At 40.9% G+C, this 486,983-nt stretch overlaps 17 protein-coding genes across 31 annotated transcripts; 9 read left to right on the plus strand and 8 right to left on the minus strand.

The window, feature by feature from the left end:
- Positions 1-7,379: 7,379 nt before the first annotated feature.
- Positions 7,380-11,858, minus strand: ptger4a (prostaglandin E receptor 4 (subtype EP4) a). The gene is made up of 2 exons (XM_088294621.1): positions 10,866-11,858; positions 7,380-8,620 (listed from the first exon to the last, which is right to left on the minus strand). The coding sequence occupies exons 1-2, from the start codon at positions 11,670-11,672 to the stop codon at positions 8,075-8,077; spliced, it is 1,353 nt and encodes a 450-aa protein (XP_088150747.1). The 5' UTR covers positions 11,673-11,858; the 3' UTR covers positions 7,380-8,074.
- mrps27 (mitochondrial ribosomal protein S27) lies at positions 8,473-28,001 on the minus strand. Of its 2 annotated transcripts, XM_088294646.1 has the most exons (12): positions 27,858-28,001; positions 27,547-27,624; positions 26,796-26,866; positions 26,659-26,717; positions 25,540-25,654; positions 25,284-25,362; positions 24,285-24,400; positions 24,098-24,200; positions 23,454-23,596; positions 21,692-21,865; positions 20,470-20,723; positions 8,473-8,620 (listed from the first exon to the last, which is right to left on the minus strand). In XM_088294646.1, the coding sequence occupies exons 1-11, from the start codon at positions 27,928-27,930 to the stop codon at positions 20,472-20,474; spliced, it is 1,263 nt and encodes a 420-aa protein (XP_088150772.1). In that variant the 5' UTR covers positions 27,931-28,001; the 3' UTR covers positions 8,473-8,620; positions 20,470-20,471. The 2 variants fall into 2 exon arrangements, with proteins under 2 accessions (XP_088150772.1, XP_088150763.1); XM_088294637.1 differs by lacking the exon at positions 8,473-8,620 and having other exon boundaries at positions 19,978-20,723.
- A 3,939-nt stretch (positions 28,002-31,940) lies between these two features.
- Positions 31,941-40,457, minus strand: znf366 (zinc finger protein 366). Its single transcript, XM_088305669.1, has 7 exons — positions 40,369-40,457; positions 36,998-37,963; positions 36,738-36,905; positions 36,356-36,506; positions 35,405-35,596; positions 33,618-33,792; positions 31,941-33,154 (listed from the first exon to the last, which is right to left on the minus strand). Exons 2-7 carry the CDS (start codon positions 37,954-37,956, stop codon positions 32,667-32,669), a joined length of 2,133 nt encoding a protein of 710 aa, XP_088161795.1. The 5' UTR covers positions 37,957-37,963; positions 40,369-40,457; the 3' UTR covers positions 31,941-32,666.
- A 2,738-nt stretch (positions 40,458-43,195) lies between these two features.
- On the plus strand, positions 43,196-44,721 carry LOC148344198 (isotocin-neurophysin IT 1-like). The gene is made up of 3 exons (XM_088305392.1): positions 43,196-43,442; positions 43,719-43,923; positions 44,422-44,721. The coding sequence occupies exons 1-3, from the start codon at positions 43,323-43,325 to the stop codon at positions 44,565-44,567; spliced, it is 471 nt and encodes a 156-aa protein (XP_088161518.1). The 5' UTR covers positions 43,196-43,322; the 3' UTR covers positions 44,568-44,721.
- Positions 44,722-46,378: 1,657 nt separating this feature from the next.
- On the plus strand, positions 46,379-47,906 carry LOC148344199 (fatty acid-binding protein, liver-type-like). The gene is made up of 4 exons (XM_088305405.1): positions 46,379-46,521; positions 46,606-46,778; positions 47,632-47,721; positions 47,822-47,906. Exons 1-4 carry the CDS (start codon positions 46,455-46,457, stop codon positions 47,870-47,872), a joined length of 381 nt encoding a protein of 126 aa, XP_088161531.1. The 5' UTR covers positions 46,379-46,454; the 3' UTR covers positions 47,873-47,906.
- Positions 47,907-48,957: 1,051 nt separating this feature from the next.
- smyd1b (SET and MYND domain containing 1b) lies at positions 48,958-57,666 on the minus strand. 2 transcript variants are annotated; one of them, XM_088305417.1, is made up of 10 exons: positions 57,449-57,666; positions 56,149-56,325; positions 55,672-55,885; positions 54,002-54,132; positions 53,828-53,866; positions 52,520-52,715; positions 51,433-51,525; positions 51,189-51,352; positions 50,274-50,442; positions 48,958-49,177 (listed from the first exon to the last, which is right to left on the minus strand). In XM_088305417.1, the coding sequence occupies exons 1-10, from the start codon at positions 57,568-57,570 to the stop codon at positions 49,013-49,015; spliced, it is 1,470 nt and encodes a 489-aa protein (XP_088161543.1). In that variant the 5' UTR covers positions 57,571-57,666; the 3' UTR covers positions 48,958-49,012. The 2 variants fall into 2 exon arrangements, with proteins under 2 accessions (XP_088161543.1, XP_088161551.1); XM_088305425.1 differs by lacking the exon at positions 53,828-53,866.
- Positions 57,667-59,364: 1,698 nt separating this feature from the next.
- On the minus strand, positions 59,365-61,897 carry sprb (sepiapterin reductase b). Its single transcript, XM_088294691.1, has 4 exons — positions 61,799-61,897; positions 61,500-61,731; positions 60,095-60,382; positions 59,365-59,519 (listed from the first exon to the last, which is right to left on the minus strand). Exons 1-4 carry the CDS (start codon positions 61,895-61,897, stop codon positions 59,365-59,367), a joined length of 774 nt encoding a protein of 257 aa, XP_088150817.1.
- Positions 61,898-63,698: 1,801 nt separating this feature from the next.
- On the plus strand, positions 63,699-74,307 carry lzts3b (leucine zipper, putative tumor suppressor family member 3b). Of its 2 annotated transcripts, none has more exons than XM_088294673.1 (8): positions 63,699-63,880; positions 65,739-66,664; positions 67,915-68,385; positions 68,457-68,624; positions 69,334-69,462; positions 69,754-69,945; positions 70,535-70,765; positions 71,620-74,307. In XM_088294673.1, exons 2-8 carry the CDS (start codon positions 65,858-65,860, stop codon positions 72,553-72,555), a joined length of 2,934 nt encoding a protein of 977 aa, XP_088150799.1. In that variant the 5' UTR covers positions 63,699-63,880; positions 65,739-65,857; the 3' UTR covers positions 72,556-74,307. The 2 variants fall into 2 exon arrangements, with proteins under 2 accessions (XP_088150799.1, XP_088150805.1); XM_088294679.1 differs by having other exon boundaries at positions 65,866-66,664.
- A 1,088-nt stretch (positions 74,308-75,395) lies between these two features.
- On the plus strand, positions 75,396-82,284 carry ubox5 (U-box domain containing 5). Its single transcript, XM_088294703.1, has 7 exons — positions 75,396-75,746; positions 75,829-75,892; positions 77,320-77,421; positions 78,279-78,985; positions 79,752-80,302; positions 80,597-80,791; positions 81,182-82,284. The coding sequence occupies exons 2-7, from the start codon at positions 75,839-75,841 to the stop codon at positions 81,409-81,411; spliced, it is 1,839 nt and encodes a 612-aa protein (XP_088150829.1). The 5' UTR covers positions 75,396-75,746; positions 75,829-75,838; the 3' UTR covers positions 81,412-82,284.
- A 1,365-nt stretch (positions 82,285-83,649) lies between these two features.
- On the plus strand, positions 83,650-86,277 carry avp (arginine vasopressin). The gene is made up of 3 exons (XM_088305437.1): positions 83,650-83,814; positions 85,224-85,428; positions 85,505-86,277. Exons 1-3 carry the CDS (start codon positions 83,680-83,682, stop codon positions 85,639-85,641), a joined length of 477 nt encoding a protein of 158 aa, XP_088161563.1. The 5' UTR covers positions 83,650-83,679; the 3' UTR covers positions 85,642-86,277.
- Positions 86,278-87,458: 1,181 nt separating this feature from the next.
- On the plus strand, positions 87,459-89,490 carry ccl27a (chemokine (C-C motif) ligand 27a). Its single transcript, XM_088307549.1, has 3 exons — positions 87,459-87,537; positions 88,697-88,814; positions 89,087-89,490. The coding sequence occupies exons 1-3, from the start codon at positions 87,459-87,461 to the stop codon at positions 89,205-89,207; spliced, it is 318 nt and encodes a 105-aa protein (XP_088163675.1). The 3' UTR covers positions 89,208-89,490.
- A 2,239-nt stretch (positions 89,491-91,729) lies between these two features.
- On the minus strand, positions 91,730-96,416 carry znf367 (zinc finger protein 367). The gene is made up of 5 exons (XM_088294717.1): positions 95,869-96,416; positions 95,033-95,183; positions 94,793-94,912; positions 93,883-94,021; positions 91,730-93,790 (listed from the first exon to the last, which is right to left on the minus strand). Exons 1-5 carry the CDS (start codon positions 96,136-96,138, stop codon positions 93,520-93,522), a joined length of 951 nt encoding a protein of 316 aa, XP_088150843.1. The 5' UTR covers positions 96,139-96,416; the 3' UTR covers positions 91,730-93,519.
- Positions 96,417-98,273: 1,857 nt separating this feature from the next.
- Positions 98,274-103,053, plus strand: LOC148344207 (intracellular hyaluronan-binding protein 4-like). The gene is made up of 9 exons (XM_088306079.1): positions 98,274-98,393; positions 98,470-98,710; positions 100,901-101,027; positions 101,406-101,543; positions 101,624-101,695; positions 101,775-101,852; positions 101,980-102,151; positions 102,535-102,723; positions 102,815-103,053. Exons 2-9 carry the CDS (start codon positions 98,476-98,478, stop codon positions 102,878-102,880), a joined length of 1,077 nt encoding a protein of 358 aa, XP_088162205.1. The 5' UTR covers positions 98,274-98,393; positions 98,470-98,475; the 3' UTR covers positions 102,881-103,053.
- Positions 103,054-103,941: 888 nt separating this feature from the next.
- Positions 103,942-118,205, minus strand: cdc14b (cell division cycle 14B). Of its 7 annotated transcripts, none has more exons than XM_088294735.1 (16): positions 118,037-118,205; positions 115,824-115,914; positions 114,322-114,397; positions 113,215-113,307; positions 113,046-113,122; positions 112,566-112,632; positions 112,350-112,500; positions 112,035-112,265; positions 111,819-111,957; positions 111,049-111,214; positions 110,848-110,942; positions 106,852-106,899; positions 106,635-106,757; positions 105,832-105,982; positions 104,492-104,557; positions 103,942-104,366 (listed from the first exon to the last, which is right to left on the minus strand). In XM_088294735.1, exons 1-15 carry the CDS (start codon positions 118,146-118,148, stop codon positions 104,534-104,536), a joined length of 1,644 nt encoding a protein of 547 aa, XP_088150861.1. In that variant the 5' UTR covers positions 118,149-118,205; the 3' UTR covers positions 103,942-104,366; positions 104,492-104,533. The 7 variants fall into 7 exon arrangements, with proteins under 7 accessions (XP_088150861.1, XP_088150854.1, XP_088150900.1 ...); XM_088294728.1 differs by having other exon boundaries at positions 103,943-104,366; positions 106,635-106,760; XM_088294774.1 differs by lacking the exon at positions 118,037-118,205 and adding an exon at positions 116,025-116,354 and having other exon boundaries at positions 103,944-104,366; positions 106,635-106,760.
- prxl2c (peroxiredoxin like 2C) lies at positions 118,115-122,259 on the minus strand. Of its 3 annotated transcripts, XM_088294804.1 has the most exons (7): positions 122,061-122,259; positions 121,796-121,864; positions 121,150-121,203; positions 120,966-121,071; positions 120,758-120,892; positions 120,310-120,457; positions 118,801-119,649 (listed from the first exon to the last, which is right to left on the minus strand). In XM_088294804.1, exons 1-6 carry the CDS (start codon positions 122,244-122,246, stop codon positions 120,327-120,329), a joined length of 681 nt encoding a protein of 226 aa, XP_088150930.1. In that variant the 5' UTR covers positions 122,247-122,259; the 3' UTR covers positions 118,801-119,649; positions 120,310-120,326. The 3 variants fall into 3 exon arrangements, with proteins under 3 accessions (XP_088150913.1, XP_088150930.1, XP_088150921.1); XM_088294787.1 differs by lacking the exons at positions 118,801-119,649; positions 120,310-120,457 and adding an exon at positions 118,115-118,512; XM_088294795.1 differs by having other exon boundaries at positions 118,801-120,457.
- A 942-nt stretch (positions 122,260-123,201) lies between these two features.
- Positions 123,202-318,986, plus strand: fbxl17 (F-box and leucine-rich repeat protein 17). Of its 3 annotated transcripts, XM_088294816.1 has the most exons (11): positions 123,203-123,473; positions 124,277-124,803; positions 125,626-126,006; positions 126,094-126,216; positions 127,253-127,510; positions 127,591-127,722; positions 191,333-191,440; positions 204,779-204,909; positions 261,504-261,580; positions 300,669-300,811; positions 316,765-318,986. In XM_088294816.1, exons 2-11 carry the CDS (start codon positions 124,297-124,299, stop codon positions 316,900-316,902), a joined length of 1,998 nt encoding a protein of 665 aa, XP_088150942.1. In that variant the 5' UTR covers positions 123,203-123,473; positions 124,277-124,296; the 3' UTR covers positions 316,903-318,986. The 3 variants fall into 3 exon arrangements, with proteins under 3 accessions (XP_088150952.1, XP_088150959.1, XP_088150942.1); XM_088294826.1 differs by lacking the exons at positions 300,669-300,811; positions 316,765-318,986 and adding an exon at positions 278,192-278,340 and having other exon boundaries at positions 123,202-123,473; XM_088294833.1 differs by lacking the exons at positions 300,669-300,811; positions 316,765-318,986 and adding an exon at positions 262,984-264,769 and having other exon boundaries at positions 123,202-123,473.
- Positions 318,987-383,378: 64,392 nt separating this feature from the next.
- efna5b (ephrin-A5b) lies at positions 383,379-480,854 on the plus strand. 2 transcript variants are annotated; one of them, XM_088305480.1, is made up of 5 exons: positions 383,379-384,158; positions 457,614-457,906; positions 476,008-476,073; positions 476,436-476,516; positions 479,077-480,854. In XM_088305480.1, the coding sequence occupies exons 1-5, from the start codon at positions 384,034-384,036 to the stop codon at positions 479,202-479,204; spliced, it is 693 nt and encodes a 230-aa protein (XP_088161606.1). In that variant the 5' UTR covers positions 383,379-384,033; the 3' UTR covers positions 479,205-480,854. The 2 variants fall into 2 exon arrangements, with proteins under 2 accessions (XP_088161606.1, XP_088161611.1); XM_088305485.1 differs by lacking the exon at positions 476,436-476,516.
- Positions 480,855-486,983: the final 6,129 nt, after the last annotated feature.

The raw sequence follows: 486,983 nt of genomic DNA on the forward strand, positions 1-486,983 counted from the left end.
GCAAAATGTTTATTAGCACAGAAAGAACTTTGAGGGGGAACAACGCTGCAGCTTCTCAACAATGAAGACACGTTGGAAAAAGCGTCTGAAAACAAACATGGTGGACGGTTTTGTAGGTCACAATGGATACACGGGAGGAAATGAAGAGGAAGTTAACGGTCGCAGCAGGATACGCGAACAAACACAGCGACGATCATCTTGGGCTCAGAGCTACACACTTTTGGACCGATCATGTTTTGTTTGACAAGATGGCCCAAGGTGGACTGCATCTTCTCATGATAACATGTTTGTGTGCCGCTTATTGAGGAATCATTTTTCTTGCTCTTTGGATGCAAATGTGGATGCAAATGTTATCTTAAATAGCGCTTCATATCATTTCAATTTTATTCAATTCAGGTGGGACCCAAGAAAGAGCGCATTCCAATGCAATGTATTCTTCCCGGGTTCATCGCACAATCGGTTGAGATAAATGAGTTCAAAATGGGAAAAACGCCAAACAGTATGTTATCATGTTTTCCCCCAAGCTGAAATTTAGCAGAGGTTTCCGTAGCAGTATCTATCTATTTAACAATTTCTTTTGGCTCCGTCTTGAAGCCTTGAGTGCGAACTTCCTGTTGCATCCTGCTTATGTAATTAAACTCGGAGATACGAACTTCAAGGGTTGCAATAAGTCTTCTGTCAGCCTGGGTGATCCAATATTTATTAAACTAAAGCGGGCTTTTGTGATTTATTCAAAGGATTTTATGAGAACTGTGACATCCTTATGATACTTGATGGAATATTTATTGGTTTGGTATGTAGCCTTGAGCAGTCAGTGTCAGGAAAGAAAGGAAGGAATAATAATAAACTCTGCATTCAAGCAAAAGTTAATATCTGGGTTTAATTCAACCAAAAATGGTATGGCAGCTTTTATAGTGTTACCCACAAAACCTGACCATTTATAAGAAAAATAGGGAATCAAATACCATTCTTTTTCCAGCAGGCATGTTACAAATCATTAAGACAACACAATTAGTTTTGATTTTTCGCTATACAGTGTCAATAGTTTCAGTAGCAATGTTTCTTTTTTTAATTTGTTTTCCTCGACACTGTTGCACAGCCACTTGTCGCTCAGCAGCGGTCACTTGACTTAATAATGCATTATCAAAGAGAGAAACCCATTTTAAACACTTCCAAGATTAGTCAAAGATTTGTAAAAATAAATCAATAATGCGAATACTGAAGTGCTCCTGACGGCGGCAAAAGGCTAAAATGTTTAACCTGATATTTGAGAACGAAAAAAAAAAAAAATCAACTGGTTGCATATATGTGGCCAACAAAGTTACGTTTTAGTTCAATTCATGCCATTAAAGTTAAACCTAACCCCACTTGGAAACCAACAGCCTGGGTAGCACACCAGGATTTAGGAATAGGGTTTGTATTTAAAGTCAGTGTTAGGTTACGTTTTTAGGGTTAGGGTTGGTTCGGAGGTCTATAAAATGGGTAGGGGTAGGGCTATGGTTAGGGTTTGGGCTAGGTTCGAACCTGGGTCAACTGTACACCAAGCAGTGTCATTAACCATTCGACCATCACAGCTGGGTTACATAATAGGGTTTAAGAATAGGGTTTATATTTAAGGTGAGTGTTAGGTTACATTTTAGGGTTTCGGGTGAGGGTCGTGGCTTTGGTTGGGAGGACTATAAAAACACCATTGGGGAGGATAATTAATAACACTGGTTTGGGTGCAGGCGACCCTGTTTCCAATCTTACTCGGCTTGTGTTTTTATAGCCTCCTAAAAAAAAAACAACCCAAACCCTACCCATACCCCTAAACCTACTCTAAAACCGAGCACTAACTTTAACATTAACGCCAACCCTAACCCTAACCCAACCCTCAGCAAACCCCTGACCATCATCTGAACCCTTAAAACCTAACCTAACACTCACCTTAAATATAAAACACAACTTTGAAAACAAACCCCACTTTTAACCCTAACCCTACTTTGAAATTAATATCCTACTTTGAAACCAACCTTCACATCCTACTTTCAAACTCTACTTTCAATCTCTACTCTGAAACCCTCACCCTTATTTTAAACTCTACTTGTAAACCCTAACCCTACTTTGAAACCCAAACCCTACAGAGGTGTGTAACTTTTACATCCACTGTAGCTAAACATCACACAGAGGATGGCGCGGCCCCCCTGCAGCAGAACGTTCGGTTTGACCTGAACTCTTTGTCTAGTGTTATCCCAAGGCGATCATGATCACCTTTTGGCCAAGCCCTCGCATACGTGAGTCACTCTGGCTTCGCTGACAAATCTTGTTGGAGCTTGTGTAAGAACACTGGAGTGGTCCCAATTTCTGATGCGCTTTTTGCCTTTGCAGGCAGCCCGCCACACTGTGCACAACAACGACGCAGCAGCAGCGGATGCTTAGTAACTCCAATCTGCACGTCCTCACACGCGTGTCTCCGGCAGCGACATCTGATAGGGTGTGTGCGGGCGAGCATGCTTGTTGTCTGCAAAATCACTTCACAATCCACGCCAAGAGCAATTAGTGGTGAGGAGTTGCAAGCGGAAGAAACCTGAGCTTTGAAACACACAAGTGGAAATTCTGATTAATTGAATGCATCTTTCCAGTGTTCTGACAATTGGGATCCACCGGAAATGCACCAGCACGAAGGAAGTGGTTTGGGGAACAATTGGGATGACTTAAAGTTGAGATTGTAAAGGCCATTGTTTACTTTGGTTACCAAAGTGAGCTTTCAGTCAACCTTGCTGATGGCTCACCACTAAATTCATGCAAACCTAAAACTTTTTTGTTCTCATCTGGTCATTTTAAATGCAATTCACATAAATATTTGCATTTATTACACGTTTCCAGCTATGCTATGCCTCCCTCGCCAAATATTGCAATTTTGATCGTCTACCTAATGAAAATTTTAAAATGAGGAAGCGGCTCCAAGTTTCATCACTTTCTGTTTTATTTTTTTTGCGATCGGCTGCAATGTGACTCAAGTCAAAGTCAATTCATCAATGATGTAATTTTTCTTTTTTCAGCACAGTACAAGGGAGACCACACAGACCTACGAAGATTATGACTTTTTTTTCCCCCAATTCCGGTCAAACTCCAAATTATCCAATTTGTTTAGGTGTTCAACTTTCAATTCATACTAAATGCGAATGCTCCAAAATCCAAGTTAAATCTTAGGAGGCCACCGCAGCAATGTGTGCTAATGCTGGTCAGGACTATGAAACCTGTACCCCGCCCTGAACCACTTGATGACAGCTGACAAATGCATGACGACAAGTTACGGCACATCAAGCGTACGAATCACGTGTAAAAGTCCTTACAGCTCGTTTCATTTATAGTTAACAAGTACTTTGCCTTCCCCACTCATCGACAATAAAATGATTTGTGGTTTCAGCAAGTGGGAACTAAGAGAGGTGGTCTTAAAAAAACACAGAATGTGCACAGCAGTAAAACTCTCACTATTTGTCAGGGAACCTGACAGCGGGACGCGGTAATACGATAGCTCGTCACGATGGAGATCCTCCAAACCAGTATGGGACAAAATGATTAACGAGTATCCCAGAGACATAACGGGGGCGAAGTCAGCGTCTAATAGGTGATCACAGGGGATCCTGATTGTTTGGAACATGATCGAGGGACATATGATATTCACGGAAGGCTTATTAAAATCATCAGCGGAAAAGGCCAAGAATCACAAAGTTACATTGGCAGAGAAAGCATAGCAAGCTGGGAAACACTACTTGGCTTCCAGTACATGTGAGCATGTGACTTTCGGTAGGGACGATTATAAATGCAAAAACAGATATCAAAGTCGATGTTTTCGAAAACAGTCAGTGCAAACAGTCAAAGCGCACTTTATTTTTGTGTTGTGTATACGCATGCGCCAATATGTCACAGCCAAAACTGGAGGTGGCTCACTTTGTGTCGCGTACTTTTGTGTTTTTTCATCATTTTTCCATTTTACCAGCTAAAAACATCTAGCGCGATGGTTTGCATGCTCCAAGCAGACCAGCTGAAGCTCACCCAGTCAGCTTTAAACTTCACTTTAAAGTTCTGATACTGGTTTAATAATCACTAAATGGTTTTGGTTATGAATACATTAAATAAATGCAAATTGAATATAAACCCAGAAAGGGTTCTGAAGTCTGCAGACTCGGGCCGATTACTGGAGGCGAGAGTTCAAAGCCAACACGGTGGATGAGCAATTAGCTGTATCAAGAGAAAAACATGACAAAAACTGACATGGTCTTGAATAATGACTGGGGAAGGGATCGGGAAAATCAAAATCAGTGTCAAAATCGGAATCAGAATCAGAAAGGAGGTGAACTAATTTGTGGCCATCTTCAGAATCAGAAAAATCAGAGTGTAAACATCCAAAAGTCCAAACCTTAGGGATGGTTATATAAGCAATCAGCTCCTGATTTCATGCATGCGAACATGACACCGTGAATTTTCCTCATTATTTTTTTTTTAAATCAAATATAGAGATCAGTCATTTTATACCAGCCTTCATTCTTTCTTTCCTATATTGATTATTCGACTGAGAGTAGTAAAAAAGAATGTTAAAAAAATAATAAAGGCCAGAGAAAGCCTCCTAGAGCATCTGAAATTCAATTGGGGTTAATCAGGGGCACTTTGAAAGGTTGCATATGTGTGCTGATTCCTGTTAACTGGCACATTTTTCATTCTGAACTCAGCCACGTCCCCAGAGTCTGTGCACTTGAATCTTTTTCGTCCACTCTTGAAAAGAAGAAAAATATTCAAAGGAGTTATAAAGGTTATAGGTCACCTTAAATAGTGGAAAAAGTTTTTAGATCATTTATCTTGGTCTCGTTATTTACATCAGAAAAGTGTTCAGATAATTTTATCTCCACTGTACATGGATGGATGTGTAGATGCCTTTACTGATATACCAAATATTAGTCACAGTTTTTTTTTTTTTTTTTTTTACTTTTCTTTTTACGACACATTTGACTTATTCTCATTTGATGAGTTTAGATACACCACACCCTGAAAAAGAAACTTATCACTTCTTGCATCTGATCTGTCTTGTTTACCAGTCTGTGTTTATATCACATCTGCTCGCAGGCGCATTCAGCTACTGATATGTCGAAGCTGCAGGTGCGCACTGCAGTTTGTCAATGTGCAGAAAAAGTGGCAGAAACGGCCATCGCTGATGTTTTCCCGCGTCGTTTCCCGTCTTGTCGCACGTCACTTGAGCTCGTTTTCTGGGGCATCAGCACCACATGCTAATCACTGAAAAATTGTAAATTTCAGGCTAATGGGTTCAAATTGTGCAGTCGGTGTTGACGACGTCCGCCAAGTCACACCTGCTCGCACAGACGGTAAGCACACGCCCATTTGGTCAGTGAATTAGCTGAAAACAGATCCAATTACTCACGAGTGGATGGGACATAATGTCCTCCTGCTTTTTGCTCATGTGGTGTCTTCCCAGGGTCTGCGGGATTTTTTAGATTTTTTTCTTAAAGCCAAACCATTGCTTGTTTAAGCTTAATTGCAAGGACGCTGAGCTTTCGACTCTCTTTATTATTCCAGCGTAGAAACTTCCCCTCAGATGTTTCCATTCGTTGCTAATAGTCGCTGTCGTCCGTCTTATCTGTGTTACGCATCAGCCACGAGCTGTAATGAGCAATGATAGGCCTGTTTGTCTTTTTGTGGATTTAATCTTCAATATGTTTGCTTGCTCTTGTCAGGGTCATCCGTCAGATTCATAATGAAGGTCTGGAGATGAACTCAGAAGCCGGAAAGGTAATGTGAGAAACTTTAGCGCTTCCTCCTTATGTTGACACAATATGATGACAGACGTGCCATTTGTCTCACACAACTGATCTGACCCATAATTATTTTAAAACAGGATAAGTGAGCAAATTAACAATGAGCAAACAAAATATTCATAATCTTTACAAACATGACAAATACGACTATGAACATCTTTGCACATACATTACACTGTCCACAATTAAAAAGTATGAGTGACATTAAGTTGAAAAGGGAAGTTGGTTACATGGTGACAGGTTAAGCAGAATATCACTAAATCACATTGCACAACATTATAAATGACCTGGATTTATAAAATATACAACTAAAAAAAACACAAGTGTGACTCTGAAGTCCTTGTTTGACCGGGTACTTCATTTTATGCATGTACCCGAAATGCAATGAAGCCAAACAACAACAAAAAATGTTCAAGAATGAATGAAATGTACTTGTATCAGCAGTACTTACAATTATTTTTGGTTTACTATAAATCACATAATTTGGAGATGGACTTCATACTTTCATAAATATTTAGCGGGTTATTGCCTTTGGTTTGGTATTGGCAAGAGAACTTCATTCAAAACATCATCTTTCACCACATCGACCATCTTGACTCACATCCATCACAAATGTGATAAAAACGCTTGAAAACTCAACGCTAAGCATAAACGTGCCACATGTGGAAAAATATTCCCGACTGTCACGTGAAAATAATTAGGTGTCACAAACTGGAATCTTTTGTACCTTCTTCAGATTTGTGAGATGAAATGTTCGGGTGGATTCCAGGACCGACCCAAAAAAAAAAAAGAACAGTTGCTGTACACCACAAAAATAAAACTGCACACCACACATTAGTCATGGGGCTGAAATAACACGTCTTTTCAAAAAAGCGGCTGTACAATAGAATCCAAAACAAAGACAGCTCCCAGCAGGATCGCATTCGCTGCTGCTGCTCCTGCTGCTGACCACAAATTGATGAATCAGCTGGTCCCAACTGTTATTTTGATGTCTGATCTCATCTCGTTTAACTTTAAAAGCTGTCCAGAAAAGACTGTCACAAGGTGACTCAAAAATAGGGAGAGTTTCTTTTCTTGTCACAAAGAAGTGGGTCAAATCTGTTGGAATAATATTGCATTTGTACCCAATAATAAAAGCAGAGATTTATGAGGTCACTGAGAGGCAAATAACAGTTAGTTAATGAAGGTCAGTGAAAATGTATTGTTTTGATCATTGCTTGTTAATTAATAAACAAGATTATGCAAGCGCTGCACTCCCAAATTCCTTGGAACATGTGTGGATTATTATTCACACCGCCCTGGTGACCAATCAGTAGATGTAACTAACAGACACATTGATGGACAAACACACGCAAATATGGCACCCCACAAGTAGCATAGAGCGCTAGTGGTTAGCATGTCTGCCTCACAGCACTTGGGTTTGAGGTTTGATCATGTCACTGGTGTCCTTGTTCTATGCCTCGGGATTTCAAAGTACAGCAGCTTCCTCCCACATTACAATAAAGAAACATGTTAGAATCGGAATAATTCATAGGTGTGAAACACACACTTCACAAATACGCAAACAAATTCCGTTTTCTTCGAGGAAGGTTTATTTCTGTTTTTGCCATTTGACTCACAATGGAACTGTTTTCGTCAACAATGTAGTAGCAGTGAGCTAATATACAGCGAGACAAAAAAAAAAAAAACTATAATACATCACAATTTTTACTTGGAGGAATTTACTTGTCAAAAAGAAGCTGTTCCTCTTACCCCGGAATTCAAATGGCAGCGTTCTCGCCTTCTCTTGCTAACATCTCAACCAGTAGCTAGCTGATCACTGACAAACAAGCACATATGATTTTCCCTTTTGTGCCACTGAGTCCCGACAGAACCATTAAACCCCCACTTCAGAATAATAAATTGTTCTATCCCATAATTCAAATGGTAGAGTCATGAAATGCCGATGCTAACATCTGAACGAGGAAGTAGCTGCTAGCTAACAAATGGACGGAAGAAGAAAAATGATTTTCCCTTTTTTGTGAGAATCGATGATGCTACGTTTCATTGTAATAAAATGCAGTTTGTAGCTCAGTTTTGGAGTTGCTTTAATCCTTTGGCGGAAGCTCTTTGAAATACGTGGAAGTAAGCATTCTCAAGCTTCTTGCTGTGAGGCACCAGTGCTAAAGTCTTCATTGTTTGCATTATTTTTCTTGACTGATTGCCTGTGAGATATGACTCATTTCTTCCTTCCACATGGGCTCCATTTTGTAGTCAGTGCAAGTTCAAATGCATTTTTCCTCCATGGTTACTGAGTTGAGTGACACCTGGAGCCCGGGGTCTTTTGTGGGTGAAGCCTGGGGGCCCCTGATCATATGGTCGCCCTCTGTCCTTGTGGCCAATTTACCCTGTTTACACGATAAAGTCCACGAGTGACTTTCCGCTTTGTGATTGTCACGGCAGCTCCCGGCGTCCACCTCCCTTCCCTGGGGCAGGTACGAGAAAGTCTGGGAGTTGATATCCGGAACATCGCCGGATATCAGTGAGTGCGAGTCCTGCTGGGAGATGGCTGAGTTAAGTGGACGGGGCGCGGCGTCCATGCAACGGAAGCTCCTGTTGTTGCTCGTCTTCTGGCTCCTGACACCCATCTTACAGAAGAGGCACTTGATGTTTTCCACTAGCTGGCGGAAGACGGCTTTGCGCAGCAGGATGTAAATCCACGGGTCAAGGATAGGGTTGAAGGAAGCAAAGCGAATGGCCGTCAGGTCGGGGTTTTTGTCCAAGCGCAGTTCTACCGCAGGCTTGTAGAGCTGGTTCAGAAACACCTGAGCCTGTAAATGGAGAACGGAGAAGCGACGTTTCAAAATTCTGGCCAGCAGCCCAAAAAGAACTATGTGGGACAGGGTATGGCAGTGCCCTACCAGTAGATGGCAGTCTGATTAAAAAAGCAACATACACATTTAGTGACAAATTGTCCATTTTTTCTTTTCATTTTAGAAATTGGTAAATTCATTAATGCAAAAGGACACTGCAGTTAAAACAAATATCTTAGAGTGGTGATTCATTTGTAGAATGAATGTGCACAAACAAACAGATCATATTTTTTACAAAGCTGTTTTTGAAATCATTTTCAAATTGTGTCTGTGTGACTGCCTGTGCACTGTAAAAAGCACAACTTTATTTTTTCGGGTGCTAATACAATCAATTAAGTTGGGATGTTTAAAATGCACCAATGGCACCAATTTTAGTCAGCACAACAAAGCAAGCAAATGGCTTCAAAACAATTTGCGCAGTTGTTTTTCCTTATATATTTAAGTTGGAGGGACAATACAAGTGACAACAATTCTAGAAACACTTATTTATTGCGAAATGTAGGAAAGCCAATTTTAACAACAGCAAATCTTAAAATATTTAGTTAAATTGCCCAACTTGAAATTTGATCAAACTTTGTTGCCTTGAAATTTTGAGCTCACCCAACTTTCCCGCTTCTGTTCAAAATTCTGCCAGGCACGTGTCTCTATGAAGTGATCAGGGAAAAAAAAAAAAACAATCTAAGAAATAATTCCTATACCTTGCGGCAAATTAACTCAACTCGTTTTTTTCAGTCGTGAATTTTTATTCTGAACCTCAGACTATTTGTTATCTACTTTTTGTCACAGAGTGTATGGAAAGACCAGTGGCAAGCATGGCCTAGAATCGAATTGCGGGCCGACCACAATAAAGTCAAATTGTGCTTAACTCGGGAAGTTCAAAGTAAGAACAGGAAATGTATCTGCATTTGTCTTCAACCGCAGTGGCGTTGTTACAAGAAGAACACAATGTTTTTTACCATCATTGAAAACCAACTTGTTGTTCAGTTTCCAATACTTTTACAAAAATGTATTTGGACCATTAAGAAGTCAATGTTTGATTTCCACTAATCAGAAACTTTATAGGTGAGGTGCCTTTTTATCAATTATTTAGTGTATTTGAAAGGTTTAAACCAAATTTCATGCAGCAGTGCATCAAATGTATTCAAGAAAAGCTAGAGGTATAGCTTTTGTATTTCAATGAACTGCGGCATACTTGACGTTTGGAATGCCCAGGTTTCATTTCAATATTTCTTTTGTTTTTTGTTTGTTTTTGGTGGGGGACGAGTCAACCTTGACTGATATGGCAGGTTTAGCAGCGTTTTTCTGGGTTTAAAAAAAAAAAAAAAATTTTTTTTTTTCTAATGCAATTTTAATGGCCATGAATTATATGCAAATTTTTGGGGTCCCTATCCGCCGCCACTGTATTCTGAATATTTTATATCCATTGTGTATAGTCCTTTTTTTTTTTACAAGTTGTTTTTTTTTTTAGTAGACTATACAAATACTCTACTATTGACATGCAGATTGTTGTGTAATGTTTGGTAACAGTTCTACAATAATAACAATGTTTTGTTCTGTTGACTCTGAACAGTTGTTTCCAACCTTTGTTGCGTCAAGGCAAAAATCTCACAGCACAGGACCAAGCATAACGATGACAAAAAAAAGTTTTAGCCAAAAAATTATGAAATAATGATCAATTTATTGACAGTTTGACTTAAGCATCTGGTCCTGTTTGGATGTGGGAATCATATAAATAGATGGGCAAATATATATTATTTGTAGTTAATAAGTAATAATGGTCTAACAAATTTGGTGAAACCGTAGAATTTTCTACGGCACCTGATGGCACACCTAAAGTTCCGTGCTGAATGGTTGGGAAACGCTGCTTTGATGCAAGCAGCATGGCGATGTCGACCTCCAGTTATACAACTACCAAAAGTGTCCAGATAATTATTCGATCATGTAGGATTATCTGCGGTTGACGTCTTGCATTGGAAAACCAGTGAAAATAGATCATCAAGGAGTGGTGTGCATGCAAAATTGTCCAATTTCCCTTTAATTGTCTAAAAATTATATAAGTGATGAGAATAAACGCGTGTATTCACCTGTAGCCATTCATGCAATAGATTTTCCTGTGAGTCTATCAGCGTCGTGGGTCAATTAAAAGAGACGTATATTCGCTTGAAGATGGTGCGTAATGTGTGCTTAAATGGCGCCAACTCACAACTAGCGGAATGGAGCAGATGAGCACCACTGCCGAGGTGCCAATGAGCAGGATGACCATCTGGATCTCGGCACCTGCCAGGCGCCCGAAACTTCGGCCCCTCTTGCGCGAGTCCACGTTGCCGCGACTCAGGTCGGTGCCCAGCGATGTCCTGCGCACGTAGCTCCGGTGCATGCGGATGAGAGCCCCGCACACCAGCACGTTGCACAGCACCGTGGCCAGGATGAGCACCGAGCTGAAGCCAGCGTACATGAAGTTGAACGCCGCGTCGCTCGTCTCGTTGCTCCGCCACTCCAGGAAGCACCAAGTCTGCGGGTACTGCTTCTGGACGCGGCCGAAGCCGAGCACGGGCAGCGCGCAAAACAGCGCGTTGGACACGTAGATGGTCACCAGGGTCAAGCCGGCCAGCTTCTGGTCCACGTAGTCGTTGTAGAAGTACGCGTGGTTGATGGCCATGTACCTCTCCACGGACATGGCGCAGATGATGCTGAGGCCGGCCAGGGAGAAGAAGATGAGAGTGAAGCCGAAGTACTGACACAAGGGCTCCCCGCCGGGCCAGGCGCCCTTCACGTAGGTGGCGATGGTGACGGGACTGGCCAGCAGCGTGCCCAGGAGGTCGGTGACGGCCAGGCCGCACACCAGCGTGTAGAAGGTAGTCTCCTTCTGCTCCTTGCGAGACTTGCACAGCACCGCGATGGCGATGACGTTGCCCACCACCCCGAAGATGAACATGATGGACGGGATGGTGGGGATCATGGGGCGGCCGGTCATTGACTGGCCGCTCGTCGCGCTCTCTGTGCTATCCATTCCCCCGGGAAGCTCCGGTCTTTCTTACGAACGAACTTTCTCCGCGCGCTGGAACCTCCGCTCAGGGGCAGAACACCTCGGTGGCATTGTTAAAAGTCCCAAGAAACGCGAGTCCAAAGTTACAACAGAAGAGACGAGCATCTGTGGTGAGACCCTCAACAGGAGTGAGAGATGAAGTCAGGCTCCACACCGCGGTGACTTCATTCAAACACTCGAGTCCCTCCCACTTGGGTTTCTCTCATGGTTATCATGTCAAAAAAATTGGAACACCAACCAGTGGAGGGAAGCCATCACGAAAGAAGGTATAGATACTAAGGTACTAAAACAATATGTACAGTACAATTAATATTTAGTGTATTAATCAGTTTACAGACAAACATAATGCAGCATTTACAAACTCAAGTGGCATGTCATATTAGTTGCATTCGTTTACCTCTCTGCCCGTATTTGGTTCATTAGATAAAAAATGTATTCTCATCTCTGCTTCTTTTCATTCAGATTTTGTGCTTTCATGGAAACGTCTGCTTTTTTTTTCTTCCAAGAACACAAATGTATTTTTATTAAATGACCTCATCAAATATTTGGTTCATTTACTTATTGTGAATAAAATGAATTAAAAACATATTTTACAATTTGGTGTTTTATTAGTTTGGTAAAAACAATACCGGGAAATATGTGAATGGATCATTTCAGTATTAAAATAAACGTATATCGTATTTTACATATATTTATTCATTTTCATATGATTGTATTGACTCATTGCAAATACAGATTTAAAACATTGTAAAACGAAAATATTGATTTTGTACATTTTATAGTTTGTCTATTTCATTAACTAATTGGTAATTCCATTACAAAGCCAATAAATATAATGACATTTAAAACATTTGAATGAATATTTTATCACAACAAATCCATGAACATTTATTTGACTAAATAGTATCAAAGTCAGAATAATGTTATGCAAATATGTATATTCTTTCAATTTATTTAAATTTGAACTTTTTTCGTTTTATTCTTCATTTAGAAATAAAAATCTGTCTGTTTCAAAAGTCAAATGTAGCCCTTGAGCACGTTTGCACACTTTTGTTCCAAAAACATGCTGAATTACCTCAATTTTAATTCAGTAATTTCAATAGTCTTTTTTTTCAGTGCATTAGTTTAAAATTTGTAACCATCAAAAATGATAAAACAGAGTTATTGGGTGTTTATTACAACCTAACTTTGTGCAGTTCAATTTGCGATTGCATAAATTTGGTTCTTTTTCTTTTATGACTATTGTTGACTTGGTCGTTCTGCACCGAGTAGCCAGGACAGAGACATGTACTACTTTCCTATGTCACAATGGGTTCTGTTTCTGGTTATCATCACAAATATCAAGTTCACTAGCCATAACAATTCCTCAAAAAAGCAAAACAGACTTAATCCTGAGATTTGCAGGACATCACACGGCATAGCCGCTTGTTTCTCGGGTTTTGTGCCACTTGTTTTGTTGTTTTCTGTTTGACTGACTTTGGACTGTGCCGCTGAGAAACACTCTTGTTACTTTGAAGTTATATTTGACGTGTTGGAACACAGAGCATGACAGTTGATTGAATGAATGACCTAAACGAGCCTCAAGTAATGAGATGCATTTGATGTGATGGTTGCTTAGCTGTCATGATGCCAAAGCCCGCTATGCTACTTTCCCTTTTAACATTCCAACAAGCAGCCATTCCAAAAAAAATCCGAATGACAGAGTTGCAACTAGCACCTTATCGTCGGCTGACGAACAAAGTAGCTTGTTAAACATACTGAAGCTTGTTCAGTTTTTGTTTTGTTGGGACGCAAATGGAAAAACAGATTTGAGGAGCACCAAACATATACTTTAGCTTGCTGAACACTAGTTTAAACAAGATTTATACATGTGTGTATATCAATGGGCACAGATGCACAAAGTAACCAAAATTTTATATATAGACATTTGAAAACAGATGTGCAATGTCACAAGAAAGTATGCTAAGCATGATTTTGTATTTACATTCTATTTGTAGGTGAGTGGACAAAACTGCTAAACTCACCAATTTACAATGTATATCAAAAGTCTACACACCCCTGTTCACCGCCAGGTTTTGTGATATGATAAACGAGACAAATCATTTCAAAATGTGTTCCTCCATTGTGTAACCTATAACTTGTACGACAAAAATATTTTTGATAAAATCAAATAACTGAGATCATGCAACTGTGGGTATGGCCGTTTTCAGAATGAACCAATCCCGTTGAAAGTCAAAATTAGTTAATTGGGAGTCAGCACACACCTGCCACTACCTACCGTGCCTCAGATTAATTGTGTTCTAGTAGGCTTTTCCTGACATTTTTGTAGTCTTACAACACAAGCCACAAATTACACACCACCAGAGGGATCTTACTATCAAAAAAAGATTAATCAGAAGAAGGGTACAAAAGAATGTCCAATGCATTAATTATATCATGGAACATAGTGAAAGTGCTCACTATCAAGTGGATAAAATATGGCCAAGAACAGGATGTCCCACCAAAATTGAAAGACTGATAAGACAAGAAGAAAAATTGTCAAATTAGCCAATAGGCTGAATGCAAAACTGAAGGAACTGCAGGAATATCTGGCAAGTACTGGTTGCTCAGTAGCCTATATGAGACAGCAATCTCCTGTCAGGTTCATATGTGTGCACTATGGGGTAGGATGGCAAGAATAAATGGCACTTGATTGCTCCGTAAAATGCGCGCCACATATCCACGAATTAGGGGGAGGAAAAACCTTATTTGTACTGACGACCAAGTTACCGTAAATCACTTCTTGGACTCTATAGACCACGGTTGCCACTAATGGGTTTAGTGGTCCTGATGCTAAATTGCCACTTTATGTGCTACTAAAGCAGACTATTTGTGTCTTCTGCTGGAGGCCTTCCACATCCTCCCTCAGCTTGCAGAAGAACACGTTGGCCTCGGTGTGGCACTGCCTAACGTCATCACACTGCGCGCACTTGGAAAATACATTTGTTGTGTTCTTTGTTGCCAGGTTCAAACCAGGGGGGAAAAAAGAAGTCTTTGTTTGAATTATTGTGAAAAGAAAAATATTTTTGGGCATGTCATTTGGTGTATGCAGTTCTGGGAAGGAACTACATACAAAAACTTTTTTTTAAATGTATTTGTACTTTGAATATTTATTTTTCTTGTCTTTTCACTTTTACTCTCTTATACGTTTTAAAACTTTTGCTTAAGTAAATGAGTCCAATCATCACTACTACGTTTACCAGAATCTTTTTATCCACAAGAATCTGTACTTCTAGTTTCATACAGGACAACGCCCCCCCCTAAAAAAAAGTTCTTTCTTTTCCAAACATAATTGTTACATAACGTTGTATGAGTGAAATAGCGTATGATGTCAGAATCCTGTGCATGCACCGTACGTCTGTCTCGTTTTGAGCCTCTACAGAATGCACTGAAAGCAGATTTGTCTGATTAGGCCATTTAAGAATGCACTTTTTCCCGGAATATTTGTGTGTCGCGGTCAGATAACCTGCAGTGTGCTCGGACTACTTACAGTGGAGTAGAAAAATAAGTCGCAATCAGTGTTCCTGTTCGTAGCGCTCAACAATCACACGCTTTTATCCTGCTATGTTTTGTATTGTGGTACACTTTGTGAAGGAGATGAAAACATCCCGTTGTGTTTAAATTCTGTGCTGCACAATTGCTTCATTGTAACGTGGAGGTTTTGTTGCCTTGACTGAAATATTACATTTTGTTTAAAAAAAAAAAAAAAGTACTAGCTTGAAAAGGAGGCAAACTTCAGTTAGCGCTTCTTGTTGGCGCTGTGAGTCATTTCCCTGCGAGTGTACATGTTCGTTTGAGTTTTGAAGCTCGGTGTAAACCGCCACTTTATCACCTGATATCATGTTTTGGCCAGAGGGGTTTTTGACGGAGGGGAAAAATAAACATCGGCTTTGTCGTCAAGTAGTCGAAAAGTAAAAACATTATCTATCAGGGCAGGCGCAGACAAGCCTGATTTCCAGCCAGGTTTTAAGAGGGCAACGTGCGCACGTAGGAACCTGCATTTTGGCAACTTCAGTGTCTGACAGCATTCGAATAGAGACACAGACATCTTGTCCTCAAATTGAAATGTTTCCTTTTCGGGAGAAACACCGCTGAGATGTGTACAAAATGTTTTTTAATTCTCAACAGGCATAAATGAAGACAAGGGAACAGAGCACCTTTGATTAAACTCAATCTTAAAGAGGACAAATTTTGAAAATTGACCTTTTTAATGGCTTGTATCCAAATACAGGAGAGCCTTGAGGTACAAGTTTATTTTTTTTCAATTACCACACTTGCATCTCAAGTCTTTCCCTTTTGAAATGATTGGAAATGGTGTTCATTCATTCCAGCCCCCTCCGCAAAAAAATTAGACTTCCCACAATCATACAAAAATATGACTCTAATTTCAGTTTAGGATACAATATTTATATTCTAATCATTGTTATATTTAGTACTGAGCAGTGAAATTGTTTCCATCGCTGATTTCTGTTCAGTGTTCAACTGAAACAGCCCATTGGCGTGACTTACTGTACATGTGCCAATTTATCTCATTGGCTGTTGAGGTAGTTGTGATTAAGTCCTGTGAAAACTGCCTAGCAACAGATGGCAAGGAAATGTATGATCACGTCAGAGGAATTCTCTTTTTTTGTTTGTGAAATATTCTAATGACTAATTAAAAAAAAAGAAAAAAAGTATCATTTACAATAACTACCCATCCATCCATTCTAAGCATGCTGGAGCCTATCCCAGCAGTCTTGGCACAGTCGGCGGTGTACACCCAGAACTGGTTGCCAGACAATCGCAGGGCACACAAAGACAAACATTTACGCACACAATGACACCGACGGATAATTTAGAGTTTTCTATGTGAATTAAAAAAAAAATTTACATACTGTTTATGTTTTTTCTACTTAAACATTTGATATTAAGAGGATCGTCGCTGCACTGCGAAAAACACTAATGTCCATTTTTTTTTTCATTAATGTGGTTTCCTCGTTAGATATCCCATGAACGTGAAGATATATTTTTTTTAAAGACAGCATTGGACATACGTATTTTTCACAGGACAGTGATAATATGATAAATGCCAGAAACATGGTTTCAACTCCCTTGAGAATATCTAAAAAGTATCAATTATTTAAATTAAAATGAAGACTCTTAAAGCTTTTGTATGAGAACTTTTAGCTTATTTACAAGAGATAATATATGATCAGCAAAGTATATGAAATGTCAAAAAAATGTAAGAAACTCAGTAAATACTGCTAATGCTGGAAAGAATTAAAAAAAAAAAAAAAAGAAAAACACAACTCGGTGTTCAGTCCATTATTATCATGCTAGATATGTTTATATCAGCTTGAGTAGATTTGCTGATAACATCCTTGGATGTGATCATAGTCAACATAACAAAATGCAAAGTCAGCATTTTCTATGTCAAGTGTTTAGACTGACAATAACATTCACATGATGTCAACATGAAAACAGAATCGGCACAAGTGTTTTTCTCACATTATTGACATGGGGCAAACGTCAAACTGTATTTGCTGCAAATGCTTTTATGTTTATCGTCAATAACTGATGTGCTGGACAGTAAGTCAACACCTACCGAGATAACTGATGCTGTCAGCCTGTTAGGAGAGAATACGTCCAGTGAAACCTTTGAAGTTCCTGTGCATGTGTGTAAGTGCATCATCTCAGTAATGTGTGCTAATTATTAACTCAACATTTTTCCCTCTCTTTTTTTAGCGACACTTACATGGCCGCAGGCTCTAGTTGTGTGTGTGTGTGTTTGGGGGGGGTCATGATGATGCATAAACTATGTGTTCTGCGACGCTGCTTGCTTTGATGTAATTTGTAGTCTATCAAGGATTTTTTGCCTTTTGTGGGGCTTTAACATACTCCAAGTCTCATGACATATTTGCAAACATGATTGTATCCTGGCAAAAAAAAGACTTACTATGTTAGGGTCGGAAAGCAACGCTCCAACATGTAAAAGAATGGTCACATTGTATGTGTATGAATGTTAATTTGACAAGAAATAATATTTGAAAATTTTAAATGCATTTTAATCAAATATAGGTAATAATTGGCATTTGATTGGCTTGAAAAAGGCCATCGTGTGACTTGAGAATTTCAAATTGCCATGAAATAAAATAAAATGGTTGGAAAATTAACCCGAACTTACCACAAAATATTAGCAAAATTTACTTCTGCTTCTTGCTAAAAAAAATGCCTTAAATTCAACATGAACAACTACCATGTGAAACTGTTATCTCGAAACGATGAATTTATTCGTACCTTCAGTTTGCTCATCAATGTTCCTTAAGATCTGCAAATGTTCTAACTGGCAGTTCTTGGAAAAGGGATGTACGCGTGGACTCTTTTGAAATAAATATGATTAAATTATTAAATTCCAATCAAGTGCAGTCACCTGGTGAGTCATTGGATTTAGTGGGAGTGCTGCACCTTCGGGTCAGTCCGACGTGCACGGTTTGTGTGGACAAATATCACTCCCAAAACTGTCTCCTCATAACCAATTGACAGATGGTAAATTTTTCTTCATGTAGAAAGAATAAACAAGTTAACAAGCAACACTATTAGAAAATGTCCACATGGGGAGGGGGGACAATAAAAAATTTCATAAATTCATACAAATCAGATTGAGTGTTTTCAAACGAGAGCACAACTGAAGGAGGCAGCATCCAAATCGAATTTGGAAATTAATGAATGATATGTTTGACTTAATGAGCAATGCGGGGCTGTCAGAACAAATGCTGCGCTTAACTCCTTGCAAGCTAACAGGCAAGACAAATGAAATGCAATTCGTAATCTGCTTACAAGGATAAATATGAAGTCATTTTAACCTTGATGAAGAATGAAATATCAAGAAGCCATTCGGCACATTTTGCAATCCAAAAAGTCCTGACGAGGAAATTTAGTTTATGTTTGCAAGGCAAACAAAAGTGCATGGAAGTCATGTTTGTGGTCATAAAGTCCCGCGAAAAGAACAAGACGTTCGTTCTCAAAAGTAAAATCAAGAAAAGAAAATGCCGTGATAAGGACAAGGCGGTTCTCTGGTTAATATCTCTAACCAGCTGGAATAGCAACTGGCACTCCAATTTCCTGAAGCGCTGAATGTCGCACAGTAACACAGGGCCACTTTCCAAGTTGCACTGATAAAAACATCCGCTTTCTTATATTTATTTTGTCGAAATAAAGTTTGCGCAGAAGGCCTCCTCGATTAGCCATTAGAAGTTGATCCAATAGTGTTTTTGTCCAGCTTCAAATGGTACCACTATGTACATCAGCAATCAGATTTTTTTTTTTGACACGATGTTCCAGCTGAATTAGCTCTCCAAGCACCGACATAACCATTTTATCCCCAAAAAGTATACGCAATATTATTTCAAGCCAATATAACATCATGCTGAGTTAGAACATTAATACTGCACTAAAACATTGAGGTGGGAACTGTACTTAAACAAGGACTCAAATAAAATTAAGTGCACATTAAACAACAATTGGACCAAAATACTGTAAACATTTGAAAAAAACGATTGAATACAAATGTATGTACTTACAAGTTAAATACAACTGAACTTAACAAATGTAATGTGCTGGCTTAAAAGGCAAAGTTATGCGGTTGTTATAAATACACGCAATTAGTTTTGACTTGCGTTCACTGCCACCGTACAGTGTTTGTATCTGACTTTTCTGTTGCCAGTCATTCTCTCTGGAAATACCTTCAATTGAATTTTAGGCAAACTCCCTCTCTGTCCACTTTTAAAACTCGTTTGAGGACACAATTTTATTCTTTAGCTTTCGACTCAACATGAGACTGCCCCTGCTCTGCTCTTCTTCTGGTGTCCACTGTATACGTCTTTGTGTTTTCATTTGTGTTCTAATTTCCTGCTAATTTATAGTTGACCATATGGAAAGTGCTTTGTTACAGCTCCAGCTGTTGTGAAATGGTCTGTATAAATAAAGTTGTATTGAAAAAAAACACTGTTTATGAACCTACGTGACATTTGGTTGAGGACAAAAAATGTAAACAAGCTGTTAGCATGAGACTCACATCATGTATCAGATCTAAGCGATAAGATGGTGAAAGTGTGCTCTCTGGGACATAATTTTGATTCATCGGGGTTCAAGCAAAAAAAATAAATTAAATTAAATAAAAATCAGTGGCATTAAAACGGTTTCATCTGGATACACATTGGTGTGGACTCCAAAGTAACACAACATGATTGGATAATGTTTTGTATTGCCCCCGCAGATTTATTATCTGCACAGATCTAAACAGCATTACACATGATGTCAAGCGATTCATGTTTTGATACGGGTAGCGGCGGCCTTTCAAGAAAACAGTACACACGTCAGCACGATATAATGCATTCATTGTGTTTAACGCTCATAACTGAATTCCTTTGCCAGCAAAGAATCCCCTTTCTCCAGATTAGTTATCAGCAAATTCTTCAGCGCAATAACCCTTTCTTCGCCCCTGTGAGAAAACTCCCCAAGATTCCCAAACGCACCAAAAGGAAAGGGAATGGGAGGATGTGATCCCAACATTCCCTTCTTTTTTGCTTCACATGAGAGTTCACATGCATGATGACAAGACTTGCGCAACTGAAGCCAGTCATTTGAATTACTTTTAATTTTGGACTTAGCCCAAAAGATACAAAACAAAAACACAAGCATGTACAATATTAAAACAGACTAAGCGATAGTTGCAGTGTAGAACCTTTAAGCCTGCTGCTGAAGTGCCGCCTTGGCAGCGAGTCGCTCCTGCTTCTCTTCTTGGGCCTGTCTCCTGGTCTCGTGCTCCCTCTGAATCAGCTGCTTCCTCTCGACCTCCCAGGCCCCCAGCAGAGTCTCGTACTGATCCAGGTCTGGTCTCTCCACTGAGGGCAACAGCTGTCGGGCCAGATCGGTCGCCAACGTCCGAAAGTCGGACACGTCAACTTTTCCCTGAGTCTCCAGCTGGCTGACCATCGCCTGGAAAGAAACAAATACATTCGGCTGGATTTACACTGACTTGATGCCTCTTTCCAATAATTTTGTCTCCATGTGCAGTTATTGCTAACCACAAAGTTCCTACGCCCAATATTTGGCAGCAAGTCTCCACTATCTGGAGTCGGCACTTGACTACATGGAAACCATTATGCCAAAGCCAAAAGGTTAGTGGAGCTACACCGTTAGGGTGGAGAGCGTTATCACAATTAGCTTCTGATAAGCAGTTCCAGGAGCACAATGTATGGTTAAATGAACCAGTGGTGGATTCATACAGGTGCCATTCATTTGCAGTCTGGACATGAACGAGTGAGCATCTCGTTTTCTGGAGTCTCCAATAACACCACAAGTTGCTAGTGTTGTTGCTGAATGTTTTGGAGTTTTTTTTGAGGCGGAAACACTTTATTTTTTTATTCATTCATTCGTATATTTATTTATTTTTTTTAGTTGGAGCACAGTGGCTTCTAACCTGAAACTTTAAGGGCACACACTGTAAAATTGAAATTCAACGTGAACATTCATCCCACTCATTTTCATTATATTAATGAAAAATGGGCTGACGTGCAGAGCTGAAGCCGAAGCTTTGTCAGCAAAAGAAGAATATCCAAGAATAGTAATAAAAATAAATAAAATCAGCAAATTTACTGGTACCATTAGGAGCCCTGTGATGTGTTGAAAATAGTTGCTAAGTTAAAAAACTGAATACACTTGCTTTCATCACATTCCAGACTCACATTGCTATGATAACTAAAGGCTGTACAGGTCATTTGCACGGGACAGAACCGCCCCACAAAACAGTGTGATTTAAACCAAGCGGATTTTAAATAGTGTATTTGCATTTGAAAGAAGAATGTCATAGACCTTTTTTGAGACCTCTGAAATGAGTTAAATTGTGGGGAAAAATGAATAATGCAACTCCTTTAAAAAAAAAAAAAAAAAAAAGTCCATCCCACCTTGAATTTGCTGTCATATTCGGAAAGCTTTTCTCTCTCCGCCTGGTCATCTTCATCAACTTCTTCCTTTTGTTCTTCCTCCCCTGCCGACTCCTCTTCTGACGAATCAGATGAGTCAGACGAGTCGGATGAGGTGGAGGACAGTCCGAGCAGCACGTCCTCTACAAAAGCCAACTGAAATGAACAAAATAATTAATTTATCCTCCAGGACATGCTAAGACACAAACTTAATAAGATACTGTTGGCCGGCGTGTGATATTTGACAGGTGACCTCCGCATCTTAATGCAATCTTATTGCTGACCCGAGGCACTGGGACCTAATGTCGATATAATATGTCCGGTGGTGCTCCATGCGCACTTGCCATTATTGTCTGTCACAGTGTATTTGGCCTATTGTGTCAGGGATGCTTAAAGACCCACCGGGCCGTTCTGGGCCTGCTCAAGATCTTGTCAGAATACAGCTGAATTATCAAACTGGACCTGACTGCGCAATAATGAAAAAATGACAACGGGTGTGTGTCCCATCTCAGTTGATTAATAGCATCAGCAGAGGAGGATCTTGTTTGGAAAGATGAACAAGAGAATTACAGGGCATTCTGGGTAATATTTGACAAAAGATTTACGAGCAAATCGGTTGGAGCACAGTGACTCCTATTATTATGCATGGTACCGCTGTTGTTGCTGTCCCAGGTCTTTAATGCTGGGTTGAGATTTCATTTAAAATATCACATTCTGTAAGTCCTCATTTGGCTTTCATTCTAACACAAGTGACGTAAATGGTATCGTTATTTGAAATTTGATGTTCCCAAATGATGACAGTGTCTTATGAGATCAATATTTTCTCAATGATAATAAAAATGTTACTTTACAATAAATGTTAATCAAACCTAAAACATATTTCAAAAGGAAAAGCATTTCTGTTCTTATCAAATCATACAAAAGTAACCATTCAGTCCGGTTTTAAATATGGTTGCGTTCTGTCCATTGATTTGTCAAAAGTATTTGTGAAAATGGTCATTGTATTGTCCAACTGATCCATACAATGTTATCTTTTATTACATTATCTTATTCATAATAAGGTATTAGAATAAACCGAAAATGCTGGAAAAAGTATGGAAAACTAGAGTTGCATTCAACAGAGCAAAAAAAAAAAAGAATTACATTTGTGTTTGCTCATTTATTTATTAGTTAGAAGCCATTTCCTGGTTTGGAAAGAAGATGACAAGGCTGTAACATTTTTTTTATTCTGTGGTGAGGAGAATGAAGAAAGATGTTAGGAATAGGTCCCCACCATGTAAAAATTCTGGTTAGCATTGCTACCACGGTTAAAGGTTCTGGGTTGGAATCCCAGCTCGGACCTTTCTGTGGAGTTTCTATGTTGTGCCTATGCTTGTGTGGATTGACAGTACACACATACTACTCACAGGAGACAATGACTGAACCCTGCCGGAAATAGTACAAAAATCTGGGAGTAATAAGTAAGTAAAAGGTTTAGAATTGGCCACCGATTCCCCAAGATGCTGACAAAGCACTACTTTTATTTAGATGAAGCGCCCAAACTCACTTCAACATAGTTTGAAATCAGATCCAGAGTGTGACAAATGGACGTTAAGTGTCCTGTAATTCTTCATCCTTGTATTTTTACAGAAAACAACGTCATGAGAGTTTTTATTAAGACACCTTGGGAACAGTTTTATAATGGTTAAAGAGGCATTTTTATTATACATGTAAGCCATTCGGATGAAACATGTTCAGTACTTACCGAGTCTTTGGAGAGTTTGAAGTCAGCGGGCGAGGCAGCAGCACTTTCCATGACGGCCAATCCTCGACTCATATATCCTCGCTCCCAGAAAAGGGGCATGCCTTTGAACACAGCATGGATGCCCTCCTGCATCTCCACCTTGCCTGAGGAATGCAACATACTTAAACACCCAAAGAGCCATTTGGACTGTCTGAAAAAGCACAGGGAGACACAAAATCTTTTTGATATCTAGCTGAAGATAACACAGCATAATATCGCTGGTGTCAGGCAGAATCCTTGTACCTCCAAAATCGGTTTTCAGCAGTTTGTTTGTTCAAGCATTGATATTGCAGGGCACAGTATTTCCAACACTTTTAGATCAATAATTTGTAAAAATAAATAAATAAAATAAAAAAAATACAACTTACACATGTGGATTGACTAATAGAATAGATTTGTGAGAAAATATAAGTCACCGAATTGTAACAATTATGTCTAAGACGGTGGTCTTAAATGGGCTGTCACTTGTATGGCACTTTTCTACCTAGATAACAATGAACTGCAACAGAGAAGATGAAGATGGATTTTGCCATGAATTAAAAACATTTTAAAGCGTACTCCCAGTAAGGAAAAGCCCCAAAACAAGCTCCCTCTCATACGCTCACCTAGCAGAAAGTTTCCCAGGAAGCGAGCTGTGAGGCCTACGCTGTTGTCTTGCTTGAGGCCGCAGATAAGGAGCGACGCTCCCAGCGCTCGCTCCTGCGACACCTGAGTACACATGCATGTCTGACGTCATTCAAGAAGAGACCCCTTTTTTTTGCAACTACAGCTTCACTGCTTTGTTGCACTCACAGTGAGCTGAGGTCTGGTTGCTAGGTAACTGGCCAGACTGTACAGAGACAGTATCTGCGTGGACGGAAGGTCAAAGGCCTCCTGGAGCATCAACTCCTCCACTACGGAGGACGCGCCTGGAAATGGATTCAGCACAACAATAGGAACTTTAAGCAATGATATGGAAACATGGTAGCCCTTAACACAAGGGGTGAGCAAAGTTTGGAGCTCAAGCGCCACATTGGATTTTTAAAACGATTATTTTTTTGTTTGTTTGTTTGTTTTCCAATAAAACCTATGTAAAATTGCTTATTTTAATAAGATAATTTATTTAAATTTCACAACAATATGAATAATTAATTCAATTAAAATTAATTATACAATTGTTCAATCAGATACATGTTAATTCACGACGCCGGAGTGCGCCAAAATAGTGACATTTTGACCCTCAAATTTGACAGTAGAAGTACAGTTTTCATCCACTTGTGCATGAGTGACCAATAAATTTGTTGATTTTGTACCTTAGATTTTTTTTGTTGCTGTCCAAGTTCTGGTTCACACTTCAGCCCATTTATGAGCAATTTTGTCAAAACGAGTGGACGTAAATATTTACTTCGCATTCAATTAAGTTCAATTTTCTGTGCAACCTTAACTTTTCTTCTCCCAGTTAAAAAAAAAAAAAAGAAAAAAAAAGCTTGTCTGGAGCCCTGATTAATTATGTTAATTTTTATATTTTGATTTTTTTGTATTTTATTTATAATTGATCAAATAAACAGCTTTTAATGTGAGAAATTAAAAACAACAAAACCAATAAATGCATTTTTTTTTTTACAAGTAATAAGCTAAATTAATGAAACATTGTATACAACAAATACATTGGCCATTCATACTTAACCAAGACATTTTGGATAACTGTATGCTTTGTCAGAACACTTTTGGGGGGGCTATTTGCACTTTCCGTAGGCATCCCAAAACCTTTGTGCATTTCTCCAACTGTACAATGCAATCTCAATGGCTTACTCTTGAAGTCCTCGTCCTTTAGGTAAGAATCAATGAGGAGGTTGAAAGTGAAGTTGTCTGGGAAGATTCCATACTGGACCTACAAGAAATACACTTTGATATCCATTTCTTCCTTTGCACACAAAATTACATTCAATGTACAAACGCGCTGTATCATAAATAGTGACAAATTCAAATATTATATTATTCCATGATATGTGTGTGGCTAACGTCTGTTGTTTTTGAGCCATTTGAAATGACACAATAACGTATGCACCTTGTTTTGAAGCGTGTACAGGGCCTTGTCTCTGGCACCATATTTCAGACATTGCCTGATCCAACTGTGAATAGTCCAGTCTCGAAGGTACCAACAATTTGGACTGTGACGGAACCTAGGTGGGTAACAAAAAAAAAAAAAAATGAAAAAGAACAGACAAAAAGTTGTTTTTTTTTTTTTTTAAATCATGAAGACCCATATAAATATCAGCATGTGTATCTAGTACCAACAAGAATTGCACTCAGTTGACCTCTAATAAGACACTTAAGTGATTCTTACAGATTTATACATGGTGAATGCTTGAATTTATTTCCAACATTTCACACAGCATCATGTAATAATTATTTTGTATGGTCATCTTTAGCTTAAAAATAAATATACTGAGACAAAAACAAGCACGAAGTGACAAAAAATGCTTCATATTCCTTATTTCCCCAAAAAATGTAGTTGGAATTTTCACACAATTCGTCCATTCTCTGTAACGCTTGTCCTCATTAGATTTGCTTGTGAGCTGAAGTCTATACTAGTTGCCTTTGGTTGGGAGGGGAGGTTATACCCTGTCGAATAACTGGGCACATATAGAAAATCAATAATTCACACTCACTTTAACACTAATGGAAAATATTGAGTTTTCAGTGAAACCACACTGAGTTGTGATTAAAACCCCCAATTTCCTGACTAAGTGGGATGCTAACTGCTCGTTGACCATGCTGCTGATGAGGCAATTTTCAACACTAATAAATGCTAAATCAAAATACAGCAACTAAAAACTATTCATTTTCATCCTTTGCAACCCTCCAAAATATTTTATGGAATTCATATGAGTATATTCAGTGTAATCCTGTTAAGTAACAAATGTGGTATTGACGCAAGCATTTTAGCATTATTATTTAGTTATTTCAGCCTGTTGTCCATCAGAACGCATGCGAACAGAGCATGCGAACGATCGTATAACATCTTAATGTCATAACCAGATTTCCAGTGGAAGGAATAAACAGGAAAGGTGGAAACAAAGCAAAGCATGTGAGTGGGAGAAAATCAAAATGGACAAAGCAAACATACATTCCAGGAAAACACAGAAAAAAGCTTGCAAAAGCATAGCAGTGAGCTTTGACTGACTTGTATAGGTAGTACTCGGCTTGATCCACCTCTTCTTTGCATGATATATTGTCTACAAACTGGAAATCAAATACAAACAAATTAAGCTAATGAAAGCCGAGAAAATAAACATGAGGTATATAAAAGTTCAAACTTACCTGTGACACAGTCAAGGAGCTAACAGGAAGATTCCTCTCATATGTGCGATCCATGTTGGTGGCCAGCAAGGCTTTTTTATTTTTTTTTTTAAATAAAATAACAAATTAGTATTGGCTCTAACAATTTATAAATTTCAGAGAGTTCCTGAAATAGATTAACTGACAACCAAAAATCTGAAGTTTGCAAATGTAATTAGCCGTTTTAGTTCCATAATTGGAGCCCATGCTGACGCGCACAATGACAAAAGTGGAGTTACACTGCTACCTTGTGGTCTTTGCAAGTTCTGCAAAACCATAAAACAACAAAATAAGAGAAGCTCTTATTACATTCCAGTGCAGTGCAACTAAATGAGTGTAAATGACACTAACATCAATAATTTCCCCCAAAAATTTCACCATTACAGTAATGTGACCTATAACATGTATAATTTAATTGTAATGTTTTATTTACTTTTTTAAGGGCTGACTTTTGCCCAGCTGCCTTTTGGGTGAAAGGCAGATAATAGCTAATTTAACTTTGACACCAACACATACACATACACATTGAATATGAACCAAAAAACGGAATATTTTTAAACAATCTAAATAAAGCAATAACGTTTTATTGCTGTCACAGACCTATGAATAATGAAAAACAAGATGACATTATTTTAAATGGAATTGACTGCTTGACATAACAGTCCTCTCATGGACTTATATGCATAACAAGCATGCGCTTTAGTCAATGAATGAAAAATTGTGTTGTCTTTACCCAAATTCTGAGGATCCTTTTCTCTTGCTTCCCACAATGTGGTGTCTGAATAAGCCGCTGAAAGTAACCATCTTCTCGCTGTAGATACACATTGAATTACTGTTAACACAGAGTTAAAAAGGCCACTTGTTCCACCTGTGCAATAAAAGACAAATAGATGGACTGACGCTGCTGTTCGCAGCAGCTAGCTAACAAGAGCAGCGGACATATTTAACGCTTGTTGATTCAACGTCAAAACCAACCCACAATCCCACAGTCCACGTCACAATACAAACTAAACATGAAACATCAACACTTAGAAGAACACTCACCTGACACTGATGTAGATAAACGTTCAACTTTGACAGCAGCAGTCATGCAGCGTCTCAACAAGGAGGCGGCCATCTTTGGACGATACCACTACTAGTAACTTGGAACAAAGGGGTGTCAGGAAGAACGGGACTTCCGGTTTAAACCAAAATTGACCCCTTTGTGAAAAGAGAATCGTTCACTTTATTTTTAGACTATCAAGTTGACATTCACCCAAAATAATGTACAGTTCCAGCACCGTTGAATCGACTGACAACTCTCATAAACTCAATAAATCTGAACTGTGTTTATCCAAAAAATATATATTTTGGTTTGTAATACGTGCAGTTTAAACTCGAGCAAACGTGTTTCATCGAAAATGCTATGTCTCCTATGGTCACACAATGGTTAAAAATATCCTCGATTACATAAATAACAATACCAACCCGCACATTTAAAATAAAAAAATATTATTATTATTATTATTATTATTATTATTATTATTATTATTATTATTATTATTATTTGGGAAATAAGATAGCAGCTGTAGTACTGCAGTAGTACTGTCATTATCATTAATGTATGTATTGTGTTGCAAATTGTCTCTTCTTTCAAGTCTGTTGTATGAAAAGTGACATTAGTCTAGCTGTCTATTCGGATGAGTCACCTTCAGGAGAATTGGCTAAATATCAATAGAGGGAGCTGTGTGCATGGAGAAAAGACAAGACAAGAAACTGAAGCGCAAGGCTCACTGCTATGTTTGGATGGCTTCCTGAATAATATCAGGATATGAAAATTGACTAATCATGTGATTTTTCTACTCTTTTATCTTATTACACCTGCTTGTTTTCTGCAATTCATCATTTCATTTTAGTTTGCATAGTGGGGCCACCGACTCAGTGAGCCATGAAGCACTGTGCTGGCCCTTGGTTATAAATATACAATGCAGCAACTCCTTGGCTGTGTGTCAATGGAGGTGACAGGTTGAATCAGGGGTGGGGACACTGTAGTTGAACAAAACATGGAAGACTTTCAGCACCCTCTTGCTTGCATGCCGACCGCCAAAAACAGGAAGCGCTTACCTGCGTAGGACACAAGTCAAAGGAAATCAGTGTTTGGAAGCACAAAAAGAAAATGCAGCTCAAGGCAATTTTACAAAATAGCATTCAGTCAACTATATGCATACAGTGAGAAACTTAAGGGCTGTTTAGATTACAGGCATTGATGTTGCATTAAGGAGAAAATCTCAATTCTCATCATCACCACCTGAATAATCACTTCCACTCGGGTTTCTGCACACAGCAGAGCACCGAAACAACAACTCTCAAAAACACTGATGACCACCTCATGGCAGCTGATTCTGGACTCCTTACCACTGCCATTCTCCTTGACCTGACTGCAGCCTTCAATACCATCTGACACACCATTTTTGACATCACCCACATTCCATTGAACTGGATTGAATTGATCTTTAAGGCCACAATTGGTTCATCCATTCAAGTGCTTCAAATCCATCCCCTCCACTGTTACTTCACTTGTACCTCAGGGATCTGCCCTGGGGCCCATCCTCTTCATCATCCACCACTACCACACACACACGCCAGACTGACTTCGTCTCTGTTGGCAGTTTATTCCATTTGCATGAACTCTGTGCTCCACTAATTGACCCAAGTCTTGGCCCAGGAGTTCTTTAATTTATTCATCATTCGGAATGAAAAAAAAAAATCTTCAGTTTGGTTTCTCTCTGAGCCAGCGGTTGGGATTGAAACGTGTAGGTGAGGAAAGGAAAGGAGGATGTGAGAACTTCCTCAAACTGTTTGCAGTTTCACCTTGTGGAGCACAGTGGTCGACAGTGTGTGGAAAAGAGAAGCTGCTCTTCTGCATTTCATCTGATGAGAACGGGCAGTAACAAGGTGCTTACCTGGAATATGTGCTGTCTGTGGACAGGATGGAACATTGGCTACAACGGTGTACCTTCATACTGTTTATGACATGAAAAGGGAATCTACAGTGTTCCCAATGCATTTATTTGTAAATGGGACCTAGATTATTGTGAAGATTTGAGCTTTTAATATAAACTCAAAATGATACTGTTTCTAAATCGATATTTTGCCACATTGTCCACCTCAGTAGGCCACGGTTCACTTTGTACCCATCGCAAGGGTCCAAAATTGATGGAAGACCACTAACAATATTTGACAAGGACATCCGCAGCCAACTTTCAACAAATCAATTGGTTTATTTGTGTGAGTGTAAGGTCAAGCTCAAGTGATCATGGTTTTGTTAGGCGGAATGGTAAGGCCTATCAACATACTATTACATGCATTGAGTTACATTTTGACATTATTAACTGTCATGCAAGTGTGATGAGAAGTTCACTGTCCTTAAGTTATTCAAGTGTGAACTTAAAACTTTACTTTAAAATAAATATTGCTGTCAGTTGATGATTTAGAATTGTCCTGGGTTATCTCGTAGGTTACCATAGGTCTAGAACTTGCTTGATTTTCAATTCTTCCCACAGTAGAACTTATTACGCAGTAAATTTCATACAGCACATTTTATTCTAAAAAGTCTATATTTTGTCCCAGTAAACAGAGTAAAAAATTCAACATAAAATTGACTCTTCTGTTTAGTGTGAACAAATATAGACTTTCTGGAGTAAAATGTACTCTATGAAATTGTCCGTGTAGAATCCTTGTAATATGTGACTAACCTTAGAGCTGGTGCTCTCTGGTTCTGGAGGTGCGCCATTTATATTTTGTCTGCCCGTTATTGGCAGTGGTGAGGATGGGGATGGTGGTGTTGGGATAAGAGTAGTACCTTCGTCGTTGCTGTCATCATTGGATTATTACTGTTGTTGATACTGCTGTTGTTGTGCCCATTGTTCTCCCATTCTCTCGCTTGGTGTTCAACCCCTCTTTCCTGTTTTCTCTCTTATCTATCTTCATTCCTTCTACTCTCAGAGCCTGGGTTGTGCTTGAGGTTTCTTCCTTAAAGGGAGCTTTTCCTTGCCTTCATTGCAAACTGTGGATGGGTTTTAGTTATTTATTTATATACAAATACTTGATATTTATAATGTATGAGGACTCTTGTGCCGGAACTGTGTAAAATTCCTTTGAGATACCTTCTGCAGTGAATTAGAACAATAATCAATAAAACTAAATACAACGAAAGGAAAATTGTCTAATAGGATATTTCAGAAATGGACAAGTGTGTTCAGTATTTTATTGCGGCTCAACGTGTGTATGCGTGCATGAGTTCTCGTTAACGTCCTGCTTCATTTGCATATGCATAACACTTACCATTTTAGTTTGTTTGATTATTATTGTTTGATTTGTCTGGTTTTGCAAATACATCACCTATGTCTTCGAAAGACCCTTATTATTTCTACATTTAAGAATTCCTACACAGAATTGTATTCTGTTAGTCCCACACAAAAATATCAAGTTGACAGTTTAGTTAATTTGAGAAAAAAAATCATTCACATGAAAGAATTTGAGGGAGACATTAAAAAAAACAAGCTTAAAAAACATCCTTTTTGGGTGTGTCATACTATTTAATATTGGATTTCACCACGATTGTCTTGATTGAGTCGCTGAGCACAATGAATGCTTACGTTGTGACTCATGCACACATATGAAGTCTTTGTGTGGGACACCCGCTGCTTGTTTTATCACAAGCAAAAAGACAGAAAGGCAGAGAGGTGTTTTCTCTTCCTCTTCCTCTGCTTTCAAAGGGAAGCAGCGGGAGGAGACAGGCACAGAAAAGACGTTTTTAATACGTGGACATGCATTCAGCCTCTGGGCTTGTTCGTACGGTAAAAATGCTAAATGCATTTCTGCTTTTAATTTAAAAGAATCATGTTTGGCTCCACCTGCACGCTGCCGTATTGAAACAACATTAACCAGGCAGAAAAATAACAAAATGAGAAAAAATGCAAAATCACAGTTTATTTTACAATAATTCCAGTAGCTCGCATGTTTCCAAATCATCCCCACCATATATACAGTGATTTACAAGATTATTAATAGAAATACCATAAATACGCAATATAGCGGCAAACTCTATTTTGCAAACTTGTCTCCGTTCAAATCAATGTCATGTTCGATGATAAAATGTCTTGCACCGTTTGAAATATGAAATATGCCATGCGACATACAGTACAGTGCTTTCTTTTTGCAAGAATAAAAGATATGTGAATTTGAGGTGCGGCATTTATTTATTCATAATATCTATCAGTGCACAGGCCACTAATTAAGGAATTACGGTTATATGCTACTTTTTCCAAAAAGCCGCGTACTTTTTGCTGTAAAATGTTCAATGTTGAAAATACCTGAGAGCAATTCTAAAATATTATGTACAAGATGTATTATTCACAGCTTTCATTACAACTGTTCATTTTGCATTCAGCTCACATTAAGCACTCTTCCTTCGCTCCTCACACTAATCACAAAAAAAGTATTCGGTTTTAAGGGGAAATGTCAGGATCAACCAAAAATGTACTAAGCCTTAAGGGGAAATTAATTCAACATTCTCTAAACGTTTGCATGCACAAGCAGTTTTTGCACAACTAATTGTTGTCCAACATTGAGCTAAAGACAATAATTGAAAAACAGGTGTTTGAGGCATGAAGTTTTCAAAAGATGTCCATCCACTTCTATGCCTTTCTGTGACTCTTCCAGTCTCTCTCTATCTCATTTGCAAACATTGAACAGCTGCATGACATTAAGAAGTGGAGAGAAGGGCAAATTAAGTTCACCTGGAAAGAGTGCATTGAATTTTAGATTGATCTGGAAATCTAACCCGAAAGCTACAAAATAGGCATTCTCTCCTCACTCTTCGTCGTCCGCCTTCACTTTTTCTTCCGTGTCTGGCAGTCCTATCGATTCCCTGATGATATCTGTGCCTAATCTGCTCTTTGTCATATCGTCAAGCTCCTCTTCTAGCTCAGACTCATCAGCATGGTCACCTGGATCTCCATGACTTCTCTCTGACACCTCGTAACGAGTGCGCAACTCAGTCCGTCTCCACGTTGATTCCAAGCGTCTGTCCGGAGCTGGAGACCCCCGGCCTCTCACCTCCCCACCACCCGAGGGTTCATGTAGATCCTCGTCAGGGCTGGATTGACTGTGTCTGTACAAACTCTCCTCATCCTCCTCTTGGCAAGAGCTACCAGGCACGCTCTCGCCATCAGACTGGGGAAGATGAAGACCCGAAAGGCCTGGGGGCTTCTGGGAAAGGTCAAATGGCTCTTTTTGGTTGAAATGGCCCAGGAGGCTCATGGGAGAGCTAAGGCAGAAGCGTCCCCGTTGTCGGAACACTGAAATAACAGAATGAAGTCATTAAAACGAATGGGGACATATTATAACCTACCGCATGCTTTACAAGTTTTAAATATGTATTAAAACGCAATGTATTTAAAGAAAAAAATGGGTATGTTTAACAGAACAATCTGTGGTAGGTGTTTGCTGAAGTACTATTTTGGGTACATTTGGTATTTAAAAATAAAGCCCAAAAAATTGCACGTATAAATATGTATAGAACATACGTTATAAAAATGGAACGTAAAATACAAGTTTAAAAAAAATGGTGCGTAAATTACTGCTTAAAATTCAAACATTCTTAATGATTAAAAGCAAACGTGTTGACCTAAAAAGTTCAATACAACTGAACTGCAATTAGTTAATTATTTATTTATTTATTTATTTATTTGTGGTTACATTAATGCCGCTGACAGATAATCAGCATTAATTAACATGACGGATATGCGCTTTGGTGCTTACATCTTTCATCCAGTCCTCTGTCCATGACACCGTGCTTCACCTTCATGTGTCTGGTGAGATTTCCCTTCAGCGTGAACTTGCTGGGACAGTAGAGGCACTTGAAGGGTTTGCTGTCCGAGTGGAGGTGCATGTGGCCCATGAGGTTGTGCATCCTGTTGAATTCCTTGCCGCAGAGCTGAAAGGCAAACAGGCAAATGTCAATTATCTGCTCGTCCATTTTCTGTAGCGTTTTTCTCCTATTACGTTCACTGGTGAGATGGAATCTAACCAAGCTGACTGGGCGAGAGGCGGAGTATAACGCTCGATTGGTCGCCAGCCAACGCAGGGCACATCTCAATGACGATTCACACTTACATGACAACTAAGGACAATTTCTTTAGAGTTTTCAATTAAAGTAACAATTTTCGTAGCTGTCACCTAATGAAATGTCTTTATACAAAGCATGACATTTGGGATGTTTGCCTCTGCCAAATTTCTTTTGAATGACGACACGTAATCGTGAATGAATGTGCAGGCGATTCCCCTCTGATACACCCAATGCAATCCCCCTCGGAGCTTGATTTCCTCGTCCCCTCTCCCTCTGTCTTTTCTCCCTCTCATCAGCTCGCGCAAACACACGCACAGACACCCCCACACACGCACACTCACGCACTCTCACACACAAACAGGGGCAAAACAGAGGGACTGAGCAAGAGGAAGCAACAGAAGGGGGAAGGGCAACTCCTCCGTTGTCCTTCCTCTCCATTCTCTTTTATTAGGGTGGTCCTTTCCTTCAGGAGGAGAGAGGGACTCGGACTGTCCGAGAGGACCGTGAGAAAACAGGAAGCCCCCCCCCCACTTCAAGCAGCAGAGAAAGCGAGATGAAATCTATTTGCGGGCCTCGTTCTCTGGGGAGGCGGGAGGCCATTGTTAGAGAGGCGGTTTTGTGCGCTGATATCCTTCCTATGAGTGAGGAGGCTGCCGCTGCCAAAAGCCTCCCTGCTATCTGGTCATGCTCCCAAGACTTCTTCAAAACAGCAAGGTCAAGCGCCAGAAAGAATCAATCACCGTGGCTCCCTTTAACACTTTTCAGGTACTTTGTAGGTTGAGTTTACACCAGTAGTGGGCATACTTCAGTGTGCCACATTTTCAAATCGGACTGTTGGGCCAGGTCTTTCAGAAAAGGAAAAAGTTGAAATGTGCACGAAAGATGTGTGAAAAGGATTATTTCAATAATATAAAAGATCTATAATCTGTATTATCTCTAATTAATTTAATTATAACGCATTAACAATAAAAGAATTGTCGAAAAAGTTGAAAATATGAAGAATTATAAAACGACATAAAAACTATGTTGTAAACATGTGATATTAATTTGGATAAATTCATTACTTTTTAGTGTCACTGTAATATCACAGTGTTTGTCAAATTATTTCAATAATAAAACAATACTTTGTTCTCGTATTTAAATCTCCTGAAATGTATTAAATGTTCATTACATTTTTAAATGTAAAATTTAAAATGATATATTTTTATTAAAAATTTAAACTATCGTTGTTACTGCCACATTTACAAATATTTAATAAAATATAGTTAGTAGTTGAAAATGCTTGAACTGTTCACCTTATTGAATTTTCCATTGATTTGTTATTTGCAATAAATGAATTGAACAACAATTTAATAAGATAATTAAAGAAGCAAAAAAAAAATGAATACATTAATTTCAATTAAGCAATTTGGGTGCGGAGGGTCGGCTAAAGTGATGCAATAAATATTACAGGACGGAGCATGACCTTGTTTCCACTCACCTTGCACTTGTAAGGCTTGATGTCAGAGTGGACAATCATGTGGGCCTTGAGCGTCTGCTTCTGCACGAAGCTCTTGAAGCACTTATGACACTGGTAGGCCCTCACGTTGGTGTGGATGAGCACGTGGCGCTTCATGTTGGCCAGCAGCGTGAACTCGCGGCCACAAATGCGACACTTGTGCTCCTTTACGCCCTGGTGGCATAGTCAAAGAGTTCAAGAACTTTACTCAACGGGAATATGGCCCCAAAAAAATAAAAAGGTTGAACTGAGAGAGAAAATGAAGGCAGGAAGTTCCACGTACAGTTCTACAACAACATACAAGTGACTCAACTTTTTTGCAATATGAGGTATTGCTAATTTTTTTTGTCCTGAGTTGTAAAAAACTAGCTCAGTTGCAAGCACTAGATGGTGGTACCCAACTTTGCAACAAGCAGCAGTAGGTGAACAGTTTAATGTGGCACAAAATGCTAATTTTGCCTCGCAAACTGTAGTGCAAAACCATTTATTCCAAACCTTCATGTTATGTTTTGGATTTTTTTATTTGATTTTTTTGCAAAAAATATTTAACATTTAACATTTTCTTAGCGTTCTATCTTGTTCAAGCCCGTACTTATAAAAGGATTTAACTTGATGAAAAAATGTGTGCTAAAAACATCATTGATGATTGATCAATTTATGCAGATCAAACTGAAAAATATTAAAATTAAAAAAAAAAAATTGCTGATTTTATTGTATTCATTTATGAAATTTGTACTGGTACAGTTAGTGATCTTCAGGCCCATCCTGGCCCATCGACTCATTTTAAAACTCAAACGTGACCCCGAGCACCAAGATTTGCCCAAACCTGACATAGAGATAATGACCAAAAAAACAAACAAAAAAGCTCCAGGAAAATAGTTTGATGAATTGTTTGGATGAAAAGCAATGCGTGCACATCAACCTTTTACCTACTTTATGAGTGAGCGTATGCTGCTTGAGATGGTGCGACTGGATGAACTCCATCCCGCACTCGCTGCAGATGTACGGCCGGATGTCTTTGTGCTTCATCATGTGGTTCTGCAGCTGACTCGGGTACTGGAACGTCTTTTGGCACTCGGAGCACCTGCAGCAACAACGCTTGACTCATTATGCTGAATTTCACTGGCCACTTAATATTTGTCCAATAGAAAGCCAGAAAAAAAGGTGCCAATGGATGCCACATTCATTGACCCTGCTCCTGCATTTTGGTGACGTAGACTCTCTACGCTTTACTTTACTTTACTTTACTTTAGCCAATCTATAGATATATGTATATGGAATTCCCAAGTCGTTCTTCTAAGTCTCAATGTCTCACCTGTACAAGGTGGGGCCGCGGTGAGCAGTCAAATGTCTCTTGAGTTGGGCCAGCGTTGGGAAGTCGAGACCGCACTCGACGCATATGTTCTCCTGGCCTTTCTCATGCTTCAACTCGTGAGCACGAAGCTCACTCGGGTATGCGAAGCCTCGGCCGCAGACGCTGCAGCTGGTGGGTGGGCAACCGAAGATGTTACTTACTTGCTCTTTAAGTTGAGTTTTTTACGTACATGTCAGTATGTATTTCCACTGAATATGTACCTATAAGGCTTGACATCGCTGTGCTGCATCATGTGCCTCTTCAGGTGGCTGGTCTGTGTGAAGGCCTTGTGACACACCTGGCACTTGTGCGGCCTCATGCCCTGGTGGGTGAGCAGGTGTGTGTGCAGGTGGCTCAGCTGCTTGAATAGCTTCCCGCAAAGGTGACACCCGTGGGGCTTGATGCCCTTGTGGCCCAGGATGTGCGTGACCAGGTTGTACTTGGACGTGTACGACTTGTCGCACATGCGGCACTTCCACCGCTTCTGCTCGCCGCCCACATCCACGTAGTAGCTGTCGTCCACGTGGACGTCGAACGCGGGCTTTTCGCCGCCACGCGCTCCTCCTCGAGTGGGAGTGTCGCGAACTCGGTGTGTGGGCCTGGCGTCTTCCCTGGTCGGGAAGGGCATGACTGGGCCCGGCAAGAAGAAGGGATACGGGATGAGGCTGTGATGGAGAGGTGGGAAGTATGACGGGTGGATGAGGAAAGGAGGTGGGGGCCACATCGGCGGGGGACTGAGAGGCTCCCGTTTCACCGGAACTGGGGCGGCAACGGCGGCGGTCCTGCGATGAAGCTGCAGCCTGCTTAGCTCGATCATACCTGGGCCAGTGGGTGAGGCGGGGACGGGATGAGTCGGGAAGGAGAGGTGGGAGATGGTGACTGATTTGGGGATGCTGCTTTCCTCCTCTTCTCGACAGTCGTGGGCATCCATTTTAAATGGAATCCTTTTGCATTTTTGGGAGCCTTCTTTCTGGCCATGACTGGGGCTCTGCATGGGGAAGAAGTCAGGTGGACCCTGCAATGGGCTACCGCTGTCTCCAGTGGGATAGCTTGATGACGAACAATTAGGGGCCTTAATAATGATGGAAGGTGGGGTCACATAGAACCTGTGCTGATCGGGATGACGAGCACCCTCTCCGAATCGAGGACTTGTTGATGGTGAGAAGTGGACTGTTTTCATTTTGACCCTGTGGAAATTGAATGAACGATATTTTTTTTCTTTCCATTTTAAAAAATGATTGATGCAATAAATAAATAGATATGATGGTTTTTCAGACTTCCTTAGGTTGGGTTTTGGAAATGAGAGTCAGTCAAGATATGTTAGCTTGTTAGCTGCCCCAAAAGACCATTAAATAACCCATAATTCTTTAGACTCACAAAGACAGCTGACCTGCTCGCATGAATTGTTTCTTCACAATGGAATGTCGCCAATGTCTGGACTTAAATTCCATAGACTCATTGAATAAAATGAAATGGAAAGTAAGTCTGAGCTCTTGACTGGTACTGTATCTGGTTAAGTATAATTCTTGGATCTTTTACAAGTCCAAATGACGTGCTTTCAATTCACAACTACTAGTATCTTTCACTTCTTACTTTCTCAAAGATCCCCTAGCTTGAAATTAGGAACTTTGTCTAAAGATCACCTGTCACCTTTTCGCTTCTCCATTGCTTTTTTCTTGTCTCTGTTCATGTTTTTTTTGTATTCAGGGAAGAACTTTCTTTTATCTCTTCCACCCATACACTCACCTTGAACCAGGGATCCAAACTAACTTTTTTTTATACGGAGCACAGTGGCCTCTGACATGAAATTTTACAGGCACAAGTCGAAAATTTAAGGGCGCACACTATAAATTGACTTATATTTACTATATTAATAATCAAAGGGCTGTAGGCCAGGATGGCCGAGTGGTCTAAGGCGCCGCGTTCAGGACCCAGTCTCCCCAGGAGACCTGGGTTTGAATCTCGAATTTCCCCATTGTGGGACTAATAAAGGGAATAATATTATTATTATTATTATTATTAGTGCTGAGCATAAGTTTGTCAATAACAAAAAATTGTCAAGAATAATATCTATCCATTATCTAATCCGCATATCCTCACAATGGTTGCCGGCGTGCAGTAGCCTATTCCAGCTGTCTACGGGCAGAAGGCGGGGTACACCCTGAACAGGTCGCCGGACAATCGCAGGGTACATAAAGCCTAACAACCATCTGCAATTACAATCATGCCTAGGAACAATTTAGAGCGGGGGTCCTCATTCCTGTTCCTCGAGAGCCGGTGTCCTGCTTGTTTTCCATCTCTCCCAGTTGCAACAAACCTGATTCAGTTGACCAGATAATCAGCAAGGTCTTCAGAAGCTAGATAACAATCCTGATCATTTGAATCTGGTTTGTTGCAACAGGAAGAGATGGAAAACAGCTAAGATACAAGCCATCAAGGAACAGGATTGAAGACGCCTGATTTAGAGTGTTCAATCAGCCTACCATGCATGTCTTTGAAATGAGGGAGGAAACCAAATTACCTGGAAAAAACTCAAGCAGGCACAGGGAGAACATGCAAAGTCCACACAGGACGGACAGGGCTGGAATTGAACACACAACCCACTCACTGTGAGGCAGATGTGCGAACCAGTCAATCAGTGTGTCACATTCAAGAATTTTTAAAAAGATTACATGCACGAGACGTAGACTTCTCAGGGGCACCACCATTCTTAGACCAACCTTTAAAACAAACCTTCATGCACAGTTTCACCAATTAGTAATGAGATTTTGACAAGAGTAGATAATTTAATGTTGATAATAAAATCCTGGTTATGATATTTGCGATCATCATTGCTATTTGCTGTGACAGTTTATTTCAGTTTTGAATACCAGTGTGCAATCAAAATGTGTTTTTTAATTCAAATATGAGAAAATACATAATGTACCTTGAAGATCACATTCACACTATAGTCTCAATGGCCACGCCACTTCTATAATTACAAGAGCCAAAGCGATCCAATACAAGATGAGCATTAAAGTTCGTGACTTTACAAAGATAATAATTCTCAACTTTGATGGACACTTATGGAAAGGTATTCATTTAGTAATATCGTGTCAAGTTTGTATTGATTGCAGTCGCCCTCTCCCCTACTCAGTAACATACTAAAATAATGGAACAACCTCTCAGTAGCACGCATCATGATATTGTTTCCTGACTATCCGAGAGTGAGCATTGTTGTCTTCGTAAAGGCAAATTTAGTGCTACAGCTTTGGTCTTAAATCTCACCAGATCAGCAGGTGTACCGAATAATGTGAACAACTGCATCAGCTGTATGGACATTTCTCCACAAAGTGACGGAAAGCGAGGAGGAAAACATGACAAAAAAAACTGCATTGCTTGCATATGAGTATGCTGCACGTGATTCTTTCACCTGCAAAAAAAATGATCAGAAGACATTTTTGCAGTCAAATGTTCTCTAGTGTGTTACATGCGTCTTGTTTGAAGTCTCATTCCCAATGTAGTCTACATGCTCGCCAAACACTTCATTTAAAACCAAAGCCCCTCCTTGTGCCTGTGTGAGTCTCCTCCAATGTGTAAGTGTACGCCATACCTGGCCAAGAGTTGTTTTGCTGTGATGCCGTGGCTCCGTGCGGCCGTTCTCCCTCCCGCGCCCGCCTGACAATGCGCGGCCCCTCCACAGATGAGCTTTTTTGGAGGGACTTAAGAAAGAGAACAGGAACAATAACTTTGTTCTCATTTTTCAGATGAGTACCTTCGGAGAGAAGGAAGGAAGGGAGGGGAGAGGAAGTCAACAAGTCGAGTGCCTTCCTGCAGAAAAATAAGGAAACACTAGATAGACATCTCCGTTTCTCGATGAAATAGGGATTTGGAGAGCTTTTGGAGGAATGCAGGGAGGGCCCGGGTGGATGTTTCTAAAAGAAAACAATGCACTTTGAATGTGGAACAGCACGCAATCATGGAAGATGTACCGTAAATACTCATCGCTTTCATTGCATAAAAGGGGAAAACACAGCTTCAGTGTTTGAAGTCACCGCAAATTTGCCAAAGCAAAATGCGAGTGATGAAGATCTGGACCACAACATTATTACACCTGCACAGTTCAATTGAGTGAAATTAGTTTTATGTCTCTCCAATTAGGTAATAAAAAAACTGATTCTGCATCATGATTAATTAATTTGGGCTCTTTTTGTCGCGTGTGACTTGATCAATGGGGGATATTCTAATGTAGTCAAGCCGACTAACTAGAAAGAGTTTAACTATTACTGTAGGTGACTCAATAAACTGCAGTAATTGCAATCGTTTTTCTGCCGATTGTGAAGCATAATGTAGTGTAGGTCTCCAGGGTTTGCTGCAGCATTTATGTTTTAAATACCCATGACTCAAAGCACTTTTTTTTTTAATGAATTTTATATATATATTCATATATGAATTGTGTTTTAGCATTAAGTGAATGGACTTGAAGACAATTTTATGTGGTTGTTACAAACACACACGTAATTCTCTTTGTTTTATTATGTTAATTTGACAGTAAACTCCACCTAGGAGTCACATTAAACAGAACAAGGCCTGGATTTAATGGAATTATATAGAATTAGAATTAGAAATCCCTTTATTGTCATTGTACTCAAGTGTGCAACGAGATTAGAGTATATATCATTTTATCACAGTTAATCTAATATAAAATTACCTTGATTTCTAAATGCCTTGTGGACATTTTGCTTTATATAATATAATTTAATGTAAACTATTTTTTCTTATGAGATTTTTTTTTTTTTCATTTTTAAGATTAAAAAAAATCCCTAACTGTTAGAAACACTGAGCCAATGTACCAACATAGCCACCAGGAGGGGCAAATGCCCTTCTCATCACACTCCACCAAGGAAGTTCAGATCACAAAAGCTGCAGAAATGTCCGGCACTTGTGCGTTACATTGAGAAAATGAAATTTTCTGGAAAAATTACATTCAGTAAGAATGTGTTATGAAAGAAATAAGCCATGAAGAAACTGAACAGAAATATCTGACACGGTGCTAAAAGTTAGTAATAGAAGAGATGTCGTCAGCTAACCTGCGTGATTAATCAGAGTGATGTGCCAAGTGAGTGAGTCAAGCGTGAGTAATTGAACTCATATCATTGAAAGAGGCAAACTGTCCTCTTTGGTTTGTGGCTTGTCATTAGCTGTGTTAATTAGCTCATGAAGCCAATTAACCTAAGGACCTGGACAATGTGGGCTTCAATCCTTGCAAGAGATTAGCAAATGAATGCTCGTGGCTGTGCATGGGCGTGTGTAGTCATTTACGTGTAGCCAAATAAAAATGCATCACATATAAATAAAAATGATGACAAGTTTGTTGCATTGCCAAAGTATCGAATCAGTACTCCAGTACTCTGCATCAGCATGTACCGGCACTCAAAATAAAAGTGGCTCAGTCAAAAACAAATTGTGCAAAAAAATGTGGGACATACAAATAGACAAATAATGAAAAGAAAATGCAATTTTGGTACATCAAAATGAAAAGAACAAACCCATTTGGCAAGAAACATGAAATATAATAAACACGTGATTTGTTTTAGTAGGCTACATAAAGTGATGCGGTGGATGGGAGTGCGACAATAGTTTGGCATATGTGAAGAAATAAAATTTAGCCATTTAAAACAATCTCAAGGCACATCACCAAACAAAATACAATTTTATTATGTACCTTCTGTCATCTAGTGGAAACTGTTTTCATTACAACGTTGGACAAAGACAACATTATGTCCATCCATCAATTTTCTGTAGCGCTTGTAGCGTGTTGGAGCCAATCACACAACAATGACAAACATGACAAACAAGCATTCACACTGACATTCACAGCAAGAACAATTTCTTCAAGTCTTCAATTGACCTTACGTCCGTGTTTTTATAGAAAAAGCAAGGACCCTGCAACCCCTGAACGGTAGGATTGTCATGCAAACTTGTCATGCACTGTGCCACCTGACTGAATTATGTGGAGGAAATAAATAATTTGGAGATCAACTGAGTAAAATTGGGTGATTTCTCACAGCACAGTTGGCGATCTCTCACATTACACTGGCCCAGTGTGAGTAAACTCTAAAAAAGTGGTTGGATTTCATTAAAAAAAAAAAAAAAAACCATTCCACGACGACATCACCGCACTTTCCTGCCTTCTTCTAATTTTACCTTCCTGACCTGCTTGACTGGCGGTCATGTGGAGCATGCACAGTCACGCACTGGAATGATTCATGAGGCAAACGGTGCTCCAGACCCGTGCTGACCGTTGACCTGACCGCTGGTCACTTCTGCCAGCCAACTGCAAGCGACTCATTAAGGACTCCTAAGTGGCTTTTGGCTTTCGGTGGCACTCTTAAAAAGCGGTCCGAGGTGTGTATATAAGACATCGCAGAAGTCGACCAGCAAGTGGAAGCATCAGAAACAGACTTTGACAAGCCATTTCAAGACTGGTTAAGACTTTTGGCTTTGTGTTTCTAGTGTTTCATATTTGAAACAATTTAAACAATTGTTCCTGTTCTTTCAGCAAAGATGAGCGGAGCAGCCGTGTCCGTGTGCCTGTTTTTCCTCCTGTCTGTATGCTCAGCATGCTACATCTCCAACTGTCCCATTGGAGGGAAACGCTCCATCATGGATGCTCCGCTGCGCAAGGTGAGCATTTCAAAAATATTGCTGAAAACAATTATTTCACAGCGTTTATATTTGATGATGAAAGTTCAGTTTGAATTATTTACTATTAGGATTTTTGAATTACCCTAATTACATTAATGTGGTCGCGAATCAATGTTGCCACCACATTGGAATGTTTGCAAGCTGTGTCAGCCGCTGTGCAAGCAGGCCAAGAAGACACTTCGCTATGTTATCAACAAAGCTGGGCAGTCCAGCTTTCGGGGGCGGAACCGTGAACTAATATCTGTTTGCTTTCAGTGTATGTCATGCGGCCCCGGCGACAGGGGCCGCTGCTTCGGCCCCAATATCTGTTGCGGTGACGGCTTCGGTTGCCTGCTGGGCTCCCCGGAAACGACACACTGCCTGGAGGAGAGCTACCTGCTCACCCCGTGCCAGGCTGGGGGGAGGTCCTGCGGATCTGAGGGAGGACGCTGCGCCGCTTCAGGTCTCTGTTGTGATGCAGGTATGTCATTCATTTCAAGAAATACAAAAGAAAGCGAGCTCTGTGCAGTACGCTCACGCGGTCCACAACATTAAGTACAGTAAGACATTTGAATATGTAATAAGGAGCCATAGACAGATCAAGAAGTCGTTGCTAAATGATGAGGCAGTGTGTTTTTTTTCCTAGCCAATCAGAGTAGAATGGTAATGACAACAATGAAAATTAAAACTTTAACCTAACGTAAAAATTATTTTAATATTCTCATATTATTTTGGGATTTTGTGCTACCCTCGAACAGTTGCATTAGTTTTTCTAATCTTGATTAATTAAAGGTTCATATTTTTGTTGACATTGTAGTTTGCAGTGGATATTATTAGGAAAATAACCTCCGTAAATCTCATGAGCTACATTTGCCTTGTGAAAAGGTTCACAGCGTAAAAAGCTGCAAAAAAGCTGATAAGAAAACAGAGTGATTGCACTTCTCCCATAAAGTACTTTCCCCCTTGCCCTCGTTCAAAGAGAGCTGCAGCGCAGACCAGTCGTGTCTCTTGGATGAGGAGGCGGACGATCAAGTTGGCCAATACGACGGCGGCGACCCCGGTGACATCATCGTGAGGCTCCTCCATCTGGCCGCTCATGCAACCCCTCATCGACTCGGTCAGTGAGTTGATACTGAGGGGCGGGGGCGCCCGGTAGACCTTTAGTACATATTAGTAGTTGTCAATTTGAGCCTCTTGTCTATTTTTATGTATGAAAACAGGGGATGGATTCTGACAGTCATCCGGTTATCTTGCATTGAAATAAAGTTTTGAGGAAGACTAAAAAGTTGTGTTTGTGAATCAACTTCCAAAAATCCTCCATCCATTTGTTTTATATAGCGCACATTGAGTTTGTGTGCGAGCTGGAGCCTATCCCAAATCACTTTATTCATTATTTATTAAGTCCATCTCATTCTTTAATAAACCTAACAAGCATGTTTTGGGAATGTGCATGGAAGTATGAAGAGAGAGCCAACACAAGAAATCGGAACATGCAATCTCACAGAAGGGCCTGAGATGATATTTAAACCTCTTTGCTGATCATGCTGGCCATCAGAAATCATATTTCCTCTTCAGACTGACTCAGCAAAAAGCCTTATCACTGCACTACTCCACCAAACGCACATTCATCTTTATTTGCCAGCAATCTTGTGCGTTTCGGTGTTCGTGTGTGAGCAATATCAGTCATTATCTCCTCCAAGAGGTCAACTTTGATCCATCTGTCTGCACTTTAAGGGCAAATCTTGCACATTTTCAAAGAGACCACGCTCGACGATAAACACACCAGTGTACAGAGCAGAGTGAAACGCACTGATGGGGGATTACAGAATAGTATTGATCTGCACTGATTGAATCTTTCTTTGGCAAGAGAAACATTCGCACCTAGCTTATCTCCATTAATGACCTCATCGCCGGAGTAAAGTTCACACACTCTTCTCTTGCATACACCTGGTATGATGACTCTAATTGGAGCTTGTGGAAATTTACAGAAAGTCTATGCAAGGCACAGATTGGAGAGAGAGTAGTTTAATGGACATTTCGAGAAAGAAAAAAAAAAACGGATTGTTGTTTTTTTGTTTTTGTTTTTTTTTTTGGATTGACAACAGTAGTATTACTTGTATGAGTTAAAATTAAAAAAACACTTAATTTGACCCAAAAATAGAGCCTCGAGTAATTTTCTACAAGCATTAATGATGATTTCCCAAAATTGAAATACATTAAATAAAAATTTAATAAAAAAAATAGTCAGTATTTTGAATGACTGTCAGTATGAATGCACATTCTTTTTAAAAAAACCAGCTCATTTTTTTTTTAAATGAGCATTTAAAATGTTCATTTGCTTATTTAAAAACAATTGAGGATAAATCATGTTTTGTGGGTTCCAGTATAATTGGTTTGCAATTGTTTTTTTTTTTGTTGCTGCTTTTTATTTTCTATATAAATTTGATTACAGTATGAGTTTCAATATTAATAAATAGTTATATTAAAAATAAAAATACATTAATAAGGGTGTGTTTATTTTTTACTGTACTGCATTTGTACACGTATCACATAGTTTCACATAAACTACATGACTATGGCTTCACGTGCATCCATGATGTGTCATTTAAGCGCAGCTCTTTTGGAAGACAAAAATTCGGCTAAATGTAATACTTCGTGTCGGGCACTTCTTAGGGTACAGGCCACAACAGTCGGTAAGTCTGTTCAATGGAAAGAGTTTTTTTTTTTTTTCAGTTTACAGAATTGTCGAACTACACATTAAATTCACTTTATTTCGATTACCTCTTTGCCTTGACCCTTTTGCGCCATGAGAGGGACAGAATATTAGAAACATCCTACCTCCTTGTGTCTTATCATCTGCAAGTGGCCTGCAGCCTCTGTAATTGGAGACAGCTGAAGTTAATGATTGTGGTGTGATATGGTGTGTGTGTGTGTGTGTGTGTGTGTGTGTGTGTGTGTATATAAGTCAATGCAATAGCTTTTTGTTCTCTCTACCTTCAATTGTCTGACACCATGTCTTTCTCTGGAAAATACCAGCTGGAGTCTCAGGAGAACTTTGAGCCTTTCATGAAGGCCATTGGTAAGAGACCTGTTCTTTTGTCACTTATCAATTTAAATGTGCTGGTCTATGTCAGCTATTCATTAGTTTGTGTTTTTTGTTCAGGTCTTCCTGATGAACTCATCCAGAAAGGCAAAGACGTCAAGAGTGTCTCTGAGATCGAGGAGAATGGCAATGACTTTAAGGTGACGGTCACGACCGGCACCAATGTTCTTGTCAACTCTTTCACCATCGGACAGGAGGCTGAGCTCGAGACCGTCACTGGCGAGAAAGTTAAAGTAAGGCTAAAGGATTTATTCAAATAGATGTATCCTTTTAATTGCCTTTTTTTTCTGACCTGGATAGTTTAATAGTAGTCGAAGTGTGTTGTTTTTTTTCCCTCTAACTTCATTTGCATTAAATCAGTAGAATTTGATAGTTAAAATTTTAATTTGGCCCAATTTAATTACAACAATTATTTCCGGTGTCTCATGCTTCAGTTTGTCTTAACACTATTCTAATGTTGCTTTCTGGGAATGATTAAAGTACATTTTTAATCAGCATTTAACTTCTGCCGCTCTGGACAATGCCACCCTCTGCTGTCAACTGACATTGACGTCAAAGTGCGTTCAGGCTCATATTCGGCTCATGTGATCAAACCAAGAAAACAGGCGAGCAGTGATGTTGGCAATTTGAGCTTGAGGGCGTTTTATCAATTTCAGTCAACAGCAGAGGGTGGTATTGTCAAAAATGGCAGCCTTCCGTGAATAAAAAAAAATTATCATATTCCACAAATTGAATAGTAATCTGACTAGTGCAGACACGGCTTATTGCAAAGCTAATCTTTGTTTGAGCTCCTTTAAGGAAATCTTTACATTGACCAACAATACTCAAAATGGTGATTAGTTTCTTGTGGATTTAATGAGGTGAAAACAAATAATGCTATTTAGTTCTGCAGTAAGTATTTCAGCCCATTGCTAAATATCTTGAGTCACGGAACTTGCCCCCCCCCCCTTTTTTTTTTTCTTTTTTTTTTTTTTTTTTCTTTTCGTTAGCGCACCCAAAAATTCCCCAACCCTGCTTTGGTGTCATGTCATTTTAAAAGTACTGTTCATTGTCTGCCGTAATGTGTTGCATATTTCTTTTTATCAGGCGGTGGTTCAGCGTGAAGGCAACACGCTGAAGGTTTCCCTGAAGGGAATCGAGTCAGTCACACAGCTGGTTGGAGACACAATTGTCAATGTGAGTTTTGTTGCTTTGCAAGTTCACAAAAGGTTGCATATGTCCACATTCTTAACGTGGGTTTGATTTTTGTATTTTTTATTATTTTTTTTTTTTTCAGACGATGACACTCGGTGGCATTGTGTACAAGAGGACAAGCAAACGCATTTAACACTGCGATTGGCATAATAAAAGGATTAAAGGCACATGTCTGCATTTTTTTTGTGTGAAATCTTAAAGATTTAACCCTAAGACCCAAGTTTTTAATATAAGGACTTTCATATCCCCCCCCCCCCCCCCCCAGTGGCTGACCCACACAATTTGTAGCCCTCCTCAAAAAAAAAAAAGTTGAACCCACCTTGCACTTCCTGTATAGTGGCTGCAAGTCAGTGGTACTAAATTTTATGATGTACAACATTAAAAATGGTATCTTAGCAGGCTTGAGTGTTAATTACAATTTTTTTTTATTCCTAAATTTGTATTTAATGTAAGTCATTGTAACGTGACCATGCAAAAAACTGCTCAAATTACGTTGGGAACATTTTGTTTTTTGGGGTGGCGGGGTTCTCTTGTAAAATTGGCATATATATATATATATATATATATATCTTTGCTCCCTCCACGTCTTGGCAGCAAAGCATTCCAATGATTTGTATGGAGTAAGACTTTCCATCTTATGATTGGACTCGGCTATGTGGTAACTTGTCTGTGCCGTGAAAGGAACGTGCAACTCCCTGTACTTCAGTACTATCAATGGCTGCCAAACAAAGTTGGCATGCTGGCGGTTCTCTTCACCTTGCAATCATAGACATACTGTTTTTGTTTCTTGACTATCCTAGTTGTCTTTAGGCAGCTTAGGTAACCAGGGTACATCCTGAACTGGTTGCCAGCCGAACGCAGGCACACATAGCCAAACATTCACACAATCACACTTAGGGACATTTTAGTGTTCACTTTAGTTGCTTGTAATTAAATCTGAAGCATGGAAAGCTAGTGCGTAACACAACTACCTCACAGTGGTGAGGTTCTGCGTTTGAATTTTGGTTCGGGCCCTCTTGCTCACCAGTCACCCAGGTGAAGACAAACACTATAGAAAATCCATTTCTTTGCACATGTGTAATTTCTCTTGGGGCGAAGTCAAAGTGGCATGCGAATCACCTGCTATCATGCTGCGGAATTGTGGAATGTGCGAAGGACACACTTGAATTTGCTATTGAATTTATCAGGGCATTTTTAATGTGAAACATGAGGCAAGCATGTGGAACTGACAGAGGGGAACACGTAATAGTGATGACATTCTGAGATGGTTTCTTCATTTCCTCCTGTGGAAGAGATTCTTTATGCCTTCCTCCATGGATTTGGGTTCGTGCATCATAGTCATGGGTCGGTTCTTCAGCGCTGCCTCTCTCATGCTGTGGTAGACGTACTCATTCTGCTTGAACATCCTCAGCTCCATCTCCGTTTGCACGCGCATTGACTGAAGGTGGGGGGGAGGAGGAAGTAGCGTCAGAGCACTGTTTTGATCAGAATTTTGCTTCTAATGACGTTGAAATTGTCACTGAAGTTCATTAGACTGCTGTAGGCAAAATACAGACTCATTGCTGAATGTAACGTTTTTCCCTGTGTTCAGGTTACACAAACTCAAAGCAAGAGTCAACGGCAACAGCAAAATAAGTTTGACATTGGCAAAGAAAATTAGGCACATTTTTCATGGGTGAAAGCCATGTACTCAGGACAGTTCATCCTACAAATGCATGTTCCATCCAAATTGGGCGCCATTTTTTTTTCCAGAAAAATCGCCTTTTTTCTTACAGTTCATTTATCAATAGAAAACTTTTTTTTTAGCACTATGACTTATTTTTTGGGACATTTTTACTTTATTCGTGTAAAATTCTCTATTCCCTAGGAAACAACTCATAGTTATTAATATTTATGATTATTGTTGTTATTATTTGTCATATTTAAAATGCACATTGAAACTTGTCCCGCATTTCTTCCCCACACGTTAAACAATTTCTAGCTGCAATTTTTTTTGGTCTCATTTCAAACTTCCTTGTAAAATTATGACTAGCCGGTTTTGGGTGTGGGGGATTAAATTAATCTAGTAGAATTCTGACTTGAAATTCAAAAAAGCACCCTTTTAAAATGTAACATTATATTCTGCCTTTTTATTTATTGTCTAGAAATTTGTATTTTTTTCTTGTAAATTACAATTTAATTGTCATAAAATTGAAACTTCAGTAATAATATACCATATAAACTTTTTTTCTCACACCATTACACATTTTTCTTGTAATATTATTACTTTTTTTTCTTAAGAGAAAAAATATTGTAACAGTCTTAGAACATTACAACTCAACTCTAGGCAATACAACATCCTCATAGTAGGAGGTTTCTTTGGATAGTTGAAATAAATCTAATATTACTCCAACCTTGTCTGTTAACCTTGTCAAGGGACACTGATCAAACAAAAGAACATTTCCTTCCGAAAGATTTAATCGTCTGATACTAACAATAATGGAATTACAGCTCAAAAGCGCAAGGTGACCTTAATCCTGAAACTGTTTTCATACCTCTAAGTCTTTGGTGATGGGATGCGTGGGGCCGTGCGTAACCATGAGAATGGCGTAGGCCTTGCAGATCATCCCGTGGCCCACCTCGATCATGCCGGCTTGCCAGTGGGTGACTCCTGCTCGCATGGCCGCCATCCCCAGGGTCGGATTGTTCGGGTGGTACAGCTTCCTGTCCGTCATGCCAACATTGCAGTCATCCACATCATCATGCAAGATTAAAAACTAAGCCACCAGGCAGTGCTATTGGAATTGCAGGGATCCCCAAATAACTAAACTGAACCGTTCCTCTTTTTAGAGTGCATTCATTGGAGGACGCTTTGGACACTTAGAGAGGGTGGAGCTAGACACTGCTGTGCGTTGATTGGTCCATTGGAAATTATTTTGTTATAATGGAACAAATTGAATGGAAAAACAACAACTGACCTTTCCCGAAGCCACACCTGCAAAATGCAGACTGAGCAATCACAATAAGAAACTACAACTTTATTCCAATTAAATTGTATGTTTTTCTCTATAAACATTTCATACAAAAGTTAAAAAAAATAAAATAAAATTTGGAAATATTACGATTTTCTTTAAAAATGATCACTTTATTCTTGTAAAATTTAAAACCAAAAACCTAAGTTTTTCCTTGTGATGTTTTAATTTAATTCATAATTCCTCATTCAAAATATGCTTAGTTTTTCGTGTAGAATTAAAATACTTTGTAAAATTACAATCTTTTCTTATCTATTTTTTATTGATTGTTTTTCTGATAACTTTATTCTTGAAAATAAATATTTTGACTGTATTCTTCTTAAATCAAATTTGAAAAATTGTCATTCCTGTGACAAGCCTAAACGAAAACGAGCAATGTCATTTTAAACTACCCGGCACTGCTTCTTAGTGTCTTGGTGAAGACTCTTTTCTACTTACATGTAGCCATCCACCATTTTGCGGGCGTATTCAGCAGCATCTTCAAAGTACTGCAGGTAGGCCTGCACCTCGCTCATGGTGCTCCAAATCCTCAGCAAGTAGATGTGAGTGTCAGCAAGTATGGGCTCTGTCTTCTCGATGCACTCCTTGCAGATCTTCACCACCTAAGGAAATGCAAAACGCTGGGTGACAAGTGCAGGCACTCGTCTCAAAGAAAGGGAGAAGCCAAGAAGTGCGAGGTCACCTCGTGATAGTCGCCCTTTAATCGGGCCTGGTCCATCTTCTCCAGCATCTGAAAACTGTAATCTGTTGATTCTTTCACTTGCTCCTCTGATGGCTAAAAGAAGGCAGAAAGGAGAAATGGTTGATTACATTTGAATTCAATCGCCACATACCTGGCGCTGCTTTTTCTTTTCTTTTTTTTGGGGTTTAAGTTCTTCATCTGTTTTTTATTTAATATAGAGCAGGGATTTAGATACAAATTTAAATAAGCATGTCTCTTGAAGGGTAGTGGATGCAAAGAGCTGCAGGTAACCTGTGTGGGGATTGGAGGGTGTTTGGCTTGGTTGTTTGGCCCGGCATCTACCAGAGGCCTAGATAAAAAAAAGTTCGATTCTTATCTTTTCTTGCAATGTAATGGGTTTTTTCATAAAAAATTCAGTCTTTTCTTCTGAAAAATACACTTTTTCACATATTAAATGTTTTTAATTTTCTCAAACCACCACTCCAACCTTATCCTTATGATATTAGGTTTTCAAGACAATTCAGAATTAGTTCAATAACACTTGTATTCAGACTGATAACCGTACGAGTATTCACTCTTTTAAATATTCACCGATATCAAGTACAGATACCTCTATTACTTTTGATATATAACATTTAATTTAACACAATGACAAAAACAAGACTTTTCTTTCCGCCGCAGATGATGATTGACCCAAGTGTCAAACTACTGCAGCATAGTGCCAACTACTCCCCAGCAGGACTTACAATTTTTGTATATTTCTATTTGCATTAAGTATCTGTGGCTTGTATTAGCAGCCTCTGTAGGTACCCAATACCTTAAAATAAGGCCGGTATCGACCCGATATTGATACCTGATATGCAATAAGAACGACACTATTCTAGTGGTATTTTCTATACTGTTTTTAGCTGTTTGCATTCACAGATAAAAAGCCTAAGCCAGCTGGAATTAGCCTTGCTTTAAATAGCCTGTGTCTCTTCTCATGTATCCCTTATCAGCGGCGACTATGCTGCCACTAAACATAGTGTGAGTGTTTCCCCCAAGTTTAGCTGTTGGATTTTCAGAGGAGACAAAATGAAAGGCCAACCTTGACGCCATCCTGTTCCCTGCCTCCCATCTTCAGGTCGTCCTTGATGCGCTCCTTGCAGTGGTGGCACGTACAATCGAAGAAGTACTGCGTCTTTAGCAGCCTCTGCCTCTCCTCCGACACGTTGATGAAGTCCACGTAGGAGACGGTCAGCTCCTCGCCCTCTGCGATCTTACCCAAAGAACGCAGCTCGATTCTGAGGAGCGGCGGAGAAACTCTGTTAAATCACCGGTTGGCACACATTTAAGGATTTATTACTGTTTTAAAGGATGATTTGATTATTTGTGTGATGATAAAATCTTGATTCATGCCGTGGATTTTAGTACAATCAAGTGACTTGTGAAGGGAGGAGGGAAAAGGAAATATTAGATTGTGTTCGTGTTATAATTTTGCTCGTCATCATTTTATTCCTAAATACATATAGTTAATATTATTGTAAGTGACTGTAACATTATGCACAGTTTGAACATTGCCACAGCTCTCGATAAACAATTAAACAAACTGTACATAAGTAAAAATATATTGCACCGACACATTAAATACAAATGTTGAAAACGCTTCTTAACAATTAAACAATGTATTTATTAAGTTAAATTCAACTGAACTGCCTTGGCACGGTGGATGACTGGTTAGCACGATGGCCTCACATTGCAGAGCTCATCGTATCAATTCCGGCTCCGGCCTTCCAGTGTGGGGTTTGCCTGTTTTCCCCCGTGCCTGTGTTGGTTTCCTCCGGGTACTTTGGTTTCCTCCCACGTTCCAAAAACTTGCACGGCAGGTTGATTGGAGACTCTAAATTGAGTGTGACTGCGGATGGTCGTTTGTCTACGTGTGCCCTGCGATTGGCTAGCAACCCGTTCAGGGTGTTACCCCGCCTACTGCCCGAAGATAGCTGGGATGGGCCCCTGCGACCCTTGTGAGGAGAAGCGGTACAAATAAAGGACGAATGGACAACTGAACTGTACTCCACGTGTTTTTTTTTCGCATACCACTATTGCAACATATTGTTGCTTTATGCTTTATATGTCCAACACCAGAATTAATTCTACACTAATCTTTTCCATAGCACTCACACTGTGCACACAAAGTGACAAAGCAGCTTTTGTGTGGATGAGATAACAGCTTAGAAGGCAGATTAATGTGAACATAAATACAAGGAAAATATGCTCTACGGAGATGCTATACTTTATATAGGAAGAGGTTAGCATCTTCATACGTGTGTTAGCAGAAAATTGGGAGGTAACTTCAGAGCACAAAGTTTTTCATAGTCTAGACAAAGCACACGCACAAGGCTAAGAGGTAACGCACCTCCGTTGAGAATGATACAAAGTATTCACAGCTGACTGACTGAAAGACAAACAAGGAGCCGTTTTACACACACACACACATACATCCAATAACACGGACACATAACACTGATTCACATTGAAATGCTACACTCCCAGGAGGTGTTAATCAAAGGTCCAAGCCTGATTGACTTACTTGCCGTGGTTGAGGATGACAGTGCAGTTGGGCCAGCAGTCGTGATTGACCAGACACAGATTGGGAAACAGGCCCACCCCCACGGCCTGAAGCCCCCGCTGGTCGCTCACAGTGAAGCCATTACAGTTAATCTGGGAGGTACAACAGAGGGAAATTTCAGTTTAAAGGGGATTTATTTTTTGACAGAAGCATGGCAACCAGTGTGCGCCTACGGCCCCTCTGACAACCGCCAAGATTCGCACCCAGCTGTAAGTGGGTGTCTGACTGCCTATTTCAAAGTATTGATGGGGGAACGGAGCAACACTGTAAAATTTGATAACTATCTAGTGTTCCCATCTTTGACTATGTTTACAGGCAATACCTCTTTAAAACCTGAATATTGGTAGTATTCAGATTTTTCTGACCATGTGAACCCAAATATGATCTTATTTAGCGTTTTAAAACAAAACCTGAATAAGACCACTGGGCTTCCCCTTTTCTAACCCCAATACTGGGTCATGAAAACGTGGTTGGGTTACCTTCAAACGGGACATTGATTTGTGTTTTGTGCATGTTCTTCCGTTGTCCGCAAGGAATCTTGGGATTTGTACCCCATATAAATCTTAGCTTGAATAACATTAATTTCTCTGCTGCATTTTCACATTATTTTCTGTCTCTATGGTGAAAATGACACAATGAGTGTACATATAATACACAAGCAGAGGTAAACCTACATGGCAAATCTCAGAAACGTAGCACAGCGTCACATTTTTGGAGTGTGGAGGAAGAAAGTGACAAACGGAAAAGACATCTATTTGCATCGCAATGTCATTGCGTCGCCGTTTAAATCAGTTTAAACATCGGAGTAACTAATTAATCAGAATACTGTGTTTAGAATAGTGAAGCAAAGAATTTTTGGGTGTTGACTTCCCCCTTAACTGTTAATTTGCATGTTATGGATGAATATTCATTTTCTTTTATTCATTTAATTATTTTTTTACAATTATTATCCCCCCCCCCCAAAAAAAACAGGGATGCACAGTGGACGACTGGGTAGCACGTCGGCCGCACATTACAGAGGCCCAGGTTTAAATTCCGGCTCCAGCCTTCCTGTGAGGAGTTGCAGGAGCATGTTCTCCCCATGCCTGTGTGTTTTTTCTCCAGGAACTCCGGTTTCCTCTCTAACGATCCAAAAATATTCACGGTAGGTTGATTGGACACTAAAATTGTCTCTAGGTACGAGAGTGTGATTAGTTGTCTGTCTTTGTGTGCCATGCATTTTGACAGGCAACCAGTCTAGGGAGTACCCCGCCTACTGCCCGAAGACAGCTGGAATAGGCTCCAACACGTCGCCGACCCTCGTGAGGAGAAGCGGATAAGGTGATGGATGGATGGATAAAAAAAACAGTAAGATACTGTTGTAAATTCACTGTAAACTTTGTCACAGTGTACAAACTACTTTGTGGTATCATTTCTCAGAAGAACTGCTTTACGAAGTGACTTAAAGGGTAATATTGGTTCCACGTGTTGCTATGAAAGTTCTAGTTCAGTAATTATCATAAAGACATTATTGTTATAGTGCTTTTTGTGAGCACTCCATTGCAATTAGCAACCTCTGCTCAGTTATCACTCCACAGGGACAACCAAGATCATGGAATCATTTGCTTTAATTTTGTGAAGAAAACGCTCACCAGGCCAAAGACGTGCGAGATGACGTCGCTGGTGTGCTGTTTGCTGTTCCGAGGCCAGTAGTCCAGAAAGTTATGGACATCCACTTTGAATTCCTTCAACTCGTCCTCTGGTATGTCTTCAATGTGGTCCTCCAGTTGGTCCAGCGTGGTCAGCTGCGTGTCTGACACCACGCCTCCGTCCTTGTCCAAGCGCCACATGATGCGAGCCACCAAGCTGCACCGAGGAGACAACGGCACTTGATTCATTTGAGTGTTGCCTTGCGGGGCAAGAGTGAAGGCTCTCAGTAGAGAACCAATGTGTGCCGGATGGTTTGAACATGAATGTAATTATTTTCTATAGCAGTCGACCTCATCGGGGTCACGGATGAGCCTGAGCCTATCTTAGCTGACTTTTTGGCATCCACTCAGAGGGTACTTGTAGGCAACCATTCACACTCACCTTCACATACTTTAAGTTTAGAAGTGTTCTTAACTCACCGAATGTTCTCATTGGGCGCCTTGCCATAGTTTTTGATAGCAGCACATTCTTGCTTGTGTTCGGCCCAGCCGGCCCGCTGACAGGTGCGGTCGCAGTAGTGAGAGAACTTGCACTGTCCGCATCGCTGGAGTTTGTCTTGTCTGCGGAAACAGCTGTGGCAAATGCGCTCTACAAGACTGCAAAGTATGGACGGTGTTAACGTTATTATTTTTAAGGAAAACTAATCAAATAACTAAGTGTAAAATTGAAAAAAACATTTTCGTTAACAAAATAAATTTTAAAAATGTTTTTAAATGAAACAAAAATTACATTTTAAGTTTATGAAACTAACAATAATTATAGTAAAAATGGCCATCATTTTTGATTTTGTAACTTAATATCACACTAGCGTTGAGGTTTCATTTTAAATGTATATATTTTGGTATTGCTGTACGTCCGTACAAAAGACAAAATGTCAAACAATTATTCGACATGTAAAAAAATCTAAAACTAATAAAAACTAGCGTTTTTTAAAAAAATAAAATAAAAACTAATAAACCTGCTCGAAAAATGTATTGAAATTAACTGAACTAATAAATAAATAAAGAAATAACTATTATAACACCGGTTCAGGTACACACACATAGTGTATTCATTCATCTCCACCAGTATCAAGATTCAATTTGAATATTTATTTTATTTGATATATCCAAGGACACCATATTTGGCTGGACACAAAAAAAATAAAACCCTAACAGACTTCACAGGAAGTAAAAACCTGGCCAATTGCATTTATGTACAGAAGCAAGGAGTCACATTTCCCAAATATGGTGCCAAATTATTATTATATTATTATTTGGTAACCTATGTTGAATTAGAAATCCCCCACCTCACCATAAGGCAGTAGTAACGTTATTTATCACGATGGATCAAAGCAGAAATGAAAATAGTTGAGCAATTAACTAGTTTGGAGACATACACAGGTGGCTATTGGCTAAAATACGGTATTATCTCCACCAAAGTGTGATCTAGAAATCTGTCTATCCGACTCAGAACAAGATTTCTAAAAATCTTTTGTGCTCAGACATGTGTCTTGGGTCAAGAAAACCCAAATTTCATTTTGAAGTGAAGTTGCCGCTGCAGGCTCAGTATATGTCACCATATAGGGGGGATCCATTCCTGCACATTATAATGACATACAGTATAAAAAATAAAATAAAATAAAAACTTGTGGTTATACCATGCAATTGTAAAGTTATTCTACTACACAAATTTAAGGAATAAATGATACTTATGACCCCCCTCCCCTAAAATTCATACCTGTCAAAGACAACAGCTGCCAGGCTGGGTTCAGAAAAGATAACGTCCCCAGCCCAAAATTCCTTGCTAGCCTTCAGACCCCTCCCCTTTCCAGGTGAGTCAAATATTGCCACATTCTCCATAGCTGCGGCACTGCTTCCTGGAATGCTTGAGCACAGACGGTGGAGGAGGAAGAGAGGAGCGTCTCGCTGGTGGTGGCTGACTAAGTGGTCAGTTAGGGGCGGGGCTGCTGCTTAATCACAAACACCAATCCTCTTCTTTCAAAAAGACAACTGCACATTGCATGGCAAAGGTACAAAAATAGCCAGCAACTTGTTCAGCTGGACCATCAACTAACAGAAGTGGGTTGGAGGGCTTCTGTCTAACAAATTGGACAACTCTGTCCAAATCATTTCTCAAAATATCTTTCAATCGGAACAGAATTACTCTGTATAGCATTCCTTTTTTTATTCGTTTTGCGTTTTTTGGTGGATGTAAGTATGGGTGAACTTAACAGGCAGGAAGACCCCCATGGCTCCCATGAGTTGGTAGGTGCCATGTTACACTGTGTTATTTTTGTCCCTCACTTGTGTCTGTCTGTCAGGAATCTGAGGTGATGTTGGACAGCTGCGAGATTGACACACACATCCTATAGACAGGCCACCAAAAAAGTCTGCCTCCACTGTTAGCGCTTTCTATCATGCACGTGCACACACACGCGCACACACACAGGCCAAGTAGTAACTATAGTTGAGGGATCCTGTGACAACCAATAAACAACCCCCAGTCTGATGAGAAATGTTGTTAGCAAATTAGCACCAAAAAAGTCCATAATTCCATTTTTTGTTTACATTCTTTAATGTACATTTTACGTACATTTGGTTGCTAAGTGTATACGGTATGTAGCAGGAATGAAGGATACTAGTATAATATGGCCATCGAAAAGCTGAATTAAATACTGTATACATAATTGCTTATGAAAAGTTGGGGATATCCTGGTGAAATTTCAGGATGAACTATAGTGTTTAAATGTGAACTTAACTTGACCCTTTCTAAACACTTTAATGCAAGCCTAATTGTCCGCTGAATGAGTTCTTTCGGCTCACAGCTTGGTATTTGAGCTATGGAAACAGTTTAATTTGTAAATAAATCTGATTTCATTTTTTTCCCTCTAATTTAAGTTGAACGTGTGTAAGTGTTTTCTTTAAATATATGGAACTGCTTTGCATGGGGCAGCTCGGTAGCCGACTGGTTAACATGTCTGCCTCACAGTGCAGAGGTGCAGGGTTCGATTCTGGCTCCGGCCTTCCTGTGTGGAGTTTGCATGCTCTCCCCGTGCCAGTGTGGGTTTCCTCCGGGTAATACACTATCAGTGTAGTGGTACACTTGCCTGACTTTACTCTGTGATGGTGTCTGTGTGTGCCCTGTGACTGGCTGACTACCAGTTCAGGGTCTATGCTGCCTTTCGTCCGAAGTCAGATGGAATAGGCTACAGCATCTACCGATGACCCCGTACAGCAGGGGTCTTCAATCCTGTTCCTCGAGGGCCGGTGCTCTGCCCGTTTTCCATCTTTCTCTGCTGCAACACACCTGAATGATCGTCATCTAACTTTTGTAGACCTTGCTGATTATCTGATCATTTGAATCAGCTGTGTTGCAGCTGGGAGAATTGGAAAACCTGCAGGATACCGGCCCTCGAGGAACAGGATTGAGGACCCCTGCCGTACAGGATCAATGGTGTTGATGATGATGATGATGACACACACAAAGTACACGATTCCAGTTTTATGATGTGCACGTTTATTCTCTGAATAGTCATGCTAATTGAAGAGGTATGTCATAAAGAAACTGTGACAAGAGTAGCGAAGAACGAGCGCAGAAAAAAATGATGCCTCCTTGCCTACTCTTACCCAATCGTAACATGCATGCTGTTGAGATCACAACTCAAAGAAGTCAAGGTGCGAGCCTGTGGCAAAGTCATTATCTAAAAGAAGCCTCAATAGCTTGGTTGCAGATTCACGGCAAGGGTGTAAATGATACTGGATGCCGGTCAACCTCCGAATATTCTCCTGCATCTCTGTGTCCATTGGCCCTGGAAGATGACAATGAAATATCACATCATTCATTTAGATAGTTTAGATAAATTAGGAATAGGTGAGCATTTGTAACATTGAAAAAAAAAGAGAAAAAAACTGACGTGATGTTTTTTAGCACATTTAAACTTATCAAAACACATTTTTAAACATGTTGGAGACAATTGATAAATAAAGAGCAAGCAGGCATAACATTTATTAATTTAATAATTAATAATTAATTTAATAACATTAATATAATCATTATGTCTGTGTATGTGTGTATGCCATTACGAGGTGGGGCCTGGCAGGCTGACGTGATGTCAGCGAGACTGTGTGTGAGTGTCTGGGATGAGCAGAGGCAGACAGCAGCTTATTTTTTTTATGTTTTATGTTGTCACATTATTCAATAAACAACTGAAAGTCGCATTAGTGAGGGTGGCTCTCCTTTCCCAAATGCAAAGGCATTACAGTGAGTAACTATACTGGAAATCAATTGCTTAAAAACCACAATATACCAGGGGCGAAAATGGAGAAGCACAAAATAAAGAAGGAACACTGCATTCATTCATTCGAAATTTAAGTGCGCACATACCCGGTGAGTAGCTGAGCACTTTGACATTGGGATTCTCGGCTGCTAGCACCCTAAACATCATCTCCCTGGCCGCTTTGGCGGTGCAGTAGAGGACCCAGGAGGGCAGCGCCTGCACTGCAAATGTTGACGAGCAGTTGACTACGCTCCATCGCAGTCCAGCTCTCGGCGGAAAGGCCTGCAACACTCCTGCGGTCAGCGCCAGCACGGAGCTAACGTTGAGGGCCAGGTAGGAATTGACCAGGTCGAGCTCGGTGAAGTTCTCGAACGGGGAGATGTCGCCCAATGAGGCTGGAGGGGAGAAGAAACATGCTCATTTTGAAATATAAATATATTAGGTTTGTTTTTTTATGTTCGTGGATCAATATAATCCGTGCTCAAGTTCTTTCATATTTTTTTTTAAATCACATAAGGCAATGCAGTTTTTAAATAAAAAAGTAGCACTGTTTGTATTTACAACCATGAAAATATGAGTATTTCACATATAAGTCGCAGCCAGAACAAGACTAAAAACTACTTATCCCCACATGCCATCAGGCATAATGAACAATTTACATCACAATCAGCCAAGCACACTTTGAAATTGAAACTTTTGACGGCCTGCAAACTGAATTACTTGAATAGTCAAATGCAAATAAACTGTTCATTTTACTTTTTTAATTGACATTATTTTTAAATGGTTCTTATGTACATTGCCTACAAATGGCAACAATTTTCACGATCATCAAGTGCTCCTTTTTTCTTAGCTTTTTATATTATATTATTTATATATTTTACATTTGCTGTATATGTGGAAGGAGACTGACAAAGTAAGAATGTCATTGCTTGTAAAAAAAAAAATAGGCAATTTTGCATTAAAATTGTGTCAATGCCTAGTTGTCGCCCCCCCCCCCCCCCAAAAAAAAACAAATAAAGAAAGAAAGAAAAAAATATGTAATTCATTCAGGGATTTCTTTCAACATAACCTCAATCAACATTTAATTTGGGAATGTTGCTCTCTATAAAGTTTAACATTTACTTTGGAATTCAGTGCTTTCAAAATTTCACATGACTCCCACACATGATTTCCACTTTTTTTTTTTGCATAAAATTACTTTAAAATATCATATAAATTCAAAATGGCATTATTATTACTAGTCAATGCCCTCTGGAACAAATATGCTAACTCCATGCAGTCATTGTCTGCTTGGTAAATTGTCTAATCTACGATATTTTGTTGGATTCCCATATTTACATGGTAAATAATATGGCAGTACTTTCTTTCATTTACACAAATTCCTGACACTTTATGATTGAAGCAACTTTTCACTTAGTGGCTCAAGTATGCATGGAAAAGGAAGTTGTATAAAAAAAATTGCAATTGGTACAACGTGCTCATATACAGCCACATACTGTAAGTTAGCCTCACCAGCATTATTGATGAGAAGCACGTGGTCTATTTCTTTGAGGCTCTGCTGTCTTGCCATGTCCACAGTGTCCGCCACACCCTCTTTGGTACTCAAATCTGCTGTCAAACAGTAAATGGTCATGTCCTGGATGTCCTTGAGGTTTTGCAGCAGTTCCTCCTTGAGCTGCTGCAGCAAAGGCCTTGAGCGAGCCACCAGCAGCAGCACGGAGCCCGGCTTGAGAGAGTGCAGCACCTGGAAAAACACATGTCATTGACTCCTCTCTTATATTTACTTCCCAACCAATATGCTGACTACTTACAAGGTGTGCTAGTGCCCGTCCAAATCCCTTGGAGGCTCCTGTGATGATGCACATGCACCGTCCTAAACTGCTTCCACTTGCATGAAGAACTCCAGACATTTCTTCGAACTGCTACCTTGTTGAATGATGTTCAAGCGAAAATGAAAGGGAGGCTGCAGGACAGGAAAACTCTTACTCGTGAGTTGAATGTGAGCGCTGCTGTACTTTTATAGGCCTCAGGAACAGGCAGCACGAAGGGATTTCGTGCTCTATATTTGACGCTGAAAAGACCTCAAGTCTTGGCTATAGTTTTTATATTGGGAACTAATGTATTATTTTACCCTCCGGGTACTCCGGTTTCCTCCCACATTCCAAAAACATGCATGGCAGGCCGATTGAACACTCTAAATTGCCCCTAGGTATGAGTGTGAGCGCGGATGGTTGTTTGTCTCTGTGTGCCCTGCAATTGGCTGGCAACCAGTTCAGGGTGTCCCCCGCCTACTGCCCGAAGATAGCTGGGATAGGCTCCAGCACCCTCCCGCGACCCTAGTGAGGAGAAGCGGTACAGATGATGGATGGATGGATGTATTATTTCACGTTAAATACAATTCAAGGGGACAACATTTGCAGGGTTATGAGTTGAACTACTGTCAAATTAAACAAAACTAATGACTAACCCAGCACGTTCCACTATTTTAGAAATATTAACTCTGCTAACTTTGATTGAGAGAGGAATAAATGTTCAGAAAAAAATCTTGAGAAACATTCAAATGCATTGGCAGGCTGTCAAGTTCATGCAAACATAACCGGTGTGGTGATGCCATATTTTCATAATGTAGAGCCGCTTTATCCAGGTAGAGATGGAAATGATAGCAAGTTGACAAAATGGGGAAATTAAGGGTGAAGCGAAGATAAATCTGCACATCATAGTTAAATATAATTACCAGAATCTTTTTTTTAAAGAGTGAAAGGAGACAAGCCAATAAAAGTTGATTTTCCTGCCTCCATATGAACGCTAGAAATGAGCAAAAACAGAAAAATATAGTTTCTTTAAATGTATGTTTTGCATGAATAACTTCATCAGATCAGATCTCTTTCCAGTATGAGCCCCACTTTTGATATTTAAAGAGTTGCTTGTGTCTCCAGTTTGTGAGTGATTTTTTTGTACTTTAAATCTGTGATCACGTGGCCGCAGTAGCTATTTTTACAATGCTTCACTATCAGATGGTAATAATTTTCTGAAATGAACCTTGGTAAATCCAAAAAGTGAGGGAAATTACAAAGTCACACTCATTTCATTTAAAAAAAAAAAGAGAAATGTTTTCTTGGAACTGAGCACGAACACACGTAAAGCAGTCAGGGACCAAGAAGAGCTGGATTTTAAAGATCATGGCGTCCTCTTGTGGCTTACTGACAAAAAGCAACAGTGTGGAAAGTAGGCAGCATTTTTCTATGCAAATTTACTATGACGTCATTCGGATCGTGTTTCAGCTCGAGTACAGATGTAAATATGTTGGTGTTTCCAATAATCACTGATAACATACAGAGCATTCCGATATCTTCATAAGGTACACGGGCATTTTTTTAATGCAGAGTTGGGGAACATAAGACCTGTAACCATATGTCGTCCAGAGGGGCACTTCAGCAAATTAAGGTAATCAAAATATTACATGCAGCTCTTATGTCTCATAGTCACAAAGAGACAAAACATTGGAAACACGGCTCAGTAAGATGTACGTAGTCGCCATTGCAATTAGCACTCGGGTAGAGCTTCCTTAATCATTTGTCGAACCAATTTCTATATCCATCCCATCCATCCATCTGCACGTCCATCCAGGCCAATCTCCCGTGGGAGAGCGCCTACTGGCCGGATGCCAAAAGGGGGCGTTTGCATCATTCAGCCGGAGGGGCGGGTCCAAAGGTGGGTGTGTGTCTCTCAGCTGATGCGCGTATCAACCGATCGACTCCATCATCAGCATCCGACGCTGACAGCGGTCGAGGACGGCATCCCGAGGTGCACCGACGCGCGTCCGCATCGCACGATGATCGGGGCCCGCGGGACGCGACACTGACAGCGGAACAACAACACGCTGCACAATAAGAGTGAGTATCGCCTGTGACGACGAAACGCATCGCTACGGTTTCTATGCACGGTCGCTTGGAGGTTGGGAGGGGTACAAAAAATACACATATAGGCCCATATATATTTCATAGTCATCAATAGGTGGTGCGTTTGAGCGAGGCCCGTGAATTTGATTCGGGGTTTAGGGTGGCGGAGAGGATTCCACGCGTGGGGCTGCAGCCACGGGGCCTAGTGAGTGCGTGGAAGCGCGGTGCAATGAGGGCTCGATGCGGATGCTGCTATAAAGCCGCCCTTGCCGCCCAGGGATGCAGAGGGAAGCGTGAGAGAGAGATAGAGAGAGAGGAGAGTCGTGAGGGGAGGGGAGAGCGCCACCAAGGCACCTATAATACATACTATTCGACTACTACGACTACTACTACAACTCATTGGACTGCTACTACAGCTACTATGGTCACCCAGGAGGAAGTAATGATGGACTGCTTCTAGCATGTCTTGTTTTGGGACTGGACTTGTTTGTGTTTGATTTGACTCAGCTAGCATAACCCCTCATGCATAAAAATATTTTTTCATTGCTACATAGAAGCACATTTCAGGATGCTGCAGTGCTGCACAGGCTACTGTTTGAACAAAAAAAATCTCTCAGCAGAATTAATTAAAACTGGGCATTATTTTTGCATTTCACTGACTGTTTTATGAAAACTGATCATTTTTAGAAGCTACGCGTTGTGGTACATGGTTATGCCCATACATTTACATACCTTGGCAGAATTTGTGAAATCCTGGCAATTTTATGGAAAAATGACATCGTGCAAAAAATGTTGTTTTTTTTATTCATTGATAGTGGTGAGGTGAAGCCATTTGTTGTCACGTAACATTTGTTTTAATCATGAACTGGAATGGCCCTGCTCAAAGGTTTTACACGTAACTCTTGAATGTGTGGCCTGATAATATCCACATACGTATAATGGTTATAATGGCTATGAATGGTCAACTTCCACATGCGACTGTTTGGATTGTAATTAGTGCGTGTGTATAAATGGGCAACGGCCTTCAAAGCTCTTGACGGAGCCCTACTTTCTCTACATGGATGCAAAAAGATGTCTAAAGATTTGAAAATGCTACTTGGTTAGTATTTCAAATTCTAATAATGAATCAGAAAATTTGTGTTTATGTTGATACCAAGACACGAGGAGGCAGGGTAGAAAAAAATTCTATCACAATTGCACGAAGAGTTTTTCTGTTAAAAAAAAGTATCTTAAGCTGAAATTCAGAAAGATTTTACTTGTTTTCTTCAAAGAATGGTGCACGTCTTACAAATTATGCCAGTGTATGTCAAATTAATGGGCACACCTGTTCATTTACATTATTATTAGTGTCATAACATAGCGCATTATACATTGCAACTTAGGTCATGGAAAACAAGGGGTTCTGTAACCTCTTAGCATGCCTGTGGGCGCCCATTTAAAGTAAACGTTAGAATGCTCTCTCATGACTTGCTAATTTGAAGATGAATTGCATTTTCATTCTGGAGATACAAATGATAAATAATCCCCGCCAAAACAAGCTAATGTTCATCTTAATTTAGCATGTTAGCATCCTGCTATCGGTGAGAATGTGCCTCAGATTGTTCCTCTGGTGATCCCTTTCCAAAGATTTGAAGCTCAGTCTGCGTGAAAGCGGCAAAAACATGTTTTAAGCAAAATCACATCATAACACGGAGGCTGAATAATTAGAAATCATCCAAAGAGGATACACTTTCATGTCATTCAGCCAACACCAAGCGAGTCTTGTCTGCTCTCCATTCAGTCATCTGAATCTAATCCTTTTAATGCAATAACAATATTGTATAACACCTCTCATTTCTCTGTGTTCCTCTAGTGTGTGTGCCCCCACTACCTGCATTAGGTTGTGATGACCCACACTGCATCCAAATGTTTCTGTGACCCTCCTCAAACCTGACTCCTAACCACTAACCCCTGACCTTTGACCCCCTCACTATGGGCAGTGTTGGCAGTGGGGTGGCAGGCGAGCAGGAATTTGCCATGAAGTCCGTAGGCACGAGGACCACGCTGCCCCGCGCTCCGCCTCTCTCACGCCGTTGCCCTGGTGACCGCAGCTGCAGCGCAGAGCGTCTGCCCCGCCCCCCCGTGACTATATCCGACGGGACGGCTTCTAGCGACGAGCGAGGGAGCATTAGTATCGGCACCGGCACCTGTACCGACCGGCCCACTGAAACGGCCTCCACCACCAACACGGAATGTACCATGGCGGCGCCCAACAACAACAGCCAGCTGGAGTGCGGCAACGCGGCCCTCAGGAGGGAGTGGGAAAGGGAGAGGCAACGAGAACGGGGGAGAGACAGGGACCGGGACCGAGACTGGGACCGGGAGAGGTTGGATAGGGAGCGGGAGCGGGAGAGGAACCGGGAGAGAGAGCGGGAACGGGTGGAGAGAGAGAGACTGGAGCGAGAGCGAGAGAGGGAGCGGGAGAGGGCCCGGGAGAGGGAGAGGGAGAGGATCGAGAGGGAGAAAATCGAAAGGGAGCGAGAACGAGAACGGGACCGAGAGAGGGAGAGAGAACGAGAGAGGCTGGAGGGGGAACGACTGGAACGGGAAAGAGAGATGCAGGCCGCCGGTTTGGATGTCTGCGGGAATGTAGTGGGCCGAGGAGCAAACGAGAAGAGCAGTGTTGGGGTGAACCAGCATCAGCACAGAGAGATGGTAGCGACCAGAACCGACGGTGAAAACAACCAAGCGGCACACAACCCACCCAAAATCATGGCAGTGTCAGGAAAACTGGAACAGGTACTTTTGGATACCCTGTGCTCTCTTACGCTTTATTCAATGAAGCTTTGTCGATCCTTTCCTCTTTTACACTGCAAAAAAAAAAACAGCCTTAAAAATAAGAACAAAGCATTGACATGAGGAATATATTCATTTAAGCAAAATTGTCTTCCAATGCAACGGGTAATATTTGCTCTTAAGCACTATGATGTCATTTTCGGTTGAGAGCAAGTGGCAAAATGTCGTCCCTCTGACGTGGATGAAAACTGAGTTAATTTCAAAAACCTCTCTGAACCTCTCTATTTTTACTACTTACACTTATGGAAATATGGTTCAATATTCAATTTTGCTTATTTTAAGATACCAGTAAATCAAATCTCAAGGTACAATACATTGCTCATTAAGGGAAAAAATATTTCAGTAAAATCCTCAAAAACTGCCCGATAAGAATCTTGGCAGATCAAAACTAAGCATAATTTGCATTGAATTGCATTCATTAATCAATGGTTATATTTTAGTGTGTCGTTCAGGGCAACCGAGAAACAGTAGCCTGTACTCTGGCTAAGTGTAGGAGGGTAGATCCTGAATTGATCAGCTGTCACTCACAGGACAAACACTCAACTGTCTGGAGTCTTGGTTTTGAACTAGGAAAGGAAGTATCCTGATGAAACACACACAGAACATGAAAAGACTTTACAGATTCAAAGCCAGAAGCTTCTCAAAATAAAGCACCTATCATCCACTCCAATGAATGCATCAATTACTGAAACGTGTCGGTTTGAATGTGGGGAGATTCTTTTCCCAGTCCAAAGACAAAAAGTACTGACAAAAGTTAGAGTAGTGCCACTGCTCCTCCCCATCGAGAGGAGCCAGATGAAGTGGCGCGGGTTATTTGATTCGGATGCATTCTGGTGAAGTGCACCAGACTCATCCCACTGGGAAGAAGCCCTGGGGACGACCCAGGGTACATTGGAGAGATTAGGTCTCCCGGCTAGCCTGCGAACGAAAGAGCTAGATGAAGTGGCTGGGATTGGGACTGCTATCTTCTAGCTTCGCATTCCAATTTATGGGTCTGCCTCTGGTTGTCTGTCTCTGTGTTTAAGTCCAGTGATTGGCAGCTGATCAGGTCTGCAGGGATAGGCTCCAGCTTCTGTTGAGCCTGGACGGGATCAGTGTACCATAAAAGGAATGGCTGAATGCATCCGTTTCTGCTGTAGCTTTATAGTCACTGATGATATGTTAATTTCATCCTCCAACTATCTATTTCCCAGGCAATGCAGAGAGACTCCGGCCTCGTCCGTCCCTCTGCCTTCAAACCGGTGGTTCCGAAGAGTTTCCACTCCATGCAGAACCTTGTGGGCCAGACAGGTGGGGCTGGTAGCGAGGGCAAAAGCGAGGCAAGAGGCGAAGGCTTCTGTGAGGGGAGAGGTGGCAGGAGAGGCAGAGATGGTGGAGGGGGAGAGTCAGGAGAGGTGCCAGAGGCCCTGCTCCTGGACCAGGAAAGCCCAGTGAGGGTCAGCAGAGGTGAGGGAGCGGGAAATCCTAATGAGGTGGTTCAGGGGGGGATGTCCGACTCAGGCAGGAACTCTCTGACCAGCCTGCCAACCTACACTGCTTCGGGCTCAGGTTGTGGACCTCCAGCCGTACTTGGACCGCTAAGTGCTTCTACAAGCCACATCAACAGGTTGGGCATGGCTGGGGCGGCTGTGGGCTTGGACAAGATGGAGAAGCCCGGCTACCAGGTAGGCACTCCTATGGACCGCCATCCCAACATGACATCATGATTAGACACATTTTTGGATTTTGTCTCCAGAACGGGCTTTGTGCCTCAGACAGCGGTCGATCTTCATCGGGGAAGAGCTCCTCGTCCTATCAGAGGCTGAGTCACATGAGTGACGCACCCGGACAGTTACGCCCCTCTCCCTCCTCAGATGATATCATCCAGGACCTGGAGGACCGCTTGTGGGAGAAAGAGCAAGAGGTCAGTATATGCAGGGGTTGGTTATTATTTCATTATTTAACTGCATGCTATACAGGTATCACTATGTGTAACTAACCATATTCATATTTTTGGAACGGCAGAAGTGATTTTATTTATTGTATTTTATTTTCATTTGAAATTAGGATCGAAAGATACTACTTCCGGTTTAAGCTATGTGCTTTTATTTTGAATGCGAACTTCCTGTTCACTACAATTCACACGAAAGGTAACTTAAAGAGTACGGCCAAGAGTTTCATATTGACCGTCAGAAAAAAACGAACATTTCTTTTACTAGCACCCCCCCCGAAGAGGGAAATATTGGTAAATATTGAGTGTTGAATGTGAAATATGTCAGATAATTGTTTGCGTGTGTTTTGAAATGTGTTTCAGCTCTTATGGTGATTAGGTTTGAAGGTTACACGGTTATGGATAAATGTTGCTCGAAAAATAAACCGCAAAATCATCAGTAGAGTCTCATCCTTGGTTCGGAGGGCATGCTACACTTTGTGTGTTACAAAGATAACCACGTTACAGATTTGCCACTGGAGACTCGGCCTTTTTATTGTGTTTGACTGATTGTATTTTCACAAATAACTGTCCTAGAATTGCTAAACAAACGAACCTAAAGATGCCCAAAGCAAAGAAATCTCCTAGCTTCACCTATCTTGCTTTATGAATTATATTTCCGAATGCCTTACTCGACCACTAGGTGCAGCACATGCGCCGCAACCTGGACCAAAGTGAAGCCGCCATCATTCAGGTGTTTGAGGAGAAGCAGCGCGTGTGGGAGCGACAGATGGACGAGCTGAGACAGAACTATGCATCACGCTTGCAGCAGGTGATGTCCCCTTATACTCTGATTCTAACCACTATCCTTAAGATGTGACTGCACGTTGTCCCAGTCCCACTTCAAGGTGCAAATTATTGAACATGTTGTCTTATATTATGTAGAAGTACAGGATATAGTTTGGGATTTGTCATTATAGTTAGTTTTTATTTTGTTGTACACCTTAAATTGGTTGCCAGCGTTAGGTTTAATCATTTTAAAGCATCAGCAATTGATATGTGACACATGAAATGTCTGCTTATTGCAAAATGGCCACAAAATTTATTGCGTGTTCATCTGCAGGTTACGCGGCGCGCACAGCGCTCGCAGACTGCCCTGCAGGCCCAGATAACCCGTTTGTCCCAAGACAAGAGAAGACTACAGGAGGAGATGGCAGCCCTGCTTGCCCAACGAGAGGAGCTGGAGAGAAAATGTCTAGATTACAGAAAGGAGCAGGCTGACATATTGCCACGTCTGGAGGAGACCAAGTGGGAGGTGAGATACAGTTCGAGTACTTGACCCAAATAAAGTGTAACCTCCAAATTCGAACACAGTCCCATTCTGTGGTGCTGATAGTTCAATAACAATGTTTCCCATTTAAAGTATTTAACACCTACTTATCAAATATGAAGAGAAGTTAACCACTTTTTAATTGTACAATAATGTCTATAGTGGTGCCTTGAGATACAATAAATGTAAAAATACAAACGTACGACACAGAGAAGTGGAAGTGATTAAGTCACACGAGGCAAGGTTCAAGCCTCATGGTAAGGCGAGAGAGCCCACGTCAGTCAATTGTCATAAAATAGAGCGAGAAAATGTCATAACTGTCCATCAACACCAAAATAAAACAAGAGTGTCATGATGCCCTCCACCATCAGAATATTAGACTTGTAGACTTCTTGCAGGTGTAATGGCTAAACCAGTAAGTGTCAAAGTGGTGGTTTATCAAAATGGAGCAAGTGAGTGTAAATTTGTAAAAAAAAATGTTTACAGATTAATTCAGCCTTGCGTAGAGCTCAGAGAAATGAAAAAAGACACTAACGTAAAAACTCACCTCCCTTTGTCCCCACTAATGTGGCAGGTGTGTCAGAAGGCCGGCGAGATCTCCTTGCTGAAGCAGCAGCTGAGGGAAAGCCAAGCTGAGGTGACACAGCGGGCTGGAGAGATGGTGGCGCTGAGGGGCCAGCTCAAGGAGCTCAATGCCCAGCTGAGGGAGCAGGAGGAGGCCATGCTTGGACTGAAGGAGTCCTACAGCGCCAAGAGTCTGGAGCTGGAGAAGTGCGAGGCAGACCTGAGGAGGACTCTGTCAGAGGCCAGTTCTAATTTCACTTCCTGTATTGTCATGGAAAACGACCTTTTAGCAACTTGAGAATATAAAATATGCTCCGGAAAAGCAAAATATTAGAAACATCTCTTAAAAGGCAAAACATTCATCTTGAATGTAATGGTAAGATTCATGAACTATGAAAGGAAAAAGAATGAAGATAACAAAACACAGGAAATCATTTCCAATAAGTGCAACTGCTGGATGTAGAAGGTTTCCAGTAAATCCAAATAATTGAAATTCTAATCCGCAAAATCCATGCTGGGAAGGAGTTCCGGAAGCATGTCAAAGTGGGGATTGAACAACATTCATCCAAAGTCAAAACAATTTGATGTGTTGTGCTGGATGAGCTTATAAGAAGCTTACATAAAATATGCATATGTGCACTTTATTCAATAGCTGGGGGTTCATCAAAATTAAGGCGTGTCTTGAAATCTTTACTTCGCCCATTTGTCCGCTGTTTTTTTTTAACCACAGAGAAACTTCAAACATGTAAAAAAAGTTTCTCAAAGTTTCTTTATTTACAACAAAGAACATATTTTTGTTCATCTATCTGTGGCAGTGAGTGATGTACAAGTGACAGGCAGAACAACGAAATGCTGTTGGCAGCAAAGCACTTCAAATGGAGACAATCATGAACTCCCAGTAAAATTATTTAAAACCACCAAACCAACCACTGCCACACGAGGCTCATCAAATTTCACATGGCCAAACAAATTACACAAACTATTATTAAACTCACCGTTTGGCATTCACACAAAGCAATTCAAAACCCAAGTTTGCCCCCCCCTCCCCCGCTTTAAGATTACGGTACCACCGTGTTTGATCTTTTCTTCCTCCAGGTGTCCATCCTGCGAGAGAAGCTTGGTGTTTTCGAGGCAGAGGTGTTAAGTCTAAAACGCGCCCTGAATGAAGTCAGCAGAGGAGCCGAGGTTGTCATGAGCCCTAACTTAGCAGCTGCGGGCCTCTTGCCACCCTGGGGAATCGTCCACTGCCCGCGAACACCCAGTGATCAATCGACCAACTCCCTCACCCCTACGGCCGACACCCTCCTGAGTCTTCAGAGTGACGAAGCCAAAGCCCAGCGACAGGAGGCTCAGAGGCAGCAACGCGAGGAAGCACAGTGGCAACAGCAGCAGCGTCAGGACGCCCACGCGCAGCAGGACATGCAGATGCGGCAGGACGCTCACCTGCGCCACGAAGCTCAACTCCGCCAGGATGCGCACATCCGCCACGAGGCTCAGCTGCGCCACGAGGCTCAGCTGTGTCAGGAGGCCCAGCAGCGGCAGCAGGACGCTCACTGGGACGAGGCGGGCGAGCTGCGCAGACAGCTGGAGCAGCTGCAGGCTGCCCTGCGCCTCGAGCGGCAGCAACGCGAGCGCCAGGCCCTCAACTTCGACCAGGAGCGACACACCTGGCAGGATGAGAAGGAGCGGGTGCTGAAATACCAGGCCCAGTTGCAGCTGAGCTACGTGGAGACCCTGCAGAAGAACCAGGCTTTGGAGAAACGGATGAGCCAGCTGGGAAGCAAACCGAGCACCGCATGCACCGTCCCCACCACTACTGTCACCAACACCTCCCCTTCCTCCTCCTCCGGATCGCCTCCGCAGTCGCTCTCAGCTCTGTCTCCTCAACCACCACCATCCCTCCCCGGCCCCATCACCCTCACCCTGTCCCCGCCCTGTGAAGACCAAAAGGGCCCGCCTTCTCTCCACCAGCTTGCCCCTCCTTGGGCAGGACCTTCACGCCTGGAGAGGATAGAGTCCACTGAAATTTAAAAACACATGCAGGAAAACGCTCCCAAAAATGCCCTGACACAACACCACATCACATCGTACTGTAAGAGCATTTCTGCGGACAACATACGTAAAAAAAAAAAAACAAACAAAAAAAAAAAATATTTGAAGGTACAAGCCGGTGATTAAAACGGGAAGCGCATCTATTTTCTAGGCAGCCTTTCTCTGACAAGTTACACACCACTTTCCTGCATTATCAGAAAAAAAGTGTGCCACACTGCAGGACAACAAACTGACAATGTTTAGGTGACAGCACTAACACAGCGGTCGTTTATTTCATGCCTGTGCCAGGAAAAAAAGACCAAGACAATCAGGGATATTGTCAGAAATTGCAACAAGAGTATTATCATTCTTATTATCACGCGATATTTATTATTTACTGTAAGTCTGTGTCAGTCGTATAACGTACAAGTAGAACTAGTGGTCAGAGTGTGTGACGTTAACCTGCATTTTTGGCCAGAGAGCGCCTTACTCCATCTTTTCCAGCATGTGTAAGAGAATAAGTATTGCTGGGATTTAAAAAAAAAACAAAAACAAAAAAAATCTAGTGTGAATTGAATTTTCAGTGCTTTGATTATATATATATATCTATCTATCTATATAGGTCAATCACTTATTCCACATTATTCCACACTGGACTTTTTCCATTCAAGTTGGTTTTCATTTCATGCACAATGTCCAACATGCATGAGTCAAACATATCCTCAAATACAACAGAGCTTATATTTTCTAAAATAATACTATTCATAATAAATTGAATATATGTTTAGCTAATAATCAACCCAATCCAAATATGAGGAGTTTAAAGAGTTTACCTTCACTTGCGGTGACTAAAAATGAACCCTAGAGGTCGGTGTTGATCTATAATGGTGCTCCGAGATGACTTTCTTTCCTCCTTAAACTGTAAAACAGTGGAAACAAAAGAATGGAAGCTCACCATCTCAATTTACTTAAAGTCAGGAAATAAATCCCAAAGTGAAAAAATAGAGAATGTATGATATACAAGAAATAAATATTTATAGTTATAGATTGTACATTTGTGTGAATGTTGAAGTGTGCGTGTGCGCGCGCGTGTGTGTGTGTGCCAGTTTAGAAAGACTGATGATAGAGGGACTAGTGGCAATACTGCAAGTAAATCTATATTAAGAAATAATTAATTGATTTTTGTTAAATAGAGTAAAAGGGGCATGAAGGGAAGCAGGTGTTAGATTTTGCGCATCGATTTAACTGCATAGTTTATTTAGACTGAACAGTGGGAGCATTCAGCCTAACTGCACTACATCAACTTCAGTTAACATGTACATTAGAATCCAGTGTGAATACCATGGCTTTTATATGTGGTGTACATGCCAGCATACAAAGATGTTGCTCAAGAATATTAACGTATCGCTAGGGTATCACATATTATCATCTTTATTACTGTTATTATAAATATGGTAAAATGACAAAGACTATGTGCCATTGAGTTTTCCTTTGTGTTTTTTTAACTGTATATATAGCCTATTGGCTTGTCATATGGAGGTGTAACCATAGCAACCTTGTCCAAAAAAGAGAAAAGATGCTCCTTTTGATGTTGGTGATAAATGTAGTTACAGTATTGCATTGTTTAGAGAGCAAAATGCTATCAATTTTATACATGTTTCAGGTTTATTGTTTACAGTTATGTTATTTGTATTGTTCTGGCTTGATTAAAACCACATCTTTGTTAAGAACAGCTGACTGAATAAACGTGAATAATTCAGCTTTTCTTGTTGAACATTTTATTCAGTTTTACTGTGATATATATATATATATATACATATATATATATATATATATGTATTTATTTAGATTAAGAAAGAAATGATTGACACTGGATCAAAGTAGCTTGAAAATGGATGGAAATTATTTTGCTACTGAAAAATTGCAGGATTTGATTATTTTAACCTTTGTGACTCAAATTTATTACACTTAAAACACGTCAATAGTGTTTGTTGTTTTTGCTTAAATCCCTGAATAAACTTGAGACCTTATTAGAATGCTCAAATATTGATTTTGTTTTTATAATTTCACCCCTTTAAATGCCGCGTTAATCATATCCAATATTTGATTTTTTTTTTTCAACAAAAATGAATTGTTTTCCATATAAATCTTAGGGTGTGGGTCTTTGGCTTTTTGGGGTGATTTTGAATACGTCGAATATTAGCAATTACATTAATTACATTAAATTAATACATATTTTGATATAGTGCCAATCTCTTTTGGTCAAAACGTCCCATTCTCCACCATTAAAGCCATTGTTAGCGTTATAGCTGGCAAAAACAGAAGAATTTTATGCCTTGGGCTACGATGAATAATGGGATGGAAAACACTAGAACTGTCTCTCACTACCGTTCGAAAGGAAATCGCCAAACAAGCATGTTTGGCGACGAACTTGTGACAAAAGAATACAAAATGACGTGAACATAATAAGACACTGGCTTACAAAAACATTCACAAAGGAGTAGGAATACCTCCTACAATAGACATTAGCAAAAGCTACGAAAAGCTGACAGTCAATTTATGAGGAAAAATGTGCACACAAAAAAAGTTAAAAACAAAAATATTTGTGCCATTTGTTAAAACTCACTTCAATCACTGGCTCGGCAATTTGATTTGGAAAAATATAATTCGAATAATTTTGACGTTGCAAACTTTGTACTTTTTCGTTCAACAATAACTATAAATTAGAATGTGCAGTTAAAGTCTACATCTACGCAATTTCTTTTTTAAGTGAAACGTTTGTAAAAAGTATAAAACAATCAACTCACATCCCCAAAACATGGCAATACTATAAACGCCTTTCACGATTGCAGTTTGGCCCTCGTCGCATTCCGTAGTTGTTAGCATTCGAGCTAGCTGACTGTGTTTACGGAATCGTTCTGGCTACCAAAACATACATAATTATCAGTTTTGAGACCTCTCCTTTTTTGAGTAAGCATTATTTGCTATCTGTCACGTGTGGTCTGTTAAAACGCTGTCGTTGATATATCGCTCGTGCAACGAGGCAATGGGCAACACTTCTTCAATGACTATATTAAGCCTATTTAGTCAAATACACTTATGAACGCGATTTATGTTGACTATATCCCTTCTTAATTTGTTATCTAAACATCCTTGTGGAGGCGTGTTCCCTTGACCTGTGTTAATGAAAAGTGAGTCTGTGCTGAACTGCTTAATGGTGCTTCTTCCTTGACCTATATCTCTGAATTGGATTGTTGCATTTTTTCCTCTCAGATTGGAGGATATGGTCGTCAATCTTTGCCAGCCACACTTCAACACACACATAAGTTGCAACAAGGTATTCGATTATCCTTCTTTTTTACGTCTGTGGTTTGGTAGTTAAAAGGTGAACACGTGGATCAAGAGTTTTAATATCTTACAGAAGCAATGCTTACTATTTAACTAAATGCACCATGTATTTTCGATCTAGCATTAATAACGCGCATGTGTGAATTCAGTCGTGCCAAATCATAACAGAATGTGTCTCAATGCTTTTTAACACATTATGCAGGTGTAAAACTGCATCCCTCACTTTTTAAAAATGCATCCCTCATGTGCAAGCACAAGTTGACTACTGTGCTGTAGCTATGCGTGAAGCTGGCTTCTTACATGGCACCCAAACATGAACCCAACCTTGAGATAGTATATATGTAATATGTGCACTAAATGCCCATTTAATGTCACAAAATACTGACCTAAGTTTGTAGTAGGTATACCGTAAGCACAAAATGTGAATTTGTGCCTCAGCAAATCAAGAGAAACGCTAAGTTTGAGGCTGTGGACTGGGATATGTTAGCATGATATTTTCTTTTGGACTTTGAATAAGGTGCAAAAATATTCTGGGGGGGGGTCGTGGGGCATTGTTCTGCTGATGAATGGAAACACATTTAGACATTTAGAGTGCATCTCACTCTTTTGGGGAAATACAGTTCTGACTGGAACTGTATTTCCAGACCAAAGGTTTGATAGTCAATTTTTACCATTTATTGTAATTATGCCTCAAGTTTATAATGCGCTATCACAACTCTTGCATGATCGAATGCAGTTTGACTGCTTGAGTAGTGGCACATGACCACATTTGTTCTTTTCCCTCCTTTATCCAATTAACTCATTTACTGCCAATGACGGCTAAAGACGTCAAAGATCCTTTTTTTTTTTTTAACTCGGCTGGTAGCGAATGAGTTAAATGTACAGTGTGTCCTCTGTAAGGGTACAAGAATCTCGGTAGACTTGGGAAAAGGGAAAAAAAGCGCAGGGTGGAGGTGGAGTATAAAAGAAAATAAAGACATCGAGGGTCACAGTGGTGTGTGGGAGAATGAATCATTGCTGACCTTATGCTCTTTTATTGCACTTTTGTCATATAAGAAAAGCTGTTTTTTTACACACTCGTTCTCTCTTGCAGCTTCTGCTTGAATTTATTTCTTCAATGGTTCTGTCACCTCACCCTTGGACGCTTTTCTCAAATTTGAGGGTCTTTTAATCATTTCAAATGAATGCCCGGCATCCTTGTTTGACCAATTAGTTTGTCTTGGGGGAACAGACACATGGATTGCCATGTGGCACATGTCTTGATTGTTCACACCTTCATATAAAGTTGAAATTAGTCCAAATAAGCCTTTTTCACTGCGGAGAGGTATTGTTCCCTAAAATGTAGTCCGCATAAACATTGACTTGCTGTCACATTGTGTTCTAATTCCTGATTGTTTCCTTCCTGTCCGACTGCAGCTGTGTGCAGATGGGTATGATGTCACAAACCTTCTATCAGGGGATCCCGCTCTCCGGAGACGAGGCTTCAAGCTGGAGTACTTTTTACGTCCTCCTGTGCAGGTGAGGTGCTGCAAGATACTTCATGGCTAATGTGTCTCACTTGGCACCGTCTCACGCTTGTTTTTTTTTTTAATTAAGGGGCTTTGTGTTTGTCCAAGTCCAATAGGAAATATTGAAAATGTAAATAATCCCTTCCAGGATCAGACTGTCGCGATTATGATACTTTTCTTAACCAGACAGGTGGACAACATTTTTATATTAATAACTCAAAGGGTTTGCGCAGGTCCCACAGTAAAAAAAAAAAAATTAAATAAATCCTGCAATACCTCATCAATAAAAATGAAGCATACCATGTATTTTCAATACAGGTTCTTCTGCGCTGCTCAGCAAATGGTTTTCCAAAAAAAGAAACATATTCTTGCTTCAAGATGTTTATTGGTCCCTCCTGTAATATATGTACTGTACAGTATTTGAATGTTGAAAGAACAAAATCTGGAAAATCTTGCTGTTGTGTAGTTTCTTCAGCCTCTAGCCCCACACAACAGTATGAAAGATTCAACTGTTTTAGGTTTTTGCCATGCTATTGATGTCAAGGTATAGTTTCAAAAGCAGAATTTTGGTAGAAAAAACACCAAACACAGTTAAAATTTAGTAGAATTTTGCTTAAAAGTGGTAGACGGGCAGGTAAGACAATTATTTCTGTGCTGAAATGTTACATTGCTAAAGATGGTGCATTTTTAAAATGTCAAACTTTTTTTCATAGAAGTATTAAAAAAAAAATAGAGTGATTGATGCGGTGACAAATGTCTAGAGGGGTCTTAGTGCTTGTGACGTGAGCGTCTTCCTTAGATGCCACAGATATTCGCAATTTTGAATTTTCCATTCCTCGTTGTTAACCGAGCGTCCTCGTCCATCAGGTGACATTAAGGTTCGGCTTCCAGGTGGAGCTATGCAGAGTGGATGTGGAGCTGTGGCCTTGGGGCATGGACCGAGGACAGTGCAGCAAGCGACTGGAGATCAGCACCAGCTGTGGTCCGCTTCCTTCTCGTCATTTCGGCCAGGATCATTCTAAAAATGGCCTTCAGACGCAGGTGCATCAAGAGCAGAGCAGCGGGAAACAAGAGGAGTGCTGTCAAACTCGTCAGTCGAATGTCCACCAGTGGACACTCCGGGCTCAAAAGTGGAGTGAGAAGACTTCCGATGTGCCTCGGCAAAGGCCTCATACTCAATCAGGCAGTTCTGAGCATGAATTTAAACTTGTGGGCCGATGTGAACTCAAGGAGGAAACCAAAGTCAGTTTTTCCCGTCCTCCTTTTCATCTGCGGCCTCCTTTCGTCTCCCCACCTCCTCCTCAATCCGACGACGGTCGGCGAGAGGAGCTGTGGAGTCGAGGACACCTTTCTTTGACCTCCGTCACGCATCTCCGCGTGACGCTGCCTTTCGGCGGCTCTGCGTCCGCTCTGGGTCTCAAGGCTTTGGCGGTTTGGGGGCAACCGGCTCGTTGCTGCCCCCCGGAGGAAGTGGAAAGGATTCAACACGCCCACAAGGCCAGTCAAAGACCGCTCTGTAGACCTGTCCAGGCTGTCAATCAAATTAAGCAGCCCTGCCCGGACATAGCTCCAAGGTAAATACTTTGGCTTTATACTGATTGAAGTGCCATGAAAAAATATTTGCTCGCTTCTGAAATTCAAATTTTGTTGTATAGTTTCCCCACTTTAATTTTTAAGATCATCAAACAAGACAGTGGAAACCTAAGTAACATAAAATGCTGTTTTTAAATGGTGATTGTATTTATTAAGGAAAATAATAATACGAAAAGCTACCTGGATCTGTGTGTAATAAAGTGCTTGCCCCTCCTTGTTATTCATGTAATCATGAATGAGCTGTGGCTAGTCACCTTTTGAAAAGTTGATTTTTACTGACCACACCCAAGTCTGTTCAATCGAACAAAGTGAAGTCGCCCAAAAAAATCTCAAAAAGCTTTAACAAAATGTCACAATCAGATGAGAAGTAACGTGATTTACATTTATTAGTCTGGAAAAGGTTACAAAGCCTTTCTCAAAGCTTTAGGACCAAGGTGGGAGACATGATCCACTAATGTGGAACAGCTGGACCATTACCCCAATAGTGCAGCAACAACTCATCCAGGAAGTCACAAAGAAATGACAATATCTGAAGAACTGCAGTCCTCCCTCTCCTCAGTTGAGGTCAGTGGGCAAAAATGGCGGAGTTCCACTGCAAAAATCACTGCTGACCACAAAGAGCATAAAGGCTCATCTTACTTTTCCAAAAAAGAAAAAAAAACCTTGTCTGTTCAATTGACTTGATTTTAATACACTGAATTTTTACTTCACTTTGACACCTATGTCTGTATTTCCATCTGATTTTAGCGCACAATCTCTCAGTTCCATCCCAGAGGAGTTCCTTGATCCCATCACCCAGGAAGTAATGTCACTTCCCATGCTACTTCCGAGCGGCGTGTCGGTAGACAGCAGCACCCTGGAGGAGCACCAGAAGAGGGAAGCCTCGTGGGGGAGGCCAGGGAGCGACCCGTTCACCGGCGTCCCCTTCACTGCCACCTCCCAGCCACTCCCCAATCCCCAACTGAAAAGACGAATTGACCATTTTGTCCTGCAGAACGGTGGCACGAGGAGGGACGGGACGACAGGGAGACAAGATGAAGCTGAGAAGCCAAAACCCTCGAGGTTGATCGGCTCTTTGGCGGCAAACAAAAATCACTCCGTGATGGCTGCCGCAATAGAGGACAATGTATCGGGACAGTCGTCGGATCGTGGAAATGTTGCCCGTGACTCAAAGCGTTGCAACCAAAAGACAACACTAGACCTTCGCAGAGGGCAGAAACGACACCTGAGTGGGTCAGAAGCAGATGTACAACAACTCCTACCTCAAGCTAAACAATCAAGAAGTGATACAACCCTTGGTGAGACCATTTCAGATACATGTGTGTGTGTGTGTGTGTGTGTGCTCTTGCATTGATCGTCTGGACAATGAGTGCCCAACAATTAACTTGTTGGCCTTATCATAATTAAAACAAAAAAAAAAAACAAGTTCTGAAATTAGCAGATAACAGAAAACCTTTAGTTGGTTGTTTAATTTCACACTTGAAGGACGGGTAGGCACTCCAGTGACTATTTGTGTAAAAGCAGTTCAAAAGTACATTTTTCATAATATTCTCTGTATGTGTCCTTTATTCCTTGCAAATTGTCTTCATCAGGGCCCAGCAGCAGCAGCAGCAGCAGCAGCAGCAGCAGCAGCTCACATGAACAACATCTGTCAGCTAGCCTGGACGACGCCCTCTTCTCCGTCTTAAAGGGACGGCCTTCCTTTACGTCAAACTTGTCCATGTGGAGGCCTGCCCCTCGTCTTGCTGAGTCGGTAGAGGCCTCAACTCTGCGTCCTAATGCTGCAGGTGGGCAATGCGAAATAGTAAAACATAATTTTACAATAAGTTCAGTTTCACAACAAAATGCTATTACCGTTCACTCCTGCTGCCGATGGCGAGGGGAAAAAAACTTGGATTACTGACACCAAATCTCCCAAAAAATATGATTTCCTATATTCAGTCATCCACTTTGAACCGTACTTGTACTTATATCACAAACTATGAAAAAAAAGAAAATAATTTAAGATAATTTCAAATCTACTACATATTCTTTAATGTATTCAGGACCCAAAACATTTAGTGATTTGTTGACCAGTAGCAGAATTTTAAAATCTATTCTACAGCTGACTCTGAACGAGTACCACCCTTGTCTCCATCTATATTTTTCCTAACTTTGCCCTTTTCTGTCGTTCCCAGTCGAGAAGACTTGCTCATCGTGTTCCCGTGTATTCTCCCCATACTCAACGGCGCCCTCACCTGTATACCGGTTGCTCTGCGGCCACTTGCTGTGCCGAGCCTGCTTGCAAAGTAACTCAGCCCCTGCGCTCAACTCCGTCGTCCCGACAAAGTCATCCTCCGCTCATATCCTGTGCTCTACCTGCCGAAGCACCACGTCTCGTGGCGACATCGTACTCGTGCATCACTAGTCTGCCCGAAGACAGCGAAAGGAAACGATTTGTTCTCAAGGCCAAAGCACAGGAATGGTGTTTGTCCCTGCTCATCACTACGTTCTCAGGCTTATAGAGGACGGAAAACTGTTGCGTCAAACTGTTTTGAAAAAAAAATTGAAATACTAGTATTGTCATATTCCCCCCCTTTTTGTAGTCTTTTCATTGAGCGCTGCAGCCTTGGTTCAGGCAGTTTGTGCACACACAAAGAGGCGTGAGGAGAATGCAGCATAACCAGAGGCTAAATTCATAAAGATGGGAGTATGGAGGCCGAGGCTTCATGATCTGCTGACCTTCCAGTTCCATACATCCACCATTGAACATTTCAACCGCTATTTAGGATGTTTAAGCATGTTGCAAAAGTTAAACGGTACATCAATATATTACATTTAGTCTGTAATGAAGTAATATAACGAGTTAACCTTAAAATATTTGTTAGATTATTGCAGGTATTGAGTCTCGTAACGCACTACCTATCCGCGATCACAACACGCATTTAGTCACACAATTTAAACAGTGTCTTACAAGATAAGCGATTTACTCATGCACCTACCATAATCAGAATGTTTTGGTTCACTAGGAATGTAACGTAGCCTGTACAAAGCTGAAAAAAGATTTCAAGACTTGCACATTACAACCACATTGACAAGCCTGTTGGTCTCCATGACAACATCAAGCATAATCAAGGTCGTGAACCTGCATCCGCTCCTGAAGAGCCGCATACAAAATGGCGTCGATTGGGGAAAAAAATGTCGGCGCTTGAAAGACTATAAAATTGTCATTTACATTTCCTTGTACTTATGCTGAGATTTTAAATGTGTTCTAATTAAAATGTATGATTGTTGGACTGCATTTTGAAAAATCTACCAGTTTGACTCTTGTGGAGCTCTTGGATGATCAGTTTTTACTCTGGTATTTTTTTTAAAAGGGCCAGAAGGGTCAGGTCATTCAAAGATGAACAAAATATGAAAAGTCGTTTATTTAGAAAACAAAATAATTCATTCTGTAGGTTGTTATTTAGAGCTTTTGTGTTGTTTTACAAAATGGTGTTAAAAAACTATCTCTCTCTGATATTCAACTCCATATGGACGTACAGAACTGACGGACCGTGATCAAACTAAATGTAAGGAAATAAAAACAGTCACACTTTTTGCTTCAGTTCAATGGGCATTGCACTGCTTCTAAGACAGACATGCCGCAATAACATACAGCACATGCAGATGCTCTCAGCTCCAAGTAAGCTGCTGTCATAGTTGTTCTTTGCAGAGGATAAAGAATACATGCATCTTAAATGTTTTAAAATTATCTGTCTACGTGTGTTGCTCCATGGTGTTCAAATCTGCAACAAATATTACAGGACTCCAGTGGTGGCAAGTAACAAAGCATAAATACGTTGCTCTATTTTTCCCCAGATAAGTTACATTTTTATATATATATATATATTCCTTTTTTTTAACATAAGCATTGCTATGGGAACAACACACACACACACACATTTACCCACCACTCCTGCTGCCCCAAGAAAATTAATAAAAGAGGAAACTTAATGATCGAGGTTTTCATTCCATTGTGCCACGTTACCAAAACTTGTATTGTATACGGAGTGAATTTTATTAATCTAATTGCAATCCGTATTCTACTTTTTTTTCGTTTTGAGGAAGGTTGAATCAGTATCTCTATCTTTAGCAAAACATTTTTTAGTAACTGTACTTCTACTTAAGTACAGAACACTTCTGCCACTTCTACATGAGTCTTGGTTTAAATAAACGCACTTAACTGCTAATAAGCAAGACAACCCCAAATTGGTGTGCTACAATGCAGCACATGCAACACAGGTGGATTTAAAATGCAAATTTTGTTTGGATCATTAATAGTCCTGAAAAGAAGGCATCAGGGGGTAATAAGAGTGACCTATAGGTTGTGACAAAAGTATTTTTAGTTGTTGATTGGACTGCGTGATCACGAAGTGCTCAATAATACCTGACCAATTCTTGATCAACAGTGTGAAAGGTTTGCCTTTTTGTTTTGACAGTTTATCCTTTGCCAGCTGCATGATTATTGTCGGTTTTTGAATACAGACAAAAACATTTGTTGCCGTTGGTGCGGATAAGTGATGCGCAAACACATCCGCCGCGACCTCTCTGGCGCGCCCGTGACGTCACGGACAAGTGTCAATCAAGTGCTTAAAAGCGAGGAAGCGAGCGGTGAGGCATCCCGCAGCAAGTAAAAGCTCAGCAAAGCTCAGCAATGGCTCGCTCCTCCATGCTCCCCCGGTGCGTCCTGGGACTCATCGCCCTCTCCATCGCACTTTCCTCCGCCTGCTACATTCAGAACTGCCCCCGGGGAGGAAAGCGAGCCTTGGCCGAGACAGCACTCAGAAAGGTGGGAAATTAGATTTTTTTTTTTTTTTTTAATTTATTTATTTTTTTACCTTTTCTCATACTGTTCGTAAAAATTCTAAAATATTGGAGTGCTTAACAATTTTTCATATTTTGTCTTTCTATGACTTTTGTAAATGATTAAATTAATAAATTCCGAAAATACCCAAAAATCAAAAGCTTTTGAAAAAAAGCCTTTATAGATAACCAAACTTAATTATAAGAACACAAAAACTTGTTTTTTTTATTATATGCATATATGTGGTGTTTGTAATGTATTGAATTTATTGAATATATGAAATGAAATATTTAAGTAAATTTTTTTAAAAAATGACATGACTAATTAAACTAAACTAAATTTAAAAAGACATATATTCGGTGTGCATAGCTACATTATTACTATGGTCTCTTTTTTTGTTAATAGATGGTTCATATATATATATATATATATATATATATACACATGTACTGAAACTTGTAATAACAGTATAATAATAAAAAAAATATTAAACTGCTTGAATTAACTAATGACAATTTAATAAATATCAACAATTTCCAAATGTTTGGTCATACATTTTTCTTCACTCATTGACAGGGTTATGAACACTTACTGATAAGAGAATGTGAATTCAAATATGTTCCTAATAAAAGATAGAATAATTCAATTGAAGAAATAAAAGACCTGCACCACTGAGAACAAGCGTGGGCTAACTCCATTTTGGTTCATTTACAGGAGAGTGATTTCAAGTTCATGTCTGTTGCTCGATGACTACTGAAAGGATTTAGTGAAATATTGATCAAAACATTCATCACATCTCTGAATATTTCATGAAAGATGATAAATAACGTTTGCTTACACTAACATTCTCTTAATGCAATCATGGGCTGCACTTATTAATATTGATGGCTGAAACACAAGTTCTATCATAAAATTAATATGTTTTTATATTTTTTTTTTATTTAATATTTGTTTCCTTGCTGAATATTAGTTGTAAAATTCCAGTGTCTTATCAGGAAATCTTGAAAATGTACAGAATTGAAAAAAGGCTCACCCGTGAACATCACTTGACCAAACTCACAATACAGGAGAGCTGTGATTGGCTGTTACCTGAGAGCAACTGTGATGTCATTTTCAGTCAACAACAAAATGCAAAATGGTCACCTGCTGAGATGCCTAAAAACGGGTGGATTTTGCACTTTGATTCAAATTCATCAAAGGCAATATTAATCAGAAGGCCGTGTTTAGATTAGTGGCGCCTAAAACAAATTATTGGAAAGAACATTTTCGACTTGACTTTAACTTTGAAATGACATCAATGAAATTACCCCACTCTTGTTCTCAGCAGCTCTTTAAAGCTAACATTTGTAAAAGAATGTGAAAAACGTTTATTGTGCCCTTTTTGTGCCTTGCAGTGCATGTCATGTGGCCCCGGGGAAAGAGGCCGCTGCTACGGCCCCAACATCTGCTGCGTGGACGGCTTTGGCTGCCTTTTGGGCTCCCCGGAAACAACTCACTGCATGGAGGAGAATTACCTGCTGACCCCCTGCCAGGCCGGGGGGCGACCCTGTGGACTCGAGGGAGGCCTCTGCGCTGCTTCGGGACTCTGCTGTAATTCTGGTAAAAATAATGAGTGTTTGTATGCACGGTTGGTGTTTAGAAGAACTACTCCATTTGTTTTTTGTTTGTTTTGCAGAGAGCTGCGCAGTGGACTCTTCCTGCCTGGGGGAGGTGGAGGTGGAGAATCCAGCCGAAACCTCTGCAGGAAGCTCACCTGCAGAGCTGCTTCTGCGCCTTCTCCATGTAGCCACCAGGGGACAGACTGAGTACTAAAACATTTGTCCTCACAGCAACTCACTTAAATGCCTTTGAGACTCCAAACCTGCAACCTACACTCCATTAAGGCCATGTGTCCCCAACCTTTATTGAGCCAAGGCGCAGAATTTACAAATAGAACATCTCACAATGCACTGCCAAACAAAAAAGTAAAAAAGAAGTGAAATAATGACGTTGTGTCAGGGAATTGAATTGTTCGGCTTGTTACGATTTGCCACTGCCATAGATAGACATTATTTGAAGTAAATAAATCATTTTGAGCCCACTGGATGAAGTGTGATTGGGAATCAGTGACTTGAGTCGCATCCAAATCAAATAATGTTTTGTCAAACGAACGCCTTGTGGGTTGAAAAAAAACTTAACTCCCCTCTTGCAACACTTTGAAATGAATGATGGACATTTAATAAGCGCCACAGTCTTCATTAATGTACATACCGATACTCATATTGTAAACTAACTTTACCCCCAGTGCACCTCAGCTTTCAGGTTTAAATAATGAGTACAAAAAGTCATCGCTGTTTGATGCCCTATAAAGCCGGACTACAATGCTTGAGCGGTTTGTGTATGTGACATGTGACTGTTGAGTGAAAATGGAATAAAAGAACTATTGAATATATATATATATATATAAAAGGAGTGTGTGCTGTATTTGTCTCACCCAAAGTCAGTTGGGAAAAAAAGCTCCTGCTCACCTACAAAAACCACGACAAGAACGAGCAGCGCAATCAAAAAGGGGACAGATGAATGGAATTTTTTTTTTTATCACAATTCTAGTCCTTCTAAATGATTTGAATAATGAACGTCTCAGAGCGGATGTGTTTCAGCATGTTCCACAGATTAAAGTGTGTTTTGTGTCAGTTCCAGCTTGATTACAATGAGGCGCCTGTTGGATTTTGTCAGTTAAATTGTTGAGTCAGAGCCATTCGTAGCACACTGATTCACATTGCTGGCTTTATATGCGGCTGACTGGCAGCTGGTAAATGTTCCAAGACTTTATTGCCAGCGGGAAGTTTATTTGTGCCTAGTCCAACATCCTTGCACAATGATGTTTCAAAGGCAGTTGTGCTGTACCTGGGCCTCAACTGGTCTGGATCAGTCGGTTTTGCGCAACAAGAGGATTTGAGTCTTGGTACACACCAAACAGTAGTCAAAATATCCATAGTTTACTTGGATATTTATTTTCTGACTCTTTACATCCGAAAACATGTCTCTAATTTTCTACTCTTTATGCGGTCAAACTACCAATATAAAATTTGAATTTAAAGTCTGCACTCTGCCCTCAAACTTGTCTTGAGCGAGTGTCCAAATTTTACAGTTTTTTTTTTGGGGGGGGGTGGGCTCATTTTTCTCGTTCTCTTATCTCTTAATTGCCCCAGTTTTTTTAATCTTTCATTTAAGTACAGGACTTAAATCAGCACTTCTACCTGTTTATTTTTACACAAGTAACTGTACTTCTCCAAGTACAGAGTATGAGTATTGCCGCCTCAGCTCACGGGTGAGTTGGACATTGTTCAGTTTTACACCACAAGCACAATAATGAAGATATATTTGAAAGCCTACATGCTACGTAATACCTTCTGACCACTTCACCGTTATTTTTGGCAAGATTTTTGATAAAGCCTGCGTATCGTTTCATATGAGTGAAGCCTACCTCCCAATTTATAAGAATGCTGTTGATGTGGGGTTTATTCATCAATGAAGCTGCAACCTGTCAGAGCCTGTTTGAGTGTTGTGTTGTTCACCCGTCGCTCTACGTGGGCAGGTACTCAAGCAATCTGAATGTATAAAGAGTGGAAGATCACATTTTCTTCACCATGTTTTCTGCCATCATGCACCTGAAAGTTATTGTGGTGACTTTGTGCCTCGTTGCTTTGGCCATCGACTCTACTGAAGGTAATCGAAACTCTAAATAGAAAAAAAAAAATTAAATGCAACTTTTAAATGCATTATGATGAAGAAATGTGCAGTTTACTCATTGCGTCATCATAATTCAACAACCTAATTGTGAGGTTAATTAATGGCTAAGAGTGTATTATTTCTGAAAAGGTATTTGATACTGATTTTGATGATTCTACGCAAACTTGCATTCTTCTTTCCTTACTTTATAGAATTTGTTCTATTTTTTTTTTTCAATATATGGAGTATTTGTCAAGTGAAAGATTTTTATTGTTTATTACCCTATTTTTTTAAAAGCTCACCAAGCATTGTGTAATAAAGTAAACTGCAATACTCAACTGCTTCTTTTACAGCTTGACATCAATACCTAGAGTCTGTCCTTTTTTTTGTTGTTTTTACTTTCATATATGATGCTAATTGCCAGTAAAATAAATTTAAAAAAAAGAAAGGACAAATTCTCTATAATTATAGATTTTTTTTTCGTTTTTTTTTGTAAATGTAAAATGTAGTTTCTGTGAGTTTTCATTTTTTAAAAGGATATTAATTTTGACTTAATTTGTTAACGAGTTAGTTTTAGTTTTTTCATTAGTTTTCATGAACTTTAATAACCTTGGCCCCAGCCTCAGAACCGTGAGGCAATGTACTAACCACTCTGCCAACATGCTGACTTGAGAGTAAAACTTAATCAAATAAATAAATAGCTGACGAATGTTTTTGATCGTGCATTATAGAGGAAGAAAATGGCTGAATGGTATTTATTTGAGTCAAATTGTTAAATTATCATTTTATGTGATATTGCGACTTACTGGCATAAATGGAGAGACAATTCAATGCAGTGTTTTAACACGGCATAATTCCAATACTAATTATTATCATTACATAAAAAAAAGAATAGCTTTCTGACAGTGTCATTAAAAAGTTATCATTATTATCTCTGTAAGGTCAGACTTTTTGATACAGCTCTTCCATTGCTCTCATTAGTGCCCAAAATTAGTCCACTATTCTCTTTGACAAAGGTGATTGATGATAGTGGAGCAATGAAATGTCGACTCCATCTCGATTTGTAAATCTATCATACATTTTCAACAGAAATCCAGCGCATCTTAACGGATTTAGCCATTTCACTCAATGCAGCCTTTTTGTTCTCCAATTATAGGTGGCATCAGTAAATGCTGCGTGAAAACCAGAAAGACCATCCCCAAGGCAGTACTCATCAAAGTCCAAACATGGTACATGCAGGACAGCAGAGGAGCCTGTAACATTGACGCTCTCGTGTAAGCTCCACCACACGTTCAACATCACTTTAAAAAAAAAAATCCATTATAGTCCAGTAGTAGAGGAGAGTAGTGTATGTTGTAGATATCCACTGGGCTTAGGGACAAAACTTATTGAGCTCCACGAATGTCCCAGAGTAACAAGATGAGTAATTCTTCTTAGTAGAGCATAGCATGCGGCTAATCCTCTGCTTGTCCAATCACTGCCTGTCAAAGTGTGTTTACGATATATTCTAATACAAAGATTCATTTCTTTCTTCGTGACTCCACAGCATATTTGCAGGTGCCTGGAAAAAGCCCATTTGTGCGCATCCCAGCATGGAGAAAGAGCTGAACAGGTTTCGGAAGATGATGGAGATGAGGCTGGGAAAAGCACATCGAGCAGGAGTGTGAACATCTCAATGTGGCTTTATTTACGTACGCACATTTTGCTTCCATTCACCACGCATAATATCATTGCTGACTTCTCATAGTCAATGAATACAATTATGGTTTCGGTACATTCCTGTTCATGACTGCTCCTGCTAATATAGCCTGGGGCTTGCAGCACTTTTGGGTCGGGTAAAAAAATGACGAGCCATATTTTTCTTTTTATGATGCCAAAATCACGCCTGTAATACTTTTTGCTGGAATCACTTTACCTGCAAATAAAGTCACCCATACTGTAGTGAATATTACTACACGGAATATAATATGTGTCATTTAGTACTTTCCTATTAACAATTTATGTATATGGCTCACTTTTAATATGAAGTCACAGGGAGAACAGGCAAATTCTACACAGGCAGACCGGAGCCAGAATCGAAGCCAGCACCTCTGCGCTGTGAGGCCACAGTGCTTACCAATCGTGCCACCTGTACGAGAAGTCATGATTTATACAACAATAATTGGTTCCATTCTTATATAAAGGGTCGAATTGACCCTATAAGAAGACAGACAAGAAAATACTCAGGGTACTTGACATGAACTGCAGTAACGTGATCGACCTTGAAGGTACTAGACGACATATGGACCAAATCCTTTGTAATCTGACTGCATGGCAAAGAAATATAACTGTTGAATTATCCCTTATTTTTATCAATTATTTTTTCGAATGAGGTTTCCCAGAAGACTAACGTACACTGTCCTCTGTGCTGTGATCGTCACAAGGTAAATTGATAAACTGAGTCTGAAAGCATGTTTTTCAAGTGAAAAAATGTGGCATTAATGTTTGGACCTAGCATTCAGTGTGGAAGGTTACATATTCATTCATCTTGCTCAATGACTTGTTAAGCGCTGCCAGTTGGGTTTACACCAAGCAAAATATTGTCAGCCATTCATTTTTGACTAACAGCTTCTATTACAGTGTGTAATGTTTGATTGTTTATTATGTACAAGTAAATACCACCCAATAAGTAAACAAGATCATTCTATATTTCCTCAAATCGTATCCATCTCTTGAAACAATGTGTGTCCAAACTAGACACTTGGTGTGTCTTCCAGTTAAGACAATTAAATTTTTTCCTCATGGAAAATTGCTAACCAAAACAACAGTGCTTATTGAAGAAGATACATTCTGCAGTCTCCAATATGTTGACTTTACCACGTTGCAAGAGAAGATGACCTCGGAGTAGAAATGTCAAAGCTCCACAATGTTGTGTTGCGTCCATGATTGTGTTCAGGAGAGCGGCGTAACATATTTGCTCTGTCCAGTCGGCCTTGGTTGTAGCTGTTTTGTTGTTTCTCCTTAATGGACTTTTTTAAATTTTGGGTCAAACTCCACTTTATCCTGGCATAGATATGATTTTAATGTTTATTTTGAAGATGAAAAGAACAAGAAAACAAGAGACTTCATCACTTAACCCCTGTTTTTCATATTTAGAGAGAGGTTGGAAGAAGTCCTGACTTCTGAAATTCCATCTCTTTTACATGTTCATATAATTTATGTTTCTATTCTGCTTCCATGATAATTCATAGTATTCTGAGTGTATTCCTAAACTTTGTGTCAGTTTTTTTTCTGATGTATTACATCGTCTAGTGCAGGCGTTCCAATTCTGCACTCACCACCACAGTCGTGGCAAATTCAAAGGCAAGAATCCATTGATGACGTACGTTACTATTTAACGAGCACAATATAAGCTTATCATGCATCTGTTGTTTCGTAATGAGCAGGTGAACGATAATTCGCTTTTTAAAAATATCATTATTTTCCACATGTTCAACATTCACACCATTGAAAATAATTTCTCCTCATCACAGAGTGTGGCAGAAGCTTTTATCGGCGTCTACGTGGGTAAAGATCACGTGTTCTCTTGGGCAAATTCTGAAGCCAGCAACATTTGCTGAGATTTACCATTTCTATTGGAATTAAATATAAAGCCATGTATGAGAACACATGATGCCGTTATTAAACATATTTTGCATGGCGTTAAACTAGACCGACTCATGTATGGGCTTGGCATCTATTAAATTGTATTTAATCTACTGAATTTTCATGAGCGTTCATCAAAGGCAAGGCGGGTTTATTAATACAGCGCATTTCAATTACTTAACACTTACTTAACCCTGAAGCATTCATTGAGATCCCATTTCATACCTAAAGTCATGTTGGTCTTTTCCATACAGTAAATTAAAGACTCAACCAACAGAATAAATAAATATCTAACTAAATGGCCAAAAATGCCTGCTGTGGTTTCTCATTTGCAGTCTGTCTGGTGGACGTGTGTACTAGTATTAGCATTTATCGGAAAAAAACAAAACAGCGGGAAAGACCATAGAGGCATCACCAAATTACACATTGCAGCACAGCCAGCAGATCAGAACTGAGAACGGTTATTACATTATCCACCACTCGGTGGCGCCGTTTCGCTCCATACTGGAGTTAAGTGTATTTATGAAAATACAGCACAAAAACAAAAACTAACACACACACACAATGGCCGTGTCAGGATGCGTGAATATTTATTGAAAACCAACAATGCTATAAGAGTGTACAGCTTGTTAGGAGAAGCCCATGCTTTCTGTAATTGTTATCATATAAACTTCTAACAAGCAAGAATCACTCTATACAGAACTGTCAGGAGTATGTTTACATAAGGAGAGAACTGCTGCTAGAATTCCACGTCCAATGTAAGTTGTGCATAATCAATATTATTCTAACAATCTGTATAGTATATATTAAATGCCATCATTTTGTCAAACCACACACACAAAACAACTACAGGTTAGAAATGCTCCAGAACAGACTATGATCGGGTAAAATAAAGATTTGGTGACTTGAATATCAACAACAATCTTCCAGTTTCGCATTGCAGGACGTTTCCGAATCCAATAAGAATTGTTTTAAAAAGTTTGGTTGCAGGTTTCCTTCTGAATATACACAATTAAAAAAACCTCAAGTAGGGTTATTAGGCAGCTTGATACAGTGTTTTTTATGTAGTGTAGCTTAAAAGACAAACATAAAACCCAGCAAGCACTATTAAAAAAAATCTATTTGAGACACATAGAAGCCAATTTCCCCAACGTTATCCTAGGCATTGCAAGCATAATCCACATTTATTTTAAAACACAAGTGCTTTATTTTTCTTTTAAATACTGACCAAAACATCCCCAAAAGGCAAAATCTGGATTTCTGAGTTGAATCATTTGAGCGGAAACTCAATGAGGCTCTTAGAAACGAATTTGCTACCTTTTAATATAAAAGATGACAAAAGTAAAATATAAAATCCTGACCTTAGTTTCCACCAAGCAGTTCAGTATGGAAAAGTAAACCTTGGTCAATACAACATGTTCAAGCACTACCCATTCTGTACCGCACCACTGCCTGTGGTACCTCAGAGTGAAATTTGATTTCTAACAAGCAGGGGCGGAATGGCAGACTACTCACAACTGTCCATTGATTGATCAACAGTTTCTTCTTTCATTTTATGACTTGACAGAATGTGAAGGAACCAAAAAAATACCACAGAAAAAAATGAAATATGGTAGATGACAGCTGGGTTGCATGCTTCCACCGGCAGTGGATAAACTAGCCAGATTTGGGTTTTAAGTGACTCAACACAACTAAACAAGTCTTAAACCTGCCAAATAGACGAAAAGAATAATCCACAGTACAACACTGCTTGGTGGAAAACAGTTTTAAGTGCATGGGTTGTGACACAGATCTGATGCGGTGAGAGGTAACGACGCTGTGAAAAGTGGATTAGGCTTGCAATGATCACCTATCGTTTTCACGGCCCGCCCTACTCCCCAAAAAAAAAACCCTGCCCATCATCTGACACCACGAGAGGCCGCGGCCGTCTGATTTGTGAGGCGTACACCCTGTTTGCAAAACTCTAAACCATATTTACAGTCACTCGCTTGAAAAACTTACCTTAAAAACTTATTAATATCAAAGTGCAAAAGAAAACAATTTAAAAACACAAGTACTCTTTGATTGCCTTTAAAAGGCAGACAAGAAGAGCGACATTCTTCATATAATTACATCTACAATAGCAGCCTAAAGGGATAAATGGAAGCTGAATAAGGTGCTTTAGCTTGTGCCTTCCTGGGGACGAGGGGGACAGATAGTGTGCGTGAAGTTGTGAACACTAATCTCAGGTCAATTCTTGAAAGTCAAGAAGAAACTAGTAGATCTGGACTTGATGGTGGTCTAGCTACAGCACACTACAAAGGAAGGAAGGCCGACTGGGGCTGGACAGAAGTAATCCGGAGAGCGGGGAGGTGCTCAGGCAGACAGATTGTTGGCCAGCTCAATGAGCGCCAAAGCACCATGGAGACGCTCCCGCTGCTCCTGGAGGCGGCGCTTGGCTGCTCCTCCCTGGCTGCCTTTTTCCTCCTCTCCCATCTCCTCTTCTTCGTCATTCTCCTCATCAGACAGGAGGAACTCCATGGGGTCTCGCTGCTCCTGATCCTGCGCTCTGGCTTTGCCCTGCGCCTTTGCCTTAGTGGTGGAGGTGGTGGTGGTAGGGGCACGCTGCTCTCGGGTCTGCCAGTACCTGCGAGGGACCACCAGCAATTGAATCCCTTAATGTGTAGTGCGCGAAAACCAACTCACAGGCATCATTTGTCAAGTGAAAGTTGTCCTTACTTCGCCAGCCACTCTGCCACTGCCTTGTTGTCCACAGACTGCGCCTTGCCGGTGCCCTCCTTTGGCTCCTCCCTCCTCAGGCGGGAGAATGGATGCTTTGGGCAGTGACGGTTGGCGTGCGTGAATCGGTTGCCACACTCTGTTGACGAAACAAAGTTGATGTGAGGTAGCAATGGTCCAGTTAAATTTGATTGTTTAGTGCAGCGAATCTCAATGTATTACGTACACTCCTCTAGTGGGACATTAAGAACCACTGATGTAAATGTTCAAACTGTGCATACTGCTTAATTTATCTATTTTTTTTAACCGCTACATCTGTTAAGTACAATTCAGTTGTATTCATACCAAACGTACAACAATTGCATTTAAACTTTTCCAGCTGTTTGAGTTGTAGTCACTTACAAATTTACATGCAAAACAGACAGTATTAAAATAGAAACATTTTTTGTGGTGTCGATTGGATAAGGAAACAGCTTTACGCCAATACCTATTTACTCATGCGGTAAATTGTTAATCATTTCAGGAACTTCAAAATATGTAACACTGCAATTCAAGCATATTCACCCTGCCGGAAACAACCGATGAAGCCACATCAAGAGGCATTGCAGGTACAAGCCTACAAGTCTTTAAAGTCTATCTTGTTTTTAATTTAATGTATGACGATAGTCTGTTTTAATCATTGCACTTTGAGGGTGTTGTTTGGCATGTTCTGCGTAATGAAATTCACTGTCGTGTTTTTCCATTATGTTAACTGTAGTTAGTATCTCATCAAAACACTGGTTGGAATGACTGAGCACGCTGTCAGCCACTGGGAAAGCACCCAGAAAGTTCCATGTCATCACAGTGTGCTACACTCATGCTTTGTAAACTCAAGATGGACTTATAACTATGGTTTCAACAAAAATGGTACCTTTCTCCGAGCATACAAAGGGTTTTTCCCCAGTGTGCAGACGCTGATGGGTCTTCAGCTGACCACTTTGGACGAACGCCTTGGTGCAGTTAGGGTAGTCGCACAAATACGGTCGCTCACCTGGAGGGGAAAAGCATAGGGCTTTGAGTTGTTGTGGAATAGATACTTATGCTACGCACCCATGCATATAAATGCATTACAAATGTGCTTTACGCATGCATTATGGCTATCTCGACTCACCTGTGTGTGTTCTTTTATGGGCTTGGAGAGACTTTTCCCTAGGGAACACCCGATTGCAGATGTTGCAGCGGATACGGCTGGAGGACGTCTCCCCCTCGTTGATCAGCTCCCGGACGGTCTCGGCTCTAGGGCGCCCTCTGCGGATGCCATCCTGCCCATGACAACAAATACTCATCAACATCTTACAATTTCAAACACAACATACATAAACTAATGGAGAACCAATAAAAGAGCTCTATCAAAAAAAGATGGCAAAATATGTTAATGCCTATCTATGATTGGCAAGGTCAGGGCGGTATCAAATAAATAATGTTTGTTATTGCAGCTAATCGAATGCAAAAATAAATCAAAACCTTAACCATCAGAAGCTTAATCTAACCCGAATATAAATGTCTCTTTTTCCAAGGGTGATCTGGCAAAGATGCAAAGTGCAAAAAACGGCACATCCCATCATAACGACCTAATTGAAACATAAACGAGCACAACAAACAGGAAAGTAATCATAAAAGAGTTATACACCAAAGTCCCCAGCGTTTGGTCTTTTATGTTTTTGCTCACGTGCTAACGATCTCGCGAGAGGTCCAACAACACTCACTTCCGGTTAAATTTTTTGGCGCCAGGCGAAACGTCATAGATACGAGCAGCTGCTCCACAAACCAGGAAGGGGTTTAAATCTTCTGAGGCACACCCTAATGCAGGGGCGTTTCTTTCATTTATTTTTTTTTAACTCAAAATACAAACTAAGTTTTCTATCGTATTAAAATCATATTCCCGTTACTACTTTATGTTCACAGCATTTATGCCATTTACGACTGTTTGAAAATACTTTGTCATACCTTCTGGTCGGGTGAAGACGCCGCGTCCGCGTCTCCGATTGTCCCGCCTGGAGACGAAGCCCCGCTCAGCGAGCCCGGGCTGAGTGTCACATTGTGGGCGTTCTCCCCCCATTTCCACGGGTACACCATGAAGTCGCTGAATCCTGGGCTCGCGGGCGTCATGGCCTCGACCTTCTGGGGCTTTATTGGGGTGGTCTTGATGACGGACACTAGGACCCTCTTGGGCGAGTCGTTGCAGAAGATAACGTGAGGTTGCTTGTTGTCGGTCATTGTTTGAATGTCAAAACTATCGGAAATGGAAGAAAATACGGACGGCTTTTCTATCCCCCTCCTCAGTAGTTAAATTTATTCCCCCAAAAAACGGCGCACCGTGTTAATCCGGGCTAAATACGTCCTTCATTTCCAATAGGCAGAAAAAATAACTCCGTCCTCAGCTACTGTCCATCCACAAAAGTTTAAAAAAAACAGCTTGAGTCGGTTCTGGTACTGCAAGTCCAGTCTGAGCGGTAAGCGCCCACACAAGTGATTACACTGCGTTGCAAAATCGCGCCCGAGCAGTAAACACACCAATCAGCGACATCGAAACCCTCCCGTGTGACATATGCGACCAATAGGACGAGCCAACTTGACCACTAAGCGAATGGCAGGCCAGTATACAGGAAGTCATGGCGCTCAGTTGTTGTGATTGGTTGAGACCGTTTTATCCAATCAGGTTTGAACAGTGGGTGCGCGCGCTCGCGCTCGACCACCCTGATTGGCCAAGGAAGCGGATGCCACCACACGCGCGCCCAGAGTGTATCCAATGAGAATGAATGGCGGTTCATTTTACAGCGCAGATGAGCAGATGGTGCCATTTTCCCGCGTACGCGACTCCATTGCTGTTATTACGTTTTGGTGTCAATTTAAAGGCATACCCACAAAACGTTGGCCCCGCCAGTTACGTAATCATTTTAAACCGGAAACACCCAGAACAAAGGAGGCACTGTGACAAACAAAAAACAAAGCAAAATAAAAGCAGTTTAAGTTGATATCACTTTCTGTCCATAACGACTCTGATCTGATGCTTAGAAGGTCATGATCTAGTAAAACGCTGAAGGGGATACAGTTTTTCATCAGTGCCACCTGAGTGTATACAGGACCACGCACTTCCGAACCGGATTATATTGACAAAATACATGCTCTTAATATAATCAGTTTTGATGATACATGTATAAAAGAGCCAGTATTCTAACCCAATAATACTGGGTTTGAAGCAAACAAGAAAACACCCAGATACTAAGATTTTTTCCCCCAGTGCGAAATGCTCTCTTGCTTTAAAATGATCATTCAACGATAGCACAAAATCTGCAAAATAATATTAGGCCTACTCATGCTGTAGTTTTGGGCCGTCTAAGCGCAACTGCGACGTGGCCGCCATCTAGTGGTGACTCGTGATAATACAACTTAAAACTGCAGTCGATCCCTTTTTATTTGCAGTTCTGCACCTACGGGTTCGCATTTTCACAGATCCGCCCCCCCATCTTTTTTAAATATTCACCCCCCCACCCACACATTTCTCCAGTTTCTTGGGGGAAAACATATTGAATATTTATCAGTGTTTTTGAAGAATTAGTTGTTTTTTTTTGTAATTTTTTATTAAGGCTGCTAGTTGGCTATCGCTGTTCTAAGTGATTTTATGTCGGCAATACAAATGAGAATTTACTTGCTTGCTTTACCTGGATATATAAAGGTTTAATGAATAGAATTAATTATTATGAATGATTAAATGTTGGGACAGAAAGAATTAATAATTCAGTTTCCTTCTTTTGATTATTTTCTTTGACTTACAAACACAAAACATCCTTTTGAGTCACAACGACATTTGTGGGAGTTCAAATCCCTCAACATTCTCAGAATGAATGCATGGAAAGTGGGTAGTTGTATGTACGCTTGGAATGCCCATGTTCTGACCTCAAGATGATTCTTATATATTATCTTTGTTCTGCTTCTTTAAAACGCATTTTGACCTGCAGCAACCCTTCCTTCATAATCTCCTCATCGATATAAATCAATGTAGCGATATATCTTTATGCAGTCTAGGCAAATGAATGTAACAATATCCACTCATTAACCAAGCCGCTTCTCCCCACGAGGGTCGGGGTCGTGCTGGAGCCTATCCCAGCTGTCTTTGGCAGTAGGTGGGGTACACCCTGAACTGGTTGCCAGCCATCGCAATATAAATAAATAAATGTTAATAAACCTGGGAATTATGTTTGACATTCACGCCCATCGTCGAGTGACGTCAGATTGAAGACCGTGGATTAAATCGGGGTCCCGGAAAATTCCAATTTCCAAACTCCATGAATGCAGCATGAGAGCTGCATTTAACCAGTGACGTCATCCCCAAATCTATGCCACAGCTATTTGTCAGGGGGCGTGGCTGTTTCCGAACACACGTGCAAAACATTTATAAAAGTGGATGGAACTTGTCGCGCTGTTGGAGACTTGACCGTTTGCTGGTGTTTTGTTGAAAGAGGAAAACGGTGGTTCGTAAAAACTACGTTAATAATAAGGCTTTTACGACGTGAATCCCAAAGGTTTTTCTCCTCTCTTCCCCTCCAGATTAAAATGCTGCCGGACGCCTACGGTTGCGCTGTGGCCAACAGGTTCGGGAATCTTCCCGACGACGACAGAGACCCGCTGGACTTAATAAGCGAGGTGGAGAGGGAGCAGGAAAGAAAGAGGAAGAAGAAAAAGGAGGAGGATGAAAAAAAGGCCAAGCAGAAGAAACCTGGCCAGAAGGAATCTCAGCGGGACAGACGTATGCCCATCATGAAAACGACGCTTCCAGAACCTGTTGCAGGTACATGAAACAATGCCATGTGCATATTGTGCCACAGAACGAACTCATTTCTAGACTGAAAGTCTGCTTTGTCAGATGCTCCCGGTGAATACTGGCAGGCTTTTAAGGCCAATGTTGTTTTGATAGTCCAAACAAGCTCCTATATCAGAGGTGTCCAAACTTTGAGAAATGAAAGGATGTCAGGGTTACCTTTTAATTCTTCAACTCAAATCTATTAAACATGCTAAAATCGATCCATTAAACAATTAAGTAGTCCATGTACTATAGTTATGTTAAAAACTACATTGCAGCTTTCTGTTTAAAATGAGGCAAATATTTAAAATTTTCAGCATTTTGTGGTGGCCTGGTCTATATCCCATCAAAATTGGTCTACTCTGCTCTGAACACCACCCGAATCTGGTCTCATTCAACCCAAACGAGCAATCTGCTGTAAACGGACACTTAAAAGAAGTTGCTCGATGATCATTTATATATGGTTTCAAATTAGACTTTGGCATGTAACAGAAAGTAGTACAAATCAGTTTTGCCTCTGAAACCAAAGAGAAATGTAACTATTTTAGTTGTGAGTGGTTTCTTGCGAACAGGTCAAATGCGAGGATAAAATGGAGGACAAAGTCTGATGGTGAGGAAGTTTTTTAGTTGTAAAAAAATTCTTTTATTATTATTATTATTATGATTATTATGTGTAAGGAGAGAAGGGCGTCCAGGTCGCGGACGGAAGACGCAGGACGGACTGGGAAAAATACTATACGTCTTTATTTGTATAGCATATTTCACAACAGCTGCAGCAAAGTGCTCAACATAGAGTGTAATGTAAAATGTCAATAATTCAATAAAAAAACGTTGAAAGCAGTAATTTAAAATGCATAGGGTAAAATGTCCATCTTTGGTTTCTAGTGTATTTGCATCAATTATTTAAAGCTATTTATCTACGAGTAGTCGCTGGAGGTGGTTGCACATGGGGAAAGTGGAAGTTTTTTTTTTTTTTTTGAATTGGCATTGTTGGTTGTGACAACTGTTTTTAATATGCTTCTCCAAATGTCCTGCAGTGTATAGTTTGGATTTTCTGCACTCCATAGGAACATTGGAACTGCAAGAAATCCTGAACTGAATCAAAAATTGAACTGAATTGAATCGGGCCCTACCGAGCCCTCGTGTTTGGCTTATATAATAATGTACGTGTTGCCAGATCTGATGAGTAAAATAGGCATCAGCAAATGCGAGGATAGAGGTGGCTGGTGACTTTTAGTCCGTTGAGTGACTCTGTGTGTGTGAGGCCATCAGCAGCTGGTGTATGAATGTGGTAATAAGGCGTTTGTTTTGTGCCGGCTGTGCCTGTTCTTGACCACTTGCCGGAGTATTACAAAACATTCTAAATAGTTCAGTTAAAATCAGTACATTACCTTGTATTGGCTTTTGTATTATTACATTGTGTCATAATGGTCTTGCTAAAAGAAATGTAACCTGAAAGTGATATTCAGAAATTGTCAGTGGCAGGAAACAAAACAAATCTAATTTTCATCTATGCAAGATCCTATAATGCGTCATCATGAATAATCACATCTTATTGGTCACACGGATGCAAACCGGAAGGTTGTCATGTGGACGAGTGAGTGTGGAGTGAATAAAGCAGCACAAATAAAGACAAATTCTAAACTGCTGCTTAACTGTAATAATTAATTGGCTACTCTTGCAGGATACAAGAGTGCCTGCTTGGTGAAGATGCTAGTGAGCTAGGCCAAATACTCTTCCATCAAGCAATGGTGTGTTCTGTTTACGTAACACCTTTGTCGTCAGAATGAATTTTTGAGCAAGGTGGAACTATATCAATCAGCCCAACCTTATCCTGCTAGTTGCTATCGTTTATAACACGCATCCGTTAAAGACCACTAAAAGGAGCAAGCAACCCATCCAATGTGGGTGATACAACTTCAAAATTGTGTTCTGTTATTCTTGGTTTTCTAAGCAATGTTGTTTTTGGGGGGAGGAGCGATTTCTTTTAATTTTTCACCATGTTTAGTCCGCATCTCCCAGTGGAAAGTATTTACATTGTAGATTTTCTCATGTTAATTGGACTGAGTTTGTTGGTCAAGGCAATTTTATGATTTGTCATGTCAACAAGAGATGGAAGTTGTCTCGTGATTGGAAGCCATTATTTGGTTGGTGTAATGAATCACATTCTCTTTCTAGTTTGCAAGCAGCCAGCCGGTGCTGGAGAGGATGGCAGAGCAGCGACAAAAAGAGGCTCGAAGATGGCAGTTCACGGGGAACGTAGGGCCAACCCAGCTGTGTACCCACAAGAATTCTCTGTCCCCAAGTAAGTTTCCAAATCTTTAGATTTGTTAGGAGTCATTATGTAATTGTGTGCAACCTTTCACACCAAATACCACTTACAAAAATAAAATACTTGGCGCTCCATGTACTACCACAATCAACATTAAAATACACTAGGTATACACGTTCATCAAAAACAGGTTTTATTCCTAAATTGATTAATATATTTATATTTTAAACTGCTGTACAAAGTAATTCTTAGTAATCACTTAGCACGTCACTTTTCTGTGCTTCAGTGTTATGCGGGTTTTTCCAAAATATTAATTACAAAGAAATGTCATATATTTAACGTAAACCTTAAATACAACTGAACTGTAATCACTGCACTATTGTAAAGTAACGAGACCTAATTCTTTCAAAGGCCTTCCAACAATCAGGATATTGAGCCGAGGAGCCGAGGGGGAGGCAGGGGTGGGAGAGGAGGAAGAGGAGGATATACAAGGAACTCTGATAATTTTGTCCCCAGGGGCAAAAGAGGATATGACCGACACAATGGAACGTAAGTACTTGCATACCCCCTTCCCTCAACACACTTGGGGAGATTTTTAAGAGTTCTTTCATTGTTGCCCCCGACTATAGTGGCATCTCACCTGATGAGAAGAGGGGCGGCCGAGGTCCCTGGAATTGGGGTTGCGTGGAAGAACCTGCCAGGTGTGCGTCTATCTGTCCATCCACAACACTGTCATATTGTCAAATTTGATGAGTTAAAGGGTTATTTTTGTTTTTGAAGCGAGTTAATGGATGTGGCGCCTGACGCTCAGACACATTCTGCTGAGGCTCAAGCACCAGTGGAAGAGAACCAGAACATGTGAGTACCACATACAAATATGATGGGCCCGACATATCGACAATGTCAATATTTTAGTTATGTTTTGTTCATCGGTTTTTCTGCCTGTATAAAAGTTGCTGTAAAATGCCCCCCCCCCCTCCACTAGTGCAATGCCTGAGGATGGAGAAATGGTGGTTCATGTTGCTATGGAGATGACTCTTGATGAATGGAAGGCCTTGCAGGAGGTCAGTCGTCCAAAGATGGAGTTCAATATCCGCAAAGCAGACAACACGATTCCATCAAAGGCCAAAGTCATCCACGAGTCGAAACATGCAGATGTGAGTATGCAAACATTCAGACAGACACTAAATGGCCAAGTAATCCTAGTTTGCAACTGCCCCAGTAAACTTTGCTTAACTCGATAAAATGATATAAAACGTCCCATCTCTCAATGTTAAAATAGTTATGGCCCATGCACATCTGCAATTGATGGAACAGATCAACTAAAAGGTCCTCTTACACTTATAATAGAATTTTGGGTTATAGGCGTACTCTCATTTAAGATGGATGACATCTGCTGCTCAAAGGACGCCTAAATACTTTAGTCTACTACAACCATTGTAAATCCATTCATCTGGACTGTAATAACCAGCTTGATAAAAGCCAGGATTTAAACCCTGATCGGTGGGCGTTTTTTGGTCATTTACAATTTGATCTTCAGCATCTCAAGGAGCATGTAGGAGAAATGGACGACGAAAGTAATTTCCTGCGCCGGTCTGTGAATGACATCACCTCGCTGCTGGACATCAATTTTGGTAGTCTGGGACGCCCATCTCGCGGGGGTAGAGGCAGGGGTGCTCGCGGTGGTCTGTCCAGCCCGCCAGAGAGACCCAAACCCACATTGGAGAAGGTAAGCATTGATGCTGTCCTTCCTCGCTTTGTCAACAAACATCAGTTTGCCTTAGTCAACCGGTGGCTAATGCCATACTGCTTGATCGCAGGTGGGTGAAGCGGCGCCTGACCCTGACAACCCAGAAGACTTCCCAGCATTACCAACAGGCAGATGACCAAGTTCACGCTTCATGGAGCTGGTGTGGGGAAATGGGTTGCACTTTAAAACACTGGTCAGAAAAACAGTTTTCATGGTTCTGCTGTTCGCAAGGTTTGGTGTTTTATTACTCTGGGTTTTTGTTCCCATTCACCGATGGCACTGAGCTTATAAAGACTTTTGCAAATATAATTGGTCTTTAGTTGTTGTTTCTTTTTTTTTTTTTTTAATATATATATATATAGCTCCCCCCTCCCAAAAATTGTATCAGCAAAACAAATGTCAAACTGACTGAACAGCAAGAAGCAGCTTGTAGATCTTGGGCTGCGCAGAGCATTATTATAAATTTTTGGGCTACTAAACAGGAAAAAAAGCAGAGAAAGTTGTACTCTGAACCATTTCAACCGCCGCGGAATTATTATTATTTTTTAAATCTAAAGCATAGCCTGTGTTTCTTCATACTCGGTTCATTAAATGTTTTGATAGCACACGATAGTTTCATGTAATAAGTTGCATGACTTGGTTGCTGAGAAATGCAATGTTTTGGTTAATGGCGAGTTTTGTAATGCATTCCTGCCAGCAAAACACAAATAGCCCGACTAAATGTTGTTTTACCCACATAACTGTGAATTGAGTGATCTTAAGGCAGTGTTAACACATAGCAACTCACTCGTCAATTTTACGCGCCAAATGTTTTGACACCAGCATGATGTGGAACATTTTCTCGATTTAAAACGTGACCGTGACCAGAAAACGTTGTCAAGCTGATCCCATGTTCTGTTAATTAGTTTTGCTGTCTGGTAACCAGCTTACAGTACTTAGACTGTCTGTTACCTCGTTTTCAAGATATTGACAAAAAAATGTGTTCTAGAAATGTTTTTTTAAATTTTAGTCCAGTTTTACATCTTTCTGGATCTGTATTTTCTGTCGGGAGTTTTACTCTCTACCTCCACACATAGTTTTGGTAGCCAATTTTTAACTTGATTCTCACACATGCGTGATCAACAAGTTCCTATATAAAATAATTTTGTGCAGGCACATAAATGAAAAGGAAGACCAGGGTTATTTTTTCTTTTTTTACTTAAAAAGTGATTATACAGTATATGCTTCAAATCAGTATTCATATAGTGGATATATCCCATTCGGACGGTTTTGATTAAAACAGTACAAAATCTCTACACATTTTCCAAGTAGGTAAATATTTACAGTCATGAAATGTAAATGAACATCTCACAAGTGCATAATAGTATTGAGATAATAGAAGTGTGCATGATATTGATATCTCTATGAATAGACTGTCACTGAGGATTAACAATCAGAAAATGACTAGGACCATATGTTGAATATAAAAATTAACTTTAAAGGGTAATACGATGTATGTGTTTTAGACACTTGCTGTACACAGACGGTCGTAAAATGTTTCAATAGGAAAAAGTCACGCTTCAGGGTTTCCACATCCACCGGCTCACCGAAGCAAAGGTGCTCTTGCTTTAGGTATGGAGTGACTGTGGAGAACAACAGAAGAAAAATCAGTAAAGGAAAACACTTGAATTGATATTGAATTTTGTCTGTTTTATGTTGCAAAGACTTAAAAAGCATTAGAACAAAAGACTGAATAGGAGATGGATACCACAGTTTAGAAAATCGTTCAGATTGCAAAGCATGGCGGGCTTTACGTCCTCTCGAGGCGGCGGGTCTGTCGTGTGCGAAAGAGGAAGAAAAATAAGATGAATGCCACATAAAAGCAGGAACAGGACGGTGGAGAGGAGTGACAGTAGCGGGCGTAAGAAGGAACCAGGGAAGCTATAGCCAGTCATACTCCAAACAACTTTTGTCTTTGGAGGACATGCAAGCAGTGCTATTGAAAGGAAGTGCAGACAGACTTGGATACTTTGCAGGAAAGATCGGTTCTGTTCCGTTGGGTTTTATGTGGCAGCAGCTCAGTGTAAAGTATATTGAAATAACATTCATAATGAGGAGACTCAACACTGTGTGAAACCATCCAGCTGCTGCCAAAACCCAACTACAACTAGCAGGGCTCTAATCTAACGTTTTTTGCACTGGTGCACCCAATGTAGCTTTGGAGCACCAGCACTAAAGTTAAGTGCAGGCAAATTTTTGACTATCAAATTCCAATATGTGGTTTCATTGTTGGTTTGTTTTTTTTTTTTAAACAAAATTGCTGTGTCTTTTTTTAGCTCGTATTGATTGGTAAATAATTAACACTCTGGTCATCAAAGTTCTTTATTTGAAGCACAATTCCACAAGCCTGGTAACTTAAAAGTATTAGTGCTTAAACTCTTCTGTATCGGTGTTGGTTGGTTAGGACTTTAGAACCTGTCAAGCCTTAAAGGTGACGTCACTAGTTTACATTTTGGGTGGCCATTTTGCCACTTGCTGTTGACCGAAAATGGGCCATTAGGTACTGTGATGTTATTTTCAGTTGACAGTAAGTGGTAAATGGCCGCCCTCTGAGATGGATAAAAATGTGTAGATTTTGCTGTTTAATTAATATTCCACAATGGCAATATTAATCAGAAAACAGTGTTTGGAATTGTATCATCCGCAACCACTTCCTGTCGGATGGTTGTAGCCCACTGACCTTGGCCTTTCTGAATAACAATTTTTGCGATGATTTGTGTTCCCAGAAACTGATAAACGATGCAGATTCTTGTGCTAATGTTCAGCCCATTCAAGTGTCCTTTTAAGCAATTATTAAACATTTGCCAAAGGGTTTCGAGTTTTAACAATAGGTGTCCACAATTTGTTCAGAACCCAGATGTGCCGAATGTGTCCAAATGTTTAAACCAAATGGAGGCTTTTTTTGGGCATACCATTGGAAATTTAGTGTGCCTCGATACGTGAAATTGGTCGCCGTCTAGAGCCCTGACTAGTGTTAAAGAGAGCTTGTCCAAGAGAAATGTATTGTGTGTCACAGTATGTCTTTAAGTGGGTTTGAGGGGAGCTTGCCTGCAAGTGTGCCATGTTTAAGTTGGCGGGAGTGCACGTGTTGGCCGCATCTCTATGGCTGCCACATGGCTCACAACACACTGGTTCCCTGTCGCTGGCCACTACATGCAAGTTGCCAAGGGAGCCGACCAGTGGGTTGCGACATACGGAGCTGGCAGAGAGAGGGAACGTCTTTCAAGTTGGGCTCCATGAGTGGCTATAGCCTCTGGGTTCACGACATATTAGGCATTGATACAACACATTCCTGATGCTAGAGTTTGGTTCAGTTTGGTAGGAAGTGAAATTTGCTGCCCTCATCATTAATTGTTTGAAGTGTAAAAGGGAGTTTTTGGTCACAACTTCATTGTCACGCTGGTCTGGAATGTCCACAATAGACTAGTTGTCTATGAAAATGTGGTCATGTTGTACAAGAAAGCACACATTTTCTGCCCAACTTACCGTTTTTCATTTAATTGCGTCAAACTTTTGATCTGAAAAGTGTTTTTCCACTTCAGATGTTAACTGTTATGACTTCACTTCTGCATTAGGGTCGGGCAAAGAGACCACAGTGTGTTCCAACTTGGGTTATGTTGTCGCTGTAGTAATGGAACTCAGTCACAAATGGGAGGACTGCAACCTACCAACCCCCTCCTTATTTAGTTCCGAAATACTTAAACATATCCCAGCTGACTTAAGGCAAGAGACAAACTGAAGGCAATATCCTGGACAGATGGAAGTAAAATTGTATGCCATACTGAACCAAATCAAACTTTACTAATTGGCAGATGTGCGTCTCTAGTACTACCATCTAAGTGGGATCCTACCTGCGTGCTATTCCACTGGCAGGCAGCGAGGTTCTGGTTCTTTTCGTGGTGTCAGAGTGGTCTGACAGAGCCATCGAGTTGATGCCAGTTTTACAGCCCTGCACGCTAGCCTGAAGAACGGCCCTGCTGCAGAGGATATAGGTCATTGCTACCATGTTTTAAATCGATTGGTCGATCGGTGCGTGATCGGGATATATTACATGTAGCAAAAGCTTACTTGAGAGACTGTGACGCTGACCTTGTGTGAATCTTATTCTCTTCTTGCCTGTGAAAACAGGATTTATGTGACTGTAGAGGTGGCCAAGGCTATGCAGAGTGACTTGACAATTATTTTGCACTCATTACAGTCAGGTGAGATTAGCAAAGCAAAATACTAGTAGGGTAAATGCACAGTGTAATGCTAGACAACGCCTTTCTTCAGACTACAGTAATTAACAGAATTGTCATCAACCCTGCAAAACCAAGTTGTAATGCTTGACTCAATTGGCCACTTATGAATGTGGAAATCTAAAATTAACGTAAAGACAGACGGGATGTTTCTAAAGTCATGGTTGGAACTATTAAAAAAAAAAAATCCTGCATTGAAAACAAAGGAGGGTCTCTGAATTTTAAATTAAAGTATTTGAACAATAAGAATAATCACTTCTTACAGCAAAATTGGCATTGCACTGCCAAAAACGTTACTTTTAGGCATTTCAGGTTTTCTTTTCTGTCAGTCAGACGGTACACATTTAGTGGTACCAGGCATAGAAATGAACAAGAAACAAACAAAAACACAATGAGCGATCTAATCATTTTTCCTATGACTGTATGTCTGAGTTGGGTTGGGAGTTAAAGAGGGGGCTCACTTACAGCATTCTCAGTGATTGATCCAGAATGGGGGGACAGCACACATTTTTTGAGGGGGTTCACGGGCCGGTGGAACTCATAGAAATCCTAACCCGTCTATACAGAAATGCAGGATGGAAGAAGGGAAGCCATACACAATCCACCACAGGGCAAGGCTACACAGGGAGGAGAGCAGCATGGCTACCAGCCATCTAGAAGGAGGACAAATCCATCAAGAGCAAACAAAAGAAAAGGGGGAGGGAATAACAAAACAAAAAAAAAGGGGAGGAGGGACAAGAGACGACTGGGCGGGGCACAAGGTCTACGATGTTCTGCTTTTATAATGGGACTGGATCAATAAAATAATGATTCTCTTTAGATATGTCTTAAAAGCATGATCTTCAAAAAAAAAATACGCTTCTGCAAAATGATATGGTGATTTAATTAAATAACTGCAGTTAAATTAATAAGTGTACAGTATAATTGTAAAACAACAATACAGACCGAGTCAATCTCATTGGAAAATGAACTCATTTTCCACTATGTTGCATCTGTCTTAGTATGGCAAACATGGCATATTGCAAAATATACAACAAAGTAAACTCACTGACCACAACATTAGGTACACTTCCATACGCTATTGAGATGATTTATTACAAATATATCATTTTAATGGTGAAAGTATACCTAATGAAGATTCGGGTGAATGCATATATGAATAATAACCCAAGCTCCAGGTTTACACTTGTACTGATCCAGTCTCAGTTTAAAAAAAGAAAAACAGGCCGTTAGGCCATGTGAGCTCCGCCCAACATTTAGTGAACATTAGACACAGACAGATTGAAGACATCTACGAGGCGTGTATGAGCGTGCATGTCCGAGGGCGTCGTGCCTGTTGCCATGCATGGAGTTGGGGGGCGGGGGGGAGCAGAAAAGGTGCTTTTGCATTGTTTGAAGTGAAATATGACATGCTTTTCAGTGTTAAACAGTGAAGCCAGATAGTGAGAGCTCGATGGTTGTATAGCAACGCTGATAAATCACTGAACCGAAAGCGCAAGCAAATCTCCACCCTGCCACAGTGTTCTCTGGGGAGAAGGGCACGTGATCCCAGCACAACACTGATTGTCTGTGAGACTGAATTATTACTACCACCACAATTATTTTTTTTTTGTTTCAAGGCGGATTAAATTAAAGTCAGATATTTTGCAGAAGCAAAGACAACAGTGCGTGGTTTATTACTTGTCCCCATCCCCGCCCCCCTGCGCATATTTGGGTTTTGATGACATGTAGGCGACACCGGGTAGATCTTCCATTTATTTCCACATACAAAGAGGTGGCCAAGGTTGGATTTTGAAAAAAAAAAATGGAATTGTCCTATGCATAAAAAAAAAAACATATAATACATGTCACATACAGGGCAAAAAAAAAAAATCTTGAGCAACAGTGTGAACACAGCCATCATTTGAATGTGGCTTGAATACTCCTTCATAAGGGGATTTCGAATCCAATTGACTCTCACATTATCTCATCTATTATTGCATAGCATCATTGTATGTGTCAAATGTTGCCCAGTTGGCATCCATTGCAGCCTGGTCATCCTGGAAGGGGGATTCCCCCATCTGTGGTCCCTTCTCAAGGTTTCTCACTTTTCCCCTAATGGGGTTTTTGAATTTTTCCTTGCCCTCCTGGGGGTTAAGATCGGGGATGTCGATTGTGGTTATGTAAAGCCCTTTGAGACTGTCTCTGATTAAGGGCTATACAAATAAAATTGATTTGACTTGACACTATGCTAAAGTGAGGATCAGGTGAAATCTCATTTTAACATTTGAGATGATTGAAAAAGCCTTTTCGAAAATAGAGGTAATGGGTGACGCTCGTTTTAACTAATACGTCATCTTCACCGGGAGCATTAATGAATGGAATCGGAGCCCCAAACACTTAAGTCTATTATGCTGCAGACCAATGGATAGCTGTTAGCAAATACACCCGAACAGCAAGTCCATGAGAGGCAAGAGTAATTGTAGCGCATCTACTGTACTTATGCATATCCACGCCGCAGCAAAGCCAAAAGGGAAAAAAAAATATTAAAATAAGCCATCCATTTCAACAGGAACAGTATCTACTGCAGCTTTTAAAATGAGAAGTGACATGCTCTTACCTCCTTCAAACCTCACATCCATTTCATTCCTGTCCACATCACCACTCTCTCTCAGCTATCTTTTAAATGACAGGCAACACACTGGCCAGAGCGTGCCTGTGAGGCCGCAGCAGAGCAATATCACCTGCCTGGCACAGGGACAACAGAGCCACATGGGAAGATTGGCAGTAGCCAGTCAACCAAGCTGGATTTACAAGTAATGATGGCCAAAATCTGAATCCATTCTTTGCTTTTCGATAAATGCCGTGCTGGGTCAAGTAGATGCTGGAGTCAACTACAGGGCATTATGTTTTGTGAGGCTGAGCAAAGACTATTTTCACGCGTGCATCCATGTGCATGCTGAGGAACACAATCACACAGTGTGATTTCTCTTCACATTTTACTTTCACTTAGCAATGGAACTTTATATATACCCTGCCAGTCATACATATAATATGACATTTGACTTTGAAAAAAAAAAAAATAGTACCGTCAAGCGACAAATTTTTTTTAAAACTAATTAATCGCAGAAATTACATAATTGATCGCTATTAATCTCAGCAGAGTATTTGAATACAAATGTACTGCATGATCGGTGAAGCCAATCCCAACTGACTTTAGGTGAGAGGTGAGGTACAACCTGGACTGGTTGCCAGCCAACAAGGCTCTAATCTCCAATCAATGTAACATTGTAAAGACAATAACTATCTCAACTCCGTCCCAAACGTGCGTAGATGTGACAGCAGTGTGAAGCGCTTTTTAGGGCCTTAATAGGTGGAAAAGCGCTATACAAGTGAAAGACCCCCCCCCCAAAAAAAACATTATTATTTACATTGTCCAGCCTCCTATTGACCACACGAGCAAACACCCCACTTGCCTTCTTCCTTTCCACACATCTGACTGAAAAAGCCAAATGCCTTCCCTAGTTACATTCTCCTCATCCACTATTTGACTCTCCTTTTCCTGACATATAATCAATCACGACTAATAGAATATAGAAGGGCGTACATTCCTCCTAGACCTAAATGCTATTTAATCCAAAGAAACCAGATGAGGTCTATTGCAAGAATACTCCGGGGTCACCTAGGACATTATGTAGCAGCAGTAATATTGTCTTCGGGGTGCTCGACCATTTAAATGATCAAGCGTGACAACGTCACAGGGCAAGTCACATTTTTGAATGGAAAATAATCACATTTGGGTTGACTGGGGTGCTACTCAACAGTGGAGCTCCGTCTTAGTACTTACGATAATGAGCTTGAGGACCTGGCCTGCCTCTTGCTCTTCAGGGCTCGCAGTTTGTCACCCTGCGTCAGGCCATTCCGGTCCTCGTCATCATCATACTGTGGATTTGACACCACCACCCAAGAAAAAAAACTAAAGTTAAAAAAAATACATGATACAATGTGTTCATTAGAAATCTTTTACACAAAAAAAAAAAACATGTACAATTTCCATCTCTCCTTTCTTGGATGTCCTGTTCTTGTTGCTGCCGTTAATGGTTATGTCATCAACTCCAGAGAGGATTCTAGTCACGGCCAGTTTACTATTCTTCCTTTCGTTTAACATCTTATCCCGGAAGACATCTCCCTCTGCCCATAGACTGTGTTGCTTCCTGAAAGAAAACATTGCAAAACATCATATTCGGATTATAAGAGTGCAGAACTTGGCTGCAACCGGCAAAGGCGCTATAGATTTGGTGTCATCGACCTTGCTGTCAAAAGAAGGGCAACATGTCAGCTACGGGAAGTTGCACTACGTCCACGCAGACCTCTAAAATGGCACAACTATATAGGGCGGCATAATATTGATCCCTCCAACACTTTCACGGAAACAGGATTTTAGAACATTCACACAATTGAGGAAAGTTCGGTAGCACTCCCAAGATCAGAAAATTATTTATTATTTAAATGAGTTAATCCCTGTGATATTTTGTCTTTTTTTAATGTTAGATTTGTAAAGCATTAGCATCCGTTCCAAATATGTTTCATTACATATTTGTTACTGGTTGCTTCTGGTGAAAACCCCAAAGTCTTTTTCCAGTTTGAGTTTAAAGGGGACATTATAATATAATAATATGGCTAAAGACAAATTAGCCAACGTATACGTTTCTGGCATTCAAAAATTCATATAATCTGAAAAAAAAAAAAAACATTTGGAAAATAGGACTCCACTGTGTACAAAGATATTTTTTTTAATCATTTTATTTGTGCACCTACTCTTCAACAAAGTTCTGCTGAGGCCCGATGATGGACCCTGGACGGCAGATCCGAATCCAAGCAATGACTTCCGCCGCTGTCATGCGGTAATGCTTCATCATGTAACAGCCAATCAGAGTGCCGGTTCGACCCAGACCAGCTGAAATAAACCCACAGAGTTGTGGAGAGGACTTAGTTGATTCACCATTGTTTATTCAGTCTCGGTTGTGGTTCTACCTTTGCAGTGAACAGCAATGGCTCCCTCTGCATTCTCGCAGATATTGAGGAACTTTCTGACAATGGCGTCATTGGGCGTGCTCCCGTCCACAAAAAAGAGGTCATGATGTTCAAAGCCCGAGTCGGTGAAGCGCCTGGCGTCATACATCTTTTTGTTGAGCCGGATGACACTGGTGATGTTGTGCTTCCCGAAATACGGGATGTAAGACTCAGGAGCATGCAGAGGGTAGCCTGAAGTTAGAAAACAAGAGATGTGAGGGTGAGGTCCTGCCTTTAACACCGTTTCAGAAGCGGCGCGCGCTGGACGAAACTTGCCGTTCTCTATTTTGCTTTTGGGATGAGGCCCGCTAAACGCAAGGAACTTTCCCGGAATTATCCAGTTTAAATCTCCATTTTCGGCCCTCTCGTAGTGCTCGTATTCCTCCACGTCAAAGTTGGAGAAGTCCAGCCAGCCGTAATGGAGCGCCTGCCAGAGGATCATTTCATAAAGGGGAACATGACTCTGCAATTATGGGCGGCGTAGAGACTTACCTTGTGGACAGCACGCAGGCAGTCGAGGATGTTCAGATTGTACATGCAGGTTCCAAACGAGGCATCTCTAAGAAACACAATTTTCAAGCAGGATGTCAAATTCTACCACTTTATGACATGTTGAAACAAAACTGATTTCATTTCTCTCATGTTGTGCATAATGTTATGTGATGGGCAAACTTTGGTGTTCAAATGCCAGATGAGATTTTTAAAAAGGACAGGTGAACCAATAAAATATTAATCATTTTAAAATGCTATTTATAATGAATGTAATTATAATTATCAAGCCAATAATTTAATACAATACCTAAACATTAAATGTATGTGTACAATTTGTTGTTCTCTTAGTGGACATATGAATAAAAACATCAAAACCAAATGTGTCTTTACTATAAAATCTTAGATTTTTTTATTACTATTATTTTTTTCTAATCAAACCACCAGGTCAGATACAAAACAAATTTAATCGGACGGTTTTACCTGAATGGAATGTATGTGCGGTTCTTTGACACCAACACACCGTAGGCCTCCTCTGGCATCATGTTAAGATACATTACCTGCACACACACACATCGAACATTTATATACGCACCTTAAATATTATAATAGCTAGTATACAATTGCGATACTGTATGCTGTTTCTACTCACTGCATATGAGCCAATCAGGTAGGCAGCGTTGGCTTGTTTTTTCTGGTCACCACAGGTGTAAAATACAATCTTCTTCCTTGAAAGTGTAATGGACTGTGCAGAGACATGAAATGACAAATGAGGCAATCTGTTTACTTGACAGGGACATTTTAATTGTACAATTAACGTGACATAAGCCTTTTTGAGCGGCTGCGATTCTTTTAGCGTTGCAGCTTTGTTTGAACAGATGTGGAGAAAATGGAACTCAATGGAAGGATGTTGATGTGGTGGGTTTCATGTCTTGGAAGATACATGGGCGTAAAGCAAAAGATGCATACTAACTATGGTACATACTTAATAGCAAAGATTTCCCAGCTAAAAAAAAAACTAGATCAGGGGTGTCAAACTAATATTTTTGACATTTTGACAGTGAAACCATATAAATCATCATCATATTATTATTATTACATAGTACACAACAAACTGATGGATAACTAGTTTTTAAACTCAGAATTCAGGAAAATGTTTGTTTAAATACCATTCAATTTATTTTCAAAATGTGATAGATAGGAAAGAAAAAAATGCTTGCAACATTTTAAATTTTTTTTTGCAATTTTTACAAGTTTGGTATTTTAGCAAGAAACATGAAGCCGTGCATGATTTGCCTTCGCGGGCCGTATCTGGCCCCCGGGCCTTGAGTTTGACACCTGTGCTCTATATACTTCACAGATGCTAGATACTGTGATGCAATACAGTGGAATCTCAAGTTGGACACCCCTGAAATTGCACAGCCATCCATTTTCTATCACGCTGGTCGTCATTAGGGTCACAGGTGAGCTTTTGCAATCGCACGATATTTGTAGGCAAACACCAATTTACATTGGAACTTGGGTTATGCTAAAAAAAAATAATAAATATATATATATATATATCATGACTTAATCCTTTAAATACTAATAGATAAATGTTTTAAATTTGGCTTTATGGTTGTACTAAAGTTTGACCTAGTATTGGATTATTTCTCATTCCATTATTTGTTATGGGAAAAACTCTTGGGATCTGAAAGGTTCCACTGGACTTACTTTGAGACTACTTGTAGTGTTTGTCTCTCTCAAGTGTCCTAATTACCTTGAGCTTCTTTGTCAGCTTGCAAGAGAAGCGATAAAACATGGCCAGGTTGAGGGGGCCAAAGTCTGCGTAGAAGCTGCAAGGGAACAAGATTAAAAGCAACAGAATGAGTGCAATCATTTTGATAGAACTTTGCATGGCACATTTGTATGTTTTTCCTTCACTCATATCTCTTAGATGGGATGCACACATATGGATAATGGTGCTGAATTTCAGCATTTCTTCACCCCTTTTCATTAAAGATGTCAAAAGAGCAATTACACAATATCTCTGAAAGATGATCCAGGGTGATTGACATCTATCAGTCTGGATTGGGTTACAAAGTAATTCGTAAAGCTTTAGGACTCCTGCAAATCACAGTGAAAGCCACAAACTGAATATTCAATTCAAGATATTATATCGAACATTAAGATGAAATCAGTCATCTGGACTTTGCACGCTATTGCAATTCAGGCCAACCGACCACATACAGTACCTCTTTTCAAGTTTGGCATTGATCGACAAGTAGAGCCAGCATATTAAAAACATATGATGGCATATGGTAAGCGCTTTGTTACAGCTCCAGCTGTTGTGAAATGAGCTATATAAATAAAATCTTATTGTTTTGCATTGTATTGTATTGCATCTAATGGAGGGTGAGAGCCAGAGAACAAGACACACAGACGCAAACGCCCAGATGAGCAGGCGTGTGAGAAACCCACCTCCGGGTCAGCTAGGTACAGCCGTGCAACTGTCAACAGAGGTGTCAAATCCCGGTCGCGCAAATAAATACCCTGCCACAGTTTGGCTTTAGCCACAGGTGCTTCTACTCAACCAGCAGGTAAATGAGCTTGCCGGAAATGGATGGATGTTAGTGACAACTGTAAATGCATCAGAATTTAGGATCCTGTAATAGTGTAATATAATTTTAATCAAGTTTTAAATTATCCTTTAAAACAATTGGCTTAATTATATTTTATTTTGTCTGTAAATGTTCATGCGGTCAAGACGCTCCACAACTTCCACTAAAAACCCAGGCTAAACTTAGCTCCTCCTTAACATCAACAACAAATCTCTTCATCTTGCTCAGTGCTTCTCAATTGTTTTCTGTTACGCCCACCCCCTAGCAAGAAGAAAATCATTTGCGCCCCCCAGCACCACCCACCCTCCACCGCAATTATAAATAATAGCATTTTCGTTGTAAAACACACCTACACCATAGACTTAATGCTCGCTGCACACAATGAGAAAGGAGAGCACCACTGCCAACGACTGGAATGGATGTGCAATTACACTTCATTGTAGTGCGGTGGAAAAAAGCATGTTCCCCAGGGTCACACGCGTCCCCTCAGCTGGAGTTACATCGCCAAATCAACGTGAACATAAATGCCCTTTTGTTGAGATGCAAAAAAAAAAATGCAGTGGGGTCCGCCCTTTTTAAAATGACCTTTAGTATAGCTGTAGTACATTCAGCCGGAAAAGCACAGCGGTAAAAGTTCAATAGGGTGAAACTATATACTTACTTTTCATATGCCAGCTCTTCATCTATGCAGAAGCAGAGCCGTTCTGTCGTACTTTTGATCTTTTGTTGAAGGATGGCGAAATATAATTGATCTGCATAGTGCACACGAAGAGGTGAGTTACTTGATTTGCTGTGCACATTTACACAAGTCTGCAGTCTCCATTTTCTCAAGTTACATTTACTTTTTTTTTTGCGACCTTACCCTTGAGGAGCTCAATGCATCGTGACGACACATCATCCGCGGTCATGCTGACCTGACTTGTTTTGAACATGGCCAACCCAATTTCCCCTCACAAGAACGTGTACATGCTCACGTTAAAGTCACTTGTAAAATTAAAAAAAATACAGAACAATCATGCAACAAACTTTCAGCGCTGTTTTTAAAATAGTTAAAAGTCCATCGTTGACGTTCTGAAAAGTCCCCAGTGGATGAACACGATGGGGGAGTTTCGTGTGAAAAAAGTGCGCACTAAGCTAAAAGTGAGCTCACTCCTGGCTCCGCCCCTCGGTCACGGCGAAATGTCATTGGCCGACAGGGATTCAACTCTTCACGCTATTTGAGGAAACTCCCACCAATCCCTCCCATTTTAGTTTAAAGTTCTCCTGTTGTGACACGCGATAGGCTGTGGGAACGTTAATAAGGCAATGGCTGGGACGTGTTCGCGCCCAATCACAGCTACTCGGGCGACCCCAGCTTCCAGCCTTAGTAATCAAACCCATTGCTGCATGCTTCATCCTATCCGCCATCTTGGATGTGTCAACCTGCCTCACAACTAATAAAAACTAATATAACGACAAACTCTACAGTGCACTAAATGAACGCCTCTCATTCGGCCATTCATACACACATTAGTATATGTTTTATGCACCCATAAAAACAACATACATCACCATTATTCTGATGACTGTAAATGTTTAGTCATAAAATAATATAAAGTAGAAGAAAGCACACGACTGATGTGTTTTTTTATGTCACAACTGTTTACCCCGAACAATATAAAACCCCTACTGCAAAGATGATTGATTGTTAGTATGAAACATGTAATCTGTGTCTAGTGTCTACAATAAAGCACTGCAATGTGTGATGAGGCATTTCTTGATACGATTTCTGTAATTGATAATGATAAATCATTGTTTTTAGTAATTTATACTAATTTAACTAGAAATAATGGCAATCTCTGGAGACAACTGGCAACAATACGTTCAGTGACGCAGTGAGCTTTATGACTGGTGAGGCACGGAATCCTCTGGAATTGGCAATAAAATATGAACCCAAAATCAAAGATTAGCCTGCATTACAATTTCTTCCTGAATCAAAATGTTTGTTTTCAAAGTTTTTAATTATGTTATAATCAATTCCATAATGTGATATTGTGACATTTTTAATGCAAGGTCATTGTAGTCATTGTCGTTGTCATTATTGTGGGAAATGTGAACAGAAACTAAAAAGCTGGCGAGCCTTGCAGTCACAGCTGGGTATTTTATACTTAAAAAAGTGCTTACGTCCACTGCCATCGAGTCATCTGGGAAACCCAAACGAGCACAAGAGGAACATGACCCATCAAGAGCACGACAATTGACCCTACCTAATATGAAAATTCCGATTGAAATGTTTAATTTTTAGTGAGTATGGTATTAAAATAAATCAACCTTGGCAAACTTTAGTGTTAGTAGTAGATCTGCTCATCACTCTCAGACTTTCTACCCTGAAAAATAAATAAAAATGAAAAATGTCAACTGGACGAAAAAGACAGTCCTAGACCATATACAGGAGTTCATGTTGTTTCAATTTGTCGGCTTGGCCCATCGCGGTTTGCCAAAGCAAGTCCCAGATGCAATGATCCACATCCAATATGGCGACCACGGGAAGGACGTTTGCTGATGCGAGATCTCGGTATTCAAGAAGTCTATGGTCAAAACGGACGAAGGACGTCAGTGTACGAACATTTAGTGTTGTTGTTAAACGTCCCTCTTTCGATGACTGTGGCAAAACAACTTTGTAAGGACATATTTGTGGGTGTTTTCGACAGTGTTGTAAAATCCGCACTTAACAAATCGTAAAGTGCATTAACGGTATTGAAACGGACGGTGTCGCCACATTAGAAGAAAACAAAAATCACAGCACGTCCATTCAAACGGGCCATTTTTTGTCCACTGCTGCGATGCGCGAACTCGGTTTAAAGTTGACCTGGTTCATCGCGCGATCACCCTTACCTGAAATCTCAATGTAAATATCAGAGTTTAGCTCCGCCTCTGAGCCGTGCTGGACAGCACAGCACTTCTTCCTCCTCGACTCCGCTCGCCTCCTCTCGCTCTTGCGCTTCATTTTGCCTTCAGGGTTGCAGCAGCAAAGCAGGCATGATTAGGATTCCGCCTGCTGCACGGCTTCGTCGTTCACCCCCATCTCCGTGTTCGCGGTGCACCCAAAATGTCAACCTTGCTTGCAAGCCCCTTTCTTCTGTTGGTGGTGATGACGTGCAAACTCGGCAGGGGCAGGTTCTGTGCCCCCGAGTTCCTTGCGTGTGACGCAGTGAGTAGTGTTGTGCAGTAGGCGAACCCGCACGGGGTGTGAGTGTGAGAAGTGATCCGGCTGCTCGAATAAAGCCTGCCCCATCTCCGTGACCATGCAAGGGCGGTGACGTCATCCGCCGTGCCATATGCGCCGCAAGGAGACACGTTCAAATATTGTACTGCAGATAAAGAGCGAGAGAATTTTGTATTAAGAGAAACAAGCCATTTGTCCATCCGTGGTCGACCAGCAAGGCCTTTAATGCTGACCCGACCTAAAACAATGAGCTGTTTACTGTATCCATCCCCACAAAATGGATTTTTCTTTATTAATTGATACCAATAGGCCGTATCCACGTCGGCTGTAATTTTTTACGCAATTTTGGTGAATTTTAAGTGGTGAAAATAAATCCATTGCTGCTCTTGCAAATGCAACTTATGTTTGAGAAGTGTTGCAAATGTGTGGCAAAACGAGTCCAGTTTCTTCATTCTGCAGAAGCCGTGTGGCGTAATTATTATATATATTTAAAATTTGGATGCTTTTTGTTTTAGAGATGAACGAGTGAAAATAGTAATGATTGCTGGATCAAGTTAGTTTGTTTGATTTCCTGCCAAGTTGTCATTTTGACAGTTTGAGGATTCTGCCAAACAGTAACAAAACATCAGAACACTGTCTTGCATGCAGTCCCGGTGTAATATACCTGAGAGAATTAAAAAAAAAAAATCTAATAATTCAGATAAATCGTTTTACAGTACGAGTGAATTTCTATAGGTTGGCAGCTCTAACATGTTCATTGTATTGTATTACAGTGGCTCCTCAGTGTATGACCGCATTGATAAAACAATAAATCCAATGGTGTCCTAAGACTTTTGCACTGTACAGGGAAGCCCCCCTTCATTGTAGGTGATATCTTCCAGACCCACTCCCTATAGGTGGAAAAACCACAATATCGAGAGACCAAAACTTTTTTGGGATCGTTTTATCCCTCCCGCACACTTAAAACACATTTAGATGTAGTAAAGCATTTTTAAACATTTTGCAAATATAAATAAAAACATGTCAGCATAAAACATAAAATCCTTAAATATTGTAGTGCTGAATGAGCGGTAAGGCCTGGTAGGGCGGTAAGTCTGCGAGTGTGTCTGGATGTGAGCTGTGAATGACAGCAGCTCCTGTGTGAGTGTGCTGGAAAGTGCATCAGAAAGTAATTTTCTTTTCCTACATGTACGGGTATTACAGTAAGTACTTCCCGAAACATTTTTTCAGCACACACTACTGCTAAATTTTGTGTTGCAAAGCAGAAGCAAATGGGTCCACGTTACTACTGTACTTTCAGCCAAGGGTGTACTTAAATATTGACCAATGATGTATTTTGTTTACCATTACAGTATTCTTATTACAATACTTCTATCACTGTAGTATTTCTACCACTGCAGGATGTTCACTACTACAGTACTTTTATCATTGCAGTACTTTTATCATTGCAGTATTTTTCTATCATTGCGGTACTTTTACTATTACAGTACTTTTACCATTGCAGTACTTTTACCATTGCAGTACTTTCATCATTGCAGTATTTTTCTATCGTTGCAGTACTTTTGCTATTACAGTACTTTTACCATTGCAGTATTTTCTATCATGCAGTACTTTTCTATCATTTCAGTACTCTTACCATTACAGTACTTTTATCATTGCAATATTTTTATGATTGCAGTATTTTCAATCATTCAGTAGTTTTTATCATTACAGCGTTTCCCCCTCCGTATAATGGACAAACATTAGGAGTGTTTCCTTACACTTAGATACGTTTATACTGTGTATATTTGCATGCTTTTTCTGAATGTCTGCTGCTAATGTTATACATTAACGGCTACATTACGCCGCCGACTCTGTGTGATCTATATCTTTGCTGCTGTAACACCTCAAATTTCCCCATTGTGGGACTAATAAAGGACATCTTATCTTATCTTATCTTATCTTGAGCATGGCGGACAGTTACACATGGATGACCTTTGGTTTATTGCCGAAGTTCAGAGTGCGTTGAACTCCGGCGAGCTGCAGCAGCCAGTTAATGGGCATGTGGTCCAGATGGTTCATGTCAAAATGGCAGAAATGCACTTGAGACCCTGCAAAGAGTTGGACCTTTGAGCATGAATGAGCTATGTGATGCCTTCTCAAAGTGTGGTATGCAAATGAATGCAAAAGTTGTATTTCATATTTGAGTTCAATGTATTTGCATTTAATCTTTAAAAAAAGTTTGATTTTTAATTGGCTTCCTTGACTACTAATAATGGTAAAAAAAAAAAGAATATCGGCCTATCACTAGTAAACTATACTACTGTGTTCATACATGATGATGGTACTTTGAGAGCAAAGTCTTTTTTTTAATTTTGGGAAAAGTTTGATGAAGAACATAAAGATCTGACCTGGTCCTGCAATAATAGCACCACCTTGCTGATGAAGATCACCCTGGAAGTCGAATACAGGACTCGTCATGGCTCTCCAGATACTCTTAATTTGGCCCATAAAGATGCCGGACTTCACATGAGGACTCGGCTGGGCTTCACACACACACATGAAAGGATCCTCATTCATGGAATTAATGTGGCGTTAATCTGTGTTTCCTGAGTTTACCTGAGACTGTAAACTTCTCTTCTCGTTTCATACCGAGCTTATGGTAAATGATCCTCTCAGGGTCCACGTAAATCTCATGAGCATATCCCGTCAGTGAGCAGAAAGGCTGGACGAGATGTCAAAACCTGACTGGATGCTATATTAACACAGTGCTTTAAAAAAAAAACAGGAGAGAAGTACCTACCTCTATATGATGATGAGCAGACTGACCAATGACAACTAGACAAACCTGGGCATCCTGCAAAAATAAAAATCAGACTTTAAAAAATTTATAGCTCTTCTCTAATCTCGTTGCACACTTGAGTACAATGACAATAAAGGGATTTCTAATTCTAATTCTAGTCATCTGATACCCACTAATACCCAGTCACTGCCAGTACCAAGCCAGGATAAAAAAAATATGCAGGTTGTGTCAATCAAATCATGTGCCTAGCATCGCACCGTGCACACCCTCCATTTGGGAAAGACTGCTTTATGGGCACACCCCTTTTTCCACATTCTGGGCTCAATGTCTGCAAAGAGAAGCCGCTTGCATAGTCATACTCCCTAAACCCTGCCCTGGTTGTCATAGTAATGAAAGATGGACTCACAGTCCCTCTTACACACAAAACAGGTTAATTTCAGCCAGACAAGGAATGTGGTCTGTGAATTGCCTATCATCCCTAACCTTTGGTGTATAATAACGCCCATGTTACAGACGTGTTTTTTAAGACACCAGGGAATTAACATTATTATTGTATATTAAATATTAGTATGGTATTATTATTAGTTATAGTATTATTATTAGTAGTAATAGTAGTAGTATTTGTGAATCGGGAGTCAAGACTCACCTCCAGAACCTCTTTGGGTATTTTGCTCAGATCATCCACATATTCTTTACAGCTGTAACATAAAAAAATCTGTAGAGACATTTTTAAGAGGAGTTACAAAACCACGACCACAACAATATTTACAAAGAAGCTTTCTTGTGCATTTATAATTTTCAGCCCACTGTTTCTACCTATGCACAAGATAGGATATCTCAGCAAAAGGCCCACGTTGTACTACTTTCACGTATCTGCGATCAAATATCAGGCAAATGAAGTTTCTCCCTACCCGCACAAAAATAATAATCGACTTCCTGTCTTGATACAAACTCTTGAACGGGATGGACGTTCCGTGGCGGTCGAAAATGAAGCAATCGTCCACGTCCCGGAGGTTTACAATGACCTGAGGAGATCCACTCTCTCGAGTAGTTCCGCTCTCGATTTGTCGAGTTACGGGCAACTTTACTTCAGCCATTTTTGCCCCCCAAAGGGCTATTTTTAGACGTTCAGCTCAGTCAGGAAAGCCACGCCCAACTTCATTACGTCATCACTCCCTCGCTAAAGCTTTAAAATGTTTTTATTTCTTCATTCTTTGTTGTTTGTGTTTAAAACAATCGGTGGATAAGAGGTTTGGAAACTGGACGGACAACTTATTTTTAATGGTTTTATGTTATTATTGAAATTGCATTCTGACTGGGCATTGCAAGATATATTATCATTTGGTAATATTATAGTTTACGTGTTTTGGAATTAGCTACGGGTCTTAATCAAAACTGACCATTGTATAAGCTTAACATTGAATTCATATTTATACAAACATTGTCTGTCCCAAAGATTACACACACAAAAAAAACTTCTTTGACCTGGTGACAATAACTAGAATAAAGTGACTCTTAAAGTGACTTTTGTGTTGCTTATAGGCCTGAGCACCTAACATTATTTTCAGTATGACTTTGATAGGGCATCTATCAATCAAACAATCACACCATTATTTCATAATTTTACTGCCTATGTAACAAAAAACTCTAGATAATTATTTCACAACACACCACAATACAACTTTATTTATATTTTGCATTTCACAACAGCCGGAGCTGTAACAAACGATGAAATAGATATTTTAGTTATTTTTAAGAAATCCGAGCCTCTTGGATGGATCGGCCCTGTTTGGCCCTCTCGTCAGGAGGTACACCCTGGACACCAAGAGACAAATCAGTTAAAAGCATTCTCACACTCACACTTTTGGAATATCTCGAGACTTCAAAGAGCCAACATGCATGTTGTAATTTTGCTTTGAAGTTAAAACATACTCATTCCACATTGGAAGGCCTGAGCTGAGACGGAACCTCGAACTCAGAACTGCGAGGCAGATGTGCCAAACACTCACTCACTGTGAATTGCCCGACAGCCGGCAATTACAAGATCATACATAAAAACCAAAACAATCCTGCCAGCTTTGTTGGACGACTTTCTAGCAACGCGACTCAACAAATGATGCTCTTCGGCTTCCGTACGTTGCCCCCACGGTGCGGAAGTCTTCTGAGCACCACAGCCACAGCTTCCACTGTTTAGTGTTGGCCTAACGGGGCTTTTCCGCGTCCTTTTTTCTCTCGACGAAGCGGTGTCAGCGTTCATCTTGACCGTCCAGAAGAAGACTATTATGTGAGCTCTGCGCCCAAGTGTGCGAGCACCGTGCGAACTGGTGAGAGATGTCTTTTGTCGTTGCTATCGCTAGTTTAGCATCCGAAGATGGAGCGACGTAGCCTGACTGGATAGCTCTTAGTCACCTCTTTATTCCTCAGTATAAGCTTGCAAAGATATCAGACTTTTTTCAGGAAACATTGTTCAGGTTGCAAACACTTGATCATCGATGTAACGTTGCTTTGTTCGTAGGTTTGCCTCATTTGACCACCTGTTCTGTTGATTACACCTTTTTGTTTTCATTCGATAACTACCATGCGACCATTTCTTTGCCAAACTGTAGTATCGCAATGTGTTTGTGAATTGCGTTAAATAAGTACATTAGTTTGATAGTTTTACGTAAGGACATGGGCTCGGCGGGTTAAACGGTAGGTAAACCTTGCATCGTGCAACGAAATAGTAGATAAAACGTTCTGCCTTTGCAAAGATAATGCTTAGTTTGGAGTGTATTGGCAGAGTTTTTTTTAAACTGTGATGGTTATTGTAGTTTGCAGTGGTGTACAACTGCAAATTGTTTATTTTTATTGCAACTGCAGTATTAAGCTGCATGAGGCAGCACAGTGAAATAGTGGTTTGCACGTCTGCCTCGTTCTTCTGAGGTTTAGTGTTGGGTTTCTTCCTCCCCGTTGTGATCAAATCAAATTGATGTATAACTACTTTTGAAATCAGAGGCCAGTAAAAAATTGTATTTGAATTATTTTGAAAGAGGCATAAGTGTGGACAATTTGCAAATTTGGTGTTTTAGCAAGAAACATCAGATCAGATAAAAAAAAAATTAAGAATTTTGATTTGATTCCTTTCCAGAGTTTTCTCGAGTCATCTATATGGGCCATCTTCTTTCGAAAAATGGTTACCGTCTGAAGAAGAAGACACGCAAGCAGCATCACAGGAAGAAGAAGAAGAGGAACTGCTTCCTGCAGGGGCCTTGCATGCTGTGCTTCATCATCCACAGCAGCAGCAGTAGCAGCGGCGGCGGCGGTTTCAACGAGGACAGCGACCCTCTGGAGGCCGGCGTCAACGGCAGCGGGTGCCGTCACAACAGCGTCACCGGCATCACCGTCCCGGGCGTTGGCGCAGTCGGAATCAGCGCGGCGGCAGCTGCCTCCAAACTTGCCGAGTGCTACGCCACGCTCGCATCTCCCGAGGACTGCTCTAAGTTCCTGCTCTCTCCACCAGAGTTAACTATTTGGGAAGGGCAGGGGAGGAGCCTGTTGTCAGCTGTCCCGGCGAAACTCATTCCCCCGCCGGCTCTTTTTCGGACTGCTGGTGTGTCTGTGACTGTGCCCATTCCTGTGCCTGTACCCGGCTGCACCAGTGACTACGCCGAAATGGTAAGCTGCTGACGAAACACCAAGCTGGGGCGACAGGAATATAGCCTAAACATATTTTTTTCATAAAAAGACCATTTCAGCTTTTGATCATGTCAGGCAGTCCCAGAAAAGTTATGGGAAGCATTGACATCCGTTTAGCATTGCTGCAGAGATCCAGCTGAGAAGGAGTGTGTCGTATCTACTTGGGCTGCGCAATATATCGGATATTGATATCGAGAGAATGGCCTCTGCAATATGTATATTGCAAAGACATGCCACAATTTTCTTACGGAATTGTATGTTTTTATCTGGGCTTGACTAGTTGGGTGCAAATTTTAATGCATATCGACATTCGGTAGTTGGACATTATCTTGGGGAATTACAATTAATTTGCTAAGACCACATTAAGCCTGCTTCTTTTGCCTCATGAAAAAAAAAAAAACTTCATTAGATAATAGAAATGTCATTTCTTTAGGTACTTGTTAAATTATGCTAAAATATCAATATTGCTATAGTAAACATCCACATTGCATGTTTTTCAAATCTCGTGCAGCCCTTCGATCTACCTTCTTCCTATACTATTTATGGCTTTTTATTTTTTTTTTAGTGCAGTGAGTTCTTGTCATGTTGTTGCCTGTGCCTGTCTCTCGAACAAGCTATTTTTGGTACAGTATACAATAGTTGTTTTGTCAAGCCATTGCATCAGATCGTAACGTAGGTGACAAAAAGGACATTGTGTTTCATGAAGATGCCCTGCTGCACGCCATTACCTAAACAGGTATATGAGTGAACCACTGTATTAGATTTTACTCATGTAATCTGTGGGTCTCCCACTGTACGCAGGTGTGTAAGAGGAAGTGTTCCGATGTCCAGAGGTGCACACCTTGCAACAAGCAGCCCCGCTGTGCCTTTTCTGCCCCCGATGGTAGCATAGAAAATGGAGGAGTGGGCGCAAACGTGGGGGAGGCTTCCACAAACTCCCAAACTGGCCACTGCCATCTTCCCATCCGCCAGTTGCCCTCTTCTTCCTCCTCTTCTCCATCCTCCTCCTCTTCCTCAACAGCGGCCGACGGCTGCTATGGGTCGGCTCTTCAGGCGGACCTTCCCCAAAGCTCTGACTTGTCCCCCGCTAGCCTGCAGCACCATGACGACTGCCAGGCCAGAGGCTCTGACGCTGCTGATCCTTTAAGTATCAACCACCTGCCTTCTTCCATCCTTCTTAAGGTCAGCAGCCACGCAAGACTCTGCTATGTTTTTTTTTTTCTCCCAAGATGCATTTCCATCACTATCTACCTTCTGTCTCCATCACAGGTTCTCTCACATTTGACGGTGAAGGAGCGTTGCTTGTGCGCCTCTTTAGTCTGCAAGTACTGGAGGGACCTCTGCTTGGATTTTCAGTTCTGGAAGCAAATTGATCTTAGTGGCCTACAACAAGTAAGTCAACACACAGAGTATTTACAGTCATTTCCCCCCTCATAGGAAGTACTATAGAGTAAATTACAGCAAACCGCCTATATTCACAGGGAAAATGGCCCAAGCCCTGCCATGAATACTAAAAATCTGACACTAATTGAAGCGCTCTCTCGAATGAGATTTATAATTGTCGACAGATACTACAAGATCGGGGCAAAGCACTTAAACTTTGAAAGGATAATGAAACGGGTGTTGTATGGCCTCTTTAGAAGTTCAAAAGTTCTGAAAGGCAAAATGCAGATTGGTGTCCTCATGTAAAGGAGACCAGCATTCCATTAGGGCTGATTTATTTACTGTGGTCTGTAACAAAACAAAGATGATCAGAAAAGCATCTCCCGACACAATCATGAACTCATGACACCTCAACACCTTCACATGAGTCTCATCACTTATATTGCCTTGCATACTTTTTTCCTGACGCTGAGATATGATTGGTCGTTATCTGAGCCCTGAGCGACTGTGATGTCATTTTCAGTCGATAGAAGTCACAAAATGGCTGCCGCCCTCGGGATGGCTAAAAACGGGTGGATTTTGCTGCTTAACTTGTATTCTATGAATGCAATATTAATCAGAATGACATGTTTCGACCAATGGGCCCGCACTGAAAATATTCCTGTAATGAAAATGTTTGGGTTGGCTTCCTCTTTAGAAACGCAGGAAATGAAGAAAACCTGTCTTTTTGCCGTGAGTCACGATCAGCTGAAAATCACGTGACCGTCAGATCGAGACATCTCTAGTGTAAACAAACTGTAATTGCAATGTAGGCTTTGCGGAGCTGTGTCAGGAGAGAAGCAAAAACGTTCACTTGCACTTTTGACTTGTATCTCGCATGAGATGCATTCAAGGACCACCAACAAAACAGGGCATCTTAAGCACAGACTTGGAAAAATATCATCAGTGAGTTAAACATAACACCAAGATGTCATCATCAAGGTGATCGTTTCATTGCATAACAGAAGATATGTCAAGAAACTGTAATCTTTCCTTGCATTTCCAGGTAAATGATGAACTCCTGACGAAAATAGCCTCTCGAAGGCAGAATGTGACCGAGATCAACATCTCGGACTGCAGGGGGGTCCACGACCATGGCGTGTTCTCCCTGGCCTCTCAGTGTCCTGGCCTGCAAAAGTACACGGCATACAGGTGCAAGCAGCTGGGGGACATATCCCTGGTTGCCTTGGCTGCCCACTGTCCTCAGCTGGTCAAAGTGCATGTGGGAAACCAAGACAGACTGACTGACCGGGCGCTCATTAAGGTATTCATCTGCTGATATTCTTGGCTCTTATGCAGAAAAAGAAAATCTCTTCCAGTATTTCCGTCGTCTGTTTCCATCAGATTGGAGAGTGCTGCGGTGAGCTGAAGGACATTCACCTGGGTCAGTGTTACGGTCTCAGCGATGAAGGCATGGTGGCTTTGGCCAAAGGATGCCCCAAACTGCAGAAATTGTACTTGCAGGAGAACAAACTGGTCAGTCCTGTTTTTTTTTTTTGTTTGTTTAAATGCTGTTTGCTGCTGTTTGCAATTCTCATTGTACATGGAGAGCAGGCACAGTGTGTTTGGTCTGTTTTTCTCCCTGTCGTCATGGTTTCCTGTCATAACAGATGTCCTCCCTTGCACTGAACGCTATTTAAATGTTGGTGTATTTGTTTCTGCCGGGCTTTTGGTTCCATTTTTGTCACAGCATTATTTTTGTCTGAGGTCATCAGGCATATTTGCTTTGGAGCAGCGGGGAGATGATTTTTTTAACGACAATTCTTAACTGAGCTGCTATGTGGGCTCCAGAGCTTCAAATTATTGATCTTACTCATCTTATTATTTATTACACATATTAAAAATAGGGCTGTCAAAATGAATGATTAATTTGAATTATTAATTTTTTTTAACACAGTTTAATGTTTTAACTCAGTTAACTCAATTTTATCTTGCGGAGCCAAATTCAAACACTGTACTATATTTGCTGTGCATCCTGAGCACCTCATCTCACAACAAAACACTGTGCTCAAGTTGCCACTGGGCCTTGCAAACCAACACTGCTGGAGTGGGATGCTTGTGGGCACAACTAAATGTCTAAGTTTTGGAGCAAATTGCCTGTAAAGGTAACGGCATTTAGATCGTTTCAATGAAAGCTATTAGAACAGTCTTTGAATCAAAATATACTTAATATCTGGTGATTTTTACATTAATCACATGATATTATTCAAGTAAATACCCGTTACAAGCTTCACAAAAAATAGTTGTTAAGTACAATACAATACAACTTTATTTACATAGCACTTTTCACAACAGAAACACAACAATATAAATTAGCTGGAAATTAGCACACAAATTACAAGACAAACAATAATGTGATTAATCGCAATTAATTCTGGAATATATTGTGATTAATTAGTGAAAAAATGTAATCGATTGACAGCACAAATTAAAAACAGAGTTTTATTTAATTTTATCCTGCAACAAGTTGGATCTGCTACAATGTGTGATCCTATATATAAATCCATGCAGGAAAAAAAGACAACATTAAAGTCTTACAATGAGTATGTAACATACATACTTTTTTTCCCATTCATATAATGATAATGCTGTTAATATTACTCTAACTACTACTGCTACAACGGATAACTATTTTTAGGCACACATCCCGTATAAAACAACTCAGAAGAAATTGAAGTCTCTAAGTTAAATAAAAAAGAGGCCACAAATGCGTTTTGTATGCAGGCTTGCCACTAATATACTGCTAGAACTACTAACAGCATTAATGTTACAATCGATAACACGAACAGTGATAAATGACTTAGCTCTGCATTGATTGAACAGCCATCAATGCTCTGAATGACTTCTGCTCAATAGGTAGTGTGATTCTGCAATTTACCACTAGATAGAGCTATATGACTCGTTTATTGAAAAAAAAAAAAAGCCTGCCAGTTGCATTCTTCCCCTCTTCACAGATTGTATTCATAGCAGTGCAGTGCAGAGTTGAGCGTTTCCTTGCCAAACGGCTATCACGAAACCTCTTTTATTGGTCATTTGGCTTCTTGTCTCCGGTCTCTCGCATAGAAATAGAATATAATTGCTCATTTGTCATGTCGGCCCCTGAATCCCTTTCATTTGTCTCTTCTTTCCAAAGTATAACTATGAAGTTCTTGATGAATTAGCCCACTCACCATTGTTAACAATAGCTCAGTTTGTTAAAAGCCCATTCATCAACTTAATTTTACAACATATTAGGGATAGCCTCTTGCTGAGAGATGAATATTGCTTCTATTAACATTTCAGCACAGCAGTATGCGTCACAGACAATTTTCAGATGTGAGCTCTTTTTGAGTTTAGATAAGAAGTCCAAGTGGGAATTATCATGTCTAGGCTCTTTGGTGACTCAGACAGGTTGTAATGTCCCAGACAATTAAAACAATTCAAAGTAACAGAGGAACCTTAAATGAGATCATCTTCTTTACGTGATCTGCTTTTAATATGGATGATATGCCTTTCCAATGCTCTCCTCTTTCGCTTCCTCTCAACTTGATTAAGGAAAGCGCCACGGGATGTTTTCCGTGAGGTCTTTCAATCGCCGCGTTCCTTCTTCTTTGCTGTTCTCCTCTTTCCTCATGTCGTCGTCTGTGGGTTTTCTTTTCCATGCTGGAGGCTCTTCTTCTTGTGTTAGTAGCGTGTCCAGTTCTTTTGCTCATGTGTCCTTAAAGAAATACTCCAAACCACTAATAGCAGCGCTACCCCTAATCACTGGTCACATCATTAGGGACACCTGTACTGGATTTATTGTGGAATTTGATGAGGACTTTAGTCTATGTTTTCTGACTTCCTCCTCCAACCCATAAACGAATGAATGAATGGTAGATTAATTGAAGCCTGCGTTTTCTGAAGCTGTGAATGTGAGTGTGAATTGTTGGTTGTTTACGTGTGTGCCCTGCAATTGAACCAATTAGATCAGTGATCTCCCAACCACCCGTCGCGGTTTGCCGCACAGATGAAAGAAAAATGAAAAAGCTCACAGTACTTCTGGTTTATTCATTTTTCGAGGCTGGAAAATATTTTATTTTGAAAACGGACCTGCTTCTCTCCGTTATATGGGACTCTAGACTTATTGCTGTACAGCATTCGGCTGTACTACAAAAGAGTGGAAATATTTGATCACAAATAAGACTGGTAGGAGTATTGTCACTTGCAAAATATGCAATTCTGTTAAAAATAAACTGAAGGCACAAGTGGAATAGGAAATACGAATATGATCCAACACAAGATGACACCATCTGATAAGAAAAAAAAAACAGACAAGTCTTCCACTACTTACGTAGCACTACAGTTTACATATTACAGCGCTGAAACAATTCCGATTTCTTGTTGAATTTTAACGTTGAGGATGTCTCCCAGTTTGTTTGATGGTTAACAACGTGACACAAAAAGTTTAGCGTGACGCATTAGTGGTTCTATGGCGTCTCTGATTCTCCTTTTGGCAGCAATCCTGATTGGCGCTCATCCACAATTTATGTCACACTTGCTTTTATGCCACTGGTTGCCTTTCAACTATTGTTTTCATCCCTCTCAGGTGAGTTTCTCTCTCTCATGCCCATTCTTATTCTGTTGTTTCCCATCACCTGGAAGGGCGAAGGCTCAGCGAATAACAAATTCTTTGTTTCTTCACATTACATAGTCAAATCTACACAATTTAACCCTCTTTTTGTGTTGGCAACTGTGCTCTGCGGTTCCTTTTCAATTAAACGCTCTTTGAAATCGGTGGACATTTTTGCCCGGGAAGCACTTTTCCTTTTTTAACGCTCTCTTAAATGTGCTTTATCTGCCCTCCTGTCTTGTTAAAATCACAGAGCGTGTGCTTCGTTTTCTTGCAGTAGGATTGAAAGAATTTTTGCACGCACGCGCGCACACACACACACACACACGCACACCAACAAACGCACGCACACACACGCACACACACGCACACACACACGCGGATTATTTACAATTTTAATCAGTCCAGAATGTGGAAATGTGAGTGGGATTGCAGAAGCCCCTAACATAGATTAGCATGTGCCCCCAATTTGGGGCTAATTACTACTTTGCATTTTCAATCAAAGCCTGTGCTGCTTTTGCCACGTTTTTCCATCATTCGCCGACACGTCTCAGACTCGGACGGAGGGAATTTATTTCTCTTAGCGCAAACGGTGCGTGGATCAACATGAAACAGCAATCTGTCGGAATGGCAAGCGTGTTTCTTAGCCACCTCTGGTCTGACGGCATGTCAGCGGTCTGCTTTGTGCGGGCGTCGGAATGACAGCGAACCCCCTGATGGTCCAATCAGACAGATTAAATTGTATATTGACACTTTCAGATTTAATTAACCAGATTATAGGGCCGTCAGAGACAAAGGAAGTGCTAATGATAGCTGTCGCTTATTATGAGATCGCCCTTTTGACATACACTTACACACACAGGGGCCTTGTTTAAAAAAAAAAAAAAAAAAAAAGTCAGGCGCACACACTTTCAGGAGCTGATGAAGTGAACAGCTGCCAGCTGCACTGAAAAGTCCTGTGGAAACTTTATTCACATATTTCGCTGTAATTACACATAAATAGGACCACTCTGAGCTCACACTCTTGTACGCACAAACGGTGCATTGTGTCACGCCGCAACCCTCCACTCAGAGAGTCTTCAAAGGCATGACTTTGCCGGATGACATAGTGTCAGTTGACCGCTTCCAATTTAAAACTGGCCCTAAAAAGTACACATACTGAAATAAACGTGATAGGGTGAGAAGCCCGGGAGGGGCTCAGTCAAGAGCCGCTGCTCCTCCCCTCAACCGACCCCGGATAAACTGAAGAATTTTCGATGGATAATGTCCCGCGGCATGCCCGGTAATTCCTCTCGTCAAGCCAGTCACAAATAGGCCCTTTTCCATTTTAGCGGTTGGACCACGGAACAGCCTGGTACAACCCCGTGCGCTTGCTTTTCCATGGCACTTTTTCGGGTCCGTGCGGTTATAATGGAATCGTTCCTCAGAATCTCTTCCAAAACGTAGGCTGAGCAGGGCTGTGACACCACTGACATCTGATTGGCCGACAGATGTAGGTGTTTCTTAAGTGATGCGGCGAGAAAGTCCACTGCACACGCCCATTTCTTGGTTTGAAGTGAGCAAGCCATCGATCATTGAAATGCAGCCATGTTTTTTCATTATTTAAAATTTCCTGAATTGTAGATTAATACTTAAGTCATTGACATTATGTAGAAATAGTGATGGATTTATTTGGTGCGCAAAAAAGCAAATCAAAAGTGTTTTACAATTTAGATTTTTTAAAGTAGGCACTATTTGCCCGTTTAACAGCTTTGCACGTCTTGATATTTTTCGTAGTCAGCTTTCTGATGTTTAGATGCTTGGAATAACTTTCAGTTCACAGCTGTGTGCATTGTCTAGAGTTAGTAGCTTGAATTTCTTGACCACTGAATGCGTTTGAGAATTTGTTTCAAAACAGATAATGGAGCTTGTTAGAAAAATGTTCTCAAGCTCGCCGGGTCCATTCACTTGAATGAGACGTCTCTTGAATTAGTACGTGTGCTTATTTATTTTTTCATTGACCACTGATTGTGCATCTTGGACCCTGCGTCATGCTCTCTCTCTCTCTCTCTCTGTCTCTGTCTCTGTCTCTCTGTCTCTCTCTCTCTCGCTCGCTCGCTCGCTCGCCTGTTTCAAGGGGGCCGTCCTGTGAAATGCAAATGAGCCAGTGCTCTCCCTAAGCCGCCTCTGCTGTTGGGTCAACACAAAAATGTCAGAATTAACATTACCAGATCCGGCCTGAGATGATCACATTCCTAAAAACCCAGTACTGTAATGTGAACTTCATTGTGAATAAATCCATTTGAGAACCATTATTACCCTTCTAAAACTCATTCGTTCTACAGGCATAATTTTTTCCATCTTGAATATCAGAGATGTGTAAAATTGACATGTCCCCCCCAAAAACATCTGTTAAACTCATTAAAATGAAAACATGATGATGGATGTACGGTGTTTATGGAAGGCAAGCGAGGGAGAATTGCTCGAGGCAGTCGACTGAATGCATCATTGCTTTTTCACATTCTTAACTGTCGGCGGTTTGACCTTTTGAAGTTTTGTGCAACTTGAGTGGCCTACGTTTTACAGAAACTTTTGATGCAATTATTAATTATGCAACTTTACTGCATTTGCATTTTGAGGTACCTCCATCAGTGTCATTGTTCTCAATCTTCCACTAGCATCTTGTACTCCTCCCAGTTTTTACACCATTCGGTTTTTATTCACTTTAATTGTATTTTTCATTATTCTGACATGTGCATGAGTTGCGTCCCTTTTTCCTTGTATGTGATTTTATAGACAGATCATTGATTATACATTTGTTCAGTGTTCCAGAACATGTGCATTCAAATATTTCAAAGTTTTATTTGAACCTTGCCACACTTTTTAAATTCTGGGTGTCTATTCGAAGGGAACAGCACTTTCCTCTCTCCGATATCCTCCTTCAAGTGCTTTTGCATCGATCTGTTTCCTCCTAAACGCCGGTGTGTGCGTTTGTGTGTGTGCGCGCGTTTGTAGCTGTTGCCGCTTTTTTTTGCCTGAAGAGTAATAAGATGCAGATGCTGTGACTTCAACTTGGACACCCGGCTGCACTCAGACAAGGACCCCGTCGATAAGTTTCCTCCGCCGGTCTGCCCACGAAGAAAACGCACTTTAAAGTAGAGAGAGAGCAAGATAGAGAAAAACAAAAAAAAAAGAAGAAGATTGGAAGATGCTTTTTCTGGGGAATTAGAAGTCTGTGAAGCATGCCTCAATGTTTTACCTTGGTGGCTTGATTTCAACGTTCATTATTCTGGGAAAAGATTCATGATCGTGCTGAAAGATGCCGGTGTAAGGGTTAGGCTGAAAGTGTGGCGTGGATGGTCGCTTGGAATTCTTGAAGTTATGAAGTCATGGAAAGTCCGGAGTGGGAGTATCACTGTCTAGTGACTGCAATCTTAATGTCAGCTGTGCAAACCAAAATTGCATTTGGTGCAACAACCAGGAAATGGTCACCATTCTCCAAGTCGTCCAAATCTAGAGTCTGAACTGTGATATTTTACTCATTCAAAGCCTTTTATGCTTTTTTTTTGGAAATTGTTTTATTCATCCAGTTGTCGCTATCCATTGGAAGTTGTCTTTTTTCATTTGACTCTAGACTCTGGTTGCAGTTTTAGTCAGTCCCCTGCAGAGGGCGTCCTAAGACTGCATTGTGGCAAGAGCCTCGTACTGTATGTGTTGAGATCACTCAAAATCAGAGTTACTGTGGAAAAAGAAAATTTTATCTGTTGAATTTACGTTGAAAGTTGCTGTTCTATGATGGTTTGCATGCACATACCTGCACGATCCATTAGAAGAGCTGAATTAAAAAAAAAAAAATCTGCCTTCACAAATATTACTGCTCAGTTTTGGTTAACGTGTTTATAAAGGTGTTAACTGTGTAGTGTTGTGAAACTAATGAATCACACTTTGAGATGTTTCTAATTTTGTTTTTACTTATTAAACTACAGAAAAGGGACACAATATTAGGAGCATGTCTGAATATAATGTGCAGTCCTACACTGCGGCAAACAACCAAAATTTAAAGCGATTGAATATAATTATTTTGTAAGGGCGTTATTGTGAATACAGCTTTTGTATTGTAATCAATGACTTTTTTGTCCTATTCTGAACTGAAATTGGGACCACTGGACTAGTCGACTTAGTCCATAGTCTGTACAGCCAGAATACGTGCCCTGCAAACTGTCTAGTTTCCAGTTTCCACCTCTCACCCACTTTCAGCTGTTTTTTTTTAATTGTTTGCCATAGGTGTACCTAATTGTGTGGCTGTTGTGTGTTCACCTTGAAGAACCAAGCTTGCAAATGTCGTTCTTTCGCTTGTATGATGGCACTGTAAATGGCCTTTGTGGTGCCAGTAGAGAAAGTGCACAACTATTACTATATGACTTCCCCTGAGAGGTTGTTGCTTTGCCGCCTTCAACTGATTTGATAGCGCTTTAAAAGAATGAATGTTTCTGATCCAGCCTTCGTCGACCGCAACCTGCGCGACCTCTGTGTTTAAAGAGCATTGCGTTGTGTGTTTATCCAGCTCCAGATGGCGGCAGCTCCTGACACCTGCATGGCCAGAGATGTCAGTGTGATTCCTGGCCCTGTGTGCCACCTTTTAGTCCTCTTAATCCCTTTGCGTCTCTCTCTTCTTTGTCCACTCACTGTCCCTCTCGCACTGAAGATGAGCCTCGCTTTTTGTTTTGAGAAGGGCAGTGATGATGTCATCTTTTCAAACCGAGATGGAGTGGCGAGCCTTTTTAGTCCAGTGGACATGTACAATTGCGCTGCGATGAATAGTTGTCCTTGATTATCTGTTTGTCTCATGTGTGAGCTGTTGCGAGACAAAACCATGCTCAACAAAACAATGCAGAGAGGAGGAAAAAGGGACTAAACTCTTTCTACTACTCGTTTCTTTATTGATTGCTGCCACTCTCAAATGGATGTTGGCGTGAGTTTGTTGTTCTTTGTTCATTAGTTTAGCATAATGACATAATGGGCAAGAGTTTTTGGTCCAAATCTGTAAAAAAAAAAAATAATGAACATAGTATTTTTTCCTTTATGCTGTTTGCAACACATTATAACAATTCCCCTTTTATGGTAGAGTCCCATGTGTGTAGTTCCAGTATCGTAGGCCTGTGATTCGCAGTGTGGACGGTATGCAGGCTCTCCTCGAGTTGTAGTGCGTTTTTAGCTTATGATGCTTGAAGGACGCAAACACCATCTCACAACCAAACACACAAAGCAGTAGATTTTTTTTCTTCCAGAAAACATTCAATTGTATTTAAGATTTACTAATTAACCATTTATTTAGGCACACTTGTTATTTTGCTTATGTGGAATACATTTTACTTGGCTCATTAAGTGTATTTTTTTAGTTTACTATATTTAAGCACAGTGTTGTTAATGTTTAAACTGTGCATAGTGTTACTTTTTTTTTTTTAATCCAGTACAGTGCAGTTTACTTTACAATATATTTTTAGAAAACTACTGTTCGGTTAAATTGACCCATTTTGTATAATATTTCGTTTATATTTAATCTTTAAAACATTTAAAGCATTTATTTAGGTACAATTTTTATTTTATTGTGTGCAAATATACTTTAATTGAATCAAAATTAAACGTGTGCGCCTAATAGTAAAGTGGCTTACAAAACAAGTAAGATTTTCTGTATTTCAATAGGACTGGGAAGAAATTTGCTTTAATTTATGGTTGTACACAGAATTGAAAAAATGTCTGAAATGAACCTTATACTAGAGATGGATTTAAAGCAAAATAGTTATCAAAATGCACTGTATAAATCATTAATCAACAAAATGGTGCAAAGTGTTGAGTGGATTCGGGTGTTTATGACTTTACACATGCATACATTTAAAAATATTACTCTTGATGCCCGATGAAGTAGTAAATTGTAAAGGCAATACCATTGTGTGATGTTTTTAATGTGTGAGGATCATTTGTAAGATCTGCCTTGAAAAAAAGCGTGAGAGCTGACATTAACAGTGGCCCGATGGCCCAGGCCCCGAAGTTCACTGATACTGGCCCGACCGGGACACCAACACAAATTTCATGAAGAAATTAGATCAAACTAGCACATTCATGCTTTTTTTTTTAATATCTAACATTCAACAGTTTGAGTTTTATCAATTAATAATTTGTATTATTATTTCGGCCACCACCCCAAAAGGCTTAAAGGCAGACCCTGGAAAGTGCCTGTTCATCATTGCTTGCAGCTTTACTCTTCCATTTGTTATCCAGTTCATTATTGATAATCAGATTTCATGTTTTAATTTTGTTTCTTGTACGAAGAGTTAATGAACTGGCGTTTAGCCGGACAAGAATCACTGTCTTGTGTGTGGTTTCAAATGAATTCATTTTCTGCCTCATTGTCATCAGAGCTCATGTTTGTAATCGCAGAAACGGTGAAGAAACCAATTTTTTCCTCCATTTTCTCTGACTGTTCAACCTTGGCTGAGGTCTGAGCTTCACTATTGTAGTTTGCAGCTCTTTTCATGCTCATGTCCGACATCCCTCGTTCAATCACTTCTGCGTCTTCCACCTGCCACCTCTCTGTCTGTGTGATTGAGAGGCCAAACTTGGTCTAATCACTGACTTCATTAGCGATGATTGATTAAGCTCCAAGAAGGCATGCGTTTCTGTGATCATTTATTTACATGTGTGGAACATATTTTTCCCCCTGTCATCTTTCTTTCTTTCTTTGGGCTTTCATGCTGGGCTATGTCACCGCCCTCCACTGTGATGCATTTAGGGGCTGGCCAGCAACAGAGGTTCAATACTTGGGGTAATGAATGTGTTTAATAAGCGCAATGGGTCAATGGGCTTAATGAAGGTGTGACAGAAGATGGGGCTCGCAAAGTGCTGCTGTAACGAGACTTTAACGAGCCTCTCGGGTTAACAAGGTCAAAAACTGTACTGGTGAGGGGATCCCAATTATGGTCTGTTTTCAACCCCTGCGCATGCTCTCATGGGTCTCCCATCTGGATTTCTTACAATACCAACTGACTTTTGTCCTTGATGCTGCACTATCTCTTACAAATTGATTTTTGCGGGCTTTTCTCCTTTATTCTGCAAATTATCAAACCTTCGAAAACTCCCTGCCGTATGACTACTGGCTGAAATGTTATACAACAATTTAGTTGGAGAAAAGCATTATAATTTGCAAAGGAAGGACTTTTTTCCCCCTCCAAATGTTTCAGAGTAGACTCTATTCATTCACCAAAAATGACCAAAAATCTAAGAAAATGAGCCTTTAGTGAAAAGAATCATGGCAAGCAGAACACTGATTTTGACGGTAATTTTTTTTATTTTTATTGACACCTAAAACAACTCCACCCCCCCAAAAAAACAACAGAAACAGTGGTTTTAATGCTTCTAATAGCAAATAATTTATTTTCAGATATACAACTAATGCTCTGTTCAGAATGAAGATGAAATTTGCGTTTTTCGCATGAGTTTGATCGCGGCTAATGCTAAATGCTATTGGTTCACAGCCGAGTGTCTTCCAGTTCAAATTTAACTACTTCAGCAAATGAGCTCGACACCCCCCCCCTCTCGCGTGGCCTCAAAAGCGTCAATGTTCCACCTGCCTAGGATTCACACCTTTCTACACAAACTGCATTGACTTGGTATGTAATTGCGTCACGAGAATAACTCATCTCGCGTTTGTTCTAACTGCAGTGATCCAAATGATGTGTGCGATGCGGACCCATCGGATAGCTCGAGTTGAACGTTAGTGGTCTTTTAATGGCGTTTGTCAATCATGCTATGAACCTCCTCATAGATGACCTGATTAGATGCCCTCCATTCTTCATCTTCTACTTAAAAGCCGTGCTGATTGCAAATTCAAAGTGATGCAATGCTTCCATCTACATGGATCTGTTAGTCTTTACAGCGGTTTGCAAACCTGAATTTCACAGAAATGAGAAATTATTTTTCAGACTGTCTTTAAATTCTTTAAAAACTCTACTTTTTTTCCATAGTGGCAGGATGCCCTGTTTAGAGTAGTGAAGGCCCAAAGAACATTTCATTGCAAATATTTTTTGCGGGTTGGCGTCCTCTTTATGGTCATCCGCAGTAAATTTGTACCCAAGTAGTTAAAAATAAAACCTGAACGTTAACTTTTACAACAATTGGGCAAAGAGTAATATCCTTCAAGTTTGCCCTTTTGTATAATTTCAAATAAATAGTGGCAAGGCACATTTTGAAAGAGCTGCTATTATTATTAAAAGAGAGCCTTAACTAAATATATGGAATTATTTCATTAAATAACATTTTTCTTTTTGTTTTCTCCCCTGCGGCAACTTTAAAAAGCGGTTTAGCTGCAGCTCATTGCTTCATTTTATTTTCATCCATTGGCGTGGTTGGTGTCTCTAGTTGTTTTTATACTTGAACAGAAGAAAATAACGGCGCTTGTTTGTGGTACTCGGAGACCCATGATTTGTTTACCACACGTTTTAGTGACAGTAGGCGGGTTTGGCTGAATAATGTAGATTTTATGTTCTTTATTTGGGTGGGCAGCAACAAGGAAAAAAAAAAGTGGTTCAAACAATGAAACATTCCATGCGTTACAATGTCTTTATTGTATTTTCTAGTCTTGGCAGTGTGCGTTGGTGTGCAGCATCACATTATGTCTCTTGTTAAGTGAATGTTTAGTTAATTTGTCAACATCCCTGCTTTATAGTTAGATGAAATTCTCCAAATTGTTGTGCAGCTGGATGTAAAACACAAGAGTCATTCTTAGATCAGCAAAATGTTGTTCCGCTGTATTTTGAGGTGTTACGGCTTAGCAAATAAGGGTGTTGTGGTGCAGTTTCATCTTGTGTATTTCATAGTAAGGCCAAAAGATGATTTTTTTTCCCTTTATGCAACCATGAATGCTGTAAACATTTTTTATGCAACCACGGCAAAAAAAAAAAAAGTTGTCTCTCTGACTAATCACACTAACATTTTCATTTTGCTTGTCATTTGGTAACAAGTGACTTTTGCGTGTCATTCTTATGTTCACAGCCCAGTTAGAATCTTTTTTATGGTTGATGTGGCACTGGGCAGATGTTTTTAATACTATTGTGATGTGAACAAAAACAAGCCGCCCCGACCACCCCGCCCCCCAAAAAAAATTGAAAGTGAAAACGACCCAACTGAGTTTCTCACAGAACTCACAGGAGAGTTTTGTGATTTATTTGTGCTTTTTCTACTCCGCGCTTTATTCCGCCTGCAACAATTTGGCATGCTCACACACTCAAGAATGCGCGCAGTTCCTGGTCGGTCTGGATTGTGATTCTCTCGGGATGATTTGATTATTTTACTATTATTTTTTTCTAACTTAAAGTGTGACTTTGGTTAGGCGAGTTGTTATATTGTTTTAATGCAGAAAGTTTCCTTGCTTTCGAAGGACTTTGTTGTAGAGTTGAACTGGGCCTGAGTGAATAAAGGATTCTTCCCCTCTGAATCCAGACTGCTCGATTCCAAAGTCAATAGGAGCGATGAAAGTTGTGTTTTGTTACCTTGATGCTCAGGATGTATTTTGGAAACACTTTCATTGGCTTCACATGAAACAATTAGCACCCAAATACTCAATCTTGACTACAAATCCATGGACATACATAGACAAATCCTCTTAGTTGGGGAAAGCAATGTGAATTCATTCATTTCATGGTTAAACTATTGAATATGTTTAAACTGACGATATTCATTTTATCAAAACAATTTTTGAACATTTTAAATATTGTGACGATTTACTTTTCACGTCTAGTTTTTCTTTTTTGTGAGGGTCATATGTTGAAGTGTGTCAAAAAGGTCCCAGGATTGGTGTCACAAAAGCTACATTTCAAATCCAAACCACAAACTACGAGTTCCCCCTTGAATGTAATCACCCTGGTGTATAAAACTGACCTCAGCTCACTGCAGCCAACAAACTTCTTTTCCACATGCTTTTATGTACATATTCTGTGTCAGGTTGTCACGCAATGACGAGAGTGAGTGATGATGAGAGCAATGAGACGAGACTTGCGAGGGAAAGTCATTACCTATGATGAGTCATGGATCTTTGAGTTCGACCTCGAGACCTACCGCCAGAGCCTCCACTGGAAGAGTGCGACGGCACCAAGGCCCAAGAAGAGCAGGACAGTCAACATCCAAAGTCCAAGTCATGTTTTATCACATGCGTATGGCATCATCTATTTCAAGTTGCTGCCACAGGGCCAAATGATCCACTAGCGTACAAAGAGATCTCACAGCGAGATCTTGCGGCGTTTGCTTTGTTCAATGCGGCAGAATAACGCCTGCGCAATGTCACGAGTAGTCCACAATTTCTGGCTGAAGCATTGCCGTGTTGGACATGGGCTTGTGCCTTTCTGGTTGTAAGGGAATTTTCTTGTAAAAAATAAATTTGCGACCTTGAATGAAGCCTGACGAAAACGCTATATTCGCTACGTTCGCAAACACTCGCAAATGTTTGCCTGTCCGTGGAGTAGGGGCTATATTCTTTGCAAATATGAATGTCTCAAATTCTTTAGTGATGGTTATGGCGATTCTCAAATAAGTCAAAGTTTTCTGACACTCTTATGAGAAGTATAGTTATTGCATGAAGACTTGTCAGTGTTTTCAGTATAAAATGGTGAGAATAATGAAATGTTAATCCTCTCTGCGGCCTGTCACGTTTGACTTTCATAGGAGTTGCTGCCCACATTGTTTCTGCTCACTGTTGGGTTAAAAAAAATATTTGTTCTATTTACATTTCAATCAGTGTTGTGAGAACGGCGTGTACCTGCAATTGACTCAACAACTATAACACAGTATATTCATTTTAAAAGTCTTGTTACTCCGAGTCGCAAAGTCAACTTTCAACTTCATCTTATATCACATGCTTCCACCTGACCAAATTTGGTGTTTCTTTTCCCACCAATGCCTCTCGCCCACTCATGTCTTTTTATTCTTCTGTGCTTCCTCTCACTTCAGCGTCACCGTTCCGCCAGTGGGAGGAAAACGGTGTGACTTCCCGCAGTTCATTTCTTTACCTGGTGTTGCTGGAGTGCTAAGCCGTTATGAAATGTTGCATCCAGACAGCCGGTCGATTAATGGTGCACTTAGCCTGCGCTAATTACCCCAATATGGAGGAGTGCGGAAAGCGTCAGGTGACCCCTGACAACCTCTGAGGCGTAACTCACTTCGCGGCACGGCAGAGTAGACTCCACGTGTATTGCTGTGGTCAACACCGAAACACGGAGGTGGATAATAGGCCCTGATTACCAGACATTGCGGAGGCTTTCTCTTGGAATCACATTATTTTTCTTTGGTTGAATGAATCACCATTTAGGTAGCCTCTAGTTGTCTGAAAACTCACCGATGTGGATTGGTCGCCATATGTATTTTAGGGGTCAAGAACATATTCCCCCAAAAATTGCTCAGTAGCACCTCCTGGAACGTTGATAAACATAGCATCAGCTTTCATATTTGCAATTTAAAAAAAATGCCAATTTAGCAATTGGACTTTGTTGTTGCATTATTTGTTTAGAGGTGCAACAGAGCACTTTTGTGATTACTTCAAACCGCATCCATTGGGGGTGCAAATGATCGCGTTTCATCTTTTGTGTTAAGTTCCTGTTTCCAGCTTTCGTAACTATGGTAATTAAAAATTACATATCAGTTTTCCCTCTTGTCTTCCAAATTGCTTACCTCCTCTGTGAGCACGCACTATTCTAAACAGTGCGAATTTGGCCTTGCTAAATGCGCACTCTTAGAAGTGAATTTGGTGTAAGGAAGTGCTCCTTTGAGGGCCTCCCATAAAGCAGGAAGGCTGATTCAAAGGAGTGCAGGCTAGCTGTCCTACTGCATCACATTCTTTGGAAAGTAAACTGAACGTGTGAGTCAAAGCAATTGATTTGCATTTAGATAAATCGCTGGCGATGTGAGAGATGCGTATGGCAGCCCCCTACTCGGACCCTACTACCTGCGCCACAGAATGCGGGTGTGTGTGTGTGTGTGTGTGTGTTCGTGTTCGTGTTCTCTCCAAGATGAAAATGTGAGCCATTCCCGGAAAGTAAATCGAAGTGTTCGTCTGCTCAAAACAAAGTGTGTGGAAAAACTTTTTCTAATTACACGAGGCACAAGTAATGACAAATAAGAATTGCCTGCATTGGACTGCTGAATGCAGTTGGATCTGAAGTTGATCTGCTTAGGATGCTGTTTCAATTTCCACATCTGTCCTTCATCTCTCATGATAAAAAATGATGTCGAAATATGGTCCACTATATCTTGTCCAGAAGCTTCCATTTGTTTGATTTTTACAGCCTTCCCAAGCCTCCTCAAATTTGATTCTCCTCGAGTGAGTGCTTAAGTTTACTGCTTTTTCCTGCAAAATATGGCAAAGCACAATATCTTAATTCACACATCTTTTTAGCGCTCAGTAGGGTGCTTGCATCTGCCAAGCCACGGAAAATAGCGCCAGATCCGAGTAAATTCCTCCCTTCTGGCTGAGTGGCTACTGTTATCATTTATATGCAAAAAAAGCAGAGCAGGAAACAAGCATGAGTGGTTGTAGATTTTAATAGTTTTAAGTTGCGGTGGGCAATGTTCCACTGCACTGTAGAGCAGTGTTTCTCAATATTTATCGAGTCCATTGCACATACTGTTTTTGAAATTACAAAATTCTCATGGAACACTACCACACAAAAAACATGTATACTGATAAGAATTATAATATTATCTCAATGTACTTGTTTATTTTAATAAAATAAAATAAAATAAAACTTTAATTGAACACAAAGTTGCAGGAAGCTATTACTTATTCTGTTGGATTAAGCGCAACAGGTGGGATCCACATTTACTAAAAAGTATTTAATTGTTTTGCCTGTTAGTACACATTGCTGGCATTGTTAATGCGCAAAGATGCAACACAGTATTTGGACTATACAAATAATAATTTTCAAACCAAATAAGTGAAATTGGATTAATCCATAAACAAAAAAAAAGGTGAGTCAACAAATCACAAATATACACGGAACACTGCCGTAAAGATATAATTTGACAAAATATTTGTATGAAAAATCATATCCACAAATAAACAAATCAAATGGGTAAACTAGCCTGATTTCTCGTGCTGCGTAACCATCAAGTCTTATGCCACTGGGCGAACGAGTTAATTGCGTACCATTTGAAATGTCGTACGTTGGTATTGTTGTAAAAAAACATGTGGTCACATAAACGCCTTCTTATTGCTTTGTGCTTGGTGGAGGCGATGAGCTATAAATTAAGCCGACGTTATAGTTAGAGTAGCATCCGTTGTGGTTTTTGTGCTTGGCACTTGGAGATGGAGTGCAACTGTGGAGAGGCCACTGGTGATTGACAGCAAGTGCTGACTGTGGGCAGAAAGGCTGCAGAGGCTGTAAATATGAAAGCAGCGTGACAGGTGAAGGTCAGTTTGCGTGTGTGTAAGAGGAAAAAAGGCAGTCTTTTTAACAGCTGCTTGTTTTTGATATACAGCACTTTACACGGCCTTTATTGTGCCTCGTCTCATCTACAGGAGTTTCATTTCTGTCCTGTACTTTGTAAAGTCAAGGTTTTCAGATGCCGAAAATCATAGAGTCGGCCCTGTTATGAGTTTTTAATAACATCCTCTTGGCTAATGACACTGGAGACTGTGTGCCTTGTTTTGTCGTACCTGACTGCCTTCTTTGACGTTGTGCACCTGGGCCACAGCATTCTGTTGGCTTGTTTGCCGCACCATGTGGGCATTAGTGGTAGTGCTCTAGAGTGGTTAAGAAACCTTTTTGGCAGACAGAACGTTTTGTGTTGGCCTTGTTTGGTCTGGCACCTCTGCCTCATTGTTGTATGGTGTTCCACATGGTTCAATTTTGGGGCCACTGCTTTTGTCATTCTATTTGCTGCCTCTGGGTTCCATCTTGAGAATTCATGGCATTTCATTTCACTGCTTATGCATATGACTGTGCTGCTTAGCAAAAAGGACGCTTTCTTCTTATGGCCACATTTGTCTTGCCTGGAGGAATTCAAGCCCTGGATGGCATGAAAATTTCAAAGAAAATCTAACAGAATTTACAGTGTTTGGTTCCTCCCACCCTGTTGACTTGGGCCCCTGGTGCCTTATCTAAAGCCAATAGTTTCGAACTTGGGTTTAAAATTAGACCATGATTTTGAATTGGGCCTGCAAATTGGTGCTGTTGTTGAAGTTTATCTTGTTTCATTTTAGGCACCTGACTTAGGTAAAGACCCTCCTTTGTATTGTGCTTCCTTGAAAACAGCTAAGCAACTTAAAATATATGAGTGTTTATATATATGTCCTCCAAATTTATGCAGAAGAGAGAAAATATTTTATTTTTTTAAGACATTTATAGATATACATGGATTCTAATAAACTTTAAAAAAATTATTTTTATTTCAAAAGAAAAATAACAAACTATTTTGAGTTACAAGTAACACCTGTTTGTAGTTAATGGTACCCAATATATTTGTTAAATGTAGTGTAACACAGCATGACGTAGATAACTTTTCTGTTTTGTATATTTTTTTAAAAAGAATTTCGACCTGTACAAATAGATTGGCCATTTAAGTATATTAAATGTGATGAGATCAGATGATGTTTAAGGGCAAAGCAAATCTCTGCTGAGTCATGGAGAAGGGAGTTTTTAATTCGGCAGATGTACTGCGGAGCTCCCCGTTTCTCTTTATTGATCACCTTTATTGCTAATTGTAAACTGATGAGCTCTGAGTGTCTGAGTGCCGGCCATCCTGTCTGTGCTGGAGCCGTGCCAGTGTAACATGGGATTAGGATGGCAGGAGACAAACAGATTTATGTCCTGGCAACATGATGAATCCCCAGTGCAAACACAGCAATACACAGCCAATATACAGTGCAGATTTGCGCGGATGCTCCTGCTGTATCACGGGTCCTTCCCGCGGGACATTCTGTATTTCCGCAAATAGTGGCCTGGGGAGTTTATTTACTCAACTTCAGATAGGAAAGAGGCCATTATTTGTACAAACACATTTTCTGGAATAATATTAAACAATGTTACTGGTGGATTACAGTTCATGTCAATTGATACTGGAGGTTAAAACAAAACGGAACTATTAAAAAAGAAAGAAATTCCCATAAAGAAAAGAAAAACAAGAACCTGGGCAAAGTGGGTAGTATCAGTAAATTGCTGAGCACTCTGGAATATGAACATGGTCAAACACAAGGCAAGTTATGTTAAATGAACATGTCAGTCGCTGTTTCCATGTAAAAGAACTCATTTACAAATGTGGTTAGACTCCACACTTGAATTCATATGGGAGTCTTTTTTACCTACCTTGGTAGGTACAGTTTTTTTATTTTTTATTATTCGCAGCAGATCGTAGACATCCTCAGCAGTTCTTTAGGCATCTTTTTGGAATTACATGTAATAACCGTGAGGTGTTGATTTGTCGCAATCCATCCAAGAGACTTTGCAAATATTATACCATATTAGCTGTACACCTTTAGTCGCTTTAAGATACTTCTGTTCCTCTTCAATTCTTTAAATGGCCTCGCCCCAGCGTACCTCTCCGAGCTCCTCCACCCCTACGCACCTCAGGTCTGCGGACCAAATGCTGCTTGAGGTGCCGAGGACTAAGCGCAGCCTCAGGGGGGATCCTCAGGGGGGGATCTTGCTATTTCTGTTGCCGGACCTTCCCTATGGAATGACCTTCCATTAAATGTTAGGCAAGCCCTTCTCTGTCCACTTTTAAAACCTGTTTGAAGACACATGTTTGTGTTTTAATATGCATTATAATTTCCTGCTAATTTATATTACACCATATGGAAAGCGCTTTGTTACAGCTTCAGCTGTTGTGAATTGCGCTATATAAATAAAGTTGCATTGTAATGTATTGTGAGAAGCTAAACTGAACCAAATCGATCGAACAATTTTGCTTTTACAGATATTCTTTTTTTTTTTCGTATCAAATCGTAACCCGTGTTTCTAGAAACGGCTTCATACCATCGATTCTCATCCTTAGCAAATTGGCATCTGATCAAATATACTGATTGGCTGACTGGCCCACGTGAACAAAATGCTTCAAAATTGCCATCAAGCAACTGCTGTAACTGTAAAACATAATTTGGCTCCTCATTGAATGTTCTGAAAAAAATTTGACCTGGGGCCAAACTTAGTTGCCGACCCCTCCAATAGATGGACGATCACTACCTGAAGGAAAATGGCATGACACTCAATCAATGTTTAACGTTTACAGAAATACACCTTTACAATGACACTTGAATGATATCCACCAAGTCCAAACAAATGTGTCTGTGTCTATTGTATTCCATTAGGCTGTGTACAATCTTATTGTAAATTGGTGCATAGTACCACATGGAATTGCAATTTGCTCACTGTTGTACAAGCTGCACAGTATAAATCTGAGCGTACCCGTATATTTAATATTATTTAAGATATGCTGCAGTGCTTTTGTCTGTCTTTGGCTTTACGACTGCTTGCCAGAGGCGTAGTATATGTACAGTATATGGTGTGTATATTATCCTACACTCACTGGGCGGAGGTTCCCATTCTCCTTTGTCAGCTGACAGTATTATGTGAGGAGAGGGGTGAGAGAGCTTTGCTGACTGGGAGAATTAAAGAGTCCTCCTCTGCATGATGGATTCAGCAAGATCAGGTAGCGCACTTGTGTGTGCGTGCATTTGTGTGCGTGTGTTTGAGACTTTATTTTATTTCTTCCCGCAGCCCCTCCCCTGTCTTTCTGTTTCTCAGTAATAAAGCAGAGTATTTATTTTACCCTATCCGACTCTCAGGTCTCTCTTAAAGGGTGTCAGAGACCGTCGTGATATTAGACCGTATGCGTGCTTGTGTGAGTGCGCGTGTGATCGCGCACGCTCTCCGTCTGCTTGTCTCATCACCCATCCCAGACGTACAGTTGTGTCTGCTCGCGTGCTAACACAGAGATTGAAAGTTGCTGATTCTGAGCCGCGGGGACTCGTGGAGGAGAGGCCTCTGGCGGGGGCTGATTGAGCTGTGCTGAGCTGAGGTAGAAAAAGTTACGGTAGCGCGCTATTACCTGCCAGCGTCGACCGTGTTTATTAGCCTTGCAGATGCACCGTGGCAGCGCCTCAGTGCAGCCAAGCAAATAATTATATGACACCGGTCCACCGGGGCGTTAGGGGCTAAAAAGGTTTGTCCGATTCCTGTAAACAAGACATGCGGGTTTGGACATTTTTAAAGCATACAAGCAACACCTTTGATTGCACTCGAGTCAATCATTCTGACTTGCAGAAACAACTGCTATTAAAGCATTTGCCTTTTACTATAAACCGATTACAGTGGAAACTTGCATCTAGGGATAGGTGAGTTACAGATACGAGGTAAGAGGAAGGTATTAGGTACTCGTGGAGGCTGCCGATACTAGGCACTGATATTAAGGCAACAGAAATGTGACATCAAGTAAGTTTTGCTCGGCAGTAGTTGGTGCAATACTGCGGCAGTTTGGTACATCTGTGAATCATCTTCTTTGTCAGAAAGAAAAATCTTTGTTCACAAGGCAGGGCAGACCCTGGCCTGTTTGCCAGCGGATCACAGGTCACATATAGATAAGCAAGCACTCACATTCACATTCACATTCACCATTTACAGTTTTGAGTGTTTAATTAATGCACTATGCATGGTCTTGAAATGTCACATAGGCAATCTGTCAAACAGTATCAAAATGGCACTAGGTGCATTTTCTTTTGACATTTGTGGTTTTGCAAATCATTTCATGTGGTTTTGTGTTCCATGATGATAGTAATGTCTGCCAGTAGCGTAAATCAAACTATTTTGATCCTGATAAATGTCAACACGACATGTACATGAATACATTTTTTTCCCCAAACACAGATTTACAAGCTGTTTAAAAAAAATCTAACTATCAAAAAACTTCCCATTACCATCTCTCTATGTCGTCAGCGTGTGAGTACATTTTAGATGGAATTGTATTTTACAGTGGTTAACTTCTCAGGTATGTCAGTGAAGGACGTTATCCAATTAGACTTTACACAGATCTGATCGGCTGAATTGGATCAGCAGATATTTTGAATATTATGCAAAATCTTTTATGTCATAATTTGCCTATTGATCAATGACGCCATTGATCGGATTCCACAAAATCAGATATTTACAGCAAACGCAATCTCGTTTACTCCAGGGACAGTCTGTGCTGCCTTTGTTAACTCACTCACTGCCATTGACGGATAAATACGTCAAAGATCCATTTTTTTCACTCGGCTGATAGTGAATGAGTTAATAATACAAGATTTATTTGCATATACAGTCAGATTATTATTTATTATTTTGATTAGTATTTTTAAATGTGATCATTTTGTTTTTGTTTATTGTTGTTCCACCGTAGAAGCTGTTTGATACTTTCCCGCTAATTTATATGACACCATATGGAAAGCGCTTTGTTATAGCTCCAGCTGTGATGAAATGTGCTGCTATATAAATAAAGTTTTATTGTATTGTATAGTATAATGTTAATTGAGACAATTTTGTGTTGACTCCATGATTTATTTATTTATTTTCTTTCCCCAAAGCCAGCAGAGCAGAGATCTGTTTCAATTTTTATTTATTTTTTTGCCGGTGAGTTAGCGCTTCGCACTTATGGGATTGTGGCTGACAGTTGGCACAGTGGATGATTTATGACTGGCCAGGAGAGTCAGAGATGGATGAGGACAAATAACTTTCATCAAAGTTTTCCGCTGGCCACAAAGGAAAGCTCATCCTCTCTGGTGTTGTTCTTAGTGCGCAGCAGTTTTCTAGTTCCCTCCTTTTTTTTCCTAATTGTAAATCCAGTCATTCGATCACCTTGCACAAGTTGATTAATAAGGCCCTATTAAATTTTTCAACATCCACTTTCTTATTTCCATTTTTTCCATTTCCCTTTGTATTTCTGTAGCATTTTAGTCCTACTTTTTGCAAATCAAATGACATCTAATTAAATTCAGTGCCGGGCTAACAGATCCACTGAGGACGCCATCGACACTGCTCTGCATGTTGTGCTGGGCCACCTGGAACAACAGCAGAGCTATGCAAGGATGCTCTTTGTGGACTACAGCTCGGCATTCAACACGATCATCCCAGACATCCTCGTCGCCAAACTGGACACTCTCGGCCTCCCTGCCCTCACACGCATCTGGATTAAGGACTTTCTGAGCAACAGACCCCAGACTGTGTTGCTCGGCCCCTACACGTCCTCCACCCTCATGCTGAGCACCGGTTCCCCCCAAGGATGCGTGCTGAGCCCTCTCCTGTACGCCCTCTACACCTACGACTGCAGCCCGGCCCACGGCAACAACACCATCGGCAAGTTTGCTGACGACACGACAGTGGTCGGTCTGATCTCGGAAGGTGACGAGACAGCCTACAGAGAGGAGGTAAAGAGACTGACAACTTGGTGCAAGGACAACAGACTGCACCTTAACTCTGCTAAAACAAAGGAGATTGTCGTCGACTTCAGGAGGAACAAGACGCTGCCGCCCCCCCTGTGCATCGAAGGCGTGTGTGTGGAGAGGGTCCACACGTTCAAGTTCCTGGGAGTACAGATCTCCGATGACCTTTCTTGGAGTCACAACACCACAGCAGTGGTAAAGAAGGTCCGCCAACGTCTGCACTTCCTGAGAGTCCTCAGGAAATTCAACCTGGACAGGAAGCTGCTGCTGGCCTTCTACCACTCGTCCATTGAGAGCCTGCTGACGTACTGTGTCTCCACCTGGTACAGCGGCTGCACTGAGGCGGACAGAGTGAGGCTCCAGAGGACAGTCAAAACAGCGCAAAGGATTATTGGCTGCCCTCTCCCCTCGCTGTCGGACATCTACACCGCCCGGTGCCTCAGAAGGGCTCTCAACATCATCAAAGACAATACCCACCCAAACTCACACCTGTTCGACCTGATGCCCTCTGGCAGGCGCTACAGGTGCATCAAATTAAGGACCAATAGACTGAGAAACAGTTTCTTTCCGATAGCCATCTCCATTCTAAACTCTCACACACACACACACACACGACCACCCTTACCTTGCAGAACAGCAACGTGATGTGTTTTTATATATCCTATTCAGTATTATTTTCCATTGCACTAACTATTCTCTTATTTATCTAATTTATATATTTATCTGAATTATTGTTGTATCGCACTGGAGAGGGGAGCCCTCTAATCTCGTTGCACACTTGAGTACAATGACAATAAAGGGATTTCTGATTCTGATTTTGATCTGATGACAAGATTGTTGGGATTAGGATTTGTAATTAGCGTCCCTTATCAGTGCGATACAAATCCTAGTTTTACCCGTCTTCCTCCCTTTTTTTACGTGCTTTTGTTCAGTGTCAAAATAAGAAACCCTTTTTCACTTTTACCGGTAGATTAATTAATTTTACCAATTGTCTTGCTCAAAGATGGTCACTGACGTTCAAATCTTTTAGTCACAATTCCCAATGTCTATTGCTGCATGTTAGAGTTTTTAATCTGACACAAAATGTACAAATTAGCCGAGATCAACTGGAGGGGTGAACGGTTCACATGTTGTCGGCTTCTTTTAGAACGTGCATGTAATTATGTGAAAACAAGAACCCGAGTAATAGTGAATGATATTGATCCATGAAACTTGGCACCAGTGGGTAGCAGTTTTGGTCTCACACAAGTTGGTTTGGGCCGTGGCCTTTCTCAAGGTTTAGATGTTGTGGAGACGAGGCTCCTGTGGTTTCCCTGCTCAGTGTGTGTCCACCTTCTGGCTTCTGGCGGCTCCCACCACAATCGTGGGAAGGGGTTTGTTCCAGTTTGCCCCCAGGAAGGGTTTGCCGTCTTTGTCTCTCAGGGACCAATCAAATTGCTTTTAGGCACACGGGTTCCTGTGTCATGATTTGGTCACAGGTAAACTGCTGCTTGAGACACGTGCATGTTTGAAGAGAGGTTGCGGTTATTCTCCACTTTGTACTCGCCTGGGAACACATTTGCTGTCACAGGGCCTAATTTGAACTCGAAATGAATCAGTGCAACATTGTCTGTTTTCCAATTAGAATTTAGTGATTGTCTTTAAGATGAATGCTGAATTTTCTCTGTTATTCTCAATTAATCTTTGCTAAATCATGTTTGCTTAATGATCCTAAAATATTTATAAAGTGGGGATAATAATCGCTTAATGGATCGTTAAGAACTGTCTTTTGTGTGGAATTGATTGTTGATTAAGCGTGTCTTGAAGCAAATGAGGCTGATGGAGTGCTTTATTTGACTACTAGTGGCGTTCTTGATTTGGGCAAAACTATTTTGCAGTCTAAAAAACCCCGAAATCATTAGGTAGGGGTGTAAGATTCTTTTCTTTTTTTAATTTTTTTAATTATCGTGGGCCTTACAGCTTCCACTCAGATTAAATGTGCAATTACGTCATATGAGGACATATACGAAATGGCCGCTGCATTTGCTTGTTTTTTTATCCTGAATATTTTTTAAAACAAATTGGATTTGGGATCAGAATTCATGGGGTGGCTTGCCAAGAAAAATGTGTTGTATCGATTGTTAAAAATAAAGCAAAAATGCAATTTTAGTCAAATTTTTTTCTGTCAAAATGACAAGCTCAAATCTGTTTCTAAAGACAAAATCATGTCTCTGCAATTTATTTGCTTTAGTGGGCCACATAAAATAGTGGGGCGAGCAGGATCTGGCCTCCGGGGATTGATTTTGACACACGAGATTTTAAATTCTAAAAAAATCGCATTTTCTGCAAAAAAAAAAAAAAAAAAAAATTAAATGAATAAATAAATAATACAGAAAAAATAAAATCCCTGAATAGGTGAATTCACATGTGCCGAACCGGGAGCATGCGGGAGTCCACTGTAGTAGAGGAAATCTGGTTATAAACCAACAGACTTCGCTATGGCTTCCGGGTTCCGGATATCGGAATTTTCTTTGTGAGGAATCGATCGTTAATGTAATAGTGGAAAATTTAATGCATATGGGTTTTTTTCCGGGTGTGCGGAATTTCCGTTTGACAGATGTCTGTAGGTGGGAATAATTACTCTGCATCCCAACGTCTCCCACCACCTCTCCCCGAAGGCCCTAATTTCCCAGACCTACAACCACCCTTGGCTTTCCCTCCACAGAGAGAACTCAAATCTACCATCGAGCCACTTCTGCGGTCTGGACCTGAAGCACAAGCAGGTCCCTTTTGTTTGGACTGATAAAAGGAGGAAAGCGGGACGAGGGAGGAGGATTAATTTGAGCACCGACCAGATGACACATCTGCTTGTCGTGTTGCCGTCTCTTTCTTTCCTCCCGTGGCTTTCCTTGCAGTCGCTCTATTATCTTGGGTGAGAGCAGAGGATATTGGACTGAGATGCATGGAGAACTCTCAGAGATGAGACACTCCTCTAATCCGCTCGCCGGTCTGTCTTTTTGCCCCCCCCTCCTCTTTTTTCCCCTCTGTCTCCATTCAGCCTGACCCCACTTCTTCTTTACACCCCCTTCTTCATTTCATCCTGTATGTAAGGATGACCTAAGCAAGCAGAAATTAAATAAAGGCTTCAGTTATGTTCATGGCTTTGACTTTGAGACTGTGTTCACACTTATTTGATTAGGTGAGTTTGAAGGAACGCTGATGCGATTACTCTGTTAAAATGATTCAATGTTCGTTGGGTCTGAACTCTGTTGCTTACCAAACATATCACTTTGAAGTGATGGATTTTGATCCTCTTTTCGTAAACTCTGGTGTGGTCCACTTCACATAAGTTCAAGTGTGAACACTGCGTGGACCTGCATAAAATGACAGACGAGATACACCAAGGGGCTGTTTGCTGTAACAGACTGTTTGCGCTTTTGGCAAAATGTGTACGCCTGGTGCAAATCGCCTTATTAAAAGCAGGTTTTACACTTCAGGTAACTTTTGGTTTGAGTTTTTTGTTGAAGCTCAAAAATTGCATTGCTGGATAAAAGTTCCGTCTGTTGCTTCGGACATTTCTAAAATGTTTACAAGAGTGGAAAATACCGATTCTCATTGCCTCTCATTTAGCCTTGTCATCATGGTTATGTGTGAACAAAGCCAGCTTGACACTTCCCCTCCTTGTTAAAGCCAAATGCTTTATTTTGCTTCTCCTGCTTTTGGGCCCTCATGCGAATCGTCACCCGGTTGCCCCTTTCTGTATATCACCCCCACTTCCATGACACATTTCCCTTGAACCAGTTTTTTTTGTCCTCAACCAAGGGTCATGGTCGTTTTTTGATGTCGGACATTCCGAAAGGCCTGCTTGATACCCTTTCTCCTCTTGTGACACTTTTGTGGGTCAAAACTCATAAAAGATCTCATAGTGCTGCTTTTATTTTTCTTTTAATGTTGTTAATTGTTGTCTTTTCCACTTTGTGGTCATGTAAAGATTTAAGCCGACTGCACATGGGTGACTTTTAAATTCATGTATGGATGTGGGTCAATAGGGGCACGTAGAGGCAGCGACCTTTAACCCTGATCTTTGTCACTGTAGGTCAGTCACGGGCAGTGGAAACAGATCTAAAATGTCTCTGATCAGAGGAGACAGGAACTCAGGCCAGCGGGTGCACCTCCCTTGCTTCCTTGGCCTCCTGCCCTGTCTATTGTCATTCGGCGAGACCCCTGCTCCCGCCTTTTCATCCCGACTCATGCTCAGCATCCCACGCATGCTGGACCGATAGGGAATTACTGTAAGAATGAATGCGGGTTGAAGTTGGGGGTGAGGAGGGGGTGGTCTTGTCTGAGCTGTCACTTCATGCTGACACGGTGTGAGCTGGAGTGACATTGAGCTCCAGCGTAGTGTCTGGGAGCAGTCTGGCCCGGGAACTGTGACCCGCGTGACCCACTCCCCGGCCGCTGGGATCGACAGAGGGCGGCCTTTTGTTTATGTTGTTTAAGTGTGCTTGGGAGAAATGGTGAACGTGAAAAGACCTGCATATCTTAAAAAAAAAAAAAAAAAAAAAACGATAAAAAAAAAGTAGCTCAGCAGTTGCTTTGTTGCCCGGGTTAATGGCACGAATCGAACCATGTTAAATGCTCACAATAACAAAGACAGGATGTTGAAAAATATGCCATTCACATAGCTAATTTGTGTTCATTCCCATTTATTTCACAGTGGGAATGCGTTGAGAGAACTTCAGACTAAACCAAGCATGTTTCGGACATGAATAGACTGTTGAGGCAAATATGTGTTGACGAGAAATCAGTTGTTTGTTTTGCTACACTGGCGGGAAAAGAAATTGAATAGAATTTGTCCGCACGCTCCAAAAATTCATTTAGTCATGCTTTTTACTCTACTTTTGTAATGCATTTCACATGCCCTGGCACAGCAGATGTGGATTATGGATTAGTTCTACAGATGTGATTTAAGGTAAGGGGTCATTGTTTAAACTCCTCAATAGCATCGCAAAGAATAGAAACTTCTTTCTTGTCAACAAAAGCAGAATTAGCTAATTCATGCAGTTCTGATTTGAATAAGTTGAAGCATAGAAAATGAGCCTTTTTTGTCGACCTCTGCCATGGTGCAAACGTTTTTCACTTATGAAATTAATGAGTTAACAGCCTCCACTGTCTTGACATTTAGTTCCCTGGAATGAATCGCGTATGTGATTAAAACTTGACTTCCCTTTAGCTATCGAGATCCTACTTAATCGCAAATAAATTACGTTGATCCAGTGACATTTGACAGAGGTTTAACTTATGGCACTTGTTGGGATTTTGACAAATGATGAATTCAGCAAAGAATTGGCGTTACTGTCCAACAAAATCTATGGGATGGCATTTTTTCTTGGCCATTACTTTCATTTGGAGAACAAAAATGTTTTCTTTGATTTTGATTAAAAAAAAAAAACAATTTGTGAAAACACATGATGTTTATTTTTTCTTTAACTTCACATTAATTAAATGAAAGGAAACAAATCAGCAGCAACATCAATACGATTTATACCTATTGATGCTCTCGTATTACATGATTTGATACATGGGCGCCCTAAACTATTCAAGGAATGTACATTCTAAATTCTTAATCGGTTTTCCTTGCAACCTTAATAGATTCAAATTCTTAATTTTGAACATGGACAGTTTACATAAGCATTTTAATAAATATAACTGCACCTGCTTTAGTTGATAGGCATTTTTTTACTGGTAGTCCGTTCAACCTGATGTTGTTGGCCATCCGAGAAGAATACTTTATTCATGTTAATGAATTCATTGATGTTGAAGTCAGCCGCTCGGAATGCTCAGTGCCGCACATGGCAAACTACACCACAAAGTTGAATGAAAATTTAGGTTTATCAGGCCACTTTGCCGTTTCAGATCTGATAGTCGACGAGGGTTTTGGTCAGTCTAAGGCACCTCCGATTTATATAAGGTGCATCATTTGTCTGTGCAATAATGTGTTCTATGATTGAGTCAGAATGAGTTTGAGCGGATGCCGCAATTTGTGGAAATACAATATGTAGAACTGCTTTTTTTTTTTTTTGCCCCCATCGGAGAACATAAAAACATAAATCACAGGGGTGGTAAAAATGATTCCAAAATATGGAGCGACCTCCTTCAGTACAATGCCATCCAGACCTCTGCATGGCCCAGTTGCTTGCAGCCATACACTTCTAACCCCCCCTGCTGTGTCCCACTAAAAGGGGACGTTCACTGGAGTGTGACAACCCTTCGGTTACGCCGTGAAAATTCTCCCACTTGTGTGCCGACTGCCTCTAACAATGTGATTATCATGCAGCATGTACGTTCATAGTGGCGCCATTGTTGGCCCCTCACCTTTGTCTGTATTTCGCTGTCAACTTGTGCTTTTTGTGGGAGCTGAACTGCACTGACAGTCGCACTTTTCTGTATTCAAGTGGCCGTCCGGCCTTTTTTTCCCTCCTCTTTGGTGAATGATAAATGAGTGAAAATAATCGAAAGCCGGGTAACTTATGTGAGAAAATGTAAATGTTGTCCTCTCCTGTAAGTAACAAGTAAGACAGGCTACTCTTTAGTATCAAAAGATTTGAATCAAAGTGAAATACCGGAGAAAAGTACCTACCTTATGTCGTTTTCCTTAATTCTTGCGCTCGCTTCCGGGCCTTCAAATTTCACAAGTACTGAGATCCTCCGAGGAGAAAGCACGTCCCTGCTTCAGCTCCATCCATTTGACGAATATACAAGCCTTGTTTGATCAAGACACTTAACGCTTGTGTGTCTGTGTGTGCGCGCGTGCGTCTGTGTGTAATGATGCGTCCTGCTTAGGCTCAAGGTAAGACAAATGGGATATCCCCACCGTACTTGTTTGTGTAACTCCCGGAGACGAAGTGGCGACGTTGGAGGGCTCCAATTACCGGAGCAATATCAATGCCGGGCTTTAGCACAGAGACTTGACTCCACTTACAGCTGATAGCTCTGTCTCCGAGGCTCTTTACTCTTCTCCTAATATGTTGTCTCATATAGTAGATGAGTTGACATTCTCAGAGTCTCCAGTGCCATGCCGCTTATGTTGTCATTCTTTTGTCAATAAATGTGTGTATGGATTTAGTGAAAAGAGTCAGCATCTGTATATGTTTTTGCATAATGACGTTAAGGTAATATTTCTGCTGTTTTGTATGGCTAGATTCTGACTCACTATGTCCATATGTCTTGTTGCTTTTCGTGCTTGGCCTTCATTGAGATTGTTGACGTTTTATACGGCTTGCATTAGTTAAATTCGCCAGGGTCGCTGTTTTTCTTGTTTTTCCAATGGTAACGTGAACAGAAAATAAAAAGCATTGAGGCAGCCAGCGTAATTTGTAGCTTCTTGCTTTTTTTGTCTAATAGTGTGTGCATAAGATACTCTTAAAATTTTCCCTAAGTCTATGTGGCCATGGTGAAACTTCTGTCTTTTTTAGTTTTGGCTTAGAGTCGCGCTTTGAGGTTGAAAGTGGTGATTACAAGATGTACTGTAGCAGATTTCACAATTGTCCGATGTACTCAGACATTTGTTAGACCATCTTTGAGGAAAAAAAAAATGAGATCATTGCTATGGATGGGAAACACCCTTTTTTCAAATTTGGTCTGTTCCATAGTTTTCCACAAATCAATACTGTTGCTCCATCCTCATGTGGTTTTGTTATTTCTATAGAAATTATGAATGAAAACTGTTCAACACATTTAAAACAAAAATAAATAAAAAACATTTTTTTTGTTTGTTTTTTTGTAATTTCCTGGAAAAAAAATTAGACTGAGTGTCCCTTAACAGTTTGCATTTGACCTTTTGTTTCCATCGTAAACAGCAACTGCTGAGAACTATGATGGTCTGACTAGGTTTACTATACCCAACTACTAGTGCTGGGTACTTGTTTGTTTACTATCACTCCTAAATGTGACAGTGTGCGGTGGTGTAGTACATGCCGCAGTGTACCGGTGTTCAGGGGCTGCACTATTTAAGTGGACACCAAACCCTGTGCAGCGTCAGACCAATTAGGCAGCAAAGCAAGACTAATGGCGGCGGATCACTTGGCCTCAGAAGGATGGAGCTGTCCTATTTGGCCCGCCTCATTATGTGATTGAGTATGGTGTATTTGTGCTGGCTTGTGTGTGTTTGTTAATTTGGAACGGCGTTCTAAATGATGACAAGATGCCTGCAGCGTGCGCATCCACCCAGGCGCTGGCCTTGCTGCCTCGTGAGAGTACCACGAGGCAACTCTTTACAGGCCCACACCTGGTTGCACTGCGGGGGGTTCCGGAGTGAGGAGAAATGAGAAATGAATTTCTGCGCTTCCCTCACTTCTTAACAAGCTAATTAAGCACCGTGTATGTGCGCGCGCATCCCGGGGCGCTTTGAAATGACTCCGTCACAGTTCAGTTATGCTTCTAATGGACAGGAGCTTGAAAGTGAAGGGCAGTGACGGAGTGGGTGTTGGAGATGGGACTGAAACCTTTTTTTTTCCCTTCTTTTTTTCACCTCTAAGGTAGACCATCAGTTGTGTCAAGCACCACCAGAGGGCAATACCTCCAGGGATCGCAATGCTTAGGTTTAGCAGCACATGCCTGCCATCTTCCCTTCATCTGGATTTTCCATGCAGTCTGGCCCGTGTTACTTTCAGACTGTACAGAATGTTTTAGTTAAGATTTGTAACAGCTGTGTTGCTCTTTTTGCAAAACTGTTTGAGGGTTCAATGAAAATTTAACCCTTAGATTTGAACCGTGGATGTACTGACTGCACCTTGATACAATTATGGAGTCTTCTGCTCTCCAAATATTAATTCAATTGTAGTTTTTTTGCAGTTACTTAATAAATCAATTAAATTGCTCTGAGTCTTGATGCTGCGTCCAACCAAAAAATATTGTTTGCTTTTTGTTCCAGCATGAAAGATAAGCTTAGTGCGGAAGAAGTGATTTCTCATGCAATTGGCATGAGTCTATTTAAGACTAGTCAGTGTCCAATCATTGTAGTGTCTGTGACAGACTTTTTTATTGGTGCTGCTTCTGATAAGAACGGGTGTGTCGTCCATCGATCTTTTGCTGTCCTATGTGGGCAAAATATCCCGAATTAATTGTCCTCAAAATTCATTGTAAATACCGGCAATTTTCTGATATTTTTCCATTTATTTAGAAAAAATACACAATAGTTTTACAGAAAAGATACAATAAATAAACAATATGCAATAAAATGTCGATATTCAATGGAAAAAAATCAATCAAAACTTTTGATAGTTGGACCAGTAACAGTGTTGCATAGTGTACAATGTTGACTTCCATGCTCCTGTAGCAGCGCTGTAAACAAGTTTTTGTGGGTGATGGGGCTGGGCGATAAACCGAAAATTTACCGTGACCGAAATGTATTAGAATGACCGACATCATTTTGCCCATGTCGGTAAATTCGGTGTCTAAAAAAAAAGAAAAAAGTCTTTTCTGTCTGCGGCGATGTTCATGCCTCTTTAAGACTGCTACAGCGCATGTAGTCACGTGACTCATGTGCTGTAGAAGAATGTAAACAGAAGACGCAATCGTAGCTGGCGATTCAAATCCTGAAGCGGCTGACACGGCTGCAGACGAAGTAACATTAGTTGAAATTGTTCCTGTCGCGCTTGCCCCGAAAAGAAATTCGACATCTGTCGTTTGGAAATGTTTTGGGTTCCATAAAGACGATGTTTGAGAAAAGAACATGAACTACAAAGTGCGTCGTAAGCACCTGAAACAGCGCGTCCAACCTTTTCTTTTTCACCACCCACAACACAACCATGCAGTTGACTTGGAGCTTGTGATAAAAGTTCAAAGTGAGAAGCAAGGTTGGACAAGTGACAACAGCCCATAACGGAGGCGAAACCACACGAGAGAACGTCTCAGTGGTGGACGCGATAGCCTAGCACATAGCTAAAGATAGAGCTCCTCTAGTTACAGTGGAGCGCACAGGATCTAAACGCCTCATGAACGTAGCCGACAAGAGGTACGAAAATATTTGCCGCAAACAGCACTTCCCGATATGGACAACATCGGGACGGGTGCGGAGACATGTCAAGCATTTTGCATCCACATCCGACTTGTGGTCGAGTCGCAACATGCATCCCTGTTTGAGCCTGAATGTGCATTACATAGACGACAAGTGGCGACCGCGCACCAGAGTACTCGAGACGGCACATTTTCCTGATGAAGCACACTTGTTTATTTGGCATTGGCATTCCAATGACTTTTTTTCATTTTATTTAGCATCTAGCTCCTTTGCACATGGCATTATTCATATTGTTTACAAGATACCTTTACACAAATCTAGGCCTTTGCAAATGGCATTACAGCATCTCAGCACTATATATTTACATAAAAAGATTTTGTGAGAGGTACCCTTTTTCTCCTGTTCTTTGTGACATTGTTCAAGTCATGCAAAGCATGCTATTTTGAATGTTTATTCAAATTATTTTTGTACTTTTATTTTTCATTGAAAGTAATGTGTACCAGTTGGTCAATAAAAAAAAAAGCAGTTAATATGCATTTTCTGCATTTATTTTGAGTTTGGTCCTCAGGGGAAATTTATCGTCACCGAGGTAAAATTGCCCAATTTATCGCGATTTTGATTTTAGGTCGCAAAGTAGTAAGGTTGCTGTAGTTACTTCACGCTTCCTTCATTCTTCATCCAATGTCGGTGTGGTGTCCAAGGTGTTGGGTGTCTAAAGTCACTCGTCACACAAAAATCTCACAAGCGCAGGCTCTTGTGGAATATGTGTACCCGTTTATTTAAGTCAACTCACAAGCAAACAGCGTAACATAACAGTGGCCCCTTTGCATGTCCTTGCGCCCCACTCTCCAGGCATGACTAATCAATCCCTCCATCCATCCATCCGTCTCCCATACGGTTCAGTGTTACAGGCAGCTGGAGCCGATTCCAGCTGACCGGAGGCAGATGTTCCCCTGGACTGGTCACTAGTCAATCACAGGGCTCAGATAGAGACAGACGACTGTGTACGGAAGTCCGACGAGTAAAACACCACTACGGCATCAGTGACTCGGATGTCACATTTACAACCCTAATTCGCAAAGCGGCTGGGTTAAATCCTGTCTTCACCTTGAACTCACTGTATCTTTAAAACTCTTTAAATAGTGAACAGACACAAAATAATTGCCATTTGCCCTTTTAATTTATGGAAATGGTTCAGAGCAGTTGTTTGAACTGAAGCGCTAAATAGCTTAGCCAAGCATTGTCATGTAGGCTGTATGTAAATGCAGGTGCGCACTAATTGAAATTCAATTCCCTTCTCATCAGCAAAGGCCTTCTCAGCCGAGCAGTCCTCCTGCTGGTCCTCCTCCTCCTCTTTTCCTCTTTCTACCGCACTCATGTGCCCTCCAACCCTACCTAAGTGGCTCTTTAATTTCAAAGTAAGCACATTAACTTTCACCAACGCAGGGGTAGATAAAGCACCTCTCGCCAACAGATGAATAAACAGCCAAATAAATAATGCGCTATTCGGGTTCATTTCCTCGCACGCACCCGCTCATATGCCCGCACACAAAAACAAACGGGGGGAATCGATAAACAGTGGTATTGAGGCATCTCTTGAGGTCTGTGTCTGGCTCAGTGTGATGGTTGATTTATTTGTTCTTTGCAAGAGGCGGTAAATCAGTACTTCCCCTCAGGCCAGTGAGGTTCTGCATAGACAGGCAACCTACTTAGTGTCACTCTTCAGCCCTGCGGGGTCTGGCATCTGCACGAGCTCTTTATGTTGCTGTTTATTATTTATCATCATTATGTTTTCACGTCGCCTTTGCTGACAATGGCTAAAGGCCAGCCGGTGTATTGTGTGATGGTCGGATGCATTAAGGTATGGTTTGCGTTGGATGCAAAATATGCATTGTTCTTTATATTTCGGAGAAATGTAAGATTTGTGCAGGATGCTGCAAAGTAGCTGCATCAGAGCCAGAATAGAATTTCCTGCCCTTACTTTTACGCAGAACCCAGCCAAGGTGGGAGATTGCCACAATCGTGTCTGCCTTTACCAGGACTATAATAGTTTGGGAATTTTCATTGCTGTCAGTTTTTATTATGTTTTCAGATCGTTTTGTTTTGTTTGTATTAATCTTATTTTATTTTATTTTTTCCAAAATGCATTGTTTGAGTTTAATATTTATTAGTTTTAGTATTCATTTGAGATTTTTTTTATTTTGTATATTTTTGTGGGCAAGATTTAAATGTGTAGTAAAAGTTCTACCAAAATATTAATTTAAGAACAATTTAAAAACAACCATGCACAAATCGAATACAGATTTTGCTTGACAGTACACAGAGTTTGAAGCACAATAAGTGCAGTGTGTAATACCGCTTCTAAACATAGATGCATCACTACTCTAACCTTATAAATAAAGCTAGGATGGTCTCATTTTGCATGCCTTGTTTGCCAAGTTGCCAATTTGTAAAGGTTTCAATTTGTGGCTTGAATTCATGTACAGAAGTCCTGAACCTGCTCGTTGAGTGTACTATTTTTTTCCTCATATTTGAACCAATAAAGGATGACACTCACAAGCGTCCGTTTTGGTCTGAGTTATGCGACAAAAGCAGGGGAGCCATCCGAGCCATAATAAACAAGCAAGTACGTTGTCTATGAGTGACATCATCTGGTGGTAATCTTTTATTGGCTATGCGACAAACAGTAAAAGGAGCAGCACTCCTAGGCGATTGTTTGACCTTTCTTCTTCTGGCTAACGGCCATGTTGTAATACAGAAACATTTAAAATCAACCCCCCCCAAAGACTTATGTATTAAATTAATTGAAAAAGACGAAAATGAAGGACATCTTAGTATACTTAGTTTGCTTTGGTTAGTTTTGGAATTGAAAATGTAGTTATTTTAGTTTTTTTGTTTTTCAAAACAATTTTGTTTTCAATTTAAATTTTCATCGAGGTAGCCTCCCGGAATCATATACTCAAATGTGTGACAATTTTAGTGTCAGTGCCAGTGATCTCTTCAACATTGTCGTTTCCAAGTGAAACTTTTCAAAACCTAAGAAATCATTGTTCTCATCTAAACATACCGTTAGCAAGTTGAATTGGGGGGGAAAGAAGATGGAGAGAGACTGAGTGGCGGGCTAACCTTGCCCCAGGCCTCTCCCAAGGCCTGACGCTGTGTGTCGTGCTCCTCAGCTCCTCAGCGCCACTTTGCTCTCCGTTCCCCTTCTTTTCTCTCTTTTGCCCTGAGACACGGAGCCAAGCTGTCCTCAGCAAGCCGCAACCGACTCGGTTGAGACAGAAGGCACCAGTACAAAAACCTCTTTGAAATCTCTTTCATCCTACTTCTGACCTCTGCGCCTTCGAGGACAAACTAGTTTGTTTAGCCCTCCACTGTTTTTCAAATGCAACTTTTCTGTTCATGCAAACTTTTAATGAAGATTGTCTTTGTTCGTTCTACAGTGGATACTGTTCAAAGAAATGTGATTTGAGACAAAGTATTTTTTTGTAGCTTTTAATAACACAAGCTGCCAAAGCGCCAGCCAGGAGAGCTGATTGTTTTTGGCTCCAGTGCCGTTTGGCGTGAACTTGGAGCCTCCAGCGAGTACCTCCACATTAGCCGTGGGGAGTGTGACATAGCTAAGCATCAACAAACCTGAACTGTTCTTGGCGCCGACTTCTGATTTAAAACACATCACTCTCTCTTTAAGGCGGTAATCCTTTTCACAATATTTGTTATGACCAAGCCTTTAAACCATTGCCACCACTGGCCCCAACATCACATCACCTTAGAAGACGAAAGCAGCATCAGCAACTAGTCACCTCAGCCACCACCACCCTCAGAATGTTTTTTTTCAAATGACAAAGTTGGCTCTTGTGGCTTGTTGAAATTATGACTTTGGTCTGCAGGCAAGCAAGAAAGACTTTGTTTTCAGAGAGGCTTCACAACTGCTGAGAGAAAAAAAAACTTGAGCTCTATCAGAGTATCAGACCTGAGGGCTATACTGGAAATTGGCATTTTTTACTCGTTTTTCTTGATTAACCATGGATGAATTATCAAATGATTGTGATATTTAAGTATTATTGTCAAAACTGGGCACTTGACCCTTTTTTGACGGTCAGTCCCCCATCCTCCGGCCGTGATCTCTGGTACCGTTCCCACCTCAACGTTCTGGCCTCGACCCTCCGGTTGTATTCATAAAAAATTGGCCTCTCCGGCCTCCCTCTCTAAAAACAACAATGATAACAACAACAAAAAAAGCGTCCATGCATGACGCCGCCGCGGCAGAAATGCTAGCGGCAGAGGTTTATTTATACATCATTAGCTGGCTAATTTACTATTCAAATCAACCTTATTATGGGCTTATTATGGTTTTATTCGTCTCCTTCTTCTTTCTTCTTCTCCATAAACGTGCCCAATGCAAAAAAGTGGGCACTGTTCGTTTGTGTTGTAGGATTCTGGTATTGCAATATTTCTTTTATTTTCCATTTTGGAGACATGTAGAATGGTTTCTTTAGTAACACTGCAGTCTGATGTGCAGACATACAAATATGAGGCTGAGTCAAATCATTTCCCGTACATTTCTGTGATCTCAGTAGGAGACAGGAATATTCCCTTATGTCTGGAGGATATGATTTATTGGTTGGGGCATCACTGTAGCACCGCAATGTTTACCTTACGAAAAACGTTCATTTTTTATATATATTCATGTTTTTTTTTTGCCACTTCTGCATATTTGGATATTACACTTGGACCGTCTTTCTTTCTGTTGAGCTTATTGATGCTGTGTAGTTGTGCAGTTCTCGACTGAAAGCCGAAAATCCCCTGCTCATCCTAAACCTTTTTCAAAGAGCCCACTTGGTGATATAGCGTTTCTTTTACAGGCAAAGATTTGACTTTTTAAATGTCTTCCAAATTAGAGGCCCGGCTTAACGGGAATTTAATATTCTGTTTAGATGCTCAATTAGATTAGTAATTACTCCTCAGGCATGATTGCGTTTATATTGGCTAAGTTCATTAATACTGTGGGACCGCGGTCTGTGGTGAGCCACGCAGTAAAAATGAAATTAAACTCTGAACACGAGGATCCTACGGGGTCGCTAGGAGGCTGTGTGACTTCAATGATAGATTAGGCTCAGGCTGTGAATTGCTACATTCCGTAGTTAATGTTTTTATACTATGCTGATTTGTGCTCGTTCAGTTATATGTGACTGTGGGAGGAAGACAGAGTACCTGGAGAAAATCCATGGTTCACTTGTCCAAGAAAATGTAATGAATCAGAAATCAGAAATCCCTTTATTGTCATTGTACTCAAGTGTGCAACGAGATTAGAGCTAAAAAAAACAAACAAACAAAAAAAAAACACGTAATAAGCACAATCTCACGCAAGTATTTGATGTCCACAACCCACGCGTAGTCACTCTGCACACATACTGGCTAATTGGTTAGCGAATTACTTCAGACTATACAATCTCATTTACTGACACCCATGTCACTCACCAGTCCAGGCCCTGCTTTTTAAAGCCATATGTAAAGTCACAGAAGCAATTTTTTGCAGAATATACACCACTGGTCCTATCTGTCGGTCTCCTCTTTTCCGCTCCTTTTCTTTTCACTCTTTGCTTTCATTGTGTTTTTCCAAATATGGCTGCCGGTCCAGCGCTTCCAGCCTGGAAGTCCAAGAAGACGCCCAGATGCATTGACAACTCCCTGAATAATTTAGTCATGCATTCCTCCGGTGTGTTCGAGCAACACCTGCATCTGGCGTACTCACTTTCGTCTGTCAACCTCTCTCTGGATCATTCGTTTCTCCTGGCATCCGGTACGGAAGCCCAGGTGGTTCTGTCTTGCCGTCGTTGCTGCTAATCCACTGTAGCCACTTTCTGAGAACACAAAGGCATTTTCACCACTTGATGGGTTCAAAAATTCAATTAGATGAATGGGCGAGTCTGCCAGTTCAGTCACGCCACCTGGGTGGAATAATGGACACATTTGGTATAAGAATTATAACACAATACTGCACTAAAAGCTTGTGACTCATCTCAGATTTGTTTTAGCTTTCTTTCCTTCTCATTTGATTCATAAACCCACTAAAAATGGCAAAATTATTTAGCCAATTTTTCCTCTTATGCATCCTGTCTGTAATTTTCTTGAATTTACCTGCTGGCGTCTAAATCACAATATAGAACCTTGTCATGAATTCTTTGGCTTTTGTTCAAACACAAATCACTTTGCAGTCTGTTGCCGCTGTCAACTATTGCTTCTCTGGCATTTCACAAGGCAATCATTTTTTAATGTCTAATGGTTTCAAATGTAAACGTGTGTGTTTGTGTACTCTTTCTCAAGGTGGCCTTTAAAATTTTCTGTCATTACACAGCAAGCCATATAAACTAATTGTCACATTGAATAATTCTTTGTGATATTCTCTCCATTTGTTAGGCTGCCAACCGGCGAACAATACCAGGAAGCGTTGACTCATGCTGTCACAATGAAAGGGCGAATTTGAGCGAAGTTGCCAGAGTTAGTTGCCTTTTACGCTTAAAGCAATGTTCATATTTAAATTCTGCCAGATTTGGGGAAGTTTGTGAGGAAGTGTTTTGTTCAAGGCGTCAGGATCAGGCTGATGTTTGTGCTGATGATAATTATATCAAATTTTTAGAGTAAAGGGCAGATCAAGCATGAATACCGGCTCAGCACTACATTCATATTGTTATTTGTATTCCTGTGGCTTTGTGCATATTCTTTCCTGAGGAACCAGGACACACCAGAATATTTTTGTGTTGATTTCACCCCCCTGCGTCAGCCTTCTCAATGTTAATCCAAATAAACCTGTTGATACCCAAGTAGGTGACTGCGTAATTCACAAGACTAAAAATGTAAATGTGGGCTGTTGCATTTGTGTGTGAGCAGACTGCACCTGCTGCCGCTGTTGATGCATATTAATCAATATTGTTACAATAATTCAGCCTGTGGCCTCAAGTCAACGAGTTCTCGAGAGCAACACTAGAATGGGCACACAGCAACTCTTGGCAAAAACAGCCTGGTGTCACAAAATGCTATGAGATGCAATTAATGTTTTAAGGGAGAAAGCAATAAATACTTAAAGGAGGACAAGATCCCAGATGGCCCATTTTTCACTAACAAGCTCAGTTTATATTTTTTTTGACCAGGAAACTGAAATTAGCTCTGTTTTCTTTTTTATCTATTCATTTTGGAGTAATTAGAAAATAAATTATGACTCTTGGCCACGCCCTCCTCCACTCTCCCCATGGTACTACAAGAGTCACTAAAGGGACCGATTACAAACTCTCCATTGGAAATCATTGTACTTTCATTGCTTATAACATCCCAAAACGGAGATCAATTGGCACGTAAATTCATGCGGGGACCCCTACCTATGACCCCTTCAACATATCAAAAGGGTTAACCTCTCCGTGGCTGATTTGTATGAGAATAAGGAAATGTGGAAGTGAGCAGAGCTACATAGATGATGGTATTATGCCATTTTGTCACTTCTGGCGATTGAAAATGACATCACATTTGCTCATGGCACAGGTGATGACCGATCATTGCTTACTTGTTTTCTGAATCTGTGCCATGATTGGTCGTTAACACAATATTTAGAAAAGCTTGTATTCTACATTACTTGCTCGTGCTCTGCTTAGAGACAACTCAGTGTTTTTACAATCTTTATTACAGTAATATAGAAAACATTGTCGCCACAAATATTTGCTTTTCAATGAAAGATTGTTCGTAGTTGAATACTTGGACTGGTCTCCCCCGTCATTGCTGTGGCTGACGTGTCAAAGTGTCGCGACTTGCGCTGTTCGTAAGAGGCTGAGTTAAACAGACCTGAGAGGAAGGTCTGACTGCAATTCTTTTAGTACCATCTTGGTTTTATGAACTAGCTTTCAAAGTTTGTGTTTGGGGGATGATTGTATAATGGACCTGTTTATGTGTTGTGCAAAGTGTAAGTACTTAAAGAAGTGGATGTGCCTCTCTCTCTTTATGTTCGCCATGTCTGCATTGATCGCAACTAATGCTTAACGTCATTCTGTGGGTAGTCGTGTCGTCGATTTATTACAGGATGTTAATTGTCTTATATTTAAAATGTACATGTCTTAAATGAGGCTTGTTTGGCATCCCAGGTTTTTTTTCCGTGGAAGGCTGGTGAGAATAATGAGCCACGAAGTGCAAACCCAATGACATTAGGTATTTTTAAGCAGCTCTATTTTTTTGGAAGGAAATAGTGGGTTTGCTTCAAGAAGGGAGACCTTGACAGACTGCTAAATGGAGTTTCTTCATCTTTGCCCTAGCAGGTCTGTCTCATTAATTTTTTTTCCCTTCCCTATTTTCTGGATCTGACTGACCACATACTTAAAATGCACACCCATTTTCATACGCACACGTTTTTAATACACGCATTTCCAAGTAGTAAAATATTGACTTCCTCTATTGGCTTTTCGCTCATGTTTGCCGTTATAATTCGCATCAGAGTTCCGCCTCTATTCTCGCAGTATGTTTGAAGATGAAATATTGCTCGTTAGTTGTAGCTCATGTATTCCAAGTGTCTGCATTGGCATACAACCTGTCTGCATGGTGACTAGTACTTGTCGACACAAAAATTATACAAAGGGTGTCTGATGAAAAAAAAAACCATTAATTAATTAAGAACTAGTCCATAATACAGACACACAAATTGGATGTATTTTAATAGAGCTTTGCTAAGAATGTTTGAGGAAAAAGAACAATTTCCAAACACAATGCTGCAGCTTATACTTTCTATATATACTATACCAAATCTTGATTAGCTGCTTTCCACCCATCTTTTCCATGTTAATTGATGCCTTGGTGGTTCCCTGATATCATTTTAGACAGTGGGCACTGTGTATTATTTATGTTGATGTTTAAAAACCCAGTTAAGGGTTGTGAGTCAAAATGTTATTAAAATATTGGAAAAAATACAACTTTACTCCTGTGGCTTTTCTCACTTTGGAAAAATGCACGTTATTTTGCAACGTCATACTTTGCATCATCTGCAAAAAGAAAAAATGCAATACTGAGGCCACCAATCCGGACCCCCTCATTGCCTCGGCTGCGCCTAGGAATTCTGTCCATAAAAATTCTGAACAGAATTGTTGACAAAGGGCAGCCTTGGCGCAGTCGAACCCACACTGGAAACAAATCCGACTTACTGCCAACAATGCGGACCAAACTCTTGACATCGGTGGTACAGAGACTGAACAGCCCGTATTAGTGGGTACTCCCGAAGCGCACCCCACAGTGATCCCCGAGGGGCACAATCGAACGTCTTCTCCAAGTCCACAAAACTCATGTAGACTGGCTGGGCGAACTCCCGTGCACCCTCGAGGACCCTGCCGAAAGTGCTGAAAAGTTGAAAGTGAAATATGAAAGGTTTTTTTTTTCCAACCCAAGTACTCAATTTACTCGGGGATTTGTTTCTCCCCAATCATGATAAAAACACATTTGTACAATCCCTGTGCCCTCTCTAATAAAAGCATTGTACTCTTTGTATTTGTGCAGAAAGCACAAGTACAGCCATAATTTTAAAGCCTCAAAACAAGGGAGCAGTCATAGTACAAAGCTGACATGAAGTTTTAGCTCCCAGGTCAGTCCCACTTGACATGAAACATCCCAGTATTCCGTGATGGATGTTCACACGTCAATGAGAAATTGTGTCCCGCACCTTTGCCAACATAGCACACACTCATCCCATATGTCATGGACCCTTAAGGCTCAATTAGACGCTTTACAGTCTCGGTGGCACCGGCTGTATTTTCGGTGTCTGTGCTATGACTGCGAGGTTTCCGTATTTATAGTTTGACATCATTTCTCGCATCACCCATCTGACCTTTTTTGATCACTTAATCTTTGTTGGATTCATCTTTTTGTATCATTTGTTTTGTTCATATAATCAGACCCTTGATTTCATGCATATTTGTTTTAGTCATAAACAAAGGAATTGCGGAAAATCTCATTGACAACAAATGTTCATGAAATGGTTTAGGACCAGGGATTAACACCAAAATCAAGTTGCATCCTACTCGGTCTAGGTGACACCTCAAAGAAGTGGAAAAATGGCTGAAATTATCCAATGAGTAGCAATGAAAATATAACTGTAATGTTTTTAATAAACGAATCAATGAATTAGTTAATTATCGAACTGAACCAAGCATTATCAACATGGAACTTTTGAGAGCAGCTCCTCACAGAAAAAAAATGCTGATTTTTTTTTTTTTTTCTGTATTTGTCTTCGGTCAAAGCAAGCGCCATTTGGAAGCAGATTGGGCCAAAGATATTTTGAAGGCCAAAGTTCAGGTTACTTCTAAAACAGCCCAATTTTCAACTCACTATTGAAAGTTGGAGGTTTACCCGAGGTAGTAACTGTCAGCGCTTTTCACTACACAGCTCTTAGGTTTTTTTTTTGTTTTTTTTTTGCCTCTGTTGTCTGCCAAAGTGTTCTGGTTTTTGACATTTTTCGTCCTGAACCCTCGCATGAGTTATTTTTTCTGGATAATGCCTAATTGTTTCATGCTCCATCAAACAACGCCATCTTTTCACGTGTGCTTTAAAGTGGCGTTTTGGCTACCAGCATTCCAGCAGAAGTATTCACTCAACTGCATTTCAATCTTTATGCTAAAATTGTTCAGACACTAGACTGCGCCGGCACAGCAGCCCGCCTCTCACAACACACATACACATACGAAGACTTCCAGGTTCAGGTTCATGTTGTGCTTGCCCATTCCCCTCAAAATGGGTGGAAAAAATGAGGTGGTGGCGCCAAATAGCCCGTTCACCAAATCGTCCAAAAAAGAAAGGGGGGGGAAAAAATCCAAATGGTCTCCATTAAAGTTTCCGGCTTGTTGGCAGAGTGAGGTGGTGGTGTTTGGAGGTCATTGTTAAAAGCCCAGAGGAAATACCCCTTTCCAACCATTTTCAACCATCAAGTGTGCGACTGAGTTCAGGCTTTATTAAGCTTCAGTGGTGTTTGGACAGCCGGAAGTGAAGCACTAATAGGACAGGACGACGTAGAAATAGCCAGAAAGCCCCTGCTGGAGTTCTCTTGAAACTAATTTCCCCTCATCCCTTACTTCTAGTCTCTTCAATCACTCACTCATTTTTACCTCTGCCTTTTTTTTCTCCTGTTCATCAGCGTGGTTCTGCCTCCTCAGTCTTCAGCACAGACTCAATGTGGCCACACACATTTTTCACATCCTTTTATTCCTACAATTCTGCCCTTTCCCAAATAGCACTTAGAGTCAGCGGGGGGAAGCTTTTAGCCACTGATTACTCCTTCATGGTAATTTCTCCTTGTTTAGACTCTTCTCGCTCCTGTCTTTCCTTCATATTTCCCTCTTCTTCCTTTGTTTTGCTCTGCCGCGATATCTGCACTTTAGCCTACTCATGTATAGAAGAAAAGCTCTTAAAACGTATTGTGTTAGTTGCGTAACTTGAGACTTGATGTAGCAACATGGGATCAGGGATAATTTAAATTGAGTACATCTCCCAGTATGCCTCAATAGGCTATGGGTGCTTTCAAAAATGACCATTTTGTAATGTTATTTTTAGGTAACCTGTAGCTGCAGGGAACACAATGATGTCCTACATTCAGTTTTTGACAAGGTGAAATGTGTCTTTGAGCAGGACAAAGTTCTTCTTTATTGGTACGATGAAATGATATCCTTTTAAATTCTCCAAACCGACACGGTTTAAACCCAAAAGTCTATTTTTCTGTCACCCCGTTTTTGACGGTCCACACACTTTCTTGGCAGATCCTTGTACAGTGGTGCCTTGAGATGCATCTTACAAATGATTTTTTTTGTAAATCAGCTGATTTATTTTTTATTATATTATTATTACTTATTATATTTATGGAATATTACACAAGTTTTAACAAGTCAAATTTAGACAATCTAAATGCCTCACAAACCCGATGTGCTAAAAAAGGCAGACGTTTTTCAAATAATTGACAAAAATACATTTAGGGACACATAAAGCCATCTCTGATTTAAAGTTTTTATATATATATATATATATATATATATTCATTCATTCATTCATTCATTCATTCTCACCAGTATCTTATCTTCTCTAAAATATTTGAGTGGTGTTGCATACATATTTTTTTGACTGGCACTAGAGATGGATGAGAACAAAATAATGACCTTGTTAGTATTTATTAGTGTCGTCCTTCACAAGCTGCAACCCCCCGCAGACATTCCTATTACCTATTCATCTGAGATTCGATGGTCCTACTTGAGCACTTCCAGAGGATCTGTCTTGAAGGAGCAGTTGTTTCCTTCTTGTAAATGGAACCCCCCCCCCAAAAAAAAAACAAAAAAACAAGCTCATATGCAGGCGTTAGGCCTTAGCATTTGATGTCGTCACCAATAAGTTAGTTACAGAGTGCCATCTGTGCTTTTTTTAAAAAAAAAAAAAAAAAAGAAACAAAAACAACCCCCCCCCCAAAAAAAATGTATGCCTACTGGTCTACTTGTTTGTAATTTAGAAGAAACTTGAAAATCTCTTAAGTAGTGGTTAAAGGCAAAATAAAGCATCTTAATATTGCCCAAATTAAATATCTGATAATTGCTCTCTTTGTATTAATTCCGTCAGTTTAATTATCTGCACTTCAAGTGACTTTTGTCTTCTGACTGAACAGCGACCTTCCTCCACGTCCCTCAAATCACCCCAAACTCTTGTTCTTTTTTTATTGCGCATATCAAATATTCATTCTGTTGAAGGGATTAATAATTCAATATTACAATCCTGAATCAGACATCACACAATCACCATGAAAAAATAATTTTCCATTTGCTCACGGCACATTGATAATTCATATTTTCTCCACTTGTCACACTCCACTCATCACCTCAAGTAGGGACCAGGGCACTGTTGCTGTCTCTCCTGTTGCCATTGTGATTAGGAGCCCCCAAGAAGCCACATAATAGAAGAGGGTACTGGTGTCAATGTCAAGTCGTAGGATAGTAAAAAAACAAGATGGTAAATTTGTGTAGAGCAATTTTTTCTTTGCAATGATGTCAATAATGCTAAGAAATTTATTCCAAAACTGCTATTTCTAAAACCTAAGCAAGGCAATCCCAGATAATCCTCAATCATTGCTGCTCATTACTAATCAAATAAATTGCAAGTTGCTATAGTTTGATATGTGGGTCAAGGACTTTATTCCAGAGGGATTTTGGCAGGCTAAAATTCCTTGGCACACAGACATAATTTGGTGTTTCTGACAATGCTCGCTTCTACTCCACATTTCCCTTATAGGTGAAAAAACACAAGAAGAGACGTTTAACCCCACTTTTAGTTCTGGTTTCTTTGTTCTCTTTGAGAAGCGTTTCTATTTCTTGCACATCTAATGCTTGTAATCTTTATCAGTCCATTCCTCGAGCACATCCCAAAACTAGATATAATACAATAATTTTAGTCTCTCTAATTGTCTAATTTACTTCACCAATTTTATTTTAACTTTTGAAATGAAAGGAAAGAACAAAGACAAAGGAACAATCTGTTACTTTGTACATTCTGGTGTAATTCATGGTCAAAGTGACCAAAACGTCTCCAAACACAAAAGTAAACATTTTTTTCCGAATTGTTACAATGCTGGTAAATTTGAATGGTTAAAAAAAAGCAAAGAAAACCCACATAATTAGGTGTCAAAATCGTCAGAAATCAAACCTTTCTGTCTGGTCTTTAATGCTGTGGTCGTGTCTGAAATTTGTTGTCGCTGAATTTTTCCACAATGTGACAATGATGCACTCTAAGGCCGGCACAGCAGTGCTAAATCAGTCTCATTAGAACTTTTTTCAATTGGTATTGAATAAATTTTTTTCAACCTCACACCGTGTTAGCGCTACTGACTCTCTACTTCAATGTTGCTAATGCCCTCGGACACTTATGGGATTCTGAATCAACGACCATTGGAAGAAGCTGACCTCTTCCGTCTCTGACTCACCACCGAGTGTGCAAATTTGTCTGTTCAATTCCCTGGTGCCTCTTCTCACCGCAGGGCGATACCCAGCCTGCTCCGGCTCTGAAATTCACAAAGGGAGAGCCCTGTTTGATGTGTGAGAATTCCTTTTTAGTCGAATTGTCACATTTAGCTTCCCGTCACTTGTAAGACCAAAGCAAAGTTTTTATCCAATGCCGTTTATGTGCCAAGTGTGTTTAGTGTGGTTCTATGAATGAGAAGTATTCAAAGATGTTCACAGTCGTACAGTAGCGTGGCATCAAGTCTTACCCTCACTGCATTAATTATGAAATGCCAAGAATGCCTGCAACTTCTGCTTGTGTGAGCATGTTGATACCCTGATCAACCAGTATTGTGTGTTAATAATTTATGTCAGTCTTTTGGTTTATCGCATAACCTGACGTTGGATGCTGTACCCTCTGGGTCCAGAGCTCCCTCATCCTGCCACTCGCCCCACCTCCATCCTGTTGTCTACAAGTTGAGTGGGGCTCAGAGAGTCATCGTTACTGACTCATCAGATTTGTTTTCTTTTGACTGGTCTTTGTCTGACTATATATCCCAATTCCATTATTGAAGCAAAGGCATTATTTTTTTATGCAGTGGCCTTCTGATTTGTTTTTGGTTGTCTCTGCTGTTACTTTCCATTACCATTGTTGGTTTGAACTTTTGATGCAGTGTTATAATTAACACAATTTTTTTAAATTTACAAATATACTGTTCTATGTTTAATTCAAAATATGTTTTCTAAGATTAATATTAATCGGAATTGTGGCGGGTCTAAATAAGTTTATTCTTCCCACTCCTATTCAGGCCAGGTTTCAATTAAATAGTGATTGGAAAATTATGTTTTGATTGTCTTGTCTGAGTTGACCGCCGCTTGAAATAAATGAATAGAACGGGGCGGGGTGCTGAAAATGAAAACCATGCTTACAGTGAAAACTAGTTCATGGCAGGGATACGTTCCAGACCAGCACTAATTGAACTCCTCAGCTTGTCGCATTGAAACTATCAAAATCTAGCATTATTATATCGCCGTAATGACTGAATTTTATTTTTGCCACTGCTCACATTTTAACAAGTGAGTGTTCCGCAAATGTACGCTCCTACTGTCAAGTCCTCCTGTCTCCGGCTCATCGCAAAGATGACCTAAACTAGCATATCTCCGTGTCAACTCCTACCGTGCTGAATCTGCAGCAGCCAGCCTGTAATATGGTATTTTGTGCGCTGCTTGTAAACGCACCACTACATTATACTCCCCTCTGGTTTCCTTTATTATTTGCATGCCTTTACACACACAGCGTTACTTTGGGAGTGTGCCCTTTTGCTCTTTTGACACTCACTCGGTTCTGATGTCCATCCCTGGTGAATTGTTGTTATATCAACAGAGTTGCGTTAAAACTGCATGGTGGTCTTCTGGGTGAATGTGTGGTCTTCTTGTTGCTGTTGAAATTTAAAATGTGTGCTGTTGTGCTAACTTGGGTATGCACTGTGATTTATTTATTTAGTTTTTTTTATTGCTTCTGCCTCCATTCCGGGTGATTAAATCCTGTTTGACGTGATGTTAATGTTGCGAGGTACTCATACTATACATCATACAGGAAGTGGTTGAGGGTCAACAAAGTTGAGTAGAAACTGTTGTTGACTGTCAAAGACGAAGACATGCATTCTAGGGACTCAAAATGCTCATACGAGAAAGTGGAAAACAACAAGCTATTATTGTTACCAGACCAATTCAGCTTTTTGCTCAGTGACTTTGGGCAGGCGAAATAAGCTAAAAAAAATGCCCCTGAGTTTGAGAAATGAAGATGTTCTCTGTTTCAATTGTGAGAGATCATTGCCTTAAAGATTGCATCACCGTTAAATTCATTGTTTCACTGATATGATATGATCTCGATCAGCACATTCAAAATAACCAAATATAACTCCCAGTTGTGTTAGAGAAGCTGTGTTCGAGATAATACCGCATCTTTTATTAATGCCAGACCTCAAAGATCAATCGTCAGGAAACAAACAAAAAGCCTTTTGAAACTAAAAAATGTTCGTTTTTTCAGTTGCCGGAGAGATTCATTCAATGTGTCACTTGGACACCATTAATCAGTAAATCCTTCTGAAAAGATTAGAAAGCTGGTTAAACTTTGCTCTTTTTTTTCTTGTTTTAAGGAGGGGGAAATTCCGACAGCTCAAACGATCCAAATCGACATGATAAAAGTCTGACCACACATAACAAAACTGTCTAGGATACCAAACATGTTTAAAATTAGCCGAGCAACATCTGCTCTGATCCAACCCAGTCGGGAAGCACTTTCTCACAGAGAAGTCCGTTGCCAAGTACGAAGTTTGTTGTGCGGTTGCGTGGAGGAGGGATGTCGTCGCGTTTGATTGTTTGCGCTTAGCTTCTCGCTCCCAACATCTGCAGCCGCGGCCTCTTTTATCGTTGAGAGAATCTTGTGACATTTCATGATATGTGCTCGGGGAAGATGAGATTGATGATGTTTAGGAAAGATTGATAGGGGTTGGTTGAACCGATCGATGAGAAGCGCTGTGTGACTATGCACGGTCAAAGACACGACGTAAATTATTTTACAAATTAAAAACAAGCTTTTATGGCGCCGCTTCATTTATCCTTCCACATGTTGCTAAATTTCAGAATGTCCTCAATAAAGAATCGATGCTGATGTCAAACTGCACAATAGAAGTAGTTTGTTTCTTCCCACAACATTCTCGTTGTTGTTAGTCTTCATTACATCATTGCCCACCAACCGCATTGAAAGACGGAAAAACAAAGAGCTGTTCCCTACTTTGACATATAGCACTTGGAATAAAAAACCTAGGAAGAGGCGCTGATGTTTCCATGCTGGCTTCTGAACATTTTTCTTGAGCTTTTAACATTCACATGCCAGCCCAGCACATTCCGTGTTCTGCGTGTTTAGACGCCTACGAGCAAGGCCTGTCATTTTATACAATGAGAACAATTTGTCGCTCCTTGCTGCTACGTCTGTGCAGTTTTTGTCATTTCTTTTTACACGCTTGGTCTTTGCTTAGATTTGTTTGCTCCCTTCTGACTTCCCCGGATCATTCCCCTCTGTCTTTGCAAGTCCCATTGCACCCTGGGGAGCGATGATTCTGTAACAACCTTTTACTGAAGGCCCGTGGACCTAATGATTGAGCAGTATTGCTAACATAACACAGCACAAAAGGTCAATTTTCCACCGTCGAGCCTTTCAGGCTTCCTTGCATTTTATTACTATGCACGCCGTTCTAAATCTGACCTGGCCAGTGTACAATTAGCTTGCGTGTTGATAATGTGGCAGTGAATAAAGGTGTAATAGTGACACTTTGGACACCTGTGATAGGGGTTGAGTTAATTAGGGCCATTACGGCAACAGAACACCTCACCTTTTAACTCTTGATACTGCACCATCGTGACACACATAATAGCATATGGATACACGCACACGCACGTTCTTACACACGCACGAAACGCGAACCCTCACACACATTAGATTTCGCTATTAGCCTGTTAATGGGTTGGGTCCCCTGGTCATTAATTGTCAAGTTGAACCGTAATGGGAAAGATAATGGTCCTCTTGTTTACAGCTGCACAAAATAAAGGGAGCGTGCTTGCTGTAGTCCTCTCTCGAGAATCATCAGCATGTTTTTAATGCCGGAAATTGATTTTAGGGTTGTTTCTCAACTTTGAAGCCATTGCCTCTCTTCAAACCTTTGCTTTTGTTTTCTGGCTCATTGTCTTCGTGCTGTGTTTTTTTTTTTTTTTTTGTGGATGAGCTTGAGAATCGATTAATTGTTCAGAATTCTTTTCGGAGTGTGTGGTCCTGATTGTTACATCTTGAAGCCATTGTGGCAAAATGTGCACCACTTCTCGGCAGCAACAAAAAGAGGTGCTGGGAACGTTATTTTGCTCAATATGATACTGGCATGCAAATGGGAGTTCAGAACATTCATTCCATTGGTTAAATAACATTTGAGCAATTGTTCATTTTCCTTGGACTGTGGGATTTTGTCAAATACTCGTCCCTATCTTGTGAAATTTTATTCCATGGAGCTATTGAAGAGTTCTCCCATATAATATATGGCAGTTATTGTATTCGATGTCAAGAATGTTCCACATGTCCTTAACTGCACCATTTAAAAGCCAGTTTCAGAACTGTGACTAAATTGCTCCAGGACAATGTGATTTCCTTACATTGTGGATGACGACAGAAGGCGATGTATGGAATAAGCATTGCCGCTCATCCCTTACACTTTACTTGAAGCTTTGCTCCAGCCCTCTGACACCAAATATCTGTCCCTGTCACTACTCTTACCATCTGTATGAATAATGCCCCCCTCCCTGAATGAGCTCTGCACATACCCATAACATGTAACAGCCTTCTAATTTCCCTGCCTGGGGCACTGTCACCTGCCTGGCCATCATCTGCATTACAGATCTTCCTGAATACTGAGGTGTGTGCGCCTCACGAGTATTTAGGATGCCAGCTGTCTCCATAACGTTCCTCAAGCTCTAATCATGAATCCCTAGCAGGCAGAGGCTACATGCCTGGAGGCCATGAGGGCAGAGGAGGCCAGTACCCTCAGGCCAGCCTCGGGTTGTTCTGGCCTACCATGACACTGGAAAGGTGGAGAGAATGGAGGATGGGTTCCTGTTGTGTAAGAGACTGTACAGGAGTACCCTCGAAAACTGAAACTGTACTTTTACTACTGACTTCCAAAGGATTCGGAGAGGCCCACATGAGAATTCATAAAAGTCCATGCTGGCAGAGAAGAACAAGTCAAAAACTATTGGTACCCAAAACAACTAAGCGCATCCCCCCCCGCCCCCCATACTAATACATATGACGCTAGGATCCATAAGGGTTTTTAATAAACATTTGGGCTTCTGAGATTTTTCAAACCACAACAAATCATTTAGCACATCTGAAATAAAGAGAGCTATATAAACAACACAACCCAGATGTTGCTGCAACTGAACAAGGCAGCCATTTGCTTTTATAACTTTTTAACATCAGTCTGCGTCGAGTTGCTTTTTCAAAATGGAAAGCACAGTATTTTATCTTTAATGACTGCTCAGGGAAAAAGGTGAAATATTTTTGCACTCTGCTAGACTTGCATAAACCTATTCAAGGTTCACACAAAACATTTAATTTCAAAGCTAGATTGATATGTCTCTAAACTTTGTGTTACTATTCAATCTTTCTATTTTCTGGATGGAAAAGACATGACATCCCTTTTTCAATGCCACATCTTAATCGCAAGAAGGGTTAAACAACTTTGGACAAGGCCAGGTTGGCCAAGGTATTAGCCCTGCAACAAACGAGTTACCAATTGGTTACTCATTGCTTGCTGTTCTCCAGAAGCTTTTGTTCCCTATTTTTAGTTTTGCCTATAAGCTCTTGCTCTGATCTAGACACATGATCAAGTTGACTTCTTTAAGTCCCATTTGTCATCATTAGCTGGGGACATAAAACTGATCTCTAAGTAAAGCTTAAATGTTAAGTCAATTTCAGGCACACACTGATGGATTGGACTAGACCCGTTACCATGGGAGCAGTGAAGTGTGAAGAGGTTCAGCGCTGTGCAGACCAAAGTTTGTCAAAGTGGCTTTTCTATTCCAGTTCAGCAAGGTGGTCTCAGTCTATTGCAAAATAGATCGGCTTTGTGCCCGAGCACTGTATTTTTCTTTTGGGAACACAATGGAATACCTCCATTCAACTATGCATGTATGCATTTTCTGTACTGACTGTCCTGTTAATCTTTAAAGAAGTGGACTTTTTTTTGGACAATTACAGGTGGATTGTGAATGTCACAATAGTTGCTAGAAAATCAGCTTTGACACACTGCACCCTCAATGGTCCGGAATACTTACTGTATATAGTGCCATGAAATTAATCAACAACTGTATATGTTCACTCTTTTGGCACTAGTGAGATTTTTTTGTGGTAGATGGCGTATTGCTATTGTGGTTTTGTTGCTATTCTGGAATTGTTTTGCAGATGTAAACAGCATATTGTGCTAATAAATACGCCCATACCCTGGAGTGCTGGAAATGATGAGTTAAAACAAAATGGACTCCAGTGCCAGTTACAAGCCTGCTCTTTATTAGACTTCACTAGATGGGATTATATGTCCCATGTGACGGTAAAAAAAAAGAATGTGCATCGGAATGCAATATTTGCTATGTTGTCCTTTAGTACAGTCAAACACTTGCACACACAACCTGGTGGTCGGATGAATTTAGGAATGCTCACTTTTCTGTCTTTTCTAAAAGAATATTAGAAGTGCATAGGCATGTTATGAAAAACACTATTTTTGCACTTTCATATACTTAAAGTTCAAGCAAAATAAATAAAGTATATTAAAATACTCAATTGTTAAGTCAGACACTGGATTGTTTTTATGTAGTGTGTCTGTCCTTGTGTGTTTGCACCCTTGGTGGTGGATATTGTGCCACAATCTCATTGAGCCAACCGGCGGGACCGTTTTTTATGGATCACATTAACATTTTTTGTATTTTGAAGCATACTTAAATCGCTAGTGTCAAGTAAGTTCTATTAAATCTTTTGGTGTCACAAGTAAAGTAATTTCACATAATACAAATAATAGAGCACATTTCTTTTTCATTTTATTTGGTATACTTGACAAAATAAAAATTTTCCCAGAATTAGATCCCGCCAAGCAACAAACCCGGAAGTGTGACGTCATTCCAGGCAACTATGGCAGAGCTCAACATAGCAAGTGGCAGTCAGAAATTGACCCAGAAAGCGAAATCTCAAACGTATCTGAGGGGATCCAAGTATTTGAATAGTTGGAGGAAAAGGAGCTTGTTGATATTCTGTTCGTTGGACCATACTTGTACGAGCCAGATGCTCAGGAGAATGAAAATATTGTGCCTGAACGACCTGATATGGAGTGGAGGCTAGACTCACCAAGAATGGAAAGATATATAGGCTGGGGTTATTAGCTTTGCGTTATTGTTTTGAATTTGATGATCTGTCGTGCTGTAAATGAGTACTGAGACCACACGTTATAGTGATTTGGTTTCCTACGTTGTTCCCTGGTAAGCGCTTTAAGGTGTATAGATATATATATATATATATATATATATATATATACACACACTTGCTGTTCAACTCTCTACTTAACATGCGCACGCTCGTTCTCCTCACAGCTGTCAGTCACACACAAGCTGTCACAATACACGCAACACACCACACATTTTTCAAAATGGATTGTAATCACACCTACCCTTTTGCACACCCGCCATCATAAGCAAAACGGTTGAGAAAACAGACATCTTCAAAGTGTTTGTAGCAAAGAACACTCTGCGAGAAATTCCCTCACTCTGCCAGACTAAATTGGTCCATTTACGTGCCATATTATTTTTGTTTTGGCCATTCAAATAGATGCTTCCCAGAATATGAACAATGCATCGCCACACAGCGCTGAGACATTTCACCGAATAAAGATGAACGTAGGTGGAGGGTGGGGGATTGAGCAACTGAGGACATTGAGGAGAGTGAGTACTATTGGTGTATCGGTCATTGATTAATCTATTTCAACTATCATCACCTATGCATCGATTACAAAAAGGTCCTTCAGTCCCTACTTTTGAGGATTTTTTTTCTGTAGTAATTTCCCAAAGATCCTCTACTCTGTGGTGCATTACTTTTCATTGCAAACCTTCCCAACTTCTTTGGAGAAGAGCCTTCGTAGAAATGTGCACATTCAGTGAGAGTTTTGTCTTGTGTTATGTATTAAAATCAGCGAGCCATAGAAATAATATAGCAGGTTGACATTGAAGGGATGCCCCTCTGTGAATATATGTGCAGGAAATGAACACACTGTGGTGGGATTTGAAAATCCATCACTGGCGTTGGAGGGTTTCGCTGATGTGCCGCAATGACAGCGACCACTTTGCATTTAAAGGGAAAAGAAGTGTCACCGGGCGTCCTCCGCGGCGGCTTCACATTTATGTTTGATGGGCAACAAAGAACTGTTGAATTGCGAAAAGAACACATAGGGAATCGAAGCCTCAAGAGGACTATCGGAGACTTTTTACAAGATGATGTGCAGTAACGGCTTTACATTTAGAGGAGCAAAGCTGGGCTTTTGGCCTCCGCTCACAGTTGCTTCTGATTTTTAGCCTGATGCTCAAAAGTAAGATTGATCCTCTGGGGAAACTGGTTATGAACAACACCTCTTCATCTCCCCAAGATGATATTTCATAGGACCTCATGAAGCTACAGCACGTTTCTACAAGCGCGTGATGAACTGCGTGAAACTCTTGAGGGAAGCGAGAGCTTAAGCGATTGAATAAATGACAGGTAATTTTCAGGTGAGTGCGGCGCATACAGACGAGTGGGCCGATCAATCAGTCGGGCGATCACCCATGCAGATTCTAGTCCTCCTGGCGTCATCAAGGCGGACGACATCGATGAAACAAGACAAGATGCTTGACAAGTGCGTGGGGAATGTGGGATTGACGCGCATGTGGAAATGACGCATAGATTTCCCTTGAAGAAGGATCATTGTTCTGGGGATATCATTTGTACCAAGTAGAAAACCAGAAACGTTTTGTGAGATATGTGAAATGATATTGCAATTTTTTATGGATTTTCTTCCCCCATCGAGCCAGAATGTGTCTGGCATGTCCACAGCAGGAGAAAAGTGGATCTATTGATCCTTGGAGTTTCATTTTTCAAACACGGTCATCTTTCACAGCCATGACTTCGATTTTTGAAAAGCGTACATAGTGCTTTTCTCCTAGGTTTATGTTTTTTTTTCCTTTTTTTTTTTTGTCATGGTGTAGAGTGGATTGTAGTGGTGGGTTGACTGCTTGGTGGGAACAAGAGGACAGCAGTTCATTACTTGGGGGTACTTGCATGTTTGAATTGTGTCTGATATTTACACTTTTATTTATGTAGGTGTTTGTAGATGATTGGGTAACCACCCCCTAAAAGCAACTTAGCACCTGTTGGTTCTTTGGCTGATTCAGTTTTGGGTTTAAATATGTGCAACTTTTCATTGAGGTATATCAGCAGTAAAATGGACCAAGATTACAGCTAATTTCACACTGTCACTGTTTTTGTAGAAGAGCACAATCTAAAATAATTTAGTTTCCATTTTTAGGCAAACTTGATTTGTTTTCACCCAACAGTAAGGAAACTACTTTCTCCAAAACTCTGAGATTGGCCTGGCTGTAATTCAAAACTGTTGGACCTCACTTGAGTTTTATTTTTATATCTTGTCAAGCCTTTATCATAAACTCTAAATGGGAAGAACAAAATCAATAAAGAGTGTGACCCAGCTCACCTGCTCCAAGAGTAAAAGCATCCGCTGGATAAATTAACATAAATCTCTCCCAAAGCGTGTCAGTAAAAATTTAACGCTGTCAGCGTCATGAAAGGGGAGTTTATTGCTGGGCAGTAGTACAGTAAAGGATTAGGTTTATTGAGGCGGGTATCTAGTAAATTGGAAAGTAAGTTTTTAGGTCAAGTTCAGATGTAAAACAAAAACATCACAATATTGTCATGAGCACTGTGGGGTAGTGAAGGTCTTCGCTCACAGTTGCTCCATAGCTACGAAAACCTGATTCTAAAATCTTGATTAAACCGAGGTAAGAACTAAAAAGTTGAATTAAGCACAGTGTTACCTTGAATTACGAGTGTCCCAATTTACCGCTTAGTTGATTTATTTGCTTTTATTGTTGAGGCAAAATATAAGTTGCTTGTGAGCTCCGGATAGTCCTGTAATGTACTTTCAGTCGGGCAGACAGGTACCAAGGTACAATATAACGGAATACAACTATTTATATAACACTTTTCACAGCAGCTGGAGCTGGAACAAGGCACTTTCCATATGGCGTAATATAAATTAGCGGGAAATTAGAACACAAATTAAAACACATAAACATTAGATACCAGCAGAACAACGACATTCTCATGTTGAGCCGAAAGCTAAAGAATAAAAATGTGTCTTCAAACGAGTTTTAAAAGTGGACGGAGAGGTGGCTTGCCTAACATTTAATGGGAGCTCATTCCATAGGGAAGGACCGGCAACAGAAAAGGCACGATCCCCCGCTGAGGCTGCGCTTAGTCCTCAGCACCTACAGCAGCATTTCGTGAAGCAACTGGCAGGTGCGTAAGGGAGGAGGAGCTCAGAGAGGTGCAATGGGGCGAGGCCATTTAAAGATTTGAAGAACAGAAGTATCTTAAAGCAAACTCTAAAATGCACTGGGAACCAGTGAAGAGAGGCCAAGATTGGGGTGATGTGGTCCGTCTTCCGAGCTCCACTCAAAAGTCGAGTGGCAGCATTTTGGACCAGTTGGAGGCGCTTGGCGGAGGACTGGCTGACTCCAAAGTAAAATGCAGTACAGTAATCTAGCCTAGATGTAACGAAGGCATACCGCTGTGTACAATGCAGTAACAAGAGAGTGAGATCCCAAACGTAACACTTGGGGGAAAAAAAACTCAATTAATAAATCTGCAATATTAAAAAAATTTCCTTTGAAGACTTATTCAGTGAATGGCCTGCAAACAGCCATGATTTGAGTTCTTCTGCATGGCATCTAGACAGGCATTAAGATGGATGGTTAATAGAATGTGTTGCTGGGTATTCAGTAATCATTATTAATCTGTGTGTCGGCAGATCCTTTCTCGGCTTGCCGCCGCGTTCATAAAGCTTGCTTAATTAGATTGATTGATTAGAAAGTGGTGATTCAGAGCTCTCATCCCCCGCCTCCGCCTCCATCCCATCAGGACTTTTAATACGATCAGAGCGCTCTCATATTCACGCGCCTCTCTGCACACGACTCGTTTGGCCCGGTCTACCGCCGCTCACCGCCCTGCCTGTCACGTCAGTATCCAGACAGGATTTGCCCGCTAAAGCCGCGAAACAAATACACCCAAGACCACAAGCTTCATTATGCTAATATGAAAAGACTGCAAAGTCCTCATTGTTTTTCTCTCTTGCCTCTCACTGTAAACCATCTTGGGGTTCTGCCTCTTAATATCGCATAAACACCACTCCTCCCTAAAAGAAAACCACATGGCTACGTTCAACAGTTTATCTACGTGCGGAAAGTGTGTTTCTCGACGAATGTTGTCGCTAAGTAAGCAAAGTGCAAAAGTGCGCGTGTGAGTGCAGAGACGCTTGTCTGATCGATACGCAGGCAAACCTTGTACTTGGTGCACAGCAGCTCATCAGCACAGAGGAAGCACAGTAAAGAGACTCTCCCTCGCTGTAGTAAAACTTAACGACTTTCCGTGTTGCCTTTGTCTCCAGGCAGCGGATATTACAGAAGATAATAAGTATGCATTTAGATTTTTTGCAAGATCACCAGTCTTTCAAATCTATACAGCCCAACACAGGCTTGTAAAAGTCGGCAATGTTTCGTCTGTGTGTGTGTGCGGGTTTGTGTGTACGGGTGTGAGCGAGAGCGAGCGAGAGAAATCAAGCATGGGTCTTTAAGTGTGTGTCCTCTCCAAGGCCGTGCAAGGCTCACCGCAGGATCACCCCCATGAGAGTATTTATGGGGAAATGATTACCTTGGAAAAGTAGCGAACTTTGATGAAAATGATCCCACTTCAATTTGCACCTCTCAGGCATGCCGTCTGTGTCCATGTTTTTGCATAATATTGCAAATCTGTCAAATTGTACAGTACTAGAGCGCTTCCGTACCAAAGTTCTTTCATCAAAGACATCATTATATTCAGTGGCCTCTGATTGAGATGCAGCATTTTCATCTCAAGGCTCTTTGGATTTAGGCTGCAAAGCTTTTTTTGCGTGGAATTGTACTTCAGAGACTAGTAGCAACAATAGGATCAAACAGATCTGTACTTGTTGAAAAGGATCATCACTGCTTTAACTGTGCTTCTTTGTACAAATAAGAATTCTCTTTCTTGTGTTTGGAAGCATTTATTTATCTAACCGCAATCGTGTCACTGAAAGATTAAAATGCCTTCTGCCCAAGCATTACGCCATTTCATTGTTTTGCAATGCTCAAGTGTATTACTGGGTGACTTTTTTGGGAGTCTAGACCAGGGGTGGGCAAAGTTTTTGTCTTGCGGGCCACAATGGGATGTAAAATTTGAAAGAGGGATTGGGCCAGATATATTAAAGCGTTGTGTGTAGTGTGCAAATCTCAAAGCAGAGTAAGCACACGCAAATAAATGAACCACCCGGTTTACTGGCTGTGTGCACAGAAGGCTGCGCCTTTCAAATTTGGAATATAGCTCTCATCCAGGTATTTTTTTTTTTTGTGTCAATGAATATGCAAGATGCGGCGTTTACACACCTGTTCATACAAGTCCTCTGCTCGTATTTTCCCCCTTCAGAAACTTCATGCTCCAAAAGCTTTGGTGCTTTTTTGTTATTTGTGGTAATAAATGTTATTTTATTTAACAATCAAACCTAAAAAAAAATCAAATTTGTCTAAAACAACATCAATAATTTCATCCACATGAAATACGAGGTTTTGGCCCGATACCCTGGTATGCTGAAACACATACTGACCAGTATAAAACATTTTTTACGATGACACTGTGAATGTCAAGCATGTTTAAATGCTTTATTTCATCAGACCAAGAATGGAATCATCCCATATGGCTACTCTTATGTATTAATGAATTTCGTGTAAGTGACTTTGCGTGACAAAACGATGGGTGTCTTCCATAACATGTTGTCTTTTGTCCCACAAATCGTTTTGATGGAAAAAGCATTCAGTCACCCTTTTTTAAAGTGTCAAACGCATAGGAAACTGCACTTTAATCTTTCAATAGCCCAATGAAATAGCCCAACATTTCTTGGGGGAGGGGGGGGGGTGTTACACTATTTGACATTGTCCAGAAGCGCACATTCTTAAATGAGAGGTGTCGGAGGCAGGAAATGATGACATATTGGCCAAAAAAAAAAAAAAGATGACCACTACTCCGGTGTGATGGAGTCAAATGAGTCTCATGATGGACGATATCGATGTCCATATTGGAGTAGATGTTGCCTTCGGGTGCTTCCATGGGATTAGGCAAGAACACGCTGCAAGATGCAACATAGTCTCTCACACAACACTGCCTGTTTTTGCTAGCGCAGCACAATTACCTTGCAACAAGACACACACAAAAGCCATCTTTATGATTGCAGCTTTCTGCAATTGCAGTCTCCCTTTTCTTCCTCTTTTTTTGTTTTTTTTGTTTTTGTTTTACCTTGTTCAGGAGGAGACCATTAAATCAGATAGCGGCTGAAAGGTTTCAACTTGGCCGCTCTTGGCTGGCCACTTCGCTTCTAAACAAAAGGTAGCCATTTCTATTTTCATGTTTTTAAATCAAAATCCTTTCAAGTCTTTTTTTTTTTTCCAGGTTCTATATTTACTTGACATTGTCCTTCTTGCACACAGACAGACACACACAAGTACACACCTAATCTGATACGGTACATGCCCACTTGGTCCGTCGTGCATTCCTTTTTTTTTTTTTCACCAATCTCCCTTTCTCACCTGCTGAGAATAATTGCAGATGTGTAATATGCTTTCTTTGGGCAAACAAGACTCAACACACATACTGTAAGAAGCCTTAGAGGTGGCTGCGTCTGTGCGTCCACATTTTTGATTTAAGCACCTGGCTTTTTCATTGCTGCTAGTTTTTTTGGTTAAGGGCACGCTTCTGGAGCTCAGATATTGTAAACAATATTGCTCCCTTCTTCCTCCATCCCCTGTCTCCACCTAGCCTTGTAAGATCGTGTTCCATATGCATCAGGTTTTCCAGTTGGGAGCACTGACTCCCCTTCAGATAATCACTTGTGACTGCAACGAGAGGCCGGTCGGTGGTGTGTCGGGTCCAAACCTGAGGTGCAGAATTTTTAAGTGCCTCCAGTTTATCGATTTGATCAGTCCACGGCTGGGAAGTATAGTCAACTGTTTCAAGATGAAACATTCTCATCTGGGGGTTGATTTATTTTGGCATGTGATTTAAGCACAGGGGGAAAAAAATTGTGTTGCATCCTCAAACTTTTGTCAACACTGCGTAAACTTCCCGCCACTTTGTTCATGAATTTATTGAGTTCAGTCAAGCATAATTTGCTCTTATCTCGGTTGAAATGATTAAAGACTCTGAAACCCCTCCCTCCCATTTAAAAAAAGGAAAAACGTACATGTTTTAAACACACTCTGAAAAAGTATATATTTTTTTTGCAACAATGATTGCGAGTTAGTCTGTGAGAAGTCTGTCTAAAAAAAAAGGAAGAGCTGAGCTGCTTTGCACATTTTCTACAGTGGAAGTTGAATGTCCCTGAAGTCATACAATTTTAAAACAATCCACCTCTGAATTTGCACAAAACGTCAGATTTCAGTGCATTAGTCACGGAACGTCTTACTCAGCATACCGCACGAGACCTCAGCGTACCTTGCAAAATTCAGATTGCATAAAAAGATTACATTTCTTTGAATTTTTATGGCTTTGTTAAGACACCACATGTTGCCTGTAGTGTTTCTAAAGATTTTTTACGAGGGTTCACAACAGTTGGACCATGGAATGGATTGTTTGAAGTTGCAAAGTGAACGCTGGCCACCACACTGTACTAAAAAAGCAAAATACCTTTGACATAAAACCTGGATTCAAAGCATATTTCAACATCTCTTGAAGTTATATAGGCAAATATTAGCGAGTAAGGGTTTCTTTTGTGTGGTAGCAAATACGAGCTAAATTCTTTTCGACATCATGTAATTGGTAGTGTGGTGTCACATTGCTTCATGTAGTCCACTAGACCTTGCGGTCACATTCCATCATGAGCCGTTTCAACCATTTTGGCTCCTTACTGTTAAGCTTGAGAAACACACCTTTAAGCTTCAGTGGGGTTCCAGGCGGTGTTTTCTTTTTTTTTTTTACCCCCAGATAAGCCGTGCGGCATGTGACTTGGCCAAAGATAAATGTACTCTTGTCTTTTTTGTTGCGACGTCCTGGAGCCAAAGTGTTTGTGACATTAAAGATGATCAGGGACAACTTTGTCCGCTGCAGCAGAAAGTTTTCAAAAATTGGAATGGAAATCCTCCCTCCCCCAAAAATAAAGAAATAAAAACAGTCAACGTGTTAGGATTTGGTTCAGAGATTTTTTTAAGTTCTACCTGTATGCATTTAAACAAAACAAAAAGAAAGCGCCCAGTAGTACTTTGGCTGTCAAATTAGCCTCCGGTAGGAAGTTTCGCACGGGTAGGACATTTTGGCAAACCACCGAATTATAAGTTTTGTTTCGTGAGTCTAGACGCACAAATAATTTGTAAGTGCCTTATTTGTTATAGACATTACTTGCTGTACCAGATTGCATTTTTTATCCTGTCTTGTTGTTTCCTTGGTTTTATACAGGTATTTATACCTGCCAGTGACAGGCCGTGCATTTCACAAGTAGGCCTTCAGTGAAGTCCGACTTAGAAGTCCGACTTGAATAAATACCCCTCATAACGCCATCATTTATGACACCACGGCTGGTGAAATAACATTTAGACACACACTTACGCACTAGTGGGTGTGAGATGACCTAGCTTCTCTTGAAATGTTCGTCTTGAAAATGGCCTCGCAAGTGTATCTGGAATCAAATCTTCACTTTGCCCTCCTTTGGCCGTTGTGATTTAAAACAGCAAGAATGTATTTTACATTTTCGAACGGTCGCCAGTTACGACTTTCTGGTGTGTTGAGTCCGCATAGCACTGCCCCCTCGCAAGTGAGTATCCAATCACAAGACGCGTTCATCACCTTCAACGTGAGTCCTGTGAGAAAACTCACTGTAGCCAACTCGTGATCTGATTGGCTAACACAACTGTCTATCAACTGCAAAAGCCCCCTTGAGACACAAAACAGACGCCCGCACGATTGTACCCGAAAGCTTCAGACGAATAGTGCATGCTACTGGTGTTATGAAATCTGCCTGGCAACACAAGCGATCTGAATTCTTATTGGGTTAAAACTCACCTAAAAATACAACACTAGGATATAATATGACATCAATGTGAAGACTATGATCATGCTCTCTTGATTATGTTAGGCAAGCAGAGAAGGCCTTGACTGACCACTACTGATACTCCCTGATGTTTGTTTTAGCTCCAAGGTCATGTTTGTTTTCTTCAACCATTCATTTTAATTTCTCAAAATGGAAATGACTTTTTCAGTTGAAAAATGTATTTGCCTCCGTTTAAGATTCAAATTTGAGTACACCCACACTATGCTGTTGGCTTGGCAACTTATGTTGGTGTTCTGCAGCTCAACGCCACCGACAGAGGACAGAGAAATCTGGCATCTAAGTGCAATGTCAGACGATTAGCACCACGGTGATAAGTATTATAGTACACACCTATAAGCAAGGTTTAGTTTTGGTGACTTTCAGAAGTAAATGTTTCACATTTACATAGAAGTGGTTAAAAACGATTTTTTTGATACCCTAAGTCCTTTGGTGTTCCGACCTCAATTAATCAGGCTGAAAAGTCGATTCTCCCTCATTTCTTCTCATCTTATTTGCTTGTGGTGATTGATGAGAAGACTTTGAGAATCACGGCGAGGACAATCTCCCACATCTTTCTTGGATGTTTCTGAGAGTGAAAGTATCAATACCTGTTTTGATGAATCCAATATAAGGTGGTGGAAGTGGTCTACTTCCTCATTGATCCCTGCCGATCCATTCTGAGCCAACTCTTGGACGACTGGGTGAATGAAGGGGAGTGGTCCATCCATCATAAGTCGATGCCGCTTGGCAGACAAGAGCCGTTTTGCCTATTATCCTCTTCCTCCTCCTCACCCCCCCCTCCTTCTGTGGTCCTGCTCTGGTTTCTTTACTTCAGCTGCTCGTCAAGCACAAAACAATCCAGAATGCTGCGCAGATGGAGCTGACATTTAGTCAGGAATTTGACAACAGCTGTCTGCACCCACTTGCTTGTAGAAATTCTCGACAATACTTGTTTACAAGATTGTTTTAATCTGCCTACTGTCGTGCTTTTTTTGTGTTTCACCACTGCGGAAATCGGTGACAAAACGCAAATTATAGCTTGAGTGAACTCAATATCGTCTCCTCTCCTGTCTTCTCCAGGTCACTGACCAGTCGGTGCGAGCGGTTGCCGAGCATTGCCCAGAGCTGCAGTTTGTTGGTTTCATGGGATGCCCGGTGACATCCCAAGGAGTCATCCATCTCACCGCTGTAAGTATCAAACAGCTTTGTTCATACCTGGATCATGATGGCTATTGGCACTAAGAGCACTGAGTTTCTAAAGATCGATATTGGCTCAGAGGCAGTGTGGAAAATGTAAGATTGATGGTTCAATTCCCTGTTCCTTTTTTGCAGTGTCCAAATCATTTCCCGTTTGAGTGTTTTTATCGAATTTCCTTGAAAATTGAAAATACCCTGCTCGACTGTGTATTCAAGCATCCAGTACTCTTCTTTATTTATTGGCATCACTGGTTTAGCAGTGTTCGTCGGCCTCTAACAAATTCTTTTTTTTAAAAGCAATATAGGACCAAAAAAAACCCAACTAATTCTAGTGCATTTATTCACTGGGGAAAAAAGTCCAAATCATGCGTGCCACAATTATTAGCACCTCTCTGATCTTCATACTTTGTACAACCCCTTTTTGCCAGCAAAACAGCACCTCATCAGCTTCTATAATGTTTCACAAAATGTTGGAATACAGAGAAAGAAACATTCCTTTTGCGCACAATCTTTCGAAATCATCCGGTGACCTGTGTCCACTCTCCTCTCTGGCCCCCGCCACAGGTTTTCAATGGGGTTGAGGTCTGGGGATTGTGATGGACATAGGATGAGCTTGATTCTGTGTCTGGTGAACCATGCGTTTGCAATAAAAAACAAGAATATTTTTTTAGGCTTTTAATTGGTGCCGTCAAGTGATTACGTTTTGTCACTAATTAATCCTCCCAAAAAGGTATCCATGATTAACTGCGATTAATCACATTTTTCAACAATTTTTTTGTGACGCTTGGTACAGATATTTATGTTGGAATGAATGCAAAATCACCAAATATGAAGAATATTTAATTCAAAGACTGTTCTAATAAGCTTTCTTTGATCCTTGAATAAGATCTAAACAGCGACATCTTTACAGAAATTTTTCTTTGTGTCCCATTTAAAAAAATACCTGAGATCACGAGGCTGAAAGGAACTAAAGCAACAGTTCTTTTCAAATTTAAATCCATTTGCGTAGCCGTCACTCTTCCACCTACACAGACCACAGTGCAAATATCAGCCCTCTTCAACTTTTTTCAGCAAAACCTTAACATGGCAAACCAGTTGGTTGTCCTGGGAAAACAAAGTAGTTCTTTACAACATTCCAACCAATGAAGTTGACGTGCCCAAATCACAAGTAAACCACGCCAGCATGACACAGCGCAAACTGCAGCAACCCGGACACTGCATCCTTAACTACCCAAAACCCATCAATTACTGGACACTAAAGGATCTTCATCTAAACAGAGAGGTGAGATAGTAACTGATGCTAGTACTAAAACTGCATTATAGATGAAGGTCTTAATCTTATTGCACAGTAGAATTGACGCCAAGATAATGTTCTTGCTGCCCTAAAAAATACGAAAAGTCGATTCTCCGGCACTGAGTGACAAAATAGAATTTTTCAAACTTATCAGTAATGCGCCTTTTTAAATTATTTAGCACTTTGGTTTATTTTGTTACCCATTCCTCAGGAATTTATTTTTATTTATTATTTTTTTTATGTTGTTTATCTTAATGTAGTTAAAACAGTAAATTAGTTGACGTTAGTGATAGACCAATATGTTTTTTTTAGGGCCAATTCCAATTATTAGTAGGCCGATAACCGATATTTTAAGCCGATATTCATTGGTTGAAAAAAGGGGGAAATGGTGACAAAATTTTTAAAAATGAAAACTCCAAAACTTAACTTAGTTTAAATGCCTTCAAGCACATGTTTATTAAACACATCTTGTGATTTACAACTTGTTAAAGTTTTTTTTTTAGACCTTAGAAAATAGTAAACTTAATTGTAAAAGTCTAACAAAAAGTGTACGGAGTTCCCAGGGTCAGGTGCATGTATTATAGATCAATGAAAACAAAATAAAATCTCTTTTAAATTTACTTCAGCAAATAGTTTTCTATTAATTGTGAGTTGTAGTAGACTGACATTTATTCAAATTTTGGCCAAGTCTGTTGTAGTTCATGTGACTCGAGGTGAAAAAGCAAACAGGCGGCTTACTCCTGATTGGCTTCTACCCACTGCTTAAGGAAACAATCAGATAGGGCTGTGGGAGGGCCACAGAGAGAGACGTTTGCTGCAGTGAACTCAAATAAACCATCTTTTAATTTATCAGCCTTGAAAGTTATTAAAAAGATCTATGCCGATTATCGGCAAAATGCCAAATATCGGCCCCCATAATCGGCCTAGTCGACATCCAGTAAGTCATTCCCGCAGAATAGTTTACAAAGGTGACATTTTCTTGAAATAAATGCTTGTGTTGATCACAAAACAAACAAAACAAAACACAAATTTAAGCGTGGATGTTTTATTTGGGTATAATTCTTGCACTTTTGTCTCCAACTGGTAATTTTTACTTTTTGTACGGAATCCCAGATTCCGACTGTGTCTTTTATCTGCGACTTCATTTTGACGTTATTATGTGTTCACTTTTAAATCTCATGAAAGCCTAATGAGATGAATCCCAATAATATGCCACTTGTCTAACTGCACCCCGCTGTTTGTGTATTAGCATGCTAATGAGTCGGGGCTCTGTGGTTAAAGATGCTTGGCGCCATTTAAACACGGACACACAAAGATGAATCTCAAATGGCATACGCCATGCTTTTCTCTTTTGTCATATCATCCATCTCAAATGCTCTTTTGCTCCGGCGTGTGTTGTATATCTACATATGTGCTCTTGTAATGCAATTCGATTTATTTCTGATGAGCTTGTGCGCACATGCGAGTGCGTACCCACGGGGGTAGCATTCGCCGCCATTCCCTCTCAAATGCAATTACTGTTGTGTTAATAGGACTGAGACAGCCGATACCGCCCTACATTATTAGATTAAACAGCAGATTAATTTGCACTTATGATTTTGCCCCCCTTATCATTTCTGTGGCCTTTCCTGACCTTGGCCATCGTGTTGTAGACAGACTGTAATGAAGCCAGCCAATCATAACAACATCGGAATACAAAGGGGTGAACGTGTACATGCTCAGTCTGGCTTGCTTCATTATTATTTATTACCGTGTTAACCCGCTGAGAGTTTTAGCCACGTATAATCCTGATTCCTAGATTTTTTTTTTTAAGTTAGTTGCTGATTGGTTATTGATTGTTTATTTCAATTACGCCCTCAACTTTCGCGATGTTTTATTTTATCACACGATTCATTTTCATCAAACCATTCAGGTGGGAGTTTATTGCCTGAAACGGCAAGACATGTATACAAGGAGACAATTTAACAAAACACCAGTTACACGACCACCACTAAAAGAAACCGTCCCAAAAACATCAGCAGAGCCACCGAGTCTCGTTCCGACATGCTTAACCTTTCCAAGAATATCCAAAGCACTGAAATCCTGGAAGACTGCGGCAAGATCGCGGAAACTGCCAATATCACTGTAAAGATTCCAAACCGAAAGAGACATACCAGCGGAGTAAAAACCTCCACATTTTCTTGCCAACTGTAAAGGAACAACATCAAGACCTGTTCAACCAAAGCATAGACAGCATGGATTACAACTCTGTAAGAATTCTTGCTGGAAAGCTTGCACTCAAATGAACCTGGTCACTGGAGGGGAAAAAGCCACTACAGGACACAAAGTGAGGATGATGAAACGCTGTTGTGAAAGGTTTCCCTTCATGCCGGGTCCAGTGGGTAGACATTGACATTACTGAACCCTGTCATTAGAAAAGTCTGGCCTCAAACACTCACCAGAAACCAAAGTCAGGTTGTGATACAAGACGAGCTTGGCAAGAATTTCAACACAATTCTGCCTTCAGAATGCCAGTTATACCAGAATCCCAGTGAACCGTCTTCAACCGAGGCGAGTAGAGCCTAGCAATTATGAGAAGGACCAATCTGTATGTGGTGTGAAGAAAAGGACATTTGTACGAAAAGTACAAAACTCACCCAGGGAGTTTGTCGTTTCCGCCTTCTAGGAGCATAGAAGCTCCACCCAGGGTTCAAGTCAAATTTCTTTTCTTTCCACCACCATCTTTGTGCTTCTCAACTCTGATGTGTCCTGCTGATTCGCTCTTTTTTCTGCCTCCCTCAGTAATAATCTGGTTAGCATCTCCTTTAGCAGGTGATTCCTCCTCATTTATCCCCACTTGGTCCCACCCATTGTCTATTGAAAATAGTATTTCGAATCGTTGCATTTCTGATGACTCCATGGAATCTGCATGTGAGTCCGAGGCTGCGTCCCCCCCCCTCGCTCAATTATGACCCACAATCTCCCTTATTTGCCTCCGCAATTGCATGCCGTCTCTTTGATAAGCCACCCACCCCCCTTAGTTGCCACCCGTTTAGCAGAGAAGAGAAGTGAACAAAATCCATTATTTTTTTTATGAAGTTCTCTTTCATGGCACCCTCATTTCAGATTGATGTTCATTTTTTTTAACTGACTTCTCACAAATGAGGTTATGAGGAAATCAATTGGAAATGGTATTTTCCTAATCACGCGATCTGATTCTTGAAATGGACCTCCCATGGTGCCAGTGCTGATGGTGTGCCGAGTAACTATAAAGACTTGGCATTTATGGTCCTTTAATGGTTTTGTGGTGTTTAATTCCACGCGGGCTGCGCGGCTTCTCTGTGATGTGCAACACAACTCAATATTTGTAGCACGGATTTGCATGCATGTGGCTGTTGTTGTCTAGTTGGTGACAGGAAAAGCAAGTTTTACACCAATTATATGCACTGTTGTTGAAAAACGGATGTTTAAGACCAAAAACATCATAATAACTTTTCTTTTGGGTTGTTCTACCAAGCCTAATTTTTTTAGTCAGGGATTATAACAGCAATGTATAGATATTGATCAAGTTCCTACCACAATTATAAAGGTGAAGTTGTTTTTTTTTTTTTAGATAATTTAAATCAGAATTATTCAAATGATATTTTTTGGGCGGTACAAAACAAAAAAATAATTAAATCTTAAATTAAAACAATATTAAAGCAAATCAAATTCATCTCATTCTATAATTATGCAAGTTCCTTTTGGATTGGATTGTTTATAAAACTAGTTATTTTACAGTTAAAAAACGTTTTCTATTCAAGTATGGTTTCCTTGTATAAAGACAGTGCATTGGAGTTCACTTGCAATGCACTTCTAAATTGCCGTAGAACTGTTGTAACATTTAAATAAATAATTTCAGTAGAATAATCAAATTTGTATCTCAAGTATACACACTATAGTAGACATTGTAAAATGAGTAGTACCATATACAATACTGTGAAAAGTATTTGCGCCCTTCCTGATTTCTGTGTTTTTTGTACATTTATCACTCACAAAGGTTTAATTTCATCAAACGCATTTTAATATCATATCACACTGAAACACTTGCTAGGAATTTGTGTTTGCTTGCTTGATGATTCCGCTTGGATTGCAAATGAGTGATGATGTCCTGCGTAGAAGTGTATTTTGTTGGAACTTTTCCATATATACTGTCAATATTGTAGCGCAATATAAAAACGTACATCATTGCTGCCGCCCCGCCTTCCAGGCATGTATTTGATTTGTGCTCACTCGAACCGTTCCACTAATTTAACAGTTGGATCAAGCAAGGGTCGATATAATAATGATATCATTTAACATTTGTATTAATTAATTCCCTCGCCCAATGAAAACCATTAAGAAAATCGATAAGAAATGGGATTGATTAGCAGTATCTTATAATGGAACTGGAAATGCGAAATTATTATCAATTCCCATTTTTAATGACAATAAAGTCTAGCCTTTCTGATTTTTAAATCACAGCCATAAACTTTTTTTTTTTAAAGCCCCAAACAAAGTTGATCCTGTCTGGAGAATAAGGCATCACCGTGTTTTCCTGGACCAATGAAACTCGAAAAATCCTCAAATTAAGTGTCCCCTGTCTGAAAAGTGTTTAAATCACCTTGTTTACGTTCCCATCTTTCTATTTTTGAGTTTTTCTATCAATCAGTCTTCGGACTTTGCCTCTCTCATGCACATATGCTCTGTTTGTTGCGCACACAAACACAACTAGTCCCAATGTGTCGTTCCATCTTCCTGTCAAGCGCAGCTCTTCTGCTAGTGATTAAGTCCAAGGTCGACTCTATTGGGTAGTCGATGTTAAAGCCGCTCTTGGTGACGAGCGTTCCTCCCGTCGCACTTCCCCTCTGTCTGTCATGCCTTCCCACAATGCCCCTCCTCATACATCAAAAGCTATCACTGCCCTAAGACAATGTGGACCTCATATAAGAGAGAAAGTCCTAATGTCTAGGCGAATGAGAGCCGCCTTGAGACATAACAAATGACGAGCCCGTTGAAGAATGTGTCAGAGATGAAACAACATATATTTTGAGTCTGCAATCACTTTGTGTCGTCTCTCTGATGTGCACAACTGGGATTTTTCTGGTCTTAATTTGGGGCCTTGCAGCTCCATTCAGCCGTGTTGCCTCGGTGGTTTTGTTGTTCTGCGCCACAGAAAGTTGGGACCTTTGATAAATATTCCTTAAATTTGAGAGAACTGGACCACAAGTATGACTTTTTGGGCATATATCCGGTGTGGCACAGGGAGGCTATTTAATTGCAGAACCATAATTATATGTTTCATTCTTTGTCGTGGCTGTGCAGTGGCAATATCAATACAGGAGATATTGAATTTATTTTCACCATAAGTAATAATTGAAATAGATTTAACGCGCCCCAGGGGTCAAACTTCCACCATCATAAAACTGTTGAGTGCTTACTCTTCTGGGCTTCTTCCATCGGTTATTGCTACCGTTGTACCTTCTGCTTGTAAAAGCCAGGATTTTATTTTTCACCTTTGTCCTGGTTATTGTTCCATATAAATAGCACTGACGTGGAATGAGGGGAAAACATGGACACAGCATTTTTTTAAGTTCTGATGTAGTGTCAGAGTTGTAACAGATGGGACACAGATTCCGGCTGGGGACGGACGATCCTCAGACTACGATGGTCCCAGTACATCAATTTTTGAGGTTCCATTTGTCAGTCCCATACGAATATAGTTACTGCTCTCTGGACTTAAAAAATGTCCATGAATCAATTGTTCGAGAATAATTTGAATTTTTTTCAAACCAACCGCCCAATAATTTCCTCTAAAAAAAGTTTGATTTCACATTTGTATGTGTGGCTTGTGTTTGGGGGAAAATGAAATTGTGTCTGGAATCTGAAATTATGTGTAGCCCCTTCACTTTTTAGAGCAGATGCCCTTCTTTGCCACATGAGAGTGACACAAGCGACTTAACCTAAGAACTATAAAAACTGGAGTGAACGTTTTATATATATATATATATATATATATATATTTTTTTTTTTTTAAGTTCCTTTTTTTGTTCTATCAATGTCATATCTGTTTTGTCTTAGCATTTCAGATTCCCTTGAGAAAGGGTAGAAACAAAGAGAAAGCCAACCAAAACACAAACCATATGGAGGAAGCGAGAGATTGAGGGAAATCAACTGATGCCAAGCCACGTTGACACACTCTAACCCATATGTCTTCGATTTCTTGTTCTTTACTTTTTTTTTTGTACGATCCATCCATTCTATAAGGGGGTAGCCCTTATCCTGCTTAGGGTCACATTGAATTTTTGTTCCTTAAAATTTGCAGTCGTTTGACTTCCAAATGGTTAATTTTCCGTAGGTGTGGTTGGGTTGGAATCTTTCACTCTGGCATGCACCTCGCCTGCAGTCGCTTTCCTACAAGGGATGAAGGATGTCTGGCTTTGCCATAGTCTGCCGACACCTTATCTCAACCCCCCCCATTGGTACACTGGAAATACATTACCACAGTGACCTGTGTCACACTGATAACACGCCCCCCCCTGCCCCCCCGAAAAAAGCTAATGAACTAAATACATGTATCTTTAGCTGTATGAAATGATGTGTGTGTGCTGCCCGTGTGTGTCATGTGTTAGTTTGTGTGATTGCATACTTGTGCACTGCCATTGTGTCCCAGAGGTGGAAGTAGGGATAACTGAGCGGTGGTATTAGAGGAGCTTTTGGAGCAAGAAAGGTTATAGAGTTTGAGGGCGGGGGTCGCCGAAAATGGTAATAAAAATTTTCTCTGGTGCAATATGAAGGAGATTGGGGGATTTATAAAAATAATGAGCAAAGAAGAGCCCGAGGATGATGTGTTTTTGCGTTTGTGTGTTATGGGAGTAATTGAAGAATAATTCATTTAGCTGTCAGACGCTTTAATCCTCAGACAGAGGGGCGATGACGGGGTTGTTGACCTCCAGTAGGGTTGTGCGGGCGAGTTGCATCTTGTCTACTTATTGGCCAAGCGAGTACCACTGTACTGTCTGGCTGCCAACCAGCGCTCTTTGTTGTCTGTCGGCGTGTGTGTGAGCGCACGTGCAAGTGCACGCCGAGCACCACACGAACCAGCGCCCGCTATCTCCTCCTCGAGCCTTTCCTCACTACTGAGTTTGTTATCAACACCAGCACATGCGGGATTAGTGGCTGAAAGGGAGAAAAAAGAAGTGTGCCGGAAATAAGTGATAGACAGTAGATGAGCGTATGACAGATAAAACGCGCGCACGCACACACACACACATTCATCCACCCCTGATGAGACAATTGAATGTATTGTTGATAACAGATTTATGAATAGGGAGGGATAAAGAAGTCTGTACTTTTTTGGGTATGGTCCGATTTGGGTTGGTATTTCATAATTTACGAATGATTAATTATTACGTAATTGTACATAATTATGTTGTTTGTTTGTAGACATATATATATATATATCAGTGTGTGTAAATTTACAAATACCTCAGCAATGGCACAACTCCTTCAAGTAACTATTGTGACGAATATACACAGTAATGGACTGCACGGACAAGGGTGATTTTAATCTCGTCTCCAACTCCCCGGGACACTCCAACATGCATAAGAAAAAATGCAAGTGCCCACTTGTATTCACATAGTGACACGGCTACACTCATCTCACCTCTTTGGCCTCTGCTGTGTCCTGTCTGACACCGTCTGCAACACATGAGGACGTCTGAGCGGAATGTGTAATGGCGGCAGGGGCACCACCGCCTCCGCCACAACAACACAAATGCACTTGTTGTGACTTTGACTTCCTCTTCAGAACTTTGAATGTTAAAGTGACTGTCCTGTGTTTGCTGTTCAGAAAGTTTCCCGCAAAGTTAGTTTTTCCAGAAATATAATTTTTTTTCATTTACTCATTGTCGCAGGGTAGTGGTTAATTTTGGATTATAATTATTATATATATTTTACTCATCTTTAAATCCTAAACAATTATGTTTACTGTATTTGTGGATTTTCTTGATCCTATCTGCATCATCTATTGTATCTTTTACTTAACTCAACTAAATTGTGTTTACTCTTCAGGATTTTTTTTTTCTGGTGGATAGGATCCATGGCAACATATTAATTTTTCATGTTTTTATTAAGTCCCTTCCTCAGTAGGTAAAATGCATGCTCTATTGGGTTAAGTTCCAGTGATTGAGTCAGCCAGTCTAAGACCTTCCACTTTTTACCCCAATGGAGTCCTGTTGTCCAGGCAGCATGTGTTTTGGGTCATTGCATTGTTGCATGATGATTTTTGTAGACGCTTCAGAATTCATTTTGCTGCCACCATTGTGAGTTACGATAAATGAGTGCTTTCAGTTTGATCCGCACATGCTTAAATTACATTTAGTAATGTGCTATCATTAATAATATTGGTCATTAATAACAATGTGAAGACACTGATCATGTTCATGATTTGTCTCACTTAATTAACAGTGTTAAAAGTTAATTAACAGCTAAATACCATTCTGCAACTAATTGTCTGCATGTGTTTACATTTTCAAATGATCACTCAAGTTTTCCTGGGAAATCACCGTGTCTCATCAGTGTTAAGCTATTTTTCAAACACTCTTGTGGTCCTTTGCACTCTCCTTTTCAGGGCATCATGTTGGTGACCCTCCTGCTTATTTTCATCAAAACTGTCTTGAAAAATGTCACTCAACGTAGACATACTAGTAATATATAAAATTAATGTTTCTGTCTTATGAGCACAAATCCTGCAAGCAGACTTTAATGTGATTAGCGCATCCAAACTGCTGTGGTTATAAAAAAACAAACCAAAAAAAAAAAATGCTGTCGTCATGTGACCAAAATAGCCAATAGAACAATATATCAATGAATGTCTAAAAAAAAAAAGTCATCATTAAATAATTATAATTAACCAGTGCTCTGAATGAGCAGTTAATACAAAAACAATGCTCTCTACTGCGGTTTGATGGACGGCACCAGTCTTGAAGTCATGTCGTTTTGTGGTTATGACATCATATCCTCCGCATGAGGTCCCGCAGATCTTAGCTTCCTGCTTGACATTGCGTGACGCTTGAGGTTGTGTAAATAAATGTAGTAATAATGCTCGAGTTGTAAGTGAGCGTGGACTATTTGGCCCTATAACACGAGCTTAATGCAATAAAGTGTCAAATCACCCGCCTCAAATATTGAACTCCCCACGCTTATAGCCAAGGGAGGGTGTACTTTTAAAAGCGTGTGTTATTTTTCTTTAATTTCAAACAGCGTGTTGCGCTTGACCTCAGACTCTCACTCTTTCTGGCCGAGAGAGGCTCTAATTGAAGCCGAGCCAGGAGGCGCACCCCCTGCGGTCATGTGGGCCACATTAAATAATACTCATTTCATAAAGAAATGTGCCGCTACGCACATTGTCTCACGTATGTAACGTTTTCTCATCCATCTTCGTGTGTGAATTGATTGCACGTTTTGCGTTTGGAAACAATGGAGGATTTGTCCATAATTTATATCCAATTTACCAACCGACAAATGTATTACTGCCTTTTGCACACATCGGACTTCGCATAATAAGTTTTCCGCCCTGCTCTTTTCAATCTAAATTTAAATTAAAAAAATGCCTTTAAGACATATGAGTATTGGTTGTTAATTTACTGATTGGAGATGAAATTATTTTTGTAGAAAAGGTTTGATTCATTAGAGCAGCTTGAGTTCATAGTGCCCCATTGTGTTCTGAGAACCTCCATTGTATTTGTGCATTTGAGCGTGCGTTTACGCACACAAGTTGGAATATTCATAAAAATCAAATGCGTGCATTAATTTGAGCGCCAGCCTGCGTATATTCATGGGTGGGGACGGCGGGCTGGCCTCAGAGCAGCTGGATTTTGCAGGTTTCGCTGTTTTTACGAACGGCATGAATAATTATCCAGGTGTAGCTGCCAACTTGGGGGAGACTGCGTGGTCACAGGCGGCAAGAAAAAAAAAATCCTCTGAACCCGCAGCAAAACCCCCACTCGTGTCCATTTTTTTTTTAAAGTTGATTTTTCTTTTCTACCTAAATCACCGGCTTTGTTTTCCTTCACCGCCGTGCGCACCGTTTCTGTTTGTTTTTCATCCTCTACGCATACATTCCACTGACACACGTCGGCACAAAATGAACTGTTTTACGAGTGGAAGTGATTAAATAGGATTGGAGCCGTTAAAACGTTTCGAGTCAAATTAATGTAATCTGTCAACTATGGGAAAACAAACGCCGGCTTTGGGTCCTGTCACATTATGTGGGTCTGAGTAATTACTGAAAGGTTCTTCTTTTTTCATACATTGGCTTGCATAGATGGATTAACAAAGTTCCAGTCTTAGCTGCCTCCTCTCTTTCACCAACACATTTTCTATTTTCGCCCACCTAGCTACACTACGGGCCAATCGAATCTGACTGCGGTTGGCCCCGTTTCCCATTGGTTAGCCACATCAATGAAACCCACTCGATTGGCTGGAGTAAAAGCTTAGTTTTGCCCACACAAGCAGTTTTAAATTTGGTGAGCAAATACAACTTTTGTCCTCGGGGGGGATTTCCTGCAGGTTTAATCATGTTAATAAATCTGCGTGTGTGAGGATACGTAATGGTCACATGGTAAATCTAATTGGATTTAATTGACACACACACACGCACGCGCACACGCACACACACACACACGCACGCGCACACGCACACACACACAGTTTATTGTGGATGAATAATTTAGTTATTTGATTCAGCAGTGGCCACAGGGGGACGTGAAACTTTTTTTGTGAGAGCATTGGCGCATATTTGTGCTTGTCCACATTCAGCTATGCGTTTTAAAAGCTGGTCTTCCATGAAATACCAGCCACTCACTCACTTGACCTTCTTATTTGTCATCTAGCTCAGCGCACATGCACACACACCACACGCGCGCACACACACGCAAGCTGTTTGTTTACCTCACAGCTACTCATCATGTACATACATGCAGCTCCGTGTTATCACAACACTACACATTCCGTTTCATGTTTGTTTAATGGTGAAGAAGACCTTTAAAACAAGACACGCGATGCATTTTGATCTCCCGGACTGAGTGTAAACGCTTTGAAAACACTTTTAGGACAGTTAGGGGTCTCGGCGTGCGTGGAAAGCTGCTTTCCAAATGTGATTTTTTTTTTTTTTCACACGAGGCTCTGCCCCCGCGTGCATTCATGCCTGCTGCTTTATATGTCAAACCTATGGAGCCCACAGTAGTGCTCAGTGATCTTAACGCCCAATGTGAGCTTGTTTTCCTTTTAGCCTCGGCTGTGACATTTAGCACCCCGGAGGCCGCCTGGAATATCACATCACTCCTCTATTACCTTACCCCCTCCCCCTTACCGACATGCATTCAGTTAAACGTGCTTCATTCATTTTCTAAAGCTGGACTATTTATTTATTTATTTATTTTTTTTGGGGGGGGGGTTGCATGGGGAGTGTCAGGAAGCCAAGGTTTTGACAACAGGATTATTCCTGGGACCTCTTTGGGTGTATTCAGATAGGATGGAGGGATTATTTAAAATTGGGGAGATGAAAGGAAAGCGAGCGTATGCATATAATATTGGCGCATAAGTCCTCACAGCAGTTATCGGGTGCACATATTGGAAAAGTAACAGGCAAGTCATTTGAGACTATTCTTATGCTTTGATGGCTTTGGGTGGAAATGTTTGGAACACATTATTTTCAATTGGTGTACGTGTGAATCAGACACAAACAAATCTTTTTGGTTTTGTTTTTTTTCCGGTGGTCTCCATTCATACAATTCCATTCGTCACAATTTTCTTTTGTGTGTTTTTAATGAAAAAAAAAAAGCCCTGTATTATACAAAAGCATAATCTAACGAAATACAAGAGAATGCGACTAAATAATTAGTTTTTGCGAGGTGTAATTATTGTCAAAACATTTTGAATGTTATCTATGTACCTTCAAGGAGCCATTTGATTGTTTCCGGTTCCAGAAATAATTGACCTGATGGCCATTTTCACCAGCGATTGTGTGTTTACAGCTTCGCAATCTCACCGTCCTGGACTTGCGGCACATCTCGGAGCTCAACAATGAGACGGTGATGGAGGTGGTGAGGAAGTGTCGCAATCTCAGCTCCCTCAACCTCTGCCTCAACTGGAGCATCAATGACGGGTATGTCAGCCTGTTCCTTTCAGTGACTCGGTCGGTGTCACCGTGTCTATTTTGGATCACGTCAGTGCTGGCATTGATTACCACTGATTATTACACCCTCACACAGTAAGCAGTAAAAGTCTTTTTTTTTCTGAGAAAACTACTGTGACATCTGTAGATCAGGTTGAACCGAGGCCAAGTGAAACCAAAAATAATGCCTTGTCATCTTGCAATTACAGCAAGCAATGAGCACACTTTTAAGATAAGCCTACAGAGGGGGAAAAAACTAATGGCACGAATGTAATAAATCCAATTATGAAAGGTAAATAGATCCCGACGATTTTCCCTCATGTTTTTTTTCCCCATAATGACTCATTAGCGTCTTGATTGACAAATAATGTGTTGACGGTTTGACAATGACTCTTTTATTAATGGTATTTTTTATGAGTTGCAAACCATTAATAAAATGTTCTAATTGCATCTTTGGTCTCTCTACAATATTTAAAATTGCTCATTTGTTCGTTGTTGGTTATTTAAAAGCAAATTTCAGCTCCCGATTGATCGTTTTATATGGTCACACAATTGGCATTAAACCAAACATTTCCACTCCTAATATGGATGTTTCATTAAGCTGATCTAACTTTTTAAATATTACACGCTCAATGGAACATCATTGGACTAGCATATAAAGAAAACAAAAAATCCATCTCGAAACCCTGATAAGGAAAAAAAAAAAAAATGAAGTACATTTGCTGTGTTTCTTTGTCCCGCGGGTCATCTGGTTCAGCCGCTCCCACCATCTGCTTTGGGAGATGGGAGGCGGGGGGTTGCTGCGCAGAATTGTAGCAACAAGAGTAAACCATCTCCTTTTTTATTTATCACCCTGTGTTTTATTCATATGTTTCAATTTAATCTATCGATTTGCAGCTACGGTTGTTGCTCCTCCGCCGACTATGCTCTCACTCTGGCTCAGGACTGTGAACACAATATTGAATTTTAACGTGGTGCACATGGTGCAACAGTGTGCGTGTGCTTGTATGTGTGTGTGTTTGTGGGCGTGTTTATGTGTAGAAGAAATCGTTCTTGCATTAACTTTGCAGCAGACGTGATGGGAATGTGACGGTAATACCCTACCTACCTCGTTTCAATCAACAAAACATGAAGTTTGGCGAAATGCTCGAAAGGTCTACACACACACACACACACACACACACCCCCACGAGCACACACATAACATGGTGCATTGATGGTGTAATGATATTTACTGAACTGGCCCGTGGGCTCAAGGCTGGCGTGTGTCTGAAAGGAGCTGTCCGGATCACCTGTGGGAATATTGGAATTTATAATTGTTTTTTTGCGCGTTTGTGTGTGTGTGTCTTTGTGTGGCATCATGCAGTATTGCGTGTTTTTTAGCTTTGAGGGTGACTGAGTTGGTCAGCCTTTCCTGATGAATCTTCCACCCTTCACCCCAAAGGAGGAGTTTTGAAAATCCTCAAGTTGTAGGTGCAGTTTACTCTCTGTGCCTCCTGGCCCTTTTTGTGTGTTTATTGTTGTGCACACGCCGGTGTGTGGGTGTGGGTGTGTATATTGTGTAAATGCCCACTGCTGCTCAAGGACTGAAAGCAAATAAAAGCCTTCCAGTCGTAAGATACTTTATTGTTACTCTTCACAGTCACACGGCTCGAAGCTTGAAAGGGGTGGGGGTGGGGGGTGCTCATATTTAAAGGGGTGTGTGCATGCTCGCGCGCGTGTGTGTGTGTGTGTGAACGTGTTGGATTTAAAGGTTTAATAAGTATAAACTACCCCACTAGATCATGTTCTATATTTTGTGGTGAGGGCTTGCATCAGACTAAAAGTGTGTTCCAATGTTCAAACCCAGTCAGGTAATAATATTGGAGGGACATGGGTGTTTTTTCTTTTTTCTTCACCTTTCACTTGCCAGTGCTGTCAGGTCTGCATGGTTTCATCATGCATGGCTAGAGCTTGCAAGCCACAGTGTGATGACACTCCCAACAACAGCTACTTCTATGAAACACCTTTGGGATGCACCTCTGGAACTAAGTTGGACTGACACTTGCATATACGAGCGCCTTGTCCCAGTTTCACCCAGAAATGAATATTAAACACGTAGCAGTATTTTCTACAAAAGCGAGTACGAAAATAAATGAAACTTTTTTTGCAAAGCACAAACTTTGGATTTGGAGACTTTTTTGTGTGTTTCTCACAGCAATTTAGTTAGTTAATCTGGAGAAATGCAAGGAAAAATTTGCATGCAGCGCTTATTGATTTGATAATTATTAAAGAATTTAAAAAAACAAGCAAATTAATGACAGTTACATGCAAACGTAAATATGAATAAATATTGTTGCAAGTACTTTGTATTAATTTATCTTATAAGAGGCAGATTATATTTAGAGATACTTAATTTAGCTACTTATTCCTCCATTTTTGTGATCTATCCATCCATCTTTTTTCCATACTGCCTGTCCTCCTTCAGGTTGCAGGTGAGCTCAGGACAATACGTCATTTATGCATTAAACACTGAAAAAAATCATAAAAATGTTTAAATTTATTAAAACTAAAAAAAAAAAAAAAAAACTCCACCACAAAGTCGAAATTACATATATATATATATTTTTTGTGAAGATAACTTTGTGGTACAAGCAACTATCATGCAGCTTACTGTAGCAACTGACAGCTCATCATTTTGAATATCAAGCCCCAATTAAAATTTTAGCTCATACCTACGCATTACATGATCAGTATTTTGAAGATCAGATCAGCTAGTTTAAAAAAATAAAAAAATAAAAAAATAAACGATCACCAATCTGATCAGGTGATGGATCAATCTATTCAATTTTCTGACTTGTTTGTTGACTGTGCAGTCAGCTCCGGCCCGACCCACAAAACAACATAATAGCAATTACATAGAATAAACTCTCACCAAAATTCAATACAAGGAAAATTGGGGGGGGAAACCCGATGACAAGAAAAAAAAAAAAGTTGAGAAACGTTAGATCCTTAACAACGGCAGCACAGAATACCCCAGCAGTGAATGAGATTGTTTTCGCTCTGTCTTATTTTGTGGATCCGATCGATGATCGATCGGCAAATTAGGACATTACAACCATTTACCGATTTCGCATGAAATGCAAAATATCTGCTTGTCCGATGCGGCCGATCGGATCTATATAAAGTGTACTTGGAACGTAGCAAACAAAGCAAAAAGATCGCTCACGTGATGGTTTCTAACGCTAAAAACTGTAAGCTGTGGAACTCGTTCATCAAGATACCACTGCTGTGCAAACTAGTAATCGCCTGCCATTTTTAACCTCGAAAGGTTATAAGTCGGGGCCGTTGCGAACTGCGAACCCCTGTACTCTTATCCACGGAAGAAATGACAAACCGATGTGAAGTGGGTTATCCGTCTCAAGGTTTTTGAGGTCCTGGCCGCTATGACACATACACACGCACACAAAAAACACCCAAAGTTGTAGTGATGCATACCAACATGTTTTTCTTTGGCGTCGCAGTAAAGACCAAAATGACTCAAGCCCTCTTGACAATAGTCCTCCGAGGGCACAGCAGGGTCAGAAGCAGTGTGAATGCTTCAGTGGGGTGGCAGTTGGCCAGAGGCAGGTAAACAGGCACAGGAAATGACTCCTTATTTCCAGGATCAATTTGTCCCCTGATAAGAGGCCATTGGAGAGATACAGCCCCGTGGGTGGTAAAGTACTTGGTCATTTTTCTTTTGCCGCCTCTTGTTGTTTTCTTTCTTCTTCCTTTCCCTTCTCTACTTGTCGTTATTTCATGCCAAAAGAAACGCTGCGCTCTCTAGTTCCCCCCAACCCTCCTGGGTAATGGTCGCGGATAGCGTCCATGTAAGAAAGCGAGAAAAGATGAACAAATCAAGTCTTTGCGACCGTCGCGGGCCAATGGGCAGATTGCGACAGTGGGACGTCAATTTTTGGTCACTGTCATTTCTCGGCGTGAGAGGATACAATGGGATGGCTGCATGCGGGCCCGTCATTTCTCTGTATCGTTTCTAGCCTTGATAGTGGGCCGAAATGGGTCGGTGTTTTTCAAATTTCACAGTTTGAAAATTGGCAGGGAGCTACGATTAGAGGGGAATAGCTGAATAACTGGCTGACTTTTCTTTCTTTTTTTTGATGATGGGTGTTTTTATCCCATCGTTACGAGCCTTTTTGTTGCGCACATACTGGCTTTATTGTTTTCGCTGTCCACACACTGTCTCTTTCGTGTGTGTTTAACAACGATTTTGTCTAGAGGCCTGAATTATTTTCAGAGATATTAAAATTTGATTTGTACAAACAGTCCTTTTATCATTTTTGTGCTACATCAAAGAAGTGATTTAAAGCTAAGGACATTTTAAAAGATTTTTTTCTCTCGCGTCATTGTTATAATTCTCATCATTGCCTTTGTTAAATCAGCTTATGTACCTGAGTGTGCGAGTGTGTGAGTATAAGTCCTTCAAAGTAACCTAACGTCAACGTTAGCCCAAACTGTTAAGAACTGGCTCTTCTGTAGACATTTTGAAAAAGCAATCAAAACCACATTTATTTCCACTCGATTATTGATTTTTTTAAAAAAATATATATTTTGTGTGTTGGATTTTGTTGTACTTTTAAATATATAAGCACTTTGCAAGTCATTGTTAAGAAAATACAATTTACTCACTTTCTTAGTCCAGACAACTACTTTATTCGAGCTTCTTTTTGTTGTTTTTGTTTTTTGTTTTTTTCAACTTGTTTTCTAAATGCCAAGCAAAATGTCAGCCGAGCCCTTACCAGGGAGCGACAGACATTTGTCTTCGTCTTGTTACTCCGCCATCTGTCTCTTCAGATTTGAGGAGAGGTGCTGAGGGGGCGTTCCCATGTCCTTGTCACTTCTTTTTTGGGGCTCCTCTGAAACCTTCATGCTTGCATCGGTGCTTTCTGCAGCTCAATGTTTCGTGCGTCTCACAGCAAAGTCATGGCGTGTACTTTCATCATTTATGTTAGAAATCTCGGGAATGGTTTAATTACTTCTGGCTGGTGTGATGCTGCAAATTGAAGGTGGAGGGGGCGGAGTTCTCAGAGGCAATTGTGTTGCTGGTTTGTTAGACATGACGGCAATACAACACTTGTTCAATGAACCTTCACCATACGTTGTTTTCCCATCTTAGTTTCTGCCTCTCACACTTCGTCTCTCCTCCAGTTGTCTTTCTCTTTACACTCTCTTACTGTCAGACCCAAGTGATTATTTTTGGCAGGTTGTGTGTGAAGGTGCGTTACAACAAACACGCTGCGGTGAAGCTTAATTTTGAGGAATGGCGACGTCAAACTGATGCCTTGATAAGTATTCAGGGTAGAGACAATAAAGGGAAGCCATCCCTTTTTTTTTGCAGTACTCCGCATTGCTTTTTAGAAAAAAAAAAATACTGTCAAACTCAACATTTTTTTTTTTAATGATAATGCTCGTCGCATTAAATTCTCATCACTTTCATGCGCTCGTAGTCTTCATTTTGAATGTGCCATATTCTGGAAGTCCTATATTTGTTTTGTTTTACTCTGCTGTTGTACATGACATTTGCATTGAGAATGTTTGTAACAAAATAATTGATTTGAAATTAGCACAAATATACTGCGCATCTGTATTTCATATAAGGATCACAAATGGAGCTCATATTTTGGGGGGTGAGAATATATTTTATAATAATAATTTTATTAAATTTTTTTTTCCCATTTTAAGCACTCAAGCGCTACGAAAGGTGGATGAATGTTTGTTTTGCTATCTTTTAAAGCCATGTGTGAGCTGTCCCTCCGCCCTTTCATCGTTAAATCGCTCATTTGAGTCTCCATCGTCACCGCTTTAGTATTCCATGATGAATCTTTTAAAGTGCATTGCATAAAAAATCATGAATGACACAGCTGTGATATGCAAGCGCTCTCACCTGACCAAGTGAGTCACGAGCCTTACACCGAAAGCTGTGTTATTTGAATTGATGATCCATGACACTAAACATATTCTTGTCTCAATTTTGTCCAAATATGGTTTGGGCCTGAATGTAATTTTATGCGTTCCCTTGTGTTTGTTCCGGTTTTCTAAATTGTTATTGCTTTGGTCGATTACCAGTGCAAGCAAAAAGACAAGAATCCAACGAAGAACATGATTTAAAGACACGAAGATGCAAGATTTTTTTTTCCTAAAAAGAAGATTGCTGCTGAGAGTGATTTTCTCTTATTAGATTTTCTTGCTTTTATCCAGCTTCGTCCCTTTTTGAAGTTATTATGTTTTTCATTTACCTGCACTCTCAAGGTTACTTTACTGTTAAACACATTTTCTCCCAACGACTGGATTGGTAAAAGTCAATTCCAAATAGCTCCGCTACCTAATTATCTGACTGGTATTCCATCTGGGGAGGGTTCCATTTTTCAGGAAAGCAAAGGGCACGGTTTGTTCCTTTTAATTGTGCTCTCCTGATTTTTAGTATGTTTATTTCAGGCCAGTATAGTTTCAATTTACCACCCCAAATCAGCAGTGCATAACTCCCAGTACATGTATTTGAGCATATGTGTAGATCATCTGGGTTTCGGCCAGGCCGCAGTAGGCGTCTCTCAATGTATATTTCGAGACACTTAATGTGTGTGTGTGTGTGTGTTTAAGTACGCATGGTCACAAGGCTCCGTGTGGCTACCGCCAAGAAGCTTGGCTTGTTTCCTCATCTCTGTGAAAGGCGAGACTGCATCCATTCACCCTGCAGATGGTTCTGCGTGTGAAAACTGATCGGCATCGCTTAGAATCAGTGTGTCGGTTGCTAGCATCATCGTGTTCTCATGACGTGCTCCAATGACCAGGAACCACAGCAATGGACTTTGTTTGGACATGCATGGTCACAAGGCACCAATGAAAAGGCAAAGACCAAGCCTTAAAATTGGTTTCCCCGCCATTTCTGAGATGTGCTTTCTCTAGTTCATGTCCATTCTGCAACGGCAGCACATTGTGCTGCAATCTGCCAGGCTGCCCAGATGACCACTAGAAGTGACGCAGAATGACTGAAGAAGTTGCTTTAAATTGCAAGCACTTTGCAGGGTGGTATCAGCAGAAGGTCACGGGGCATGATTTTGGATTGAAAATTCTTTGCCAACTGTTTACAGTAGGGGGGGGGGGGGCACTTTAGTCAGACAATCTGACGCATACATTCGAACAGGGAACAATAATCTTTAACTACTGTTATATATCGCTCAACATGTTTTATGATAGTTAGCAGAAGCAACAACAATCTTGGAAATATGATGATGGCGACGACAAGGTGACGCAAACAACCAATATCGGCTGATCTGGTGAATTGGGTTCCCTCCAGTGCTTATATTCACTAAATGGATTATTTAATAATAATTATTTATTAAATTATCTTAACCCCTGTTTACATGTGAAGTGATGTCGATCTCTGTATCGTTCCGGCCTGGACCCTCCGGCCTTATTTTTAAAAATTGTCGGGGTTGGATTTTAAACAAGATTTTTCAACACGTCTAATTCAGTTCACCAACTATTACTGCAAACAGTCACAGCATCCACTCGGATCTTTCGGATGTGCTTTCTCTCTCAGTGTATAATCAGTGTCTCACTTTTGTTGTTGGTCTAAATTATGGCTCCCAAGATTGCATTATTTTTGTGCTCATGGACGCAACTGTGCTTGCTCTTGTTGTGTACAGGTTGTTTGACTTACAGGTGGCAGGCACCAGATTCTGTCTTATTGTGGTTGTCCATACTGTGAGGTCAGAGCGCCGCCTGTGTAATCTAAATGGTAACGAGACCGCAGGGCTCAGCTGCCCTTGTTCCACCATGTTGGAGCCCTGGCATTTGGCCCTGGTTTGAGGACCAAAGCTGTAATTTTCCTTCTTCTTCAGTTCTCTGGGGGGCCTTTGGAAAAAGCCATGTTGAAAAGTATTCCTTTATATGCTTATCCTTTCATGTGCTCTTTCTTTATCATCAATTGCGCACATGTCCATGTGCCCTTGTTCTGTCCTGCCAGCATGTGGTATGAATTTGCCTTGTTCTCATTCTTTATTATAGCGCTGCTTTTATTGATACCATGCCTCTCCTTTGTCTTCCTTCCTCCACTCACTTCCCTTGTTCCTTCGCATCCTCTCACTGCTGTTCCCTCTTCATCTATTAACCCCCCGTACCTGCCTGCAGCGCTCTCTCCTGCTTGCCGTGCGTCGCTCTCATCGGCATGATCTCGGCTTTCTTACCCACGGCGCATCCGCCGCCCCGCAAATGAGAGCGCGAGAGCCAAAGGGAGAGCATGATGCAGGGCCCAAGGAGCAGGGTTTAATGAAGCCAGCCTAAATGAATTTTACTGCTTCCCATTGAGCCGCTCGCTCCCAAGCGGCCGACCGTGCCGTTGCGTTTCAGTCCGCCCGCTCCGTTCTGCTACCTGTTTGTCACACCTCTATAATTAGCTGCCACTATTTAGGGGAGTAATTGGGTTTTAGAGCCGCGCTCTGTTATGGGAGCCTCAAAAGCGAACATTTTCATGCAAATGTTTCCAAATCAAGGCCAAAATGGAGAAAATTACCCATGGTGTTGAGTGCTGAAAAAATACACGGAGGTCATTTTCTGCCTAAGAAGAAGAAAGGAAATTGCGACTGTCGTTAAACGGATGGAGGACGTCTGCTTAGATTTGTTCTCTGGGATATTTGTATACAAATCTCGGGGGATAAACAGAGAGAATGTCTTTGCTCCAAGACTGATTCACCGTTTCAAATTGCTGTTTTAAACGGCGCTCTGTGATGGCAGTTTGAAAGTAAATTGGACTTATTATTAACTGCTGTTGTTGCTCACCTGCTTTGTATTAGGCGGTCCTGGGGACAAAGAGCTGATTGCAATTCCGAGCGTATGCGTGTGTCTGTGTCGGTGTGCGTGTGTGTGTGTGTGGCCTCATGAAACCTGCGAGTCAGCTGATAGCTTGTAACCCCTCCGGTTTAAAAGGAACTTTCCAACGGGGGTAAGTAATTAGTGAACTCTGAAGAAGTTTGCAAAATAGTTGAATGTTACCTAATCTAGTTTCAAGGATGTTAATAAAATCTTCATTCATGCTAATGATGGAAAAAGAACCTCACTGCCTGTTTCTTTGTATTGATCAGACCACCGTTTTGTTACCGTCAAATTCTCATGTGCAATAGCAGTGAGGAAATTTGAAACAATTTTTTTCTCCTGCCTTGGTTGTTGAGTTTAACTTCCTCTTTGTTTTCTATTGTCATGTTTGGTTGTTGTACCTGCACAGTCGCATTGTTTTGTTTTTGATAAAATTGACATCCCTGGAAAGTAATTTAAAATAGAAAAGAAAATATCACATGCATGCAACTCTAAACAGTTACTTTTGCTAACATCAACACCGATGTGTTTGTGTGTAAATATTTTTTGCTTTAAAACACAAGTGTCAAACTCAAGGCCTGGGGGCCAGATCTGGCCCGCAAACTCATTTTACGTGGCCTGCAAAGGGCAAATCATGTGCGTCAAATTCCTGTTTGGAACACATTTTCTTCACTTTTAACAACATTGAGATATGAGATATTGCCATTTATTTGTTAGCAATGCTCCCCGTTTAAAATAAATTGAAGAATTGTTGAACAAACAGTTATTTAGTGGCTTTTGATTTCGCCCGTATCTCAAGGCGCCTCTATATTATCCATCCTTCCATCCATTATCTGAGCCGCTTGTCCTGACAAGGGTCACGGGCTTACTGGAGCCTATCCCAGCTGTCTTTGGGCAGTAGACGGGGTACACCCTGAACTGGTTGCCAGCCAATAGCAGGGCGCACAAAGACGAACAACCATACGCTCTCACAGTCACACCTAGAGCCAATTTAGAGTCTTCAATCAACCTACCATGCATGTTTTTGGAATCTGGGAGAAAACCGGAGTACCCGGAGGGAGGAAACTCACACAGGCACGGGGAGAACATGCCAACAACACATAGGAAGGCCGGAGCCGGAATCAATCCCACGACCTGTGCACTGTGAGGCCATCGTGCTAACCAGTCGCCCACCGTGCCGCCCCACTGTATTAGCGCTTGATGAAATCAAAGAAATGATTTTGTTGGGCCGTAATGGTGACATTCTCCTTACACTCCCTGGAAACATGGGCAAACTTCCCTCTGCCTTCGAACTTCTAACCACCTCATTTTATTTGAAGTTGTAATTTTTTTTGGACAGGCAGACCTCCTCATGTTTTACGGTGAGGAAGCGGTTGGTGTGAAGTAAAGCATTGTAGCAACAGTTATCTTGCCAACATGTCGGTGCGTTTTTATTTAAAACGTACCAGGCCTTTTGGCAGAGCGATCACAGCTCTAAATCCTCTGGAGGAAGTATGTTATTCTCCCCTTTTGAATTAATATTAGTTCACATTTGACAAATGGAGTGCTAAATGTGTCAGACCTTCAGTGTTTACCGTGTAGGACCTGAAGTGGGCTTGGACTTATCTAACACCCGGCTTCTTCAAGCGTGCCAAAGCTTCTATATTTTCTGTCCACTTCCATTACCTATTAAGCCTTTGTCAGATTGTGGCACTGTGAAGCGGGCACCAGTCGCCGTTGCTAGCAGCGCTCTCCAACTTTCAGTCTATTCAGCTCATGCCGCCACCCTTCAGAGACTTGTAATAACTATTTGCTCAGACTTATACATTCTCACCCTCCTGACTTAATTCCCCCCCCGCTCCTCCCTCACCCCATTGCTCTCTCTGAATCCATATTTTCTTTCGTTTAGTTTTTCCTCTCACTCCGTCCTTCTCGTCCTCGCTGGCGTCATCTTTCCCTTCGTTAAGCCAATGACTGTTGAACTCCTCCTTTGCTCCAAGGTCCCGTCAGATCCCCTCGAAGCCAACCGCTATTAAAGAAGGTCTCTAGAGCTCAGCTGGAGAGCCCGTCTGTGTCTGGACAGTAAGTGTGGCTCTTTGCTGGTGCGTTTAAGTGTGAAGCCGCAGCTATGTGGGGAAAATGTTTATGCATTCACATTGGTGTCGAGGTTATCGCCTTTTTTGGTCTTCAGTAGGAGCCTTGGACTCTGATGGGCAAATCCACTGGCGGCACACGCAATAGAAGCTTATTCAACTTAGGCACAAGGCGGCACATATGTTGCTTTCGGTGTGAGTAAAAGGCTTTCCAAAAATGTCTCCATTGACTTCGTGTTATGGACTTTGGCAAGCCAAATGCTGCAAATTGAGCTAATGAACAGCTGACTGAGAAATGTATTCATTGTGATGCAAAAGCTGAAGTCAAAGTTGTAAGACCAGTTTTTTTCATTTTTTTTTTAGGCTGCTCTCATCTGGTAACCCTTTCGAAAAATAACTTATTCTTGACCGATTTTTATCATTCTTTCTCTCTTTTTTCCTTTATTCTTTCACTTTTTGCATTTTTTTTCTTTCTTTCTTTCTTTCATGCTTTCTTTTTTGCTTATTTGCTCTCTATCTTTCTTTTTCTTTCTTTCTGCCTTTCTTTCTTTCTTTCCCCCTTTCCTTCTTTCTTTCATTTTCTTTCTTTCTGCCTTTCTTTCCTTTGTTTTTATTTCTTTATTTATTGAACTCTTGTTTCTTTTTCTTTTGTGTTTGTCTTCATTGTTTTCTTTCTCTCTCCTCTCTTTTTCTCATTTGTTTTTTCTTTTTTATTTCTCTCTTTCTGTCATTCTCTTTTTCTTCCTTCTTTTTAAGCTTTTTTTTCTACAGTTCCCTCATTGTTTCTTTTCTTTTTTCCTTTTTCTTTTTGTTTCTTTTTCTTTTCTTCTATCTACCTTTCTTTCCTTCTCTCCTTTTTCCCCCTTCACTCCTCAGATAAAATCCAGAAACACATGTTTAGAAGATGTATTCATTTTCCAGAAATATCACTCGAGTGGGCCCTGATTGTAAAATAATAATCTTGTTTTGATGTCAGTAAACGCTCCAAAAACATTACCCAAAGAGGCGCAGAGGAAGTTAATATTGCAAATGTATTTTGTTTTTGTTTTTTGTTTTTTTCATGGCAGGCAAGGCCTGTGAGTGTTGCGTCGTTAAGCAAGTGAGAGTTAAACAGAGAGAGAGAGAGAGGAAGACCTGTCTCATTAGCAGATTAAATTAGCTTTAATGTGACTGCTGCTTGGCGTGGCTACTTAAATATGATGGGCCATTAGCTATTTAGCCATGCTGTACTCTTGATGCACGGCATGGAAAATGCAATTGTGCAAAACCCCGCTTCGATCCGAGCCGATCACACAAGGAGTAGATGCTGCTATTGTGTGGATTGGGAGTGACGTATTTGATTAGATATGCATGCCTGTTTCTTTCTTTTTTTTTTTTTTTTTTCCGTCCTGTCCTTCGGCGGACGCAAATCACTTCTTGGCCTTACTCATTTCTCAGCACCTTGCCTGCTTAATTTAAAGATGTCATGGTTCATGGCCGTCATGTCGCGGTACGAGTGGCAAGACTCTGTGGAGCTTGTTAGGTGCTTTCTTTCCGGGCTTTGCATTTGATCTGAAGTCTTCATCTTTATCGACATAGATGGGTTAAGTATTCAGCAAAGAAAATGGGCCGAATAAATTAGAATGAATAAGGGATACTACAGATGACTTCGGGATTTGTAGAGCGCTTGGATATACTAAAACTTCATTTCAGGTTCACACTTGCATTCAAATTGATAAGGTGATGGGGCTGAAGCTTTCATCATTTAAATTTCTCTTTAATCACTTCCATTTTCTCTTTTTAAAAGTGTTTGCTGGAAGGCTTGGTATTCTCGACTTCCAGGGAGGAATTTCCGTTTGATTAAAAAAGCGCCTTGATTCTGCCGTTGATCCTATCCTATTTTTCCATCACTTCACCTTCTTGTTAATATACTGGGTGGGAATAGGTTTTTCTTGGACAGTCATATTTAACAATTGAACCCAACAGTGATTCCCCCGGCAAATATATTTTACAGTACCTCATAAAATTATCTTCAGAGATCCAAAAAGCTGAATAGCATTTTCAACTATGATATACTGAAGCAGTACAGTTGATAAGCCTTTGGCTATATTGCTCGCGTCTTTCTTTTTTTTTTTTTTTTGGCCAGCTTGTGAAAAGATGTAATGCATCTTCTTTTTAAGGGGCTTGTAAATGTTCTTATTGAAATTGCCACTTTATTGTCATATAGCTTTGCGTACAAACTCTGACTCATCAGCTGAATTTGCGGTCTGTCTCGTCGTTACCATGAATTAAATTTTTTGCGCATATAACAGAGTAGTTACATGAACAGTTTGCGTCTCTTTATACTTTAATGGCAGCTAGGAATGTTAAAATGTCGCTTAAAATATTTTCTTTTTATGCTGATTTGAATTCACATTATTTTCCTGTAGGAGTAAGTAAATTCACAGAATAGATTGTTTGACTTTGTAGGTTCCACTGTACTTTCATATTCACAAGTTTCGCATGGAGGTCATTTTTGTTTCCCAGAAATGTCAGCAATTGATTGATGTCAATGCATATTTGCCAACACACCTTGAAGACTTAATTCTGAAGTGCTGTTTGCGAAATGGTGTTGCAGCAAGCCCGGAGCGAAGACGCGTTGGCAGCTTCAAAGCTACACGCAGCATGCGATTACAGAAAGGTTAGCATAGTTGGAGCAACTTAATGGCTATCAATTTGTTTTCCAACCTGCCAGCAAAACTTTTTTCACCGCTCATCTTCCCACGTTTTTTATGCAAACTTACAACAATGTCACCAACATCAATTTGCCCCTAAAAGCTGTGCTGTGCTGGGTTATTACCGAGTTGACACTATCAGACAGTGACTGTCCTCGCATAGGGGAGCGAGAACATGCATGCAAAACAAGCACATAACTGTTTTTTTCCCCCCTTTTTTTCCCTTCTTTCCCCCGAATAGTGAAAATAGGTTTTGCGTTATATGCAGCATAACCAATGTAGAATATTAACATGATTCTCTACACTAAGATGTAGCTTTATTTGTCACATAATAAAACTTTGCAGCACGTTTGTCCTTCAAACAAGAGCTTGGGAAGCAAGTAAGATGTGAATCACAGATGAGGACTTAATTGATTGGGCCTTGATTGTTTAGCTGCGTTATTGATCGCAATACTTTGTGGTCGCAAATTCGGTATGTTGAACTTGAGGAAAGCAGCTTTGAGAAAATAAATGGAACATTTCCCTAGGCGTCCTCAGAACTTTGGATGACAAGTCAGCACCCCACCCATGCTTCTGAAAGATGCATACAGGATGAACGTCATTATGTATTTTTTTTTCTTAAAATACACTGAAACCTCTTAGAGTAGAACTGATATTTTTCCGGGAAGCTGGACACCCATCATTTTTTTTTAACGTAACCCGTATTGTTTTACATAACATTTGAACTTCTTTCAAGGGTAAGAAGTTATAGCTCCTTCATTTTGAAATAGGCCAAGCTAAAGAAAAAGTCAAGTTTGCAGTTCATTTTTTGAGGCACGATATGTTAACATCATTCCTTGATGATTTTTATGACTACATTTTGAACTCCCAAGTTTTGTAGGACTTTTGAGTCATAATTTTCTCCATATTCTTTTTCAAGTTGAATTTTGAATCGTGTAAACGTAAAGTCATTTGACTTTGAAGACTTAAATTCCTTAAAAAGATGTAGTTGATCTTTCCTGTTTTGGTGCCATAAATCATCCATTATCTCTCCTTTGTGATATGATTTGAAGCTGAGCTCTTCTACATTATTAAAAGTGCCAAAAATGAGAGTCTTGTGAGATGATGGACAAACTTAACTCCAACCATTGGGTTTATAGCCATTATCAATTATGCAGTCATCTGTAAAATTCAAAAATTCCAGACAACATTGAGTTAAGAGAACCTCCATCTGTAACTGTCGTCTGAGCTAAGCTGGCTGCATGGTAAACACCGATGCTGCTTCCGTAATCGATGTTTGTGTGTGCTTGCCTGAATATATCTACGTTTTAATGGTGTGCGTTGACGACACGTGAATTACTGTCTGCCTACCAATGAGGATGTGTATTTATTCACCAGCAGAATGCTATGCGTGCGTGCGTGTGCGTGACATAAATGTTAGCCGTACAAAGGCTAATATATCCCGTTTCACCCTCCACCCTGCTTCTTTTCTTTATATTTTTTATGCCACAATCTTTGACAGTTAGTGAGAAAATCACCATTTGTCCTCTTTCCGTGTATATTTCTTTCACAAGTGATGAAGAATTGCTTTTGCTTAAAGAAGGATCCGTAACCGCGGTTCGCACCACGGCCTCACACCTGACACTTCTCAGCGTATGAGTGCATATCTAATATCTGGTAAACAAGCTACGCACCAGTCAGGCCGAATTTTTTTTTCCCGCCACCCAGATATTGTCAGGAAACTGTCAGACTCTGGAATTGTGACGTGTCAAATGATAACTGATTCAGAAGAAGCCTGAAGTTGTTGCCGACACAAATTGTTGCAAATTGTGTTGAGTGTTGGTGTAATAAGTCATTCCTCTCAATAAAAATGACAAGGAGAAGCGTTAGTAACTGCTGTGTGGATATCAGATAAGCTAACAGTTAGCGTAGCTTCCTACTCTAGTCTTCTGGCACCATGCGGCCTCTCAAAGGTTAGACTCTGTGCTAAAGTAGCTTTTTTTTTTTTTTTTTTTTTTGGGGGGGGGGACATGTAATGTTGCATGGTTTCCCCCCCCCTCCACATCATCTATGTGGTCTGTATTTTAAAAGAAATGGTTCAATTTGTAATTCAATTTCCTTTTTAACTGCACAATCTAAAATCACAATAACAAACAAAATGTGGATTCCATGATTCTTAATACAGTAGTCGTGACGGTGCCCTGCTGTCAACAGAGGAAAACCGAGTCATTGATACCACACATAAAAAGATTGATAATTGCAGATAATCACAAGATTGCACTAATTGATTAGACTGGAATCGTGTGGCATCATAGTATCAGCAAGACCACAAAAACAGAGTCATTTTCCATTTTTCTTTGGATAATGCATGGCAAGCTGAAGAGAACCCACAAATAGGTGAATTTGTGAGTTGCGGATCACGAAGAGGTGGGCGAACTCTGTACACTATTGGGACAAACGGTCCAGGGACTTGCCTCTTATCAATTAATGAATCAGTCAGGGTTTGGGCTTTTTCCCTGAATCCTTTTTCTTCTTCTTGCTAAAACATTTTGGACTTTGGAATGAATGGGGTGGGAGATTTTGACTTATGACCTCCCAAATGTTTCCTGGCTGAATTCCTGAAGACACACTCCAATATCTTGTAGAAGGGGAGTTGTGTGGAAACTGTTAGAACCGCAAAGATCGGACCAACTACACATTTTCCTCCCTGTCTGTTCCAATATAGTTTAGATACGCTAAGATGGCTTCTTTCCAAGGTAGTGTGGGCCATTCCAGGACCCAGAAGAGCTATTGATTGAGCCCATGGTGGATGAAAATATTATCAGAGCTGCAGCAATTGGTATTTATATTTGAGTTTGTTAAAGCAATATTGCTGGCGACTCAATTCAGAGGTGTCGTTCTAACAAAGCTCAGGAGATGCTTTCGTCGAAGAGGTGGCATTAGTCTCCCGCTCAATTAATACATCAGAAGAAGTGAGACGGGACATTGAATCATGAAAAAGCAACACAAGAGACAGTAAGGAGGTTTTAAGTGTTAGTTCCCAGGTAGTGTTGTTGAAGTTGTGCTGGCGCAAGAGAAACAACGATGCAAATGAACGCTATTTTGTTTGTCCGCTGGCTGGAGACCAGTGCAATTTTGGCAATCCCTACGCTCTGTTTTACTTTGTCATGATGAGCCTAAATGGTGACAAAGTCTTGTAATGATCATGAAAGTAATTTGCAGCATGTTTATCCCCCCTGCCACTTGTCGTCCTTAAGTGGAGACTTTTCAATCTGACGTGGCATATGTAGTTTTTGTAGATGCCCAATGATGAGCTTGTTTCTGCAAATCAGTGTACGGACATTTACTTATCCTTATATATATATATATATATATATATATATATATATATATATATATATATATATATATATATATAGCTTTTAAATTTCCGATTTAAAGCTTTGGTTCGGACAGCAAAGATAATTATAGAGTCAACATTTTCCCATACATTTTTTTTCATTAATTTCAACCATTTTTTTATCAGCAGGCCAAGTAATGTTGAACAATATAAAAAAACAGTGAACTACTAAATAGGGAGCCCTCAAGAATAATGAATATGCTTTACACTGTAAACGTAATAATTTCTAAGTTATGATCCTCCATATGTTGTTAGCATGATTTCTACTTGCAAATGTGCATGATGAAAAGACTACACGATTGATTGCAGCTTTTGTCAGATGGCTGCCGGCTATTTATTAGCGTCTAAACTGCTTACGTATATGTGTGCAGGCTGTGCAAATTGTTCGCATTTTCATGCTTTCCACTACATCACTTCATTCAACAAGGTTTGTTGATTGCCTCGTTTTTGACAAGCTACCTTGAACAACGGCTTCCTCCGCGTCACTTTGGAGATACTTCCTTAGAAGCTAATAGCTTCATCTTTTGAAGTTTATGCCACGTCATGGCTGCCCATCAGCTGCACATTTATCTGCTCGTTTGGTCATTTTATTATTCTGTTTATTCTCGACGAAATGTCAACCCGCATTTTCCGGCACTTCCAATGGCAATTCTTAGATTGTTTTTTTTTTTTTTCCAACTACAAATGCTGGTTTTGTATGCCTGACTATCAATTTGTTCAGTTTCGGCTTTTAATTAATTTATTCTATGCATGTTTTTTGTGTAGCATTCTCAAATTTATCATTATCATGTTGTCCGTTTCATTGTTTATCAAATTTTTCCAATGATAAACTATGGCTGTCAAAATGAATCGCTTCATCAGCAGCTGATCCATTATCAAATTGACAACTGTTTTACGGTTATAATCGAGGAATAGTTTCGTGGCATTTATTTAATTTTGAATTTTCGTTTCAGCTAAACAACAGTATATAATAATAATAATAATAAAAATATTATATATATATATATATATATATATATATATATATGATTTTTTCTTGTTGTCTTTCATCAAAGCAGATTTATTTTTTGTTGTATCAAAACAAGGCATTTGCAAACATTTGCTTTCACTTTGGAACACAATGACCAAACCAGTAACTGAATCAGTTTCAAAATGCAAAATAAAGTTTTATCCGATTACTCGATTAACCCACGGAATAATTGATAGTTAGTAAATGTTTGATAAAGACAACCCTAACACAATCCTTTATCGACCGTTGCAAAATTAAGATTAAGTTATATTCAAAATTATGAGGTAAATTCTGAACATTTTTGTGCCATCTCTCGCAACTTAAAACCTCCACACATCGGCTTAATTGTGTGAAACAGATGCACCTTTTAAAGGAAATGAGGGGGGTTTATACAGTTTTGAGCTTGCGGACACAAGCTAATTGTTTCGAAGGTATTTTGATTCATTAACATACAAGCAGTGGTGTGGATAATATTGGCTGTGTCATGAATCCGATTTGTGCACCGAACACTTTCAAGGCCTATTATTGGCAAACCTGTCTGTTCATATTTCGACGACTTCTTGCTCATGTAAGACCTCTCTGCCATTAGGTGTTATGTTCTTCTGTCCCTGTCCATCTGCATACATACTGCGTGTGAGCTGATGCAAAGTGTGGCTGTGTGTGCATTCAATTGATTTTTGTGTGCTTTTGAAGTTGTTAGTCAATCAGCATATTAGGAACCCCACCGATTCATGTGGCATACATTTTAAACCTCTTCTAATGACATTTTCTGGCTTGTGTTTTTTAATCACGTGCGAGACCCAAGAAACATTGTTTTGTTCTCTTTCTCCTCATCTGAGGACTGTGACAGATTGTGTCAGGTGTGTCACCACTCCAAAGAAAATTTGGAGCACTGTTTGACAGGCGCCCCCGTTCCTAGTCAAGATACGGATGCCTCGATAACAGAGATGAGAATAAATTGGACCGGATGGAAGAGAGGGCTGAACTTCAAACTGCTGAGAAACACTTCAAAAGTCTCCTCAAATGCTTCGCAGAGGAGTCTCTGGTATTACGTTGTTTAAGCCAGTTCTCTTTTTGTCAAGGATTCTTCTTGACAGAAATGTTAGCGTAGCATTAACTCAACTTTTTATTCGGCCGGGTACTTGTTGCCTATCTAACTTGTAGTGTGGCCTGTGAGAGGTGCACATGAAAGTCAACATGTTAGCTCTTTTGGTTTGAAAAGCTCCTGTTTGATGGCAGGCTACACAGCATCCGTTATATTGCCGTTGGTTGTTGTGTTCGGGCCTTGTCGGTACGGTAGTTCTTTGCCGTGCAGGGACATGTGTTCCCTGGCGGTTGCGTCCTGACAATGACTAGCTCATTATTTCCGACCAATTCTTCAGGGAGCGGGCCACAGTTCTTTCTCATGCACGGCTTTAGAGCACTTGACCTTGGTTGCTATGACAGCCTCTGTAAAGGTCGCACAGAGGTGTCAGCGTATCTGTTGACGTGTCCCGTCGGCTTTCTAGCCCCCGGCCCACCTGTGATGGCTGTTTGCGTGTGAGTGTAATGATGATTAATACCTTTGTTTTGAAAGCCAGCAGAGAGTTGTGTTTTGCATCCTTGCGCGTGTGGGTTCGCCTCCGTTTTTTTTTGTTTTTTTTAATGCCCCTTTCTCATGTTTCTGTGCAGCAATCGTTGCTCTCTGAGCTGCCAGCAGCCTGATTGTTATCGTATCTCGCACCTTGTCTCCTTTGCTCCTCACCTCTTCCTGTATTCTTGAAAAGTTTTTGACTTTGGGCGTCACACGTGACAGGTTCGTGAAAAGAACCGTGGCGCAAAGCGGACGAGTGCTCTCAGAATGCTCAAAGAGGTGAGTGTGGCTACACGTGCTTACCAGTACTTGAACATGTTGGATGCAGTTAGCTGAAACAGAGCAACGACATGGACCAGTGTTTAAATGACAGCGGAAATCATGAATACATAATAGTCGTCAGGACCACCATCTGCTTGCTCTGTATCTTTGTTTATGTGTTCAACAGTGGAACTCCTGACAGTCTCAAAATGTTTAATATTTATTTTAGAAACTCTTGGTGACATTGCAGCTGGTTAAAATATAAGAATCTAAAAGAACAAGAATTGTTTGGAAAGTTTTGAGCTCTCATTATGACAACAAACACAGGACGTTTGGATGGGGACCTAACACAAGAGCATTTTACTGTAAAAAAATTAGGGCGAAAGGCCTCTACACACCAATCCGAGGGAAAGTCGGTAATCGACGTCTATTTGGTGTAGCACGCAACGTCGTAAAGTCAGAGCCGTTATCGGGGCGTCTGGCGTTTCTACTTTGGTCTGGACCCGATCAGATTGCAATTAATTCTCCTTCATGACTCGGCCTTTTGTATTTACTGCCATTCTCTCAGCACAGGAAACATATTGACTCTGAATATGTTCTAGCTTCTACAGTGCAGGAGAAATGTTTTGCTTTTGGATTCCTGTTAGCATTGTCGCTGGTGATACAAAGTGTATCCAGGCTCGTCTACCACTTTAATTATTTAAACTGTTATGTGATGCTAGCATACGCCGCATGATTGCTTGAAATGTTGACCTAATGTTCTATTTATCTTATTTGTTGTTTCTAGTTTGATTCATTGAAATATTTCCTGTTCCTGTGCACAGAATAAAACAAAATCTCGTTTTTATGGCAAAAGTGACTGAGAAGTTTTGCCCCGAAAACTATTTGACTAACATTTGGATGTTGCTATGGAAATGAAATACCTTTCTCCTTGTGTTTACTTTCCTCTTTCTCCTCACTGAACCCCCCACTTCCTTAAATTTTTCCCGGCTCTGATAGTCTCCATATTTCATGCTTTACTTATGTCTGTTGGCTTCTCGTGAAAATACAATGTAATAGATTCTGCATGTTGCTGTTTTGACGTAATGCCTCTTTTTTTCTCTCCTGTCACTTTCTTGTTGTCTTACATTCTGTGCCGTCAAGCTTGGGCAGACAATTGATGTTTCTTTCTCCCAATTGTTTCCGGCCATGTACTTGTTTGATGACCGCGTTGTACAGGTTTGTGTTTATTTGCACGCAGGAGTGCTAAGTGCACGATTATACATATCGGGCCATCGTGTCTCACTTGTGCTTGAGATGTGCTTTGGCACTGATAATGTCCAGTTACTTGCAGTGCGTGCACCTTTGGGGGTAATGCGATTAGCGGGGAGGGACAGGGGATTTGTTCGGAGAGCATAGAGAGGATAATCAAACACAAAAAAAAGTCAGGATTATCAAAAGATGGAAGAGGAAAAATAGACCATATCCCTGCCGCTTTGTTATCCTGCTCCCAATCGAGTTTAGAGGACAAGGGACAGTGGCGCCAAGATTTTCCTCCGCCAGTACTCATCTTTGTGTCGACGTCTCTGGCTTCCAATGACAGTCAGATCAGGGAGCATTTCTCCAAATCGAAGTGTGCCTCCGGCCAGGAAGTGTCAGCCAAGTTTTTAAATGAGGCAGGTTAATGTAAGAGCGAGCCAAGTAACACTTTTAATAAAGTCATGCGAGTAAAATCCTCTTTTTACAATGACATTGGATTGAACGTTATGGTCTGAAGATCATGACAGAAAATATGTATGTTGAAATTTCCGGTGATCAATTTTCAAACCTATTCTGCCACAATGTGTGGTTTCCGATTATTCTTGAGAAACGTGAAAATGAAACACGGAATCTCAAAAGCCAAACCCAGCTGACACTGTCCAGCATGAAACTCAACCAACACGTAGAACCACAAATAGTTTAGTTTGTTTGACTAAAACGATTGTAATTAATTACTATTCGTAACTACAATTAAGTTACCAAGAGAGAAGTCACAGAAGCTCCTTTCTTTTGCGCCGTTTATAAAATGGTTTCACCGTATGTCACGTATCTTCGATGTAGACTGTTACGTTATTTTTGTTTTACGCTTTTTGTACAAGTAGGAATGTTAAGTAAGGTGATAAGGTCTCTGTTTTTGTCTTAATATTACCAGCGGTTGAATTGTTTTAACACCTGTGACACTAAATAATTGGAAGCATTATCCACGAAACAATTATTCCGACAACCATAATTTATTATGGAATGTTTTCCCCCAGAAATGGATTGTTTGTCCAGAGTGGTCCTACTGTATTATGTATTAAAAATCTATCAAGTGGCAGGTTGAGAAGAGCCAGGCCAGCTTGATTACACGTGCAGGGTTAGCCCACCTCCAAATAGCCGGCAATTAAAACTGCTATTGTGTGTCCCGGAGCAGCCCGCTTCTCTGATCTCAAAACCAGTGGCTCCATTATTTCGTTATTCTCGTTTACATTTCCCTGTTTTTTGTCAGAAGGTGTCAGGCAGCCGAGGGTGTTTTATGAACCAAACTGATCTGTTAGTGATTTATTGCTCCCCTAAATTTGCTTCCCATTAAGTACGGACACACCTCCAGTCAGGCAGCATGTGTGTCTATTTTCTGCCTTCGGACTGACCCTGTGCTTTGTTGTAATCCGATGATGCTTTTGCAGAGTTTGCAGGGGTAAAAGAGACACTGTGGGCGAGAGCTAATGTTCTCTGTGATGTGTGTTGGCGCTTAGTACACTGTCCAATCATAACAATCTGAATCATCAGTTGAAGGGCTACGTTTACAAAAAAAGAGGTCCTAGGTTTGAACCAGAAATGCGGCCAGCAGCAGAAGCTCAACTTTTATAACTCAACAGCTCCACCGTCAACATGGGAAAGTATGTGCGGTCTTGGCCTTTTGCTGTTCTTTTGTGGCGTGCATACGTGCGTGTGTACGTCCGTGCAGGTTCATATGCTCTGTGTGTCTGCTTCAGAGTGGCTGTGCACATGCACTTTATTTCCATGAGAGCCGTGGTTTCTCACGCCGGTCAGAGGAGCTCATAAAACATCCAAAGAGAGGTTGATGTCATCCACCCAGCCGCGGATAAGCAATTTGGGTCCTTGCTAACCGAAGGATGGCTTGACCCTTGAACTTTGGTTTTGGGGTTTTGCAGAAAAATCATCCAGCAGAGGACAGATCCGTTGACCTGTATTAGAGCACACACAGCCTTCCCTTGCTTTTTTTTGTCTGATCTGACATTTCTCCCTGAGCCAAACGAAACAGCACAGCACCTATTAAAATGAGCTTGGCCTCTTTATGTGTTCCTGTAATGTTTTTCAGTGCGCTCTTGAACTCACTGGACAGTTTCTCTGCTATGTCATTTAAAAAAAAAAAAAAACGTGACCGCATCAGACTAATGGATGTGGCTTCTGTCCTGACTGTGTATGTCAAGAAGTTTCACTTGTCCAAGTTCTGCTCGGGATGCGCATAACATTCTATCGATTCAAAGTGATTTTACAACATGTTTTGTTAGCTTAGCCATGCATTGTGGGTGGTCAAGACTTGCAGTGCAATCCCCACTGGTCAGTAGAACGATGAGATTCATTTAGAATACGTGGGATGTCCACCCAATTTCATGTCGATCAGTAAAACTTCTGTTCGGGCCAAGTTTGGGAATTTTAATTCTAGTGAGTTTTTATTTTGTTTTTTTCATTTAGTTAGTTTTAAATCATTTTCAGGGCGGCTTTGTTAGTTTTTATTGGTTTTAGTTTTTTTTTCAAAACAGTTTTAGTATTAGTTTTTGTTTTTATACAAATCGGTGTTTTACTTGTGTGAAAGCTGAGAAAAACACCCTGGTAAGTATTGTATGGAAAAAAAATCAATACAAATATTATTTTGATAAACTTTGTTCATGCAGGGTACGGCTTAACAGTCCACAGACTTTGAATTACATTTAGTGCAGTGCAGAATCCCGCTTCTAGCATTGCGTGCAATTCCAAGAGGGTCTTCATCCTGCCTGATGCTCCAGATCCAATAATATAATAATATCACATGATATCGCGTAGTTGTGAGTATATGAGAGATTACTTCAGAGCACAACAACATATAGATTTACCAAAAATAACAAATTATATTTGAATTGTTTTATTGACAGCTTGACCATATGTGGCATTGTTTGTTGATCGCACCTTTTGAAGGAACTCAAGCACAACGGAGTCCACTTCTTGACTGCAACTACAATGACAGTGTTGATTCTCTCTCAACTAGTTTGTTAGTTCTCAACTAAAAGAAGGCTAACATGACATCAGCTCTAGAAAACTGAGCTACACCCATGCAGGCCGCCACCCAGGCAGCACTATTCTGCTCCGCACACAACTCAGACTATCAGGGAAAGACTTCACAGCATTCAGTGAGAGATTATCCAAGTGTAATATATTTAACGTAACACTTTATTCACTTTTCCCCACAGTAAATAGAAGTGATATTTAATGGCCATCTGTACTTTCATTTATGTAATATTGTCAAAAAGTTTGTTGTTACTTCTTAGCTTCCTCTTGGCTTTTTGTGGCTCTTCCTGTTATTTGAGTGTGCCGTGTGTGTGTGGGGGGTGTGTGTGTGTGTGTGTGTGTGAGAACGAGCATACAAAATCAGCAAATTCCTCAATATCAGCATCTCAAGGGGCATATGATGGTATGGAAATTTGCTCAGCACAGCCGCTAATAGTTCTGCCCGAAATCGTATTCTGGCTGCTATGGAAAAAGACTACGAGCGTGAAGTGGTGGGAGACAGACAGGGAAGTAAGAGAGAAGAGGGAGAAGAAGAAAAAGCGAGAGGAGGTGGCATAATGCTTATCATTTAGATGCAAGGGCAGATCCATAATTCATGTTGCTAATGAAAGCTAGGAGGTAGCCAGTGAGTGTAGGGGGCCATGCTGATCAGATGGGCGGTAATAGCATTACCATACAGATAGAGCCTCCTCCTGTCGTTTCCTTTCCTTTCCTTTTCCTTCCTATTCTTCATTTGTTTATTCCTTCCTATCCTCTTTGTTTGCTTTCCTTTTCACACCTTCCTTTTCCCTTTATCAGTTCTCTTTTCCTTTCTAGTCCCTTCCTTTTTTTATATATATATATCTTCTCCTCCCCTGCCAAGTCTTTTCCACTGGCACAGTTGGATTTGGCCTCCCCCTGCAGAATATAGACTGAATCATTTGCCTCTGTTCCCTTAGAATGAGCTGACATTGGCAGGGTAGGATGTTGAAAGAATATGACATCCGCGGGAGAGTGGAAATGAGTGTGTGTGTCTGCACGTGTATTTGTCACCCCGCCTTGTGTCCTTATGCATGTGCTTGTTTGTGTCTGTGGTCTGCAACTCGGACTGGCCCGAGGCCCCAGCAGGTAAGCGGGCCCAGGTTTGTGTGTGCGCTTTTGGCTTTAGAGGCAAATGTGCTGGTGGCTGCAGGCCTTCCTTTGGTTATCAGAAGGTTGGCCAGGCTTGGTTCTCAAGGATCTGAGCGATTAAATCCCTCTTTGTAGGATTTTAACAAGAGAAAATGGTGGTCGGAAGCTGGAAATTACATGAAAGACAGAGGCCAAACTGAGCATGGCAGAGACTTGCCTGGGTACTTAATCCCTCTCGTGGACTGCACATGACTCCGGTTGTGAAAAATAAATGCAGTCTTCCTGGAAGGGCTCAGACCGGCCCACAGGCTTACTTTCTGCAGATTGTACCAACATCTTGCTGGCAACGTGTCAAAGAAAAAGTGTTCTTGCACAGAGTGGATGTGGCAGGTGCGTTGGCGCCCAGTCAGAGTGTCAAGTACAGAGGCCCGGCTGAGCGCCTGAGATTTAGCCTTTCCTTTTTTCAACAGTGGCACTCACAAACAAGCACCAGAGAGCAAAGTGTCCCCCAAGGCCACCAGCGGAGATGGAGATGGAGATGGAGATGGGGTTCGTACTGCTTTTCATGCAGCCGCAGAAGGCTAAAAGGCTCACAGGCGAACGACTTGCCCTCTCCCGCCTTTTTGTCAGCCTAGACTCGAATGGCCAAAGACCCTGAGATGCGCAACTTCAAACTGGCTGCATTTCAAAGGCCCCTCATTCAGACAGTCACTTCATCAGTCTGTCAGTCCGTCCATCACTTAGTCAATATAACGATTCCCTCTATCTCTCTCTGGCCCCCAGAGCCATTGGTTATTTCAGTAGGCGTTCTCATACATGCATTTTTATGAGCTGTCCTGTCCCGCAAGGGGTCCCGATTTTTAGATCAAATTTATTCAATGTCGGCTCAGCTCATCACTGCCTTGCACCTGTGCTTTCTCTCCGCTTTGTAAACTTTGGCGCAAGTTGGACCTTTTGCGAGCATGTTGATTTTCTCTTTCTGCGGGCTCAACAATTGAGATTATGAGGAGTTAAAAGTGGTCATAATTTGCTGCCTGATTTACCAAACACCAACCAGATTGCGTTGTTTGTTCCCTCCAACTGATTGTACATGCTTTTAGCAACATGTGTTAAATTGGCGGAGACCGTTAAAAGACAGTTATTAAAGCTGCAGTGAGGGGATTCTGTCGCACGCGAGGCTGTAATTCTGCATGACAAAAAAAGAACTGTCACTTTGAAATCACGTAGGATGATCACTGAAAGCCGTTGGGGGAAAAATATGGTTTGTTCAGAAGACGAAATTATTGTTGAATTATTTTCTGAAACAAAAAATAATAATTTAAGTTATTTCCACAATATTAAGTTATTTCATATAGAATACTTTGCGAATGGAAGATGTGCTGCACTCTGGTTGATCATTTCATCATCATTTTCGGTGCAGCAGCACAACGACGTCGCCAAAGGACGCAAAATCTAAAATAAAATACAAAAATCCAGCATGATGTTTGAGGAGATGATCAGCTTTAATCATCATTATGTCACCTCCTCTAGTTGTGGCTTGGGTGAAAATGATATTTTGAAACAAAAAAAAAAACGCACTGCAGCTCTGCTGTTTTCACCATAAGCGTAAAATAAAGTGATGCAATTGGAAGTGTTAGTGGCTCGGATAATTTATCTCGCAATTATTTTTCACGTGAAAGGTTAAAATGTTACCTAAAATCTGACCCTTACAGTTTTATGGTAAAGATTTACAATGGAAGGTTTTCCAGCATTCCGCAATGGATTAGACTGCTCACATGCAAGTGCAGAATTTGTGTTTCTGTACGGTACATGCAAACATATGTGCGTTGTTGAGACCCGGCGGCCTCTTTGATGAGAGCCAATCTATGTAATGAAAGGAGTGAGAGGGGGATAGGGAGCGTCTGTCGTTCGGAGGAAGCGGCACAGAGCAAGGGAGCACTCTGTCCAAATTATAATACAAATCATATCAGGTCAATCATAAAAGCGGGCAAGATTTACTCGTTTCATTTCACTTCCCGAGATTCTTCGCTTTAATAGGGCAGCCGGGAGGGGAGAGAGAGGGGAGGAGTGCATGGCTGAAATGTGGAAGTGGGGCATCCATGCACGTTTGTGTCTGTGTAAATCGACAATATATTTATGCGCAACCCTTCATGAGACCAGATCCACTGACTTAAAGATAGCACAGAAACATATTTGTTGTTATAGAGATTCGACCAAAGCTCTGTTGCTTGTTAATGCTGGAGATGGTAGTCCAGGGAAAGTACATTTACAATATTGCTGGGCTTTTTTATTAATCCCGTTGCATGGTAAACGAGCAAAGAAGCAATATTTTATGATTGTTTTACTTTTCTAATTTTGATGATTTCATGTTTTAGCTAAAAACATTTAATCCATTTTTTTATACTAAGGAAATTATTACCTAATAATGTTTTGTCCAATCACTTTTCAGACCCGCCGACCTTCGTTCAAATGTTATCAGCTGTTGAGTTTGGAAACATCCATTGTTGTGTGAGCTCACTAACTAAAACCCCCTCCACAAAATGTGGTTTATTTCCAACACAGAACAAATGTGCCTTTTAAATCGATCTGTTGTTGTCACCTGATATTCAATAGTAGATGTTCTACTTCCATTCCAACGACTCGGACTGGAAATGTCTTTAACCTCGAGAAAAGCAGGTGTCCAAAAAAAAAATTTCAGTGAGATCTGCAATGTTGCTCCTGATCTTATGACAGACATCCCATCGATTAAAAGTGTCAAATCCAAACTCCTGCGACACAATGGCCACCAGTCCATGAGAACGGCGCGATCTCTATCTGCTCAGCAAGATGTGGCGATACAGCTGTAAGCACCAGCTATTAAATGTACTCCGCTGTTATATTGTTTTGCCAACGACTTCTTTCAGAGTGAGGAATGAGCAGTCTTAACCGGGTTCGACTTGAGCCAAAGTCAACTGGGCGAATTTGGAGCGAAGGCGAAGATAAACAGTTTTGTAGCCACAGAGAACAATGAGACGGCTGGTGGGATTACAGGAAGTATTTCAAGTGCGCAGGATTGAGTGTATGATTCGGGAGTGGTGACGTACGGCACTTAATGCTAGAGGGGAGGTTTTTTTTTTTTTCCTTTGGTTTTTGGCTCAGTTGAAGTACTGTTTTTTTCGTTGGCATGAAACAGAATGTTTTGAAGACATTAAGTTGTCTAGTGTGGATTGTGCTTGGCAGTTTTTTTTGCAACTTTCCTTGGCAGAAATGGGTAAAACACTTTCTGGGTGCTGACCCACACACACACACAAAAAAAAATAAAAAACATCCCAGATTATTTTCAAGCGAGGTTGCTTTTCATCCGACTTGCTGTCCACGTTCACAGATTCCCATAACCAGTCAGAATGTGCCACCCCATTTGTTGTCAGTAGCACATTCTGTCAATCACCATGTGAGCGTACGTTAAGTATTACGTGCGAGTCGGGATAGACATCAGTCAGAGTGACAGCCAACGATCCAACTGTCACACTCTACCTCTGACGTTCACACTCCATCATGCTGCAATAGACTGGTGATGGCTGAGAGGAACAGATAGAAGTTGAAATGATGGAGGGTTGGCAGAAAGTTTGTATTCAATATGCATAACTTTTAACTATGGCAGTTCAACTAATTATGAAATGCGCTTGAAAACCTCCTGAAGTTTTTTGGGGGTGATGCTTGGGTATTGATCCTGCGTGAACGACCTAATACTAAAAGGCAACAGTTGCTCTCGTTGCAGTCTTCCTGACTCATTGAAGCATATGTCACAATGACCTTTGTTGACAATCTGACATGACTGCATTTTCCACAAAGAAAGGCGCATGCACCCATGCTTCGCTATCACATGCTGACCTTTGTTTGACATGCAACAGTGTGCTCATTTCCCATAAAAGCATGTTACACCAACAGTGGGGAACAAGATTGAACATAAATTCAGGGGAGGGGGGGTAGGAAAGTGGATGAGGATGAAAGAAAAATGCAGTAAAAGAGAAAGGTCATATGTTGCTAAGAGAGTTAAGATGTATGTCACTGGCCAATTCTGAAGACAATATGCAGTAATACAGCCTCCCAGGTGACGCATACATCTTTGAGCCTATCAGAAATGTTGTTTTTTGAGGAACCGCTGAACGTTTTAAATCCACAAGAAAAATAACCGGCTATTCAATTGGTTTCTGCTCCAGACTTTTTGCTGCCTTCTACCAATAAATGGTGGGACATGAGAGAGCAACATTTCATCTGAAAATTTAATGGTAAAACATACAACGAGCTTAGCGCCATATAACATTTGAGTTTGACAAATTTCATGGAACCAGAATTCCACTTTGCCTGTAAGGAGCTCCATAAAAGGACTCATTCATGCTGCAAGTCATTCCTCAAGCATGGCAGACAGTGATATGATGTGCATCGAAAAATATGGTCATAATAATAATAATAATAATAGCATCATATTCAAAAAGAAACTTCTGTTAGTGAGTCTCAAATTGTCTTGTTGGTTTAATACTACATAAAATTAAATTATGCGGCATATCCTTTTTTATTCTTTTTTTTTGTCTAAACACTCCTCACTGTAATAAAAAAAAACTCCACTTAAAAAGCAAAGGCCGCAAAATAAATTTGTCATTCCACGTTGATGTCGTTAACAGTAGATGGCACTTGTATTTGTTGAAGCTCCTTCCCGCATTCTGATTGAGGCCGCTTGATTGATTTACTCGATTTTATATGTGTGACTATGTTTTAACTACTGCTTGTGAGGCACTGCTGGTCTGCTCTGTGAAAAGTGCGATATAAATAAAATTATTTACTTACTTGTTAGCAAGTCATTTGCACAGTCCACATTGTTCCTAGCTTAAATTTAGTTCCTACTACTGTGGTTGTGTTACCATTTATCTTAGTACTTTTCCTGCCTTTTCATTAATTTAAACCAGTCTGAGCTTCTATTTACCACAAAGTGGTAAATGGCTTTTGGAGAGACTACGAGAGTTTGGAAAGCCAAGAGAGACGCTTGTGGGTGTCATTCGCTCCCGCTGCATGCATGACAGAAACACTTGTTTTTTTTGTCTCGTTTTTTTCACTTCTGCCAAAAGCGGCTGTCAGTTTATGAGAGCAAATCTCCTCGTCGTGCGTCATCCTCATCATTATTAGCTCACCTGCCTCTTCAGCCCTTTTTCACTGATTGTCTCTGATTGGCCATATTTATCTCTGACTATAGCGCAGCGGCCATTAGCGTTGGTGGTGTTGAGAGGTTGCGGTTTAACTAATCAGTTATATCTGCCCTTGCTTTTCAGTGCCGGGTGCCTCTCTGTAAGTGCTCCCACGCAACTACCATGCCAGCCGTATGCGTGTCGTTCCCTTTGCATTGAGCCACAGATACCTGCCTGCAAAAAAGACTGATGAGAAATAGATATTTACATATATATATATAAGATGGGTCATTTTATTTATTTATTTTTTAATTGCCAAAGCGTACTCTAATACTGACAATATTAGAAATGCTTCATCAGACACACAGACTGAAGTTCACCCCAGACCTCAACCCCATTGATAACCAATAGAGTGAGCTAATGAGGGCAGTGCAGACGAAAGGACCCATGTCGCTCAGTGATTTCGCTGGATTGTGCAAAGAGGAATGGTCGAAGATCCCTCTTTCTCTATTGTCCCACTTGAATTAATAATTGATCCCCCCCCTCTCTTTATTTTATATATTTCATTTTAATTTTGGTTCTACATTATTTAGACAAAAACAGAAATTTTCCGCTTTTACAGCTATGTAACAGAACACTGCAGTAGAAAGGTAAAGGTCACAGAAGAAACACAGCAAAGCGGATAGAATTGAAGGACAAAGAAGTGTGAAAGTTTGTCGCAAATGCTATAAAGTTTTGTTTGTGTTTGTATTTGACGAGTCATATAGGGGTCTTTATTCTAATGTGGCTCCATGTAAATACCCAAAACTGGGTGCTGCTATTATGTATATTTATGAATTCATAGCATTTGGCCCAGTGTGAAATGATGGGTCGTTTTCATGCAACAAGATGCAGCGGTGCTGCATTTACAATCACTCCCCGCCATTTCTACCATCAACTTCCAATCTGCCTGCTTCCCTCCTCCTCCTCCTTCTCCTCCTCACTCCGCATGTCTAGAGCTACTGAATATGGATGTGTGGAAAGAATGGAGCGCTATGGTGATGCAGAGGGAGTGGAAGAAACTGCCTTGAGTTTTGCTTCTGTCGCCAGCTTCTCACCTAAGGAGATGTGGCACCCGAATTTATGCCAGTCGGCAGCCAGGTGAAATGGCTGCGGGCAAATTGTGGGTTTGTGCGTGCGCGTGTGTGTGCAGCAGATGTGGTTTAGATTTCCGTCTCTTGAGGATCCCAATCAGGGAGTGCGCGGTCGCACCCGTCCGCGCGTTTTGCGAATGATGGCCGTGTGACCGAACGGGCCTGTTTTCGCCCCAATGGAGTCATCAGTTTGGATCATAGTAGTCTACAAAATAGAACCAATTTTTAATCACCACCTCAGTCCAGCTAACTGTCCTCTTTCAACTTCCATCCATTCGTTTCCTCCTTCGTTTACAATCACTAGACTTGCGAGTAGACTTGACGCTATCCCACATGACTCAAAGCGAGAGGTGGTGTACACCCTGGAGTGGTTGCCAGCCTCCTTCTACTCTCAATTTAGAGCTAAAAGATTTCGCAAGACTCAAACACAATCTCTTTCGACAGTTAATCACTGTTTTTATTTTTCAATGATGGCATCTGAATATTCTGAACTCCAGTTTTCTAATATGGTGGATTTAGCTTTACTTCCCAAAGCTGATGTCCTGCTGATGTCCTGCTGCTTACATGAAATTAATTGAGATTTAATGTGCGCTCCCGGTTCTCCAATTAATGGCTTAATCAATTATTCATGCCCATCTGTAATACATAGTTTATATGTGTTTGCGTACTATTTAATGAGTGGTATACAATTAATATTAAATGCCTGCAACTATTTTAATAATTGATTATGCTATTAATTATTAATCTATCAATCGGATGGATTAGAATTTCAATTCCTATTTTTCAAAGCAGAAAATTATTTAGAATTGCCAAGGCAGTAAACGCACAAACATAAATTAATTATGTTTCAATTGCTGGTTATTGGTAAAAATGTTCATAGTTTTCAAAAGTAAAAGTGTATGTATGCAAATGTATTTTCTTTTCTTGCATTCACTTATTTTAGAATTTAAAGAACCAACTTTCAGACCTGATAAAGGACAGAAAATTCAATCGGTTTTGTTTGTGAAAATAATTGAAACAAGTATTGTGGTTGGGGGGTGAGCTGAAGCCGCTCCCATCTGACTTTTGGGCAAAAAAATGGTGTGCACTCTGTACTGGTTGACTTTCAGAGAGGAGACGGTAGTGCCTGGAGAAAACGGCAAGCATGGATAGGCTACATGCAAACACCACCGCATAGGAAGCCCAGAGCCGTGATTCCAGCCCAACCTTTTATTCTGAAATTGACATGCTAACCAAGACGATTATACCTACAACTGCACTTGAACTAATGGATACTACTACTACCTAAATCCTCATTTATTTATCAATCACTCTTCAGGAAGACAATAAAACTCAAACATGGTTGCTTCGTTTGTCGCTTATGTTGCCATTTCCACTGGATATAAACGGAGCATTAAAGAATTGTTTCTACCAACCCAGGTTTCATGTTGAATTTCAGTCCAATACCATCTTTTGGAGCCTTATATGCATTATGCATATTGCAGCGTGGCATACTGTACATAAATGTATAATAATCAGGCTGGATGCTTTTGTTTTTGACTTATTGTGGTTTTCTCTGTTGCGTTATTAGTTGACCTCACGTACCTTCACATATGCATGTGCTTCAGGTATCATCTTTAAATGTGTGTTTTCTTAAGTATACATATTTATCCATATGAGGAAAGTCCCCGCTGGAAATTCCCTCGGCGCATTCATCATGTGCTGCATGTGAACATTATATCCTGCCCGCCCGTCCCCTGGAGAGATACATGAATCCATAACTGCTGCTGCTGCTGCTGCAGGCGAAGCCGGTGCGCTTCATCCGAACACAAACTATATTGAGCATGCTCGGTCTGTCAAGAACTTAAAGGTGCTGATTTTGTTTTGCGTTTCATTCCTGACTAAATGCAGTCTTTGCCGATTTGTATAATTATACTTGCTCCAAAGTTTTGGAATGGAATGTACCAGTATTTGCTGTATTGGCTCAACTTATTACGATAAAGTTGATGCTGCTCTTAATTGGCTTAAACATGTGCACTTAACAATGATTGCAATCAACAGAGGCGGCCCAGTGTGAAGGTATGTTATTATAGTCATTAGTGCCAGCAATTACTATGATACCCCTCTGCACCCTGTATCTTCACCAGTTTTCCATACACAGAGCTCATTGTGGTGCTTACAGTCAAAGTCGTTTGTGTTCTTTAGTTTCAACTTTTCCAACTTATTCCACTCGTTTGTGCTTTTTACTTTTTTTTTGTTTTGCTTGCGAACAACGTAGCCACTTACATGACTCTCTGTGGCAAGTTCATACCACTCATTCAGATGCAGGGGCCATTTACATAGCTTTCCAAAGTGAACATTTTTCACAAGATAACTGTTCAATGGTGTATTTGTTTCTTTCAAAGTGTCACCATTGGATTTGAAACATTTTTACAGTATTCTCTGGATTGCAATCAACCTAAATATCGCCAAATAATGTCTCGTAGAGAGAGCTGCACAAACACAGCCATTTGATAGACACAAACAATTAAGATTCATGGAATTTCCCCGATATTAGTGTCTGCGATGGTGCAAATCATGTTTGAATAGTGCAAAAAGTGCCGGGAAGGTGACACTTTGGACTCCAGGAGTCAAAACTATTTTCATCGTGTCCACATTGTTTCCCTCAGAGAGCCATTATGAAATCCATGTAAATGTATAATCAGCTCATCATCAGAGATGGACATTCCATCCCAGGGACGGAACAGGACAGAGGAGGAGGTTTATTTTAAAAAAGGACAAACTAAGGAAGGACCGACATGGGTTTCCGTCCGTCCATGTAATCAAATACCACATGCATAGAATTAAAATATTTGCACTCAGAACAGATGGAAAATTTTGTAATGCTGTAAGCCCCTTGAACTGAGAGTTCAACTGAGAGACACTGAGCGAACGAGAGAGAGAGAGAGGGAGAAAGGGAGAGAGAGAGAGAGGGAGAGAGAGACTTGAAGTTCACGTCTTTTGGAAATAGAAATTTCCCCGGGATTAGTATATAATGTATATTTTTTAGAACAAATAGATTTTGAAATACTGTTAAGCAAATATTTTAGCATACAACTACTGTTTGATTTATGTCAATGTATTTGGTAAAAATCAAGGCTAGTTAACCAGTGAAAGACCACTTTGATTTTCTGCCAGTATGAAAAGAACAAATCCATTCAGCAAAAAAATAAATAAAATTTACACACATTCTTTGCCTTGGTGGGCCAAAATAAATGACATTTTGGGCCAGAACTGGTCCCTGGGCCTTGGTTTTGACACCTGTGGTGTAGATGCCCATTTCTGAAAACCTTTGACGTGTTTATGCCTGACAGTAGCTCAGAGCAGTCAATATAATGAGATCCGTAACACTTCCCTGTGACGAATTTGGTGTTGGAATAGATGTTTTATTTGCATGCAGCGTGGAAGACGAGCGCCATCACACTGGCCTGGCATGCATATTCAGTCATTTTTGAGTGTGGCCCCTTTAGAAAGCTTTGTCTGTTCCCGGAATATTTGTCAAATTTACTAGAGCTTTCCAGTTTGACCATATTCTCAGAACCTGTTAATTTAACCAAGTACAGAATTCCTGGTAACATGAACACATTGTTGAACGAGGGCACTACATGGGGACTCTGATCTTTTCATGTATGTCCGGCTACTTGGACTGCTTGTCCTCTCTGCTGCAACTGTAATCACTCCATGCAAGAACTAGATCCATTTTATAATATTTTTTTTTTTTTGGGGTGGGGGTAATATGCAGTAGAAGATAGAATATAAGAATATAGAATATAGATCCTCCCTTGTCCTCCTCGTCCCTTCTCCACTGTCACAGTTTTTGTTTTCATTCAGCTTAAACGAGTGATTTTCACGTCGATCAATGTTGAAATGTTTTGCCAGCTCTACCATTTGCAACTTATATGAGAAGTTGTCCTTTTTTTCCCCGTTTTGTGGCCTTAGGAGCCAAACAAAACAATCAACAACCCCTCCTTTCTTCTGCATCATAATGGAAATCAGATTCGAAAAAAAGCCTTGTGCGAATGAAATAAGCTCCATTTTCTTTCTGTGTTGGAATTACTTCATCTGAATATACTTACAAGGAGTCACAAAAGACTTAAATTTGCCATTTTCACATGGAAATTAGTTTTTCGGTGAAATGGGTGTTGTTCCCATTTGAAGATGATCAGCTGGCTCAGGATATTTTTTTTTTTCTTCTTTTTTTTTTTTTCTCTCTCTCCAAAACCTTTTTTAGCCTCCGTACATGATGCCCCTTTTAGGCTCAAAAGTGCTACTTGTGTAACCACAGCTGTGTCAATACTGCATGGATGACGTAAACCACTGCTGCCATCAAATGACATCGCCATTGTATCGTTTGGTGTTATCTTAGCATTTTGCTGTTCTTTAGTTCTGCAAACTACAATATTGTCTCTGCAATCTACTGCATTGCGAAAAAAAATGGTCTCCTTACAGGAGCAATACATTTATGTAATTTTTGTGTAACTTCCCCAAAGTGAGCTGAGGCAAGTCAGTGCTTGGAGGTTGAAAAACAACCGAAAACCTTATTCAGTTTGAATCTGCTTGCTAATGCAACTTAGCGCTGCCTCTTTAGACCAATGCCCTTCAACTACTCAACAGTGCATTTACGCAGTAATCAGTATTTTGGTGATAATTAATTTTGTCTCCCTCTAAATCCTCTGTATAACTGTTAAAGTGTGCTTAATTAATGAGGTTAATTATCTGGGTTTGGAGTCAATCGCTGGCATTCTTTGTCTCCCACTCATTGGTCTATTGGAACTTCACTCAGTTTATTTGATACTGCCATGTGACTTAAAAATTGTGCAGAAATCGGGGCACTATCTTCATGTGGTCTCATCACAGTTAGGTGCCCACTATTAAGCACTCACAAATTCCCATGTTTGACAGTGTCAAACTTGTATCTATTTAGAAAAAAAAAATCCATAATTTATTCCAACATCATCCTCTTGTCTTTTCGAGAGGAAGCTGGCTTGCAAACAGTAATGAGAAAAGAAAGGCTATGTGGTAGACTAATGAGCATTGATGGATGGAGCAACGGAGGAAGTGAAGGAGCTGCTTTTAGACAGATTAATGGATTGATAAATGCAAATGCCTGTTTTTTTTTTTTTCGTGGGCTCTTTGGTCCACAACTGAAACGCAGGAACAAGGTGAGGATGGACATGATTAGGGAGAAAAATGAAAAGACAGCGATGCAAGTAAGTGCACCGGTACTACTGCGTGTTTGGACCTGGAACGCTTACTGGGTTCCTCATCTAATAAACGTCTTGCTCGCAGTGCTCTCAGGTGAATAACGAATTGCTCAGAGACATGCTTTTAGGCTGACGTTTATGTTTGCTTATCAGTGCAGCTGGGGATGGGTTAAATACATTAGTTGTATTGAAGCTACGTTGGACTGGAATGGAAATCTTTAAGATTTGATCACAATTTTCATATGAGTACAAAGAGAAGCTATACAAGTAACTAGTTCAACAAAGTTCAAGGACTACTGTCACAAACGCTACATCTCAAACCCGATCCACAAAGTTGTGGCTCATACACCATTACAACACGCCGGCCCACAATGCCCTGAGCATCTGACAATTCCTGACGGAGAAGTACCTCACCATGCTTGCGCAACCTTCCATCTCACTCGACCTAGTGGAGTGTGAGTTCTTTTCTGGTTCCAAAGCTCGTGGGGCTCATCAAGTGGACCCGTTTTAAAGACATGCTTGACATCACGATGGCTGTGATGACAAAATTGCAGAGAATCCCAAAAGAATTCTTCCAGCAGAACATGAAAGCGTGGCACAGAAAACTGGGAAACGTACATTAGACATAGCTCCCTTTTGTGACACCAATTGTGGAATTCCCCTAACACACCTTACATGTCAGTTAAAGACTTTTGTGTGAAGTTTGACAATTCTCCCTCTCTCCTTGTGAGGATTCGTGCAAGAAGATTGACAGGCGCTCATGAAGAGGGCGAACGGACTGGTGAAATTGGTTGAATGGAGTTTTTGGATCGTATATTGCTCTTGGAAGATTTTTCTGTTTGATGAGCATCTATTTGATTGCCTTGTAGAAAACATTTTGCTGCCAATTGACATTTTTTCAGCCTATGGCATCCCACATGGGTGCACCGTGCACATCGTGAGGTTTGCATTCTTGCATATATTGCCATACTTGCCATATCACGAGATAGGGGGACACATCTGTGCACCTTAATTAAAATCAACATAAAAGAACATACGAGCACACATGTAGGAGGGGGGGGGGGCGTGTGGGTGTTAGCATCCCACCGCCTTTCCTCTCTCTTCTCCTCCAATAGTTGATTCATGAAAGTTGAGCGCTGTTATTGTGCGTGCTTGTATTCTGTGTCCAAAAAAACGGTGTATCTGCCAATGATGGGGGTCCGCACTCCCAGTTGTCATTTTATAACAGCTTGTAGACAAACTCATTACATCCAACACCTGCTCCCGTTACCTACCCCGAGGGTGTGTGCGGCGAGGATGCACCGATTCAAGTCAACAAGGTGAATTTGCTGTAATTTACCCGCAGCCGTCTGCATTCAAGTCTTGCTAAGCAGTGACACCAGGCAGCAGCGACTAAGATAGAGGAGTTCTGGATTAACTCTGCGACTCTGCGAAATGAGTGGCTCTGGCAAGTCGTTATTGGTGTCATTGGAGTATGTTGAAGTGATATATCTCAAGTTAGAGACTAAGATCTTATGTTGGGGAGGAGCTAAGTTGAACATGAGTTAATTGTTTAAGTTATAGAGGTTTACATGTGTGAGCATTTGCTCTGCTGAGTGGCAATCAGGCTGAGTGTTTGAAAATCGGTATTTTTACAGATTGCAAAAGAAATATACGAGTGCACTTCAGCTGCACTGAAACAAAGGTTTTGCGCAATATTCTGTCCAACCGGTATGGTTATTGGCTGGTAATATTTGTGCTGGAGTAAATGTCCAAAATCCATTCACAATCCAAAGGAAAAAATTCAGAAGCCATTAATAGTCACATTTCCAAACAGATTTGCCGTGATAATTGTTTGTGTAAAAATTTAAATGGGTATTGTGTGACTTTAGGAAGGGTTAAAAGAGATTAGAGAAGAAAGTGACGCAGGTCACTACTGTACTGTAGTGTATTAGACGCTAAACCCCCTCACAAAAGGATGCATGGTGGGATTAAACGGACAATCCACCATGTCATTTCTTTTTTTTCCCATGTTGCAATTTCAGCATCATTCTCATTGTACTCCTTTCACTTTTTCAACAACAGACACAAACTGGACGGTGTAAGGCGCTATAATAGTCAGCCCAGTCTTCACCATACTGTGCAGTACAGTTGAGATTGACACAATATCTTTTGAGACGGTCATCCGGCTTCTCTTTTTGGAGATTGTAGACGAGATGCTGATCCTTGCAGAGTGATTCCCCGATTTCCAGCATTATTGATAGAATAATCGAGAGGATAATCGACTGGACCTTCTTTTAACGCGTATTAACCAGTTGTGCCAATAGTTGTGGATGGCGCATTTGATCTCTCAGCACAATGTTGTAGGCTTTTTCTGCCCTCTTGTGTCATTTCTATGGAAAAGCTACCCATTGACAAAACGAACTACTGTCCTCACAGTTTGGACGGCGTATGTATAATGCATGCGCTGGTATTGAGGTGTTTTATCCATGGTTCTTTACAGTCTCTTTCTTTCACCTGTCCAGATTACTCAGTCATACCCCACTTGTAACCTTTTACACTAAGCTGAGCAATGGCCGGCCATGTTGTGCTTGCGCATTTTATTCTTTCCCTCTGCCCTTGCCCGCTCTCTTAACACAGAGAGCAGGCAGATAAGCCAAGATTTACACACAATGCTGAAGCCATTAGCGTCCGACGTTTCCTCTCCTCCCACTCTCTCAGGGGTTTGTTTCATGTTATCAGATCCACCGGGATGTGTATATGGCAGATTGAATGTCGACGAGCATGGAAAAGGCTAAGATGTCTAACCTCCTATTCACACGCTGCTAGCCTCATCAACAGAGAAGGCCCCTTTGTGTCTCAACAGCCAAGCAGACGGACAGTACACGATAATTGCACTCGGACAATACCCGTCCTCCCTGTTGGTTTGAGTCTGTCCGTCCTCTTGGATGAAATGGTAGAAGATGAGTGTGTGTGCCCGGGAGGAGAGGATGGATGAAGGACGACGACGGATTGTGTTTGTGCCTCTCTGAGTTTTTCAATCTTGAATGAAAGGAAGCGATAAAAGGTTTTTGGAGTCGCTAGTCCACGTCGAGCTGTCATCGTGTAGTCGAAGTTGCCGGATGCCAACTGGCAGTCGCTGCAGTTGTGATGTCACCGGTTGGCTGATAAAGCCTCTTGAGGAAACACTATTAGATTGCGTCAAACAGACAGCAGGGTACTTGAAGCAAACGTCAGGATCCTCATAGCTGTTCTTTCATTTCCTCCCATGATGTCATTGCTCTCATCCAGGTGCGTCGTGCTGAAAGCACCGTAATACGACATAAGATTTTGCAGTGGGATTTTCGGTACATATGCTCATAAACATTCTGGAGAGGCTGTTGAAATGTTGCAATTTTTGCTTTTATACTACTTTCAGCAGACGCTTCATTTGGTGCACCTGCACAAGCCAATGCGACTCAATATGACAGCTATATGTCCATCCATCCATCAAATTTATATAACGGATTGCGGTTGGGCTGGACACGATCGCAAATGAATTTGGATCCAGTCATTCGCACGGCTTATAGAGACATATTATATTATTTTTGGGATTCGGGCAAAAGCCGTTGTAAGTGTTGAACACGGATTTTTGAGGCAGACATGCAAGCCTCGATAGTATCATGCGTCTGAGAGCGAGGGAATATAAATAGTTTTCATTTTCATGAGAGATATTGATTTTAAAAATGGTTGTCAAACATATGTGGGGCATTGTTTTACTCAATTTCATTCAGCAAATCATATGTATAAAGACAAGATATAAACCTCTCTGTCAAAGCTACTGATGTCAAAAGAATTGCTTTGGTAATTTGCATGATTTGTATTTTTCATAGCAACCTGCATGCATTTGTATACTTGGAAATGTATATATTTATTTTTATATTTATTTATAGAGCATTATTTAAAAAATGTGTCAAAACACAATAATGAAAAACAGTATTCATTTTTCATAAAAATTTGAAAATATAATTCGAAAAGAATAAAATCAGTCGTGACATGGAAACTCTCCTGCAGTACCTTGGCTCTCATCGTCACAAATCACACGGTCACACCTGACAAATTAATATTGCATACATGTAAATATTATGCTCATTATCCAAGGTTGCCGGCAGTGTTTGAAGGACAGTTCTCATTGCCAATAAAACATGGTTTCAATATTTGGAAATGGGAAAATCTATTTAAAAAGTCAAAAATCTGCATTCAGTGGACTTAGCTGCATGCAGCAAACAAGACATTATTTAATTATTATCCCTTGTTTTGCAACACTTGAGTGTTTCTAGCCAGCAGTCACAATGTTGTTGTAGTCGTCCAGCTTCTCTTGACTTATTTGCTTCGGTGGTGGAGAGGCACCGCCGCATGTATGGGCCGTTTTCAACAGAATGTTCAATTACGTTGCTCCTGCTGCGACGTTTGGCTCATTTGTCTCTGGGTGCCGCGTATAAATAATGTAAACAATAAATAATGCAAACACCAAATATTGAGCCTACTTGAGCGGCATGTTATTTGTAAATGCAGTATTAATACATAGCTGGTATTGCATTGTTTAAACACGAGATGTTGTGCGTTAATGAAAGTGGCTTCGGAAAGATGTTACGATGGCATTATAATTGCATCGTTGTGCGAATATGGCCACCATATGCCCAAATAATTTTTTTTTGGCGCTCTCTCATTCTTTATTCACAAGCTCAGGTCGCAAACACTTCAGTGTACTATTGTTACTTAATACTCTTCTATGAGGAGGTGCGGGTGGAGGAATGTTCTGCTCTTGTAATGAATTCAGTGAACAGTGGTTCGAGGAAGGACGTCAGCCACAATTATCACTTGGTTCTGTGAGCGGTGCTTGATGGAGGAGAGTCGCAGCTGGCGCCTCATCGCTTTCACTCACTATGCCTGCTGTTCATTCCGCCGGCCTTTCTCCTGCTCTGTCCCGTCCGTCTCTTGGCATTCCATTTTCTTTCATTCGCCCTCTTAAGTCAAATTCTATTCACACTTGCTGTACCTGTTAGCTGCTGGATCTGTCATGTGGTCTCTGATGAAAAGCAAGCAGAGGATGCCATCTGTAATGAAAATTTTAACTTATATCTTGGTGGACACAATCACAATTAGATGAATGTGGATGATCTCAGCTGTGGTTAAATTAAAGAGCTTTTTGTCTTATTATTTTCAAATTTGGCATCACACTGGTGTAGTAGTTAGCACATAAGCCTCAAAGTTTGGCGACAATGGGTTCCTCCCACTTTCCAAAAGATTTGGGTTTATTGACGACTACAAATGTGTGTTTTGTCTGCAATTGGCTGACAAAATCGTCGTTGGTCTTCTGGTCTCCGCTTCTCTTTTTTTTAGGAATTTCAATATCGTGCCAGATGCTCTGTGTTTTGTTGTTGGTTTTCTTCATGTTAGTCTTATCCATCACCACTTTGCTTGATTTCACTTTCCAGAGGTTAATGTCATGTTTGACTTTAAAATTCCTAATTGGTCATTTTCGTGTCATTTTTATTTCTTTATTTATTTTGTGTATGCTATTTGTCACGGGCATGCATAAGGATGGATGTTGTATCTGTTTTAAAAATAGCATGTAGTGATGGCGGTGAAAAGGTTGGTTTTGGTTTTCGTAAAATCCTTAGCTGTGAAAGAGTTTTTCCTTCTTTTTGAAAAAAAGAAAACAGTAATTGGACATGGTTTTCATCTGACAACCACCATATGCTTCTCTTTCCCCTGTTTTTTCCTCTTCTTTTCTTACTTTCAATTTCTCCTCTCCTCTTCTCTCCTTTGCTTTCTCCTGCCCTCATCTCCGCAAATCCTCCTCATCCAGAGGGTGGCTTTGACAGGCGGTGAGCTCACACTTGTAACCTTCCTGCCACATGTGCCAGGCGAGAGGCAACTGGAGAGTTTGGCTGCAGATTGAATAGCTTCCAAAGATGTCATATCGAGACAGCAACCCCCTAAATTTATTCCTGCCCGGCTTTCCGCAAGTCTCCACCAATCACATTGCCAGGAGTTGCCATGTACTGTAGCTGGCCGCTGCACTCGCTCTGAATTGTCCCTAGACAATTTTTTCCTTTTTTTTTTTTGTTTTTCTTCCCTGGGGTGTGTCCTTCAACGAAATTATTCCTTCAGCACTTGTCATGCGAGCCAACCACTGTGAGGCAGACCGGCAGATGGGAGGTCTGATTGGCTGTCAGCTCATGTTTATTTCCTTGTTGTCAGGATGTCAGATGAGATAAAATATTGTTCCGCTGCATTGTCATGTTCTCACCGCAGGTTTCATTTAGAGTATTTAGAGTAGTTTAGAATGTTCCAAAGTCGCCGCCCATACGCACCACCCCCTCCTATCAGATTTGTGTATTTCCCGACATGAGACTGAGCCAATCCTAAATGTGTTGGTAGGGTACAACGCTAGGATGGCGGCCAGTGAATTTGCGGTCGAGTTGTCCATTGATCACTGTGTGGAAATAGATCTCTTCCTGAACTTCCTCTTCATCAACTATGTGAACCGCGACACAACCGTTGATCTTATAGAAATAATTACTGGCACCTAATTTGATGCGATCTTAAAAAGAGATCACAATTCACAATTTGGATATTGGCAAAATTCAGTTACAACTTTTTCTTGTTTTTCTTTTATGGATTGTTGCGACACGACTGAGTTGCCGTGTGACTAAATGCACTTTATCCAATAACGGAAGCATTAATTGTATATGCGCACATGCACAGGATATGGCCATCTCGCTGTGAATTGATTAATGAGAAACAGTTTCATGTGGATCGTGGACCCAGGTTGGCTTGCGTCACTAAGAAACAGGTGGTGGACATTCATAGTCACACACACACGCATGCATAAACACATATACCTCAGGTGGTGGATGGAGCTCTCATGCTGAGCGGATTTGTATCAAAGCCCAGACATAAAACAGAGTTGGCAGACCGGGACTCTAATGCGTCCAAGTCTGCTGCTGCTGCTAGTGTGTGTGTGTGTGTGTGTGTGTGTGTGCGTGCTTGTGTGTCTGTATGCACATGTTTGTTTAAGCATGCAAGAAAAATGATGTATGCAAGGAAGTGATTTTTTTTTTCCTCCGGCGTCTTTCTGCAAGTTCTTTTTTATTCCAATTTTTGCTTCTGTTTTTGCAATCAACTCTCTGAGTTTTGGCGGCGCTGTTTTCCCCGTCCTTTCGGCCTCCTTAAATATCATGTAGGTGCTGGGAGGTGCTGAAAGGTGGTTGGAATACAGAGTGTGCATTTTAGAAGTTGAAATGTGTCTGTTTTTATGCAGGCGTTTTATCACCCTGCACAATTAGGATGGTCTGAATTCACACCAGTTGAAATCGCTGAGCGTGACAGTGAGGATGGTCCAACTATGGTCTGCTTGGATCTCTCAGGCATGCACACATGCCAGAGCTCGTCATACACACAGCCTCCATGCTTCACAGTGTACTGATTGGGAGGCATGCAAACATGCTCACTTGTCAGCGCATTGCCCATTATGTTGGTTTATGGCAGTGGAAATTAACATTCTCTCTGGCTTTTGTGGGGAGAACGACACACACTGTAAATCTGCGTGAAGTGTCACGGCATATTACACACCCTTCTACCGTGGCTTTTGTCTCGTTGTGAAAGCCATTCCACATCTTTCCTTCTACACACAAAACAGTTGGTGGACAAATCCGGGCCCAAAAGCCCCCCTGTGCTGCCCATTTAGGGCCCATGCTGAGTTTGTAATGAGCATAGCCTAGCGCGAGATTAAGGTAGAACATGGTATGGCGTTGGCAGGATTTGTGACAGTTTGAGTCCTGACCTTGTGGTGGAGTGCACTTCAGTTCTTGTTGCGGGTCGGATGACCGCCGGCCTCTCTACTGTTAGTCGACTGTCATTTGTCATAGCCTTTTACTCAACGCTGCTAATGTGTTTCCAGGCTAACACGCATCACCCTTCGGGGGGTGTTTTTTCATACAGGAACACTACTCTGTTGACTGTTCGGAGACGCACCGGGAAGATGATTATAAAAGCATAACAGCAAGTGGTGAAGGAGGGAAAAAAAAAAGAGTAGTGATCGAAGAGGCTTTGGTTATAAGGAGAAAGGTTTGTATCACGTATATGATGGTTTGCAGCCCCCCCCCCCTGTGAAGAATAAGAGGAGGGCAGCGGGGCAGAGATGGGAAAGAAGGAATCAAAGAAAGACTTAGAACAGGAGAAAAAACGAGACGGCTGGATTGGAAAAGAAGGATAAACATGGGAATAGAGGTCCAAAAGGCACGAGAAAAGTCAGGTTGTTGAAAGCAGTAGATCACACAAGAACATTGAGACAGGAGATGGAGAGGGAGAAAGTAGAGCGCAAGGACTGTTATCATCTGGAATCTATAGAGAATTGATGGGCAGAAGAAGAAGATATAGTCCCATACATCACACACTGTCTCATAAAAGCTGCGCTGCTGCTGCTGTTTCGACTCTGTATTCTCCATCCTGTCTCTCCAAATAGTTCGCCAGCTGACTAAATATCTCTTTTTAAGAATGCAGCTTCTAATATCCATTGCTGTGGGAAAGAGAAGGGAATCAAAGGTGTGTGCATCGGGTAGTGAATTCTTTCCGTTTCACTTGTGAGTCTTGGTGAATGTTGGGAAGATTAAAAAAAAAAAATGGAATTGGAAAAGTAGAATTCAATCAATTAGGTTGGCTTTACTAAATTGAATAGCCACTATGCAGGACAAAGGGTGAAAGTGAATGAATGCAAAGAAATCATATCCATATTCAGTCATACTTTTCAAAATAGGTTCCCCTTCAACACCGTTTCTAGTGAAAGTGACTGAAAAATATGTTGACGCAACAATAATTGTTTCTTTGTTAATGAAATGTTCAGGTACTCAAGACAACATTTTCATATTGCTTCCCTTTAACACTAACTTTCAAATAATGACTAAAATTACCAACAAAGGCAATGCAGGATTACAGAGTTTTATTTCTGAAAGCTTTTCTGCCATTGTGTCGTCTCGTAAGCATTGCCAAGTTTCTGCTGATTGGACAAAATTAATTTTGCGATCAACCTCATTGGAATGTCTTTTGCTTCCACTCCCTTTTTATCCATCTTAATGATTCTCGTATTTTTTCTTGATGTTCGAAATTCCACAATTTTGTCTTTTAGAAATCCATTTGAAACATCAAATTTTTCAAACGGTGTTTGGTTCAACAAGCTATTTAATGGCTTTATGTCGGAGAGACCAGCATAATTGTTTCACTCCAAATTTCTAATTATATTTTTTCCCAGTGTTGGCAAAAATTGGTTCAGTATTTTTGATAGTCTATGTGCCTGAACTCTATTCCATTTTTATTTTGTGTTGTATTTATTTTGCTCATACTGTTTACTATATCTTGGCAAGGTGCGACATTTTCACATTAGGATAAAAGCGCCGAGGGACAAGGAAGGCGTTACATGATGTAATTGAAGCGGGACTATTCAGTGATAACATCCAGTTGGAGTCTGTGTTAGTCGGAGATGTTGCCTACATGCTACCATGAGCATACTCTTTTGTCGAAACACAAACGTGATGGAATTTTACTCCAATTTTACCTTGAGTCAGTTATTTCCAACTGTTCTATGGCACATTTGTGTGCTGTGAGAAGTGCTCCGGTGTGCTGTGGTACGTTTGCTAATTTCATTTAATCGGTCAGAAAATTATTGATTATAGAACTAATTGATCTTTTTTCTAGTCCTTCATCTATGCCAGCAACACGTAGTGACAGGCAAAAACAAAGAAATGCTCTCTATCTTCCGGTTGACTTTGGGTTCAACTTACTTATAATTCACATTGTTCCTTGGTACACACTGCTTTCGGTGATCCAAGGCTTGTTCGGTGAAGTTGCCAGATATTGATCAGCAGTCAAGCATAAAGGGATCGGAAATGCATTCATTACGTACAGTTGTGACTTGATAGAACCTTGCGTACATATGTTTTAGTGTGGCATTGCTGCAATAAACATGTTGGACGAGTTACACGGACGACCTTGTGTGTTGTACAATGACGGAACTGCTCACTCGACTGTCATCTGGCAGCATGTCTGCGGTTCGAATGCGGTTGTTTCTCTGGAGCCTCTCACTGCGTTTCGTGTCCTCTTGTTTGTCATGCGCGTACAACCTTTCTGTGATATCCGAGGCATGCTCATAGTTAGGAACATCTGTGGTGGTGTCATCCAACTCATGTCATTTGGCTCTCAAGAGAAACACATTCAAGTTGTGAGAAAACCTAACTTGGAAAAACCAGACGACTGTTTTGGTTTCCCCTCAAGTGGTCAATGAGTAAACGTGTTTGTTTTAAAATAGCAATCTGTTAAACGATGACAAGAAAAATACCATTGACCCAGCTCTCTCAAATGGCTGGTATCCTTTAATCAATGCAGGGATTTCCCACCGAGGTTGGGAAAACTTGCATTTGGCGTATTTTTTTTTTTTACTATCAATTACAGTGATGAATATGTTTGGTGGTACAAGCATTGGTTATTCTCAGCCCTTCCTCATCACATAATTTATGTGAGTCCATATTCAATGTTGTTGTTTTTTTTAAATAAAAAAAAAAAATCTTGAAACACATCCACATGCAGCCAGCCATTCAATTGCCCATCAGCATCAAAATTCCAAATTTTGATCAAATCACGACCAAGAAACATGAACAAAAACTGACCTTTTCATTTTTGTGTCATTGAAATTCTGAAAATTAATGTTAAAAAAGACAGATGATTCCCTATTTTTACCCCTCAGAATTGAGTAATTCCATAATTTTTCACCCCACCGTTTGGTCTAAACAAGTAATTTTTACCAATTACCACAGTATTCTTTCCTTATTTTTATACATTTTTTTGTGGGTGTTTTTAAAGCCAGAAAGTTGCCATTTAAACTGACTCTAGTTTTGTGTCATGTCCGGTCTATAATTACAACTGCTGATTTTTTTTTTTTTTTTTTTTTGCAAGGCGTTAGTGCATCGTCATATTAAAACAGCGTCTACTATTCAGTCCCATAACTTTAGGTGAAACAAGAAACAACTGAAAATGTGGCAAAGCGTCCCTGAAACTCTCACCATCTTACTTGTAATGACCGACTGGACGTTGTGTTTTGTGAACGGGAGGAGTCCATCGATCCGGTTTCTCCACCCTGGTTTTTGTGCTGCTGATCCTAATGAAGCTACATTCATCCAACAGACAAACAATTAACAGCTTTGATTCTCTAAGTACAAGTAAAGAAATGTATTTTTCAGTCCAAGTACCTTTTCTATTCATACCCCGGAACGTTCTACCTTCCACTTTTTGTGCATAGGCAAAACATTGCGTCTTTTGCACGTTTAAGTACAAAGTGAGAATGACAGTATGTGTTGGTAAGCACTCATTAAAAGGAATGGCAGCAATCAAACTCCAAAGCAATTAGCCATGGCTGAGCGCACAGTGAAGCGCGCCGTGCCAACACAACGTTGTAGATCACCCGTACCCACAAAGTCGCAGAACTGAGGCGCTCTCCTTTTTCTACTGACTACCACCTGATGACTTGAGGGGCTGAAACAAGGTTGTGTGATTTACTCTTAATTAATTGAGGTATTTTGTAATTAGTGTTGTTTGAAAAACATAAAGTGATGCTGGAAATCTTTGAAGATTTAAGTCATATTGCGACATTTATAAAATAAATAAAACAAAATATATTGCTCCACAAATTTAGTTTACAGATACAGTGAAGCTGTCTTTGGGCCGCCAAAATTGATATCCTGCGCAAAAATCACAGCACAATTTCTTATGATTTAGTGTTTTAGTCTAACAATCCAGGTGGAGCCTGGCTAGCACTCTGTCTTTGCTGCCAAAAAGACCTTGCTGCGTTTTATATTGGTTTCATTGAAGGATGGACTTGACAAGTGCAATTTTAGTGACGTTGGAAGGATGCCTGGGGAGGAGTGAGTCATTTACAAAATGTAGCAAATCCACTGGCAAGCTAAAATTCATTTTTAGGAAGATTGTAGGCAGTGTACTGCGGGGCTAACTTAAGGTGCTGCGCAATGAACTTTGTTTGCGTAGCTGTTTGTCTAGCGAGCCTTAATGCAGCTTTTACATTGCAGATTCTAAATTTGCTGAATTTTCACTGTCCAATCCTTTGACACCACAGAGCAGTTCTCAACATATTTTCAAACTTGTCTGTTTTTTTCAACAGAAAATAATATGGCATACCTTCCCTTTCACAAAATGTCAAAACCTTTTTTTTTATTTTGGCCATCAAACATAGTGCAAAGGCAATGGCCGTTGTGGGTGAAAAATCAGCATTTGAAAGACAGTGGAACATCGAAGATGCATGATCAATCGGGAGAATACAGATATTTTAAAAACTGATTTTAGAGAGTGAAATTTACAGCAAAATGCTCATATAAAGATGGGCAATACCTAACTGTTTTATTTTTCTGCTCGCTACCACAAAATTGCCTCAAAGCTTCTTGTGCATGGACATCACGCAGGTTCGTATGAGTTGGCACGGCAACAGGCTGTCAGTCCATTTGGGTCAGCTTCAAGTGGGTAACTGCCACTTAACCTCACTAAGTCCTTTTTTTTTATCAAGATAATCAGCCACTTTGTCGCTGACACTTGTTTTTGACATGATTTCGACCCGCGAGTTAAGAGGTGAAGTTGAAGTCTTGTCGAATTAGTCAGGTTTTACCCTCCAAAGAAGGTCCTGCTTCAAGCCTTCGAAAGCATTTTCGTGCCAAACTTAAGACGATAAGACTTGTTTTTTCATTCTGTTAGCTTGCAAAGATGCCCATTCAGCTCTTTTTTTTTTCCTGGTTGAAAAGCTCAGCTTTAACAGGAGAGCCACTGTGACGGCCATTTATTGTTGCCGTTATGGCACAATTTGGAGCTGACCAATGACAACCCGCTGGGCTGCCCTGCCATCATTCGCAAAATTGGTTTAAAACATGATGAACGGCTGTGGAATAGCATTCTTATTTGTGTGGTGGGTACAGCAGGACGGCCTGGGAAATCAGCCAGACCCTAATTGCTGCGGCAGACCTTCATTTAGACAATTGGAATGCTCAAGCAAATAGTGATAAAATATGTACTTACAACACTGGCTTCTGGAGTCAACGTTTTGTAATATTATGACATAAAGAAATAAATTGCAACCCTTTGTGTGATTGTGGGTGGAATCATTTAGTCATACTAATTCAAAGACATGGATGTTATTTGTTTTGAATTCTAGCCCATCCCATATATATCAAAGGCAAAAGAAAATTTAATTTCATTGCAGCAGTGGCAGAAAAGAATGACATAAGAGCGAAGTGCGTACTCTCACCAATGCTATATTCTGACGAAATAGCTTTAATTGCGCAACATGGAAAGTAACAAAGAAATCGTCAAAGGCTTTCTTTGTTTTGTAACGTAATGAACATTTTCTTATTGAGTAATATCTGTATTGCCTTCATTTACATTTCTTGTATTTCCCTGTTTGAAAATTGTGCTCCTTGAAGTGCCCTCTTTTCAGATATTTTTTTTTTTTTTACATCCTTTTATTGTAAAAGTTTCTTTTGTCCGCAGCACAGAGCGTGAGAGAAACTGTGAGGAAGCAGAACCTTGATTCCCTCTGCTTTCGCTGGGATTTATGGGTGATATAAAGAAAATTTACTACAAGAATCATTTTGCGAGAGCATTTTCCTAAGAAGTGTAAAACCTTGCCCATCCGCCGCTCCGCCCTTCCATTTCATTAAGTCCAAAGACAGCCGTGGAAGTCTGAAGCCTCGTCCGTCACCTCCTCCTCATCTTGCCGCTGCCTTTATGTTTTCAACCTCTCGCTGGACCTTCAACCGCTTTGCTTTTCTGCATGTCATGCTTCCCTTCTCCCCAAAATCACCCATTCCGATTCCCTTCCTTCTTTTGTCCGTCCAGACAGCCGTGTAATTGTTGGGCCGTGTGAAGAGTCCAATGAGACGAGGTCTTATGTTGGCTGGGCACCGTGCTTGTATACCTGCCCTAAGGGCCGTTGCGCTTTTGTCCCCGAGCCATTGTGCGCTCTTGCTGAAGAGAAACGCTACACTTGTTGTTTGTCTGCGTTCTTTGTGATAAGTGCGGAACCTCGCGTCACTTAACTGTCGTCACCGTTCATCTTCCTGCTGCCGGTCTGGCCGTTTCATGCAAAAAGATTAGCCTCATCTCGAAAAGACATATTCAAGCACAAACACATGCCCAATGACGCACGCGACGCGACACGGACGCCATCTTGTCCCTTTGTCCTCTATCAGCTCCTTCTTCGACCTCGCTCCAGCTTGTTTCCAGCAAAGCTTTGGCAATGCCTTTGAGCTTATTCCTCGGAAATTACAATACTGTCCACCGGCTGCGTTTTTTTTTTTAATGACTGCAATTCACTTTTATTAATCCGGACTAACATTCTAAGTGTAACCTTTTATTTTCTGCAGACTCTGTGTGTAAAGGCAAACTGGAAACTGACTTAGTCTCCCAAATTTTGAAGCGTTAGGAAAACGGAAATCCAACCAAACCCGAGGGAAATATCTGAAGGAAATAAATCATGACACAAGGGTTGGTTGTAAATGGGGATTAAAACAAAGAAAATGAGTTCCACCAATCAGCATCAGACTCCATAACTGCCACATCTGTTACATTCACATCATCCCTTCGGGGAAGGTTTGTTAGCCACTTCTGCATTTTTTTCTTTTTTTTTTAAAGTAGGAATTAGAGTTGAAGATTCATCAAACTTCCATTTTTAAAGTGAGGATTGACTTCTTTTCTAACAATTCATGAATCAGTAAACATCTTATTTGTTGAGGGGGCACTAGTGGACCCGGGTAAGCCCAGTGTTTTTCTGCAAACTAAAACATGTTTAATTTCTGCTTATGTGCAAATGAAGAATTAGGATCAAGTGACATTAGAGAGCTCCTCAAGCTATTTGTGCCGACAGCGTGGTGACACTTGGTGACCCCCTCCCGTGAGGCTCACCACCTTGCTTCTGTCGCTTGCCGATCGGCTGCACCAATTACTTGAACATGGCGTAGGTTGTCATGGAGACTGTCATATTGTCATTTTTACCGGAAAATGGGACAGAGGTGAAAATTAGCGTTTGCTGACAACATATGGAGTGTAAAAGCTGTCTCCACTTTGTTTTATCCATCACCAAAATCCTTTAATTCTTTATATCTTGTGGTTGTATGATTTGTTTTCCCAATTCCCTTGTCTTCTTACTTAAAGGTCGCCAGGATAGGCCTAAATGGAGTTCCTCCTCTGCTGATTTAAAAAGTGTTGTCATTTGTGTTTACCTTAAAGTATCTCCACAGGGCTGATTCGGCTCCTACTCCACCGGCGCCAAAGTTACATCAGGCTCTTAAAGTAGTATCAGTGTGTTGGTATTGGAGCATATTTTCTCGAGGACAGATGCAGAGCAGTGTGTCTCAACCTTTTTTCGGTGATGTACCCCTTGTGAAATATTTTTTTCAGCCATGTACCTCTTAATGCCATCAATGGCTGATTTATTCATCTTTAGGACCTTTCAAAATACTGGTCCATCCATCAAGTGTCATCTTTTGGATCATAGAAGAGATATTGTGGGCGTAAATCCAAATAAAACATAATCTTCAACGCACAACCGGAATTTTGCCGAATCTGGCTTGGCCTTCTTTTGCACTTTTGTCTGTTTGGGGAGAATAACCTACTGAATTGAAAATTAGTTTTATGAACTTCTATTATCCTGAAACATTTAATTAATTCAATAATTATTTTTAAATGATTTTTGCATTTGTTTGTTTTATTTAAAATCGTGCATACGCCCTGAGTTACTTCCAAGACCCCGGAGGTACGAGTCCCCCCCATTTGAGAAGCAATGATGTAAAGTATCAACACGTATAGCGATACTGGCCTCAGTGTTGGTGGACCCCGAGTCCCAACCTGTGTACATTTACGAAAGCCATCAGATCACTAATTCATGTCAGCTGGGCTATGCGGGAATGGGTGGGTGGGGTGGGCGAGCGTTTCTTACATCTCTCAGCGCTTTCATGTGGCTTGACCTATGGCTTCACATGGCACACCTCCACTTCCTGCCAACTCCTTCCGCCTCAATTTATCCTTCCCCCTTTTCATTTGTTCCAACTCGCCTTTTTAATGCTCCTTTTTTCCCACCCCATCTTCCTCTCCTGTTGCTTCTGCTCCCTCACCTCTCCTCCGCAGTTCCCTTTAGCCACAGAATGGAGATTCCGACTTACTCTCTTTCCCGCTGTGCTGTCTTTCCATCTTCCCTGGCTCCCACTCCTCCATCACTGATGTCTGATCTAATTGCTTTCGCTGTGACCCTCGGGACCCCGGGAGCACCGAGTAACAAGCTCCCACTGGATGCAACTGTGGCTCGGCCTTCGTCGCTGCATTCCTAAATCTCTTGTTTCTTCTCGTCCCTTTGTTGGCGGGCTCTCTCCAGCGCATTTATTCATTAGCAGCTCCAATGCAGTTGCCCCCAAGATACACAGCTTGCTATTTCGCCTCAGTTGGTTCGACTGAATCTCGAGCGTATGACTGTTACCGTACAATGGTGGGTCAGGTATTTTTCAGCTTTTTCAGGTGATGGCCGTACAATCTCTTGAATTTCAAAATACATTAATTTAGATGGATGTTTATATTCTGTTTGCACCTCCAACACTTAACGATTGTTTTGTGAATTTCCGTGTAGAAGACCGTGAAGCACATTATGGTAATAAGTTCTAGTTGTGAGGTTAAAGGCTCGATTAGCGTCCCGCCGGCCTACTTGGGTTTAGTTAGCATTGTTTCCACATTTTTGGCTGTTTTCTCTAGCTTCCACCCACAGTCCAAAAATAAGCTTTTCAGGTTAACTCAAGACTCAAAATCATCCGTAGGTGTGGATGTGAGGGTGTGTTGTTATTGGCTGGTGACCGGTCTTTGATGATCCCCGCCTCTCGGTCAGTCCTGCTTAACCACAACCGGAATGAGAATAAGTTAGGAGTAGTAGTGGTTACTGAGTCTATTGATGTTCTGAATATGACATGCACAAAAAAATATTTTCTAACAGATTGTGTCACCTATACCTTTGACTTCAAATTCACAGCCTCTGAATATGTTTTTGCCTGGATAGATTTTTGTCACTATGCCATTAGACATGAACTGACATTTTTATGACCCCATAATGAATTCAAAGTTTGAAAGGAGAAAAAAAAAAGTACTTTTTTGTTTGGACCTGCCATGAATACATCAGTGGCTGTACAAAGGAAAACTGTACATAAAAAAAACAAACAAAAAAAACGGGACAAACATAAACAGGACAAAATGGGAAGGTGAAATAGAAAGTAGTGAAAGCATGGCCTGATAACATTGAAAACCCTCCCCGGACCTCTGCAACTGGAATGTAATAGAAAAAGGGAAGTATAAAGATGCAGCCCAGTGAACTAAAGCAGATAGGCCGGTGCACATGGCCCGAAAATAAGAATTTACGAAAAATGGCACACATTTGAACTTTACTCACACATCTGTCGCTCCCTGATTCCACAGTGCGGTATGTCACATGTGGGAGGGCTGCACTTACAAACCCAACCTTACAAATCATGTCTTTCAGAAGGAAATGTTTCTTTCTCTATTAAATTTCCCAGTCAATTTTCAATACATTTCATTTCACTGCAGTGAGCATGCATATGTTTTACTTGTCCCGTAGTCACATGAATAAAGGTAAGTAATCCTGGAACACGATGCATTTCCAACTAAGCAGAGCTGTCATTCATATCATGTGGCAGCATCAAGTTTGTCTTTATTTCCCTCCCGAAGGAGAAATTTGTCCTGGAGCTAGGGGCAGCTGCATGCATGAATACATGCACTCATTTATCAATGTCACATGTAAACACCACATGCATGCTACATTTGTTGAAATCACCTTGTCCACTCATCCATCCACACACACCTGATGTGATTGGTTGTTCATGTAGACTGAATTTCGTAACTGTCTGATGAGCTTAAGAGTGTTTGTATTTTTATTTTTTTTTTTAATATGCCTTGTCTCTTGGGACATATTTTAACGGTTCATATTCTCACTTGAGTCTATGCCAGGGCATCTTCCATCTTCTTTTGAGCTGCTTTCATTGTCTGTGGATTCAAAAGCTGTGTTCATACTCATGATTTTCCCGCAATGCGAAACAACATTATGTGCTGTTAACAAAGTATTATCTAGCTTCAAAACAGCTCATATGTGAAGTATTAAAAAAAAAAAAAACATGGATTGTACACATTCACATTCAAAGAGAATTACCCATAAGAATGTGTGACTGAATGAGGTCCCCAAATTTATTGATTATATTTATAAACAATGTCCATTATGAATGTTAATTTTGCCATGACAATATTGACAGTTCCATGTGAGGCCAAAACAGAAAATCATTGGTAGAGTGCTCGTTACCCAACCGAGACGTTGTGGGTTCGATCCCTGGCCATTGTGACCATGTCAGAGTATCCTTGATCAAGATACTGAACCCCCAGTTGCTCCTGATGGTATGTCATCAGCAGGTCGATGTGACAGCTGTGTGAAGCACTTCGAGGGCCTCAATAGGCGCCATACAAGTGAAAGAGCATTTTTCATTTTGGCTTGACTTCCCCCATTAAACGTCTTTTTAAATGTACCATGTTCCGATTCGTTATTTGTAAAACTGGTTGTCACTTTGGTTTAGCGGGGTTGTCGGCGTCTGTAATAAAGTAATAATAATAAAGTAACTTGTAATCAGTAACTGAACTAAGTTGCTTTTAAAGTCAAGTAAAAATAAAGTAACCAAGTTACTTTTATATTGATTGATTGATTGATTAACTGTGGCAACAATACTGGCCACAATTAAACCGGTTACCTCCCAATTTCTTGACTCAGGAAATCACTTAAATAGTACCTTTCAAACTAAATTAACTTGGCTACAAGATCTTAATAAAAATTGCCAAGCCACGAGACTAACCCTAAAAAAATAAAACAAATCAAGAAGAAAAGAGAAACAAAGTGACGAAAGTCTATCAGTCTAGAAAATATTACAAAGCCCTTTCAAGGCTTTGGGACTCGAGCGAACCATGCCCATTATTCATAAATGGAGAAAATTGGGAACAGTGGTGAACCCTCCCCATGAAGGGGTTGCCAACCCAAATTGCTCCAAGACTGCAATGACAACTCATCCAGGAGGTCAAAATACCTCGACTGTGTTTTCCCCCTTGTCGCGCGGGAAAAGGCTTTTTTTCTGGGGTTCACCATAGACATCAATGTTAATTTCAGCGTGTGAAGTGTGTGTTTTCCCTCCCCGGCACATCCATATTCATGAAAGAACACCAGCATCATGATCAAAACATTTTCTGCTCAAGGTTAATAGGTCAAATGTGTTGATTAAATTCCTGTTGTAGGACTCACTCTTCTCATTAGAATCATTTAAAGAGAATTGCTTGATACACATCCTCTGATCTCCCCCCTTGGCCCTCCCTCGTGTATGCTTTCATTTTACCTTTACATAGAGCAACACACACGCAAACGCACACGCCTGCACACGCGCACTGCTCCTGTGGGCTCAGCCAGTGTGCTGAATGCAGATTGCCCTCTTTGAAGGGAGCAGGCCAGTGTGTGCGCGTGCACTCCCATGCCGACACGTGCAAATACAGTCCAGTTGTTCCACCGCATGCTAATTTAATCAGATCAAGTGTTAAATAATGAATGGCAGTATATGCAAAGCGATGTGACCCTGCAGATGTTCTTTTTAACCTCTACAGCTTTTTGCTAAAGCGCATAACTAGGGGAGAACGCGCAGATAGGGGCTGCACATGCTTCAAGTGTCTTTCTTTGCTTTTGCTGTAGGTGCGTGGAAATCATCGCCAAGGAGGGGAGGAGCCTGAAGGAGCTCTATCTGGTCTCCTGTAAAATCACCGACCACGGTAGGCTACTTTCTCTCACCGTCCCTTTGTTGCCGCCGGCCTCCGACATCATTATCGTAACCGTTATTACCCGCCGACACCGCCATGATTCAGGGTTCATTTTTATTTTTACAGCTTGGCCCACGTGAGGCTCGCAAACAGTAAAATTACGATTGAAGAGTTTTATGAGGGATTGTGTCGGATCTCCGTGGTCCTCCTACTTTCTTCCCACTGCAGTTGCAGCATGAAACTTTGAAGTGCAGTTTTTAAAATCTGTATCACCGTTTTCATGACGTCCGTTCCGAGTTTAATATTGTGAGAAACCGGGAATTCACTCTAACTTATCTTTTTGTCAACATCCAGCTCTTTGTTGGTCACAGTTTTTTTTTAAATTAATACATTTTGATTCAAACGAGTACCATCTATTCTGCCCATTTTTGCTTTACTCATTATAAATGACCTTTTTATCGTAAATATCTGGTACGTTATGACTACCGCAGTGAGAATACAAATAAGCGCAAACTGTAACTTTGGTACAATGTTGGTATTTTTAGAGACACTTTATTACATCGACTGGAACTGAAAATAGATGAAAAATATGGAGTCGATCCTTATCTTTTGCAGCGATAACAGTTTCCTCTGGGAAGACTTTCTACCAGATGTTGGAGTGCGTCTGTGGGAATGTCGTCCATTTTCTATGATCTAATTCATACCATGACCAAGTATCTCCAGCATGCCTTTATGGCGCTTGCTTTGTCATGCCTCAACAGCAAACACGCTAGCGTTGAGAAACGAGAGAATTCTGCGCGATAATTGTCGGAGCATTCTCTTCACGAAGGTGCACGTTGTGTCATACATGTAGCCACAGGGTGGAGCCTCGCGTGATTACTCGACGACACTGTGACTCGTGTGAGTTACCGTGGCAATAATCACTTTGGCCTTCCTGAACCTGAACCTCCAACAGCGTGGGCGTGCGTCTTGTGCGAGTTGATGAATGACTCCCACATCCTTAAAGTACATTAAAGCTGCAGCAGCGTGTGCAGCCGCCCTCTTCCTTTTCTCTTCTGTCTCTAATCCTTTGGAGCAAGATAAATTGGTGATATCTGATCTTCTTTCTTGGCAAATGACCCCTCCGGCCGACCACTATGGCCTCTTTGTGTTTTGCATGTCCATCTACAATCACGAAGCTTGCTGCTGTAGGCACTACTAAAATGATTGGTGCGTTTCCTGCTTCACTCTCTGATAAATTGAATAACAGAAATGAGATCTGCCAAGCTGCTCCCTGCCAGTTTGCCCCCCCCCCCTCCCCCAGCTCATCTCCTGTGCTAATTATTTTTATTAATGGCCTCTCTGAGTGCATTCGAGATGTCCACAAGCCTCTTACATTTGCTTTGTATTCTACTTCCTGTGTGTGTTGATCGCAGGCTGGAGAGAAAGGCGGAGACATTGTTAGATGACGCCAGCAGAAAGCTCTGAAACATGTAATTTTAACCCGGGTGCAGATGGTTCTTAGCGATTATTTCGCAAGGAATAAATGGAAAAGTCGAGACAGAGCCTTTTTGGGAGGTAATGATCTTGCTGAAAGCCCTATTAGTGCCACGAAGACCGCCTTCCTCCATGCTCACTCCCATTCATCAAAAACATGCAAACCAATTAGCATGAACACGACTTTTTGTGGCAATCTAGGCAGTCTTGTTAAACACACGCATTTTGGGATTGACTTCTTATGAAATCCAACCTCTTCAAGAAAGTTCTCTTCGAGCTTCCTTGTTGTCGTTCCTCTCTTTAAAAAAGAGTCCTACTCAAGTTTCCACATGTGTTTTTGGTCTCGTGTTTTCTGGAATCTTTTAAATATACACTCGGCAGCAATAGGTCTTAGCGATCCAGGTCGAGGCAGTTAATTTATGTAGAGAGCTCAATCATTAGTCCAGTCTTTTTCAAATAGGGCAGTGTGACTAAAAAAAAACATGTTGAAGTTATTCTTTCTTTTAAGTTGGTCTATATGTCTTTTTTTCTGTTTTGGTCTCTTTAATATAAATGAGGCAGACGTGTACTTAAAACAGTTTTTTAGACATTTTTTTTTCTTCTGCGGGGGACGTAATAGACTAAAACTGAGAAGCACTCATTAAAGTGGAAGTCTACCCAAAATAGTTTTTTGCAATACCATGTTCTATTGGCCTTCACTAATCTGAACGTGGCATTCTGTTTTCTGTGTCGGGTGACGATGGACAAAAACGGGTGTGTTTTACTGCATAACTCATATTCCACATATGCTTGTCTTAATCAGAATGCCACGTTTCAACTAGTGGCATAGACTACTACATTGCGACGACTGCATCAAACATATTCTTGTAAAGAAAATGTTGGGATTTATGTCCCTTTAAACTCTCACTCGTATCTCATCTAACCTATACAAATAATAATAATAATTTTAGTCATGAATTGGATATATTTTTTTAAATGCTATAGTGAGGATAAGCGGCTTGGAGAATGAATCATTTGATCTTTTATGTTATTTATTTACTTTAATATCATTGCTGCCATTGTATTTCGATATTTTTTTTGTTGTATGTGTACGAAAACAAATGTAAAATCCTGAATGTGACTAAAAGTTGTGTAGAGTGGACTGAATTTTCTCGGGATGTAATGACAAGCAATGTGTTGATTGGTTGTATGAAGTGGTTTGTTTTGGGGAGGAGACTCCTGGCTGTCATTGGATACATTATTTACATTTGTTTTGTTTTGATTTATTACATTTTATACCGATGTGATTGGATGGATCGGCAGATAGTTTGCTTTTCATGCATAATTTGGTGATCAGTCTTAATGTCATAATTTGCCGATTGATCAAATCAGTGCTGATATCGTTTTGCAGCATATACAGTTGGATTTGTTTTTGTTTGGTTTTGTTTGGTTTTTGTTGCCATTTTTTCCATAGAATTATATGCTAATCTGTGTTTGGGGAAAATCTTTAGATTTGAGTTTTTACTAGGGTATTTTGTTTTTTGACAAATGCATTTCAGTGGCCTTCAATTCTATGCAAAATTCGGCAATCGGAACCCCAGAAAATAGCGGATGGCGACTGCACAGTAAATAAAGTTGTTTGAATTGATTGGATAGATCATCTTTCGAATGCATCAGTGATTAGTTATTTTATTTTATTTATTTATTTAATTATTTATTTATTTTCTCTTGCTCAAATCCAGAGTGTGTAAAGCTTAATATTTATTTTGGACCAAACAGAGAATATCTTGATTTGCATTACAAATAAAAGTAGCAGTATGTCATCAGTTTGAAAGCTGATCCTGATGAGAAAACCTGCTGGGTCGCTCCTTCTTTTCCTTTTTTTTTTTTTTTTTTGCTAATCAGACCTCACTGACTGAGACGTTGCACAAGTAGAGACCAGCTGTGTACCTGGAAGTCACCTGGAACCACTACAGTATTAAACTCAATTGTTTGTGTGACTAGCATTCAAGCGCATCCACACGTGTGTACTATGTATTCGTCTCAGCGCACTTATCTTATCCATGGCTGCCCACCTGCTTTATGCCGGGACAAAAAGAGCGACCTCGCCACCTCTATTCTTTACATATGGTAATTCCTTTTCACCCGCATGGCTGCCGACAACCTCTTACCTTGTCAGTCGCGGCCTCTCATGTACATCTGTGCGAATACAAGATGGAGTGAGGCACCTGTGGGAGAACCGATGAATGAGAGAAAAGAAACCGGGCGAGGCTATTCGAAAAGTGGGAATAATTACATTGCGCTCGCAGAGAGCTGGAAGACAAAGTCCTTTTAAATCTTTTTTCATTTTTCATATTGACACAGTGATGCAACGGCCATCTGGAGCCTTTCAAATCGCAGGAATCGCCTTTCAATCTCTGAGGTTTCTCTTTGTTGTGTAAAAGTGAGTTACCATACATTGGATTTGTCAAACCGCATTGCTAAAGTCATTGGATCTTGGTCCATTTTAGAACAATCCTGACAGAGCTAGCCTAATGTTTTGTTTGTAGCACAAAAAAAATCACTTGTATCCTGCCGCCGATCTCTTATTTTTAGGTACGTCCCTCATCAAATGTGTGGAACTCAACTAATAAAATTTCTGACACATATTCCTGTCAAAATAATGTTCTTTTTCAAAGCAGATCCTCGGTTTGTTTATGATGAACCTGTGGTGAGGTTGTAACCTAAATTTGTACGCATGTTGGAGCAGGCCTTAGCCGACGACAAACCTATGCTAATGAAATTGTAAAGGAATAACTCCAGGACATATTTGTATGATGAGGTATCATAGTTGTAGGCCATACATATAAAAACCAAAACAAGTGAAAAAGAATACAGTGGTGGCTTCCTGTTCCACATAACCACATATTCTTAATTGCTATACAAACGAGGTTGTTGCACGCTGTTCATACCCGCAAAACCAAATATGTTGTTGTGTCAAAAACCAGCGCTGCCAATAATTGCTGCCTGTCTGTGACAAACCCAAAATGGTTCCACAACCCGCTTTTGGGTCCCAACCTACAAGTTGAGAATCAAGATTTCAGAGAATACACGTCCCGATATTTATTGTGAAGCATTTTGACATTATTTTCATTTACATCTCACCAACGTACTCTGTGATGTACTCCTCCAAGAGAAGGATTTGTTTCCCTTTAACCATGACCAAGCTTTGCCCCCTTCTCTGTTCCGTCCTCTCCTCCTTCTCTCCATTCAACTTTCATCAATCGCTTTCATCAAAGGAGGTTTCTTCTAAATGGCCTGAACAATGATAGATGACATCCCCAGCCACGCCTCTTCAGCGGGGGAAGTTCAAGAATGAAATATTATTCCATACGCATGTGCATGTGCGTCAAACAGCATGCGTGTTACTTATTAGGCTGTAGGCTTGCTTACGTGTCGCGTGAATTTGGGGACAGAAAATAAAATGAGCAAATTTGCATGAGGCAGAACACAATGTAGTCCAACACTAACCTACGCCCGCACTTAAACTTGGACGAGAAAACATGAATCGGCATTCTTGTTGTGCTTCATCCCATCATCTAATTCTTTTCATGGTTATCTTTTCGAGACATCTCACAATTGGGTCTGTGCTGATTTGGATCAGAAGCCGACAATCAGGCTCAAATTAGGTCCAATTATCATGATGTATTTAGCTAGGCTATAAAGCAGGAAAACTGTATCCATAAAATATTCTTACAGTTTAACCAATTCAATTAGACTTGATTATGTGTGTACTATGCTTTAAGTTTAATATGTTATTTATTCTTATGTATATTGGAAGTTTTTTGCAGGTTGTGGTTTTCTTTGGTCTGCGGTTATGTAGAGGATGCAATGAAAATATTGATATGATGCCTACAGAATTTCCTCCATGGTGTGCTTAAACACTGTGTCCTGTCTCTCTTTTAGCTTTACATCCTGTCAAGTTGTTTTCCTTCGGACTCATTTATTTACAATTCAGTCATTCGCCGACGTGCAATCTAAGTGCCGTGAAACATCGTGTGATGTAAACCCAGATAGCATAATGGCCTGTCTGCCCCGCTTTCGCGCGGGCTTTCAGTAGGTAAATAATGTAACTCTCAAAAGCAGTCGATTAAAATGTGGGCGAGCAGCACAGCAGATTTATTCTGTCTTCTAAGGGGAGCGAGTCAATAGGCAATCTATGTCTGTATCACCGCTGCAAGGGTGGTTACGTGTGTAATTGTGTGTGTTCTAGATTTGGGAAAAACATTTTTAAAAAAGGATACATTTCTTGCCTTCACTCACATTTGGGTGGATCAGGTAATGTTAATGATCTTCTGTAGTCACAGACAGACTTTCAGCTTGTATGCTGCAGATCATATACGTGGTTAGGATCTTTGACGTGGCAAATAATACTGCACATTTTATGATAAGAAATAAAAACAGATAAAAAAAACAATGTGCCATAAATCGATTTGATGTGAGTAAAAGAATAATTAATTTGCAATCGATCAGACAAACCTAGCATGTATTTTTTGGGGTATGTGGGAGGAAGCTGGAGCACCATGAGAAAGGCTACTAAATTCCGCCGCCATTTCGGATGCGCCGACCTCTCGTTTGCCTTGATCAGGGATGCTACCGTAAAAAATATTTATTAGCTTCTGCATGAAAAATGTTGCCTTTGGCGTTAGTTGCTGAAACTCTATTGGGGGAAAAAAAAGACAAATGATCCTTAATAAAAACCTACTGTTTGTCAAATTGCAAAGTTCATTAAGGACTGCACTGGGGCATCGAGCGGCTGACGCGTGAGATGGTGGTGCTCAGAACCCCTTGAAAGCTTGAGTTTGAATAGCCGCAGGGTAAAAGCATTTAGCTAGATGAGCCCTGCTCAAGTGTATAATAAGTCCACTTCCATAGGCTTCCGTGCGGCTGGGTTTATATATTTCCCATTCCCTACCATCAGCCCGTGTGGTGCTATTTGCGCATGGGCGAGCGGTGCAAAGAGGTGGAAATTGAATTACTAGTTTCCATATATTGTCCTCCCTGCTTCTCACTCCACTTTAAGCTTTCTCGGCGCTATCCACCGTTTGCCTTATGGGAGGGGGTGAGGGGGGTCATGTTTGTGGGTTTGAGGCTTAGGCTTGCGAAGGCTGTGGCTTAGGCTGTCTAGCATCTTACTGGTTACATATTTACCACCCCACTCCCTCCTTGTGATGTTAAGTTAGTCTGTATTTGCACACATGCACTCTATTTGGGTCTGTGTCATTTCTTTTGCATGAGTGTCTCCATATATGTGATGTCAAGGAACGTGCACATACATGTTGCCCAAACATGACCATAATGTTTGTGATTGTGAAGCCTTCCCTAACAATGGGCCCCGTGTGTGTTGGTCACGGCTTGCATGATATAGCAGCTCAATTTGTTCTCTCTACGCTGTCTTCTGGCTCATTCACTCACTTCCTGTCAGCTCCTAATAATGGTGAGCTGTAAAAGTGTGCCCGTGGGACTCAATAACACAAAGTGTGTCGCTGTTATTGTTGCTCATAAGTTTGTTTTTTTTTTGCTTTTGTTTATGGAAGTGAATTTGAGCATTGCATTTGTGTGTGCGTGGTCCCGCCCCTCCCCCTCCCCGCACCCCGATTAGCTCCTGCGGCCTCACATGATCGTAAGCGAGCGTCGCCTCCGTGGAGCCTGCGGGCAGGTGTAAAAGTGCCATAATGACTTTGAGGTTTTGCCGTCTCTCTTTGGTAATCTCCTTTTATTTCCGACTGTCTTCCTGCCTCGCCATCTCTCTCTCTTTTTTTCTCCCGCCTCCTCCTTTCTCCCAGGTGCAAATGGAGCTGTCCTCCAGGTTACGCGGGTGTTGATATGTGTTGGTGGCCACATTTAGGAGTGTTTAATAGTTAAAGCACCCCGTTGCCTGTTCTATAGTTAGCTTGCAGTTTCTCTGTTAGTGTTTTACTGGAACCTTTGGAGAGAAAGTGACTTTTTCGTGTGTCAAGTCAAACGCAATGATTAGCAAAATGGTCCCACTTGTGGTACGTGAAAGAATCTCAGTTTCAGTGCACTTCAGTTGTATTTAACTTTTTAATCTTTAGGAACTGCGTGTTTTTTTAAAACTTATATTTTGGTTCATTTTTAATTTACCTAATCAGTCATTATTAAAGGTCAGCTTTTTTCATTTTGCTTATCTAAGTGCAGTGTTAGTTTTGAAAAGATTAATTATTGGCTTGCAGTAATATTTAATATGCTTTTTAAGCATAAAAACTTGGGGCTACTCGCCTACCATATGTTAAAGTCGGTCATGATGCCGGAATTGTCGCTTTTATTTTTAGATGTGTATTCAAAAGCCACTCAAGTGATTTCCGAAATCAACTTGTATTTAACTGAAGTGAGGGAAAAAAAAGCAATAAAATAAATGACAGTTCTTGCACATTTAGTAGCAATTTGTACAAATAACTGAGCACTTCACAAACAAGGGGGACATGAAGCACTGATAATTAAATCGTTCCAACATTTTTTAGTTGCTGTAATTAAACTGACCTAAAAGATGAATGAATGCACACGAGTACAAAAATGGTTAAAAGTTCCCCTTTAAGGTCCAGCCTGCAAACTTTGTTAGCGGAAGGTCACCCTCTGCATCATTTTTCTGCATGTGTAGAAATTTGTGAGATAATGCCGCCGCTAATCCCTCACAAGGTCAGCGAGCGCTTGCATCGGGTGATTATCCCCCACTGTTTATTCATAATTCCTGCTGATGCCATTTCCTCCTGCTGCCTCTGACCATTGACCTGTCATTTACCGTCCATTGTTGCCTTGTTTTTACTTCACCTCGGAGACCGCTGTCCACACCAACATCCTCCTCTTTATCACAGTGGGATCGCGCCTTCTTACAGGAAGATTACTGCAGGATTTCAATGCAAAGCATATATCTACTTAAAGGCCACTTTTCCTTGTTGTGTTCTAATCTCATTTTTCATCGTCTCTCCTCGCGCTCATGTCATCACCTTGTGGAGGGTGGCTTTTTGACTCTCTTCCACTCACATTGTGTCTTTGTGCAGTTTCCCGCTGGTAGTTTGACAGAGGGGCTTTAAATCATTCAGATGACTTGGCAGTGGCAATAATGCGCAGCGCATCAGCGCTGTTTTAATATCTTAGCTCATGACTCTTAAATGCGTTGGAGCAGCAGCTCTGGCAAATAGCCTCAGTGTCAAGCAGCGAGCCGCTCATCATTTGATCAATGGCATTCATGGAGCCCAGCGCAACCCTCGGCATGTGTTTGTCTATGTACATGATTGTATGATAAAAGGCTTTTGGAAATTGCTGCTCTTTAAACATAACACGCAGCAGGGGGCCCGCTGTCTTGTCTCAGTCGTGATTTAGTGAACACAGTACGTGTGCTTGACTGGCAGCAAGGTTGCCACTTCCACCTTGATGCCGAAATCTTTGTTCCTCCAAAGATTTCTTTCTCACTGCAGGGACCTTGTTAGTTTGATATTCATTTGACCGCTTAAATTTCACGTGAATTTTCGGTTTGCAACCCAGTTCCCAACTCGAATCTGTCGTATTTCAGATCATCTTTACCCTTTGGAATGAATGGAAGTCATAGTTGTTTTAATTTTAGTCTGAGTTTGACTCTTGTGGGTGAAATTTTGTCAAGTTTTTGTGACATTTTCGTCATTTCTACATGTGACAGTTTTAGTTCAATTTTAGTTGGCGTAAACTTCAATAATTTTGAGAAAATACCACTTTCTTGCGGAACAATTTTTTTTTCCTGTACTGCATGCAAAGGTAAACTTTAGTGGGTCTTAAACTAAATTTTTCAAGATATTTTAGCATTCAGTGTGGGTTATCTTGCATTAACAGAGTCGACAAATAATTTGGGCCACGTTTATGTTGGTTTTGTTGAACAAATTAAACAAAATTATCCTCTGTAATTTATCTTGAAATGATTCATTCCTCAGCATACAATTTTGCTGTTAACGTCCCAATGAAGTTTTTTCTTTAACTTTTTTTTTCTTTTTATTTTTTTAAGTTTAGGCAAAAAGATTAATGGCCCAAATAATGTGATCAAAATGTACTGTTGATAAAATAATGGAAGTTAAAAGAATCCTTTACAATGCTGCAAAAAAAAAATGTTCGCAGTCCTCATTTTCACAGATCTGAATACATATTGTACAATGTAATGAAAATGGCAACTATTTTCCACAAAATATCCGTCACACACTTTTCAGACACTTTCTTGTATTCTTTCAGAACAGACGATGCAATTCAACAAATTCTGTTCCAGCTTTTTTTCAAAGACCTTTTTTAAAAGCAGCACCAACGCACCCCTACATCTGCTCAAGAAAATTGTTTTGGAGGAGATTTTTTCTGAGGGGTTGATGTCTGCCGACTACTATAATAATGCAATATAATATGCCCTGTCGATTTAAATACTTATATTTCATTAATATTGTTTGTGAAAACAAATTTATTAGTCTCGGTGAAAGGACTGCTTGGCTTCCGTGCTTGTTGACTGCAGCTTAATTCTCTTTGTTCAATTTATCATCATAGCTAACTATAGTAAGATGTTTTTAATTCCTCACTGCCATTCAGACTACATTTGAATTCATATACTGAATAATTCATGTAAAGGTAAGTACTTTTGAGTTCTAAGCGATTTTTTATTTATTTATTTTTTTTTTTTTTTAAATATGGAATTGCATTCAGCCTCCTTGTTTACTTTGCGGTAAAACGAAAAGAGCTGAGTTGATGATACCATGATCCCGTGCTACCTCTTGTGCTCCCCACTTGTCCTCCCACCTTGGCCATCTCGTTGGAGGTCCTCACCGCATCTCACCTTTACATATTCTAATCTTTCCCTCCGCTCTCCTGCTGTCCTCGCTCCTTGTGTTATCAGTGTGTCCTGTCAAGCTTCATTTACAGAGCAGCACTAATCAGATGTGTACCAGTGGATGGCAGTTTGTGCGAGCAGCATGCAGCCGGATAGATAGGACGGCTTATCAGAAGGGGTGCACGTCTTAAGCTCTCAATTATATGCCTGAAGCCCAAACGCACGGCGGAGGCACATGCATGCATGGTTTCATGCACATTCCGTGGCTTATGAAGAAGATTTTTGTTACTCTTGTCAATGTGTATCTGTCTTTCGCAACTCAATCAAGTTTGACCCCCAATGTTTTTGATTCAAAAGACACTTAATTAATATACAACGTTAGCATTCCGATGGAGTGGGGCACAGTGCTCCCGGGGGGCTTCATAGGACCGCACAACTAAATCTTAACCCTAACTTGATCATAAACCTAATTGTTAGTGTACCACAGGTGTTTTTAACCTTGAAGCTTATGATGGCCAGAATCTAACCTCAACTATAATAATAAAACTCACTAAATAATTCACATCATCAGCCTTTTTATAGCTACCGGTGGACTTTCTCATACTATAACAAGAAGACCTTTGCATAATCAGTCAAACTTATAAATATGCTCGAAGTTCAAGTGCTGGCAGTGCCGTGCAACGATGTCTGTTTTAAATGAATCGCAATACTGTTGACTTTAAGATGTTGACAAGCTTTAATTGTTCTGCTGGAAAGGTTCCACAAGGTCAAACTGTTCAGCTAAATTTTAGTGTCTATCACGGTGATTTGATCAAATGTGTCATCGTGTTTTTAGTGTTGATGGTTTTTAATCAAAGACAATGTTCAACCTTGGCAAAAGTTGCCATTAACTAATCCCTATAATAGTATTTTAATATTTTTTCTCTTGATTTTAGCTAAGTAAAATTTCAGGGTATTGTGATGTTTTAATTAATCACACAGAGGTCGCCTGGGGATGTGTTTCAAGTGTTGTAGTCCATCAGAGGCAACAGGCCTAGGAGGTCGAGTTTTTCCTGCAAAGAGCTCGTTGAAGTGTCCTTGTGCACTTTAGCAATGTGCTTGTGAATAGGTAATCGAAAGAGACTATGCCGTACTGTAAAGCACTACAACAACAATCCTGAATATGCAATCCATTAACATTTCACCAGCTGTATTGAATGTTACTTACATCTTCAGATGTTTCCAAGAATATTACAACGTAGGAAACAAGGGGGCTTTCTATTCTACTTACAAGCCCATTTAGAGCTCTGTAGCACTGAGATGCAAGGTTTGTAGCAAATGAAGCATGAAAAGGTGAGCTTGGGGAGCAAAAACAATGAGTTGTGTTTGAACATTTCTGCTTTTGGAGTTGACTGATTTAAGGCAGCTGAATGACCGCCTAACACTGAGCGGCGAGGCTAAAAGTGACTGAATTGTGAAATGGTGGGGAAAAAAAAAAAACGCAGTCGGCGTCACTCTGCCGTACATCAGACGATTAACTCACACACACACACTTTGCATTCTCGTCCATGGGTATTTATGTAATTATGAATACAGTTAAGGAATGTACACATTACCATATAACACAGTCGACATATGCTTGATATGTACATTATTGATAGGCCTTGTCAGTTGCAGTGCCAAGATGAATGAATTTCAGCCAGACTGGTGCTGCCGGTCAGCCACTAATGAAAAGTAGTGGGGGAACCCCACGCACTACGTTACCATTTAGTCAGGTTCGGTCGTGTCGTTCAGTGTGCGGGTGCGTGTTCAACATTTTGAAAGAAGTCACTGCGCAGCTTGACCTTGCTTTTCTGCTCTGCCATCAGTGAAGTCTCCAATGCCGACAGCCATTCGTTCATGTCACTGAAAATACGACCATGTCTTGACTTGTAAAATTTGACCGTCCCTTTAAATGATTTTACTGCCTATAAGAAAGGCTGCCGCATCCAGGGAAAGGCTATGTGTCAAATGTGATTAGCTCTTGCTTAAAGGGACACTTCATTGGCGTTAACATTGGCATTTATATCAAAGCTTTGCATGTAAAAATTACATCAGTAGTAAAATACTCCATCTTAAAAGACTCAGTAGTGATTTGAGTTTTTTTTTTTTTTGTGATGAGTAATTGGCACACCCCATTTTGGAGGTTTGCTTGTTATTTTGTTCCCAATTTGAACGGTGCGCATCGTGGAGCCGCTTTGGGAGCATCAATCTTCAGGGAACAAAAAATTCCAGAGAGGAGGCCGATTCTACAGCCGAGTGTGGCCGCATTGAGTGGCGTGCGTGTAGCCTGGAGCTGTCGCGTTCCAAAGAATTGTAGTTACGTCGCCTACAGTCGAGAAAATCCTCATCTCAGCTCTGCTCACTTCCACATTTCCTCATTCTCATATGAATCAGCCACGGAGAGGTTAATCCTTTTGATATGTTGGAGAGGTCATAGGCAGGGATGTCCCCATGAATTTAGGCCGCTTGAGCACATACATGTGCACAAGTGTTAATTTTATACAATACAGTATACAATTTTGTAAATGAAAATGAGTCTAAAATTACGCGGTACATTTATTTGTTGCTGCTGTTGTTGTTTTTTATTGTGGACTGATGCCTTATGGCCATTGCTCGGTTCACATGTGCTCGGCCTGGTTTAGACTCGTTGCTTTTCCACGGCAAATTGCAGAAACCACGTCACATTGAACACATCAGTCTGATCAAGAGACATTAACTATGCAATAGAATAAAGGTCTCCAATAGCATCAGTTTGTGTAACTTGTGGCTTTATCTACATGATACAAATTGCATCGGGTTCACAGCAACACATCTGTTAACTCTGTGAAACCAACCCTTGTACCATTTATGTGCAGAAAAAACTAAATCTGTCGACACATCAGATTTGATCTAAACCGACTGGCCAAAATATATTCTCGGAGATCATTATCAATATGATCTTTGTGCTCACGTGCCACGTGTGTCATTTTGTGTTTGCGTGTTTCATTTAGAAAATAATGTCAGACTGCTTTGCTAAAAAGGTTGTGTTGGGTTTAGTTAACCCTCCCAGTAATCTGCCAAAAGGCACCCTCTGTTACACAAAGACTTGCTTTCAGAGCCCCCGCTTTGGCAGGAAAGCAGCTATTATAAGGTCAATGTTACCTTTATTATTTCTTATTAGTGGACGCGAGACCTCATGGGAGTTTTTCCATAAATACACAGTGAAATGGCAATTGGCATCCTGCCTCACGCCAAGGAGACTCACCCTGGGGAGCTCGGGTCAACATTGACTTAGTGTTTTTGTGTTTATTGTTTGGACATAAGCGAGGACAAAGTCAAAAGCCAGACGTGCTTACACCTCCGACATCGGATTTCTGGCGCTCGATTTCTCATCTGAGATGGTGGATGTGCATTTTTCTTGTCTCAAAAGACGATGTTTGTGAGACAAGGGGGTCCTGGGATTGATTCGAGTGCCTCTCCATTCTGTATGACTGCGTTGCGCTGTGGGTCGCCCACAAAAGGGCCCTGCCGGAATGCGGCATTTTGTAAACACCTCCTCCTGTCTTCTGAGCACAATAAGAGATGTCTAAGTGGCCTTGGCTCCTGGCGAACACAATCAATGCAGACATAGCCTGCATATGCACAAATATACACTCACTCCCAGGCTTTCAAAGTCCTCTTCCCTGCGATCAGGCATAAAGCCTTGCAACGGAGTGCCGCTGGCTTCATTGGGTATGGAGAGAATGCAAGCGAAGTGGCGTATGCTTTGGTTCTTTATTGTTGTTGTAAACTCTAATGGACTTTTCAGCATCTTCTTTACTTGGGCTGCTACTCAACCAATTACTTAAAACAAAAATAAATAAATAAATCAATGAAAACGGCCTTCTATAGAAACAACCGCAATTATAAATCCCAGCAAATTCCACTCTTCCGGTACACACATCAATAAAGGAAAATGAATGGAAATTGATGCAGGAATATGAAATCCTCAGTAGCATATGGCATTTACATTGACAGTCCAACCATGAAATAGGGCTTTCTCTCTTTCAAGCTCACCTATTTTGGTCTCATCCCGTCTTGTTTTACACTCTCCTCCTACTTACTATGCACAGACCTTAGTCCATTGCTAAGTGCAGGTGAAAAAAGCCATTAAGTTGCTGGCAGGGAAGTGTGTGTGTGTGTGTGTGGGGGGGGGGGGGGGTGTAGGGGTGTGTGCTTGCATGTGTGTGGGTGCGTATGTGTTTATGAGAGAGAGACTGACAGGATGACAGATTGCTCCTTATTCTGAAACATGACATTCTAATCAGTGTGAATGTTAATTAAGAGACTTTATTGAAATGTTTCTGGTGGCTCGAGAAATTGAAGGCTTAATGAAAGGAATGCTTGCTATAGGCGGAGAGAGAGAGAGAGTGTGTTCAGTTGATATAAAACGTCTCCACACCCATGTTCAAATGCCCGATTTTTATAATATAAAACAATGAGACCAAGACAAATCAGTTCAAAACTTTTTGCACTATTGTGACCTCCAGCCTGCATTTAAATCTTTCAGACTGGTAGTAAAATAAAGAACAGATGTAATGCTGGTATATCTGTGACTGTCTAAATTTGTAATTAACAAATCACATTCATAGTCGACTTCAACAAGAGTCGGCATACACCTGCCACCATGAAAGTGCCTTTGGTTAATCCTTAATCAAGTCCAGGTGTTCTAGAATGCTTTTGCAGACATTTGTGTAGTCACATCTGACCGCAATGCGTATGAATGTGATTGGTTAATTTTGACCACAGCCCAGTTATGAGTGCGTGCACATTTGTTTTATTTTTCTTCCGCTCTCTAAAAGATGTTTTGTTCAGTGTAACTTGTACAGGATATTGGTGACAGTGGTGGAAACGCAGTCTGTGTTCTGATGCAGTGAAGTGAAGACGAGCGGATATAAACCCTTAAAGGCTCGTAGGTTTGTTCCTCCTTAGTCTTCTACAAAGGTCTCTGTTTGATATTGTGATACTAAGGCTTTTTTGGCCTAGATAATTGTTTTGAAATCTCAGCATGTGACTTGGATGATTCAGCGTGTAACTTCTGAAGTGTAGGCACATTCACCTGTTAAATTTATTCACCGTTTCAATAGCTGCTTCAAATCCTTCAAAAAAATATTTTGTCAATGCATTGGTCCGAATAAATGAATCTTACACCAGCTGACATGTTGCCTAGTCCTCCACAGTACCTAGACCTTAATGGAAGCCATGGGGTGGACTACCTAAGTTACCTCCTAAGAGAGAGAGAAAAAGGAGAATTGTGAATTACATTAATTATTACGCACATCTGCAGAAGATTAAAGAAAGACTGAAGATAGTTCTCTGTTGAGTTGGTGGAGTCGCAACCAATTTTAACTGAATTGGAGTGTAGCGTTATAGTCCGAAGACAAAGTCTCTTTTTGAAGGACACTTCTGGCAGAATGGAGAAACATGTACTTTTTAAAATCATGAATAAAACAATTCAATTTCATTGATTGTTTAGCCCAAGACTGTTTGAGACTGCCTCTGTTCGAGGGAGGGAGGAAAAAAAAAAACACCTTTTGCATTCTGCTGGCATTTTCCATGTGCCAGGAAATGGTTCTGATGTGGTATTTGAGAAGATATTGCTTTTTATCCACCCTTTGCTGAAGCTTTCACTACAGGGAATAAAGTGCCAGCATCCAGTGAGCGCCAGAGTTGCTGGTGGTACTTGACACGCTTTCAAATGAACTGTTTAAGCTGTTTAGCTATGTACCCTTCTTCAGACGAATCTCCTCAAAGTGCCGTCGTCATTTTTGTGGAAAGAACCTCCTAACGCCTTACCTTGCAATACATGAGCTACATTCTGCTTGCATTTTATTTTACGACTTGCTTTTGAATAAGAAAGCCGATCGCTGAGGAGTTTTTCATCTGATTAAATTGGATTTCACAGGCTTGAACAGCCTCATCCAAGTTTTCTTTCAATTCAAACACGTTTTTCTGTAAATGGATGAGTTGCTAATCCTGCTATAGCTCACCAACCAGTGGCGTTACAAAAATCAACCATGCGGAACCACGGAGTAAGTGATAATTAGCCTCAAACGCACTTGCTCATCAGCCTTTCCAAATTGGGTGCATGTGGTTATATCGCTTGTTTCCATCCAAACAACCCGCATCGAACATGCTGTGTTGCTTTTAGGGCTCTCGCTCATTTATCAATTGCATTAAGAGATCTCTCAATAGTTAACTCACTCACTGCCAACCCGGGTAAAATGAATGTAATTTTTGCCTTCTATATCCGTCAATGGCAGTGAATGAATGAATTATCATTCCATCTCCCCTAGGGCCCTTTCTTGGACAGACCCTCAGCCTGGTTGTGTATCAGCAGCCGGTGGAGGACATGAAGAATGGTGACTGACAGACCAGGGACAGGGTGACAAACAAGCTCCATCCTCAGCACTAGCTATTGATTTCAGCTCAGAGGTCTCCGCTTGAAATGGCAGCAGTCGGGGTCAGTCGGCAGCCTACGCAAGAGCTAGTGGGCTGTTGTCCCGGAAAGGGAGACGGGGGGGGGGGGGGAGACAATTTTATCATCATGGTCAGTTGCAAACTGGGTTGTGACGCCGGTGCGCTGCAATTTTGGGATAGCCGGCCCATATGAAGCAGTGCGAAGTGTTCTGTCCCGCGTTAGCTCAAGCACATCCGCACACAATAGACATTGATTATACTGCATCTAGAAATGTTGAATAACTGGTTGCATTGCAGTTTGCATAGAACTAGAATTGTAAATGGCAATCACATTATCCTCATCATTTCTGTGTTTGCAACTTGAATTGTCCTCACGTGTGCCGTGTGCCAAAGGCTAGAAACACGATACTGCAGTAAAAGCCAGTGTTGTTTTCAGAAATATTTATGCAGGTATACTGTTGGGCTTGATATTCTTAATAGTTGGACTTTGACTTATGAGTTCTGATGGATTTTTCCCCCATTTCTGTTACTCCAAGCAATATTGCTCATGTTAACTTACCTTGTTGCTTCGCCTTCGCTCTTGTCACTGCATTATTGCACTCCACAGCCTCGACTTTGCCGCAGCGGTTCATTTTCTTGTCTGCGCTCCAATAAAATGTTTCTTGTTACTGTGGCCAACAGACACATGCCGAGAAGTAAATACCAGAGGACCCTAGTTGTCCTCCATTGTCATCTCATTCCGACCGATGCACTCAAGCGTGAGTTTAGCGGTTTTCCACGGTACGATTTTGAAGCGGAAGTACAGCTGAGGTGAGCCGAAGCGTTATTGTACAGTGGCAAACAAATGCTGGGTCGACAGTTAAGTATCACAGTGGGCTCCTTTTTATTGTTGATGCAGTTCTGCAGCCGCTATTTTGGCGAATGCGGCAGCATTTCTTAGTGTTGCATATCAAAGTTAAAAATATTTCCGATGGAGTTTAGATGGATTCCAGTCTTGATGTGGAAGCCAGGCCGTTCTCTCATTCATTTTGTCAGAATTGATGCTTGGTGGAAGACATCCTCTCATGTTTTATGAGACCGTCCGTCCCCTCCGTTGTGCTTTAAACTCTCAGAAATGTCCACATATAAATGCTGGCGTTCGCTCTAATGAAAATGGCCGCAGAAATTCATCTGCAACGTATATCTGGAGCACGGATGGTCGGCCCATTTTATGGAAGAGCTTTTATTATGTTTTGGACATTTGCCATAACTATGTCTTAGTCATAGAGTTACAGTCCAGCGGGCTCGAGTTATGCGTCCTTGTTCAGAAGAGCAGAAAGGGTCAGAATTTTATGAACTTTAATGCTAAAGGAATGAAAATAAAGTGATCTTTATACTCTCTGATGTACGCCGTTGTTTGTGATGCAAGTCTTGGCAGTAACTTATATTAAAAGCTGACACGGATCAGCTGGTCTTTAAACCAATTAGAGAGCGACTTCCTCTGGATCGCAGTCTGAGAGGTTGCTTTTTGCCTCTCCAAGAATCGACTTTATAAATAAATGGACCTTTGTAAGGTATCCATTTTCAGCGTTGTTTTCAGTTCCACCAAGAAAAACAACCATTGAGTGATTGCAAAAGGTAATCTCGCAAAATGCAGCTAATTCCACGATGTCCACTCAGCGTTCCAAACGTTCCCCCTTTGAAAATCACAAGTTTACCGGGTTAATCTATCGACGCTCATCTTAGTCTTGAAGGGCTGGCCGTCATTTCTCACTAGTCCTATCTAAGCCACGCCCCGAGCTGCCACCTCTTTCTCTCGATTTATCCGGCCATTTCTCGACCGGCTCTTGAAGCTCGACGTAATGTTCCACACCTCCTCGATGTCCTCATGAATCCAGCCGCCTGCCAAGGTTATGTTCTTACATTATTTAACAATAATGGGAAGTGACCTTCTTTAAAGGCGGGATTGATGAGTCTCTCCCAGAAGGGTCAATAAGGGTTAAATGAAGAGTTGCCTCTCTTTGAGAAGATATCCTACTTCACTAATTGCACTATTACTTCCTCCTGTTCTGCACGTAGGCCTAGTATTCAACCTTCGCCATGACACAGATCATGGCCATTTTGACATACGCTCACTGGCGTGAGCTTTGTTATGTTAATTGAAAGGAGTCCTTCAGTTTCTTTTTTTCTCCCTTTGAATATCTTGCACTTTTATCTTTGCGCTTTGGCGTTTTGACTTCTGTAATCAGAAAACTGTCGCAAAATAATGTTGGCAACTGTAGTGAGGTAAAAATAGGCAGGCTTGATTGACAATGTGATATTGTGTTAGGATGAATGCTTTGCAGTTGTCTGTAGAGTGCACAGGTAGGGGAGGGGGGAGCCAAGTGGGGTGTGTGTGTGGGGGGGGGACTGATTGTAGATAGAGGTGCTGTGGAGATTTGAAATGAGCTGCTTCTATTTTATATGACGACTTACAGTGACAGGCCGTGCTTTTGTGATGGAGTCACCGTTTTTCGCCGAGCCAGTCCATTTTTCACCGCGACGAATTGGCCCCGACAGCCCAATGGCCGGGCCAACGTTTCACGAAATGTAAAAGGTCTGGCGCAAATGAGGTCTGACCTTATCAATAGCCGGGGCCCATCCATCTAAAAGCAGACCCCCTGTCGCCGGGTGAAACACGGCAGGCGGCTCACCTCCTTCCTCCCTTTAACTCCCTCCCCTCGCCGCTCCTTTCCACCTCCTGATCGGCCAGCGATTCACCACCGTGTACTTTTCTTCCGGGATCCTTTATGCTTGAGTTAGTGAATTGAGCAGCACCTGATTGTTTTTTCTATCCATCCATCAGCTACAATATATCCGAGTCCACTTGATTTTGACTGTTATCTGTTGTGATAGATTGACGTGCGAGTCGCCACTGGGATTTGGCAGCTTTACAATTATATTGATTGCTTCAAGGGATGGAAGGCGCACTACATTATTTTCTTCCAGACCCTGTCTTAGTCATTCCTACTTTGCAAAACTGGAGGAATTATTACTTTAATCAACGTTTAAGTCCCATTTGTTTTTAAAGATTTCATGTATCGAGCATCACTTCACATGCAGGTGGCTCGATTTCTTCCTTTTGTCTCTCATCGCTGTCTTTTTTTTTTTTCCTCCTCTTTTAACCCCTTTAATTTCATTATGTTACTCTTTGCTTTGCCATCAGCATTCATTCAACAATTCCCCCGGGTTCTATCCTGTGGGATCCAGTTTAAAAGCACATCCATCATACATAGATCACAGTGCGGCGGCGCTTATCTACTACGTGCATTCGTGTGACCTCACAGTACTGTATGTGCTGTAGCATGTAAAAATGTGCTTTGCATTCTTAGTGAATTATGCATAACTGTCAGAGGACCAAGAACAATGGAAACTGGACTTGTTCCTGATGAGGAAGGCCAAGAACGGACTGCCGCAACCTATTGAGCTCAATACAGAGCACGGTAATAAACCAGACTTCTTTTTAAAGGAATATGTTCTATGCCGCCTCACTAGTCGAAACACGGCATTCTGTTTAATATGAAAGTAAGCGACACACCTTCCCTTAAAATAATAAATGAATAAAAAAAGAAAGAAAGAAAAGGCAGAATGGATTTTTTTTGTCTTCACGGTTTTAAGTTAATTCATAAGGCCATAATTAGCCGACAATTTTTATGAATAAGGCAGGGTGGGGGTTGAGGCCGGGAGGGTTCCTAGGTCGCGGCCGGAGGGCGGAGGACTGACCGGTGAAAAAAGGGTCAAGTGCCCAGCTCTGGTATCAAGGTACAAAAATATCGCATAGCAACCAAAATGAACAGCTATAGACATCATTTACAAGTGTGCGTTGGACGATTTAGACTATTTTACCTTCTGGAATTATTCGTTTTTAGTTAGCTGTGCATTTAATCAACCTACAAGCATGTGACAAAGCAAGGAGCTTTCTGACTTACAACTTTCTCACACGTGTGCATGTTGCGGCTATTGTTGTTAGTATGTTGCGGCAGACGTGAGGGCAGCCTGGCAGCGGCTTCGCGTGTTCCCCAGAGGAACGACGACCGGCTCTCGCAGTCAGATCTGCTCCAACTAGAGGAGACACTTCGGACAAGTTAAACAGTGATAAATCTGCATGTCAGTATGATTTAAACCGTAGCCGGCGCTTTGTGTCGACGTGTCATATCGCGGCCCCGCAGGGCTCGCCATCCTGCGTGCGGCTTTTTAAGGAGCGAGGGATGATGAAAGAGTGAGAGGTAACTGTGACAAGCTTAACTTGTAGAGGAAATAGAACAAGCTTTGATTAATTGCAGCCGAGGTGATTGGGAAGGCAGACGCTGTGGGTGAACATGTTCCACCGTCGTCGTGTGTCAAAGTGTGTGTCGAGAGGCCTTTGACAAGCTTGAATTTGTGTTTTTCTATGCACGTTTGTCTTAAGAGGTGTGAAAACTACTGCTACTGTACCACAATATAATTTGATCAGATCTGATCCCTAGAATTTATTCAATGTGGCCTGTAAGTGTACTAACGACTTCTGTAGAGAGACATTTTAAGAAAAGCGCTAGGAAATAACGGAGCAAGTTCTCTCGGGGCGCCAGTGGGTTACAAGCCGTAACCGCAAATATTTCATACTGATAGCAATTGCTTCTGACTGAGCAACGATACGGTATAAAAAAACGATGTAGTGCACAAGTTATTATGAGATACTTAAAATGATCAGTGAGTAGTAAGAAAAAGTATCTAATCAAAGGGAGGAAATGTAATCTTTATGGGCTTCCAGTGAAGTAAAGTTTGGGGAAAAAAAAGTTATTTTGCACTCTGGGGGGACTTCATGGAAGATAGTTTTTCATAAAAGAAACCCATCTTGATTGTTTTGCTCAATACGAAGCTTTGCTTGGCTGTGCCGCCTTTGTAATGGCACCAGAATTGCTGCTGTTGTTTTCTACCACGCAAAATCAGTGGCCGTTCTTCAAAACTATTTCAGAATTGTCACCGAACGCGAATAATGAGAACTGAGAGATCTCATTATACCTTTCCACTTACAGAGCATTTGATATAGCTCCCGCAATCAAGGCTCCCCACATTTCGACAGCATCTACGCGACATATATGGCTTGAGGCATGACATTAGACAATTCAAGGTGACCTTCATATTTTACTCTGGTTTGCTGAATAACTCAACACGGATACCAGTTGCCCAAGTTGCCTAGACCGTACGCCAATGTTCTCTCTAATTTTCCATGCGTCCGAGCATTCAGACAAACTCCCTGAGCATCCTTCGGACCATGTTGCGAAACTCAAACTCTCTGCAGATGAAAATAGAACAAATCATCAAATAGAAATTTGTGATGGAATCAACCCTACTTTAAAAAATCAAATAACAACCATCATTTTAAGCACAATTTATTAAGTCTGAATAGAATCTGTTTCAATCACTAAAATCATGCCATTGAATAAAACACAAAACAATTCTAAGTCACCTGACCTCTGAAACATGTCAAACGGTCTCATTTAAGAGGCTCATAAACTCCGCCCATATTTGGACTTCCTGTGTTTGTCGTATAATAGAACAACCCTGAGTCGCACTACTGAAATTGGAATGAAAGTGGGAAAAGTGTGTTGTCCTGTATGTAGATTTAACTGCGGTGGAAATGATGGAATGCGTGTCGAAATATAACGTGTGCGCGCCAGCGTCGCAGCTTTGCCGTATGCATACTTGGTCATACACAGTTTGCAGTGCAGCGAAACATCCAAATAATCCTCCTCCAATCCACTCCCATTCGCACGCCAGTTAATGGGAACCATTAGCGTACATGCAGGCTAATTGGCCATTAGGTTCGATTGAGCCGGAGCCATCCCGACGTTGCTGACGGGTCCGGAGCCTTTCTTTCTTCTTCAGAATAGTTCATTCAGTGGTGGGGGTTTAGCGTGTGAGGCTTTTCTGTACTGAGCGTGTAGGAGGTCATTAAACGGGACAACTGAATCTTTTTGTATTTTACAATACATTTGAGGCTTTTTTGGGGGTCAAATCCTGTGCTGACCCAATGATGTTTTGTGGACTTTCCAGTTAGTGAAAAGCAGGTTGGCTCTGATGCGCCAATTTCCCCAGCATAAAAAAGATAAAGAGCGAACGAAATAATTGAGAGCAACTTAGAGACTCATTCACTTGGCTTGTCTGACTCGGAGCGGATGCCAGCACTGCCTCATGAAGTCAAGTCAGTCATGGAAGGAAAATCGGAACCAGCTGCAAATTGGCGAGGTGGATGAAACCAACGTTTGGTTTTTGCAGCGGGAGGCTTAGTGCAATCCAGTTTTTGTATGTCTGTTTCAAATTTGCTGCAGCTATTCATTTGCAATGTGTTTTATGTTACAGGTGAAATGGATTGGTAGCGTGAAAATTCCAAATTTAACCGTAGTTTTAACTACATGTTTTGAGGTGTAATTACACTGTGAAAAAACAAATTGGGGTACTTTTGCCTGTTTGTAAGTTCGAGGCAACTACCAACCTCATGGTCAAACCTCAAAATCATTTAGTAGGCTTTCTATAAAAGTCATATATTATAATGCATAGAATAGTGACTCAATTTGAAATACTATTTTGTCTTTTTTAATCAGCAATGAAAATTATGGATTTACCCGTAATTTTATTTTACACTCCTTCATTAAAAACAGGAGAAATTGACAGAAAATGCTCAAACATTAGATTCAGTTACTGGTTTGGTCTGTAACTTGTCAGAAAATAGGCCGGAACATTGATTATGCTTTTCTAAAGTAATTGCACATTTTTATTTTGATTCAACACAAAGATAATCAGCACAGTTTCTACATAAATTGGATAATATTTACTGTTGACCATTAAACTATTAATTGATTATGAAAAATAATTTTTGATTAATTTGATAAACGATTAATTGTGGATTAATCGTTTGCGTTTAATCAGTTATTCGGCACCACCAACACAAATCCACTTTAACAAAGCGAGTTGGCCAATTGAGTCCACTTCCCTTCAAGTCACGTGACGTTATGTCATTTAGTGGGCGCTTCACGACGAGCAAAAGTTGCGCAAACTAGTGAACACGAGCACTTGCAGGTTTGCGCTGATGCTTTGGGCTTCCCTTTTTGCCTTCATTCTCATCTAATGACCATTTATACATTAAATATAATATTATTCCTAAACGGGTTACACCATATATGAGGCATAGTCAGATGCAAAGTTAAAAGTCCCATTTTGTCATCACTTATGGGATGACCCACATCCAGTCAAATTCCTTTTTCGGATCTAACTGTTGTTAGGTAATGCTTATGTCTTGCTCACATTTGGTCCACTTGAGTATTGAATTTTGGAACACTAGCTTCTTGCCAACCTCCTTGAGGCCAAGAAATGTGCCTTTCTCGTTTGACAGTGATGTTGCGTTTAGTGCCGACAGTAACCATTTTCTCAAATATCTCCATCTGCTGATGGTTGTGGGTCACTGCTCTACTTGGCCACAAAGCGGAACATAAGGGCAAACAATTGCAAATGAATTCCTAGATTTGCACCTTTATCTCGATTGGCGCTCCAATGCAAACTCTCTTGTGGCCCACATGTCAGCCCTCTACAGAGTTTTTGGAAAGTGGTTATATTGTTGTGTTGTGTTTTTTTTTCCAATCTTACAAACTCGCAGGACATAATACGTTTGTTATAATAATGTTTTTACACTGCTGAGAGCGAGATGCCATCACGTGGGTGGGTGTCAACACTTTGTTCACAGGCATTTTTTTTTTTCTAAAGGTTTTCAATGTTTCCCAACTTGGATTGCAGTTTGCTCCCTCCCCGCCTCTGTTTTCTTTATCGCCAAGCATGCAGTATTTGAGCTGTAGACACAAGTGCTTTCTACATCATTTATATGAACGCACCCTTGGCCTCTGTCCTGTTTCTCCATATAAAATGAAGGCGCTCAATCAGTACCTTGCACACACTCACAGGTTGAACTCTCTTGACACGTCACCCGAGACCCTCTCATATATTCCACATGGAGCTGCTTCATCTGTGCGAGGGTGTGTTTACAGCTAAAATGAGATTGTGTGCCGGAAATGGTTTGTTTGTGTTTATGTGGATTTTGATCGCTGGCTTTACATGCCAGTAAAAAAAAAAAATCAGGACGTAACAACAATCCTTTTATTACAGCCCGATTTGAAGAGAGAAAAAAAAGTAAAATTAGCTTCTACTTTTAATAACTTACTACAGAACATTGACAATCCAAACATGGTTTTAATTGCTATGCAAAAAAAATTACAATTCCAAAAGTCAAAGTGTCATTTCTATAGGTTATTTCATGTTGCACAAATTAACACAAGAAAATTAACTCCTTAACACCACTTAGGTTGTACGAGGGCTGCTCGATTTTGAAAAAAAAAATATTAATTACAATTATTTTAGTCATAATTCAAATCACGATTATTCAAACAATAATTTTTTGATGAAATGAAAACTTTATTCAAACAAATCAAATTTTATTTTATCTTAAAATAATTGAAGAAAAGGTGAAATGTACTGTACAGGGAACAATTGTTTTGAAATCACAACAAGCAGAACGGAATGTGTTCAAACTTCAAGGTTCTACTACCTTTTGACGTCGTTCCTAAATAAAAACTCTTGGCAACATCTATCTTGTTTTTTTTTTTTTTTTTATTATGATTTTTTTTTCACAATTGCAGTACACATATTTGTGTGCATGTTTGTAGCTGCCCACTGCTGGCAAGCAGGTAGAACAACATTGGGCTGCAGGGGGCTGCTGTGGCTTCAGCTCTGTCTCCGCGTTCGCAGCCTCCAAGCAGATGGAGTCGGTGCGAGACGTGAGCCACTTAAATGGAAACGCGAATATGAATGATGGTTTCACACCCCGACTATAAATCCTTCTCGTTTACTCCAGAGGTGCAAATGAAACCTGAATCTTCTCCAGTCTCACGCACGTCCGCCCCTGCGCTTGTCTTTTCTGCTGAAATAAGACCAATAAAAATGGAGAAACATTTACTAAAAGAATATATTTTACAGTCTACTGTGTGCGTATGTGTGTACCCCCATGTTTCTTTCACTTTTGCAGCCTCAGTCTCAGTTATAGAACTTTTAATACAAGCTTTTGCCTCTTACTACTGTAATGTGCAATGATGAAGAATGCAAATCAATGCAACATTTGCAATTTTAAAGTTGACAAATCCCAAGGTTTTCCAAGGTTGGCAAGCCCTGCATTCAATTATTATCGCTCATATTTTATGCATTTGTATAATCTATATCCTTGTTTGGGGTCTGTGCCGATTGTATTCAACAATTACAGCAGGCCGGCACATTTTTATGTTAATCAGTTTAAGTATGCTTGTATAAATTCTCAAAATATTACTTTTTGAAATAATGAAACATTTTTTCAAGGTTGCAAGGATGGTGGTCAGAAATGGTCAGGAAGCCTGCAACCCTGAAACAAAAATAAAATGACAGACAATCTCTAAATAACATGATGTTGTTATTCAATTTTCCACGTCATTTTTTTAGACAATCAGCTCTTCAACGTTGTTCAATTTGCCACTATGGGAAACGAGCCAGCTTATCATGCTCTCCATTTGAGGGTAAAAGAAGCATCAAGCACTAGAGGGCACTCTCTCCCCCTCCCGATCCTTAAAAAAAAAAAAAAAATGCACTCAGTCCCACACATGCCACCCCCCCACCCGGAACACACGTGCACCTTACGAGGAACATGCTGAACATTGGGATAAAAATCAGAAAAGTAGCAGAGAGTCCAGGGGATAATCAATTTGAATTATATTAATCACTGCAAGCACTCAGGACCTCTCTCCCTCTATTCAATTACAACACTTAAATGTCTCTCTCTCTCTCTCTCGCTTTGTCCATCTCTGCTATCGCTGCTGTCTCTATTAATATTACTCGCATTGTTTGTTTTTTTTTGCCAAGTGCGGCACAGATAAGGGATTTTAACCTAATGAAAAGTGTGTCACGTTTGGGATTGAAAAGCTCCTAAAACAAATTAGGGCAAAAATGTCTCTCATTTTGGAGCCTTTATGTTTGTGGTTCATCTGCTGCATGCGTTCTGACCCCTGCCCTCTCCTCTAACCCCACTCCTCTTTTTTGTGCATTTTATGGGCGAGTGTCCGTCCAGTGTTTGGTCTACCCATTCCTTCCCTCAGGGAATACGTTCTTAGCCACTCGATCGGATTCCGTACGGACAGCTTGTATACGGCAGCATTAGGACGTGCAACAGCTGTCGCTCTCATGACAGCGCCAACGTTCGATCGATGTGCACGCGTCCCACAAGCAAACGAAGAAGTCAGATTCAAACGGTAATGAGAGTCATGTACTCGAAAATCGGAATAACTTCTTCAGACTAAATAAAACTCGATAATAATGAAGACGAAGAGCACTCTGAGTTCAAATCCCCTTTGAAGCCTCTTGCAAACTAATGAAGATGCTACAATGTTCTATGATAATGGATAAAAAGGCAGTTTCAAGTTTCATCCAGATTCAGAATGGACTTTGTATCTAAGGGGGCTAAATATAGTAAGATGTGACATTAGATCAGCAAATTAGATGAGCTTCTGAATATGAAAAATCAAAATTCATCATGCTCTGTTTGATTCAAAATAAAATGTCAAATAAATGCAAAATATGTGCGATATATTTCAGATCTGGATTGTATTTTCCGGACGCAATCTTGGCACTCTTTCGGCCATGTTAAAAAAAAAGTTGTCCGCAGGAGAGATACTAACGGCAGAGGTTTATTTAAACATCATTAGCAGGCTAATTTGCTCTTCAAATCTGCTTACCTTATTATGGGCTTATTGTTGTCTTATTCGTCTCCTTCTTATTATTATTTGTCGTCTTCTTTCTTCATCACTGTGAACGTGCCCAATGCAAAAAAATACCCATTGGTGGTGTTATAGGGATTGTGGGCCGGACTAAAATCAACGAACCCTTTTTTAAAATTTGTCACCTTGTCCGTGCCATGTCGCCTGCGGGACTGAGTGCCCAGCTCTGTTGATTTGACATATCAAATCAATAAATGAGTCATATGGACCACTTTAAATAGAAATGAAAGCAATAGAAATCAATACAAACGAATACCTAATTTCTGCCTCCACATAAGTCAGCCAACTGTATTATAAAATGGAAATCGTTACCCCAAGCAAGCCGAAAGGAAAATAAGCACATGTTCACATCATTTACAAATGCAGGCTGTTAACTCAGAGGGGGGAAGAAAAATCAGCTTCTTTGTGCCAGCAGGATTTAGTGGTTCCAATAAAATGTTTGTTTCCTTGGTTGCCTGGCGCGGAATGATTGTCACTGTGGCATGTTTTCGCTTGTGCAGTGGCTAACAAAATAACTGCGAAGAAAGGGGCCTGTTTAGTTCTTTTTCAGATAGGTCAATCCTCCGGAATGCGCTCACTTCATTGTCAGAGGAAATATATAGAATAAATAATAAATAACGTTTGCTAGGTCAGTCGGTTGTTCCTGCTTCTAACCTGAGGGGAAGATTAAAGTGCACGTAAAAGGTCAACTTTGTATGTCTCGTAAATAATCGGAAGTGTACACCAGCCACGCGCATATGGATGTTAAACAGCGTGGCGACACGGGCCCACCTCTGTCACAAAGAGGTCAAAGGTCACCCGAGCGTTAGTGTGAGAGGATGACGGCGACCCTGAATGTTGAATCGTCCTCTGGAGAGATTAAGGAGCAGGAAATGCCACAGAGGAGACTCAGAAGAGGCCGAGGCTCATGATGACTTCAGTTTGAACATCTTTCCTCAGCTCTCTGAGAATAATCTCTCTTTCTCAGAACTCTCTTGACTGAGGATGAAGCTGTGTGAGAGTGGATCGATTTTTAATTGTGTCAACTCTATTTGGCTGCCTTTTTATGTTTTTCCAGAAGAGCTTGAAACTTTGAAGGACAATTTTAGTTTTTCAGACACCATTTTTTTCCCCAATTTTGAAATATACAAAATACTGCCTTGACATATGAGTTTAATGTTCCTTGACCACGCTCATAACTCAAAACATGTGTATCTCAAATCATCTTTCCCCATTGAAATATATAGAACTTCCATTGAAACTTTCAAAAAATGTTTTTAATAAGAAAAAGAACACTATCTTTGAACTTTAAAATTTTTTACAGTAATTACATATTTGAATACAGTGTATAGAATTAAACATTTGTCTCTTCTCCCCCTTTTTTTTTTTTTTTAAATTAAATTTTTCTGATCTTTGGCTTTTTGCCTTGCCTACTTGAGGGCCGTCTAATACAGATAGAGACAAATTTGAAGATGAGTTTCAAGACTGACTCGGTACGATGTGATGAAATGAGTCATTTCATGGTATTTAGGAAAAGGAAAGTTGTTAAATGATCCGTTGTCTGAAGCAGTGGTCCCCAACTACCACTTTGGACTTGGCCGTGGCAGGCCACACAGTTGAAAGAAAACACTACTTCCGTTTTATTTATTATTTGAGATTTTGAAAAGTTACTGGATTCTCTCGTTACATCAGATGCTAATTGTCTCTGTCGTATTATGCTAATATCAACCCCACGTACATTTTTTTTAACAACGACAATGATGCTTCTCACCGCGTCCCATCACTCTAAACGTATCATTTGCGCCGCCCGGCATGCAGCCGCGCCCACCCGCGCAAACTCCTTTAACTTGAATTCAATCAGACTGCCGGAAACGCTTGCGACGCATTTGGTGTGAACCTCACAATTGCTCAAGATAATCTTTGCTGACTTTGATCGGAAGGGGGGTAAATTCTTAAATGAAGTCCATATTGGACATACTGAGGTGAGTTCTTTAGTAACCCTCTCTCATAGTTGCAATTCTTAACCAGACCCCTTTAAACTTTTCAAAATCATTCCTGCTTATGACAACAATAACTTTATTGAGGTCCGAGCCAAAACGCTTGAAGTCGTATTTATTTCCTCCCTTTTTCTTGATTTTTGCGGGAATTTCCCCGTGTCTTCAACGAACTTTCTCCAATTACTTTTAACACAATTTGATGTGATGAAATAATTTTCCGACCGCTTTTCTCTTGCTGCAATTCACAGCAGATGTTTGAAATGATAGTCACTGAATGAAGTGTTTGTTGTAACAAAACAATCTGTTTAGTCCGTTTTACCGGCAGGGAAATACTTAACTTTCATTGTGTTTGTTTTTCACAAATGGACCTTTGTGCAGTCAACTTCTCAGCTTCTGACTTTCTTTGTGGTGTTGACTAACTTACTTCAAGAGGTGTGCTTTTGTTTTCTGTTTTTTATGAGACATTGTGAATATAAAGCAGAACTAAAGCAACATTTTTAAGATGTCATTTTGCATTTAGGGGATTTTAATCGTTCCGTTCCGTTTTCTCTCTTTTCCTTTCCCAAAAACTTTTTAATTTATTTATGCATTTGTTTATTTTAATTATTCTCTTCTAATCATGTTGTTTTTTAAAACGTTTTTTTCGTAATTTTACGAGAATCTATTTGCACTTGAATGGTGAAAGGCCTCTTGTCGTGTATTTCTGACAATATTGAAGCATATTTTAAGAGGAACCTGCAGCTTCAGCGTTCGCCTGACTGACTCATGGCTGCCGCACAACAGTGTCAAATTGTTTTGTCTGCTGCTAACCACACAGGTTTCAGATTAATGGGGAAAAAAGGGCATTACATGTTTGGGCGGGTCTGTCCCCTCCAAACGCTCGACTAACCTAATAGTTGTGCAACTTATAGCAATTTGGTCTTTTGGTTTACGGCTAATTCAGGGCCTAAGTGGACCCCCCCCCAACACTGAAAACAATGCAATACCCCCCTCTGACTCTCTCTCTCTCTCTCTCTCTCATATCACACACACTCATACACACAGATACCCCCAGACACATGTTATCGTAATGACTGGGAAGTCTTGTTAATGATTCTTGCGGTTTAAAACGAGTTGTTTAAAGGCTCAAGATAAGGTACCAAAAAGGTTTTCACAAGGAGTGGATGTAGTTTTGACCTGAAAACCTATTAGCTTAGTCCAATGCTTCTCAATTGTTTTCTTTTACGGCCCCCCTAACAAGAAGAAAAGAATTCACGCCCTCACCCCACCCCACCCCACCCCACACTCTCGGCCGCAACTATAAATCATAGTATTTTCGTTGCAAGACAAACCTACACCGTAGTTAATACTCGCTGCGGACAATGGGAAAGGAGAGCATCACTGCCGCCTACTGGAGTGGATGCGCAATTACACTTTATTGTAGTACGGTGAAAAAAAACGGTGAATGTTCCTCAGCTTCACACGTACCCCCCCCCCAGCATCGCTCCGCGCCCCCCCCCCAGGGGTGTCTGCCCCCCAATTTGAGAAGCACTGGCTTAGTCCCAGTGATCTTAAAAACAGTCCAGGCTCGAGAAATGTACACATGCTCCATCTAAGCGGCGTGTAAAATGCATCAGTTTTCCCGTGGAACTAAATAAGCAGAAGCGAGAGAGAGAGAGAGAGAGAGGCCCGTTTCTCGGCTCTGGATCCAATAGTAGCGTGTAATTACCCTTAAGACCTGCTCCCTTTGCTAAAGGATTAACCATAATCCAGCAGCAAAAGCATAACTACTGCTAACATAATTCCAGTCAGACTCATACAAGTCATGTATGTACAGCAAAATGCTCTCTGGCTTCTGCCTCTTTCTCATTGGTGCTTCGTCTGTTTGCATCAGAGTCTTCCTCTCGTGCACGATTCCGATGAACAGATATGAAGAAGTAGAAAAGGTGAAGATGATTAATATCTTCAAAGGGCTGACGCATTGGAGCGCAGGGACTGTCAGTTTGAAATAAAGCTTCATGTTGTCAGTACGCTTCCAGCTAGAGTTGTCCAACAATCTCAACAGCATTTCAGGGCTTATTATTTGATGTCAAAACAAGTCTGTTCATTTTAATAGATACATGATTCAAGATGACAGAGGTTCCATTCTCTCTGTATATGTATGCTGCTGTGTAATGTTATTAATTGCTTACATTTATTTACCAATATTCAAATAGTGATTCAGTTGATTGGGTTAGTTTAAGGCAAAAAGATTTTCTTCATGTTTGATCTTGTAATTTAAAAAGTAGCTGCGGTCAAAGTCACGCCTTTGTTCTCTACGGGTCCAAATTGCTTTTAATGCGTGTTCATTAGAGGTCTACTCACTTTTGTTGCCAGCAATTAAGATATTGCTGCTACTCATTGGTGGCTGTTGTCTTATTTTGAGAGGGCAGTAAATAAAAAGTTATTCCAGGAGTACGCAGACTAATTTTCAGGTATGTCCCTTCAAAAGATGTAATGAAATATTTCCAAAAATGTCAGGAGGTTGTCACTTATGTGAGAATTCTGAAAAGGTATGAAATCAAATTCCACGTAAATTTCAATGGAAAATCTTTTGTGAACATTTTCAAAAGGTTTGGCTCAGTTCTTCCTTTCAACCCAGTCAATAATCACTTTGGCAGCAGTTCTGCATCGTCGTCTTCCACCGTTTCCTCATTGAAATTTCTCCCTGCTGGGATTCTTCAAATTGAGTGCGCTTGCCCGTCTCAAGTCTCATTAAATACTCTTAACGCAACACACGTCGGTGCTTTCATCCTGCGGGCGCTGAGGATGTTCAGCCCAATTGAGCCTTGATGAATAAAGTCAACCTGTTAAGTGTCCCATTGTCGCAAAGAGTCGCCGATGAGCGCTGAAAGGAACCTTGTTGTAGGTCACCTCGGCGACAGCTCCATCGCTTCCCATCGGCCCTTCACTTTGTCTATCTGTCCTTGCCCATCACTCTTCCTCTATCTGCGCCGCCTCGCTGTCACTCACTCACAAACCTGCACAATCTGCCTTCCCACTTTCCACTTGGCGTCTCTTTCTGGAAGGTTATCACACATCAGCTACTTGGAGTCGCACTGTGCTGTGTTTGTGTGTATTCTTTTCAAATGCGAGACCACCGTAAACATCACGGTTACTTTTTTTTTAATTGTGCTTTTTCTACCGCAATTCTCGATCATACCACGCAATCGCACGCATGCGGTTTAGAGGTTGGAGTCAGCTGCTAAAGATTAGATTGGGCTAATTGGCAAGTGGCCATGCCCTCTGCCCTGTAGCTAATTAATATCCCAGATTGGGCATGTTTCGTCAACTGTTCTCCATTCTGCTGCACACTCCTCTGAGTCAAACTCTTTTTAGGTTGCCTTCTGTCAGGAGCAAGAATACACCACATGATATGGAAGTCCCTGCCCTTGCTTTGGCTCCTCTTTTCCCCTCATCATTTTCATTTGAACTAAGAATGGTCATCGCCAATTAAAGAGTGCAGAAAATTACGTCGAGCCGTGTGTTCACTTCTGCCATGGACTGGCAACGAGTCCAGGGTCTACACCGCCATCCCCCTGGACTATGCTTCACAACACTCGCGATCTGATATAAGAAATGGATAGATGGATGGTGTGTTCACAACAGAAAGATTGAAAGGTAGAAGTGTGAAGGCGAGCATCCAGACCAGAAAAGCGGCCTCAGACAACTTTAAGAGTTGCATTTGTGGCCATATAAAGCCAAACAGGTCAAGTGGGTTGCACAGGTTCAGGTGCAGTTGATGCAGATTGGTGTTAGTTATTCGCGAGTGTTTCATTTTTCACATAGGTACATAGTAAAACATTTACATATAATCATCTGTCAGTTCACTTGCATAAATAACGGTTTGGCTATTCATATACGCTTTTACAAGTTAGCGTGTCTGTCCATTCACATACACATTTTTTTCACACATTATTGAAGCATGTCTGTCTATTCTATGTGGTGTATGTTTGTCCATTCACACGCATGCACACGCACACGCACGCAATCAGATGCCTGTCGGTCCACAAGCATTTTAATTCAAACTTGTTTTCATGAAAAAAAAAAAAAATAAATCCCCGCTCGGCAAAAGTAACAATCTGGATCTTGTCTAAACATTTGCGCGTGTTTGTTTTAAGTGCTTTATTCTTGATAACATTAGCTCTGGTCTTTTTGCATGACCCTGCTCAGCTTTGAAGATGAGCATTGTGTGTCATTGAATCAGTCACTGCAACCATGAGACCCGCAAGTCTTGGCCCGGTCAAGCACACATTATAGGAGCGACAAGTGACATCCACATGATACTTGTTGAGTTAACCTTTCACAGGGTTTACGGCTTTGGGACGATAAATGAACATGCACGTAAACTCTGCTGTGACAAATATTCGCCAGTGCTGACAAGCAGATGGACACTGTAGCGGTCATTAAGACTGGAGTACTTCAAGTTCTCTTGTAAAATAAACATTGTAATTTTGAATGGAGTGGAGGATGTCACTACATCCTCAAATGGTTGCCAGTGGCTTTTAATCAACTGCGGTGTATCAGGCATTTCGTTTTTGGGGGGGGACACTTGTTTTGTACACTTTTATCATTTTTATTTTTTTTATTTATTTATAATTTTTTGCACGTATTTTTATGTCCTCCCTTTATGAAAGGCTAAGTTGTGAGTTAAGAGTTGAATAATCTGTAAAAAGGGAAAGAGAATAATACAGCAGTGAAATAACATGCTTTCCTTTGGTATGTTGGCATTCAAAATTCAGTCGGATTCTTTCCCCTTTAACGTTGTAAGAGCAATCAGGACTATTCTTGAAATCAATGTGTTGCTTTTGTTTAGTTTATCATTTGTTGCAACTGCACAAACAATCTCGTGTGGATGAACACAGCTTCTTCGTTGTGGTTTTGGCCATCTGGGGACACGGCTGAGTATCCCCAACACAAGACAAAGAAGCAATCGAATGTCTTCCACATTAGACCTGACAGTTGCTCTCTCTGGGATGCATCAACCATAATGAGACCCTGTTTTGCTGTAGCGCCATTACCCGGGTTGTTTTTTTTCTCCACACAAGCACATTGTCCATCACGTAAATCTTGGCGCTGTAACATCATGTCTTTAGTCAACGCTCTGTCTTAATCACCGGCTAAAATATGGTGTATAAGGTTACGGCCAACAGGCACCGGGATGGCTTGGGCGCAATAAGATAGCTGTAATGGCACACCATCATTTAGGACAATGTAATAAGTGAATATCTAATAAGCCTGTAAAAAGATGCTTAACCTCTGGAGCTCTGAGGTCAGGCTCTCAGATAGGAGCATAAAGTGATTACAGAAGGTTGCTTCTCACATTGCGGTCATCTCAGGATTGACCAACTCCTGACCCCGCTGCTGGGAGCGCAGTTTGCATCGTCACGGACCCCACCTATGTTTGGATAAATTCGCCGTTTATGGCGCTTGAGTAACCCCGTGGAAAAACGAATGGGTTGTGCGTGTTGAGCTTTTGAGATAACAGGAGGACGAGTTAATGGAACACCAAAGATTTTAGGGGTCACCCTTTGGATCTGGGCAGTGCATGAGTTGTGTTGAAATCGTAACGAGCAGCTTTTGGAATGTAAAAGTTTCAAGTCGGTATCTGACATGGCGATGGTGTGTTTCTCTCCTGCAGATATAACTTGAAACATGATTGGATAAACATTCAGTCGGTCATAACTGTTAAGCAAATAGAAACACCTTCTGTGGTTTTTTTCTTCTTTCTTCTTTCTTGTTTGACGAAATTGCTGCTCTGGAAACATCAGTGGTGAGCTTTACAGATGCCTTTACACATTTCCAGTTGCTTCTTGCTTTCATCACATAGAAATTCAAACTTTTGTTCATTACATACACTAAGAGGACATAGTGAAGACATTTTTTCCATGTAGAAAAGCTCTCAGTGGTGTTGTTTTTTTTTCTTCTTTAAAGAACACATTCAGTTATTTCAATAAAACCTCTGCTGGGGAAGTAGCACGTTGAAACTTTGATCACGTCAAAACAACAACCCTCAATGCAGACACGCCTTTGATTCCACCCCCTCAAACATTTTCTCTTTCAGTCTCCAAAATGCTTTTCCTGTGTCAACAAGTGACCGAAACACTTTTCCAAAGAGTTTTCCTCTTTTTCTCTTTTCAATTAAAAACGGCTTATAAGCGTTTCAATAATTGCACAACTGGAAAGCTGTGGTTTGACACGGGGTTAGGCAAAGACATTGATTGGCCCATCATTTGCATCACTGTTGGCTTGATTGGCTCTTTGGTGATTGATTGACACAGACATGCTGAGTCAAATCCCAAGAGAATCTTAAACAAACAAAGCATTTTGATTTAAATGGAAGACAATTCTGACTGTGCCTTTGTCAGGATGAATGATATACAGGATTTAGGGTCAATCTGTCTTTCTTCTCTCCTTTTTGTTTTGTTTTTTCTTACTAGAAACAACTCAACACGCACGCACGCACACAATTCTCAAAACCATTTTCAGACTGGGCAGCCAAGTGTGTCCTCATTACCGTCACTGAGTGTGTAGTCACCACTCAGTCATAGCTGCGGCTGCCAAAATGCGATTTTCGTTCTCTTTTCTCCTCCAACTCTTCCACAGTCTCCTCTTGTTTTCACCACCTATGTGAGCCGTTCTTGCATATCGCTTCATCTCTTTTTGTCGACAGAAAATCATTAGCAGTCAGCAAAGACAATTTCCTGCTCGCATGGTCACTTATAGACTCTGCCAATCACAAGTTTTGAGAAAGAAAAAAAAATATATGATCTGCTTCCTCCATGACAATTACTAATTAAAATATTAACTAATTTGTGTAATTCATATATATATATATATATATAGTAACAGGAAGTCAAAATCCACTATTTTTGGAAAATTTTCTTCAAGATAGTTGAAAGTATGGTGCTCTCCAAAATATCTCTGTGAGAACAATAATTCAGATTTTTCTTCATCAATATCAGCACCTCTGTTCAAATATTGTTCATCTTAACTATCGGACAAACGGGTCAAGATGTTCTCCTTGTGTAAACATTCATTTCTTAACGCCCACTTTGACTGTATTGGAAAGAGAAATGCGCTGAAGTCTCCATCCATCGACTGCACTCCACCGCCACCACCTAGGTGAGCAAAAGGGATTTTGCTATAGCAAAAAAAGCTTTTTTTCAGAGAAAAGCCTTTCTCCCTTGCAAAAAGCGGCCAACGATTTCCATTTACCCCCCCAAGGGAGTGGTCGCAGTTTACACTCGGCCGATGGAGGGTGATGGCAGGAGCAGGGAGGAGAAGCGCGCACTCAGGGATATTAGGCTCTAATGGCCACAAGTCTGATTGCCCGACGCTTGGTTTGTTCTGACCAATGCATTATCTGACTCCTTTCAGCTTGCGTCAGACCCCCCCCCCCCCAAAATGATCTCGAGCTTCCTTTACTTCTTACACGGCCACGTGTGCTCCCTGTGAAGTCTCATGTAATTGAAATTCAACTGAGCGCACGTGAGGGCAGCACAGCAATCGCCAAATGCACGGACAATGTATTGACTTGCACATCCTTTAATTCACGGCATTAAGCACCTGTCTGCTTTGATTCTTTTTTTTAAAGGGGGGGATTGGTTACACTAAGTTGAATGGGAAGAAACCAAGTCTCTGAAAAAGAACTTAAGTAGAGTGGAAATAGTTCAAAATATGTAATGTGATGCGACCGGGAAATCTCCCAAAGGCGTCCGTCCCCATTTTCCATGAACCAAATTTTGACGGGTCCACTGTAGTGTCAATTCTGTTTTGTTCATCTCCTGTGCTCGCTTTTTTCATTGAAATCCTAATTGAAGCTCTGTGGGAATGCAATTAACAAGAGTCCATAGCTCCGGTAATTACATTTGGGATAATGTGCTTGGACATTACAAGAAGGGTCTAAAACAGCCAAGCACACATTCACGTCGCGCATGTGCACTTCTCCATATCATCTGGACTGGGAGAGCTACGTCCCCACGGTAACGCTTTACGTGAAACATGCGCAACTTCAAAGTCTTTTTTTCTGCCTGTTTAGCTATAATTGCTTTTACTTTTGGCATTCTGGAGCAAAAAAAAAAAAAACATCCACATGTGAAGTGCTTGCCCAGAACTATATGATACATAAGTTATATTCTGTACACATGATCAATGAATGTGAGGTAAGATGGATAATTACAGAAGTAGAAAAATAACAATATCGACCGCCCCCCCCCCTTTTTTTTTCATTTTCTTTTTTTTTTTTTAAATGTTTTCTACTCTTAGTTGCACTTAAGCGCACTTCATTAGACAACCTTTTCTGACATTGTAGTGTGACCTAAAATGTGTAGGAATTAATTATTGGCAAGAATGTTTCCCAACTTTGTGGAGTCCAGATCTTGAATCTTTGCTAAATTGATTTTGTGTTGAAAATGAGAAAACGACATCACAAGGTTTAGTGACTATTTAAAAGTTCTGTCAAAGGCTCGCTCTGTGTTTAGCGTTCCCCTTTCATCTCTCTCTCATCCCCGCTTCACCTACCTTCCCGCTCTCGTTAGTGGATGTTGTGAGAAAGTGGGATAACCAAGATCAGGCCTAGCCAATCGATCGACTATGAAAGCACGAGTCTCATTCCGCTAGCCCAATAGTCAGCAAGATGTTTGTTTATCTCTGCATTTCGGAACACGGGATTAGTTCCTAATTTGATGGCAGTGTTATCCTTTCAGTTTCTCCCATAAACGGAATGTATACATGAATGCATAAGTTCTCTGAACCGCCCCCCCCCCACCCCCCCGCTGACTTTGGGCCAGAGGCTGCGTACACACTGAACGGGTCAGCCAATCACATGGCACAAATAGATAAACAACTATTTCCACTCCGTTCACACCTACTGTATGTGTAAGTCCCATGCAAGCACGTGGCAAACTCTTCAAAGAATGGCTCCACTTGAGTTTCGGACTTCAAACCACAGAACTGGAATGTGCTTACCTCTAATCACAAATTAATTTTTCAATGTGTTTAATGTTGTAAAAATGGACTCCCAATACACTTTGGTATTCTTTTAATTTTTCATTTTTTTTACAAGTCAAACATAGGTGTGTCTAATGATGATCAGAATTCAGAAATTGTCGTCGTGTTCACTGCTAAAGTATATCTTGTGTGTGTTATGTTGAGCGCTGTAAATCAGGCACTGGCAGGATGCCATCGGCTTCAGCGCTGGGACCAATGTTAACACTGTAATACATTCATCTTGCGGTAGTCTAAACAAGCGCGGGTGTGTGAGAGATTTGTGTGTGCGTGCGCGCACGATGGCGAGATGTCGTGTAAACGCTAAAATAAAGTGTCACATCTGGCCACACAACTTGCCGTGGTTTCATCTTGGATTTCAGTCTGTCCCTGTGGGAGCGTGATGCTGTTACATTTGCATGAGAAAGGTTGTCAGACTAACGCCTTTTCTCATTTCTGTGCCTCCTATCTCCCTCAACCTCTACCCCTTCTCCCTCTACACGCCGCTGTCTTCCCCAAATTGCCTACAGCTCTGATAGCCATAGGCCAGTATAGCAGCACCATCGAGACCGTAGACGCCGGTTGGTGTAAGGACATCACAGACCAGGGCGCCATGCAAATCGCAGAGAGCAGCAAGTCCCTTCGCTACCTGGGCCTTATGAGATGTGACAAGGTAACAATTTTCGCCTCAAAATGTCTGACGCCGTCTCCCATCATTGCAGCATGGAGATACAGGCGCAGTATTTTACTGTACAGTGAACACGGATTTATCGTATGGCATATATGTGGCAGACCTTTGAGTGCTGGTGAAAAAATTCGAAATACAGAGATTATGTGGTTTTATCATTCCCTCACACGTGATTACATTTAAACGTATTCAAACACAACTAATCAGGAACTCCAAAAATAACGGCACACTGTTCTCAAAATACAACTACTGAGCAGTGATGTTTTTGGCAGATATTTTAGATTTAGTCTTAGTCTTTTGGACAAAAATGCTTATTAGTATTTGTCACATTTATTAATTCCTATTTGTGATAGTTTTAGTCTACAAAAACTCCCCCCAAAAAGGTTTTAGTCTAGTCTTCGTAAATGTAGTCAACAAAAACTCAAACATTTTAGTCCGTTTTAATTAAAAATTAGTATTCAAGGATTACACCCAGTAGCCAAGACTTTCTGATCGACTACGAAGGATTATGCATTTCAAACAGATAAATGTGGTAACAATGTTATCAACGCTCAATGCTCCAAAATAATACGAGAACCAAAACAATTTATTTGGCATTATTTCACTTAAAACAACATAAATAGCGTGCCCAAACGAGGATAGGTTGCACCGGCAGTGCAATTTTTTGAATGACAGATTGCATGTTCAATAGCAAGGGATGTCATCAATTTTGAACGTCTGACGGACCACACGCTAACAATTCGTCAACAAAATTTCATGTACGTCACGACACGTTTTCGTCATCAAAGTGCCACATTTATCTCGTCATCGTCTTATCGTCATGAAAAAAAGGGTCGTTAACAAAATATTTTCGCCTTGCTTGACAAAAACAACATTGCTACTGAGACCTACAATTAAAACTCATAGTTAAAAATATATAAATTATTGTAAATAAATTGACAAAATGGCCGTCCCCCTACAAACGCGTGGATTTTGCTGCTTAACTCGTACTCCGCAAACACAATATTGATCCCAATGCCAAGTTTAGACTAATGAAGGGGCAAAGAACATTTTATTGCAAATTATTTTTCGGGGTTGACTACCCCTTTAAACTGGAAATTAGTTAATTATTTTTATTTTTTTATTAAATCTAATAGTTATGTTAAAATTCATTATATAGAGCAAAATGTTCCACGATACACTTTTTGAATTATACATCAACGCTCTCGCTGTACCATACTATAAAATAGAACCCATAACTACACACAGAACAGCATCAGATGATGACTTTGGGGTAATTTGATAAATTGTGAAATATCCCGTTTTAGAAAAAACAACCTTAGATCTTGTATTTCCCGTCTTGTTGGTCTCATTTGACAGCCGAGCCATCAAGCAGCACTGTACAAAAGTCTACCTCTTGCTTTGTTGTTTTAATGAGTTGTTTACAACAGTCATTTCCATATAGTAAATTTATACAGTTAGCAGGATTATGCAAAAAAATTCTAAACTGTTTCCGCAAAATTGGTGCCAAGGACGAACCTATTAAATTATGGCGAGGATCTGGTTAAAGGTGTGGACACTGGAATACATTTTTACAGTTGGAGTCACTCGTGCATGAATACAACTCTCCAGCCTTCCAGAAACATCAGGATCAGAATGCAGAATTTTATTAATAGCCTTACAACCACAATATTAATATTGCTAATACAGCCCTTGACAGCTTTAAAAAAAATACTCCTGGTCGTCATTGCACAGCTAGAACAACACACACTGTTGCTGTCCAAGAAAAAAAGTCTAACATCTGCAATTTTTGGGTCAGCTTTTTTTTTAAACGTACAAATGAAAAAGAAAAAAAACTCCCAAATGTGTTTTTATGCAGCTGTTAAGAGCATGGCACTGTAGCCCAATGCTTGTCGCACCATCCACTTTTTGTGGATCCGTCCACTTTCAGTATAAGTGGGATTAAAGGACAGACACGGAGGTGAACAGCTGTCCTGAAGTCGCTTTGTTGTGCGCAGATGCTTATGCTAAATTATTACACAATGCAAAGTGACCTTCATATAGTCGCATGTTGTTTTAATGTGACTTTTGCTTTCTGGTTGAGGCGTAACCGCTTGTTTTTCGGACCTTGTGAGCTGTTGTGCAGTGTTAGTAGAAGTTGCCGTGGAAGAATGCGATGCGGGAGGCAGAAGAGTTGACTTACTCATCATCGGAACGCATCATTTCTTTCCCTTCATTATAATATCAGTGCAATCTGCGGCGCAGCCTTGAGCTTGACCCGTGGAGTCCGCTGATAAACATGCCCACCCCGCGATTGTTAAGCGAGACAAGAACATCGGTCGCATCATATTTATCTATTTATATCGCAATCAAATTAAACATATGAGAGTCTGCCAGTGACCCGGTGTGTAAGGTCCCAGTGGTGAAGCGGTGCGCTCAGTTCACATTATTGCATCCAGGAATGTGTATCTATCATATTTATCTCATGGTAATAAAGACTAACTGCATTACATAGCAGGTGATTACTTAGATTCCATTTTCATTTACTTCCCGCCTGCTCGGCCAACTGCGTGACCTAACAATCGATATCTGCAGCCATGCTAATAATAAAAAAATCTGTTCTGGAATGACCTACATCTTCAGCGGAATAACAATGTCTCCCGGTTTCTTTCTGAGCTCAGCGTAAGCGTGCACGTCTCCCTCAACGCTTATTTACCTGCGTATTTGCCTTCCCATGGCACTCATAGTGTAGCCCGGAGGATGGAAAGATAAACGATTTGCGCTCCCTATCCTCTGAGGGGGGAATTTGGGGATGACACGGCTAAGCAAAGCGGTAATTGGTGCTATTAGAGTAGTAATGGAGTGTGAATTGAGCAGAGAAAAGAGTTTGACAGTTTCCAAGGTCAGGTGCAACACCATCTTCGAATTACCAAATGAATTAAGTGCGCAATTGCCCCTCTCGCCCGGTTTATCCTCACTTTCACATCCTAAAATAAAGTTTTGCATTATAACTACGCCGTTAATACTGGTGAGGGCTGACCCGTGTGGGAAAAGATCAGCCCACTCGTGTTGTGGGTTTGCAGTCTGTTGAAGGGGCTTTAGTGGAAAAGTTTGAGGAGAGGGAAGGCCAAACTGCTGCACGCTCTTGTTGGCAAACAAATAAACAGAAATGGCTTGTTGTTATAGCGAGGTCACCACGAGAGTTAAGAGTTAGAGACCGAATAAAAGAGGTAAATAGGTGAGAGCCAGAGCCGGCGTCCAAGCGAGAAGGGAGCTTGGGATTTTCTCAGCGAGTGCTCTTTGCCTTTGCCTTCAACTCTTACTCTCGTCCCTCCATCCCCCCCCCGCCTCCCCGCTGTGATCATCGTACTCTCAGGAGTCGCTTCAATCCCCCCACTTGAGTCTTTCAACTTCTCATATCCAGTACAAATTCTTTTTTTTTTTTTTTTACATTTTGCATGTAGCCATTAACCTTTGCTTTTACAAAAAGTTGAAGACCTTTTTTTTTGCTTCACAAATCTCAGCATGTGTCTGATTTAATATTCAATGTCAAGTTGACATTTTTAGGATCGCAATTGCAAAAATTGCACTTAGTGAGTGCAGAGCCCCGTCAAGACTTGAACAATTGAGAAAAGTGGAATATTATTTAATTATAGTTTTGGGTTTTCTTTGCCGGTCAGTAGCAGCGAAAAGTGAAACTAGTATTTTCTATTAGTTCTCCACACACAAAGTGAAATATTTGAAGCCTTTACTTGTTTCAGTTTGGGAGATCATGGTCCAAAGACACAAAAATGATAAATTGAGTGCCGACAAAAAGAGATCTGAAATACAGAAATGTTGTCCTTCTGAAAATTATTTTTGGAATCCTTTATAATAATGACTGCGCGACTTGGAGGTCATTAATTAAGCCGTTTTGATATTGGGCTTTGTATTGTATGTTTTTCACGCTTTCTGCTCCCTCATCTTCTTCTTGGGCAATAGCGAACATTTTCAATTGGTATTACTTTTAATTTGCTGGCCAATTAAGAATGGTTATTCCATGGTTGTTATAGTGAGTGTTGGTAGTTTAGGCTTGGCCTGCTGGAAAATAAAATCTTCGTCTTCAAAAAAAAACTCTTCTGCAGCAGGAAGCATGAAGTGTCATAAAAATATTTCATTTTCACTTTTTGAAACAAATTATTGAAATAAACAGACTTTCCCTCAATATTCTTCACCAATAGAAAAACACTATAATCTTTCCGCAAGACTTTTCATATTTATTTGGATTTTTCTGAGTCGGAGCAACAGTCACTGATGTGCATGTAGTGACCGTCATAGTGACCAAATAGTCTGTCTTAATGTTTTGAATGGCTTTGTACAAAATGTCCTTGGGAACACGTTGCTCACTCCATCAGTGGATCACAGCAGAGACGCGTCCAATCCGATGACGAGGCTAACTAATCTCATCTCTGCACTTAATTTCCTTCTGGGGGAAAAAAAACCCAAAAAACACTGCCGCCTTGCTCTCCATTCCACAAGGTTCTCATGGAATGAAAGTCTTGTGCAAATTACGTGACATTACATTTATCTCAGCCACGGTGTCTCTTATTCATGTTGACAAATCAATTTGGTTCCCCCCCTCTGTACTTATTTAACTCACCATTGCTTAAAATAAGTGAGGCCTAGCTGCATGCGGGCATTCCATTTGTCTTTTCTCTTTACAGACCTGTGGTAGACGCATAAATAACCAGCTTGTGATGCCAGCAGTTTCCCTCCAGTGAAATTCATATTTCCTGCAAGCTCTAATGTTATATCGTGCGATTAAACATGGATGGAGAGAGGCCAGGAAAAGCAGCCTCACTTTTAGAACGCTTCTTTCAAATGTTGCTAGCATTAGATTTAGCTACAACGCGGGTTTGACTGAACGTGATTTTTCTTGGTCTAATTGGTCCAACGTTTGACAGGGAACAGGTCGGGCAGCGCACATTTGTTTAGCCCGACACACTTGAGGAAGCTTCTCGATATTTATTCTTCTGTCATTACTGTCGAAACTAACGACTTGAAACAATACCAGCCAGCGTACCAACCATAAGTGTTTGTACAGCAAAAATAATTTGTTATAAACACTTACTGTACTTGTAGCAGCCTTGCCTGGCAGAAAGTTATTTCTTGCAGGAACAATGTTGACACTGTTTGGGAAATGTCGCAAATAATCCAAAGCTAACGTTTATCTTTGCAAGGTTTCCTGTCAGGAAGTGTATGCTGCGAGGATTTAGGGTAAATAAATGTACACAAAAAAAAAGACTGATTGGAACAACAAACTCAGCATCTCGTAGGCAAGTTAGACTACAGTTTGCACGTTTGGTGCGGCCGCTGCAGTCTCTCTCGCTTTTTTTCCCCTCCCATCTTAAGTGGAGTCGAGTTTCCGAGTGGGTCCTGTCAGTCTTAGACAAATACAATCTTGCGATAACCTTGACGCGCAGTGCCGACAAGCCAAGTCAGCTCCTTGCCTCGGCCTGCCCCCAAATTTGTTTGGAATTGTCAAATCGCCGGGAATTTTAATGCACCAGCTGAATGTCACAGGACCTCGAGAGTGTAGAATTCATTTAGGAACTGCTAACAGGATCCAGCTGGCGCTCCTCGCGTGGAGCAAGTGTGAAGGATCCATTTCCAACCGTCACAGTTTACACAAACGTGCTTCCGTATTGTATACGTTTTGCTGCCAGCCAGTCGGAATTGTGGAGAGTCATATGATGAATTCAGTTTTTTTTTTTGTTTTGTTTTGTTTTCCCTCCCCCCTCCTCGCCCTCTCTTCAGCACTGACCTAGCACAAGCCACAAGTCTATTTGATTGTCAGAATATGTACCTAATTCGTCTCGCTCCGTGCAGTAGCTGACCATATACGGCGTTAATGCAGCGCCGTGTGCGCCTCTGATGTTTTACTTGACCCCCCCCCGCACGTCGGTCGGAGTGATTTCCTTTTGTGTTGCACCGTGCGCGAATGTAACATTTCTGTGTGCGACCGTGTGAGGAATTTGTGTTATTTGCTGCGAACACAGCTCATAATGGAGCATTGAAATCAGAGCCGCCCTCCAGGCTTCTGCACACGGCATGCTCCGCCCGCCTCCGATGATTACACCTCTGCCTCCAGGGCCCCAACCACCATGCACTGACAAGAATGCCATTGATCCACCCGAAAAGAATCAAATAAATTAATTTGGTCTACTCGCAGCTGTAAATTGGTCCCAGTCTTTTGATGTCATTCAACTAAAAGACTCCAGAAAAAAGGAGGCGTAATGTTCTGGAAAACTGATTTGTCTTTTTTGTTTTTCTTTTTTGCTCAGCAGTGCGCCACATGTCAGTGTTTGAGTTAAATGTTAGGTGTTTTGTGTGGGTGGAATTCATCTTTCCACACTTCCATGTACGCACATGAAATTTTTTTTCTTCTTTTCTGCACCTTTGAGTGCTGTTTTTTTTCTTCTCGATATTAGCTCAAAGCACTGGAGACACCGTCACATGTCCTCATGGTCAATTATACAATACAATACAATGCAACTTTATTTATATACGCTAAATTAGCGGGAAATTAGAACACAAATTGAAACACAAACAATAGATACCAGCAAAACAGCAACAGTCTCATGTTGAGCCGAAAGCTAAAGAATAAAAATGTGTCTTCAAACGGGTTTTAAAAGTGGACGGAGAGGGGGCTTGCCTAACATTTAATGGGAGGTCATTCCATTGGGAAGGACCGGCAACAGAAAAGGCACAACCCCCCCTGAGGCGCTGCATAGTCCTCTGCACCTCCAGCAGCATTTGGTACCCAGACCTGAGGAAGTGGGCGGGTGTGTAGGGGTGGAGGAGCTTGAAGATGTACACTGGGGTGAGGCCATTTAAAGATTTGAAGAACAGAAGTATCATAAAGCGAACTCTAAAGTGCACTGGCAGCCTTTGAAGAGAGGCCAAGATTGGGCGTATGTGATCCGTCTTCCAAGCTCCAGTTTAAAGACGAGCATCAGCATCTTGCACCAGTTGGAGGCACTTGAGGGAAGACTGGCTGACTCCAAAGTAAAGTGCATTACAGTAATCTAGCCTAGATGTAACAAGCGCATGGATTACTGTTGGGAAAGAAAGGGCTTCACTTTAGCCAGCTGCCCAAGATGAAAGAAGCTGGACTAATTTAAAATCACTGTCCAGTTTAAAACCCAAGTTTGAGACTGTTGGCTTTAGATAAGATGCCAGATGTCATTATAAGAAAGGCTAATGTAGCATTGAAGACTCTTTTGGTTCCCACAAAAGCTGACATATGTCCACTCACAGCGACACAGATTCAGGTGAGTTTGGTTGATTTTCCGCATTGAGTGCAGGCCAAGCTTTTAAATTGTCACTCCTCAAATCGACACAGTTTGTTTTATATGTCTCAAGGCGTGTGTTAAAGAAATATATCAAACTATATCACAGCATCTGAAAAATTGTCTTCTCATAAAAAGTCTCGGTTCTAAATTGGACCTCAGTGATGAAAGAAAGTTCACTTTGCTCCGAACAGGAATCACTGTGCTTTGTGTCTCCCAAGGTCACATGACAGATTTTCATTTTGAACAGTTTTAGATCTGTACCATCCTATCGCATGCGGTTTGTTGCACTAAAAAAAAGTCTGTTTTGTAATTCCACCATCAGATGGTGATTGGGCAATCATTTCATTTGCATTTATTCAAGAGAGAATCGGATTAGCATGTAGATCTAAAGCGTAATTCTTGCGCAGTGTAACGTGCAAGTCTTTTAGTCGAAACATCATTTAGTGCAATTAAACAATTTCACCTCTTTTTATAAACTAAAACTTGCTGCTATGCTAAGCTTGAGGGCTTCCATTCTTTACAAGCCGTCATTTTTCCTTTTTCTCTCCTTTTATTTTACATTTTCATGCCTGCTTCTTTTATGACTTTTTATAACTCTGTTCTGGCTAATCCTGCTAGCGTGTACGATAAATCAATAGGTCCTCTCCAATTGTGATTCCAAAATATTGCAATATAACTGTGAGAATTGATGCCAAGTTACAGCAGCCAGCAAAACATCACAGAGGGGAAGATGCCGTTGAATCTGGCAACCATGAATGCTTCACCACATTCTGTATGATGAAAAATACAAACACACCATCGGAAGAAATGTGATTGGTCTGACATTCAATTTACGAGTGTCCAAACTAAATTATTTGCATCAAGTGTCAGTCTGATGCTTCAATGTTGAAAGTCTAAAGTCGGATTGCATTTGAGTTTGTTTTCCCTCCACCAGACTTTTGTGGCTATCCTGGGAACATTTGGAGCCTTCAGTGTCTGATGATGTATCACTTTGGGGATTTTGATCTCATTCGGCCTCAGCGGAATGTTTTCTTTCGAAATGTTTTCGCAGCTTGCACCCTACCTATTTTTTTTCCGATATCATCTTCTTTCCCTCGGCTGTCCGGTCCGCGTCTTCTTCTGCACTTCTTTTGCTTGTCGACTTTCGCTCCTCTGTTCTCTCTCATTCTTTTAACACTCTCCCTCACCTATACACCCCTCGTTTTCCGCTACTTCATTAAAGTGAAAACAAATAGGTAGCCCCGGTTGGGAAACAGAAGGGAGCAAACTCGCATGAACGTGGACTAGTAAAATAATGACACTGACTCGTGCCGGGATCATCGGGGACAATCCTATGAGTTGTCACCTTAATGGGGATGATGAAAGAGGCAGATAAAAAGTCAAATGAGGTGGCAAGAGAGTACATTGAAGTCAACGGAAATGATGGGAGTGTGAGCTGACTCTCCCACCCCTGAGTGTTTTGCGTAAGCACTTTGGAAGTATGCTGCCATTACCTGAACGGAGGCGGAGCAGTGTTTTGGGATCAGGTATGAGCATATCTGCCCTCCTTTTGGTTCCCAGATGGGGAAAGCAGACAGACCTTGTTAAAAGAGCAGACATCCCAATCAATATGGTTGTTCCAGTGGAGCATCCAGCTGCCAGGGACTCCACACAGTTAGGCACGGCATAGCAATTTGCAGACATAAACAAGGACCTAATTGTTCGGGGCCTGGAGGTTTGTAGTGAGGAAAACAAAGATGAAGCATTGGGAAGAGTTAGAAGCCATTTCAACTCTCGTTTAGGAAATGGGAGTTGGGCGAAACTTTCTTTGATGAGTGTTGTTATTGTGAACGGCAGGGGCGCCGAGTATTAGGCTTGTGAAACGAAGGGAATTAGAGCAAAGGTAGTGAATTTGGAAAATGGGCTTTGCTTTTCTATTTTCAACAGACTTAGTTTTTTTCTTTTTTCACAGGCTTCACAGTTTGACGCGATCATTTGCCATTTATGATTTTCACCGTAATCTTTTGAGTTTCATCCCTCACAGAGGAGCTGTATTGATTGTCGGTCTTAACTGAAGCCTGCTCCTGATCATCCAGTCATCTTGTTTCTAAAGGGCAAGCGCGAAGAGGCTGAAATAAAGTGAGACGGGGGTTCACAGGGAATCTCAGAATTGCCCTTCAACAAATAACGTCCAGAACCTCTCGACGTCCACTGCATTTCTCCTTTAGCTTACGCGAGGACATTCAAGGTTGTCGGGATGTTGCCTTCTGCTCTCATCATTTATTCATTCAATTAAGCTTTTTCCTTCTCACGCACCTCATTTTCTTCTTCATCCATCGCTGTATACTCATCTCCACAGAGGTGCACATAATCTCATGGAGTCATGGCCAGAAAGGAGACACGGCTCAGTGTGGTCAGGATCCTTGCCAATCTCCATTTGGTCCTGGACAATAACTGAAGTTTGCCTTGTTTCAGACAAGAGGCAGCAGGCAAGCGTAGACTACCAATGGCGTGTCCTACTGCGTTGGTGATGAATTAGCTTTTTAATGCTGATGGCCATACCAGTCCCCCTCTGGAAACAGTGTCCGTACATATTTCATACATCCAGGGGGGCTTGGAGAAACTTTTCAGGCAAGCAACTTGTCAGCCTTCGTTTGATTCCTTGCATTATGTAGAGCGGCAAAAAAAGATGTGCGCTATAAAAAGAGAAAGAAAAAAGTTAGAATATAACCCGTGACTACTCAGCTAACATTTGCAAATGGGAACAGTTTAACAAAAGCGGAGTCGGAGCATAAGTGGAAAAGCATGACTTGAGCTTCTTTATTTATTTTTTTTTCATTTGATCATCTCGCATTCATCAGGAAGACTCATCAAAATATTGACACAATAATGATTGCAGCCCACCTTGTTTTAACTTTGACTGGTCCAATCTAATCAGAGCTCTCCTCCCTCTAAAGAGACACCATGAATTTTTTATCATGGCGTCTCTTTGTAAGGCGAGGGTCGATTTGTCCTTGTTCTTTATTTACTCCGGAGAACGAGCCTTTCCTTTGAGCTCCAAATTAAACAGTAGCTCTGTTGCGATTGTCTTTAAGAAATTCCATTTTGTGTCCAACCTCATTAAACTTCCATAGAAATTTGCTCCTGGATCACTTTTTACCTTCATCTTTGTTTGCGACATTCAACAGACTGGTTATGATCTCGTGTGTCAGACCAAAAAACAACACGCCACCACACCTTCCTGCGTCTTTGATTTTGATGTTGCTGTCCACGTCCATCTTATACGCTCCGTTGTACTTTTTTATAGCATAATCTTGAGCCCCAAGTTTTGTTATGAAATGTTGAACCCAGTTGAAACAAGTCTTGGTCAAAACAAACTCAAAGTCAACTTGGACAAGCATAAATAGGATCTGACAGCAATCAGATGCTTGCTTTTGCTTAATAGAAGCCAAATGGATTTATCGCGACCTCTTCTTTGTCATACATGACATCATGCACGCACATGTGAAAAGGTATTTTTCATGATTTATGCAAGCATTTTGTGTGTGTTAAATGAGCGATTTAGTGCCCTTTGTGTCTTGGAATATTTTTAAATACAGACAATTTTTTTTTTGTTTTTTTGACTTCACACCAAATGCTGGCAGTGATGTCTTCACACATCTATTTGTTTGCTGGAAGCTGTGTCGCTGTGGGAACGCAAAAGTCTTTATTGGGTTCCGTGTGAAAGACACAGACAAAATAATGCAGCAACTATGTGCAAGACAACAGTTGTAATTCTCTAGAGTTTTTTTTTAAGAAGCCCAACTTAATAAGGGAGTACCACATTCCTTTTGTCACCGTTGTCACATGAAACAGAGTCGCGGTTTTACAAACTCGTGCTCCTGAATATCTTTCTTCCACCCGTTTGTTGCTGCTTTGTGCTTCAGCTGCTGTCTGATATTGTGCAGGGCTTTGGTTGTGAGTGGTCCCAGATCCTGCTTGTCCCAAGCGCCACCTCACCTGCTTTTTAACACCACATTCACAGCCATTTTTCAGAGGCTCGCTCAGCCTTCCGAGTCAAAATCTGAATCAAATCAAAAGTTTTGGCTTTTCCAAACAGCCCCCTCACCAACACACTAATAGTTAAAGTATCCAACTGCTTGAAGCTCTGGCAACATTTTGGTCCATCTCTTTAAATGCTTTTCCATCTGCCCCCTCTTCCCTTATCTTAAATAAAGAACTATCTTTTCATTTGTCCAGTCACTGATTTGGAAAGTCTTCAACTGGGGCTTTTTCACTTAGCCGTCCACAGAAAGCTATAAATCTAACCCGTTTAAAGGCAGACAGGCAACAAAGATCTGATGCACAATCTGCTCCCTAAAGCGGCTTCTTAAACATTTACCCCCAATGCATTTACTGGTTGACTAATGCACTCTCTGCATTGAAGTAGGCGGAAGCCAGAGGGTATTTGTCTCTCTTTATTTGCTCATGGCTAGCAATAGCTGCCAGGTGGCCCAGCGAGATCAACTGAAACAAATACAAGTATGATGAATGATGAAATAAGAACAGTATTACTTTGGCATTAGGTGCCGCTGCTGACACTTTGCTTATTGGCTGTCACGATGACATCACCCGTCGAGCAGTCGGTCTTTGCACTTCATTTCAGATACCTCACTTTTCACAATAATGCAGTCGAGACTAAACGGTTGTGTTTATGCATGCTAGTTTTCAAATAAAGCCAATATTTTATTATCTTTGAGGCTATTCTCAGCACAATGAAATATCTTCCACAATGGGGAGCCTAATTGAAAACAGAATGCATTCAGTAAAAGCAGCAGCCTTGACACCGAAGGTAGCATTCAAACTGCGATGCTCGCATGTGGTCTCAGCTTGAGCGTGACCTTTTAACCTGCCACAGAAACCAGTGATGGCTGTAATTTCCGTACAGAACCAAGTGGCCCTGAGTACTTAGAATATGTAAAAGAGGCCATCTTCTCTATTGCTGCAGGGGAAAATGTGCTCCACTAACAAGATTCAACCAATAAAAAAACGATTTTGCAATAATAGAGTTGAAGTACAACAACTGCACAGCTGTTTCTACTATAAGGGTTTATTTTTTTGTCCTCACAGTCAAATAAGCATTTAAAATGTCTCAATTTGTGCTTGTGAAATGTTTCTATTTAGATCCATGTCGTGTGGTACACCACAGCATTGTGTAACATTATAAAGTATGCGTTTGCCGTGAAAAGTATTCTGTGACTACTGTTCAACACAAATGCATAGATAAATACAAAACGGATTGGAAATTGGAAAAGCGCTTTTCAGGTCTTTGGTGAATGTAGAATTTGTAATTTTGCTATTTCCTACACCTTCATTCCATTTTACAGCATTTTAGCGTTTTTGCTAAATGTAGATTTCATGTGGTGATGGAGTGCATCTCCATAGGGCAGAGTCTTAAAAGAATGACGAGATTGCAAGGGAAGAGATTGCTTATAGCGAGAGGTCATATCAGAAAGGAGACGTCCATCACCTTGAAAGAAGATGGAGGTGCGCTTTTCGCCCACCAGGCCTTGACACGTCTTTTTGTTCCACCCCTCTCTCGCCGTCTTGTAAACTCTGACAGCATCACATTACCCATCAGTACGCATTACGCCGCACTCAGATCTACGTGCTGCATCTTTGAAGTTAAAATGAGGGAAAATATCATAAGTATAGGCCTCGCTCCAGATAGCTGTGGCTATGCTCCCAGATGCCTGAGTAAGGATCTGCTGTATCATGTGTCTTTCCTTCAGACTTGGCAGCAGCTTTTCAAGGACTGTACAGTACGGGATCAGGGGGAAAAAAATCCCTGTCAGAGACATGCACCAGAGATCCCTATTACTTTGGTTTTTGGCTTAAAGTTTCCAAGCAGCAAAATATCACTGAGAGCACTTTTGCCCTGTAACAAAATAAAAAGGAATCAGCTGAGTCATCGTTTTCTAAACAAGTCCATGCAATGAGACGCCAGCCTCGGCCTCACATAACAATCAGTATTTTCTTTTAGTATTTTATTTTTTAACAGCCTTCACATCTGAACGAGATTAGCTTTGGACGGCGAAATAACCAAGCATCACATCTTATTCTGCCCACCCGTAAGCCATTTATTAAGATTCAGCCTTTTAACGTTTCATGTGGCTTAAGATAGTTCTTTCCTTCTTTTTTGTTAGGCAGTTGTGTTAATGTTTGATCGTTTATTACACATTATGGAAGTGTGTGGTCCTACATGGCCTTCCAGTAGTACTGTTGTAAAATTATGGTGCCGCCCCCAAGATTGAAGTTCATATATAGGCTGTATTCGGGTGTAACGATGCGCAAAATGTATGATTTTGCTCAATTCAATACCGAATATTGTTTTTGCTACATTTCTTTGAACAATATTTGCAATGTAAAATGGACGGAAAAAGTCAATTATTAGCAATACCTATTGGAAATGAAATATGCAAATTAATGAGTGAATGATTTATTTCAAGTATGTGAAAATGAAAGAAATGAACAACTAAACAGAGAATTAAAATTAAGATATTAAAAAATGCAATTTAAAATACAAATCGGAAAGGAGTAATAAGACGTAAAGCATCTTTACTCCTAACCCATCCTCGTCACCCTTTATACTTTTTTAAAATAATAAAATAGCCTACTATGTTAGTATAATGATAACTTTAAAAATAATAATAATTGTTAAAGGATATATTTTTCCTTTTTCCTCGATAGACCCATGCTAAGTTGACAATGTAAGTTGTGTGTATAAATGGAACGCTATATACACATATATATACATATATATATATATATATATATATATATATATATTACAAAAAAATCCATAATTATTTGCAATGAATCACTTTTTTTGTGATGCTTGTAACAGATATTTGCTTGAACAATATCTTGGAATTGATGCAAAATCACCAAATATGAAGTATATTTAATTCAAAGACTTTTCTAATAGTTTTCTTTGATTCTTGAATGCGTTCTAAACAGATTCATCTTTACAGGATTTTTTTTAGTTACTTTTTCAAACTGCCCACAAGTACCACACTGCAGCAGTGTTGGTTCGCAAGGCCCAGTGGTAACTTGAGCACTGTGTTTTGCTCTGAGATGATGTGCTAAAGATGTACAGCTAATTTGTTACAACATTTGCAAAGAATGCTAATTATTTTTTAAGTAAATCAAACTGAGTTAACTGAGTTAAAATATTTATCTGAGTTAAAAAAAATTATAATCTCCAGAGTTAACGCTTTAATTTTGGCAGCCATAATATATATACAAAAATCAGAAGCTATGGCATGCGTGGCATTATATTGTTAGATTTGTGTTTTGAGCGCCATTGCACTTGGATCAACATTTAACGTCTCTGTAAGCAGCAATTAGTGAACGCATTCTGAGTTTTGATTGGGAGGCGTTACGTGGGAGTCTTGTTTGCAATGAACATTAATGAATGTTATGGCCTCCCATCAGTTTGACATGTCTATTCTTCAGATGTGTTTGAATTGTAATTAAGCCGTGATTAACAAGCCGGGGAGGGTTTTCAGGACTGTTTTTTGTATCATATCTTATGACTGCAATCAGGGCGTTGTCATGTGAGCTGCTAATGAGGCTCAGCCAATTGTCATAATAAACGAAACCTCTTTGGCTGCAGTTAAGCATCAGCCTTACGCCTCACTTGTGTTTCTTTTTCCATCTCTCCATTACTGCGGCATAATAAAGACAGTTGCTTTATTTGATTAATGGGATCCAAGTGGCTCCACATCAATGGCAAGCTCAGTCAAAATTCAAGACATCCAAACCCGTGTCCAAAAGTTGGAAAAAAAATCTTTAATTATTCTTTGTTGAAATGTACTTATTCTGTCTTTTTTTTCTCTCCAGTGTTTCCCACACGAATGACACATGATAAATGACATCTTGTGTCTTGAAAATCAATAAGGTTCTGCTTCTAATAAAAGTTGGACCATCAGCGCAAAGCCGACATTTGACCTGAGCAACCTCGCCGATCGCGGTGTAACACTCTGAGTCAGTAGGAATTGGGATGAAAAGGGTTTCAAATCATAAAGCAGAATGGATAGCTTTTGACAACCTCCTTCATTGTCTCAAATGTGGTTTCAAATCAACACTTTTTGTTCATTAAGACAAAGCGAGATTGTCTTAGGTCAGCAGCATGTGTCCTAACATGTACCTCTAATCAACTCCGACTCCTGACGCCGCTGACAAAACCACGCCCCTGAAAGGCATACATCCAACACATGAATACACTTAAGTCCTACAAAGTAAAAATTCTTTAGTTCAGTGCATTTTACATTTTGATCATCTTTTGTACAATGGTGAAGTGGTGCACTCTACTGAATGACAATAATTTGTAATCAAGACATCTTTGTGTTGTCAAGATTTTTTTTTTTTTTTAATCAGCTCTCCAATCTCATTACGTTGCGCCAGTCTACCAAATTAACTGTTCAGGGACTGCAAGTTCGCAACAATTGCAACAGAATTGGGGGCGGGTGGTGGGAAGTCATTTCAATTTAAATGCAAACCAAGAAGAAGGCAATAATGAACTTGCATCACTACCAAGCTGCATTTGAATGTCATCGCTTATCACTGCTCGTTGTTTAACTTGAGGCGTCGCTCTGTTTGCAGGTGAACGAGGAGACAGTGGAGAGGCTGGTGGTCCAGTACCCGCACATTGTATTCAGCACAGTAATGCAGGACTGCAAGAGAACCCTGGAGAGAGCTTATCAGATGGGCTGGAGCCCAAGTGCTTCCAACGCCTTGTAGCTGTGGCTGGATTATGCACATATGTGTAATCACACACACTCACGCAGACACACACACACACACTTTGAACAAAAGAGCCATTTTTGTCCCAAACATTGACACACGTGAACCATATTTCCAGCTCAGTTCTATTTGATTTTCATTTATTGTTCAAACATGCATGTGGACACACACACACACACACCCACACACACACACTATGAACGCTTCCATTGATCAATTCATTAACTGAATGAAACTTACTGCGTACCATCATTTTCAAGTCAAAAAGCAACAAGCAGTTAAGTCAGTCAAGTTTCATGGGATTGCTCACCGGGCTCAAAGATTTCCAAACCTCGTACTTTCAAATCGGGCGGAGCGGAAGCGAAGATGAACGATAAAGATGGCGGTTTAGAAAAGAACTATTATCCCGCCGAGTGGAGTCTAGCGACATGTTGACTTCCTCCGAGGCGACGCCCACTGCAGACGACGACCACTACAATAACAAGGTCCTCCTCCGGCTCGGAGCTGCTGAGACTTCAGCGCTCGCTTGAGGATTTTTGACAAATCTGTGATGTTTATCTTGACTTTCTTGCTCGTGCAGTTTCGTGTGAAGGGATTTGTGGATTTCTGTGTGTTTAGATGGTTGTCGAGGCTACATGTAAACGTTGTCCTGGTTCGGCACACGCGAGCTCGGCTTGTGGCCCAATCGTCCTTCCCTCCTCGGCGATTGAATAGCAGGAAACCGCATTGATTATTTCTCCAAAAGTGCATGATTAAATCGAGATTGGCATCTGACAGCGTGACTGTCTGAAAATGATCTCAAATTGGACTGAACGTCTCTGCATGACGTGGGAACAATACTTTTGTTTTATTCACATGAGTTGAAAAGAAAGCACGATAAAAGTATTATAGTCTCATATTTTAGGATCACAGTGGAACCTCTCAATTCAAACACAGTCCATCGCATGACGAAGTTTGGACTTGAAGTCCAAAGACAAAAGGAAATTGAATCAATCTGTTGCTGGATGCGACTGACTGTACGTTTTTAAAGCAGTTATGAACCTGTTAACAGCAGTGATGGCCACGATAATCAATTCATGGTTAAGTTCTCTGGGTTGCGGAATTGATTTTCGATGACTTGCGGTTTGAAGTGACTGAAGCAAAACGGAGCGCACTACTCGTCTGCAACCAGCAGAGGCGCTGTCTCCACAGTTTTGCTCTCTCACAAAAAGGACAGCACATTTTTGTATGTCAGAGTTAGGCAAGGATAATTCCATTTTCAAAATCAAAACATTTCCTAGGAATGCAAAATGCATAAATGTCCTCTCCCCCCCCGTATTCTATTGTGGCGTCTTGTATGTTGGCGTTCTAAAAATGTCGGCCTAATAATGAATTGTTGGACTTCAGAGGTTTCACTATATTCAACAAAAGCTCCATGAAGAAAATGCCTTAACTAAAATTAAGTCAGTTGACCCATAAATTGTTGAAAGAACATTTATCCTTCCCTCAAATATCATATTGCCCCCATTGTATGACCTGCTATATTCATATATGCGAGATTTACTTATTAGTGTTATATTGATTTTGAGCATATACTTGTATCATTAACTATGTAGCAATTCAATAAGCGATTTCCTCGTAGCGATAGCAAACATAAAGTTGCTAGTGGAGAGTGGATTACTGTTCATCAAACAATTGCAGTGTGGAGTGGAACGTGCACACAAGCAGGGTATTTTTCTACGGCGCGAACCAGCATTGGTCTCGGTCGCCTCACCAACGAGTCATCCAGCTAGCAACAACAGCTTCTTTTTTTTTTTTTTTTTTTTTCAGAGTATAATAATGTACAGTACAATGTAGTTTGAATACAGCAACACTTTGTACAGCATAAGAAGATTTCACACAACTACAAAGTCGATTTTCCCCTTGTCAGGATTTGTAGACAAAGCAGTCGCAGAGCTGCTCCTTGTCTCTTGTTTTTTTTTTTGTAATCTTCAACCACACTTTCTCCTTCGCTAGATGTTGACATACTTGATTCTTGATTTGTTAAGGCAAGCGTAAATGACTGGATTTGCATAAAGATGAATAAAGCACTACAACTTCAAGCACCCCCACCCATTCGTGTTCTTTCTTTTAAATGTGTGAAATTGAAGTGGCGCCGAATCTACATCTAGAACAGCAGGAAAATCTTTTTCCTCTCATTTTTTCCACACAAGTGGCGACAGCTCTTGGCCGAATGCAGCCTTCCCTTGACTCGTTACTTCAATTATATTGTTCTACCATAACGAGCATGATGGGCGACATGGTAACATTAGGATTCAGTGAGCACGTGCAAGTTAGCGGATAAAATGTAAATGAGGACGCCAACATGTTGCCCGTCACATCCAAAGGTCACTCAATGCACAAATGCAACGCGACAAAGTTCCTTTTTTTTTTCTACACAAACATCGGACCTTTTTTTGTGTGTTGTGTGCCTTGACATCATTCCTCTTACCCATTTGAAAAACGTACAATGTGTACAAATCTCAATCATTTTGCTTCAAATGGAATCTTGTTGTGAGTCACTGACAGTCTAGTGACTCACTCGCTTGTCTTGAATGGCGGCGGCGTGGGCTCATTCATTCGTTCATTAAAACTCATTCACTGCCGTTTACGGGTAGAGAAGCCCAAAAAAAAATGCATTCACTTTACCTGGGCTAGTGAATGAGTTAACGATGTGAGTGTGAATGTTGGGCTGTCTTCATACGTGTCCTGTGAGTGACTGGTGACTAGTTCAGTGTATGAGTATAAATTTGACTTCTTACATCGATTTGGACTCTACCAGACAATCGCGATGGTGCTTGTCGAGGACATCTTTGTATTTGCGTTAGTGTGAAAATTGGCTTCAATCACTTCTGATTATGGAGCCTAGAAGAGCCGTCAGCTTTACTTGCATCGACGTCCAACAGTCGGCTATCTGCCCTGTTTTCCTGGCAGCTCGGGTACTATTGTGGTGAATGCGAGCTTCGGTCTTCGACATTGAATGTCGTCTTTAGAAAAAAATGCTTCAGCAACCCTGCAGCTTGTAGTTTGATAATGCTGTAGAATTTCTTTTTGGAATTTTCTTCTTTTGAAAATGCATCAATAGTGTATACTTTTTTTAACCATGCCAAAACTTTTCAAGCACTGCCCCTATGATCATAGACTTATGAGGACCATGGAAGTTAAAGAATTCTGGATCTAAATTTAGAACTGGCTTCACTTCAACAGAAAGGCACAATACTCTTTTAAAGACCATTTATTGAAATGACAGAACAAAACACCCTTAATGGTCTCCTTCAAGATGCTTCACTTCTCAGATGAAATGGAGAGGCATGATCAGCTTGCAACCTCACGCTCAAACGGGGGGGAAAAAACTGTTACTCAATCACTGAATTCTGTCTCATTCTGAGAGTTTTGTGCGTGTTCATGTATAACGCTGATAAAATGAGAGCTATTGCATCTAATAGGATGAGACGGTTAGCGCTTTGTGACGTCACACTTGAGTGTCACAGAAAACATTTCCTTTGGCTTTCGTTAAATTAAATAAGTGGATTTACCTACATGACGTTATCTAAGCTACCTCACAAGATAGTTGACCAAGTCAGAATGCTCATCATGTTAAACAATGAGAAGGCTCATAATTTGTGTGTTTTAAAGATATGGGATGAACAGCATTCATGTTTTCTGATGACATGCTGGAGTAAATTTTTGTGTTAATTTCAAAGACAGCCAAGCATAACTTTGTGGGAGGGTTCATATGTCAATGAATGTTTCATTTTAGGTCCAGTTCACAGGTCAATTATGAATAAGTGAATTAGGTGTGTGTGGTAATGCAATAATGTCAGAGATGTATCAAAAAAAAAAAAAAAAAAAGAGCAGTCATTGACAGTCTCGGTCAAATATGCTTCCCCGTGTTAAAGAGGGTTTAATGTCGCTTCTCCAAAAAGAAAAAAAAATCTTTGGATGGCTTGAACATTCATTAGGCGTGACAAGCCGAGACATGAATAATCTGGCCTTTAGCTTTGGCTCCTCGTCTGTTTAAGGCCTTCTCCTTTCACCGGCACGGGGCTTTTTAATGTCTCTGCCACAAATGAGCTGAGCTCCCTGCACCACATTCCCATTTCTCTCTTGGGTAAATTATGTAGCTTGGTGAATTTTAATGTTGCCAATTAGCCCCTGTGCAAATGTGAGTGTATGCCATCGATTCCCTGGCTGATTGAGGTGGATTTCATCAATGCATCGCACTCCTCGGACTTCTGCAATATTCATCAAGGTGGAAGGAGGCGTCCAGTGCTTTGAGAGACTGCTCGCCTACAACGGAGGAGAACCTGCGTGGCGAGGCAGCATTGCAAGCGGGAGTGGTAATTAAGCTGTGTAAATATACATGGGCTTGTTGCATTTTTAATGAGGTGCAAGGAGGAACTGACACTGACCACGCTGTACCATGCACGTCATGTTGGACCTGCAAGGACGTTGGATCTGGCCTTTTGTTTAACGGACATCAAATCCTTGCAGACAATAGCATTTTTTGAATGTATCCATACTGTGAAAAAAACAAGCGATCTAATGGTTAGAAGACATTTGTGTTGACAGGGAATGCTGCAAAGGCTAAATATTGCTGCAGCAACACCCAAACATTGTCACTGTTACTACCTCGGAAGGCCAAAGGACTTGGTTTCAGAATCAGAATCAGAATGTCCCTTTCATGTCCATGCTGTTGCTGATTTTTTTGTAGTAATGATGGCTGTCAATCCCAATACATTTTTTGGAACTACCTAGAGAGTGGGGGGTTGATCCCAAATACTAGTGGGTGCGAAATCTTTGTTCTCTCACTCATGGATTACCTGCGCTGCTTGCAACAGATATGCAAGTGGAGACTCCCGTTTTGTTTTTGTTTCCCGGAAAATTTGGGTGTGCACTGCAACCTTGATACGTTAATCTGAAAGTGTTTGTGCAAGAGACAAGCACATAACTGAGTTACAGAAATAAAAAAACAATCCAATAAATGTGGGCCAACAAGCAACCACATCAAAGCCATGTTTTCTTTGATTCAACAAGTTAACAAGTAACGACTGGATGCATCTTACGTCTCCTGTGCAACATTGTGTTTAAAACCTGGGACAGTACAGCCAAAAATCACTCTGGGAAAGGCCAGTAACAATTGTCACAGTGCTCAGAAATCAACCAGATGCAAAGAGGGTTGGAAGATTTTGTGGCATGACTCCTTCTTGTGACCAGCCCTTAGATCATTTGGAACCTCCACATTTGCAATGACAATAATCTTCGTGTCTGGCACTTCAAAAATGAATACCTCTCCACACTGCTTCTTATTTTGACTGCTGACAACTCAAGATGTTCTTTCAGATGTTCCAAAGTCTTTGCCAGCATCGAAGACACTTCAAAACACTCGTCTTCCTCACGTTTCATCGTCAGTGCTCATGTTTCTCTTCATGTGTGACTCCATATCAATGCCTCTGTTTTCTCTCCATACCTTCCTGCCCGTCATTGTTACGTTTAGTCGTCCCATCGGCCGACTGCGGAGGGTCCGATACGCCAAGACTTCCCTTCATCCTCATCACTCCGCACTGACTCAACTTTCCTTTGGCAGGTCCCAGCCTTCACTCCACCGCTTCACCCTTGCCCTCTCCCAACACAGATTCTTCATCTCTCTTGGAAATTATGTCAATCACTTTTTGCGTGGGGGTGAGTCTCGCCTCAGCGCTCCGAGAGTCTCAATATTGCAACATATAAAGGAAAAACATTTCCTGTCCATCATCATAAACTGTTCTCACCCCCACTCCCCAGGGGACCGTGAGGTATTTTGCCTCCCTGGTACCCTCCCTCCCGCATTTTGGCTCTTGTTGTTTCTGCATTGGGCAAAGTGCAGTGTGAAATAGTGAAGATGTTAATGGGTTGACTTTGTAAGTGACACGGCAAGAGCCAACCCAGAGAAGATATTCATGACTCTAAAGGAGTGTGTGCCGTTCCGGCCCTCGCGGGGACCTCCAGAGTGCTCCGGTGAAGTTTGTTTGAATTACATCAGCTGGTGGGTTTTTGGGGAGAGGAAGTTGGGGAATGACTTTGCCTCCCAGTCACTGCATCTGGAAATTGGACTGGAACGTGACAGACCGGGGCCTGGTTTGCCTTCTGACCCGAGGCGCCGACGAAAGCGGCGCGCCGATCCATCCTCATGAAGATAAAAAATAAATGAGATTTGTTAATCCACTCAATTTTTAACATCCTCCCAATAAGCTCTGCTGACTGCAGAGAACGTTAGAATGTGTCCACAAGGATAATGACGCCCATGTGATTCCCCACATTGCACACGTGCTCGTTCATTGTCCGTCTCGTTCTCTCAATCTAAAGGGAGTTAATTGCGGCGTTTAGGGCGGAGCTCGGATGAGCTTCTCTGAGGCAAAGGTTAATTAAGAACTGACGAAGAGAAGGATATCCACGCATTTACGTACTGGCAAAAATGTGAGAGAAATCTCGACTTCGGACAGGAAGACAAACGATTTCTTTACCAACAGCCTCATTTCCATGCAAGCTTCACCGTCGATATGCAGATGTGGCGGGCGGATGACATTTAAAAGTAGTTAATTGTGCAAATCTTTGTTTTAGAAAGGAAAGGTCGTGGATACGAAGTATTTCATCATCCAACAAAGCCCCCTCCCTCATAACCCCCATTTTCATCCCATATCTGCAGGGGGGTTCTAACCCGTTTTCACTGATGACCGCTATTGCTTTTCAAAGCACTTCATGAATATTGATATGCACAAACTGTTTGGGAAATGAAAATGAATCTTCAGCCCAACAGGAGATGACTCAAGAATTCCCACATTCCCCTGCGCCGTTGTTTGCAAATTCCTAACTGCATCCGTATCAAATAAGGAATGTCTTGGGCGGCCTCCTCGCACACCATTCTATAAACATTTAGTCTATCACATTTGCCTACAATTAGTAGGCTGCAACTGTTTTGCAGTGTAAACTGACTCAAGAAAATTGGATGAATGCTGAATAGATGAATTGCATGTTGTATTTTGTCGATATTTTTGGTCCTACCTCCCAACAGGAAACTCCCGCCAGAGCACATTGAGGATTCAGCAGGTGCACAGATTGGAAATGTTACACCTGCCTTCTCCTGAATAGCCCTAATGGCTCTGTAATTGCACCATTTCATCACTTCCCCTCCGGCTTGATGACATTAAAGAGAACTTGTTTTGGGAACAGAATACACCCGAGCAGTAGTGCAAAAATCTGATATGATCATATTTCCATATCATTTGTTTTGCCCCTCCTCCCCTTCCCAAAAAAAAGTTTAATTTTTTGATAGAACTTTTAGAGCTTTTCACAGTCCAAATGAATTGAAAAGCAATTCATATTAAGTAACACGGGATTTGGGTCCAACACTCTTTGTGCTGTGTGTAATTGCACTGTTGCCCACTAGATGGTGGTATTTATTTTGAGTTTGTGTACATTTGAAAGAACAAAACGAGAATTTCAGCACACCCTAGTTTTTGTTGATTGCTTTGTAGTCCTGCAAAAAGTGTTGGCTGTACGTCATTTTACAATGAGCATCTTTGCATATTGATGCCCATTGTGAAATACATATTGTATGCTCTTGCTTTTTACCAATATATGTATTTAAATATGTTAGTATTATTTTGAAAGGGCCTTTAAAGACCTTCAAAAATGAAAAGCCGTAAACACTATAAAAACATGCCAATGGAATTTTTCATGATGGTGTTTCTGCATTCTAGTTTTCATTTATTGTCGAGGTGGCGTAGACACACATTGTTACCATTGTTGCATTTTTTAAGGAACAAAAAATAGCAGTATAAAATATAATTATGAAAACAAAAAGAGAATGTAGGAAAAAAATAACCTGGTTTTATAAATTGTATTTCCGCCAAAAGTCACATGTGCCTTTAAGGGGAATGGCCTTTTGAGTGACAGGTGCAGTCAACGTGGCCATTTGCCATGTGGTTATTTCAGTGGGTGGATCTGCTCCATGCTTCTTGTCAGTGTTTTCATTGTTGCATCGTGATTGACCGGCATCCAGTCTACCTTTTGCCTCAAGTCAGCTGGCATCGGCTCCAGCTCTCTGCGACCCCGAACGGGGTATGCAGTAAACAAACTGAATGGATGGATGTTTTTCATTGGACACAGACGTTAATAATCCCAATCCTGTTCCCTCAAGGACACAGTTTCTCCCGCGTATGTTCGCTGGAAAAACAGGACGCACATTTATTCAACATATGATTCTACTGACGTCTCTTTGTCTGCTCCTTGTATCTTACATCCTCCGTGTGGTTTTCATCAATTAAAACAATCCTTGCCTGTTCAGGAGCTACAGATGGTCAGGTCGAGACCCAGGCAGCGTCTGGGTCTCCCGGCCAACTGCTCTGACATGTCAGACATGCTGGTATGCCTCGTCACTCCCCACTTCTCCACCGTAACAAAGGTCGGGCCAACTCCCCTCTGGAGCGACAGGCCCAAGTGGCTCGCCGGGACGTGAGGCGTGACGGGGCTCCAGCCTCAAGGCCAAACGTGCGCCTCCCACCCACCCCAGTGGACCTCCTTTCAAAGCCCACCCGGCCTCCCCCTTTCCTTCCTTTCACCGGTCCCAGTGTCCATTTAATCCCCTTTCAATTCCATCTCTCGCCACTCAAAGCAACCAATCGACCCGGCTCCCTGCTCGCACAACAATCACGCACACATTCCACTTTTCATTTGCCTCCCAGAATTCCCTGCTCCTTTTCCATCACCAAAAGCTCACAACTCACCACCTCTCTGAACGCCCCCAAACACCCGCCTCGCTTTCTTTCCCGGGGTGTGTATTTCACGGCCTGCTGGCTGGACAGGCTCGGGGTGATTTCCCAAGGTGGGAGCTGAAGGTTAGGCAGAAGCCACGGCTGTCTGCTGATGTCACAACCGGGAGTTGGACATTTGTGTGACATCACTCGATGAAAATTAGAGCGCCGGCAATATAGTTTGAACTCTCTCTCTCAAAAAGCTGAGAGGAAAAAAAAAACGAGAGGTGTGGAATTAACAAGCCACATGATGCTCGGCGCTCTTTTCTCTGACCTGTGCAATAATGAGGCTCATTGCTACGCGTCTTTATGGCTTATGGTGGTAACATTATGAGACCAAGGTGGCTAATATGCGGAAAGCCCGACGAAATGTCAGCGATCCAACTGCACATCATGTGAAAGTGGCGGTTTCCCCTTGTAAAAACAGGATTTTATAAAAGGTTTCATGGACACAACGATCACCGTTCTCAAGGAACCTGTCAAAAGACAGAGACGCTGTCTGTTGGTATTTTGGGAAATAATAATTAAAAAAAAAAAAGGCAGTTGCTTGAGGTTTTAAATTACCTTGTGCATATGTAAGGTCTTAGGAATTGACTTACAGTTAACACCAAAATGATTTATGACCCATTCAAAGTTGAGGTTAAATTAAATCAGGGAAAATTAAATGTAAACGGCGCACGGATGTACTAGTAAGATTTTGATCATTTACGTTTGAGATATTCATGACAAATCGTTTGCTTAAAGTCAAACCAAAAATGTTCTTTACAAGAATGTTCTTTGCAGGCCTCCCAGTTGAAACACGGCATTCTGATTAATATTATAATACTCCCGTTTCGTGTCGACAGAAAATGACATCACAATTGCTCAGGCCTCAGCTAACGACCAATCACGGCTCAGCTTCATTGGTTGTTGGCTGAGCCCTGAGCAACTATGATGTCAACTAATCATGCTCACCTATTTTCTGAAGCTGAGTTATGATTGGTCGTTAGCTGAGCCCTGAGCAATGGTGATGTCATTTTTAGTCGACAGAAGTGTCAAAATGGTGAGATGTGAGATGGATAAAAACGAGTGGATTTTACTGCTTAATTGATATTTCGCAAACACAATATTAAAATTCATCAGAATGCTGTGTTTGGACTAATGAAGGCACAAAGAACATTTTATTGCAGAGGTGCAAAGGTTTAGAGTTTAGACAGTTGAATTGTATTGTTTATTGAATTTGTTGAAAGATTATTCAAAAATGCCTTATACAATTATACTATTAGGCTAATGAAATGATTGCTATATTCGTAGATTTTTGGCTTTCCATTTTTAAACTAATTCAATCTTGTCTGACACATCTGAAGCTCTATTTCAAACTACGATAATCGTGCTTCCTCAACAGTGGCGATGTGCTTTGAAAACAATTATTCACCTTTATTTACACCGCCTGCTTTGACCGAAGAACATGCATGACTGCTTTTCAGAGAGGCCCCGCTTCACCCACATTTAGTTCCACGCGTTCACGCCTCCGAGAACCAAGGTCCCTCTGTTGTTGTTCACACAGCACTCCTATACTTGGCCGTCCGGGTGTTAATTGCCTCACTCAGGGTCACTTCCACCAAAGCTACATGGGAATGTGCTGGCGCTTTTCTTTTCTCTCTGCCCTCGTGTACCGAGCTGAGGGAGTTGAAGGAACAGCCTCCCAGTCAAAAGCCCCATTTTCTCACAGCGACATGGTGCAGGAATTGCTGCGGGAAAAAAAAAAAAACTTCTGTGACAGCTTCTGCTCGCTCTCAATGTTGCGCTCTCTCTGACTAATATAAGTCATTATGGTGCCGATGTCCTCGGTATTGTTCTTTCATACATACGTGCATGCCCTGTCTGACTGCAGCGCTGGGCTACGTGACAGCCAAGCAACATGTTCTTCTTGCTCCTATCCGATGGCATCCATTTATAGCTGCAAAGGACTTCATCAAAAGAAGGCTGGACTCTTTTTCTCCCAGCCTTGACACCAACAATATGCTGTCTAGTGCCGGACTGTTACATTTACGTACACAAATATACGTGTCTAGTGTTGAGAAGACGTCTGCATGTCCCACCATTGGGGGAAAAAAACAAAAAAACAATATATAGGGTAATTAATTTGGCGGTTATACACTGACAGCTTGTCTCCTCAAAGCCATTCTTTGGATTTGAAAAGATCCTGTTGTTTGTAATGAAGCTCAATAACAGACAACAATAGGAAAAGGAACCTTGAGGGGATTGTTTTCCTCTTCCCTTCAAGTCCTATTTTTGTTCTCTCCACATTTTTACTTTTCTTTGGTTCTTACATTATACAGTAAATAAATTAAGTGTGTGTTTCTACCACTACCATCCAGTATTTATTTATTTTTTTCTCAGTTTGACATGTTTAAATTGTAACATTACCACTCACTATCCCACTCCACATGCATGTGAGGAAAACGCTGCAATGTGATAGCCAGACTTTTTGTCTTGTGGGTTTTGTCCAAAAAATGCACTTTTGTGGCCGTTTAGTCTGAAAGTCATTCGACATTAGTGCTTGCAGTAGACGTATAGGTAATGTACACAATATTTTATATTTCATATTTTTTTGGATTTATCAGAAATTAAACTGTTTAGTCATCCTATTTTAAACTAATAACTGCATTTCCTTAAAAATATGCCTGATTAAAAAAAAGCCTCTTTTTAATTGGATCACATTTGGTGCATCTATAAAAAAAACTTTAGCTCTTGACTTGGGCCCCGAAAAAAAATCCTTCAATACATATTTTTTTTCTTGTCAGATAATCAACAAATTCATTTGAGATGCTGAGCCCAAATTGATTACCAAATAGTGCAACAGAATGGCTTTTATTTCTATTGATGCAAATTCTGACGAGATTGAGCTCCTCCGTATTTCTACGATATTGATTGACCTCTCTACCATATAGCTCGAGATGAATGAGTATCGCTTTTCATCTGCGTTGGAAATTGTTTTATCTTTCCTTTTGGAACACAAATAAGAGTGACGGTAACTAAAGAGAGTTATGGCAAACTATGTTCCACTCTTTCAGTATAAAATCTAAAAGAAATCTGGAGTCATTAAAATATCATTATCTGATTGGCCTGATGCTTTTGCTTGGCAAGTGCTGTCCATGTGGAATGTTTATGGTAACTTCTCGAGATGGACAGTCACAGAATGTTTCCATGAAAGAAGATGAATTCATCCCATCTGGCTGTCATTCAGCAGCTCATTATTTCAGCTTTACGGAACTTTCCGGGTCTCTTATCTCAATGACTTGTCCTCGTTGTTTCCCCGATGGGTGCTTGGCATTTCATCTTTCTTTTAACCAATTAATCATCAGATAAGGCGGGTCAGCAGAGGTCACCAAGTTTGGTTGTTTGGAGGGACGCGGTTGTCGCGGTTGGTGGTTAGTCTGAAGTGGATTGCACTTGAGCTCGGACAAAAGGTGAGCAACATGGAAACAAACTTCAGTAATTTGCTACTTATTTTTGACTTATAACACTTGACCGGGTTAACAGGAGAAAAAAAAAAAAAGCAACATCACCAGCCAAATCACAGCAATATGTAATAAATTGTATTTATTTTTTTTTCCTGAACCCATATATATATTTTTTTTCTCTTTTTATTTTCCTCCGTACATTTGTCGTCACCACTAATTTGAACACATTACAGTGCAACATTTTCCACATTATGGTTTGCGGTTAAAATCATAACTCTTGCATGTATGAAAGTTTTCATTGTTCTTATACGGAAGTATCTGAAGTGACAACACCAAATAATCTCGCATATATTTTTTTTTTTATTTTGAGAAACATAACTATCCAATTCTATTCAGAACTGCTACAGTAAGTGTGTCGGTTCAAAATGTTAATGCAGTCAGACTACCAGTCTCAATATTTACAACTTAAGCAATTATTGAACAAAAATACATTTTAAACCAAAAGCTAACAAAGGTGACACATTTCTTGGGATTACAAACTCCTACCCAAGCAATTCGTCTTGACTTTACCTATCATCTGGTGAAGATTTATCACTTTTGAAAGATAATATCTTATTTTCCAGGGCACATTTCCAGAAAATCAAGCCAACCTGGATTCCCAGAATTAATCAAAGCATGTCCTGTGCGAAGGCCGCAGAAAGGCTGTTGCCCAGCTAGTTGCAGGACTTCATTCATCAGCCTCTGAGTCAAATGGCATCGATAGACCTGTGGCCGTTAGTTAATCCAGATACTTAACTGGCCACGCGAGCACACCTCACTTGTGATCACCGCACATGTGTCCAATCTAATCACACTTTGTCTGTTTTAACCCTCCCAAACTCTCTAAGACCTGATAGACTTGACTGCAAAGGATATTCAGGCGGTACTAAAAGTTGAGTGATTGCAGGCAGTGAGCGCGAGTGAAAACAATGCAGCATTTCTGCAGCCAACTGATTTATTCCTATTTCTTTTGCGCAAGCTACTACTTCATGATCTGCCAGCGTTCTGTATTCTAGCTTCCTTTTTTTCAGAGTGACTTCCCTGTGGACACGCACTTGCTCTGATCCAGGATCAGTAAGACTCAGCCGTGAGGATTGTGCAAAGTGTGTCATGCTCTTTGAGGGAAAGATCCTCTAATACGAGATGTGCGTCTTGTTGCCCTTTGAATTTTCATAGTCAAGAATCATACAAAAGAAAACTTTCCCAACCTTCACAATGCTAACGGACAAGCACTATTGACATGGAAAAAAAGCCCCAGGCAGTCACATTGTTCTGGTACCAAAAAAAAGAGAAAATAACAATGGGCATGTTACAATTCTTTGACTTATGACTTGAAGTCAAGCTAATCTGTCTGTTTGTGGCCTTTGTTTTTGTTTTACTTTGTAGTTTTTGTTCCAGTTTTGGACAAGTTAGCATTCATGAGTGTCTAGCTGAGCTAAAACTCAGCTGCCTCGTGACCCTCAACCGGATTCAAGGCATGGCAAAAGAATGGTTGTTTGTATAGTTTGGGACCAAATCTTCCTTTAAAATTGAATTTGATTTCAAATGCACATTAAGTTCTACTACATTTAATTATATTAGACTTGATTTTTGCAAGAGTCTGCTGACTGGAGTCACTGAAAAGGGCATAAAACCGCAGATCGGATTCTTACCAGTACAAGGATATTAGAAGTTCCAAAAGCTTCACACTGGCTGCCAGTCTGCTGTAGAATTGGTTTAAAATTTCCGGTACTGATCTATGAACGGTTCGGGTCCCGAATACATGAAGAAAATGCAAACTAAATATAAATCCAGGATGGGTCTAAGGTCTCCAGTGAAGCCAAAGTTTCAAAGTAAACATGGCGAAGTGGCATTTAGCTGTTATGCTGCACACAAATGGGATTCTCTGCCAACGGAATTAAAGTCAGCCCCAAATTTAGATTATTTTATATCCTAGTTTAAAAAAAACAACCTTTTTCCCCAGTCTTTTAGTATTGCCAAAAAAGCAACTTTTTGTTTCTCTCATTTGCTTTTACATTTCTTTCAATCATTTAGTTGTAAATGTACTTAAATATTGTGACTGCATGTTCTTTTCGTCATTTAAATGGGCTTTTTTTGTTTTGTAAATGTCTTCAGTTTCTTTTTCTGGAAATGCTTTCAGATGTACTTTTGCTTGTCTCAAGTCCATTTGTGAGTGAGGGAATTTTTCTAATTTATTTTTTTTTAATGAACTTTGCAATGACCTTTCCTGGCCAGACTCTTGTGGTTGCGGCCATGGTTCGTACTTCTTTTGACTCCGGCACTCTCTCGGCACTTCCTTCCTACCACAAACTGGCTCTCACCTCGCGCCATCTAACCCGAAACCTCACTGCCTACTTTTTTTTTTTTTTTCCTCTTCCTTCTTTTCCTCAACGCAATGATCCGCCTGACCTCCCCCGACAAGCTTGCTGGATAACAAATCTCTCTCCATGATGACAGGAGTGACTTTTTCTCTCTTTGCCGGAGTCCGAGTGATGAAAGGGGAAGTGTATCGACTTTGACGGCGTGCAACAGAAAATATCAGAGGTGTTGTGCTCAAAGCTGATGGAGGTAAAAAGCGGATCAATAATTTTCATATTCGGTCACGGTGGACTTCCATCGACCGGCTTCAGCCTCGCAAGCGGTCTTCCAAAATGTGCTATTTTAATTAAAGAGACAAGGTAGCTCTTGCTTCCAAACAGCGTTACTCGCTTCCTTGTCTGCTCGCGCCTGATGAGCAAAGTGGTTCCATCCACTGAATAATGGCATGAAAAGAAGTCGTCACAAGCAAAGTGACACAAAGACATGGAGACATCTGCCGGAGTGGATGTTTGGCTATTGGACAGAGAGAGTGATGCTGAAGAGGCTTTTTGACCGCAGAAGTAAAAGTGCTCTCTGCTCACAGGGCAGTGAAGTTGACGATTCGCCAGGTTAAAAGTGATGCTTTTCTTTCGAAAGCCCTGATGAGTTTCATCGCTCAAACTTCTCAGGAGACAAACTCATCTGCTTGTTTTTTTTTTTTTCTTGAACATCCCAAGTGACTCTTATCGCCAAAACACTCGGAGATGCCCTTCTCAAGGTAACGCAGCGGGAGGCCTGTGTGTGGATGAACACGATTGCATCCATTCCACTTCATGTGATTTCACGTCCCACTCGGCCGCACGCTGGTCCGGACCCCCGGTGTCAACCTGATACTGCCACTGGCTCTTCAATGATTTGCTTCAGCTGTAAAGGACGGGCCATTGTTAGTGTCGCCAATAAAAGCTTGATGATCATGATCATCAAGCTCATCACCGCCATTGCACTTGTTATCATGTCCATCGTCGTGAGTGCCATGTGACACTATCACAATGACAAAGAAGAGGGGGTTGGACTCGAGCAGATTTTTGCAATAAGGGGCAGGAGAGTATGTGAAGAAAATGTGTTTTAAAACTAGTTGTTTTTAACAACGTGGACAGTGTTCACCCTATTTCCTCTTCCAGACAACACGTGCAACAGCTTGCTGTGAAAAAAAAATTCGGAATAAATGAAGGCATTGAAATTGTACGGCTGCCACTCAATTAAATGACAAATGGACGTTTCAGACAGGTACTTTGCTTTTTTTCCTTTTTCTATAGCTAACAACTGAACGATGAACGTGACTATACTTGCTCAGGAGAAAACCAAGAAGAAATGTAACTTTGGTCTGTTGTCAGAATCAAAAAGACCTTTAGTGGCCAAGTGTGTAAAACACACAATGCGGTAACAAGCAATTACGATTTTGTTTTTTTTAAGTGACCAGTAACTTTGGGCTTGCAAATATTCAGAAAGTCCTTGAGCGCTTTAAAGTGTTAGGGCTGTGCAATATGCTTACCAACAGTTGTGGAGAGCTGAGGCTACAATGATAATTATGCCGCACAGCGGTATGCAAGATTGGAAACATTTGCAAAGTGAGACAATAGAGTTTGAGTCAACTGTTTGGGGAGTTATTGGCGTGAGGGAAGAAGCTGCTGGTTTTGGTGTCCATGGTTCCACAGTGCCTACCTGAGGGGAGGAGCCGGAATAGGTGGTGGTCAGGGTATCAGGGGTCCAAGAGAATTTTCCGTGCCCTTTTCTTGGTTCTTGAAGTATGCAAGTCCTCATGAGTGGGTGGGATGGTACCGATCATTTTTTCCCCACAGTCCTGACTGTCCTTTGCAATCGGATCCTTTCCTTTTTTGTGGCGGGACCAAACCCGTGATGGAGGTACACAGGACTGATTCGATGACGGATGTGTAGAACTGTCTCATCGTGCTCCTGTGGCAGGCCCTGCTTCCTCAACAGCCTCAGGAAGTACATCCTTTGCTGCGACTTTTTCAGAGTTGATGTTGGCCTCCTATTCCAGATCCTGAGAGACTGTGATTCTCTGGAACTTGAAGGTCTCGACGGTTGACACAGGGCTGTAGGACAATGTGAGGGGGCAGCTGTAGCGAAGGATGTTTCCTGAAGTCCACGATCATCTCTACAATCTTGAGTGTGTTCAGCTCCAGGTTGTGTTGGATGCACCAGTGCAGTGTACTCCACTTCCTCACGGTACACAGACACGTCACCGTCTTTGATGAGGCCGATGACTGTGGTGTCGTCTGCAAACTTCAGGAGTTTGACAGCAGGGTGCGTTCGAGGTGCAGTCGTTTGTGTAGAGGGAGAAGAGAAGTGGAGAGAGGACGCATCCTTGAGGGGCCTCAGTGCTGGTGGTGTGTGTTGATGATGTTTGCAAAGTTACCCTTTCCCAATTCGAATAAAGCTCAATTATTGCTTTTTGGTTGCGTCACGTCACCACTAAGACTTATGATAATATCAAACTTGTTTGATATTGTTGGACAGCCACGACTAGGAAAAGACTCATCTTTCCACACTAACACTAAACGATCGAGATGACCGGAGCCTGCTGTGACTCCAGTAAATCTCTAAAACTGGGCTCTTCAATCCCGTTCCCCGAGGTGGTGTCCTGCCTGCTTTCCATCTTTCCATTCAAATGACCAGGATCGTTATCTAGTTTCTGCAGACCTTGTTGATTATTTTATCATTTGAATCAGGTGTGCGATGGAAAACAGGCAGGATACCGACCCTCGAGGAACAGGAATGAGGACCACTGCTCTAAAACTGATTTTCAGTTTTTGGTAGAGAACCAGCTTCTACTTAAGACACCTGGCATCACTTTGAAAGAAGTTCACTCATGATCATGTAATGACATTATCTCAGCCACATGGCATTCCAAATCAGGGCTGTCCAACAACAACAAAAACCCTGTCTCTAAATGTTCATTTTATCAGCAGAATCTGATATATTTGTATATGTTATATGTTGCTGTTTAATAGTTATGTTTGAATGAGTGGGACTCTTCCCAACCTAATAGACAAAAAATACATGGATCATCCTAAAAATCAATCCAATTTATTTCCAGCCAATACATATCGCAATGTTTGATGAAGTCCCAGTGAAACTGTTGATTCGGTGGAAATACCCTCAGCATTTCTTGTGAGCCGTTTGGACCTGCAAAGTGGTCACCCTCGTGGAATGTGGTTACGTGATGTGGGCATGCTGGTGTAGAGATAAAACCCAGCATGTTCCACAATCATAACTTCAAAGTGACCTCTCCTGCAAGGCAGCTGGCGTGGTGTTGCGGTGTTAAAGCCACATATTGACAATTTCAAACATCTTATTTAAAAAACATATTCCATCCAAATGGTGCAGTGTTTTGGAAATGGACGCTTTTTGTTTGCATACCGAGAGTCGTATGGGGGAATTAATGCGGCTCTCGTGCGTGTAAAATGTAAATATAGAGATAGAGGTGTGGCTGCTTTCACTTTACAAAGACTCAAGATGCTTTTGTGATGAGGTAACAGCGTTTTATGATCAGCACCTGGAACCTTTTCAAATAATGGAGATATACTGGATATGTCATCGTAAATCCTTGTAATAGCCAAGCGCTGACCGGGCGACAACCAAATCACTTCCAATTTTGGCTGGGTGATATGATTCTGACATTTTCACATTCAAAAGATAACGTAAAAGAACGAACAAGTGATAAACCATATATTTGACGAAAAGCCACGTATGAGACATCACAACATAACAAGAGCTTTGTAATATTTAAGAATAAAACAACTTTAAAATGTGAAGTAACTGTTGACTTTTCTGTCAAATGTACAATTAAGCATAATCTTTACTTGTTTCGCACCTGCGTTTTGCACCTTCTAATTTATTGGACTCTTTTTTTTTTTTTTTTTACATTCCCAAAACAAGAGCATTTCTTGATTGTTGGCTGTTGATATTGTTGCTTTTAACAGTTTTCTTTGTTTTCTCTCTAAGCAATGCATGAATCATCATAGCATTACTATTTTTGTGACCCGTTATTTCGTAAGGTTTACTACTTGGCGCTGGCTGAGGCAGAGGCTTGCACTTTGCACTTTGCTGACTTACGTAGGATGGCTTATTCCCTTTGGACTTGGCCAACACTTGAAGTACTTTAACTCTCCCGCTGTTTGTTTTTTTTGGTCTTTGCATCCACATTATGAAAAAAAGCACATGCCTTAATGAATGTTAATGAAATGGACCTGTTTCAAACAGCTGGGCTTTCTTCTTAAGTTCTCTGCAATGACAGTGTGGAATGGCTCCAATACTGACAAGTCAATGGATATTAATCAAAAATATCTCTGAAAGAATATCGTCAGATTGCTGTGTCGACTTCAGCTGCCGCGACCATGAAAAGGGTGAGCGGTAAAGAAAATGGATGGATGGAATTGCCAGCACAACCTCGCCCAGGTCGTGTGTCATTGGTGTTATTAACTTGCAGTTCCGTGGTGTGGCGAGCCCATCGGGATCCTTGCCGCCACCTGTCGACGGCCACCGAGCCGATGAATAGCGCACTGATGAAAAGATGGAGATTATTTCCAAACCCACTGTTCTTTTCTGTCTAGCCACTTGGGAAGCAAATGTCTTTCTTTCAGTCTCTCTGATACTTTCATCCACTTTATTCAAACCAAATCTTTCGTCAGGCATTCTGAAACGGGCATTCTTTTTCATTTGCAACAGTTTCTAACTTCATTTGACTCCTCGCCCAATGAGTTTTCCACTCAGATGAAGGTGAAAATCCACGTTACATTGTCTTTCATGAAAAAATCCCTTGCATTTATTATTTGATAGCAATTTGAATCTAAGCTTCCTGTTTTTTCAGAAAAATGACAAACAAAGGAAAAGACCTGTTAATGAGCAGTATGGCCACGCCCCCTCCTTTCCTTTCATGTCTTGGTGGGAGTCATGGGCGGGACCGAACACAATTTGTCCATTCAAAATCATTGTAAATACGTCGCTAATAACGTTTCAGCCCCGAAATGTATGTCGACATCTCTACTTGGGGCCACTTCAATAACTGAAAACATCCAAAAAAAAGATTCGCCTTTCCATGGCTGACTTGAACAAGAATGAGGAAATGAGATACGCAAGATACGCAAACACAATAGAATGTGAGAGGCTTTTCGTAAAGTTAGTTTGTAGGTCGTTATATATCATATTAGATTTGAACCCATAAGCATTATTATTATTTTTTTTTTTAGTATTTTAATTTTTCTTTACCAAGGCCACTCCGGACTACGCCTATACCACTCATCCAAATATGACCCGTCGAACACGGCCAATTTGGCCGCCTCGCTCGAACTTTTGTGCTCTGAATTTTTCAAAGTCTGTCCATCCACCCATCCATTTGTGCACTGTATTAACTCACATGGGTCGTGCGTGGGCGTGCTGGATGTTAGGGCATCAAGATCCATGCCCGCCTGCAGGTTGTTGCCGCTGCCGCCACATGCCGGTTGCCTCTTGAGACTTGACAAAATTTAGCGTAGTTAAATGTTCGAAATATAGCCCATCGGGGTTCCTGTGGACATTCTTGCTCTTGTCCGCTCCATCTTGTGTAAGTGGAGAGGAGATCTGCACGGTGTTTTTGACTTTGTGGAGGTGATCACATGAGCTCACGTTTGTGCAGAACACTTTTATACTTTCATAGGTTGAAGTGGACAAGACTAGTCATGTGCATTTGCATTTTGGTGGCGATCGGTCAAAGTTTTAGACAATAAGAACAATATTACCTCGCCTGCCTCCCTGCTGTGACGTAGACGCTGAAACCGTATAAAAAATAACAAGCCGGGCTCCAAAAAGCGGCGTGCCAATTTGTCGTAAATCTCATGACAAAAAAAGCCTTAAATCACTACAGAGTCTTTTTAGGGGGAGCATTTATGACTGATGTCATTTTTACATGCAAATGTATTCTATAAGTGCCAATATTAACGTCAATCAAGTGTCCCTTTAATGTATATTATGCGAATAATGAGTGAACTGGGTATTTTCTGGTGCGTTTTGTAAGGAACATGATGGTATGTACTTTTTCCAGATGTACTTGAAGGACATTTGGAGATACAACATTTACATTCCTCCCTTACAACTCTCAGTCCCATATTGTATTAACCCTTGTAACCTCCCACAATGCTTTTCTACCACTCTCGTCCGTGCTTGTGGAGGTTTTTCGTCTCCTCTGAGAGGTTGGGAGCGTACAAAACATAGCCGTGATTGAAAGTCCGTGTTTGCTGCATGCACACATCGATGTACCTACACAAAGAAATTTGGGGGGCACACGTATCGTAATCCTTGTCGCAGCCGAATCATTAATGCAGCCGCACAGAACCGGGCCTGATCCAATGTTGAGCGCAGCACACATGCCTTCAATTCACTGGACATGTGTGTCATCGCCTTCCACCTCGTCCTTTGCAGGAGACATTCAATCAATATGTTTCTTTTTGCGGCATTCAAAGTAGCTAGAAAGAATGTTTGATTAAAAGGCCCTATCGACAGACTTGAATCAACAGGAACAAATCTCGATTCCTCGAGTTGTTCATTTTGAACTAGTAGTATTCTCGTTTTCTCATGCGTGGATGACCATAAAACACAAAACAGCACATGTATGTTTTTTTGGGTTGAAGATGCTGAGGGCTTATTTACATGTCAATTGTCTTAAAAAACTGTTTTAAAGTGAGGGTGATCCTTTCCCACTCAAGTTAGCAAAACCAACTGATTGCACTGTAGTGTATATGCCACGCCACTAGTTGGCAATATATAAATTTCATGTGACAAAAAAAAAATCAACAGCAAACACTAATTCTCTCTTCAGATGTTAAATGAATTTGTTAATACAATACAACACAACTTTATTTATATTGCGCATTTCACAACATTGTCATGGCCTTCATTGAAGATCAGTTTGCATTTTTAACTCATCTGAGGAACATTTCAAATGAAATGAAGTACTACCAGTGGTCTTTGTTATTTTAAATGAAACAGTGTTTAATTTTTATGGAATTAAAAAGTATAAGTTAATAATATAAGGCATGTAGAGTATACAGACTGTACCTGCGTATCTGAATATTTTTGTCATGAGGTGATGTTTTATTTTATTTGACAAATCTCAATGTACTGTAAACACGTTTTCTAAAAAAAAAAAAATACTACCTTAAGAAATTTGGATGAATATGCAAAATATTTTTATTATGACAAATTAAAGCATTTTAGGATTTTTGTTATTTTGTTCTTACATTATATATTGTATATATTCAATCACTTCCACCCATTTTATCCTCATCCTTGCCTGACGACACTGTGGAGAAGGTTTTACCTTCCAGCAGAACTGTTGGGGGAAAAAATCCGAAAGCAATTTACTGTGAATGTTTGCATTCAATTTCAATATTTGACATGTTTTGTGGATACGTGTAAAAGAGAGATTTCATTTGTCGAGGAAAGGCAGTCAAGCAAGGGGGTGTGGTAAGTAGAAGAGAAAGTAAGGTGAACAAAATGGAGGAGCTAAGGACATCACGGTGGAGTAGAGCGCATGTTGGCGCTGTGAGGGATGAGAAGAGAAATGCAATCAGGGCCCAGACAGAAGTGTAACAGAACCATTTGTTTGTGGCGTAATGGAGAGGAGATGCTTCGGCTCGGGTGATAAGTTTGCCCGGTCGAGACCTGACCGGACCGCTGGAGTCAGAGTGTGAAAAACACTCAGCGAGACAAATATGTGCCGCAGCTGGAGAAGAAACACGAAGTAAACAGAAAAAAAAACTCTCTTATAGAGATGCTTCAAGTCCTCTAAGCTCAAAAAATGCTTCAAATTGCAGCGTAAACTACTCCCCAATACTTTGATTGTAAAACAATACATTAAGCACCAATATATATGCATAGTACCTCAAGGATAAATATAGAGATAGCAATATAGTCAAACGAGGCTTCCAAATCAAGAAAAATCAAGCCGTTGTCCCTGCTCTCAAGCTATTTGGGTGCGTCCAATTTTGCTAAAACCACGCCATGCCCCGATTATCACCGTCTGCTCACCGTCGATGTCACTCAAATAGCACTACTGCAAGGTGAAAAATGCGTGTAACATTCTTACGCCTCCATGTTCGAGCCGCCAGAGTCCAAATGCAATTTCAAACAAGAACACCTTGACCTGCCTGAGAACAAACCTCCGGTTGGCATAATTATGTGCTTTTCATTGAAACATTTTGGTGTTCAAATGTACAATGCTAAATTTCCTATGCTTTTATTGACAGAAGTGCATGAGCGAGAGTCTTGAAAGTGTTGCTATACAATAGTGTCCCATATTTTGACAGTGAGAGTGTGAGAGCCGTCACTAAGGAATACTTTTAAAAATCTGCTGTTATATATTTAGGTAGGTTTGCTAAAACTAGGGAGGAACAGATGAACAATGTCCTTGTTGTCACACGGTCGAGTGTTTTAACTTCTTTTACATTCATGTGACAAATAAGGAAAATAAAATGTGACTGACAACATTTTAGAGTCAAGCAAATTGTTGCGACCAACACATATTTCCTTTATTGTTTATGAGAACAATTGGTAACAAAGGCAAATAATTCAATTAGTTTGACAAGTGCACATGTAACTGCAAGCTTTGCAAAGTGCAAGCCTCTTATTTGGGAAAACTAAGAACAGATTGCAGATTTTCACAGACGACAACAACGGGGGGGGTCTGGAACATATGGCCAGTGACAATTGGGTGTGACCGATAGTTGATATCGTGCGTTACCAAAATTTGGTGTTAAAACACTTGTGTTGGATGACGTTTGAGTAAAAGTTGGACATTGGAATTTGGGATAGGGTAAATAGCTTTAAATAAAAGAGGACTTCCCCTTTACTGTGCCTCTGTGGGGAATCCCTTTACGGGCTCTCATCAGTACTGCCATTGTTAAACCCACAGCTGGTGTCGCTGGGAAGGGACAGCAAAAAGGAGCGGAAGTTATGGCCTGCAGGTCAGAAATGGAGGAGAGGAAGAACATGAGCTGAGGGGAAACTGACCTGGAACTGGAGCACACGCTGGCCAGAGATGGAGGAGAGGATCAGGAAGTTGACAGAACGACGACAAGATGGAAGAGGAGGATGTAGTGAAAAATGGGGAGGGATGACACTTGGTTTGACCTTCCAGACTGTGTGTGTGTGTGCGTGTGCTCGCACGCATGTATGTATGTCCAAGAATTCTCAGGAGCGAGCATGGGAGCAAGTGTGTTTACTTGCAACGTGAACAAGCTGTGCTTTATTTACCATTCAGGGTCAGGATAACACCAACACACACAAACAAGTCCATCCGTCACACTGAAGAAAATCTTTGGTCTTGAACCCATCCACAAAATCAATGAGCAAAACATGCCAACCGCATGATTTGACCGAGTGGCTTTGAAAATATTCGACGAAAGCCACCACACAATTGGAAAAGCCGGAGATAAGGATTTAAAATCAAAAATGGAGAAATAACCCTTGAATGTTTGGGTTGAAAATGAACGCAGGCACAATACTCTGTACTGTTTGTTCTTTGGTTTAGGAAAAAAAAAAAAGAAAAAACTCTTATCAAGCTGTGTGCCCTACATCAATTGTCAACAAAAGTCTTTAAATATTAAATCATAATATTGCAAGGAAAAACATTTAATAAAATTATTTTATGATAATTTTGTTCATAATAAAATAATTTAAAAAATAAGAATTGAGAAAAACAAATTAAATTCTCATTTTACAGAATTTTACATGGCTAAAATTGTTATTTTTGTGAGAAAAAAAATAATCCAATATCAAGACAATATATACTTTTATATTGTCTAATATTGCTATACAATACTTAACCATATGAGAAGAGATAATAGAAATGTAAGATTAAAAAAAAAACTTTTTCGCAGGATAGTCTTAATACACAAAGAATAAAATATCAATATGAATTTAAAAAAAGTTTTACAAGGAAAACGACAACAGTTTTAATGGTCACAAATGTTTTTTCTTCAAATACAAAATTGTCCATGTTCTTCTTTTAACACTGCGATATTAGAAAATCAATGTTAGTGTTGTTCCATGCAAAAATTACAGTATTCTGCAGCGTCGATAAATTCAGTAAAGATTTAGCGAACGCTGCAGACTTGAAGATGCGGCCGATCCATCAAGGCCGTGCGGCAAGCTATCGAGCATTATTTGATTAATGGCGGCCGCTATCTCAGCTGCAATCGGCTCTCATCTGCCGCTGATGTGGCGTCGCCCATCTGTTTGCTCCACTTTCGCATCACAACATCAAACTGCCTGCAACCTGCGCATGGCCGCTAATGATCCGCTCTGCCCTTGTTCCTCTGTGTAAAAATACTCTGATTCATAATTATAACATCATCATTCATAAGGCCTCCGATGAACGTCCCGTCTTGGGGGAACGTCGAGCGGGATGAAGGATGAGTATTGGGCTCATCATCTTGGGGCGGAATGTTGTTAGTCTAAAACTACTCAATCATCTTGTCTTCACACTTCCTGTACGGTGTCTGGACAATGGCCAACCGAGTTCTTTATTTAAAACCTGTTTTGTTATTTCCATGCCACTCTTATGTTTCCCTTTTGTTTTGACTTTTTATTCATTTATTCTTGAAGTAGCACACTCTGAATTTGTTAATCTGCTTGGACTTTATCTATTATACACTGACCGACCCGTGATGGGCAAAAATCCACAATATAGAGAAAATATTTTTTAATGCATGGAAATAGTTTTAGTCCCCCCGCCCGACATATTTTACAAGCATGTAAACCAACCTAAATTCATATTAATATTAAATTAATATTAACACATCTTCTTTTGTGCCTGTTCTCATGCTCTCACTGTCAAAATATGGGAGACGGTTGTATAGCATCACTTTCAGGAAATGAAAAGAAGACTCTCCCTCACGCAGTTCTCCAAATAAAAGCATAGGGAATTAAGTATCATACATTCACACACCAAAATGGTTCACTCAAAGCACGCAATTATGCCAACTAGAAGTCCACTAGCTTATTGTTGGAAAAAAAAAGTAAAATACCTCAAAGCGGCTAATGGAGTAATAATAAAGTAATAAAGTAGTTATAAAATTCAAACAACTGCTAATGATTATGAAAGAGTGAAAGAAGTAGCAACGCACACAAATTGAGCATATAGATGTGTTTGTATCCTGTCAAAAGAATTTTTTTTTTAAATTGCCTGCAAAATGCAGAATTATGGCAGTGCAAACAAAGAACCGCCATATAGCGTGTGTAGCATCTCTTTGTTAGATTAAATTAATAATGAAGTCTTCCCCCTCAAGAGCTTGTGCACGATGACAGAAGGTTTTCCCAATTTTTTCAGAAAATATTCAAACACTGTGCAACTTGCCTACTGGTTGCATCTGAGGATATTTGTCTGTATAAAAGTCCCACTTCCCATCTGTCATGGAAGCCAAGGGGCGGAAAGCAAACTAATCCTGTAAAGTCATATCTTAGTTTGTTTAGCTTATGAAAAATGATGAAGGGCTCAGCTGCAAGAACGAATTTGAAACGACGCCAAGAGCTTGACAGGCTAACTACTAAAAGTTTGGGCTCTAACTAATATAAATTTCCACTCGGAGGCTTGGTCGTAATTGCAGGTAGCGAGAACGGCTTGCCTTGTTGTTGTTGTGCAAGGGACAGACGCCATCTGGCAGCTGTAATATTTATGAGCGCAAGAAAGCGGGAAGTCAGGTGAAAGTTAAAGGATGGCACAAGAGAAGAAGGTGACCGGTTCACGGGGGCCACCTTGCAAGGTGAGCCCACACTTCTTCCAGTTTGGAACGCCGACACAGTCATAAAACTTTGATTTACTCTAATTGCTTTCAAAGGCACGGCCTTATGCCTCATAACAACCTGCGAGGTCTTTTGGGGTTGCACGACTTGTTGAGAGCAACGTGTCATTATACGATTTCCATGCTCTTGTCAGTCCCAGATGAACGCACTCAAGGCAACCAAGCACCACAAAGAAGAGGCTTGGAATTTTTATACATGTTTAGTCATTTGCTTTGCCAAGAAGAATGGTTGTAATTTCATGTTGGATTATCCTCCTGGGATATGTTTCACCGATCAATACTGAAATGAGTGTATCTGTCTTTTGTGTGACATACGACAAATTTCTAAGGAATTTGAAAAATTTAACTGGAAGTTCGACAAGTTTGTTTTGCAGGGCTTTAATTTTAACAAATTTATACTAAACATTTGCCCAGATGAGCTCCAGTTGGAGGCAACTGTCCTAGAAAGACACACAACTAAATTGTCAAGATTTTTCATCTAAACCGATAATCACTTGTAAGATTCTTCACAAAAAAGACATACGAGTGCTTGTTCCTCACTGCTTGAAGATTTGATTTCTGTTGTATTCTGAGATATTGATTTGCCTTCCCTTGAAAGTGTTGTCATTTAAAAACAATAATCCTTTCAGTTTCATGTGTTGCAAATATTTTTTTCATAAACCTGCAAACTCGCATTCATACAAACCAAACCACCCTGGTGGAGCGTGAAATATCTTAATCTAAGCAGCCTGCCCTTTCCACCTTAAGTTTGCATTGTCGGTGTGTTTAAATCCACTTTCCAGCATGACTCGTTTGGGTTGAGCAGGGGATTGCAGTGAATCATGGGTATTTTTAGTCCCTCATTAAAACTGTCTGATCATGCCCACCTGGGCCTGGCAAGACCTTTGCTCAGTCGATGCCTGTCGGTCGTACATCGCCAGTGGTTCCCCGGCGCCATGTGACGCTCGTAGGTTCACCTGGTGTCTCCAACTGGGAAGAGCTTCCCAGAACAAAGAATGGTGCAGCGCCCCGACATTCCACCTCAGTGGAGCGAATGCCAAATTCGCTGACTGAAACGTCCCACCCACCAGCCCCGTTATCTTCCACCTGATAGAAGAGGCGGAGCTTGACATGACACATTTTCACTTGCAATTAACCAGTCCTTCACCCCTCCTGTTATTTCTTCTCCATCCTCCTAATCACAGATGACAATTCAAGGGTGGGGCGTGTCAAAGGTCATAAAAGCGCCCCGCCATGTGATAGTGACCAAAGATGACGATGCTAATTGGCATCACTGTTAGTTTCTGAAAGATGAATTTGAACGTCCTCATAAAGCATAATCTGTTCATTCGTTCTGATGCAGTCCAGCGGGGGGTTTCTTTGGCAATGTGATTCTGCTCATGTGATCATCTGGAACAAATCACAATGACTTTTGGCATTTGTCCCCGAACTCGACACTCGCCAAGCCTGTGCTCACTGAACATGCATAAACGTGCATGGCCGTAGCCAACAGTACGTGGACTGGACTCTGAGATGTGTCCTTCTCAGACTCTTGCTTGTATCGAGTAATGGAAATGGACAAACAGGTATGATACACTGTCCAAGACATAGATGATTTGTGATTCTGCTATTTTGATGTCTCTTAATTCATTAAGCCTTGATCTGCTTTGTGTACAAAAATGCACCTGCCGCCAAAATAGTCTGAGCTTGTAGTAGTTGGAGTGCAGCAATCTGCTTTTGGGACACGCAGAACACTAAATGGACTGGAATTCTATTAGCTTTCCTCTATATGCAGGGAAGGAGAACCCGTCAGTACAAACGAAAGATGGACTTGCCATCGGACTAGCGTTATATGGGGCGATGGATACAGTTGCTCACTTGCACGAGAGCATGTTCTCAAATTTTTTGGGGTATTTTGACCAAAGCACGTCACAGACTTGCTATGAAGACACCTGGCAAGTGTTTTTAATTGTGACTAAAATGCAGATCTCTCCTTTCATGGGGCAGCATTGCAGTGGCTGCAAAAGAAATTGGTGTGTTGCTTTTCCTGACTGCACATGCATCAGTTTTCAACTTTCCATAACGCATTATGTGCTTCCCATGCAATGTTATTCTCCACTTAGACAAAGTGTCGTTAGCATGTGTCACTTAAGAGCTTTCTAAAAGTGCAGCATATGGATGCTAATCGACGTTACCTGCAGCAAATGTGGGCGGATGTCTGCATGCGCAACAGTTTGTCTGTGGGTGTTTGTCAGTCTAACAAACAAAAGCCATTTAAGACCATCTGCCTTGTACATGGGGGAGTGCGCAGGATGGTGGAGATGCTTTGATGGTAACCTCTGTATCTATAGACATCTGCATGCGTGTGCGTGTGTATTATGGAAGAGATGTCTCCGTCTGTTCATATTGTTTCACTAGTTGATTGCTCAACTTCCAGTAAACGTGTATTACAGTGTGTTGTGTTTTGTTGACAAGCACACACACACGCACGCTCACACGACTCTCATCTTCACTCACATATTGCTGTCAGAAAAAAAAATGTGGTTGCTTAATCAATTGGTTCTTTGTCTCATTGTGGTGAATAGAAGAGTTTTTTTTTCAAAATAGACAACATGGGCAAATGTATCAATACACACATCTTAATCATTTGATAAATCAATCGAGTTGGACCAAAACTTTCCTTCCGAGTACTTCAAATGACTATTTTACAATCAAAAATTGGAGCCGCACGGTGTATGACAGGTTAGCATGTCTGCCTCACAGTTTGGAGATGCAGGGTTTGATTCCAGTTCCAGTGGAGATTACATGTCCTCCCCGTGCGTGCATGGTTTTTCTCCGGGTACTCCGGTTTCCTCCCACATTCCAAAAACATGCATGGCAGGTTGATTGGACGCTCTGAATTGCCCCGAGGTATGAGTGTGAGAGCAGACGGTTGTCCGTCTATGCGTACCCTGTGATTGGCTGGCAACCAGTTCAGGGTGTACCCCGCCTACTGCCCTTAACCTAACCTTGTTCCCAAACCGTAACACATAACACAAACCTAATTCTAATCCCTACAGTAGTTAAACACTCAACCCTATGCCGAATTCATAACCGAACCCACCCCTAACCCTAAACTGTCATCCTAATATAACCCCTGGTCCCCATCTAACCTAACCCCCATAATTGACTTTATCCTTTTACCTAACCCTCAACTTAAGCTATGACCCTGAACAAACTCCTACCCCCCAACTTTAACCTATCTTTACCCAATGTCCTAGAACTAACTCTGAAGCCGAAACAGTGTAGCTAATGGAACCCCTCATCATTAATCTAACACCTAACCTTTGAACCTTAACCTCAAAACCATCATGACTGTACCATAACTCATTCAAACACATTCATAGTGAACTCAAACCTCAGACCTCACAAAGGTTTAACTTAATAAATGGGCAAAAATTCCCACACATACTCTAATGTCTCCTTGAATGTCTGACCAAAAACATTGTAAGCTATTATAGCTTCAAAGTGCAGGACCCACTCTAAAGTTTCTTTCCTGGTGTCCCGATACTTTTGTCGAGAAAGTCAATTGTATAAAATTACAAGAGACTTTATGTAAAAGAATTCTGCAGGAGTTCCGTGTGTGTGTGTGGGTGTGTGTGTAGTGGCCCACCGTTGGGCTTCTGGGACCTTCAAGACAGAAAGCAGAGACGAGGGCGAAAGGTTAATAAACACACACATGCACGCTCACGCACTCATGCGGAAACATTAACACTCACCAGACGCACACATTCAAAAGGCTTTTATTTTCCGGCCTTTTGTTTTCCATTAGAATGAATTAATTGCAGCAAGCTTGCATGTAGACATTTTTTTTGCTTTGGATTTAGAGTTATGATCAGGATATTCTTACCTCTTTTTAAATAATAGGAACGCTGACGATTAAAACAGAGGTCACACACACAATGACACTCGTTTTGACCCCAGGCTTAGCACCGCATGATGTGAGTGGCGAAGGCCGAGAGTGGAGGCGCTCAATCTGGCTTTTTTCCTATTATTCAAATGAGGAAGGGCTTTTTTTTTTTATACTATTTAATTAAAAAATGGAGCAAACTGGCTCTTTAAAAGAAGTGAAAATGATGTACTGAAGCATTTTGCTCCCGCAGAGCCACAAACTCGTCTCAGGAAAGCAAGAGGGCAAAAGGTAGAAGCGCTGCAAATGTACTGGATGAGTTTGCGCCGACGCTGAGAAATAAAAGTGAAATGAAGGCTTCATGGTTTATCAACAAGACTCTCGTGTTTATTCAGCTTGGAGCAAACATTGCAGGCTTCCTCATAACACTTAGGCTAGTTCCTGTTCGGTTTGTACAAGAGTGCTAACGCATGGCCCTCGGGGTAAATTGATGCCAACAGGCTTGCGTTCACTTGGAGTCCATCTGAAGTTGCAAAAACAACACCATGTATGGAAATAATGAGTCCAAAAGCATGGAATCACATGCACATATTTTATCTGGTGGCAATTTTAAGAGTTGCCATGAGTGAGTGTCGCAGGGTATGACCAGGTCATATAGCGCTATATGCTATTAGCCTCCACTTTTTTGCTTTTTTTAAACTTGTCATATTCTATTGCCTCTTACTGTTTATTCTAAGTGGCACCTTCAGTAAGTGCTCATGGCTACATGTATTTGTAGGGATTTTATACACTATGTAGTCTTTTTAAACATTCTTAATTCTGTATATTGACAGTCTTTATCTGTGAAGCATTTGAGCTTCCTAACATCAAATGGGAACAACAACTTTTTTTAATTTTATTTTTTTTAATCTAAGTCAGTCGAACATTTTCTTTACAATACGTTCTGCGTGGCTCCACTATGAAAATGAATTAAGCAGCTAAATCTACCCTTCCATTTCCGGGTTAGCATTTGGGTCGACTGAAAATGACGTCACAGTGTCTCTGGGCTCAGGTAACGACCAATCACAGCAAGTGGCAAAATTACTGCTGAAAACTAGTTTTGCTGCTAAATTCAGATTCCACAAAGTCAATATTAATCAGAATATCGTGTTTAGACTCGTGAGGCCACACAGAGCATATTGTTGAAAAAAGTTTTGTGTCGACTTCCCCTTTAACAACGCACGCCCCTAACAAATATCATACAGTGGAACATTTAAAAGCGACGTGAAAAATAGATTTTTGATTTGATTCTAAGTAACAAAGGTGGCTCTCTGGAATGCTGGCTCGCCTATCAAGTGTGAAATTAAACCAATAAATTATCTACAGAGGTGGGTAGTAATGTGTTACATTTTAGGTCACTTGTTCTTGTCAGAGTAGTTTTAACGCAGCATACTTTTTACTTTCATTTTAGTATTTCTGTGAAGACAAATTGCTACTTTTAGTCCATTACATTGAGCTACATTCCATTTGCCGCATTGATTTGTATCTGTTATCTACAAAGAGACTTCTGCCTCAGCCGCTGTCCCATGACTGCACTCACCATAAGTCTCTTAATTGAAAAGGACTCAGAAGTTGCATGGATGGAGCATCAAGGATGTTCCACGGGCTAGCTTAAATTGAAGGACCACCTGCGTAACCTCATAGACTCAACAGTAATTAAAAAATAAATAAAATGGTCATGTAGTCGCTGGATTGTAAACGGAGCAGGACTTAAAATGAAATAGTAATCTGTTTTTGTCATTAGTTATTTGAATTCATATCAAAGCCATCATCTGTGTGCAATCTTTGTATTTTTCCTATTGACTTGATGACCTGAAGGGGACCAAAAGACATGGATGCTCAATCGTAACATTTTCATTCTAAAACAAATCAGCAGAGTGACACATTTGTCTTCTTGGAGCCATTTTCTTCTTCCTCCAATTCTCCGATTGTCACAAGCTTTTCCATTGAAAACAAATGAGGGGTGGGGGATCAGATACATGATGTTCTTCTGCAATCTGTCAATAAGATAAACAGCTGGCCTATACTAGTCATTACATTCATGTGTGTCCTCTTCCACTAGCGGCCTGCCACTCTCGAAAGAGGCTCTTGGGTGTCGTGTGTATTTGATTGGCTGGGCATGACCGGAAGGACACATCACATCACATGCCTCTTCTTGGCGGATTAACAGGCAGCCCCGCGTTGGCGTTTATACCAAGGCTCATGCGGGGTCAAACTTTATGCAAGCGGTGGGAAAATTCAATCACCGGCTAAAGGAAAGGAGAGGAATGAATAAAACGCCACTTTAACTGTAGTTTTTTTTTTTTTTAAGGCTGCCAAATGAGTGAGAGGAAAAAAGATAGAGAACAGTTGGGGGGCAAGTTGTCATTCTGTCTTACTTTTTAGGCACGTTTTCTACCAGTTAATCTCACGTGTCTATGAAGGTGTTGACAGGGGCTGTTTAATATTCCATTACCAGTCCAAAAATAGTTGACGTGTCGAGTCATCACTACATTTGATTGGAACTTGACTGGCCTTGATTCTGACAACCTATCATTTGTTCACATTTGGAATAAATTTTTCCTCTCACGAATAATGTAAATGGAAATATTATGTTGCAGGGTTAGGTTGCAGGCTAATTAAATCTACATGCAATGTCTTAGGTCACATTTTATTTTCACATCATGCAATATAATCACAAGCAAATAAAGTGAAATGTGAAAAACATGCATTGCTAACTTAATCTTGATGATGCTTGACAAACTCCAAATTGTTTCTATGTATAAGCGACATCCAACTCACAAACCCCAAACAATCCGGCCTATGTAGTAATTTTTTTTTACATACATTATTTCACAATAATACTTAACTATAAGATATTTAAATTTTGTTCCTGTGGATGAAAAAGTCAACTGACAACAACGGCAAGGGCAATCTGTTTCTTACTAGACAATCATGCCATGTTGTCTGTGGTTCAATTTAAAAAAAAAGTCTATATGGTACCTCAAAATGTTTTTCCCGGGAGGTTGCAGTTATTCCGTTGCAGCTGATTATGTGTGGGAAGGTCAGTCGCCTGACGTGCGGCATAGACTCGCCAAATGTATTTTTTCCACGGTTGTCCAATTCAGTCATTTTTGTCTGCATTCCTTGGTGCATGGCGGGCCTTGGGTAAATAGTTTCTCAAGATTTCAGTCAAAGTCAAGAATTCTATGATTGCTGTAGTTATAAATCATCTGGTAGGAATCATCTGAGGACGCCCGCATGTGCTTCAAATATCACAGTGTTCTGTCAAACTCTCCTCACCGATGCTGTGTAGGGGGGAAAAAGGCGAACAGACGTCATTTTCAAGGCTTATATGCACATGATGCACGAGATTTGGAGCGTTTCCAGCAATCCCCTGCGGCGAAAGAGAACGGTGAACGTGATGCACCGAGGCCTGTGGGTACGCATGTTTGCGTTCATGTTTCTTTCTCTTTTCTGTCAGAGTCGCGATGCGATTGACATCATTTAAACATGCGCTACGTGATGTTGAAGACACATCACAGCTTGTGCTCAGCGTGTTGGCAATTTAACAGAATACGCTTTCATTAAGGGACATATAGAGCTTGTACAAAATAAACATGATTGACAATGAGATGAAACATTGGATTGCATCGGGGCATCAAGGTGTGACACCGCTCTGAAGTCGTCAGCTCTCGCTTGCAAAGTCAAATTTTCACACCTCTGATGTGAAGCTGTCCACCCACGGGGGGGATGAGGATTATGAGGAGAAACACTTTTGTAGGACTATGACAAATTGTATTGTTTGTGATTGGCAAGTGTTAGCCTTCAGGGTCAGTGTGGGATTGAGTGGGTGGATGCACACTGTCTTGGTGGACTTCTTATACTTTTAACTTGGTGACGGTTCTATTACTTCGGTGTCATGCTCTTTTTTTTTTTTCCATATTCTTAACCAGTCATTCTGATGCAGGATGGAAAACTTCCCATATTTAGTTTGTACCTCACTGCCACAACACAAGTGAAAAAAATTGTCATACAGCTTCTAATTGCCTGGTGTATATATACCCCCTTTGAATTGTTCAGTGGATTTACTAAAATTTTACGGCCAAAAGACGCGCTGTATCAAAGGGCGCAGCACCAGTTGAGGGTGCTATTTCTGTATTTAATACTTAGACTTGGCGCACCGCACTACGAGGCGCATGCTAGCTCGCGCATGCTAGCTCGCGCATGCTAGCTCGCGCATGCTAGCTCGCGCATGCTAGCTCGCGCATGCTAGCTCGCGCATGCTAGCTCGCGCATGCTAGCTCGCGCATGCTAGCTCGCGCATGCTAGCTCGCGCATGCTAGCTCGCGCATGCTAGCTCGCGCATGCTAGCTCGCGCATGCTAGCTCGCGCATGCTAGCTCGCTTTGTGTAAGATGAAGAAGCACGGCAGCGCAATGCTGAAAAGCGTTTTAACGTACGTAATACAGTTGTCATCAGATGTCAAAGTGGACGTTAAGTCTGACATGTCAGTTGACTGGAATCTTAAAATAGGTCCCTTAAAAGGCACCGTATAAATCCAAGTTAGTATTACACTAAAAGGTTATTCAGGAATGACACAAATTGTGCTCAATCTCACCATCTAGAATGGAAGACTAGTAATGGACCTCAAATTGTAGCACATAAAAAAGGAGAGGCATTTGTAGTACGTTGATATTTGTCTCGTGATCGCCGTTTTTATTTGACACAGATAACATTCATGCAGAGGCACTTATTGCATATTTATGGTTTATGAACAATATGGTCAGCGCAGTGATGGGTGGTTGGCAAGTCTGCCTCACCGGTCCGAGCTTGGGGTTGGAATAGCTGTTCCTGCCCTCCTGTGAGGAGTTAAGACAGTCTCTCGGTACCTATATATAATATAACCAAAACATGCTTGCTGCTTCATTGAAGACTCTACATTGTCTATAGGTGTGAATAAGTTTTGTCTACATGCGTCCTGCAGTTGGCTGGTAACTAGTCCCGAGTGTACACATGATATTCTATCTTTTGAAATGTTTACACATTTCCAAAGCAGCCTGTCTCGTCTGACTTTCATCGAATGACCTTCATAATGACTGTCATAATGTATGTTTTCGTTGTCCTCGTTGATGCGGCTTGGAACTCAAACAGCCTGAATGCTACATCATCTTAGAGTTTAAAATATAATATGGTTGTTTAGTTAACATCTGGATCTGTGCTTATGAAATGTACTGCAAGGCTTCTGTGGCATAAAATCAATAACTTTTAAATAACCCTGAATGTCGTTTTGGACCATGAGGCATCACAGCATTGTTCATTCTTGCCTGTGAGCATTTAAGAGGCTTGACGGAGGGCCGTTCATCCAAACATTCTCGACAGCCACCAACTCGTTGATATGAAATTGCATCTCAAAAGCTCGTTATCGGCTGTTATGGTGCTTTGTCATTTATTTTCAGCGGCAAAATCAAAATATGGAACATGGCCAGGCTCTAAAACTCAATAATCTGTATTGGAAGAGGCTGATACGTTGGGCGGAACTTTATAGAAAGAAAAAATAATAAGGTCTGAAGACTGGAAAAAAAGTTAATTTGCATTTGTGATCTACTGGGCTGGATAAATAGACCAGGAGCCATGGAGGTCAGCGATGTGCATGCCTGGGACGGGCCTACAGACACAAGCCTGGTCTGTAGCTGTGATAAATGGCCAGGGACACACACACGCACGCACACGCACACGCACACAGGCTTTACAATGCATACGTCAGTAGTAAGCCTCTTCCTCTCTGTTCTGTCACAAGAGATGGAGGGCAGAAAGCAGAACAGGGTGACTTTATAATCCCTGTTGTCGTATTTATACTCTCACCCAAGTGACTGCTTCACATGGCACTGCTCTTTCCGCACTTCCGTCTTACCACATTTGGCCTTTTTGATTAATGCTGAAAGGGGATGTACTATGGAAAATGGTTCCCTTCATGTTTCTGAAAATGTAGCCGTGACATACCCATTGAGCATTCCCGTCCCACTTTTATGTAACAATAGGACGACCACATAATAACAACCCCCACTCCTAATTTTTTTTTTTGTACTTTGGACTACTCCATTGGAATGTCTTAAGAAATTTACAAAGTGATTCGGTAGCTAGGCTAATAAAGCCGCCATAGTCAAGCAACAACCCCATTCCACTTTGCACGGAAGCACGCCATTCCAGTCTCCAATAACACCACAAATGTCATTATTACTTATTGTTAAAAAAAAAAGATGCTAATTAAAGTGACAAATTCTCCAAGTTCGGTTAAGATATCTGTTTAGCTATATAATGCTATGTCACGTGCTTGCTAGTGAATATTACCTCAAGCTCTCCTTGTAGAACGGACAGCACAAACCATCACATTTTTAGGGGTGAGAATATGTGCAGCATGTCACTATTTGACTCAGAGCTTGGTCCTTTTCCCTCGGAAATTGCAGGAATTTAAAATAATAAAAATAAATGAATTAATAAAAATAATTTCTGCCCTTTAATCCTTTGTAGTAGTGATGGCCAACCAATAGTGCGCCATGAAAAATCATCAGCAGAGCTGTGGTAAATTATACAGTTCACAGAATTGGTTGGAATAATTGTATTTATTGATCATAAATATATAAATATATTTGTTAATCAATCTATGCCAGTGATGTATAATGTAAGGCAGCACAATTAAATGCTTTTCCATGAGATGGCAGAAGGTAGAATTAACCAATCCACCTGTTGCCATTTATGCAACCCGGTTTACCTGCGAGGGTGTCAACTTTGTGTTCAATTTAAAAGGCCCAAATAAGTGACTTTGAAAGGAAATTGAGATCATTATTATTTTAGTATCCATATTTTCCGTAAATTGTTGCTTTGTAGTGCGCCTTGACATTTTTCCAATGCAGAATGGGTCGCCTTGGCTCAATACCGGTTGGAAAACACTGCTTTATAGACCACTCATTTTAAAAATTGGAAACTCAAAATATTAACATTTCATCAATATTCCAAGTTTAAAAGCTTTGCAATAAAGATGAGCTCATTGCTGTCTGTTTACACACATCATAAAGCCATCACAAAATACGATCGTCATGAAAGCGCAAGTCATGTTTAGTGGCAGCTCCACATTACACTTCGTCCATTTATGATCTCATTTCCCGCCATATTGATTTTTCATCTGACAGCGTGTCTTCCCCGTTCCGATCCCGCGTTGAGGCGCACGGGATTTAAACAACTTGTAAACGCAGATAAGGAGGTCGACAGCGTGTCTCACTCCGACATATATATGGCCTCTTTTTTTTTTACAAGGTCTTTCGACAATCTTTGCCCTTTTACTCCTTCTCTTTATTTCATCCCCCCGCATGCTTGCAAATTGGATGACAACCTCCGCATATTGGCTTTGACAGGACAGGGTCAGTGGAGTCAATCACAGCAAGCCTTTGTGCACGTATATGAGGTGTTTAAAGCAGAACATAGTGCTGTCATAAACATAAGACATGACACAAATGTTCCCTGCTGATCCCAGAACACCACACAAGGCACCGGGACTTTATTGTAGACGTTCTGAGTGGTCAGGAGGCAGATTTACACATCTGGAGAGTAACGTGCTTGCAAGCACTTGGGTTTGGGCACGGGTGGTGGAAGGGGCATGGCCCTCCCTCGTTAACTTGAATAAAACAGCCCTTCAGTCAATAGCCCGTGCAGTAAAACCTGCGACACTCCCGAGCTCGACTCCGACTGTATATCTCCAAATTTAAGCTCCAAACTCAGACGGATACACGCCCTTTTTATTTACAGCCTCTTTCTCTCGATGTTTCCAAGATTTATCCTCGTTATGAAGCATTCGCAGGTTCAGCCAGTATAGATAACAAATTGTGTTTTATTATGTCCTTAAGGGCCCAGACGATTATTTTGATTTGTGTGTGTGCGCATTTGGACTTTTCATGTGCAAGTTTCATACCTTGGAATGTGGAAAACAACTCTATTCCCATATTTTTTAGTTTATCCCACATGAAATAATTGTAGAATTAATGCATTTATGGGTCACCATCATAATACAGTAAGTATTCTCTAGTAAGGAATCATATTTGCATTGTCCAATCTTTCTGTATAACAGAATTTCCTTATGTGGGGAAACGACCACGGTAATTATACAGCTTTTTTTTTTCTTCCACTCACTCACTAACTTTACCTCCCCTCCCTCACCACACAAGACGGCATTGCGCAGCTGACGTCGTGCAACTTTGGAAGCCAGCCGCGGGTCGCTTCGAAGTCCTCTATGCCCATAGATGGCGCTATTGAGTTAGCTTACACTCTAATTAGTGGTCAAGTTAACAGGAGTTTTTTTTTTTAGCTCGACAACAGTTAAAGCATTCCAGGACACGTTCATTTACGCCGCTGTACTTTGTCCGTCAAGCCTCTGAGGAGGTAAACTGCCGGAATCGTACTAAGTCAGAATCGAATCCTTGTTTTTTTTTTCTCGCTTAATCGGCCTCATTTCACTCTCTCTTCCACGGTCATTACCGTTCTTTGTAAGTAAAACTCATGCCAAAGAAGTCATTTACATGTCGCCGTTTTGGATCGGATCATTGCGGAGCGGTCAAAGTTTTTCTGTTGTATGGAGCGGGATATGCTTGAGCTACTGCGGGCTTAGCTATGGCTTCCGGGTTCCGGATATCGGAATTTCCTTTGTGAGGAATCGATCGTTAATGTAATATATTGTAGAAAATTTAATGCATACGTTTTTTTTGCATACGTTTTTTTTTTCGGATGAGGGGATTTCCGTTTGACAGAGCTACGTAGATGGGACTACTTACTGTACATGCAAATAATAAAATTATGTTACCATGTACAGAGAGGCTCCTGCCTTCCTGTGTGGCGTTTGCTAGTTCTGCCCGTGCGTGTGCGGGTTTTCGCCGGGTACTCCGGTTTCCTCTGACATTCCAAAAACATGCATGGTAGGTTAATTGAACATGCTAAATTGCCCGTAGGTATGAGTGTGAGAGCGGATGGTTGTTCGTCTTCGTGTGTCCTGCGATTGGCTGGCAACCGGTTCAGGGTGTACCCCGCCTACTGCCTACAGCACCCCCGCGACCCTCGTGAGGCAAAGCGGAACAGATAAATGATGTACAGGGAGTTCACAAAATTTCTTTTGCTGGGAGGTGAGTCTCTTTGTGTACCTGCCCCTTTAGCTGAAGTGTCTTGAAATGTGGATAGTATGCTTTTATGCAACGTTCGGGGCAAACTTTACCAGATACTCTTGAGTCAAACTCTACATTTGATGGCATGAAAAGTGGTCAAATCTAGAGGTTGAATGTCTTTTGCAAGGTCACCTCAGCAGCCTTTGGATCCTTGAGCTACAATGCTTTGTCAAAATCAAGTGTAGTCTGTGTTCCTATTTTGAAAATGTTGCTTTGATACGGAAGGACTGCAGATTCAAGCCCTCAGTCCAAAAGATACAAAAAAAGAAAAAAAAACTCCAAAATAAACAACAACAAAACTCCACTCAACTCAACTCAAATGTATTCATAAAGACAATCATTGCCGTATGCAAAGTGCTGTACATAAGGCAAAGGCAAGTCATGTAGCAAAAAACAATAAAACAAATTAATAACAAAGACAGTAAAAAGCACCAAAACAAATTATCATGCTGAGTCTAAAGCCAAAGAATAAAAATTAATTTTGAGATGAGTTTTAAAGATGGGAAGCGAGTTAACTTGCCCCTGACAGTGTCTTCTTACTCAGCACGTCTGCCTGTCCTTGTGGCTATTTGGTGCTTTGCTTCATCAACAAAGTGTGAGTTTCCCCGTCCTGCTATCTTTGGATCGTGGTGTTTTACATGACCTGGCCCCAAACCATTTTCCAATCTGCAAAGGCTGTTTATCTGGACTATAAAGTTAAGGTAAACTGTTCTTTTTTCTACATTTTGACGTAACCGTCTTGTTTGTCACCCGTTCGTTGATGCCGTTGTTGCTGTCATTAAAAGTCAACCCAACTATTTCTTTGGTCCGGTGGAATGTATTTGGCTTCTACACACATCTGGGTTAGTAACGCCACCCCCCTCCCACCCCCCTTAAAAAAAAAGCACATTTTTTTTACATGACATCAATTGAATGATTGTAATGTCTTATTGATGTTGACTTGAGATCAGATGTCCACTGGGATAGCAAACGTGAAAGGTTGTCAGAAATGAACTTGTCAGTGTAAAAATGAAACAAGAACAATATTGAACATGTGACCCAATCTTCTCCTGACTTCAACAAGAGACATTCATATGTACTTGTTACGTCTTCTAGGAAATCAAAACTCTGTGACTTTTTGGTTTTGCACGTGCCCAAATAGTTTCTGTTGGTTGTCCCAGCTGACGACAGAAAACAAACTTTTTTCCGGCGCGCCAAGTTTATTTGTGAGCGTGCGCACCAATTAAGAGTGATTGTTTTGTCCCACAGTCACTGAAGTAAATATTGGACTCTCTCTCACAAGCCACAAACCTCCCAAACACAGTGACACTAACATGACATTTTAACAACAGATGAATCAGGAGCAAATTAACTTCCCTCCACCGAGGTCTGCCGACGCGCTTTTGTTGATGCTGAACCTTTAGTTTGGTTTGACAGCGCTTGCCAATGTCTCTCTCTCTTTCCCTGACTGGATAAACAGACCTTTAAAGAGACAAAGCCATGAATTAAGACATGAATCTGAAATAAAACATGCTTTTAAATCACCACACAATGTAGCCAAGCGTGAGGTGGTGGTGGAAAACGCGGCGGCCGCAAACCTTTATATTTCTTACCACAGACTTTTTTTACTGCATCTTTTGCTAAGTGAATTCTTGGTTCAATCTCAACACACAAAGTGTTTTTTTAAGATTTTTTTTTTTGTATGCTATGTGGTAGATGGGAATCCAAATGAACAAGTGTATAAAGCCTTTTGGCAATGAGAAATTGACATGCTTGCCATGAGCAGCTCTATAATGTCTTGTCGCATATCCCATGGTAATCCTCTTTCTTGTCATAAAATCCCTCATAGACACCACACACCACAATTTATAACGTAGTTTGATGAGATATGACAGAGATATTTTCATATGGACATGCTAAATGGCATTTTCTATAACTGGAATTCTTGGCAAACACATATGACATTTGGCTTGCTGTTATAACTTGTAACTGTACACACACTCACGCACACACACAAAAGCCAGTAACAAAAAAAAAATTGGGATATCAAAATCTGAAGACAGGAAGCAAATCAAAAACAAACCTTGTGTACTTTATTCACTATTTTCACCATTTTATTCATTATCATAACATTTACAATAATTATTCTTTTCATTGTATTTAATCAGGCGTTTTCCATTTTAGCAAAAGCTTTCCATGAAGGAGCATTCAGGTCAAAACAAAAAGGAAAAAGTCAAATTCAGAGATGAAAGCCATATTAAGAGAAGCTCTACAGAATAATTTTGTATGACAACTTTATTTTCATAATACTGCCATTTTTCATCAGAATATTATGACTGTGTTCATTTGATAATGCAAATTCATTCTAAAAATATGTCCATTTCATTATCATTGTTTCATTCCTGACTGCTCTGTGAGCTAGTGGTTAGCATGTTTGCATAACAGTCGAGCGGTTCCTGACCCTCTTCAGACCCTTGTGTTTGTGTGAGGGTTAGTGTTAGGTACCCCACCCCACCTCTGCTGGAAAGAATCGAATGGGGATAAGTGTCACAGGAAATCAATGGATGGATGTATCTTATTTTTTCTTTGCTAATTGACTGGAAGAAATCTTATGCTTCTATCACCTCTATAGTGAGGCATGTCCGTTTTCGACTCAAGCTCCCATTACCAAATTGAATTCCTTGCCCTATAAAGAGCAACTTCAATCAGCAAAACACATCTTAAGTATTTATATTGAGCTTATCAGGAAGGCAATTTGCTAGTTAATTTAGTCAGCCTCCAATTAGAACGTCTGAAATCTCCTCAGAAGATACGCAGGTTGAAATAGTCCTAATAAAGAGATTGGTGAGGTTAAAAACGTCTCCCTTTTTTTCCACAAAGCAAAATTAATGCGCATGAACCACCTCAGGCAAACGTGTCTTAAATAGACACCGATTCATTAATCAGATAAGCGCCTTGGGCTTTATGAAGTTTAATATGTGGACACACACAGGGTGCGCATATGAATGTGTTGAGCGATGCAGTGGTTTGGGATGATTAAAAAGTAGAGCTGTGATGCAATCTACGTTTTTATTAAGATGTTGAAAGACACAAGAGGCGCTCAGCGTCGAGTACAGCTTGGAGTCTTATCAGCAGAGAACACAAGGGAAAAGCTTAACACACAAATAGCCGAAAAGGTGTCAGCGACAACATGATCAGGCACGAGAAGGCGGGGAAACGGTTTAGTCCAAATATGCAAACATGTCTGCAAATCCACACGTAGATGAGAGCTACCTGAAAAGTTGGTACGGAGAGAAGGCGAAGATGGAGGGAAGGGTTGTTCCGGGCCCAAAAAAATAATTAACAAAGTGGGTACAGATGGAAAAGGCAGATGTTTCCGTTTGTGATGGGCAGCCCAGGGCCGCCGTGGTGCTTTATTGGTGATGGATATTAGTCCGTGGAGCCCAAGGCTCTTCCTGAGGATTGTGGCATAATGTCAGTCACATGCTGAGCGAGGACAGGTTTAGCATGTGATCCCTTAATTGACCCGATTACAATTCAATGAGAGTAATTTGATCTGTCCTGTGTGTGTGTGTGTGGGGGGGGGGGGGGTTGCTCACCTGCCCAACACTAGATTTACACTCAAACAATAACATACTATTTTAGTATTTATTTAAATCCCTCACACAGAAAATGCCATACTCGCCTGGCACCACGTAAAACAATCTATTTTTCTTTCTTGTGGCGCAGGTCACACTAAATGAAACCTATCACTTCCCAACACAAAGTTCATACAATTTGATTGTTCAATCTGGGGAAGAAAGTTGGGAAAATGGCAACAATAACAGGAAACATAAGGAAATCCCCATACGGGGCAGGTGTGGCCAAGACAAACACGGTCCGTAGTGCGACATACTTGAACTCAATGAGGAAAAAGGAGCCGGTTTCTTCTTTACAGCCTCTTTAAACGTCACTACAGAGAAAGGCTAGTCTGGAATTTATTTTAGCTGCAGAAAAAAAGGCTGGTAAAAATCTGCCACATAACATTATATGATGCTGCCTTATAGTAAGACGTGAAACATTTCATCAATTGTCATGACTATCTACTTGTACATTAGCGGTCTAATAAAATATAAAAACCCTCAACATCTAACCCAGCTTGTATTTTGGATAAGTAATATTAATAGTGTGTAAACGATATGTCAGATTTGTACTTGAACTTAAGGGTAGCGTGCCTGTGGTTCATAATACATTCAATATAATTTTAGTGGTTTGGCGTATTGGCCAAGAGACATTGTGTTAGCATTCATTGTAGCGGGTCAGAGTTGTTTGCAGTACTTGAACAGAATTTCTTGCATACGACGAACTGACGATGCTTATTTATTTGTTTTAAGCACTTGTGTTCGTTCATTAGCGTGACTTAATTAGCATTCCCCTTGTTCTCTGACGCATCAATTCACTACCGCTTGAAATTAGTTACACTGCATGGAACATTCTTACGCTTAGGGCTAAGTGAATAATGAATGAATGAAATAATAAAAACAAATCTGTATTTTGTGGCGTTTAAGGGGTTGTTGATAGACACATCACAACTGTAGAGCAAGTCCAAAAATATTCCCTTCTTCTTTAAAGCTTTATGCTTTAAAGTCACCCTGTAGTTATGTTCATGTTGGGAAAAAAACAACTAAAATATCAGGCACCATCTGTGGGCCATTCACTAATCTGTTCTGGAGAGTAATTATCGTTATGGAATTTCTTGAATGTGCGAATGAAACACACCCTGGTACCACTTTCATTTTTTAAATATGTATAATATAGCCCACATTCCGAAAAGAAAGTTGAAAGACTTTCGAGTGACGGATCTTTGGAAATGTCACCCAAGAAAATGTCTCCTGATGCCCGGATAATCAGAACCAGAGGGAATGTGTTTGCTATGAAAGTGTATATGTGTGTGGATGTCTGCGCGCGTGTGTGTCATAGAACTAGGTCTGTGATACGCTGTTTTGTAGCATGCCTGTGCCTTGTGTGTTGGGGTTGGATGTAAAACGAAATGTTTATGCTCTCCCTGCCAAGTGTGTTTTTATGGCCTGCATTGGTTGGCCTGTATTGGGCGGTGCATTTTACAGGATTTTGCATAAACTTCCACGAAATTTTTCTGGGAAACTTGGTCGAGTTACTGCCAAGTTAAGAAGCAGATGTATTTTGAGTCAGAGTGCCACTTCTATCTCATTGCACAGCCCAGATGGGTGTTTTGATATATTGGAAGGTGTTGCCTGAATAAGAAGGCGTTTTGAAAGGTTTTTGTGAGCCACGTTGACTCTTTTTCCTTAAGCAACCCAGCAATTTGGCTTAATCCATATTGACTGCTCTTCCATGACCTCACTCCAAAAGGGTTCAGCTCAGAAGATTTACCCAGAGACAGCCAATCTAAACAACCTGACTTAACCTTTTCCCCCTCTCGTACAAGTAGCGAGACAAAAAGAGATGTAGATGCGTGCAGGTAGATGTAGGAAATGTGCCAGAGACGCTTTTGTGTATGTGACTAAAGCTTTTCACTATCAGCCTTTGACATGATGGATGGTGCAGAGATGTAAAGTCAGAGATAAACCGAATCTCCAGTGGCTCCCTGGGAGCCTAGTCATAAAACTCTGCAGACGTTAGTGGCAAGAATTGAGGCCTGTTTGGGCCACCGTGTTTGTCTTCTACCAGCAGGCTCCGATTGAAGGGCACGAGGGAGGGGGTTGTGAAGTTGACAGACACTGTTAGAAGAATATGACACAAACTGTGGATCTTTGCAGTATGTTTGCTTAAATGTTTCTTTGTTTTTGTTTTTTATGTCTCCATTTTTCCGTTTCCATTGGCTCTGAACGAGTTAAGGGTGCACCCCACCCCAAGGAAAGCATATCACCAAATAAAATATTGAGGAACATACTGTATATGTGGTGAACTGATGATGATTTCCATCAATTTACTTAATGTGAATCGTGGGCCTTTTCATTTGAACACAGATGCAATTATTCAGTTGTATGGATGACAACAGGTAGCTACATATGTTAGTCAGACCTTCTGCCAGCTAGTGGAGAAGCATTTATTTGTTCTACTTTTAACCGGTGCTCTGTATTTTCTTAGTTTTCATGATTTGGCGACTGTCCGCAACTTTTGCGGCTGCCATTCCAAATGTCAAAAATACCATCACAGGATCTTTCACCAACATTCAGAATTTACATTTATACCAAATGAGATCCAGATTACTGGTGTCAAAACTATATTTTTAATTGTACCTATACCTAAAAAGCAAAACGTGAAAAGTCTTTTTGGTGCCAAAATGGATGCAGGCTAAGTTTGTGATCATTGCGGTCAATGAGTTGGGTTACTAGCCAGCAGCCGCTCAAATATTTCAGCCAAGTCTATCGTCTTTTTTCTTGAAAATCACTCCATGTTGTTTGTCGTTCAATTAAATGATATACTGTAGGTGGTGGTTCAAAATGTTATTTCACGATAAGAACACATTTGTAATGAGAAGTAAGTTTGCTAACTTGCTAATTGTATGTGAGTGAGTACGCTATGCATTCATGTGTGTAGGTTGTACCACCAGCTGGGACAATTCCACCATCGCTTTTCTCAATTAATGGTTCGCCCTTGGCACCACTGAGACGAGAGATGTGATCTGTCTGCTCCGGCAGTTTGTGTGCTTTTCATGCAGACAATATGTTCCTTCGACACAACAGGTGTCCAGAAACTTCAACAAACTCAAACTATATATATATATATATATAAATATATATATATTATTTCCCAGGTGCATGTTAAATTAAAAAAGGTGACTTAGTACTGTGCAACAAAGTAAAATTCATTTTGCCCCTCCTTCTTCTGTATGGTCACGCAGTAATTACGAAATGAATACATTTAAAATGTAATGTGAGCCTATTTGCAGTGAGTTAGTTTTTATTTTCTTTTATAAAGAACGTTTTTTTTCCCAATGTTAGTTAATTTGTTCGTTTCATTCGCTATAATAAAATTGGCCCCAACACAATCCATTGTTTTCACAACCTCTCGACCGTAAGGCTGTGTGCTTACCACGATACCTCATGCTGCCCTTTACAGATTCAACGGTTCCCAAAAAATATCCCAACGTTACATTACTGCGCTATTGCTGCAGTCGGTCTCCAGATCCAACACAATGACATTGTAAAAAACACGTTAACACAGTCTTGTTTTAATGACATGTTTCAACACTGAAATCACATCCTGTCATACATTTTAATTACCAACTCTCCTACACTCGCTCATTGTTTAACATTTTACCAGTATTTGTTGCCTGCCAAAACAATGACCTATCTGGCCCTCATTTATCCCTTAGCGGTCAAGCCCTCCTCAATCTGTCCTCTCCTATTCATCCATAGCACTGTGATAAGGATGCAGCCCTTGTCGGGCGATTCTTGCATTCTGCCCTTGTGTCCGGCAGATCTATGATTCACCAGATGTAGGTTACATGTTAAAAATAATAATAATAATAATAAACGGGGGCACTCTGTACACTTGATACAGAATTTAGTGTATATCTCTTACATCCCTGTTGATCAATTTCAGTAGTTCAACTCTTTTAGAAATCCCTTAATAATGGCTTCCTTTGTGGTTTTCCCGTTATAAACAACTGTAGAATGTGGCAAGTACTGAAGCTTAAAACATTCTTTAAAAGATCTTTTTTTTTTTCTGGCGTGCCTTACGTTAGAAGCAACATCTTTTAGGAGTAAAATCATGCAAACACGTTTTTATGGTTTTAAATGAGGCAGATCGAGGCGATGTTTTGATCAAAAGGATGGCCGAGTGGTCTAAGGCGCCGCGTTCCGGACCCAGTCTCCCCAGGAGCCCTGGGTTCGAATCTCGTGGCTGCCAGGATGGCCGAGTGGTCTAAGGCGCCGCGTTCAGGACCCAGTCTCCCCAGGAGGCCTGGGTTTGAATCTCGAATTTCCCCATTGTGGGACTAATAAAGGCATTATTATTAATGAAATTTGAGCAATATGTCTTAGGTCATACTGAATGTGCACACCAAATGTTTGCAAAAACCAGTTTGATCTCAATCATGCGAATGACTTTCTCTTTTTTGAATGTGACCACGTTGCTATTGTATAGTTGACTGATAGTTTCTTGCAACTAAATGGCCGACAATCAGTTTTCTGGCATAGATTACAGCCACTGCAATGACCTTGAATTGGATAACTGTATGGGTGGATGGATGCATGAAGCTGCACAATGATCTACATTGTGGTTCTGCCTCCAGATCACAAACAAAACCGTATAATATGCAGAAATACAGTATGACAGTATGAAATACAAAAAAGAAAACATGATTTCACCAGTTTTATGTAGTATTTATATTTTACACAAGGGCCGAACGATTATTCTGACAGATATTGCAAAATCATAATACAGCATTCTGTTCATAGCTGCTGGGTCTCCGCCCCAACGCGGTTCTAGCCAGTCTTCTGTCAAAACTCGACTGTAAACCTAAGCACTTATTATGGGTCTTTCCTGATTCTGTATTTCACTTTTAGCATGCTTAGGGACTCCTCGTTGTCCTCCTCGGTTAAAACGCTACTTGTTAGTGGAGTAGTTCATTTGTCACCACGGAGGAGATAATCCGCATCATGCAGCTCATTGCTGTGCACGGACTTGCATGTCGTACAAATAAAGTCCGTAGTGCTGCGGCGCAAGATATCTTGGCGCATAGCATTCAAGCAGCGGCGAAATTAATTCTTTACAGGACTACAGACGATCGACTACACTGGTTAGTGTGACCTGCTTCGTGAGCATGGAACAGAAGAGCCTTTGTAAGAACCGCAGTTTTGACAATCACAAAATCGCATTGTCGGAGATTGAGATTGAGGTCCCAAAATGATCAATCTTTCAGCCCTATTTTACACTATAAAGGCCCAGATAATGAAAAGAAATGGCTTGTTCTATCAAAGCAAAACAATACACAAAATTTCAATCAAATAGCCTCAATGTTGAAATTTCTCACATCTTACCTGTGATGATAATGAGGACAATCGCTATAGATAATGGATTGATGCACTTCCGAAAGGGAGCTGTTGACAAAGTATCCATCTTTATGTATCCATAGTAAGGTACTATGTCAATGTGTGAATCTTCCTTTTTATCTTATAATGCCTGTATTGGAACGCGACATGACCCACATGCAATGTGTCCACTAGCCAATGCTACGGACTGAGTTCAACACTCATGAAACGATCTGTCACACAGTGACCACTCTCAAAGCTCCAGGAAAGGAATTCCATCTGATTCCACTTAATTTTATAAAAACAATATGAGGAACACACTATTAATTTCTTATTACCTCGCAGTTGTTTTGTGTGGGAATAGAGAGCAAGGAACTGACAATGTGTAAAACAAGCGATTAGTGATTGTAATAGATATTGTTGGAGCTCGGGGATTAGCAGTCACCAAGAATGAAAATGTGTTCATTTTTATGCGGGGAAACGAAACATGGCAACAGATCTGTGATGTCGAAAAGAAAAAAAGAGTTCCTTTTTGGACAATTCAAACCTTTTAACATCTTTTTTACTATCTAATGGGGACATTGCACACATTAATAACTATCGCTATAAATTTGCCACATATAGCCAAGAGGCTGTTTTTCATCTGCGTCAGAACAGATGGTCGAGAATCATCTGCCTTTGAAGAAAAAAACGCAACGGTTCAACAGGAAATAGTTTCTTTAAAGCTGTGCAATTGAAACCATGACTGGGTCTTATTGGAAAATAGTGTGAAGAAATACACAGCAATAAAAAAAATGCAAATGCTTGCTTACATATACTTAAATATCCTTTACACAATAGCATATGTTCACACAGCAAAACTTTCACACTCAATTTTGCAATAACTGTATCACATCATTGTATTCATGGTCATCCATGTACTTCACCAGGTTTAAGTTTTCTGTTTCTAACAATATTTAAGATGTCGAAAATTGTATATCTTTCTGCAATGTTCGTTTTGTCCCTTATGTATTCAAAAACATTCAAAAAGACTCACAACAGATTGAGCTGATTTTATGGTTAGACAATGCCATTTATTTTTATGCCGTTTAATGTACATAAACACGTCCAGTACCATTTTGCAACATGCCTGGTCTGTTACTGGTACATAGTGGTGTTCTATAAGAATCAATGTATTTTGAGTTTCAAACTGGCTTGAACTTGATATTTCCTTTTATTTATCAATTGCCTTTGTCCCTTATCGTGTACACGGTCATGGGACAGTAGGAAACAATCCCAGCAAAAGGTGAATTACATGTTGGAGCAATTGCTAATTAATCGCAGGACACATAAAGATGAACAGTCACTTACATTCATACCATCACTGAGTGGGAAGTGAGCCCAGGCACCCGGCACAAAGAACCGGTGAGTGAATCATTGGTGACGCTCATATTATTTGGTCATTAAAGCAGATCAAATAATTACAAATATTGATTTTATAAATGCCACCATTGTCACAGTGGTTCGCATGTCTACCCCACAATGAAAGGTTCCCAGGTTGGACAGTTGGCTCAGTGACTATGTAGAGTTTGCCGTGGCATAGTCCTGCGTTCTGACTTCACTTTTCTGTTACCATTATTGACTGAAAAGCAACATGATTTAATTTTTTTTTTTTTTTGGTTCAAGGTGTGTTATGTACAATCAGTTCATTCATATACTTTATGATCATATCATGAGTAAATATGGACCAATGCTTGTGGTCCATATTAGTCGTTACATGAAACGTCATCACTTTTCCTGATTTGGACCACATGCTTGTCTTTGTCCAACTCACTGCATCTCCCCTACTCTCCCCACACCTGTGGCCCCAAGGCCTGCACTGGTGCACATATCCATTGGAAGGCTGTCATTGTTGCTTGTGTTCCTGCCTCTCCCATGTCAGGAGGTCCCATGTCTTGCCTGAGGCAAGAAAGCATGAGAGAGGCAGGCGGATGCGCGGAAGGCGGAGGCCGCCAAGAGGCTGCCACAGGTGAGAATGGGATCGTGCAATGTACTTCCTGAGTGGCTGACAGTAAGCAAATCAGGACACGCTTGTGCTCATTTATCTTCAAAAAAAAAATAGATTCACCGTCTCCTTTCTTCCCAGCAATTTCTTGTGATGTGACTTTGAGTGACACAAAGGCAAATGTGTTTTCTTTTACCGCTGCTCGGATGTGACGCATGCCACAGATGATGCGAGGTTTTCTTTGCGCAACGTGTATTTAGGGTGCTGAGGTTTTTTTCCTCCAGGCTGATAGCCTTCCAAAAAGCGATTTGGTCCAGCAATGACTACATGGAGATGTTCACTATGTGCGTCATCTGGAAGGGAAATTGTTCTGGTCTTCATTTTGAGGATTCATACAGCTTTACCAATTTTGAATTGTTGTGATTCTCTAGTACTCTGAAACGATAATATTTTAACCTTTACCAGCAACTTTACCAACAATATCGCATTACATTTACATCTCAATAAAGACAACATAAATACTTAATTGCAATAAATTCACACAGCAATCTGTAGTATCTATCTTGACCGTATTGCAAATAAATGACAAAAATAAAACTTCGACTAAAAAATGATCCCCACTTAGTTTGAATTGGTCTCAATTTAAGTGCAGCAAAAATGGGGACACAGACGTGTCAATAATCTTGTCAAATTTGACCCTCTTCTGATCAAATTTCACAAAAATCAGATTAGCAAAGATTGCTACAATATTATCTTTTGGCGTGAGCTGTGCTAAAAGGGATTATTCCTCGCTGATATGCTTAAGAAAATATCCTGCAAATTTGTATATGTTATATCTGTTCCAGTTTGCTGCTGTAAATCTATATGTTTGTGTCAACACTGCGTTAGCCACTTAGGAAAAGTTAGTGTTCGGGTTTAACGGAAGAAGATGGACTAAAATAACCATAATTGGTTGTGTTTTTAGAAGGTGTCTCACACATCATTTGCTACAAGAAAAAGTTAGCCCAACTTCTTCTTTTTCTTGTTTTTGATTGTCGGTGGGAGATTGGCTTTATGTGTGATGTGCCGTGTTGGTTGTCTCGAGTAGACCACATACTATTAGAGCAGTAAGAACACTTGTTTTTATAGTCATTATGTGCGATGTCTCTTACAGTTTAAAACTAAGACTATAATGCATAAAGGAGTAAATTATGATGCTCCTAAAAATTGTACTTTCTACTCTGCACACTCATCCCACTTTCTCGCCATGGAATTTTTTTTTCAAAGTTAACCTCTGCATGTAGGAATTCTGTTCCATTCAGAACTGTTTCATGATAGTGATAGTTAGACACTGTAACTGGGTTATTGCTATTCCCATTATTTTTTGTGGGAGAAAAAATCTGAAGAACTCTGTGGTTAATCAGCATCCTTGAATGGACTGTCTTGTCCTCGGGAGTTAATTTATGGTGGTTGTAAGCCATGTCTTTTGTTTACATTTGACTGAAAAGCTTTGAGGTTTGACCTTGAAAGCTCCGAGTGGGACTTTTCCAACTTCCCAACAATTTCAAATGCAGCGTCATCTCTCAATATAATAAGAACGTCTGAACTCTAAGTTCTCGAACAACAGACTAATTTAAAGTGTGTCTTGAGGGAATGTGAATAATGCATGTGATTGTCACAAACCCCCGCAGACATCTGTTTGATATGAGTGAGAGGCTGCTCGCAATCTGATAGATGTCTTCTTCTGTTCTTTGTCTTAATGATGGAACACAAAAGCGGAGGCCAGATCCGCTTGGCCTCTCTGTCAGCAAATGCCATCAGTGATTATGATGGTGTTGTTAGGTCTGTTTGACTGGGTCTCACGGATGAATTGGACTCGTCTGACCTGCGCTCCTAGGGGGTGCTCTATAAAGGTAATTGCTCCAATATCCTGGACTGCAGTGATACATGGCGCTGACAAGATGGTATTAGTCAAACATTGGTTCTGCAAGTGCCTTTGGAGTTCTGCTGGCCTATCGGCTCACAGGTGTTGGAATGTGCAGTACTGACACCGACATCACACATTTTGTAACACGAATGTTGTCGATTTGCCTCCCTCATCGGATATCCAGAGTCAGATAGCCAAAATATCTCAACCATGCCAAATCCCAACTTGTTGCTCCAGAGTCCACATAGAAATCTAATCAAGCTTTCGAGCCCCGAGGCAAAATCTGCTCAAAATCTCAACAGATGTTCCAAGACAAATGAACGCCGGTGAAAACCTGTTTCGTTGAAGTAAAAATTGCTTTAATGACAGCTTTGTACTCTTTCTAACGTCAACAGACCCCTTACTGTTCTTGCTTAGGTGGAGTTCTTAAAGCAACAACATATAGTATTCAAACCTTTTTTAACATCTCTGGCATTGCCATGGTGATCCAAAGTCACTTTCTTTCGTGACCTTGGAGACTATCTGTCTGTCTTTCTCTCTCTCTCTCTATCTCGGTAAGGCAATTGAGAATAAATCCACATTTGCAATGCCAACCAGGCTGCAGACCTAAAAGTGAAAAAAAAAATGCAAAATAAAAGCAAATGAAAATCCATAAATTCTAGTAATGATAAAAATAAACACGTACGCTAGCTTGTTGAGCCGTAGCTAGAGACACTGCAAACATGTACAACACAAGCTCCCCTCTGCTGCGGTAGTCATTTTCGTTTTCCCACCAAAATTGGTCTCCATACCGTGGCCAACTCCCTCATAGTAAGCAGAAAATGGAGGAGACGCTCGTTCTCCGTTGTTTAAGAACCAAAACAGCGCAGTATCTGATGAATTGTACTGTAAAACCACAAACACAAATCCTGGAAACTAAACTCGAATTTTACTTGTGAAAGACTTTTCTCACCTCTCCAAAATTACTCTACCTACTCACTTGCACTGCAGGCTTCTCTCAAAGGGAACAACAGGGAAGCTTGAGGACACATCACCTCATAGCGCTCCAAGATCTAGAGTTCCAAACTCGTCAAACTAAAATCTCAGGAAGGGTTGTTAATTTAAGAATGAATATCATTTTAAATGTTTGGGAAATTCCAAGAGTTCCTATCCATTTGGTAGAACCAAAAAATATCTTTCCGACGAAGTTTGAAATCTCTTTAAAGTCCTCGGAGTCTAGATGCCTTTGCAAATCCTTCAGGTAAGTCAAGACAAGGGTGTTCTCGTTGCACGTACTATCAGTCACATTATTTCAAGGCTTTTGTCAGGATTATATCTGATATTGTGTTATTACTTACGCTGATTCATGAGTTGAGGGAGGTTCTGCCGTAGTCATTCCTCAATGTACTGCAGTTATCTGAAAATCATTGTGATTGATCTCACGTTTTCTGTGCATCACATCATTGGACGGGGGAGAATTAATGACATCTTATTGCGGGTGTGAAGGGCGTCACTCATGAAATGTAAAGTCATAACTCCCAACTCAATACTTCCAACGGAGAAAGACAAATTAAGAGCACGAAAAGATAGCGATCGCTCGCAATTGAAGAATAGTTGGACCGATCAGTCACTGTGAGGTAAGATGAGAAAAAGGAATTATTTTAGACAATCGCATGTCTGGGATGTATGCAAATTCAGTGAAAGCTCGTAGGCAACTGAACAGTCTGTTGAAGGAAATTGTGGAAACGGAAATATTTTGACTTACAAGTTTAATTTGTTACATGACCAAACTTCGTATATCTAATCTATTGAAATGAAATTAAAATAAATGAAATGAAATTAAAAGCTGTTAATCTGTTCCAGTCCCCCCCTCCCACAAAAAAAAACAACTGAAAAATAGAAATGTCTTGTGGAATATCAAACGAAAAAGCAAAACACATCCCATCAACGAATCCTTTTATGCTTGTTAAGCTGAGTGACGAGATATGATGAAGTTTTGCGTAACGTCATGCATGAATGCAGTACAGCTCTAAATTTTAGGACCCACTTTTTTACTGAAAGGCTGATTTGTACCACTTTGGAGGTTTCACATTATGCCAACTACACTTGGTGGTTTTATTTGATTTTTGAAAATGTTCACTTTTTGAGAGTGGATGGCATTACAAATACCGCGAGGGAAATCTCTTTGTCGCCGGCCTCTCAGTGGTCGTCTCCATAGCAATCACAATTGTCGTTGTTTGACATTCTCGCTGGCACAAAATGCTGTCAATGTCATCTCTTTCCTGTTGAGAGTGACAAATGGGACTGCTGGAAAACTTTTTAATAATGATGATGACAATTAGCAGGCTAAGCATACGCTAATGCTATTGTAGCCTCATAAATGATGCAGAGCTGAGCTTCTCAATGGTGGCCGCTCCCATAGAGCAATGACACACAGAGAAGCTAAGAAAATAGAGTTTGAACAGAGAATCAAGTGGTATTAATAAGAGATGGATGTTCTCTAGCTTGAACAGACTCATGCTGCTATTTCTGTGCCACTTTGCTTTGAGCAATTTGGCTATTAGCTTTGTCCCCGGACTGTGGATCTATAATTTCTTTCTACAGCAGAGCCGTAAAAAGACAGTGAAGCATCAATTTCGTAGCAGGGTTTCAAATTGAGACTTGAGCATGCAGAACTGAATATACATTCATTGCTATAATGAAAGAGTAGTGCACCAAAGAGGTCTTGATAGTTGCCCACCCCTCGTGCTTTTCCAGCTTTTTGCTCATGATTGCGTGTAACGTAAGTATCACTCACAGTTGAGGATGGCCTCTACAAATTGAAGCCCTCATCGCAGAAGTCATGATAGGGAAGGTACAAAGCGCTCTGGATCAGCAGTGTCTTGCCTTAATTCACTTTTATTACATTCATTCATAATGCGCTCATAATGTTGAGATAGGTACCAGCCAGAGGATTTTCACAGTGTCACCTTTGTTTATCACATAGTGTGATTTGTCATTCGCGCCTCTTCGGTTGCTGGGAATGAGACCGTGCTGGACTTTGCTGGCTTGGACTGAGGATAAAAGTGGGTAATTTCTTCATCCTTCATTCCAACTTTCCTCCGTGCAGTTAATACACTCAGAGGGAAACATGGAAACATTCCGGTGTTCACTGTTCCATGTTGTCCAGCATTTATTGAAGCACACACATAAGTTAACAAAACAATTGTCCGCAAAACTAGTGATCACAGCTCAGTCAGCAAACATTAACATAGCACTTGGCAACATATTTTTGGCATTAATGGAATAAAACTGTGTGCATGGGTTTGTGTTTGTGAAAGGAATTTTGATAAGAAGCAGCAATAATGAGAAGGAGGATGAACTTGCAAAGTATACACTTGGATATGGTTCCTCACAAATATGTATTGTATGTATGGATAAATTGTTGCATTTGTCAAAGACATTTAAATTGCACTGGGAGCAAGAAACATGATTTTCCAGTTTTTACAGTAAATCGTTCATTTATACCCTAATAGCGCCATTGATATCATTTAAAATATTGTCTTTCTTTGATAGTGGCACCACCCAACTGAAGTAGCTTTGATATTCTTCAGCTACTTTTTTCCTCTCATTTTGCTTTGCTTGCTACATTTTCCAAGTAGCTTGCTTGGTACTAGGCTCATGTACGACTTGTTGTACAGCTCGCATGCACACTCACAGACAGACACGCACACACACTAGCATTGGGCCAAAACCCTCTATCCTCCTATTTCACATTTTTTCACGAAACTATGCTATTGCTCAGTGTAGTCATATGGGTGTTATTTATTTATTTATCTATTTATTTTTATTTTAGAAATTATTGACCAATCTAAACTGTTAATTTTTTCTTGACCTCTAAGTAGAAGTAATAATAATGGTTGAGGAAACATGAAGTTTTGGGGGTGGCCTGATAAAAGATGATTTGGGAGGTACAAGGATTCTATGGGGCCTTTTATTTAACAATTATAGAAAAAACTTTGACGTACATTAAACACGCATTTTTAACAAAAATGTGGACAAAATGTGGAAAGAATCTCTCCCCTGTTCCCTGCGACTGGCTGGCGACCAATTCAGGGTGTAGTCTGCCTTTCGCCCAAAGTCAGCTGAGATAAACTCCAGCACCCCCCCCCCCCCCACCCCCCTTGAATCGGGGACTAAAAAAAAAAAAATCTGTGACTATGCAAATCCGCAAGTGCTGAACTGCTGTATGTAGGGGTCCACTATATTTGGTAGCTTTTGGGCTGTGGGGATTTGCTTCAAATTGCAAAGCAAAAAGTTTGCTGTTTTTTTGTGTGATTGAGACAGTTGACACCCACATGAGCACACACAGGCACACGCGTACTGACATAATCATTTGGCAGTATGAAGGAATCATCACAACATTGTGGATCAAATTTGGGAAGCAAAACACTTTAGTTACAGGCCAAATAAACACTTAGACAATTGGGTCACTTTGTGGTGTATGAGAGTGTGTGCATGCGTGAATGTGTGTGTGCGTGTTATGTGGACGTGTGCTCCTTACTCAATACACAGTGGAACCAATGAGAGAGAAAAACAAACAGCGTTACTGTAAGCTTTCTGACAAACTGGGTGTGGGTCATAGAAAACAGCTGCTTTAACATCAGCATTGAGTGATACTATCCAGCTAAAGAATAAAAAATTTTCTGATTAATTCTTTAGCAGCCGATGGAATGTCCAAATCCATAAAACAACATTCTACTGGGAGCAATCATTCGTCAAGGGAATTGTGCTTTTCTGTTCCGGCTTTTTGATACAAGATGAGCAACATTAAGCCGTATGACTGGAATTACGGTGCATGGATGGGTTTGAATGTACGGTACAAGAATTGAACATTAACACTTGCAATGACCTCTCACTGAATGATGACTCCTTTGTGCAGGGGCTCAATCTTATTTGGATTAAAATCATTTGTCAATGTGTGTCTTCAGTCTAGAGGCCATGGACTAGGTAAGGCAAGGCAGATTTATTTGTACGGTGCTATTCATTCAAAGGGTAAATCACGGAACAAAGAGGCAAAAAAAAAAGACGTGATAAAAAAATTTTAATAATTCAAACATAGTCAATAAAACATAATGAAGTCTTACCTTATCAGGATCACTCCTCCAGAATTTAGCGGCGTATTTTGCAAAAAAAAAATTCACCATCTTTAGTCCTGACTCTGAGCACAAGCAGAAAACGTGTCACTAAGTTTCTCAGTGTGTGGTATGATTCATCTGTGGCCAACGTGTCAGAAATGTACTTTGGTGCCCATCGATGGAGAGAGTTTCACTTTCTCAACAGCGCAAACTCCCTCTTCTATCTGCGCTAGTCTAGCAGAAAACCAAGAGAAAGAAAATTCCACCCATACGTGCATTTAGATTGCGCTTTGCGCTAGACTTGCGCTAGGCACAAAATTAGGGCCGAATGCCTTCAGATTTGTCTGAGTTTAGATGTTGAAAGCTGTTGTCAGCCACACACTGATCTGTTCAGGCAGTGACAGAGAATTTAAAGGTGCTTTTTCACCTGCTGTCAGGGAGACGTAAAGCTGAGTGTTGTCTGTGTTGTGGTAGAACACTTTATTAGTACGTATTCACTGCCTGAGGGGTAGCATGTAAAGACTGAACAAAAGAGGTCTCAGGATGGATCCCAGGGGGACCTCACAAGTCACTACTGTATGTTCTGACCAACATTTTCATTTCTCTCCTCAAGTTAGTGCTTGGACCATTTTAGGCTATATGATTTCAGATCTTTTTTTTAAAGGCAACATTAATATGATTAAAGTTGAGTTGACTATTTGATCATTAAAATGTTTCAGTACATTAGAGGACAGAATACTTTGCAATGATTTATATTCATTGAGAATGGTCCACACACACCTTATTTACAGAGAGCATATACTTTAGAACACAAATGCATCAACGTGGGCTGAGTGAAAGCGTTCTCGTTGTTGTTGTTATAGAAATAAAATAAATAAAAAATCCTCTTGCATGTTGTACTTGCCGCTGGGCCAGCCAGTTAACATTTGCACAAGCAGGCCAAATGGGGAAACCTGTCCTCGGTCTGGACCGACCACAGCAAACGGGTTTTGCATTGTGGGAATTTGCAGTGTTTGCAAATAATCACAGACGTCTTTGTGTGTGGTGGAGTTATTATTCCTCTCTTCATCCTCTTTAATAGTGTGGGCTGAAATGTGTTTTTAAATAGGCGGCTGTAGTCTGTTTTTTTCTTTGTTGTTGCTTTAATTAATTTTCCTCTCTTACCACAGCTGCACATTAAGAAACAGAAGACATTGTGTCAATTAAGACACAGACTAATTTTACATCACTGCCCTCATCTGTTGCTGCATGCGGCTTTGCTGCCCAAAAACTTGAATAGCCACGAGTAGACATCTCTCTCACAACATACTGTAATTGTCAGTAGTAAAGTCAACTAGTGGACCAGTGTGTACAACCACTATCATAAAGAAACTTGAAATTTCACCCTTCAAAAGTCTTGAGTTGTTTCTTTTGACATTGTCCGTTATTCGTTGGCTTAGTTCAGGGGTGTCGAACTTTTTTTGTGGACGGGCCACTTCGTAGTTATGGTTTCCCTCAGAGGGCCGTTCTAACTGTGAACCCATATAAATCTATGACCACTTTACGTTATTACATACACACAATATTGATAGAAAGCCACTTTTGACATCTAAAGCCAGTAAGTGATTGTTCAACAACATTTCAAAAATATTTTAAAAGGGGAGGATTGGTAATAAATAAATGGCAATATATGTTGTGAAAATGTGCTAGAAACAGGAAGTTCACGCACATGATATAACCTTCGCGGGCCACATAAAATGAGGTCGCGGGCCAGATCTGGCCCCCGGGCCTTGAGTTTGACACCTGTGGCTTAGTTGCACAGAGGCAGGGGTCAGCGAACTGAAAGCCACTGACCTTATCCCTATGCTGCTGATTGCAACGTGAGTCATAATCTTACTCCTTGCCCACCACCTTCTGGTTTTGTGTTCAAATCCATGTTGAGCTGGTACTATATCAGCAGACGCTCACATGAATCATTTACATAACACTCATGCGGGTTTGGATGATGGATTCATCTTTAAGTCTTCTCTTGTCCTGCCCTTCTGATGGCTTCTGGAACTCCCAAGTGGAGTCTGACAAAATCAAATGTACACACAAACGTCTTTCGAGCTCAAACACATGCCAGCCATCTCGATTTTAGGAAAGTAACGACCTCGGCTGGCAGTGCTGAAGATTTTATTCCTCATTGAATAGGAAGACCTTGTCCATACACACGGCTGTCTGACGCACCGATGCTGTACTAATGGCAACATCGCTCCCCATCTGGTGTCCATCATTTGGATTCAGGGCAGGGCCCGTCCCAGCAGATCCATCCGATTAGTCCCGCTCATCGATTTGTGCCAGCTCGCCACGACTTAGTCAACCCAAGGTGTCTCCACTATGACATGCTGTCTTCTTGTGATTTAGTTTGCCGATGCTCTAAGTGCATTGAGTGTGACAATATAATATTTAATCTAATGTGCATCCTGAACAGAGAGGAGCGGTATAAAAGGGAAACGCGAGGCAGCAGTGCAGGGAAGAGAGCTCATGTTCCCGATGAGCTCTGACATAATGAGAAATGTTTGTATCAACTTTAGGAATATACAGGATATGCATCCTTAAGTTTGACATGCTTTGGGGCCAACTGGTTTGATCTTGACAAATGAATGTGTATTTTTTGATGTGGGACATGATAATAAGGAGGTTGTCAAATAATGTCCATATCCTCACTGCGTGCAAGAAGAACAATTATTATTTTCCAATAAAGTGGGCATGAAAATGTCTCATCTGTGACCTAAAGACACAGAATCCTATTTCCCAATTTTTCCGCATGCTACCAGCCTTATCTGTGCTTACAGTCTGAAGCGTATAAAAGTATGAATAGGCTTACAAGACACAATACATGCACCATAATTCTATTGCGTGAGCACATTCGACAGCTTCACATTTATTATGTGCGCTGTATACGGATGAATACTAAAGCTTTTGTATTTCATTCAATCAATACATTGACAGTATCCCACTGCTAATACTCTTATTTCTGCCTGTAATGTGCACACACTGGACACTTTATTGGCTTTACTCGCAAAATTACATGCGCTGTACTTTACTTTTTCTTCTTTCTTTTCTTTTTAATATTACACTGCCTGAGCTAATGTTGTTTTGGGTAAATATACCAGCAAGTGTCCTAGAGGATACAAGAGGCAGAGAAGGAATGCCACCTGAAGATGAAAACAACCTTCATTGTGGCAACCAAATCTTTTTCACTCCAAGTGGAAAGGGCCTTGCCAACTGACACTTAATAAAGTATAAAGAGTGGCAACTTGTTGACATACCCCAGAGAAAGCGCAGCATAAATATGCAATGTATTTCTCTTGAATCTGCTTTTGAGTCTTGTATGTGGAAACAGATGGACATATTGCTCCCAAATGGTGAGTGACCATTCAACAACCCCTCTCTTTGTGTGCAATCATCTGTATTTGTTCCATTTCTACACTCTCATATCCCGTTTCTCCTTTGATTTGTCATCCGTCTGTAATTCACCCCCTCCCTCCTTTTTATGTCCTTAATCATCTGCTGGCCTGCCCGAGCTGCCATGTTGACACCAGACAAACCGAGCCACATTCTCACATCTTTTTAATGAGCCTGTGTTGTTGTACAGGCTTCAATTGTCCTGTTGGCAAAAGAATAGCGGCCTTTAAACAAAAGGCGCTAACCGGCCCTCATTCTGGGCCTCCTAAGTCTCTAAATGTGTGAGACTGACTGAGATGACGGAAGAACTTCCGGGCTCAAGGCCAGAAATTTGTCATTTTGCCCCGAATTACTCCTATGGATCAAAATAAAACTCTTGAGGAAGCCACTTATCTTGTATCAAAAATACATTAGCAGAATAATGGCCAAATCCAAGTGGGCAATAAAACACAGAGGTTAATTTGAGATTGAAAGCAGAGCTGCAGTGTTAGCGCAGATTAGCGTTAGCTAATCGTGTTATAAGTGTTAGCTTCTGATATCCGTCACATGCTCGCCTGTTGTACAGATTTGCTGCACAAATTGAAATATGAAAATAAACACCTTGATGGTGAAGTGCTCTACGAGTGAAAACATTATGCAATCTTCATGGGCTTCGCTCCTGTTTGATTATGTCGCTTTTATGTAACAAATATCAAGAGGACTACAACTCCTAAATGACTGGTGGACCTTCTCTTCGTCCAGCTACTAGTCGTGCTGTTAATATTGAAATGAATACATTTTAAATCAACCATGAAGACTTGTGTATTAAATTAATTGCCAAAGTACAAACAAAGGACATTTTGCTCTAAGTTTCTCTTAGTTTTAGTTAGTTTTGTAATGGTAAAATGAAATTTCAGTTGGTATTAGTTATTTTCAAATCATTTTCGATTTTATTTTTAGTTCATTAACAAAAATGTTTTTTCAATTTTATTTTTAGTTATTTTGTTAGTATTCGTTAACTAAGATGACCTTGTTTCCCACCGGATACGTCCATTTTCACAGCAGCATTTGAAATTCTTTCACAACTGTAATTGCTTCCTAAAGGCACAAGTTGTTATCCCGGAAGTGTGATGAACTTGGAGTGACGCTGTGATGACGATGGGTTCCCTTTATTTTTTGAGCAGCGTATCTGCTTATTAGTGTGGTTAGATTTTGCAGTGGTTCATAACTGCACCAAATCGTACTGAGAGCTGATTCTAATAGTTCACTCCTCTCAATGAAGGTAGCAATAAACAATGTTAAATTGTTATTGAAAATATTTTTGGAAGAAATACACATTTTTGATTCAGCTCTTGTATTTGAGCTTATTGGGTGTGTCTTGCAAGTATTCAAGAGGGAAAAAGTGCTTTGCTTTATCACCAATAGTCCATGTTAATATTCCCCACTGTCGTTGCTGAAGTAATCAGTGCAACCCACTATGACCGTGACAGCAGGTTAAGGAGGGGTGGGGAGGAGAAAAGTTCCGTCTGTGCCAGAGAAAATGAAAGCAGCATGGGGTGTATGTGCTGCCCTCTAGTCAGTCAAATATGCTTGTTATCAATGTGTGCGTGTAGGCGCGTGCGCGTGTGTGTGTGTGTGTGTGAGAGAGAGAGTGAGCACAGCAGGAGAGGAATGTAGTCATAGCTGTAAAGTGGGTGTGAAAACAGCCATGTTCACTGACCTCCAGGACGACCTCTCCACCCCTCCTCCCCTTGCTCGTTGATGGTGTCCTGTGTGTGTGTGCGCGCTGCCAAAATGCATGAAGAAAAAGCGTGTATAAACGTAGTGAGTGGATTGAAGTCCGTGCACAGTGGGGGTGGGTGTGTGTGTGTACGTGTGGGTTATTGTTGAAAGCAGCAAGAGAATGCCCCCAGAGTTTACACAGGCCTGAGAGAAGAGGTCAAGGGGATTATCTTAAAATATTAGCCCACCTCTGACCCCATCCATTCTCCCTGTCCAGCTTTGAAGGCAGTCGACACCTGTTGTGCAAACACACTCAATACGTGTACCTTCTTTCTTCACTTTACAAGGATAAAATATCCATAAAGAGGTTCTGATTCCCAAAATCTCCACACAAAACAACTTCTTACATTTTTTTTAATGTGGGAGACCACACATGACGACGGAGAAAAAAAAATCACCATCAGTGTTCTTATTGCTCTTATAGTGTGTGGTGTACTCGAGACGGTCAATACAACGCACCCCCAAATCAGTACATCCATCAACATTTGCAACCCCCGCCACCTGATCTGTCTAAATACCTAGACTGGCATGGTGCTACAAGTGTATACAGACTGATGGAAAGTACAAAGATGAAAGCATAATAGCAGTAGCTGAAGAAGAAGAAATATTATAGCTGAAGCAACCAGATCCTCTTTGGGGGACTATTTTTTGGGCTGTGGGGACTACCGTATTGTCGAGTTTTCATATGGGTTAGTTTTAGAGATCCAAACGAAGACCTATTTTCATCTAGGATTCATGATTGGTACATTTTAGTTTATTTTTCATTTGCAAGTATTGAAAAAAAAAGTTTAGGTGGACATATGCAGATAGACCTTGCAGGGAATCCAGAGCTATAAAACGATACGCTAGCATGAGCAGAAAAACAGTACATTCCTCCATTTTGGGAAAAATACATTTTTCATGTAGACCTCCTGCTCATTAAGTAAATCCACAAATCCACACAGTATAAATTCATGTGACTGGTATTCCTTGTTTAGGATTGAGGGCTGCAGCTCGTTTCCTAAAGTTTCATACATTTTGCAAAGGGAGCGCTGGTCTTGATTTAAGTCGATGACAGATGCAGACTCAAACTTGGATTTGGTCCCGGCTGACTCAGCGATCCCAGCTGGTTGCCACTGCGGGGCGTCTCAGTCCTGGAGCGGTGCCTGATCCCCCTAACCCTCCCTAACCACGCACACAAACACACACGTTCATGTTGCAGAATCACAATGACATTATTTACAGTATGGCTATCGATTGTTATTTTAATAAGTGGCGATAAAGAACATTCAATGCTTTAGTTGATACATTTAAAACAATTTAGACTAATTACATGTGGCCTATTAATAACATCCAAGGTTGTCGCTTCTGAAGTTTTTGTGTGAATTTAAATTGGGGGAGTGTGGCAGGCAAAATCCAAGATGAGAAATGGATGGAGTACTCTCGCAGGCCACAACATTAGGTACACCACTAATGAGATCCAATATAAAGAGCTGTATCAAAAATTCTGCGGTTAGAATGATACTGAGGCCCAGTTTTGATTAATGTGATAAGGGCTGTGTTATATTTATTATGTTGTTGTAATTTGCAGTGGTCTAGAAATGTAGTACATTCCTTTTCCACACATGTAACTCAATAAACTAAGGAAAATATTACAATGACCCCCACACTACATTTAGCTAATCTAATAATATCCATTTTGTGAGCAGTGTTGAAAATATCTGACTTTGCAAAGAGAACAATGCTCACTTTTGATTGATGGAACATTGTTACTTTAACAGAAGAGAAACACAAAAAATCCCATAATTCAAATTTATTCAGCAGCCAATGCAAATCATGTTTATTTTCAAAGCTTACAGTAGGTTACAGTAAACCAACCACACAAGAACAATTTAAAAAGTTCAGCGCAGCTACCAACCGTGACTATTCTTTGAATGCATTATCTATCGAAAGTGTACTCCCCTCCCCCCTTTTTCAATCAATGTAATTTATTTTAGGGGTTGAATAATTTTGAGTGTGTTGGGATTGTCTAGCAAATAATTCCTTTGGAATAAGGTCAGAAAATACCATCCATCCTTTTATATATATATATATATATATATATATATATATCTATATATATACGCACACACACCCCCACGCACACACCCACACACACACACAGACACACGGTTTATCCTGATAGGGCTGCATGCCTTTGGAATATGGAACAAAACTTAAGAGTACTTGAAGAAACCCATGCAAGCACAGGGAGAACATGCAAGCTCCACACAGAAGTGACAGAGCCGAGCTTGGAAACTGAAGCCTCAACACAAAAAGACGGGTGCGAACCACTAGACGCACTGTTTTCCAAACTTTTCTTCGCTAAGGCATATATTTTACATTTATGTACCTTCTTCCATCTAGTAGAAGAATGTTCAATTGTTCTACGTGTCTCTATACATCACCGTAATAGATTGATGAGGAACGATACATTGTATGCAATTTTCAGCTTGTTCCAACCTGCATGATTTGTTTCGCACATTTTTTATGCCATTTGTCCTTGCTGTGTAATCGAACCATTTTTCAACCGGGCATGCATGGGCAGCGGTTAGGTGTAAGGGCACTCGCTGAGAATTGAACGCACTGTGTCTGCCCAAAAGGCAGCAGCATGGATCCACTGTTCTTTTCGTGCTATAGGATACGTTGCTTTCAATACGGTATGACTTTTACGAGAGCTCCACAGAACACGGCGTTAATTTAGCGCTAATATATTAATATAATTTTGTGGTCAAATACATGCTCGCAACCAGCTACAAGAGTTAGTGTGCCTATGATTGGTGAGCTACATACATTAAATTTGCTGCTATTGTTGCTATTAGAAAATTGACATCAGCTTGTTTTCACTGTGATGTTACTTCACAATGAGAGGAGCAGAGAAGTCACTACTCATTTTCTGAGAAATAAGTATGTTTAGTGTTGTGCTACATTTTTTACTTTTAATTATTTGATTTTATTTAGAAACATTTAGTTTCTGCCTAACTAATAAAACACATTTAATTGCAATACTGTCATGTATATTTGCCCAATCATACTGTCAGAATGGTTTATGAATGATGAATAAGAATCACTACACTCAATCAGTGTTTACCAATCGTTGTTGAGTCAAGACACTCATTTCACTCCCAAAAAAGAAATAGAAATAAATAATAAATAAATCTTACAGAAAAAACAGCAAACAAAAATACTGAAATAATGATCTTATTTCGGTGTAGTTGCAAATCTTAGTCGGTCATATTTTTCACAAAGGTCATATATATATATCAGAGAGCCGTGTCTTATTCTAAATGACAACAGGTGGATACCAGGTTTGTTGAAACTTCTGCCATCTAATGGAAGATATATATTTTTATATATGTGTATATATATATATATATATATATATATATATATACACACACACAACTGAATGAAATCCAATTCTAAAGCTGTTTTTTTAAATAATTTTGATTCATTTAATTTCTTAACTTTTTCAAAATCCTATTTGTGTTTTAATTGCCTAATAATTACTATTCATATTTTTCATATCTCTCTATTCAACCTCAATAATAACACGAATTAAAAAAAAGTACTGTATCTCTCTCTGTGTAATTGAATTACTGTAGTTGGGTTTGAGAAAGCGGTGTGTGTGTGTGTGGGGGGGGGGCAGAGAAGCGTGGGGCGTGATGTGAAGTTCGGGTGGGGGTAGGAGGGGCTAAGGACCGCGAGCCAATAGCAGGGCAGTAAAGCAAAACCTCGCGCTCAGTCGGCGTCTCGAGCTGCTGGACGTTGCGCGCTCTCTCCCGACGCTCCCCTGCACACAAACACCGAATCCACACACTCACACGCCCGGATACCGACAGGAAGAAGAGCCACGCAAGTCACGCGCGTGGGACTCGCCGCATTTGGTTTGGTTTTCGCAAGATGGCCCATATATGAGGAGATCGCGGCGGGATGCGCACCTAAACAAGTGTCTCTTCTTGACACGAGCTCCTCAAGCCGGACACCAAGACAGACCAGAGGAGGTATCGCGATTCTTTTTGTCTCTCGCTCACTTGTCACTTGGATTGATTGATCTGGTCTTCAAGCATCCTCTCCCCTCCCTTACCTTACGCGAAGTGACAAAAGTTGTGTGGACTACATGGATTTCTGACGTGGCCGTCCCTCTCCTGCGATCTTTTTTTTTTTGGGGTGTGTGTGTGACTGACTCGTCCCCAAGCACCCAAGGGTGCGCTCCTCGTCATTCACCTCGTTGACGCACCCCTGAAGATCCAACGAAGGGGAAGGAGGAGGGGTGGGGGACATATATCCCCAGCTCCGAGGGACACGCGCCACATTGGACCGGTCCGAACCCAGCGGCCGTGAATGAGACCTCCTCTCACCTGTCGCCACACCAACGACGAGGAATACGTGGCCAACTTTTGCCGTAGTGATGCTGCAAGTGGAAATGATCCTCGCTGTCTGCCTGGTGCTGTGGATGTGTGTTTTTAGCCAGGAGCCCAGTTCCAAAGTGGTGGCGGACCGCTACGCCGTCTTCTGGAACCGGACCAACACCAAGTAAGTCACCTCGCCGTCTTCCCCGGGCGGGCCCCGCTTCGGTTCGCCGAGCGGTCGGGTAAGCAGGGCGGCTTCGGCTGCGGATCTCTCTGCAGTGTCGCCGCCACAGGTTGTGAGGTGGGCAATCGGAACATCTAAAGTCTTGGCGATTTTTCGTTCAAACCATGCGAGCAGATTAAGACCGAAAGGAGCTGTTACAAGCAAAGATACAAGGGTTTATGTGGCTCTGATTAACACGGCACTAAATCTAATTTATACAAACAATGTGAAAGTCAAGTTATACGTGCTGGCTGACTTTAAACAAAACTGAGTGATATTTAAAAAACAACAACTATTTTTTAATAACAGAAAAGCAATATTATTTGATAAGCATTTCTGCCTAAACGCACTGTAAGAAATAATGACCAAGGATTTAGTCATTTTCTACTTAAATGTATTTTGATTGAAGTTATTTTTGTTTGAGGTGAATTAATTCAACAAAAAATAAATACTTGAAATCACGCTCATCACATTTATCTATGTTCCCTCAAATACAATTTACACAAAAGTTTAAAGCATTTTAGAGAGTAAAACTAAACAATTTTGATGTTTTTGAAGATCCCTTTTTAATGCATATTTTAAGATACTAAAAGTTGCCAGTACAAAACCACAAACCCGTTTCTTACCGTCCATGTAACATGAAACCGCAAACTTTTATAACTTTTCTCATAACTTTGACTGTGTAAACCTTTTAACACCATACTTTATTCAGCATTTTAGCCTTCTTTTGACACACCGGTGATGGATTAATGCACATATTAATACCACTGCCCAAAATTTAACCGTGGCTCAGGCCAAAGGAAAAAAAAAGTTATTCCTAATTCTCAAAACAGCAGTCAGATTTGTCTCAATTTAGAATGTGTAAGACTCGCAGCTGATTCAGGGAATGGAGACACAAGTTAGTCTTTTTTTAATGTGAGACCTAAGAATTATTATATATATATATATATATATTTTTTGTGAGACCTTATCTACTTTTCTATTGCGTGCGCTATGTTGCACTCTTTTTACTCAGGCGTTTCCCTTTCTGAGGTCCGATTGTGCAGCTTTGTCTCAGACTTGTTAAGTCGAAACATTTCCAGCAGAGAGTCTTTTTCACTCAACCGAGGAATGGAAATGCATATTTCTTGAGTAGAAAAAAAACAACCTACGCTTTATAATTCCTATTCTAATTCATATTTTCGGACATTTGTCCAAAGATTTTCCTGTATTTGCGCTTTAAGTTTGGAAAGACGAGGGTCATTTGCTGGAGCAGTTTAGTGGTCAAGTTTACAAAGTCCAACAGTGTGTGTAGATCATGTCGTTGATATCCTCATGCTTGACGACGGGTTGCGGTCGCTGAGCCGACTTGCCGTTATTGACTTTATTTTTCTCTCACCATAATTTTGACCTTGATTCCTGCTGTTGATAGACATCCTTTCACTGGACTATATTTTGTTTTCTCCCCTTACTTCAGCGAGAAAGTTTTGACTCGACTGGACGCTCTGTTAACTTGATTTTTTCCAGATGTGCTGACAGGTTTTCCCACTTTCAGCCCATAATACCAAATTGAAGTAAAAGTCGCTAATATCGAGAGGAGGGGAATACGAGAAGTTTGCACCAAGCTGGGTTCATGTTTTGCTCCTTTCTTTGATGTGTACAGTGTGAAGTAAAGCCGAGCTTTGAGCCTTGTTGCTCTTCTAGAGCCGGTGTCTTGCCTCGAGGAAGAAAACATATCTTTTTTTTTTTTATACAGATTTGTATGGTTTCTAATATGGTCCATATGCAAGCTCACTTAATTTGTTTGACTCTCGTCCCTCCAGGTAACTAAACCAAACTTGTCCTGTTGATAAGTCCGCTGACAAACATCTAACCTGTCACTTTGTGCTTAACTGGTGAAGGCTGCGCCTGCTTTTGGTTCTTGAGGCCATTCCGATAAATTTTGGTGTCAACTCTGCGCACGGAAAAGTGATCCCGTCTCTTAGGGAATCCACCGAGGTCCGATCTAATGAAGCGAGGCGTCCTAAATGATGCAGCAGGTGACTTAAAAAGTGTAAAGCTGACATCATTTCGGGCTAACTCTTGGAGAAGAAAACGTTTAGCCGCCATTCATTTTTCCAGCTGACAAAACTGCAGATTCTCCCGACTGGAAAATGACTAGCTTGAGGGAATTAATCACCCCAAATGTGTTTGGTATGTTTGAAAATCTTTTTGGCTTCTGATTTATTATACCCAAGTTGGACATATCACGTTCGTATGTGTCATATTTTGCTCCAACTTCATTACCAGGCAGAAAGCCACACAATCCATACTTTTTTTCCCAGTGCGATCGCAATTACCTCTAAATAATTGTCGGGGTTTAAGGTGTCAATTCATTAAACACATGCTAGAATTTTAAACCGCACGGTCAAGAATATCGTACCCAAATTGTGATCAGTCACAGTGGAACTATTTATCCATTGCAAATCCAATTTATTTCTTGAGCACATTTAACAACATGGCTGACCAATGTGCTGTAAAAATAATTTTACCCACACAGAATATGAAACAAAGTAATATTTCAGAAGAAGAAAGCAATCAAACATAACATATCACCAAATGGTATATTGTCAATTAAACACAAATTGCGCAACCAACAAGGGAATGTAAAGGAGAAGTTGCTTTTAAGAATTGATGTTCAAACAGCTCAAGTCAGGTTAAGTCGAACGTCGGCGGCTAGTTGGTTCCGCCATTTGGGCGCTTTTAAGAAAAAAAAACCGTGAACGCAGGTTTGAATTTCTTCAACATACTTTTCCATCAGTGCGAGCGATTGATAATCATGGTTGAGGGGATTTCCGGGCTGTTTGTTTGGCCTCAATCCATCTTTGTCTACCAATTCCACCGTAAGACCAAAAACAACTTTACTAACCTCCCTTTCTCATTGAGCCACTTCTCGAGGTGTCTTCTGCCTTTATTTAGCGTTCTGCCAGTCGAGGAGTGTTTGGAGAAGTCTTAATGTGTCCTCACAGGGTTCATTCAGCTTGAAACGTCTTCTAAATAAAGGGACATTTCTCTCGGGCAGCGTCTGCCCTCTGCGATTCAGCCGGCTGCCTTTGCTTGTGAGTATTTATTCTAATGAGAGGACAGACTAGTGCCCTTTCTTCTGCAACATGTCCCACTAAGCCTTCCTCTCTTGTCGCCTCTCTCTTGGTCTGTATCTCGCTGGAACATGCATGAGTACGATGTGATATTTCGGGAGTCCCGATGCATGCAAGGGTGGACTCTCATGAGGTCAGGATGACTCGGAGAGGTCACACGGCAAGGACGCAGAAAGTTTGCGACTCCTCTTGAAGGTCTTATTTGTGACAGTCAGCATGTTTTTAACCGTGAAAATGACCCCCATGATTTGAATATTTGAGTTTTGTGTGGATCATGTTCATAATCCTTTGCGGTGTGAATGTGAAATTCCAAGTCATTGAGTGCGCAGAAGATGGATCAAGCACAAGGTGGCGGTAATGTGCGGGAATCATGAATGTCCCATGAGAAAAAGAAAAAAGAACCAAAAACAATGTGTAACCAAAATCTGAATTTACTAAACCGTTTAAAACCGTCTTTTAGATTTCAACAATCGAGAAAATGTACTGATATAATGGTTTGGTTTTTGGGCTCTATTCATTTAGGGACTGACATAGGTAACTACGAATTCTGCCCACATGTGGAAATTATATAAAATGACTACTAACACTGGTCAATAAATTGTTGCTACTTTTTTTAAATTAGAGATACAAGTATACTTTGCAAGATTAATTTCTTGTACTGATTCAGAATCTGCCCTCGTTTTTTCATACTACGACTATTACTACTACTGTAACGATAATATAATATAATATAATATAATATAATAATATATGTAGTAATATAATGAATTAAGGGTTAGATTCAGCAATGGGTAGAATTTCCCCCCCCCCCGAAACGTCATAGCTAGAAATGATCATTTATGGTCAAATTAGAATTGCGCAAGCTTTTTTCAGGTCAAACCCGATGTGCTAGAAAAAAATTTCAATCAGCGTCAAAAATATGTATAGCGACAAATAAAGCAGTCTCTCATTAAAATTTTTTATTGACTTTTGTAATCGATTAATTGATCGATAAATTCCCCAGAGTGCATCAAAGCAATTTAGCCTGTCGTGGCTCTCAAATAAAAGGCCACGACAGAATATGTGGAAGATAGTTCAGAACTTGGTAGAACCAATGTGCATTACTAACTGCGGGAAATATGTGTCAGTTGTTTTGCGCGGAATCAATGTTTGCACAATGAGGATTTTTATTTATTTTTTGGTTTTTATTTGAATAGTATGCTAAGAGGAATTGAAAATGAAAAGAAACCAGTTAACAAAACAACACTACCACCTGTGCTTAAAACTGTTAAATGTAGCAATTCATTGTGAATTGTTGAAAAACGGAGTGTGGGGAAGATGGCCAATTACCAGGTGGCGGCATTACAAACTGGATATAAAACAAAGACTAAAATAATATGGAAATTGAATTTGCACTAGACATGTCCTGTTTTCTTTCCTAACCTCTGAGTATTAATTATGAAAAACATACTCTATAGTCAATTCTAACGTGTGAGTGTGTGTGTGTGTGTGTTGGGGGGGTGCTTGTGAGTGGGCACATGGAAATTAAAAAATAAGATGATTTAGTGCAAGAATTGTTGTTTTACGGTAATAGTCATTTTTTTTTTTAAATCATGTTGACTATCTTTGACTGCACAAATGACTGCGGTTTTCACCATATGCTGATGTATCCTGTCCTTTACTGGAGTTTTTTTTTTTTTTTTTAAACTCTCTCCCCTGCGCGCTTTTCCTCTGTCTGAGGACTGATTAGTTCTCAGTAATCACCCCCTACCCCGTAGTCTTTTTTTTGCCTGCGGGGCCGGCAGCCACCAGCTTTGGCTTGAGCTGCGAGGTCCAAAAGTGGAGGCGACAGAGTGCGAGTAGGACGAGGAGGCAGAAAAACAAAAACAATGTTCGCAAGCAGCGATGATTTAAATGAGAAATAGTTTTTTTTTTTTCTTAGTTTGGTCAAGGTTTAGATGTCACATTGTGTTTTCTCAACAGACCTGTAAATGCACTTTCCATTTAGATTAGATTCTTTTTTTCTATCAAACAAGAAAATGAGACCGGCAGGCAGCAGTCAATGTGGAGTCAATGTGCTTGGCAGGGCAGCTGCTCGTTCGGCGTGTGGCGGCGGTGGAGAGCGAGGACTTTTTGGCCGTGACCCTCATGGAGCTGCCACACTGCACACTGAAGAAATATTGTTGGTCAGGCGCAAAACAGCCTTGTAGCCTTGTTTAAGTCAATCAAGGTTGCGATTTTCCAACCAAATTTAGGCCTTTTTACCTGAGTCATTTTAAAAGTTATGGACAAGAAGAAAAAAACTAAACTAATTAAAAAAAAAATACGAAGAGTTCCGTTGCGTCAATTGAACCTTTGCAGAGGGAACTTAGGTGACTAATATCTGCAAATAATAATTTATTTTTAATATATAATATATATATATATATATATATATATATATATATATATATATATATATATATATATATATTGTTTTACATTATGAAGTGCTTTTAATATTTTTGCCCCAGTGTAGCCAATTAAGAGGTCCCTTCTAAACTACTGCAACTAAAAATTCCAACCACAATGAGTAACACTTCTGTTAAAATGAACACCACTTTGAGTGTCAAAAAAATGAAAAAATAAATCTTGCTATTTTTTTCAGAAATACTAAAAATACTAAAGTCTCTCCATTAAGATACTGATCCAGAGAAAGGCATCAAGTTCCACGATTTTGTGTAATATTTATTAATTTAATTATTCATTTATTTATTGGTGGAATGGTGGACGACTGGTTAGCATGATGGCCTCGCAGTGCTGAGGTGAAGGGCTCCGGCCTTCCTGTGTGGCAATTGCATGTTCTCCCATGCCTGTGTGAGTTTTCTCCGGGTACTCCGGTTTCCTCCCACAAAACATCCATGGTAGGTTAATTGAACACTCTAAATTTTCCCTGAGTGACTTTGTGTACCCTGCGATTGGGTGGGAACCAGTTCAGGGTGTACCCCTGCCTCCTGCCCGAAGATAGCTGGGATAGGCTCCAGCATGCCCTTGTGAGGAGAAGCAGCTTGGATAATGGATGGATGGATATTTCTTTCTTTAGTTATTTATACATTCACTTCCATTCCTCAGTGGCTATTGGAAAGAGTACATTTTGTTGTTTTGGCTCCGAAAAGACTCTCTTCTTTACTGAGTTACTATATTTTTGTAAAGGAAGAATTCGTCAGTCCTCATTAGGCAAGTGTACGTAGTCTTGTGACTGCTGAGTATCCGCATACTGTTTGTTATCCAGATCCTGGCTAAATGTCTCCAATTTAAAAGCCTTTTTCACTGGAGTGGGATGTCATATTAAACTGAAAAATATGGATGACATTTAATGGCAGGCGGTCTCATTTCACTTTCACGTTCCCTCCTGCCTTGACCGGGACCCAGATCTTAATGCTCCGGTTTTTGTTTTCACAGTAATCGTTGCAAGGTCAGATGGAGTGCTGAACCATGGCTATCAGCGGAACAATCTGTCTTGTATTCAAGCCTTTTGTAAGGAACTTGGAACTATTGCTCGGTATTAACCGGCTTAAGCAGCAGCTTAATATCCAAAGAAACATATTTTACCACAACAATTTTTTTTGGCTGCTCGTCATTTAAATGAGTTAAGTTTCTTTCATATTTTGCATTGCTGCCTGACTTATGTTCCTCTGAAAATATCAATAATGTGCAAAGTGCTGCGTAGTTACTTTGCGTTTTCTTTACTTGCTTTGCTGCTTTTGGTTCAAGCCATCTCAAGCTTTGTATTTTCCCTCTGAAGTAGATTTCAAAGTCTCCGCCAATATTAGCAAAACAGATTTAGCTGGCTGTGGATGGACAGGAGGATAAAAAAAAGTCAGTCATGAGTGTAATTCTACCAGACTGCTTTCAGATTGTTTTCATAAACAGGGTTGCTGCCAGTTCTGATAAGAACCAAAACACCATTCCAGGAATCTTGTAGCAGGGAAAATGGCGCTACCGAATGCTTGCCGTGGCTCTTCTGCTCTGTAAGATGGTGGCCAAGAAGCAGCTGTTCCTGCAGTAACGCTTGGTTGAGCTATCACCCCTGACCAGAGAGCGGTGCTGCTGAGGGAGCCTCTATGGGACCTCTGCTCTTAACCCGCCCTCCCCTTCATGTGCGTAGTTTTAAATCCAGTTGCTGATTTTAACCAGCTCTTTCTGCTCTGGGAGATTTGACCTTGTTAAATTCATTTACTGTCCGACTTCTTTTGGCTTTACAGGAGCCACACCCGCTCGTAAAGGCCGAAAGGACTAATGGATTCCAATTTTATTTTTTTTTTTACTTTCTGTCACCATCCAGCTGGAAAATGTGAGGGGAGCAACTGAGATTGACATTTTTTTTAAGACCAGACTTATTTTCCACAGATAATTCCGGTCATGGTTGACTGCACTCGGACCTTACTGCAGCATTTTCCTCATTTAACTCGAGGGTCTGCGGGGGAGTAGTGACTGGATGTTTTTCTAGCTGGACCACTGTGTGGAGAATAGATCCCAGAAGGGAACACATCTCCAGCTCGTGAATAAAGACCTAATTGATGGGTTTCAGCCGGGTTGTAAATGATTCGTGTGCTTATTCGTCTTGAGCGGCTGGGAAACAGTCAAGCGGCACGCTTTTATGTGGTCCTTTTAGAAGTGGAAAAGACTCTTTGCCGTTTCTCACATTGGGACTTTTAAGTTGCCAAAAGATAACATTTTAAAATTGAGCACCTTGTCATGAGAACATTGGAATGAACTAGAAAACACAATTGTGACTAAACAAATCTAGATTAGTGAAAACAAACCGTCAATAAAATGTGGTCTTGCAACAAATGTTTTATGAAATCATGCCAAAAGTAATTTTTCAAACTTTAGAAATAACAAAAATCCTGATATGCCTCACCCCGTGCCAAACAAGCTGTACATTTGACAACATAATAGATTATTTAAATTAGCGATGATCTAATCAATCATTTAAAAGCATGTATTTTCCATTCCATAATTAAATAATTTAATTCCAATAGAATTAAGCTTGTTGTTGTAGTTAAAAATATGTTTTGTGCTAATGAATGTGCCTTTCTTTTTGTAGAAAACCTTCTAAATTCTTCTTGGCCAATATTAAGCTTTCTGCTTTTGCCTGCTTGAGTAGAGAAAACTACGAGCAGCCGACGTCTCCCACACCACCTCCGTCACCAAAGCTGGGCCGTTCGGCTGAAAGGCAGCCATTGTTCCGCTCTCCCTGTCCACTTTACATGGGCTGAAAGTAATGCATGCACTTTAAATAGAGGCAGAAAAAGGGAGCCAAGGCAAGGGAGCGAGGGAGAACCGAGTGAATGGTGAAGGGAAACTGAGAGCCTGAGTTGTAGTAAGCTTTTTGGAGGAGGAAAAAAAAAACTAGATGGCAGGACAGGAGCGAAGTCAACGCCAGACATGAGGGGGAGACGCTTGTAGTAGCTCGGGGGTGAGGAGGCCAGCTTGAATGGAGAGGAGAGCGGGGGAGAGAGGTGGCAGCTTCCCTCATTTGCAACCAGCCGTATCCATCCTCCCTCCGCTTCCATCCTTGTCTGTCCTTGGCAAGATTTAAAGATGCGTGTCTCGGGCCGCCTCCCTCGTGGTGACAGAGGTTGTAGGAGTTTGTGGTGGTGGTGGTCCCTCAGGAGAGGAGACTCGGGATCCTCACCCAGTGGAGGTGCCGTCTTTGTGGTTCGTGACCCCGAGGTTATTTTCTGCAGAGACGGGATTAAGCCTCCTCAGGTTCGGAGCCCGAGCTTTGTTTCCTTCACACATGCCTTATGTTTACTAGTGGGGAAGGGGGGACGGGGCTGTTGCATCTTGCTTTGCAACCACTGTGACACATTGCATCGTGCCCTTGCGTTTGCCTCTAAAACGCATATATCACAGCGTGTGTAATGTAGCGCCTTAATGGATGGCTTGGCGCCAAAGCACTATATATTTAAATACATCATCTGACAAGACTGACTGGCGCAATAACAGTGAACTGTTTTTGTCCTCAAAAGTGTCTCTGCAAGTGAAGGTCATAAACGGACTTGTTACAGTCATCGGGATGAATAATGCGGCTAATTATGCCTGGTTGTAATTCAAACAGTGTGCGTCTCATCGGGAATGTTTCTCCATTTGTCTTTTGACTGGGTTTTTTAGCATTAGATTTTGACTTGGTGTGTCTCTTGATATGATGATTTCCTGTTGATGCAGTGTGAGTCTATTTGAACTTGCAAATATAAAGTGGAATGGCTAAAATGGATCATTCGCCATCTGTTTTCGGAAAGCAACATAAACACACCCACTTTCTTTAATTTTTGACCCAATTCACCACACGCCCCTCCTCTTCCTTTATTGAGTGTGTCTGCTGTGTGTGTAATTGTCATTCATTGTTTATGCACAGCGGATAGAGTTCCGCATAGATTGATTTATTTTTTTTCACTTCATCCCAAGAGGGAAAACGGCTGATCCCCGGAATGTGTGATGAATTCCATTTCCACCCTTTCCTCTCATCTGAACCCTGCTCTGAGTGGTCTGAATATCAACCCTGCATAACTAAATATGGCACCCCGATGAACACAAACCAACAACCGCAGACACTCGGTGGCACGCGAGCGCACACGCACGCACTCACACACTGGTCTGATTCAGAAGGCGCACTTCATTATTTCTTCAGTGATGTGTTCAAGTTGCAAGAGACGTGCTCTTTGTTTTTCTTTTCCTGCTTGTTTATTTTCTCGCTGTGAGTCAGTGAGCATCAAGTTGGAGAGTGCAGCAGCCTTTGAACTGTGCCCTATCCCATGACTGCAGCCTGGGGTATTAACCCCAAGCCACTGAGAGGCTTAAAAAGCCATCAGCTCATTGTCCTGAGACACCCACAAAAAAAGAAAAAAAAAGCCCTTCCTCTAAAATCTCCCCTGTTCCTCTCTTTTCCTCCTTCCCTTCTTTCTTATGAATATCTCTGGCTGGTCTGTTGGAATTCATATTCAGTTTTTAGGGTCTAATGAGATAAGTGAGACTTAAGGGCAGTCCCTAAAGTGGCCTGCGCCCTCCACATGAACAGATGTGATGAGTGCTGCCTATGGCTCCGTCCTTAGGTGAGAGCAACACCTCCCTGGTGCTCCAAAGTTGCTCATGTGTTGAATCTAGCCATTAAGCATTCTTAACAAATCATTTTAAAGGTGCAGTGATTAATCAATTAATTGACGATCAACTCATTCAACAATATTTGATTCCCCGTATAAATTCCATGTTAAATTTAAAATGGACCAAACCGGAATGTCGTCCTCTCAACAGTAAACACTCACAGATCTGTGTTCCTCCATGAATTCAGATTATCTTTGTGTTTTTTTTCTCCCCAAGATAAAACATTTGCAAATTTGCCTAATAATCATGTTTTTCTGTCAGGTTGCAGACCAAACCAGTAAACAATTTGAAATAATGCCATTTTGAAATAAAAGGATGAAAATTCCAATTTTATTTATTTTTTTCAAAAATCCGATTCATCAAATAATTGATGTAATAATTATATGACTGATTGATTATTAAAATAATTGTTGTTTGCAGCCCTACATAACATTAAGAGCTGTTTTTAAAAATAAAATATTGTCTGGGTTATTGTGTTTATAGTTCGCAGGTTTAAAGTCGGATGGATGTCAACATTTTGAAAAAACACATTCTCATGTGGGTGTGCGTGTGCACGCTCTGCTCATGATTATTATTCTCATTATATTATTATTATCAAGCTTTATTATGCTTCTACAGCAAAATGTGTCTCTAGTCTACACGATTGCTGTGCCTGCAGTTTTCACAATTTTCAGTTAATTTTCATGTAATACTACACTAAGAAAGGTTTTTGAGACAATAATGCATATTTCTCAATAAGGTGGAAATTTATCATAATCAATATTCTGATTATGGTATTAAAAATAACGTATTTGTATTTGACAGTTTCCATCGCTCCTTTTTGTTCTTTGCCTGTTTTGCCGCTCCTCCTCTGCACAAATTCCCAGTCCCGTCGTGGATCCATGCAAAATAGGCCATTTGATTTCCTCCCGCTCTTTTTCTCGTTCATGACATATTGTCCTCACTCCTGCCTGAAGGATTACTAGCTCTTTAACTTGACTGTCCTTGTCATCGGCTCTGGTGGTCCTGCTGAGGTGACCCAGCATGGCCACTGCCGAGCCTCAGTGTTGTGGCTGCAGCGAACGACTTAACGCACAGGCTGACGACCTGCTGTCATGCGCCCATTTTTCTCGCCGTCCCCCACTCTTTTTTTTTTTTTTCAAAATCATGTTCGTTCCGATCCAGATTTCCTTCTTGCACTGCCACTTGACATTTGTGCATGTATTTGTATTTTATAATTAAAACAGGAATCAGTAATTAAAAACTCTCCTTTTGTTATATTAATTAAATCATGTCTATTGTCTAAATTTCTGCATATATGTAATTTGTCATTAAAATTGTTTTTATACATACAATTTATTGAATTTATATTTTTTAAGGGAAAAGATGACCGTAAATCTCCCTGCACGAGTGTACAGCAGAACTACTACTCCCCAAAAAATCCCAAAGTTCTGTTTCACCTGCTGTTCAGTTCTTTTGCGCTGTCCGACATTCCAGTCGGGATTATAGCATGGCATGGTAAACGGAAGCTGCGATTCTAAGGATTGCCAGGGACTTTTGTTTCTTTCTCTTTTTTTTTTCCCCCAAGTGACTTTGTGTTTGGCCTGGTTGTTAAAGCTTTGACCATGAACCCAGAGAAATGAAATGTGACCCTAAGAATAGCACTGTTTTCTGAATATACATTTTCAGGCCATTATAAAATGTCTCTCATAAAAAGTTTGTATTTCAAAATTTTACAAATTAAAAAAAAAACTAATTTTTTAAAATGTTTTTTGCTTGATTAAACCTAGAAATGCATTTAATTTGTTATTGTTGTTGGTGTCCAATGGGAAACTCTATGATTTTTTTTTTTTTTTGTACAATATTTTTGTCCACAGACATAAAAGAAGTTTTCATTCAAAATCTTACATTTGTACATACATGATTTTCATGTACAGTAATGGTCAGTAATGCGACTTTCTCTTCTGCCAAAAGAATTTTGTATTTCTTTATTGCAAAAATTCCAACGGCAAAAATGTAATCCGGTTGAACTCCTTTCTATTTAATGAGTTGCTTTTGTTGTTGTTCCCCTTGCAAATATTTTTTGTCTTTAAATGACCATTGATAAAATGATTTAGTGATCTCCCCCTCCCTGCTAATAAAGTTTCCACGCCATTCTTCCTGCAGTGGCTCCACTCAAGAACACAAAATGCAAACCAGACCTTTCTGCCCCCTTTACCTTCTCACTGGAAAAATCTGACAATTTGCAGATGTTTCAGCCATAGTGTTCTTAATGAGGCACAGGGCTGATGTTGTTGTTATTAGCCCGTGGGAGAAGAGATGCATCCTATTTGTTGTATTGGATTATAGAGGGAATGTTTGTCTTGTAGCGGCCTAATGAAATATTCATTTGTGTCTGTCGGAGCTGCATTTGCAAACCTTTGCACGCTATTGGTGGAGAATGAATTCCAGGTAGACATGTTTTGAACATTATGACAACTTGTCTGAGTTTGTTGTTTTTTTACTGATCCACTTAGATGTAAACAACAAACCAAGAGATTTTCATTGGGTTTCTTGGAGACAAATTGACACGGTTCATTCACTAGCTCTGCAAAAGCAGAATAAATGAACTTCGGGCACTCACATTTTCCTGCCTTAAGGATTCAGAGAGAAAGAGTGAGATAGCGTCTCTATACATTAAACTCGGCGCACTCATGTGCATTTGCGGGGAAAAGCCATCTTCCCTGTATCACTAGTAGGAGGAACATGGCACGGAGGAGGTTGAATTATTCACATTCATAATCGGCCTTTATGTCCTGCCTCCGAGCTGGGCCCCTCTGTTATTTTAGTGCATAATTGATAGTGCTCAGGAGTGGAAAAGTTAGAATAGCAGAAGTAATGTGAAGCGAAAGTGTAGTCAGGCAGCACAAGAAGGGAAGAAGGCGGGGTACTGATGGAGGTGGGCCCCTATAGGACTTTTTACACCGAGCTTGTGTCGGCCTTTGCGGGGCTTTAGCGTTTGTAGACCAGCCAGACGAGCAAAGGTGGGGGGGAGAAGAGGGGGATAAAAAGGGGATAAGATGGGGATGAAAGAGGTGGGAGGGAGAAGGGGATCCAGAGTAACGAGGCCTGACGCTGAGCCGGCCTAGAATGCGGTCCGTTTTGCCCCCAAAAGTGGCTGCCTAGGACGCAGCTGTGTGCGAAAATAACATTCAAGCCAGCCGAATTTGATGGTGATTGGAAGAGTTTGTCGTTTTATCTGCACGGGAGACACACAACGGAGTGCTTGGCCCCCTAGCAAGTCTTCTCTCTACTTTCTACTTGCTGGCCCGTGCAGACGAGTGGCATCAATAAAGAGCAACCTTGGAGGGAGAGCACCCATTGCCCTTCTGCGCCAAAGTGAAGTGAGGCTAAGTAAGGATAAATTGAGTGGGATGACCTCTTAAGTACACGACAAGACCACATACACCTGTCTTTAACTTTTAAAATGGTCTTTCAAGGTTGATATTTATTTCCATAAAATTGACTTTATTTAAAAAAGACATGCGATGCCGCGTAATCAATGAAAGAACCCACCAAAAGTTGGCCAAATATCTTTTTTCTCCATCATGTCAAAGAGCTTGAAAAGCCCATCAAACTTGATTTTTTTTTTTTTTTTTTTGATCAAACACTTTTCAAAATATTTTTAACAAGAACAATCCCAATCTATTTAAAATATTGTAGAAAATCCTGAAGCAATTGAGACAAAATAGAGTGCACCAGATGGAAGCAACCAGTAGGGGTGCTCTACATTCATTCGCAACTTTCCTGCCGTCAACAGGAACGTCAAGCATTTATTTTTCAAACCGCTTCAAGCAGCAATATTTCTGCTCAATACGTCAGCATCATGGGAACTTGAGTTTAGACATTTTTAGATAATGACTATTTAATATAATTATCTGATTAACTTTCTTCATGGTGAATAGACAAAGTTAAGTCAAACGTTCATCCTGCGGATGCTGTTGGAGGCTATTTGATATTTTCTTTCATTTTAAGTTCCTCTCGACGTAATGCCCGGGTTTCACATTGCCTTTGTAAATATTCTGTGCTTTTTAAACCCATTACAAGTTAGTTAAATGGCCCCCTCCTTCCGCGAACGTCTCAGGTGAAGCTGTTAACACGGCCCCAGGTGTAGTCTATTTAACACCTCTCTGACCCTCAACAAAGCCCGACTAACTGCTGCTGAGCTCTGCCTTTTGTGTTCCGTAACAAAGCCTTTTAGCTTCTAATAACGGCACAGCACCGGTAGTGCGAAATTAAACCTGAGACGGAGGCCACCACATTAGAGAGTTGGTGGGAACTGTTTAAGCCGCTTCTCGAAACCAAACCAACACACAACGGGCGAAGATCATGTTTGGCCAAGTGGCCTGCTTTGATGCGGGGATCGGATGGCGCTGGTCGCAGGCAAGTAGAACAGAACCTTGAATGCTTCTCGTCTTTTAGTGAGCTGTGGAAGTACATGTGTTGGATAAAACAGGGAGTGTGCTGTATAATGCTCCCAGACAAAGACCAAGGGTATCATGTTATGCGCCTTTTGTGAGTGCCTCCTGATTTTGTTGATTAAATCCAATTTTACGTCACTCATCACTGAAAAAATGACTGACTTTTTGCAGAAAGAAAACTATTTGTAATAATTGACTTTTTTTTTTTTTTTATCAGTTAACTATAATTAGAAAGTACATCTTTATTGATCCAGCACTAGGTTTGGACATAATGATCGATTAATCAATTGATTGTTGATGACAATCACTCAACTTACTTGCTGTCAAAAGAAGCACAACATGTTATCAGCTCTGAAATGCTGAGCAAAAGTGCATCCAATTCAAAACAGCAGCTTTTCCAATCCTGTTAAAATAGTGTTTTTGAAAAATGGATACATGGCCATAATCATTAAACTCGATACATATGTTCATCATGCGACTTTATATATTTGAAAATATATTTCACCAGAGTTGCTCCAATATGACCATGAAGCCGGTGAGTGGAAACATTAACGGTGATATGTCCCAGCAAGTCATAAAAGCAATTTACGAGTGCACTTAAGGCCTATGCACCTACAGGAGCTGCCCTATAAAGATGTAGACAGAAGATTGCACCAAACTCCTTCCAATTACACACATTTAAAAGTATTAAAGGCGGATCGATAAGCGATAGAGGTCCTATTAATCTCAGATTTACCCATTCATTTCTAATTAAACTCTCCTTTTTCCTTTCAAATTTGTAGCGTTTTACAAGCTCACCATTGATTTGTGCTATTGTTCACTTCCTGCGGGCTTAATGCCACATTGAGTTGTTTTCCCTGACGAACTCCTCAATAGTAGATGTTTTTAGCCTTTTTTTAGGATCCACACTCAACTCTTTGTTAACCTTATTCAGAGAGAGAGAGAGAGAGAGAGACCCTGGAAGAACTGTTAATACATTTGTTTTTTTGTTTTTAAAAAGGCATAATTGATTTCTCAAAATAATTTTAATTAGCTGAGCACCCAAGTCATCATGTCTGCATGGAAACAATGCAAGCAGCCTTCTGAGAAATAGAATTTCGGTCATCCGCCGTTTGGAGTATGCCACGGCGCTTAGTTGATCTCCTATGCTAATTTATTTACAGCGTGGCTCTGCATGCCAACCCTGGACTGCTATCAGTGCCGGCAGGTATGGATTGTGTCTCACGGCGAAGTTAATCGAGGAAATCCTCCTCCTACGTTTCACGCCTGCATGCGGACCTGCACGAGCACACTTTCAACATTAATCCCAGTCTGATGAGATGGCGTGACCTTTCGCATGCTGACCAAACCGCCGCTCATTACAACACTGGCCCTCAATTAATATGACATAATATGCCACTAATTACATTGAACAGCAGCTAGATGAGCCAAATGCATTTAATTGCTTTACTTGTTTTTGCATATTTAAGCGGAGCTATATTTCAGCAATGCGTTAACATAGACAAGCAATGTGCATCCCAAATGTGCTTCTTTTCTGTACTGTAATGAACCCTCCCAGTTAAGGCTAATTTAGTGCAATTAGCAGGCTAGAGTTTAATCAAGAAATGCCATTGCAGAAGCCTGCAGATGCCATTTAGTTTAAGTACCACCATCTGATGGAAGATTGAGGATAAACTACTCTTTTGGCTGTACAATTATCTGAACAAGTGTTATTTATGTGCAATTTTTAAGTCGAGGCAGCGTTAAATAAATGTCATCACAAAGATCGGATTAGCATCTCAAAGTTTTTATGAGTGTCAAGGTTGATCGAACATCTATATTTTCAAAAGCCTTCCCATCTTAAGGATACAATTTTGTTTCTTTCTGTCTCTTAAAACCTGTTGGGAAATGTGGCCTTCTTTATACTGACCTTCTCGTTTGATTGCATGCATCTTTTATGCAAATACTCACACATATCAGCTCCAACTAATTCCTCTCCTTCTGGCTTTGTTTACTCCCAGTGTTTGGCCTCTTTAATTGGGAATTTTTCCAGTGTTTTACCGTCTCGTAATGATTTTATTGCAGGCTGTTTTATACCAGTGTCCAAACCTGCAGCCTGGGGAAGATTTAGTGTGTTGCTTCTGCTCCGTACTGAGCTTTAATTGGAAGGTCAGGGGGGACGTGTTTCAGACTAGCAGGAGATCAGCCCGCACCGCCGATGTAAAGGTTATCCAAACCAACCGGCAGACATGAAGATGTAATTTTCTTATTATTTTAGTAACCCTAAGGATGGTGAATATTGCAGAGCTGAATTGTGCCTTTAAAGCATCATTAGTGTAGATTTTATTACAACCCCCCTCCTGTGCATCGTTTGTATTCTGCCATGAGAGATGCATGCGCTATTTTGAACATACTAGCAGATGAAATAACCATTTTCTCACACCAAGAAGATTCTTTCCATCCAGCCCAGCCATGGCGTCTCTCTTAAGAACAGCTGCCTCTGCTCGTGCGTGGAATGCCAGCAGTTCAACCACACTGGAAGGCTGAGACGTCTGTGTGCTTGACTCGCCGTGGCTCCGAGGGGCTCCCTTTCTACATTTCGTGCCGCCTTCCGTGTCTATCGCCAGCCAGCCCTTCTCTCATGCTTGCCTGGTCTTGTGCTGTTGATGGGCTTTGGGTTGGAGTGCGGCGGCCAGCGGATAAGTGGTTGATGTCTGGCGTACGCCGCCTATGTAGGCTAGGTCATGTGGCGAACTCCAGAACGATCTCACTGGAAGATTCTTGGCACGCAATGTCCTGAATGCTACATGCAGACTGCTTTTGCAGACACTCACTGGCCAACCTGCATGTGTATCCAAGCGTGCCTTTCCACCAGCCTTAGTGGTGCTACAATTATCGACAACAGAAGGCAAGGTGAAGGTTCTGCAGACCAAGAGGCACAATGTGCTGACCAGAGCATCCTGCAACAAAAGCAAACGTCGGCTGTGTGCTTAGGGGGAGGGTGCAGAGAAAGCTACACCATGAACAGACTGGCAACACTCTTCAATTTTATACCTCTTTTTCTATCCCTTCTTTCTTCTTTTTCTAAAGAAAATAGATTTTCTTGCCCCCCCCTCCCCAGCCGCTCTTTTTCTTTTATTTAAGACCCCTCCACCATTGCTGAGCCCTCACAGCAAGAATCGATACAGTATCTGCATGTATGTTGCGATAAAATACAAGCACACTCACTAGTTCCACAGTTGCAATCAGCTACTCGTAAATAAAGGCTGGGACAAAATATCAATATTGCGATATATTACATCGTTATCGCTCATGGTACAGTATTGTTAAACCTTTCAATCCATCATCATTCCGTAAAAACATGTTATAGGTCATATTTTTTGGGCCAGTCCATTACTCACTGCTTACATTTTATTTTCATGAACAAAGTCATGGCACCAATTGTTATTTTGTTTTAATAAACCAAGTGCTGACAACTTTGGATTGGGACATTTTGGGAGTCGAGCAAGCATTCGAGGGTGTGGCTCACCTCTCCCCAAAGTCGGCTGGGATAGCCTCCAGCTCACCTGCAATCCTAATGAGGTTGAGCGACACAAAAAAATGGATGGATGTGTAATTTTATCATTGGCAAACATTGTGAGTTACAAAGTCATAAACCGGCCTTCTCTTGTTCTTTCAACCTTTCACTTTTTTTGTGTCAAACTCTCCTTTTGTCGTCATGCAACTTCCTGCCGCCCCTTAAAAAAAATGTCTATCCAGTCTAACCTCGGCTGCCACCCTTTGTGAATTTAATCAGTTTACGTGTCCATGCGAGCTCGCTCTCATCACAGCAAAGATGTAATGCAGCAAGGTGAGAAAGTTAAGAGATTGAAAATGCATTTACAGTGGCCCGCTTCCCCCCTTTGCCTCTTCATCCTTGAGATGGCTTGTAATGAGGCTGGAAATGTTCTCATTCTCCATGCCGAGGCTTGGTCAGAGGTGGGGAGGGGAATCTAGCTTCGTCAAAATACTTAAACATATTTTTTGGTCTTATGAGGCTTTGGACAGGCCTGTACCTTTAACATAATCTCCTCAGAATTATGTACACAGAATTACACAAAAAGACAGCATGTTTTTATATATAGTACACTACATAATGCCGCTGTTTTCCAACAAACAAATAAGTCTCGTATGCTCCTCATGTACTGACTGTGTGGTAGTTTTGATCTAAAATGAAGACAAATTATAATTATGCTTTTTTTAATTTTGTCACAATGAATTTCTGAATAATACATTTACCTTTACACCCTACAAAAATTCTCCAGACATGTCAGCTGATGGTGCTGAAGTCCGATTTGCCTCTTGAACAGTGTTTGTCATCGTTGTCTACCGCACTGACATCGCAACAAAGCTCTACCATGAGCTTTGTGCTGGGTAGAAAAATAAAAGGTTCTGTTCCAGTGCTTCGCAGTGAAGCATGCGTGGATGTCACAAACCTGAACACCTGTTCTCCATCTCAGTCATACTTCCTTGAACTCCCCTGCCTGACTACATTGAGTGGTTGTGTGAAACAAGGTTGTCAGGGCCATTGTGCCGCTCCCTTGCTGGGTCCACTCTTTCCTCGTGCTCGCTCTAATGACGAATGACCTGTGGCTCGACATCGGATGCTGCCAGATGTGCTGGCGGTGGGCTAAAGGACGGTTTAATAGTCTAAAGTGCTCGCCTTGTTGCTCTGAATTTTCAAAAGGTTATAGCAATTAACAATAAGAACAAAAGAGAAAAAATTACACTTTTGTCATGATGTGGAATACAATAAATTAGTTATAGACGTTAACTTAATGAAAAAATATTTGAGAGCATATCGTCACGTCATAAACATGTAATTAAGTGTAAAGACACAACCACAGTGACCATGAACCCCTCGTTCTTAAAGCCAGAGACAGTCAGCTTCTCTGAGGGGAACATGTGTGAAAACGTAAATCTGGTCCGTTTAACGGATCCTCCCATGTCACTGCAGTATCAGCACGGACTCAATATGCACAGCTTTTCAGACATAAGGATATCGGCGCGGATGGTGTCAACACGGATTGTGCTCAAAGAAAAGTTTTTCTTTCGGCACTCACCTGCTCATTCCAGCTAATTTGACCTTAGAAGCGAGAAACTCTGTTTCTCATTTCGTGACAGATTGGATGTGGCAGCAATTTCATGACAAAATGTATTTCACTAATTTCAACTCCCAAGAAAAGTCACCCGAGGCAATTAATTAAGTCTGGAGAGGTGTGATTTAACTGCTGAACTCTGGCTGTGGAAACACCTCTATAAACCACCTCAATTTCTTTTTGCTACCTTCCACATTCGCATAGCAAGTTTTGCGTACTGTTTTGAGCTTGTTGTTTGAAGTTGACAGTGTTATCAGACATCAGGCCAAACAGACAAGGATATATGCATGCAATTCAGTCAGCCACTTAGTTGAAAATGGAAGTCTCCGTGTATCGTCGAGAATGCTTTTATCGAAGGAAATATTCACGTTGAATTTCCGTGTTGATGTGTGAGCAGCATCTAAAAATTCCCCTGACCCTTCATTGAATTGCATTTGATTTAGGTTGGAGGCGGATTTTCTAAAAACTCATAAATAAAACATCATTTTCTTTGTTATACCTCTAAAGAAAAATGCAAGTATGGCTTGTGTTCTCCTAGCAGACTTTTGACATCCTTGAAACTATGAGTCAAACCTATATTAGCATGCATGCTGGCTGTTGTGCTCACAAGTGGCCACATCAGATTAATTTATGCATTATAAGATACATGAACACCCGATTTATGTGCAGATGAATTTAATATTCAGAATTTTAAACACTACCTTCCTGTAGTAGGTGGTCTTTAATCAGATGTCTCCTAACCTGAATACATTGGCTGTGCAACTTGGATCGGTCTAACGCGTTAATAGCAGGTCAGATCAACGTCCGTGTTGTTGTTTTGAAAGAAGTTCATTTGTACTTAATGAGTGGGCCCTTAGCTCCTGCTGTGCTTCGAGGAGGTGGAGGGAAAAAGGTGGGGGGTAGTTGGGAGTGAGGGGCTCCATAGATTAGACACCATCTGTTGATGCACACTTAGCAAGACACAAACTGATTGCACACAAATTTAACAACAGCGACACATCTTCACACGCGACCCGGCAGAACTACTTTTTGGGGATATCACTTAACTCTTCTGACTTACAGTACTTCAACCCTAACTCATTAACTTACATTTCTCTCCTGTCTGATCTGTTGTAAATCATGTTCAAAGCCCCCCTCCCTCCTTTACCTCCTGCTGGGAGTAATCATCTATGAAAGAGGACACATGTTAATATTATGGCGTCTGTTTTTTTGCAAGTATCTTTCTGAAGCCATTGTTGTGCCAACATGGCCATTTTTGTTTCAACCCCGCACCCCTCCGCGCCAGACTCACTCCCTCCCTGGCGACGGTTCCAAGTTCAGAAGATGTGGTAATGTTTGTGTTTGTGTGTACGCGAGTTGCATTGTTCATGTTTGTTGTTTTCATCCCACCACTGGGGTTCAGTGACACTTGCGAAGGTCTAAGATGACTCCGTGGGAGAGGGTCAGTCATCACCGCCTGCCCTCCATCGCCACGTCGCCTCGCTCAATCTTGCCATCTATTTCTTTCATGTGTTCCCTTCTCTCTGTCCTGTGTGGCTCACGGTATGTGGACTTTATTAAATTTTCCTGCGGGAGGGTGATCGAGAAGACAGGCTGGGGATCGGAGGGGGCAGTCATCCCCTCTTTCATCTGTCCCCTGGTTTTTATTCCTGCCAGGGGACTCTGCTTGGAGGGTCCTTGTTGGGGGGGGGTTGAGACGGTGACCCAGGAACCTCTACTGTGCTTTATGACGGGTTCCTGATTCCGTATGGAGGTCAGATAGTGGAGAGGAGATAACAAGATCTCGCTCTCTCTCCGTTCAAATATTAAACGGAGGCCACGGTGTTCAGAAGTGATGCAGAGGAATTGGGAAATCCAGCAATATATGCCATGCCAAGTGAAATACAGCAGCAAAAAAACTGCCATTAATCACCTGACCTTAGCAAAATGATGGCATGTGCATCAGGAATTTACAGTTAGTCGTTCAAATCTGATGCAGATTTGAGTGTGACAAAAACGCACTCCTCTTCACAGTCAATCTGGCCCATTATTTTTTTTCTTTTAAACAAGCAAAATGAATGCACATTTTAACAGGATGAATCACACACGTGGAAAAGTCAGTTGTAGTTGAACATCTGAAGGTCCTACACCAGTAAATCTAATTATTATATTATTAAAGGGGGAGTTAGAATGTTTTTCTGAATCTACTTTTTTATACTGTAGGATAAGTACGGCCCAAGCAGTGACTTGCCATTTTGTTTCACAGTCTCTTCTCCTTACTCCGGCTGTGATGACACTGCAATGTTTTTGTTATTTTTTTCGACCATCATGAGTCACACCGTGGCCTATCCTGGGGCTCCCTGACTCACTCCATCACTGATGCTGTTGGGAATAAAATGAGCTAACTGATTGCTGAAAATGATCCTTATCAGCTTTGGACTCAGAGTGCTTTAGCCAGCGAAAGTCCCCCCCCCCCCATCCCATACAAGACTGTTTGACTGTTGAGTGAAATGCATATTTGTGTCGGGGAGCGTGCAGGTGTTTATTACACACACTCTGATAAATAAGCCGATCTTCTACTGTCCCACTCAACTTAATGATGTCATACTCAATGATTAATTTGAAAGGAAAATAGGACGGTGAGTCAAACCTACAAGGGACTATTATTCAACCGCAAGCTTTTATCACCTGTTCATATTGTGTGTTCTTCATGCACCATATTGCGAATGACCTGACCTTGTATTTGCCTAATGGGATCTTGCAGAGGTCATGTGCATCAATATAAGCCGTTTGCAAAGGTGTAGTAATCTAAATTGAGATTCACATGGTCCCCCAATTTCTGTGAAACAGATTTTTTTTTTGGCGTGTTGAAAAATATTTAAAAGTATGTCTAATTGAATTTCAATGTGATTACAGTGCTTGGGGGGAGTATTTTATGGCTTAAACTAAAAAAAAAAGGTTTTGATTTCTTCCCATGCTATTGTTTGTGGGTGTTCATGCTTAGAGCTCTTTTGTACATAAATACATTAAAAATAATACAGAATGTTTTCATTAATTTGAATGTTCATATTCAGTGTTTGTGAGGGATTATTTTAAGGCTTGAGCTGCAATATGTATTTGTTCTGGTCATTGCAGATTTTCACCTATTGCGGTTGTGTCTGGAACGTAACTCCTTCTGTCATTTGCCGGTTTACGTACACTGACCACTTAATTTGGAAAACTGACGTGGTCTAGCACCAGAAATTATGGCTTGCTAAAGATACAGACTTGTGACCCCATTCTACCGCCATCACCTGCAGCTTCCTCTTCCACAGTGGCCGAGATGACATAGCGTCTCTTCGGCGTCTCCCATCCTTCACTAAGGGACGTCCCAAATCACAGCGAAAGTAAATATGAGACCAGGGAGGAGATCCGTCACCACTCGCCTCTTTTGTGCCTACCACTCATTTTTCATGCTCCTGGATCGGGGCGGGTGTGCGGTGTTTCATGGTGGTAAATGTGATTTATTCACCAAGATGTTGTTTGGCGGTGTTTGGAGCAGCAGTCAGACTCACAATTAACACTGATTTATCCGGAAGCACTGTCAAAGTCTCTGAATCAGCAGAGAAGGCCATAACGTGCACGCTAGTGGACGAAGGCGTGAGGGGAATTCTTAGGCGATGATTTGATCTTGGGTGTGAACAAGCAAGGTCCTGCTTTTACTGTAAGCTAGGGCACAAATTATTTTTTTGGCTGTGATAGAAACTTTCACACAATTTTCCACAATGCTAATCAGTGATGGTACACAGTGCCCACAGTAGTTTTGTTCTGTTTATAACCATATGTCGTTTGTCGAAAGGCAGGCTCAGGCACATAATAGAACACAAGACCAGGCTCGTGTAAGGCGCTGTCGGCGTCAAAGCTCGACGTTTAGTGCTACATCATTAGAGGGGATTAGAATGAGATTCAGGGTAGTAGAAAGGCATTGCTTGGGCCTTCAGCAACACAAGGTGTCATTTAATAAAAATACTACAGCTTCACTCCGTTCCGGCAGAAAAACATGTTTACTAGAGAATCTTTATTTATAGATTCAACCACTTGCAATATTCAAGCTTTTTTTTTTTGTAGTCTTTACAGATTTACCCAAAAATTCCACCAATTCAATTGTTTTGCTCTTGGTGGTTATAAACAAGGCATTGTCTCCAGCATTTTCTTTCCCACCCACATTGCTTTTTGCTGACGCTTGGTGAAAACAAAGCTTTTTTATTTCATTTTTGGACCAGGAAGTTAAAGGTTGCAAAGGGCCAAAGCAGTGTAGTAGATTTTAATCTAATCTACCCCTGATCTGCCATAGCATGAAGAAATTGAGAAAGCGGGTCATGGCTGGAGGTTAGGTCAAGTCCCCAACGTAAACCCCCGGCATTCTTGGAGTGTTAATGGAGTTTTGCGTTTCTGCTTGTCGCCGATTTGCGTGCGCGCTTTGTGTCCCATTTTCTCACGTTGTGCCATATCAACATTTATTTCCAAGGGTGCGCCTTTGCGTGGGGACCAGGGGTCTCTGAGGGCCTTGGGTGTATACTAAGACCCTCATAAAGGGTCGTGATTATAGTGGGTTGTGTGAGAATGTGTTTATGTATGTCTGGATGGGGCGCCGTCAGGGCTCGCTCTCAGGGTGGGTTTTAATTCCAAATGGACGTGTGAGGAAGGCTAGCGTGAAATGTATGTGTGTGTGTAGGCGGGGGTGGTAGGCATGGAGAGCGTGAATTCGAGGGCATGTAGATGCGGCGTGTAAAATGGTTATTGTAGTGTAATCAGCATGGCGACCTGACTCAACTGTTAATATTGAGGAGTTTGACCTTTTCATGTCGGTGGGTCTGTATTCCATTGAGTAACTCTCAGCTCAGTTGAGCAAAGTAGGGATTTAACATGCTTTATGTTAATCACGTGGGTGAGGAAGCCTGATAGGTGCCTATTCATTGCAACTGTACAGTAATCACCCCAGCTGTCCCAGAAAGTATGTTTCATGCAAAGCCTAGACTGTTTTATTTCCGGTCATTTATACTGTGCAGTGCACATTAATACAGATGAAAAAAAAATGCAAGACCTACCTTTTTAAGTATACTAGAATCAACCTAATACTTTCACTACTATTTAGTTACATAAATTTGATATCACAAGAAGAGGGTATATTAGGCTTTTTATTTCAAAGGCCAAAATGTTGGTCACTATCCAACATTATGCTTGGTGGTGTGAATTATTGTCGGACAATTAAATGGTCAAAAACTGGTACATGCTAGCTCGCCAGCTAACATAATCACTGATCATAATAAAATGCAGTAAATTTGTTTTTGTTTTACTCCTCACTTCCCAAAGAGTTTTATCATTTGTTTCTGAACCCGTTTTATCCCATCATACATGCACACTTGTATGCATATCACCATTAAGTAGATTGTGTGCATTCTCGCAAATGCACAATTCAACTACAAAATTGCATCTTTATTGATGTCGCTAAATAATATACTGTAAAAGTATGAAAAGGTATGCTGGGATGGTAAAGGAAGAAAAGTTAAAAAGTACTGCATAAGATAAGATAAGATAAGATGTCCTTTATTAGTCCCACAATGGGGAAATTTGAGGTGTTACAGCAGCAAAGATATACCATACCATTCATTCTCCCGAAAATGAACTCAGCCTGATTCATATGCATATTTGGAATCGTGCCTAGTGATCACCGCTCATCCACATGGGGAAAACAATGTCTCACTACGCTCGCGTCTTAAATCCTCCCAGTAGTTTTAATAATTGCAGTGTTCATCCCTGAGGCCTTCTTCCACCACGTCTTGCCGTCCCTTAAGGGAAAATTCAAAGACATCAGCCCCAGGTGGGGAGCCCCCAGGCTGGGCTTGTTGTTGCGGCGGACACCCTCGCAGGGGTTTGCGAGCTTCAGAGACTTTGATTAGTTTCACAAGCTTTTTCTCTGCTCCCGAGATGAGGGAAACACGCAGACATCAACCAAAAAAAAAGTATAGGGGTTAGTCAACGATTTTCTTGTGTCACTAATGTATGGTTTAGCTGGACGGAGATGCAACACTTGGTTGCTGTGGTTTCAGAGGGCTGGGGGAAGTCTCATGTTAGAAACAATGCTGGAAAATTGACCTCCTTCATTGCCGCAAGCGTAGCTCATGGATTTAACAATGTGTCAACACCAACACAATGCTGTTTACGCACAGCCATTCATGCAGGCAAAAAAATGCAAAGCATCTATTTTTTGAACGGAAACAGCAAAAAAGTATGCTTCTTTCTGTTGGCCACACAGCGTGTTTTCTCCGATATGGTAAGCGCCATTCAGTAGCGAAACAATTGCACCCTGTAATCTTTGCTGCTTTATACTGCCGCGGCGCAAACTTTCAGCTGTGATGGACAACTCTTCAAAGGGTAGACTTTTCCCAACTTTATTTTGTCAGGTCTGTATTTTCAGAGGCTAATGATGGGCTGGAAAAATGCCTGGGAATGGATAATAAGAATGACTAAATGCACCTCTGTGTCCGGAATGTTACATCTGCAACCCAGTCGACTTGCGTAAGGATCTCTTCTAAATACCATTTGAGCCCCCAAAAAATACGTCATACGTAGTTTACATACTTCCTATGCCACATCAATGGCAAATATTCTTATTGTAGTGTGCAATGTGTTGGTTTGGCCTCAGCTAACCACATCTGTTGAGGTTTATTTTCAGCGCTCGACCAATTTTAGCACGGATACTTTTAGGGATTATTGTTCTATGTCAAAGCAAGAACATTATTGATTCTCAGTTAAAACCCACTACATGGTGGACCGAGGGCGCGGCGTGCACACATCAAATGAGAATGTTTCCACGTTTTACAAGAAATTTGATGGTCAAACTTTCTTCATGTTCCTGTCAGTGCTTTTCCCGATAAAATTGTAACCTATTCCTCACAACTACAGGAATTGTTCCCTTTACGAGTAATACAAAAATATCTTGCAATATGGACTTGTTCTTGTTAGTGATAAATTAACCAAGCCGAAACATGTCTCCCTCATCTTCAACTAAGGTCAAAGATATAATACATACAAACTGATTTTCAAAACCTTACCAAGCACAGTTAAGAACTTCTCCCAACACATAATATATGAATTTACCACAAATCAAACGGATCAAACAGCAAATATTATTTTACTCAATCTACAATTGGTAACCTAATAATAACTGACTCATTTAGTTCCCCTCCACTAAGCTTGGAACACTTTCCAAGGCTGAGACAACGAAGTCAACAGGCATTTTTTTGTCTGCAGCTTCAAATGATCGTCTTGCAAGGACCGTCAATGTTGTTTTTTAGTTTAGAGTTGACTTCTGTTGACCTTTTATTTCAACTCATTACTATAATTTATTTTCCAACATCTACCACCACATTGCCCCCACCCCCACCCCCTACCTATCCACTCCGAGTGTGTTTATTTGCCGCGCTTGCCATGCGCTCACTCTAGCTAACTTGGGTCAGTCTCATCATTCACCTTCAAAGTAGCGGGAGTCGCAGAATATTCTGCTCTGATTAATATGCTACATCAATCAGTGCTAATGATCACATTGTTACACCACTCGTTCCAATTAATGAGTCAAAGACAGAGAGAGAGCGTGCATGTGGAAACAAAAGCAGCAAGGCTCTCAGTTACAGTTCACATGTGCTGGAATGAATATAAAGTATGAGCTTCAAGACCTATTGTCAAGTAAAGTTGGCCAACCATGCTTCAGAAATACTCACGGCTAAAACATTTTAAACATGCATTTCCAAGTTATTTTCAACACAATCCACCCAGATTCATACAAACACATATGTGGTGTGTTATAATTCATCACAAGTCAATCTTACCATGAATTCAGTTGCATAACCGTATAGCTTACCATTCTTTAAACCAGGAGTGGTCTAGTCTCCACTCAATGTACGGTCGTTCGGGCACAACATTTTTGGCATTCTGAGCATCTGGCTCGTATAGGTTTGGTCCAACATACATCATGCCAACAACTTCTTCAAACGCAGGGTCCCCTCAGATAAGTTAAATATCGCTTTCTGAGGCGATTTCTGACTGGCTTTGTGCACTTTCCATATGGAGCCTTGCATTGTTTTTCTTGGAATAATGTCACACTTCCGGGTTTGTCGCTTGCCTGTCACGATCCGTGCCTCGTCGTTGCAGCAGAGTGGGCGGGGTCGAGGGCGCGTTGCCCGGAGACGCGGCCACGAGCGGGGCGAGCTCACGAGACGCTCAGCTGTAACTCATCACGCCAGTGATTACTGACTATATAAGCCTCCGACACGCACCTCCGCGTGTCGGATTAGTGCTGACCAACTTGCTCTCGCCTTGTGCCTTTGCTATAGTCTTTGCCAACCTTTGCTCCGTGTCTTGATCGTGCTTATTGTTACCTTGTTTATGTCTTCAGCTACGTTTCGGCTCGCTTTGTGTTTTTCGATGATTGGATTTAACCTTACCCTTTGGAGGAAGGACATTCTTGTTTTCGGTTTTCTTGCGTTGCAAGCTCCTTTTGTTAATCGTTTTTCTTTTCCTGGGGGAAGGTTGTTCCCCCAGTGTTTTTCGTTCACGTCGCCCGGCGTCTGTAAGTATAGCTCCACTATTGTCTCTGATAGCAACTCCCCTTGCCTATCGACTGTAAATTGTTTTTTGCCGGCCACAATAAATATTGTTCCTACCATATTTTCCCTTGTCTGCGCCTTAAGAATCCACCCACACCGCTTCCCAGCCCCGGCTGGGGAGCGATCCTCACAGAATAATCCGACCATGGATTCTGCAGACAAGGAGAAAATTTTTCATGCCTTGACCAGCCAAGGACGCTTAGTGGGCCAACAGGCGACCGAGCTCGCGACCCTGCGCGTCGCGGTCGGCCAACTGGTCCAGCAACTCATGAGCCTAGGGGTCCGACTGAGTACCCCAGTTCACCCTGCCTCGCCGGTTCCCAACCCGGTCGATCCCCCTTCCGGGGTTCCGCCCCCAGGTTACCCGGTTAAGGAGCCTAACCTGGCTCATCCCGACCGCTACGGCGGAGAGCCTGGCCTTTGCGGCCCATTTATTCATCATTGTATGCTGATTTTTGACCAGCAGCCCCTAACCTATGCGCTAGACAGCTCAAAAGTAGCTTTTATGATGAGCCTCCTGACTGGTCAAGCGAGTGCATGGGCCATGGCCGTGAGCAACGCGCACCCAGCAATCCGCTCCTCATTTCCTAACTTCCTCGCCGAGTTTCAAAGGGTGTTCCACCACCCGGTCCGCGGGAAGGAGGCCGGAGCCGAACTGTTGGACTGTATCCAGGGCTCACGATCTGTTGCGGATTATTCGATCACCTTCCGCATCCGAGCAGCCGAGAGTGGGTTCGACGACTGCGCCCTGAGGTCCGTGTTCCGGAGAGGCCTGAACTCGGCTCTAAAAGATGAGCTGGCAGCCCGTGACAACGCCGAGACGCTGGAGGAGCTGATCACCCTGGCGATTCGGCTGGACAACCGCCTGCGAGAGCGTCGCCGAGAGCGAGGGGTGGAGCAGCGCCGCGCCGAGCTACCGCTTTTCCGGGTACCAGAGCCTGCACCAGCTGACGAGCCCATGCAGATAGGGGCAACCCGCCAGGCGCCCCGGGAGCAGCTTCGAGAGCGGGAGTGGGAGCAGCGCCGTCCCGAACGTCCACGCATCCGGGATTCCGAGTGGTCAACCTCCGACGAGTCCAGGCAGCCGGGTCCGGGCCGCCCGGATCTTCGTGAGAGGGAGCGTCGGCGCAGCACGGGGGCGTGCTTCTACTGTGGCCTTCCAGGACACCGAGTAGCAGGGTGCCCGGAGAAGGCCGCTCGCCAGGGATCGTCTCCTCGCCCCCCAACTAACTGTGAGTCCGCGGACCGCTCCTCCGCGGCCAAAGAACCCCGACAAGAGCCGGCTGCCAGCGTGGCAGGGGATCCGGACAGTCCCGGTACCCCCTTGAGACTGGAGATGGCCGGGGAGATCATGGGACTCGGTGGTAGCATCAAGATTCGCGCACTCATTGACTCTGGCGCTGACGAATGCTTTATTGATGCGGGCTTAGTGTCCCGACTCGGCTGCGTGGTCACCGAGCTCGATAGATCCAAGAAAATCTATGACCTCGACGGGCGCGAGCTGGCCGATGTCCGGCGCTTAACCGAGCCTCTTACCTTAAAGTTGTCGGGTAACCATATCGAGAAGCGCTCCTTCTTCGTCATGCCGGCCAGGTCAGCCCCCGTCGTGCTAGGAATTCCGTGGCTAACCTCACACAACCCAGTCATCGACTGGGGGCGCCTTTCAATCCAAAATTGGAGCCCGTTTTGCTACGCGCATTGCCTACGGTCCGCCGAGGAGGGCGTGCAGGTTAGGGATCAGGTTCCCCGTCTCGGCTGCGCCCGGTCCACCTGCTGCGCCCGGCCCGCCGCAGCCTCTCCGTCAGCGGCACAGACCATGCCGCCCCTTCGCCAGCTGCGGCAGACCACGCCGCCTCCTCGCCAGCTGCTGAGCCCCGTTCCGGGCTCCCCGCCAGCTGCTGAGCCCCGTCCCGGCTCCCCGCCAGCTGCTGAGCCCCGTCCCGGCTCCCCGCCAGCTGCTGAGCCCCGTCCCGGCTCCCCGCCAGCTGCTGAGCCCCGTCCCGGCTCCCCGCCAGCTGCTGAGTCCCGTTCCGGCTCCTCGCCAACTGCTGAGCCCCGTTCTGGCGCTTCAAGTTCCTGTTCCGGCGGTGCACGTCCTGCGTTCGTCCCAAGTTCACGTTCCGGCGGAGCACGTCGTGCGTTCGTCCCAAGTTCTCGTTCAGGCGGAGCACGCCCGGCGTCCGTCTCAAGGTCAAGTCCACGTTCAAGCGGAGCACTCCCTGCGTCCGTCCCAAGTTCACGTCTCGGCGGAGCACATCGTGCGTCCGCCTCAAGTCCACGTTCCCGTCTCGACGGGGTTCGACGATCAGCCGCCGCTCCACGTTCCAGTCCCGGCGGGGCTCGACGACCAGCCGCCGCTCCACGTTCCAGTCCCGGCGGGGCTCGACGACCAGCCGCCGCTCCACGTTCCAGTCCCGGCGGGGCTCGACGACCAGCCACCGTTCCACGTTCCTGTCCCTGGTCTGGCCTCCCGGACATCCGCCAGACCGGTCTCGAACTCGGGTGGTGGTCCCACCTCCCAACCCCTTCCGCCCACCCTTGTTCTTGGACTGTGTATTTGTGTTGTTTGGGACGTCTGGAATCCGTCCGTTAAGGGGGGGGTACTGTCACGATCCGTGCCTCGTCGTTGCAGCAGAGTGGGCGGGGTCGAGGGCGCGTTGCCCGGAGACGCGGCCACGAGCGGGGCGAGCTCACGAGACGCTCAGCTGTAACTCATCACGCCAGTGATTACTGACTATATAAGCCTCCGACACGCACCTCCGCGTGTCGGATTAGTGCTGACCAACTTGCTCTCGCCTTGTGCCTTTGCTATAGTCTTTGCCAACCTTTGCTCCGTGTCTTGATCGTGCTTATTGTTACCTTGTTTATGTCTTCAGCTACGTTTCGGCTCGCTTTGTGTTTTTCGATGATTGGATTTAACCTTACCCTTTGGAGGAAGGACATTCTTGTTTTCGGTTTTCTTGCGTTGCAAGCTCCTTTTGTTAATCGTTTTTCTTTTCCTGGGGGAAGGTTGTTCCCCCAGTGTTTTTCGTTCACGTCGCCCGGCGTCTGTAAGTATAGCTCCACTATTGTCTCTGATAGCAACTCCCCTTGCCTATCGACTGTAAATTGTTTTTTGCCGGCCACAATAAATATTGTTCCTACCATATTTTCCCTTGTCTGCGCCTTAAGAATCCACCCACACCGCTTCCCAGCCCCGGCTGGGGAGCGATCCTCACATTGCCAGGTTCTCACGTCGGAAAAAAACAATACTTTGTCAAATATTTGAAATAGAAATAATTTTTTCCATGCTTTATTTGTTGTAATCTGTTTACTTACTTTACTTTGATTTCATTTGGCATTTATTGAAATTAATTTGCACTAGGTCTTTAAGTCTTAGAATAATTACAGTTAGTATTTGATTACTACTTTGGAATATTTTAAAATGCACCTTCCTTGTGTCTGTTAAACTTTTGAGTTAATTGCATAGGAGCGTCAAATATTTTCTGGTGCTGCCCTGTTTTTTGGATTGCATGCAGTTCATGATTGATTAGCACACAACCTACTCATGAACAGGCTCATGTTGGGCCATAGAATGCACCCTTTCTCAAGAAACATCAAAGAGCAATATTCTGAAGTGCCGTGCTAACAAAATATTGTTTCACCTGGTATTCAAAAACAAAAGTATGTAACCCCTTTCACACACTTTAAAACAACTTGATGGCAGTGAATGACCCCTGCTAGTTGCCAAGAGCCTGCGATGGGGCCTTCTGGTTCGTCAGGCCTTTTAATGGACTCCCTGACAGTCCACTTCTATTGTGTAAGCGCAACAAGCACAGTGAATGCAGCAAATTAATCACATTTGGACCCGCATCGGCCACCACTGTTTAGCGAGAGCCCCCTTGCTAAGGTGCGACAGGAAGGACTCGACGGGTCAGACGAGCACAGAATGGAGGGCCAAGTGGAGAACAGGGGGGGACGGCTTCAATTTAACCTCCATTGGAAAGGAGAACAAGGCCGTCATTTTGTATACCGCATATCTCGTTGAATATGTTGCAGTGTCTTTGTGCGGCGTTAAGCATTGGAGCTGTTTTGCTCTGACAAAGGTCAGCGTGTAGTGCCAGCTGGAGAAGGAGGCCTATGCGGCCATGTAGATAGGACCTTGAAAACATTGAATGAATGAAAGCAGACAGTAGTGGGATAGAAAGCGGTAATAGAAAATGAAGCCGACATATGTATCTGACAATGGCAAATTTTAACAGAGGTCAGAGAAACCACATCGGATTATACATTGTGGTGTAATAAGTGGAATGTAGGTGGTAAAGAGGAAAATAGACAAAGTAGCAAAAAGGGGTCTCTTGGCTCCCAGTTAAGTATGCATCCTTACTTTTGAGATGATGGGGGGGCAGCAGATGACCGCCATTGTTCATGGGATCTCCCTCACCATTTGAAAAGAGAGACGGACAGAAGAGTGGAAGAGAAGAAGGCCAACAACAGAGAGAAGGTTTGGCTATGGGGCTGACCCTTGACCCTGTGCGACCGATCGTGACCTGCAGACACCCATCACAAGTGAGGCTTTTGTCTGCGGATCGAGCTCGCCGCGACCTCTTCCATGTAAAATTGAAGCCCCTAGATTCCACCCCACCTCCCTGTCAAACTCATTTGAATGTGACAAGGTCAGGGTTCATACACTGTCAGGGGCCTTGGGCAGTCAGATAAAACTGAACTGGGAAGCAGCATAATGCATACGTCTTTGGTTTTTGTAGTTGTTTAAAAGAAAATTGGAGGCTGTGCAAGAAAGATATGGTTTAGCCAACGTGAGAGCTTTTCCACACACTATCCCACAACTGTGTTATTAGGGATCGTCATAATTTAAGTATTCATTCTTTTGTGTGGAACCGATTTGTGATTAATTGTCTTTTGAAGTCATTTTGTTGAAAAGGAGTGCATTACTCAACTGCTACCCGAAGAGGCGCTCTTGATTCAGCAATGTATGTCAGCTACGGAAAGTTAAGCTGCAGAAGATTCTGTTGACATTTTACAAAAACCCCAATTAATAGATGAATTCATTTGGTGTTCATTTTCCCCAAAGACGAGGAACTCCAAATGTAGTCAAATGCCCACCCCTAGTCTTTTGTCTGGGTTTGAAGTGATATTGCGGTCCACATTTCTGCAGGGACTATTAGATCATTTCACTTCTTCCAAAACTTACACTGCAAAAATCAAAAGAGACTGAATTTTAATGTTTTCATGAACCCATTTCTCGATGACATCAGATGTTAAAAATTAAACTTGTGCTTTCACACCATATTTCTCCATCTTTATGTCTCAATCAATCCAAATCCTACTTTTATTTTCTGCTCGGGCTTTAATCATCTTGGTTTACACTCATCCAAGAGCTTATGTTCGACTGTGAAGTTGCGAGAGCCTGACTGTTTCCATGTGTTGTGTTTTATTGCCATTTTCCTGCCTGAATAATGTGGATTTTATCAACTCAGTATGTGTGATATTCATGTTTGAGGGGAAAAAAAGTTACATTTCCTTGTTTCACGGATTTCCAGCCATCTGTCCTTGATGCAGTTGATGCATCAGCTTTGTGTCTCTTGCACACATTCACACCTCTGTATAATATGCTTTTGGGGTAAAATAAATCACTGAATGATCACACGCTCTTTCACATACTCAACTTTTTGGCAATTGGCAAACTATCCAGCGATTATTAGTGCATTTCACAGACCTGGCGAGCAGTGACAAAACATCTTTGCACATTTCCCTCCAAAGTTCCGGGATTGTCGAGTGGAGGAGGTGGGTAGACAAGCCGTGCAGCTGGTAAAACTTTCTGATGGATGGAGCGTTTAAAGTCTGAGGAATGGGAGGGAGGGGCAGACAGAGTGAGAAGAGGGCTAAAAGTGGAAAACATGAGGATGCTGGTGAAGAAGCAGGCATTGGAGCACAAGGGGGATCAAGCAATTGGGTAGATTTGACAGACCTCCGTCAAACTGGTATAATTACCAAACACCCCAAATTACATACCCTCATTTAGTTATACCCTATCATTTACCACTATCCACATAGCCTTCTTTTTTACTCCTCCCTCAAGTCCTGCTCCCTTGCACTCTCCCTGCTTGATCCCATTTCTGTCCGCCCTCTTCTTCCTTTTAATCTCTCCAGTCTCCATCCATCATTATTTCTCCACCTGCAGTTCATCTCAAGTATTACGATGCAGCATGTTCACACGCCAATTCACGAGGAACATGCAATATGAGCGCCACGGCATCTGTGCAAGTCCTGCGCAGAAGTGACGCACTCCATAATTGCAGCGCCACAAGACATTCCACAAACACATCTAATTAGGTTTGCGCCCTGAAGAAGATGACATCAGCTATGGGAAGTTGGGCTACATCCACACAGACCTCTGTTTTGGCACAATTTCTGCAATATTAGCCTGACTGGCTCTGAAAGAGGGCCTCAGAATATTTAGAGAAAGCCATCCTAATTAATTGAATAAAAAGTGACTGTTTATTGAGTACATTTTCCTTAACGTCAGTCAAAGAAGTTGAATACAATTCTTTTCGCGAGTGTGTTTCCAAGACATACATACGTAAAATGTATGACTGTGCGCTCAAGCACTCACTATAACTAACACTAAGGCCTTGAGTGTGAAATAACAACCTCATTTGTAAGACACATGAGGAAAACTGTTTTTTTTTTTTGCTTCTTTATGAATTCAATCTCCTCGAGGATTTAAGTCCTTGTTGTGTGAACGTGCCTTTAAGTTAAGCTTGACAGCAAGGGAAACAGCATTTCCAAAATCTCTGCCGCTTTCATTTCTGCAGATATAGTGGCGAGAACCAGATGTTTGAAAATTGGGAGCTCGCTTCAGGTTGGCTTGGGCTCAACGTGCACGTCTGTGGATTCCTTTGTTTGTATGTCCAAGTGTCTGTGTGCACATTCCTCTGTATGAATAGTTTGGAGTGTCTCAATGAGCAATTGCAATATTGCCCCCACGATTGGCCCAAATACAGCCTTAGTTTGCTTGAGTTGGCACTGTAAAGTGGCACATGTAAGTGGCAGAAGAAACATCAGACAAAAATGCATATATCCAGTGTCCCTCTGCCTTAACCGCCGCGCACTGTTAGCTTTCCTGTTTGGCTTTCCATGTGTAACTTTCTGATTGAGTTGAAACCTCTCCCCCGTGCTGCTTGCATTACTCAAGTGCTTCCTTCTTCTTGAGGAAGAATGAAGGTTTGACGCACACGTCCCGTTCCCTACAATTTGTGAATGTTTGCATGACTCGAGACCTTTTGGATGGATCGGACAGGTCTGAGCTCGGTGTGCCATATCTCTGCGGTGGCAGTTCACTGATGATGTCATAAACCTGCTCCAGCCTCTCTACATCATGGCTGACATTTTCATGGCTGATGGGACATTGGGAAGGCTGAGGACCTCGACAGAGGTAGGAGATTCTATTACTGATCTCGTAACTCCTCCGTCGGACACTCGCCCACAACCTTTTTGGTTGAAAAGGTGGAGAGTGTAGCTAAAGGACGTGTGCCGATCGGATGGACGGCGATAGGTCACGTCTTTAGGAGGTCCCATTGAGCACATTTTTGCATTTTAGGGTAGAGAAGAATGTGTTCAGTTGGCCTCTCTGCTGATAATCGCTGGCATTGCCCTTGATGTATTGTCCCATGAATGGCCCACGAAGCATCTCAGTGGACTGATGCAGATGAGCAAAGAGGTAACAAGATGAGAAACGACAAGAGCAATTGAGAAACGAACAAGACAGGGCTGTGATCAATAGGAGAGAGTGGTGTCCATTTGGGTAATGGACAGGGGCATCATAAGTGGACGGGGTCAGAAGCAGATTCATTATCCTCTCCATCCTCATCTCTCGCCGCCACGAGCATGCGTCTGTGTGTGTTCAGGTTTAAGAGGATGTACAGCGCTGGATCAATTTATACGCCTGGTATAGCCGGGCCGTGAGTCAGCTCCATTATCTCACCTATCAGCTCTTTTGTCTCATCTCTGCCATGTTAAGTGAATTAAATGTGAAAGAGAAGATGGGGATTAGGCGTTTGGTGTGAGGAGCTGACACAACTAAAGAGACGTCCAAAAACACAACAAGAACACATTTGATCTGCATGCCCCTTTGGATTATTATCAGCCACCTCATCGTAGCTGCTTTGTCATCTCACTTTGTCTTGCCCCTTTTATGTACAATGGGCATCCTTTTCGTGTCCATGCTGAGGTGTGCGTAGCAGTGTTGCCTTGTATGTTGAAGATGCAGGTTAAGTTTCCAATCTCACCGCTGCAGTGTTCCCAATCTTTGGAGCAATGCTTTTGAAGTGTGCATTGTGATGACTTGCCAGCTTCTCCATTTACCTCCATTGTCTGTCGTCCTCTGTCTCTTTTCACCCCGTTTTCCTTCTCAGCTTTCTTCCGGCATCTTTCCCTGCAGACTCGTCTTACCATTTTTTTTTTAGTCACCTTTTTCATCCCTGACTAACTTGCTTTTTCCTCATCTGAAAATAGACTAAAAGGAGGATATGTTGTTCGGAACTGTCAGCACTGCGATCATATGGTCAGTTCCTGCTCTCGGCAAAGACTGCACATTAGCTTCTTGTGAATTTATAAAGACTCGTTGAACTGAACCTTTGTAACAGCCCCCCTTTTGTCCTACCCTCTGATAAATGATGTTACCACTATTGTGTTCTGTTGACTTGGGTGATGTAATACAGCTGTAATCTCACCAATCCATCTTGCTAAATTTCAAACTGATATGCTCATTTAAGACCACACCAAACAGCTTCTTTTGAAGAGATCCAACACTATGTGAACAAAATAATTCTCAGACACAGAATGTCCTGCGCTTTAGAATCTGGGAGAAATACATAAGATTCTGCCTGTCAGGGAGAGTTTGCCTTCATTCATCCCGTCACAAGTCCCTGATGTTAGGCCATAGGGCTTGAATCCTCTCTTCTGGTTCATCCCATTTGCTATATGAGCGTTTCTATACAAAACCCTTCCAACCATACTTTTTGCCTTGAGCACTTTTCCCACAATGCAGTACCTGTCCAAAATATATAGTAAAGATGGTTAACTAACATTCTGGCAGGATTAAGTGTTGCAGTGATTCTATTTGTGTTTGCACTAACTCAACCTGAAATGACAAAACCTTGCTCAGGTTAAATAAAATGTTTTGGCAAAATATTCAAATATTACTTGTGGGTCCAGATCTGGATCAGGGTCCACCTTTTGGGATTTTCTGACTAATGCAAGCAAAGCAGACAAAGCAAAGCGAAAGCTTTAGCTACTTTTACACTACTTTATCAAACACAGGTGAAGTTAGGAATTCAGTGCAATGTTTTGACAATTTCCTGTCAAACTGTCTGTCATCACCTTTAAGGGAGTTGAAGAAGAGATTGGTATTCTGCACATAAAAAAGCACAGTGGTGTTAAGATGAATTAAAGATTAGTTTAGTTACTAAGCTAATGAAATGCAACATGTGGCGAGCACGACTCTTAATTAGATGCAAAAGTGTTTATGCAGAGAAACCTCAGGCTGGCTTTACACATGCCAAGGTCGGTTTATGGTGACTATGTATGTGTGTGTGTGTGACTGCACGTACGCACAATCTAAATGATTCGCCTCGACTTTATATTGTCTTTGTTATCTTTTTAAACTGTAGTTTCACATGCACACACACACGCTCCCCCCCCCCTCACACACATACACACAGTGTTTCTGTCTCGATGGTTATAAATGACAGGGTGTATGATGCCTGCAAGCTGTCATTAGGAAACCATTAGGAACATGCAGGGGAAGGACAAAACGAAACATAAAGGAACAGGGGAGGAAACACACAAGCAAGATAATCTCGGATCAGCCAAACTACATCATCATCCTCTTCCTCATCCATCCTTCCAGCCTGTGGCAGATAAGAGGTGCATGGCTAATGGCCACCACTGCACTCTTTAACTGCCCCACCCCCATTCTCCACACGAGCCCCTTGGTGCTGCTGTCAGACAGAATAATATACAGTGAGGAGGGGCTGTAGGTGACCAGAGGGGAGGGAAGAGGAGGGGGAGTGGAGACAGATGAGGAAAGAAACCTGGCAGGGAAAATAAATACTGATATTGTTGGAGAAAAAGGGTGGTGTGAAATAAAGAAAACTTCCTTTCTTTGTTTTTATTTAGTAGCTCTCAATCTCGTTTGCACTCTCTTCTTCTCATGTTGCATTTTTGAATCCAGCAATGTATAAAATCATACATCAATAAACAGGTAGACAGAATCTGAACATAATACAAAATGGGAAAGGGGTGGTTAATGGAGTAAACAAAATAGCTTGCAGAATAGCTATGTGTTGCTTAGTCATGGGGTCGCCTAGCAACCAGGACCAGCAATGAATTTCTTTTGATTTCCCTTCTAAGGACAGTACTCGGGAAATACACTGATTTGGGAAATACACTGTGGGCCAACCCTTTCAGCTTACAGTACATTAAATCTCCAATGTGAAAAAGAAGCTGTTCAGGAACGTAGCTTTTTCTACAGAAATTAATTAAAATTGAAATAATGAATTCTATAGTCAATCTGTTACTGTCATAAAACCTGCTAAAACTGAAGAGCGTGCTCCTTAAGTCAAGTTAACTTGATGAATCACACTTTGTAACATTTTGGACTGTCATTGTGTAGAAAAAAATAATAATAATTAGCAGTTAAGATTGAATTGTGTCCTTACCTTGAATTCATTTGGTGTGTTGAAAGCCTAAAACGAGTTGAAGAAAAAGCAAAACTGAGCTAACACCTCATAGGGTATGCTGAAAAAAAGTTGACAGAAGGTTAAGTTGCAGAACAAAATTGACATTTTGAGAAATATCTGGGAAATAAAACAAGAAAAGCTTGAGACAAGAGTTGGCTCTATCAAGTCCTGAGGCAGGGGGAAGAAAGTAAATCTTGGAACAAAGAGGTGGAATCACATGATCAATCATGATGCAGGGATCAGTCAAGTTCAGAGCTCCCAAGGTGAGGGCAGACATGAAGGTGCAGGTAGTATATTAAAAAATGTTTACTGATATGGCTGTAACAAGTTCAAATCAGGCAAAGGAAGAGTTATGTCGCATTTTTAGACATGTGGGAATAAAGTACTAAACTATGATGCAGTTTGAAAGGTAAATGCTTGGGAGGAATGTTGTGAGGAGAAAGTGAGAGCATTTTGAAAGAAGGCCTTCTTGCTTGGTTTCCCCATTTTTTTTATGTGCCATCTACAGGTATAATTCGATATCAGATATTTTTGACAGCAAAACCCCAAATGCGTTCCAACGAAAACATGATCAGCATCTCGCCAAGAAAATGCAAACAAATGGCTCAGCTTGCCTATGCGGTTTTGTTGATGTGTCTGTATTTGAAACTGTTTTGGTTAGAGTAGCTCTAGACGTTTCTGTAATCCAAACGGAGAGCGAGCAAACTCAAGTTAGGCCTCACAAGCTCTGAGATCAGAGGAAAACCCATCTTGTATGTATGAATGAGCTACCGCGAGATCCCTCTGTGTGTTTTCCATCTCGTCTAGCCCGAGGGAGCCATTGTGGGTAGGAGCCGGACTCCAGCGGCATCGGGACGTTTTACTCTGAAAGTAGCAGTTTATCAACACAAACACTGATTTTCAAAGGAGTCGCAAAATAGTCTTCGTACTGTGTCATGCCTTGATGGAAATGTGTTGCTGGCGTGCAGCAGACTGGACGGGAAAGACGACATTCTAAGTGGGTAGAGATTGGATCATATCTCACGAGTGACATGACCGTACCACCCAGAAATTCAGGATCATCAAGCAACTTCTCCAAGATGGGAGAAAAGAGTGGTGAGTGCGTGGCAGACAGCATGTAGCAAGTTTCTAAAATAGATCAAATGAGAACGTCTTGTTCAGGAGATGTTGAATATAAATGACGGCAGAGTCACCAGAAAAAAAGAAAAACATTCAGTCAGGTTCATAATGGAACAAGTTGTGATTGAAATGTAGACTTTTAGCAGATATTTCCACCAAAATTGGCATTCAGCTTTTGGAAATTGCAACCAATTTATGAAGGGTATCTCCATTTTCAGTGGCTCAAAATGGACAACGAGTCGGTCTTCGAGTTCCGAACAATTTCCATTCCTACATTGGCCATGTGACACAAATTGTGTTGTGAGTTGGAATTAACACTTTGATATTCCCTAAATCTCTAAATAAATATCTGATGTTCATCGGCCTTTCGCCTTTCTCCAACCGTTTGATGTCCAGCTTCATATCCATCGTAATGGCTTTCCTCTTGGCTGGAACAGCATCGCTCCAAGATCCTGCTTTCTTTTTTACACACACACACACGATGGGGCTGGTGACAAAAAGGCGGCTGAGCCTCTTGGGTTGTGAAATCGAAACAGCGTAGGTCAAGTACCGTAACCCGAGGATCGCCGGTATTTGCAGATAGGCGTTTATGTAATCTTTGGGGGCGGCACGGTGGCCGACTGGTTAGCACGATGGCCTCACAGTGAGAGGCAGCATCGGGCGTGGGTTTGATCCCGGCTCCGGCCATCCTGTGTGGAGTTTGCATGTTCTCCCCGTGCCTGCGTGGGTTTCCTCCCACATTCCAAAAGCATGCATTGTAGGCCGATTGAACACTCTAAATTGCCCCGAGGTATGAGTCTGAATGCGGATGGTTGTTCGTCTCTGTGTGCCCTGCAATTGGCTGGCAACCAGTTCAGGGTGTCCCCCGCCTACTGCCTGAAGATAGCTGGGATAGGCTCCAGCACCCCCCGCGACCCTAGTGAGGAGAAGCGGTACAGAAGATGGATGGATGGATGTAATCTTTGGCTACCTGAATTTCAGTTTTTCCTCCTTGGTGATACTTTGGAAGACGTTCTCTGGAGCTGCCTTCAGAAACCGGTTTGCTTTTCTTGTTGCCTTCAGATTTGCTCAACTCGGTTGAGACCAAGCGACTTACTTGACTGAATAGTGTTTCCATGTCTTTCGTTTTTTTATAAGGGCTCATCCGTCCTATGACTTTTTTGTAGCATTCTTCATCATCACCCCAATACTCGGGCGGAGTTGGTGACAAGCACAAAAAAAAAATGTGTAGGTTACGACTTTACGACGTTGCGTGCTACACCTAACAGACGTGTACCAATTTTCCGACCGCTGACGTCGGATTGATGTCTAGAGGCCTTAAAGGCAAAAGAGGTACACTGATTTCATGAAGGCTAGAGGCTTTTATTTGTGCTGAGGATGTGTGAGCATGAACACTAAATGGTTGGATTTCAGTGTCCATCTATTTTTTTTGCATATATCTTCCTCATATGTCCGGTGTTAGTGTTTTGAGAGGGGACTTGGTTGACCTGAAGACGAGAGCACAGTGCATTCCTGAGTAAAAGGCTGCCATCTCTTGTTCTTGTTTACTGCAAACACACTCATGCCAATTACTTCATCTGGTGGTTTGACTTGGAGCCAGTGTGCCGCTTGGGGCATGTTTCAAAGTTTGAGTTGAGCTACTGCCTGGTCTCAAGTCTTGAATCTACAAGAATGCATTGAAGCAGTGATGAAAGCCGGCTACTAACGAGGAAAGAACTGCACACCTGTCATGTGCCACTAAAACACACATGCAAGAATTCTTGTCAGTTAGTGACTAATCAGCTGCCCCAAGGACGCAACTGCCTATTTACCCATCCAGGCCGCGCACCAAAAGAGTCAACCTGGCTTCCAGCTGGCCTAGCAGGTCTGTTGTGTGTATTTGGATATCGTATTAGTCGTCTTGGCAGCATGAGGCAGACCTGACAGCACGCCGGAGGGCATGACAAAGAAGGTGCACATTGTTTGAGGTGAGCATAGCGAGAGCGAGTGAAAGAGAAGGTGAGTCGACATGAAAAGGCAGACGAGTGTGACAGATTTCTTCGGGATGCGGCGTATGCGGGCAGCCGGCTCTCCAGGCATCTGGGTGGTTCCTGATCCAACATGATGATGCACAGTGACAGATCCGCAACACAGCAGCTCAATGGCTGGCTGACCTGCTGAATGTGCCGCGCGCGTGTGCGCGTTTGAGCGAGGTGGTGGGGTAAACAGCCCCCGGCAATGAGTCGACATACTGGCACAATGGTGAGAGGACACTTGGGATATTTGTTTATTTATTTTATCCCATATGCTGTATCCTCTGCAATGCTACTATGACTCGGCGCAATGAGGCATAAGGTGAACGCTCCATCAACTTACTGAGGACGAGCAGCGAGTTGGTCCTTGAGAGCAGACTGCTCCGGCTTCTAGCTTGTCTTGAATGCTAACAAAGCTCAGCAATGAAAATGTTTGTGGTGTTCTTTGGAGAATTTACTAGAAAAAGCCCACGAAACGTTAGGAATCACATTAAAATTCATGACAGTATGTTTTTTTTTTACTCTGCCTTTGTGGAACTCTTCCACTGACCAAGTCAGAAAAGATGGTGGATGTGATAAATTATATTTTGTTATAAAATGCAAGAAAGTCTTTTGGGGTTACTCTGACAGCATCTTCACATCTCCATTGTGTTTATTAATATATATATATTTTTACTTTTTTTTGCAGTTCCCCAGTGATTTTTCTTACACCGATTAATATGCTTTAGAGTTGTTGTCATGTAGGATCATTCATTCATTAGCCAAAAGACGTAGCATGGTTGAGTCATTTCAAAGCTTGTATTATTGACTTATTTTTTTATATTTTCCAATCGCATCCTCCTCGTGAAAAGCTCTGCCTTACTCGCAGCTTTAAACACAGCCACGCTGTTTAGCATAATCTGCTGTGACAATATGGGGCTTTTTAAATCCAGTCAGGATTAACAATTAAACCATCAACTGTGACAGGGCTGTTTCATGCGTTGCTTAATGCGCCATATTATCCTTAGCAGCTGAATTATTTTTCTTTCACAGCCACTCCTCCACATATTAGTTTAAAAAATCCCTGCAGTGACGAGTCCTCGTGGCTCTGCATGGCAGAGGCTTGAGGACGTTCTCTGAAAATGACGTCAAACTTCATCAAAATCTCGAAATGAAATTCCCCAGTGGCTAAATTAAATTAGTCTGTGTCCAATCACAATATAATGCAGAAACACAAAAGCAGTTTAAGGGTGAGACAACATAACTGTTGGTAGTGGGGTCCAGTGTTTTTGATGGTATGTATTCGGGCTGTCACTATCCAATTTTTAATTTTTTTTTTAAACCAAATCTGCCGATTTGGGCAATTTTAAGATAAGCAAAGGTTCTAAAGATCAACTTTTTTCTTTTTTAAATTGCTGGCAATTGCTGTAATTTGATGATTGATTAAATGTTGATTAATTGATTGATTTTGACACATCTAATATTGGTCATATGATTTGTGAGCATGGGTAAGGTTGCGTGAATGTGTACACTTTCGCCTCTAATTATGAGTAATTTGATTGCGAAAGCAGTTATATAAAAGGTGCAACACACCCAAAGACACAAGTGTAAATGAATACGGAATAACTGTCTCCTAGCTACTATCTCTCCATCAAATTTATTATTTTTTTTCATTAAATGGGTGAATCAGATTCTAATTAGCCCGTCAGCAGAATGTCACTCAATGGCCGGTGAGGGAACGTGAACATAAATCGGACAGAATTACTCCTGTGTGTGCGTGCATGTGCATGTGAGTTCTCGCCTGATAGCGTTTGCTCTCATCCCGGTCCTGTGGGGCGAGATTGAGGTCTCTGGTAATTACTTTGGTTGCACCAGGAACAAAGTTGGGAGCTGGAAGGAAGCTGACGAGAACCAATCAGGGCTTTTGATGAAAGCCTCATGACACTTTTGATATGCATGCAACTGTATTTATTTTGGAAGTATTTTCATAGTTGGAAACTTGCTAATAGTGACCCTTTTCCCATGTCTAAACATTAAATTGTTATATCAAATATTTTTTTAAATGATTATATATATATATATATATATATATATATAGATATGTATATATATATATATATATATATATATATATATATATATATATATATAGATATGTATATATATATATGTTTGTTTTTTTAATATACATTTCTTTTTTTATTTATTTATTTTTAAAACTGATTCCCAGGGTGAATAAATTGGAAAGTGCCCATTTGTTGCCGTGTTTGCAACGCATACACATCCTTCTTGAGACCATGATGTGGATGTCCCAGTTCTCATAGTAAAAAGTTTCAAAAAAGGACAACTTGTCAATGTTAGTGATAAAGATCGGTACATAGATAGTTCAACGTTAAATCCTGCGACTCATTGTACCACAAGTGGACGACTTTGCTCTCCATTCCAGAACTGCACGGGGACCGTTGTTATTCTGTCACTCAGCATCCCATGATGAGCGGGAGGTCTGTTTGTTTGCCATGTCAACACGATTGTGTGCTTGCATTCTGAAAACAGCGCTGCTTTTTCCGTTCCAAACTCAATTTGAATTAGTTGAATTGCTGTAAAACACTCCAGGAATGACAGTCTCTCCCGGAGAAATAGCTTCTCATTAGAATTACAGCCCAGCAGAGCAGAACAAGCCAAGGTTTCCCCATCAACAACGCTCGTGCTGAATGTCAATGTCGCTCACTTCTCATTCGAAACCGAACGCGGGCCTCTAGGCTGTAGACCGACCAAAGATTTGTTTAGGCGCCTTTGGGAATTTGCAGCCCGTAAAAGTTTTAATTGGGAAAGGAGGAAAGAAGAGCTGTGTTGTTTCTGAATGTCCGTATGTGGGAATCTCAATTTGGTTTAACTGGCAACAAAGACATTCCTGCATAATGTTCACTTTGGCGTGTTAGCACAAAAACAACCCCGAGAAACTCTCTCTAGCAAATGTTTGTAAGTTTGCACGATGGCCGCATGTGACGTGAGAATCACGTTTCGTGCGCAACCTGTTCTCCTCACCTGAACAAACAATTGCTTTGGTCATTGTTTAAAAAAATCTTGATCTCATTATTCAGGAAAAGTGTGTCAGTTTATTGTGATTGATGTGATTAGGTTATTTGTTTTTTATATTTGCTTCTCTTATTTTGCTTGCATAAGACAAGCGCATAGCACCCCGACTGAAACTCATTCCAGGATAGATTTTTGGGCCAAACTAGTTTTAGTTGCCTCCGATTCTGAAACTGTTGAACGTTTAAATGACACTTGACAAATGACTGAAGACCAAACAAAGTAAGGCAACAATCAATTCGAACATTTTAGCACAATAAGTATGTGTAAATGTTTGTGCTGAGATGAGATCCGCATTTACGAGGAACACTTTTACGGCTCAAGTGAGTATTTTTCTCTGCCCAGGTTACATATTACCAAGACAGAATAATGAGTAATAAGAGATGACCTATGCTGATTTGGCTCTTTTTAATGATTGACTCTGTTTGTTTTTTAGCATCCACTAGTGGTGTGTTCTGATACTCGAGCCAACACATCACATCTGGTAACTGTTAAGTTGGCCTTGAGACTTAAAAATAAAATAAAAAATGAGAATACCTTTGGTGTACCCTTGACAGTCTCCATAACTGCGCAGGCTGAATAGCTTCAAACATGCACACTTGATGATATAATGACCGCCACTGTTTATGTTTTTCAAGCAATTTACAAGGTCAATTTGTTGAAATAGGGAGCAGTCTTAGGTTAACCAGAATTTGGTGGGTTCAAATGCAGACAATGATCTAGGAGAGTAGACTAAAAGACATTTAGAGACTCTGTAACACTCGGGTACTTGACAACATATTGCAGTGTAGTCCTGGGATTCACGTAATTCACCACCAGATGCGTCCCTGCCATTATAGACCTGAGGGATGGGCATGATAATCCATTAGTTCATTTTAAAAAAATCCTTCATTTGAGTGGAGTCGCATGCCGCAGCAGGGTACCCTGCCTACTGCCCAAAGACGGCTGGGATCGGCTCCAGCACCCCCGCAACCCTTGGGAGGAAAAGTGGTAAAGATAATGAATGGATGGATGGATGAGTGGAGTTGCCTAAAAATGGTAAATGAAGTGCATAACTTGGGAGCAACCACACTGTTGATTCGGTATCAACCACTCATATGCCTTCTGTACAGCAGTAATCTGCTCAATATGAAATTTCCCTATTCTGGCGTATCGGATTCTATGACAGAGTTCAGAACTTTCAGGAAGAGCTATCCTTATAACATACTATTTAAAGTTAACAATTGCGATATTTCATCAAGAGAATTAGTCAAATGCTGCTGAATGAAGAGCAGTCAGAAGTGGTGCGGCCTTCAAGGGGTGGGGGGGGGGGCGAGAAGGTTCTCTCACCCTCCTCGCTAGCCCATCCCGTCCTTGGCTTATTTTATTTTATTTCTCTGTCTTGGTTTGTGCTCCCACTAACTCGGTATTTATTTTTCTGTTCACTCGCTGTATCAGTCTTATTTCATTTATGAGACTTCTTGCGGCCTGTGAGCACATAAATGTGTACTTTTATGCGATCTGGCCTTGCGATGCATGTATTTTACTGATTGCCGCGTCTCCCCCCGACGTGGTGGCTCTTCGCCCTCTGGGCTGTGTATCAAAGCTGTTCAAATGCACAGGAGCAGTGCACAGGTGGATCTTAGGTAACAGCAGCTTTAGATTGCTTGAGTCTGAAGTCTCTGGACCGCTGATCAATGTAACCTGGAAGTCGTCCTCATTCGGTTATACATGCTTGGTAAAATTTAAAAAAGGTGATTTTGACCCTAATGGGCATGTGCAGTGGTTCTCAACCTTTTTTTCTGTGAAATATTTTTATCAGCCAAGTACCTCTTAACCAGCGCAAAGCATTTTTGGGTACAAAAAAAATTACAAAAAAATAAAAAATAATAATAATATTTATTAAACTTTAGAACCATTCAAACTTCATTTGTAATGGTCCACAAAAAAAATAATCAACAAAGTGTCCTCTTTTTATTGGCGTAAATTCAAATAAAACATACAACCAGAATTTTTCTGATTCTGCTTTGGCCTTCTTTTGCACTTGTGCCTGAGTTTTTTTCAGAAGGTTTAATCTTCAACCACGACTCCATTATTTGTGACTTCAAGCGATTGACGTAACGAAGTAACGAGAGATGGCATGTGACAAGTTGGGTCAAACCATTCTAGTATGGGGTGAATCTGGGTTTTTAAAATAATGAAATTGAATAACTTACAGAATAGAAAATTAGTTTAGGAACTTCTATTTTCCAGAAACATTTAATTAATTCAATCATTATTTTTAAAGGATTTTTGCATGTTTGTTTTATTACAAATCTCGTGTACCCCCTGGAGTTCCTTCAAGTAGCCCTAGGGGTACTAGTACCCCCAGTTGAGAACTACTGCTCTAGAAAATGGATAAAAAGATTCATTTTGATAAAGTGTCACATGCAGACATCGTGTAGACTACAAGTGGAATATTAGTCATCAGTATATTTATGAGTTTGGAATTTGCCATTTGAAGTAATATGATGCCACTGGGGCGGAACGGTGGCCGACTGGTTAGCACGCTGGCCTCACAGTGAGAGACAACATCGGGCGTGGGTTCAATCCCAGCTCCGGCCATCCTGTGTGGAGTTTGCATGTTCTCCCCGTGCCTGTGTGGGTTTCCTCCGGGTACTCCGGTTTCCTCCCACATTCCAAAAACATGCATGGCAGGCCGATTGAACACTCTAAATTGCCCCTAGGTATGAGTGTGAGTGCGGATGGTTGTTCGTCTCTGTGTCCCCTGCAATTGGCTGGCAACCAGTTCAGGGTGTCCCCCGCCTACTGCCCGAAGATAGCTGGGATAGGCTCCAGCACCCCCGCGACCCTAGTGAGGAGAAGCGGTACAGAAGATGGATGGATGGATGGAGGGATGATGCCACTGGATGCAGTGGTGTAGTTAGTAAGTAAATGCTTTGCCAGAGAAGCGTTGTAAGTAAAATCGCTTCCACAGCGCTCTGGCCCTCCATTGTTTCTCCGCAGTCACTCAATGGTGATAAACATTTAATGAATGCCGGAAAGTTACCTTGGGGAGCTCATGTGATAACTTTGTCTCTGCATGTTTTCGATGGGTTTGATGCCGGCATTTGTCAGGCTAATTTGCTCCACCATGAGTGGATTTGCGCAGCACCTTTAATTGGCTTTGTTGTCAGTCTATCGCAAAGCCCTTTAAAGCCGATTGGTCTATTGTCCACAAAGCTTGGAAACTTTTCGTTCGCATTGTTTCTGTTGACCCAGCACGGCTTATGGGTCTGCGCACAAGTGGCCACTGTTGCTTAATTCACACGTGTTATGTGAATGCAATGTTTGGTGAACATCTGTGATCAGATCTCCCTCTCCTTAGAAACTTAATCATTTCTACTGCGTTTTATTCCAATGGAAATTAAATGAAGACATTCACGTATATGGACAATTTAGGCTTTAATAACCAATCTTTTTTTTTTTTTTATAATATGGGAGGAAGCTGAAGTACCCCGGATAAAATGCTGTCATGCAAACTCCAAACTATTCGTACCTAACTTTGAGGTAGGGCTAACCACTATTTCACTGTGCTGCCCTAAGTTAACAAGTCCAATTCTGAGTTGGCCCACTTACTCAGAGGTCTGCAGTAAATATGCAGTGTGACTGGTCAATTTGTGGCTCTCAGGGAGACCACTTCAGTTTTTAAGTTTAACTTCCTGTCGCAAATGATTTACTGAGAGGAATTTGAAGACAATAGTTCTAAAATTGTACAGTGCATGTCCAGCTACCCATCTTTTTCGAATGTTTTTTAAGTATGTTTGAAGTTGCTCCACAGCAGCCTGAAGTGGACGATCGCCACCCTCTCGTCCACAAAACCAATTAGGTGACAGCACACTTGACATCATCCACTTCTTTTATACAGTTCCCTTACCAAAGTATAGAGCCTCATGCAACCCACAAAACCTCACAAAGTCTGACTAACTAAATCTCAATGCGTATTCATCTTGTTATAAAGTTCATCCAGTTTGGTTTTTTGGAATGCTTTTTTTATCTCATAAAAAAGCACCTGGCACATGCTCAAGCTGGAGCCAATGCCGAGTTTTTGAGCTGTAATAGGCAAAGTGAGGACTGATGTGGCTGACAAATACTGTAGAGTTCAGCCAACCTGTTGCAGTCATTTCAGAGAGTGCCAACAATGTGGATAACCACTGTTCAAAAGTTTAATTTCTTCATTAAATTCTCCAGTGTGAACCTCCCAATCTTCTCTGTGGGGAAGGAGGTCATTGAGAGATATTGAATGTTTCAATAATACCAAGCTCTGTTGGGCCGTGTAGCGTAAACAAGGCCATTCATTCTGTAATATCCCCGCACAGTAGGTTGCTTTCAGTTGCATGAACCAAAAAGGGGTCGGATGCACACACACAAACACACACACACACCGACGCACGCGCACACATGCGCACACACCAAAATAGACAGTTTTAGAGTATTCTTTTTTAGTTTGTTCAGCATCACTAAAATTGGCAGACCACACAAGGTGAAGATACTGCTACTGCCTTTTCTTGATTAATAGAGTGTGAAGGGATTATACTGATTCAGTCCATAACTGTGGGGCTAAGTGACTCACTCATTCTACAGGTGAATGTGTTGGTGCGTCTTTGTGTATAGAATCGCACGTGAATGGTGACGGCACAACTGTGTAAACCTACTAATCCCTTTTGGTCCGATGTGCTCTAGGCAAACATCACAGACAGTTTTTGCTAATCCTCCTCCTCACGACCAATTTATGCCAATTTGGGGAGTAAAAAGGGAAGTAATATCACAACAGAAAATGGATGGATGGAATATCAAATACAATGTGGAAAAAATGCAAGTCAAATGACAGAGTGATATGACAGATGAAGAAGTAGAAAGACTGAGATAAGGAAAGACAGGGGTAGTTGGATTTCCACACTTGGCTCTGAGAGGCCGATCCAGGCTTTTCCTTCATTAATAATCACTGGCAAGAAATGTATGCATTTGAAAGCTCCAGCTTTATGGAAAAGTCTAAAGCCAGTCCCTCTCTGTTCTGTCTGTCAATTATCCAGATTGGAAGATGCAGGAGAATAATAGGTTTTATTCCTCTCCACAATATGAAATGGGGGGTGGGGGGGGGGGTAAAGCGTCGAGGTAAATATTGCCAGATTTCTTGGCAATTTCTTAAAGTAGCAAAGTGTAACATTTCATTTTTTGTCCCTGATTGCTTTGCAATTCTCTTGGCTGGTCAAATGCAAAAGCAGTCACGCTCACTTCAACAACGGTGTAAAATCATGTCGACGGCATCGCTCCAAACCTCATCTGGATGAGTTTGTAAATAAAACTGTGGGGTTCCCCTCCCAATTGTTTGTGCCCACTTGTCACACAACACAACAAGCTAACGGATTATCACGTTGCGTTCCTGGAGGCTGCTGGGGGCTTAAGAGGAGCCAAGGATGGATTGAAGGCGACGAGCCAAAGATTAGATGGATGATGCAGATGGTTGTGGTGCCACAAACCAACACCCTCACCACCCCCAAAAGGATACTTGTCTGTTTTCCTCCCCGTCGCCCTTATCACGCCCAACCACCGTTTATAAGGGATGGTAAAACAGGAGCTGTGTTACACGGATCAACACCGCCAACCGTCCCCCCCGCCCCACAAAGCAGATATGTTGGAAGCAAGGCTGACACATGTGGGGGACTTTATGAGGTATGTAATAAAAGATAGTTTCAGCTGTCTGTCATTCCGTCCTGTCCCCTTGTGGCAATAAGCACACAACTGTTCATTTTCCGCCCTTTTAAACCAACAATATGTATTAAATTTGACTTTAAAATAACAGCTTCCAAATCATGAGACTCTGAAATGTAATAAAGAGTTTGGCCTCTCAGTTGTTGTCAGAGCGTCTCCGGAACGTCCAGCCACGACACATATTGATGCTAACTCAACTGATTGAAGTTATGTGCAGCGCTTACCTGAAAATTTCCGAGCACAAATTGGAAGACATGATGTAACACAGACACATTCCGTTTACATTCAACCCGTAGGTAGGTGTTGCTTTTAATACATCCATGAACTTGACTTCTTGTCGCTATTGGTATTAAGTATGGAAGATTTCAAGTCAATTCTTGGTGGGAAATTATCATTTGACTCTTGATACTTTTAGTTTGCATTCTAGCATGAGCAACTGTTAAAAAAAAATGGAGGTGTCCAATAGGTGGTTTCAGTGTTTGTGATGCTCTCCTCTTCTGTTTCAATAACTATACAATACAACTTTATTTATATAGCGCATTTCACAACAGCTGGAGCTGTAACAAAGCACTTTCTATATGGTGTCATATAAATTAGCAGGAAATTAAAACACATAAATATCTATACAGTAGAACCCAGAAGAACAGCAACAGTCTCATGTTGAGTCAAAAGCTAAAGATTAAAAATGTACCTTCAAATGACAGAGAGGGGGCTTGTCTAATATTCAATGGGGGGTCATTCTATAGGGAAGGACTGGTAACAAGACTAGCTATGCATTACTGGTAATCAGTACTGAACACTTCATGTAAACTCCGCCACCATGAGCTATAAACGGTTGCAGGGAAGAAAGCTGAAAATGACATTTTGTGTTATGTGATACTGGATCCATTGCATCAGTCTATGAACCAAATATGTGCTCCTATAAGCTCGTTGAGCAAATGCGTGCGATCCTGTCTGGCTGCGCAAATAAAGCCTTCATTTAATAAAGCCACCGTTAAAAAAAAATTATCGTCAACATTGACTCACGGTCCTCCCTTCAAGCTGGTGTTTACTCATCTATTGCCACAATACACCAGTATTAATACAACACTGATTAGCACATAATGCTGTTTAACCGTGATTATTCTTATCTTTCTCATTGTATTAGCAGGATTATACCCCAAAAAATAGCAGATTCATGTTTAATGAGTGCAATGGAGCTTTGCAGCTTTTATTTATTCAATGTTGGGGAAAGCGCTGTAATTTCATGTAGATAAGATTGGCCTCTTAACTGAGCTTTGATGTTTCTACTCAAATTGGATTGTATTGGAAAATCGAATGACAACACTTGAAAAAGAATAAATAGTATAAAATATAGACTCACAAATGAAAATGTCAGGCATGTTTGTGAATGACCAGACCGCATACATTGAGGTGAGGAGCTTGCGTGGATAATAGGACGAGGACACATCTTGCCTCTCGCTGTCGTTGCGCCACAAATTGAATGCCCGTTGACACTAAGATGCGCTGTATGCATTGCTTTTAGGCTAAAGTGCGAATGTTTTTCATCTTGCAAATCTCCACGCCACTTCACTGCGCTGTATTGTTGGGTGTGCAGATATTTGGATTTGCAATTATGCGGGTGGATGTAACAATTGGAAGGTCATTTTTCACAACTGGGAAAAACGACGTAGCAAAAGTGGATTATGTCCTTGCAAACGAGCTGTTGAGGTATTACACTGTGTGGCGTACCCATTTGCATTTCGCAAACTCCTTATTGTACATTCGACCATTGAGAGTCTGCTGACTTACTGTGTCTCCACCTGGTACGGCAGCTACACTGAGGCAGACAGAGTGAGGCTCCAGAGGACAGTCAAAACAACACAGATAATTATTGGCTGCCCTCTCCCTTCCCTGTCGGACATGTCCACCACCCGGTGCCTCAGCAGAGGTCACAAGATCATTAAGGACATGACTCAACCAAGCTCACACCTCTTCGACCTGTGCCCCTCTGGCAGGCGCTACAGGCGCATCAAAACAAAGCCTGAAAAACGGTTTCTTCCCAAGAGCCATCTCCATGCTGAACTCTCGCACAACTACCTTTGCCTTGTAGAATGGCAATATATTTTTTTTATTTGTTTTACTTAACATTTATTTTTGATTTATTTATTCTTTAATTCATTTGATTTATATATTTAATTAAATGATTTATAATATTTTCACTGGAGAGGGGAGCTCTCCAATTTCAGTGTACACTGAGTACAATGACAATAAAGGGCATTCTGATTCTGATTCTGATTAGTCCTTCCTTCCTGCTAACTGGCTCGTAGCGTAGAGAAAAAGCAGACACAAATGTTCTTTGTTTCTGCCATTGGCAGAGGATTTAGCGCCCTGTGAATAAAATATCACTTTGGGCCCACTGCTTCAAAGCAGCAAATTGATAATACTTATTTTAGGTCCACTGTCAGTCTTGGGCCCATTGAACCGTCATCACTTTTCGCCCACTTACGGCGCCCCCTGAAGGAGGTCGGGTGCTCAGTGTTAATTTGCTGCCTTAAAGTGCGCAAAGGCACCACATAGGAGCTTTCATCACATCCTGAACGTCCTTTAGTCTTTTCCTCTTACTATAATCTGCACTTTATTGTTGAAAAGGGATCCTTTGGGAAATACAGTGGTCCAGCAAATGTTTCTTTCTATCTCAGTCACTCCGTTTATCCGGCCCAAGCTCTTAGATGGGTAACAGACATTAGTTAAAGCCAGTTTATGGCTGTTTGTGCACTGTCATTTATGTATGAGGTAACCCCTCCGCCCCTTTCCCCCGTGCATCTGTCTCTCTTCCTCCACTACGTCTCTCGTGTGGCGCCAAACAACAAGCCTGGAAGAAGCGAACTGGAGGGGGTAGGGGTAACGGGTGCAAGCAAGCGGGCATGTACTGTAGTCACAGTAAGACAGTGATAGTTTTCACCTGCTGTGCTGTTGGCTACTCAAAAGAGCACAGCTGTGGCATTTGATGCGCTTCATGTCTTACATGGTGTAAGACGACGATATGTAGTTTGTTGTGGATGGCTTACGCGGTTGGCGTCTCTCTCAAACTTTGATTCCTTTCCCTGATTTGGGACTTCCCTACTGGCGACCAGCTGAACCCATCCAATTAGTCTGCCCTAAATAGGCAGGAAGCACTTAATCATTTTTCAAATTGCACTCCCACCGGTCGCTAACCCTGCTAGAGTTGCGATAATACAGGTATGTTGCCTCAGAAAGATGCCACGGATTGCTTAAAAACAATAGAGGCTATTTTAAACATTTGACTGGAGAGACTGGACAGACAGACACTACTCATCCCGTGAGGGAATTGGATAGATTGGTTGTATGCAAGAAGTTTTGCCAGCCAACCTTTAAATTCATGGAATGAGTGCATTTTGTCATTGTTAGAGGGGAATTTTTTTTTCGTGAAAAAAATGAATGAATGAATTAAAAACTTTGCCTGTTAAGGTTTTGTGATGATGACAATTCAACTCTTGAATTGACTAATTCTATTTCCATTATTTTATCCTTTTTGAAATACAAACATACTGGACTTATTGTGTTATCGAATTTAAGGGAAAACCGAATGTCATTTGCTCCGTGGCATATATTTCTAAATGAATCTACCTCAGTTTTTTTAATTTTATTATTATTATTATTTTTTTATTATTTCAGTCTCGTATCTTCGTCTGTTGCTGTGCCTCTGACAGATTTACTGTAGATTTATAGGTAGCCCCAACATCCGAACCCTTTCCCGCTGTCATTCCACTTCACTTTCTGTTGGTCTTTATTTGCCTTTGCTTTTTACTCCATCTTGACTTCCTCTCCCGCTTTCTCTTCTCTAATCCTATTCATGAGAGGTACGCACTCCATCATTCTGTCGCCCTATATCTCTGTCTGCCCTTCATTTTCTCCACACCTCTCTGCATCGGCGAGAGAGAGACGAGGAGCGGGGTAGCGAGAAAGAACGACAGCGAGCTGGGGGTAGGGAGAGATGGTCAGATTAGGTGACAGTGATAAGCGATCGATCTCAAGGCCAAAGCGCTCCGGTGAGGATGGCACCGTTCCCAATCCCTCTACCTTCCTTTCTTACCTCAGCTCTCCTTTTTACTTCCTTCCTTCCTTCGTTTCTAACCTTTGTTCTGACAAGGGTTCATTAGGGAACCACTTTGGCTGCACGAGTGCATGTAAGTGTGTGTACTTGTATGTGTAGGCACAGTTTTGCCTGTCCGCCTGGTTGATGGCTCATGAAGGGTTGCTCCCCGGGGGATCCCGCAACGGCTTTTAGTGGTTTTCGATCACATGCGCGCAAGCTAACGCGTAAACAATAAAAAGCACTTGATTAGGCCGGACGTTCATGCATGTTTGAACATAGTTTGAGGATATGGATGTGCACTACCAGGACCTTCATTGGGTGTATTTACATTCTAATGAGAGCCAATGGACGAGCTAATTTAAAAACTGCCTTTACAAAAACAACTCCAAGCGTCGATTGGTTGTTGGTTGGGCAGATTCTCAACATGACAGCAATAAACATGCAATTACTATTGTTTACGCTGGTCTCTAGCAGTATTTTACGCCGCCATCTCCACTTTGTTAGCGCGGTACGCTTTTTTTGTGGCCCTTGGTCTCCTTATGAAACCACTGTCTTCCGCCATTATTGATTGCTGACCTGAGACAGTAGGATGTTTCCATCTTAGAGCTGTGCAATTACGATTAGTACACTGAGCAATTACAAAATCATTTTCCAATGTCTTATACTATCGTGTGTATTCTTGTGTTCAAAATGTGAGTGTTCTATTGCAATTGTTTACTTAAATGTTGCAAAAGTTCTCTGGCAACTTAGAAGTGTATAGCAAGTAAACTCCAATGCACTGTTTCTATATACAAGGAAACCATGCTCAAATTTTTATTCTAATTCTTTTGTGTTAAAATAAATAAAATTTGATTTGTCTGAATATAATTCCCATTTATATATATTTTTTTATTGTTTTGTACCCACCAAAAATCATGATATCACTCATTCCTAAAATAATCGGGATTAATATATTTTTTCTTAAACAATCAGCCCTATTCCAGAGTTACTATTTTGGGATGGAATACTTACCACACCAAACAAAGGCCAGAAGAAGTAAACCAAGCCAAAAAGTGGATTAACATTCTATACCACAATGCCATAGCACATTAGAGTGTTGCGAACGATCATGTGTGCCACGGGAAATTAGCCAATTTCACTTAATTTCATGTCACATTTTTTATTTATTTATTTCTAACTACAAGTAATGTATGTTTGTTCATCTAACCACCCCAGAGAGGTATAGTGAAAGGCGGAACGCTTAAAGGCTCTTTCACTCGATGGCAGAAGGTACAATTAACCTGTCATCAGTACACCTGTTTCTACTTCCAACAAAATATACACACACTGATTCATTACATTTAAGACAGTTTTATAACATTTGTTTAGTGGTGTGCTCTGTACACTATTGTGTGCTTTGGATTAACCCACTATCGTTCATCCACGACATCACTCCCATCATCATCCTCTGCCTTAAAGTGCATCCACAGCAGCAAACATCCCTAACGAGCTTGTCTATTGATTAAGGGATGCTTTTTATTCTGGACGCCCTAAAAGATCCTCAGTCACTTGTATGGAGGCGGCGATGATGATGATGCGGGGGCCGCTATGATTACAACAGGAGCACCTAAGATGCTTGATGTTTTATGCAAGAGCACGCGCCACGTCAGGGCAAGCATGTAAGGCTGTTGGTTTTTGCTGGATATTTGGGGTGCCCTGAGAGTCTATGATAATGAAAGTCAATCAACTGGACGACACTTCATGATGTGTTTTGACTCATTTGTTCATTTGATCAAATTATCACCCATGTTTACTTGCTCCTGCGTCTTTATGCGCGTGTGTTACTGTGCCCACCAGGACACCGGTTTAATTTATGTCCAACCAACTGTGACCAAGAAGCATGTGGTCTTATTTCCCACAATTCCTTTCACCAAATCTCAGGTGCACTTCCCTCCCTGAGCAAGCAGTATTCTCCTCATAAATAATCTTCTCCAGCCAATGGTGTCCTCTGATGTTTATTCATGGATCCTCCTGTTCAAATATTCCTTATTAAATTTCATTTCATCTGGAGACGGATTGTGGTGTTTCTGTTTTTTAAAGGGTTGTTAACACCAGCATGCTTCAACAATGGGAGTACCGTAGTTAGCCGGATACTGATGACTTGTGGCGTCACTTTGATTCATTGTCTAATGTCGAATTTGCTTAAACAAGATTGCCTTCTGTGGTTTTCCTCTGTCTCCCTTCCTGTGCCTCTGTAACGTGTCATCCGAGCCTGTTTGAGCTGAACAGGACCACAACCTGCAAATTCTGAAAGTGATATTGAACCGGAGCCCCTCGTGCACACGCTCACCCTCTGCCACATGCTGATGTGCTGAACTTCAGAGATGGTCATGTAGATTGTGGCATGATTTTCATTCTCTTACCTCATTGCCCTGCTCCCTCTTTTTATAATCATATTTTCTTTTCGTCACACCCTTGCTTTTCTTTGAAATATGTTTTGTTTTCATGCCGGCAAAAAAAGGTTTGTCTTGGATAATATCGTCTTTATCCTGAAGTGCAAAAAAGAAATAAGAAAGTGTCTGATGTTTCTTTTGCCTGCAAGCCAAACAAAAGGTCAGCAGTATTTAAGGGAATCAGTGTGGTTATCTGGCTGCTTGAAGGCTGAGTTTTTTGAGGAAAAGCAAGCTTTGGATACGACGGAAGCTCTCAGCAGATGTGTGGTGTCGGAAAGTGTAAAGCATGCAGGTGAAAGGGATGAGGAGGGATTAGTGCATGGAATTAATTGAGTTTGATTTGACCCATGACACTTTTAAGGAGGTGCGGTGAAGCACGCCCGTGAATGGAACATCTTAGACACAAATGCATATCTTTGGCTGCTCCTGTTGAAGGGGCCCCTGCTGTGTCCTGATAGGGACATCAATGCCTGGAGGTTCATCTTTCAACACAGCGGCCAAGGAAGTGATGAGAGACACCTAAACATGATGGACAGGCTAATCATTCAGATGATTGGCCACTCCAACTGTAGACTATTATTGTAACCTAGAAAATTACAGCTCACTCAGAAATGCTACAAAAAAATCTATTCCTGACCTTAAATAAATAGAGTTCTAGGTAATATGTTGCGTCATATTTCACCAATCCCAGAATACTGTGCAAATATGTACCTGAGCTGCTCTGGGCAACATGAAAAGAATTTAATCAATCTACATATATATATATATATATATATATATATATATATATATATAAATCACCATACTTTCAAAAATCAACATCGAGTTGCATCGCTGCCTTAAGAACAGAACTCCGTTGTGTACCAAATTTTTAAATTTAAATCTAAACTTTGATGGATTAGGTTATAAGACCAAACACAACAGCACTGTGGTTCGTCATTTGAATTTTTTTGTTTTCAGTCTTTCAAACTACAACATGTCGTGGAAAACAAGTCGCGAAAACAGTTTCATTTAAAACTGGCAAGTTGCGGACTGCTCGAAAAAAGTCTTGATAAGACCTTGTCGTATTGAACATGCGTTGCAGTAAATGTTCGAGCATGCAGTGGCAGACAGCTCAGGTCAGAGGATGAGATGAAAGAAACAGCTGCGGCCGAGCCAGTGTCTGAGGATGGATGAACTAAAAGGATGGACGGCATTCTCCAAGTGTTCTAACTTTAGAACACACATGTCGGTAAAAGTCCCAAAACCTGTCCGTAGCGCGTCAACACATGCTTTCATAACCCCCCCCAACTCCACACCACACCCTTGCCCCGACCTCCCTTTTGTGAGCGTGTGCACATCTCTCTGTTTGCCCAACCCGGCTAGAGCTCATGAATAAACAGCGCAAAAAGGGGCCACAATCGTTGGCTAATATAACAAATCCTTCCCCTTGTTGATATTTCATTTTCTTTCCAGGAGCTTCTTGTGTCAATTTCCTGCCCTGCCTGGTGAGTTCAAAGGTTCATGAAGTCACAGTTGGAAGTGTGAAGAGCGTGTAACTTGTGGCCCGCACGGACGCGACCCGTCGACCTTGTTTCTGAGCCAAAAAACCTTCTGTCTCACTTCCGTAGGGGAAATTCAACCAGGTCAATTAGTTTAAATGAAGTACAAAGCGATTCAATTATCAGAAAATTGTTGGAGGGACAGATTTCACATGCGGTAGTGTTTGTAAGTGCGTGTGTGTGTGTGTGTGTGTGCATATGTGACTTTCTGTTTCTAGTACAAGAGTTTACAGCAGGTCCTCGGTTTGGCCGTTTATGCGGTTACGGGGTTTCAAAGTTTGTGTTTCCTAACAAATATTTACTGGAATTAAGACTTTACTACTGTGTTAGTGGCGGGCCGTGCATTTCACACATAGGCCTTCAGTGAAGTCCTACTTAGTCCGACTTGAATAAATACCCCTCATAATACCATCGTTTATGACACCACGGCTGGACAAATAATATACAGACACACACTTACACACTAGCTTCTCTTGAAAGGTCCGTCTTGAAGTTAGCCTTGCAAGGATATCTGCAATCAAATCTACACTTTCCCCCCCTTTGAACATTGTGGTTTAAAAAAGCAAGAATATAATTTAGATTTTTGAACGGTCGCCAGTTACGACTTTCTGGTGTGTTGATTCCGTATAGCGCTGCCCCCTCGCAAGTGACTATCCAATCACAAGACGCGTTCATCACTTTCAATGTAAGGCCTTACTGTCATCAACTCGTGGTCTGATTGGCTAACGCAACTGTGTATCAAACTGTATAAGCCCCTACGCTCGCACAGAACAGGCGCCCGCACGGTTTTATCTGAAGGCCTCGGACGAATAGTGCATGCTACGGGTATTTTGAAATCTGCCTTGCAACACAGGGTAGCTGAATTGTGATTGGATAAAAACTCTCACCTAAAAATACAACACTAGGATATAATATGACATCAATGTGAAGAATATTTCATAAGTTTCAAATTGCTCCAATGCTTTAAGCGGAAGGCAATGATGTATCTAGCTAATAGTAGAAGTCCACCGATATATGTATATGTAACGCCTCCACCAAGCCCCTTTCACTGTGTAAGCTTAATGGCGCGAGGCTGACTCTTGGAGAGTGAGTTTGACATGACACATATCTCTACTAAGATGCCAGAGCTCCTGCAAGGCAAAAGTGGCTCTTTTAAGCGCAACTGATTTGCGATCAAAGCCTTAAATGTGTATGTGAAGTTCCCTCCCAAAACATTTAGCCTTTAGACAGCCAAAGTGACAGTGATGTTTTTTTCTTTTTTTTTAATACAGTAAAACAGTACAATTCCACAGGATTTTTCCAAAACGAGTTGTTTCTCTTAAGATTGTGACTGACTTTCTCAAGACCATATTCTCTGCGTAGCACATGCAGAAAGTCTTTTTTTTAAGCACCTGGACTTTCAGACTTATCATACTACACATTTTCTCCCATCGAGACTTCTAACTCGCCCACCGCGTGTAAGCTGTCAATGAACGCAGAAACACCAAAGAAGCGTGATTCATTGACAGCTGAGCCTGCCCTCACGTCATGGCACATGGATTTGTCTTGAGATTTATGAATGTCATTGAAACTTGGGGGAAAAGGTCAAGCACACCTTGACTTTTTAAAGGCCTTGAATAGCAGAAGCAGGGTGAAATCAGCCAGTTGTGTAGTGCGGGCCACTCAGAATATACTTCCATTTTGAAGGAACGTGTGTTTAAAAAAAAAAAAATTATATGTCCAATAAAATGAATATAATCAGAATAAAAATGTTAAATACAGCTGAAGATGTAACAAAGCACGTTCCATATGAGGTAATATAAATTAGCATGAAATTACAACACAAATTAAAATGCATAACCAATAGATACCGGAACATCAAGAAAGTTGCCGTTTCAGTTGAAATACACTTGATATCTTTCCAAAAGTCCATTTTACAATATAGAAAGTATGTGTGGTGTATATTGTAAGTTGTAACTGCATCCAAACTTCAAGTGTGATTTTTTTTTTCATTTTCCAGTGGTGCTTGACTTATACAGTCTTTGATGCGCTTTAAAAAGGAAAGCGCTCAAGTCGACGGGAGAATGTGTGCAAGGTCAGATTTGACCGGGAAAGCCCACGTTTCATGTGTTGCTCTGCTCAGAGTACATTTTTTTCACATGAAGGTACAGAAATGACAGAAGTTAATGTGAGGATGTTCATGGCGTGAAAAGTGCACAACTGCACACCTTACACATATGACAGTGAGTGAATAATGCATCAATTCAAATACTTTTTACTTTTTTTATGTACATTTTAATGTGATGTAAATTTTGTTTTTCTCATGTAGTCAATTCTATAACAATTTTGTTCTGCTTGATATGCAGGACATTTTCTTTCCCTCATATGCTAAGAAACATGTATGATTGAACTTCATCATGTCACTGTGTCATAACACACAACATTTAATTTTCACTTGGACAGGTCATGTCATGATTGAGAGTGTATCCCAGTCCAGTCGCAAAGAGCGAAGTTATATAAACCACTCACTAACATTGGCCCCTCAGTTCTACTATCGTATAATCTTACTATGATCTATCAATAAAATCAATGCAAAATGTTTTTTTTTTTTTATATCTGGCAAGATAGTTCCTCTTACAGTTTTGCACTTTACCCATTAAAAATCTAAATGAGGTATTTTAATGTGATATTGGGATTTTGAAGTTTCTGCAGTGCGAGCATGCTTGGTCGTGTGCTTGTCTCTGTGCCTACAGGAGCGTCTTAATCCACTTATTTCGTACTCCCAATTTCACCTTATTCAGGTTAAGGTCAGCAAAAATGCTGTTGACATGAGGGTGTCTTTTTCAGAGTGGTTCCGTTATTGGGTTAGTATTGAATTATTGTTTCCAATTCAGGCATGGTGCAGTGAGGCTATTGCATTTTTTGTTTCTATGTAATTTCTTGTGGCTCGAACTAGCTGTATGCGATTGTACAAAGCCTCTCCAGATTAAACACAAACGTGAGCAAGGCCTCATGCATATAAGACAACTATAGCGAGAACAGCGCAAGGATAACTGCAAACTGGCCCTGAACCGTGCAAATGAACTTGAGTGGAATGTACATGGACGTGCCGTACAACTCTGTATGTATGCATCAAGAATTGTACGTACGTGTGTGTTCTTGAGTGCATGCATGCCCGTGTCTATATTATCAAGTGACCTTTGCTGCCCTATAGAATGCAGGCACTGTCTGCAATAAGACATGCAGTCAAAGTACCCGACACACCACTTAACCCCCTGCCTGGAACCTTGACAACTTCTCCATGGGAGGCTGACCCACAAGGTCCTGTAAGATGCTTCGTTCATACCAAGCGCACACACACATGCATGCTGCATTAATACAGACTCCCAGTCTCCACAGATGTATTGCCCATATAGCGTGCTGGAGCTAAAGGCACACATAACTTCTGACAGGCATGAGGTATGGGATCACCACTGACAAAAGCGCTGCTGTCCCGTCTGGAGTTACAGCTCTCGCCTTGTCATCCTGAGCGGCCTCACTATGTCTTTCTGCCTCCATATATCTCCGGAAAGACACGTGCATGTGTGCATTAACAGCCATTAAATATATGCCGACGCTCTTAGTCTGGACAGGGTGTTATAAAGCAGGAAGCCAAGCAGACTCAAGGTCTTAATATATTCATCTTTTATATATATATATTTTTTTTTGTGCGTCTTTCATTACCCGAAAAAAAACATTGTTAAGTTTTAGACACTTTCTACTCACATAATTAAGTTAATGAGATACAAAACAATAGACACTCTTTAGAAAGGTGATTGTTTAGTTGGTTGTTGTGTAACTTACATAGAGCGCTGTGTAATGTTTTGTACCTTTCACATCGATAAATGAGATGAATATTAGAGACAGAATGATGCTGTACAATTCTACAATCGCAATGTTATACAAAGTCACATGAAAGTTGCACAATCAAAACTGCATGATTGCCTTCATAAAGGCATTTTCAGATGTTAAATTGTTTTTAATGTGACCAACTCAAAGATGTGCCACAAAACAGTTGTTAGTCAGGATGTCGTTGATATCTCCTAAACTATCTCAAAGCCATACTAAATCTGTCCAATCCTCTCTCCACTTTGCTGAAATGTAAACTTCAAAATGTGTATACCGAGGTGATAGCCGCCTGTGTAATCTGATTGTGATAGCACTCTGACTATTCTGATGAAACTATCCATTATTCGTTATTTTTGGGAGGGACATATTTCAGACTTTAAAAGCCGGTGGGTGGACAGCTATCAGGAAATACTGCTGTTTTTATGGTCCTTGATGGGCACGTCAACCCCACCTACCAAGGTGCGTAAACTATGCTCCGACCGAGACAATGTGCAGTTTAGCAGATAATAGGAGGGTTAGCGTGACATGATGTCGTAAAATATTGTCATCACGGGATGGCAGCAGACAAGCCAATGGCTCGGGAAAAGTAAACTCTGAAATGATCGCCATAGATCTTGCCAGGTAGTCATTTTCAGAGGGTGCTTTTCTCCAAAATGAAGTGGAAACATTTCAACTTGAATGCCCCTCAATTCTTCCAATTTAGGTTTCAGACAACATTTGGTATTTTTTTTTGACACATGGTCATGCATTTGCACCTTTTTTGCAACAGTTACACTCAAGGATAGATTATTTCTGTGTTCGACAATCCTAACAAATGAATGTCCCGGCACGAGATTCCACAGAATGTTTTTCACTGCATAGCCAACTTAAAAAAAAAAAATTGTAGAAAAGAGCTGACGCAAATTCTGCCTCTAAAATATATGTATAGATTTTGATTTAAATCATCGTTTAGCGCTCTCTTTGACTGTGAAAGCCTCAACTTTGTATACTGGCGGCAGCTGGTGAAATGTGAAAGGGTTATAGGTTTGATGAAAGCAGCCACATTATAGCATCCAGAAACGGCTCCATAGCAACCTGGATTGAAGGTCAGCGTGTCTTTGTCCATGAGCACGTGAAGTTCATGGTTAAGCGAATGCCATGTGTGAGGGGTGTCTGTTCATGTTGATGATGACCAAAGTTGGTTGTTATTTTTTCTTTTTCTTCTTTATCAGAAATCACCATTTTTAGAACACAATAATCTCTTTTTGGGTAGCTCTCCACTTTTTGAAGTGAGGAGCACTATGTCAGGGGTTCGCATCAGGTAAACCATCCATATACAAATATATATATATTATATTGTAGACAATGCATTTACAAAATTGCTAATCCAAGGTAAAACTAGAGAGAGGGAGAGAGAGGTTACTACTTCGTCGCGCTCCTGTATTATTAATACAAGTGCAGCACTTCACAAGACGAACACATCAATTCAAAAGACAATGAGTTTGACTACTTTCTCCACTTTTGAAGAGGCTATTTTTAAAGGTCACCAGCGGGTACTTCGTTGCATAAGAATACATACTCGTTGGACATTCCATTAAGTGCCATCTACTACAATTTTACACAATGTAGTATCGTGATATTTCAACCTAATGAAATCACATTTTTTAACGCAATGTTAATTTTTTTTTTTATCATCAATAATTTAAAAAGAATCCATACACTCATCTGCCACGTCATAGGGTATGCCAACCATCCAAAGAGCCGCATGCAAAGAATGTATTTATTTGACAATGTGGGTTCACTGTAACCACAACATGCTGATCTGTAATATTTCGAATGTCCTTAAGTGTGACATCTCGTAACAATTAATTAGTCACTACATTGATGCGCGTGACTTTACCAATTCAAATGCAAGCTGGCTCTACAAGTAATATATTGAGGGAGGTTTCCGTGTTCTTCATCTGTATAGTGCACGAGTAGAAGACCATTTCAGTGCTATGCTTTCTGGCGATAAAGCAGCAAACGACTAATAGCCAATTTGTCTCCAACGCAACTGACTATTAATGGACACTAACGGACTGTTTGTGCGCGTGCACACAATGAAGCGGACGTCTTCTCTCGTCCCAATACACAGCGTACAGTATTTACAGACGCATTGAAGTGGCTTTGGGCAGGCTATAATTCACGAGGATTGCCCCAGGGGCTGACAGGATGTTGCGGGGGGATGTGTCATTTTTCCCAAGACTCCCTTGGTGACGGGCAGACACATAAAGAAATCCTTTTACACACACAAACCTACCACACACACAGTGTTCCATACTGTATACAGTCTCCACACGTCAGTGTTTCACACCCATAAAAATGGTTGTTTGGCAGAGTGCTAGAGCTCAGAGGAAGTATTTGTCTCTCTTTCATTCTTTTCCACATCTCTGATTCCGATTTGAGCCACGGCATGCTGATGCGGACGACATCAAACATTCGTCCGGGCGCAGAGAAGACCAGAACAAGAACTTGTCTGTCGCTGCTCTTAATTCATTGTCTCCCTGGGGCGAAATGAGCACTGACAGATGTAAATGGCAGAAATGAATATCGTTAAGATCACAGTTGAGGGTGTGGGTGGTGGGCAGGGCGATGCTGGGTTGCGGTTGCAGTCTGGTGACAAGAGGGAGGGGAGCATGAGGAGAAGGCTTGATGAAAGTGAGCGGGATGAAGGAATGCGTGAGTAGGTGCCTCTCTTTGCTGACAGACACTATATTATACTGGCTTGACCACCTGCTTTCAGCTTACCCACCCCCCCAATAAAGCAACACCACATGTATCCAGTAAAATGCACATGCATCTCTTTACGACGTATATGTGCAGTAACCAAGAAAACGTGGTTGCCTTTAAAAACATCCAAGACATTTTCCGCCTGCATGTGCTTCCACATTAGCGGTAATATACGATACAGTTTAAGTCTGTGTGTCTCCTTACCAAACTCCCGCTGAGACTGTAAACCAATCGGCCTGTTAGCCAAGCTGGAATGCGTCTGTCAACTTGTGAAACAAGCGACACTCATGCACGCTTGTCTTATGACTTCAATGCTCCTGCTTCAATGCCTTGTTACAGTACTTTGATACCTCAGAGCTTCCCGGGGTCTCCTTACAGATTTATGCCAAGGCCAAACAATCTGAAACATGTCAGTAAAATTCATTGGATTACAAATCATAGCATTCAAAGACCTGCTGTTGCCCTCCAACTTTGTACACGCAGAACCATCTGCTGAATCTCGTGTGCCACTCGCCACTCTTGGCCCCAATGCAAGTGGACTGTAACGATTATAAATTTGGGTTTAGCTGGTTGTCTCATCTTTGTTAATCACCGAAAAGATTATTCTTGAGAGTAATAGAACACACTTTCTTAGTATTCTCTGCCCTCCATAAACTAATGGAAATCATTTTACATAAAACAAATAAAATGATCTTTCATTTTCTGTGCAATGAAACACCGACATAGCAGGATGGCAGCCGATTGTTTGTGATTGATGGCGCAGTTCATGTGAAATACTTTTTTGCTGTGAGAGGTTGTGACCAGTACTTGGGTTTAACATCTGGTTAAACCCTAAACTTGTCTGCCACCGCTTTGAGTGGCTATATTTCTTTTCTTCCCGCCTGACTTTGTTGCAGAAATGTCATCTTACCCTTTATAATATTCATTTCCTCTCTTTGCTGTTATCTCCCACAGAAGCATGTCAGAGCCCAAGCGCACTTTGGTGTGATAGACGAGTCCGGAAAGTCCGTTTTATGTTATGGACTTCTATATGACTACTACTGAGGGCAGCATTGTAATTTCTTTTCGGTCCTTTGAACAAAAAGGGGAAAAAATGTTTTCCATCTCTGAGCTGTTGAAGAAAAGAGACTTGCAGAAATGTTGAGCTGGTGAGAGGAATTTAATTTAACAGCAAAGATTATTGCGGACAGGAAATATTGGATGCAGTTATCTGCCTCTCACCTTCTCCTTGCTCTTCATTACAGTCTCCTGCCATCAGACGTAACAAGGTGAACACCACATACGGTTGACAAGCTTTTTTTTGGAAAACTACAATCTCACAAAAATGTATTATAGTTGGACTTTCTATAGCTGAACACCCTTGAGCTAGAAATGAGTTTTTTGGGGGGGAAATAACCATTTTCAGTCAAGCACATTTTTAAATCGTCATTACATGCAAATGATTTTGTGATTGTGTGCGTTTTGCTTTATCTTAGGCATGTTGCAAAAATAAAACCGCTTCACCATATTGGTTGTTAAGGGAAGACCAACTAAAAAAAACTAAATAAAAAACCACCAGAATTTACGTGAAGTTGGATGACTCGTATTTAAAGCAGTCAAACACATTATGAAAGTTTAGGCATAGTTTTGTTTTCTTTTTTGTTTATTACTAGCAATGGTTCGAGTATTTTCACTGACATAATCTAAAATTCTGAATTATTTGATTATCTGTGCCAAGGAAAATATATGACACCATCCAATTTCTATTACTACTTGTCCTCATTAGGGTTGTGGGTCATATGGACTGGGAAGAGGCAGCGTACTCACTGGACTGGTCGCCAGACAATCCCCGGCACATAAAGACAAACATTCACACTCTCATTCACACCGGAGGACAATTAAGATCCTTTTAAGTAAGGGAGTTGGAGGAGCCATCGAAAATGTTGCAAGCGCAAAGTCGACAAAAAGATATCCCAACTCAGATTTGAACCCAGATCTCCTGACCGTGTTAACCACTTTTCACTGTGCTGCAAATGATTTCCTATGGGAAAAATAATTTCCAAATGCAAAATCCGCTCGACCACCATGCCGGAACAGATTGATGTGCACAATATGTCATTGCTTCTCTGGTGGTGCGTAATTAGACATCTGCACAAATGACCACAAAGTGTTTGCGCTGTGCATCTGCAGCATACAAAACGTGTTGAGAGATCCGGAATAGATTTTGCATGGGTAATCTAAATCCGGGTTCAGTCCGAGTTCATCCCCTCTTGACATATTTTCCCTCTGGACCAAAATCAACAAATGATCCCTCACGTCACAAACACGCAGGCTCTCAAGCATACAAACACTCAACAAGGTACATATAAAAAGGTTTGGAGAAAACAATCACATCTTTTTCCCTTTTTTAACGTCCTCATGTCTTTCTACTTTCTGGGTTGTGATTTTGAATTATTTGGCAAACAAAACAGTGCTGGAAGATATAATATTGAAAATCAGATGTATGAGTTTCACCGGGGAGAGGTGCGGTAATGTAAATAGATCTGATTCAGGGTCACAGGCAGGGCGGGTGAAGCAAAGAACTCAGGTAGGCGTAAAAATAGAAAAATAAAAGGAAAATGCTGGTAGCTGCAGAGACGCTGTTACCTTCACTGTCATAAATTTTAGCAAGATGAGACCATTTAGGAGCAATTTAGAACCCTGTATAATATTTGATCACAAAAAAATACAAGCATAAAATATATACAAAAAATATGTATTTCAAATGACGGGCCCGTGGGATGGCGTATGACATCATTGAGTCTACGTGTGAAGGATTCGGTGGGAGCTGTTGCCAACAGCAGCTTGCATGAGTTTGTGTTTTACTCTTCTTCAGGAGTTCAATAAATGACGTAAAAGTGCATCTGCAACTCCCCTTTCCCACATGTGAAGGCATTACAGTGTTCTACAAAAAAACATAAAAAAAACAATTGCTTTGAAGAAGTGACTTGGCTTTTCTCTGTCAGAGATCGCCATCGCGTGAGCAACAGATAATCACGATATTGCTGGGATTTTTGCAACAGAGAGATACGTTTCACCTCCCATCACCCCCCCCCCCCCCAAAAAAAAAAAGAGCGCTGTAAGGAGCACTGTAATCCCAGTTTGACACCTACTGGACTCTGCCTTTTAGCAAAAATTGCCATTGCTCAATTGTTCACCTGATTTGGAGGACTTGGATCACTTATCACTCTCAAAAGGTGCCTGATGGGGGTTCATTACAGTGTGCGAGCAGGGGAAGGCGTGTGTGCAGATAGGTGTGCTTTTGTCTCTCTGCGATGTGACTGGGGTGTGTAATTGAAATGGAAATGAGCCAATCAAATAGTGTGATGAGTAGTCACACTGTCCTGTGCTCTTTCCAAATTTTGGCTCTTTGTATTTTAGTGTGCATGTTTGGGTGTGGACGTTTCCTGACCCTTTCTGTTGGAACGTCATTGCGTCATGCCAAGCCGCCATGTCTGGGGCCCGGCTGGCTCGCTTAGATGACTCTGTGGTGTGACTCGCAGCCTTCTGAGACAGCTGCACCATAACAGAGACATGTAATTATCGCCATTTTACAATTAGCCCACCATTTAACTCTGCTCCTTAATTATCTGTTTTTTGTGCCAGAGCGCCCCCCCTGATGTGACTCTCAGTGTCTTTGCAAAAAATAACGAAAAAAAACAACAAGGTCAATTGTGAAGAAGTATATTAGAAAAAGTGATTGTAATGGCTCGGTCAAGTGTGTTTTGGGCTCAGTTATTTGAAAACAACTCCATCTGGGAAGCTTCATTTTGCCAGCTTTTAGTAGGCTTTTACTGTGAGGGGTTTTACTGAATTAGAAGTGAAAACAAATTCCACATTTTCACACAATACTTAATTTATTATACACTTAGAATAATATGTGTTACAAAATTGATGTGAACATATATATATATATATATATATATATGATGGAAATCAAGGACTATTGCAATATTAAGTTTTAGGGCTCTATTTTTGTAGACAGGTGCATGTGCCCTCGGCTAAAAAACTGGCATTTTCAAGTGTAATTTGTTGTGTTTGGGATTTTGGCAAACCGCTCTGCACCTTTCTGGGCTTTCACCGAGCGGGGTTTCTATTACAGGCCCCTGACACAACTGACAAATTGGTGACAAAGGGTAGACGTGATATTGGAGCAGATAAATGCAGGTCTAAGTTGTGGTGCAGGTGGTCTGATGTGATTTTGTGGATTTTATCAAGGTGCAGGCATGTGTGATAAATGTCATCATATTTAATTTAAAGGTAATTTCCAGACTAGAGAGTGCACCAGATTTAAAGCCACAACAGCTAAATTTAGACATAAAAAACAAATTTGTACATACAGTATATTGCATAAGTTCCTTAACAGAGATAATTTGAAAGTTTGGAAAATCCCCGCGCTAGATGTCCAGTTTCTTTCATCAATGATGCTCCCCCAGGTTGCTGGTGTCACTGCAGCATATCCCCTGCCTCCATTTCACTCATCATACCTGCCACAGTTCATTTGAATTCTGCTGGTGCATCTTATACAGACGTTGACGTATGTATATTTGAACATGTCCATTTTGCCGTGATGAATGACTTCCTGTCCCTGCCAAGAGACAGTTGACAGAATACTAAGAATAGCCGCAGGCGATCGAAGATGCCATCACTTGCGACACATAGATGCAGCCGATGATGACTCTTTTTTTTACATTTGAATTTCATATTTAATACTGAATACTCTTTCAGTTGCTAAACTGGAAATGCATCCATTTTGTTCGACGTCCACTCATCAGGGTCAGGAGATAATTGAAACCTATTCCAGCTCATTTTGAACAAGCACAAAGAAACCATGCAAACTCAATACAGGAATGCCAATGCAGAGATCCAAATACTGAACCCTGGATCTCTGGGGCACATATATTAACCACTTTGGCGCCGTGCTGCCCCAAATCTGGAATGGAATAATGATACTGGCTATAGTACGGTCATGAAATACAAGTCAACTCATATTTTGCAATGATTTCCTTCGACTACCTGGTTATGGCGAATGATTCTGCTCTAGAAATTCTGCTGAGCAGCAAATGTCCATACCAACTCTCTGATTCATCGTGTTTGTAATGTTTGGGGTAACTCATTTAGTACTTTTATTTTGGTGCAGCAGGCTTCAGCTTACTCCCAAATAAAATGTGCTTCCTTCCCATGGCTAACACGGGATCCTCATCCTCCTGCGTTTTATTGTATGTTCGCATGTCTCCTTCCAACTAAGGCGTTCAGTACAGTGCGGATTTGCTTTCCGGCTGTGAGAGTCTGAAGTGGGAAAACAGACAGACCCAATTTGAGCTGAGCTGATACTTGGGGAATAACTTGATGTATACACTTCAACATAGCTCATTCCTTTCACGCATGTGTTGTATGATTAGTCCTCTTTAAAGAGGCATGTACGCAGGTTACATCAACGCTTCACTGGAAGCTCGTAACCGCTCGCTTGAACAATCCTGCTTCCTCTTGTAAACTTTCTCATTTTTGGAACCAAATCCTCTCTCCCTCCTTGTTCCTTCCCGTTTGAAAGTTGGTGCCAGCTCCTGGCTCTCTCAGTGCTGCTCCTTTGCAAAACGCCTTCCACTCATAGCGCAAACCTAACACCGGCACACAAGTGTGCAAGGAATTGGAAATGTGTTTCTTACATGTTTGTGTTTCGTTCCAGATATCTTTTGTGACTGATTTCACATGCTCACCAGGCCAAACAACCTCGGCTTCATTTACAGTCAGGGCCACTCGCCACCATTGCGAATGCTGAGGCTTGAAGAGAAAGGCATTTGAAACGTTTCACCTCCACATATAAAGCCCAGCACACATTTTACATCTCCTCTCCATCACATACACACAGGCGGGTGAAAAGGATGTAACCATTAAGTCAGTGACATTTTAAAACTGGAGGAGAGATGCGTGGCTCTTCCTGGACCTTGGCAAACATGTTTTAAATGAGTTGTTACAGATGAGATGCTTGATGCTGTGCTTGTAAATGCTTCACAACGGTATTTACCCTGCAAGAGTAAACACAAGCAGGGGGGGGGGGCGATACATGCTAGTTCACGCACACACATTCACTCAAACACACATGCACATAATGAATATACAAAGCAAAGGCAGCTGACACAGATGCACAATGTAATGGGAAATGTCTGTGTGTACATTTTCCACTTCATTGTGACATTAATCATTCAATTATACCAACACAAATGAAGTGACAAGTGAAGGCGCTCCTAGCAGATTGCCGGAATTGCTACGTGAGCTTAAAAACCTCTAGGTGATGTGTGTTGGGATTGCCACTTTGTAGATTCGTAGTGCAGCAGACAGCGGATCAGCATTCTAGTACATATGCAGCGACTTGATCCGACAAAATCCATCCTCGAGTCGCAAGTCCAAACTCCACGATGACGCAACGAGAGAGTTGAATTGAGAGCATATAAAGTGAGAAATGGCACAACAGGGATAGAAGAGGATAACGCACCAAAAAAAAGATGCATGCATTTTCAGAGATTTTATCCTGGTCGACAGTTTTAAGAAGGAGCAGAGTTCACCATGATTGATAGATGTTAATCCTGCGCCCTCGAGTGTCTTTTTCACACTTTTTTGGGGGTCTCGAGGAAACCCTTCCTATAGTCTGTAGTTTTCAATTAAAAGTTTGGTCCGGTTTTACCGACTAGGTCTAAGCCGACATGCCAGATAGCTTTTTCCACAAATCCATCAAGGAAAGAGAGAATAGAAACTAATTGGGAAAAGGGAAAGGGCTTAAAAAATAACCGTGTTAAGATGGGAGTTCTGCTTTTCACATCCATTATGGGCCAATCAGATCCAAAATTAATGGAGTAAACTACTAGCTTAACTAAAAGCCGTTTTTTTCTTGAGAAGCGAGTGCCTGGCACCAACTGTGCACTATGCATGTGCAATTTTGTTGCTAGAACTGAGGAGAGTGTTAAAAGGCACACAAGCAGGCGTTTTCTCAGTGACCCTGAATCCAGGCGGCTGCAGACCCTCACAGCAATTGCTCTTTAATTTCGGGCATTCTGCAGGTGTGGGACCCATTCTGTCATCAGCAGATGAGATGTGTTGAGTGCGTGTTTAGGTTTGTTGTCAACATCTGATGAATTGGTATGTATCAAAGCCCTCTGACCCCCATGTGGCCTCTTCTCGCAGCACCATCAGGGACGGGGCGCAGTGTTTTTCTCATCATGACATTTCTCATCTGGACCTCCTTGTATCCCCGTGATCTTTTGTACCCTGTCTGGGTTTGTCCTTCTGTTGCCAAAGATTTTCAAGTGCTTTTTCTTCTTTGGTGAAGCATTTTTTTCCCACACTTTATTTCTCCCTCCATGTGCAGATGCGTGTGGAAGTATGTGCCGCAATGACAGATTTATAGATATAAACAAACCCGTGTAAAGAAATTTATTGAAGCTTGAAGATGAGAGCCGGCTGCCAGTAAATTTCAACGCCACAGTGACAGAGTGCTGCGAGTATCAAGCGCCCGCTCTCTGCATATGTGTGCTAAATTTTAACACTTTCATCCATGGTAATTTGAGGGACTGTTGAGGTGTCTCGTCCATCATTGTGACCTTTTTGCTTTGTTTTCTAGATTCCATCGTGGGGACTATCACATCGACGTGTGCATAAATGACTACCTGGATGTCTACTGTCCGCATTATGCGGACTCTGTGCCCGAGGAGCGGACGGAACGCTACGTCCTCTACATGGTCAACTACGACGGCTACAGCACGTGCGACCACACCTTCAAGGGCTTCAAGCGCTGGGAATGCAACCGGCCGCACTCGCCCAACGGGCCGCTCAAGTTCTCGGAGAAGTTTCAGCTCTTCACCCCCTTCTCCTTGGGCTTTGAGTTCAGACCGGGAAGAGAATATTACTACATCTGTGAGTTGTCTTTCCGTCACATTTGCTTGTGTTGATTGACATATGTGTGATGTATCAATCAGTAATAGGGTTGAAACATATTGGGGTCTTTTCAAATTGATGACTCGTGCGGCAATATAATGGAAATAAAACGGAACAGTAGCAAAGTAGCTAACCAACGCTAATGAATGTTTAACATTTTAGTTATTTTAACATTTTTGAAAACTCTACTTACTGTATAAAACTATGGCAACCAATTGACTTTACTTTTCCCTGAACTTTTGTATTCAAATTTGAAAAAATAAAAAATATGGATTGCTAAGTCACAGTACGTGAAAAACAGTCTCCAAAAAGCTGACTTTTATTTTGGAAGTAGGAAAAGCTGTTAGCTCGAGGAGAAAGGGTCATGTGACTTTGACTCAATCAATTAAAAAAATGCCCTTAGCACCACAACAGTTTCTGAAATTTTCCACCCTGTTCCAACCCTAACGTCTGTGTTTCTTGCTAGTATGGTTATTTGTTAAATTATCTGAAAAAACTGCATAAAAACATGCATGCGCAAAACGACAAAATAAAAGCACAAATTAGGATTTAAATTTAATGCACAGTCTACTCCAGAAGTGTGTTTGTCCTTAGTAAGGAATTTAAATTCATTTGTTCCCCTTAATAAATCATGAAAATAGAATGAATGTTTCATCAGGCCAACTTTTGCTGTAATACAATTAAAAATATATTCAGTTAATTTTTACAGTGAAGCGAACGAAGAATAGCTTGAGAACAAGCACACAATCCGTCAGCCATGTTTTCACTCCGAGCGCTGAGGTCAACACTTTCGTGGAAAACTTTTCCCTAAAATGGCAAAGGTATTTGGAGGCTGGGGGGTATAATGAGCCAGTGAGAAAGTTATTGCTCAATTCTCCAGCTGCATTATACTGGACTCTTCAAAAGGAATACCAACCAGCGTGCTCCTCTCCATCTCATGTTAAATGTTCAGCTGTCTGCGTCTTAGCATTTAGAAGCGAGTCACTTTGAGGTTATCTCGAGTTGAAGGGTGCTTAAAGCGAGCAAAACCTCGGTGGATCAACTGTGTCAGGAGGAATGGATGGAAGCTTCATGAAATTTTAAAGTCAAAATTAACTTCAATCCTTTAGTACATCCTTAAAAGTTTCATAATGGTATGTTGAATAAAATTAATCACTGATAGTTTGCAGACCTGCACATTTGGAACTGACCCTTACCATGAAATTCAAAGGTATTTTTACCTTCAAGAAATTAAGCCAGATGATTTTTGCTTTAAAATTTCTGGATGAGAAGTATTCAAAAACATTCTCTTGTTTGCAATATCCTTAGTATAATGATAATTTGGTGTTTTATTAGCTGAAAGCTTTAGTCATCAAAAGGATACATACTTGAATTGTGGATGTAGTGGATTTATGAGTTTCTTTTTTAATGTAACTACTAAAATCAATAATTTTTCACCAAGTTGTAATTTATTGAGATGCATCTGTATAAACATTATATTTTATATACTTTATATGTTACTTTGAATTTAAAAAGTCTGTATAAAATAAAGTCAAGGCACTTGAAACGTGTCTTTATAGGGAAAAAGAACGATTGAGGGACGTTTGTCCTCCCTCAAAATACTTATACAATACAACTTCATTTATATCGCGCGTATTGCTCTTGAGAGATGGAGGAGTGGGCGGAGTCGCTACCATATGTCAAATTTAATACACAACTTGAAAATTGATGGCACATTTATGTTCTGAAATGGGGGGCCATTAGTTTCATGTCTGGTTTATGCATTATTGATTCCGCCATTTGGAAGGAACGTTTTAAGGCTTGTGCACTTTTTGTGCTAATGACTATAAACAAGTTTCTCTGCAGGCAAATTTAACTGAACACTCAGATCTCACTACAATGACATACTTCTACCAGGGATGAACAAAACAAATATGCGTGATTGCTAAATCAGAGAGAGAGAGAGAGAGAAAGAGAAGGAGAGAGAGGGGGGTTAAATATTCAGTCAGGGGAGAAGCAAGGAGGACAATCTTTCTAACTATCCATCTTTTCATCTATTTATTGCATGTGCGTGCGTGTGTAATTGATGTTTATGACAGATTTATAATCTCCCTGGTGTGGAAAGTGTTCCCCACAATAAACACTTATCAATTCAAAAATCATTTTAATTGAATTAACCAAAATCAAATTGTCATTTTAAAGCCATTATGATGGTTAAAGTGTTAAAATGAGCTACAAACAACTTTTTAAAACAACAAATCACTCATCAAGCTCGTCCTATAACATCTAGAATTCCGAAGGCCCAATCATTTTAACATGAAATATATCAAGAACGTGTAGTAGTTAACCAGTGTTCAAAACAAATATCAATAATGGCTAGCTTGCTAATGCTAGCAGCTAAAGTACTGAACCGCTGGATTTCTTTTCTTTTTTAAGTCACTTGGCAATACTGTTTTAGAACAGGCTTCTGCCATCTCCCTCTGTATGGAGATTTTTGGCATGAATTACCGCCACTGTGCTTCTGGAGTCAATGCTCTAATGCCGTCTTGCTGCAGTCAGATGATGATTCAAACCTCCATGTTTTCCCCCCAAATTTGGTCAAATTCCAAATTGTTCAGTTGTTAGACGCTGAACAGTGTAACATGAGTTGCCTGTGAACCTTTCATTGCGTGTGCTCACCAAGCGACAGCACAGAATGGTCCGGCTGAGTTGAGCTTTGAGCACGAAGATGTGTTTTCTCGATTGGCAACTTTTTATGATGCAGTAAACAAAAATGTGACCCTAGATTTTTATGCGGGCTTCTTTTCACATTTTCCCCTCGTCCTGCTCCACCACACTTTAATGGGACCCTCGCAACGATTGCTGTTTTTTTCTATGCTGAAGCACTATGAGGAAAACTAAGATGGAGGCCCTGCGCTTATTTGACTATTTGTCTTTATCAAAATTTGCAATATGCCCCTTGTCATTTAGGCCCAAATTACACAGGGTGTCATGCTAATGAAGATGAGAGGCGGTCGAGAGCTTGATAGAGGTTAGCAGAGGGTTACACAACTCCTCCACTTACTCATGTCGCTACTTGTAACGTTTATTTTCTACCGCTGAGAGATGCTTGTCCTGAGGGCCAGATTAAATTACCCTGCGACCGACAAGTCTTCCATGGAACACATGAATTCGGCTGTTGCACGGCGTATTGGTTTAGTAGCCCGCGGCTTCATTGGCTATTGAATGATTCTAGCATACAGCCTCTGTGGCTAGCGCAGCGGATATTAAAGTCATCTACCATGAAGTCATCTGACATGTGATTTCCCGCCGCCATTGTGTCCTGCTCCAATGTCCATAAAAAGCAGGCGGGACGGCTGCTGACGGATTGGGCTGTCTTTTTGGTGGACAGAATGTAGAGCTGAAGGAAGATAGAGAGGTAGTTACATTATGCCAACTGCAATCGGAGCATTCATTCATCCACCGCATCTGTTTCCTTCTCCACCATCATCATCACGATCATCAGCCAATGTTTCTCTCATCACTGCAGTAGAACTACGGAAGACCTCTCAGGCTGCATCTTTGTATTCCGACGCAGTTCGAATAATCCGGTGATAAATACAACTATTCAACTGTGGCAGTTAAATTAAAGCACTAGACGGCCAACCTAATTACTGCTATTCTCTCAGGTTACATTCGGGTTTAATATGCCGTCATTGTGAATATTCAGGAGTTAAGATGGTTGAAAAACATGAGAAAAAAAATCAGAGGCTCAGACTTGATTATCTCTAATCTTGTATCTCTAATCCTTTTAAAAGAGCAAAACTGAATGCCACAGCTGCTGAAAATCTTTGGCTAATCTTGTTTGTGTGCCACCAGCAGGTCTGATGGCTTTGCTTTATGGTCATCTGAGTGTTAAATATTGTTTCGGGACACTCTCCATTTCATGTGTGCGAAGCGTGTTTACATGCTTGGTTCATTGCGTTAATAAGGGAATGTTTGAGCCAACTGTTGCAAAACTGCAAACAACAGGTGACAACAGTTACACATTATGTAAACACGTAAATGTTTCCACATTCATCATAAGATATTAAAAATTCAGCCGTTTTGCCAACCTTTAGCATTATCACATGGCTTTTATTCATGCTAACATGTGACATTATTGTTCTTTATTTCCAGCAGCTATTATGATTTGTAGTGTTGCGACCGTTATAAGATTGTTAATAAAGTTAACGTTCACATTTGATGTTGCAAGTGTGTTTGGATGATGTATTAAAATCTCTAGAAGTGAAACAAGTCCTCAAGTAATTTGAATAGCGAATAGCAGACTCCAGTTTACATTGACGTCACAAACTGATGCAACCAAAATCAGACATCATCCTGAAAAAATAATCAATCGCTAATTATGAGTGCTTAAAAAACATCACATTTATTACGTTTGTTTAATACAGCGCCTGTTACCGGCTATAGTGGCTAATAGCTAACAGCTAGCCGCTAATCAAGTGCCCAATGTTGGTTGGCTACTACTTTTCAAAGGCAGTTTAAACACTTGATGCTGTCAACCTGACACAGTTTCCTACAGATCAATTTTAAACAAACCAGGCTTATTCAAATGAGATGTTTTAGGGCGCAAAATCGCTAGTGTTTCGTCACTTGGTCCCTTACTTATTAATAATGTTTGAGAAGAATATACTGTTTGCTGCTATGCACAATTTAAATTTAACTAAAAAAATATTGGTTATCTAAACAAACAAAAAAAAAAAACAATGAAATAAAAATAGGGGGGAAAAAAGGTCACGTAAAGTGTAATGTTCTCTTCTGTATTCATACGTGTTCTTTAACCACACACACACACAAAAAGCAGCCCTACTCAATATCAGCATCTGTACCGATCTAGTGAGGTAAACAGACATCAAGTCAGGTTTGGATATAAAATGCCACATTACCCAAATGCCTTTCTAAACAGATGGATCTTTGGTAGCTACTCCTCAGAGCTCTGACTGGGGGGTAAATGTTGCAGATTTAATGTTGAGGCATCATGTCGAGTTCTGTAATTAAACTGTTCATTTCTAAAACAAACAAGAAGCACGATGCTATGAGATCAGGAATCTAAGGTTGGTTCCAGGAGGATTAATTGGCATGGATACAAGGATAAATGTTAACAAAAGAGAAGTAACATTGTCAAGTCAATTAGTAACGTATGTAGACTTGATTTGACAAATGAAAGGTTGAAGGTTTGGCAAAAATGTGCGGGCACTGAACCTTTACATTGCTTTTTGGCTGCCCCATGAGTGTGAATGTATGTATAGAAATAGTGTACAAAATTAAGAACTCCTTAAAACCCAGTAATCCAAAGCATGTCTATCTTGTTGATATTTATGACATGCAAGACCATCGTGTGCCACTCAGTCGATTGCTGCAGCTCCACCTGCTGGATTTGGTTGATCACAATCCAGCATGACCCCAATGCAAGCGGGCTGTAACAGCAAAAATTTCACATACATTACCCAAGCTACAAATTGAAGCAGGATTTGCTCCAAAAAGTAACAGCTGATTTCCTGTGTGCGATCCATCATAAAAATGTTTTGGGGAAATCAACTGCGCAGTTTTTCCAAAATTTGGACAACTTTCCAACAGACAGATGACGATCAAACTAATACATAATTGCAGAACAGGAGCCACCTTTTAATCAATGGCCTTCAAACAAAAAAACATATCTATTATATTTGTCAGTCATCCAAATCTAATGCTTGAACAACTTTTTTGTAATTGTGGCAAAGAAATAGGCTCCCCTGAAGGAAAAGACGAAAAAAATAGAATCAAAGCTACAAATAACATTGCCACAGCTGCATAAATAGAGACGACATCACATTTCCAGTTTCAAATTGTTGACGGGCGGAGCAGTTCAGCACAGATTCAGCAGCTAAATGTGACCTTATAAGCACGTTTGCCATCACTGTGCAAGTGCATAGTGTGGTGTGCTGTAGTGTCGCTAACAGAGAAAATTGTATGCATCATTAACCACCCAAGTAGGCTATACTGCACATCTGCACCAGACACAAATGCCAATGTGTCCTGAGACAGAGGTCACTTTCCTTGAACGCTGAGATTAGACATAAACTGTTTGTACAGTAATCTATTTCATTTAGGCAGAATCAAAGTAGTCTCAATATTTATAAAACATATTTAATCACATAATTTAAATCAGAGTGCATTATTACCTCACTTGCAAGATAAGATATTTACTTTCCAAGATGTTATATTAATGAATTATGTCTCATAAATCGCACTATGTGAACTCGTGGTCATTCTGATTGGCTGTTAACAATCAAAATGCAAATCATCTGCCTTGAAGCCAAAGAGGTCCGGTGGTCGATGACATTATGCTTCTCCAATCGGACAAACTACAAGACGCCATTAAATTAGGCTGATGCGGTCATTTATTATTTCCATTTTTTATTTGTTCAATTCACCTCAAACCTTTGTCTCCGTGTATCTATCTATCTATTTATTTAGCTAACTAGCGACCTAGCATGTTAGCTAGGTATCCATCTATCTACTTGCGTGTTATGTTTGTCTTCTATCACTGTCATTTGTGTGTAAATTAATTTGAGTATGTTGATAATTTCATTTTTGGTTTACAATCTGGGATTATTTATTTACTGGCCAAAATACCAGTTCCAATATTTATATATATTTAAAAAATCTAATTGATACAGATCAATCAAAGATCATCAAAGGTAGCAATCTCCCACCATAGTTGAAACATTTAATATTATGACCTACATTATATAGTTAGTTTGTATTTTCCTATTAAAAACATCATTATTCAATAATTTAATAAAAAAAAATCATTTAGCAGTAATTTATACTTGAGTTACTCATTACGATACAAAGACTTTTGTAAAGAAATGTATTACTTTCACATGCAAGTAACTAGTAATATGTAATAGATTACATTTTGGCCGTAACTTGCACAACACTGATCATAAATTCTGGGCCCAGTTGTTTTTAAGGGGGAGCAGTATATAATTTAAAGGATTGATAACATACATTATTTCAAAATTCTCAATGGGGAGTTTCTCTGATCAATATTTCCCCACGTATTCCAAATTTATTTAAAATAATTCATGCATGTATGAACAGTTATATCAGTCATTTATCATCTATAATAAAACTCAGAGGCTGAAGGAAAGCCGGATGAAAAATGAATCGTCAGCGCTATGATTGATTAGCTTTCTTGTTTGTAGATTAGTATTAAGACGTCACATCATATTTATGTGCAGAAAGCGCCGCTTAATGATGTTTTCGCCCCTCGAGTTTAATGCGGGTCGAGAGGTGATTTTTGTTGCATCTGAAGAAATTAAATAAGACGAGGAGCCGTTTTCTCTGCTCTGCTAACCAAAAGAGATTCATCAGCATGAACGGGGCAGCGCGAGTGTACTCACACGGTGGTCATAATTCTTCAGTTTTGTTTATTTTTCAGTGTCTTGTCACCTTCACCAATTTTTCATTAGCATATCGTATGAGTTTTGAACTAGAATTATTAAGCAATTGACATGTTCAAAAGGTGGCTTCAATCAGGATATTTATGAAAACAATATTTCCAAAGAGGTCTGGCAGGACTTATTGGGTAATTTTGGAGAAGTCAAATGTTTTTTTCTCATTTAAAAAAAATGGATGAAATATATTGAGTAAAAATGTCTAAAAAGAAAAAAAAATGCCAATCGTCAGCATACATAATGCTAGACGTCAGCCCTAAGTATGAGTGTTGTCAATGTTAAAATGTTCATTTTAACATTGACAACAGTACAGTACATGTACAGACAATACAGCTTTTACAAAAGCAGCAATTATTACAAATGAGAAAACATGAAAAGCTGTTAAAAAATTCTGACATCAACCAGCATCCCCAAACAAATTGTCGTCTACCTCGGAATTTCCTCAGTAAATCCTTTTTATTGGTGCGATGTCTTTATTGGACACTGAAGTGCTATGCAAAATGTAGCATTGCTGCGGGAAATATTTAATGTTCCTTGTGGAACTCAGACATAAAAAAAAAAAGTACTCCATTTCAGAGCTGCTGTTTTTTCGAACTTTTCGCCGATGGTGGGTTATTTTCAGTGGGAGTCCGAATCAACATTGAGATTTAAAACGGAGCGCTGACCGCATACATAAGCAATTCAGCAAAAGCGAGCATTAAGGGTGAGGAGCGAGTGAGTTCCTCGGACAGGCAGGGGAGATAAGCGAGGACAGCAGGAGCACTTCTCAGGTCAGGGATCACAGGGTTGCCGTGGTTTAAGTGAAAGCCATCTCGCAGAATGCTGATGCGAGCATGTTGTCTTTTTTTTTCTTCCTAATATGGACACCATCTTGTATTTGAGTAATTTTAATCTGAAAGAGGGCAGATATCCAATATCAGCTCATCACAAAAGATAAGGAGGCCGACTGCACGGGCTACTTGATGTGCTCGTGTGGTGATTCTCAAAGAGCACAGCATTAGGTAAAGTGAACCTGCAAAATGGAATGATATCCATCGAAGAGCTGTATTAGAAATTATACATTAAGAATCCTCCAAGTTCTCCCTTATTTGTATTTTTTCCGGATACTTCCCACATTCCAAAAACATGCATGTGAGGATAAGTAAAACCTCTAAAATGTCCATACGAATGATTGCTCGTCAATATATACCCTTTGATCGACCGTCAACTAATCCTTCATGTACTTCACCTCTCGTGACGTGTCCAGTGTCAATCAATCAAAACAAAGCAATTCATATTTTCAGTATTCATACAGCTTTTAATATCGGATCACATTAGTGAATATATGTGATTTTGCTCAATAATTTAGAAGTGCATTCCTGGTTGTAATAAAGCATGGCGCCCTACAACAATGAGTAGGATGAACAGGAAACAAAATGGATGATAGGGCCATTTTTACATGTTCATATCTGACTCACTCAAGGAAGAAAATATGCAGCTTACTTGGGACACGAGATTTACAACATCAGACATGTTTGCTTTTCAAAGATTTTCTGCAAGAATGAGTGTTGACTTCCTGTCATTGCCTTTAATCACTTCCTTAATATCCAGTCTTATCACTCTTTGGCGATAATGAAGTTCACCTTGACCGTTCCAATTACTCGTTGTCACATGGAATGCCGTGTTGCCGTTATTGTCCATACGTTTTCCAAAAAGGTCACAGGTCAGCCAATTGCAGGGCGCATATCGATATTAGTGATCCTAACGTCCAAGTTTTGGAATGTGGCATGAAGCCAGACCACCCAGAGATCCCACCGTTGCTGCCCATCATTTTTATAGTAGTCAATTAATTTCTTGCGGCTGGGTGCCTGCATCCCTCAACGTTTATATGCAATATGTCATCAAGTAGCAATTTTGATTTCAGACTGTCGTGCTACCTCTGGCATCTCTTACAAAGAGCAGAGACACACACCGCAGCCAAAGCAGGAACATGGCTTTTATGAATAAATTAAATTGCGGGTCAGTGTTCAGAGTCGGTTCTGCTAGCACTGGGCGAAGCAGACTCATGGTGACAAAGAGCTGGCGTCGTTCCATTTTCGGAACAAGGATGGAACCTGCATATGGGCGCCGTCATAACACGGCCCTCTCATCTGTTCATATGAAGAATCAAGCCTGTTACCGGCATCCACAAGTCAGCTGACAGCATGGAGTTATGGGCCTCGGACCTTCACGCACGTACGCATTCGTCGTCCCTGCGTGAGCGCATTTTCCATGCGCATGAATGAAGAGTGGAAGTAGCTGCATGCTGTCTAGAATGCATTATTATTAACCTGATGGATGCTGCCGCTTTTGCTCCTCCATTTTTACGGCGCATCACGTTCACATTCTCCATTTTCATCTCATAGTCAAAGGATTATTCACCTAGAAATGTACACATAAATTATAGGGAAATTAATGGTTGGACATTAAATATGAAGCAAATTATAAAACTTTTTTCATCAAGTATATCGATCTTCATTTTATTGTGCAGGTGCGAACAAAGTAGTGATAGAGCGATTATCTGGGCTGATATTTGGTAATGTGCCGATTATCAGCATTGGCCTTTTTTTTAACTTTCAAGGCCGATAAATCAAACGCTTCTGCGGGCGGTTTTTCCTCCATGACTACAAATAATCTGTATCGGTATCGCCCCTGGAAAAAAAGCATATTGGTCTATCACTACAACAAAGGATATCCATTTACTGTAGGTGGGTTAACTGCACACTAGTTCATTACCTGCTGTGTAAAAGTAGACAGAAACTCAAAACAAATCATAGTGCTTTAATGAAAAAAAATAAAATGAGACAAATGAGAACATCGTGAAAAAAAGAAAAAGTCAGAAAAGTACCCCAAGTAGGTGATGACTGATTCAGTGCGCGTGCCCATCTTTGCAGACTGCAATTATTCACGGGTCAACCGGTGGTCTTTAGAAGCTGATCGTGATTCACCATCATGAAGACAAGGACACGCTATCATTGGTCGTTAACCTGTGACCCGTATTGATAATTACCAATTATACATAATTGGTCATTTCCCATGCATTTGTTGCCACCCCCCCCTTTCCTCTTCCATCATTATGATTATTTATGCACACTCACACAGGCTTTCACTTTTAGCGTTGGGTGGATACCAAGGCCATAACAACAATATTATGATTCCGGGAGATAGACTAAGTGCAGCAATGAAACATTATGTACTGTGATTTATCAATGTGGCCGCTTTAAAAATCTCAACTCCGCCTCGCGTCCATGAATCACAGTTTATTGTGATTTGAATATGAAGACGTGAACATGTTGATGCAACTCTGGATTCCCCTGTTGTGATTTATAATACAGGGATTCGCAACACATCTTTTAGTTGTGCTGGAGGCTAAAAAAACAAAACGTTACAGACAAGTATGAGGGAGGAAAATTGGTGGCCAACCAGTAGATTTTTGACCTCAATTAGTTTGGGTTAATTGTGTCAGACGTCATGAAGGCTGGAATTACACTGAGTGCCTGTATTTCTGGGATTTTTTTCATGTGCATTTCAAGTGATGCACATCCAGCATGGCTGTGGTTACACGGAAAGAACAACCCGAATCACTCCGCAAGCATCATCGCCGGACAGTGACAACATGGAAGTAAACAATGATTCATTCATCATGCAAATAACGTGTGTAACGTTTAGATGGCATGATGACACTTCTAACTTACCACATTTAATCGTCTATGCTCTCGATGTCGTTTAGATTTAGAGCTATGGTTTTTAAACATGTTTACATGTTATGATCAGTCGATAGACTTCTACAACATTTGGTTGGCGTTTTATTGCACATTGGCCGATATGATCTGATCTGATTGTAATTCTCATTTGGAGGAGGTCTGATTCCGATCTGAAGATAGATTTTTTTGATCATGTATGTTCCCATGCGGCTTATCTGTATTTTGCCACATGAGCAAACAATCTGTATTTTCTTTTTTCTCATTTGAACCAACCTGGCTGACCAAAATTGCGTTCCTTCCTGGAGGATCTGTGTAATGTAGACCCATGGCCTTCCTGTAGTTTATACATGCCAGTTATTGAACAATAAATTAGTTCAGTGATTCAGGGAAGCAAATCCAGACAGTTTTTTTTGTTTTTTTTCATTGATGTGACCTCTTCACCTTGGCAATGGTTGCCCAAGTCGTGACTTTGGTTTATATAGGCTGGAAACTAGAAGATGCCGGGAGATTGGAACATGTCTCCACAGCGGCGCATATCCAAGTCCTTCTATTTCCCTACTTCATCATTTCCTTCCTGTAGCGCGCTCACCGCAGTAGCATCTGCTTAATGGACCCCGTCGCTGTGGATGCTCTTCCATCTTCTTACTCCCGCACAGCTTGCAGACAAGCACAAGCATGCATGTAGATTCTGGGTGATGAGCTGTAGTTTTTACTGGTTTTCCTCGATTTGTTGCTATGTCGCTGCTGTTCTTGACGGTGGATGCATTATTTAAAAGTCATCTCAGAATGCCTGCTTTACTGAAGTCTGCTCTTTTATCGTTTCCATGCCCAGAGACAAAGTTTGCAAATGGTCTCATTAGTAAATGGAAATGTACACATGAAAGAGTCAACAAAGCATCATTCTGGGTGAATTCATTAGTGTCGCCCTCTCTCTTGGAATTTATTTAAACTCAGACCGCTGGACTCTGCTGCTCTCAAACCCGAGTGCATTTTCGCAAAGCCAAAACCAACGCCGCGTTCCTTTCTCGAGCGAGCTTGGCAGAGCTACCCGGTTCGGAATGTTCTGCACTGCAGTCCATATTGTTCTTTTTAACCCTCACTATGCTATCAAGACATCTCAGCAAAGAGATTGTACAAGTTTAAGAAGTTTAGGTTTAAGAGACGCTGTGGCCGAAGCGGTAGTTAAAACTTATCCAGTCTTTCTACAGATCCTTAAAACTCTTGAAAGGGATTCAATACGTGAATCTAAAAACCAGGCCTTAATTGTCTTAAGTCAATCTTTCAAACGTTTTAAAATGTTAATTGATTGCAAGTATGATTTGATTGTTTTAATTAGTCTCAGATATTAAAATGAACATTTAAAAAATTATTTACAGAGCACCACACGGAACTGTTTGGGGCCACCTGAAGTTCACTGACGCTGGCCCGACCGACCACTAGTGCAAATTTAAAAAATAAACGTGATGAAATCAAAATGTCATCTAACATCTAATATGCACCACTTCAATTGATCAAGCATTTGTGTTGTTTTTACCCGTGCTCTGTTCTTGATCCATTTTCCAACACATGAATGTACGCGCATGAATTTTGACCACTGAGACTACACGCTTCACTATTTTATCCACAGGTTGGCCTGCATATTTAAATTCTGAGTTTCGTTAAGTAACGTTTTGTCAGGCCACCACGCAAAAAGGCTAAACGTAGGACCCTATCGCAATTGTGACAGCGGAGGCAAAAAAAAAAAAAAAAAGTTATGTGGATTTGTTGGAGACTCTTAAGGGCAGATGCACTTCTTTAATATTCTGTAGCAACTTTGGACATTGGGAAATTATCGACCCAACGTATTACACCCTTGCCTTTGCGTATATTATCACTTTTATGATGGATAACTAGTTTTGAATGGAAATGCCAGCTTTCATCCACCACATAAACTGACACTGGACGGCTAGATGTGGCTCCAGGGCCTTGAATTTGCTCATTTTTTCTTCATTTAACAACATGCATTTTTAGAGGAATAGACGAGAACAAAAAAGTCCCGGGAAGCTGAAATTGAAAAAGAAGGACCTCACATGTGAGACAGCCATGCTAACCACTCGTCCAAACACGCGTGCTACCCTCGGATCATTTTTATGTAGAAATTCTTCAACCGTGAACTGTAAACAATATTTTCCCAGCACAGAACCGTGGCTGTGAAATTTCGAACGGAATGGTCAAGGAAATGTGTTTTGCAGATAACATTACAGACGCAATAAGGTTTGGCTCGGTGCGTGATTGAAACAATACAGCAGCTAAGCCGTATTGAGCCCACCTGTTTGTTTTGCCGTAATTGGATTCTGCTTCATTCCATTTGCCTTAATGCTGATGCATAATACAATGTACTGCTGGGACCAGCCATTACTGGCTATGGAACGGGGCTTGAAGAAGTAACCTGACCCGACGTCCTGACCCACCAAATATCCCCGCACCTCCTCCTTCTTCCCATCTCTGGGACACCATTTCTCAAAGCCGCCCCACTGCTCATTCTGTATGGATTGATGGAGGAGGCTTGCGGGCCTGATGGGAACTAGAATAGCAGGTGTTTATGATAGAGCGTACAAGAACAATAATAAGGGCCTATGCAGCGTGTTAATCCAGAATAAACAGGCACAGGCATAAGCCGCATGAGCCAGGGTGGAGGGAACCTCATCAGAAATTGAAGTTCTGCTAACGAGACAGGCATGTGGAGCCAAAGCTTCGTATTTTCTTTGTCGAAGCAACAACACACGCCAGTCATGTGGAGCGTCCCAGACATCAACACATCCGGGCTTAGCTGCTGGACTTTTCCCACTACGAAGGAGCCAAGTTCAGAGAGACGAGACTCTATAAATACTTGCACTTCATTTTTTGAATCGATACCATTGGTTGGTATTTTATTCTAGAATGATTTTTTATTCAAAATTCAGTTTTACATTTGAACATAAATATTTGAATGTTAACTTCATCAAATCATTCATGGTCCGATAAGCCTTACCAAATTATTTGATAAATACAGACCTTGTGAGGATAAGATGGCCTACTACCAGTTTTACAGTTTTACCGTGGTTTTAAAAAGTTTCAATTACTTTGATACTGGCTGTGACCAGTAATGATAAACAAGCCTCCTCTTTTAAGTGAATTGCCTCCAATTAACTTTCTTGTGGGCACAAGGTACTGCAAAGACTGCTTAGTGTAGATTGTTCTTAAATAAAAATGTAAAAAAATAAAATAAAATAAAGAAAAAAAAAAGTACCAGTGGGTAATAGTTAGCCCCAAGGACAACATGAGTGGCCAATGGGTCCTTTTAACAAATTAGTTCCACAGTGATGGGACACTGGGACTTACTAAAAAGAATGAAAACAGAAATACATTAACATTTAATTATTTATTCATTTTTACGTTTCTTCTTTACTTCATATTTTGTTTAAAAATAAAATACTTTTCAAAAAGGAAAGATTTTTTATTTTATTTGTCCAAATATTTCCAAAGAGTTAATTTCAAAACAGTAATTTTAATATCGTGACACATGTTACTTTGGCTCGTAGTTGTCCCACCGTGAGAATCAAATATCTGCCCATGCCTCGTCACCTGCTTGTGTGTACTGCTGCTGCTTTTCTTTTTGTCCTTTTTCCCCTCTTTCCGTAAATGCCCTAAAATGCCACATAATGTCACCAATGTCCTGACTAATCGTAAAGTAGTAATCAGCATCAAGTGATACATCATGACCTTTGTACGTCTACTTTTTGTTTGCTGCTTTGCTGAATGCGCACAGTTTTACTCTGCTGGGGGAAATATTAAAAAGGAAGTACAATGTAAAATTAATTATGTATAGAAATTATGTTTAAGTGTTTGGGGATCATACTTTAGGGTATATTTACAGTTGAACCTATAAATATAGGCAAGTGGTGCACAAGAATTAGCTCTCAAAATTCCTCCATGATGACCAGTAAAAAAGTCTCAGTGTTCATCTTTTTAATCCCCTCCAAAGTGTATTTATTATTATTGTGAGCCACTGAAACATCAAAAATAGTTTTCGCAGAACATCATGATTTAATCTACCAAAAATAAATAAAAACGTTACACATTTGAACTAATCAAACAGGGATTTATTTTTTCCGTCTTCTAATTGCAAACACCTGAAACTTGTTTTTGCAGCTTGAGAGACTTTCGGCCTCCATGCATGCATCATTAAAAAGCGCCCTCTTGTAGCTCATGTAATGTTTTTATAGCTCATTCGTTGCGGAGCATGTGCGCTGTGAACAAATGTCTAAATATCGCCGCGGCTTGGCTTCACTGTCATCACGACAGAGACCCCTCCACGCGCACTTTGCCTTTTCTTTTTTTTTCATGGCAGCCTTACGTCGCTCATGACCAGCTGCTGTCGCTAAGTAGCTCGTGTCGATGGTCGGGGCTCAGATCTGCCCACAACGATGGTGATGATGATGAAGATAAGACATCTGGAGGCCGTGTGTGTGTGTGTGTGTGTGTGCGTGTAAGTGCACGCGTTTGCGTGCACTAGTGTGTGTTGAAATAATAATGATAAGGGCTCGCTCTCTCTTCTTTGCTGTGGAAAAGTGCATCTGATCACCTCCCGTGCACGCTGACACATGACCGAGGAACCGATAAAAGCTGATGTAGCGACAACATTAACGCTAACAGAGCGCTCGAGAGGGCTAACGTCGGCAAGATGGAGGCTTGATGAGCTGTGGAAATTTAGAGGGGCAAAAAAATTAACAAGAGTGCATTTGAGAGGAAAACGTCTTCTGGATCTTAGATTAATTTAGAAAAATACAAGCCAGCAGTAGATTTTTAGTCCTAGTCTCAAAGTCTCAAAGCAATGACAAGTGAATGACCACTCACTGCTGCAGAAGAGAATATTTTAAGTACCTCGGACAAGGCCAAATCCAAAATTTGGATCCGCAATGACTGAAACACATTACAGACCACCACAACCACACAACCTCCATATAGTATATTCGTCAATAAGTCTAAAACGTGGATTGAGGCTTGCCCATTTCGAGATTTTCAACTGCATCGTATTGAGAAGATGTTATGCGCATTGGTCACTGTTGCAGCCTTTATAGACAGGAAAATATGCTTTAATATGCATAAAACCCAAATTAGAACACCCCAAGTATTTTGTAACAAAAAGTAATGTTTCAGTTTTCAAATAATTAAATGGCAGAGAATGAACGGTTAATGTACAGTGAAAGCAGTGGCGCTCTCTTTGGCTGAATATGTGCATGGTGAGAGACGAAAGGAAAGGGTGACACAGCTGGGACGGAGAGAAAAGCCAGCGCTGAGGTCAAGGTTCACCATGGAGGACATGACAGATCCCAAATGGTCGCTTTTGGAAACACTCTTATTGCCTCATTTGGATTGATCCGCCGATTCCATCTTACGACGGCCAGGCAGAGCTGTAAAAGACAAAGGGTATGCAGAAGCGCAGTGTGGAGAAGACCAAGTCTTGTTTTGTGTTTAAACGCCAGGTCTTGACCCCAGGCAGGCGTGTGTATTTTTAAAGCGCTCACCGTGATGGATGCACACATTGTGCTCTCCCCGTGCTCCGAGTGACATGTGTTTGACCCCCCCCCCCCCCCCATCCTCGTCTTACAGGAGACAACACCTGCTGCCTCACTACATGGCCATTAGTTGTCAACCAGCCCACGCACACGCATGCACATGCGCACGTTGTATTCACACAGGGGATTTTAAGAGCACTCTGATGCATGACATGGAAACATGTGGCACATACTGTAATGTACGCAATTGTGTACTTTTTGGATGTACACACAGAGCACGCAAAATGAGATACACCACGCCTCCATTTATCGGAGATGATATTGACACTGTAGTGCATCATCCTGATTAAAACGTTGCTTTGTATTATGATATAACATACAAAGCACGCCTTGCTCGATGACAATTAACCAAAAATCTATTTGAATATCATTTGAAATAATACTAGCAAAATATCATCATTTTACGGAAATTAAAATAAAATTCACAAAGAATAATTTTGCGAGAATAAAATTAAAAAAATTTTTTCAGAAGCTCATGTTTTTTCAAGGGATAAAATTGTCATTTCCTGAGGAAAAAAAAAGAAATCAAATAGTTTAAATGAAATTATAATTTTCAGAGAATAGTCACCATTTTCAAGAATTCTTGTTTTCACAAAAAAAGATCTAATTTTCAGACAATGTTTTTTTTTCTGTAAATTTTTGATAACAAATTGTTTTTGTTTCGGAGAATAAAAGCTTTGTAAAAAAAAAAAGTCATATGTATCAAATAATAGAAATACAATTTCTTGAGAGGAAACATTTTAATTGTGAGAAAAATATTTTATTTCTAATCGTTTTCCAATAATTAATTTTTATTTGAAGAGAAAAAAAAATATTTCTCAAGACTAAAGATCAAGTTCACCCAGAATAAACCTAATTTTTAGTCGAATGACACAAGAATTAAGAACTGAGTCATTTCTCAAGAAAAAGATTCCTCTTTTTAGAGAAACAAAAGTTCTAATTTGGCGAAAAATCTTCATTTTTGAAGATTTTCCAAGAATGAAATTAAAGAATTCAGGGATTAAATTAAATGAAATAATTTTCATTGAATGAACATTGTTCTTCAAGAATAAAGTAGTAATTTTCCAAGAATTTACTTATATATTGTATACTTTTATGAAAATAAAGTCATGGGAAAAATGAGGCACGTCTACCTGTTTTTCAAAATTGTGTTTCTGAAGATCATTCTACATGGCAACTGTCTTCCCAGAATGTTCCATTTATTCCCTAATTCCCTTTTGTAGGCTTTCTGTCTGATGCGTGTGATGCATCATGTACTCCATTAATCCCCTCATCCAATTTGCATATGTTTTGTTTTCCAGCCTCCACTGTCGCTGAGAACGGGAAGAAAACCTGCCTGAAGCTGAAGGTTTTCGTCCGACCATCAAGTAAGTGCAACACAAAGCTTTGGAAATGGAGCCTGTTAAAGTGCACAGTTGGCGTGTTTGAAAAACAAAGCGCTCAATGTCGTCTCTCGACTTCACGACAAAGCTTTTTGCTCGCTGTCCCGACATGCCGCTCTCATTTGTCTCCAAACTGCTGCTACTCGCTAAGAATATGTTTTTATTTAAAAAAAAAAAAAAGACAGTCAAAATAAGACAGCTCGTCCTTCGTACTTCATCTGAATGTTGCCATGAGCTTTGTTGCTTGACGTGTTGACTATCAGGGCTGAGAGGGGGGCTTCAAATGTCTACCTGGCGTATTTACCTCTAACGATGATGATTTCATTCTCCCTATCTTCTGTTTATAGACAGCTGTGTGAGAACTATAGGGGTACATGACCGTGTTTTTGATGTAAACGACAAAGTAGACAATACGTTAGAACCACGAGGTTAGTATGGCTTCCTGCTTTTTTTGACTCTCTTCATGCGTCTGTCCACATGCTTTGTTATTGCCACCATGTCTGATCTTCTCACATCCCCCGCATGAGCTCCCCCAAGTCCAACGTAGCCCCGTATCATGCACATCTGTCTACGCAACAGAATTATTCATTTGGCGTGGAAAACCGTAATTATCATTTGCTTCAGAAAATATGGGAGTACCAAGTTACATAATCACGCTCTGATGAAAACATGAACAAAACATTGGAGGGTGACACAGGAGTGGATTTTCTCTCCCGTCCCATCCCACTCTCGCGGGAAAAAAAAAAAATCCTGTACCGTCCCGTTCCGGATCACCAGTGAAGGAAAAATACAATCCTGTCCCGTCCTGTCCCAGTGAAAATGACTCCCATTCCATTCTGCTCCCGTTCAGAACGATTCCCACTACTGTGCCGCTCTCAGTTTGGAGGTCAGATACATGTTGCCCCCTCTTCCTCGTGGACTCTGGCGTTCCCATCTGCTCTCTTGAACTTTTTACCTTTACCGTCTCGATCCCGTGATTAAAGGTAAAGGTTACTCTCATCCTGCGGGAATCGTGAAAAAATGTCAGCCTCTTCAAAACATTCAGGATTTCATTTTGAGTCTAAAAACTCGATATTATGGTGATTTAAAAATTAAAAACGGAATGAATCTTAATAAAAATGACATCAAATTTGGAATTTGCCCATGTCCCATGTACAGAGCAACAAGATTCACTTAACAATTACAACTCGCCCAAGAAAAAAAAAAAAAAACAACGACCGATGGAACCGGAAGCCTGAAAGGTCGCCAGATGGCAGCATGCCGTTTTTCTATGATGAAAAAGAATAATATAAGGAAAGAGGAGGGGCTAAAAAACAAGCTCCAAACTATGCTCCTATAAGGGAGGGGCACAGTATGGTTGCATATTTGTATTTTTTCTTTAAATTGCAGGAAAAGAAAAACATTAAACATTTATATTTAGAAAATAATTCTATTCTAACTGCTAACTTTATACCCCTGCCCAACTGCATGTTCATAATGATCACATGTAATTAAACTCGACAAAACTCTTCATTCAAGTTTGCGCATTGATTTGAGTTTCTGTACTCATGAGCCTTCTTCTTATGTCGGGACACACATGCTGCAGTCGTCACGACAGGATGCCCTGACTTTGGTTTAGAATTGCCTTGCATCTTGACGTGAAGGCAACGTGCAGACGTGCAAAGGCCGTTGACATTCTTGATGCCCTACCTTCCTCTCTTTGCGCCTGGCCCCTTGCCCACCACGCTGTGGTGCCTGCCGCTGCTGTCTAAGCTTTGCATGCCTCAGTCCTCTGCTACGCTTGCTTCAAAACATGAGATTGCTTGATCACCCCTGCAGCACACGAGCTTTGTTGTCTGCTTTGGCCCTTTGCATGGTCCTGCTCCTTTCCTTGCTCATAGAACTGTGCCCACCTCGGAGAATAACGTACTGCAGTGGTACCTTGACTTGAGGGGTGCTTCCAACTGGTTTCAAAATACAAGACGACGCTTGTTTTTTTTTTTCTTAAAATTGTTTGAATTTAATGCAACCTTCCGATACGCCGCCGCTTGAGTGAAGTAGAAAAGAAAATGGAGGAAGTTCTTGAATGGCCTCACATGTGGGCAAGGAGAACAAGATGCTATTTCTTTAGTTTACCGAGCGGGAAAAATAATGCCGGCGTCTGATCTCACACAGTAGGCCACGCCCCTTCAAAGGTACATATGCAACATACGAAAACTGCAGTACGTGTACTGTAGTATGTCTATTTAATATTATAGCTTTACGCTTTATGAAAAAGTATTGACCAAAAAAAAAAAAAATCTTGGTGGTTTGTAGGGAACTGGAAACGATTAGTTGACCCCCGCCTAGAATTGGGTCAACATAACAACATTTGGGTAAAAAAAAAAAAAAAAAAAAAAAAAAAAAGGTGAATCCACGACTTGAGTCAATTTGACCTAACTTTTTTTTTTTTTTTTCCTTAAATTTGGGATTATTGACCAAATTAGTGGAACCAATTTGGGTGATTTTTGATACAACTATTTTTAGAATCTACTATAGAGTGCCCTACATTTTTTCTTTCGATATACAGATATCTTTGAGGGGGCACAACCCACATTTAAAAAAAAAAAAAAAAAAAAAATCATATTGATCGTTCATTTGTCTTTTTGACGTATTTATTTCTTACTTTTTTTGCCCCCATTGCATTTCAACGTCCATTAATTGCGGGCTGGCACTGTCCCTTTAGTTATGAGCTTGGTCGCAGAACTAATCAATTTAATAATTCAAGGTATCACTGTATTAGCAATTATGACATAGCAACCCAAGTTCATATGGCAACTCAGAATCCACTAATCCATATTGTCTGAAAAAGTTGTGAATATGAGTCAATCATCCTTGTGTGGCGTGATTATTATTATTAGACTCCTACATCATATGATAAACAACTGAAGGTGTCCATGTTTAAGAGTCAAAACATTGTTATTATTTCAATGTAACGTTTTACTCTTTTATTTTCCCCCCATCCTATAGACGACACGAGCCATGAACCTGCCGAGCCCTCCCGGAGTGAGGAGACAAACGCTGCACCGCACCTGTCCCCATCCTGTCGACTTGTGGCTTTACTGCTGCTCTGCCTGGTGGCGCTCTTCACCTTATAGCGCCCCCGCCTGTCCCGGAGGGGCAATTTACACCCAGCGTGGCCTGAATCTGCCCGAGGTTGCAGGGGAAAAAGGGGTGGGATTTAAGGGCGGAGCTTGTTGGGCTTGTTTGGGGTTTCCCAGCAGGTCGTACAAGGAATCCCTCGATTTTTGTTTTTCCCCAGACAAAGTTTCAAGCGTCTCGCCGTTTGTGAGCGGGGAAAATAAAAAACGGGAGAGACAAACCCCCCTCGCAAACCAAAATGCCAAATCTTTATTTTGTTTTCTGACACTTAGTGATTCTTATTTTCCTGTAAGAGCGCTTTTTAATCATTGCAGCACACACAAATGTAGTACACACACACACACACACACACAAACACCCCCGCTCAATAAATCAGTGTTTTGTTGTTCTTACCATGTTGTGTTCAGTAGCAACGTTTACAGAGTAGGAAAGTGAAGACTGTAGACTCTTAGGAAGGACTGTACATAACCGTGTCGGTATCTCGCCGTTGTGTTGGCTTTGTGTTCTGCTTGGTGCATAAAGTCTGATGTTTGACCCAGCAGGTCAAAACGATGAAGATGAAGGAAAAGGACTGGCAGTTTGGGAGCCAAAGTACTGGAGAAACAAAATGTGCACAGCCTGCACCTTAACCTAATGATGTCCAGTTGTTTCCTAATTTAATAGTAACACCCGACTTTGTCAGAGGAGGATAAGCTACTGTAAATACATGACCAGGGTTGGGCGTTAGACGAGATTCCCACGATTGACAAGTGGGGGGGGGGAAATTAACAATCAATTAATTAGTTTTGTTTTTTCTCCCACACTTTCAGCATATACTGAGCTCGTTTCCAAGCCAGTTTTGGATTGAGCAGACGAATACCACCTACTGTAAAGTGTGTCAACAAACTATTAATCAACAATCAATTCCGCACATTGGATCTAATTCTTCGCCGTCAATCAATGGATGATCATGCCCATCCCTAGTGAAACCCAAAAGGTTGCGGTTTACTGTGTGTAAGAAAACGGAGAAATTTCGCCTCCCAGCAGGCACTTTGCGGGCCGCTACTAGATGGAGGATCGATGTCTTTTAGGAGTCGCAATTTCACGGCAGCAGTCACAGTCATTTTGTGTTTACTGAGCTGGACAAAGAACTGTTCTCTTTGCTCCATCCACTTACGCTATATGCTCGCATCCATAATCCAAATCCGAAGATTGGAAATTGTTCGCCAGTGATAATGGCTCAAATATTAGTCAGCAGGTTCTAAAAGAGGTTATAGCTGCCGTTACACGGCACTGATGCGCTGCTCTGCTTAATTCAAAGCAATGCGGAGCAGTTTTGTCCTTTTTTGGCTTTCTATCGATAGCACTTACAATCAATGATACGGTCACTGTGTGTTTGATGACATTCAGCTTCATTCAGTCACAAGAGGTTGGGCCGCCTTTTTCGCAAAGATTGAGCAATCTCCAAAAAAGTGACTTCCTGACATGTGCCAAATAGGTCCACAGAAAACAACACCGAATCAAAAAAAAAGTAGATGTCCACTGTCGGCTCCTGTTACCGGTTTAAGTGACTCTTTAATGAGGTTCAAAATGACAGGCATGCAGACCCCATGTTGCGGCAAAGGGGAGTTATTTCTGGTATTAAAAATAGACGGTGGAGGGCTTGAAGGAAGGGGAGTCTCGGGGGAAGGGGTGTAGATTTCATTCGTGGGGGGTTATAAGGCACCGGTGACCTTGCTGTTTTTGGGAAGTGGTGAGTGACGGAAATGAAATTCCAAGGGAGGGGTTCGGAGACGTGAGGTAGCTGAAGGTAGTATAATTGATGAGACTGAGTGCCTGGCGGAAATAATTAAATGAATACACATCCATGAAACTCGTTTGCCAATTCAGTTTTGATTCATTCATTCTTCAAAGACTAGAAAAGATGAAGACAGTATTACGAGAATCATGTCATAATTTCCAAAGAAAATAAACTGGATTTAAAAAAAAAAAAAATCTGACTTAATTCTCATAAAATGACAATATAAATGGATAAGAAAATCCTCATAATTTGTATCTTTTTTTTTTTTGATGAGTTGAGGTTATACTGTATTTCCTTTTTTTTTTTTAAGACTTGATTCTCGTAATTGTTTTGCTTTCTTTTCACTCTGGCCCTCAAACAAAAGATATGCTCTGTTTCGTGTTTGCTTGTTTTCATTTTTCATATGCGCGTCCACCTTTGCACCTGATTGAAGATGACACGTTTTTGTTTGCCACGCTAACAATGTGTACGAGCAACTCAGCTGTTGCAAGAACTTCAGGCCATTGAATGAGGTACTAATGTCACAGTGGACATTTTCCTTTCGATCAGAAAACCAGCTTCAAGTTGACCCTCTTTTGTGATTACCAATATTACTGCCTGTCTTTTTTTTTTTTTTTTTTAAACTTTGCTACCATGCTATTTTCTTATATACCACGACCTAACCTGGGAAATGAGGATCAACTTAAAATCTGGATACTGTGTATCCTGAGGTAGTCAACCATCAAACATGTAGTTGTAGGTTCTAGCATCTGTTTTGTACCTTCAGGAGGACAAAAGTAAACAAAAAAAAAAGATCATTGTTAAAACTGTATAATTATTACTGTTATGATGATGATTAAAACTATTATTATTATTATTATTAGGGAAGGCTCCTTGTACATAGTGTTTGATATTAAAGTATTAATTTGGTTCTTATGTCTTTTCTAAAAAACAGAACAAAAAAAGGAATATGGTAATATCTCTGGGTTTTGCTGAGTGCTTTCAAACAATGCATTGTGCGCTGAGATCCTCAATGCCTAATGAAGCTGCGAGCTAACATGTTTAAAAGTTGGAGCTGTACACGCACGCCAGTGGACAGACGACAAGCTTCGCCATCTCTTCACGCAAGGATTTTAGGACTTCCCATTTTTGCCTTTGGTGTGGGAAAGCATGAGAAAGAACTGGACGGAATCTAGAAGGAACTTGCCGGTTTCATGATGTGGCATGCGCATGAACTTAATGACATGTAAGAAAAAAAATAATTTTGAAAAATTTGTTTTATTTGTTTGTTTGTTTTTTTTTTTTGCTTGTTTTCTTAACTGTGTGTTAGATTTTCAGCTCACATTCACGTCGTGCATTTTACTTTGCATCTCCGATCCGAGTGATGTCATGAAGCCTTGTAGTGACAAGATAACAAAAGTGCTGTACAAAACACCAAACATTGTCGTGTAGTTGCAGTGGGGCTCAGCCATGTGTTTTTTTTTTCCCTCCTTGAGAAAGACTCTTTCTGATGGCTTCATCCCATGTACTTGCTGCCCGTCTCCTCGGAGGAGCGCATACGTGTGCAGGTTTCTCAGTTGGACAGAAATATGTTTGAGCCCTTTGAGTTTGGTATGTGTGTTTCTCATGTGGTGCTGCCGCCGTGAATGGGAAGCGACGACCCTCTTTTTGGCAGCCGAGAGTGTTTCCCATGCCTTAGACGCTCTCCACCATTGTGCTTTGACACGCCAACAAAACAGGGCCCTTCACTTCTCCTCTCTTCACTTTTTAATGACCCCGCGCCCCTATCTTGTGTAGGCCTAGATGTCCCTCCTGAGTATCATGGAAGAACTAGTGCTACCCCCTTTCACCTCCAAAACAACCAACGGGTGTCAAGGCATCATCACGGATCCAGGTTCTGTGGCCCTCGTTCACGTTTGTCTTCTTGTGATTGTGTCGCGTCCATCGCATCACACGCTGTCCTTCCTCTTTGTACCTTGCGCTCACTTTGTCCTCAGTGGAGCAAGATTTCCCAACCTGCTCTTTTACAGTATATAAACGAAGAAAAACGCCAACAAAAAATTATCTGTATTTGTATATATACGTGTCTGAGCATCTATGAGTAATACAATAAAACTGAAAAACATGACAAGCGTGCTGTTTTATTTATGTATCAGGGGAGTCAAAAATATTTTTTTCTTGCCAGCCACCTTATAGTTACTAATGGTGTCCCTCAGAGATGGGATGAACGTCTTGTATCCTAACATATACACAACAAATTGATTGACTCGTATTGCAATCAAAACTCGGGAAATAATTCTCTATCTTTTTTTATTATTGTGAGATTCGGAACGAACAATGCTTGCAAGATATCATAACTGAGTTTTGTTAAAAGTGAAGACAATTTGTAAGTCGACGCACATGATTAGTCCGAGCAGGCCGCATAAAATGATATTGCAGGCCAGTTATGGCCCCCGGACCTTGAGTTTGACACCTGCGCCGTAGCTCCAGCTCAATACATTGTGGGATGCTTGTCAACTTCTGATTTTGTTTGGGAATAATGGATCGACATCATAAAACCTGTACCATATTTACCTTTCAAAAGGCAATTTAACCACTTCTATTAATAAAACAAATTTTATTTTTTCTTTTAACTTGTATGTGGCATTTAGGGATGGGATAGTCAAGAGGGATACTTGAGTATTCACAAGATTTCATATAGGGACATATAGGATAGGTTAGTCAGGATACATAAAAAGATTTCATGTATAAGGCCATTGTACTTTTTAATATTTTTAACTGCCACACGTGTAAAAAAAATAGCTAAATAAAAAGAAAGTCAATTGCATAAAAGAAGCAACAAAACAAGTACTGGCCCTTGTTTTGAGGGGCGTGAACTTGCACCGCTTGATGAACGAAAGACCAATATAAAAACCAAAAAATACTAGAATGTTTTCACGAGACTGTTATAAAGTAAAAAAATGAAAAGAATAAGATATTTGACATGACATAAAAATATGTTAAGGTTTATTTTTTTAATAATCATAATGATACAGTATAACTATCTAATTAAAAAGACAATAATAAAATTTCCAACTGCTCATAAAAACACTAACACGAAGCAGAGAACATGGCCGTAGAGCAGGTGTGAGCAAACTACAGCCCGGGGGCCACATACGGCACGTTAAACGTTTAATAATAATAATAAACCTTGTTAATGTTTTATTTTCTAAATATTGTGGTGTCGCAAAGACATATTTTGTTGCAATACTTTTGTTCACTTTCATTTAAAATTAAATTAATTTTTTTTCTCAGATTAGGTGAGGTTACCAAAACACCCCATCCAGCTCCTCCTGGTCTGGCCCCTCTGTCAAATTTTAAAACCCACTGTGTCCGCCAATCAAAAAGTTTGCCCACCCCTGCCGTAGAGCCATTGGGTTTTTTTCTTTTTCTGATATGTATTTTAAATTTCATTCAGTGAACCCCTACAGCGTCATTCACATTTCCTGAGTGGGCGACTCCTTTCACCATTTTTTTGGTTATGATTGTGCATCAAAGGTTCTGCCTAGCAACAACTAACTGACGCCTGCTAGATGAATGATAGATGACAGTCGTGTAACCGCAAACTTTCTGGCATATAGTCTACATCAGTGGCTGACGCCTTACTAATTATTTAGCGTATAAAAACGTCACATATTTATGATTGGGAGCATGTGTTGGCGTTTGTTGCGCCATTAAATCAAATACTCATCAGCGGAGATCCCAACTAATAGACAGAATGAACAAACTCCTGTGACACTCCATCATAATTATGTCTTTGGATGCGCCACACGCAAATGCTGTCCACAGTGCAGACTTGCACGTCTCCTAAGACAGACTTAAGGGGACCACCATCCATCCATCAGGATCAGAATAAGACTTAAAAGCACCTTTCACTTTGCTTGGCCACTAATGAGGACACCTAATAACCTTCTGCTGGTCCCCATCAGCGCCATTTAGCGTCACCCTCCATTATCTCTGCTAATTAGACTGAAAGCCAGTGAGCCCACAGGACCAAAGTGAGGGAGGTGTTTGAGTGTGTGTGTGTGTGTGTGTGAGAGAGCAGGGGGGAGAGGACCCCTTGATATACCAGTTGGACCCCAGCCTTTTCTTGATGATTTCATGCAATTTGACTTCATGCTAATCTTCTTTTGGGGAGGTAAGGGAAGGGTTGATTAAAATAAGAAGAGGGTACACGTGCTTCTACTCAAAGGCAGGATTGGAACATACTAACATTTTTTTTATTCCCCAAATGACACAGAAAGCCAGCCTCTCCAATTTCTTTCCTAAAATGCAGCGCCCTTTTTGAGCCTCCGAAGCGACATTTTATGCACGGAGACACTCGACAAGATGAGCCAATTAGCGTCAAGTTGTTCTTCCTGCTGGGAGCTGTGGAGATGCAGGTGTGTCTCCGCAGAGAACCCAATAAAGACGAGCAGCCAGCACCCAATCGTTGGCTACAAATGATACAAAGTTTGGAGTTGCGACGTTCCCCGCACTATCTATCGCAATTCATCAATTTTGTATCTCTGATTTTATGAGGGTTTTTGTGGTACACTTGCATGAATGCCGTTGCATATGGGAAAGGAGAGCCACAGTCGCTGAGACAGATTTCTGAGATTTATTGAATGTCAGGAAGAGACAAACACAATAAGCACACATGCTGGTAGCTACAGTTCGCATCCAGGCACTCTCAAGCCGAGACTGCCCATGGCCAAACGCCACGTTATCAGGCCCCGCCTCTTAAAGTCACGGACACATTGCATGGAAAAAGCTTCAGCATTTGGTCTTTGTTCTATATATGAAAAGTACTTTGTATGTAGTAAATTGCTTCTACACTGAAAAAATTGTGTTTATTCAATCAAAATAATATCATCTGGATCGATGTATTTTTTTTAAGCGGGGAAGACAACACCAAAAAATGTTCTGTGCTCTCAATGGCTCAAAAAATGGCATTCTGATTAATATCGCATCTGTGCAATATGAGATAAGCAGTAAAGTCCACCCGTTTTTAGCCATGTCAGGGGGTGGCCATTTCGTTACTTCTGTTGACCAAAAATGACATCACAGTTGCTCAGGGCTCTGATAACCAATCACGGCTCACCTGTGTTCTGAAGCTGAGCCATGATTGGTCGGGAGTTTACTCAATTGTTGCACAAAATAAAAGCATCAGGATCCAAACACGTTTTTTTAAGAAGGGTAGTCATATCAATGCAAATCATCTAATTTCGTGCAGCAACTTGACGAAATGAAATTGTGTAAATAATCATTTTTTTTCCCAGTGTGTTGTAATAGCCCTTGTATGCTTGTTCTACTTATATATCGTGCATCATTTTGTTGTACGTGTGTATGTGTGTTAGGTGCTCTGTTAAATGGCTGTTCGGTGATAAATATGGAAAAAGACTGCGGGCAAATTGAAAGTCAATGAGGAACACGGTTCATAAAAAGTTGAACAAATGATCATTCTTTGAGAAGGATTCATTATTGCGGCAGACAGCTGTTAATAACGGAGGGACTCATCCTGCCGTTGATTACATTTGTTCATGTAACAAAAAGATGATTTTGCATATCAGAAATAAATTAACAATCCAATTCTTATCATGAAAGAAAATGATCACGCTGGGAATATAATTGACGCAATTAAAGTTTAAAGTTATAAGTCATTTGTGCAGTGCAAGATTTGTGTTCTTTTTATTTCCACTCCGTTATCATAATCATAAATATTCCTTGCAGTTGCTTATTCTAATTGGTTTATATTTCATTACATTTAAAAGTATATAGCTATATTGTCTACTCCGGGGTGTTTTTTTTGTGTGTGCGCACAATTTGCCATTCAAGCCAGGACCGCCACTTAATTCCAAATAATAGGAAAGCGTCCATAAGATTTATGCAAGCATTTTTTTTGTTACATTTACTACATTTACAATAAATAACTGTGTTTAGGTTACGTGCAAGGGGTAAAACTATATATTTTTTTCATATTTTTTAACCGTCTTTA

This window comes from Idiotropiscis lumnitzeri, chromosome 1, assembly GCF_059441095.1.
Source record: "Idiotropiscis lumnitzeri isolate Australia: NSW breed Sydney's pygmy pipehorse chromosome 1, RoL_Ilum_1.0, whole genome shotgun sequence".
Lineage (NCBI taxonomy): Eukaryota > Metazoa > Chordata > Actinopteri > Syngnathiformes > Syngnathidae > Idiotropiscis > Idiotropiscis lumnitzeri.

Coding starts and splice junctions, on each gene's coding strand:
- lzts3b (XM_088294673.1), top strand. CDS start 65,858: ATGGGCAGTGTTGGCAGTGGGGTGGCAGGCGAGCAGGAATTTGCCATG. Junction 68,386..68,456: donor TGGAGAAGCCCGGCTACCAG/GTAGGCACTCCT, acceptor TTTTGTCTCCAG/AACGGGCTTTGTGCCTCAGA. Junction 69,946..70,534: donor TGGAGGAGACCAAGTGGGAG/GTGAGATACAGT, acceptor CTAATGTGGCAG/GTGTGTCAGAAGGCCGGCGA.
- ptger4a (XM_088294621.1), bottom strand. CDS start 11,672: ATGGATAGCACAGAGAGCGCGACGAGCGGCCAGTCAATGACCGGCCGC. Junction 8,621..10,865: donor TCTGCTCCATTCCGCTAGTT/GTGAGTTGGCGC, acceptor CTCCATTTACAG/GCTCAGGTGTTTCTGAACCA.
- prxl2c (XM_088294787.1), bottom strand. CDS start 122,246: ATGGCTGAAGTAAAGTTGCCCGTAACTCGACAAATCGAGAGCGGAACT. Junction 121,072..121,149: donor CTGCTCATCATCATATAGAG/GTAGGTACTTCT, acceptor CATCTCGTCCAG/CCTTTCTGCTCACTGACGGG. Junction 118,513..120,757: donor TGCTATTATTGCAGGACCAG/GTCAGATCTTTA, acceptor CTTTATCTGCAG/TACAATATTTGAACGTGTCT.
- znf366 (XM_088305669.1), bottom strand. CDS start 37,956: ATGAAAACAGTCCACTTCTCACCATCAACAAGTCCTCGATTCGGAGAG. Junction 36,906..36,997: donor AGCGATGTCAAGCCTTATAG/GTACATATTCAG, acceptor CCCACCCACCAG/CTGCAGCGTCTGCGGCCGAG. Junction 36,507..36,737: donor CGCGGCCCCACCTTGTACAG/GTGAGACATTGA, acceptor TTGTTGCTGCAG/GTGCTCCGAGTGCCAAAAGA.
- LOC148344198 (XM_088305392.1), top strand. CDS start 43,323: ATGAGCGGAGCAGCCGTGTCCGTGTGCCTGTTTTTCCTCCTGTCTGTA. Junction 43,443..43,718: donor TGGATGCTCCGCTGCGCAAG/GTGAGCATTTCA, acceptor GTTTGCTTTCAG/TGTATGTCATGCGGCCCCGG. Junction 43,924..44,421: donor AGGTCTCTGTTGTGATGCAG/GTATGTCATTCA, acceptor CCTCGTTCAAAG/AGAGCTGCAGCGCAGACCAG.
- LOC148344199 (XM_088305405.1), top strand. CDS start 46,455: ATGTCTTTCTCTGGAAAATACCAGCTGGAGTCTCAGGAGAACTTTGAG. Junction 46,522..46,605: donor GCCTTTCATGAAGGCCATTG/GTAAGAGACCTG, acceptor TTTTTTGTTCAG/GTCTTCCTGATGAACTCATC. Junction 46,779..47,631: donor TCACTGGCGAGAAAGTTAAA/GTAAGGCTAAAG, acceptor TCTTTTTATCAG/GCGGTGGTTCAGCGTGAAGG.
- fbxl17 (XM_088294816.1), top strand. CDS start 124,297: ATGGGCCATCTTCTTTCGAAAAATGGTTACCGTCTGAAGAAGAAGACA. Junction 124,804..125,625: donor CCAGTGACTACGCCGAAATG/GTAAGCTGCTGA, acceptor CACTGTACGCAG/GTGTGTAAGAGGAAGTGTTC. Junction 126,007..126,093: donor CTTCTTCCATCCTTCTTAAG/GTCAGCAGCCAC, acceptor TCTCCATCACAG/GTTCTCTCACATTTGACGGT.
- ccl27a (XM_088307549.1), top strand. CDS start 87,459: ATGTTTTCTGCCATCATGCACCTGAAAGTTATTGTGGTGACTTTGTGC. Junction 87,538..88,696: donor GGCCATCGACTCTACTGAAG/GTAATCGAAACT, acceptor CTCCAATTATAG/GTGGCATCAGTAAATGCTGC. Junction 88,815..89,086: donor TGTAACATTGACGCTCTCGT/GTAAGCTCCACC, acceptor GTGACTCCACAG/CATATTTGCAGGTGCCTGGA.
- smyd1b (XM_088305417.1), bottom strand. CDS start 57,570: ATGGAGAATGTGGCAATATTTGACTCACCTGGAAAGGGGAGGGGTCTG. Junction 56,326..57,448: donor GCAGCTGTTGTCTTTGACAG/GTATGAATTTTA, acceptor CATACTTTGCAG/TCTTGTAGAGCGCATTTGCC. Junction 51,353..51,432: donor TAAAGGGCGACTATCACGAG/GTGACCTCGCAC, acceptor GCATTTCCTTAG/GTGGTGAAGATCTGCAAGGA.
- LOC148344207 (XM_088306079.1), top strand. CDS start 98,476: ATGCTGCCGGACGCCTACGGTTGCGCTGTGGCCAACAGGTTCGGGAAT. Junction 101,028..101,405: donor CAAGAATTCTCTGTCCCCAA/GTAAGTTTCCAA, acceptor ATTCTTTCAAAG/GCCTTCCAACAATCAGGATA. Junction 101,853..101,979: donor GTGGAAGAGAACCAGAACAT/GTGAGTACCACA, acceptor CCCCTCCACTAG/TGCAATGCCTGAGGATGGAG.
- efna5b (XM_088305480.1), top strand. CDS start 384,034: ATGCTGCAAGTGGAAATGATCCTCGCTGTCTGCCTGGTGCTGTGGATG. Junction 476,074..476,435: donor GGTTTTCGTCCGACCATCAA/GTAAGTGCAACA, acceptor TTCTGTTTATAG/ACAGCTGTGTGAGAACTATA. Junction 476,517..479,076: donor CAATACGTTAGAACCACGAG/GTTAGTATGGCT, acceptor CCCATCCTATAG/ACGACACGAGCCATGAACCT.
- avp (XM_088305437.1), top strand. CDS start 83,680: ATGGCTCGCTCCTCCATGCTCCCCCGGTGCGTCCTGGGACTCATCGCC. Junction 83,815..85,223: donor CCGAGACAGCACTCAGAAAG/GTGGGAAATTAG, acceptor TGTGCCTTGCAG/TGCATGTCATGTGGCCCCGG. Junction 85,429..85,504: donor GGGACTCTGCTGTAATTCTG/GTAAAAATAATG, acceptor TTTGTTTTGCAG/AGAGCTGCGCAGTGGACTCT.
- ubox5 (XM_088294703.1), top strand. CDS start 75,839: ATGGTCGTCAATCTTTGCCAGCCACACTTCAACACACACATAAGTTGC. Junction 75,893..77,319: donor CACACATAAGTTGCAACAAG/GTATTCGATTAT, acceptor GTCCGACTGCAG/CTGTGTGCAGATGGGTATGA. Junction 77,422..78,278: donor TTTTACGTCCTCCTGTGCAG/GTGAGGTGCTGC, acceptor CTCGTCCATCAG/GTGACATTAAGGTTCGGCTT.
- mrps27 (XM_088294646.1), bottom strand. CDS start 27,930: ATGGCCGCCTCCTTGTTGAGACGCTGCATGACTGCTGCTGTCAAAGTT. Junction 23,597..24,097: donor CCTGGGAAACTTTCTGCTAG/GTGAGCGTATGA, acceptor TGCATTCCTCAG/GCAAGGTGGAGATGCAGGAG. Junction 21,866..23,453: donor TCAAACTCTCCAAAGACTCG/GTAAGTACTGAA, acceptor TGTTCATTTCAG/TTGGCTTTTGTAGAGGACGT.
- znf367 (XM_088294717.1), bottom strand. CDS start 96,138: ATGACCGACAACAAGCAACCTCACGTTATCTTCTGCAACGACTCGCCC. Junction 94,913..95,032: donor CCATAAAAGAACACACACAG/GTGAGTCGAGAT, acceptor TTTCCCCTCCAG/GTGAGCGACCGTATTTGTGC. Junction 93,791..93,882: donor GTGGCAGAGTGGCTGGCGAA/GTAAGGACAACT, acceptor GGTCCCTCGCAG/GTACTGGCAGACCCGAGAGC.
- sprb (XM_088294691.1), bottom strand. CDS start 61,897: ATGTCTGGAGTTCTTCATGCAAGTGGAAGCAGTTTAGGACGGTGCATG. Junction 61,732..61,798: donor GACGGGCACTAGCACACCTT/GTAAGTAGTCAG, acceptor GTGTTTTTCCAG/GTGCTGCACTCTCTCAAGCC. Junction 60,383..61,499: donor GCTTCTCATCAATAATGCTG/GTGAGGCTAACT, acceptor TCTCCCCTCCAG/CCTCATTGGGCGACATCTCC.
- cdc14b (XM_088294728.1), bottom strand. CDS start 118,148: ATGAAGCGCAAGAGCGAGAGGAGGCGAGCGGAGTCGAGGAGGAAGAAG. Junction 115,915..118,036: donor TATTTACATTGAGATTTCAG/GTAAGGGTGATC, acceptor TGCACTATGCAG/ATCAATTATATTTCGCCATC. Junction 106,900..110,847: donor AGGTCCTCAAGCTCATTATC/GTAAGTACTAAG, acceptor CTGTTTTCACAG/GCAAGAAGAGAATAAGATTC.